At 38.3% G+C, this 576,716-nt stretch overlaps 4 protein-coding genes and 2 pseudogenes across 9 annotated transcripts in view; 4 read left to right on the top strand and 2 right to left on the bottom strand.

Moving 5' to 3' along the window:
- Positions 1 to 1,128: 1,128 nt before the first annotated feature.
- LOC136873679 (SET and MYND domain-containing protein 4) lies at positions 1,129 to 86,767 on the bottom strand. Of its 5 annotated transcripts, none has more exons than XM_067146790.2 (12): positions 86,422 to 86,767; positions 85,760 to 85,994; positions 76,341 to 76,491; positions 64,431 to 64,596; positions 60,010 to 60,165; positions 59,598 to 59,898; positions 29,010 to 29,338; positions 14,100 to 14,173; positions 13,898 to 14,010; positions 12,270 to 12,426; positions 6,873 to 7,019; positions 1,129 to 1,446 (listed from the first exon to the last, which is right to left on the bottom strand). In XM_067146790.2, the coding sequence occupies exons 1-12, from the start codon at positions 86,571 to 86,573 to the stop codon at positions 1,145 to 1,147; spliced, it is 2,283 nt and encodes a 760-aa protein (XP_067002891.2). In that variant the 5' UTR covers positions 86,574 to 86,767; the 3' UTR covers positions 1,129 to 1,144. The 5 variants fall into 5 exon arrangements, with proteins under 5 accessions (XP_067002891.2, XP_067002890.2, XP_067002895.2 ...); XM_067146789.2 differs by having other exon boundaries at positions 76,341 to 76,524; XM_067146794.2 differs by lacking the exon at positions 85,760 to 85,994.
- A 3,376-nt stretch (positions 86,768 to 90,143) lies between these two features.
- fidipidine (coiled-coil domain-containing protein 93) lies at positions 90,144 to 303,608 on the top strand. Of its 2 annotated transcripts, XM_067146795.2 has the most exons (15): positions 90,144 to 90,341; positions 110,687 to 110,800; positions 112,128 to 112,222; positions 125,942 to 126,053; positions 158,462 to 158,617; positions 201,787 to 201,921; positions 208,946 to 209,014; positions 209,375 to 209,425; positions 227,978 to 228,079; positions 249,069 to 249,295; positions 270,887 to 271,000; positions 272,166 to 272,374; positions 279,360 to 279,480; positions 286,980 to 287,064; positions 303,174 to 303,606. In XM_067146795.2, exons 1-15 carry the CDS (start codon positions 90,252 to 90,254, stop codon positions 303,333 to 303,335), a joined length of 1,842 nt encoding a protein of 613 aa, XP_067002896.2. In that variant the 5' UTR covers positions 90,144 to 90,251; the 3' UTR covers positions 303,336 to 303,606. The 2 variants fall into 2 exon arrangements, with proteins under 2 accessions (XP_067002896.2, XP_067002897.2); XM_067146796.2 differs by lacking the exon at positions 209,375 to 209,425 and having other exon boundaries at positions 303,174 to 303,608.
- On the top strand, positions 182,888 to 183,799 carry LOC136874217 (protein SET-like). The gene has a single exon (XM_067147860.2). It carries the CDS (start codon positions 182,888 to 182,890, stop codon positions 183,797 to 183,799), a length of 912 nt encoding a protein of 303 aa, XP_067003961.2.
- Positions 303,609 to 326,481: 22,873 nt separating the features above from the next.
- On the top strand, positions 326,482 to 345,663 carry LOC136874330 (neuroglian-like; annotated as a pseudogene).
- A 126-nt stretch (positions 345,664 to 345,789) lies between these two features.
- On the top strand, positions 345,790 to 346,540 carry LOC137496896 (neuroglian-like; annotated as a pseudogene).
- A 7,073-nt stretch (positions 346,541 to 353,613) lies between these two features.
- LOC136874332 (cell adhesion molecule Dscam2) overlaps positions 353,614 to 576,716 on the bottom strand; it is a 1,095,748-nt gene continuing 872,645 nt past the window's right edge. The window contains exons 10-32 of the mRNA XM_068227756.1: positions 554,309 to 554,593; positions 546,552 to 546,671; positions 538,946 to 539,119; positions 536,435 to 536,585; positions 532,942 to 533,090; positions 528,044 to 528,175; positions 525,752 to 525,778; positions 522,812 to 523,109; positions 518,215 to 518,393; positions 491,143 to 491,295; positions 483,906 to 484,061; positions 480,424 to 480,541; positions 465,330 to 465,508; positions 457,267 to 457,536; positions 438,134 to 438,315; positions 430,699 to 430,948; positions 427,642 to 427,785; positions 417,823 to 417,963; positions 404,492 to 404,611; positions 380,482 to 380,621; positions 370,416 to 370,548; positions 369,242 to 369,332; positions 353,614 to 354,609 (exon numbers count right to left, since the gene is read on the bottom strand). Coding sequence (XP_068083857.1) covers positions 354,327 to 354,609; positions 369,242 to 369,332; positions 370,416 to 370,548; positions 380,482 to 380,621; positions 404,492 to 404,611; positions 417,823 to 417,963; positions 427,642 to 427,785; positions 430,699 to 430,948; positions 438,134 to 438,315; positions 457,267 to 457,536; positions 465,330 to 465,508; positions 480,424 to 480,541; positions 483,906 to 484,061; positions 491,143 to 491,295; positions 518,215 to 518,393; positions 522,812 to 523,109; positions 525,752 to 525,778; positions 528,044 to 528,175; positions 532,942 to 533,090; positions 536,435 to 536,585; positions 538,946 to 539,119; positions 546,552 to 546,671; positions 554,309 to 554,593 — 3,875 coding nt within the window. The 3' untranslated portion in view covers positions 353,614 to 354,326. The remainder of the gene's footprint in view (positions 354,610 to 369,241; positions 369,333 to 370,415; positions 370,549 to 380,481; positions 380,622 to 404,491; positions 404,612 to 417,822; positions 417,964 to 427,641; positions 427,786 to 430,698; positions 430,949 to 438,133; positions 438,316 to 457,266; positions 457,537 to 465,329; positions 465,509 to 480,423; positions 480,542 to 483,905; positions 484,062 to 491,142; positions 491,296 to 518,214; positions 518,394 to 522,811; positions 523,110 to 525,751; positions 525,779 to 528,043; positions 528,176 to 532,941; positions 533,091 to 536,434; positions 536,586 to 538,945; positions 539,120 to 546,551; positions 546,672 to 554,308; positions 554,594 to 576,716) is intronic.

Raw genomic sequence — 576,716 nt, forward strand, 5'->3', positions numbered from 1 at the left:
CATTCAGACAACACACTACACTACCAACTACCATAGAAACATGCAATAGTGATTACATCTCTCCATACAGGGCTGTGTCAGGATGGGCATCCAGTTGTAAAACTGGGGCCAATCATCTCAAAGTGCTGACACCAAGAAATAGGGGTGAAAAGCCAGGAAGAAGATATATCAACTTAAAAGAGACTACTCAACTGGTTGGTTACATAATAGCTTAGGTTATTTTCTATTTCATATCCACTATATCCGTAGATAAACATTGCAACTAAAACTGCACCCTAGGTAGGGGCGGGGATTTATTTACTACTGCATTTATCGGTGGTGGTAGGTAGTGTCGTGTGTAGATAAAAAGATGTATATTAAGACAAAACAAACACTCAGTCCCCAAGCCAGAGTAATTTATTAAACCAGACAGAGTTAAAATTCCCAGTCCTGCTGGGAATTGAACCCAGGGTTGTCTGAACTGAAGGCCATTATGCTGACTATTAAGTCAAGGAGTCTGACTTCAAGTTGATACAGTATATATAGACTGACTAGCTGTTGTACCCGATGTTGACACATGCGCACAATTATATCTATAATGGGTTACTATTCAAAAGTAGATAACAGAGAGATATACAAAGCCTTTAAATGTGGCCAGGATGATCTCTATAGCAAGTGCCTATAGAGTTGGTTATTGGCTTTCGGACTTCAATTTTCACACGACTGGCGCTGATATTTTCCCTTATTTTTCATTTTATCATTAAAACGTGTTGAACAAAAATATTTGTAAATAATATCCTCAATTTTCCTGTAAAACCAACAGTAAAAGAAACACAGAGTTTTACGCTCAAAGACGCCTCTGAAGCTCCCCTACAGCTGGATGAAATAGTTACAGCTAAGATCCTACTCCACTTATCCTAAAGTTGAATACCAAGTTTCATGAAAATCCACCAAACCATTCTCATGCGATGCTCAAAGAGACAAACATTAAGATGAACCTGACACATGATATACTTGTCCTGTCCTGTGTAAAAGTCAAATACCAGGTTAATAATCAGAAAGTAGAAACAGAAAGACAATTTTATATATAGATATGACAATTACAAGTCAAAATATTTAGCATTTATGACAGTAATTAAAACTTCTGAATATGGTTTAAATAATTTTATTTGTTGGATACAGTTCTCAGCCATTGCTCTTTTTCAATAATTTCTTGCAGACCTGAGTTCCATGGTCCATAATGAAGTTCAAAAATTTGTTTTGCATTATTTACACACTTGACAGCTTCCTTGTGTTTCTTCCTGAATCCTGGACTACTGCTGCTGCTGATATTCTGTTTTAAGTCACAAATCATAACATCAGAAAGCTTTTGTAACTCATTTGCCAACTCTACACTATGTGAGCCAAATTGTTCTTCCACAGTTGCAATGCTGTCCAATAGAAACTCCACACTTTTACCATATTCACCTGAAGAAAGAAAAAAAAGTCATATACAAGATGATATTAACATATTATTATAAAAATAAAATAGAAAGGATATGCCAACTTCAGGGTGAAATATAATACCAAATACAAACCTACTCTTGACATGACCTGATAATTGAAACGATCACACATGTACAATAATATGAGATATGAATGTGTTGCAAGAGTAGTGACTGAATGGAAGTTACCAGATCGTGAACATCATTATTACTAATGTTCGGTTGATTTCATAATATGCTACAGATAACTTAATTGGCCTGTTGAGAACATATGGATTATCTTACACATGTTAGATCAACTGGGAGGGTTGTAGAAAGGTGAAAAGGGGAGTTCTGTATAACTCTTACATTATTTCTGAGGAGTGTACAGCATCCAGAATGGGCACAGTCACTAGGTGAGGGAATGCATATTTTCAGTATTATGTTCAAGAATATGGAGTTCTACACAGATCCGTACCGAGCGTCCCACTATTCGCAATAGCCATCAATGGCATAGCTGCTGCTGCTTGGCCAGCAGTAATTCCATTGAGATGTAGACAATTTAGCTCTACATTTCAGCTCGGGAAAGATGGCAGTTGCTGGGAGACAGCTACAGCATGCTATTAACAGAGTTGGCAGATGATGTGCATCCTGAACCAGAGCTCTGCTTGCGAAATAGTGTTCCACCAGTGGTCGACATCTCCAGGTTTCTGGATCTGCAATCTGATAGGAAACTAATGTGATAACCCCACATCCATAAGGTACACTGCATGAAGAGACTAAATATGCTTAAGTTTCTCAGTGGTACTTAGCGAAGGGCCAACTGTGTAGTACTGCTACTTCTTTTCCATGGTTATGGTTCTTTCCCGTACAACTATAGAAGTGCAGCTGATGGTTCAACATCAAGATCTTTGTTGAATATTTTAGAAAGTATACACTATCGTGGGATTAGGCTCGCAAGCAGAGCTTTCCATACTAGCCCCATTCCCAGCCTACTCACTGAATTGGGAGTTCAATTTTTGCGAAGAAGGCAGCAGGGCATGCTGCCAAAATTTGTGAAATGCTGTGAAATCCAATCTTTCAATGCCTCTTTAATATTTAATACCACCAAATGTGATATGGCTGGTTGGAATTCGAATTAATAGCTTGTATTCTGAGTTGGATACAGTTATCGGTGGTTGTCTTGAGCAGATGGCTATTAGTGGTGGTCTTGAGCAGACACCTAGCAAGGTACCTCCGTGACTAGTTTTGCAACCAGATATATCGCTAGATCTACTCTGCGGATCTAAGGTGAACATGGATGCCTCTACTTTCCAGGGCTTCGTTTACCAGTATCCAGATGCACAACTTGTCTTCACAGACAGTTCTTAGGTAGGAGAGAATACTGGATGCTCATTAGTTCCGATGGTGTTACCACCAAGATCTCACTTGCTAGTATCTACAGCATGTAAACCGCAGAGCTCTTCACCATCTCAAAAGCTCTGCAGTTTGTGCTGAACCGCGAGTGAAACCACTGTCTCATTTGTACCGACTCTTTGATTTCTCTGCAGTCTACTGACAGCTTTGATACCTGTTTCCCGCAACACCAACATTTCTGACCTTCTAGTAAGTTTGTGCGATGCTGGCACCAGAATCACTTTCGCATGGCTTCCAAGCCACATGGGGATTGCAGGGAATGAACTTGCAGATCAAACTACAAAAGAAGCGGTACTTTTACCACCTATACTTATGCCTGTGCTAGGGATATTTGCTCTCAGCTATATTAAACTATCTTGGCATTCTGGGAATCAGAGTGACTCATAAGTTATGAGTTTCATTATGGTCCGTATTGAACCATTCTGTTCATGGTCCAATTGAGGCAATATTTAATGCATTGATGCCGAAATGGAAGAACTCGGCGTCCAGTCCAAAGCCACGACGTGACAACATGCTGAATGGCCGTATCGTCACTGAATCATTTTCCCAGGTCCGGATGGAAATAACTGAGGGCTAGGTCAGGGCTGTAGGGAGGATGGTCCAATACATACAACTGGAAGCGCCGTAACAATTCATGCATACTGTTAGCTGGATGTGGTGTGGCATCTTTTGTTTTGTTAAAAATGAAGCCATACTTTCCAGTGTCAACTCAGTTAATGTAAGTTTAAATTCTCCACTCTGTTGAACAATAAATATTACAAGTAAAACCCTATAATATACCTGAAAAAAAAAAAAAAAAAAAAAAAAGAGGAGAATTCTCAGGACGATCTTAGGTCTGGGAAAGGAAGATGAAGAATTCCATAGACGGCAAAATTCCGAGCTCTACGAACACACAGAAAGGCTCTCTGACTGTGCTAGATCTTAGGTTATAATCAACTGTTAGTAAACTGTGATCCAACAGAATGTATCAAATATTCATACATGAATTATTGTAAACAAAAAGTTCTTATGGGACAATCTTACTTATGTAACATCTGGTTCAGAGCTCTGACTAATTTAGAGAATTGAGTGGGCTGATGATGCTTGCTAGGACAAGCAAAACATGTACCACAACCACCTAAGCAGAATAATTATATCCTAGTCAGAAGGATTATAAAGTATTGAAAAGGTGGATATCAATAAATCAATTGTAAAGTTTTTAAATACATACCACTTATTACATGTTATGAATCTCATTATGATAACCATATTGGAGTACAGAACATAAAAAGTTTAAAATAAATTTATTAAAAACCACCATTCCAATACTTTACAATCTTTAAGATATAAATGTTACATAGATGTTAAAATGGGACATGTTTCACTTGAGCTTTGTAAGCATCTTCACCCACACTTAATCTAAAGCTAAGTCAGGGCCCTGAACTGCATTAATACAAGATAAAACAGTCATAAAAATCTAGTCTGTGGAGAAAGTGATGCTTAAATATAATTAAAATTCAATAATAAACTTGTCATAGTAATATATGTACATGGAATGGATATTAGTGTTAGTCTAAAAATAGTACAAGTTGATTGTTAGTAGAATGAGACATAGTCATAATGATCAAACATATAATTGGATTGTACAAATTTAATATCAACAGTTGCTCACAATCTTGTAACTTACTTATTACTCTATACAGAATAACATCATCTGCAAAAAGCCTTATCTCTGATATATATCATAAAGGTCCAATAATACTGCCTTGAGGAATTCCCCTCTTATTTATTACAGGGTCAGATGAAGCTTTGCCTATTTTAATTCTCTGAGATCTATTTTCTAAAAATGTAGCAACCCATTCAGTCACCCTTTTGTCTAGTCCAATTGCACTCAATTTTGCCAGTACTCTCCCATGATCCACTCTATCAAATACCTTAGACAGGTCAATGGCGATACAGTCCATCTGACCTCCTGAATTCAAGATATCTGCTATATCTTGGTGGAATCCTACAAGTTGAGCTTCAGTGGAATAACCTTTCCTAAACTCAAACTCTACCTTCTATCGAACCAGTTATTAATTTACCAAATATGTCTAATATACAGAAAGAATGCTTTCCCAAAGCTTACATGCAATGCATGTTAAACTGACTGACCTGTAATTTTCAGCTTTATGTCTATCACCCTTTCCTTTGTACACAGGGGCTACTATAGCAACTCTCCATTCATTTGGTATAGCTCCTTCATACAAACAATAATCAAAATAAGTACTTCAGATATGGTACTACATCCCAACTCATTGTATTTAGTGTATCCCCAGAAATCTTATCATTTCCAGCCGCTCTTCTAGTTTTCAGCTTTTGTATCTTATTGAAAATGTCACTGAGATGCGTCAATGATAGGGCTCTCGCTGTAAATGAACAATAATGTCCAGTTTAATATAGGAATTTTGAAGGGACGGACAAAAACTGACGTTATAACGGGTTCTCGTTATATGCCATACTCGTTATAGCGGACTTCTACTGTATGTATGTTCAGTCCTCAGCCTTAAGGCTGGCTGGATTCTCAACAGCTCTGCCATCAGGTTCATAGATGGCCTAGGCATCTCTGAAAAGGCAAACTAAGGAAATGAGGAGTGAGGTAGTTTCCCATTGCTTTCCTCACTAAGCTAGAAGTTCCTATTACATATCAGTCTACCAAGCCTACTGAAATGCATGCACCAACTGACCCTATGAGCAACATTTTCACCATTCATAACAGGGACTGGCAGCATAAGGAATGGCATTACTAGTATCGCTCATACCTCAGTCACTTTCATATTGTCAAAGCTAATGATAAGACAGAGGCAGATCAATAAAAGTAACGAAACTGCTCTAGCCTATACCCAGAAGACTTAGTGCACTGTAACACTAGGTCTCGCCAGCAAGCAATTTGTACAAGCCCTATTGTCTTATGCCAGCCCCGTGGAGTAGGGGTAGTGTCCCTGCCTCTTACCCGGAGGCCCTGGGTTTGATTCCCAGTGAGGTCAGGGATTTTTACCTGGACCTGAGGGCTGGTTCGAGAGCCACTCAGCCTATGTGATTAGAATTGAGGAGCTATCTGATGGTGAGATAGCGGTCCCGGTCTTGAAAGCCAAGAATACCGGCTGAGGGGATTTGTCATGCTGACCACACGGCACCTCGTAATCTGCAGGCCTACGGGCTGAGCAGTGGTCGCTTAGTAGGACAAGGCCTTTCAAGGGCTGTAGTGCCATGGGGTTTGGTTTGGTTTCTGTTGTCTTATCAGCTAATTTTCTTTAATTATTAACAAACCCGGGTACTTTTCATTGTCTATAAAAACTTTTGCCCCCACCCCCCCACTTCTAATTCCCAATCACCACTACTGTCTATAAACAAATATTTGCCCCAATTTGTCCTCTTGAATTCCAAATTTATCTTCATATTGTGATCTTTCCTACCTTTGAAAATCAAGTATGTGAGAGAGAATACCATCTGCATGGCTTTCAGCTCTTCTATCTTCTGTGAACACATCTTTCGGTAGTCCAGCTGCTCATGAAAGATAGTGTACAAACTGTCCACTGACATGCTGAGTTCATTAGCAATGTCGTTAAATCAAATACAATGATCGTCCTGAATCAGACCTTCAATACAGCACACACTGTCATCTGTGATGGATTGCTTGGCTGATCAGATCTTTGCTCATCTTGCACACTAGACATTATTAAACTCATTGTGTTAATTCCAAACCTGTGCCCATGACATAACATTTGCAGCACACATCTCAACAAGTATCCGATGAATTTCCCTAATGAGGTGCCCTTCAGATGCAAAACCAGACAATTGACGCACTTCCACGTTTGATCATGTTTCTGTGCAAACAGCCATCTTTCATCTGATATGGTGAGGGTCTGATGCAACACATGCACCATCTAACAGATGCATGATAAAGGTGGTCTTCTTGTTACCTTAATTTTTAATGCATCTTTGTATATCAATAATAAAAACATTAAGAGAAGAAGAAAAACTTTTGAAACTCACCCATCACAGCATAGCACTTGGCAATTTTATCTTTACAAGCCATTAGATCTTTATTGTTTTTATACAAACAGTCTTTCTGCAGCCTTAAACACGTTTGAAAGAGCTGTAGAGCTTCCTTCACATTGCCCATCTCAAGTGCTGTACTTCCTAAAAATGACAAACCAAGCAATTCATTACAAATACAATGGGCAAACACATTCATAATGAATGGCTGCCTACAATCAGGTTGTAAGCCATTTTTCGACAAATAGGGTTTCTGCTGGAAATATATCGCACTACATGCCTTGTTTCATGTGCTACTAACTTCATTCAAATAACATGCACTAGATTGAAGACAGTAATGTTTTCATTTTATTTTCTTATTCAGTAATATGCAACACTGTAAGTATGAAATAACTTTGTTTTAAGCTTCACAAAGAGTGACTTACAACATTCTTCTAGGCAGGCCAACCATTAACAAAACCCGACACAATGAACATACTGTATATCTGCAATAACAAAACCTATTACAGATAAATTCTAAATTTATAGTAGTAATTAGTGGGTGTTTTAGTGGGATAAATGATAACAACTATGTTTCTTGTAATTGTTATTGTTTTTATTACTATTATTATAATGTTCTGAAGACTGTGAGAATGTGTAAGTGCCAGCAAGTGATAGTCAGCTGTATCATTCTCCAAAGTTCAGGTGAGTTTCCTTCTTTTAAACAGCATGTACAGTATTATCTGATAATCTACTTGTTGGAATACTCAGAATTCAGCTACATTTATTGTGCTCCTGGACCTGACCTTGGCAGTGACCGTATCAATAATCCCTCCCTCCTGGGCTCTCCCTTCTTAGCAGGTACTCTGTTGAAACAAGCATTGTCGTCCTCTTCTCATAGCCTGCAGTGTTACCATGTAAATGCTCTTTCTCTTCCGGCGCATTACGACGAAATTCAAGCAATGCTAACGGAAAATAATTTACATATACTTTGCATTTCTGAAACCTGGCTGACTGCTAGCATTCCGTCCTCCATAGTTGATATCGATCAACATGATCGAACGCGTTTCCATCGGTCGGATGGAAGGCGTGGAGGCGATTTACTGTAGAAATGACCTAAAGAGCCGAGTGATATGTACATCTTCCCAGGGTGTACGAGCAAGGCCTGAGTTCATGTTCGCTGAAGTGAATATTAACAGACGAAAGGGGATGATTTCTGTCATATACAAACTGCCTGGCGTAACAGATATGGCCGAATTCGAAACGTATTTACTAGACTTCCAGGCTATTTATGAACACATAATCATTATGGGCGACCTTTAACTCTAACCTATTTATTATGACACATGACAATAATCAATTAGTAGATTTGTTTACTACTTGTAACATGACTATTCTCCCACTACAATCCATGAATCACGTGTATGCAACTAACCGTTCATCACACACACTCATCCATCTCATTGTAACGAACAACCCAGGTAAAGTAATAACCCATGGGCAAATCCCTGTACCATCCATTTCGACCCACGACCTTATACATTTATCCTATTCCCTCAAAGTACCTAAATACAAACCTAAGTACATAACTGTCAGAAATATGAAGGACATAAACCTGAATTACTTGAATTGTGACGCTTATCAACTACCGTGGGACGATATACGGAGTCTAAATGACACTGACGCTAAAGTTAACTTGTTTAATACGATGATAAAGAACTTATATGACAGACATGCCCCTAAATACCAATATAAATGGTCCATTATTGGACATTATGAATTTTCCAGCTAACTCATTCCTGGTTGGCAGCGTTTCGCACCCGTGTGCTAGGTTGGGCTCATCAGTTGGTACCTAGCACACCCACCAAGATGCTGGCTAGTGCATACTGTGGAGGCCACTGCGTAGGCTACTTAGAGTCACCAGCAGTGCCGTTGCACTGTGAGAGACTTCATCTCTTTACCAAAAAATTGATGCCTGCTTAGCCATCAGATGATATAGATGTTGATTCCTGTAGGGAACCTGAAATATCTGCCCCGAATGAGTAAATTTATAATACCAATATAAATTGTCCGTTATTGGACATTACAAATTTCCCAGCTAACTCATTCCTGGTTGCCAGCATTTCACCCCCCTGTGCTAGGTTGGGCTCATCAGTAGGTACCTAGCACATCCAGCAAGACGCTGGCTAGTGCATACCGCGAAGGCCACTGCGTAGGTTACTTGGAGCCATCGGCAGTGCCAATGCACTTTCTTAAATATAAAGTTCTAAAATCACTGTTTCAGATGTAAATTTTTGGCAAGTCTGAGGACTTTGTTAAAATCCCTGCTAGGAAACATGTAATTTAACACGTCCAGCACCTGCTCCTGAGCGGGACACTTGAATGCCTGGACCAGCCATTTTCATGCCCGGCCCTCTTAACGTGCATCACTTAATACAGTTTACAATTACTCCTAAAATAAAATGTTAGAAAAATTATACTTTGTGCTTATCTCTAGTAAATATTTAGGGTGTGAATCTGGTATCACAGGTTTCAAAATACGTCCAATTTTATACAGCCTATCTGTATTTTCGGCATAATGATTACTGTCACCGAAGTGAAGAAATGAAAGAACACGAAGGAAGCGTATTCGGAACATTGTATTAGAAAATATCGGAGTATGAAAAACATGGTCCTCAGTCCAGTACGTACCGGGCGAATTGGCCGTGCGTGTAGAGGCGCGCGGCTGTGAGCTTGCATCCGGGAGATCGTGGGTTCGAATCCCACTGTCGGCAGCCCTGAAGATGGTTTTCCGTGGTTTCCCATTTTCATACCAGGCAAATGCTGGGGCTGTACCTTAATTAAGGCCACGGCCGCTTCCTTCCCATTCCTAGGCCTTTCCTATCCCATCGTCGCCATAAGACCTATCTGAGTCGGTGCGACGTAAAGCCCGTAGCAAAAAAAAAGAAAAAAAAAGTCCAGTACGTTTTTATATCACGATTTTGGACTAATCGGTTTCCACGATTGCATGCTCGAATTCTTTGTGAAAGGCTGGGGCACCGCACTTGACTCACGTATAGATTGGTCTGCTCACACACATACTGATAAAATTCGTCATTCATGAAAATACTCACGTAACTCAAAATATCCTGCTTATTTTCTATTTGAAAGTTTTTACCTGAATTCTCTGTAAATAGTGGAATGGGTGGACAATAACTAGGATGATATGTATCAGGCACTTTTCTCTATAGGCCTATCGGAATTTCCTCGTCACTCTCACTTTCACTATCTGAGTCTATTTCAGGAATAAGTTCATCACCAGAATAATCATTGTGAACAATAATAATTATTCTTCCGTTTTATAAGCCATTATACTACACTCGGTAAGAACGACACGCACTGCACTGGAATCTCAAGTACCGTCTTGATGGGCGAGGAAGTGCTGAGATATTCCCGCTAAAACAGCTAAGATAAACATGAGCCCACTCAACGCGACAGTTATCTCAAAAAGGTCAACCAACTTCCTGCTACAACCAGCAACGCTGAGTAAGGTGTAAGAATGCATAGATGATGAACATAAACAGCATTGCTTCGCGCGGAACATTAAATGTCTTACGCCGTCCCTGGCCCGCAGCATAGGAGCAAGCATAAACGTCTTATGCCGTCCACGGTCCGCAATAAGTTAAGTGAACAAAGAGTGTTCACCCTCTATTGATTCCCCTTCAACTTCTAAATTCTTCACTCGCCTTCAGTATTTAATATTTTTCGTTTAGTTACCCCTCTGTAGTACAACTTAGCCTCTGCCATAAGCCCATCAAGTATTTTAAGTGTTTCTCTACAAGGAGTGCAAGAGTTTCATCTAGCCTTTTGTTCATGGCTGATCATCAGAAACCTTTTAATTTTACATTACAGCCATTTAGTACGGGCACTCATTGCCCCGGTTTAAAGTGTAATTATTAATAAACAAGTATGTGACAGACTGTTGAGCAGAAGTGACTGGAAACACTGTTTTTGAAATCTGTAAAAAATAATTTTGTAAGAAGCTTGTGCCTCTTAGAGGCTGGACTACAGTTCCTTTCGGAGCTAAGTCTCCTAGCACGTAACTCGGCAATGTGAGTGGAGCAAATATGCTCTTGTAAAATAGTGTACCTTCAGAGCTACAAAGCTCATCCCTTGTAAACTTTTGTGTCCATAATTTTCTTTATTGTACCTGATTTCTGTACTCATAGTCCGCTGTTCTTACCCGAACTGACAAGCTCATCATAATTATATTGTTGTTGTTTATTCATATTATCTATCAAATTTTAAAATCAAAAAATTTAAAAAAAAAGGAAAGAAATAAAATTTCAAAATTTAGTGCTTTAACTTATGCTCTGATCATTTCACTGTCCACCCATTTACCCCAGCACCTTCTTACACCTCTGTGAACCACAGAATTTCCAGATCAGTTACAATTGTCAACTCCTGATGGTAGTCAAATATTCTTTGATGTTATTCAAGACGTAATTTCAAGTTTCAACCATGATATGTTGGGGTTTCTATAATGACAACCGACCTCTGAGGCAATAAACTCAGGACTTTCGTGAACCACTCTACATAAATTAAATTCACAACACACCATGCATTCATTTAACATTACCAACATATTCGCCAACATCCCTACAGCCAAAACAATTGGTTTAGTCGAAGAGAATTTAAACAGTCATTTAAGCTAAATAAAAAGGGGAACTTTTTAATATTTTAGAATTCGTTCTCAATAACACTATCTACCAGCAAAAAGGATACCGTATGAGGTCTCCTACTTCTGGAATTTGAGTTGAATTCTACATTAACAATTTAGAAAAAAAAAAAAAATCTACAACCTTCATGGAATATTCCTCCATTTCCAGCAAATTCAATGCTTACGTATAAGATAAATACAGTAATGACATTTATATCACCATACCCCTGTTTCAAAAGTCATTTTTCATGTCAGAGAAGTGAATGTATGTATACCTCATAGCAGCGTCTGCTTTTCAACTTACTCTGTCCTCTGATAAAGGCTGCAGCCAAAAATTTTGGCCTTTCATTAAAAACAGTAGTGAAGTCAGTGTAGTTTTGAGTTATCTTATCTGGCTCCATGGCTAAATGGTTAATGTGCTGGCCTTCAGTCCAGGGGTTCCTGGGTTCGATTCCCTGTCGGGTCAGTGATTTTAACCTTCATTAGTTAATTCCAATAGCTTGGTGGCTGTGTGTGTGTGTGTGCGTGTGTGTACGTGTACTGTCTTCATTAGAATTCATCACAGGTAGAGCCCCATCCTCATAGATGTGCAGGTTGCCTATATGGCATCAACTCGAAAGAACTGCACCAGGCCTCTTTGGAGGACACATGCCATTAAAAATAAAAGTCATATAATGGGCACTGATATTAAAAAGAATAATATTACTATTACCTACCTTCATTATATAGATTATGTGCCTTGAATGCTTTTTCTACCAAATTGCTGTAACCCTGTGTGTTCCCACAATCGCAACAAACCATTTGATGGGATCTGCTTGTGTGTTCCACTAAGGGTCCTTCACAAGATGAACAGACCAAGGCTGAGAAACGATCCTACAAACAACATCACATTTTCAGTGAAATAATATTTCCTGCTTTCTAAAGACATAACAAATACAATAGCCCAATAATCAATCACTGGAGTTCCTAGGATATAACAGAGAGGAATTTAGATATGGTCGAGACACATAAAAAAAAAGGGTAAGCAGCAACTAATTAAAATCAGTACAAAGTGTGAAGGGCAAGAGAGAGGAGATAATAATATCATGGAACAATTTTTAAGCCACTCTTTCAAGCTAAAAAGTTGAGGATAAGACAGAAAATATGTGACAATTTTTCTAACTCAGTTGCTGTCACAGCAATACTGTTAAGACCATAGCTAAAAATGTTGCTTGCTTTAGGGAAAGTATCAGACTGCTCTTAGTTCTGTTCATAAGATTCCTGCACGACTAAATTCTTTTTATGAAGTCATAACAGTTAGCAGTTTTTGTTGTTATTATAGTTCTGCTAATTCTGCAGAATCACTATTACCATGTTATTCTGCATTTGTCTTGCTGAGAGGCAAGTTCTGCTATGCAACTCTGCTGTCTCCATTTCATTCAGTCAAAGGCCATGTTAAGTTGTACATTTACTATCTTGATATTGTTGGGTAGTGTACTGACCCATCATTGCTTAAGTCATCCTTTGGTTTCTATCTGACAACTTCCAGCATTCCATCTTTCCAATTCATATGTCCAAATCATCGTAGTCAACTAGATCAGTGAAACAGCAAATCATTTTCTCAAATTTCTGTTGGAAACAAAACCTACTCTAGTAACTCAGCATCTTTGTCTCCATGATGCTTAGTCTATATATGGTACTGTGCAAGAGAATGGACAATGGTGCAATAGATCTTTGCAGATGAAGTGCTGTGTCATGCAATCGGAGGCTTTCTTGAGGTCCAAGAAAGCAATATAGATTTGCCTGTTCTTCTTGCACTGTTTCTCAACGATCTGTGCAGCATAGCTTGGATCAGTTGTGCTCCAATCTTTTACAAATCTAATTTAGTATATAGTAATTTTATTAATTCATTATAATGGGCAATTATTATGTTGTGTTTTCTGTTTACTATCACCATTTATGAATTTCTAAGTTCTGAATTTGAGGTTAATATGAAATGGTTTAAGAAACTTGGGCAATATTTAGATTCAGAATTTTTTGTTTTTACAACTTGCTTTACGTCGCACTGACAGAGATAGGTCTTATGGCGATGATGGGATAGGAAAGGCCCAGAAGTGGGAAGGAATCGGCCGTAGCCTTAATTAAGGTACATTTGCTCGGTGTGAAAATGGGAAACAACGGAAAACTATCTTCAGGGCTGCCGACAGTGTGGCTCAAACCCACTATCTCCCGGATGCAAGCTCACAGCTGCACGCCCCTAACTGAATGGCCAACTCGCCTGGTGGAGATTCAGAATTAAGGTGAGTAGAAATATATATGCAATATTTCACAAAGCTGTTCCGAAAATAAAATTCTACCACTTCACCTGAAAATCATATTGTACTGGATGTGAACAGTGTTCACAGCTGCAAGTGAAGAAGTATTGACTCTTCAGTGCTTCCATTCGCTCCTGGCAGGACATTCTACGGAAATGAGGACCTAAAAAACAAAAGAAAACAAGTTTATTTCTGGTTTTAAAAAGGAAATAAATATACACATATAGGAAAAGATATTAAATCATGTCATACCATAACAGTTGAAAACTTCATCCTCTTTGAATACACTTTTACATGCTCGAACAACAAGGTATTGGCCACAAAAACTGAAATGAAGAAAAAAAGCTATTAACACAGGAATCAAAGTAAATTTTCAGCCATAGTTCATGTATGTATGTATGACTACTTAAAAATCACCACATCCTAACACTCTATGAATTAGAGAAATCCTCTCCTAAAGGGACAACAGAATTTAAGCATCCAGAAAGAAGTTAGTGCATACCAATCTTAATACAACAAGGAAAGACAATGAGAGAAATATCATACCACGGAGGACAGCAAGGATATAAATACTGTATTATGTTACATGCTTAGTGTACTTTTCAATGCCTGCTGGTATTAATATATGCTAGAGAATCATAATATTGTCCTGAAAAGGGGTTCTTTAAAGTGTCAGGAAATCTAACATGGGTTTCTAACATTTACTCTTCAATGACAACCAACAGTGCTGAGATATAATCCTGCAATAACACCGAGCACACAAAGTGAGTGTCAAATCACCTACACATCTTGTCAGTCTGAGCATAGAATATTTAATAAGATGAACTCCAAAAACCGTAAAAGTAGTTAGTGGGCCGTAAAAACCAATAATAAGATAAAATTTTTACTGTAGTCGCATCTGAAGTAGATGTTAAAAGTATAATGGGAAAAAAAGGAATGGAAAGAAGTCCTTGTACATTGGTAAAACATTTGCACAGAAAGGAGACCAATTAAAAGATATACAAAAGAACAGAAGAAATGAAGGGATAATAAAGCTCATGAGAGATTACTATCTTTGCATGTATAAAACTCAGCACGTGCATGTTACCTGAAGGACCCCTTGGGAAAGGTTTTATTGCATCAAATCTGATGCAAACGTGTTCATGTGAATCCTCCGTTTCGCTATTTGTAGAGAGCACGCAGCACTTCAGTAATTACAAAAACAAGAGAAGCATCACATTCCCGATGTACAGAACAAGGTGTTTCGAACACAATGACTCATCACAGTATCGCAGTACTGCATTTGGTGGGTAACAATTATAAAATGTGCCATATGAATGCAGAAAGTAGTCTCGGAACTAAATGACTAGAGTGGTATATGGCATTTATAGACCTGAAAAAGATGCATCTATCACCCACACCTATTGGCTGCAATGATAGGCGGTTTGTAGTCTTCATTTATTTGCGTGCTCCATTTTTAGCCAATGAGTTCATTAATCTTTGCCTCAGAGGTGAAGATCATTATATGAGTGTGTGTGTTCTTGTGTTCAATGTGATGACTGCACATTATGTGTTGTGTAGTGTGATATGATGAATACGATTATAACGAGGTAAGGAATGAATGAAACCCAGTGATTGTTTGTTGCCTTCTCCTGTCGAATAACACCAAGGGATATGCTAGAGGCTTGTAGCCTTACATATAATTTAATTAACTAAGTTTTATTCCACCTACTCAATACTTTACAATAATTGCAATGCCTATGTATACATTACAATGTGTTGTAGCCTTCTCCTGTCGAATAACAACAAGGGATATGCTAGAGACTTAACGTTCCCAAACGACAAATGAATCACCATCAATAGTGTCACATGCCTTCACTTTATAGGAACAATGCAAAGAGATTCAGAATCGAACACATTAGCGATTAGGAATATTGTAGATTTGATACGGGCTTTTGGGCATATGCCGTGTCAAGAAAGCAAGGTGAAACTCTTTATGCTTCGCAGAGAACTTTGCCCCACGTCTTCTGTATGGTAGAAGTCTTCCTCGTGAACAGTCACGATTTTCTTCTTTTAGTGCCGGGAGTGTCCGAGGACATGTTCGGCTCGCCGGGTGCAGGTCTTTCGATATGACGCCATTAGGCGACCTGCGCATCATGATGAGGATGAGATGATGATGAAGAAGACACATACACCCAGCCCCCGTGCCAGAGAAATTAACCAGTGATGGTTAAAATTCCCGACCCTGCCGGGAATCGAAACCGGGACCCCTGCGAACAAAGGCCAGAACGCTAACCATTTTAGCCATGGAGCTGGACGTAAAATGTGGTGATAATATTTTAGGGATATGAAAGAAAAGCTACTATCCAGAATAGAGTGAGGTGACTATGATTTTGTAGCAGTTTTCAGCCTGTAACTTAAATTTTCTCCATCTAAACAACTCGGTAGTAGAGGATTAGCCCCTGTAACGTCGGGCAGTGAGCCCAACTAGGGTTTTACACTTCTAAGTGTAAGCTTCAAGGAGTGCAAGTGTCTGCCTCCGCATCAGTTTGATTTTTTGGCCAGTAACTTTAATCTGTGTTCTTTTTCTTCCCACAAAGACCTGGTAGAATGAGTATTCGATACTCCTGTAAAATTCAATCATTTATGTTAAGTGGTCAGAATGTCGAGTGTTTAAGACAGTGGATTCTGTTTGAACTGTAAAATGTAGGTTGTGCCTCGAGAGGCCTGGAAAGTGTAAATTTTAGTTAGCAAAGATGCTCGGGTTGTAAAGGTTGCCTTGAGAAGGCAGTAAGGCATAAGGTTCGGAGTGCAGTCTCCTAGATAAAGCATAGATGCTCATTTTATTTTTGTAGAGGTGTTTGTATACTCTGTAAATGAAATTGGGAGACCTGTCTTGAGTGGATGGAGCAATAGTGCTCAAGTAACCTTTGTAAAATTGGGAGCTTTAAGCTCAAATGATTAATTGAAAATTTTTGTTGATTTTCTTATTTCTCCTACTTTGTATTTAAACTTTTTTTTTTGCTAGTTGTTTTACGTCGCACCGACACAGATAGGTCTTATGGCGACGATGGGACAGGGAACGGCTAGGAGTGGGAAGGAAGCGGCCGTGGCCTTAATTAAGGTACAGCCCCAGCATTTGCCTGGTGTGAAAATGGGAAACCACGGAAAACCATTTTCAGGGCTGCCGACAGTGGGGTTCGAACCCACTATCTCCTGAATACTGGATACTACTGGCTGTATTTAAACTACTGTACCTGAAATTTTGTTCTGTTGCTGAGTGACGTGTTTGTTAAAATTGGGCATTTGAAAGAAGTGGGAAAAAAACCAGCAGAAAAGAAATATAACTCCGATTTTAAAGATTTAAATTAATCTTTTGATTGTAGTAGATAGACCCATTCATGCCCACACCTTCTCTCATCTCTGTCCACCACGGAACCTCCATAACAGTTATAATGGATGAGAACTTAATCGACGCTACCACCACCATTTCAAACTTAAACACCTTGATCCATATATCAAATTCACCCTAGAATCAGAAATTGAGCATATAATCAATTTTTTAGACTTAACTATCTCAAGACACCACAATTCCCTTAGCTACAAAATGTATAGAAAACCTACACAAACCATAAACACCATACATGAAGACTCTTTACATCCACAATGCCACAAACGTGAACAGCATGGTTCATCGTGTATTCAAGATACCAGTTAAAAAAGATCTTATACATCAGAAACATAACCAAAGCCAACGGATATAATAAACATTTCATTGAGGAATAATAAACAAAGTCAGACATCGACTTTCTACTATTCTCACTGAAGAAAAAACTAACAAAACCTTATTTTCCACTTTCACTTTTAATAATCCACAGATACATCAGATTTCCAACATTCTCAAAAAACATGTTATAAAAATATCTTTTAAAACACAATAATAATCCATCAATTTTACACAACACCAACTCAATTAGTAATAATAATAATAAAAACCTCTATAGATCAGGTGTTTATATGCTTAAATGTAATAGCTGTCCGTCCACCTATATCGGCCAAATAGGCAGAAACTTTGACACAAGGTACTTGGAACATGTAAATTCATGTAAATATAATCGATTTTCCACTATGGGAAAACATATGATGGACTCAAATCATAAATTCACAAATATTGATCAGGATCTAAAAAACTTAAAAATGATAAATAAGGGCTCTCTGCTCAATATCTTTGAGAACTGTTTCATCCACCTGCATCAATTCTTTAATATTTGAAATAAAAAATCCATTAATTCCTATTTTCTATAAAAAGAAATTAAGTATGGTACTCTAAATCTCCTACTTTCCTTCCAGCAATCATCCACCATTTCACATCCCTCAGCCCCACCTTAGGCATTTTTTATTTTATATACTGTTTATTTTTTAGTAATTTTTTCCTCCATGTTTGCTTTGCACCATTTTGAAAACAAATGAACATCTCAACTCTTTCCCATCAACATCATTCTGTTCATACTTGTTTCAGTTGAGCTGAGTTCTAGAAGATTCCTCTAGTGTTGACATTTTAGTGTTTCACCTGGTCTTCTGCGAGGTGCAGTCTTTCAATTGGAGGAAAGCTGAGAGCTTGCACAGGACATGTGATTTTGATGAGTGTTTATAAACTTTTACTTGTCTTGAATTTCATGCTTGTTTCATATTGTCCCCTTCAAATTAGTGTCAGAATAAGCATTTTATTATGTGTCTTCACTGGCTAGAAACATTCATTTCATTGGGAGTGCAGTGTTAAATTTTATTTAAGAATAGCTGTGTATTAAGTCAGGAAAGTGGTTTGACCAGTTTTGTGCAAATGCAGACTCTACCGGGAGGTACACCCCAACATCGCACATTTAAATCTAGCGCCTAAAAGAACTCCTCTACTGGAGAAAGCGTGAAATTGAAACTACACCAACTTATTAATTTATCCAGAAGATGTCACCACTAAAATATGATATAATTTTGTTATTGTGAAGATTCCTGAACTGACTGAATTTCTACTTGTCTTGTTTGCCATTCATCAAGAAGTTTGGACTTTCTTCCATAGATGTCTCAAAAAAAAACAAAACTATGATCATGCATCCTGGATTTAAAGATGTATTTATAAGTTTTTTTTACTAATTGATGTTCATTTATTTTTGGGTTGGCAATATTTATCTTTTCTCCCGCCAGTTTTCAATTCAGCCAATCCCTAATTTCTGTAATTAATTTTCTACCAATCACAGTCTTCTTCTTCTTTGATAACTTTTAAATTAACCAATAAAACGAGAGGGTGTGGCTAGTTTAATCTTGAATGGTCTCAAACTTTCCCCGAGGGTTTATAAACTGTGGATTTTCATGTCTCTTGGCCAATTGATCATCATCTTACTGAGTGAGTGTGTCAAGCAGGAGGCCTCTTCGTCAGCTGCTAGAGCTTCTATAAGGTAAGGACCACATAACAATCTCTCTTTCTTTCTTGCTAGCTCCGCAGTTTAACACGAGGGACAGGTCCGAATCATCACCTATGTAACCTACTTTTCTGAAAATGTAATTTCTGCCAGCGTATGTAATAACTTCATAAAATCTTTAAGTGTAAATCGGGGATAGAGAGTGATGTACCCTCTCCAGCTCCCCTTCATCTTGGTTTGAGGTGACTAAGTTTATTGCGGTTTTTTTCATTCTGTAATGTGGAAAATTACTTTATTCACGAGTCACCTCAGTAGTTTGGCAATAGCCCCTGTTTCATTGGCCTAGTGCCCTTTAGGTTTTAAGAATTCATATCTACGAGTGCAAGTACACGCCTCCATTCAATTTGTGTTTCGTGCCATTTACTTAACCCGTTCTTTTCTGCAACGGCCCAATAGGTTGGGTACTAGATACCCCTGTTTCAAATTTGTAAGTTGTGCCTTGATGACGAGTGATGGTAATTTTCTGATATTGCCTTGAATAGGCTTGGAAAACTGAGAACACGTCAGCTCTTTTCAAGTGTTGTAAAAGTGCCTCTGGGAGGCTTGATATTGTAAGTTGGGAGCAAATGCTCCATGTATTGAGGGATTTCTGCCCTTGAGTAAATTTGTGCTCCTTTGTAAGTTTGAGCTAGGAGCTCAAGAATTGTAAAGCGAGGGGCTTGAAGCACAGATTTTTAAACGGTTACTAAATTTTGGATTTTCTTGTCTTGTCTAAACTTTATCATTGTACCTGACATTTCATTGTTATGAAAATCTGCTAAGGTTGAATTTAAGAAAATGTAACCTTCAGTTTAAGTTTTAAATTCTTTTCTTGACATTGTAGTTAGACCCATTCATCCCGGCACCTTCTTTCACCTCTGCAGTCCACAAATACCCCGGAACACAGACTATTGATTATTTTGATTACTGATTATTTTAGCCTGTCGATCGATGCCATATGCTAGTCAAGAAACCAACGAGGAAATTTTCAAGGTTGCTTCCGACTGTACGCTGCAGATGTCGAAGCTTGCTCTGAGCCCAGGTATTTCTAGAAGGATTAAAGCCTATCACAGAACATCAAGACGATCAATTATGTGTTAGGAAAGTGCCACATCTCCACAGCTGAGGACATATAAGCTTGGGATTACAATGAATAAATCCCTTTTCTTCTTACGTTATCGTATCGTTGCAGATTTTCGTGAGCTTCAAGTTCTTCGTCAAGACATTTATTCAACGTGTTTGTATCTGAACAATATCTAAAGCTGTTTGTGTTAGTTTCAGCCATCACTGAAACTCAAGAATGAAGAGGACCTCTACAATTCAGGATAATCATCTACACTAGGATGCTTTGCCTATCTTCAAGAGGAGCCGATAATTCATCAATGGAAATGGACTTAGCCGTCATCATGCCCTGCTAAATGTAGGCATCTTCTAACATGAGGGAGAAAGTGATCCGTATGACCTGCATCATGCGAGCAGATTCAACCAACATGGAGAGATCGAGTTACATTGCTAATTTAAGTACACTTACATTGAGTGTGAATGTAATTTGGAGTCTATTGGTGTAGTTTGCTCTAGAATGTCTTCCGAGATTATCTCTAATTTCCATGCAAATGCTTCAACTTTATATATAAACGTAATAGACCTCTCGGATAAAATATAATTTTATTAAAATAATTCCAGATTTATAAAGTCGTGTGGGACAGAATTTGTGTTGTGTCTTATATGATAAATTTCAGTGTGCATTTCATCTCATACATTTCTATGGATTTATGCAGGATAGTGTCATCGAATTCAGAGTTGAATTCAAATTTATGGTAGAACTGAAAAATTACCCCTAATAATAATAATAAAAAATTTCAAAACTGGGTTAAACAATGGATTAACGGTCATGAGTGTTAAATATATTTGTTGTTCTTGTGATATATTTAATGTGTGCTCTGTTAATGAAGTATGAGCCTGGAATACAGCGATCCTGCGGGATTAATTTGCGGATTATTTTGGGTTACCATGCATTCTGTGAATTTTAAGCACATGTTAAGTGATATTTATGAGATTTAGGGATAATAATAATAATAATAATAATAATTTATAGTGACTCATTGACCACGTATCCGGTGACATTGATGTCTAACCCTACTGATGTGCATGATGATTGTTGACCAGTTCTTCTGATTATAAAACTGTTGAATTTCTATTGATCGATGTTGTAATACTCCTGCTATTTTCTTTAAAATTGATTGCCAATATTCGATCACATGTCACTGATTGTCGAACGTAATGACTTACCAGATAAAGTCATCTGACTATTCCATTGATAGGATATTAGGAAAAAAATCAGAATGTAAAATTAAATTCTAGAATTTGTCTGTAAATAGTATAAATAAAATACGTGTATCATATGTGTGAATGTGTAATGAATGATGTAGTTAGAAATATTTTTCTTATGTGATTTACTGACATGTGGTCTTGACCATGCGTGTTCACCACGGTGGGCTCAGGTTATTTCGGCATTGTTGGCGCTAATTTATCTTGTGGAAACAATTGTGTTTAGTAAATTTTATAGCATATTTAAGTCAAATTCTACATTGTCGTGATCTTAAAAATGAATATGCCCGTACTATTTCAACCTTGCACATGCAAGGTTTTGTAAAATCCAATTTAACCAGTGTAAAATTTATAAGGTGTTTGTAACATTAACTTGTAAATGTCATAAATTATTTTCAAACTCATTTTGAATGATTTTCAAGGAAAGATAGCTTCTTTGCTTATTGTTTTAAGGAGCCTAACATTGAAGGTCATCGGCCCAATTCCTTTTTTTTTTTCAAGTTGCTTTACAGTTCAACAACAATAAAGGTGTTTTAATTTGTTCCACCTATTCAATACTTTTATTTTCACTTATAGTGGTTACATAAATAGACTCTTAGTTAAATGGGACATGTAACAGTTACAACACCGGACTCAGAGCCAACAGATGGGCAGCAACCAACACAACAGCAGATAACAAATAACAACTTCCACTAACATAAAACATTATTTCTGTATCTACTGACATTTCCTGGCAAGGTTTCAGCCAATTGTATTACCTACCGGTGCTAAGGGCCACTTACAATTTTTCAACAGATGCTTCTGTCTCACTTTATGCTGACGAATTTCATCAGTGGACTTGGAAAGATTGTATTTATGACAATCATGTTTATGCTTGTGTTCACGCCCTCATGTCGTTGGCTTTATATTATTACCACTTTGGTTTTCCACTAATATTTTAAATGAACTGTTTTTTAAATAGAATTTTAATGGAAGAAGTTTTAGTCTTCCACAAGATTATAGTTTAATCATAGACAGTTTTCCATTAGCATCTTCATATATTGTATCATTTTTCACATTTTTATGTTCCAAATTTTAATAACTGGCTAAACTTTTAGCTTCCACTTTTAATATTAGTTGTATTCTTGATGATTGTTTTTAGGCTGAAGATGCCCTTAATTGAGGGCGAAACATGTCCCATTTAAGTAAGAGTCTATTTATGTAACCACTATAAGTGAAAATAAAAGTATTGAATAGATGGAACAAATTAAAACATCTTTATTGTTGTTGAACTGTAAATATTCAATACGGACCTAAAATGAGGTTTATAACATGTAATAAGTTGCTTTACGTCGCACCGACACAGATAGGTATTATAGCGACGATGGGACAGGAAGGGGCTAGGAGTGGGAAGGAAGTGGCTGTGGCCTTAATTAAGGTACAGCCCCAGCATTTACCTGGTGTGAAAATGGGAAACCGCGAAACTATCTTCAGGGCTGCCGACAGTGGGGTTTAAACCCACTATCTCCCGAATACTGGATACTGGCCGCACTTTAGCGACTGCAGCTATCGAGCTCGGTGATTGCTTCTTTAAGGGCATGATAATACTTGTAAAGTCCTAAATCAACATTATTATTTGAGATTACATTAATTAAAATATTCTCGAGGATGTGAATTATTCAAGTTTTCTCAGAAATTATTTCAACAGTATCAGTGAAATTTATCAACGATTAAGACGAGATGACAATGTAAATGCTTTCAATTACAAAGGATGGAACCTGGTAGACTGCCAAAAGAGATTCTTTGATACGAACTCAGAGGAAAAAGATCTGTAGAACGTCCAATAAAAAGATGGAGGGTAAATGCAAGACCGTAACGCGACATATGGCCCAATAATTGGAAGGAAGATGATGATGAACACTTTTCAGTGCATTATTATGTTATAAGCCCCAGCGGAATATGTTTTCATATTTCTTCTCTCGTGTTTATCATACCTGTAGGCCTACCCGTGGATTTACGATGTAAAATCCCATTATGTCGCTAATACGGTAGCCTGTATGTTTCTGTGCTGGTTGGTAGAGTGGTGTGTTGTATGCAGAGAAGTGTATTAACACAGATACCCAGTCCCCAAGCAAAGGGAATTAACTATAGATAGTTAAAATCCCCAGACTGGCCAGGAATCGAATCCAGGGCACTCTGAATCGAAGGCCAATATGCTGATCGTTCAGCCAAGGAGCCGGGCAAAACGAATACTCATCATGAAGAAGACAAAATGATTCAGATGTCCCTGGAATCCTTCAGTCCAATTGTCATTGTGACAACATATGCACCTCAAAACCTCTGCCTGAACTGATAAGACTTGAAATTTGAAGTTTGGCAGAAATACATCTAGGCAATTTCTGTCGTAAGATACAGACTAAAATCCTGACAGATTAAGAGCCATTCTTCCTAGAGCACGGGCCTAGTTATCTGAATATCCTGCACAATCAGCATTTACCATGACAACTATGGAGAGCTCTTAAAAATAAGGCCACTTTATATATTTTAGTAATAATTTATTAAATATTTTAACATTACATTCATAAAATAAACTGGATTGTTATTTTTAAAATTTTCTTTTGTTACTAGAAATTAAGAAAACAATGTCAATAAAGACTTGTAATACTGTTGTGATTATTGGGATTTGATTATTTGGACTCGGAAGACGGCGATCGGTTGTGTATGTAAAGTGTTTGTTCAATTGTTTGTTTTGGTTTTTGTTGGTTTTGGTTTTCCTCAGTATGTGAATTTTGGAATTGTTTGATTGGTTTGAAGTCGATATGATTTTAAAATTATTTGATTGTCATGGTAATTCTGGTGCATCCTGTACCACACGCGCCACATCGGCGTGGGAGATTTCCGGTTTCGTAAAGTTGCACCAATTTCGTAATTTTTTCTAGAGGCTTCCTAAATGTTCCTTGTCAGCACTATTTTTTCTGCGCTCCTATTGGAGAAAATAAAAGGAAATGTGATTGGTAGGTGAAGGAAATCATCGTACGCTCATTGGCCGTGGTAATATTTCATAATTTCCGGGGAGAAGCGTTGTCGCTGGAGCCTTGCTCTGCGAGGCGTCTTTTCTGTTTGACCACTGAAGGGAACGGTCACCTTCCAAGGCACGGGTCTTCTTGGCCCCGCCATCCGGTAAGCACTGATTATTATTTTCTTTTTAACTTTTCTGGTATTCAGTTTCAGATGTAGTGTTTCATTTAATTTATCTTGCCGGAGCGTACCCGTGTTTCCTTCTGCTTCCAAATGTTATAATTATGACTTAGCCGTTTCGGTAAGTCGCCTCACTTTGTTAAGAGATAGTTCCCGTTTGTTGTTTTGTAAATTAAATGTTATACGCCTTTCGAAGTAATCTTTATAAGTAAATTTTTTTTCTCGGGACTATCTCATTCATTAATTCCGCTTCATCGTGGATTATTCATCTTTAGGTCGGGTACCCTTTCTCAGAAGTGTTTTTGAGGGGGCTACCCACCGAAGATGCTCGGCTCCATGATTACACGTAAATTATTTTTCCTCCTTTGATGTATCTCTTCAGTTTAGTATAACGTTACCTTCCTTTATTTATTTCGAACTGTTTTGGGTTTTTGAAGGTAACGCCACGACAGTGGAACGTCATGAGTGATGTTCCGGTATAAAATAATTTTCATGACTAAATGCTACCCTCATGTAAATTGTAATGGTTGTTGAAATTATGCCGTCATTATTTTAATTGTATCTTGGTTATTGCTTTATATATGAAATCGAATCTAACTTGTTAAGTAAAGTTTAGGATTACATTGACTTCGCTTCTTCAGTGTTACCAATACCTTCCACCGCCTGGATATGGTTCCCAGCCGTTTCCCGGTTATCCTTTCTTAATAGTCATGTTGGTTAAACTGTTTGTTTATTTCCTGTGATTAATGTGCTTGCAAATTTAATTTCGTACATGTTTACATGCCTAGTGTACAGTACTTTTGGTGAAAGCATTACGGTAGCAAACATTTTCGCTTCATTAAACCTATTAATTGTAACCTTACCCTTTGGAGAGGTTGCAGTATGAAGAAGCGAAGTCAATGTAATCCTAAACTTTACTTAACAAGTTAGATTCGATTTCATATATAAAGCAATAACCAAGATACAATTAAAATAATGATGGCATAATTTCAACAACCATTACAATTTACATGAGGGTAGCATTTAGTCATGAAAATTATTTTATACCGGAACATCACTCATGACGTTCCACTGTCGTGGCGTTACCTTCAAAAACCCAAAACAGTTCGAAATAAATAAAGGAAGGTAACGTTATACTAAACTGAAGAGATACATCAAAGGAGGAAAAATAATTTACGTGTAATCATGGAGCCGAGCATCTTCGGTGGGTAGCCCCCTCAAAAACACTTCTGAGAAAGGGTACCCGACCTAAAGATGAATAATCCACGATGAAGCGGAATTAATGAATGAGATAGTCCCGAGAAAAAAAATTTACTTATAAAGATTACTTCGAAAGGCGTATAACATTTAATTTACAAAACAAAAAAAGGGGACTATCTCTTAACAAAGTGAGGCGACTTACCGAAACGGCTAAGTCATAATTATAACATTTGGAAACAGAAGGAAACACGGGTACGCTCCGGCAAGATAAATTAAATGAAACACTACATCTGAAACTGAATACCAGAAAAGTTAAAAAGAAAATAATAATCAGTGCTTACCGGATGGCGGGGCCAAGAAGACCCGTGCCTTGGAAGGTGACCGTTCCCTTCAGTGGTCAAACAGAAAAGACGCCTCGCAGAGCAAGGCTCCAGCGACAACGCTTCTCCCCGGAAATTATGAAATATTACCACGGCCAATGAGTGTACGATGATTTCCTTCACCTACCAATCACATTTCCTTTTATTTTCTCCAATAGGAGCGCAGAAAAAATAGTGCTGACAAGGAACATTTAGGAAGCCTCTAGAAAAAATTACGAAATTGGTGCAACTTTACGAAACCGGAAATCTCCCACGCCGATGTGGCGCGTGTGGTACAGGATGCACCAGAATTACCATGACAATCAAATAATTTTAAAATCATATCGACTTCAAACCAATCAAACAATTCCAAAATTCACATACTGAGGAAAACCAAAACCAACAAAAACCAAAACAAACAATTGAACAAACACTTTACATACACAACCGATCGCCGTCTTCCGAGTCCAAATAATCAAATCCCAATAATCACAACATACATACTGCAACCTCTCCAAAGGGTAAGGTTACAATTAATAGGTTTAATGAAGCGAAAATGTTTGCTACCGTAATGCTTTCACCAAAAGTACTGTACACTAGGCATGTAAACATGTACGAAATTAAATTTGCAAGCACATTAATCACAGGAAATAAACAAACAGTTTAACCAACATGACTATTAAGAAAGGATAACCGGGAAACGGCTGGGAACCATATCCAGGCGGTGGAAGGTATTGGTAACACTGAAGAAGCGAAGTCAATGTAATCCTAAACTTTACTTAACAAGTTAGATTCGATTTCATATATAAAGCAATAACCAAGATACAATTAAAATAATGACGGCATAATTTCAACAACCATTACAATTTACATGAGGGTAGCATTTAGTCATGAAAATTATTTTATACCGGAACATCACTCATGACGTTCCACTGTCGTGGCGTTACCTTCAAAAACCCAAAACAGTTCGAAATAAATAAAGGAAGGTAACGTTATACTAAACTGAAGAGATACATCAAAGGAGGAAAAATAATTTACGTGTAATCATGGAGCCGAGCATCTTCGGTGGGTAGCCCCCTCAAAAACACTTCTGAGAAAGGGTACCCGACCTAAAGATGAATAATCCACGATGAAGCGGAATTAATGAATGAGATAGTCCCGAGAAAAAAAATTTACTTATAAAGATTACTTCGAAAGGCGTATAACATTTAATTTACAAAACAACAAACGGGAACTATCTCTTAACAAAGTGAGGCGACTTACCGAAACGGCTAAGTCATAATTATAACATTTGGAAGCAGAAGGAAACACGGGTACGCTCCGGCAAGATAAATTAAATGAAACACTACATCTGAAACTGAATACCAGAAAAGTTAAAAAGAAAATAATAATCAGTGCTTACCGGATGGCGGGGCCAAGAAGACCCGTGCCTTGGAAGGTGACCGTTCCCTTCAGTGGTCAAACAGAAAAGACGCCTCGCAGAGCAAGGCTCCAGCGACAACGCTTCTCCCCGGAAATTATGAAATATTACCACGGCCAATGAGCGTACGATGATTTCCTTCACCTACCAATCACATTTCCTTTTATTTTCTCCAATAGGAGCGCAGAAAAAATAGTGCTGACAAGGAACATTTAGGAAGCCTCTAGAAAAAATTACGAAATTGGTGCAACTTTACGAAACCGGAAATCTCCCACGCCGATGTGGCGCGTGTGGTACAGGATGCACCAGAATTACCATGACAATCAAATAATTTTAAAATCATATCGACTTCAAACCAATCAAACAATTCCAAAATTCACATACTGAGGAAAACCAAAACCAACAAAAACCAAAACAAACAATTGAACAAACACTTTACATACACAACCGATCGCCGTCTTCCGAGTCCAAATAATCAAATCCCAATAATCACAACAAATACCATTGTGATTTCTGAAATTGCTTTTCATTGTGAGCATGATGGATAATCACACGATAACATGAAAGAAAATCCACAAATATACTTTTTAATAATACAGTATTACTTTGTATAAAATAATTTTATCAATGAATGTTAAATTAGAATTGAAAACCGATAAGCTGTTCAAATTGTGGTGTGCCAATGTTCGAACAGCAAGCTACCACTGCCACAGATCATAATTATAATAAGTGAAACAAACAAAACTCAGGAACATTGTAAAAATATAGGCCCAATGAAAGTGCAGACATGATCTCCTTAGTAAATCTTCATTCTCAAACATAAAATTCACTGGGATTTTGCCTTCACATAGCCTGCTTTCATATACTTGAGAACTATAAACATAAATGTAAAATTTGGTTGATTACCAGAACAGGACAGAAAGAGTGCGCGATGATTTGCTCAGAAGTTAACAACACCTAGAGCCATAAGTGTCTGGCCTATTGCTTTGTTTGCTGAGATCTGTATGAAGAGATCATTTGAAACTCGTGTACTATAAGATTAAATAATACTTCTCAGTAAATCAAAATTAATAAATCTAAAGAAAGACAATACCTTATTGTGCCAACTGACAGCACAGAATATTGCAATGTGATGTCCTCTTGTATGAGCACATAGTCCAATCATATAAATTAAATGTCTTCTTCTATATCTCAGAAAGAAACATAAAAGGAAACATTCAAGTATTTAGAGGACACTTCCACTTGCCTGTTAATTATAGTTGGATCACACGAATGATTCATCATACTTGCTGAGGGATAGATTGCAGTAGCAATTCTCACTTGACTTTCTGTAACTACACCATGATGGTGTTGATCTGAAGCAGTATCCAGTTTAGTGATGGCATGTCCATTGCACACAAGCTGAGCTATATGACGCAGTATAAGGCCACCAACAAATACCATTTCTTTAGTGACATTGAAGCCAACTGCTGAGTTAGATCCACCTTTTTCACTATCTCTATGAGGTGAGGGCTCTGCATACTTTTCAAAGTAATCACTGTGGTAGCGCAGATACAAAGTCAACAAGGCAGCAGTCTGAAATTAAAAAAAACAAAACATGGAATGTACTTTTATATATTTTAAAAATAAGTAACATCCTTGGTAAGTAGCTTCATTAAATTTGTATACTGTAGGAAGATCTGAGGTATATGCATTAAATTTTTTTTTGAAAATTCACAACTTGAAATAAAACAGACAGACCTATTAAATCCTGAGTTGCAACTTATTTGGGTAAAATTAATCTGATAGTAAAATTGAAAAAAATAAAATAGGGACCCTCTTTGGAGGCAGCCCTACCCAGGGTTAGAAATGAAGACCTCAACGGCATCTATGGCCGAGAAGATGGACTTCGGTATGGTGGAGATGGCAGAAGGGGCAAACCAATAGCGTCTGTACTCCAGAGGAGCAGCTACGAAAAGCATCTGTCTCCATGTTACAGTCTAATTTTGAACCTGGCAGTAGGTATAAAATGCCTTTAGGTGTGGCGAGCCCATCGTAACAATAGCCTATATGGATAAAGCAGATATGGTGGCTCAGAAAAGGTTAGGGCGTTCCCTGCTAAAAGCAACGCGCAGCTCTTCGGGTGCTGGGGGAACTGTGAGAAGTGGGCAACCAGAACCAAACTACATCAAGATTGCGACAGTAAATGTCTTGACACTGACGGGAAGAACTGGTTGACTTCATGAAAGAAAAAGATATAGCCATACTTGGACTGTGTGAGACCAAGAAGAGGGGTACAGGAGAGATTCCTCTGAAAGAAGGATACAGGCTGTATTACAGCAGTGGACCTGAGGCAACAAATGGAGTGGCCATCATACTTCTATTTCAGTTGTATGCCTCACAAACGGGTTGCATAGATGAACATCTAGAGGACTTTTTAGAGGAAGTGGAGAGACATATAGAAGACTAGCTGATGTACCCGTGCTTCGCTATGGGATTCTCAGAAAGACAAGGAAAGGAAGATGTTGTAAGGCCCTTTGGATATGGAAATGTTAATCCAGAAGGCAAGTTGTTGGTGGATTTTTGCATGAGGAACCAAATGATTGTTGGAAACACCTGGTTTAAGAAGAAGAACAGTCAGAAGATTACAAGGTATGGTTGGGGAGACAGACGACAGACGAACAAAGACTATGATTGATTATATAATCATACAGAAAGAACACCGGAAGAACCTTTTAGATGTTACAACCATGCCTGAAGAAGCCTTTGGTGGAGATCATAGAGTTGTGATAGGAAAACTGAAAGTGGGAAAGATTGAAAAACCCCCATTAAGAAAAGAATTAAAGTACGGAAGTTAAAGGAGAAAAGCAAACAAGAAGAAATTCAAAGGGAAATAATACCCTTGGTACCCAGGATGGAGATGGGGAATATTGAAGATGAAGCACTGGTTGGATGTGCAGAAAAGGTATGGGGTAGAACATCAGGAAATGTGAAAGACAAAGAGAGACACTGGTAGAATGATAGGGTAAAGATTAAAGTGAAGGAAAAGAAAATGCATGGAAAACATCTAAGACTGAAGAAAGTAGAAGAAAATAGTGGAGACAAAAAACTTGACCAAGAAAGTAGTGGAGGAAGAAAAGAAGAAAAGCTGGGCCTTATTCACACAGAAATTGAGAGATGATATGCGCAAAAGCAAGAAATTACTGTATGGTATTTTAAGAAACAAAAAGAGAAATCAAGTAAACACCAGATTTTTGAAGGATGAAGGTGGCATAATATTAACAAAGCCAGAAGAAATAAGAAATAGATGGAGAGAGTATTTTCAGAAGTTGCTGAACATGAGAACTAATGACAGTCATTCAAAGGACGACCAGGAAAAGCAATTAGTTGATGAAGAAATGGATAAAGAAATTACAAAGAATGAGATTGAAAAGGCAGTAAGAAAGATGAAGAATGGAAAAACTGCTGGAATAGATGAAATTTCAGTGGAGATGATAAAGGCAGCTAGAGCTGTGGGCCTACAGTGGACATATCGAGTCCTCAGGATTGTCTGGGAAAATAAGGAGGTCCCTGAGGATTGGCAAAAAGGAATAATCATACCAATTTTCCAAGTATTCAAGAACTACAAGGGAGTTACTCTGATATCCAATATTGCTAAGATAATGGAGAGGATACTAGAAAGTACTGGAAAGGTTGAGGGTTGAAAATCAGATACAGGAAAATCAGTTTGGTTTCAGAAGTGGAAGGTCAACAATAGAGCTCATTTTCATTATGAGACAACTAATGGAAAAGTAATGGGAGTATGGGAATGATACAGTGATGACATTCATTGACATTGAAAATGCATATGACAGTGTCTCCAGGACTAAAGTTTGGGACAGTCTAGTGCAAAAAGAAATTGGACAAGGATTAATAAAAATGATCGTGGCAATGTACAAAGAATGTTGTAGTTGCATGCAAGCACAAGTTGGCAGGACAAGTTGGTTCAAAATTACTAGTGGGCTGAGACAGGGAACTGTTCTATCACCAATCCTGTTTACAATAGTAATGGATGACATCATGAGAACTGCAAAAGCAACATATGGAGGAAGAGAAATGAACACCATGTTATTTGCAGATGATATTGTGATTTGGGGAGAAAAGGACATGAAGGTTCAAGAACAGTTGGATGTGGTGAACCGGAAGATCGAAGAATGCGGATTGAAAATAAGTGCAGAAAAGAGTAAAACTCTTGTTGTGACTAGAGGGGAGAAAGAAGGGAAAGGTCAGATTAGACTTGCTGACAAGCCCCTGGAAGTAGCGGAGACGTTCAAATACCTGGGGAGTGAATTAATGGAGAATGCTCGACTGGATACTGAGATTAGTACAAAGATTCAAGCTGGAAGCTGTTTCTATCATAGTGTAAGAAACATGTTATGGGACAAAGATGTGCCAATGGAAGCAAAGAAACTATGTACAAGGTGTATTATGTACCCATAACAACTTACGGAGCAGAAACTTGGACAATGGACGAAGAAGGATGAGAGTCAAATAAGCCTACAGGCAGCCGAAATGAAGTTCTTGAGGAGTATGAAACAGAAGAGTAGAAGAGACAAAAAAAAAGGAATGAGAAAATCCGGGAAGAAATTGGAGTGGAAAAAATGAATGATAGAATAGAGAAGAGCCGACTAAGATGGTTTGGGCACATAAAGCGAATGAGCGACGAAAGAATGCCAAAAAAGGTGATGGAAATGCAAATGCAAGGAAGGAGAGGCCGTGGATGACCACGATTGAGATGGAAGGACACAATCCAATGCAGTATTATAGAAAGAAACCTGGACTGGGATACAGTGTTGGAGGAGGAGTGGTGGAAAGACCGAAGAATGTGGAGAGGAACCATATTTGCCCCTACCCGGCTACAGCTGGATAAAGGGAAATGATGATGATGATGACCTATCAAATCATAACATGTTCTGAACACTTCAGGATTTAACAAAAATCCAGTAGCTATAAAATTTATTCCAAACATGAAAGAACTTTGTGTTACTTTTCCATTCCTAACTTGGCATTATATTTTATGTACCATGCTTGGCATTATATTTTATGTACCATTCTAAAAATTGGCACCTCTGTCAAGCCAAATGGATTATCCAGCCATCACTTACACTTAACAAATAGGCTATGTTATAGTTTAAAATGAATCCATAATAATTTTCAGTGCTTTGGATCAGATGCCTGATCTTTGTTCCTTGTCATTTTTTTGGCCATGAAAGTGTTTCCTGAATATCATTACAGAAACTGCACACTTATTAATAGATTTCTTTTTTTACAATTTGCTTTACATCGCAGATAGTTCCTATGGTGGTGATGATGATGCTTGTTGTTTAAGGGGCCTAACATCTAGGTAATCGGCCTCTAATGGTAAGAAATGAGACGAAATGTAATGACAATTAAAAAGTCCAAAACTCATCACCTGACCAGAATTCAAAACATGATGAAGTATGAATGGATGAATATGAATTTAAAATAATCAGCGGATCCAACTCGCAAGGTTGAAAGTTAAAAATAGTTCCAAAATTAATTCACTGACTAGGAAAAAAAAAAAAAAAAAAAAAAAAAAAAGAGACGAACAACGATTATGAACTTAAAACAATCAGTGATTTGACCTGCAATGCCCCACCTTCCCAAAAACTAACTTAAAACGATAGTATATACTGACCAAGGGGCTGCTTTCTAAGCACAATCCTGAATCTTTTTTTTTTTTTTTTTTTTTTTGCTAGGGGCTTTACGTCGCACCGACACAGATAGGTCTTATGGCGACGATGGGATAGGAAAGGCCTAGGAGTTGGAAGGAAGCGGCCGTGGCCTTAATTAATCCTGAATCTATGATGCTTGTTGTCTAAAGGGGTCCAAAATCCAGGTCAATGGCCGCTCAAATGGTATTTATTGCTAGTAAAGAAGAAACATGGTATTTCTCATGTAGTGGTATTAATCATGAGTAACAAAGACTTAGAGTGTTCCACACATTGTGGTACTATGCACAGGTAACACAGACCGATGGTGTTTCTCACATTACGGCGCCACTCATAGGCAACACAAACCCATGGTGTTCCTCACATAGGAGTACTAATCACAGGGACTCATACTATTCAGTGGTGTTCCTCACATAATTGGTACTACAGTGACTATACTGTATGTACAGTGTGGCCAATGAATGCTTCATTCTAACTGGCTCCGCCATGTTATAGCCAAATGTCCCGTCAGTTGATTTAAACGTATGTATTTCGCACAGGGTAAGCTCACTCTTAATTCAATTTAAGCGTAATACAGGCTACCTGTTTTAACTTAAATACCATGAAAAGATGTTTTTATTAAACAAGGGGATAGTAATTTTATGGAGGCCAAGGCAGGAAATGCCAGATCTCTCCGTTAATATTCGCCGTATTAAAAACCTATACATAACAAAAGTTGTTTTGAATTTAATTTATAATCTTTTACATTTTGTGAAATTTTACCATGTAAGGAAAAATAACAGATTTTCACGATTATATTATTTTCCAAAAATGTCCAAATATTCCCGAAAATATCTATTTTATCTAAAACCTATAAATAACAAAAGTTACAGGAAGGGTCATTCGCGATGATATCATGATTGATATATTCTCGAATTTAAGCTTTTATGGCTATTCATCTCTTAAAGGACATAGTTATAAGTGTCGCCTAGCATCAAGTTGAATTTTTCCACACATTATAGTAACAATAATAGTCTGACTCCATGGCTGAATGATCAGCATACTATCCTTCGGTTCAGAGGTCCCGGGTTTGATTCCCAGCCGGGTGGAGTATTTTAATACCTCGGGCTTGGGGACTGGTTTAACCCAACACTCTACTCTTCATATTCAGACAACACACCACACTACAAGCCACCACAGAAACACGCAATAGTGATTACATCCCTCCATATAGGATTGGCATCAGGAAGAGCATCCGGCCGTTAAACAATGCAAAATCCACATGTGTGACGCATTTTGCACGTACAACTCCACAGTTGTGGGAAGAGTGGTAGAAAACAGAAGAAGGTAATGATAACAGTAATAACAATGTATTAGCAAAACTGATGGTTGCAAATAGGATGTTTAAATTACAGCGGATATCTACCAGCACTAATCAAACCGGGGCACAGAATTATTCGTACATCACGGGGTTGAACCGCGGGTGGTCGGTAACCGAGTCCTGAATACAAGTACTCCAAGACCAGGATAACTGCTTTATTTCACCGAGCAACAAGTAGTATTTTCTCAAACTATATTGTATAGTGATACCAATATTTAATTGCTCTTTGTGGGGATCAAACCATAGCTGTCATTAACAGAGCACTATACACAACTACCCCGGAATCATGGCAGTTGCTTGCTTTCACCAAAAAATAGTAGCGGGTTTTTGTTATTATTTATATCAGTACCACGAGTAGAACAATACAGTACATTATGTTAACTTATATTGCATTAACATAAATATGGAGCCAATTAATACAATTTTTTCTACACATCTGTTAACTAATCATATTATTTTCTACCTTCTGCATGCCTTAAAATTATATACATATGTCACACATAAAAATGTACATTTCTACGTATAGTCTGATGATACTGCGTTGTATATGCTGATATGTAAAACCATGGTAACCTGGAATATGGTAATGTTAATTTTTAAAATTTAAATGTAGGCTATTCAAGACAATGAGCATACTATTTAATGCCACAAATATTATAATATAAATGTTATTATAGGCCTAGCTACCAACACAGAATTTCTAACCTCTTAAATCATTGTGGCCAGCCCCGCAGTGTAGGGGTAGCGTGCCTGCCTTTTACCCAGAGGCCCCAAGTTCGATTCCTGGCCAGGTCAGGGATTTTTACCTGGATCTGAGGGATGGTTCGAGGTCCACCCAGCCTGCGTGATTACAATTGAGGAGCTATCTGACGGTGAGACAGCAGCCCTGATCTAGATAACCAAGAATAATGGCCGAGAAGATTTGTCCTGCTAACCACACACGACACTTCATAATCTGCAGGCCTTCTGGATGAGCATCGGTCGCTTGGTAGGACAAGGCCTTTCGGGGCTGTTGGGCCGTGGGGTTTGGTTTTAAATCATTGTGACTTGTATACCACGTATAAATTGAAATTTTGAAGTCTTACGTCAGGCTCTGAATATAACAAATACTGATAGGCCTATATACACACAGTATAAGCAAAATAAATAACATTTTAAAACATTGAACTTGTCAATTCTTTATTGAAAATGAAATAGCGTATGGCTTTTAGTGCCAGGAGTGTCTTTCGATTTGACGCCCGTAGGCGTGTCGTGATGAGGATGAAATGATGATGAAGACGACACATACACCCAGTCCCTGTGTCAGTGAAATTAACCAATTATGGTTAAAATTCCCGACTCTGCTGGGAATCGAACCCGGGACTCTTATGACCAAAGGCCAGCAACACTAACCATTTAGCCATTTATCACTCTCCTTCATCAATCAGCTGACTGAATACTTGGCTAAAAGGCTGGACCCGACTTGGCCACACTGTACACATAGTCACTGCAGTGAGGACTAAACACAGGCAACGTAAACCCATAGTTTTGCTCACATTGTGGTACTAATCACAGGCAACACCCAGACCCGTGGTGTTTATTACAATGGAACTAATCATAGGCAACATAATCCCGTGGTGTTCCGCATATAGTGATACTAATCACGGGCACTGTAAAACGCATACCGATTCACCCTCTGTTGCCACTAACCACAAACCTAAAATCTGCCTAACATAGTGCTACTACTCGCAAGTAAAGGCGATGCATGGTGTTCCTCGCATGATGGTACTATTAATTACAAGTAGTCTCATTGTCCTAATTCAATCATTCCTTGGTCGCCCCTTACGACAGACAGAGGATACCGTGGGTGTATACTTCATCTGGGTCCCCCACCCACAGGTGGTCTTCTGGTGATGATGGGATAGGAAAGGGCTAGGAGTGGGAAGGAAGCAGCCGTGACCTTAATTAAGGTACAACCCTAGCATTTGCCTGGATGAAAATGGCCAACCATGGAAAACCATCTTCAAGGTTGCTGACAGTGAGTGGGGTTCTAATCCACCATCTCCCAAATGCAAGCTGACAACAATGTAACCCAAACCGTGCAGCCACTCAATCGGTATATGAACAGATATACTGACAATAAGAGAGTACAATGACTGACTGGTAAACGAGAGAAGGGAGCTCCAACTTACGGAACACTACCATGGCCCGTTTGGAAAACACTTAAAATGAACCCTTATGTTAAGGACAAAATACAGAGTGGTCAGAAACAATTGAATCGGGTATATGAGTTTTAGACCAGTGGTATTCAAACTTTTTGGTTGGTGTACCCCCCAACATCCAATTGTTTTACCTTCAAACCCCCGAAGTATGAGTATATTGTGATTATACCAGAAATAAGAAATGATTGTTGCTGGATGCAAATAATATCAATTATCATCATCATAATCTTCCACAGGTCACATGCCCTTCCTGTCATCACAGAATTTTCCACTGAAAATCTCACCTCAGCAATACCAGGAATCAAACCACGGTTGTCGGGATGACAGGCAAGCAACTAAGATGCCACACCACCCTGTTCTCCAATAATAACAATAATGTATTGTATATAATCATTGAAAACAACTATTTAATTACTTTTGGAAAAGTAAAACAAAAAATAATTGGTTTAAAGAAGTTCAGAATGATTTAGAAGAGCTGAATATTACAATGAAGCAAATTGAAAATAGAGAAGAAAAAAGGATTCCCAAGAACAAACAAATAAGATTGTCATTAAAAACTGTACAACACAAACAATATGTCATATCTGATGAAGAAAGGGTAGCTAGGTCAGCCAGAATAAAGAGGTTTTGGGAAAGGAAGAAGATGATGCAAGCTAAATCTTCAGTTAATTCTTTGTTAACGTAAATGTATTTGGGTTTGATTTAGGTGCTCCAATGTGGGCGTAAACTATGTAAATAAATATAATCATTGCTGGGCGAAGGAAACCTCGTAACTCCTTCGGAGTAAAGTTTATAGAAGAATTCCAAAACTGAGCGTTCAACAATGGCTGGAGAACTGTGCTTAAGGATAGCCCACTTATTCGAACATTGGAGTCTTCTGTTCCCTTTTCAGGCAATGCGGCAAGCCTTCACAAGACAGATGGTGAAAAGTGGTTTTCTCTTGAGTACAATCACTAGGTTTTCATTGCCCAGCAACGTTATATGCAACAATTACTATTTTGTTCTATATAAACTGGTACTGAAAAAAATGGAAATGAATGAAACAAAAAATTTTAAAAAGAGAAATGTAGTCAGTGGGAGGTACAAATGGACACATTTTAGAATGAATAGTTTGGAAAGGGGACTCTGTATATTGATAGACAAAAACACTAAATCAAACCAAGATTTTATTGAAAATGAGCAGCCTCAACTCTTTTTTTTTTTGAACTGCTCACTGGAAAGAGAAGCTACAATAAACTCGACCCCTTGAGACAAAACCGCGTACCCCTAGTGGCATGTGTACCACACTTTGAATACCACTGTTTTAGAGGGTTGGTCATATTGATAAATGATTTGAAAGAAATAATTTGATATCTTGCACCATTGTCATTTTATCAGCTGCTGAACTTAGCCAATCAGATCACTTTGCGAGTGAATCCAAATGGGCTTTGCGAGGCAGTGTTGTTAAATCTGTAAGTAGCTGAAGACCAGCTTGAAAGCACCAATCAAAGAAAAACAACTTTGCCAGGGGAGAGATTTCAACACAGATCTCTGAGCTGACAGGAACATGCTATAGCAAGTACGCTGTAACCCCCGGTGTTTTGGTATTTGACGCCAATTTCTCTGCATGGCTTTCAAGCCGGTCTTAATCCACGTCCAGATTGAGCAACAACGACTCGAAAAGCACATTTATATTTACATTCGCCCGCAAAATGATCTGATCGGCTAAATTTAGTAGCTGATAAAATTATAATGGCATGAGATATCGAATTATATTTTTTAAATTATTTATCAGTATGTCCAACCCTTGTACGCTCATATACCCGGTTCACATTGTTTCCGACCACCCTGTATATGTTAAAGAATCTACATGTAAAATGCAAATTGTAACTACAAAGACAATGATGCCCCAGGTACTGATAAAAGGTTTAAACTTTTCATTAGAGGAAACCTGATTACTTCACAAATATAATAATATTCTGTGACAGGGTCATTAAAGTTACTCTGTAAAAAGAAAAGGACATCAAGATCATAATTATCGTTTCCAGCATTCCACTATTCTGTCTTAAGACCCTGAGGATGGGCCCCAAACGGAGACTGCTACCCCATGCTGACCTGATTGTTCAAGCCTCAAAGAAAAAAATTACACTTCTGCACTCAAACTACTGTAACTCTAGAAGTATTCAAGATATCAACTTACTCACCAGGTTGCTTAGTAGTCTGTTTGGTGTGATATCTTTCAAAGCAGTGTCCTTTGTGGCTCCATTTAACAGTCTTTCTCAGCACATTGTAGCAGGAAAGATACTAATTTGCCCTGTCTGCACATTTCATGCGCTTACTGTATTCAAGCATGTAAGGATTTTTCTTTACAGTTACTCCCAGTTTAGTGTTAGCCATTCATGATTAGAAATATTCACCTTACTGTCACTTGGCACATCTGATAACTGGTCTACACATAATTAATCACAAATATCACTATCTGTCAACAAATGAATGTGCAGCACCATGTTAACCTCCGCTCTGAAGCTCCGGGGAATAGCTCTACATTTTCAATATTATTTTTTTTAATTACATGAAGGTTTAAAGAAAGAAACATGCAGCGATAGCTATCATACTCTCTATATTCCATGACTACACAGTTTGAACTTAGAATTTTGCCACCAAATTGTAGCAATAATCAAGGAAATACAACATGCATAAAAACAAGAATCCTCGGCTGAGAAACTATGAGAATTCTCTAGGCCTGTCATCCACGTGGCACATCAGATAATGGATCTGCGTATAAATCTTGAAATATTTTATCGTCACAGAAGACATGTTGCCACGGGCGTGTCATCTTGTACATTGACTCTTGGCACATAAGAATACCCATTTATATATGTAGGTTTCATGGCTACAAAAGAGCGTGCTCTACAAGGCTATCTAGGATCAGCTGGACACACCAGACAATGCTAGAAACATGTATCAGCTAGCAAGGAATCGCCATCACTCTGCACAGGATATTGAACATGTCATTACCATAAAGGATGAAAACCAGAAACTATTGAAAAGCCCAGCTGATATCCTTAGTCATTGGAAGAGGCATTCTGAGACCATCTGCAACAAATAATTTCCGCATCCACCAATACTAACGGTGGAAACTGTGCTAGGACCAGCCCCAGTCATCACTGCTAAATAAGTTGCCACTGTTATCAACAAAATGAAAAATGGAAAGGTGACCGGACAAGGCGATCTTCTGACTGAAGCATGGAAAATGCTTGGGCCTGAGGCAGCTCAGTTCTGGCAGATCTATTCAATAAAATCACTAATGAATGTGAAGCCCTTCCTAACTGGCTAATTAACATTGCAGTTCCAGTATGGAAAGGTAAAGGTGATGTTAGAGACTGCTCCAGTTGTACACCAATCCACTGACTTTGGCACACTACAGCATGAAGATTTCTGAACACGTACTGGACGCGTGACTTTGTGATATTGTTGATGTCGTTCCGAACCAATATGGTTTTTTTAAAAGGTAGAGGAACGGTCGACACTATACATTCTGCATGCCTCCTAGTGGAATGCCATCAAGAGAAATGGAAGCTGTACCACATGGCATTCCTGGATCTTGAAAAGCCATTTGACAGAGTGCTTCACGATCTTATGTGGTATGCACTCATGTTGCACAGTGTACCAGAAGTTCATCTTCGATGGATGCAGCTCCCGTTGCAGGTTATAAATTTCAATTTTTGTCCATATTGAAGATCTACTTGTGACACAAATACTTATAATTTTATTAAATACCACCTATTCAATACATAATAAGCTAATAAGGACTTACATCTTTATTAAATTGTTTATTTGGTACATATTATGCTCCTTTTTTGTGAGTATTATCAGCCAATTAACATTTACCCAAGGTAAATCATGAAAATATTCTATTGAACTGAAACATGAGTGACAAATCTTATAATATTTTACAAATCATATAACAATAAAAATTATGTCTAAGTTAAAACACATTCGTCTAAAATATTAGTGTTAACATTGTCCTTTAAATGTATTGATGAAACTCATCTGTTGAACATCTTTTCAAATTATTATAAAAAACCATTTAAGATCTGGCTAATTGTATTGATTCAGCATTACATGAATGGTTTAATTGTTATTGAACCTTCGTTAACTATATTAACAATTTTATGCAGTCGATAATTGCCTATATTATGAACACTTATCTTGTTCTCGATGTTTCTGGAGTAACACTTGTACAAAATGTATTGGCATTAATCCTATATTGTCAATACATCAGTATTGTGTCTGAACGAACTTGTTGGTAAAATGAAAACATCCTAATGTGACGTAGAATTTGAATGAACACCGTATGTTTCCAAATTAAGCTTGTTGATATATTCTTCCTGCTGCTGCATAATTGTCTAGTGTTACTCACAGCAAACAGAACAACAAGTAGTTCTCAAGAGGCTGTGAGTAACATTGGACAATTACGCAGCAGCAGGAAGAATATATCAACAAGCTCAATTCGGAAACATACGGTGTTCATTCAAATTCTACGTCCCATTAGAATGTTTTCATTTTACCAACAAGTTCGTTCAGAAGATAAGTGTTCATAATATAGGCAATTATAAATGGCATAAAATTGTTAATATTGTTAACGAAGGTTCAATAACAATTACACAATTCAAGTAATACTGAATCAATACAATTAGCCAGATCTCAAATGGTTTTTAAAAATGATTTTAAAAGGATGTTCAACAGATGACTTTCATTAATTTTAAAGGACAATGTTAATACTAAGAATTAACTTAAGGACATAATTTTTATTGTTATATGACTTGTAAAATATCATAAGATTTGTCACTCATGTTTACAAAGGATATTTTAGCTCAACAGAATATGTTCACAATCTTATTAAACCTTGGGTAAATGTTAATTGGCTGATGATGCTCACAAAAAGGAGCAAAGTATGTTCCATATTAACTTATTATGTATTGAATAGGTGGTATTTAATAAAATTATAAGAATATGTATCACATGCAGCTCCCGTGTCGGAATGTCACAAGCTATGTCTGATGAACTGCAGGAATCTCTGCACCATTTAATATCCAAGTTGGCATGCATCAGAGATCGGCTTTGTCTTCGCTTTTGTTCATCCTATGTCTGGACACCATGGGCCGATTGCAGAAACGATTACTAGTTTTATGTCTTAGACATTGTCTACCTGAACAACGTCTAAATCATTCACGATCTTCCATTGCATAAACAATGTTCAGTTGATGTTTAACTAGACATCCCTTAAAGTTTCAATTTTGGTTTGAAAATGGGGACAGAAGTATCTTTCATGCAACTCTTTGCTTGTCGCAACCAATGAAAATCATCGGTGAGCGCGCCGAACGCCAGTCAGCTGTTTGTCTTCCTACACATTACTCAAATATGGCTGAGCATGACTTGCCCACAGATAAGAGTATCGCTTTAGGTGGAAATTAAATCTCATAATATTAACGACACTAAAGCTTTCATTATAGCATTGTTACAGTGAGTGTAATCTACTCATAAATACAGTAGCTTTGACGAAGGGAAGATGAAGCAATAGTAATGTGTAACCGAGTGTGTTGTACGGGTCATATAGATGTAGCTTGCATTCTGGAGATCGTAGGTTCGAAACGCATCATCGGCAGCAGTGAAGACCGTTTTCCTTAGTTTCCCTATTTTTACACCAGGCAAATACTAGGGCTGTTATTATGGCCACGGCTCTTCTTCCCCAGTCTTCTTTAAACAATAATCACAACCACTTGCCTTTTCCTATCTGATAGTTGCCGAAAAAGTTTTCACTGTTGTGTGTGTTTACTTGGCAGTAAATATAAGTGAACCTCTCCCGGTTGATGTATGTGACAGCCCTCAGATGATCGGGACATGTACTTCTGATATGTATGTAGCCGAAATGACCTATAATTCCATGGAAATTACCCCATGTACATAATAAATTATATCGGTTGCCAACAATTGTATTCAAGTTAACAGTTACCAGACTGTCACTTCGTCAGTCTCAAGAAACAAGTCTCTCGTAAAGCGAAACCTTATTTTATGATTATTTCCCCGTACATGTCAAACGAATTGCTACGATTTAGCAGCGGGCGACCCACAGAGAGGCCGTCGGACTAACCTTTCTTTGCGGAATCATCTCAACGTGATGATACAAATTACATATTTCATGGTACATAACCTCCGAGTGTAATTCACTCCTCTCATTTGAGGTTAAACAGTGCTCTCGGCAGTGTTTAAACATGACCGGTTGAACATAGGTTTTAGACAGTGTCTAAGTGATAAATAACGTCTCTGCAATGCGGCAGCCATGCTTAGGCATTGTTTAACCGTAGACATCGTCTAAATACCGTTTCTGCAATTGGCCCTATCACTGCAGAGTTGCAGACACCACATCCTTGAACTCTAGCTTATGCCGACGATATCATGGCCTTCTGTGAATCTCGGCAAGAACGACAACAGCTAGTCCAATGTTTGAAAAGTCACTTGGGTGAATACAGACTGCGAATTAACGTCAGGAAAATGGAGCACTTGGTGTGTGGAGAACAAAGAAATGGGTCCATTAACATAGACAACGTTGATCTTCCTAAAACATATCAGTTTGAATATTTGGGGGTCAGTCACTGTTTCAAATTGTGATACACTGCTAGATGCAAGGAACAGAGCAAATACAGCCTGGATGAAGTGGCGCCAAGTTACAGGAGTCCTTTTCAACCAGAAGATCCCATTGTTCTTACGATCAAAGGTTTATAGAATGGTTGCTCGCCCATTAGCACTATACAGAGTGGAGTGCTGGCCAGTCACAAAAAAACATGAACAATATCTCCATGTCATAGAAACGAGGATGCTTTGATGGCCTCTGAGACTAACTAATTGGGCCATGTAATAGCATTTGTTAATAGTATTTAGTATAGTATTTATTGAAGAACATTACAGGCTTTCGGCCCAAATATATGTTCCCATTACAAAGAGAAAAAAATTTAATAAAAAGGACTAAATCTACCATGTGGACGCAAAATAAAAATAAACTAAGTCTACAATGTGGACACTCACATGGGCGGATAACCAGGCCACAAGCAAGCACTACCCTTAAAACATAAAAATAAACTAAATCTACCAGGTGGACGTTCACATGGGCGGGAAACTTATCCACATGTGAGCACCACCCTTATAACTATCTTACTGACCGGTCGTGCCGTCCCCCCTGGAATGGCACATCTGGCTCTCTACACAGTTGACAAAGCTATATCCACACCATACCGTTTGATTACAGGCACCCTCTTTCTCTCTCCCTCTCGACCTCCATCTATTCACCTTTGTCACCAGTCTTTGGGATAAGCCCGCCCTATCCCTCCCTTGTGTTGTTCCCTCCCTCCCCCCCTTTCCAAAAAAAAAAAAATTAATAATAAAAATATATACAAAGTCTACTATGTGGACGCTCACAAGGGCAGAAACCAATCCTCATGTGAGCCCCCCCCACCCGATGACTAACTTATTCTAAACCCTCTACCTCAATTCTTACATACAGTTATTTACTCATGACCTTCAGATTTGCCCTATATTATTCAGACCTCTTGAAATCAACATTTCATCCTTAGCATAATACTGCATTCCAGCTCCACTTATTTAGCAATCTGTTAACCGCAGTACACGTGCCTTCATTCTTGTTACCCAATCGCCGTATTCACCTACTGCCTTAGCAATTCTTAATATTACTTATGCACTAACCTACTTCCACGTACATTTTAGATCACTTGTGAGTCAACAATTGAGTCATGTTGAGTACTAGAAACTACTACTATTTCAATAATACGTCTATGTCTTGCCATACCATTATAAACATGACCTGTCTTTTTTACTTGCACCTTCCAAATTACAATATCTTGCTACTTCCCTATTCATATTTACACTTCACACACCTTTCACATTCACCATGTAACTTTACATTTAACAATCAAATATAACAAAACCTACTCACTTTTCGTCATTAACTTAACTAATTTTCACTCACACCTCACATACACTTATAACCATACTTTTCCTACATAACCCCTCAGCGTCGCAGCCGTTTAAAGAGCTTCCTACCCCGCAGCCGGATGAGATTTCAACTACGCGCGACTGAAATACATTGATTCACTTAAAGCGTTACTACTAGTATAAGAGAAGCCCGATATTCACGAAATTTGGAATTCCTTATGGTAGAACTATGTACATAAAGATAATTACATAATTGTTTCACATTTCCTTAGTAATTTAGTTCCGTGTGATAGAGTTTGAAGCACTCTTCGAGACAGAGACCCAAGGCACACTCCTGGCAGCAGTACACCGATGTCTTCTTTTCACCGTGTTTTGAACACGCGATACAACGTCTCTGAGGTTTGGATTTCTCACTCTTGGGTGCTAATTTTCTGATAAAACGTATTTCCTGCAACCTTGGAACTGTATTATCTGATGCGCGCCGGCCTTAAATATTTCATTTCCCGCCCGAGAAGCGTATTTTGTACTACGTAAACAAACCTTCCATCAGCTGAAACTGATAAGATAACTGCTCAATGTTTGTCGCTGTGACTTGTCTAAATATTACTGGAGAATCTAGGAATCATAATTCACTGTTGAAAACTTCCCTTTGACCTGTATGCGTATCTATAGTCTCCTACACGAAATTTCCAAGTAATGGTTCCTCCTCATCGTCACTCTCATCATTTACCACTGCATCGGCCACAGCCACATCATCTATTTCATTATCACTACTGCTAATACTGCCACTACTACTTCTGACTAAACTTTCATTTGAATTATACAATATTTCAAGCACGTTACTCTCAGCAGGAGCTAGCCATTGAGCGCGGTGCGTCACACACAAAGAGAATAAGTAGTCACACAAGCTGATGAAGCTGCAGCAGGACCAAAAGCGGCACGACGAAACTGAATGAGGGGAATAACATTTATGACGAATCAAACCAACTCGATACATATTTCAGATTAAAAGGTCGATACATCGTCTTTCAAACGAGATATATACCATGCACAACTGCTTCTCGTGTCGTATGACAGAAAGCAGCACTAACTGATGGCTACACAGAGCACTCGTGGAGAGTTACGAAAAGACTACAAGCTGAGAAATAAAGACAAATATAATAAATAAACCGCACTCTTAATACTAAATTAGAGCAAAGAACATCACACGAAAAGAAAAACTTCTCAGATCATCATTTCTTTATTTTATTCTGTGGGAAAGAATGAAGCAAACGGACTATTAAAAAAGCAGGGATTGGTGCTCAGACATAATTGACAAATACTTATCCTTGCAAAAGCAACTACACTTTAACAATTTTCAATTCTTATTTAGAACACTGATAAACCCGAAAATGTCTTTTTGGAAACAAAACAATTTGCATATCCAGAACACCAAAACTCTTCGTGCTATAGCCGTAAATACGAAACCATGTATGGGTCTATACCACGTATAGAGGTCGGCAGCTACGGAAGAAAGGGGGTCTATACCACATATAGAGGTCGGTGATGAGGGGTTAACCGCACTAATCAACTCTACGTGTACAAATGCTTATCTCCAAAAATTTTACTTATCTCTCACACACACTCCTCAAATTCATTCTCACTTTACTCCCTTAAGGCTGCTCGTCCACTGGAAGCGACTACGCGCGATTACGAGATCAGGCGACTACGTGCGTAATAGCGCGACTGATCCCAAAGCGAAGATTGTAATGGAACCGCGTCCACTGCAAGCGATCTCGAGCGGCCGACTCACGCGATTATAGGCGATAACAGGCGACAAGCGATGGATCCCACTCGAATGGGATTTGCCGTGTGTAGTCGCCTGTACTCCACGGTTCTTGCAAGCATCTGGTTGTCTGCCGTCGTCATATGCAACATTATTTTTATCATTACTACATTTGTCATGGATGTAGATAGTGAAAAGTTGATAAGTGCGGTTTTTGAAAGAACACCACTATGGAATATGAAAGATAAACGCTATCATTCTCGAGATATACAACGCAAACTATGGTCGAAGGTTGCAGAGGAAGTGGGCGTTGATAATGGTAAGTACTCTAATTAAATTATTTATTTATGTATTTATTTATTTATTTCATTTATTTAATTTATATAATATGCTGGACTGAATAGCTCAGACTGTAGAGCGCTGGCCTTCTGAGTCCAACTTGACAGGTTCGATCCTGGCTCATTCCTGTGGTATTTCAAGCAGTGGCGGTTCGTGACATTTTACTCTGGCAGGGCTGTGTTGTCATCTATTTCCCCTCCCCAATCGGTCCTGTTTTCACTGACCAACACCACGATACTTTTATATGAATAATAATAACAATAATCCGATGACACCGGCTGAATATAAATCTGCTTTCACTACATTAATTAATTAATTTATTAGGTACACTACAATGGCATTTATGAACACACAGTAATGAACAGGCTAACAGCTAATGCAATTCCGACTATTATAGCACTGCACTGTTTCACTGATCACAATCACAACTGATAATAACAACATTCTTGAAAACAAATAAACAGTGCACTCCCTAACTTCTATCTCCTTGCTCAAATTTCAAAGTATGGCCACGTATTTAACAATTTGACCACCTTACAAATAGTGCCGTCACGTTGCGGTTATGTTCTGAATCTTTATTTTAGCTTCTTTATAGAAGTGAATTGATTGAATAGTCAGTATAATGGAATTCATTGTTTTGTAAAATGTTTTGGAATGAACCTCTAACAACAATTAATATAAGACGTGGGGAAAAAAGCCTAGGTACATTTTAAAGTGTAATAATTTACAGAGTGAAATAACGTTAAATGTTTCTAAAAGGCGGCGGAGTGGCGCCCGAAAACCCTTCATGCACGAACCGCCACTGATTTCAAGGTGCTCAAATACGTCAGCCTCGTGTTGGTAGATTTACTGGCACGTAAAAGAACTCGTGCAGGACAAATTCCTGTACATCGGCGTCTCCAAAAACCATAAAAATGTAGTTAGTGGTACATAAAACAAATAACTTTATCATTATTTATATTATTTTTATAATTTCAATACGGGAACATATGCAGTTTCTGTTGTAATATAAAATGAAATGAAAAAGAAATGAAAAAAGCAAATTTAAGTAGTAACATTACCTAAACATTTTCAATTATTCGGTTCGTGTTCACAAAAGTACGCTACAAATTTGTCTCTGATCACATAAGCAGTGGTAACACTTCTATTTCGCCTAGTGAAGCAAATCTGGTGGGTGCACCACTGGTTTCCGATTGCGACTGTTGATGTAATACTGTCACAGCTTGTTGTTCACCTTCTTTATCGATGACAATATTATGCAGCAAGCATATACACTTAATAATCGCAACGACGAAATCGGGCTCAACCTCAATACATTTCTGCAGTATTCGCCACTTGGCGCTGATAATACCAAATGCACACTCTATAACTTGTCGTGCTTTGCAAAGACGTCTATTAAAAACTCCTTGTGATGGCCCTAGTTGTGATGCTGGAAATGGTCTCATCAAGTACGTTTTCAGTGGATACGCTTCATCCGCCAAAAGAACATGTGGAACTTTAATATTCGTTCCAGGAAGTGGAGCAAGCTGTTGATTGCGTAGCTCACCTCTTTCAAGTTCCGTAAAGTTTGGAATTGGAAAAAATACCACCGTCAATCTCTTTACCGTACGCGCCCACGTCAATAGTAATGAATTTGTAATCGGGCCCAGCAACGCCTTGTAACACAATGGAGAAGTACTGTTTGTAATTTCTGTACATGCTGCCGGCATTATATGGATTTCGTATGCGGACGTGTTTCCCATCGATGCAGCCAACACAATTCGGGAATTTCCACTTACTCCAAAACCGTCCCACCGTGGATTTCAGTTGGTCATCTGTAGGGGGGAATGGCATATGTGCAGCGACTAACTGTTCCCAAATCACCTTGCATGTTTCTAGAACTATTCTGCCCACCGTTACATCTGAGATTCTAAATGAATAACCCAATGTTTTGAATGAAGATCCTGTTGCCAAGTACCTGTAACAAAAAATAAATAAATATACATTATATAAAAATATAACAACATATTTACCTGATAAATAATTTATTTTTTCTGTAAAAATTAAGGTCACATACCCTTCTCTTGCATCTAATCAGACTAAGATAAGGCTACCTAAATTTATAGAAACTATAACAAAATTATTCATAGTTATTACACCATTGAAATAGTGTACACATAATTAGTAGTAAATAACTAACATACATAGGATAAAACATACAAATTAATGCAGTTATTGGTGTTTGTAGTTCTTGTCTTATGGCAATCCCTGAATGGGAAAAGCATATTGTTTGTTATCAACGAGTAAAAATAAATAAATAAATAAATAAATAATAAATAAATAAATAAATAAATAAATAAATAAATAAATAAATAAATAAATAAATAAATAAATGGTCCATTTAAATAGACGGAGGTTGCCCAGTTGTACTTCCCATGAAAACATTACTCATCACTATTCCATTTAAACCTGTTCTAATATAAAAATAGTGATTACATGTCGATAATAGAAAATAATCAAGAATAGAATGAAAATTGTATTTATGTGTTTATCAGCGCATTGACCAAAAATGGTCCTGTTTCTCTTTGTTTTTTTTTAGTGGCAGAGGTAAAGAAGAAATGGAAGGGGCTCCGTGATACATTTCGGCGAGAGTACAGAAAGGCCTACAAGTCTGGAGATGAAGCACCGGAAGATCGTTCCTCTTCTTGGCCGTTCTTCAATCAAATGTTGTTCCTGCACGATATACTGGAACAAAGAGATCTCAAAGGAAACATTGGGTCTCCATAACAAGTGGCTTCGCCTGGGAAAAATGACACCCTCAAAGATGTAGACGATTTTGCTTCACCGTCTCTTGAAGAAGAAGACGATCAAACACCTACTTCACAAGAAACAAACTGGAATTGATCCGGAGCAGCGTAGCTTATCTGCTGAACAACCAAAACCGGGGCCTTCAACAGCCAACATCAAACAGAGGAAGCGCAGGAAAGCGAATGATAAGAAACTTGATGACAACGACGAGAAGTTCCTTGAAATAGAGAGAGCGAAATTACAGTTACTTGTTGAAAGTAAAGCCGTTAAGGACGACAGCGATTACCAATTTTTGGTAAGCCTCCTTCCATATATGAAGAAGGTTCCTGAGAATCGCAAACTCACTGTGAGAAATAAACTCCAGCAAGTTTTTATAGATGAGGATGAATTACGTAACACTTCTCTGCACACGCGATCTCCGCATACATACACACCATCCCCGTCGTCCTGGACCATTGAACCAATACCCGAAACAAGCTCACCCAACGACACTCTCCAAGTGGGATCCGGCTCCGTAGATGTGGGCTTACGGCAATTGTTTGGCAACTTTTCCGGTGCATCATAACAGACTTCGTGTTAAAGTGTTTAAAGTGATATGTGTTGTGGAGGTACAACAAACTAAAAAGAGAGTATGATTGAAAACAACAGAGACTTTTCAAATTAGATTTAAAGGTTTCATATTTCTGTTTAACCCTTTTTACTTTTTTCTTATAGATTGTGTGCTTTTTCTCTCGTTTTTGTATGTTACACTGATAAATTAAATTGCATACTTAATTCGATATTTGATTCTTTAATAAATATAAATAAAATAAAAAGCAAAAATAAATATCAACACTTTTTAATAACTATTCATATCACTTACCTTAGAGTCACAGTTAAACGTTCCTGAGGTGTTATTGTCTCCCTGAAGTTTGACGTTTTGGCTATTTTGGGCTCTATTGCATTCAAAATATAGTGAAACGTTTCTGGACGCATCCGATAATCAAAGAACTTCTGGGGGTCTTTGTCCAAATCATTGTGCAGATGATGGAATTCTCCCATTGGCTTCCTTTTAGCTAGTATTGGGTTTACCCAGCACCGATGTCTTCATTTGCGATTTTTCCTCCGACGCCTCGTCAGGTAGGGACTCTCCAGAATGTAAACTAAATCATCATCATCCATCTCACATACTATTTAATACGTTTAATAACTTGACAAACGGAAACACACACAGACCTGTACGGAGTACAGATGCCAACTGACAGCCGCGCGTAGTCGCCTCTAGTGGACGACTCCAGTCACGTGTAGTCGCTTGATCAAAATCGCCTGTAATCGCCTCATCACGTAATCGCGCGTAGTCGCTTCCAGTGGACGAGCAGCCTAAGTCTTTAAACTTTCTTTCTATGAACTTTCTCTTTTAACTTTATTTCACAAACTCTCTTTACCACACTTATACCTGTTTAACCTGGATCCGCCCAAGATTTTATTTTTTGAGAATCAACTTGTAACTTTTAACGTTGGTTAATGTGCATATGAAGATCCCGGAAAAGCTTTAATTTTATTTATTTGGCATGTAACTTCCGAGAAAAGGCCCCTGCCATATATGGCACGCTGGGCGGTGGTGTTGTCTTTTGTTTCATATATGGGAATTTGGATGTTATTCCGCATTTGGCTTACTGATATGCTTTCATTCAATACTTTCTTTTGTAAATGATCAGTATACAAGTTTTTCTTCAACATTTGCATATATTACAAAAATAATTTTGTTCCCAAACTATTAAAAATACCTAGATGTTTGACTTTTGGTGTTAGGGACGATTTTATAGGGGTTGTAAATGACCTGAGTTGTTAATTTGATGAGAAAATGAATTTCATTTTAAATAATACTAGAATCTCACAAGCTACCCAAATCACTTATTACATCGTGAGGCAATCAGTCTTTATGAGAAATTATAGCAAAGGTAAGTCACCTGTTCATATGAGTACTGAACTAACGGTGATGTTCTGAAAGGCAAGTACACACTACTTATTACCTTTGTGCATATGATAATCAGTAAAACAGTCTACACATAAAGCTACATTGCACTTGGTACACTGGGTTCTAGGCCTAGGAAGGCAATTTTCGGATGCGCATCTTCTTCTCTTTGCGCCTGGAATTGTGGAAGGCCAGTGATGCATTCCATCATACCGAAGTTCCTGCACTGCATCATGTCCAAAACAATGAGATCTGCTGAACAAAGAAGCAGCTTTGTAGCATGTGAGGTAAGTCTGGAAAATTGCTCGTCGAAAATCAAGGTTGGAAATGCTTTCTTCAGACATGTGTTTCAGCTGCCATGCATTCCGATTCGCGCATCTGTCAAGTTACGACCCATACGATCAGTACCTCCCATACGTATATTGTATTGAGTAATCATGTATGGCTGAGACACTCAGACTTTTCCACCTCTAGCCTGTCCTTTTTCTTTCACATAACGAGATACCTGTTTTTTAGGGTGCACTCCATAACCTGTAGATGCTACAGTTACTACTGAATTATCCACCCAATGCTGAATACCTTCTTCCAAGCTCTTTAGGTAATCATATGTACTCCGCTTTTCTTTCTTCATGGTAGTGGAAGATTTCCAATTACAATCCTTAGGAATGTGAATTTCTCGAAGTGTGCCTGTAGCACCGTATCCCCGTGCATCAAGATGTGTTAGCAATCCCATTCCAGTGAAGAGATTGTCAAAGTATGATTTGAAGGGCAAATTTTTCAGATCCAGTCGAAGATTATCCAGCATTGTTACAAGGGGGGCTGCGCACTTCCCAAATTCTACTTCATACTGGGCATTTGCGTTAGGATTTTTTCCTTGGAATATTTCAAAATCTACAAGATATCCATGGTGAGTGTTTAGACACCATACCTTGAAACCAGAATGAATAGGTTTTCCTCAGTAATGCTTCCAGAAATATGGCACTATACACTCATCATATGACAAGTGCTCCTCGGCTTGAAAGTTTTCTATGAAATGAGCAAGTAGAAGGTCAATCAGAGGTTTCAACTTCCACATTTTGTTGTTGAAATTTGGGTTTGTGTTATCAGCACTGTGAATGAAACGGCAAATTTCAAGAAACCTGTTTTGCCGAATAGCACTTGCCACCACAGAATGGTGCGCATCACATGCATCCTCCCAATATGATCTCTTCGAAGGAACGGTATTGTATCCAGATAAAATGAAAATTGCAATGAAAACTTTCATTTCTTGCCGAGTAATATTACGGGGAAGGACAGTTCAAAAAGGTGGCATATTTGTTAAAAAGATACATTTCAACAAGAAAACCACAATGCAGTGCCAATTTTATGTGAAAATTTTACTCTGTGTAATTAAAAATGGTTAAATTAAAACATATAACTTATAGCCTACACTATTATGCATTGCTAGGTTGATAAAAATAATGAAATTAACGGAAAGGAACATCAGAACTATAACAATTATAGGCTGAGTTGTGCCGGGCAGAAAGACAGCACTTCCGCCCAGCATGCCAGGTAAGTACCACCAAACTTCTGCATCAAATGAAAGGACACAAATCATCACCAAGACATACCTTAGCTAAGCCTCATACACATAAGCTCCTTGAGAAAAATATAGCACAGCAGGGTCCATATAAATAACTACAGAAGTAAAACAAGAATTACTTCAAACATGCAGCCATTACTGACTTCTTTTTATGTAGCTATACCATACAAACGAGCACAATATACACAGGTCACTAGGAAAGTTTTGCAAATGTGAGTGAACGCTTTAGACCTTTTCAAAATAATATCCAACACACTCAATACACTTCTCCATAAGTCGAAACCAGTCACTAAACCAACTCTGCCACGTTTCTTTGGTTACATTTTCACACTCTTGATCCCATGCTGCCAGAAGCTCCTTGTCGGATGAAAAACCCTGCCCTTTCAGCTTCATCTTCACTTCTGGAAAGAGTGCAAAGTCACATCAGGACTGTATGGAGGGTGATCAAGCACAGTCAACCCTGATCTGGCAAGAAAATCCATGTTAAATTAGCACGATGTGCTAGAGCATTGTCGTGATGCAAGAGCCAAGTGTTGAGCCGTGACATTGGACGGAGCTGCTTGAGAGCCTGGATGACCTGAGGCAGACAAGTCTCACTGTACCACATCGCAGTAACTGTCCTTTGTGTTTCTAGCACAACCCGTGTCAGGATGCTCCGTTTAGTGAAGAATACTGCAATCATCCTTTTCTTCACTGACCTTGACTTTCGCAGTCACAGGAGTACCCTCACCTTCAAACAGCCACACCTTGTTCTGGGAATTTGTTGGGACATCGTATTAATAAAGCCAAGATTTGTCACCTGTAACGATGCTATTGACGTCACGCGAAGTCCCATTTTCAAACGGTTTTAGCATTTTTCGGCACCATTTCACTCGTGTTTGTTCCTCTGAAAGTGAATGGGGCACCCAAAGGGAACAAACCTTTCTAACAAGGAGAAGGTGGTGTAAAATTGAATGAATAGCTGGTACAGGGATGTGGAGGGTCTCTTCTACCTGCCGATATGTCAACCGCCTCTCTTGCTGCAATATTTTCCTCACAGCTTCAATGCTTTCCTCAGTCAAAGATTCAGACGGTCGCCCAGAACGAGAATCGTCTTCAACCCCAAAATTTCCCCTCTGGAAATCTTTGTACCAGCGGAAAATTGTTGTTTGATGTGGACAGTCTTTCCCCAGAACAGGAGTCATTTCCTCCAGGCAAGGGTCAACAGTTAATCCACGAGCAAAATTGTAGCGGATAATTGCGCGATATTCACATTTAGACCACACTGACATCTTAACTTGCTTTCAATCCCACTGCTTGGTAACAACTGGTGTGAAGGTTGCATCTTGCTGTCTTCTAGACCGATTTTCACCCCTCTTTTCATCCCTCAACATAACAGGGGTGTCCAGCCAACCGTTTTTGCGTATTGCAAAACTTTCCTAGTTCCCTTTGTACTAAAACAAACCACGTAAGATGTTAGGCGGGACTTCTCTGAACACGACAATATCGTAATAAACAATAAAGTGTGCGCAGTTTCAATAATAAGAGTCCAAGAAGACGGTCTTAAAATGACAGCTGTTTTGAGAGTGTATTAAGATTTCAATTCCATATGGTACAACACGTGAAAAAGTTTACGTCCAGTTGTAACACAACGTTTTAATGTGTATACAAGAAATAATTTTAAGACATTCAGCAATTTAACAGATTGTAAATGTATTTATACAGAGACTAACTAAAGATATTGTATTTTAAATATTAGAATAAGATTTTAAAGTTTCAAACTCAATAAATAGTCATATTAATTTCAATAAGACGATGTAATATATAAACACTTTATGGATACGTTTGTTAATGGCAAACTATAAGTGTAAGTTCTAGAACAATGTTATCAATTTAACCTTGTAAGAATATTTATAGCTGAAGATGTTCAAAATATGAACGAAACATGTCCTATGTTTTAACAATTAAGCAATAAAATAACGATGAGATCCTAATTTTATAACTGCTTTTAATGTACTGAATAGGTGGAAATCAAAGTTTTATTGTTCTCCTTTTAACAGACTTTCAATACAAAAAAAATGAGGATAGTTTTTTCTTTTTGCTATTTGCTTTACATTCACCGACATGACGATGGGACGGCAATGGCCTAGGAATGGGAAGGAAGCGGCCGTGGCCTTAATTAAGGTACAGCCCCAGCATTTGCCAGGTGTGAAAATGGGAAACCATGGAAAACCATCTTCAGGGCTGCCGACAGTGGGCTTCGAACCCACTATTTCCTGGATGCGAGCTCACAGCTACGCGGCCCCAACCGCATGGCCAACTCGCCCAGTGAGGATAGTCTCCATCAATGTTTTGGTGTTACATGATGATGAACGAGCAGTAGGACACAGAAGTTCAAAATACTCTTATGTCTTGTTCGTGACAATAACACTAAAATAGTTCAATTTTGCAGTTAATGTTTACCTGTCTGATATTATTGTTAATGCACTGGGTCAATGAAACAGAATGAATAGTCAAATTCAGAGTTAAAACCGTATAACTCAGGGTTAAAGTTTAATCCACATTGATGAAACCTACCCTGAGAGGTATAAAATGAAATTTGATCATATTGATTTTTTTTGTTATATTCCCCGCCTGGCTGCTCATTCCTGTCACCCAGTTGGCGAAAATTTCTGGTCAGAACACTGTACACCTATTATAGAAAGTAAGCTATCTAATGGATCCGAGCTCAAAGCTAAATGTGACGCATGGCAGAAAGTTTGTAGCGAATTCAATGTGCATACTGACATTAGCCAACATACGATTTGGTTAAGTTCGGCATAGATATCAAGGATAATTTAATAAAAAACCACCTATTCAATACTTTCCACGTTTAATGTGGTTATTATCTACATGATTTTATGTAGACTTATTTGGTCAGGTACATGTTTCACCCATTATTTTGGGCATCTTCAGCCTGTAAACAACCTTTAGGTCAAGGTTTGGGACCTTTTTAACCAATATAAACATACCAATATATACACTATATACAACATATACATTATATACAATATATACAAACATAAGTCAATACAGTAAAGTTTTTTGGTCCTAATCTATCTAATATGGAAAATGTCCAAAACTAAAATGGATCTTCTTTTCGGTGAAGAGGATTGCATATCGGGGTTTATGTGACCCCTATATCATATTAAGTTCTTGACGTATCGTGTCTGGTGACAGGATGTGTCGTCAACAATAAGTGGAGATTTGAACTGATTGTAGGTTGGTCAAGATTGAAAATATAAATTTAAATTAAATGTGTTTCTAACTTGTCAGTTCTATTCTGGTTAACTTAAAATGTTCAAAACTAAAAATAAAATGAAACGGATCTTCTTTTTTCTTGAGAAGGGGTGATATTAAAACTGGAGCAAGTTTGACCCACGATTTTCATTTTCATGTTCTTGACGTAACTAATATTTAAATGTGTTGTCGTGCACAAGTGGAGATTCAAAAGCCGATTGTTGTAGGTAGACTGGTCAAAAACGTTGTGAATGAAACTGTTAGCGTCTTGACTTTGGGTCTCATGTAACGTCAAGGAATTGACAAGAGTACAATATTTAGCTGTTTCATAGTTTTAGGCTGCTGCTTAATTGGGAAGAAACATCCTAGACACTTGATACAGTCTTGTGTGAAAATTGTTCCTGTTGATGTGTTGCTTGGTCTTTGGGAGGGATCTTAAGAATATCTGTAATGAAGTAGAAAAATAATTTTGAATTAAAAATTTTTGAGCACGCGTTGTGATAAAATGTATTAAATTAACACCTCTTAACTGTAAAATGACTTACTTGTTCAGTTAATACTAGATGGATCTGTCTGTTCCGGCAGCGCCTGTCTTATCACCATTTCTACTCCTGGTGTTGTACTGGTGCGGTAATGGAGGGGCGGGGCATGGAGGGAGAGTGGGGGTAGGCTGGTCTATGGGCGTGTGTGCTGTTGCTGGAGGGGAGTTTCTAGAAGCAATATGGGCGGGTTTAACTTTTGGCATGATGGATGAAGCATCTGAGTGTGGAGATTTAAATAATTGAGGGATTTTGTTTTGATCTGAATTCACGATATTAATTAATCTAGGTGTTAATTCGTACAAAGGATTTTTAATTTCATTGACGTCATTGAGATTTTCATTTTTCTTGTAGGTTTGGTCTAAAAAGATGTGTAGGTTTTCCAGTTCATTCATTAATTTCCCTTTACCTATGCTTCTAATGATGGTAAGATCTTTCTCTATGGATGTAAAGTGATGGCCCGTTTCTCTCATGCCCTCCATGCCCCGCCCCTCCATTACCGCACCAGTACAACACCAGGAGTAGAAATGGTGATAAGACAGGCGCTGCCGGAACAGACAGATCCATCTAGTATTAACTGAACAAGTAAGTCATTTTACAGTTAAGAGGTGTTAATGTAATACATTTTATCACAACGCGTGCTCAAAAATTTTTAATTCAAAATTATTTTTCTACTTCATTACAGATATTCTTAAGATCCCTCCCAAAGACCAAGCAACACATCAACGGGAACAATTTTCACACAAGACTGTATCAAGTGTCTAGGATGTTTCTTCCCAATTAAGCAGCAGCCTAAAACTATGAAACAGCTAAATATTGTACTCTTGTCAATTCCTTGACGTTACATGAGACCCAAAGTCAAGACGCTAACAGTTTCATTCACAACGTTTTTGACCAGTCTACCTACAACAATCGGCTTTTGAATCTCCACTTGTGCACGACAACACATTTAAATATTAGTTACGTCAAGAACATGAAAATGAAAATCGTGGGTCAAACAAGCTCCAGTTTTAATATCACCCCTTCTCAAGAAAAAAGAAGATCCGTTTCATTTTATTTTTAGTTTTGAACATTTTAAGTTAACCAGAATAGAACTGCCAAGTTAAAAACACATTTAATTTAAATTTATATTTTCAATCTTGACCAACCTACAATCAGTTCAAATCTCCACTTATTGTTGACGACACATCCTGTCACCAGACACGATACGTCAAGAACTTAATATGATATAGGGGTCACATAAACCCCGATATGCAATCCTCTTCACCGAAAAGAAGATCCATTTTAGTTTTGGACATTTTCCATATTAGATAGATTAGGACCAAAAAACTTTACTGTATTGACTTATGTTTGTATATATTGTATATAATGTATATGTTGTATATAGTGTATATATTGGTATGTTTATATTGGTTAAAAAGGTCCCAAACCTTGACCTAAAGGTTGTTTACAGGCTGAAGATGCCCAAAATAATGGGTGAAACATGTACCTGACCAAATAAGTCTACATAAAATCATGTAGATAATAACCACATTAAACGTGGAAAGTATTGAATAGGTGGTTTTTTATTAAATTATCCTTGATATCTATGCCTAACGTCATCTTCAATACGGAACAATAATGAGAGTTGTTACTTGTAAATTGGTTAAGTTCACCGTTAAATTATTTTAACAGGCAGTTAAATGTTAACTGAGGTTGAATAAACCGGGCCTTTGTTGTAACTGGAGCTTCCACCCAGATCCTTCCAATTTCTATATGGTGTAATAACGGTTTTGTTCTAATAGTCAAGAGAATAAAATATTTAAACCTTGAAAACATATATGAATATACTTCATATGGAGCATAAATTCATTTAATAATTCTTTTCAGATTACTGCTTTATGAAGTTATTTGTGAAGGCATGTCCTGATGAAGTATCTTATGAGAAATATACCATAATATGCCAAAAGCAGTCTCTGTAAATCCCAAACATAAACAAAATACTGTGTAATGAGCAGGTAAATAAATAAATAATGGCGTGTGGCCTCCGAAGAGGCCTGGTGCAGGTCTTTCGAGTTGACGCCGTATAGGCGGCCTGCCCTACCTATGATGATTTCTAATGATGAAGACGGGACACACACTCAGCCCCTGAACCATCAGAATTAACCAATTAAGGTTAAAATCCCCGACCCGGTCAGGAAACAAACGTGGGACCCCCCAGACCAAAAGCTATCATGGTAACCATTTAGCCATGGAGCCGGATAATGAGCAGGAAATCTTATTACCATAAGTATAATGGAAGCCTAATAAATGTGTACAACTCTAGAAACAGTTTGTCATTCCATTTCAATACAAACAATTCCTGCATACTAGACCATACTGCAAACGATCCTCTGGCTGCATATCTTCCAGATGTGGCATAAGCTGATATACTGCATAGTAATTATCATCTTTTTTTCCATATGTATTGTCTACGATTGTAATATCATTTATGCAATGTCTGATTCTATCCAGTCCACCGGCTTTTAATACAACTCGAAGTCCAAGATGAGCAATGCCTATAGAATGTAACAGTTCAAGTCCCCCATGGCACTCCCACTGATGATACTCTGTCCAAGATTCCTTTCTGCACATTTCACTGCAGTATAATGCTTCAGTACATTCATGACACCTGTAACAAATGAATAAGCAAGTAGTAGTAGTAGTAGTAGTAGTAGTAGTAGTAGTAGTAGTAGTAGTAGTAGTAGTAGAAGCAGCAGCAGCAGCAGCAATTAGTACTTACGGTATTGCTGCAAAAATTGCCTTGACACAGTGATGACAATGTTTCCCATATTGATCAGGCAGCACAACAAAGGCAAATGGTTTCTCAACAAAGAGTATGTCACCCATTTGAATATCTCTATTTGCAATTACATGCCTTCCTTTTTCTTCATTAACTCTGAAACCCCAAAAAATCATTAGTTTTAAAAAATGCAACGAGGATCCTTTTCTAATGTTATCAGCACAAGTTACATTCAGTCAAAGAAATACATGAAGATCAGAGATTTATTAGGTAAGAATGCATTACATTTACCCTAAACGTTTGGTATAACCTTTGCTGGTGAACGACAGAAGAAGAATTGCTACCTACATTATTTACACTGTTGTGTGTCTGGACAATGCGAGGGAAATAGAGGGGGGGTGTAAAGAGAATGGGAAACAGGAGCAGTTATCTGATGTTAGGACCAGCTACTTGCTAGTGACGGATGCAGGGTAAAGTTCAAGGACTCTAAATATTATCAATGATGGACCTGGGTATGAAAGAGAAGCAGAAGATCAGTGCTGGACGATTAGTAGGTCTGAACAGCCAATGTGTTAGTACTCTTGCACTTAAGCTGACAAATAATGTTAGTTGAGGTGCAACTTGTATGAAGTAGGACTTGCTGGTGTTCCTGGTGTCTGGTGGGGTACTTGGGATGGGATATTTATGTGTGATGTGGGGAATGATATGCTTTAAGGGCTGATTTACTACTGGAAATCAGCATGGCAGGTAGTTATAAAAGTGTGCTAAGTTTAGATGTTTGGGAAACTTGGAACTTAAATTTCTTGAATGCTCAGTTTGAAGATCAATAATGAAGGAGGAGAACTCTGGATCGATAAGATCAAAGTAAGATTTTTACTGTAAATGACACATTCTTCATGAGTAGAATAAATATGTCTGTTTAACATTTTGATATGTAAAACCATTTTGATGTTTATCACACTGTCAAAGTCATGAAATGTTTACCCCCATCTTCAACCAGGTTTTTTTTCTTTTACTATTTGCTTTACGTCACACCGACACAGATAGGTCTTATGGCATGAAAAGGAACCGGCTGTGGCCTTAATTAAGGTACAGCCCCAGCATTTGCCTGGTGTGAAAATGGGAAACCATGGAAAACCATCTTCAGGGCTGCCGACAGTAGGGTTCAAACCCACTATCACCTGAATGGCAAGCTCACAGCTGTGCACCCCTAACCGCACGACAAACTTGCTCGGTAACCAGGGGTTCCAAAGTTGGTGAAAGTACAGGGAAGCACCCGCTTTAACATCATATAACTGCTCCAATATAAAATCTCTCCCCACTCATGAGCTAATCCTTTGCACTCATGAAGATTATACAGAATTTATTAAATCAATACAATTCTGTTTGCTAGTAGTTTTTACGTCATACTAACATGTAGAAGGTTCTTGGCGATGCAAGGATGGGGAAGGTAGTGGCCGTGGCCTTAATTAAGGTACAGCCCCGGCATTTGCCTGGTGTGAAGGGAAACCATCATCAGGACTGTCGACAGAGGGATTTGAACTACCATCTCCCAAATGCGAGTCCAAATACCAACTAGCTAAGTTCAGTACAATGTTTTGATCTATGTGTGAGCTAACAACAGCATTCTTACCTAGCAAGTTGTTGTTCTCTATCTGTTTCCTTAATACAGTTCAGTTCTTGTTAACTTTTGTTAAATTAAAGATGTACAATAATTTCCTAAGGACCAACTGTTCTTATCAAACTGATATTTTAACACTTTGAAGATGAGCGCCGTGCGCCGTATGTCAATGGTAATGTTCCACGGAGGACGAGCGACGTACGCTGTTGAGTTCTAGTGCTTATATAACCGCTTCCACGTACTTCAAACATTAGCAGAGTGCTGGAACACATTCTGCAATGCTTTTAGTTCATTCAAAAAGTACCAGGTAGCAGCATATCATCAGAACCTAATTCTATTATGATACTAAGTTGCTACTACCGAAGAAGCTTCATAGCCACAGGGTCTCGCGCGGCTGACAACTAAAGCCAATTTCCATAATTAATCTTGTTACGGGGATACCCGTGGAATGCAGAGGTGAAAGAAGCTGCCGGATGAAAGAGGCGCTTCCCGCCTCCTGCTACACTTCCATACACTACACTAGATGTTGTTCGAGTGGCCCAGAGACAAGAAAATCAGCAGTTTTATACCCTCGTGGAAGATTCAAGCCACACCCTCTTTCTTTATTAGTCCGTCTTGAAAATACACTCAAAGTTGAAGAAATACATGTTTGGTCAAAAATTAATTACAGAAATTCTGGATTGGCTTAATTCAAAACCGGCGGAAAGAAAAGATTAATATTGCCAACCCACAAAGGAAAGAATGAAATTTAGTAAGTAGAAAACTTATGAATACAAAATTTCTTCGAAAGGTTTCTTAACTTCGCACCAGGGTGCATAATCATAGTTTTTTAGTAGACACCTATAAGAGAATGTCCACACTTCTTGATCAATGGAAAACAAAACAAGTTGAACTCCACACAGTATCAACAACTTCGTAATCACAAAATTTACTGTAGTGACATGTTCTGAGAAACTAATGAGTTGATCCAGTTTTGTAAAGTTCAGAGTTTCTCCTGTAGAGGAGTACTTATTAGCGCAATATTTAAACTTGTGGCGTAGAGGTGTACCTCCCGGTACAAATCTATTTTTTTCATTTCTCAATGATTAGTATATATGTTGTGTTTTATAAATGTATCATGGTGTGTGTGAATACATACCTTTTCATGTTTTTAATATGCACTGTGAAAATTAAAAAAATCATCGTCATCATTTTGCAGTTCCAGTTTCCCGGGTACTGTTGGCGAGCCTCTTCCATTCTGTCTTATTGATACATGTTCTGTTGGTAATGATGTCCTCCAGTGTCCTTCCCCGATCTGCAATGTCCATCTTTATGATGTCCATTAAGTGGGTTCTTGGCCTTCCCACCATCCGTTTCCCTGCCACATGTCTTTCCAAGTTAACATATGCTGATTCTTGTTGGCTCAATCCTCATTACATGCCCAAACCACCTCAGTCTGGACATGCTGACCCGATCTAACAATGATGTAACAATCCCAGCTTCCGTCCTAACCACATCATTCCTTAACTTGTCCAGCTTGGTTTTTTGAATTGTGGACCTAAGGAACATCATCTCAGATGCCTTCAACCTTGATGAGTCTTTCTTAGTGAGGGTGAAGGTTTCAATACCATAGGTTAGGATTGGTATGAAGTATTGATTGAACAACATCAGCTTTGATTTTGTTAGTACTTTGGGATCCCAGAGGTGTGTTCATACTTGCTGGTAAAACTGAGAGCTCTTCTGCACTCTATTTGCCACCTCCTTTGTGGCTAGTGTATCTTGAGATATTACACTGCCGAGATATGTTAAGATTTTCACACTTTCTAGTGGATGGTTTCCTAGCATGATGTTCGCTGGTCGTCCCCCTCTCTGTTTATTGCCATCACTACTGTTTTGAGTTCACATATTTTTAGATTGAACTCCTGGAACTTAACCTTCCATTCATTGAGTCTCGAATGTATTTGTTCCTCATTTTCTCTCCAGATCATGACATCATCAGCGAAGGTTGAAAGTAGAAAAAAAGGTTTCTTAAAATTTATTTATAAAACAAAACAAACCAACAACATGCATATTTTCAACTGAGGAAAGGGCACGAAGATCGGTGCACCTGAAGAAGTACTGGGTGGACTGCAAAGCCCGAACAATCCCTTCAAAGAGACCTGAATGATGGACTGACTAAAGTGATCCTATGTGGTCATAAAAGAAGAAGAAGAAGAGTTAGTGGTTTTGCTCCAATTTTGAAAAACAAGGCATGCATGCGCAGCTTAAATGTTGCTGTATCCAAAATAGGTTTGTGATTGTAAGTAGGGTTACCAGTTATTTTTGTATAAAAATGGGAAAATGCACTAAAATGCTCAGTCCACAGTGTAAGATCTAACTTCATCTGCTCAGTCTTCAATGTGTTAAAGACCAACAGAGAGGGAGATTAATTCCACATTTATTATTATTATATTTTTTACAATTTTGCTTTACGTCGCACCGACACACATAGGAGTCTCTGAAATGGAGCACCTACTTCTAAAGCATTTACAATCATCATATTCTGTCTGTAAACCAGAATCATATTCATAATGTGGTAGCTTAAGATAAGAAATGATTCTGAGATAACAAAGAATATAAAATAGAAAAAGTCTTGCTAATGACATCTAGTCCTCAATAATTGATTCCGATTCAGAAAAACATATTTAAGAAGAAAACTTTTTTCAGAATAACTTCTAGCAGAGATCCTCACTTTTACTGGTAGGTAGGTTTATTGGAATCATCAACACAGAACCACTGGGAACAAAAGGAACAGACATAATTAACATTACAGATGACTAACTTGAGATCAAGGGCTGCTGATGCATAGGCAAATTTCTCATTCTCTCCATATGATGGTGATGGAATTTCAAACTGAGCTCCTGGTGTTGGAACGCCATCAGTACGACCAGTTTGTAGCTGGGAAATAGCTTCATGGAGCACCTTCTCTATATCGAATTCCAAAGAAGCTGAAAAATAGAAAGAAAAAGAACCTAAGAATGTATCTTTATTTACATTAAGATATTTATCAAACTAACGCCCTACTGAAGCTGAAAAATTGTACCTTATTTTGAATGAATCTTAAAGTAAACATTTAACACAAAGATACAACTGAAAATTTAACAAATTCAACTAAATAAATATGGTGAATGGTAAGATTTACAGTAATAACAATGTGCATCACTACTGCTTTACATTATGTTTATTTCTGTTTATGTAAATTCATGATTACCTCCTTCCTTAATAATAATAATAATAATTTATTTAACGCGCACAATGTGCAAAGAATTACTATATAAAACATTAGTCTTCGTTGCAAAATTTGACCAGTGATTCTGATCGCTGTTTACAATTTAAAACATGGTACCTAGTACAGTGTGCATCACATCTTAAACATACACAGTTCAAACCTGGTTCATGATAACGCTTTGTATTACACAGTTTATAATGGAACCCATGATCGGAGAACCTTGTCAGCAGGTGTCGCAGTTCATATCCATCTTGAACCCACTCGCGATTTAGCATGGCATCGGTAGAGTAGAAATCTTCCCAGATGTCAGCCTTCTTCGATCGTAGGTCTCGAAGCAGATGTATATAGGGTGTTGTTGCTGGAAGCAACAACTGTAACCTTAGCTCTTCCACATAAAATCCCTCTCTGGATAGCTCATACACGAGCCGGGAAGGAGAATATTTGGAGAGGCACAGAGCCCGTTTCAAGTAGATTGCCTTCAACTTCTCGATTTTATCTAACTGTTTCATACTCAAATGTTCCCAAATGTTTTCCAAGCCATATGTTGCTATAGGGCTGATTTTTAGATGAAAGAGTTTTATGGCCGTTTCTAAAGACAAGTTTCTCAGGTGCTTAATGTCAGATATTGCTTTCATAGATGCATTTAGACGGTCTATGAGATGGAGGGTGAAAACATTACCTTGGGTTTGAAAAATTACACCCAAGTATTTAAAATGCTTTACGGACTTTTCTTGGTCTTCATAATAGAAGATTCCATGAGGTCCCCCTCTTCTAAACGTCATGAACACTGTTTTTTCTACATTCAGTTTGAGCTCATTTTTCTTTATCCAGCCTACTATTTGGTTGAATGATTCCTGGAGTTCCTTCTCTGACGTTGATGTTAAGACCATATCATCAGCGTACATTAATAGTTTGACGCTTTCCTGGTTTACCAAATCTACTATGTCTGCTGTCGCAATGATGAATAATAATGGACTTAACAGGTCTCCCTGTAATACCCCGGTTGTTTGTTCCGAAATAATAGATTTGGTAATGCCATCATCTACTTCTACTGAATTGTTGAGCAGTAAGTTCCTAATCAGCGGTATAAGGTAGTTCGTACTACCAATGAAACTCTCCACTTTTTCTAACAGTATGGTTCTGCTTATGGTGTCAAAAGCTTTCGAATAATCTATAAAGATGGCATGCAATTTACCCCCTGGTTTCTTTAAGGCTTCTTCTATGTCATTCTGGAGACAGCGGATAGCTAAAGTCGTTGATTTCCCTTTTCTAAATCCGAATTGCGACTCCGGTAGGTTATTTTCCACCAGTTTAATGAGACGTTTACCCACTAATGAAGTTAAAGTCTTTAGTAGAGTACACTCTAGCGCTATTCCTCTATATGAGTTGGGATCTGCGGTATCACCTTTGCCTTTATATAGCATTTTAATAGTAGATTTTCTCCAGTTGTCTGGTATCCTACCTTGCCGCAAACATTCATTCATTAGGCGAGTGATGAATTCATCCAATTTTGGGAGAGCAGCTTTAAGATGTTCATTAAAAATGTGATCTGGGCCACATGCCTTGTTATCTTTAGGTGCTGTAATAGTTGATACAACCTCATTAATTGAAAATTCGTCAATTTCAGGGATTATTTGAAAAACTGGCACGAAATAATTAGTAGGTCGTGTGTCTCTCTCTTGAAGCACTGCACTCAAGTGCTTTTCCCAAACTTCCATTGGTAAGTTCCTGGAGAACTTCGGTTGTCTAGGCTTCAGAGCCAGGTAAGGATCTAGACTGGCACGTTCTATAAGTTTCTTTTCTTCTTCCTCTCTATAATGATTTTTGGCTTCTTTTAGTAGTAGTTTGTATGCTCTCCTTTTACTGGCATATATTTCAAGGAATTCCTTTGTTTTCTCTTTTCGGGCTGTATGTAATGCTTCCAGCACATCTCTACGACATTTATAGCATTCATTGGTGAACCAGGGTTGAGATTTGAGATTTCCTGACCACAGGTATTGTTGGTAGAGTAGCATTCTGGAGCAATAATCTCAGTTGATGAGAAAACTGGCTGGAAATATACACAAACACACGGCTTGGTTCGAACTACTAAAACGTTCGTAGATCTGTATTATACACTAAATGGTGAGAACTGATCAGTGAACAGACATGCAATGCCTCCTTTGGGCCTCCCTACTGGAGGTTTTTCTGCCATGACGAATGTTGAATAATGTCTACTAGTTTGCCACGCATGCGTTAAAAATGTTTCCACTAGGATTATTACATCAAATTCCTGTATCATCTCTTCTAGTGTGTTTGTCATGCTCGGGTACAATGCTCTCAACCAAATCCCGATAAGGACGACGTTTTGCCTACATCAAAGATTAAGCTACTATTATGGAATATTGAAGGACTGCTGAGCATTACCTCCTTCCTTAAATCAGTTTTTATTTACAATAACTTCATTACAAACAAGTGTAGGCCTAATTGAGAAATGAACTGAACATCCCAACAGCCCAAACACAATTTTATGCTATAATATTATCTACATGACGAATTCTGTCCTAAAGAGAAATTTCTTGCTATGATCATTCATTACTAGAGCCCACATTTTAATGCTATAATGGGCTATATTAGAATACAAACTTACTAAAGCGAGTGGGAAATTTCTTCAAGTCTGACAACAGGTCTAGAATGATATTTGGATAAACATTAGGGTTATGGCCTGTCACTCACTACATAATTTTGCATTCTAATTAATACTGTAAGTAAATTTGGGTTCTACTAATCAGTATAATTTAAAATCCATTTCTTTACACATTCATTATTTCAACAGAAACCAACTAAATCCATGACTGGTTCTGAAATTTCTTCTTTTATTTTTACAATCTGCTTTACAAGTGATTATTTTCATTTTGACCGTTTCTTTCATATGGATACGGGACATACCGGTAACTTCACCACCATAGACCAGGACCTTCAAATCTTAAAGATCATCAACAAAGGTAGTCTAATGACTGAATTTGAAAGCACCTACATCCTTTTAGACCAACACTTCAATAAAAATAAAAATCTAAATGACACCGCAGAAACAAAGAGCCCAGTCACAGAACAAATTCCTAACTTATTGTCATCTCTAAACATAAACAATAACAATTTTTTTTAAATCTTCAACTATAAATCCAACAATAACCCGACTCACTCCCTGCCAACAATGACACACCCTTACAATACGAGAAGCAGAAATAAAGCAACTGTTCAGACCACCTCACACAAGCAACACAACAGGACCTCCTCGTAACGTCTAAAGGGTAAGTTTCAAGAACATTAAATCTACTAACTAATAAACCATCCTAATATAGCACTCACACACTTTTTTGTTTTATTCCACAGACTTTAATGCACCCACCAGCTACACACTACATCCAGAAACCAGTGAACTGCTCTTCAATCCACACTGAATAACTTCCAAAAGCTCCAACAAAACAACATACAAAAAGTTCATATGGTTATGTAATAATCTGTTATCTAACAAAACTTGATCAAATTCTCTAACAGATTTCTTGCCATCCACTTTAAGGCACCCCACCTTAAACTGATACTCATTCTTCTAGAAGTGAGGTTGACTACAAAATATTTAGACCTTCCCAAAAACAAACATATAAGCTGAACGTGTTTAATGTCCTACAAATATAAAAAGAAATATTTAAATGCTATGACTTCAATAGACTACAATACCATATCAGTATCAGCATTATCTCCATTTGACAGGACATGAGTAAGAGATCCCATTGAAACTTCAAGACAAGATCGAAGAGTTCAGATCCAAAACGTAACATAAGTTTGTATACATTAGTGTAAATTGTGTAAAAAATAGTTTTTAAGAATAGTTCTAGCACAACTTAATCTCCAATAAGTTGTAAAAATGTACAGATGGTTTCAACCCATGTATCATGCCATTCTCATTACTAACTCATGAATGTTGACAATTAATATTATCTCCATTAAATGTGAACAAGATTTGGACGTCACATTAGTACAGTACTTTAAATCATGGATGGCTTGATCACTCTATTGCAATTGTTATGTAAGTAATATTTACTATGATTAATCCTAATATAGCATCCACTCAGAGCTCTGACTTGGTGATAGAATTCATGGCTGATGATGCCTGCAATGCCAGCGAGACATGTACCATACTCAAACTTAATGTAATGACATTGTTATAGTCATAAAGACTTAACTAGTATTGAATAGGTGGTTTCAATAAATTAATTGTTTAACATTTAATAATCTGCTTTACGTCGCACCGACAAAGATAGGTCTTATGGAATGGCAAAGGGCTAGGAGTGCTAAGGAAGCAACCGTGGCCTTAATTAAGGTACAGCCCCAGCATTTGTCAGGTGTGAAAATGGGAAACCAGGGAAAACCATCTTCAGGGCTCCTGACAGTGGGGTTCGAAACCACTATCTCCCGAATTCAAGCTGATGCTTATGTGGCCAAAACTGCACAGCCACTTGCTCGGTAAATTCATTTTCATAAATTAAGAACTTCATGTTTTATCAGTATTGAAATGTAATCAGGAGAACAGGTGTGAGGTTATCTACCTTTCAATACACTATAAGTAAACATTATTTAAACTTTTTAAACATTATTTTATAAGATAAATTTTTAACTTTGTGCAAACTGGTACTATCAACAAATGAGACACACACAACGAATAAATGTGAACTGAGTGACACACTTCAGACTTCTAGTCCAACAGAACTTGTTTACAAGTGGTCCATTTACCAAAAATTTATTTTAATTTCACATCTGGAGTTTTAAGTGTCTTCTATTTTGTTGATATATATTAATATGTGTTTTATGACTTGTGATAATATTACGGTAAGGAAGTTTAATGATTGTACATACACTATATAACTTGCCAATGTTTAGAATTATAGCCTGAGGATGACACCTGGTTGGGTTGAAACCAGTCCTTTACATAGTGAAATGATCTAAAATCTCTTTGTCACTTTACTTATAGTGTACTGAAAGGTGGATAACCTCATACCTATTCTCCAAATTCATTTTAACAGACAACATTATCAGTCAATCACCACTGATCTGCATTTAGGACTGTCGACCAGGTGGCAGATTCTCTATCAGTTGTTTACTTAGTCTTTAAATGATTTCCAAGAAGTGGGAAATTTATCGGCCATCACTCTTGGTAAATTATTCCAATTCCTCTTCCTATGAATGAATGAATGAATGAATAAATGAATGAACGAATATTTGCCCCAATTTATCCTCTCGAATGCCAACTTTATTTTCATATTATGATTTTGCCTACTTTTAAAAACTACATTCAAGCTTATTTGTCTACTAATGTCATTCCATAGCACCTCTCTGCTGACAGCTTGAAACATCCCGCACCCCCTGCGGGTGGGGGCCGCACATATAGAATACACCCCCGGTATCCCCTGCCTGTCGTAAGAGGCGACTACAAGGGGCTCTCAACTTGGGAGTGTGGATTGGCGACCACAGGGCCCTTAGCTGAGTCTTGGCATTGCTTCCACTTACTTGTGCCAGGCTCCTCAATTTTATCTATCCTGTCCAACCTCCCTTGGTCAACTCTTGTTCTTTTCCGACCTTGAAGGTATTAGAGCATTCGAGGTCTAGGGAGTCTTTCATTTTCACGCCCTTCGTGGCCCTTGCCTTTCATTGTCCATTACTTTATTTTTCGAAGTGACGGATCCCTTCTTTCTTCTTCTTTTTCCTCTCTCTCTACCCCTATGGGTGGGGGATGCAGAAGAAAATTCACCCACAGTATCCCCTGCCTGTCGTGAGAGGCGACTAAAAGGGGCGACCAAGGGATGATTGAATTAGAACCATGAAACTACTTTCGATTCGTACCATCGCATGGGGAACACCATGGGTTGCCTGTACTTGCGAGTAGTACCACTATATTAGGTATGAAATAGGTTTGTGATTAGTAGCAGCAGTGAGTTGGTTCGCCTGTGGGTTTCCAGTACCCGTGAGTCGTACCCATGTGAGCAACACCGCGAGTCTAGGTGTTGTCTGTGAGTTGTACCACTATATGAGCGACACCGTGGGTCCGCGTTGCCTGTGATTAGTACCCACTATGTGAGGAACACCATGGGAATACCAGCACCCGTAACTAGTACACCTAGGTGAGGAACCTCAACGGTTTGCATTGGCTATGAGTGGCGCCATTGTGTGAGAAACACCATAGGTCTGTGTTACCTGTACGACGTACAATACTTGTGAGTAGTACCATCATGTGTGGAACACCGTGAGTCTTCGCTACTTTTGATTAGTACCCCAACATGACAAATACCATGGTTCTACTTTACTAGCGACGTGTACCATTATGAGGGGCCGTTGACCTGGATTCTGGACCCCTTTAGAAAACAAGCGTCGTCATCATCATCATCATCAGGACTGTACTTTAGAATGGTCCCTTGGTTGGTAACGCTGTTTCTTTCTGGTAGTTTTTGGGTAGGATCCACGGATTGTTTTGGGTTCATGTTAATCCATTCATTCTTCATGTCATCTTTTTTTTCTTTTGGTCAGTGGATGATTTAAAACTTTTGTTTTGTCATTTCATTTCGTACCATGAGGGGCCGATGACCTAGATGTTAGGCCCCTTAAAACGACAAGCATCATCATCATCATCATCAAACATCCCACTTAGTCAAGCAGCTCGTCTACTTACTTCCAAGCTATTTTCATAACACTACTCTTTTTTCAGAAATCACCCAAAACAAATTGTGCTGCTTTCTTCTGGATCTTTTCCAGTTCTCGAATCAAGTAATCTTGGTGAGAGTTGCATACAATGGAGTGTTTTAAGAGGAATTACAACTGGGTAACCATCCTCTATATTACAAGATATTAGAATCATTCCGTATTGACGGTTTTCACTTTACAAAGGTAAAATTAGGTGTATCCATCTAATTCAACACACCCTCTATATCACACGAACCAGAAAGAAAAAGCAGAAGGGATCCCACACTTCAAAAAATGAAGGTATTGGTCAAAGAAAGACAAGGGCCATGAAGGGCGTGAAAACGAAAGACTGCCTAGGATTCGCAACCTAATACTGTCATGGTCGAAAAGAACAAGAGTTGACCAGGGCAGGTCGGACAGGGTAGATGAAAGTGAGGAGCCTGGCACAAGTAAGTGGAGGCAATGTCTGGACTCAGGTAAGGGCCCTGTGGTTGCCAACCCACGCTCCCAAGCTGAGAGCCCCTGGGTCCCCTTTTAGTCACCTCTTATGACAGGCAGGGGATAGTGTCGGTATTATTCTCCTGATCTCACACACGGGGGAAATATTCACAAAAGGATTCATCAGTTAAATTAAATACACCTACTCTGATTGTTCACTTTTTTAGGGTCTGAGCTCTCCTTCTACAGATTTCCCAGTAATATAATGGATGAAAAGTAGCAAAATGGATAAAATAGCAACATCAATAGAATCGTCAAGTTAAATCGCTAGAATAGGACTAGCACAAAATTTTTCCAAAATATAATTTTCAACGCAGTTTGCCACTATTGATAGACTAAACCATAATAGGTATTTGTATTTGTTCTTGAACTGACTTGTCTAAAGCTATTAAAAAACTATTTAAAATAGTATGTGCTTGGTTCACCTTGTCAATACACTTTTATAATTGAAAATAATTTATTCAAACATGTATGAGGAACATAGTACATTCCCTTCATCAGTGAAGTCCAATCAAAGAATAAAAACAATATAAAACTTTCTTTAGTTTAGCCCAAATTTAAAGAAGTATTATATCATAACTCACCATATTAATGAATAAACAAACATTAGTGATATATTAGGAAAATTATCCTTACATAAAATGTTCATATTTAGATAATGTTGAATGAGAATACCTAAAAAATTTCAGATCTTCAAGTTTTATCTTCTTTTCTTTCTTAAATGATAAAACACTAGTTTATACAATGGGTTCTCATCTGTACTTCTTTCATTTAAACTCGATTCAAAGTGATTCATGTCATTAGAAATGCCTGTAAATTTATGATTCTTTTCAACCATATGCCTTTTCATTGCTGAATATCTCTTATGTTTGACTGCATTAACATGTTCTTTGTACCCCATAGCCAAACTTCTTCCAGACTGTCATATGCATCACCACCTACATGTTTGGCATCTCAATTTGTATGTAAATTCCTGACTTATTGAATACTAGCTGATGTACCCGTGCTTCGCTACGGGATTCTCAGAAAGACTGACTTTGTGGTTTTCCTAACTGAAATCAAAATAGGTCATTACAAAAACGTAAATATGAATGTAGCGATTAAAAGCAATGCTATCATATAAACTTTTTTTTGCTAGTTGTTTTACGTCGCACCGACACAGATATGTCTTATGGCGACGGTGGGATTGGAAAGGCCTAGGAATGGGAAGGAAGCGGCCGTGGCCTTAATTAAGGTACAGCCCCAGCATTTGCCTGGTGTGAAAATGGGAAACCACGGGAAACCATCTTCAGGGCTGCCGACAGTGGGGTTCTAACCCACTATCTCCCGATTACTGGATACTGGCCGCACTTAAGCGACTGCAGCTATCGAGCTCGGTATCATATATAAAAATAATACTCGATCAAATGGAAAGCCAAATGTTTTATCACTTTTAACGAACAGTGCTGCGGTTAGATTGCGGTACCAATCTAATAGTCCAAAGTTCCAAAGCTGGGATGACCAGGCCGCAGATTGCCATGAACACTCATCTGCCATTATTCCGCTAAATATGCACACTGTTCATTCCAATCAATGCCTCAGAGTAGGGATTGAATAGCCCGAATGCTATGATGATCTAGTGTGTTACGTACCAGTAGTATCAGAAAATTTATAAACCAGGGGAATGTCATGCTAAAGAAGAAAGCTATCTAACTCCCCAGCTACTTCCCATCAATATTCAGACAGGCTGTTACACTCTGTACGACTGGGCGAGTTGACCGTGTGGTTAGCGGTGCGCAGCTGTTGCTTGCATCCGAGAGATAGTGGATTCGAACCCCATTGTCGGCAGCGCTGATGATGGTATTCCGTGGTTCCCCACTTTCACACCAATCAAATGCTGGGCCTGTACCTTAATTAAGGCCTAAGGCACTCCTGCCCTTTCCTATCCCATCGTCGCCATAAAACCTATCTATGTCGGTGCGACGGAAATCAAATAAAAAATATACTGTACGCAGCAGTAATCCTATCTACCGGAGATGAGCGGCAACAGAAGACACAAAGCACAAAGCTCACATCACGACAAACAATGGTCAATGTAATGTTATTGTTGACCAATGTTATGAGCTTTCTATATTGTAGGCCTACACGTTTAGTTTTCTTTCGACTCTGATTTGCAAAATATTTTATACCGTAAACTGTAGTTTCTTATTCTCCGACTTTATATACCGATTTTCATTAAATACTGTTTACCCATTTTCTCGTTACTCGGCGCTGATATGGACTTAGTAACAAAAATCCAAATTCATGAATATCTTTGTGATCATAGCCAGTACGGTAACAATGTATAAGACATGAATAACAGGAAATTTAATACTATATAGCCTTAGTTATGTAGCATTCATCGATTACACTTCTAATAAGAAATATTTAAGAATTACATTTTAGGCCTTCCCCTAAACTACCATTTCACTCAGCGTGAATAAAATAATTTACAGCCTAGACTATAGCGACTTATTTCCTGACTTTGCATACCGATTTTCATCAAGATAGGACTGTACTAATAACAACAATATTTGAGAATTAAATTTTAGGCCTTCCCCTAAGCTACCATTTTTCTCCGCGTGAATACAATTATTGATAGCCTAGATTGTAGCAATTTATTCCCCAACTTTGCATACCCATTTTCTTTAAAATACGACCACTAATAACATAAATAGTTGAGAATTTAATTTTAGGCCTTGCCCTAAACTACCATTTTACTCAGCGTGAGTAAAATGATTTATAGCCTAGATTGTAGCGGCTCATCCCCCGACTTGACATACCGATTTTCATTAGACCACTATTAACATAAATAGTTGAGAATTCAATTTTAGGCCTTCCCCTAAACTACCATTTCACTCAGTGTGAGTAAAATGATTTATAGCCTAGATTGTAGAGGCTCATCCCCCGACTTCACATACCAATTTTCATTAAATTCTCTTCAACCGTTTTCTCGTGATGCGTGTACATACATACAGACAGACAGACAGACAGACAGACAGACAGAAATTACGGAAAAGTAAAAAGTGCATTTTCTTGTTACTACGGACATGACCGATACAGAAATACCATTATTTTCAAATTCTGAGCAATGTACAGACAAAACTCTTATTTTATATATATAGATAAATTTATTCTCAATTTTATCTGAATTGGAAATTATCTTATTAGTATTATCATCAATTTTGTTCATGATATTGATGTTCCTTTCTCTGAAAATTTTAGAAATAAGCGCTTTTTAACTGGATAATGAAAAACCCTGTATAATTTGTTAATAACTGTAGATAGGACGTAGACCTATCCGGATACCTTGCAACTGTTGTCGACAAAGTAGCTTCTTGTGGTGCAAACCGGGCCGAAGGTGTTCTCTGTGACGATTCTCCTTCAGTGATATTAAGTGTTTTTAGGTGCCGGATCATCCCAGAAATATTTCCGCTGACGTATTTTATTTCATTATAACAAACAACACAGCGGACTGTGCTATGTGGCATATCTTCAAAATAATACCACGTCCTCAACGTACGTTGCACTTCAGACATCATCTTAAAGTTGTCCCGTACAATTAGACACAATTACACATTGCACCGTCATGCACCGCAGTTCCTAATTATGACACAAATACTCTGTAACATTGTAAGAATTTTTTCTTTGCTATCATAATGTTGGTGAACAAAAGGGCTGGTTAAATAGATATTGAAAGTGGGGTCTGATAAATTATGAGTGATATTTGTTTACTTACGACTGCATACAATGCCACAATGCGTATCCTTTATAATTATGTTATACTGCGTCAATAATAGACTTTGGTAGAACTGAATGGCCTATTCACTTGCTGACATGTATTTACGAAATGGAGAAGGCCCGTGGTTGGCTATTCATATACTTGTCACAAACAACCTTCAGCTCCGTCTACCTGTAGGTCTACAACACGCTGCTTGCCACACAATGCGGGAACAACGCTTTCGAGATCTCTCAACACTTCTTGCATGAAACGGGTGCTTGTGCTAGTCTCAAGAAATCTTGAGACCCCATCTTAGACTGCCCAACACTATACCAAGGTTATTTTCACATGTGAATGTGAATAAAATGGATTTTCCTGCATTCAACTATCCACCAATCTTGGCAAAGATCAAACTCACAGTCTTTGGCTCAAGAAACGGGCTCACTCTGAAATCAGTGCTGACAACGAATTAACTATGAAGGAAAGAAGAAAAATGTATTTACAGTATTACTCACATTTCTTAGTGATAGGTGCATCCTTCACAAGTTCTAATGCTTGCTTTGCAGTTTCAAGTGCTTTCACAGCCTCTTCACATTTCCCCAATTTTAATAAGCACTGTCCTTTCCTCATATGTAGCTTGTATTGAAGATGACTAGGATATCCCTTCTGCAATGACAATGAAATATCTTCCAAACAATCCTGCAAGTAAAGTAAACTGCCATGAAATATAGACGACTTTAAAAATATTTTACTTTTACAAAACTGCATGCAATACTCAACACTTTTTGGACAGAGAAATCACATAATTTACTTAAACTTTTATCTTTCCTGCTTTACCCGGTGCTGATCTCCAAAAACAAATAACTTGTTTAACATATTATTTATTCCACCATAATTTGAGAATAAAATGATAACTGGAGTACCATTTGTTGATTTATCTGCAGCTTATAACACTGTAGAACAGAGGTGCTCAGCTGAGCGCCCGTTGAGGTCAGCCCAGTGCAGCTGGGTTGGTCTGAATGTAAATGCGGGCAGGTTACGTAGGAAGCACACATCACAGTAAAGCGAGAGAGCGAACATACTTTACAGGGAAGTGAGGAAGCATCGACGTTCGACTGTGATTACGAAGCTGTCCTCCACTACTCAGCGAAGTGTTGACTGGGGTAAATTATTTAAAATAAAACTTTATAAAAGCAACAACAAAAACTGACCTATTCAATATACAGTAGTCTCGATTATCCGACCTAAACGGGACCTGACACACGTCGGATGACCAAATTTTTTTGGATAATACAGAATAACTTTGAAAATGAACTAAAACAGGAAGGCTATACTGTATTACTATAACAATGCCACTTTTTACGGCACTCTATTTATTGAATTATCAATTCAATTGTACAGTACAAGGAGTATTAAACGAAAACATTCCAAATGTCTTACGAAAAGGAACTTGTCAACAATGTCTGCTTGCTTGCTGATTCACATTTTCTTGCTGTGAGATCCCGCCATCGATGAAAAATCAACACCTCCGTTGCGCTTGCTTCAGGCTATTGCTCAACGTAGGTTAATGCCATTTCCAATGCACTTAATCCTTCACGGTGAGACATCGTTTTCTCCCTTTGGTCTGCAATACCTCGTTCTTCTTGTCATTTTTGTTAGCATTCACAAAATCAATAACATCAGGGTCAGTTAATTCAAACCGCTGATCTTGTGCACACTACTTACTCACATCTTGAATCGTAGCATCCTCACAGCCAGGATGCAATTCAATAAGGGAACAAAGTTTTCCATGTCTTCTTTTACCACCTCCTCTCGATGTTCAACCTCACTCAACGATATGCTCCAAGACTTTGCTAATGTTGTTCTTTCAACTTCTTCACAAGACTGTGCTATCTAGTATGCGATGTCTTTCATGTTGATTTGTTTTAACGTTTCTATCATGTCATCGTCATTGTCCATTTACTCTATCAGGGATGAAAGGAGTTTCCATCGATATTTCCTCTTCAATATTTTCAGCACATCTTGGTCCATTGGCTGGCATAATGACGTCACGTTAGTAGGCAGGAACATGACTTTGAGGTCACCACTTCAAAGTTGCTCTTCATATGAGTGTGATGGAGCGTTGTCTAGTAGAAGAAGAGCTTTTGTTTGGAGATTGTTTGTAGCTAGAAATTGTTCTACGAGGTGTGTTTTTTAAGTAAGGTACGTTTCAAAATAAGTACACAACGAAAGGTTATTTCAAAAAAGTAAATTTATTTTCAGAAAGTATATACTTCACTCTATTTTTTGACATAGTTGCCAAGTTTGTTCAAACTGTTATTATACCTCGTAACCAATTTTAAAATACCCTCTCTTCATAGAAACTTGCCGCCTGCTCCGATAACCAAGAGTTCACTGCCGTTTTCACGTCGTCGTCATCACTGTAGTAGTTGCCAGTGAGGTGATGTCTGAGGTGGAGGAACAGATGGTAATCGCTTGGCGCAAGATCAGGACTGTAGGGTGGGTGGTCTAAAACTTCCCAGCCAAAACTGTCCAATAAATCACGGGTCTGACCTGCAGTGTGAGTGTCACAGAGAAGGACAATTCCCTTTGTCAGCATGCCGCGTCTTTTGGAATTGCTCTGCGTAGCTTTCTCAGGGTTTGGCAGTATGCCTCTGCATTGATAGTGGTTCCTCGTTGCATGAAGTCGACCAACAAAACACCATGCCTATCCCAAAACACCGACGCCATGATTTTGCGTTGGGACAGAGTCTGTTTGGCCTTCACCTTTACAGGTGAGTGTGTGTGTGTCTCCATTCCATGCTCTGTTGCTTCGGTTCGGGCGTGATATGCGAAACCCATGTTTCATCTCCAGTTACGATCTGACTCAAGAAGCCGTCACCTTCTTCGTCATAACGAGTCAAGAACTTCATCGCACACTCAAATCTTTGGTTTTTGTGGTCCTCTGTTAGGAGTTTCGGGACCCAACGGGAGTACAGTTTCCTGAATTTTAGGTGTTCAGAAACAATGTTGCAAAGCACTGATCTCGACACGTCAGGAAATTCGTTTGAGAGACCTGTTGTTGTGAAGTGCCTGTTCTCACGAATCTTTGCTTCAACTGAAGCCACCAAATCGTCTGTAATCAAAGAAGGACGACCAGAGCGATCCTCATCATGGACCTTGTCACGGCCATATTTGAATTGTCGTACTCACTTACGCACTTTGCTTTCACTCATAACAGCATCACCGTACACTTTGTAAATCTGTCGACGAATTTCTGCAGCAGACAGGTTCCTTGCTGACAAAAACCGTATCACTGACCGAACCTCACACGCGGCGGGCGAGTTGATAGTCTTAAACATTTTGAAAGCACAGAACAGAACCGTACAGGTTAGCTACAGAGCTGAAACTGAGCACAGTTGTTCCCGAGGCATGCCGGTACACGACGCACATGCTCGTTGCGATATGCGTGCGAACTACTAGTGTCTACAACAAAACGCACCTTACTTAAAAAACACGCTTCACACATCTGGAACAAACTGCGCAAAAAAACAGTCTTTAAAGATGTCAGCAGACATCCAGGTAGCCTTCTGATTTGTGTAATGGACAGGAAGAGCATTAACAGAAATGTTTTCAAATGCCCTAGGCTTTTTTGCCTTACCGATCTTAAGCAATTTTGCTTTCAAGTTCCCAGTAACATTACTACAGGCAAAAAGAATAACTCTCCTTACTACGCTTGTAGCCAAGTGCAGATGTCTCGGCTTGGGCTGCGAGAGCTTTTGATGGCAGCATCTTGAAATTTAGCCCAGTTTCATCACAATTAAAAATCTGATCACCAGTTAATCCTTTAGCAAGAATTATTTCTTGAAATTCCTTTTTAAATGTTACATTCTCATCGGATTTAGCTGACAGTTTTTCTCCACAGATATGAAGCTGCCGAATGCCGTACCATTTTTTCCACCGATCAAGCCACCCAGCTCTGGCAGTAACATTAGGGTCCCCTTCATTAAACTCCTTCTGGGAATACACTGCCTTTTCTTCCAGAATGGGGCCACATATAGGCAGGCCCTTTTCCCGGTTTTGAGTGAACCAAAGACATAGTGCTTCACTTACTTTTTCGTACTCACATTATTTTACTGTTTTTCTGATTTTCAGTGCATCACTTGTTGCTCTGGTAGATCATCACTTTTCAATTTCTTCCCTCATTTTCTTCAGTCTCCTACTGTAACACGTCCAACACCATAATCTGAAGCTACTTTTTGAAGAGTTTTCCTTTTGTCCAGTCTTTTTAACACACACAACTTGTCTTCCATAGAAACTTTTTTTTTTGCTAGGGGCTTTACGTCGCACCGACACAGATAGGTCTTATGGCAACGATGGGATAGGAAAGGCCTAGGAGTTGGAAGGAAGCGGCCGTGGCCTTAATTAAGGTACAGCCCCAGCATTTTCCTGGTGTGAAAATGGGAAACCACGGAAAACCATCTTCAGGGCTGCCGATAGTGGGATTCGAACCTACTATCTCCCGGATGCAAGCTCACAGCCAAGTGCCTCTACGCGCACGGCCAACTTGCCCGGTCTTCCATAGAAACAATCACTTTCTTTGGTTTACTCACCATATTCACAGAGGATATGAAAACTATAAAATCTGCACTCGCTGCACCTGTCCTTGAGAAAATACCGGTCCTACCACCAGCAGTCAGGCCAGTGGTGTTCCCACAGTCTCACCCTCCACACCGGGTGTCCCAGAATTCAGTCTCCACCAAAAGTTCAAAATTAAGTCTACCAGTGTCGAACACGGAATGTTGGATAAGCGAAGGTTGATTGAGCGAAACTCTACTGTATTCTGGTTAGATTCATACTGCGCTCGATATAAACAGTCTGTTTTATTTTCTTACATTTATTCATTGAAAGAAAACTGACACATTATAATTTGTGTGTTACAATCTACAAAGGTACAGGTTTTAAGCGTACAAGCTACGATTGACAATTCCTTGGGTGGAAATGACAGTATTTACATTTTTTTAAAAATGAAAAATTCCTGTTATTCATTAAGCAAAAAGTAATATAATTAAATTACATCATGCAACAATGATTTTGCCCTTGTAGTGTTGTGTGACTTTCCCTGTTCACTGAATTTCTGAAAATAGTATTTAAAATTTAACATGCGTCCGGTGATAATAGCTACCTCTAAATGGCAAGAGGGAGTTTCATCACAGGTGAGGACATAGATATTTACTACCCACGATTAAAGTACAACAACAATTTAAATATATCTACCAGATAAATGTACAGTATGCCTTCAAATAAATAACCTCACTAATTTTATTTCCAGTAAGCATGATTGGATTGTTGGCGAGTTTATCAGATAATTTAAACCCAAACAACCGCAAGCCACAGTGTATCTACCTTAACTCCGTATTATATATATATTTTTTTGCTATTTGTTTTACGTCGCACCGACACAGATATGTCTTATGGCGACGATGGGACTGGAAAGGCCTAGGAATGGGAAGGAAGCGTCCGTGGCCTTAGTTAAGGTACAGCCCCAGCATTTGCCTGGTGTGAATATGGGAAACCACGGAAAACCATCTTCAGGGCTGCCGACAGTGGGGTTCGAACCCACTATCTCCCGAATACTGGATACTGGCCGCACTTAAGCGACTGCAGCTATCGAGCTCGGTCCATATTATATTAGAACAGTTTCTAAAGCACCTCGTAAAACATAATACCGTAGTGAAAATTGTAATTCATTACGGTCATTATAAAAATATTTGAGGTTGTAGGCCTAACTCTTTATTGTATCCAGTCAAAATACTTGAAATGCAATAAACATAAATAACTTATTTCTTACACTGAAAATTGAAAAATGGCGTGAATTTCTGCCTTCTTTCTTTCATTATTTTCTGCCTCCATTTCAAACTCGGCTATCGCTGCAGTGATCAAGAATGACTGGGAGAACTTTGCCCAACCTTCATGGCCTGTGAAGTTGCCATAACGTTACTGTGGTTGATAACCATACGCTCATCGCCTGCCAGCCCGTCCACTTACAGTGTTGGACGCCCGTGGTACGGAATGCCCAGCATGACCACCTCTGCTGTAGAACATCCGATTGCTCTTGGAGATGGTTTATCAGGTAACTAAGCACTATCCCTTATGTCCCTTATTCATATTTTTTTTTTCAGAACAGGTGTTTCTTTGCTACTCTTCAAAGCAAGAACAGCAGGTGGAGGTCTTAGAAGAAGCAGCTTCCACAAGGAAGTGTGTTAGCAACTGCATTGTATAAAATGCCAATCTGAAATGTGCACGGCACAACATCTATACCAATGACACCATTCCAGCAGAGAGTTTCAAGGAAGTGCAAAAAAAAAAAGACTGAGTTCCCAGACAATTGGTTTGTTTTAGTTATGATGCAAAATGTACTAGAGTGCTAGTAAATGCTGTGAAGAAAGAAGAAAAAAGACTTAAGAAATGCCACTCACTAAGGTTAAGAGTGGAGCTGGGGAGTCTGATAGTTTTCTTGTAAAGTATGGCGTTCACCCGAGTTCAGTGCTTAACCCATTGTTACATATTTTAATTTGGTCATAAACTATTTGACCAAACTTCTCATGCACGAGTTACCATGGAGCATCTTGCACGCAGACTACCTAGACTTGATTGATGAAACAATAGAGCAGGTTGAAAAGATTCTTGAGAGATGGTGGCAAGCATTTATGGAGCCATGGACTGAGAGCGAGTAGGGCAAAGATATCCTAGCAGCTGCTAGATGTGTAGAATTATTTCGTTTATTTTCCGGGTTGAACCTAGCAGCTATTCCTTGGAATCTGGAAAGGAAAATCCGCGAGGCTACGGAATCAAGAAACATATGAACAATATGAATTTAGAAGAAGGATATAAAATCAGCCAGGGGGCTTACGTCAGCCAGTAAGGCTAGGATATAAAAGACCAAAGTCAGGACCACACTTGTAGTGTGACTGCTGCCTGGGAGACTGATTACCTCAGGTCGAGTAGGGGTATTTCAGTCGCCTTGACAAAGAATGCTGCAATGTATTTGAAACGTCGGCAAACTGTACATGATCTACAGACAACAACGAGAAACATGTTTCAACCGTAGAAAGAAACCCCTCAGAATACAGAAGTACAGAATTGAAGAACTCAAAGTCAGCAAAGAAATAGTAGTGAAATATCAGAAAGAACTCGACACGTTGGAGTCCTATGAGTGGGACAAAATGGCTCGAAAGATCCAGGAAGCAGCGAAACAAACATTTTTTCTTGCTAAGAAGAAGAAACATCCATGGTGGAATGATGAGTGTGAAGATGCTCTACGAAGACGATCAGAAGCTTGGAACAAGTGGAACTCCAACAAACAGAACTTCGAAGAATTTAAGATCCAAAGGATAAGGACAGCAAAGGTGTTCAAGAGTGCCAAAAGAAGATTCGAAAGAGACGAGCTGAGAGAGATAGAAGAGAATTTCAAGAAAAACACCACCAGAAACTTCTATCAGACTTTTAAGACAAAAGTTCGAGGTTACTCGTCACTCAACATTTGTTTCAAAAATGATCAAGGTAAGCTGATTATGAGCAACAAACAGAACTGTGAACACTTGGCTAAATATTTCAAAGAACTGCTCAACTGTGATCCACCTCAAGACGTTCCAGAAACCAGAAAGTACACTGCATGAATCAACCCCGCCAAATAAGAACGAAATAAAGGAGATCATCAAAAGCTTGAAAAATAACAAAGCATCTGGCAAGGACTCAATTGTTGCTGAACTTCTGAAATATGCAGGGGATAACTTCCTGGAACAACTTGAAACACTCTTTCAACAGATCTGGTCCACAGGAGATATCCCAGACGAATGGAGGGAGGCTATCATACACCCCCTGCACAAGAAAGGAGACAGAACGAATGTCAATAACTATAGAGGGATATCACTTTTGCCAGTAGCACACAAGATACTTTCTATAGCACTGAAGCGTAGGATAGAAGGACATATGGATAAACAATTAGGAGAATATCAAGCTGGCTTTCGAAAGGGGCGGTCATGTGCAGAACAGATTTTTACCATTAAGACCTTAATCAAAACTAAGACATGAGCAGCAGATAAGAAAGTGATAATGACATTCGTGGATTTCAAAAAAGCATTCGACTCCATAGACCGGGACACAATAATGGAAGTGTTTAAGGAATTTGGAATAGACAGTAAGACAACAACCTTGATTCATCAAACACTAAAAAACAGACGATCGCAGGTAAAATTTTTAGGAGAACTGTCAGAGCCCTTTGAAATCAAAACAGGTTTAGACAAGGAGATGGCCTCTCTCCAATTTTGTTCAACTGTGTTTTAGAGAAAGTTATCAGGGAATGGCGAAAAGAAATGAGCAAATTCAACTTTCCAAATGGAATTAGATTAGGTCACAAGAGAACTGGGCTTAAATTTGAATGCCTCGCATTTGCAGATGATATAGTCGTTTTTGCAGAGAATTTGCAAATTGCAATTAAGCAGATTGAAGTCCTCAAAGAAACAGCAGACAAAACAGGATTGCAAATATCTTTTGAGAAGACGGAGTACATGAACATAAATACCACTGACCCAACCTGGACAATGAGGACGAAATAAGGTGACATCAAAAGAGCTACAAAATTCAAATACCTAGGAGAGTTTTGACTCCAAACATGAATGAGAAAGCAGCAATTCAAGAACGTGCAAGAAAGATGGAAACTGCGTTTAGATTATGTCAGAACACCTACAAATCTAAGTCACTCTCCTACCAGGCCAAATTCAAGCACTACAGCACGATAGTCAAACCTGAATGTTTATACGCAGCTGAGACAATAGCCACGAAGGGACTCTCAGATTTGGAAAAGAAAGAAAGGAGGTTCCTTAGAAAGATTCTTGGACCCATAAAATCATCAGACAAGTTTACGTTTTGCACGAGACCAAACCGAGAACTATACCAACAATTTGAAAACATCACCACCGCAATGAAAAAGAGGAGACTGATGTTCTAAGGACATATTAAAAGGATGGGATCAGAGAGACTTGCCAACAGGTTCCTCATCTTCCAGGAGAAGGAGAACAGGAAGACACAAGTCCCATGGGTAAAAGAAGTTCACCGAGATTTAGAAAAATGTGGGATCACAGCAGATGATATAACAAACAGAAAAATCTTCAGGCAGAGAGTTGTGGAGGTGAAGAACCTAACATGAGAAAACGAGGAAGAATAGAGTATTCTCGGCAGAAGAACGAGCACGAGCAAGCCAACGGATGAAGGAATACTGGCGAAAGAGGAAGGAGAAAGATCTTGAGAAAGCAATGAAGGAGCATAATCGTAGCCCATAGATGGCTGAAACGAAAATAATAATAATAATAATAATAATAATAGAACACACTCATACAGAATATAAATAAGTGTTACTGAAAATATTTTAAGGTGAAGGCCTACAGGAAATATTTTTGAAAGATATTTTCCAAAGTAAGAATTCAAAACTTCCTTCTGGAAGATTGGAAAATCTCAATTGTTGTCATGGTCCTCACAGTAAACAACCATAAAGTTTTTTGTCTAGGTTCTCTTGCAGTTTACTAAGTGAGACAGCTATGTGGTACGGGTCATGTAGCTGCGAGCTTGCATTTGGGAATGGTGAGTACGAATTCCACTGTCGGCAGCCCTGAAGATGGTTTAACATAGTTTCCCATTTTAACACCAGGTAAATGCTAGAGCTATACCTTAATTACGACCACAGTCGCTTCCTTCCCTTCTCAACTGTATATCACTGTCGCAATAAGACCTGTCTCTGTTGGTGCAAAACAAAATAGCAAAGTTCTTTCAAAGAGCATGTCACAGATTGCATAGCTATGAAGACAAATGAATAATAATTTCTAAAGAAAAAAAAACCGAACAAATTATTGTCAATAGAACTGTCAAGAAATTCCTGGAATTATTAAAATGAACTCACCTCAAAATATTGCATATGAAACAAGGCTGCTGATCGGTTGGCCAATGCAAGGGACAAGTCTTCACTATTATCTGGAGCATAACGTATACTTTCAGTGTACATTAATAAAGAGCCACGATCATCTTTGCAACGATACTTGTCATTACCAAGCTGACGATATTTTGATGCTTTTAATATTGATTTGCCACCTAATTTACAGCTAACTGAAGCAGTAATCCATTCCAATAACTTGTTCCTGAAATGTAAAGAATTCCTTTTTAAAAAAATACCCTCTCAACAATAAAATTCAATGAAAATGAAATGGCTTTTGGTGCCGGGACTGTCCCAGGACATGTTCGGCTCGCCAGGTGCAGGTCTTTTGATTTAACGTCTCTAGGCGACTTGCGCGTCGTGATGATGAAATGATGGAGACAACACATGCCAGCGAAATTAACCAATGATGGTTAAAATTCCCGATCCTGCTGGGAATCAAACCCGGGACCTCCGTGACCAAAGGTCAGCACGCTAACCATTTAGTCATGGGGCCGGACAATGATAAACTGATGCTGAGGATTACTACTACTACAGAATAAAACCACAAACACGATAAAATTAAATACAATTTTACCAGCCGAGATCTTAAAGTCTAACTTCCCACATATCCATGTCTTTTATGTATTTACCTATAAAACTCCTCTTGCAAGCAGATTTTCAGCACATTTTCCTGGTCTGTAAATTTCTTCAATTTAATTAAAATATCATCCTCTTTTGCTTTACAGGTTAGGAAATCTAAAAGTTCTTGCCAATTTGTTGGTTGGGGCATTGTACTATACATGAAGCGTGAGCAACGGAAAATTACAGCCAGTCACAATAATAATAATAATACTTTATTAACGGAAAAAAGAAGCTGATATAAATTAATTCATTTAATCAGATAAAATAATGGTTCACATTATAACAAATATTTAAATCAGGTTATGTTCAGATTACACTGACACCTGACACCACACACATATACACAAATCGTCTTCTTCTTCTTCTCCTACTTAGGATTTTCTTGGACGCTGCCGTTTTCGTTGCCTACGAGCACCGCCGTCTCGATCCTCTGATACTGCTTGCTCTATGCCACTAGTTTAACACAGGAAGGCGCGACTACCAATAGTTCTCCAAATCGCCGTAAGAGTGCAGCAGTAGACGCACAATCTTCGCTGTTAGTGTGGGTGTAGCACTGTATTATTGATGCATGAATGTGTGTGAAAACCTGAGTTATTTTGTATAATGAGTAAACGTGTCTGGTCACTTTCGTTCGTACAAAATATATTTTGAATAGAACTGTGAAATGAATTAATCATGTTATGTTTATAGATATTTCAAAAGTGATTTTAAGGTGTTGGTACTTGTTTCTTTCCGTTCGTGCAAGGTATATTTTTCGTAGAACTGAAACTTCAGATTCTTTCCCCGAAATATTCAACTGTTGTATACCATGTTGCCAATCTCGGCAAGGTTATTCGCAGCCAGAAAAATATACGACTCCATGAAATACCGTCTGGAAGAGAATTGAGAGAAAAGCGGCTGTCGGCTTTATCTAGGCAAGAACCTAATGAAGGAAGTAATTGGATATCCTCAGATTACTCTCGCATCTATGCCTTTACACCTTATTTCAGAATTTGATGGAGCATCCGCGGCTCAGGCGGTAGAGCCGGCCTCTCACCGCTGCGTTCTGTGGTTCAAATCCCGGTCATTCCATGTGAGATTTGTGCTGGACAAAGCGGAGGCGGGACAGGTTTTTCTCCGGATACTCCAATTTTTCCTGTCATGTTTAATTCCAGAAACACTCTCGAATATCATTTCATTTCATCTGTCATTCATTAATCATTGCCCCGGAGGGGTGCGACAGGCTTCGGCAGCCGGCACAATTCCTATTCTCCCTGCTAGATGGAGGCTTCATTCATTCCATTCCTGGCCCGGTCGAATGACTGGAAAAAGGCTGCGGATTTTTTTCCAGAAGGTGATTAAAGCCGTGGAGGATAGTGGATTCCTTGTGATAAAAATTGTGACGGACAATCACAAAACGCCTTCATGTTTAGACATTTTGGACAACCTCAGATATCCAGACGATAATATTCCAATCAAACTAGAAACAGGAAATCAAATACTAACTTGCGGGTACTAGGTTCGTGTTGTTGAAGAGAGGATGGAGTGTGACATTTGTGTTAGCAACATCTCACTGCCTAGAGCTTCGACACCTCTAAATGGAACTAATTATACATCAGGACAGAGGAGGAGTTCGATACCCAAAACCTAGTTTTGTTGCTCTGGTGAAGCATCTCCAGGAGTTCGTTTAAACTGATGTGCCCTATTGTCGAAGTCCTTCAAGCGTATAGCGTAATACGAGGACTTGCGACGTCTTCCCTTTCAAAATACCGGGCGAGTTGGCCGTGCGGTTAGGAGCGCGCAGCTATGAGCTTGCATCCGTGAGATAGTGGATTCGAACCGCACGATCGGCAGCCCTGATGTTGGTTTTCCGTGGTTTCCCATTTTCACACCAGGCAAATTCTGGGCTGTACCTTAATTAAGGCCACGGCCGCTTCCTTCCCATTCCTAGGCCTTTCCTATCCCATCATCGCAATAAGACCCATCTTATCGGTGCGACGTAAAACAAATATTTAAAAAAAACTTTCCGAATGTGCTTTGTTACAGTGTGAGGTCAAAGAGCATCAGCTAAATGTTAGTGATATTATCCTAACCAAGTTCGTAAGACCTCTATTGTTTGATATTGCGTTGGCAAGAACACAAAAAGTACAGTACCGGTATCACTCCAAGCCTTCGTCCAGGAAAATCTTTAAATTGTGCATGAAGAGGCCAACTGCGACTTCGTGCAGGTATAATTGCCGATATTTAATATTACTGATGTAATTTACGAGCTTCAGTGAACATATGACCATACTGCATAGTGTTTTGTAGGCTGTCGCCATTAGAATAAGTTTAGACCATTGTGCGTCTATGTCTGCCATCTAGCGGAGAAATTTTGTCGCAGCGTAGTCGCAAAAAGGCTCGCATAGAGCAGGCAGTATAGGAGGATCGAGACGGCAGTGCCTACGAGATATACAAGGCCGGGAAGTGGACCGATAGAAATGCGGTTCCACTGCCGTCTCGATCCTCCTGTAAGAGGCTGTGTGCGGTTCGCAAGTAGTTTTACGAACGTCCGCCAGAGGTATCGACATCTTGCTATGCTGCTCGCGGGAAATACATTCATTTAATAGTACATGTTGGTTTCTAAAGACGTAAAAATCTACAAATAATGAAGTTAAGACCACCTAAATGTGATTTCGAGTGATTGGATGTAAAGTAAAGCACATTTTAGTGGCATTTGGAATTATTTTAGGCGAAGTCAAATGCGGCAATTAATAAAAGTAATGCGTTAAAAATGACTTACCATGATCACTGCTTGTATCACTCACATTTTTAAGATCTTCCAACTTAAAGGCTTCGTCCTGAAGTTCTTTTCCAAGTCATGAGCATCTGTAATTGTATGAGTTTCGTTGTCGAGGAGTATTGGTTTTAAAAGTTTTGTAATGAGAGTTACAGTCAGTGCTCTCTGATCACACTCGTCACATTTAAATGCCTCAATGAACTTTGGAACAACAAAAACGTGAAGTTTTTAAACTAAATTCGTATTTCTCAGATAACGTAATGAGTGACGCGTAAAATTCAACATATTTTGTGGGAAGTAAACAAATTCTTTTGAGGGATAGCGTAATGCTTCACGATCTTTCATCCCAATGAGGCACAACAATGGACTGTCAGTAGTGGCCGAAGATATTTGTCCCAAGCATGATTCACAGTTGGAATTTTCTTCCGCAACTCGAACATGATAACCACATATCATGGCCAAGGAAGACAACTCCAGAGTGACAGGTTTTTGCTGAAAAGGCATGGTGTCACTTTTAATATCAATAGTATCTAAGATAATATAAAACTACCGGGCGAAACTAATTTGACCTCCCCCCCCCCCTAAAATTGCATCGGCTGGAAATGATTGAAAACTGCAATTGTTCTCGTTTTTTTTACGAATTGGACTTAGAGTACGATATACCATATTTTATAGAGTATATGAAATGTACTTCGAGTTCATTTGAACACTACCAGTAAGTGAAATCTATAAGTAAACGTATTAAAAGCACTTTTCTCCATATGTTAATACACCACAGAACATGAAAACTATAGCACGATGGCGAGACATCTGGCGGCGGTACTACGAACCTGGTTGGGGACAGTCACCGCCGTCTCGATCGAGACGGCGGTGGGGACAGTCTTTACGCTCAAAATTAACGCACACTTCCTGGCCTTGTATATTTCGTAGGAAACGCTCTGACCCAAGGATTATGTTCCTTGGAGAAGTCCATCAGCTGTCACAACCACACGCGCATGACATTTACAACTTCGAAAGGGGTAAACACTGACGGATGTAAAGAAAGTAAAGATCTTTGTGTGCATTTACCGTCATTTCAGAATGTCAGGATCTGGAAATATATTTTATCCTAGACTTAAGGCAGGAACTAAGTTATCTACTCGGATTGATGCAGATGGAAAGGAAGTTGAGGTAGGAATGATACTTAACCTATAGGTGGGAAGTCGCTTGAGTGGATAATTGTGTGCCATTTTCATTGATGTTTTGAACATTTATATGGGTTTGGGCATTATATAAAAGATTGGTATTGGTATTGGTATTTTCAAAGATTATTGCTCGAACATTGAATGTTTATGAAAGTTGCCCTTGCTGGCGGGACCTAGTGTTTACAGTGCACTATGTCTTCTGGTATGGGCTAGAGCAATCTTGTTACTTTCATTGATCTGTCTCAGCTTTATCCTTGGCTTTGACAAAATGAAAGTGACTGAGGTATGAGTGATGCTAGTAATGCCATTCCTTCTGCTGCCAGTCCCTGCTATGAATGGTGTGAAAATATTGCTCATAGGGTCGGTTGGTGCATGCATTTCAGTGGGCTTGGCAGACTGATATGTAATAGCAACTTCTGGCTCAGTAAGGAAAGCAACGGGAAACTACCTCACTCCTCATTTCCCTAGTACGCCTCTTCAGTGATGCCTAGGCCATCTATGACAGCTGATGGCGGAGCTGTTGAGGATCCAACCAGCCTTCGGGCTGAGGACTAAACATACATACAGTTTCCGTTTACACGGGAGTGATACGTAGGCTTGACTGCGGGATGTTTCTTAATGCCTTCTGCATTAAAGATTTAATCGAATAATTTGCTGTTATCAGTATTGCAATTTTGCAATTGCAAATATATACCTTTCCCCCAAATTTACGACACTTGCGAAATCTCAAGAATTGATTAAAAAACAAAGGTAATAATGTAAATATGCCTTTCCCCACCAAAAGAAAACCTCGTTTATCGGGTTTCAGTAAGAAAAACCGAATAACTAAAACAACTTCAAGGTGATCAGTTGTTGTTAATGATTGGTATGATCTCCATCTCATGAAGGATGTATGTTAGTAACTTTAACAGGTAGTCACTTTTATGGCTAGGTTAGTGTGGAAACTGCTGAAATAGAGTATTTGTAAAATATGTTGTGCTGCAATAGTAACTTACTTGGTTTATGTCAGGAAAGAAAGTGTTAAACTACTTCACTCTTCACCTTACCTAAAATACATGTATTTTTTGTTGATCCGTACTGATAGTACTAAATATATTTGAGAGAAATTCCACCTTTGCAATGCTTTAAATCACCCAGAGCAAACCGTGCTGCTTTCTTTGTATCTTTTCCAGTTCTCGGATGAAATAATCGTAGTGTGGGTCCCATACACTGGAACTAATTGGGGTTTTGCATGAAACTTACATGCTCTATCTTTTATATCCTTACTACAACCCCTAAATATCATCATAACCATAGGAAGAGGTTTGTAAACTTTATTTACAACGTTGTGTTTGTGATTACTCCAATGAAGATCTTTCCTTATATTGATAGTGATCACAGTGAGGTACTTTTACCCCATCAGCACAATTTTTAATATTGAAAGGGAGGGTAGGAAGAGGGAGGTGAAACAGTGTACTGAGAGGGAGAAAAAGGAGGAGGCAGTAGGTACTTCAGCCATTAGGGAAGATAAGTAAAAACAAAAGGTGAGGGGTTTTAATGAGGTGGGTAGCGTTGAGGCTTTGGTCATGGAGAACTCCATTATCAGGCATGTGGTGAAAGTGTAATGAAGAAAGGGAACACGGGTAGTGTGTTATCCAGGAATTAGGTTAAGGCAGGTGTTGAGGAATGCTGAAAGGCATATGTATGTATCAATCAATCAATTAATACTGATCTGCATTTAGGGCAGTCGCCCAGGTGGCAGATTCCCTATCTGTTGCTTTCCTAGCCTTTTCCGAAATGATTTCAAAGAAATTGGAAATTTATTGAACATCTCCCTTGGTAAGTTGTTCCAATCCCGAACTCCCCTTCCTATAAATGAATATTTGCCCCAGTTTGTCCTCTTGAATTCCAACTTTATCTTCATATTGTGATCTTTCCTACTTTTATAAACGCCATTCAAATTTATTCATCTACTAATGTCATTCCACGCCATCTCTCCGCTGACAGCTCGGAATATACCACTTAGACGAGCAGCTCTTCTTCTTTCTCTCAATTCTTCCCAACCCAAACATTGCAACATTTTTGTAACGCTACTCTTTTGCCGGAAATCACCCAGAACAAATCGAGCTGCTTTTCTTTGGATTTTTTCCAGTTCTTGAATCAGGTAATCCTGGTGAGGGTCCCATACACTGGAACCATATTCTAGTTGGGGTCTTACCAGAGACTTATATGCACTCTCCTTTACATCCTTACTACAACCCCTAAACACCCTCATAACCATGTGCTGAGATCTGTACCCTTTATTTACAATCCCATTTATGTGATTACCCCAATGAAGATCTTTCCTTATATTAACACCTAAATACTTACAATGATCCCCGAAAGGAACTTTCACCCCATCAACGCAGTAATTAAAACTGAGAGGACTTTTCCTATTTGTGAACCTCACAACCTGACTTTTAACCCCGTTTATCAATACCGGTATACCATTGCCTGCTGTCCATCTCACAACATTTTCGAGGTCACGTTGCAGTTGCTCACAATCTTGTAACATATTTATCACTCTATAGAGAATAATATCATCCGCAAAAAGCCTTACCTCCAATTCCACTCTTTTACTCATATCATTTATATATATAAGAAAACATAAAGGTCCGAGAATACTGCTTTGAGGAATTCCCCTCTTAATTATTACAGGGTCAGATAAAGCTTCACCTACTCTAATTCTCTGAGATCTATTTTCTAGAAATATAGCAACCCATTCAGTCACTCTTTTGTCTAGTCCAATTGCACTCATTTTTGCCAGTAGTCTCCCATGATCCACCCTATCAAATACTTCAGACAGGTCAATCGCGATACAGTCCATTTGACCTCCAGAATCCAAGACATCTGCTATGTAGAATGAGAGGAGGAGGTAGTTTCTGTCATTGGTACCAACAATGTAAGGCAATCTGGAGTACCTAGGTACAGTGCCGGATTAAGGTGTTTGGGTGCCCTGGGATATTTAAAAATGTGGGGCCCCTTCTTCGTAACAACACATAAGACTAGCATACTAAAGTCGTTATAGAACTACTTCCACTTAAATTGATGAATAGGGAAGTGTTGAAACAGACTACAATTTTTCTCTATTTTTTATATTAATATTTCATAATGCCAAAACATATTTTACATTTGTATCATCATCACTATCAAATCGACATACAAAACAGAACTTACGTTTTTTGGCACGTCTAGGATGTTTTCTATCCATGTTACAAGAACATTACAGTTGTAACTTATGAATGGCTCAATAATCAGAGGTGACCTGGAAGTTCTCTTCCTGATGCAAAGGTATAGTATATCATGCGCATTCCGCTGTGCTTCCCCTGTCCCTTCCCGTCCCCCTTCCCCCTCTGCCCGTACTCGCAAGCTGCCAGATTTAAATTTTCATCAGCAATAACCTTTACAATAATTACAGTGTGTAAGTAGCGAGGATTTGTGTCTCCGGACGGTAATTGATTCTAGCAATGATGAAATTCTAACGCGGACAGCTGATAAGAAGGAGGGAAGGAAGGAAGAGTGCATGTTCGATATTTTGCGAGCGTAAATATTCATATACATGCACGGAGGTGGAGCAGCAGGCCTTTTTGTACAATTTTAGGTTCGGCCAAAGGCCCCTTCAGCTCCCCCCCGTTAATCCGGCGATGCCTAGGTATCTCTGGAATTGGGGATGTATGGGATCTGGTCTTTCTTTATTTGAATCAGAAGTACAATAGAATAATACTACATTTAAAAGAAACAAACTATATACCTAGATATATACAAGTAAAAGGTCTTCAATAATACATGTCATACAGATGTCACACCGATTCGGCCCAAAATTTGGCCACTTCAAGGGCATTTGGTTGGCCAGCACCAAGTCTTCCATTGTGCAGTTTGATGGACACAGGGGGCAGCATAGCATGTGTTCAGTTGTCTGAAGTTCACCACAGTCACAAAAGGCCGTATCGATTTTAGATTTGCTCTGGTTCTACTCACCCCAGATCTAAGTCTGTTTAAGGACCTCCATGTCAACCAGTCCTCGGTGTGACCGGGAGGCAACACTTCCCGTGGTTCCATCCATTTCAAGAGGCCAGGGGTCTTTTGTTTCAATTTTGTAATCCTGACTTTGTCCGATGATCCAGGTGTTCTGAAAATGTTAAAAAGGCTTTCCTGGACTTCAGTCTTCGTTGGGCAGGTTGGTATCCAAAGAGTGGATGTGAAGGCATTAGATTTGTTTTAAGCCTTTCATTATTAGCAGCAACCTCTCTGCTGACATCACAAGGAGCAATGCCGGCAAGGTAATTGATTTTCTCAAGAGGAGTTGGCTTCAGGACACCAGCTTTCATTGAGTGCAACATCAATCTGTTTTGTGTGGGCAGATTTGTACTACGCTGGACAGGCATATTCACCGGCGGAGTAACATAAGGCTAGTGCAGTAGTTCTGACAGTTTGTGGGTATGTGCCCCAAGTAGATCCAATAAGTTTTCTAAGTAAGGTGTTCCTGGAAGAGACCTTTTGTTTTACATTCATACAATGCACCTTGAAGGTGAGACTGTGATCGAGAGTGACGCCCAAGTATTTGGGATGGAAGCAGTGGTCTAGCGTAGCTCCATTCCGTGTCACGAGTTTCCTGGTGGCTTGTTGATGTCATAAATGGAATGCTCCAACTTGGATTTTGCTCGGGTTTGGCACAAGTTGGTTTTGATCATAGTAGTTGCCGAGTTCTTCTAGGACAGCTTTCAGAGTGCATTCTATCGCTTCAAAACTATCTGACTGGACAGCGAGAGCAAGGTCATCAGCATAGATGAAACTCTTGGTGTTTTGAGGCTGTGGCTGATCATTTGTGTATATATTAACAAAGGCACCAGTACAATTCCTTGAGGCAAGCCGTTCTTTTGAGTTCGCCAATGACTTCGCCAACCCTGAAATTCAACGAAGAATCGGCTGTTATGAAGAAGTTTAGCTACCAGTCGTGTTAACTCAAGATCTTTAGTAAGACTGTGAAATTTTTTAAACAGGAGTCTATGGTCATATGCCGCTGTGAGTTCGACAAATGTTACGCCTGTGACTTTTTTTAACTCAAAGCCATCTTCAGTGTGCTGAGTTAGATGCAAAATCTGGGAGGTGCAATTTCTTCCAGGTCTAAATCCTGACTGCTGTGGGATAAGAAGTGGGTCAATAACTTCAGTAACTTGACTTATTTACTTATTTTCTTTAATTCCAGGTGGAACATAGGGCCTCGACGAAATTTCTCCAGCTTGTTCTATCTGCCACCAATGCTTTCACCACCCTCCATGTCTTGTTAACTCCAGCAATCTCCTTGTCTATGGTTCTCTTCCAGGTAATCCTCAGTCTGCCTTGCCTGCGACTGCCTTGTGGATTCTAACTCAATGCCTGCCTTGTGATATTTTCTTGTGGTCTTCTCAGGATGTGCCCAATCCATCTCCATTTTCTTCTCATTGTCTGTTCTTGTATGGGACTTTGACTTGTGGCCTCCCAAAGGTCTTTGTTTGAGATGGTTTTTGGTCACCATATTTTCATAATGTACCTCGAACACTGATTTATGAAAGTCTGTAACCATGTGGTAATGTCTTTGGTCACTTTCCAGGTCTCACTTCCATTCAGTAACACAGATTTAAAATTTGAGTTGAATATCCTTAGCTTCGTTTTTATATGAATGTGAGGGTATCTCCATATTGGTCGTAACTGTGCAAAAGCTCCTTTGGCTTTATTTATATGACTCACCACATCTCTAAAAGCACCTCCATCTTGGCTTACCATGCTTCCTAAGTAGCAAAATTCCTCTACCCTTTCTATATCCATTCCATCTAGAGTCAAGCTACAATTGTTACGATGGTTTATGCGCATTTCTTTGGTCTTTTTGTTATTAATCTTTAAGCCTACTTCTTTAGCTTCTATTTTTAAGTCATTCAGTTTGATTTCCATGTCCTGAAAACATTCTGCAAGAAGACAGAGATCATCCGCATAATTCAGTTCTTCCAATCGGTTATTTAATCCCCACTGAATGCTACGCTTTCTATTTGTTGCCTCTCTCAGCATACAACCCAATGTCATGCTAAACAAGATTGGCGACAGTAGACATCCTTGTCTTACTCCAGATTTTACAGCAAAAGTTTCAGACAGCTTCCCTTTATGTTCTACTTGAGAAGTATATCCATCATACATTGCTTATGTAAGACGGACTATCTTTTGTGGAATTCTGAACTTTTCCATAGCTTTTCACATTTTCCTCTGGTTGACAGAATCAAAGGCCTTTTCAAAATCAATGAAAAGTATATACAGAGATGTCTGATATTCAGCAAATTGTTCAATGATTGGCCTTAGTGTGTTAATCTGATCCACAGTAGATCGACCTTCCCTGAAACCTGCCTGTTCTTGATGTAGTCTGTCAACGGCTATGCTTATTCTGTTCAGTATGACTCTTGACATCACTTTTCCCCCATATGAGAGCAACGTTATTCCCCTCCAGTTATTGCAATCTGAGAGGTCACCCTTCTTCGGTATGTTGATGAGGACACCCTTCTTCAACTCCTCAGGAAGGTGTTCTTCGTTCCATATTAGTGTTAAAAGTGGCAATAACTTCAGTAAGGCGATTCAAAATCATTCGTTCCATGATTTTATAAAAGTGGCATAGAAGAGATATTGGTCTATAACTTTTTGGATCTTCAGGGTTTTTGCCTTGTTTTAGGATTGCAAACACCCATGCCTTCCGCCAAATCTTCGGGAATGCAAGCAATCGGCTTCATTTTCCGTATCAAATTCTAATCACAGAGACTTACAATAATTGAAAATCTTCCACCTTTTTGATACTTTATCTCTTTGCTGAAAGGGTTTACTTCGAAGAGGGCAAGGTACTTCTCTAGGTTGCAGGGGCGGTTTCTCTATAAGGTTTCAGGTTTGCCCTACCCCCATTAATTTTTTATGTTTACTTTAGGTAAAGTTTTATAATTTGGATTACTCAACTACTGTATTTTCGTTCAACAAGACAGAACTTTCAAGAGCTTGAAAGAGCAAATATTGACTATGGAAACTATACAAGCCGGTACTCTTTTTTATCAAAAAGTATCAAAAAGGTGGAAGATTTTCAATTATTGTAACTCTCTGAAATCTTTGGCATGTTGGATGATGCTAGGCATTTGTTGAATAATTCCACGAGCCACAACTTTATTCCGGAACCAAAGTGCTTTATTTGCTCAGTGCAAATATCATCCAAACCTGCAGCTTTACCACTTTTGCACATTGTAATACCAATTTCTAATTCAGTGAGATTAAATGGTCTGGCTAAAGTACTGATAGCTTCAGATTCCCCAGTCACAATTTTTGACTCTGATTTCCTAATAGTTGATCGTGATTTGCCATTATTAAGCAACTGTGAAGCAATATGATTGGCTGTGACATTAGCATGGACTGAGCATTTAGTTGGGTCACTGTTCAGTTTTTTCAGAAGCCTCCAAGCCTTTTGACTATTAACTGAGAAATCTGTTTCCTCCATCAGTTTCAACAAAGTTTTCCTCTTGTTCTCGGAGATTGAAGAGAGTAAGTCATGTCCGGCTGAAATTGTCTCTTTGCTGAAAGGGTTTACTTCGAAGAGGGCAAGGTACTTCTCTAGGTAGCAGGGGCGGTTTCTCCATAAGGTTGCAGGTTTGCGCTACCCCCATTAATTTTTTATGTTTACTTTAGGTAAAGTTTTATAATTTGGATTACTCAACTGCTGTATTTTCGTTCAATAAGACTAACCTTTCAAGAGCTTGAAAGAGCAAATATTGACTACAGGAGACTTTACAAGCCGGTACTCTTAGATGTTCACTGCAGGAGCCAAAATGTTTGCAGCAGAGAGTCAAATCTTGGTAGTAATGTGCTCTGCAACCTCTGGGTATTGATAAATGCGAGGCTCTCAATACTGCATCAACAAAAGTGTCATAAGATTGTGGTTCTGGAGGAATCTCCCTTATGAAGCTGTCAAGTGTATTGCTAAATTTTTCCCAATTAGCCTTTTTGAAGTTAAACCTTCTCCAAAAAGGTACTGTAATTGGTCGTGTTACAGTGGTTATTTGGCACATAATAGGGCGATGTTGAGAATTGGGTAGAGGAGAACAGACTGATTTCACCCGCTGCTAAGATACATGTTCACTGGCGAAAATAAGGTCTGGATTGTAACCACGTTTCCATCGACCACTGTTGAAACTCGGTGGAATCTTACTGTCATGTATAAGGTTAAGTTGGAAATTATCAGCTCACAGCAATACAGCATCCCCATTTTCATCATCATGTGCATAATCCCAAACTGTACTATGACTGTTGAAATCATCGACTCCAAATTTCGTAGTTTGTTTGCAAAAGTTATCAGGGGGCATAAAGGAAAAATCAATACTTGGTGGCTTGTACACTGATGAGATAGTGCAATTACTAAGCTCAACTGTTATTATTTCAATGTTATTGTGATGTGTTACAGATGTTGACAAGACCTGAATGTCAGGATGAACAAATATTGCACTTCCGTACTGACTATGTGGTCTCTCAGCCACAAGTTGTAAACCAGCAATTTTGGGACGTCGTTGATGGTCACTTCTGTGCGTTTCCTGAATACAAAGCATGTCACAGTTATTAGTTTTACAGAGTTGACACAATAGTTCCTCTTTAGATGGTGTTAGACCTTCTACGTTATGGCATAATATAGTTAAGTACTAGATGGGATCTGGTTATAACAGCACAGGCGAAGTTTAAGGGAGTGGAGATCATTAATGGGATATTTTATATGATGGATACTGACTGGAGGGTGATTAGGGATTTGAATAAGACTATGGAGTGGGTATGTGGAAAACTGGGAGTGAAATTTGTAGACCCTAATCAATGGGTAGGTGATAGGGATCTGTGCCTGGATGGCCTTCACTTGAACCACATTTCTGTGTATTTAAGTTAGGAAGTTTGTTTAGAAGGGTTATTGGAGGTGCATTCGGGAAAACGGGATGGGCTAAGGAGCGGTGATAGTAGTACAGGGAGCTGGAAGTCAAATGAGTATCAGTGTTCTCCCGAGGATGGCATGGCTAACATAACCTAGATAAGTGTTAGTTACATAATATTAATACATATTTGAGTCATTAGGTGTTCCAAATAAAAATGTTAATACTGTAAAACTGTATGTTTAAATGATAAATCTTCATTATTGGCAGTGTAATTACATCAATTACATCGGAGTTTAAATGTTTAGCATGATTATCACGTAGTGTCGAATGCGAGCAGTGTCTGTATTAGTGTGGAATCGCATGCGAGCACTCGATTCTGCCCGATGTCACAAACCCAAATGGCACTCCACAGCAACCGAGTGGTAAGTTCCGGTGTTACATGATTGTGAACGAGCAATAGAACACTAGAAATTGAAAATACTCTGTTATATCTTGTTCGTGATTATAACACTGAACTAGTTCAATTTCGGCTTTAATATTATTGTTTTTGCCCTGAGGGGACAAAATTGAAATTTTAGAATTTTCATTTTTATATAGCCTATTCCCCGCCCTGCTACTCATTCCGACCACCCAGCTGACGAAAATTTCTGGGGAGAACTCTGAGTATGACAAAGTTGTTGGTGTTAAGCTGTAGAAGTATTGTAAGGAAAGGATTATAATTAAGTAATTTAATACAGTAGATTATATAATCACCAGATATTGTAATAGGGGTTGTATCATGACTAAGAAATATTACATACATACATCTTCATTATAGACTGTTATGTCTTTCAGCGTTCAGTCTTCAAGCTGCTATGAATTTACTAATCACCACCACAATCTTCTGTTTGTAACTAGTTCTGTGGCCTCGTTTATTTCGACATTTCTTATCTTTAAATCGTTGGAAATCCAGTCTAACCATCATCGTCTATCTTCCTCCATTCGCCTCACATGACCCCACCACTGAAGCCGGTTTATGCATACAGCTTCATCCATCGAGTTAATTCCTAACGTAGTCTTTATTTCCTCATTCCCAGCACCCTCCTGCCATTGTTCCCACCTGTTTGTACAAGCAATCATTCTTGCTACTTTCATGTCTGTTACTTCTAGCTTATGAATAAGATATCCTGAGTCCACCCAGCTTTCACTCCCATAGAGCAAAATTGGTCTGAAAACAGACCGATGTAAAGATAGTTTACTCCGGGAGCTGACTTCGTTCATACAGAATACTGTTCATTGCACCTGCGAGCTCACTGCATTAGCTTTGTTGCATCTTGAATCACTCTCACTTACTATACTACCATCGAGGGAGAACACACATCCTAAATACTTGAAATTATCTTCCTGTTTCAGCTTTGTATTCCCAATCTCTTCGATTTCTTACCTACTGACATCAGTTTAGTCTTAGAAAGGCTGATTTTCATACTATACTCATTGTATCTATTTTCAAGTTCCAGGATTGCAAGCTTTCTGCACAATCTGCCATTAAGATTAGGTCGTCAGTAGAGGCCAGACTGCTTACTACATTTTGACCTAACTAAATCCCTTCCTGCCATTTAATACCTTTCAGCAGATAATCCATGTAAACTACGAACAATGAAGGCAAAATATTACAGCCTTGTCTAACCCCTGTAAGTAAATTGAACCAAGAACTCATTCTTCTGTCAATTCTCACACCACCCAAATGGTCAACATAAATACCTTTGATCGAGTTTAATAATCTACCTTTAATTCCATAGTCCCCCAGTACGGCAAACATCTTTTCCCTCGGTACTTTGTCATATGCCTTCTCTAGATCTACGAAACATAATTGTCTGTTCCTCTCGTAGCATTTTTCAGTTACCTGCCGCATACTGAAAATCTGATCCTGACAGCCCCACTGTGGTCTGAAACTACCCTGGTTTTCATCTAACTTCCTTTCAACCACTGATCACACCCTCCCTTACGTCGATAGCTGTTGCAATCCTTCCTGTTCTCTTGTGTATAGATAGGTGCAATTACTGCTTTTGTCCAATCTGAAGGTTTACAAAGGAAAATTTAATATGTCCTAACACTCCATGCTATTCTTATTACTCTTTGAAGCCATTTTATCCCTGCCTTCCCACTATACTTCACCATTTCAAGTCTAATTTCATCTGTTCCTGCTGCTTTATGACAATGGAATTTATTTACCACCCTTTCCACTTCATCAAGTGTAATTTCTCCAACATCATTTTGCAACATCACAAGGAAGATACCCTTTTATGTTGAAAAATATTTTTCAAAACATTCCTTCCACCTCTCCAGTGGTTCCCTAGGATCTATTATGAGTTTACTTCATTTACCGAAAACATTATTCATTTATTTTTTCTCTTCCTTCCTAAGATTCTTTATTACTGTCCAGAAAGATTTCTCTGCTGCTTGACCTAGCATTTCCAAGTTATTACCAAAAGCTTCCAACGACTTCTTCTTTGATTCAACAACTATTTGTTTAGCTCCGTTTCTTTCTCTGCATAAAATTCCCTGTCAGCATTAGCCCTTGTTTGGAGCAATTTCTGATACACCTTTTTTTGTTTACAAGCTGCTCTCACTTTATCATTCCACCAAGATGTTCGCTTTTTCTCATCTTTACACACAGTTGTTCCTAGGCATTCTCTTCTCTTCCTACTACAGCATCCCTGTATGCCACCCATTCTCTTTCTATATCCTGAACCTGCTTACTGTTCACTGTTTGGAACTTTTCACTAATCATGTCCACGTACTTATTTCCTTCTGGAGATTTTCTACCCTTATCCGTTTACAGACAGATTTCACTTTCCCTATCCTAGGCCTAGAGATACTTAGTTCACTACATATCAGATAGTAGTCGGTATCATAAAAAAATCCCCGGAATACCCTCACATTCCTGGCAGATTTCCTGAATTCAAAGTCGGTTATGATATAGTCTATTATGGATCCGGTCACAGAAGTCCAGAATACGCTTCCTGTTCCTATTAGTTTCCATATCTTCCCCACATTTACCAATCAACCTTTCATATCCTTCAGTTCGATTTCTAACTTTCGCATTGAAATTGCCCATTACCACTATTCTGTCCTTACTGTTGACTCTGACTACATTGTCTCTCAATGCTTCATAAAACATGTCAACTTCATCCTCATCTGCACCCTCACATGGTGAACACACTGAGATCATTCTCGTCCTAATTCCTCCAACTGCCAAATCTATCTACATCATTAGCTCATTTACGTGCCTAACAAAAAGTATGTTGCTTGCAATAGTATTCTTGATGAACAGTCCCACCCCACACTCTGCCCTTCCCTTTTTAACACCTGTCAAGTACACTTTATAATCTCCTATCTCTTCCTCGTTATCTTCCCTTACCCGAATATCATTAACTCCTAACACATCCAGACACATCCTCTTTGCTGACTCAACCAGTTCTACTTTCTTTCTTCCAGAAGCCCCATTAATATCGATAGCTCCCTATCAAATTCCATTTCTTTCACAAAGTTGTTTCCAAGGAGTCCCTCGCCTGTCAAATGGGAGTGGGACTCTGTTACTTCCCTAGGTTCGAGGCTTGATTAAAACGTTCTGAGCATACTCAATGAAAATTCTGTGAAGCAGGATGCTTCCAAGTGAGGATCTCTCCTGTGAGGGACTACTCGTGGATTGCATAGTATTAGCCGCTTGAGCACAAGGAGGGCCTTGATTCAGAATATGTCCGAGATGCCCACTCCCATTCCATAGCAACTGGTATACCTACCGTCAGGACCACTTACTAAGTCACTCAGCCGTTGTCCATGGTTCACAAACTACAGTAACCCACACCATGAATCATATATAATGCATTAGAAATTTTTTCTCGGAACTTGAGTGTTTATTGTAGAAACTGGATAGATTCTATAGGATGGGGAGTATTCATACTGGTGAAAGAAGAATTTGTAACCTATGAAATTGTTAAGGATAAGAAACATGTAAATCTGGGTGTAAAGCTAATCTCTAATGATAATACCCAACTTGTGTTTTTTTTTTTTTGGGGTGTACAGAACTGGAAGGGGTGACGCAGATACTGATTTAGAATTATTTGATAAGATAATGAGCTATGTGGGGAACGACACAGAAAGGAACGTAATTGTAGCGGGTGATCTCAATTTACCACATGTAAACTAAGAAGGTAATGCGAATGACAGAAGGCATGACCAGCAAATGGTAAATATGTTAATCTAGCAAGGACAGCTGAATCAGAATGTGAGGAACCAACTAGCAGGAAGAATATTCTAGATGTGGTTCTGAAAAAACCCTGATGAGCTCTATATACACTACCGCTCATTAATTTCAATACACCCTGGTATTTCAGATTTACAACACAAATCAAACGTTATTTTTCACAAAAGATAATTATATTAACTTACACATATATAATACAATCACAATCATTATATTTTACTTTCATCAAAGTATCCTCCTTTGGATTTAATGACTGCCTCACAAACTCGAGGCATGCGGTCAGTCAGTTTTTGTAGGTATTGTGAATCTGTATGATTCCACACATCCTTAACAATATTCCAGAGATGTTCCTTGCTGGATATGTTAACTTCCCTGATACGTCTGTCCACTTCATCCCAGACCATTTCAATAGGATTACAATCGGGGCTTTGGGACGGCTATACCATATCTTTCAGTACTTTCTGTTTTTCCTTTGATGCAATGTAGTTCGTACAGTATGCCGACCGATGTTTTGGGTCATTATCCTGTTGTAAGGTGAACCCGTTCCCTATTAAGCACAATACACTTGGTATTGCATGATACTGAAGTATGCGGTGGTACTGCTTCTGATCCATACATCCTTCTATTTTCACAATGTCGCCAACTCTATCTCTGGCAAAACATCCCCAAACCATAATAGAACCTTCACAGTGTTTAACTGTAGGTAGAACACACTGCTGGGCTACCCTTTTTCCTACAAATCGGCAAACAGTTATTCTCCTTCTGGTTCCAAAAATCTCAAACCTCGATTCATCGGTGAATAACACCTTCCCCCACTCTTCGGTTGTGCAATTACGATGTTTTCTAGCCCATTCAAGTCTCTTCTGTTTATTTATGGGCCTTAGATGGGGTTTTCTTGCTGTGACACATCCTTTCAAGCCGGCTTCAATCAGTCTCCTTTTTACTGTTGCAACCGATATTGTTGTGTTCATTTTTACCAATTCTGCACAAATTTGGGGCACTGTTTTGAATCTATTTCTCTTACTGGTAATTCTGATATATTTATATATATTTATATATTTAGATGTTTTACGAGGTCGTCCTGGTCGTGGTATGTCCTTACTGCTACCTGTTGTCTTCTGGTGGTGAAGGGTGTATTGTACTCCCCCTATAGACACACTACACTGTTTTGCAATTTGGGGAATAGATAAACCTGCTTGGCTAAGTGCTACAATTGCACCACGTTTTTCAATGGATATCTCCACTCGAGGAGCCATACTAGCGATGTGCACACTTCAACTGTCATGAAGGAACTGACATGCAGGAACCACATGTTATATATCGTAGCAATGCTTGCCGTTCGCTGCAAATATCAGATCACTACGGGGAACAACACAGGTGCACCAAATACGGCGTCCGTCGGCAAATAGGTAAACAAACAAATCCGATAGGTACATAACATTTATGTACACAACATTGTTTGTTGGATAGTATTGTATCTCGATGACCACATACAAAAATCATGACATGTGTACAACTGTTGTACTATTCCTTTACTTCCTCAACAGTACCCATGGTATTAGACCTTATCTACAGAGAACTAGATGTCAGTTATTGGGTGTATTGAAATTAATGAGCGGTAGTGTAAAAACTGAAGTAATATATAGCATAAGTGATCCCAGCTATTTTTTATCAGTTAAAAATAAAGGATATTGAAAGGAAGGTTGTAGAAGTTGGGCTATTTTGAAGTGCCATATAGGTAATAAGGCAGGGTGAGTGAGTTTTAATAAGTAATCATGAACAGTGAAAAATGTAAACAGCCTATGGGATGTGTTTACATTTGTTGATGAGTGGGAAAACAGGTATGCACCTTTAAAGGTTGTAAGGTATGGTAAAGACCCACTATATTATATCAGAAATAAAGAGATCAAGGAGGTGCAGCTTAGAAAGAAATAGAGTTAAGAGTGGTTATGGAAAGAAGTAGCTTACTAGAAAATTGTATTTAGTGAACAATTCAACTAAGGATAACACGATGGCAAGCATAATTTGCAGTCATATGAATTTTGGGGGAGAAAACAACAACAGAGGGGTATATGCATCTGGGAGATGGTGGGTTCGAAACCCACTGTCGGCAGCCTTGAAGATGGTTTTCCGTGGTTTCCTATTTTCACACCAGGCAAATGCTGGGGCTCTAAGCCTACACAAGAACCTCGTTTATCCGGCTCTCATTAATCCGGATCTCTGGCTTATCCGGATCAAAAATAATAAAAAATTATCTTTATTTGTACAGTATTCCTTTTTTGGGGTCAACTCTTTTTGAATGTCTTTACGCCAAGGATAGTTAAGGCTAGGAATTGGAATTAATTCAGCTATGGTCTATCAAAGGTACCATCCCAGCATTTGCCTAGAATTGAGAATGGGGAACCGTGGGAAACCATTTCCAGGACAGCCAAGGTGGGATTCGAACCCACTTTCTTCTGAATGCAATGCACTACTAACTTGCCTCAGCATGCAGAGCTACGCCACTCGGTAAACATTGTTTAGTCACTTTATCAATCACTTTTTAATGCCGGTCCTGCTTATATGGAGTCTATGGACACTCATCCGCTACTGCTGACGTTGTTATCTCGGGTTCACATTGTTGCTCATTAATGACCCGCTGTGTGATTGCTTAAGACGATGAAAGAGGAAGGGAATGGGTCATCATATTGTCGTGACCCTAAGGATACGGAAGGCTGGGGACTTGGGTTCGGATTTTTCGGGAGCTTAATCTTAGAAATAACAAGATCACCTTTACACACACACACACACACACACACACACACACACACACACACACACACACACTCCTCCCTTCACCTGTGTTAATTAGATAGACACACGATATACATTTACAAATTATACAATTAAGAAACCTGAAGATCTTTGTACAGATACACCTATAGCTCTTGGTTAGATGGTCTCACTCATAGTCCTTGACTGTCCAGTTCATTTACACTCTGTAATACAATAAGATCAAACCCTACAAAAACTTGGTAATTACTTAGCTTTTGATTGAAGATTACTTCTTCTATCTTCATAGGCTCTTTTTCTTGACTTCTTCTCTGCGTCCACGATTCCGTAGTCGCGTTGAGTGGTGCGATGTTTAGTTCAAGTGGATGTGTAACTCCGGGACTCAAACACGACACCCTCAAACTCCGTTGTCGAACAGATTAGTCTATCTCCCAACAGTTCTGACTACAAGGCTATGTTTACTGATAGGATAGGCTCGCTATGACACTCGGCCTTCCTGACAAACAGTTCGTTGTTCATTCCCAGTCTTTAGGCTCACAACTATGACAAATAACTTAGTTGTTGCAGCTCTAAGAGTCTTCCTATAGCAAACTGCTATCTATGCTGTACACAGTGATTCCCTCACTACCTCACGTAACACTTTACAATTTCTAGACTGTTTTGCCTAGCCACATTTAACTGGTTCTGCGGCTCACTGCTTTCTACTGTACGTAACTTACAATTTCTGTACTATTCTGGCTCATAACCATACACACGTTACTTGTACGGAAGCTGGACGGTTTCTCTTTCTTGGTTGCGTATAGCCACACACGTTGTTCGCACGGTAGTCGGACAGATTCTCCCCGATCTGTCAAAGTATCATTCCCGATATCTTATGTTCGATGTTTCTTGAAGCTATTCCCCTCTACTTCTGTAGAAGTAAGATGTTTTTAAGTCTGATTGGTTCACGAGTTCCTCCCACTAACTGATGGCGAGTGTCATGGAATTCACTCGAACAAATCGTTTCTTACTGCGTCAACAATATACGCGATATTTGCTTCTATTCGCTTCTAGAAACATTTACAGAACTTTCTTGTGCGTTTTCTGTTTTACACTGATGTCATGTAGCTGGCTATTGCACAACATTACTCATGCACTGACTTGAGTTGCACCAGCTTGCTTCAATAGAACTTGTATGAAGTCTTGTGCTTTGATTACCTATAACTCTCTTTCACTTACCGTAATAAAATTATCACTCAACATTTGAAACACTATGACTTCTTGCCACTGTTACATGTTCATAAAAACTCTAGATCAGTACTCATTATCCTTGGTCTCGGAGGTCGCAGATTCGAGACTCGCTCGAGTCCGTTCGCTCGGCACTGAGACATGAAAGGGGGCGCGTCGCTACACATGGTCATAACAATATCCAGTAGTCTGTGAGAGACCACATCAGTAGCTGAAGGTTAACACCATGTTGTACAGTTACAGTATTTTCCTGTGCAGTATTGTATTGTTTGAGTGAGCATGAAATGACTTCAAAACAGAAGAAAGTGGTTGTTTCCATGGACAAAAAGAAGCACTAAACAGGCTGGACATATGAGAACGTTTGAAAAATATTGCTGTAGACTATGGCATAGGGGCTTCAACTGTGTCTGATTGGAAGAGAAACCGGAAAGAAATTGACGACTTCTGCTTTAAAATGATGACTAAAGATAGTTTAGAGAATCGTGCCACAGTAAAGAAAGCTAGAAATGAATATCTAGATGACTCATTATTCATGTGGTTTAGTGAAAAAAGAGAGCATAGTGTTCCGATTTCAGGGCCAATTTTACAAGAAAGGCATTTAGTTTAAACACTAAGCTAGCAAATGGAGTTCCTAACTTCGCAGCTAGTCAGGGTTGGTTGGAAAGGTGGAAAGCTCGCCGTGGCATATGCCAGCTTTCAGTGACTGGTGAAAGTTTTTCAGGGGATAAAGTCGCTGCTGACAGTTTCATAAAGGAATTGCAGGACATTATTTGCTCCGATAACTTCACGCTAGGTCAGACATATAACACTGAATCTGGGCTGTTTCATCGCTCAACCAAATAAGACACTAGCAACTAAATTGGATGAATTGGCAAGGGGTTATAAAAAAGTAAAGATCGCATTGCAATTATGGCACGCACCAATGCATCTGGAGGATATAAATTTCCTCTCCTGTTAATAGGGAAATAAAAAATCCCTGTGTTCTTAAAAATGTGAATCGATCTGCCTTGCTGGTTTCTTACACATCCCAAAAGAATGTATGGATGGACAGTGAAACTTTCAAAAACTGGTTCCAAACGTAAAAAGGTTTGTAACAAAACATGGTTTGCCACTGGAGGCCATTTTGTTCATTGACAATGCGTCGTCACATCCGGGAGTAGAAGAATTGGTCAGTGGTGATATTCGAGTTAAATTTTTGCCACCTAATGTAACAGTTCTGTTGCAAACAATGGACCAGGGTGTATTGGAAAATATCAAGCAGTTATACAGGAGGCAGCTGTTCAGCAAACTGATTGAAGAAGAGGGGGAACATAGTGTAATTTTGGTATTGAAATCAATAAATATGAAAGATTATTTATATGACCGCATCTGCATGGTATCAAGTTAGTGAAATGACAATTAAAAAGACTTGGAAACTTCTATAGCCTTCTATCTGTGCATCTATCACCGAGGTTTGTGAAGTAGTGGACTCTTCTGAGTTCCTTGACACATTTGCACGCATTCCTGGATGCTCGGAAGTAGATGAGAACGACGTAAATTACTGGTTGAAAAATGACTGTAATTCAGGCTACGGCATAATGACAGATGAAAAATTATTGTCTCTTCTTACTCGATAGGTAATGACGAGAGTGATGGTGAATTCGAATATGAAACCTGTGCTCCATCAGAAGAAACAGTGACTCATGGAGAGGCAACAATGCAGTTGGACAAACTGATGGCCTATTTAGAATCCCAGACTGAAACCACACAGGGAGAACTGATGTTAGTAAAACTTCATGATCGTGCTGCGTGCAAACGCTATACAAATGTAAAACAGAAAACCTCGCACATTATTTTAGTGCATAAAACCTAGTTGTAAATATAAGAAAAGTGATCTTATATTTTTTTGTACAGTTGAAAAATGGTATTTCTGTACAACTTATGTTAATAGATTATACTCTATAACATGTACTGTATTTGTTTTTTAGTTTTTTCCGGATTTTCGATAATCCGGATTTGTCCGGTCCCACTTAATCTGACTAAACGAGGTTCTTGTAAACCACGGCCACTTCCTTCCCACTCCTAGCCCTTTCCTGTCCCATCTTCGCTATAAGACCTATCTGTGTCGGTGCGACGTAAAGCCTATTGTAAAAAAAAGTATTTAATGAGTGGTATGTATAGTTAGATATGAGGATAATTTCCAGATAGAAGAAGTGACCTACCGAGCGAGTTGGCTGTGTATTTAGGTGTGTGCAGCTATAAGCTTGCATTTGAGAGATAGTGGGTTCGAAACCCATTGTCGGCAGCCCTGAAGATGGCTTTCCATGGTTTCCCATTTTCACACTGAGAAAATGCTGGGCTGTTCCTTAATACCACGGCTGCTTCTTTCCCACTCCTAGCCCGTTCCTATCCCCTCAGCGCCCTAAGACCTTTCTGTGTCAGGGCACAGTAAAGCCAGTTGTTAAAAGAAGTACACTTAGTGAATTGTACCTAGATTTGCTACAAGATTTTATCAAGGGGTTTTTGCACAACATATGAACAGTGACAATGGCAAACCTTATAGCTTTAAGCTAATTTTATTAATGAGATATTTTAGTGAGAATTAATGTATGTAGCATATTTCCTTTCCATCCATGAACCCCGCCACCCTCCTCACCTTTTTTTTCCATGGCACAGAGTTTTTTGTATAATTAAGTTAAATTAAAAAAGAAATGTCTTTTTTAACATTAAGGTAGTAAGAATGTGTCCTTGTTAATGATACAGTATACCTAAACATATGTAGCTGATGATAAGTAGACAAAACATGTTCCACAGTTTTTAATTTGCCTTAAGCAAATAAACAATATCGATCAGATAGTACACAGTTGTGTTCTTTTACTTCTTTTAACAGTGTACAACATCGATATGGAAAATGCGGATGATTTTTTGCAAAATAAAGCCAGTTGTAAAAAAAAAAAGAAAGGTAAATTGTCTAGAATTGCTTTTAGAGCCTGCTGTAAAATGAGTTCTGAGGTAGATTGTTGTAATGTACATTAGTCAGTTTGTAAACAGTGATAGGACATATGTCTTGCTAATTGACTGATCATGGTATGAGGTACTATGAATTACCATCAAGATATATTTGAAGTGTAAGTACAAAAGCTAGTATACTATTTACGATGTGCAATTTAATTCTTCTTTCAGGTTGAAGTCCGAGAAGATGAGGAGCAAAAAGTAAAATTACAGGAGATCATTGATATACTTGTGGCTGCAGGATACTTTAGAGCTCGAATTAAAGGACTTTCTGCTTTTGACAAGGTTAGTAACTGTTTAGTTTCTCAGTGTTTGTTGCTGACGGAGATGAACAAAATTCAAAATATTTACCTCATTTTTTTTCTGGTTAGTGTTCTGTGTAGATACAACACTATATCGTAGACATGAGAATGGCTCAAGCTTTGGTTTGCCTTTCCTCGCCTACTAGGCAACCGGCAATAAAAAGGCAGTTCTTTGTTTCCCCATCACATCTTACACCAGCCGACAGGCTGGTTCAGTACCGGTACTGCAGGTATCTCAGGCTCATGAAAGGGCACTTCCCAGTCTAGCACGTATAGCAAGGACAATTCTCTGTGTTCCAGCTACAAGTGTACCCAGCGAATGCACATTCAGTATAGCAGGATTTGTACTTAATGAGAAATGCTCAATGCTGAACCCTGATAATGTGAATAATTTGGTTTTTCTTCACAGCAACCTTTCTCTTCCTTAGGAATCGACATGTAGTTCTTGTGTTGATATGCACAGTAATATCCCAAGGTTAAGTTATTTATTGTTAGAGACATATTGAAATATTCCTTTGTATTGGTTAAAAATTCAACAAACTTCTATTTACGTTTAAAAGGAAAGTAAAATTTTTTTAATAGATATAATTTGAATTTTCGTTGCATTTGGGAAAGTGCCAAATATTATTCATTACTGGAACTTTAAAAGCATTTTTACAAAAAAAAGGAAGGTTTAGTTAAGAGTCTCTTTTATAAAACTGAAACTTTTAGTTGATTATTTGTATGAAAAGTAGTTTATTTCAAATGATAGCCATACAAGAATAATTTAGCTGCTGTAGGCTACTTTCTACCGGATTATTTTTAAAATTTTATTTTGTTAATTGCAGTAAAAGCTACTAAAAGATTAAAGATGGAAATATATAGGCTAAATGTGAGGCAGACGTACATAAAATACATATTTTGATTTGGAAACAAGAATTATTTTTTTTCCCCACATCTATAAATAAAAGTAAATATTTTCAGATTAATCTTTGGTTGTCGTTTGCTGTTTCTTTGTTTCACTACCATGGTAGGCTTAGTGTTTTAGAAATCACTCTCAAGGATAACACCTGCTGCAAAGCACCCTGCTGAGCCTATATCTTAAGAAGAGCCGGGCTGCTGAAGAAAGCTTGGTTCGACTCAAGCTTCTACTTAGTAGTGGGTGAGAGCTAGGAGCTGGGCCAAGAACATTGTGTACTCATCTCTACTGTATCACCTGGGTGATATTTTATGGTTAACTGAGAGACTGATTATACATATTCTTTTTTTTACTATTGGTGAAAAGCCTTCATTTTGTGTCAAGAAATAATTCTTATTTTTTGTTTCGGCAGGTTGTTGGAGGAATGACATGGTGCATTGAAACATGCAATTTTGACGTGGATGTTGATCTTCTCTTTCAAGAAAATCTCACAATTGGACAGAAAATGTAAGATTTCATGTTAATTATACTAATGTCTTAGCATATGAGGCAGTCACCCGATAAATGTGTACTATGTAACTGCCCAAAATTGTATTATACATGTTCTTTATAGGGAAGGTTCTAGATCATGAAAAAAAAAAGCATGAAATTAGGTATTATCAATAATGGTAAAGTTGTATTTTTATTTATTTAACCATTTGAGATGATTGGACTTATTTAAATTAGTAACTGATTTTATCTCACTTTTCCCTTTCTTTTTCTTCTCAGTAACATGTTCTGAAAGTATAGTGGCAGCTATAACAATCTTTGCTACCTGAAATGTATATTGTTGGTAAATCCTGAGCATGTTGTATTTTGGTCTTCTGAGGCAGTTCCTTAAAAAAAAAAAAAATAATAATAATAATAATAGCAACAGCAGCTGCAACAAGAAAACAACAACAACACACACTCAGAAATTCGGTGATCCAAAGACAAGGTAGCCTGAAAGACCGCAGCTTATATACATGAGGGGACGGTTCTATAGGGTTCACTAGGCAGTTCAACCGCCAAGGTAACGGCCACCTGTCTTATTTTTCTGTAGCTACCTCCGCAGACCTACACCTCCTGTTTTCTAAAATGTAAACCTTCTTTCGGCTAGTGTAAAATTTCCTAAATTCTTAAAACTGTAAATCGGGGATAGAGAGTGCGTTACCCTCTGGAGTTCCCCTTCAATTTCATTTGAGGTGACTATGATTTTGTAACCTTTTTCTCTTTTCTGTAAAGTGTTCGATTAACCTCCATTCTAGTCACCTCAGTAGCTTGGGATTAGCCTCTGCATCATCGGGCCGAGAGCCCAATTAGGGTTTTTAATTTTCTAGGAGTGCAAGTGTACGTCTCCATTAATTTTGTGTTCGGGCCAGTAATTTAACCTGTTCTTCTTTCCACGAAGGCCCAGTAGTTTGGGTAATAGATACCACTGTGTTCAAATTGTAAATGTTAGGTTGGGCCTAGAGAGGCTGGAAGGTGTTAGATTTTGTGTAATATTGAGTTGAGTAGGCGGTAAGAAATTGGGAGCGCAGTCTCCTTGGTTAATGTTGGAGAGCATGTAAGCTCTTTTCTGAGATTGTGAATTTCCTGTAATAGTGAGGGGTGCCTCTGGAAGGCTATAGATTTGTAACTTTTGGAGCAAAGTGCTCTTGAATTTGGGAGATTTCTGTCCTTGTCTTAAATAATACCACTTTTGAGAAATTGTAAATTTGTAAACTAGGGGCTTGAAGCCCAAAATTGTTAAATTTCCTGTTCTGGGGTTCTCTATTTTAATATCCAAATTTGTCATTGTTATTTCACTAAGTGAAATGTTGTTAAGTTTGTTTCTTGAAAAGAAATATAACCTTTGTTAAAGTTTTAAATTAATTTTTGATATTGTAGATAGACCCATTCACACCAGCACCTTCTTTCACCTCTTTCTGCTCCACGGAATCTCTGTAACAAGTAGTAGCAGAGCGTGGTTGAATGGGTCTAAATTAAGCCCCTTTTGACGGCTAAACATAGGATCCACGCCAAACTCTAAGAATTTTCTTGGTTGCTGGGAATTTTTCTAAATTATTAACTTTTCTGTCAACATGTCTGGTCCTCGCAAAGTCCTCGCCCCAGGGTAGTTGAGCAAGGACGAATTGATCTATGAACTCCTCATTAGAAAGGTCCAATCTGGAGGCAGGTTGTAGCAGATATTGCCAAACTTGGAGTCATTAGAACTGCCTATTTGTATCCCAGTCTTTGGGGAAAAAGAAATTGATGAGGCTCTATCCACTATCACAGACAATACCACTGAGCTAGCATCTGTAGTTAGTTTGTGTAGTAGCGGTGTCTAAAGGTCGAGGACGGCAGAGATAGATACAAACTCGAAAACATCGGAACAAGAACAAATTGGACAGGGGTCGTACACCAAACATCCCAACTTAACGATTTCCGAATAGAATTTGTATAACCGATCAATTGGATATGGGTTATACTCCAAACTATCCAACTTAACAAAACCTGAATAATTCGACCAACAATAAACATAATCTTCTCCACCGGACAGTAACGAGATACAAGCAAGAAAGGTGTAGCAAAAGAAGGAACAGTATAGAACCAAGACAAGTTTGCAAGAGCATCATGCTAAAAACTGTCGAAATTAATAAACAACCAGTGCAGTGACAAAGAATGAAACCAAAGACTTTTTAATTTAAAAAAATAGTTTTCTTAAAAAATTTGTATAAGTTTTTAATCTTTAACTAACAACTGCCCCTCCACCCCCACCCCACACCCTTCACGTATTTCCCCTCCCCCACCACCTAATTGTTCTTTACTAACATAATTTTTAATCTTAATTATGGAATTGTTTTATGCTATTTTTCACCTAAGCATTATGTGAAACAGCTGATGATGATTGCTAAGCAATCGAAACATGTACTGTAGGTTTTAATGACAAAAATTTAGCCGAAGGCTAAATAATAATAATTTAACAAAAAGGAAAGTATCGATCAGGTGGAACCTTTTTCATTAGTTAACTTGATTACAATATCAATATGGAATGAAGTGGATAGTATGTAATACTGAGTTGTTCAGACAGTAGAGTGCTGGCTTTTTGAGCCCAAGTTGGTAAGTTTGATCCTGGCTCAGTGTGGTGATATTTGGTGGTCAAATAAGTCAGCCTAGTCTGGGTAGATATACTGACTTGTAGAAGATCTCCTGTACGACAAAGTTCTGGCATCTCATTGTCTGTGGAAACCCGAAATTAAGTTAATATGTGGCATTTTTCCTTATCTCTCCTTTTTAACACTCCATGTACCTACTCTGCTCTCTCATATTTTCATCCTTTGTTCAAGTATATGTCCTCCTTCCTGCGATATTCCATTTTACTCTACCAGGTGACAGTAAACCGTGTCTCTGTTGGGAGATCCATAGTTGAGTTTCAATTAATTTTGTTGGATGAACATCAAATGTGTCTCCAGAGATCTTGTACCTGCTGATATTGTACGACATGGAGTGTTGAATTGACTTTTTTCCTGCCCTTCAAAAATCCGACTACCTCTGTTGGGTTTGAAGCTATAATCTTGGGATTCGGAGGGAGCAATATTAATAATAATAATTTCTTCATGTATGCAAGGATTTGGCATGGCCTACAGAACTGTAGCACAGTGGTCAAAGCCTTCAATAATAGATGACAGAGTATTTCCGATATGTCTCAACATGTTCAACAATGATAAAGGTGTTTTAATTTATTCCACCTATTCAATACTTATATTTTCACGTATAGTTGTTACATAATTAAATTCTTAGTTACATGGGACATGTTTCACCCTCAATTAAGGGCATCTTCAGCCTAAATACAATAATCAAAAATACAACTAAATTAAAAGTGGAAGTTAATACAATCATCAAAAATACAACTAAAATAAAAAGTGGAAGTTAAAAGTTTAGTCTGTTATTAAAATTAGGAACAATAAAATTGTGAAAAATGATAAAATAAAAAGATGCTAATGGAAAACTGTCTTATGATTAAACTATAATCTTGTCGGAGACTAAAACTTCTATTAAAATTCTAATTAAAACAGTTCATATAAAATATTGCAAAATCAAAGTGGTAGTAATAAAAAGCCAACGACATGAGGGCGTGTACACAAGCATAAACTTGATTGTCATGAATACAATCTTTTCAAGGCCGCTGATGAAATTCGTAGTAAGTAAGGCAGAAGCGTCTATTGAAAAATTGTAAGAGGCCGTTAGCACCGGTAGGTAATAAAATGGCTGAATCCTTGCCAGAAAATGTCAACAGATGCAGAAATAAGTATTCTGTAAGAGAAGGAAAAGAAGAAATAAGAAATTGAACGTAAGGAGAGAATTCAGTCTTACATAATTTTGAAACAGATGAGGACTTACATGTAAGTGGAAGTTGTTATTTGTTAACTACTGTTGAGTTGGTTGCTGCCCGTCTGTTGGCTCTAAGTCTGGTGTTATAACTGTGCTGCAGAGGCGGTAGCGAACTCGGAGGGGAAGGAATAGGGGAGTGCGGAAGGGAGGAGAGGATGGGTGGAGTCAAATGTGACGAGGCTGACAAAGGGGCGGAGTCAACTGCATTGCTGGAAGTAAGCCTAATATCTGTAGGTATGGGAGGAGTATTAGGGTTTGAAGAATTAAATATATTAGGTATCCTAAATTTATTCGAACTAACTGACTTTAATAATTTCGGCATTAATTCATGTAACATACTTTTATTGTCCGTGGTTTCATTGAGATTCTTTTGCTTATTGTACGTCTGATCTAAATAGATGTATAAACTTTCTAATTCATTCAGCATTCTTCCTTTTTGTATGTTTCTAATTATCGTTAAGTCTTTCTCAATGGATTCAAATTTGTGGCCAGTCTCCCTCATATGCAAACTCATCGCTGAGTATTTCCTATGTTTTTCCGCGTTAACATGTTCCATGTATCTTGTCATAAAATTTCTCCCAGTCTGTCCAACATATGAAAAATTACACTGAGTACATTTAAGTCTGTATACTCCCGATCCTAAATAACGATTCTTATCATAATTAACTTTTTTATGATTAAAGAATATGGACTGGTTAGTATTAGTAGTTTTAAAAGCTATATTAAAATTATGTTTCTTGAACACGCTAGTAATCTGGTGTATAGCTGGATTATTAAAAGTGAATGTAGCATACTCAGTTTTTTTGGTCTTTTCTGGTATCAGATTCGTAGATAATTTGTTCTTAATTTTATTGATTAATTTGTTGATCATTTCTATTTTGAAACCATTTTGTTTAGCGAGGTATCTAATATAATTTAATTCTTTCTTCAAATTCATGGGAGATAGAGGGATTCTAAATGCTCTATAAATTAGACTGTGAAAAGATGCTTGTTTATGTGAACTCGGGTGTAAAGAGGAATTGTTTATAGTTGTAGATGATTGTGTCGGTTTTCTAAATATTTGGAAATCAAAAGTGTTAACCTTACGCGTAACTGTTATATCTAGAAAATTCAATGAGTTATCGACTTCGTCCTCTTTCGTGAATTTCAAATTAGGTTCGATTTCATTTAATTTATTTAAGATTTCTTGACTATTAGTGACATCTTTGTTTATGATTACAAATGTATCATCTATATATCTCAACCATAAATCTATTCCTTTAATTTTTGCTATTATTTCATTGTGTTCGATTGAATCCATAAATATGTCGGCAAGGATGCCCGATATTGGGTCACCCATTGCTAATCCATTCTGTTTATAAATATTATTGTTAAATGTGAAGTAGTTATTGTCTAATACGAACTTTAACAATCTAGTGAATTCTTCTACTTCCATTTTACTAAGATTACTGTGTTTACAAATATTATCATGAATGATATTAACAGTTTTATCTGTCGGAATATTCGGGAACATATTCACTACGTCATACGAACACATCATCTGGTTTGGAAGTACGCCAAATCCAAGCAAAATGTCACACAAGTCAATGGAATTTCTTAATGGTTGTTTATTATTAAAAGTGTAATGTCTTTTCAAAAAATTGTGAATGTATTTGGAGACTTTATACGTGGGAGAATTACGGCAATTGATAATCGGACGAATCGGAATATCTTTTTTATGTATTTTGGGCATAGCTCTAGTTTCCGGGAGCCTAGGATTCATATTGACAAGTTTTAATTGTTCTTGTTCAGTAAAGAGAGATGTGGACCTTTTAAGTAAGGCTTTTAAGTTGCGTTGAATTTTAGTTAGCGGATTTTTTGTTACTAATGTGTATTTGTTATTATCAAAAAAATCTTCAGTTTTCTTGATATATGTATCTTTATCCATCAAAACGATCGCACCCCCCTTGTCAGCCTTGGTTACTATAATATTGTTATCTTCAATTTTCGATTTCATGTTTTTTATTGTTTTCTGTTGTTTGGGATCAAAACTGGAATAAATTTCTTTAGCCAGTCTGGGTAATTTCTTCTTTAACTCCAATCTTACTTCATCTTGTACGTCGCGTGGGAGTTTTGATATGTTCGCCTCCGCTTCTGCAACTGTGTTAATGATATCTATTTCTCTATCTTTATTAGGCCAATTATATTTTGGACCCCTTTTAAGTAGGTCATTCTCTCCTTCCGTAAATTTTACCTTGGTCAAGTTAACTACCGTGGGAGTAACATTGTCCGATGGGCCCTTAATTTGTTCTTGTTTCGTTTGTTTACTACGACGTATTTGTGTGTCTATTAAATGATTCAATTTCTTATTCAATGTATCCTGTTTCTTACTAAGTGCGTATGTTAATTTGTGTTCCATGTGTTGATAAAAAGACTGCCATTCTAATGGGGCTAAATCCTGAGTCACCGCTAAGTGAACGTTATATAATTGCAAATTCAATTTGGACTTTTTCCTGTAATATGCCTTGATTTCATTTTTAAGCCATAATTCATTTACCTTATTTTGGGTTACATTATGGCTTGGATTGCTTATGTTCTTACGTTGTGTTGATTTAAGAAAAGTAGGTACAAGTTTTAGTCTCAGACATTGTTTAAGAAAAGCTAAATCTTTTCCTAACTTACAAATCTTCATTTTCAGATTGAGAAACTTATTTAATCTACATTTTGCCTGGTTGGCTGTCACATTACATGTTATAAACCTCATTTTAGGTCCGTATTGAAAATTTAACAGTTCAACAATGATAAAGGTGTTTTAATTTATTCCACCTATTCAATACTTATATTTTCACGTATAGTTGTTACATAATTAAATTCTTAGTTACATGGGACATGTTTCACCCTCAATTAAGGGCATCTTCAGCCTAAATACAATAATCAAAAATACAACTAAATTAAAAGTGGAAGTTAATACAATCATCAAAAATACAACTAAAATAAAAAGTGGAAGTTAAAAGTTTAGTCTGTTATTAAAATTAGGAACAATAAAATTGTGAAAAATGATAAAATAAAAAGATGCTAATGGAAAACTGTCTTATGATTAAACTATAATCTTGTCGGAGACTAAAACTTCTATTAAAATTCTAATTAAAACAGTTCATATAAAATATTGCAAAATCAAAGTGGTAGTAATAAAAAGCCAACGACATGAGGGCGTGTACACAAGCATAAACTTGATTGTCATGAATACAATCTTTTCAAGGCCGCTGATGAAATTCGTAGTAAGTAAGGCAGAAGCGTCTATTGAAAAATTGTAAGAGGCCGTTAGCACCGGTAGGTAATAAAATGGCTGAATCCTTGCCAGAAAATGTCAACAGATGCAGAAATAAGTATTATGTAAGTGGAAGTTGTTATTTGTTAACTACTGTTGAGTTGGTTGCTGCCCGTCTGTTGGCTCTAAGTTTATAACATGTAATGTCTCAACATGGTCGCCCTAATGTCAATGATGACTGTGTGTAGCTTGTTGGTGGGTTGCAGTTCTTGAGTTAGCCCAACAGACAGGCATACTATCTCGTACTGTGTTTCCTATCCTGAGAGACCACCTCAGCATAAGGAAAAGTGTATCGTGACATGTTCTGCATCATTTGACGGAATTGCATAAATGGTATGATGCATCATTTGATGGAATTGCAAAAATGGGAAGGTATGATGCTATGCAAACCCACTTGTAATGCTATGAGCATGAAGGGGAAGATTTTCTTTGCCACATCATAATGATTAGTTTGATCGTATGAGCCCAATCAAACGAATGGCATCATTACATATCCCCATGAAAGTCAAAAGGCATCAGAACCACCAGCATTGAGAAGGCAATTGTGATTCTGGTGTATGACTGTGAAGGCTTTATCTTAACACATACCGTACCCCAAGGACAGGCTATGAATATGCAGTACTACCATTGTTTTTTCGAGTATCAGCTGCAATTGATGCTGTGCAAGGAGCGATGACACCTTCTGCAGACATCTCCCATCATTTTGCAGGAAAATGTGTGGATGCATGTTGTGCAGCTGGTAGCTGATTTATGCATACAATGGGGCTGTAAAGTGTAGATGGGAATAGGTGACACATTCAAACTGTTGCTGGTGCTATCTTCAGGAGGAAAATTATTATTATAAATTCTGATGAATTTATGAAACATATGCAGTGTTCTTTTAAATATCCATCATCTTAAATTCTTCACTCCAACAAGCCAGGTGGAGGTATTTACAAACCTCTTCCAGTTCGTCCTGTCCATCCACAGCTGTTCTACTTTTTGCTGCCAATTTATATTACGTTTTGCAAGGTCTTTGAAAATTTGTTTTTCTCAACCATCCCTCTGGACCTCTTAAACATCATCATTCGTAGTTGGAATCATCCTTCTCATATATCCATACCACTGTAATCTGCTTAATTCTAAGGTTTCCGACAGTCTCTTGTTCAATCAAAGTTGTTCCAGATATTTTCATTCCTTATTTTGTCTCTCCTTGCCTTTTGGAGACAAGAATTGAAGGAACTTCATTTCAATTTCATTTTCCAGGTCTAGTCAACATTGGTGCTTGCAATCTGTGTGTTAGAATTGGTACAAGATATGTTTTGTACAGGGTGAGTTTGGAAGCTTGGAGATATGAGTTGTCCCAAATTAGCTGACGGAGTGGTAAAATTTTGATGCAGATTGTATTCTATTGCCTATTTCTTGGTTTATGGTATTCTCAGAAGAAACAAAGCTCTTTATGTACTTCTTCATTTTGCACTCGAAGGTGGATTGCTTCAGGATTTCGACTCATCATTAAACCAACACTTTTAGTTTGGCTGATGATCATTACCATTCTTTCATATTCTTCTTGCCAAAGATTTAGTTTAGCTTGAACTTCTGCTTTTATTACACCTGTAACATAACATCATCTGCAAATACAAGTGCACTTATTGCCTGATACTTCATTTTCACTCCTTTTATAACCACATCCATTATAGTAATGAAGAGATGTGGTGATGGATAGTTTTCTTGCGGGACTCCGGTCTTTATTTCAAAACAGCTTGACCTGCCTCCTTGAATATGCACACAGCTCTTTGTCTCTTGATATAGTTGTTTTACTTGAGCTATAATTTAAATCTGGACTTTTTTATGTCTCAGACATTCCCATATGTACTTACGTGACACGTGATCATATGCCTTCAGTATCCAAGAATACAACTATAACCGTTCTATTCTTACCCCAATATTTTTTAAAGAGCATTCTTGTTGAAAAAAATGTGTTCTAGGGTTGATCTGTTTAGTCTAAATCCATGTTGTTCTTCCTCAAGCTTAGGTTCAACATATTTTCTGGTTTTTCTCTCCAAGATGGACTCGTATTTTCAATCCATTAGATAGTTACCCTTCTTTTGGTCATCTTTCTTAAATAATGGAATGATCAATTGGCACAATTCGTAGCCTCGCTGCTAGATGGGGGTTTCATTCATTCCATTCCTGACCTGGTCGAATGATTGGAAACAGGTTTTTCATTTTCATAGAACCATTGTATTCCAGGTTCTCCAAGTGCTTTGATCATGTTCATACTGAGCTCATCCAGTCCTGCAGATTTGTTTTTCATATTACATATGATCAAACTTTCTACATTATTGTTTATAGGTCACCTTGTGGGTCGTCAGTTGTATTCCTGCTCAATTAGGGGTTGAAGGTCCTGCTGAACTCCTGTAATATTTCATTTTAATTTCTAGTTACCTCTTCATATTGATAATATTTCTACAACAGAAATTATTGTACATAGGCTAATGTTTGACAAGTGATGGAGAACTGTGCAATCCATTCCCAAAAACTCAAGCATGCAATTATTTCAAACCATTGTCTACAAATTTGATCAATTATGGTCAGACTGTCACAGGTAGATAAATGTGATATTCCCTCTACGAAATTAACTAAACTGTCAAGTATAGACATAACATAAACTTCAGAAGATTTTGTTCTAGTGGTGTTAAGCACAGCCATCAGAACCATCACCGAAGTTCAGAGCACAGATAAGAGCTATTGAAAAGGGCTGGTATCATGTGGAATATTTAACCAAATTGAGGCCAGTTTAGGTGCAAAGAAACTTATTTAAACAATTGCTTAGTGTGAGTGAACATTTCACAACTCCAGCATAGTAAATTTCGCACATATTTATGTTATTTTAATATTATTTATAATTGTTATCTGTTTATTTCTATGTTTTTGTTCTGTGCCCATTGTTTTTCTGTATAATTGTGTGTGAGGGCACAAAATAGGTAAATTCCATATATCTAATTGTTGAACATTGTTCTCATTTTACATGAAAATCTTCTTAGTAATCCACATCCTAAATGTGACTAAAAACTCTATATTTTGGTCTTATTACAGTAGAGTCTCGATAATCTAAGGTAATTGGTGGTGGTGGGGGCAGGTACCTCGGATTGGGAATCACTCGGACTACAGTATGTGGAGCAACATGGGAAAAACTTGAAATATGAAAAAAAATCGGCGCTGATTGAAGCTAAAGTCCTCTATTGTCATTTCTCACAGTGTTATGGCATGGATTACGGTTATTTTTTGAAACAAATCCTTAATTGACCTTTGTGAATTTTGCATCGTTTCTGTTTAGCACTGTCACACCATTGCTTGCAGAGCAGGGTGTCGGTGGGAGTTGCCTCCGATTGTTATTCTGCTAGCGTAGTGCCGTCTCCAACGCAGTGAGACCCTCACTTTGAGACACTTTTCCGCCATCTTCTTCTAAAACTTCTTCCTCACTATCTTGTGTTAGTTCATTCAAAATTTCAATGAGTGATGAATCTGAAGGTTCATACTGTTCATCACTCTTCATCCATTCCGTAACTTCGATTTCAATAGCATCTTTACATCCGGGTATCTGTCAGATTAGATCTGACAAGTTTAGTATGTCATCATCATTGCTATGGAGTTACTGTCAGCAGACACAGCACTTCCTAATCTGCTTCAATGATTTCATAAGTGTCTCTGGCTTCACTTTGTCCCATGATTGTGCTAACCAATAAACTACATTCCTCATGGTTATCTGTTTGAGTAAATTCGTGATGTTTTCCTCACGTTCTGTTGCTTTCAGGAGTGAATGTAGCAGGCGGTACTAATACTTTTTTGTTTGACATTCCAAAACATCCTGATCCATAGATTGTATGAAACTTATTATGTTAGAGGAAAAAAATAAAGTATGAATTCCATTACATACTAGTTCCTGTTCATCTGGATGTAACCCTGCATTGTCCAGCAATAAAACTCCTTTAATAGGCCAACCCTTCTTTATCAATGTTTTAGTTTCAGGCACGGCAACAGATACGTGCGTGATCTCATTAGAGGGGAGCACAGTACGATACATGGCAGGAATAAGCAGGAAATGAAATGCTGTAGAATAATTTTAAATTTGCAAAAAGAAAAATTCAAATAATACTTGGATTTATTGGTGCTTTGGATTTCTGAGGCTCATATTTGCGAGATTATACTGTATGTCTGTAACTCTCTAAAGTTGCACGTCTGTTACAACCTCAATTAAAAATAGGAGAGGATTTCCACCAATCAATACTTATTTATTGTATATATTAAATTACAGGACCGGTTTTGACCTCATATTCAAGGTCATCTTCAGCTGAACCATACATACATATTTATATAATGAAGCTTTGATTAAGATTGTGGTGTTGAAGGAATGCCATATGATGATGATGTACATTTAGTTACATACAAATGGGGCACGTCTTAGCGTGAACTGGCGTATATGTCATTCTGTACAATATTACAACTGTATGTCTAAAATGTTGAAGGTCTTAAAACTAGTGTATAAAACACGTCTTTTCTTAAACTAACTTATATATATGTACAAGATAAAAACAATATATAAAAACACTTCATGCATATGAACATTCGTTCTTGCTTGGTGGTCAATACATCGACTAACTTCCGTATTTAAGTCTTATTCACAGTTGTGCACTTCAGCTGCTATTCTTAGAGTTTGTAAAATTGCATGGATAAAAGTTTTGTCTTCCTGTGCGTATGTGAGATAAAACACTTTCAATTTAAAATAGGTGCCAAATGTATGGATGAAATTCAAGTAAAATATGTTCAGCTCTGCTGTGTGTGTTGCCCTTTTATTAGAACCAATTCATGTTGTCTTTTTGGCGTCCGTAAATGAGGATGATATTGGTTTCAAAGTAGTGGCTCCTTTCCCATTTGTAGCTGTGCAATGATGTTATGTTTATCTGTGGAAGATAAGATTGAGTTATAAGTGATATTGTGTGGAGGAATGTCTAAGGGTTATGTGTGTGAATTGGAATATATACTTACTGTACATTACAAGCTCGCACGTCAAACACAACTCAGCCACACCAACAACAGTAAGTACATATTCCAATTCACACACATAACCCTTAGACATTCCTCCACACAATATCACTTATAACTTAATCTTATCTTCCACAGATAAACATAACATCATTGCACAGCTACAAATGGGAAAGGAGCCACTACTTTGAAACCAATATCATCCTCATTTACGGACGCCAAAAAGACAACATGAATTGGTTCTAATAAAAGGGCAACACACACAGCAGAGCTGAACATATTTTACTTGAATTTCATCCATACATTTGGCACCTATTTTAAATTGAAAGTGTTTTATCTCACATACGCACAGGAAGACAAAACTTTTATCCATGCAATTTTACAAACTCTAAGAATAGCAGCTGAAGTGCACAACTGTGAATAAGACTTAAATACGGAAGTTAGTCGATGTATTGACCACCAAGCAAGAACGAATGTTCATATGCATGAAGTGTTTTTATATATTGTTTTTATCTTGTACATATATATAAGTTAGTTTAAGAAAAGACGTGTTTTATACACTAGTTTTAAGACCTTCAACATTTTAGACATACAGTTGTAATATTGTACAGAATGACATATACGCCAGTTCACGCTAAGACGTGCCCCATTTGTATGTAACTAAATGTACATCATCATCATATGGCATTCCTTCAACACCACAATCTTAATCAAAGCTTCATTATATAAATATGTATGTATGGTTCAGCTGAAGATGACCTTGAATATGAGGTCGAAACCGGTCCTGTAATTTAATATATACAATAAATAAGTATTGATTGGTGGAAATCCTCTCCTATTTTTAATTGTGCAATTGTCAATACGGAAATGAAAATTATAGATTACGATGTTACAACCTCAATCGTGAATTCCCCTTGGGTCAGTCTTTGTAATTGTTAATTATAAGTTAAAAAAAATTGCCCCACACACTATTTTGAATGAGATTGTAGTTATATTCTCCATTTCTATTTTCTTCTTCAGTTCCTGTTTCCAGTTCTCTCATGGGTATGCTTATGAATTGGGAACCTCCCTTGTTGCCTGTTTCTCCACCATTGTTTTCCTGCTTCCTATTCTTCTATTTTTCTGTCCTTATACTTTTCTCCACTGCATCTATCCACCCCTTTCAGGGCCTTCCTTGCTGTCTCTTTGCTGTTGGTTTCCTCCATAAATACTTTCTTTGTAATCCGATCTCCTCCCATTTGACCTTATGTCCATACCATTTCAGTTTGCTTGTTTCTATCCTGTCCTGCAGTTGTGAAACTCAAATCCTCATTCTAATCCCTTCATTTCTGATTCTGTCTTTTCTTGTCTTCCCTACGGTATTTATAAGGACTTCATCTAGCCTTTATTCATCTCTTTATCTCTGTTTAATTGTTGACCTTGGTGTGAATTCTTACTGGTTTATTTTCAAATTTGTACTGGAGGAATTAATTGCTAATGTTCTCTTGTAACTTCTTCAGAGCACTAACAGAGAAAATAGTTGCAGTCCTCCCTGAAATGAAGTGCCCTCATTCCATTGAACCTCACCAAATTCAGGGTCTTGATTTCATCCACATCTATCCTGTCATACAAGTAAGTACATATTCATAATTAAGAAGTACGATAGTAGAATTTCATCATTTGAAATCACATTAGTTTGAGTTTTGTTTACTCAGGAAGTGGAGAAAGAGAAACTGAAGTTTGAAGGTTGCATTATTTATATGCAAAGTTAAAGAAAAAAACTACAGTACTGTACTCAGAAGTTTTATGATTGACTTTGAAGAAATAACAAATAAATTCATTTTGTAACTCTGCTTAATTACTACAATATATTGTGAAGTGAATAAAAAATTAAGGTTGTGCCCGTTCGCATCTCGTAGACCAGTTACAAAATGGCGGCGTAGGAAGGTATGGCCCATGCGATCTACTAAGGCAATGAACTTCGTATTAATACTGCGTATAGGAGGCTATGTACGTCACGGAACGGATTAATTTGGAAGACACTGCAGAACAGTAGAGGCTCGTTTTGAATTGTTTTAAAAAAATATAGCAGCGGAAGGATTGTTTAAGAATATACTCAAAAAATTACATTCGCTGAAGTAAGACGCAGATACGAGCGAAGCTACACATTTGAAGAATATTCTTAACTACTGAGGAGAATATTAACTATTTACAGTCGGCGATAGCATACGATTAAATTATTCACCGGTGTATGCTAAGAAAAGAGGCGAAAAATTATATAAATAAATAATTTGTGGTGAGATACGTCGGACTTGGATTCGTGAGCAGCCACTCTACGATTGAAGGAAAAGGAACTCACCATTTTACAATATTGATTATTTCATACGAGAAGATAGTTACTACTGTGGCAGTAAAGTTAATAACTATTTACGGAGAAATTTTTCCAATCAAAGAAAACTTCGACGATTACTATAAATAATAGAAATATGGAATATATCTTGACTGATTGCTCCGCAAAAGGAATTTTCTTCGTTGTCTACAGATTCGAAATGATGACTGTCTGCTAAATCAACAAGATGGACTGAACTGGGGATATGCACCGTCGAGCCAGAGGACCAGCTGATGATGATTGGACCGGCCAACCAGTGGACATGATGACGTGGATGAGCACCGGCCAGCCAAAAGACCGGACAATAAGGAGTGGACCGGCGAGCCATGTGACCAGCTGATGACCATGAACATGCAATCCAACCAGAGATCCAGATCCGATCGGAGGGTCTAACTACAACCGAGGGATGGAGCAACAACCAGACCAAACGTAGCAACTGATGAGCTAAGTCCATACATTTCTTTAGTAGAGTAGTTTCTTGTAATCTGCACCCTCAATCTAACTCGGCATGTGCTGAATATTTGGTGATATTTATGAATTTTTTAAGAACGCGTGTGTAATATAAAGAGAAGTGTGAGTTATTTAAGGCTAAGATAAGATGGAAGTGTAGAATTAGAATGCTATTATGACATATACAGGCTACCGCACTTGCATACATACAGTGGAAACTACTTTGGATAAAAGAAAGAAGTGTTACTTGTGAAGACCTAGTAGCAATGAGTCTATTTAACTAGTGAAATTTCGATTAATCTCGCTTACCTGTACATAGATTACGCCACGAATTACCTGCGCGATACGATGAATATTGTCAAGTTAAGTATTCCTTTCTTCATAGAAAGAGGGCATTGAACTCGTACTACTGTTTTTAAGATAAAGGTTATTAACTGCTTATTTTACAAGGCAATTCTAGAATGTTTAGCATATAGTTTTGGGTGTAATGGCTATATGCATACGGCAATATGTATGCCGGTGTTATGTTAATGTATGTTGGATTCGCGTTGAAATGTGATTATTTATTGGAGTATATTGATGAATTGTGAAGCATAGAGGTTTGTATATGTTCTACGGAAAGAGTAAGAATTGCCATTCGATGAGGAAACGTGTGTTAGAATTACAAGGTGAGTTTCTGTGCCATATTGGAGAGAATATGTCAAAGTGTGAACATCGCGCAGATGACCATTTTAAGGTAAGATTGACATGTATTATGGTAGAATTGTGTATCGTGACAGTTATATTTATGTCTGACATTGGTGAATAACGGGTACTGAGTATAAGAGAGTGCTTTAATATACGGTTCAATAGACTCATGAATTAGTATACATCGGATATTCTTTAGTGCGGTGACGTTGCAGTATAATACGTAATAATTTCCTTCTATACTATCCATACGAGTTGAGTAGCTCGTATACATATGTGATATTGAGAAAGAGCAGATTGCTATAGCACATTGAGCCGTTGATAGAGGAGTGTGTGGATTGGGAACTACTTGAATAGATAGATAGATGTTTATTTTTTTTCTTGCAGTAATGATTTCAATTGGAGTATTTTAAATATGAAGAATATTATAATGGTTAGTTAGGAGCCATATGTCGTAGGCTTTAGGGAGGTATTGTCTTAGCCCGTAAGTTGTTATTTGTGCGTACTCGAAATATGTGACCAAATAATTAGAGTTCAGATCTATGAGTGATTATAATTTATGAATGGAAAGTTGGAGAACACTTTTACAATTTAATACTCACGCAAGTGTTTGTTTGGGAAATAATTACGTGAAAATATGAGCAGATTCACATTTACAATCTGACTTTTTCCCATTTAATTTTACTACGTTTCAAGTTAGCAAACCGTTCATTTTATCTCAGCGAGATGACTTAAATGTTGTGAGAATAATTTAAATAATTAATGTGACAGTATTCATAATGTGTATTTTTTTATTGATTCCGTGATTGCTCAGTGATCTCTTGAATATAATTGGAGAAAATGAAATACTTTTCGGAACATGGCTATGAATATTGAGATATATATTAATATGAATTTGAACATTAATTAAGAAAGAATGTAAATATTTTAAGCCTTAATTATTTTATTTTATTTGAGCCAGCGCTGACTCTAATCCTTCATGTTTAAATATTAGTAAAATAATACTACCCAGATTTCACTTATTTTACATCGAACATTATTTATTCAATAAATAATCTTATATTTTTCTTTTAGTAAGTGACTGTGTCTTAATTTCTGTTTGGGTAACGGCTAGTTTGTAAGTTAGTTAATAAGTTTTATAGATATAAGCAATTGATTAGTTCTACAAGCGGAAAGAGATTCCTTTGAAGTTATAGGTCACAGGTTCGTATTTGTGCGTGTAGGTACTCCCGTGACGCGTATCCCAGCGGACTGATTCTCATCCGAAACCACGTAAAATAATTATATATAAAATCACAGATTTTATGAGCGGAAAATGGAATACCCTGAGAAGAAATCAAGAGCTACCGGGATAACTTGGCACTGACCGCTGCATGGGCGGGTGCAGGGTTATATCATGTACTACAGATGCAGTAATGCAATAATGATAAATATTATGCACGGTAGTAATCACCCAAAAAGGTTCCTAAATGTCTATTTAAAAAAATAATTATTTCATGTGAGGAAGAAACAGTTGCTGCTGGAATAAGCATCCTACCAAATGTTTTCATCCAAGTAGACCAGGCTGACATTGTGTGCGTGTCCTCTCAGCACAGACTGCATCAGTTGCTTGAAAGTCATAGGTATATTACACTGCCTGAAGGGCAAAGTAGTGAACTGTCACAACCCATGGCCAGTAGAGAGCGGTCTTCCCGGTGCGCCACCACCTGCCTATATTCTGACTGCAGGTCCAGCGTTGAGAACGGATGGGCTTCGGATAAGGTGTCCGGTGTGTTGTCTGTCTGGGGTAATGGAAATCAGTCCTCCTTGATGACACCATTTAACTTCCAATAATTGATACAGAAGCAGAGCTCGCCATTCTTTTTTACTAGCACTGCATGAGACAACTATAGACTGTTGCAGTCTTTAATCACCCCACGCTGCTTCATGTCTCTCTGCATTTGGTCAGTCTCTGTCTTCTTAACCAGAGGTACCTAATGGGGTGGTTGATGGGTAGGGATCAGGTTGCTGGTGTTAATGCGATGGAGCATCCTGTCGGTTCTCCCTTAGTCACCTTCCGTTAATTTGAAAATGCCTTGGAACTCTGTGAGCAGCCTCTCGAACTTCTTGAACTGGTCTGACCTAGATGTTTCAGCATCATATACCACTCTTTGGAACTGTCATCTGCCACCCTAGTTTCAGCACTGTGTCACTTCGTTGTCTGCTGGCATGGACAGACCATGACCAGGACAAACTTGTAAAACAACTAAAAGTGATGATAAATTCATCAGAATAACTAGTAAGAGAAATAGGCTCAAAACAGCGCCACAAATTCACGCAGAATTGGTAGAAATGAATAAGAAACAAATATCTGTTGCAGCAGTAAAAAGGAGACTGATTGTAGCCGGCTCGAAAGGATGTGTGGCAAAAAGGAACCCCCTCTCCTCCCTATGATGCCCGTAAATAAAAAGAAGAGACTTGGATGGGCTAGAAAACATCGTAATTGGACAGATGAAGAGAGGAAAAAAGTGTTATTCACAGATGAATTGAAGTTCGAGACTTTTGGAACCAGAAAGAGGATATTTGTTTGCTGATGTCAAGTATAAAAGGTGGCTCAGCAGAGCAGAACATGGTGGAGGTTCTATTGTGGTTTGGGGGTGTTTTGCAGGAGATAGAGTTAGAGACATTGTGAAAATAGGATATATTGTGCCATTTTCAAGGCATGTGTGGCGGTGATCCTCTTGTAGACTCTTGCCTCGGCTGCTGCTGAAAAATTAAAATACCCACTGCACATGTAGATTCTTACCTCAGGCATGGTGCGTCCATTTTATCCTTGTACTAGGGCTAATCTGGGGGGGTGGAAAGAAATAACTACGGGTCAAGCTAGCTACAAATATACCCAAGTCTGACGCAAATTAAATAAATAGAATTTATTACCGAAAGCAAAAGGAATTAAGCAAAAATTTTAATTCAATTGCAACAAACTGGATTATATGAAATTAATTTACAAAAAGAGCTGGATTAAATGGGATTAACTAAAAACAACTGGATTCACTTAAATTAACACTAGGTTTACCAAATACTCTTTCTACCTACTTTTACCGAAGCGGTCATTTTGACCGATAGTGGCTCGTATTCGTTTCCTGAGGATATTGGTGCCAGAAAAAGGTTCGAATTGAGTATTAAACAATCATAGACCATAATTTAATTATTATCATGCATGATTTGTAAACACTATTATGAATAAATAAATAAATAAACAAATAAGTACACTAGTAAGGCAGAATGTTATTCTTACACACTTTAGCTTACATTATATACATATCTACATGAATGTCACTTTCTGCTTTTAAACTTATTTGTCGCACTGTACACACACACTTTGCTTGGTCACCTTTGAAGTGAACCACAGACCAGTTTTCTACAGTTTGCATACCTTTCAATTGTCTTGTTCCCATTGCACACTTCTTCACTGATTGGTAAAAAACTCAGCAAGACGCAATAATTCGTGTTCACTTAGGGTCCGATCGGTGGGTCGCGTTTCATCTTTTCCAAGATAGGGAAAACCGTTTAACACATGGTAGGCTTCCACATCGACAGCCAGCTAAAATTTCATACCAAACTTTTCTGGTTTATTGGCCATATACTGCATAAATGGACATCTAGCTTTCGTTGGAAAGAGTTGTTCATCCACGGTAATGTTCTCACTTGGTCTGAAGCAAATAGTACAATTAGATATAAATTTGTCCCGCTCAACAGATACAAGTACCAATCTATCAATTTTCAGATGGTCCCTGCTGGTAGATTTTTCATCAAATACAAGAAATCTCATGATATCCAAGAAACGGTTTCGTGCCACAGTTCGGGAGAAAATTCCAGGACCCCAGTTCTGTGACCACAGATTGAGAACGTTCGTGTCAGCTCCATAAGTTCCGCGTTCGTATAAAATACCAATGACAGCGTCCAATTCTTCCAAAGAAAGTGTCCGTTCAGGATTGTTCAGAACCTCGCAGGCTCCAACCTCATTATATCATTCGATGTCGCGCAGCTCGGATTCGTCAATAAAAAGACGACAAGCTGTAGCGGAACAAGTTCCTTCAATGTAGCGTTTTGCGTGTCATGTGGGACCTCGGACTTCCCTCAGTACATTTTACTATCCTCGATGGCCTGGCAGGCTTTGTATATCAACAACAGTCCGCACTGTTCCGTCCAAAGCGACTTCTTCTTCGCCGACCGTCATATGCTAACCACGCCCATACGTTGACATACCACAGCGTATGTTCGGCCTTCTGTAGTTGATATCGTGCTCCTTGCCAGTAAATTCGTTATCTTCCTTAGTGTTTCCTTCACCTGTAAAATATAATACCAAACTTACTTACACTGTGCACAGAATTACGTAAATACAAAATGACTAACTTCAAATAGGCTTACCTTTGTCATAAGCTGCTTTGCTAGTGTGCGTACGTCGCCATTTGCCGGATAGTTCCCTAACCTTTGAGGTGGAAGGCTGCTGTGTGATTACATGTTCACATGGAATTTCTATAGGCTCGAAGTAACTAAAATTACTATCCGAACTATTTCTGTTTGTCAAGTTATACACGTCTTTGCAATTATCGAGGTATAAATCAGTCCCAGATTCATCGCATGATTGTGATGGGGAAATTATATGCTTATGCTTCAGAATTTCGTCATCCATTTGCATACTACGCGAAAATATGTTTCTTCAGGGTAATTACAAACATTTGGGAAACGTAGTTTGAATGTTTGTAACGAGTGAACACGACAATTGGCTCCTCTTTACGATTGGACACCTTTCATTACTGAGCAAATACTGAATATATTTTCCTGTCGGTGTACTTGTATCATTGTTTGAACAGCTGTCCCATTGCAGCACAACAATAAGTTCTATTCGATACTACGTTAATAAAGTACATTGTAACAGCTTGTTAGAATGATATCCCGTTTTAAATGAATGCCACAAAAGTCTGCTCGGGTAGCTACTGCAATACCGGTCAAAATGACCGTCCGGTAAAAGTAGGTATATGACCTCTTAGCGCTAACTAGAAAGGAGTTACGGGATTTTAAAGCTATATGCCGAAAAGTACACTTAATATCAATAAAAGCCACCGAAGGGTTTGTATGTTATATTCGTATAACGAGAAATATAGAGAAAACAAAAGTGAAAACGGTCATTTTGACCGCTGCGGTAAACCTAGTGTTAAACAACCAACGAAATGGATTAATTCCAAATTAAATAACAAAACAAATGGATTAACTCATACTTGTAGAAAGGGCGCTAATGCAAGAAAGTCTTCTCCAGATCTTCTAGCAATCTAGGCTAGAGTCATAATATCATTTAAACACAAGTCTCAAATTGAAATTACTACATGATTGAAGATCATCTCAAATTAATAATTAAACTATCAAAATAAATAATATTTAGCTGCAACAACATAAATAGTTACAGAACTTACTCTAAAATCATGACCTCCAACCTGGTCAAATAACTCAAATGTTACCTTGAAAAGAATGTTATACCATGAACACACTGTTCTCCAGTTGAGATCTTGCTTCTCTTATTATTGTTATAAACCTTGATACACTATTATCTCCAAGTGGCTGAACGTTGCCTACCATGGCTGTCTTTACTCCTAAATCAAATAAACATCACAAATTAATTGATCAGCCACAACTCAATCTAAGTTTGTTCACTGTGATGGTTACTGGACAAAATCCATACAATAACAGGAAAATACCTCTGTTCTGTCATAAGTCAAATGAACTCGCCTTCTACCTCTAAGATTCATTACCGCTTGTTACCTTCAACCTACTTAATTCATATGTAACACATTACATTGTTACTGGCGTCAGGTTCCACCTTCTTAAATTAGATTTTGCGACATTATTTAACACTTGCATACAATCCAAGGTCGGTTCATTTGCATGATTCAAGCCTAATTTACATAAATTGTAGTTGTGGCCTTGTTGTTTATTTTTGCGGTGCCTTTAGTAGCGTAAAGAATATGCTGCGATTTATAGACGGTGAGCAACGGGATGTCCTTGTGACTCTACAACTATAAGCAATCCTACTTGAAATTTATGTTTACAAATTTTACTCAACACTGTCAACATAGTGTTCATTACAAACAAAGGAAAATCAAAATACAAACAAAGCTAAACTACGCCTATAATGAATTCAATAAAATGATTTGATATCCGCGTACCTTCTATGCGAACTGGTTTTAATCACGGTGGATTAATTGAGTTGTTATTACAGAATAAGTCAAATAAAAATTAAGTCAACGATTATTTAAACTCACGTGGTTATAATTTTATTATTACCTTTTACATACGCTGAGGTGCTATTGGTGGCAATCAATCTAAATAATTCATTTTACTCATAACACATAACACAAAATTTCAATCAAGAAATTAAATCATTTCCTCAACAATCACAAAATAACCGCTATCTCATTGCTACCTGGCTCAACGGTTTCGTATTTTATCTCGGTCCATCCTCTCTTCATTGGAGTATCTCTGAGTATCTCATCATCCCTGTTCTATTTTGCACATTCAGCATTTTTCTTAAATTATTTTTATCGGCGTAGACCTGAGCTCCAATTCAGTTGAGCTAATAACTTGATTTACTGGCAAATCCAGCGTCTGCTTCTCTTATATATTTCAACAGAGATTTGGGCTCCCTTCATTTGAGTCAATATCATCATTTCCCATATTTCTCTCATTATTTCAACATAGACTTGCTCTAATTCACTTGAGTTAAATCACAGATTCACTTTGTCTTCCTCTTAACCGTAAGACGAAATTCATTTAATATACGCCACTTAGTCCTCTATTCTATTGCTTCATAATTATATTCAGGGATGCCATTTCATGCTTGTAGTCACTTTTTCCATCTTCCATTTCGGACCACTAGATCAAAATACATTTAACCATTTATATCTCTGCAAGCCAGCAATGGATTCCTACTTAAACATGTAATATTATTCTCTACTTAAAACATGATTGCCTGCCAATAGACTTTAGCTCTTTAACTCCCATTTACAGCAAAATACTGAAATCTATCCGTTTACCTTTGAAATTTGGATTATTATTATTATTATTATTATTATTATTATACATACATACATTATCATTATAGACTGTTATGCCTTTCAGCGTTCAGTCTGCAAGCCTCTGAGAATTTACTAAACGTCGCCACAATCCTCGATTTGCAACTAGTGTTGTGGCCTCATTTAGTTCTATACCTCTTATCTTTAAATCGTTAGAAACAGAGTCTAACCATCGTCGTCTTGGTCTCCCTCTACTTCTCTTACCCTCCATAACAGAGTCCATTATTCTCCTAGGTAACCTATCCTCCTCCATTCGCCTCACATGACCCCACCACCGAAGCCGGTTTATGCGTACAGCTTCATCCATCGAGTTCATTCCTAAATTAGCCTTTATCTCCTCATTCCGACTACCCTCCTGCCATTGTTCCCACCTGTTTGTACCAGCAATCATTCTTGCTACTTTCATGTCTGTTACTTATAACTTATGAATAAGATATCCTGAGTCCACCCAGCTTTCGCTCCCGTAAAGCAAAGTTGGTCTGAAAACAGACCGATGTAAAGATAGTTTTGTCTGGGAGCTGACTTCCTTCTTACAGAATACTGCTGATCGCAACTGCGAGCTCACTGCATTAGCTTTACTACACCTTGATTCAATCTCACTTACTATATTACCATGCTGGGAGAACACACAACCTAAATACTTGAAATTATCGACCTGTTCTAGCTTTGTATCACCAATCTGACATTCAATTCTTTTGGATTTCTTACCTACTGACATCAATTTAGTCTTCGAGAGGCTAATTTTCATACCATACTCATTGCACCTATTTTCAAGTTCCAAGATGTTAGACTGCAGGCTTTCGGCACAGCCTGCCATTAAGACCAAGTCGTCAGCATAGGCCAGGCTGCTTACTACATTTCCACCTAACTGAATCCCTCCCTGCCATTTTATACCTTTCAGCATATGATCCATGTAAACTACAAACAGTAAAGGTGAAAGATTACAGCCTTGTCTAACTCCTGTAAGTACCCTGAACCAAGAACTCATTCTACCATCAATTCTCACTGAAGCCCAATTGTCAACATAAATGCCTTTGATTGATTTTAATAATCTACCTTTAATTCCATAGTCCCCCCGTATAGCGAACATCTTTTCCCTCGGTACCCTGTCATATGCTTTCTCTAGATCTACGAAACATAAACACAACTGCCTATTCTTCTCGTAGCATTTTTCAATTACCTGGCGCATACTGAAATTCTGATCCTGACAGCCTCTCTGTGGTCTGAAACCACACTGGTTTTCATCCAACTTCCTCTCAACGACTGATCGCCAAGATGCCTGTGAATACTTTGCCTGGTATACTAATCAATGAGATACCTCGATAGTTGTTGCAATCCTTCCTGTTCCCTTGCTTATAGATAGGTGCAATTACTGCTTTTGTCCAATCTGAAGGTACCTTACCAACACTCCACGCTAATTTTACTACTCTATGAAGCCATTTCATCCCTGCCTTCCCACAATACTTCACCATTTCAGGTCTAATTTCATCTATTCCCGCTGCCTTATGACAATGGAGTTTATTTACTATCCTTTCCACTTCCTCAAGCATAATTTCACCAACATCATTTTCCTCCTCCCCATGAGCTTGACTGCTTGCAACACCACCATGATGATGATTTCCTTTTACATTGAGAAGATGTTCAAAATATTCCCTCCACCTCTCCAGTGATTCCCTGGGATCTGTTATGAGTTCACCTGAATTACTCAAAACACTGTTAATTTCCTTTTTCCCTCCCTTCCTAAGATTCTTTATTACTGTCCAGAAAGGTTTCCCTGCTGCTTGACCTAGCCTTTCCAGGTTATTACCAAAATCTTCCCATGACTTCTTTTTGGATTCAACAACTATTTGTTTCGCTCTGTTTCTTTCATCTACGTACAAATCCCTGTCTGCCTCGGCCCTTGTTTGGAGCCATTTCTGATAAGCCTTCTTTTTACGTTTACAGGCTGCTCTCACTTCATCATTCCACCAAGATGTTCGCCTTTTCCCATCTTTACACACAGTTGTTCCTAGGCATTCCCTTGCTGTTTCTACTACAGCATCCCTGTATGCCACCCATTCACTTTCTATATCCTGAACCTGCTTACTGTCTACTGTTCGAAACTTCTCACTAATCATATCCATGTACTTCTGTCTAATTTCCTCATCCTGGAGATTTTCTACCCTTATTCGTTTGCAGACAGATTTCACTTTCTCTACCCTAGGCCTAGAGATACTTAGTTCACTACAGATCAGATAATGGTCTGTATCATCGAAAAATCCCCGAAAAACTCGTACATTCCTAAAAGATTTCCTGAATTCAAAGTCTGTTGATAATGGTCTGTATCATCGAAAAATCCCCGAAAAAATCGTACATTCCTAAAAGATTTCCTGAATTCAAAGTCTGTTAAGATATAGTCTATTATGGATCTGGTACCCCTAGCCTCCCATGTGTAGCGGTGAATAGCCTTATGCTTGAAGAATGTATTTGTAACAGCTAAACCCATACTAGCACAGAAGTCCAGCAAACGCTTCCCATTCCCATTAGCTTCCATATCTTCCCCACATTTACCAATCACCCTTTCGTATCCTTCAGTTCTATTCCCAACTCTCGCATTGAAATCGCCCATTAGCACTATTCTATCCTTGCTGTTGACCCTGACCACGATGTCACTCAATGCTTCATAAAACTTGTCAACTTCATCCTCATCTGCACCCTCACATGGTGAATACACGGACACAATTCTTGTCCTAATTCCTCCCACTGACAAATCTATCCACATCATTCGCTCACCTACGTGCCTAACAGAAACTATGTTGCGTGCAATGGTATTCCTGATAAAGAGCCCTACCCCAGACTCTGCCCTTCCCTTTCTAACACCCGTCAAGTACACTTTATAATCCCCTATCTCCTCCTCCTTATCTCCCCTTACCCGAATATCACTTACTCCTAGCACATCCAGATGCATCCTCTTTGCTGACTCAGCAAGTTCTACCTTCTTTCTTCCATAAGCCCCATTAATATTGATAGCTCCCCATCGAATTCCATTTCGTTCGCCAAGTTGTTTCCAAGGAGTCCCTCGCCTGTCAAATGGGAGTGGGACTCCATTACTCCCATAGGTCCGAGGCTTGCTTAAAGTGTTCTGAGCTCGGTAAATTCATGAAGCAGGATGCTGCCCTACTTGCACATAGTCCAAGTGAGGATCTCTCCTCTAACGGGTTATGGACCACCGGTGAATTGTGTAGTCCTGGCCGCCTGAGCACAAGGAGGGCCACGACTCAGAATATGTCCGAGATGCCCACTCCCATTCCATAGCAACTGGTATCCCGACTCTCAGGACCACTTACTAGGCCACTCAGCCGTTGCCCACGGTTCACGAACTAGGACGTGACTACAGTAACCCACAAACATGAACCATTATTATTATTATTATTATTATTATTATTATTATTATTATTATTATTATTATTATTACTACTAGCTGACCCGACAGACGTCGTTCTGTCAAAAATAAATGACAATGGAACGAACTGAAATTCAATCTGTACTGCACGCAAAAATCAGAATAATGCAAATGACTACATTATCAACATCAAATGAGTTATTATTCTACTGCTACCAAAAGTTAGTAACAAATTACTGGAAAAACGTGTCTTCATTACCTGCAATATTAATATCTTGATTGTGAATAAGAAAATGCTCAAATAGGTCACAGCATATCACTACCCAGAAATAACCCTGATTGACTGTAACGTAGATTGGAACTGTTCAGCAGGTCTTCAAATTCCTCACAGAGCCATAATTATCCTCCATTGCAAATCAAGTAATTTGATAAGTTGATGGCGTGAAGATAATGTGGCAAAAGTTACTCCTCTTTCTTCGTAGGAAATAATTATCATAGAAAACACTGATTCAAATGAACACTATGAAGATATTTTTCATTGTAAAGCTTTAAGGTACACGATATTTTTCGTTTGATTACCTGGCGTGTAAACAAAGTTGATGGTTTTCCAACAGAGGAACAGGCAACATACAATTGGCCATGCGAGAAACATGGGTGTTTAAGATTAATGCTGCAAACACTCAATGAATGCCCTTGGGATTTATTTATGGTCATAGCAAAAGCGACCCGCACTGGAAACTCCAGTCGTTTAAATTCAAATGGTATGTCAGTCGGAATCATAGAGATGCGTGGTATCAAAACGTCTTCTCCTTTATACTTCCCCGTTAGAATGGTTGCTTCAATCACATTGTTCAGTAATGTTTTCACCGCTAGCCGTGTGCCATTACAAAGACGCGGTTGGTTGATATTTCGTAACATTATGACCACTGATCTGACCTTTAATTGAAGAATGTGAGGCGGCAATCCTGGCAAATCCAGCGAGTTCAAAAATCTGTACATTAAGGACAGGTTTATGATTTTTTTCACAAAAACTATAAAATAAAATAAAATAAACAAAGCAATATGGAGGTTAAGTCTGTTTGTTATATGTTAAAAAAAAGCAATTTTGTATGTTACCTTGAAAGTTGGCATGAAATTGTCCCGAAGTACATTTGTTACCCCAAATGAAGTCATTTGAAAGCAGTTGTTATATTTTTGGATATTTGTAAGGCAATGTATGGAATCTGTTCCTGTTCCTGAAACCAATGAGTACAATGGATCTGGTGGTGGAATCAATGGCACTAATTTCACTTTGCCATTTGAGCAACACAATCCAGCGGCTTTATTTTTGTATTTCAATGCCTTACAGTTTTGGTAAACTGAGTGCATAGATCCAATAGCACCGCATTGGTAGGCACTGTAGTCAATTGAAACATCGTAACTGAAAGCAGCTCGATTCAAACTTGCAAGATTATTAGCTGAACAACGCGCTGCATGGGTTTGTGATATTCAAATCCTTTCAGTTTCATTTCGCTCTTCACGTTGTTGTGCAGTCCGATTAGTCTGAAAATTGGCTTGTAGCATTTCGAGTTCTTTGACCGAAGTTGCTCCGCCCGTGTTTTATAGGCAGCTCGAGTCTTGAAACGAGTATACTGTATATGGAAGCACACCCAAAATAAACCAATTAACCAAAGAAATTGATAAACTTGTTTGTTGAGAAGTGAAGATTTAAAAATAATCAGGGTAGACAACGGTCTCCAACTATAACAAAACACGACTCTGCATGCGACTGTCTGGAGAGCGATGTTTGGGAGATCCGTACCGGCAGTCGAGGCAGCCAGACAGACAGCCAGTCCGTGCGAAACCAAAACCCAAGGAGACATTCTTCCTGTCACTAACTGAGAACTAAGCGAGATAAGATCTTGGGGTTTATTTTTAAAATAACTTCCATATCTGAAGACCATTTGCCTTGCTTTGACACCCCATGCTAATTCAATAGCAAAGAAGTTGGCCAGCGACTGACTTTTTCGTGCCTGCACATAAAAATCTCTGAACATGACTGAAGATAAACACAAATAGTGCCTGTTCTTATCATTTAAATTTAAAAACAAACTTATCTACGTTGAGCTGAAATGTTCCTTTACCAGCAGTGAAAAAATTACAGATATAGTGAATATAAAATAGGAGTTATGACATGATAAATTCTATGGAATGAAGATTTTGCATTTGAGGTAACATTCCATTATTTTAACATTTTCGCACTCAATTATATTTTAAACCTTTTTTTGTTAACGGCATCAAATGCGGCTTGAAATTTTGTATATAATCCGTTATTCACCCATTTTAACCGATAACATTGAGATTTACGGATATTTGGCAAATGCGCTGGATTAGAGGAGGACAGCGCTAAGCGCAAACGTGGGAGAAGGAAAGAGAGACGAACATTTCGAATGGGAAAAGAGAAATGGGGCTTTTACGTTTTTCCAGGCATTTTTTCAATTTTTCTCTTCGTAAAAACCTTACTCGGACTTTGACGTATATTTGAAAAAAAGAATTAGCCAAATTGGTCCAGCCGTTCCAGAGTTTTGCGCTTAGCAACACATTTAGCAATTCATTTTTATTTATATAGGTTATTATGCATTCCAACATCATAGATACATTATTGCTTGATGAAATATGCTACCTCAGCTGAATTTAATGTTCCTTTCAAACAAAATAAATTTATTATTATTGTTATTATCTCCAATCGGTCAGCAATAACTATGGACTTAACTTATCCCTGTGATAAATTATTTATCCAATTCATATCAAATATAAAGGCTTGTATAATTTAACAACTTAAGATTGACTTTTACTTCCTAATCCATTATTATTATTATTATTATTATTATTATTATTATTATTATTATTATTATTATTATTATTATTATTATTATTATTATTATTACTGTTGTTATTGTTACGGGGTTACCCGTGGACCAGCAGAGGTGAAGGAAGGTGCCGGGGTGAATGGGTCTAACTACTGTGTCAAGTAAGAATTTAAACTAAAATGGAAGGTTATATTTTCGAAAAGCAATAAGTTAACACATTCTCACTTAGTGAGATAATAATGACAGTTCAGGTACAAGACTTAGGAAAAATCCAAAATTTCGGAACATTACCACACATGGGCTACCAGCCCCTTAGTTTTACAATTCTTGAGCACTCAGCTCCAATTTTCAAAAGAACACAAATTTGTTCAAAGGGCAGAAAAACCCTAATACATGGAGCACTGGCTCCAACAATGACAATCTCAGGCCTCCCAGAGGCACTTTTACAACACTTCAAAAAGAGCTACCATGCTCTCAGTTCGCAACCTACTCAAGACAATACCAGCAAATTACAATTACTTGCCATCAAGGCACAACTTACAAGATTTGAAACAGGGGTATCTAGTACCCAACCTGTTGGGCCTTAGTAGGAAAGAACAGGTCAAGTAAATGGCCCGAAACACAAATTGAATGGAGGCGAGTACTTGCGCTCCTAGATATGATTTCTAAAATCCTAAGGGGCACTAGGCCAATAATATAATTTCGTATGGCTATTTTTAGCAGAATGCAGCCCTTGTAAGGCAGACTATCCGATTAGGGTGGGCGGCATCTGCCATATGTAGGTAACTGCGTGTTATTGTGGTGGAGGATAGTGTTGTGTGTGGTGTGTGAGTTACAGGGATGTTGGGGACCGCACTGTTACCTGCGTAACAATTTTTTCCCCCTTGGGAAATATTTTTGAACTAGCCTAAAGGCTGTGGAAAAACTGTGTCTTTAGAAGTGGTTCGCCGCTTCTTTATTTCTTCTTTTCAAACCTTATAACTGACTGTATGCACGTCCTATCGGTGCCTGACCGTATTCTCCTGCACTCTAGTGGCGTAGGTATGTACTACCTCGCGAGCTACGTTACCACTCAGGCGCTTTGCCTCTGGGCACATGTGATCGTTGGAGCCGGCACTGCGGAATCTTGGGAAATCGCCATTGCTGTTTGGTGACATGGAAGAGATGGACGTGTGTGGCTTCTCTCTCCCTAAGGAGATAATTTCACCGAAAATGTTCGAGCCTGGCTAAGTTATATATACGGGGCTTTTGCCCTGGGGATTTCTGCAAGCTTTCTGGTTAATTTTTCCTCGTCTGGAATTTACATGTTATGTTTTATTAATGTAAGTAAGTAACTTAGCCTACCGAAGCTGCCCTCACAATTTTCATCTGGAAGAAACTGTAAGTGTTGTTACAACTAAAACTTTACTGATTTTTGGTGAAAGACCTGAAAATTTTCCTATGTGCAGAAAGTGCGCGTGGTACCATGTAACTGGCGTCATCTAAAAAACTAAGTCTTGCCTTGTGGAATTTTAAACTTTCGGCTTGTTAATTGGAAATTATACAATGTGTAATTATGTCTGTTAATTTGGGGCTTGCGTACCGTGTGAAAGTAATTTTTGGATTCTTCAATAATGTAATTGGGTAACCTAGGGTTTATTGATGACCTTTCTTGGCTTAAAGGTTTTGTGCTAAAAAGGTATTATTTAACCTGAATAATTTAACAAGCGAGTCGCTTCAGGGGTGTGGGTGTTACGTGTACATTGTGTCCCGGTTCCTTTCTTTCTTGTTTCTCGGGTTGATTTTATTGTAATTTAACTTAATTTAATTTAATTTACTGGTTTCTGGGTTATTTTCTGCGTCTGTTTTCTTGGTCCCTTGTTGGTTTACGCCTATTGTTGTTTGCGGCCTGGGATTGGCCCGTTCCTTCCCTTGAACCATTGTTGGTCGTTGCCATGGGAATGCTAATGTTGTTGATGTTGGTTGTGATGATTGATGATTTGTATTTGATGTGCCGGTGATGTATTCTACCTTCTCCGCGGATTTCCTTGGTCCATTTCATTTTTCTTTGTGATTTTAATGTTACCTTCTGGTCGTTTTCCCTCCCGGTGTTTCGGTGCTTATTATTATTATTATTTTAATTTCTTGAAAAGTGCACGTAATACCTACCCATCCTTGCAGGGGGTCGTTTGACACATCCTAAAAGGTGGTTTTCTGTTAAAGGAGGTTAAAAGGATGTTAAAAAAAAACTTTGGTACTGTACTAAGAAAACTTTTGGTCGTAAGAAAACTTGAGAGTTGAGGAGTGGTTTCATAAGTCCTTTAAGAACTAAAATATCATTTTCTTTATAAACGGTCGACCGTAGGGTTTTGCTTTGAGTTTAAGTATTTTCCAATTTTTAATTTTATTATTTTCCAGCGAGGATATTACTTTCTTGTTTACTTCTTTATTATTTTGATTAAATATCTTTGTTCCCCAAGGTGTTGGTGTTTTCCTTTTAAAAGGGGTGATAATTTGGGATGACCAGGTGTATTTTATCCGCTCCTTTGGGGGCCCTGTTTAATTCTCTAATGGTAAGTGCCTTTGTTTTTCCTTCTTTGGTCTTTGTCTTGCACGTTTCCACCTATCTGAACCGTGCCTTTCGTACACGGTCAGACACTTGGTGCTGTCACTTGGGGTAGTTATGCTATTAATTGCTCTAAGTGTCTCAGTTCGTGGTAGCAGAGCGTGGTTAATTGATTTGTGTGCCTCTTACTTGGATCTACCTGTAGGTCTGTTGCATTCTCATTAAATTTATTTTGGCACTGTGTACTATGTGCTTAATCTCCCTTTCATTAAGCTTTCTATTTTGTTTGTGCCAACCACCTGAGTTTTTTTTGGCATTGTCCCTTAAAAAAAAAAACCTGGTCATTGGGGAACTTTAAATTATTTGAGGTTTCAAAGAGTGTAAAAAACTGAAACTTGTAAAGTATCTTACTGTGAAAGGAACGCTTTTATTTGGATTAATTATTTTTGATTTATTGTTTCATGTACATCAACTATGGCGAGGGCTGTGCTGTTCCCTTTCCAACTCAGGAAATCAGAGCTAGTTTATGAGCTCACTATCAGGGGTATCAATCCTGCTAACACTGTTGCCGAGTGCGCTGCTTTGCTGACATCGCATGTCCAGGTTCCTATTAATCTTGACTCTGTAAAGATGTGCTGCAACTTTGTTGAGTCCTTAAATTTAATTACTGACTCCCTTACTAAAATTGAGGTTGTCAGACAAGAATTCATTGAAACTTCCCCCACTAAGGGGCAGATTAACAGACTTAAGGCTAGGGTGTGGCATTATTTAGGCCGCATCCAAGATTTGATTACTATGTGTCCCCAACCTAGTCTTGTTTCTGAAAGCACTAAGCTGTTAACAATTGCTTCTAGCATTTCTGCTGAACTAGATATTATGCTAGCAAGTAAGGATATGGAGAATTTATCAGTTGTTGAGAGGGAAACCTCATTGCCTTCTAGTCATGCTGATGCCTCACTTAATAATCAACCTTCATGTTGTGCTGCCTCCCCAGTTCTTGAAAATTTGTTAGCCCGTTTAAATTGTGCTCCCTCTCACTCTTCACTGAAGGATCTTTTCAACGGAGTTAAAAATTTCTCCGTCAATTCTATTGAAGAAAGTACCAGGTTTCTGAGGTTCCTGGTAGAAATGACAGAGTCAGGTAGCGTGTATTCTGTCGATGACTTGGGAATTTTCCGAGCCCTATTCTCTCATTGTGAGGGAATTTTGAAACGTGAAATTTCTGAAGCAATTTCGAATAATTTAACCATTATGGAATTTCATGAACTGGTATTGTCAAAATTTATTCCTTCATTGGCATTGCAGAGTTTGATTCCTCAGTATTGCTTTCGGACTCAATTGCTCCATGAAAACCTTTTGAACTATGTACTAGACTTGCAGTTTTATTGCAAGGTATTTAGAATTTCGGTGCCAGAAGAGGAAATGGTGGCCCGTATTCTGAAGGGTATTTCCCCCGCCTATCGTTCATACCTCTCCCTCACAAAGAGTCCGACTAATTTTCTTGAATTGGAAGCTGCGTGTACATTTGCTGAAGATGTAAAGCACGGGGATGCTGCAAGGCCTATCTGCCACCCTCCTCCTACTGTGACCCCTGTTTCGCCTCAAACTAGGGATAGTGGGTCTTCTAAAAAATGTTATAATTGCGGGTCACGTGATCACCTTAGGAACGCTTGCCCCTCAGTCAAGCGTGGCTCTGGTCCTTGTTGTTATTTGTGTGGCTCGAGGCAGCACCTTAAAAATAATTGCCCTACTTCGTTCCGAAAACGCAGTCAATGACTAAGGCCTAAAGGTAACTCTGGTGAATCGCCTGCGCCCAAATTTTTCGTGGATTCTGAAAAGGTTATTTGCCCGCGGGCATGCAATAAGATTTCTGCTTTGGTTGAGTCTAATAGTACCTTCGCGAAGGTGGAACTGAATAATGAACCCATTGTTGCTCTTATGGACTCGGGCAGCGTCGTCACCTTAATTGATGCTAATTGGTATAATGAAATGAGGTCCCCTTGTAAACTGCCTGAGTTGAAGAAGGTCAATGTTGCATGTGTCACGGCTAATAAGCATAATATGAAAATTTTGGGGTCCGTTGATGTGAAATTGCGTATTGGTAATTTTACTTGGAAGGTTCTTTGCTTGGTGACTCCAAAGCTAGCGTGTAGCATGATTTTAGGTACGGACTTCTTGTCAAGAACTAGTTTAATTTTGGACCTCCAGGCTAGGAAATTTCACTTTAAATTTTCTCCAAATTGTAAATTCGATATTATTGATGCTCCTTTGGGTACCTTCAGGGTTTCTTGTGTAGGTAGGGCGCTACCTAGGCAGAACAACGAAATAGATCAGTTGGATCTTAGTCATTTGGATTATCAGCAGGCTAATAGTGTGCGTGACTTGTGCCACCAATTTCCCGATGTCTTCACTAGCAAGTTAGGAGTTACTGATGTTCTTGAGTATCAGATTGAGCTATCTGATAACACACCTGTTAGATCTCCTCCTTACCGTCTTTCACCACCTAAGATGTTAGAACTCAAAAAGATTATTGATCAGATGCTTGCCGATGGGGTCATCAGACCGTCCACTTCCCCCTATGCATCTCCTGTTTTCCTAGTACCTAAGCCCTCTGGGGGCTATCGTGCTGTAATTGACTACAGGGCTTTGAACCGCAAGATCATCTTGCAATCTATCCCCTTACCGGATTTGCACACTTGTTTTGGGTGGTTCTCAGGAGCCAAGTTTTTCACTGTGTTAGATCTCAATCAAGCGTATTACCAAGTCCCGTTGTCTAAGTCATCTATTCCACTGACTGCTTTCATTACTGATTGGAACCTTTACGAGTTTCTGAGACTTCCGTTCGGGATCTCTTGTGGGGCGGCCGTTCTTACGAGGCTGTTAGATTCGATACTTTCGGGTATTAAATTCAAGTTCGTTTTTCATTACCTGGACGACCTGGTAATTTTCTCAAATTCCTTTGAAGAACATGTCGAACACGTTAGAGAAGTCCTGCATCGCTTGAGAAAAGCTGGACTAACTGTTAAGTTGTCTAAAGTAGCGTTTGCTAAGCCGAGTATGTCTTTCCTTGGACACGTGGTTTCCTCTGATGGTGTCTCCATCGACCATTCTAGGACCCAGGCTATTAGGGACTTTCAACCCCCTAAAGATGTCAAAGGCATCGCACGTTTCGTGGGCATGGTGAACTTCTTCAGGAAGTTCATTCCAAATTTTGCAGAGATAGCAGCTCCTCTAAATCATCTCAGACGTAAGGATGTCAAGTTCATCTGGGGCCCCTCCCAGCAAGAAGCCTTTGAGACCCTGAAGCTTGCCTTGTCAAATGCTCCTGTGTTGGCTATACCCGACTTTAGTAAACGCTTTATTGTACAAACGGATGCCTCTGGAAAAGCAGTTGCTGGTGTACTCTTACAGGAATATGAGGATGGTCGTAGACCGGTTGCCTATGTGTCTAGGATCCTCAATGATCTGGAGAGTAAGTACTCCATCTATAAATTAGAATGTTTGGCCGTGCTGTTTGCTCTTGAAAAATTCAGACCTTTCATTGAACATGTAAATTTTGATCTGGAAACAGATAATCAGGCTCTGTCGTGGGTCTTGAACCGTCCCAAAAGAACGGGCAGAATCACTAGATGGGCGCTTAGGATCTCAGCCTTCAGTTTTCAAGTAAAGCATATTAGGGGGTCGGAAAATGTCATCGCTGACAGCCTTAGTAGAATGTTTGACGGGAGTTTTGGTCTTGATGAAAAATCTAAGGCTGAAGAATATGATGAAACTAATGTTGCTAGTGTGGGTGCCATTCTTTCGGACCTACCTCTGTTGTACCATGAGTATGCTGATCATCAAAAGGCTGATCCTGATTTGAGAGAAATCATCAACAAAATTAGTGATGGTATTGTGGTTAAGCCTTATTCTCTGGTGAAGGGTGTTTTATGCTGCAAAGGTCGAAGGGACACTAATTTCAAAATTGTTGTACCCAAGGTTTTAGTGCCAATCATCTTCAAGTACTATCACTCTTGTCCCATTGGTGGCCATTTAGGCACCTTTAAAACTAGGCAGAAAATTAGACAGTTCTTCGTTTGGAAAAGAATGGATGGTGATATCCGAAACATGATTAGGTCCTGTAAAATTTGTTCTATCAGCAAGCCTAGTTTGAACAACCGTGTAGGTCTATTATCTTCTTCACAAGCTTCTCGCCCTATGGAACGGTTATTCATCGATTTCGTTGGTCCGCTCCCTCGCTCTACCTTGGGAAACACTCATATCTTCGTTGCTATTGATGCGTTTTCTAGATTCTCTTGGATTTTCCCCACTAGATCTACTACTGCTCGTACCACTATAAGTTGCCTTAATTCTATTTTTGCATCCTTTGGCCCTCCCAAGTTTCTGGTTTCTGATAATGCCAGTGCTTTCACTGGTCACTTGTTTAAGAAGTACCTTTTTGAGCTAAGCATTTCTCATGTCACCACTACCCCATACTATCCTAACCCTTCTTACGCCGAGAGGATGAACAGGAACCTCAAATCTGCTTTAATTGCATATCATCACAATAACCAAACCAAGTGGGACTCTTGCCTGCACTGGTTGGCTCATGCCTTCAATTCTGCCACACATGAAACTCATGGTAAAACCCCCATGTCACTTATGTTCTGCTACACCCCGTACTCCCCTATATCCAATGTTCTGGGTATTGATGATCTTCTTCCAGACTTGTCTAAACCAAATGACGTTCAGAAAATCTGGGATGAAGCAAAGAAGAAGTTGTCTGTATCCTATGAGAAAGGTAGGGTTAAGTATAATAAGGGTAGAAAGTCACCTAGGTTGAAGGTTGGAGATCAAGTTTTTGTGAAGACCTATCCTATTAGCAAGGCTATTAACAAGTTTTCAGCCAAACTTGCTCCTCGGTATCATGGTCCCTGTACTATTTTACAGTTTTTATCTCCGGTGTCGGTACTGGTGAGTGACCCCATCGCCAAGAGGATTAGACGGGTTCATTTGTCCCAGTTAAAAACAGGTTAACGCATGTTTGGACTTGCGGATGAGAGCTACCTTTCAGTGAGCAAATTTAATTGGTCTCCGTGGGTTATTATGTAATTATTCTGGTCTAGTGTGAAGTTAATCATGTAATATTTTTCTCCCTTTTCTCATGTACTGTATTTGTTTTGAGGAGTTTTGGTATTGCTTGTCGTACTTAACTTCTTTTCCTGTCAACCATGGTTGCTTAGTTGGGTGAGAATTTTTACCACGTGTTTAAGCTTTGGTGCCTTATCTGCTGCGTTCACGCCTCCGGTGATTCTTGGCATGACCATGTAGTACTTTCTAGGGTGTACTTGTCTAAACATTGTATTTTGGAAAGGTAATTGTGGTTTGCGAGAAGTGTCTGTACTTTCTCTTGGTCTATTGGCACCCAATTTCTTAATTGTTAATATCTAACTACTCTTTGGGTCTGGCTGCAGGTCTCTCCGTCTTATCATAATTCGATTATATCCTGATCATTTACGTTTGCAAAATTTTGATAATAAATTTATTTATTGGCTCTTGTACTGCTGTTGGCTTGTTTTGGAACTCATTTGGAAAATTCTGGGCAATTTCTGCTCTGTGCGTTGTTGTTAATCCGGTAGGAAATCTGTTAGTCTCCTAACCCCTATTTATCTTGCCCTGTCTTGGTCTTTGGTCCTAGTTCTTGTTATCTGTTTCCTTGCGGGTAGTATTTCGGTTATCTTTTCCTATTGTGGTTTGTTAGGTGTGCTTTGTTGAAACGAATTAGCTTTTGGTTTCCTTGTTGGTGTAAGTTGACTAGGATCTGGATATACCCGGTGTTATGGTCCTGTTGGTTTTGTTTTGGATTGGATGTGGGTAGTGGCTATGGCGGAACTCTGTCAATTGGAAATGGTGGTGGTTGGTTGTTTGTCTCTACGGCATGGACTTCACAGTCTTCACTGCCTTCTATCTCCAATTTCTGGTGACTCGATTCCCTAGGTTGCGAGTGCTCTGATGTCCTTCTCTGGGGCATTTCTGTTATCTGTTGTGAATTCCCGGTTTACTAAGTTATCCTTTCCTAATCATTTTTGTACCGATGGTTTTCTGGTGAGAAAAAAAAAAAAAACCTGCCCCGGCTAACCTAATTTGGTAAATTTTTCTTTGGGTTTTCCTTCCTGGTTGTGGCAGTTAACTAGGTGGTTTCTTAATGTATTTCTGCCTGCAAGTGGTATTAATTCTAACCTCTTCTGAAGTCTTTACTTCCCTGGTTTTAGTCTCTAATGTGGTGTATTATTCTTGTAGTATGTTATTTAAACGAGTTGTAGCTCCATGTCGTCCTGCCCAGTCTTTGTTTTGGTGGTGTTTTGCACGTTTTGCACAAATGGATCCTGAACCTGAGGAGTGCGGTCTCCTTTCGTGCCTTGTAGGTTTTGGTTTTGGTCCTGTCTTAGTAATGTTGTAAACGGTACCGTGGTTTGGTTTTAGGTTTGCCTTGTGAGGTGGAATGACGGCTTCACGACATGTTGTTGAGGGTAGTTGTTTTTTTTTTTCCTCCCTTTTAGCTAACGCATGTCCGTTGTGGTCCTTTATTGTTGTATTGTTGTCGTGTAGTATTGGTTACTTATTATGGCGCTTCGGTATGGGCGGTGTTGCCTTTAATTTACCCTGTGTCCCGGTAGATTGGGAAATAAACTCTGGCATGGAATTACTTCTCTCTGTAGGTGTGTCTTATCTGCTTGAATATAATGTGTGATTTCTGTACGACCTGGTCTATTTTTAATTTTAATTTTCTGCATACCCTAGTAATCTGACGTCATCATGCAATTATCCTATACTGTAAGGTTCTTCTCGAAATAACCTGCCAGCCTATTGGTCCTCTTTCCTTCTGGAGTGTTTGAAAACCTTGGCTATCGTTTATCATCTTGTCGTCCTACGGTGCTACAGTTGAGTATGGGATCAGCTGGTGCTTCATAGGCGGCACTGAAATCTTCCCACTATCTGGTGATGTGTTGGTTTGGTGGTGTTTCTTATTTCTCTGTTATTTGGAGTGTTTTCTAGTTACCTGGTTCGTGACCTTCCTTTCATATCTTATTTCCCTTGTACAATTGTTGGCGAGCTACCTGTGACTGTGTGGCCACAGTGTGAGTCTCGGTTATCACTTTGTTTTAGTCTGGATTTGTCCGAGATTTCTTGTGGATTGCCGGTAGGGAATCTTGTCAGATCTGTGTTCCCATATTCAAAGGTGTTGGCTTGATTGAGGTGCTTTATTGAACCTTTTAATTGATTGAGTCGCCCATTGTTAAGGTATATGTTTGTATGTGTAGTAAAATTGTGGGAAATATGATTTTAGATTGGGTAACACTCCTATTTCCTTTCGGCCAATTTCTGTCCCGTTTCATCATGGTGTTAAAGATTGTGTTTCATAACCTCTGCTACCCTCCTATTACTCTTTGCTTGGTGTTGTTTTGGCTCGTTGCTGATGACCAACTATACGCGTACCCTCCATCTGAAAGATCTTGAAGTCTCCAACCGCAGCCTGTACATTCATCTTGTCTTGAGTAATTATTTACTGTGACCCATGAAATTTTGATTCTTACCTAGTATCCTGTTTCTGGAAGTTTCTTTTAATGGTAATATTAAAAAGGGGTAAACTATTTCCAATCCTGTTTCTTGTTTATTTGGGGTTTTGCATGGAATGTATACGTGGTATTAAAATTGATTTATTGCTAAATTTATTTCTTGTCCTTGGGCATGTGCTTAAAGGGTTTAACTCTGGTTAATTGACTCACTGATTGGTGGTTCTATTCCGTTTTAAATTTAACTTAAGGGAGGTTGTAAGCTTAATTAATTTGTAGTTCAGTGTTAAGTTTTTCAACATCCTTTTCCTTGGTCTGGGTCTTGGTTTCGTAATATTATGTATGGAAGGGAGTTTCTCTTAGCTTTTCCGTTATTGCAATTACTCAGCACCCTTGAGTTGGTGCTTGTCTGTAAGTTTTTCTGTGTAAAGTTGCCTCCTGGTTTCTGTTTGTCAATGGTGACGTTATGGTGTAACCATCCTGGTAGGATTGGTTGTATGCTTTGGAAGGTGTTTTGGGGAGATAACTATCTTGGTTTCACAGGTTATTGTTTTCCTCGTGTATTGAAAATTGTATCCTTGGCCATATATTTTAGTTGGCATGATACCTTAAATGTAATGTAATTTGGTTTTTGGGTATGGATTGTTTAAATAATTATCGTATTCTGTTGCTGTGCCATACCGTAATCTTAAGTCATGTTAATCTAGGTTAAGGTTAGGTTAAGTATTTTCCGGTTGTACCTTGTGATTGTGTTTTACGCTCACCAATGTTGTTTTCTCTCTTCCCTTCCCTTTCTGGGCGTTTTTCCTTTTTGGGGTTGTCGTTACCATCCAAACCAAAGGATGGAAACCAAATGAAGGCGTTTCTTATCTAACGCAAGTCCTATAATATTACAAAGTTAACAAACATGTAGTAATTTAAGTCTAGGTATGTGATCTGGTGCAGTTAAGACCTAGAAGGTCTAATGTTCTGAAAGCAAATAGTTATGAACTTTACCTAAAGGTGTGTATGTACCACAAGGTAGCGTAACCTCCGATCAGATGACGCAAACGAACTTGCGGAAGATAATAGTTCGCATTAAAGTTTAGCAAGAAATCTAGAGAAGAAGTGTTCCCTGTGATCTGGACCATTAATAATTTTCCTGCGACTTGGGTGTTGCACAGTTTGGTGCATGGAACTTCATTATTATTGAAAGTGGGTAGACATTTGGTGTCGTCTAAGTGAACTGTACTGTTCCTTTAATTTAAATCACATGTGTTTGGGTTCTTAGTGACTGTTGGACTCGTTCTGCTGGTGGTGCATAAACTGAAGCTGGCGATTGGTGGTCATTTTCACATTAGGACTATTCTACCAAAAACTTAGTTTGCTTCAAGGCCACCGCCTTATGATGGTAAACTTGTGCTGGACATGTCAAGTTTCGGGGAGGGAGACTGTTACCTGCGTAACAATTTTTTCCCCCTTGGGAAATATTTTTGAACTAGCCTAAAGGCTGTGGAAAAACTGTGTCTTTAGAAGTGGTTCGCCGCTTCTTTATTTCTTCTTTTCAAACCTTATAACTGACTGTATGCACGTCCTATCAGTGCCTGACCGTATTCTCCTGCACTCTAGTGGCGTAGGTATGTACTACCTCGCGAGCTACGTTACCACTCAGGCGCTTTGCCTCTGGGCACATGTGATCGTTGGAGCCGGCACTGCGGAATCTTGGGAAATCGCCATTGCTGTTTGGTGACATGGAAGAGATGGACGTGTGTGGCTTCTCTCTCCCTAAGGAGATAATTTCACCGAAAATGTTCGAGCCTGGCTAAGTTATATATACGGGGCTTTTGCCCTGGGGATTTCTGCAAGCTTTCTGGTTAATTTTTCCTCGTCTGGAATTTACATGTTATGTTTTATTAATGTAAGTAAGTAACTTAGCCTACCGAAGCTGCCCTCACAATTTTCATCTGGAAGAAACTGTAAGTGTTGTTACAACTAAAACTTTACTGATTTTTGGTGAAAGACCTGAAAATTTTCCTATGTGCAGAAAGTGCGCGTGGTACCATGTAACTGGCGTCATCTAAAAAACTAAGTCTTGCCTTGTGGAATTTTAAACTTTCGGCTTGTTAATTGGAAATTATACAATGTGTAATTATGTCTGTTAATTTGGGGCTTGCGTACCGTGTGAAAGTAATTTTTGGATTCTTCAATAATGTAATTGGGTAACCTAGGGTTTATTGATGACCTTTCTTGGCTTAAAGGTTTTGTGCTAAAAAGGTATTATTTAACCTGAATAATTTAACAAGCGAGTCGCTTCAGGGGTGTGGGTGTTACGTGTACATTGTGTCCCGGTTCCTTTCTTTCTTGTTTCTCGGGTTGATTTTATTGTAATTTAACTTAATTTAATTTAATTTACTGGTTTCTGGGTTATTTTCTGCGTCTGTTTTCTTGGTCCCTTGTTGGTTTACGCCTATTGTTGTTTGCGGCCTGGGATTGGCCCGTTCCTTCCCTTGAACCATTGTTGGTCGTTGCCATGGGAATGCTAATGTTGTTGATGTTGGTTGTGATGATTGATGATTTGTATTTGATGTGCCGGTGATGTATTCTACCTTCTCCGCGGATTTCCTTGGTCCATTTCATTTTTCTTTGTGATTTTAATGTTACCTTCTGGTCGTTTTCCCTCCCGGTGTTTCGGTGCTTATTATTATTATTATTTTAATTTCTTGAAAAGTGCACGTAATACCTACCCATCCTTGCAGGGGGTCGTTTGACACATCCTAAAAGGTGGTTTTCTGTTAAAGGAGGTTAAAAGGATGTTAAAAAAAACTTTGGTACTGTACTAAGAAAACTTTTGGTCGTAAGAAAACTTGAGAGTTGAGGAGTGGTTTCATAAATCTGCATTATCTTAATAAGTCCTTTAAGAACTAAAATATCATTTTCTTTATAAACGGTCGACCGTAGGGTTTTGCTTTGAGTTTAAGTATTTTCCAATTTTTAATTTTATTATTTTCCAGCGAGGATATTACTTTCTTGTTTACTTCTTTATTATTTTGATTAAATATCTTTGTTCCCCAAGGTGTTGGTGTTTTCCTTTTAAAAGGGGTGATAATTTGGGATGACCAGGTGTATTTTATCCGCTCCTTTGGGGGCCCTGTTTAATTCTCTAATGGTAAGTGCCTTTGTTTTTCCTTCTTTGGTCTTTGTCTTGCACGTTTCCACCTATCTGAACCGTGCCTTTCGTACACGGTCAGACACTTGGTGCTGTCACTTGGGGTAGTTATGCTATTAATTGCTCTAAGTGTCTCAGCACAAACGCCCAGCCCCCGGGCCATTGGAATTAACCAATTAAGGTTAAAATCCCCGACCCGGCCAGGAATCGAACCCGGGACCCTCTGAACCGAAGGCCAGTACGCTGACCATTCAGCCAACGAGTCTGACACTAGGCCGATGAAACGGGCTATTCCCAAACTACGGAGGTGACTTGTAAAAGATTAATTTACGACTTTACGGAAAGGAAGGAAACCAGTTACAAAACGTAGTCACCTCAAACCATTATGAAGGGGAGCTCGAGAGGGTACGTCACTCTCTATCCACTATTTTCAGTTAAAGATATTATGAAGTTTTTACATAAGCCGGCAGAAATTACATTTTCAGAAAGGTAGGTTACATAGTTAAAGTTTCGGACCTCCCCCTCGGGTTAAACCGCAGAGCTAGCAAGAAATAAAGATTTTAATAGGCCATTACCTTGCTGAAGAACTGCTGCCTGATGAAAGAGGCGCCTCCTGCTTCACACACACACACACTTAGATGCTGTTCAGATGGCCAAGAGACGTGAAAATCCACAGTTTATAAACCCTCGGGAAAAGTTAGAGACCTTTCATGAATAAACCAGCCACACCCTCTCACTTTTATTGGTTGACATCAAAAGTGACACTCAGAATCAAGGAAGAAGCCTGTGATAGGCTGAAAATTAATTACAGAAATTCCTGATTGGCTAAATTCAAAACTGGCAGAAAGAAAAGATCAATATTGCCAACCCAAAAATGAATGAACATAATTTAGTAAAAAAAATAACTTTTGAATACAAATCTTCTTCAAAAAAGGTTCTACTTCGCACCAGGGTGCATGATCATAGTTTATTAGCAGTGACATCTGTTGAAAAAGGTCCAAACTTCTTGATGACTGGTAAACAAAACACCTAGAATTTCATACAGTACATGAAACTTCACAATAAGAAAATTACGTCCAATTACTATAGTGACATCTTCTGAGTAAAGGTTAAAGTAGGACTAGTTTCAGGTTTACGATTTCTCCAGTAGAGGAGTTCTTTGTAGATTTAAATCGGCGTAGAGGTTTACCTCCCGGTATTATTATTATTATTATTATTATTATTATTATTATTATTATTATTATTATTATTATCATCATCATCATCGTCGTCATTTTAATTACAACAAGAATAAATACAACATGTTCTTTACCTGGTGTCGGCCGTTATCTGCATTCCTCCAGCCTCCGCTTCATAGTGATTTACTCCATGATAGACATAGTGGTTAACTTATAAAATACGTCGCAGACACAAATTGGATCCATTATAATTATATGGAGCACACGCAAGTTGGTTAATGCACACGCATTCATCTAGCTTAAATTAAGAAACAAATCGTACAATATAAACAAATTTTACACACTTCATGTTGGTTTCCCGTTTGTATTCAGAATGACAGGAATTTGCTATGCGAAATTAGTCTCCCAGTCACCTGGTCAAACACCTAGCTGCCAAACTATAGGAATTTGACCTTGCCTGCCTGTCTCCTTTTATCTTCAGTTGGCTGTCAGGAAGCTACCCTTGAAACTGTACAACTGGTTAGCCAGGCTCATTACTTCACTCTTGAAACTGCTATTGTCTTTGTTGAAACATCATCAAACACTGGATTATCTCGGCGGCTTTACTGATTATAAAACTCCCTGCACATTTAGTCCTTACGAGTTCGTGAGTTTCACCTGAGCTCTCATATAAATTTATACTCCCAGCAATACTTATAAACCTTCAACTCCCGTTGGTAAATACATCATCATAACTGTGTCCTAGATTATGGTCTGATGCAAATATAAATGTTTCACCGTTATATTCTTGGAATTTGCAAAGTTCATCTGAGTGTTGCCGTTAATTTAAAGACTGTATGTCGACTGATGAGAAAGTAATACTGATAGTTCAAAAACATTCTGACTGTTCTAAATACTCGGACAGTTCAAGTTCTATAACACTCAGATCATATTAGACCTCACCGAATATTTGCGATGACTGAACACACTCCAGCGATTTAAAATATACTTTGATGGTTTGCGTTCTGCGGACGGTTCGCAATGTTAGATACAATCTTGACTGAATAGTAAGTGACGACAGAGTAGGAATGAATGAACAGTTTGTCAATTTCCACCGCTTATTTTGTAAGTTTCGGATCTATGCCTCCGAACTAACTCTTGGAGAGGGGAGGCATAGTGATATTGTAACCTCACGCCGATTTTATAAGTGTCCATTGGTTAATTAATCACTGAATTATCCCCTTTGACTTCTAAAATTGGTGCGGGTTCGATGTCCCAAAAGATTATAACAATCGAACGTTCACTTTCACACATTTTACCAAGCGTCACTGGAATTATTTACTCTGGTGGATTTTGACAGTTTCCCGCCATATGGCTTGATCTTGCAGATGAATCCGTTCTTCACAAACTTATGATGTAATTGCCGATAATTCATTAATTATAGAATAACTTATCACTTAACTTCACAGAATTTTTTTTATAAATTAGTCCAAGACTAGAGCACAGTATTTCTTCTTTGATTCCCTTCTCCAGATCGCAAATGACTAAATAATATTTCTGCTTCGGCAAGGCGGTTAAAATTTTTAATTTTGTGATTGTCCGAAAACTGCCTACAGCTGTTCTGACGTGATTGAAGAAGGACTCAACCAATTTCTCAAGGGGTGTCGGGTATCATTCTGTCTCTTATAGGAATAGTGATTTCTTCGTCTCTCTTTAAGGTGTGACAGCTTTCGTTCCTTGTCCCCTTTCTCACAGAAAAATTTCGCTACGATGTCCTGCTATCAGCTTGTTAATTTTAGTAGAGGCTGTATATTACTCTTGGGTCTTCTGGGACGTGACTTAAAGCAAGTTGAGAGGATGTATCTTCTCTCTGGGAGGTCTCTTCATTGTGAACTTATGAAATATCACCACTGAATAAGCCGTCTGTAGTTTTCACATATTGAAACGGATGATTTAATTAATTTATTCATTTGGCTATTCACTTTATTGGTGCCATGTGGATCAGAAGCACCACCACCGCGTACTTCATTATAATAAAATACCATGTGGATTGTGCTTAATAGAGAAAGGGTTCACCTTACAACAGGATAATGACCCAAAACATTGGTCAGCGTTCTGTAAGAAGTACATTGCATCAAAGGAAAAACGGAAAGTACTGAAAGATATGGTCTGGATGTCACAAAGCACGGCCCATTGAAATGGTCTGGGATGAAGTGGACAGACGTATCAGGGAAGTTCATATATCCAATTAACTGCATGTCTCGATTTTGTGAGGCAGTCGTTAAATCCAAGGGAGGATAATTTGATGAAAGTAAAAGACACCACGGGTGTCAAATGGAAAGACCTGCGCCAGGCGAGCTGAACATGTCCTCGGACACTCCTGGCACTTAAAGACCATACTATGAATACATAAATAAATAAATAAATTTTGATGTTAAATATGTATCATAAAAATATGGGTTTTGCAATTTCCAAAATTAGTACTACTCCTCCAACACTACCACTATTTGTAAGTCCAGTTTAAAAGTTTTCTTGTTTTAAAACGTGGTGGGGAAGAAAAAGGAGAGATAGTGTATTATAAGGTTTAATATTTTTTTGTGATATTTTATCGTGTGTGTGTGTGTGTGTGTGTGTGTGTGTGTGTGTGTGTGTGTGTGTGTGTGTGTGTGTGTGTGTGTGTGTGTGTGTGTGAACATGTGCATCATTGTCCCAGTTAATTGTTCTTTCCTTCTTTTACTTTTGCAGTTTGACAATAATACCCTTTTCCTTTTCAGTGGCTAGTCAAAAAGTCGGTTGAAACCCGACAGGAAATGGGAGATTTTATACGTTCATATGCTGTGAGCCAGTTCCACAAATTGTATAATTTTTTTGAGGAACAAAATCAACCTTCTCTTCAGGAGAAGATCCTGTGTAATATACAAACTGTCAAGGTAAGTTTCTGTATATTTCTTTTTGTTCCTTTTGATGAGTGCACTAATAATTTCATAACTTCATTTTTGTGAATTTTATCCTTTGTTCATCCAAAGGCATTTCCCATATGTTGTTAAATTTCATCTACTAACCCATGTTACCATATTTCTCTGAATACAAGAAAGTGTTTTTTTCTCAGAATTTCATGTGACAAATCAAGGGTTGTCTTGCATTTGCAACCTAAGAGTAATGAACACCTCTGGCAGCTACTACAGCAACCACGCTGCTTCCCCTCACCTCTTGCAGGTGCACAAAACTCTTTTACCTTCAACGTCCACGTCTTTATTATACATCATTATATCACTAACCACTGAAGCCTGCATACGAGATGTGCGTCTAGTGGCAGCCACGGTTTTATGTGATGCTTAGTAAAAGTAACAGTTTTATAGACAACAGGAATATTTTCATGATGGATCATTGTATTGTAGAGACACGCAGAACAGGTATTGCATGCAAATTCTTAACGAGTTCTCTTCGATATTATGATATTACTAACACACGGAAATAATAATTGTGCAGCTACAAGAAAATACAGCATAACTAAAGTCAATGTTCTCCAGTGGCGTGAAGACTAAGATAGCCTAAAAATGCATACTGTACAAGAAAGGCATTGTGTGGCCCGCAAGAAGGATGCTTTCAAGAAGTCGAACATGAAATTTTGAGGTATGTGCGCGAAAAATGTAAGGTCGGAATAGCCATAACACAAGATGCGAAACGTATGCGGGCTTGCGAAGAGGAATTCCCCGAACTTTCAAAAACAATATCAGATACCTCTTAAGGAAAATGTTTAGGAAAGATTTACATGATATTTGTGTGTGTTTATTTTTTATCTCAAATTAATTTGAAATTTGTTATAAATAAAATTATGATTTCATAGAGCATTTTTTGAGCCTGATTTAATTTTTTGAAGGAAAAATTGTGGTTCAACTTGGATTCGGAGAAATACGGTATAGGCCTATGTCCATAGGGTTATTAACAGTTTTTCTCTACCCTGTTTCTTCGTTGCTTCTATTTTTGTATGGAAAATATTAATGTATATTTGCTTACATATTTGAAATTCTTGTGATTGTTGTACTTGGCTGTATTCTTGGCATTCCAGCTGTGAACAGTTTGCTGTATATAATGCCAAATTCTTCAGAGGTGGTTATTATGCAGCACAGCAGAGACTTGAAACTACAAATAATCGGAATACAGAAATCAGCTGATTATTATTTTTGTTTCCTTGACTACCCTATACTCTTTGTGCTGATCATTATGCCAGCAGTGCAGTATTTGAATATGAAGAACAGCAAATCATTCCTTTGAAACATCCTTTCTTAGACTTGACATTTCTTAGTTGTACTGTATTTCATTTAGTTTAAGGCCATTATATAAAATTGAGATCCACCTGGTGCCATTTCTTTATGGATGTAGTAAGTTTGCACCTGTCTCTTGGCACAGGCCAGAGCAAAACGTAGCTTACTGAAATCCTGGTCTCATCCATGGCTGTTACAATATGGAAGCTCCTGGTGTACGGGTGGTACTAAGTAATGACATTCGGAGTTTGATGAGTGTGTTTGAGTGCATAGTATGCCTCATTTTGGCATCTCCTTCAAATTTTGCTGTTTTCTTATACCTGTATAACCTCTGGTTGGTGCTTTTTGAGGATCCAACCCACCTCTGAGTTGAGGACTTAACAGTCATAACAGATGTAATTAATCTAGAGGCAGTTTTACAGCACTTTACTGTTCAGTATTGAGGAAAATGAAGGGATCTTTGCTGTAAACCTAGGACATGACCAAATATGAGGAAGTTTTGAAATTTCTAATCAGTAAGCCGAGTACGATCGTCTATCCCCGAGTTTCAACTTCCGTAAGATTGTAGTAAGATTTTTATTTTTTTTAATGCTATTTGTTTGGGGCGTCGACCTATGAAGATCTTTTGCACCTACTTGCACCATATGTGAGGAACCTGCATGTATTATGTAAATGACGGAAGTGTAAAGCGTTGAATATGAGGAAAGGAACGTTAAGGACGACACAAACACCCAGTCCCCAGGCCAGGGATATTAATCATTTATAATTAAAAACCCCTGACCCTGCCGGGAATCAAACCCAGGGCCGCTGGGTGACAGGCAGACACGTTGCCCCCTACACCGCGGGCCCGGACTAATAGATGTTACATGACAGTCATTGCTAGTATTGAAGATGAAATGTATACAGACATTCCGAACTCGCTGGAGCTTCGTATTATATTTCTCTGTAGGTTGATGGAGAAAAATATACATTTTAGGAGTACATTTGTTGGCATTGCAGAACGACTATTTGATAGAACATCAGGAAATATCAAGCAGAATGAGAAACCATGAGAAATGTGAGAAGAAGAAGAAAAAAATGGAGAGACAGTGGCTATTGTTTGTTATTTAATACCTAAGCCTAAATGAGAGTTGGGGTGTTAGTCATGCAAGCTGAAACCTAAGTCAGAGTGTGTTCTATATTTCTTTTCTTAGATTTTGATGCTGTAAATATTAATCTTTTAGTATGGCATTATTTGCTGTCATCTGGTGGAAGATTCTCACTCTAGAGGTTATCATGGAGCATTGCAGTTTACTATTATTAATAATTGTGTAGTAAAAAAAAAAAAAAAAAAAAAAAAAAAAACTTTAGAGGTATAGGATATGAAGAAAAAAAATCCATGTTGCTTTATGTTGCACCTACACTGGTAGGTCTTATGGCGTCAGTGGAATACGAAAGGGGTAAGAGCGGGAAGGAAGTGTCTGTAGCCTTAATTAAGGTTTAACCCCGGCATTTACCTGGTGTGGAAATGGGGAAACCACAGAAAGCCATCTTCACGTCTGCCGACAGTGGAGTTCGAATCCATTATCTCCCAAACTCAAGTTCACAGTGCGCGACCCTATCTGCATGGCCAACTTGCTCGCTCCCTTCATGAGTAATTGTGTATATAGCTTGTTACTTTTGCTATGTATGCTTGTGATGTGTAATGTTACAAAGATTATCAATCAGAGTTAGGCTTAATTTAGGAGTGCTGAAGAAAATTTTAGAATTATAAAGGAAAGGGAAGAGACAGTAAGACTGTGATTGTGTTGGATGAACGTTGTTTGCAATAGGATCATCCCACAGCAGTTTGAGGTTCTGCACTGAACATGTTGTTGTTGTTGTTGTTTGAGACATCAGTCCATAGACTGGTTTGATGCAGCTCTCCATGCTACCCTGTCCTGTGCTAACCTTTTAATTTCTACGTAACTATTGCATCCTACATCTGCTCTAATCTGCTTGTCATATTCATACCTTGGTCTACCCCTACCGTTCTTACCACCTACACTTCCTTCAAAAACCAACTGAACAAGTCCTGGGTGTCTTAAGATGTGGCCTATCATTCTATCTCTTCTCGTCAAATTTAGCCAAATCGATCTCCTCTCACCAATTCAATTCAGTATTTCTTGATTCGTGATTCGATCTATCCATCTCACCTTCAGCATTCTTCTGTAACACCACATTTCAAAAGCTTCTATTCTCTTTCTTTCTGAGCTAGTTATCACCCATGTTTCACTTCCATACAATGCCACGCTCCACACGAAAGTCTTCAAAAACATCTTTCTAATTCCGATATCAATGTTTGAAGTGAGCATATTTCTTTTCTTAAGAAAGCTCTTCCTTGCTTGTGCTAGCCTGCATTTTATATGCTCCTTACTTCTTCGTTCGACTGCCCTCCATTACTTTTGTTTTGGACTTATTTATTTTCATCTGGTACTCCTTACCCAAGACGTCATCCATACCATTCAGCAACTTCTCAAGATCTTCTGCAGTCTCAGATAAAATAACAATATCATCGGCAAATCTCAAGGTTTTGATTTCCTCTCCTTGGACTTTGATTCCCTTTCAAAATTTCTCTTTGATTTCCTTTACTGCCTGTTGTATATAAACATTGAAAAGGAGAGGGGACAAACTGCAGCCTTGCCTCACTCCTTTCTGGATTGCTGCTGCTTTTTCAAAGCCCTCAATTCTTGTCACTGCAGACTGATTTTTATACAGATTGTAGATAATTCTTCGTTCTCGGTATCTGATCCCTATCTTCTTCAGAATCATAAATAGCTTGGTCCAATCAACATTATCGAATGCCTTTTCTAGATCTATGAATGCCATGTACGTGGGCTTGTCCTTCTTGATTCGATTCTCTAAGATCAGACATAAAGTCAGGATTGCTTCACGTGTTCCTACATTTCTTCTGAAGCCAAATTGATCTTCTCCCAACTCAGCTTCAACTTGTTTTTCCATTCTTCTGTAAATAATACGTGTTAAAATTTTGCAGGCATGAGGTACTAAACTAATGGTGCGGTAGTTTTCACACCTGTCAGCAGCGGCTTTCTTGGGAATAGGTATAACAACATTCTTCCGAAAATCGGATGGGACTTCTCCTGTCTCATACATCTTGCACACTAAATGAAATAACCTTGCCATGCTGGTTTCTCCTAAGGCAGTCAGTAATTCAGAGGGAATGTCATCATTTCTAGGTGCCTTGTTCCTATTTAGGTCACTCACAGCTCTGTCAAACTCTGACCTCAAAATTGGGTCTCCCATTTCATCAGCATCTACAGCCTCTTCATGTTCCAGAACCAAATTATCTACATCTTTACCTTGATACAACTGTTGGATATGCTCCTGCCATCTTTCTCCTTTGTCTTCTTTCCCTAGAAGTGACTTTCCATCTGAGCTCTTAATATTCATACACCTAGATTTCCTTTCTCCAAAGGTTTCCTTGATTTTCCTGTATGCAGCATCTACCTTTCCCAGGACCATACAGCCTTCGATATCCTTGCACTTCTCCTTCAGCCATTCTTCCTTAGCTACCTTGCACTTTCTATCCACTTCATTCTTTAATCGCCTGCATTCTTTTCTGCCCTCTTCATTTCTAGCATTCTTGTATTTTCGTCGTTCATCAATCAGGTCTAATATCTCCTGAGTTATCCACTGATTCTTAGTTGATCTTTTCTTCCTTCCTAACATTTTTTCTGCAGCCCTACTGACTTCATTTTTCATGACTCTCCACTCTTCCTCTATAGTGTTTCCTTCAGCCTTTTCATTTAGTCCTTGTGCAAAATGTTCCTTGAAACAATCCCTCACACTCTTTTCTTTCAACTTGTCTAGATCCCATCGTTTTGCATTCTTTCCTTTCTTCAATTTCTTCAACTTCAGATAGCATTTCATGACCAGCAAGTTGTGGTCAGAGTCCACGTCTGCTCCTGGGAAAGTTTTGCAATCCAACACCTGGTTTCTGAATCTCTGCCTAATCATAATGAAGTCTATTTGATACCTTCCAGTGTCTCCAGGTCTCGTCCACGTATACAGCCGTTGTTTATGGTGTTTGAACCAAGGACTAAATTATGATCAGTGCAGAATTCAACCAGCCGACTTCCTCTTTCGTTCCTTTGTCCCAATCCAAATTCTCCTACAGTACTACCTTCTCTTCCTTGGCCTACCACTGCACTCCAGTCTCCCATCACAATTAGATTCTCGTCACCTTTTACATATTGTATTAAATATTCTATCTCCTCATATATTCTTTCGATTTCTTCATCATCCCCTGAACTAGTAGGCATATAGACCTGCACTATTGTGGTGGGCCATTGGTTTGGTGTCTGTCTTGACGACAGTAATTCTTTCACTATGCTGGTCGTAGTAGCTTACCCACTGCTTTATTTTCTTATTCATTATTAAACCAACTCCTGCATTTCCCCTGTTTGATTTTGTGTTGATAATTTGGTAGTTGCCTGACTAAAAATCTTGTTCTTCCTGCCAACGTACTTCACTTATACCAACTACATCTAACTTTAGCCTATCCATCTCCCTTTTCAGATTCTCTAACCTACCACAACGATTCAAACTTCTAACATTCCACGCTCTGACTCACAGAATGTCAGTATCCATCTTCCTGATGATCGCCCCCTCTCGTGTAATCCCCACCCGGAGATCCGAATGGGGGACTGGTTTACCTCCGGAATATTTTACCCGGGAGGAAGCCATCATCAGTACACCATTCATACAGAGAGAGCTGCATGTCCTCGGGAGGTAGTTACGGCTGTAGTTTCCCGTTGCTTTCAGCCATGTAGCAGTATCAACACAGCTAAGCCATGTTGAGTATTATTACAAGGCCGTATCAGTCAATCATATAGACTGCCGCCCTTGCAACTACCGATAGGCTGCTACCCCTCTTTCGATGAACCATTCGTTAGTCTGGTCTCTCAACAGATACCCATCCGATATGGTTGCACCTGCGGCTCGGCTATCTGCATCAATGGGACACGCAAGCCTCCCCACCGCGGCAGAGTCACATGGTTCGCAGAGGAGGCTAAGAACCATAGGTTTTACAAACATCTTAAGAAGCCACTTAAATGTTTCCACCTCATAGGCCTAGGACATAGAAGATTTAATCCAGAAAATTCTATCTGGCAACCTTCACGATTTCAAGATGGTTCTACAGTAAACACACTGTAGTTGAATGGATCATAATATTTCATAAAGCAAATCGCGCATCAAATTTAAGGACTCTATAATTGCTCGCCCATAAGGATTTCATTTAACTAATGAACTTTTTATTACATGTTTGACTCGCAAGTTTTTTTACTTGTGGTGTACTTTTTACTTTTACTTTTACTTTTTAAAGTGTCAAGGTTTTATTGTAGATTTTGTTATGTTTCACACCAAACATTTTAAGATACATCATGAATTTTATATATAAGCTTGCCTATTTTCCGAGAACAGCTGAAGATGACGCAAATACGCATTGAAACTAGTCCTGTAAAATTTAATATGTTGTAATTTTATAACAGTATTAAAATTGTATTGAATAGGTTGATATATAAAGGTTATTTATTGTAATTCTTGGTTCAATACGGAAAAATGAAATTTCTTACGTTAACCTGTGGAAGGTCAGCCATGATGAAACTATGACGTCACGAGGCAACGTCTGACATTTAAATGTACATACAAACACAAACTACGCATCCCATGGGTTACAGCAGAAAATGAGCACTGCACATCACATAATGCATACTTATGATATAAATTTGCCATAAAAAAGGCACAAGGAACCATTCACATACTGGAAATTGAAAACATCAGAGATCGCTTTGATACCGCTTGAGCGTCCGATCCTATGGAGCAATTTACGGTTCCCAATTTACGAACGTGCGTGCATGTTTAGGTATCAGAAAAGCATGTACAAATGATATGAAACAATACGTTAAGCAGCAATAAGGAGCGATACTATCTTTATGCTTGCCAGTGACCTACCGACCCACCGACAAAACGTGTTATTACTCACACAGCAAACTTAAAACGAAGGCTACATTACATTGCAAGTACACACAGTAAGAAGCATAGGAAGTAGTGACTTCAAATGGTACTCACCGAGTAATATAGAAGGTTATTTTGGTATCCATTGCACATACTGCTGGCACACTTAAATTTGAAATCGCTCACAAAGTTAGTTCCATCGCATTTTGAACAACGCACATAAATACGCACGGAGTGTACGAATCATTCATTACGGAGTTAAACACACAATACTGCACAATGTTTGTATACAAACCATTAATTAAATCGTTATTCGAAACGTGAATTGACAGTAATGGCACATGAATCACGACCATGTGCTAATGGCGACTGGAGCTCCATCTAATCATCCTTCTTCGATCTACACATGCGCACGTGAAGTACCAACCTAACTAATGTACCCACTTGGCGATAGAGGACACGACGTCACGGATGATGAAACATCAATAGCATGGACACAGAATGCAATAAATTCACACACTATAATAAGCAGCTTACTCATCTTATTGAGAGTACCACTCTGCGATGTGGCGCAAAACCGCTAATTGCACTACTTACCTGTTTATTGGCGAAGAGCATACCGTACATCATATGATGATTGTTTCCCAAATATTTTTACGTACACTATTCACAAGTGTTATACGCCATGGGTATGCATTAGTTTCAATATTCCATTATGTGCCATGGGTATGTACATATTTAGATGAACTTGCACTCATCGGGACGGCGGGTGTTACACCCCCTTCCCTGCGCAAGGAAGGGTTGGCGGGCCTGGCTGACATCACACTCTTGCGGTGTACCACGTGTGCTGTTTATGGAGGTATAGAGGTTGGTGTGACATCATGCTTATGACGTTACGATCATTTTTCTTGTCCACGGTGAAATGTTAAATAATTACATTGGTGGCACATGCGTAGTAGCGAAAATTCAGACTTAGTTTTTGGATATAGCCGGGCTGAGTGGCTCAGATGGTTAAGGCGCTGGCCTTCTAACCCCAACTTGGCAGGTTCGATCCTGGCTCAGTCCGGTGGTATTTGAAGGTGCTCAAATACGACAGCCCCGTGTCGGTAGATTTACTGGCACGTAAAAGAACTCCTGTGGGACTAAATTCCGGCTCCTCGGCGTCTCCGAAGACCTTAAAAAGTAGTTAGTGGGGTGTAAAACAAATAACATTATTATTATTATTAGTTTTTGGATATTAATTTCCTGTCTCTCTCTTACACCCTGTGACATCAGGTATGACATCATCACCCCTCCGTCACCAAGTTAACATGGTCGCCATGTGCTCTACCAGTCCTATATAGTGTCCTTTTCAGTGTTCTATATGGCAGGCAATAGTACAAAAACCTAGTATTTTCGCACTTCTACTCCTTCCTTGTACCCTAATGAACATATCTAATAGCATATAACGGCGCCTACAAGTGAACTGGAGATAGCGCGATTATGTACCGTAAACTTTCAGTTATCCAGGTCATTTAACACAGCACCTTATATATATATAAAATATAATAATGATAACGCAGCACCTGCTCGAACTGACGACCTCCAGGGTCGATACAGATCTGCGCACGATGTTGTAAGCACCATCTGGCCCGTTGCAACATCTCTGGCAAAACGGATCAGCATGCCTAGGTGATGAGCTGTCTAAGGTGACTAGGACTGGCCAGCTCCTGTGCACACACCAGTTGTTTTACATGGCCCCACAGAAAAAAATCCAGGGGTGTAACATCAGGCGATCTGGCAGGCCAGGATACAGGTCCTCCCCTTCTTATCCATTTATCAGGATTCGACGCATGGAGATGGTTCCGGACGACCACTGTTGTGTGTGGTGGAGCTCCGTCATGTTGAAACATCCTGCAGCAGTCAAGAAGTGGCACATGTTCCAAAAACGGTGGTAGTTCATCTTGGATAAACCGCAGATAGTGTTGGCTGGATAGATGGCCCTCAAAGAAATGGGGACCGATGAGGTGATCATTCATGATTCCACACCATACATTCACGCCCCACTGTACCTGAAAAGCTGTCTGTCGCACCCAATGGGGATTATCCATTCTCTTGTAATGCATATTATGGCGGTTATCAGTTCCAATGTTGTGGCTTCGTGCTTCATCCGTACATAAGGGAGTCGCTAGAAAAGCAGGTTCAGTGTCAACATGCTGTAGGATCCATTAACAGAACGCCACCTGGGCATTGAAATCATGACCATGGAGCTCCTGGTGTAAGTGCAGATGGTATGGGTGAAACCGGTGGGTATGCAATATCCGCATAACTGATGCTCGGCTGATGTTCGTCTCCTGTGCAGTGGCCTGTGTGCTAGTATGAGGGTTATGCTGGATAGCATCAAACATGACACCTTCATTGTCAGCAGATGTCATGGGATGATCTCAAAGAGGCCTGTCCTTCCCAGGGGTGCACTATCCCACAGGCATCTTTCTACACTCCGAAATGTCATGCCCGTCGGTTGTCATCTATCCGTATAGTGTTCATGGTACAGGCGTTGTGCCTGGTATGGATTTTGTCTAGCTTCTCCGTAGATAAGTAACATATCTACATACTCGTCGCTGGAATACATCTTGAGGCAGTGAATAAACTTTGTGTCGAGAATTGCTTCGAAGGAGGAGGGGAGTTTGCGCAGCTACATACTTACCTGCCATCGCATGTTGTTATCGTTCCAATGGGGCATACTTTGCCCTACCTATGGTCTACGAATCTTGGAACATGTGCACGTAGCTAACTGGCCACAGACCATCATCTCCTCATCCTCGTCCAACCCAGCACGATACCCAATGCCACGATACATACAGTCTTTTACAGGGTCAGTTAAACAAATCAGTCCTGGGAAGCTATCAAGTATGCAACCTTACCACATCCCAGGCAACTGGCTGTTAAAAAAATTCTTATGTGGGATTCGAACCTCCTACCTCGAGCACTGTCCAGTATCACATATCTCCCCGCCTGCTTGCCATGTGAGCTACTACGACACTTGACCTATGGCGCCTACTTCCCAGCCTATACAGTACTGTGCTCCCGGTCTGTGCGTCCACCTCCTATTTTAAAGTACATGTTCTGTGTATCTGTACTTGTTTTATGGACTCATTCAAGGTACCCATAATGAATTAATAGTGGCGCTCACAATTCCTGCTGTCTTCTAGCCTGTAAATACTCATCCGGTTATATTACCCTGGTTTAGGGAGAGGCACCAAAGTCTCTCAGAATTGTAGTAAATGCGAAGGGATGTGTAACACTGGATCGCAAGGGTCTGGTGGACCACCTGGTATACCACTTTAAAGAGGAAAGTCTGTTTATAATTATAACACATTGTTAAAATAATTTAGAGTCATGGAGATGATTGGCCTATGTGCAGAAAAAGAACATAATACAGACAGCCATCTTGTTTGTTGTGGTTGCCTAGCGTGTTTCCATGATATTTGTATCTGCAATGAGTGAATCGTCACAAAGCAGTGAAATTCCTGACTATATTAGATTTAGAAGGCGAAGAAGGTAGTGGTGTCGTACTAGAAGGAAATTATGATTCTGACATCAGCCGGTACACCTCCCAGGAAAGAAATTGCGCTTGTTCAACTGCGTCTGTTCAACTGCAGAAAAAATCACGCAGTCACTTTTGGTGCCCAAGATGTAATTGTGGTGTCCATCAACACTGCTATCATAAATTAGAAGATTACTAGAGACCCATGAAGGCAGGAAGAGAGGGAAGCCACTTTGAAGATGCCAAGCATGAGGCCTGGTCTGTGTTCTGTAGTGATGTGCATGTATTGAAACGGGAATGCTCCGTCGACATTCGCCGTCAAAGTATTTCTTACGCAACTCGTGCTTACAGCGGATGTGACAACGAGGCAGGTGATCGTTCGCTGCGGGGAACCAGCCAAGGCCAAGTGCCATAATGATCAAACATTCTATTGCTTCCATTTCACTATCTCCAGAATGGAATGTCCGATCAAAATTTAAACCACGTCATCATGTAGATCCTTATAACAGCTAATAATGTACCAAGTTGCAAGAAAATCGGCGGAAGAATAGCAGAGTCATTAAAGGTTAAAGAATCTTGTATTTGAAACTTCGCAGTCCGACCCACGGGTATAAAAGAATCGTGCTGGCTCAGGAGAATTCAGTGTGTGTGTCTTCGTATCCTGGCTGCCACGTCGTGTGGGCCAGCTGTGGAAGTTGTACTCGAGATCGTTACTCTGTCCGGCTGAGAGCCGATGACAGGACGTGAGTGATACAGTTAAATTTTCTAAGTGTTAGAAGTGCGATCTTAGGACTTTAACTTCATGTGAGCTTGAAGGAGGCGAATTATCTCTAGTTATTGGTAGTGAGTAACTTGTATAGTGATACAAGAGTGATCAAATTGGTTTCATAAAGTGTCGAACTGAGAGGGCTTGGATGATTGAGATTTTAAACAATCACGATGTGACTGTACCTTAATTTAGTTTACGGGACTGTTTATTTATTTATTTATTTATTTATTTATTTATTTATTTATTTATTTATTTATTTATTTCATGCCTTCATTTGTGGCGAAGTTAAGGCTCACGGCCCTCTCTTACACTTAACCACATATCTAATAAACTTCATAAAACAGAATACTGAAATAATATAACAAAATATAAATCCTAACCTCATTCATTCTTCCATCCATCCTGCCATTCATACAAGCTGGTTATAAATTTACGAAGGTGTTTTGAAAAGTTCTCGGAATGTACTAGAATTAAGTATCTTACGTCGGTGAAATTGCTTTTATTTTTCAACATAGTCTCCCTATAGACTAATGCATTTGGTCCAGCGATGTTCCAATGCCTTGATCCCATCTCGAAAATGGGATTCCTCCAGGCCTGCAAAATACCTCTCCAATTCGGCTGTCAGTTCTTCCCTTGTAGAAAATCTCCTTCCACGCAGGAAAATTTTCAGCTTGGGGAATAGATGAAAGTCTGATGGTGCCAAATCAGGTGAATAAGGTGGATGTGACAACAATTCGTACCCCAGTTCATGAAGTTTTGCCATGGCAATAACACTTGTGTGCGGCGGAGCGTTGTCCTGATGAAAGATGACCTTTTTCCTTGCCAAACCAGGCCTTGTTTCGCGTATCTTTTCCTGTAGTTGGTCTAGGTTTGCATAGTATTGCCCCATAATTGTTTGGCCAGTAGGAAGATAATCTATCAGCAGAATGCCTTTTGCATCCCAGAAAACTGAGGCCATGACCTTTCCGGCCGAACGCACTGCCTTTGCTTTCTTTGGTGGTGGTAAATCAGCATGTTTCCACTGCTTTGACTGCTGTTTTGTCTCCGGGGTATAGCAGTGGACACAAGTTTCATCTGTAGTCACAAACCGGTGCAAAAAATCTTGTTGGTTGCACTGAAAACGAGCCAGACTTTGTTCGGACATTTCCAATCTGGTGCGATTATTGTCCAATGTCAAGAGCCGCGGCACCCATCTTGCGGAAAATTTTTTCATACCCAATTCTTCGGTTAAAATATAATATACCCATTCAGAAAACATCCCTACAGCTTCAACAATCTCTCGCACTTTCAGTCGATGATCCTCCATGACCATTTTATGCACTTTTGCGATAAATTCTGGGGTCGTAACACTTTTTTGGCCGTCCACTACGCGGATCATCATCCAAGCTCTCCCGACCGAATTTAAATTCGCTGGTCCACTTGGCAACAGTTGAAAATGAAGGAGCACAGTTCCCCAGTGTGTTTTGAAAGTCGGCATGAATTTCCTTTGCTTTCATACCTTTCTTTACATAGTATTTAATCACTGCTCGAATCTCAGTTTTTTCCATTGTCACAAATCACTACGCGGGAACAACAACAAAGAGTCATCACTACCACACTCTTGCAGCTAGAGCACTGATGCGCCACGTGTTCACTAACAAAGGATGTGTGATTATTGCGCGGGAACCTTGTTGCTCTAGCACTGACATCTAGCGGTGATTCCGAGAACTTTTCAAACTGTCCTCGTAATAGGTAATCTCCGTGAGACCGCTTGAAAGAAGCTAAGGAAGTGCAATTCCTAACACTAACTGGAAGGGAATTCCATAGCCTTGCACCAGACACTTGAAAGGAGCGGTTAAATGAAGATGAGCGATGCACAGGAATTGAGATTGTAGTAGTCGATCGTGTGTTGTGTTCATGAGAGGTGGAGAGTAAATTAAACTTTGAGGATAAATACTGGGGTTTAGATTCATTCAACAGACGAAATACGAGAGTTGCAATGTGAAGATGTTGTAGTTTATCGATTTTTAACCAGGAGAGAATTTCATAATAGGGGGAGATATGAGTTGATAATTTAACTGAAAATATAAACCTAATGCATGAGTTCATTGCTCTCTGTAATTTTAATGTCTGTTCCATGGTGGCATCAATCATTACAATATAACAATAATTAAGTATGGGAAATATGAGGGCCTGGATAAGTTTAATTTTCAAGCTTAGTGGAAGAAGTGATTGGCGAGTTTTGAGAGGGTGAAGTGATGAGTGAATTTTCCTGCGGATGCTTGTTATGTGCTCACTCCAATCTAATGTGTCACTTACGATAATCCCAAGATTTTTTACCGACTTCTGAAATGGTATAGCTACACCACAAAGCAAAAGTGAAGGCAATAACTTCTTATTAAGGATGTTTAACTGCCTTTGTTGCCCTGTTATAATAGCTTGTGTCTTTTTAGGATTAATTAATAAACAGTTCTTATTAGAATAGGAGCTAATCAGATTTAAAATAGAATTCATCTGATTAATTCCAAACTCAATATCAATAGCTTTACAGTTTTGTAGATCATCTGCATATAAATGATACTTGCAGTTACTGAACTGAGAAGATATATCATTGATATATAGAGTAAACAGAAGAGGTCCAAGCACAGATCCCTGTGGGACACCTGTTTGTTTCGTCTTCCAGTCTGTGGTGATGCCGTTTATGACAACACTTTGTCACCGATTGGTGAGGTATGAAGCAAAGAGCTGAATAGCAGAGGGACTCAGATTAAATCTTTGTAATTTCGCTAATAATATGTCAATATTTACTGTGTCAAATGCACTACTGAAGTCAAGTAAAATAAGTATACCTAGTCACTTTCCACTCATCTATAGCTCGTCTAACGTCGTCTGTTATTCTTATTAGTGCCGTCCCTGTGCTATGTCCTTTCTTGAAACCAGATTGGAAGGGGTCACACAGAAAATATTTTTCCAGGTATTGTTCAAGTTGGTTATAGATCAATTTTTCTAGAGCTTTAGACAGTGCTGAAAGAATGCATACAGGACGAAAGTCAGATACTACATTAGCTGGCGACCTTTTTGGAACTGGGACAACTTGTGCATCTTTCCAATTTGACGGAAAATAACTACGGGAGAGGCATTCATTAAATAGGTCAGTAATAACCGGCAATATTATATCCATAATGTTAGTAATAAAGAAAATAGGGATTTCATCAGTCCCCGTTGCATGAGATTTAATTGAAATCAGTACTCGTCTCACTTCAGACTCTGAAACAGTTCGAAATTCGAAACATGGGCAATCAGATGATTGTTGTCGTGTTATAGACTTGATGGTGGCCTGCACTATATCATGTTTAGGAGTAAAAGCATCTGTTGAAAAGTGTCTATTAATCTCGTCAAGCGTATTTCTGGTTTAGCATGGTTCACAGGAGGCCTTCCAATACCTAATGAATGAAGTTGCCGCCAAGTACTACCAGCATTTATATTATTGGATAGACGCCGAAAGTAATCAAATTTCTTATTGCGGATAATTTGTTTTATTCGATTTCACAGTACACGGTATTGTTCAAATGTGTCAGCTGATAAATTTCGTTTGTAACGTCTATATAACGAATCACGCTTAGCCATCAGAGATTTAATTTCAGTTGTCAGCCATGGACAGGGGGTGCGTGTTACTTTCACACAGCGCTTAGGAGCATGCTTATTGTAAAGTCCATGAATATGAGAATTAATATTTTCCAGTTTTTTATCTATATCATTCATTAGTATTATGTCACCCCAAGGACATTTGCATGCATCTTCTTTTAGGTGATGGAAATCTATATTTTTAAAGTCTCTAAAATTCACGTATTTTGACCTATATTTAGGAACTCTTAGCGAATACGCTAAGTATATAAGGTCAGGAGTTGATATTTCAGGAACAGGTATTTGACCGTGTTTAAGAACCTTATGTGGATTATTGGTGATCATGAGATCAATTAGTGAATCAGAAGAGATGGTGGAAGTATGAACATGGTTAGTTGGTTCTGAGGGCAATATTGTCATGTCACAGGAGAGAAAAATGTTTCGAAAACGTATTGTTTCACTAGTCCGAGTTAACAAATTTGTATTAAAGTCACCTAGTATAATCACGTGTTCATAAGATGGTAAAAGTCCCATTAAATCGTCTTCTAACTCACCAATGCCCCATGCATTTGGAGGCCTATATACAACTCCAATGAGTACTTTAACAGTGTCTATAATAATTTCAACAAACATAAATTCGAGAACAGGATTTGTAGTAGTGGTAGAAATTTTTACCACTGTACTCCTGAGATTAAGCTTACAAAACAACGCAACACCACCTCCACGCCTGCTCATCCTATCAAATCGATGAATACGATACCCTTGTATTTCAACCATACTGGAAAGAATTGAACTACATAGCCAACTCTCACTTACAGCAATTATATGAAATAAACTGTTTTCAAATATGACTTTCAGTTCATCATGGTGAGCTACAATAGATTGACTGTTAACATGAGCACACAATAAAGCGCGTGGAAATGCTTTCACTTCCGTTTCTAAAGTACTACGAACAGAGAGATCTGAAGAGAGAATCTGGGAAGAGAGAGGGGTAATAGGAGTAAAACTAGAAGTCGGTGCCAAAGAGAAAGGAGGGGTGGTGTCTGTGTCCAAGTCTATGCTCGCGATAGAAGTGAATGACATTGTTATACTTAAATCCTCAGGCAGAAGTTGAGAATAAATAGATAGCGGCTTACCTCGACATAGCATAAAATATAACTTCCAGCTGATTCACACAAACACACACACTTACTAACCATAACTAACCTAAAACATAGAATAGGCCTACTATACCATAGCAATAACAAGAACTCAACCATAATTATATCCTAGTGCTAATTTCACCTAACCGTCTAATCAAAGAATTTAATTCTGCAGGAGTGTTTAAGTGTATCTTCTTTCCATCGGTTGTGAGGACGATAACCGTGCCATTTTGCGTATAGGTGTTACGCATTCCAAATATATCACGTGCCTTGCGGAACATCTCCTGCCTTGTGGCTGTCAGAGATTCAGTAATAAGAATTTTAGTGCCTTTTAGCAGCCGCTTAGCACGCCACACTCTATCTCGTTGCTGATACCTAAGAAATTTGATGATAATTGGCCTGTTTCCTGATTTCACCACATCAGCAGTCGATCTCTGTTGTCACCCTAATCTGTGACATCGATCAATGCAGTCAATATTCAGGTCAATCTGCAGTTTATCTCTGATGGTATCCAAGGCCTTGTGGTACACATCTTCATCAGCAGTCTCATTAACACCATGCAACAGGAGACAATTGCATCTGCTGTATTGGGCCGCTTCATCTGACAATGCTTCTTGTATCTCAAGACGCTGTTCAATTTCACTTATATTTCTCTTCAAATCGGATATTTCTGCTGAAATCGATTCTCGAAAGTCACGAAAGTCACGTTCAAGCACACGTAGCAACTCTTTGGGATTAGTGGCATTGTTAGTAGTAGCAGTTAGAGCTTCCTCCAGGCACCCTTGGAATTGAGACATACGTCTTTCAAATTCACTAATCTTCTCATTCACAGCTTTGAGGGTCATGTTTGGTGCACTAAAAAATGAAATATATATTTATAAATCTAGTGGATCCCACTCACGGTAAATATGTATGATATATTTTGATATTCGGTAGGCGAATTACAGAGCACTTTCACACACGTTCATCTACATGAGCTTTTCTCAAATGACTGTGTTTTTTGTAAGACTGTGCTTAGCTCAGTTCATAAAGAGTGTGCCTCAGTAAAAACTTAGGTTCTTTTCGTAAGACTTCTAAAGCAGGTTATTTCTGATACAAGAGTCCACCATTTTCTCTCCATCTTCATTTCTATCGCCATACCCATGTGGGCCCAGAACATTCTCATATCTCATTCTATCAGTTCCCACATGAGCATTCAGATCTCCCATTATCATGATTTCATCTTCAACAATATGTGTTTCCAGTTCATTGAGGAACTCTTCTTTTTCTTCCATGCTACATCCTGTCTGTGGAGCATACAGCTGTACTATCTACAGTAGTTCCTTGTTTACATGTATGTGCATTATTATAATTCTTTCATTTACATACTCATACCTTGCTTTAGAACCAATTTGGACATTATTTGCATTACATTGATAATATTATGTTATGTGTACAATTGACTCACCTTTTCAGAGGGGACTGTACTATGTTTCAGTTAAAATAGTAATAAACATTTACTGAAAATTCAGTTTTCCCTGCATTTTGTTTCTTCTTATTTCATTTAGGAGTTTAGTATAAGTGTGTTGCCTAATAATGCAAGATTGTGAAGGATTTTTTAAAGTAATATAATCAGTTGAACTTAAGTAAAGTACATTTAAAATATGAAAAGAACCATCATCATCATCATCGATGTCCCACTCCAGTCGCCCGGGTGTGGTTATCAGCCTCCCCCACTCCTTTCTGTCTTTCCACTTTTCTTGCTCCATTACTTCCGCCATATCCAATCCAGCCTCTCTGATCCATCCACCTTCTTCTCGGTTTTCCAACTGGTCTCTTTCCCTGAACTTTTCTTTCCAATTCCTTTCTTGCTACCCGTTCCTTTCTCATTCTTTTTACATGTTCGCACCATCTCAGTCTTGCGTTCTGTATCTTCTGTACTAACGGTTCTATATTTAGCTCTTCTCTGATTTTAATATTTTGAATTCTATTTCTTCTTGTCTTTTTAACCGATGTTCTAAAAAAATTTCATTTCTACTCCTTGGATCTTACTATCTTTTCTCTTACTAGTTAGCAGTGTTTCTAGTCTGTATGTTACAATTGGTATGAAATACTGTGTATATAATATTAATTTTTTTCTCTTGGGTACTTAGTCATTCCATAGAAGCTCTCTGACTTGATGATAAAAAATGTTGTACTTAGTCTGTTATTAATTTCAGGGTTGATTTCATTACTTCCATTAATAATGCTACCCAGGTATGTAAACTGTTCTACATTCTCTAACCATTCTCCATCTATGTTCACCTGGCTTCTCTTTTTCTCTTTTCCACAGTGCATGACTACAGTTTTCTTTTTACTAATTACCATTCCAAACTCCTTCAGATTTTCATTCCAAACGTCCAGTCTCCCTTGTACTTCTTTTTCTCTCTTTCCCCAAATCAACACATCAAATACCAAATACCAAAGCATTCACTTCATCAGTACTGATACTCTGTTTTACACGTTTTATGATTGCTGCTTCCACAAATGTCTGTCTTAAATTCCCACTCTTCTTCTCCACTTCGTATTTCCATGTTAGGCAACTTCCTTTCTATACAATCTTGGAATGCCATTCTTTTATCCTCCTCCTCCAGTTCCCAAATCCTGATCTTCGGTTTCTTCTTCAATGCAATTTTAGGGATTTTTACTTGTTTTAATTCCACAATTAATAATCTATGATCACCCTCCATACTTTCACTGGGGATTATCTTCATATTCATGACGTATCTTCCCCATTCTCGGTCTGTTATTTTAAAATTGATGTGTGTTCCATACTGTCCATCCCAACTATGTCGGCTGATCTTATGGCTATTCCTCTTCATAAACCATGTGTTCTTTATTATCAGGTTATTTCTGATACAAAAGTCCAACACTTTCTCTCCATCTTCTTTCTGTCGCCATACCCATGTGGGCCCAGAACATTCTCATATCTCATTCTATCAGTTCCCACATGAGTATTCAGATCTCCCATGATCATGATTTCATCTCCAACAGTATTTTCCAGTTCATTGAGGAACTCTTCTTTTTCTTCCACGCTACATCTTGTCTGTGGAGCATACACCTGTACTATCTTCAGTAGTTCCTTGTTTACATGTATGTGCATTATTATAATTCTTTCATTTACATACTCAACTTCAGCTATTGGCTCAACATTTTGATTCACTACAAATCCCACTCCATTTCTTTCCTCTTTACTGTTACCCATCCAGTACAAGGTGTACCCCTTTCTTAGTTTCTTCATTCCTTTCCCTTTCCATTTTACTTCACTTAATCCCAGGCTGTCGAGTTTTCGTCTCTCCATTAGGTCAATCAATTCATTTTCCTTCCCATTAACTGTTAAAATATTTATTGTTCCAAATCTTTTTTTTTTTTCTCTGATCTAACACTTGTGCGAACATCAGGATTACCATCATACTGTGCAACTGTAGCTAGAGACTTGTCAATTCCATTTCCATTTTTAAACTTCCATCCGAGGCTTGTATTATAGTTGAAAGCAAGAACAAATTTACTCATTTGCTGACATGCTACGCCTAACACATCTGAGGATTTTCTTTCGAGGTTTACTCCCTTAGCCTTTGAAGATCCCTCTTCTGCACAAAGCAGTGGTTTCCTCTTCTAATTTTCCCCAGAGAGGATTGGTTGCCTCATCCACCATCTTTGCCATTCCAAAGGTCTCCTTCTCTGCCTAAGATGCTGTCAAGGTCTTCACCCGTAACCCTGGGCATGGGTTCCACATTATACCCCGTGAGACTGGGTCCCTGCTTGAACTTAGCTCTCGTCATTCACATCGGCCTACTGATGTGGAGGATATCCACCCCCCGCAATATGGATGGACCAGACAGGAATTACTCAAGTGAAGGATAGGGACCGGGCGAGTTGGCCGTGCGGTTAGGGGCACGCGGCTGTGAGCTTTCAACCGGAAGATAGTGGGTTCGAATCCCACTGTCGGCAGCCCTGAAGATGGTTTTCTGTGGTTTCCCATTTTCACACCAGGCAAATGCTGGGGCTGTACCTTAAATAAGGCCACGGCTGCTTCCTTCCAACTCCTAGGTCTTTCCTATCCCATCGTTGCCATAAGACCTATCTGTGTCGGTGCAACGTAAAGCCACTAGCGAAGGATAGGGAAGATGACCTTATTTCCCTTGAGCCAGGTTAATGGTTATGTATGATGCCACAACTAATGGCAAAAAAAGAACCATTACATGTTTATTAAGCCTCCAGTACTAACATCGGGTCTCCGAGACCGCTCGCCCAATTATTCTCCTATAACTTTAGTGCGCATGCTTCGCTTACGCTTTGCTCATTGGTATCTTCAAATCAGTCAGTTTACTTATTGTTGCGTGAATGTTAAGTGCCTGGCTCAAGTTCTTAACAAAAATTCCTTTATTTTCGTCTCTCAGACTGAAGTTAGTACTCGTGCTACTTTCTGCTGGAAATGAAATGAATTACGAACGTGAACAAGAGTACGTGCTGAAATTACCACTGGAATCTGAAGAGAATGACGTGGCTACAGAAGATTTTGTGGAATAAGATCACCTTGAATGTGGTGAAGAAGATTCGAAGTCTGAACAGGACGTAGAGGAGATACAGGATGAGCAAGATATTGATAATGGGGCTTTTACACATCTAAAACAGCAACATAATGTTCCACACTTTATTGGAAAAGACGGTGTCACGAAATGCATATTCCTCCTCAAAATGTGAGATCTCGCTCAGTGAATCTTGTAACTCATTTGCCTAGGGTGAAAAGACCGGCAAGAAATTTGACTTCTATTGTAGATATATGGAACTGCTTTTTTGATACTAGAATTCTAAACATTCTGGTTGATTGTACAAATCTTTCTATAACCTATGAACCTTATGATTAAGAGTTAGAAATTTCATTGTGAATGGTCCATATTGAACTGTGATTACAATAAAAATGAAAACTACAATAGTTCCACCTTTTCAATTCAAATTCAAGTAATGTGGGTTACTTTACAGAAGAAACATTTATTATGTGTGCGTAAATTATTTTCTATCACCACTACTACCTTTGATGACATACGTACAGCTGTTAGAACTTAATAACAAGTAATACACAACTCTAAATATTCTTCGGTATCTAGACTGATCAAATTAAATTGATACTTCTACGGCAACTAAATGCATTAATTGATGCATTTTATCCATAATCTGGAACTTTTATCACCATTGTGACCTACCCATCATATCAGTTATGCAATACGTCCAACACATCGCAGTGCAAGCTGTCAGAACTTCATAACAAAAAGAATTACAAGTCTCAAGATTCTTCAACATTCAAAATTGATCATCTTGAGTTCCTCCTTCAATGACAGCTAAGTGCATTAATTTATGCATTTTATGCATTATCTGAACCTTCGATTACAATTGTGACTATTTCTTCTTCATCTTTATAGTGTCAAATACACTATGTTTTTTTGACTTTTTTACAACTTCTATGGACTATTTGATACATTGTGCAACTCGTGCTTTTGGCTGGCTGATGATGATCCTGATAATGGGTCAAAACTAGTACCTAATAAATGTTTCTTTGCGGTTAGAGGCACGTGGCTGTGAGCTTGCATCCGGGAGATAGTGGATTTCGAATCCCACTGTCAGCAACCATGAAGATGGTTTTCCGTGGTTTCCTGTTTTCACACCAGGCAAATGCTGGGGCTGTACCTTAATTAAGGCCACGGCCGCTTCCTTCCAACTCCCAGGCCTTTCCCATCCCATCGTCGCCCTAAGACCTATCTGTGTCGGTGCGAAGTAAAGCCCCTAGCAAAAAATAAAATGTTTCTTCTATAAAGTAACCCACATTACTTGAATTTGTATTGAAAAGGTGGAACTATTTTACTTTTAACTTTAATCGTGAACCTTATGACCAAGAATATCAAGCTCAAGCTGCAAAACCTACTGACTTAGTGGAAATGAAGGGTTTTTTAGGTCTCTTGTACCCTTCTCTTATTCATAAGACAAACCATTTGAACTTAACGGACTTATGGGAAACTAACGGTATATCAATTGAGATTTTTTGGCTCATTATGTCACTGGAGAGGTTTAGGTTTCTGGTGAGGCATATTAGGTTTGATAACAAAGAAACGAGGCTGCACCAACAAGAAACAAATAAATTGGCTGCTATTTGGGATGTATTTGATGTTTTTGTGGCAAATTGTCAAGCTAACTACACCCCATCTGAATATATGACTGCTGATGAAAAACTTGAGGCTTTCAGGGGAAGATTTGGCTTCCGCCAGTACATCCGAAGCAAAACCAATAAATATGGGATTAAAAATCTGTACGTTAGTATGTGCTGAAATGTTTTATACGTTAAACATTAAGGTACCGGTATATGTTGGTAAACAGCCCGCTGGCCCATATTCCCTTGATAACAGCGCGAAAGTAGTAGTTCAAAGGTTAGTGAAACCTATTGCCAATACGGGTAGGAATGTGACCATGGACAATTGGTTCACCAGCATCAAATTATCTGAAAATTTATTGAAAAACCATAAATTGACTTTACTTGGTACTATTAAAAAAAAAAAAACAGAATGCAGTTACCTCGTGAATTTATGGAAGGCAAAAATAGACCCGTCAGCTCCAGCATATTTGGGTTCCAGAAAAATTCCACCCTAGTGTCATACATTCCCAGAAAAATCAAAAATGTGCTGCTTTTATCCACAATGCATCATGACGACAAAGTTGACCCCAACACCGATAAACTTAAAATGATCATGTTGTATAATGACACGAGAGGGGGGGGGGGGGGTGCTGATGTGGTTGATAAGGTTAGTGCAGGGTATAACTGTGCCAGGCAAACTTGCGGGTGGCCAATGTTAATTGTTTACAGTTTGATGAACATTGCTGCTATAAATGCTTTTGTGATAATGAACAGCAACAATCCTAAAGCTAATATGATGCAAAGAATTCTTTTTGAAACACTGGCATTTGATTTAATTGGATATCATCTAAATAAAAGATCCACAGTCAAGCAAATTTCAAGACTGACTCGAATGAGAATTCAGAGATCTGTAACATTCCAGTTGAGAACATGCCGGTGCCTGCACAGGAAGAAAAAGCGCATGGTTGGTGTGCATACTGTGACTCAAAGAAAAGTCGTAAAACAAAATACAAATGCTATTTGGGTGGGAAGTTCATGTACTTGGAGCCCATTTTGGTTGTTTGTCCAACTTGCTCTGAAAAGAAGGAATGAACATGGTGATCGACTGTGACAGTGAATTGTTCATTGCATCTCTGTAGGAATTGTCACTGTCCCAGTTTTCTAGTTAATCATTAAGAGTATTTATTTTTGTGTCTCCTGACAATGGTGAATTTATTTCTTTTTCCTCTATTGTTAACAGTGACAATGCAAGGCTTAGTAATCAAATTTTGTAGTGTGGCTTCTCTTTAATAAATGATTTTCACAGACCAATGCTAGCACTCACACTAGGATTTGTCTTGTTAGTACTGGAGGGTTAATAGCTTCAGCCATTAACCTAAAAAATGTAGTGTAAGTGCAAGACCAACTACAATATTATGGATTGTATTTCAGAGAACTCTTTAACATTTTTCAATATTTGTTATTACTACCTTTTTATCAGAGAATTGATTATTCATTTTATGTCTAGCCTACCAGTTTTTCTATTCATTGTTTTTTAACTCTGCTGTTATGTTAATTGTCAAGTTCCAGATAATAACAATGTAGTTAAACAGATGTTCAGTGCCATTGTTGTAATAACAGTTAGGTTTTTCTGAATTTGAAGACTTCTGTGTCCTGCTTTTGTTTACTTAAGGTATTATAGAAAGGTCTGTGTTATTTTCTGGTTATTTACACTGAATATTTAGTTTGATTTTGTTCTGAAAAGTGGTTAAGTGATATGTCAAGTAAAGCTACTTCAAAGAAAGTGATGAAAGTTAAAGAACCAGAAATATCGGCAGAGAATTATGATAACCGGGATTATGATACTGAAACCCAAACTGCTCTGGAGGAGATAGATGCTTGTCAAAATGAAATTGATGCTTTAAATGAAAGGGCTAGTGAAGAAACCCTAAAAGTTGTACAGAAGTATAATAAATTGCAGAAACCATATTTTGATAAGAGAAATTCTCTCATTAAAGCCATACCAAGGTTCTGGCTTGTAACTTTTGAAAATCACCCACATTTGTCAACTATTTTACAAGAAGATGAAACAGAGTGTTTACAATATCTCAGTATGATGGAAGTGGAACAATTTGAAGATATTAAGGAAGGGTACAGAATTAAGTTTCATTTTGATAAAAATCCTTACTTTGATAATGCTGTGCTTGTAAAAGAATTCCATTTGGGTTCGGAAGATCCAACATCCCAAAGTACTTCAGTTCGGTGGAAAAGAGGCAAAGATTTGCTCAAGAAGAGAAGGGAATCTGTGAAAGGAAAGAAAAGGACTATTGATACAAATTCTTTCTTCAAGTGGTTCACTGATCATACAGATCCGTGTGGTGATGAGATAGCAGAGGTAATTAAAGATGATGTGTGGTTAAATCCCCTGCAGTACTATTTGGTTTCAGATATTGAATTTGAAAATGTTGCTGAGGTAGAAGAGGAGGAAATTGTTGGTGATTCAGATGTATATTTGGTTGAAGAGGATATGGAAGATGATGGTTACATGATAATGGAGGATGATGAGGAAGTTGTTGATCAGGAAGATGATGGCCAGGAGGGAGTATTTGAAGTTGTGGAATTGTCAGAATCTACAGGAGAAGTCGAGGATGAAAATGCAACTGTACTTCAAGATGATGGTGAAGAGTGAAATTGGACTTAGGATATTATAATATAAACTAAAGTCCAGTGTTAGTGAGTTGTAGAACAGAAGAAAAATTTGATGAAGTTTATATTTTTAATAATTTAATATTATTTATTCATAGGTTTATAAAAAAATGAACGAATTAAACGGTTGAAGCATTTTCAAAAGAATAAATAGTTTACAGAGGTTTTATAGAATTTCTAAATTTTATAAAATAATTTTACTTTATTTGGTATCTATGATTTACTAGATAGCCGAGGAAATAAAGCTTACCTGCTGGTAAGTATGATTTTTCAGTTGCAATATTAGTATTTGATGTCCTGGTATAGTTCTCATTCACTTTCTAATAACATAGTGCGCTCACTGTTATGCTTTTTGTACTATCACACGGGTGTTGCCACTGTGTGGCACATTCAGTAGTATGAAGTAGGTCAATTAATTTGAAGTGATTAGTCTATAACAGGTTAGACTTCAAGTTGGTATGAAAAATAGTTTTGATCAGAGAATTATTGATTAATTTAAGGTGGTTAGCTATTGACAAATTATATCAGGATCTGGATAAAGAAATTTTCACTTTATTTTAGGCTGAAGTGAATACATGACCATATTTATGTGAATTTAATTTCTTACAGTGGGAGTAGAAGTTGGCTACCTGATTACTATGGATGGAGAACACTACCCATTGCTCTGGCTTAAAGTTTTACAAATTGATTTACTAAACTTGGATTCTTAATTTCGGCATTGGATGTCAGTTCATTGTCATGATAAATGCTGAGTAACATGTCATTAAAACTATGAAATGAATTTGTGCGGAATATCCGACTATTGGTCTAATTTCAGTATATATGCCAAGTAAAGTGAGGTATAAGAGGTTAGTTTTGGTCGAGATGTGTCTATATTTTAAAAAAATCACAATTAGCCTTTTATGGTTTGGTTCTCATGAGTAACAGATCATCGGTCTGCTTGCGGTATATATGCTGGGTGATACGAGGCCTAAAGGGTTAAACTTTAGCCTATTCAGGTGTGTGCATGTGTGTGTAAGTAAATTTCACTGTTGGTCAACGTGTATTGCTTCCGGTATGTGATGCTGGTATCCACTGTCCGAGATTTTTGCTGTTGAAGTTCTTAGCCTTGTTTAACAATGTCATTAAGGTTAGTGATGTGGTACATTGTGCTCTCTTGTGAATTTTTATGTGGTGTGATGCTTCTGCTTCAGTAATTTACTTTTTCTTGTGATTGTTTTTTTATCAAGCTTTTTTTATAAAGTCTTGTGTCCTTCAGTTCAGGGAACTAGAACAATTTATTTTTTTCCTATTGGATTAAACATGATTTCAGTGAAACTTGGGTGAATGTTCAGTCAATATATCATATACATAATGGTATTAATCATTTTGCTGCAAAATCTATGTATGTACATATATATATTTCCTGATACAGGGTCAGGGATGAGGTGAGATGAACCTATATGGTGTGTTTTTTACAGTCGATGTCCTTCCTGAAATTGTGCTGATGATATTATTGTTATAATTAATTGCTGAAAAGTAGCTGGGCAGCTCAGAGCAGTTAGGTCCTCTTCACACTGAACTACTCAAAACAAACTGTAGTAGCCTGGATATCACGAGACTGGGGGACTATAATCTATCAGCTTCATTGTCCGTATTGATAATTTAAGCACACAAGTATGAAGGATGAGTTTTCCACCTAATCAATACTTTATTTTACAAAATGTTTAGAATTATTTACATTAAAACAGTACCAGTTTCAACCTGTAAATAGGTCATCATCAGCTGTTGGAGAACCTGCTTAATAGCAATTGTACATAATAAAACATTATAAAAATTTAATTAAACAAGAATGCCTTATTCTAATATTAAAATTAATTAATATAATACTAATGTTAAGATATATACATATGGTTCAATTATAGGGCTATAATTGTATTGATTAGGTGGAAAACTCATCCTTCATACTTATGTGCACTGGGGGCAACGCCACCGGTGTATATCGATGACACCACCTGCACGGCGCTACTGGAGATGAAGAGACTGATTGACTGACCTGACCCGAGTATCCGTGACCTGGCATGTTGGTTTCCTCACTAATTCAGTCTCTTGAGTGGCGTGTCTAAAACAAAATGTGTTAGACATGACAGGTTCCCACCTGACAAAGGCAGTCGGACGTTATGTGATGTTAGCACGTAAAAGATCTCTCGTGATACATTTGGTGTTTACCCTGGAACGAAATTGATCAAAACTCGGCCATAGTTTGCCTTACAGAGATCCGTTTCTCTGGTGTGTGGTAGCATAAAACGGAACGTAAAAATTGACATTCAGACAGGCTAGATGGCATCAAATTAAAATGTTTGCACACGGTAGCTGAAGCCATAAAATTATTATTATTGTTACGGGGTTACCCGTGGACCAACAGAGGTGAAAGAAGGTGCCGGGGGTGAATGGGTCTAACTACAATATCAAAGTTAATAAAAACTTTGAAAAAAGGTTTTATATATATATATATATATATATAATTCCTAAAAATCAATGAATAACAGTTACAGTTAGCAAATTTTGGAACAAGTCAGGGAAAATACAATACAGTGAATTCCATAAGTCCTGGGCTTCAGGACCCTCACTTTACATCTCCTGAGCTCTCAGCTTAACTTTACAAAGAGCACAATTTTTATGCAAGGGCAGAACTCCCCTAATACATGGAGCACCAGCTCCGAAATTTACAATATCAAGCCTCCTAGAGGCACTTTTACAACACTTGAAAAAGAGCTAACGTGCTCTCCGTTTTCCAAGCCTATTCAAAGCAATGTCAGAAAATTTACAATACTTGCCATCAAGGCACAACTTACAAATTTGAAACAGGAGTATCTACTACCCAACCTATTGGGCCGTAGCGAAAAAGAGCAGGTTAGGTAAATGGCCCAGAACACAAATTGATTGGAGGCTTGTACTTGCACTCCTAAATATAAATTCTTAAAACCTAAAGGGCACTAGGCCGATGAAACAGGGGCTATTCCCAAACTATGGAGGTGACTCCTATAAGAATAATTTAAGACTTTACGGAAAGGAAGAAAACCAGTTACATAACGTAGTCATCTCAAACCAATATGAAGGGGAGCTCGAGAGGGTACATCACTCTCCATCCCCGATTCACAGTTAAAGATTTTATGTAAAGTCATTACATAAGCCGGCAGAAGTTACATTTTCAGAGAAGTAGGTTACATAGTGAAAGTTTTGGACCGCTCCCTCGGGTTAAACTGCAGAGCTAGCAAGAAATAAAGATGTTAATTGGCCATTACCTTGTCGGTGAACTGCTGCCTGATGAAAGAGGCGCCTCCTGCTTGACACACACACTAAGTTAGATGACGATCAGTTGGCCAAGAAATGTGAAAATCCGCAGTTTATAAACCCTCGGGGAAAATTCGAGACCTTTCACGAATAATCAAGACACACCCATAGGATTTTATTGGTTAACATCAAACATGACACTCAGAATCGAGGAAGAAGCCTGTGACAGGCGGAAAATTAATTACAGAAATTCGTGATTGGCTAAATTCAAAACTGGCGGAAAGAAAAGAGAAATATTGCCAACCCAAAAATGAGGAACATTAATTAGTTAAAAAAAACTTATGAATACAAAGTTTCTTTAAATCAAAGTTCATCCACTTTGCTCCAGGGTGCATGATCATGGTTTATGAGCAGTGACATCTGTTGAAGAAAGTCCAAACTTCTTGATGAAGAGTAAACCAAAACAAGTAGAAATTCACACAGTACTGGAAACTTCACAATAACAAAATTACGTCAAATTACTGTAGTGACATCTTCTGAGTAAAGGTTTTAAGTAGATCTAGTTTCAAGTTTACAGTTTCTCCTGTAGAGGAGTTCTTTTAGGCGCACGATTTAAATGCACGGCATTGGGGTGTACCTCCCGGTACAATTATTGTTTTTATTACCATTATCACTTCAAGTTTCATACGTTGTTGACACAATAATATTACGTTCTATTACCACAGCAGATCATGTGCTTTATTTCATTAACCCGAAACTTTGCAAATACATCCGTGAGGATAGTAACGAACAACACCATATTTTGTACATTGCGGGCGGAACCAGCAGGAAACTGCTAGTATGTATTATTTGTATGTGCTGTTCTCACATGTTTGTAATTTTACTGTAAATGAAAAACTTATCTATTGTAGATTGTTTCTTCCCTTTATACATTTTTATAAGTACATCACCCTTCTACTTTCGTAATGCAATTAAAGTGCTGGTTGCTGCAGAGTTTTCTTTTTCCCGTTCGATACAGGTTTCGATGGCAGAGAGCGCATCTTCAATTTTTACAGTTGTCTTTGGTAACACCTCGAATGAGCCTTCATCTTCTTCTCAGTTTGATGAATCTAGCTCTGCTATAATTTCGTCAGTTATTGCCTCTTGAAAGTCAATATTTTCGTCACACCAATCTTGAATGTCAACTCGTTTAAGCTGAATGTCTTAGGCCTGCTTTACTGCTGACTCTATCAGGTCTGCTAACGGCATTAAATCTTCTGCATCAAAAGAATCTTGCCCTTCTTCAGCTGAGTCCAGTGAAGGCCATAACTTCTTCCACGACGATCTTATTGCTGATTGAGTTACAGTTTCAAACTCACAGCGGTATCATCATTACGGTTAACAGCCTCAAGCAAAATCTTTTTATGTACCTCTTTTTCACTATTTCAGTTATGTTTTGGTCCATCGGTTGTAACAGGGGAGTGCAGTTTGGAGGCGTGAAAAGAGCCTTGAAACGTCCATTTTTTGACATTAACACGTCATTTGGTCCATGTCCTGGTGCATTATCAAGGCTAAGTATCGCCTTTTCAGGTAATTTTTTTTTAAATGAGCATACTTGGTGTACAAAATCAGTATGGAACCATTCATGGAAGATTTCTTTTGTCATCCATGCCATATATGGTAATTTCCTAACTTGCTGATGCAAGAGGAATTGCAACGCCTGATCTCTCCACGTGCAGTACCTACTGATCCAAAAGTTATATACTGCACGCGTTTTGTCGGAGCACAATTTTACCATTTTGACATACAGAATATACAGTGATAATACCTTCAGTATTTCTTCTTCATACAACAGAAGAAGAAGAAAAAAATTCATTAAATTTTTCAAGTTACATAAAAATGTTCAGAATGTCTTTTCTTCACACTACCTGGCATTAATTTAAATGATCAAGTACATAAAATTTAAATACAAAAATTCACTTCAAAAATAATTCTCGCATCTTGCAATGTTCATTTACAGTTCCATATAATATCTTGATCTGACCAAAAAATAAAATGGTAAAACAACATATTAAGAAATACGTACTATAATCAATAATTTTCAAAAGTTTGTGAGTCTTCTTATGGTTTCTTAAAATAAAAGGTAAATAGATTACATTTCCGAACTCAATAATATAATTTCACAAAACACAATGATATTTCCAGTTCTCCATCCCACCACAGGCGACAAACACTAAACACACTGAACTAAACTGTAACACTTACATTCACTTAACAGTTAAGTACACACGTGTTAAGGTTATGATGCTACAGTTTGCTAAGACTGACTGAGACTGCCTAATTATAACCTTTCTGTAGTGGCACCAAGCAACAGGATTAGTAGGAGTGGAGTGCAATGAACTTGCTTTTGTCCGATTACTGAGCGGTAAACTATAAAAACCGTCCGACTATAGAGCTGACCATTCCCACATGAAAAGTGTTCAAATGTCGGAACTGGAAATGTCGGACTATTGAACGTCCGATTAGCGAGTGCCTACTGTATTATTATTATTATTCAGGTAGTAGATATGTCACTTTTTTGTTTATATTTGATATTTTGGAAGTGTTTGGTATATCTATTGGACATCTACACTGACTGGCAAAATTAATGGATCACTTGAATTTTCAAAGGTGAAAGAATGTTAAATTTTGAAACATTTGTTTTATTAATTTTTTTATTCTTTTATTTATCAGTCGTTATTAAATATAATGTGGAATAGGAACTGTAAGAGGACCTATGTTTAGATATGTGCGTTGAACTGTTTAAAAGGACATTGTCAGCAGTAGTCAGGCCTGGGAGGTCTGATTGTGTATACATATTTAATTTTTTAGACATTCGTTTGAAAAATATTAATAATAGATAATCATTTTTAGCCGTGTTGTAGTCCTGGTTTATAATGTGAATTCATTAAGATTCGACATGTCTTAGCTGAAATAACTCACTTAACTTCTATATATAAATCATCAAAGGTGAGGAAGAGGATAGGAACAGACACAAGGATAAACACGACATACTAGCATGGGCAGAGGTAGCCATGGCCAGCAACAAGGGGGTGGGGGGTGGCAGAGGGGGCAAATTGAATTAAAAATAAAAATTGAATTTGGTTTAGCAGTTTGGTTTTGATAATAAAGAAGGTTGAAAGAAAAAGTTTGGTGTATTTTTGGCATGAACTTGGTGCAGACATTGTCTGATTAATGTACTTAATTGTTGGTGTAACTATGGTGTAACTTCTCTTGCAACAACTTTGTTGATGAAAATTAATGTAAAAAAAAATATGTGGTGTAATTATGGTGCAGTTTTGGTGTTAAATTGGTGCCTCCATTGTTGCTTTTGCACCACATTTGCACTGATACAAATTTTATACCATTATTGTACCAGTTTTGGTGCAAACTCTATCATCAGGGGCTGGTAATCAGGTAAGTCTTGCTCATAAAATAACCTGCAAGTTTGCAAAGGAAAACACACGTTAAATTGTGCAGTGGGGTGGGATGTACCAGGATTTTGGGGCCCGGATCCCTCAGTTGCCCAGGGGCCCGAGAATTCTGTCAACCGAGCCTGGAGGTAGCAATATTTATCATCAGTACACGGTCTCTTATAACTTCGTAAAAGTTTCTTTCAACTTGGATCTTATTTGCAAGATCATCATCAATGGAACATTTACTGATATTATACAATATTTCTTTGGTAATTATATTTATCAGTAATTTAAGTTGTTGTCCATTGTCCTCTATACCTTTCAAGGCAGCCTGCTGGCTGACCACTTTCCTGCATAACTATTACATTTTCTCATTTAAAATTTTGAACCATTACATTCTTTTCTCATTTAAAATTTCTTTACTAGTACTATGTTTGTCTAAGCAGTGATTTATTTTACTTCATCTTTGGAGTTACCTCATGATGATATAATCAGTAAAGTATCCTTTTAATACTATTAGTGACTTGTCTTGTTAATCTTATGGCAATAAAGAGAAGAGGAGACAAAACTCCTGCTTGCCTTGGACCTGTTCATCTTGCCTTTTCCACCTCGTCACTGCTTATTCCAGTGTTTCTCAATACACTCCAAACTTTGTATCCAATAACAGAATGAAAGGTTTCTCTGATATCTAGGCAGACCATTATTCATACTATTTTGTTGTAAGACACTAAAAACCAAGTTGTTGATCTACATTTCTCAAATCTGTACTATAATTAAGAAATGTTGGTTTAGTGGCATGATTTTTTTCTATCCTCTTTCTTATTGATTTAAAAAGAATTACCTAAAATATGTTGTTTTTTTTCATGAAAAGTTCAATTAACATCCATATATATTCCAATGTTATGCTTAATATTGTTCACTTTTTTTTACAGTAAAGTCAGTAATAATCAGTTTCTTGCTAAATACACTTAGTTCGTTCAGTTTTAAATGTGGAATATCAAAGTTCTGCTGAACTTCTTCACCTACACCACTCTCACCAATAAATGGAATGTTCTAAACCACATTGGAAACACTTGTCTATTGTCATGTGTCATTATACATCGGTACATCGATAATAGGCCTGCTTGTGGCTTCCGTTGCACTCGCCACACCATCTTCATAAGTGCTGCTGCTACTTTCACTCTGATCCAAACATACATTGTAATCATCAACTATCCAACAGGCAGTCGTCAATTTGCTTTAGATTGCTCAGGAAATTAGCATGAATACCGCCACGTTTGTGCAAAGGAGTGTTACATGGCCTGCCTGCTTCCTCCAGCAAGTCAGTGATTGTTCTCTATCAGACATTAGAGATTTACTTCTTTGCCTGAGGTCCTAAGTAAACTTTAAGACATCATATGACAAGAAGATCATGACCATGAATTTTGTTATTATATGTAATTTAATATTATAATAATTATTCCTGCAACATTGTCTTTATCTGTTATACATATGTTTTAGTTATCACATAATCTGCTTAATTTTATTTGGCTGAATATGGCCAGTAAGTGGCTGAAACTAGTCCCAAGATTTATGTAATGTCATTTACTTGAAATATTGTATTGAAAAGTCAATTGACTCTTATAATTGCACTTCAATACGGAACAAAATTGAATTTTATAAATATGACATCTGGCAACGGTTTTTAGAACTTCTTCAGTTATTTGAATAGTGTCGCTGTACAAACCCTAGTCTGTATGGCGGTGGTCTCTGACGGAAATGCGTATACTCCCTTCAGTGTAAGTGTTTGGCGCGCCATTAGCTTACAGGTTGCATCAGTGTTACGATTGCTGCCGATGTGGATAGATGTTTGCGCCCTTCGTAGCTTTAAATATTTTTGATTTTCGTATTTATAAATGTGAATGTTTCTTCTTTTGTAAAATACAAGCGATGTTACGGAGTTTCTGAACACAAGTGATATTATAGATGAACTACTGTAAATAGAGATATTAGTGATGGTGATGAATTAAAAACATTTTGAAATGACATAGTTTTTTCGATCCAAAATGTGTTTTCATATGTCTCAAAGTCTCTCAAATTTGTAATAAATAAGTTTATTGTGATTTTTTTAAAAATGACTTTCTTCCCGGAGGTTGTTTATCAGTCAAATGCGTACTCGGATGCGGCCGGCATTATTGCATGGCATATGCTGTGCGCACTCATTATAAGGTTAATATAAGGTACTCGGAACACTTTAATGCCCTGAAGTACAATAAATTTTCAGTTGCAGGACAGCATATGCATGACTATAATCACAAATTCACAGACAAAACAAGATAGGAAATTCTCAATCATCAACAAGGGGCCCCTCCTTAACATTATAGAAAGCTGCTTTATACACTGACTGACAGAGCAAATGCAACACCAAGAAGGAGTGGTCAGAACTTTATGCCAATTGCAGGGTAGACTGACGTCACTGAGGTATGCTCATGATGTGAAATGCGCCGCTGTGCTGCGCACGTAGCGAACGATAAATGGGACACGGCGTTGGCGAATGGCCCACTTCGTACCGTGATTTCTCAGCCGACAGTCATTGTAGAACGTGTTGTCGTGTGTCACAGGACACGTGTATAGCTAAGAATGCCAGGCCGCCGTCAACGGAGGCATTTCCAGCAGACAGACGACTTTACGAGGGGTATGGTGATCGGGCTGAGAAGGGCAGGTTGGTCGCTTCGTCAAATCGCAGCCGATACCCATAGGGATGAGTCCACGGTGCAGTGCCTGTGGCGAAGATGGTTGGCGCAGGGACATGTGGCACGTGCGAGGGGTCCAGGCGCAGCCCGAGTGACGTCAGCACGCGAGGATCGGCGCATCCGCCGCCAAGCAGTGGCAGCCCCGCACGCCACGTCAACCGCCATTCTTCAGCATGTGCAAGACACCCTGGCTGTTCCAATATCGACCAGAACAATTTCCCGTCGATTGGTTGAAGGAGGCCTGCACTCCCGGCGTCCGCTCAGAAGACTACCATTGACTCCACAGCATAGACGTGCACGCCTGGCATGGTGCCGGGCTAGAGCGACTTGGATGAGGGAATGGCGGAACGTCGTGTTCTCCGATGAGTCACGCTTCTGTTCTGTCAGTGATAGTCACCGCAGACGAGTGTGGCGTCGGCGTGGAGAAAGGTCAAATCCGGCAGTAACTGTGGAGCGCCCTACCGCTAGACAACGCGGCATCATGGTTTGGGGCGCTATTGCGTATGATTCCACGTCACCTCTAGTGCGTATTCAAGGCACGTTAAATGCCCACCGCTATGTGCAGCATGTGCTGAGGCCGGTGGCACTCCCGTACCTACAGGGGCTGCCCAATGCTCTGTTTCAGCAGGATAATGCCCGCCCACACACTGCTCGCATCTCCCAACAGGCTCTACGAGGTGTACAGATGCTTCCGTGGCCAGCGTACTCTCCGGATCTCTCACCAATCGAACACATGTGGGATCTCATTGGACGCCGTTTGCAAACTCTGCCCCAGCCTCGTACGGACGACCAACTGTGGCAAATGGTTGACAGAGAATGGAGAACCATCCCTCAGGACACCATCCGCACTCTTATTGACTCTGTACCTCGACGTGTTTCTGCGTGCATCGCCGCTCGCGGTGGTCCTACATCCTACTGAGTCGATGCCGTGCGCATTGTGTAACCTGCATATCGGTTTGAAATAAACATCAATTATTCGTCCGTGCCGTCTCTGTTTTTTCCCCAACTTTCATCCCTTTCGAACCACTCCTTCTTGGTGTTGCATTTGCTCTGTCAGTCAGTGTACATATAGATCAATATTTTAACCTGAATTATAATCTTAATGACATTTTACTACAAGGATAGAGGAAGACTGTCAGGGACGTAGGAAATTACTATACAAAATAGTAAATAGTAAAAGAAATGGATATATAAACATCCTTGCACTGGAAACAGATGATGGTAACTTAATACAAACAGAGGAAGGGATTAGGGATGAAATGAAGAAGTGCTTCAACATGCTGTTAAATGGAGATGGGGGGGAACACCACCACCAATGACTGTAGTGTAGATGAAGCCAAAAACAACAAATACCCATTAACATGGCTTGATGTAGAAACAGCACTAAAGAGCATGTGAAATGGGAAGTCCCCAGGCTTTGATGATCTCAGCTCAGACACGATAAAGGCAGCTGGAATACCAGGCTTGAATTGGCTATATAGAATGTTATCAGTGATTTGGGAAAGAAACAAAATCCCAGAAGATTGGAGTAAAGGAGTCATCATCCCACTGTTCAAAAAGGGCAACCAATGGAAATGTGGAAATTACAGAGGCATCACGCTGTTGTCACACTCACTGAAGCTGCTGGAAAAGACCATAGAAATGAGACTTAGGAAGATAGTGGAACCTTTGCTTGATTAAGAACAACACAGGTTCAGGAAAGGTTGAAGTACTGTGGATCTTATCTTTGCAGTAAAAATGCTGACAGAAAAGTTCTGGGAATATGGAAGAAATCTTGTGATTGCATTTGTGGACATTGAAAAAGCATATGATAGTGTTCCTCGAAACAAGATATGGGAATGTCGGGAAGACCAAAAGGTGCCAAAGTACATAATTGACAAAGTCAAGATGCTGTACCGGAAGTGCTACAGCTGTGTCCAGATAGGCAACGGACGATCAAAATGGTTTGAAACTAAGAGAGGTGTCCAATAAGGAAGTGCTCTGTCACCACTCCTGTTCATAATAGTAATGGACAAGGTCATCATATCTATCAAGAAAATGGACAGTGAGCCACACCCACCCTCAATCTGACATAAATACATAGACAACGGCGAGGATAGAAAAGGAAACTACACGTGAAACACGACCAGGAAGGGTGAATGACTCTGCCCTGAACTGGAAATGTTATTCACCTAAAGCAGTACAGGCTTAAACTAACACTACTTTGAGTCAAAATCCAAATAAGTGATAAATGAGAGTTTATTGAAAAAGCAACGTTAATTAAAGAATTAATTGAAAAAGTAAATATAAGATTATAATTGGGTAATACATACGTATATGGGTTAGCCCGAATGACAATCAATCATCATATCCTGAACTCATCAATAAACACATGCACAGTTGCATAATTACGCAAGGGATCTTAGCATTTTTACTCTTGACGACTTTGCATACAACATTTGCGAAGAGAATAGTTTTAGGCTAGGCCTTAAATTGACTGCTCCCATTTATTGAGGGTCAATACTTAATTACAAGTCGGGAGTACCTTATCCATTTCACCCTTTTCTTCTTATCTTTTATTATTTTAATAACTTTCCTCCTTTTTTTTTTTATTTTTTTAAAACAATACCACAATCAATCAATCAATACTGATCTGCATTTAGGGCAGTCGCCCAGGTGGCAGGTTCCCTATCTGTTGCTTTCCTAGCCTTTTCCGAAATGATTTCAAAGAAATTGGAAATTTATTGAACATCTCCCTTGGTAAGTTATTCCAATCCCTAACTCCCCTTCCTATAAATGAATATTTGCCCCAGTTTGTCCTCTTGAATTCCAACTTTATCTTCATATTGTGATCTTTCCTACTTTTATAAACGCCATTAAAACTTATTCGTCTACTAATGTCATTCCACGCCATCTCTCCGCTGACAGCTCGGAATATACCACTTAGTCGAGCAGCTCTTCTTCTTTCTCTCAATTCTTCCCAACCCAAACATTGCAACATTTTTGTAACACTACTCTTTTGTCGGAAATCACTCAGAACAAATCGAGCTGCTTTTCTTTGGATTTTTTCCAGTTCTTGAATCAGGTAATCCTGGTGAGGGTCCCATACACTAGAACCATACTCTAGTTGGGGTCTTACCAGAGACTTACATGCCCTCTCCTTTACATCCTTACTACAACCCCTAAACACCCTCATAACCATGTGCAGAGATCTGTACCCTTTATTTACAATCCCATTTATGTGATTACCCCAATGAAGATCTTTCCTTATATTAACACCTAGATACTTACAATGATCCCCAATGGCCGTGCGTGTAGAGGCGCGCGGCTGTGAGCTTGCATCCGGGAGATAGTAGGTTCGAATCCCACTATCGGCAGCCCTGAAATTGGTTTTCCGTGGTTTCCCATTTTCACACCAGGCAAATGCTGGGGCTGTACCTTAATTAAGGCCACGGCCGCTTCCTTCCAACTCCTAGGCCTTTCCTATCCCATCGTCGCCATAAGACCTATCTGTGTCGGTGCGACGTAAAGCCCCTAGCAAAAAAAAAAAAAAAAAAAAAAAAAAAAAAGATCCCCAAAAGGAACTCTCACCCCATCAACGCAGTAATTAAAACTGAGAGGACTTTTCCTATTTGTGAAACTCACAACCTGACTTTTAACCCCGTTTATCAACATACCATTGCTTGCTGTCCATCTCGCAACATTTTCGAGGTCATGTTGCAGTTGCTCACAATCTTGTAACTTATTTATCACTCTATAGAGAATAACATCATCCGCAAAAAGCCTTACCTCCGATTCCACTCCTTTACTCGTATCATTTATATATATAAGAAAACATAAAGGTCCGATAACACTGCCCTGAGGAACTCTCCTCTCAACTATTACAGGGTCAGACAAAACTACACCTACTCTAACTCTCTGAGATCTATTTTCTAGAAATATAGCAACCCATTCAGTCACTCTTTTGTCTAGTCCAATTGCACTCATTTTTGCCAGTAGTCTCCCATGATCCACCCTATCAAATGCTTTAGACAGGTCAATCGCGCTACAGTCCATTTGACCTCCAGAATCCAAGATATCTGCTATATCTTGCTGGAATCCTACAAGTTGAGCTTCAGTGGAATAATCTTTCCTAAAACCGAATTGCCTTCTATCGAACCAGTTATTAATTTCACAAACATGTGTAATATAATCAGAAAGAATGCCTTCCCAAAGCTTACATACAATGCATGTCAAACTTACTGGCCTGTAATTTTCAGCTTTATGTCTATCACCCTTTCCTTTATACACAGGGGCTACTATAGCAACTCTCCATTCATCTGGTATAGCTCCTCCGACCAAACAATAATCAAATAAGTACTTCAGATATGGTACTATATCGCAACCCATTGTCTTTAGTATATCCCCAGAAATCTGATCAATTCCAGCCGCTTTTCTAGTTTTCAACTTTTGTATCTTATTGTAAATGTCATTGTTATCATATGTAAATTTTATTACTTCTCTGGCCTTAGTCTCTACCCCTATCTCGACATTATCCTTGAAACCAACAATCTTTACATACTGCTGACTGAATACTTCTGCCTTTTGAAGATCTTCACATACACACTCCCCTTGTTCATTAATTATTCCTGAAATGTCCTTCTTGGAACCTGTTTCTGCCTTAAAATACCTATACATACCCTTCCATTTTTTACTAAAATTTGTATGACTGCCAATTATGCTTGCCATCATGTTATCCTTAGCTGCCTTCTTTGCTAGATTCAATTTTCTAGTAAGTTCCTTCAATTTCTCCTTACTTCCACAGCCATTTCTAACTCTATTTCTTTCCAGTCTGCACCTCCTTCTTAGTCTCTTTATTTCTCTGTTATAATAAGGTGGGTCTTTACCATTCCTTACCACCCTTAAAGGTACAAACCTGTTTTCGCATTCCTCAACAATTTCTTTAAACCCATCCCAGAGTCTGTTTACATTTTTATTTACCGTTTTCCACCGATCGTAGTTACTTTTTAGAAACTGCCTCATGCCTGCTTTATCAGCCATATCTCCTTTCATTAGCTTCCCACACACCAAGGAGCACACAAAAAAAAAGGGGTCGACCCAGGAAAAAGATAAACCCCAGCGGGTAAAGAGAAAAAGATACATCAGGAAAAGAACGGAAAATGAATCAGTCAGATAAACACGGGCCAACTTGCGGCCAAGAAAGAAATAAATCAACATGGCGACGTCCAGGTCGAAAAAGATCGGGGCGCACACTAAATAAGGAGAAGAGGTAGCATCCGAGAGAAAAGGGGTGATAACGAACAGTTAAATATAAATTCAATAGACTGACACTTCATCTAAATACTCGGCTCATTCATTTATTCATTCATTCAGCCATACGAACAAATTGCCTTCAAGGCAGGTAACAGTGACCACTGGAGCTAATAGGTAAATCTGGCCAGCTCTTAGAGCGCAATATAACCAAAAATCAATAAGGACAAACATCAATAGCGGCCAAACAGTTCCACTCACTGCAGATGTCAGCGGCACATGTCGTGGCCTCATGGCCACGCATAGATCATCTACAAACATCGCTGTGTACGGTCAGAATAAATCTTCCGGTCGACACACAAACCATAATTCCAACCGGGGGCAAATGCGTTTCATTGAAAAGCCCATTATAATGGACAAAGGCTCAGATTTAGATGCACCACAATTATATCAACAACGCACACAAACACATACCATCCTCTCCCCGAGTATCAAGACGGATTTTCGGTCAGCGAAAATAAGAGAAGAAAAGGAAGACAGATCATACACAAGATACAAATCCAGAATGGTACGTTACCCTCAATATCAATCTTCAGAACACGTTAATCGTGCAGTGATTTAGCACGGTTTTAAATCTAAAATGCATCCATTTGAAAAGTAATAACATCGCTCCTTTGTGTGAGGCCTCCATATAATTATTCTTCCCCATCATCAGAACAAAATAATTATCAAGGAGAAGATAGTTAAAAGACCTAGTCGAGACAAGATCATCAATGCTCTTGACAGGGGGGGGCTGCCCTCTATCGATAAAAGCCGGAAACACATATAGTAACAGTTTGATACCTATTCAGTGAAACATTGGTAAGACATTTTGGAAACCATGCTGGAGCAGCATGTTTCAACAGTGAACCAAATGCCCTGGTATTTGCTGATGATGTACTTTTATGGGGAGAGACAGAAGCTGAAGTTCAGAAGAAACTTAATGAAACAATACATTCAAAAATTTTGGACTGAAGATGAGCAAAACAAAGACCGTGGAAATGACCATCAACAGGGAAGGAACAAGCTCAAATATATTTCTGGAAGGAGCAAAAATCGAATCAGCTTCCCACTTCAAGTACCTCGGAAGCACAATCTCGAAAGAAAACTCTGTTAGGCAGGAAATACTCAACAGGACACAGAGAGCATCAAACTTCTACAGTCGTCAGAAATCTTCTCTGGGACTGCAAAATACCACAAAAAGCGAAAACAATCATGTACCACTCTTACTTCGTACCAATCCTCACGTACGGTTTAGAGACATGTACCCTACTAAACAAAGACTTCAATAGAATCCAGGCAACTGAAATGAGATTCATTAGAACCATGAACTAAACTACCAGAAAGGACAAGGTCAGAAATGAAGTGAATAGGAAAGTAGCTGGTATTGAGGTTCCTATTACCAGTGTCATAAAGAAAGACTTCAGTGGTATGGGCACATAATGAGAATGAACAGGGAAAGACCTGCCAGAAAATATTTTGACTTTAATCTCATGGGAAGAAGACCACAGGGAAGACCAAGAAAATGTTGGACAGAGACTGTAAGATCAGATGTGGAGGAGAGAGGGCACAAATGGGAGGATGTACTGGAAGAGAAGATGTATGAAGACAGAAGAGGATGGCGAGTGCTTGTACACTACACCCGGAAAACTGGAGTTTGGATATGATGATGATTAAACAGTCTGATTCCAACAGAGTTTCCATGTCTCAAGGCAATGGTTTTACTCTTGTGCTCGATAAAAATATTATTTCTTGTTCGCGTCTGGTGACTGTGATTGTCAGAATTCTTTCTGAAGTGATCAATATTTTTTTTGCACGTGTAGAATGGATTGCATGATGTATATGCTTGGTACTGGGAGTATCCTTAGTCTCTTAAATAATGGTCTGCAATGATCTAACCTGTTACGTCTCGATATAATTCTGAAAGCTCATTTCTGTATTCGAAAAATAACATCAAGATTTGATTTGTAGCAGCCCCAGAGTCCAATAGCATAAGTGATGACTGAATGGATATATCCAAAATGTGCTATTCTAACAAATTCTTCAGTACAACTGTTAGACAAAATCCTTAAGGCAAAACAAACAGAACTCAAAGACTTCCCTATTTTTTTAATATGACAATCCCATCTTAAATTTTTATCCATATGGACACCTAAAAATTTTGTGGTCAACGTATTTTCAATTGCTTTTGCATTTAATATAAGGTTGTGTTATTTTGCAGTTTTGTCATGGTAGTTAGATGCCTTGAAAAGCCAAATATCCTGTTTGACCTTCTAATTCCGATTTTTAGGAACGTCAGACCAAGAAATCGTAATTCAATTTTTCATACTATTCACAGCACCTTTCCTCAACAGCCATCTTTTTTCCCACATCTTCGGCCCCGCCTTAACCCCCCCCCTCCCTTCTTTCCTTTCCTTTCCTTTCTCCGCCCTCTCTCCTTGCCCTCGCCCTTTTTTTTGAATCTCGCAACAGTTAGTACGAAACACACAACAGTAGGTCACATGCCGCAACGAAAGGTTTCATATAACCTGTGCCATTTGATTAGCACTCTCTCTCTTTCAGTATATTAATTTTGTCTATCATATATTCAGGTTAACATCGTGGACACTGCATTGAATTGGGAATGTCTGCCAGCTGCAAATTAAGGACGTGTTAGTTATTTAACCATATCTTTGTGTGCTGTCCTTCATTCGACCATTGACAATGTCCAACAGAGGAACTTTTCAGCATTTTCATGATATTTTAACAGCAAGCACTAATGGAAAATTTTAACATGATGCAACGCATTGAGCTTGATGTTAATTTTGTCATATTTTACGTGTTGTACACATAGTTCTTTCCATATGTTTTTAACGCTTTTTAATGTCATTTGTGTGTGTTTGTACATTTGTTTTAGTTATTGGATGTGTTTGTACAGTTTTGCATTAAGGCTGATGATTGTCAGCCAAGGTCAAAACTAGTTCCTAGATTAGAAATGTAATTTAAACATTGCATAACATAGTATTGGAAAGGTGGACGATACAACCTAAGTTTAGTTATTATTGTAATTTGTCAATGTGCAAGAGGCATGCTTAAAGGGGGAAAAAAAAAATCGTAGAAGTGTATTAAACTTAAAATAAGAGAGAAATGTGGATGGATAGCCTTGGTACCTAAATCCTTGTCTATTGTAGATTTACCTATAGGTGCACTTTGATACTTGCATAATTACCTTTCTGTAATTGTGGGTAATAACTACTTAACCCTCACCAATTTCCATTATACAGAATGCATACCGACCACAGCGCCGCTTCCGTAGAAAAGATGCTCCCCCCGAGGATGAGGAGATTCGTGTGCAGAGTACCCTTCTAGAATATGGGTGCAATATTAATTCTGTAATTGCGTCCAAGGAGACTGACCAGGTAAGTTAAATAATTTCACTTCTAACTCCACTTATTCATTAGATGATTATTAATCCTGCTTGGGGAGTCAGTTTTTTTTCTTTCACAGGTGCTCGAAGTACTTTAATACTTTGTGTGCAAAATGAATTATTTTTTAACCCTTTAACTGGGTGCTAAGTTCTCCACATGTGTAACCTGCCTTGGGTACACTTTCCCCCACTTTATGATATTTAAATATTTTCTGCAAAAATGTGTACACAATTAGTTCAGTTTAATATGATAGTGATTATTATACTTCAATAATGGGTTACTAACATTATTTACATTATTTTCGTGGTTGTATATCCAGATGATTACAGGTTTTATAGGTTGCTGTCTATGTGATATAGGGGTAAACAAGGTCATCTACGAATGCGCTGAAGTATTCTTCTACACTATGTACATCACTAAAACTATATTTATCATATTTACCCCTGTAAGAGCAATTCTTAGTCTTGGGGCACAATTCGCAACAAACTGATGCGATTGTCACATTCTGAACATCTTCCTTGTCATTTGGTTCATCTGGAACCACTTTACTTTTATTTTCAGGATCACTTTCACTGTCCTCTTCTTCAGTACACATCCATGCATCATCATCTTCATCATCAAAAAATACCTCTTCTTCACCCTCAGTCTTTTATAACTGTCCTACCCCCCCATTAGGATCTAGAAATCTCACTCCCAGTTTCCCACATACCCACTCCGTAGTCTCATTTAAATCCCCAGTCACTTTCCAATCAATATTCCTCCTACACAGTATTCCACTGATAACAATCTCTGCTTCCTTAAACTCACCCGACCGGCGAGTTGGCCGTGCGGTTAGGGGCGTGCGGCTGTGAGCTTGCATCCAGGAGATAGTTGGTTCGAATCCCACTGTCAGCAGCCCTGAAGATGGTTTTCCATGGTTTCCCATTTTCACACCAGGCAAATGCTGGGGCTGTACCTTAATTAAGGCCACGACCGCTTCCTTCCAACTCCTAGGCCTTTCCTATCCCATCGTCGCCATAAAACCTATCTGTGTCAATGCGACGTAAAGCCAATAGAAAAAAAAAAAAACTTCACCCGTGCTGCATTTACCAGATCCCACACATCCCCAACTGTGTTGGTACTTATACCAGCTTGGCTTGTTGTTGGAACTAACGTGAAACATTATCACCTTCCCCTTTCCTTCCTTCTTCTTTTCTACTTTCCTCAACATCTGCCTCAACCTAATTCATGGATAACACTCTACCCTGGTTCCCTTTCTTCCACACACTTTCCCCACATGTCTAACAATGGACTCCCCCATGACCAGGGCCTCAACCTTACCCACCTCATTTGATCCCCTCCCCTCCTGGTCATCCCTATCTTTCCTGACAGCTGCAGAAGCTACTTCCTCCTCCCTTTTCTCCCTCCCATGAACCTGTTCCACCTGTCTTTTCCTATTCTGTACTCCACATTTCCCTTTCCTACCTTTTCCCTTCCTCCTACTTCCACACTTCTCAGTAACAGTTTCCTGTTCCTCATCTTCCCTCTGTTGTTCTAGCTGCAGTGACTCATTGCACAGTAAAGCTTCGTTGCTCTAAAGGCCTGAGCTATCAAAAATCTTATCTTGTGATGTCTTGCAAAGTGCAGAGTCTGACCATGCTTGCAGTGACCAAGAACGTGTGCAAGTGTTTCAGACATTGTCGCAATGCCTACAAGGATTGCCGTCCTTAGTCCTGCTGGGCACAGCACAAACTGCTGCTTCGTTTCTGGTTATTTTGAGAGCATCTGTCCACTTGCTGTATTATAGACCATTTGGTGGCTGATCCATCTGTTGGAAATCAGATGTTCTTTCAACAGGTTACACCCTTGCCCTTAAAGGGGAGATTGCACCACTTTTGAAATTCTTGACCTCTGAGTTGTGCTCTGATATTACTGGAATTGAGAAAATTTTTCCTGGAACTTAATAAGCTGGCATCAGGTTGGAGGTTAAGCTGCATTAAAGAATAATTGGACGGTGTTTTGCGTTATGCGGCTATGCGTCAAATCTTAGTTTTGAGCAAAATGCGTTCAAAGATTTTCACATTTAAAACCATCTTAGAAGAGATATTTTAGACAAAATAATACAATATGTGGTACAGTTGCGTAATGCTAATATGCTAATATTCACAAGAAAATTCATTCAGTGCAATATTTTCTTTGTTTTCCTCAAATTTAATTTAGCCATATTTGCAGTTTACGGGTCGAAGATAATGCATCAGGCAGCTAAGCACCAAACTGTGGCGGTTTACATTTTGATGCTCAGGGTTACGGAACTTGTAGTTATGCAACAAGTTACGTGCCACTATGTGAGATTTTGTTGTTAATAACCAAGAACCAACAACAAAATATTGGATTTTCAATACCTATTACTATTTTATTATATCAGAATTTTACAGAAACATTCATTAATAGGACTATATGAATAGTGGAAAGTGTTTACTATGTTTCTAGGTAACAATAAATCTAGTTACAGAAATACAAAGGACACATTTGAATCACATACATTTGTTTTTTTATTTTCATTTCTTACACACTCAGTTTGCAGTGTAAAATCAAGGTTTTCATCAAAACCATCTATATCATCGTATGTTCCACCATTTGAACACAGTTTTTCATAGAAACTTCTAGAGTCACTTGGAATGAGATGCATGATACTCTTCAAGTCTTTCAGTTTGGGTTCTTATATTAGCTTCACATTAGGCCATAGAAGTTCTAGACTATCATCCCGAAATACGTCAGGATCACTCAGACGTGATGAGCTTTTTCTTTCCAAGCAAATTTCTTGGCCTTCACTGCTTTTGAAAGATGTTTTCAAAATAAGTGAATGTGGTTTTCTCGTTTCGATTTCAATTTTCCTGGTTTTCAGCCATCTGACAGTCTTACCTTCAATGTCTTTCTTCCTGTTCATTACCTTAGTTTCCAAACAAGCAAATCCCATGAAGTCTTCTTTCTTCATCTCTTTTACTATAAATTTATTTTTTCTACGGCATTGCTTCATGACTTGCATGTAATCATCAGGAGTGTACAGCCGCTGCTGAAACTTTAAGGAGCACTGTATGTCTCCAAAGTCATCATTGTTGGGCAAGAAACTGTGCCCTGGTATTAGAAATTTCATTTGAATGGTTTCTAATGTTGGATGTGAAGCCAGGATACTCTTCAACATAAGAACAAGCTTTATGTTCCTGTTCTGTCCCCCACAAGAATCTGACCACAATATTAGATGTTTCTTTCGCTCTTCTAAATTTTCCATGAGATGTTTGAGACAAGACCCTATCTCTTGTGCTCCACGGCCAGTTTGCCCTTCTAGCCAGACATAGCAGTAGCCTTTATTTGACCCTCCATCATGAACTCCACAGTTTTACAGCCACAATACACGTTTGTAGAATACTATATTAGTGGAGATTCTTGGCAAAGGTAGAGTCCGCTGGAGATCAAATGTCAGAACTGCTAAGTCTTTGATTGTAGCAGCACGATTCATATCGTTCTTCATTTCAAAACATGCCATTTCTGCTACCTCTTGATGGATCTCCAGTTGTTGCCGTAGGTCAAGTGAATCCTTATGACTTCTCAGTTGAGCATTTAGAGAATTGTAAACATTGCAGGTGTCTTTCTTAAGTACTTTGTGCCTCAGATTGAATTTAGTATAAAATATTTTCTTGTAGGAGGACAGTGACACAGGCTCAGAATACTCACTTTTGTACAGGCCGTACATGACCGGAATAGTGACAAGTGATGGGAGGAAGTCACTACTAGTCTGTGCCCTGCAATAGTGTGACTTATACCTAGGGAATTGGTTTATGAGGCTGATTACTTCGGCCACCTTACCTTTGTGTAATCTATTTACAGTGTTAGATTTCCCCCTACCATTCTTAATAACTTCGAAATTTCTTGTCTGTTTCCTACATGCATCGATCCTGTCCCCAGATATTCTAAGTTTGAGTGAAAATTTGTTTGCACACCCACCAAAGTGTAAATTCTAGTGCAGGTTCTTCTGCTTGTTCCCTTGACTCTCTCTCTACCTCGACCATGGATACTTTGCTAGAAATGAAAAAAACCTTAGCTTCATAAGATCTAAACTCCAGAAATTGTTGAATTCCTTCCTTCTTCCTTCTATGCCTACTTTTCATGGCATTTATCCTGGCAAAGGAAGTCTCGAAATTCTTTAGCATCGACAACCTTCCCACGTTGGCTAACATATGACTCGTTTAGCTGGTATTTCTTTTTTCTGTCGTCCCTGCTCTGATCAGGTACTTTCCTTTTTCATTCCTTTCTTGGCCTCCCTTCAGATATAGGGGCTGTGTTCAAATTTTCTGGATTTAATGAAGGCGAATCAGCGATCGCTATGGAATCGTTGAAACTTTCATTTCCAGCTTCCACATTATTAACAGAGTTGATGGTTTCCGTGACACAATTATTACTAAACCTCACTTCAGACGTGGCTTGACAGTTCTCTACGGCTGCATGTTGGTCTGTTACATTACTCTCTTGTACTGAATCATTATAATTGTATGAATGTATTACAGAAATATTTAAAATAGTTTTATTTGAATCCGCCTTATTAATGAAAGGAAAGTATTTATTTAACCATACATGTTTCGGGAAGTCAACCATTCCCTTCAGACTATCCAATTCGGATCAGACAACCATATTAACCTATCATGGTTAAATTTATCAACAGTCATTATCATTGTTTTGGAAATTTGTATCAAACATGTGAGAACTTTCAGTATCTTGCACACTGAAGAAGTAATTTTTTGATGTAGGTGCGAGTACATCTTCACCACAGTGGAATAAAAAATCGCAAGTATTGTATGCAACAGGTAACAGAGGCGCAAGTTCAGCAGGGTCACTTGAAAATGGTTCCCATTGGCTTCTTTCTCTAGCACAGCTTGCTGCAGGCGACAAGAGTATCCTTGTTTTCTCCAGCCATGCGTCTATTTGCTACCTGCAACAACATAATACGTTACTTCCCCAAGGCTTTACGTAAGATGTAACGAATTCTCCTAATTTAATCGTCTAATATTCTGCGACGTGAAAGCGTAAATCAAGTGAAATGATTAGATTTACCTTACTCGAGGGAGAAGACCACAATATCAGTTGAAAACACTCGCTCGTCCCATAACTCATCCTTCGAGGAAAATAGCAAATAAGTGTTGTATTCGTAAAACAAATAGCAGAAAAAAGAAATGCTGACTAACTCTAATGCCTTCAAGGCCTTAAGGCCTTAGTGGGTGACTTATAATTAATTACTAACTTAATGAGAGCTTATGACCATGCTGTACGTAGTACTAAACTGCTTGGTGAAATTAAGTTCCTTAAATCAAAACAGGCAGCTGTACACTTATAGTGTGATACAGTAAAAACAAAAAAGCACTCATGATAATACATTGTATAGTAATAACTCGTACTTCATACCTGTGATATATGGAACATGTCCCTTTCAGTTCTACTTTCTATCTCCTCCAGCTGTTCCACAGACAATAAAGCAAGTATTTTTTGCGTTCTCGTTGTCATGATGCAAGATTAAGAGTGACGAGCACACCACACCACAATTCTACAGACTGTTCTTAAATAAACAAACAGTGTATCAAACATAGCCTATTGAAATCAGCTTGCCAGCTAATATTCCGGAGGAGTAAAACTGTGTGCGATATCGCTTAGCCGGATGTTACAAAACGCCATATACCACTTTGTGAAAATTTAAATTTATAATTCCACCTTGACAGTGTTGTAATTGTCTTTATTGTAAAGACAACATTAGACTACATTCATGATGCATGTATATAGTATTTTTTGTGTATTTGTTTGCTTATTAAGAATAGTCTGTAGAATTGTTGTGGTGTGGTGTGCTCGTCACTCTTAATCTCGCATGATGACAACGAACGCAAAAAATACTATATAGTCTAATGTAGTCTTTTCAATAAAGACAATTACAGTATTGTAAAGGTGGAATTATAAATTTAAATTTTCACAAATGGATACTTTGACAATACGGGCTCAAATATGAAATTTATAACGTGCAATATACCACTTGCTGAATCAGACCTTTCAATAAGGCGCATAGACGGTTGATGCATAACTTGTAATCCCGCATCATGATAGTGGCGCTTAAGTTTTTCTTCTGTTACATCTGTTTAAATTCAAACAGAGCTCCGTGTGTATTCGAGCAGTTAGTTCAGCCCCTTATGCGGTAGATGGTGCCAGTATTCCGGTTTTGGAAAATTGTCGTTTAGCCGGTTGATGTATAACACCGTTCAATTGCTTTCATTTTTGAGGCTCCTGGTGTTCAAAATATAAAGGTTTCTGTCATTTCTCAGTAACTGCAGGACATTTCTCTGGTGTAAAACTGCCTCCCATTGTGACCGAAATAAGCCTAGACCTTTGTATTTTCTTGGGCTATATAACACGCTATCCAGCATATCAGCAGGTAGTTGTAATATTTCTTTGAGGCTGGACTTTATCAGTTTGTGGGCATCAACAAGGAATATCTTAGGTATCGAATCCAGAGGGGCGGTTTGAAAGGGATAGACAAGAGAGGGACAAACTGATGTGTTCATTATACAGAATTATTGATCAGCCTGCAATAGAAAATTAAGTAGCTCTAATTTATGTCCCAATTTGTGCATTATGCTTTTGGGATTGAATGTGATTACATTTTTTAAATTTACTCTCAAATATTTGATGGAATTTCTTTGATGTTTGTAATAATTATTACCTTCATAAGATGGTAAAGCATCTCCTAAAGTTTTCCCTTCTTGATGTTGATGCATTTAGATTTCGAAGTGTTGATCTCGGGTCCAGTTTTGTTGAATCCTTGAATGGCCTTTTTGCAAATGGGCTAATTTAAAATAAATTGCCATATTGCTGTAATGTCATAATATATGAATTTTAAAGGTTTTAAATGGACTAACATTAATTTTTTTCTGATATATGTATTGTTTTGCTTTTTTTGCCGGTCATTGTATCTGTTTGTCAGATCCTTGATCTTTTCTTGTAGGACAAAGGGGAAGAAGAGAATGGTCAACCAGTGTCTCCTGAAGCACTAGATACACAAAGACTGGAAGAGGTGATGTTAAAATTTCTTTCCTATAGGTTTGATTTCCTAAGAGGTGATGTTAAAATTTCTTTCCTATAGGTTTGATTTCCTAAGAGGTGATGTTAAAATTTCTTTCCTATAGGTTTGATTTCCTAAGAGGTGATGATAAAGTTTGTTTCCTATAGGTTTGACTTCCTATCTTTAATTTTTACTGTTGTATCTTTTGCAATTAATATTTGATTCAGTAATTTTGTGTTTGCTGTTGAATTTTAATTTGGCATTAGCATTTGATTTTCTTTTATTCGCCTTACTGACTGTATGCTGATTGTAAATTAATATTTGATTTTAAGTTCTGTTTTTAGTATGTTTGTGTGATGCATGTGCTTGCAGCAAAAAGTCCTTGCCTTGATGAATAGTATGGCATCAATGGGTGAACAAGAGGTAAGTTATACTGTATGCTATTTTCAATAGAATGTATAGGCTTCCTCAGCATAGATTTGTTTAATATTCTTACTACAGTATTTAAGTCTGGATGTCAGAGGTAAATTATTATAAGTGACAATTCACTAGACATTTCACTATCTTTACAGAAGAGCAGAAAGAAGCTGCTGAGATGCATATTTCGCTACCTTTAAGGCAGGTCTAATCGTCAGTTCTGACCATAATCTATAAATGGCCTATAGAGGTCCATATTTACTACTTACAGTGACAATGTCACTACAGTGAAAACTCTTTAATTTGATGTTGGTTAATTCGAAATACAGGTAATTCGAAGTAAATGTCATTCTCCGAATTCAAATATAGGCCTTCACGTGTTATTTCGATTGATTAATTTGAAATACAATTAATATGTAATTCGAAGTTCTCATCAGGCACCTAAACTATCAGTACTGTAATCTGGTTGCTGTAGAGCAGCTAACAAATAGTCATTGCAGACGACAATTAATGACATTGAGTGACTGTCTCGTATCCCTGATTGCCGCGTGCGTGCCAGAATAGTATGTTAGCTCTACTTCAGTTTTTGAAGAATTAAAGCTTTTATTGTAAGCATATGAAGTGCAGTTCCTTAGGTCAGCTCTACAAAAAACCAGGAGAGACAGAATCAAGCATGAATATGTAAGGAGAGACCTGCAGGTGTACTTGACCATGGAGGAAAGGATAGGTGCTGCGAGATTGAAGTGATTAGGACATGAGAAGCGAATGCACCCAACTCTTACTCCACGCCAGTATCTGGAGATGGAGGTGCCTGGAAGAAGACCTATTTGGCGGCCTAGAAAGAGATGGACAGACCAGGTTAATGAAGATCTGAAGAGGATAGGAGTAACATGGGATGCACTTGACAGAGAAAAACTATACCAGGAAGAATTCAGTGGAGGCATATCATTCACAAAGTTCCTACCCGGTCTGCTTGGAGAAAAACCTGATGATGATGATGATGATGATGATGATTGCTGCTTCTTTGTTACTTTTTTTATTGCATTATCAACGAACCTTATTATTGTGAGCTACACGTACGGCGCACAAATTCCGGCACAAGAGCTACATTGGTAAGGCGCGGTCGCAGAGTTATTTTTGTTCAAGTTTCGTAGAGTCTTAATTTGTTTATAATGGAATTGCAAGCAGACAAAACAGAAACTGGGTCTTCTTACACGCCTGCCAGCTAAAGGTGCAGAATGACGGCCTTATCAATTCTGTACTGTCTCATCTCTACCAGAAATGCCCCAGAAAATGTTGTGAATGCAATGGGTGTATTAGAAGATTTTATTTTGACAACTACAGAAATGCACTTAACCCAGGAACGCCGGAGTTTTCAATTTTTAATAATTTTTATTTAATATTCCCATCGTGATCATATTAGAGAACATTTAAAAGTCATTTCTTCTAAAGATTGGATGGTTGGTTTCTGAATGAGGGCCTGGTACTGTACGGTACCGCACAATGCTTGACATAGCTTTTGGGTGGAACATGCAAATTGTTAACCTCGTTAGAATACCATGATATATAGTGCTTAATATTGGTACAGAATATCACAAGTTTCTTAACAACATACAAAAGAACAAAAGGTGGATAGGTTCATTTATGATATCCCTTCGGGGATTCCGAAAAATAACATTAGCTCAGACGTGACATATCTTTAGAAAATGGTAATAGGAATAATTTTACTTTAGATTTCAGCTTTTCTGATTTAGTCACCTATTTCCACTTTTCACCAGTTTAGAATGGCAAAATGCAGTTTGCACAACACTTGACGCATTCTGTCCGGGATTCGCATCCGTTGGCCGCACATTGCCGTCGTTGGTTTGTTGGAGCAATCTAGTAGGGCTAATGTAGGCCATTGTATCTCAAGGGGTCAGGTACTCTAGAAAGAAAAGAAGTGTGAACAACTGTATTTACTACGTTTATCCCTTCAAAGTACCACCCAATATATATATATATATATATATATATATATATATATATATATATCGTAATGAATAATTTGTTGAACCTGTCCTTTAGAAGCCAATTAGAAGTAAAATGGCGATGAATATTTTTATTTCTTCGGGGTTATTTTTCCTTTGTAAAAAGCACATACTTTACGGCTTCAGAGCACAAGAAATTCACAATTTCATCATAAAAACCCTCAAATATTTCGGTCGGCATTATATATCGACAAGTGGAAAATTTCGCACTAGGGAAGTGGACTGTTGTGGGTCATCCACCATCCAGGTGGCTGGTGGACGGGGTGATGATTTCGGTCTCTTCCCGGGCCGTGAATCATTATCGATCACGGATTCTCTACTCCTGTGCAGAATTTGCTGCTTTAGCACCACTTCTGCTGGTACTCGGCATTGACCTCCTGTTATGTTATCTACAAGACCCCCTTCATCTTCCTCAGATAGTATATTAGATTCCAGTGGTTCAGTGTGCTATGACCTGGATTTTTAAAGTAAAATCTACAACTATGCAGTTGTGTGACACATATAAATAATTATTAGCAACTACAGTATGAATTGTTACTTTAGAATCACTCTTGGAATTAAGGAGGAGAAAAGGGAAAGGAACACAGAGGTACGGTAAGCGCCGTGCAGTACCATACTATACCAACGGAATAATTAGTGTCATAACAGCTAACACAGAAATGATGACCAATTGCTTGTTATGTAAATTCATAGACATATTTCAGGATAGTAAACCACATCATAAAAAATTGTATTGTCAAAATTTATAAGCAAAATAAAGCAACTTACTTTAGACAGGCAGTCATTTTTATACCTCTTGACACGATCTCAAATTCCAAGCAGTTGTTCCCGCAAACACAAACACTCAAATAAAACCCTCTATTGATGTCAGGCATTGTAGGGAGCATATCCTTGACAAAGTAATGTAAAGTTGCCAGATTTATGGCACGAGTAAGGATCAGTATGAGAAAATTGGAAGTAATCCGCACTGGTACTATACGGAACCGCACGGCATTGCCGGGTTAAGCAGCGCACCATTGACTCGTATTTCGTTTTTCAGTGTTTGCCTAATGAGGAAAACGTTAAAATGTGTTGTTGTTGGAACTTAATTTCTATGTTGGCTACCATGTTAGAATGGCTGTATATTGGCCACTCTGTCGTACATAGTTTTTTCGAGTTTTCATTTGTTTTCGTGTGTTTTGAACATCAAGATATCTATGGTTTCAAAAGAAGTCAAATAGAATATTGTGTGTGCATTGTATCAAGATGTAAATATTATTGCATCCTGGATTATAATCAACGTACAATAGTTACGCGAGTACTTCAAACCATAGATAACTGCAGGATTTATTTTTCTTCGTAAATATCTAACATAAAGCACCACAGACTGGAAACTATTTGGTGACTCACTTAACCCAATTTCTAGCCTGTCAACCGTGCATAATGGAAAATTCTAAGTTGTCGACTCTGCCTGTGAATTGTTTCAAATTGTCTGACGGAATTCGCTACATTCGCACATCCTTCCGGTCGATATCAGGTGATCGACAATAGTTTTGTTGCTTCAGTTTATTGTTTCGTATTTACGAAAAAGTAATCAAATAATGGCTAGGTGTGTTCTAAACATTCAAGAAGAGCGAGCCAGTCTATTTAGGTATGTAAATTTTAAGACTAATGAACCCTGGACTTCCTTATTATTATGTAAGTCTCTGTACCATATACCCAATTTTTGCAGCTTCCTTTTATTATTGTATTCTAGACTGAAAAAGTGGGAATTATTATCTTTCTTACAATTTCTCCTCTATTCGTCTTGAGGATTGGGGGTATTTGGGTTCGAGTCGCAAATACAACACTAACTTAAATATTTTCAGTATTTTTTTTGTTACGCAGAAATTTGTTTAATTCGAGGTTACGTAATTCAAGGTCTGATTTTGTTAGTCCCGAACCGTTCGAATTATAAACGTTTTACTGTACACTAAAAAATAGGATATAAGGCGAGTCCACCTTGTCTATACTATACATTTTTTCATTTATGGTTATTTACATCAAACTTCTAAACTTCTTCCTAATTGTCCGATGTCCTGTTTTTGACCGTCCTGTCAGGTCAAGATATATACAGCTGATCTGTGATATTGACTGACTATCAACTTTGTGTGAATTAAGTAAGAACTTGTTGTTATTATTACTATTGTTAGTTCTATAAGCCATCTCAATGTCATGTTTTTAAAATACCTTAGACAATTCATATGAGTGTTTATTTTCATTCATATTATGTCCTGTTTTCCAGTGTAGTGAGTTCTGACCATGGTGAACTATCGTTAAGAGCCAATACAATAAGGAGTGCGGTGGATGAGCATAATATTGAACTGTTGTATGATCAGTTAACCATTGTTGATTGCTGCGTTCTCCTTGCACATGCAGTAGTATCACATATCTTATCTTCATTCCTGTGAAACATAAACATACAATAGTGTACCATAAGAAGGCACGACCAAAACAAGTCGCAGCACTCCTCAAAATAATTTTTTTTTAAATTTATAATAATTTACCTCTGACATCCAGAATTTTGAATGCAAAAATTAGCTACTTCGAGTTTGACATTAGGTTATCAGTTAACTCCTTTCTGCTGTAAATAGTCAAAGCATGCAGTTTATTTCAGAATGGGTATTGGTAGTATTGTGGCATCATGCTAATTTTTTACCAAGATAATTTTAGCTTTTTATAATAAAATTATTCTTAATAATTTTTTTGTGTTGGTCCACCTGTTCTTTCCTTTTATATTAAATTGTATCAACTTAAAGAAGAGAAGTTTACATGAGTAACACAAACATCTTATTTACATTCCCTATTGATGCTTACATGTGTGTCAGGTCAGGTATATCTTCCTACTATATGCAACAGTAGACTGTACTACCTGCAACTTTCTGGTCGATGGTGGGGTGCCATTACCAAACATGACAAAAATGAGGGAGAACAAATGGCTATGGGCAGAGGAGTTCACCCTTAGGGGGCTTGTTGAAGCCTTTGTGTAGGAAATGATACATAAATTCATCAGGAAGTTGCTTGCTTGCAGATGTGGCAGGGGACTGCTAAAGGCTAAGGGAGATAACCCTGACAGAAAATCTTCTCTAACGTTAGGCCTAGCAAGTCAGTTGGAGATTAACTGCAATTGCTTGCAATACTTATATGAGCCTAGGAAGCAAACAAAGAACTCTGAGCAGACGACAGCACCTGCAGACCCATACCAGGTATGATGGCCAGTCCTTGCGATCGTGCAACAACCCCAGAGAAAACAGCACATTTGAATAGGAAGAATCAGTGTGCTGAGTTTGACTGGAAAATGTGAAGAGTTAGTGGACATCATGGAGAGAAGGAAAATATCAAGCCTAGGACCGAGTGAAACTAAATGGAAAGGTAAAGGGAAGAAAGAGTTGAGGAAGAACTATACCCTCTACTGAAATGGTAACAACAGAGAGATGAGAAATGGAGTAGGATTGATATTGGCAAAAGGGTTTGATGATCCAGAACATCAGTGAGAGGATTATAAAGGTAACAGTTCACCTAGGGAAAGAGAAGCTGACACTGGTGCAAGTGTATGACCCCCTGATGGGTTGCAGCCAAGATGAAAAGAACAAGTTTTTTTGGAAGACCTAAAAGAGACCATCATTGAAGAGAGAGCAATCATCAGAAGGCACCTGAATTCACTGCTCGGGGCAGACAGGATTGGCTATGAGAAGGTGATGGATCATAGGACCATGGGAGTAAGAATTCAGAAGGGAAACATTTCCTCGACTTCTGCTTAAGAAACTGTTTGGTAGTAAACAACTGTTGGTTCAGCAAAAGAGTCATTCACAAGATTACCCGATACACCTGGGATGGACAGAGCAAGAAGGTCATTGACTATTTCATTACAGATAAAGAAGTAGACTTGTGACTGATGATACAAGTGAGAATCTCAATAGCGACCACTGGTTATTAGTAGCAGATCTGAAAGACATTACCACTGGTTATTAGTAGCAGATCTGAAAGACATTAATTTACCAAAGATAACAATCAGGAAATTACCTATGATTAAGGTGTGGAAACTACAACACATTGAAAAGAGGACCGACTATCAGGACCGTAAAAGAGGGTAACTGCCTACAGAAGAAGTGGAGAGTGGTGAGTTAGAGTGGGCAAGATTTTAAAATACACTGACTGACAGTGACAATGCAACACCAAGGAGGAGTGGTTCGAAAGGGATGAAAGTTGGGGAAAAAAACAGAGACGGCACGGACGAATAATTGATGTTTATTTCAAACCGATATGCAGGTTACACAATGCGCACGGCATCGACTCAGTAGGATGTAGGACCACCGCGAGCGGCGATGCACGCAGAAACACGTCGAGGTACAGAGTCAATAAGAGTGCGGATGGTGTCCTGAGGGATGGTTCTCCATTCTCTGTCAACCATTTGCCACAGTTGGTCGTCCGTACGAGGCTGGGGCAGAGTTTGCAAACGGCGTCCAATGAGATCCCACACGTGTTCGATTGGTGAGAGATCCGGAGAGTACGCTGGCCACGGAAGCATCTGTACACCTCGTAGAGCCTGTTGGGAGATGCGAGCAGTGTGTGGGCGGGCATTATCCTGCTGAAACAGAGCATTGGGCAGCCCCTGAAGGTACGGGAGTGCTACCGGCCCCAGCACATGCTGCACGTAGCGGTGGGCATTTAACGTGCCTTGAATACGCACTAGAGGTGACGTGGAATCATACGCAATAGCGCCCCAAACCATGATGCCGCGTTGTCTAGCGGTAGGGCGCTCCACAGTTACTGCCGGATTTAACCTTTCTCCACGCCGACGCCACACTCGTCTGCGGTGACTATCACTGACAGAACAGAAGCGTGACTCATCGGAGAACACGACGTTCCGCCATTCCCTCATCCAAGTCTCTCTAGCCCGGCACCATGCCAGGCGTGCACGTCTATGCTGTGGAGTCAATGGTAGTCTTCTGAGCGGACGCCGGGAGTGCAGGCCTCCTTCAACCAATCGACGGGAAATTGTTCTGGTCGATATTGGAACAGCCAGGGTGTCTTGCACATGCTGAAGAATGGCGGTTGACGTGGCGTGCGGGGCTGCCACCGCTTGGCGGCGGATGCGCTGATCCTCGCGTGCTGACGTCACTCGGGCTGCGCCTGGACCCCTCGCACGTGCCACATGTCCCTGCGCCAACCATCTTCGCCACAGGCGCTGCACCGTGGACACAGGCTGCGATTTGACGAAGCGACCAACCTGCCCTTCTCAGCCCGATCACCATACCCCTCGTAAAGTCGTCTGTCTGCTGAAAATGCCTCCGTTGACGGCGGCCTGGCATTCTTAGCTATACACGTGTCCTGTGGCACACGACAACACGTTCTACAATGACTGTCGGCTGAGAAATCACGGTACGAAGTGGGCCATTCGCCAACGCCGTGTCCCATTATCGTTCGCTACGTGCGCAGCACAGCGGTGCATTTCACATCATGAGCATACCTCAGTGACGTCAGTCTACCCTGCAATTGGCATAAAGTTCTGACCACTCCTTCTTGGTGTTGCATTTGCTCTGTCAGTCAGTGTACATTGATGAAAGAAGCAATAGACGTTTGTGGGAAGACAAATGCGAGATTAAGGGAAAGAGAGACACCCTGGTGGAATGAAAGAGTAAGATCCTCAATAGAGGAAAGGAACATAGCACAAAAAGAGCGAGATAGAGACAAATCCAAGCCAAACCAGATAAGGGACGAGGGAAAGATTAGAGACCTCGAGGAAGTTTACCGGGACAAGAAACTGAAAGTTAAAAGGGTAGTAGAAGATACAGTACTGGGAGAAATTTACTCAAAAACTGGAGGAAGACAGCTGAGGCAATATGAAACTATTGTTCAGAGTGATCAAAAACAAAAGGAATTCAGTTGAAACCATCAAAGCAATTGAGGATCCTAATGGAAATCTGGCCAGGAAAGAAGAGGACATCAGAAAGGTTCTGAGGAATCATTTTGATCACCTATTGAACAGGACAGAAGCAGATCAGAGAACAAAATAAGCAGCTGTTGAAACCTGCACAGTGGAACCTCCCATTTCATGGGCAGAAACAGAAGCAGCCCTTAAGATGATGTCGCAAGGGAAATCCCCAGGAATCAAAGTCAGCACGGGCATGATTAAAGCAGCAAGAATCCAGGGTTAACAGTGGCTACACAGGGTGCTCAATGCAGTTTGGAAGGATGACAAGATACCTGCTGATTGGAGCAGGGGTGTCATTATCCCCATGTTTAAGAAAGGAAATAACCAATAATGCTCCAACTTCTGGAGAATAACACTCCTTTCTTATGGGCTTAAGATTCTTGAGGAAATCGTAGAGAGCAGATTGCGAGTCATCTTAGAGCCACAGTTAGAAGAGGAACACTATGGCTTCAGACCTAATAGGTCCACAATAGACCTAATCTTCAGTGTCCATATATTATTGGAGATATATTGGGAAAAAGGCAAAGATATGTTTATGGTTTTCGTTGATATTAAGACGGCATATGGCAGCATTGCAAGAGAGAGGATATGAAGAAGCCCGAGAAAAAGAAATGTACCGAAAGGGCTGGTAAGGAAACTTCAGATGCTGTATGAGCACTGTACCAGCTGTGTGTGATTGGATGACAGACACTCATCCTGGTTCCAGACCAAAAGTGGAGTCCAGCAACGCAGTGCACTATCCCCATAATTGTTTATCACCATCTTGGATGACATAATGAAGAACATCAAGAAAACCTCTGGTGAACTAAATGCAGGGTCTTTCGCTGATGACGTTATGGTCTGGGGAGAAACTGAGGAACAGTAATACAGTTTTGACTCAATGATTGGAATAATGCTAGGAAACCATCTCCTGGAAAGTGTGGAAAACTTTACACACCTCGGCAGTGTAGTATCTTGAGATACACTAGCTATAAAGGAGGTGGCAAACAGAGTGCAGAAGAGTGCTCACTTTTACCAGCAAGTATGAACACTCCTCTGGGATCCCAAAGTACCAACAAAATCAAAGTTGGTGATGTTCAGTCAGTACTTCATACCAATCTTAACTTATGGTATCAAAACCTGCACACTCACTAAAAAGGACTCATCAATGTTCCTGGCATCTGAGATGAAGTTCCTGAGGTCCACAGTTCAGAAAACAAAGCTGGACAAGTTAAGGCATGACATGGTTTGCTTATGTTAACTTGGAGAGACATGTGGCAGGAAAATGGATAGTGGGGAGACCAAGAACCCACTGGATGGACATCATAAAGATGGACATTACAGTTCGGGGAAGGACACTGCAGGATGTCATTAACAATAGAGCGTATCTCGGTAAGACAGAGTGGAAGAGGCTCGCCGACGGTACCCGAGAAACTGGAACTGTAAAATGATGGTGATGATGATGATTGACACTTACATAATCCAAAATATTCTGTCTGACTATAAGGTTCACCTAATAATGTAAGAGACAACTCCTTACAGCCTGGCATATTACATAACTAACATTGGATCAGCATTGGCCAAAATAAGGCGGCCGATATAATCACCAAACCTTTTTACACAAGAAGTTGTCCAGACTGTGAAAAACAAAGCACATTTTTTAAACTTTTTAATATTTCCACTAATCATGTTTCCTTTTCGAACATATTTTACTTTGTGAATATTAAGATGTTTTTATATAAACGCTAGCTGAGGATGGCCCAGAAAGGGTTGAAACATGTTCTAATTTTTATGATTGTACATTCAAGTGGCTTGTATTATCTGCGCACGTTTTATCGATATTTTTGTGTACGGGTGTGAGGAGTAAGGAGGAAGCAGTTCCGGTTCCAGTAGTACTGCCAACTGAATGGAAATGAAATCTGAATTGAATCGATAATATGATCGATCGATATGAATTTTGCTAAACCTTTGTTATCTTAAGGCAACAACTGTGTCACACACACATTATATAATATTATATATAATTTTTCGATGGGAATCTTATTCCTAGAGTGAATTCTATAGTTTGGCTTTGCTGTGTAAATAACAGTACTAGTACGTAAAGTGTACGCCAGATGTCACACAGCGATGCATAAGCGATTCATAGTTTGTGTTTCAAAGGTTGCCAGTACGAATCTCAAAGATTGCCGAGGTCGACCAATTCAGCACTAGGGTGTAAATGTATCCAGAAAAGGTGCGCAGATAATATTAATTTGGTATTGAACAGGTGAACCATCACAAATAAATTCTTAAAAAGAAAAATTGTATTATAAATTGTTGTTAGTGTGAAACCAAATATGAGATTCATTACTTGTAATTTAGATTTGTTAGTGAATGTAAGATATTCTACAAAATAAGTCATATCCTATGGTTCATGGGTAGAATTGTGGATCGTATGATCATAAGATACTTGCACTAATGAGGATATATTCCAGAAAATATTCAATATCCCTGCAATTATTTGTGGGATACTTTTGATATTTGGTGCACACTTACCTTATTCTTGATGCTATGCATGTTTTTTAAAATTATTTATATTTTGTTTTTGATTTAATGCTTTTCAGAATGTTTGGCACATTTAAAAATTACACATTTTCCATTTGAATGTAGAGGCTTGAATTACTGAAGCACTTGTTTCAGCTGAACTGACTTCAAGAACATTCTTCAAGTGCTAGTATTTTAAGTGTTTCACGTGGTCTTTTGTGGAGTGCATTCTTCAAATTGGAAGAAAACTTTGAGAACATACACAATACGTGTGATCATGATGAGTGTTTAACATTCAACTCTTTACTTGTCTTGCACCAGATTTCAAAAACACACGCCTGCTTCATAAAATTTTGTCTACCTATAATTCATGCTTTGCCTTAACTTTAATGATTTTGACTAATGTTGGTCTCTAGCAAAACCAAAACTAGTTTCATCAAATATGTGTTTCTTCTTTTTTTACAATAAATAGTGTTGAATGGGTGGAAACCTTTTAGCTTTTGTTTTATATTATATTGATTATATTGCTCTTCAATATGGAATAATAAAACATTTATTACCTATATGTTTGTTAAGCTCTTTACTAAAGTACACGTACATAAGAAAGTGTTTGGAAGCCTGTGAGAATCATGTAATCCTCCAAGATTACTGGTGTACTTCCATTCAGTCTCAGATTTTCTATCAGATTTGTGACTGGTAATGGTGTAGGTTTTCTTCTTAAAGAAATCACCTGTATCATCTTTACTTCGAATACAGTATATCCTAATTAGTGAGTATTACTTTCTTGTATTTACAGTTTATGTCTTGCTTCTCTGTTAGTTTTTTAGTAAAACTATAAATTTAATGAAATCAGGTTCGAAACTGTTTTATAACATAGCTCTCTGAAAAATTTGCTGCTCCTCACATGTTTTTATTCTGAGTCTTGTTTTGCAATCATTTTGGGGAGCTAAGAAGGATTGAAAACTGTGCTTCTCTCTTTCAGTTTTCCTCTCCAGTCTCTTGATCACATTATCCTGGGAATAAGAACATCAATGTTCAGCTTTTTTATATATACAGTAGAAGTCCGCTATAGCGAGTACGGTATAAAATGTGGACCCTGTTATAATGACAGTGTTTGTTTGTCCCTTCAAAATTCCTATATTAAACTATGTATTATCCTTCGGTTATAGCGAGAGCCTTATCACCGACGCATCCGTTACTATGAGCTATTAAGCGTACGTGATTTTTCCGTTACCAATATTTATGCACCCCAGGTTTATGTTGCATGCGATCGATCATCTTCTGTATCATTTCCTCACTATGTCCACTAGCGAGCTCTCTCGTCGATGTTCAAAGGGGATGTCGAAGTCGATTACAAATACCCGTCGACTGCTGTTGCATAAAGAAAATTTGAAATGAAAGAGAACACGTTTTTGTAATAAATGCATAAATAATGTGTCCGATATCAGTTGTTAACTCGTTAAAAATAAAGGCTGAATGAACAATTGCTTAATTTTAGTGGTAAATACTGCAATTAAGTAAGATAGGGATACACCTCAAGATATAGCAGAGCGCATCATTGACTTCAGAGGTTAGTTTATATTTTCTCATTTTATCATTTCTATACGTTTTCTCGCATCTGGTTAAATTTTGGAAAGGCTATTATCATGTAAATTTATAGCGTGAAGGTTATCCTTTCTCTACTGGTGCATGAAGTATGTTTTCATCGTACATATAGTATGGTCAAGTTAGGTTAGGTGACGCTGTTTGAATAAGAAAACTGGAAAGTTTGCCACAAAATTCGATCAATATCTTTGGTACAGTATATTTTTCACGCTATGTGCACTTGCGAGCTCTCTGGTCGACATTCAAAGGTGATGTTGTAGTCTATTGGTAATATACGTCGACTGCTGTTCCGTAAAGCAAAATTGAAATGAAAGAGGAGAACTTGTTTTCGTTATGAATGCGTAAATTAAGTAGTCGATAGCAGTTGTTAAATTGTTAGAAATGAAGGGTAAAATAAACAATCGCGTAATTTTAACACTGAAATTAAGTAAGAATGAGTTACACCTCAAGATATTGCAAAGTGCGTCATTGATTTCAGAGGTTGGATTTTATTTTCTCGAGTCTGATTAAATTTTGGTAAGGCAATTCTCATGTAAATTTATAGCAAGAAATAATTTTTCTTTTGGTGCTTGATATATGTTTTCATGGTACATATACGGTTAAGTTAGGTTAGGTGATGCTGTTTGAATTTAAAAAAAAAAAAAAAGCTGAAGCGTTTGCCACAAAATGCGATCTCACATCTTCGATCTAGTTTTCTCGCTATGTGTGCTTGCAAGCATTCTCGTAGACATTCAAAGGTGATGTCAGAGACAATTAGTAATAATCGTGAACTACTGTTCCATAAAGAAAATTAGAAATGAAAAGGAGTGCATGTTTTTGTAATAAATGCGTAAATGACATGGTCAATAGCAGTTGTCAACTCGTTTGAAATATAGGCTAAGTAAACGATTGCTTAATTATAATACTATACACTGAAATTAAGTAAGTATATCATACATGTCAAGATATGGCAGAGCGCATCACTGATTTCATAGGTTAGCTTATATTTTCTCACTTCTGGTTAAATTTCGGAAAGGATCCACGTAAATTTATAACGAGAAGGTTATCATTTCTCTACATGTGCTAGAAATATGTTTTCATCATACATATAGTATGGTTAATTCGGGAGTGGTGACGCAGGGTATTTTGTGACCTGGCGTAAATTAATTTTGCTAGATTGCACTTATTTTAAAACTTGCAGACCTTGGCTGCTCTTCATACCTTTCCCCACATTCCTTGCCTTTTGTCTGAGGTCAGTAGCATTGTAGTGAAGGGTCTTCATTGTCAGAGGGATTATTGTCAAGCGGTGTAATAAAATGACTCGTTAGACCCTGCACCACCAGTCCCGCTCATCAGAAGTACAACAGGAACAATGTCCAGTGTACCCAGTTAGTTCTTTGTGTAATGACATTAGGAATTTGTTCAGTCAATTCCTTATAGCTGAAATGAGTTATGAAGAGTATGAGGTAAGGGTGTCATCTCTTTTACAGTCTGTGGATGAGGAAGAAGTTTTAGTTAGAGTGAGGATGAATTAGACATAGTAGACTCTAGCAGTGATACGGGACAGAGCGCTAATGAAGAAACAGCAAATATTAGTGGTGATGATTTACCTTTCTCAGCGGTTTTCGACCATAACAGGAAAGGATGGTGTTACAAAATTGACAAAATCTCTCCTCCTAAAACTCACTTACTTGAACCCACAACAATGTACTCATTTACTGGGAATGATACAGCAAGAAATGCACCATCGCCTGAAGAAGCTTGGGGCATTTTTTCAAGAATGATAATATGTTGCAATTCATCGTAAACTGTACGAATCTGGAGACTAAAATAGTCAGAGGAAATTATACTCATAAACAAATTGTCACGATTTAATGGATTGTCATGAAGAGGATAATTATTTCAAGTAGCGTAATTATTTTGGAAGGACTCCTCCCAGCCACCCAGGATATACTGCAGGAATAACATTACATAGTTAGCTGAATCTGAACCTGTCAGCTGAATCAAGATAAGGTGTTTAATAAAGATTATTTCTGTGCAGGACAAGTTTTTACTTTTATAATATTCATATGCTATAAAGCTAATCAGTATTTGATATATACATTTATTTTTGATAACATATCATGCTGCTGAGTTAATAAACCTAATACATCAATGTATGATACATACTCTCAAACACTTGTTCACTTACTCCGTAGGCTTCTGAGGGATGTGAAGTTTCCTTGCTGATCTTGCAATCCTCTTCCATCTTTTTGATCTTGAGCCCGCTCTTCCCACTTATCAATTTGGAGGGTCCGGCATACCTTGTTGATCTCCTTCTTCCAGGTGCTTCAGGGTCTTCCTGAAGGTCTTTTCCCATTAAGAGATCCCTTGTATAGATCTACTGGTGCTTTGTTATCCTGCATCCTCAGTACATGTCCAGCCCAGCTCAGTCTGTTGGATTCTATCACACCCATTATAGTGTGTTGTTGAGAGAGGGTGTAAGTCTCATAATTAGATCTTTTCTGCCAGCTTTGAGAGATAGAATCGAACCATGGGCCAAATATTTTTCTATAAACTTTATTCTCAAAGACTTGCAACTGCTGCTGCTTTTTCTTGGTTATACTCCATGTCTCGGAACCATACAGATGTACTGGTCGAATGACTGTGTATATGATACATAAACATAAGTAATTTTATTAGAGCAAGTTCAATCATAGTGTCAGAAAGTACCTCACGCCACCTTCCATGTTACATCAACGAGCACCACCTGTTCAGGGTTAAGTTATGTTAGGAGACACTGTTTGAATAAGAAAACTGAAACATTTGCTACAAAATGCAATCTCACATCTTTGGTATCGTTTTCTCGTTATGTACACTTGTGAGCTCTCTCATCAACAATCGAAGGCGATGTCAGAGTCGATTAGTAATATCTGTTGACTGCTGTTCTCTAAAGAAAATTTGAAATGAAAGAGGATAACACGTTTTCATAAAAGCATAAATGACGTGACTGAGAGCAGTTGCTAATACCAGTATAAATGGTCCGTTATTGGACATTGTAATTTTCCAGCTAACTCATTCCTGGTGGCCAGCGTTTCGCCCTAGTGTGCTAAGTTGGGCTCATCAGTTGGTAAATAGCAAACCCACCAAGACGCATGATTAGTGCATACCGTGGAGGCCACTGCGTAGGCTATTTGGAGCCACCGGCAGTGCCAATGCACTATGAGAGTCTTTGTCTTACTACTGAAAACTGATGCCTGCCTGGCCATCAGACGACTATAAATTTTCATCGTCTGATGGCCTGAATCGAGCAGTTGCTAACTCGTTAGAAATAAAAGCTTTAGTAAACGATCACTTAATTTTAATGTTATATACTGAAATTAGGTAAGAATATGATACACCTCAAGATGTGGCAGAGTACGTCACTGATTTCAGAGGATAGTTTATATTTGTTCACGTCTAGTTAAATTTCGGAAAGGCTATTCCCATGTAAATTTTTAACAAGGAGGTTATCATTTCTCTACATGCGCTTGAAATATGTTTTCATTATACATATATGGTTAAGTTAGGTGACGCCTTTTGAAGAAGAAAACTGAAACTTTGTGACAGAAGCCTCTGGAGTAATACTATATTTTTTCAGAAGGAAATTAAACATACTTTCACATAGTACCTGATTTTGAAAAATAACAATCAGATAAGCCGTAGTATGGACATCATCCCTCGAAAATGCAGGTTTTGAACAAATGAATTGCCATTTCATACTGATTTTAATGTGTGTGAGTTTTTTCCTGACTTTTACGAAAAATCTGATTTAACGACAATCCGCTATAGTGAGTAAATTATTCACCATTGTGAATTCTCGCTATAACAGACTTCTACTGTATAATGGCATAATTGGTACTCATGCTTACAGATTGTTAACACATTGTCAGTAGTTTAAAATATAATTTAAAATAAACAATAGAAATATAAACAGGGTGTTGTATTCAAGTTTATATTGAAGAAGGCAGATATTTTTTTGTTTTACCATAACTTTCGCCATAGGTAATATCTATAATACCAATATAAATGGTCCGTTATTGGACATTATAAATTTTCCAGCTAACTCATTCCTGTCTGCCAGCGTTTCACCACCGTGTGCTAGGTTGGGCTCGTCAGTTGGTACCTAGCACACCTACCAAGATGCATGGCTGGAAAATTTATAATGTCCATTAACGGACCATTTATATTGGTATTATAAATTTACTCATTCGGGACAAATATTTCAGATTCCATATGTGAATCAACATCTATATCATCTGATGGCCAAGCAGGCATCAATTTTTGGTAGTAAGACAGTCTTTCATAGTGCATTGGCACTGCCGGTGGCTTCAAGTAGCCTACGCAGTGGCCTCCACGGTATGCACTAGCCATGTGTCTTGGTAGGTGTGCGAGGTACCAACTGATGAGCCCAACCTAGCATACGGGGGCGAAACACTGGCAGACAGGAATGAGTTAGCTGGAAAATTTATAATGTCCAATAACGGACCATTTACAGTATATTTTTATTATAAATTTACTCATTCGGGACAAATATTTCAGATTCCATATGTGAATCAACATCTATATCATCTGATGGCCAAGCAGGCATCAATTTTTGGTAGTGAGACAGTCTTTCATAGTGCATTGGCACTGCCGGTGGCTTCAAGTAGTCTACGCAGTGGCCTCCACGGTATGCACTAGCCATGCGTCTTGGTAGGTGTGCTAGGTACAAACTGACGAGCCCAACCTAGCACACGGGGGCGAAACGCTGGCAGACAGGAATGAGTTAGCTGGAAAAAATAGGTAATATCGCTTTTCAGTGGCGTACAAAGCCATCTTTTCATCTGAAAGTCACCATACAGAAGTCGCTGCATTCTTTGTAGTTAATGGATTTCAGCATATGTGTAATGCTTTCATATCTCCCCTTCATACAAAGACCCAAAGATATTTCTATTGTGAAGTAATGCACCTTTTAAATCTGATAACAAAGAATCAATTACTTGTTTCCAGGAGCCTTGTAGTTCGTGCCAAGCCCCTCTATCAGTCGTGGTATATCACTATAGTAAACCATTGATTCATGTTTAGAGAAAAGATATTATCTTGTTTCCTTTTTCTGTACTATGTAAAAGTAATTCCAGATTCAAGCAAATTCTTGGCTTTGAGTCTTGAATCTACATACAGCTGACGAATGGCTAAGGACATTAAACCACTAGCAAAAATATTTTTATTATGGTTGTAATTCTTATGTCATATTCCCTGATCCAGTAGAATTCCGGACAACATTTTTAAATGATCAATGTTAAGTCAGTTTGGTACATTATTCTGACTGTCTAACATGTTCAAGACAAGAAAAAAGGTTCATCAGCTGTGAGTGGTGTGTTATATTCCGTAGAATCAAAAAAATATCAAACTGATAAGGAGAAAATTTAAGAGTACTGATAGTTACTAGTTTCATTATTTTCTCTGCATTTCCTATGAATTTGATGGTTATTCATGAATGAAAAGGTCAGATTGTTTGAAATTTTTGAAGATATGCTAACCAGGGACTGGTCCGGCCCCGCGGTGTAGGGGGCAACACGTCCGCCTGTCACCCGGCTGCCCCGGGTTCGATTCCCGGCCGGGACAGGGTTTTTAAATTGTAAATGATTAATATCTCTAGCCTGGAGATTGGTTGTTCATGTCATCCTGAACGTTCCTTTCCTCACATTCAACACTTTACACTTGCGCAACTTCCAAATATACGCAAGTTCATAACATACGGTGCAAGTAGGGGCAAAAGATCTTTCTAGGTCGACACCCCCGAACAAATAGCATTTTAAAAAAACCCTGGGACTGTTAACAAAACTTGCCATTTCTTTTGTACAGAATAGAGTAGATAAGATTATGTGTTTTTGAACGAGTAAGTGGCAGGACATGGGTGTTGCATATGACTTGTGGAAACTGTGGAGTAGAAACATGCATTATTGCCAATGAAAACAGCTTATCGCTTTCTTCTTTCTTCTCTTCAGATCCTGATAATATTACATTTTTCAAGCCTGTAGATCATATTTTATTTTGTCATCTCTTGTGACCCTTCCGTCTTTACCCAGCAGTCCCTTGAGGTGTTGGAACTCTTCATCAGTCATGGGATGAATGACCTCAATGTTAATGGTTCATAAACTCGGTTATCATTAAATAATATATTTGAATCTCCAGGACTTCATTTCACATAAACTCATGTAAAGATTAATTTCTTGTAAATTTAAAAAATATCAAAAAAATAACCAAGAAACCTTACACACTACCCAAAATTATTTGTATGAAAACTTGTAGGCTAATGACTTGATAACTTTTAATATGTGCACTTAGGCACTTGAAGAAATGTTTTCTTCTGAGTATTGATTGTCTTGGTGTACATTTCTTTATGAAATTACAAATTCTAACTTATTTGCTATTTAGATGTACTGGATTATTGCTTCTTGTACTAAAACCAGTTATTGTCATGGTTTACAGAGTCGTCTCACAGCCGGTGTGGTTGGTAATATTGTCAACTTACAAGCACAAGAGATTGCTCGAGCAGCTGAGCGTTATGCTGAATTGCAAGCTGGAGTGGAGGTAACTTAAAGTAAAATTTTTATATATGAAAATTATTGCTTGCAGTACAAAATGGACATATAAATTTTGGGTGATTTTAAAATTACGTCTCTAATATCATAATATTCTAAATGACAATTATCAAATTTATTGTAAGGTGCTGACAGGAATTGTAGTTTGTATGTCTGCTAAAAGCTATTGTGAATCTTACTGAACTTAGGTACATTTTATTTCCATAATTATTTGTTAATTTCACACTTCATGATAATTAACAAAATAATTTTCTATCTGATAATATGCTTGTTTAATAAATCACACTAGTTAGTTTGCCATTGTGACTCTGTGGGATATTTTCCACCACCATGGCAGATCTCCATATGGTGCAGTTTCTCAGTCCTGTAGTGTAGAGGAGTCTGGTGAATTGTGTTAACTGTGTGAGTGGGCTTCCTCTAAATATCAATGGAAAGGGTTTTATTATGATTACAAGTAATAGTTAGATCGAGATAATTAAAGAGTTATTGTTTTTGGACTCTGTCATGAACTTTACATGAGGGTCAAAGCTATTAAGTAATTCCAGTACTGTGTTGCTATCTATAGTATGAGAATCTAGGATAATAAAATTGTCATCGACGTAGCGTGTCCAGTGTTTGGGACCGTTAATTTTGCCTATGATATGAGTGTGTTCGAGAAAATCAGTGTAAATGTCAGCAAGGATTTCCGAGGCAGATAACCCTATAGAAAGACCCTTCTGTTGGTACACAGTATTATTAAAAGTGAAGAAATTATTATTTAACGTGAATTTGAGGATCTGAATAAACTCTTCTATCTCACCAACACTCAATTTACTAAATTTGGAAAGATTAGTATTTACTAATTTAATGGTTTTGTTAATAGATACATTCGCGTATATATTAACAATATCAAAAGAGTGAAGGGTGTAATGTTTTGGTAAAGTAAGGTCTTTAATTCTATTACAAAATTCTAGGGAATTTTTGTCTGACATATTAGCCTGGAAAAAAATAATGTGTTTTGAGAAAGCTGTGAATGTGCTGAGATATTTTGTATGTTGGACTATTTCTGAAATTAATAATGGGCCTTATGGGGACTTCGACCTTATGAATCTTCAGTAATGCTTTCACCGTAGGCAACTCGGGTTTCGTGACAAACAATTTGGGTTTTTCAGTGTCATTAAACAAAAATAAGAGGTTCTTAACCCATTCGCCTCACATTTAAATACCGTAGGAGTTCACTAAGAAATCACATTTAAATACCGTTCTACGGCCGTCGTCATCACACTGTTATTTAGAAAAATCATACAAAACCAACCAGTAAATATTCCTTTCTGAAAATTTGCATGCATGATAACGGAGTAATAAACTTACCAATGCCACTATTTTAGTACGTTTGCTGGGTGTGGTACACCTCAAAACATTCTTCTAAGTTAAGAGCTATGCCACACTTTTTGCACTGCCAGCAACTTTCGCTTCTTTTACCCCGGCTGTAGCACACAACACACCTTCTTGTGACTTTTGATTTCTTCTCTGTAGGGGGAATACGCATGGGAAAGTGGGCCCATGATTTAGCTTGTAATCTGGTTGGGGTGGTGCTCGCTGAAGGTCGACCCGAACCGAGTACTCCGGTAACTGAACAGTCTCTAGTAGCTGCTGTGCAATGCTAGTTCGGAAGTCAGTGTAGCTCGTCTTTCTGCTAGCAGCGATCTTGTGATACACAGTGAAGGAATTGAAAATGCACATATCTAGGAGGTAAAATAATATTTTCCTATACCCTTTCACTGTGCGTCGCCTGACGGGAAACAGAGCTGTAACCTAATCCTGAAGGTCAACACCACCCATCCCCTTCTGGTATTCAAGGCCACACTTGGGCTTTATCACTTCTTCCCTCGGGGTTTGTCCTCTCTTTCGTCTGAGTTTGCCTGTCCCTGTCATGTCAGCTGATTTGTGTTTTGTGGTGAGAAAGCAAACATGCTTATTAATCTTTCCACTTTACACACAACATACTGTTGACAGCCCACGTCTCATACTCTCCACGTTTTAGTTTCGTCTTACTGATATCGCGAGGCATGTCTTTTCGGTTCTGTCTAACAGTTCCAATTACATTCATCTGCTTGTCGTGTAGCCTTTTGAATAAATCTGGGGAAGAATACCAGTTATCTAAAAACAATGTATATCCTCGGCCTAACAAGGGTTTACACATGTTGAGAACAACGTTTGTACTTGCTGGCAGACTTGGATCCCTTACATCATCTCCTACATAAATTTTGAAAGACAGACAGTAGCCAGAACTTAATTCACAAATTTTGTAAATTTTTACTCCAAACCTAGAACGTTTAGACCTATTACACTGGATACAATGGGGCAGTATTTTGACAAGCTCCTAAATGGCCCTAAAGAGATCTCTGTTGAGGATGTAGGACAGAAAACAATAGAGGAAGATATCCCAATTACATGGACAGAAGTAGAGCAAGCTCTCCACAGGATGAGAAGTGGTAAGTCAGCAGGAGCTGATGAAATTACAGCTGACATGATTAAAGCTGCTGGTCCACCAGGAATACAGTGGCTGTATAGAGTTCTCAGAACAATATGGAAGGATAATGAAATACCTGAAGATTGGACAAAAGGGGTGATAGTTCCTATCTTTAAGAAAGGGAGTAGAAGGAAAAGTGAAAATTACAGAGGCATTACCCTCCTATCACACGGCCTTAAAATTATGGAGAAGATCATTGAAGCCAGAGCAAGGGATATACTAGAGCCTATCTTAGAAGAGGAACAACATGGTTTTAGGACTGGAAGAAGCACAACAGATCTGATATTTGCTTTGAGGATGTTGTCAGAGAAACACTGGGAAAGAGGAAAAGACCTAATTATTGTGTTTATGGACCTTGAAAAGGCGTATGATAATGTTCCTAGATCAACTATTTGGAAAAGTCTTAGAAAACTTGGTGTACCGGAGTACCTTATTAGGAAGATCCAAATGCTATATAGTAATTGTAAAAGCTGTGTCAGAATTGGAGATGGTCACTCTGAATGGTTGAATACAACCAAAGGAGTACAACAGGGAAGTGCCTTGTCACCACGTCTATTCATAGCAGTTATGGATACCATTTTAAAGGAACTAAAAGGAAAAGGTAATAAAGATCTTCAGGCTCTGGTGTTTGCAGACGATGTGGCAATATGGGATGAAACAGAGGAGGGAGTGCAAAATAATCTGAATGCATGGTGTAAGAAGTTTGATGACTATGGAATGAAATTGAACCCATCAAAAACAGTAGCATTAAAAATCAGCAGACATTATACAGAATGCAACATAAAAATACAGGACCACCAAGTTGAAGTAGTACGCCAATTCAGTTATTTAGGAAGCGTAATCGCTAGTAATAACAGAGCTGAGAGAGAAATAACAAACAGAGTAACCAAAGGCTCTAACTTTTACAGCATCGTTAGACACCTACTATGGGATCAGAAAGTCCCACAAAGAACAAAAATGACCCTGTACAAGTCATATTTCATTCCTATCCTTACATATTCTCTGGAAACCTGCACACTAACATCAAAGGATTATAGTAGGATTCAAGCCTGTGAAATGAAATTTCTTAGAACTGCCCTCCAAAAGACCCGACTTGATCATGTGAAAAATGATGAGATCCGATCTAACCTAGGTCTAAATGAATCTATGGAGGAAAGACTTAGGTCATCTACACGGTAGACTTAAATGGTTTGGGCATGTTAAACGAATGAATAGCACAAGGTTACCATGTGCTTATTTGGAAAAGAGAATAACAGGTAGAAGACCAGCTGGAAGACCAAGAAGAAGATGGATGGACCAACTGAAGGAAGACGTGGAGAGAAGAGGATGGAATTGGGAATCTGTCTTGGACAACGAAATGTTTTTGAATAGGCAACTTTGGAAGACGCTCGTTTTCAAACACCCTACCCTGCTCGCTGGAAGGGCAAACCGATGATGATGATGACACTGGACATATGAAAAGCGGCCTCTGAATTTCATTAGACTTTCATCTAGAGCAATGTCTTGTGAAGGTAAATATAATTCTGAAAATTTGGAGCAGAAATGTTGTATTATAGGCCTAATCTTTCTTAGTTTGTCACTACTATCGACTTGTTCATCGTCAACAAAATGTAAAAATTGTGAAATTATAATAAATCTTCCCCTGCTCATGGTTTCACGAAAAATAGGAGTGTGTATACACCTGTTTTTACTCCAGTATAACTGTATTCTTGATTTTCGCACTTGTGACATTAATATAACTAAAGCAAAATATGCCCTAATTTTGTCAGGTGTAGTCTCTAACCATTTGTCATCGTCTTTCAACTTTTTTCTGGCAGGATTGCTCAACTGTTTTGCTGCATATGAATTTGTCTCAACAGATATTTTGTCAAACAAAGGGTCCATGTATTCACGAAAAACTGAGAGTTCAGATAGTGGCTGCGTATCAAAACTTTTTCAATAAGTTTTCACTAACCCCACTGTATTCACTAAACTTATGTACAACAGGTTTATTGTCACTTTTTGTCCAGTTCCAGTCAGTCAAGTTAGTCTGGGCCGAGGTACGAGCTCGTTTCGAAAGACTCGGCACATCGTCGTTATTTGCATCACTTTCCGTGTCATCAGAACTATTATATGCATCGCTAGTACGCGAACTAAGGACTTCAGGGTCTATTTCGTCGTCACAAACATCACTGCCTTCAATATCACTCTCTAAAACACTATCTATTAGCTTCCGTATTCCTTCTTCATCAACACCAGCACATCTGCTTGACGCCATGATGGCAACTGACAAGAGCGAATTTATAAGGAAAAAGATTCTCTTATCTCATGTTCCGGAAGTGTGTGAGAACCCAGTGAAAGGGAAAAAACCAAAGCCACATGTGTAAACTTCAGCTCAAAATGCATACAAGTGATGTCTGTGGGTTAGTGACTGAACTACATGGATTGATGTACAGCTGTGCATCGCCGCGAACAGAGCTCGACATTTGATTCATATGCCACAAATAACTATGACGAGCTAGGGTCGTCAAATGATGCGATTGGGTTAATTAAAGATTTCAGTTCTCCTTGAATTCTGTTCGTACAGTCTTTCTTTACTACATTAAAATTGTTAGTAAATGTGTTTTGTTTACGTAGTCCCTTTTTTTTTCCATAACTACAGTGGCATTGCTTTTATCTTAAAGCCTTGGTTAATATTAAATCATTATCTTCAATTTTCCTCTTGAGATTGCGTATATTGGTGACTTGTTCCTTAGTGGGTTTACTAGTATGTTTCTGATTAAAAGAAGAAAGTAACTTCTGTTCTACTTCATATCTAACCTCATCTTGAATGTCTGTAGGCAACCTATTAACAGCTAATTCGGACTCAGCCAACGTGATGATTAAATCGTCGTGATTAGAGGAAGTGCCCCAGTTATGTTTTGGTCCCTTGTTCAATATCACGAGATCATTAGGATCAAGGTCAGCTCGACCAAGATTCACTACGGGTGGGTGAAAAACAGTAAATTCTACATTATTCAACAAATTTGAGGTATTGTGGGAAGTAGCTTTTATCATATCACTTCTTGTTGAGAGTGCTTTGTTTTTTCAGTAAAATCTTATTAAGTCTATTGGTGAGATGAGCTTGAAAGGAAGTTCATGTGAGAGGACATAAAAGGGTCAAAACTTCCAAATGAGTTTCGTAGAGACTGTTGTTAAGATGATCTTTCTTTCTCTGAAGGAATTTAATTTCTTCCCTTATCCAAATTTTATCAGTTTTCTGTTGGGTCGCGTGGGTTTTAGCTGTGTCTCAATGAGTTTCTTTGTAAATTTTAAAATAATTGGGTGTGACATCATTAGTTAGGCATTTTTTCAAAAAATATAAATCTTTACCTAATTTGGCAACCTTTATCTTCAATTACAATAGAGATTTGCTTTCTTACTTGCCTGGATGGCGTTACCATTGCATGTTATAAATCTCATTCCGTATTGACGGTTATCACCAGGGAACAGATTTATATGTACTAATAATTATTGAAATATGTACATATATATTTAGTTATTTTTATTGAAATATGGAATTATACACATATAACATTAATTTCTATTTAATATCAAAGTTCAAAGAAGCTAAACAAAGTAGATCTACATGCAACATAATGTTGCACTTCTCTTTTTAATATATTTGAAGAACACACAATCTCTTATTCTCTGTTACCAAAACAATGGATTACAAAATGTTCTTTTAAGTGCTGGAAAGTGAATCTTCTATTATCTCTGAGGACAGATTTATCTTGACTGAAACTACGTTCAACATCGGAAGAGGTATGAGGGCATAATTCAACTTCACAATATCTGCTGGGGTTAACTCTTTCCCGCGGACTGCGTTGTAAAGCATACTGGAGTCGCACATTGTCTCCCGCGGGTTGCGTAGTAAAGCGTACTCGACTTTCAAACCGACTTCCTCTGCCATCTCTCTGCTAAACATATAACTTTTTGGAACCAGTGAATTCCCTACGCTTCCTAGATACTACTAGCATGCACGGAATCCTAAAATAAAGTGGTTTTTTTTTATACGTTTTCTTAGATAGAACAGACAGCTGACTAAATGTAAACACATTGCAGCAACATGGCTGCTCATTACCACTTGAATATGGAGGATATTTGTTACAAATTAGATCAATATGTTGACAAATGCAGTGGTAGTGAGTTTGAAGTTGTAGGTATGATATTAAAAATAGTATGGGAAGCATTTGGGACAGGATATGAATCTGAAAGAAATCAAAATACGGCACAGGGCATGAAATGTTCATTCAGGTACCATCTAATTTTAAAATATTAGGCCTACTTGTAAAAAACATAATTGTCAGTTTTAATTCTTCAGTTAATTATGTTTCGGACTATGAGCCTCTACTTAATTACATAATAGCCTATTCCAACTAATGTCAGTTTATATTCCAATCCCATTCAGTCTAAAGTTGCTTATAGTTTGTATGTCCGAGAGGAAGCACGATTTGCTGTCGAAATATCTTCATCCGACTGATCCCGAAAATGAAATAAATTGGGAGATTCAGGGTGATTTCCTGCATTCTCTGCATTACCAAGAAAATAAGAGCCCCATCATGTCCAGCAATTTAGACTGACTTCAAGAACAAGCAGTTTAACATTGTGCACCATATTGGATGCTTCCTGATGAATCATTCTGAACAGGGGGGGGGTTCTTGCATGTAATTAGGTGATATCATTGTATCATTTTAGTATAATTATTGTGTATTTTCCATTGTTACAAAATTTGAAAGTGATATCTTAAGTGGTTTTTACAGAAAAAAATTATTTAGTGAAGGTACTCCACAACTATACCTGACAAGCAAATTATTACTCTAGGTTTTGCCCGACAGCGAGTCAAAGATATTCCGTGGGAAAGGGTTAAATCCAGTGTTAATTTTACACTTACATCTCCACACAGCATTGCAGCAACCTTTGTCATGTCTTCATATCCAGGGTTCTTTGAAAGTACAGTGGCCATCTTCATGTTTGCTACATCTGCAACTTTACCTGTGCCATGATTTAGTTGTTCCACAGTTTTATTCACAATTTCACAACTTTCAGAAAGTGAGAGATGCAAGGTTTGGAGCCTTTTCAGTGTTTTTGTGATGCGTGAAAAATTATGCTGAATGTAACATAAGTCATTTCTCACACTTGTATCCCAGACAACTGTTTTCGCGGCTTCAATTGAGGCTGTATCTTCAGAGTCCATGGCATGCAGAACGTTCTTAATACAGTCTATATATTCAACATAATATTCAACCGCTTGCAGCTACGTACCCCACCTAGTTTGAAGCGGCTTAGATTGCAGTGGAATCTCTGGGTACATTTCTTTCAAAAGATGAACTCTTCTGTGGGCTTTGAGAAAAACTTTTTTCACTGAGGAAATCAATAAATCTACTTTGGGGTAACTGCCTCTTATCACTTCTGCTACACGATGAAGGGCATGTGCTACACATGTTAAATGAGTCATCTTAGGATGTACAACACAAAATGCTTCTTCAGCTTTTATCATATAAGGTGTGGCATCGCTAGTAAAAAGTAATACTTTATTGTACTTAACAGCCTGTGGCCACAGGATATCCATAGCCTCATTGAACAATTTTGCTATAGTTTTGTTATCGCACTTTTCTGGAACATTACAGTGTAAGAGAATCCGTTTACAATAATCTTCGCTTAAAAAACCAATGATTATGTTGCCAATTAGCCTGCCTTCTTTGTCTGTTGTCTCATCAATGGAAACCCAAATTGGACCGTCTTTAATCTCTTGCCTTATCTTCCAAACATTTTCATTGTATATGGCTGAACAGTACATTTTTATGAAGGTTGACTCATCCGGGATGGATCGTTTAGTATATTTCTCAACGAATTCCCTGAAGCACTGATTATTCAGTTAGAAGAGAGGTATGTCAGCAGAGATGAGAGCACGGCAGAGATTGGTGTTGAACTCGGACTTTACACTGGCAGTTGGTGGTTGTGTCAGAAACAACTGTCTCTGCTTGGAATCTCGTTGTTTGTTAGCCTGGTGTTTACTGGTTGAAACATGCTGTTGCACAAGGAACTTTTGAGTAGCTGTCACTGTACAATGGCACAAATTACAAAATAATATCTTACTGTCAGTTGATAAACCATCTTCTTTAAATTCTGATACAAAACTTTTCAATTTTAAACTAGTTGACTGAGCTACTTTAGGCATATTGTAACAACGTTAATGTCTTCAATGAATATCAGTATACAACTGCACACACTGAACATACAAGAACACTATGATCCGTCTCACTGCTAATTCAAACTGTGAATGACTGGTAGTGAACTAGATGGAGTTATGAAGCAATCAAAGGGAATGCCCGAATTACGAACTAATCCGGAAACCACTAGCACATCGTCGATGAATGAGATTTCCCTTGTTACAAAATTATGGCACAGACACAGTCGATGTTATGTAATGCAGCCTATCAGTGCTGTAAGTGTGATTCAGATAGTCACGGTACTGACCGGCTGATCTCCACCACTTCCAGGCTCAACCTTTCTCTTTCTTTGCACCGCTTATCAGCTTATTTTATCAGCCCAAACGTGGATAGGCGTGATAATGACCTGCACACCAGTTAAAATATTAATTTTTCGAATATAAATTTTTAATTTATTTCTCCATTATTGAGAGGACTACTAATTTAATACTTTTTAGCCGAAATATGGACTATATTGATTTCAATGACAAAGAATATGGAACATGTGCTAAACTCCAAAATATGGAAAAATATAGAAAATGAATACTCCATTTTTCAACTCCACACGTCATGATTCGTAAAGATAATGCAAAATATAATTAATTTTAGCTTCTTAAAGAGATTTGTATTTACATAAAAATCTGTTCCCTGGTTATCACTTTACAAATAAAAAGTCTTACTTGATCCTCCTTTTCAAAACAAAACAACCATCTATATTAGATGGGACGATATCTAACATGTTTCAACCTATCTAAAGGCCATCCTCAGTAGAAGCTCAAACATTACATTTTTGCAAACAAATAAAAAACACTGACGAGGTGTGTGGAATTAAAATACAATGATCATGATTGACATACCGGTATTAAAGAACATGTTGAAGTAGAAAAATCCTCTCAACTAAAAACTCATTTGGTTGTCATAAAACTTGGTAATCCTTTTAAAAAGTGGAACACTCTATTGCGCAGCGTAGTGAGACCGTCATTAAAGGGAGTATTAAGTGTGCATCATTTGTAATGGGGGAAAAAAGAGAATGAATGGATGAAACAAAAACCAAAGAATACTTGAGAATATTTATATTGATATTGATCAATACAATTCCTCACACAACCTAAATGAAATCAACAAGAAGAAAAATGTTTTACTGGAAACCTTTGCCCTGCTCATCTGTCAACAATTTGTTATTAACCCCTCAGCGCCGACCTCTATACGTGGTATAGACCCTCTTTTCTTCCGTAGCCGCCGACCTCTATACGTGGTATAGACCCATACATGGTTTCACATTTACGGCTATAGCGCGAAGAGTTTTGGAGTTACTGATATGCAAATTGTTTTGTTTCCAAGAAGACAGTTTCGGGTTTATCAGTGTTGTAAATAAGAATTGAAAAATCGTTATAATGTAGTTGTTTTTGCAAGGATAAATATTTGTCAAATAAGTCTGAGCACTAATCTCTTGCTTTTTTAAAGTCTGTTTGCTTCATTCTTTCCCATAGAATAAAATAAAGAAATGATGATCTGAGAAGTTTGTCTTTTCGTGTGATGTTCTTTGCTCTATTTGTACATTGGGAGTGCGGTTTATTTATTATATTTGTCTTTATTTCTCAGCTTGTAATATTTTCGTAACTCTCCACGAGCCCTCTGTGTAGGCATCAGTTAGTGCTGCTTTCTGTCATACGATACGAGAACCAGTTGTTCATGGTATATATCTCGTTTGAAAGACGTTGTCTCGACCTTTTATCTGAAATATGTATCGAGTTGGTTTGTTTCGTCATAGATGTTATTCCCCTCATTCAGTTTCGTCCTCTTGCTTTCGGTCTCGCTGCAGCTTCACCAGTCCGTGTGACGCGCCGCGCTCAGCCGTGGTTTGACTGACAGTAATGTGCTTGAAATATTGTATAATTCAGATGAAAGTTTAGTCGGAAGTAGTAGTGACAGTATAAGCAGCAGTGATAATGAAATAGATCATGTAGCAGTGGTAAATGATGAGAGTGACGATGAGGTGGAAACAGTACTTGGAAATTTTGTGTAAGAGACTATAAATAATTATACAGGTCAAAGAGAATTTTCAACGGTGAATTCTGATTGCTAAATTCTCTAATAATACTCACACAGGTCACAGAGACAAATATCGAGCAATTACCTTATCGGGTTCAGCTGGTGAAAGGTTTGTTTACAAAATACGCTCGCTTGGGAAGGGAACGAAATATTCAAGGCCGGCGCGCATCAGATAATACAGTTCCAAGGTTGCAGGAAAGACATTTTATCAGGAAATTAGCACCCAAGAGTTGGAAATCCAAACCTCAGAGACATTGTATCCTGTGTTCAAAACACGGCGGAAAGAAGACGTCAGTGTACTGCTGCCAGGAGTGTGACTTGAGTCTCTGTCTCAAAGAGTGCTTCAAACTCTATCACACGGAAATAAATTACTAAGGAAATGTGAAACAATTATGTAATTATCTGCATGTACATAGTTCTGTCATAAGGAATTCCAAATTTTGTGAAAATCGGGCTACTCTTATACTTGTAGTAACGCTTTAAGTGAATCGATGTATTTCAGTCGTGCGTAGTTGAAATCTCATCCGGCCGCGGGGTAGGAAGCTATTTAAATGGCTGCGACGCTGAGGGGTTAACAACGAGTTTCACCATCAACATTCCAGAACTAGATCTGCCCTTCCCTCAATGCCCCCATCCAGTACCTTACCCCTCCTCCTCCCCCCTTCTGCTTCCCCACCCAACCACATCAGCTCTGACACTCTGTAAGCTACACACAAGCTTAGTGTCAATAGTAACATGAGATTGACAAGGTTGCTCCACTTGAGACTGTACCGGGAGGTACACCCCATGGCCGCGCATTTAAATCTAGCGGGGGGGGGGGACACCTCTACTGGTGAAACGGTGAAATTGAAACTATACCTACTTAGAACTTTACTCAGAAGATGTCACCACTAAAATCTGATGTAATTTTGTTATTGTGAAGTTTCCTGAACTGACTGTATTTCTACTTGCTTTGTTTGCCATTCATCAAGAAGTTCGGACATTCTCCCACAGATGTCACTACTACAAACTATGATCATGCACCCTGGTGCGAAGTGAAAGAACTTTTGATTTAAAGAAGTTTTGTATTCATAAGTGTTTTTTTACTAATTGATGTTCATTTTTTTGGGTTGGCAGTATTAATCTTTTCTTTCCGCCAGTTTTGAATCTAGCCAATCCATAATTTCTATAATTAATTTTCTACCAATCACAGTCTTCTTCTTCTTCTTCTTCTTCTTCTTCTTCTTCTTCTTCTTCTTCTTCTTCTTCTTCTTCTTCTTCTTCTTCTTCGATTTTGAGTGTAACTTTTAAAATACCCAATAAAATTGAGAGGGTGTGGCTAGTTTAATCTTGAATGGTCTCAAACTTTCTCCGAGGGTTTATGAACTGCGGATTTTCATGTCTCTTGGCCAATTGATCGTCATCTTACTAAGTGTGTGTGTGTGTGTGTGTCAAAGCAGGAGGTGGGAGGCCTCTTTCATCAGGCAGCAGTACATCAACAAGGTAATGGCCACATAACATCTTTATTTCTTGCTAGCTCCGCAGTTTAAACCCAAGGGAAAGGTCCGAATCACTAACTATGTAACCTACTTTTCTGAAAATGTAACTTCTGCCGGCTAATGTAAAAACTTCATAAAATCTTTAACTGTAAATCGGGGATAGAGAGTGAAGTGCCCTCTCGAGCTCCCCTGCATCTTGATTTGAGGTGACTACGTTTGTAACTGTTCTTCTTCCTTTCCGTAATGTATTAGTTTACCCTTATACGAGTCACCTCAGTAGTTTGGGAATAGCCCCTGTTTCACCGGCCTAGTGCCCCGTAGGTTTTTAAGTTTCCACTGTCTTGGAGCACTGTACGCCTCCATTCAGTTTGTGTTTTGGGCCATTTTACTTAACCTGTTCTTTTCCGCAAAGGCCCTGTAGGTTGGGTACAAGATACCCCTGTTTCACATTGTAAGTTGGGCCATGGAAGGCCAGAGAATGTACGATTTTTGATATTGCCTCGAGGAGGGTGAAAGGAAACGGAGTGCCTGTTAGCTCTTTCTCAAATTTTGTAATTGTAAAGTGTGTGTCTGGGAGGCTAGATATTGCAAATTTAAGAGCAAGTGCTCTTTGAATTAGGGAATTTCTGCCCTTCACTAAAGTTGTCCTTCTTCAAATTGTATATTTGAGCTGGGAGCTCAAGCATTGTAAAGTGAGGGGCTCGAAGCCCAGGACCTGTCGAATTCACTAATATTGTATTTTCCTTGACTTGTTCCAAAATTGCTAATTGTACCTGTTATATTGTTATTTGTTGATTTTTGAAATTCTAAAGAAATATAACCTTTGTTAAAGTTTTAAATTAACTTTGATATTGTAGTTAGACCCATTCACCCCAGCACCTTCTTTCACCTCTTTCTGTTCCACGGGTACCCCCATAACAGAGACGACAGCCTTTTAACGAGTAAGTTGATTGAGCCTTTTCTTTTCATGCGATTTTTTGTTTCATCTATTCATTCTCCTTTTTTCCCCCAATTACAGATGGTGCACACTTATTATTCCCTTCTTTGACTGTCTCACTACGCTGTGCAATACAATATTCCACTTTTTAAAAGGATTAGCAAGTTATATGTCGACTAAAGAAGTTTTTAGACAAGAGGATTTTTCTATCACAACATTAAAAAAAAATTTCAATCATGATCATTGTACCTCATGAGTGTTTTTTATTTGTTTGCAAAAATGTAATGTTTGAGCTTCTACTGAGTATGGCCGTTAGATAGGTTGAAACAAGTATAGATATCGTCCCGTCTAATGTAGATGGTTGTTTTGTATTGAAATGGAGGATTAAATAAGACTTTTTGTATGTAAAGTGATAATTGTCAATACAGAATTTGATTTATAAAATGTAATTGTTATGGTTGTATGATCTGATTGACGTCTGTTGACCATCTCTTGTCAGTGTATCTCAGTTGTTGAATAATTGTTGTATATATTTCATCCCGGTTACCCAGTTCTGCATACAGGTTAGGGGAAAGAGACTTACCCATCCCACATCATTTCTGTCCCGGCTTAGAGTTCCTCTTTGTAGCCATCTGGATTTTCTTAACCTCATGCATTGTAATTGTTACCGTGTTTTGGTGGATCAGCAGAGGTGAAAGAAGGTGCGGGCTGGAATGGGTCTAACTACAAGGCCGAAAGATGAATTAAAATTTCAATAAAGGTTATATTTTCAAAACTTAACAATTTTCACATAAAAATTTCAGATTTTAACAAATAACAACAAGTCAAATCAGGTACAAGACCAAGAAAGCAGAGATTTAGAGAGACTTTAACAATCTGGGCCACAAGCCCTAATTTTCACAATTCCTGAGCTCTCAGCTCACAACCACAAATTACCAAAGGGCAGAAAACCCCTAATTACATGGAGCACTTGCTCCCACCTAGTAATGTCAAGCCTCCTAGAGGCACCTTTCAAAACACCATAAAGAGCTGACCTGCTCTCAATCTTTCAAGCCTAATAAAGGCAATATAATGCTTTACAATCACTTGCCATCGAGGCGCAACTTACAAAAATTAAACAGGGGTATCTTGTACCCAGCCTACAGGGCCTTAAAGGAAAAATAATAGGTTAATTAAATGGCCCAAAATACCAATATGAATGGAGGCGTAGCTTGCGCTCCTACATGAAACCTTATAAAACCTACGGGGCACTAGGCCGGTGATACAGGGGCTATTCCCAAACTAGGGAGGTGACTCGTATAAGAAAAGTTTAATACATTAAGAGAAGAAAATCGGTTATGAAAACGTAGTCACCTCAAGTCAAAATGAAGGGGAGCTCGAGAGGGTAAAGCACTCTCTATCCCCGATTTACAGTTAAAGTAATAAGAAACTTTTACATAAGCCGGCACTAAGTTAAATTTTTCGAAAGGTAGGTTACATTGAAAAGGTTTCGGACCTTCCCCGAGGGCTAAACTGCTGAGCTAGCAAGAATTAAAGATGTTAAAAGGCCATTACCTTGTAGAAGAGCTGTTGGCGGATGAAAGAGGCGCTTCCTGCCTCCTGCTATACTTCCATACACAAAGCAAGATGTTGTACAAGTGGCCGAGAGACAAAAATCAGCAGTTTTTATACTCTCGTGGAAGACTCGAGACCTTTCATGAATACCCACATGCGTTTATTGGATAGCTTACAGTTACACATCAACCACGGGGAAGAAAGACGCCATTGGCTAAAAATTAATGACAGAAATTTACGATTGGCTAATTTCAAAACTGGCGGAAAGAAAAGATTTATATTGCCAACCTACAAATGAAAGAACGAAATTTAGTTATAGGAAAACTTATGAGTATAAAATATCTTCAAGAAAAGTTCCATAACTTCGCACCAGGGTGCATGATCATAGTTTGGACATCTGTGAGAGAATGTCCACACTTCTTGATAATTAGTAAACAAAAACAATTCGAAATTAACACAGTGACATCTTCTGATAAACGGTTGAATTAATTCAGTTTTCAAGTTCAGAGTTTTAGCTGTAGAGGAGTACTTTAAGGGGGAAAATTCAAATGTGCGGCGTATAGGTGTACCAACCGGTACAGTAATGATGCATTTTTAGGATCCAACTGGCCCTGAACTGATGACTGACCCCAACTTGGCAGGTTCGATCCTGGCTCAGTCCTGTGGTATTTGTAGGTGATCAAATACGTCAGCCTTGTGTCGGTAGATTTACTGCCACATAAAAATACTCGAGTTATTGAAATTTCGAGATTATATAATAGTAACTTTAAAGCTTTTCGGTCTATCGACAATGCTAATTATAACACTATAACATGCCTGTAAAAAATAAAAAAATGCACACGGTTCTTTTACAGGCATGTTATAGTGTTATGTTAAACGTGAGGAACTTCATCTTATTTGCCCGTATTGAAATGAGATCACAATTAAATTAAAAATCTTTAAGGTTCCACCTTGTTCAGTACAAATACACTGTTGTCAGATGAATTTTTACAACATATATTTTATTGTAGTACTAGTTTCAGTGCTCTATTAAGGCACCATCATCAGCTGCACAATAAGTAGAGAAACTGGAAGATATAACAATACAAAACAACATACTTATCTCCTTAATGTCTATCTAATGGTAAGTTTAAAACTCTTAAGTTACAAGCAAGATATTCCTTGTGAGTCGAAATTGTAAAATCTCATGAGTTGTCCTGAAGATTCTGTGATGGCTATAATTTTTTACATTAGTAAAAATCAAGTTCAACAACATTCCTAAAATCATGAAATTGAAGCTGAATCGAGTCCTAAAATGTTGACAGATGCATTGGTTGCCATGTGTTGAACACACTCGTCGTGCTTCAGACATAGCCGTTGAGGGTTATTGAACTGAGAGGCTATGCCCGCTTTATAACATCAGGGCAAATAATTAGTTTCAACCATTAGAAACACAACATAAGAACTAAGTTTCCACATATCAACAAACATCGGAAGACGGCACAGTCTGGCAATTTAATGAATACGACAAGTTTCTATACAAAGTCTGAGTGCCATACTTTTTGTACTTCTTCAAAGTAGATGATGATCCTAGTTTTCTTTTACTAGCTTCTTCAATCTCCTGCTGGTGCAAAGGCCGCCTCAAACTCCTTTCCGATTCCTCTTATCACGTTAATATATTCGTCATTCAAATGGGTCCTATAACCCGCTGCAGGACATCAGATCACCTACAGTAGTTCAAGGGCTACTGCTCATCTCTAGGGTACCATTTGGTTACCACTCTTGTACACTCCATGTAATCCTTTCTATATGATTTTCTCCACTCCACTTTTGCAACCAGATTTCTCTTCAGTCTTTGACCTTGCACCTAATTTCAGTGTTTCACAAACAGTCTTTTGGAAAAGTGCTAAACAAATGTTTTTCCATTCTTCCCTGGCAGACTCTCAGTTTATTTAACTGTCTGTCTGTCTGTCTGTCTGTCTGTCTGTCTGTCTGTCTGTCTGTCTGTCTGTCTGTCTGTCTGTCTGTCTGTCTGTCTGTCTGTCTGTCTGTCTGTCTGTCTGTCTGTCTGTCTGTCTGTCTGTCTGTCTGTCTGTCTGTCTGTCTGTCTGTCTGTCTGTCTGTCTGTCTGTCTGTAAGAGACAAGTGCCCTCTTATTCTATCTGAGCTGTTTGTCTGCCAACTAGCATCCTTGTAAGTGCATGTGTTTCCAAGTTTTGGTTCTTTTATTAACATTGCATTCTTGTGCTGTTGAGAATTTTGAAATGGCTTATATTAGAAACAAAGAATTTGCATTAAGTTTTGCTTGACAAAACTGCACCTGAACCCCATCTAATGCTAAAGGAAGCTTTTGGTGACCAAGTTTTAAGTCAAGCAAGAATATTTGAGTGGTTTCAGTGGTTAAAAAAAGAGGTCAGGAATCCGTCGAAGGTACTAACAATTTGGATTGACTGTCATTGTACAGAACTCCTGAAATGATGACAAAAGTTTTACAAAGATTCTTTATGACAACTGAGGGAAGATGAAAGGTGCAAATGGCCTAACGTGAAACAATGGGGACTAGTTACAGCATCGTGACAATAATACCACCGTTCTCCAATCTCCTTTCTCACTTGGTCAGGCCTTTTGCAAATTCCACCTCTTCCCTATAATGAACCTCAAAGATGAAAGAGCAGCATTTTGACTCCATTGAAGAGGTCCAAGCGGAATCATAGGAGGTACTGTACACACAGAAGCCAGAAGTCTTCCATGACTGCTTACAATTAAGAAATCACTGAAATTGTATACAAGCCCAGTGTGATTACTTTGAATGTGGCGGTAGTTATTAGGTGTTAATGGAAGTATTCATATTTTATTGAGCCAATTTTTGGAATTCTGGGTAACACCTTGTATGCAAGAACAGGCAATACACATCTCACTTGTGAAGTTTATGAGAAAATCGACTTTAGGATAATGCTTAGTGACCAAATATGATGCCTATTCTCCTTTTAATATATTTTTCTTGCCTGTTCATCATCATCATTATACAGTTCCATTTTCCCAGGTACTGTTGGCGAGCCTCTTCCATTCTGTCTTATTGAGATACATTCTGTTGTTAATGACATCCTCCATTGTCCTTCCCTGATCTGCAATGTCCATCTTTACGATGTCCATCCAGTGGGTTCTTGGTCTTCGCTGCCACATGTCGCTCCAAGTTAACATATGCTGTCCTTGTTGGCTCCATCCTCATTACATGCCCAAACCACCTCAGTCTGGACATGCTGATCCGATCTAACAATGATGTAACAATCCCAGCTTCCTTCCTAACCATATCATTCCTCAACTTGTCCAGTTTGGTTTTTTGAATTGTGGACCTAAGGAACTTCATCTCAGATGCCTGCAACCTTGATGAGTCTTTCTTAGTAAGGGTGCAGATTTCAATACCATAGGTATACCATAGATTGGTTTGAAGTACTGATTGATCATCACCAGCTTTGTTTTTGTTGGTACCTTGGGATCCCAGAGGAGTGTTCGTACTTGTTGGTAAAAGCGAGAGCTCTTCTGCTATTTGCCACCTCCTTTGTGGCTAGTGTATCTCGAGATATTACACTGCCGAGGTATGTAAAGCTTTCCGCACTTTCTAGTGGATGGTTTCCTGGCATGATGTTCGCTGGTTGTCCCTCTCTGTTTATTGCCATCACTGCTGTTTTGAGTTTGCTTATCTTGAGATTGAACTCCTGGAACTTAACCTTCCATTCATTGAGTCTCGACTGTACTTGTTCTTCAGTTTCTATCTGTTAAGGAATGAAACTATCTGGCCTAGTTTTTAATTATATTGAAAATAAGCCCTAGTACTAAACAATATTTATGTTTTATAATTGTGAATGTATTGAACCTTCATTTTCTAATTTTTGCTTCTACCATCCAGGGAAATACACTGACTGACAGAGCAAATGCAACACCAAGAAGGAGTGGTCAGAACTTTATGCCAATTGCAGGGTAGTCTGACGTCACTGAGGTATGCTCATGATGTGAAATGCGCCGCTGTGCTGCGCACGTAGCGAACGATAAATGGGACACGGCGTTGGTGAATGGCCCACTTCGTACCGTGATTTCTCAGCCGACAGTCATTGTAGAACGTGTTGTCGTGTGCCACAGGACACGTGTATAGCTAAGAATGCCAGGCCGCCGTCAACGGAGGCATTTCCAGCAGACAGACGACTTTACGAGGGGTATGGTGATCGGGCTGAGAAGGGCAGGTTGGTCGCTTCGTCAAATCGCAGCCTGTGTCCACGGTGCAGCGCCTGTGGCGAAGATGGTTGGCGCAGGAACATGTGGCACGTGCGAGGGGTCCAGGCGCAGCCCGAGTGACGTCAGCACGCGAGGATCGGCGCATCCGCCGCCAAGCGGTGGCAGCCCCGCACGCCACGTCAACCGCCATTCTTCAGCATGTGCAAGACACCCTGGCTGTTCCAATATCGACCAGGACAATTTCCCGTCGATTGGTTGAAGGAGGCCTGCACTCCCGGCGTACGCTCAGAAGACTACCATTGACTCCACAGCATAGACGTGCACGCCTGGCATGGTGCCGGGCTAGAGCGACTTGGATGAGGGAATGGCGGAACGTCGTGTTCTCCGATGAGTCACGCTTCTGTTCTGTCAGTGATAGTCACCGCAGACGAGTGTGGCGTCGGCGTGGAGAAAGGTCAAATCCGGCAGTAACTGTGGAGCGCCCTACCGCTAGACAACGCGGCATCATGGTTTGGGGCGCTATTGCGTATGATTCCACGTCACCTCTAGTGCGTATTCAAGGCACGTTAAATGCCCACCGCTACGTGCAGCATGTGCTGCGGCCGGTGGCACTCCCGTACCTTCAGGGGCTGCCCAGTGCTCTGTTTCAGCAGGATAATGCCCGCCCACACACTGCTCGCATCTCCCAACAGGCTCTACGAGGTGTACAGATGCTTCCGTGGCCAGCGTACTCTCCGGATCTCTCACCAATCGAACACGTGTGGGATCTCATTGGACGCCGTTTGCAAACTCTGCCCCAGCCTCATACGGACGACCAACTGTGGCGAATGGTTGACAGAGAATGGAGAACCATCCCTCAGGACACCATCCGCACTCTTATTGACTCTGTACCTCGACGTGTTTCTGCGTGCATCGCCGCTCGCGGTGGTCCTACATCCTACTGAGTCGATGCCGTGCGCATTGTGTAACCTGCATATCGGTTTGAAATAAACATCAATTATTCGTCCGTGCCGTCTCTGTTTTTTCCCCAACTTTCATCCCTTTCGAACCACTCCTTCTTGGTGTTGCATTTGCTCTGTCAGTCAGTGTACATTGCAATTGGCTTCTCAGGTAAGAGACCTAGGTGTTATAATGGACTGTAAACTAACCTTCTGTGCTCATATCCAGTCAATAAAATCCCCTGCTATGCGTACCCTAGGCATTCTTTACAGGTTTTCAGTAAACCTTGAAATTATACTTTGTCTCATATGTTCTCCCCATTATTGACTTTTGTTCCCGTATTTGGACCCCATCTGCTATCACAAACATATCTCAACTAAATAGTATTTGTAACTTTTTCACTTTCATTGTTAAGACTCGCAATCCTGTTTTTTAGAAAAAAACTAAATCTGACATTTTGAACTGCCTGGGTATACTAGACTTGAGAAGCCGTTTATAGTTCTGCGATCTATGTTACGTTCATAAAATAATCAATGGCTACACCAAATGTAATTCTCTTCTGGCGTACTTCCCTATACACGTTCCCCCCCCGCCCAACACGCAACCGGCATACTCTTTGTGTCCCGTCCGCGCCTAACCTTACAACAACGTTCTATCTTTCATAGTCTCCCTACCCTAGGTAACCCTCTACCCAATGTTGACTTATTCATACCTTTTGCATGCTTCAAACAAAAAAAAATTAAAAGATTCCTTTGAAGTCCTCTCCAGGTTTCAGTTTTCTTCTGTCCATCCAACCCACGACCTTTCTTCCTAACTCTGTAACTGACCCTTGCCAGTTATCATTGTCATTGTTACATTGTTATTGTTAATAATTTACCGTTGATACTTAAAATTGTTTATACTGATTGTTACTTAAACTTGTTATTATTATTAGTGTAAAATGGTCCTATATAGGCTGTATCTAATAATTAAATAAATTGAAAAAAAATATATATATATGTGTGTATATACCTTTATGCTTGAATTTTCTTTTCAGCTGTTAATTAATTTATGAACAATATGTGCAGGAAAGTAAAACAGGATCACCATCAACTCATGCTCGTGCATTGGTAGCTCTTACCAAACAAAAGGCTGCTTTGGAGGAGCGTGAGGAGAAATTGAGCAAGGAGAAGGAGAATCTGGAATCCCTCGTTGGGAAGGAAGTTGTTCACTTACAAGATATACGATTGTCTCGGAAACAAGCAGAAGCAGCTCTTGCTGAGAGGGAGGCATTAGAGACACCTGAAAACCAAGTGTTAGTTCATTTTAAAAATAAATAATTCTAAAATAGTCAACATAATCTAGATAAACAAGGAAACTGGAGTTGGGAAATGATGATGATGATGACTTCTTATTCATCAATCATCCTAAAACACATTCTTTGTATTACGTCCTTTCCACGTCCAGGATAGCTGACATAAAGATATCCAGACTAGTTCTCAGGGTTCATTATTTTTGTACATGCATTACTACGACTTTTTGTTTTTGTAAAGATTTTCTCATGGGATTTAAACAATGTTGATAAGCTATGTAAATCTATCATCAGAAATTATGGACGTTTCCTTCTAATGAATCATGAAATTGCAACAAAATTGATAATTCTACAGCTTAAATCTAAGTTGATCTTTGTTACTATGGAAAACATCCATGAAACCTCATATTAACCGTAATTAATGTCATTTAATCAAAAAAGTAAGAATTAAGTGGATGAGAAAGGTAAAATGTGAGAATTGTTTAAAATGTGATTAATATTCATTCTTCTCATATGTAATAATTTGAGTCTGGATTTTTATGCAGTAACAGGTTAGATTGTAAACTAATTTGGTTAGCCGGGAGTATCGGCCACCTGCTCTTCGATAATGTAGCAGGAGTAACATAAATCATAGGGTTTCTGATGGACCATACCCCTAATGCTTATGCAGACCCCATAGCATAGTCGTTGTGAAGGTAGAGTATACTTGCTACTCGCTTCAGTAAATTTGCATTCTAACTTATTAATGCATAAAAATCCGGGCTCTAGTAATAATCATCTGTGCTCATATAATCTGCATCAGTTATATTACTTGGCTTCTTGCCTCAACTAAATTTCATTATTTTTACAATATATCACAATTGAAATGGATTATTAATTATATCCAGTAAAATATCCATTAAAATATATACAGTATATATATATATATATATATTGCATCTTGACATAGGAAATTGTTGGTTGTATCGATCTGAAGGATCATTCTGTACATTATCATATTGTTCGTTATTCAAGAATCACCTAAATCGCAACATGTTTCCTTATTTTACATGGTTTTCATTATCTTTGCTTAGGACAAGTTTTGTTAACATAAGATATTTTATTTCGTAGCATTTCAACAAAAGCTTCTGGAAAAGATAAGTTTCTCACTCGACAGCACAAATCTGCTTCTATTTAAGTTAAAATTACTATGTTAACCATCATCATACTTTATATCAATTCATTTTAACGTAAATAATCATTGGGTGTGTCTAACAGGGCCGGCCCCGTGGTGTAGGGGTAGCGTGCCTGCCTCTTACCCGGAGGCCCCGGGTTCGATTTCCGGCCAGGTCAGGGATTTTCACCTGGACCTGAGGGCTGGTTCGAGGTCCACTCAGCCTACATGATTAGAATTGAGGAGCTATCTAACGGTGAGATAGCACCCCCCCCGGTCTAGAAAGCCAAGAATAACGGCTGAGAAGATTCGTTGTGCTGACCACATGACACCTCGTAATCTGCAAGCCTTTGGGCTGAGCAGCGGTCACTTGGTAGGCCAAGGCCCTTCAAGGGTTGTAGTGCCATGGGGTTTGGTTTTTATTGTCTAACTGGATGATAAGATTCTCAAATGTGACCAAATATACTAATAAATGATCTAATGTGCGAGTTATTCTAATTATCTTGCCTAGGGAAAATCATAATCTTGTTATCATTTTTGAAGACGCTGTATAGTATCTACTCTCATTTTTATTAATCACACAACATGATAGTAATTATCCCACCAGGCGAGTTGGCCATGCGGTTAGGGGCACACAGCTGGGAGCTCGCAACCGGGAGATAGTGGGTTCAAACCCCACTGTCGGCAGTCCTGAAGATGGTTTTGCGTGGTTGCCCATTTTCACACCAGGCAAATGTTGGGGCTGTACCTTAATTAAGGCCATGGCCACTTCCTTCCCATTCCTAGGCCTTTCCTGTCCCATCGTCACCATAAGACCTATCTGTGTCGATGCGATGTAAAGCAAATAGCACAAAAAAAAAAAAAAAAAAAGTAATTATCCATGTTAATCTCCATTATGCCCGTCATTTGGGGAAAATTGGATTTTAAAATAGTAATATTAAGTTAAAATACCGAAGTGCATTGCCAGTTATTTTTATATAAATTTCTTTTTGATGATCTCGACCTACAATGATAACATTCCGTAAGTATATGTATTGTATCAGTAAATGAGCCCGACTTTAAGATTTTAATTTTAACGTAAGCATGAAATAGTTCTCAGGGCGAAACTGGATAGATACCAGCTAGGGCTTGGTACAGGAGGCAGGGTCCTATCTACAAGAAAAATTTTAATCAGATTGAATAAGAGTTTATTCATGAAATGCATATCAAATTGCACATCACCTCATTGTAGATAGGGGTTGTCTTCAACATCGTCCTCTTAATGGTCCGGGTCTCCAGCTCACCGGGCCAAACAGGCTGGAACACGTTCCGGAAAATGCCAAATACTCCGTTAAGATGAGGCCGGAACACCCAGGTTGGTTGTGTATGAGTAAGTCTCGAACTTCCGATGTTCTGGATGATCTCCGATGGTCTCTGACGATGTTGCAGGTAATCACTCATCACCTAAGTCCAATGTGGCTGATAGACTCAATGTCCACAAAGACTTCGAAAATGTGTTCTTCGTCACTTGCAGAATTTACAGGTCAAAGTTCATAAAAGACCTTGAATAATTGGTTTCTCACCACTGGCGAAACTACAAGTCACTGTCTATAAAGACTTAAAAGAATTCATTCCTTAACACTCGCGAAAATGACAAGTCCATGTTCATAAAGACTTTGAATAATTTTGGAGTTCATCACTGGCAGAAATTGCAAGTCAATGTCCACAAAGACTTTGAATGATTTTAGAGTTCATCACTGGCGAAAATTACAAGTCAGTGTCTGTAAAGACTTTGAATAATTACTGGCGAAAATCACAAGTCAATGTCCATAAAGACTTTGAATAATTTTAGAGTTCATCACTTGGCGAAAATTACAAGTCACTGTCTGTAAAGACTTAGAATAATTTATTCCTTAACACTGACAGATATTACAAATCCATGTTCAGAAAGACTTTGAATAATTTTAGAGTTCACGCGCGCACAATTGATAAGTACCATGTGGCCGTGATGGTTTAAGTTCTGCATGAAGACTGTAACTACTGGAAGATAGCCTCTGACGACTACGGCAGTGTGTAGAGCCAGGCTGAATACTCGGATGTGACCGACCAATCAGGCTAAAGTGAGCCCTCCTTATATTTGGTTTGGGGGCTCCTACGTCATCATATAGCGTGATCCCTTGAAGCTGGTTATCTCATGAATCCTTCGACGGATTTACTTGAGATTCACGCTTTGCGACGTTTATGTGACTCCCTTCAAAATTACATGTCGCTCAAGTCGCTACTATAATTATTAGAGGAGTTTTAAAATTTTCTTAATCGAATGTTTGTGAAGGTGTGACGCTTGAATCCAGAACATACCAGGTCAGGCCAGCTACACTTGGCATGTCAGGCGGGTGGTCTATCTTGCCCCTGCAGCTACGTCACACAACAGTTGTCCTCAACTCGCTCACTCGTTCCACCGAATGTATACAAACCAGGCTTGCTCGGAATATTACGCGTGATGATTAAATGCACTTAACTATAAAAAAATACGCATGTACAGGTCGTAACCGGTACAGTATGTATAACCACATCACCATTAATCTAGGATATGGATTCTCAGACAGTATACTGCTACTGTATAATAAACATATGATCCTGCTGTGCGTCAATATTCCTTTCCTTACTCTTCATATAAATCATTTATATCTCATCGTAGTATTACATATTCATTCAACAAATTCTTCATTCACAATTATTTTTTATTTATTTATTTAGTCTGATCCAGGACACCCTAGATTTGCTATAAGACACAGAATAATACACAATAACAATGTTGAGGGAAGAGAAAAATGATTAATGTTTTAAAATATGATAGGTTACAATTAACCATGTTAAATGGCATGAACTCCATATAAATGGTGACGAAGAATCGAAACGGAGGGTTTTTTATTTTATTTTTTATTTTTTTAAATTTTTTTTTGCTAGTTGTTTTTCGTCGCACCGACACAGATAGGTCTTACGGCGACGATGGGACAGGAAAGGGCTAGGAGTGGGAAGGAAGCGGCCGTGGCCTTAATTAAACGGAGTATTTGATGAGTGAGACGACTATCTCATCTTGTAGACTTCTCGCTAGTTTATATTTTTGTCGCCATGTGATGAAAGATTTGGGAATTGTTTCCCTCGCGCCAAAGAAAAGTCCAGTCACCGTAATTTTTTTTAAGGTTATACGACTCAAGAAAGAAAGGGATGGTTGGATTATAGATATCCTTTTTCTCATTGTCTACGTCAGTCAGCTGAGATGCTGAAGATTCAAAGCGTACCGTAGGATCAATAATTTCTGCTTCGTTCCTCCGTCTGTCAATCACTATAATATCAATCCTGCGAGTGCTGCTTCCTTCAGCGATGCAGTGGACTTCTTTGTACACTTGTAGATTTTTGAGATGAAGAGCATTAGCAATCAGGTTTCTGATGATGTTAAGTGTTTGATCATAAGCAGTTCTCCTTGAGGGCAACTCCCCAGCACGTGGTAAGGTTTCATACTCACTGCAGTGTCTGCAGTGGCCTGTGCTGGTGGAACGTCCCGGCAGAGTACGCACTGGTGCAACCATCGCGGTCATCTTCAACATCTCCCTCCATTCCGAACAAGTTAAACCATACCTTCTGGTAACCCAAGAATTAGCAGCAGGAACTTGAGCAAATAACTCAACACCTCTTGCTTTTTGTGGATATGCACACCAAGCTTCAAATTCACGTGTTCTAAGTATATCGCGCAGTTGTCTAACAGATTTCGTTGATGTCTCTTCATTGAGTTGAAGTTTGAATAGGCAGTGAGTTTTTATTGCTGTGAAATTTTGAACAGCTTTTACGTGCGAATCATTCACAGCTTCTAGCGTAAGATTGATGTTCAGCTGTTGAAGGTACGCTTCCCAAGTAGCATGCATTAGTGCTAACCCTTTATATTTGTGGCTCGAATAGATCATACTTGTCGGTGTGTCACTTGGAAGTTGTAGAATTTCTTTAAGTGCGCTTCTGATCATGTTGTCGGCTTTTAACAGACTTGATTTGGTAATTTTCTCAACCGAAACAGTCTGGAAGGGGTATATCAGTGTAGGGCCAATAAACTGATTTATTACAGTCAATTTTTGATGCAGATGGAGTAAGTGAGTCCTGGTAATCTGAGCTAAGTTAGTTCTCAATTTTTCAAGTACCTGATGTTCATTGAAGACTAAAGTCTGTCTCAAAGTTGTCCCTAAATATTTTATTTCTTCACTATAATTTATACTTCTAATGTTTCCAGAGACCGTCACGATATCATCAGAATGAAGTTTACCATTTTCTATAATAATGGCATTTGATTTGTCTGCATTTATATGCAAACCTATTTCTTGAAACAGATTTTTTTTTTTTTATTTATTTATTTATTGGTGATAAAAGGTCCCATGAGCCTCTGGCTCGTGATAGGGACAATACAGTACATACTTTTTTAAGGCAACACAATAATTACATTTCATATACAATGGCTTTTCTGTAAAGTGACAAGTACTTTTTTCTTTCTTTCTTTTTACATGTTAGGATCATAATTTTTCAGAAGTTTCTTTTTACATGTTAGGATCATAATTTTTCAGAAGTATATTCAGATATTGCATGGCTGTAATATACTAAATATGGACAATATATATATTATTGTATTAATTAAAGCAAGTTATATAGAGATTATATTAAGATATCTGTACAAGAGTAATATTCCTTCAGTTTTTTCTTAAAACATATAATCGATTTAGAGTTCTTTATAACAGGAGGCAACACATTATATTCCCTAAACATTGATGATTCTATGCCTTTCACTCCGTACTTTACTGAATTAGAATGAGAGGGATATATCCTTAATGATCCTCTAGTTTCATATCCATGAACTTCACTAAAGTGGGAGAAGTTAACAGTAGAATGGGTTAACTTCCTGTCTAGCTTATACATAAAGACTGCTGATGAAAATGCAATTTGTTTATGGAATGGCAGAATATTTGACTCTGAAAAAACTTCATGTGATGGTTTGAGGAAGGGGAATCCATACATGATTTTGATGGCTCTTTTTTGTAGGATTTCCAAATTATTAATGTAATCTTTCCTACATCTTCCCCAAATAAAGCTTGCGTATGTTAGATGTGGGTGGATTATTGCATAATATATACACTTCAATTGTTGATGAGAAAAATTACTGTATCTTAATCTGTGCATTATTCCTATCAAAGGGGTAATTTTGCTGATTACATAATCAATATGGCTTTTCCAGGAAAGTGTTGAGTCTAATATTATACCAAGATACTTAGCTGAGTTGACTCGCTCTATTACTTGGTCCTTTAGGTTAACAGTGTTAGCCGCTGTTATCTTATGGGCTGTTTTATGAAAGATTAGGTATTTTGTTTTAGTCACATTTATGATCATTTTTTTAGATAAAGCCCATTCCGATAACTTGTCCAAGTCACAATTTATGTCTTCCATAATTCGTGTTTCACATAGTCCTTTGTAAGTTATTAAGATATCATCAGCAAATACTTTACATTTCCCCTTTAGTGTTAGAGATTGTATGTCATTAATATAAATCAGAAATAGAATTGGACCTAGTACTGAGCCCTGCGGTATTCCCGTTTTTGTCTGCTGCTTAAAACTTTTAGTATCGTTAATCATCACATATTGTGTTCGATTTGATAAATAATTTTGGAACCATTTGTGTGCTAAACCTCTAATTCCTGCTAATTTTAACTTGTTCAGAAGTATTTTGTGGTCAACCAGGTCAAATGCTTTTTTAAGATCTATGAGTAGCCCTGCTGCTAATTTATTTTCATCTAAGGTCTTTTGAACATCTATTACTGTATCAAATACAGCATTATCAGTTCCTCTATTTGGGAGAAACCCATATTGATTATTGGAGAAGTAATTAGTTTTACACAGAAAATTTACCAATCTAATTTTTACTACCATTTCTATGAGTTTTCCAATTGCAGATAATATACTAATTGGTCTGTAATTGGATGGATCTGTGTTATCTCCTGATTTAAAGATAGGTACAATTCTGGCACATTTGAGTAATTGGGGTATTTCTCCACTGAGAATTGAACGGTTAATAATTTCCACAATATATGGTACTAAACTTTCAACACAGGTTTTTAATATGACATTGGTTATTTTATCTTCAGTTAAATTATTTTTATTTTTTAGAGAAGTGATAATTTTGAGCACTTCACATTCATCAGTAGGAGACATGAAAATACTATTAGTTTGACTTTCAGCTGTTGTGCTGCCATGAACTTGCTCGTCTTCAGGAAGACCTTTTCTTATATTTTCAGCTACATTAACGTATAGTTCATTTAGGTTATTGCATATGTCCTCTGTGTTTGTAATGCTGACATCATTTACCACCAGATGGCTGATTTCATGTTTATGTCCAAGCTTCCTATTTAACACTTCATTGACTACATACCATGTTTCTTTTTGGTTTTTGCAATTCTGTAATCTGTGTTCATAATACCTTTTTTGTAACTCTCTCTTCAATTTGGTTATTTTATTACTGATTCTTTTGTATTCTTCAATTACTTCTGCAGAGGGGTTTTTTACTTTAGTTTTTGAAAACAGTGAGTCTTTGATGTGAATCAGTGTTAGTAATTCTTGGGTAACCCAAGGTTTTAGGGGAATGTCTTTCGGGTTCTTTCTTTTTATTGAAATTGAGCTGGTTTCAATTCCTGTGCTGAAGTTCGCCATAACCTCATTTATGTTAGGTTGTGCAATGCAGTCTTCACGTTTACACGACCATTGGAATTGTTCTTCCTTACGGAAGTTTTGGAGAGTTTCTTTGTTCATTTTTACACATGTTACGTGGAACCAACGTTCGCATTTACCATCACAGCCTACAGCCTGTTGATTGTTTTTTATTTTCTTGCCACACGGGGAGCACACGAACACCATGATGTTGTTTATCTTATTTATTTAGTTGTAGCTGTTTGAGTGCTAATTAGATTTTGTTTTAATGGTTTCCTGAGTTATTGATGTTACTGATCTGCAGTATATTCCTGAAGAATTGTGGATATTACTCACATAAATTTGTTTTTTCGTCACTTCACTTAATATATCACATACTCACTGCCGCCATTTTAAGATCACCAGATCGTTGGCAAAGCATAGGGATGTTATCTTATATCACTTCATATTCCTTCATATATTTCAACTATATATAGGACATTTCAAACTGATGGACCCGATTTCATAAATTTATTCTGTGAGATCTAATGAACATAGCATACTGTGAAATATGCGCAAAGAAAGCCAAAATCTCAAAGTTTAGTTGAGTTTAGATTTCATCCCACATGGTTTCATTTTCAGCCGTTACGAGCGTGCAGGAAACGAGTGAAGAAAATGACTGCGGCTGGAGAGCAGAAGTAGTTCTGTGTGCTTGATTACCATGTAAACAAGTCTGTGAGTAGTGTTCAACGGCATTTCCGTACCAGGTATGGAAGAGACCCACCTACTGGAAAAGCCATTCATGCATGGTATGCAAAATTCAGAGACATGGGCTGCATCTGTAAGCGAAAGTAGATTGGCCATCCTTCGACCGGGGAAGAGACAGTGGAATGTGTTTGCGCCAGTTTCGTGCGGAGCCCGCAGAAGTCCACCTACCGGGCAGCGAGGCAACTTGCACTTCCACAGACAAGTGTTTGGCGCATTCTGCGGAAACGCTTACGAATGAAACCCTACCGCTTGCAACTGGTGCAGGCTTTAAAAGACACCGATCATGCTGCTCGAGCGTCCTTCTGTGCTGATTTTCTCGCATTAATAGGAGAGGATGGGTTCTCCGAAAGGGTAATTTTCAGTGATGAAGTGACTTTTCACCTTTCCGGGACTGTGAATAGACACAACGTAAGGATCTGGGGAACTTCTAATCCCCATCAACTTGTGGAACACCAACGCGATTCTCCCAAGGTGAATGTGTTTTGTGCCATTTGCTATGAGAAGGTTTATGGACCCTTTTTCTTCATTGAACCTACTGTGACAGGAAATGTTTTTCTTGATATGCTGCAACAATGGCTCCTGCCACATCTCGAAGAGGATAGTGCAGATTTCATCCTTCAAGTGGATGGTGCCCCTCCGAATTACCATGGCAACGTTCGGAGCCATCTCAACGAGACGTTGGCACAACACTGGATAGGTCGTGCATCTCAGAAGGATCGAACTCTCATTTGTTAGCCACCGCATTCCCCCGACTTAACCCCATGTGATTTCTTCTTGTGGGGTTTCGTAAAGGATCCTGTTTACGTACCACCTCTTCCACTAACATTGGACGACCTTCGTGCCCGCATCACAGCAGCCATCGCAGAGATTGACCGCGACACACTACACAAAGTTCGGCAGGAGATAGACTATCGGCTTGATGTATGTCGTGTTACGAGAGGTGCTCACATAGAACACTTGTGATATGACTGAAACAAACTTTGATAGTTTACCGTTCATAGCACGTGTCTCACGGTACGATATGTTTATTAGATTTCACAGAATAACTTTATGAAATCGGGTCCATCATTTTGAATTGCCCTGTATTTATTTATTCATTTACATAGTTTACGCCCACATTGGAGCACTTAAATCAAACCCAATTACATTTACATTAACAAAGAATTAACTGAAGATTTAGCTTGCATCATCTTCTTCCTTTCCCAAAACTTCTTCATTCTGGCTGACTGGCTGCCCTTTCTTCATCAGATATGACATATTGTTTGTGTTGTACAGTTTTTAATGACAATCTTATTTGTTTGTTCTTGAGAATCCTTTTTTCTTCTCTATTTTCAATTTGCTTCATTGTAATATTCAGCTCTTCTAAATCATTCTGAACTTCTTTAAACCAATTATTTTTTGTTTTACTTTTCCAAAAGTAATTAAATAGTTGTTTTATTGCCCTATATATATATATATATATCTGACGCTCAAATAACCTTATTTCCATTTACTCGCAGTATCGTATCAATATCCTATCAAATAACGTTAACATATGAACAACACTGACTCGCGCACTCTTGGATTCCCCGCCTCGCTCACTCGAGTCCAATGATCTGACTCACTGCCTTGACAGCTCGATATTTATACTATTCGATCAACTTCTGGAAGAGTTCTTACAACACTCGAAACATCGATCGATCAGCTAGTTGAATGGGTACTCGAACTTTCTTTCAATTTTTAAAAATGTACATGGAAATATCTACAACATTCGTAATGTCTCTACGTGTATCTGGATAATAAAACCTTACAGTAAGTTTCCAGAACCCTTCATATATACCAAATTATAGTACAATAAGTCTAACATACGAACATTATGGAACTTTCTACCGCTTTCGACTCTCTAGATTTCGAGGTTAAACAATACGTATTTGAGGTTATACAATTTTACCTACATATTTACAGGGAAATCATATATTAATAATATTTAACATTTAATAAAAGATAATTTAGCCTTATATAAACTATAATTAAAATATATTAAACATAATAATTGAAGGTTCTACACCCGTTACAGCATCGTACATACGACAGCTTTAACTACAGATATCCTAACCTTGTTATTATTTATCTATACATCCGTCGCTTTTCGAAATGATATCATTTGGTCATCCTCTATAGCTCTGGATTCTGGTCATTCTGCTTGGCCAGCATCGTTGGTGTCATCGTGGTGGGCCAGGGGTCGTTTCAGCCATGTCAGTCCAGTTCGGAATCATCCAGATATACTCCCTTTGTAAACTAAGTGAGATGATCCAGATAGTTGACTCCCACTCTCTTCGTAAGCCATGGTTTCCTTCAAAAACTTGAGTAAGAATACAGAATACAATGATGAGATCAGCTGTGACATTATAACAGTTTCAAAGCCTTCTAACATGAATTATACAATTGGGTTCCGCTTAGTATAACTTTGTATAATAGCAATGTTTTTATTCAAACCAGACCAAACCAAACTCCATGGCACTACAGCCCTTGAATGGCCTTGGCCTACCAAGCGATCACCGTTCAGCCCGAAGGCCTGCAGATTATGAGGTGTCGTGTGGTCAGCATGACGAATCCTCTCAGCTGTTATTCTTGGCTTTCTAGACCGGGGCCACTATCTCACTGTCAGATAGCTCCTCAGTTCTAATCACGTAGGCTGAGTGGATCTCGAACCAGGTCCAGGTAAAAATCCCTGACCTGGCTGGGAATCGAACCCAGGGCCTCCGGGTAAGAGGCAGGCACACTACCCCTACACCGTGGGCCGGCAATGTTTATATTAGATCTCTAATATGTCTGCAGATATTTCAATTTGTTATAGTAAAGAATGGCTTTAATAGTTATTTATCGTCTCTAGTGCGGTGTAGTGAATATTATTTCTTGAAATTATGGCCTTGTTGTTGCTTTTCTTGTTTGCCGCTGCAAATCAGTTTGTGGCGTATTTTATTACTTTATGCATATTTGTTAAATCTTATTATATCTTCTTATGCTGTAGGCCTATATATGTCCTATAAACAGCTTTTCTTCACTCCTTCACTCTTTATAAGAATTTGGTGCAATTTTACTTCTTCTTCTTCCTCTTCTTCAGAATACGTCCATGTACTTGAGTTAGGCTTTCATTTGTATTTTTAAACAGTGTCATCCGGAACAGTTCAAATATCTATTTTGTCTTGGTCTCTGTCACCGCGATTTTATTCATTCCGACTTTGCATTGCTCTCAATTCCTTGATATCTTATGTAATTTATTCATTGTGTCCAACTTCGTTACTAGTAATCGCGTCCGTCTTAATTCGATTGAGCTTGATTGCTGGAATAGTAGAATGGCACAGTATTGTTTCAGTATTCAGAGTTATCCCCTTTCTGCGATGTATGGATCATCAATATAAGCACTGGAAATCCAATCAGTATAAATATTTTAATTTGATATACATGAAGCTGTGGAAGTGCTCAGAGTGTACTCTCTTGTGTGTGCAGTGAACTACTCTATAAATAACACTGTAGTCAGCTACTCCTATGTACTATTGGGAACTAAGATTGGCTTTCTTATTTTGATATATATCCTCTGCAGTATACTCATACTTTATCCTTGACTTCACGTGCTCTATGTATTCTGCACATCAGGTCAGTCAGATTCAGCCTTCCTGTTGCAATTTTAATAGTCAACATTGGAGTTGAAGGAATGTTTAAACACGTTAGTATCATCAGTATTTCTGTTGTAGGTATTTCTTTCTTTCTTTCTTTCTTTCTTTCTTGTCTTGGCACATGGCTTTTAGTGCTGGAATTGTCCAAAGATATTTTCAGCTCACTTTGTGCAGGTCTTTTTATTTCACAATTGTGGGCAACTTGGACGTCTGGGTTTGAGGTGATGATAGTAAAGTAGGGAGAGGGTGAAACCCAGTGTCGGCAGATAGCCTACTCCTGTCAAATAACACCAAGGGGTCTGCTCAAGACCTAACGTCCCCATACAATGGATAAATCACCATCAACAGTGTAGTGTGTTCTCACTCTGTATGAACACTGCAGAGAGGTTTGGAATTGAATCATGGCATTTGGCATACAATCTAGTGCTTAGAAATTACCCTGTCAGCCAATATCCTGATGGTGAAAATTCTTTCAACCAGTTTGACTTGAACTGGCAAACCACAGTATCAAACCATTTATTTTCTACTGAAATATAGTAAGTGTCAAACTCGATGCCTTATCGACCACCAGGCGGGCTACTATTGTAGTTAAGAGTTTGAATGTCCAGAGAGGCTGCATGTTCGATATGTTTCTTGATACACTTTTGCCCCTATATTTGAAATACATGTGGATTAGTACTTCAAAACCTGACATGAGAATATGTTTCGCGCAGTGTCCCACGACTTGTATTATTATTATTATTATTATTATTATTATTACAGTTAAACCTGCTTTATACGTAACTCTGTTCTACGTAATTCGTATTTGTACGTAATTTCCTTTAGGTCCCGGCAAAATATAATTTAAAAGTGTGTTAATTAAACCTTATTTATACGTAATCCGTTTATACGTAATTCACTGTTATACGTATTAAGTGCCAGTGAACATAACTGAGTTTTGCATAATTGTAATGAGAATGTGCTTTTTAAAAAGAAACTACTGTATTTACGAAGTTCCCTCTTTGTCGGCGTAGGCGGAAATAGAGCGATCGGATTTCGGTGCTGAAACAGAAGAGAGAGTTTCGCCGAGTACCATTGTTGACCCTTACTTACTGTTGGCTTAACAAAGACGAGCCCCCTTCGCTCCTCCTCTACCTTCGTCGTTTTTAACACGCCGCCAAAGATTAAGGTACATTGTAAGCAAAATGGGCGGTTTCGGTGCGTAAACAAAAGAAAATACAGTAAATTTGTCTGAATATGAGAATTTCTTTCGTGGGAACAATGGAGAATAAAATGTCCACGATGCCGGTATCTGGTGTTTACTGTTGAGCAGTAATTGCTTTTGATTAGCCATGGAGAACAGAAAAGGGAAACGTTATACGAGAAGTGGACGCTAATCCACACAAAATGAAAACTGAAATCGCTTCAGACTTAGGCATTGCTTATACCATGCTATGTACATTCATCAGCAAAAGAAACGCTATTTTGGATGAGTTCTTAAAACTGGGTTCAAAATCAGCAAAGCGCAGCCGTCAGCAAGAAGGATGGTACGTAGATTTGGAGAAAGCACTTTTCACATGGTTCCAGCAAAAGCGGGCTGCAGCTCTACCAATTAGTGCAGACATGCTGAAGGCAAAAGCGATAGATTTAGGTAAAATGATGAGTATCCCTGCTGCTTTCAAGGCTTCATCGGGATGGTTGCAAGGATTTAAATATCGTCATGGAATTACAGGGAGAACAATTTGCGGTGACTCAAAATCTGCAGACGACGTCACGATGCAACACTGGAAAGAGGAGGTTCTGCCGGGTATCGTAAGCGATTATCAGCCTCCAAACATCTACAACTGTGATGAGACCGGCCTATTCTACAATCTCCTTCCTAATAAGACATTAGCTGAAAAAGGTGACTCATGCCACGGAGGGAAGAAAAGTAAAATTCGTGTAACAGTACTTCTCGCCACCAATGCAGGTGGATCTGACAAACTTCCTCCACTTGTGATAAGAAAATCAAAGAATCCGAGGGGTTTTAAGGGTGCGAAAACAAAACCTAAGGAAGTGGAATCCAATGGAACAGTGGTTGAAAACACTGGACATTAAAATGAAAAAGAAACAGAAGAAGATCGTTCATTTTATGGATCGATGTGCAGTACATCCACCTCAAATCGTTCTGGAGAATGTTCGAATGGAATTTTTCCCTCCTAACTGTACCAGCGTTCTACAACCGCTTGATGTGGGCATCATTGCAAATTTCAAAGTGCATTATAGAAAATTGCTGGTTCAACATTTAATAACACTGAGTGATGCAGGAAATGAACCTCTCTTCATTAATTTGCTACAAGCCATGAACTTTATTTCGGCTGCCTGGAAGAGGTGTCATCCTCCACAATCAGCAACCGTTCCTGCAAAACTGGTGTCTTACGAGAAGAGGCTGTTTCTAATTATGATGTGATTATGGGGACGAAGTTTTGTCTGGTAATGAGCTAACGCTACCGGTGAGTGTATAAAAAATAAATTCGATACTTTTGTGCATTTCGATGACAATCTGACTGTATGGTGAGAACTACCGGATGAAGAAATTATTGCTGATGTATGCCAACAACGCGGCGGTGATGGACCAGCTACAAGCGATAGTGACATTGGAAATGGAGATAACGACTGGAATCTTGACACCTGAACTGGTTGAAGTGTTAAAGTGCAACCGAAGTGTGTAGGCGTTACATCAGTGGGAAAAGTTGAAGTGAAAATACTTTGAATGCATTACCAAGTTTGCTAAAGGAGGTTTATATTCTTAATGCAAGAAAAGTGAAATAAGCCAAACTATCTGATTTCTTTAAGGCCGGGCCAAGTTCAAAATAATATTTTCTGTCTTAATGTATTTATTATTTGCAAGGATTTACACATGTACAGTAGGTCTATTCCATTGGTTTTTCAGTAAATATGTGATGTATTGCGTAAGTCTGATTTCTAAGTAATTCTGAGTTACAAGTAGTTTTTTCTCTTCCCCTTGATATACGTATAATTGAGGTTCAACTGTATTATTGTACCGGTTGGTACACCTATACGCCGCACATTTGAATTTTCTGCCTTGAAGTACGCCTCTACAGCTGAAACTCTGAACTTTAAAACTGAATTAATTCAACCATTTATCAGAAGGTGTCACTGTGTTAATTTCGAATTGTGTTTGTGTACTAATTATCAAGAAGTGTGGACATTCTCTCACAGATGTCTCTACCACAAACTATGATCATGCACCCTGGTGCGAAGTGAAGGAACTTTTCTTGAAGATATTTTGTATTCATAAGTTGTTGTCTTTACTAAATTTCGTTCTTTCGTTGGTGGGTTGGCAATATTAATCCTTTCTTTCCGCCTGTTTTGAATTTACCCAATCAGTAATTTCTGTAATTAATTTCCCTCCAATCACAGGTTTCTTCTTCATTTTTGACTTGTAACTTTTAATATATAAGTAATAATAATAATAACGTAAATGTTTCCACCTTTTCAATACAATATATTCAACAAAATTACAAAATTATACGGTACTAGTTTCGACCCTTCTAGGGGTCATCATCAGCCTAGATGGGTCGAAACTAGTACCGTATAATTTTGTAATTTTGTTGAATATATTGTATTGAAAAGGTGGAAACATTTACGTTATTATTATTATTACTTATATATTATTCTCAGTTCAATACGGACCAAAAACATGAAATTCATAACCATCAACAATTGTAACTTTTAGCCGACCAATAAACGACTGTGGGTGTGTCTTAATCATTCATGAAAGGTCTCGAATCTTCCACGAGGGTATAAAAACTGCTGATTTTCCGGGCTCTCCGCCACTTCAACATCATCTAGCTTAGTGTATGGAAGTATAGCAGGGGGCGGGTTGCACCTCTTCCTTCGAGCAGCAGCTCTTCCGCAAAGGTAATGGCCTTTTAACTTCTTTATTTCTTTCTTGCTCAGCAGTTTAACCCCTGGGGAAGGTTCGAAACCTTTTCAAAGTATCCTACCTGTTTAAAAATGTAACTTAGTGCCGGCTTATGTAAACATTTTCTTATTACTTTAACTGTAAATCGGGGATAGAGGGTGCTTTACCCTCTCGAGCTCCCCTTCAATTTAGATTTGAGGTGACTATGTTTTCATAACCGATTTTCTTCTCTTCATTAATGTGTTAAATTATTCTTCTTATACGAGTCACCTCCCTAGTGTGGGAATAGCCCCTGTGTAATCGGCCTAGTGCCCCTTAGGTTTTGACAAGTTGCATGTAGGAGTGCAAGCAACGCCTCAATTCATATTGTTATTTTGGGCCATTTCATTAACCTATTATTTTTCTTTTAAGGCCCGGTAGGCTGGGTACGAGATACCCCTGTTTAATTCGTGTAAGTTGCGCCTCGATGGCAAGTGATTGTAAAGTTTTGTATTGCCTTTAATAGGCTTGAAAGATTGAGAGCGGGTCAGCTCTTTATGGTGTTGTGGTAATAGTGCCTCAGAGAGGCTTGAGATGTGAAGGTGGGAGCAAGTGCTCCATGTTATGAGGGGTTTTCTGCTCTTTGGTAATTGGTGGTTGTGAGCTGAGAGCTCAGAAATTGTTAACCTTTCGGGCTCGTAGCCCAGAATTTGTAAAGACCCCTTAACTTGTGCTTTAGTTTGTAAAGTTACATTGTACCTGATTTTTGTTTTTTTTTGTTTTGTTATTTCACCTAGTGAAAATTGTTAAATCTTGTTGTCTTTTGAAAATATAACCTTTATTTAAATTTTAAATTCATCTTTCGGACTTGTAGTTAGACCCATTCCAGCCCGCACCTTCTTTCACCTCTGCTGATCCACCAAAACACGGTAATTAGTATTATTATTATTATGATTATTATTATTATTATTATTATTATTATTATTCCGGGGTATCTGTGGAACGCAGAGGTGAAAGAAGGTGAGAAGGTGCCAGGATGAATGGGTCTAACTACAAGGTCAAAGTTAATTTAAAATTTTTAACAAAGGTTATATTTTCAGAAGAAAGAACAAAATTATAACAACGTTTCACTGAGTGAAATAACAAATTGGAAACAAGACTTAGAAGGATCCAGGATTTCAGAATTTTAACACACTTGGGCTACAAGCCCCTAGTTTTACAATTTTGAGCTCTTAGCTCGACATTACAACACACTAATTTGTTCAAAGGGCAGAAATCCCCTAAAACATGGAGCATTTGCTCCTAATTACAATATCGAGCCTCCCAGAGGCACTTTTACAACACTGCAAAAGAGCTGACCCGCCCTCAGTTTTTCAAGCTTATTCAAGGCAAACCTTACAATTACTTGCCATCAAGGAATAACTTACAGAGATGAAACAGGGGTATCTTGTACCCAACCTACTGGGCCTAAGCAGAAAAAGAACAGGTTTAGTAAATGGCCCGAAACACCAAATTGAATGGAGGCATGTACTTGCACTCCTAGATATGCATTCTAAAACCTAAAAGGCACTAGGCCAATGAAACAGGGGCTGTTCCCAGACTATGGAGGTGACTCGTATCAGAATAATTTAAGACATTACAGAAAGGAAGAAAACCAGTTACAAAACGTAGTCACCTCAAACCAATATGAAGGGGAGCTCGAGAGGGTAAATCACTCTCTATCCCCAAATTACAGTTGCAGATTTTAGGAAATTTTCACATTAGCCGGCAGAAACTTACATTTTAGAGAAGTAGGTTACATTATTAAAGTTTCAGACCTATCCCTCGGGTTAAACTGCGGAGTGAGCAAGGAAAAAAAATGTTAAACGGCCATTACCTTGCTGAAGGACTGCTGCCTGATGAAAGAGGCACTTCCTGCTTCACATACACACTCTTAGTTAGATGTTAATGAAGTGGCCAAGAGACATGAAAATCCGCAGTTTATAAACCCTCGGGGAAAGTTCGAGACCTTTCATGAATAATCAAGCCACACCCTCTTACTTTTATTGGCTAGCGTAAAGTTGCACACCAAATCGAAGCAGAAGAAGAAGAAGAAGAAGAAGCCTGTGATAGGCCAAAAATTAATTACAGAAGTTAGGGATTGGCTGAATTCAAAACTGGCAGAAAGAAAAGATCAATATTGCCAACCCAAAAATGAATGAACATAATTTAGTAAAGAACAAACTTATAAATACAAAATTTCTTCAAATAAAGTTCCTTCACTTCGCACCAGGGTTCTTGATCATAGCTTTTGTAGTGACATCTGTTGCAGAAAGTCCAAACTTCTTGATAAATGGTAAACAAAACACGTAGAATTTCATACAGTACTGGAAACTTCACAATCACAAAATTAAGGTGGTGACATCTTCTGAGTAAAGGTTTAAGTAGGTCTAGTTTCAAGTTCACTGTAGAGGAGTTCTTTTAGGCGCAACATTTAAATGTGCGGCGTAGAGGTGTACCTCCCGGTACTATTATTATTATTATTATTATTATTATTATTATTATTATTATTATTATTATTATTATTATTATTATTATTATTATTATTCCGAGGTATCTGTGGAACAGCAGAGGTGAAAGGTGTGGGCTGGAATGGGTCTAACTACAAGTCCGAAAGATGAATTAAAAATTTAAATAAAGGTTATATTTTCAATAGACAACAAGATTTAACAAATTTTCACTAGGTGAAATAACAGTGAAGAAAATTAGGTACAATTATAACTTTACAAACGAAAGCACAAGTTAAGGGGTCCTTACAAATCCTGGGCTTCGAGCTCCAAATTCACAATCCTTGAGCTCTTAGCTCACAACCACAAAATACCAAGGGGCAGAAAACCCCTAATTCCATGGAGCACTTGCTCCCACCTAGTAATGTCAAGCCTCCTAGAGGCACCTTTCAAAATACCAGAAAGAGCTGACCCGCTCTCAATCTTTCAAGCCTATTAAAAGGCAATACCAGACTTTACAATTAACTGCCATCAAGGCAGAACTTACAAATATAAACAGGGGTATCTCGTACCCAATCTACTGGGCCTTCGCAGGAAGGAAAACAAACGGATTAAGTTAATGGTCCAAAATACAAAGATGAATGGAGGCGAGTACTTGCACTCCTACATGAAAGCTTGTTAAAACCTAAGTGGCGCTAGGCCAATTCAACAGGGGCTATTCCCACAGTAGGGAGGTGACTCGTATGAGGAAATTTTAATACATTAGGAAGGAGAAGAAAATCGGTTATGAAAACGTAGTCACCTCAGATCAAAATGAAGGGGAGCTCAAGAGGATAAGGCACTCTCTATCCCCGATTTACAGTTAAAGTAACATGAAAATTTTACATCGAAATGGTATAGGTTACACCAAAACGGCTTTCAGACCTTCCCCGAAGATTAAACTGCTGAGCTAGCAAGAAATTAAAGGTGTTAAACAGCCATTACCTTTATGAAGGGCTGCTGACTGATAAAAGAGGCGCTTCCCGCCTCCTGCTATTCTTCCATACACTAAGTTAGATGTTGTACGAGTGGCCGAGAGACCAGAAAATCAGCAGCTTTTATAACCTCGTGGAAGATTCGAGACCTTTCATGAATAATTAAGACACACCCACATGTGTTTATTGGTCGGCTAAAAGTTACAAGTTAAAAATGAAGAAGAAACCTGTGATTGGAGGGAAATTAATTACAGAAATTACTGATTGGGTAAATTCAAAACAGGCGGAAAGAAAGGATTAATATTGCCAACCCAACAACGAAAGAACAAAATTTAGTAAAGACAACAACTTATGAATACAAAATATCTTCAAGAAAAGTTCCTTCACTTCGCACCAGGGTGCATGATCATAGTTTTTGGTAGAGGCATCTGTGAGAGAATGTCTACACTTCCTGATAATTAGAAAACAAAAACCATTCAAAATTAACACAGTGACATCTTCTGATAAACGGTTGAATTAATTCAGTTTTAAGGTTCAGAGTTTCAGCTGTAGAGGAGTACTTTAAGGCGGAAAATTCAAATGTGCGGCGTGTAGGTGTACCAACCGGTACAATCATCATCATCATCACCATCTTCCTCTTCATCCTCGTGGTATATTTTAATGATTATATTACACATTTCAAGGATAGTGATAGTTAGGGCTCGGATGTTTAAGATGTAAATATATTCCAGCGGGATTATTGAATTGGAAGTCCGAAAGGACTTTGAAGCCTATATTGTCTCACAATGTGAGAGAAAGGGTAGTATGCTTGCTTTTTATACTCCATACCTCTACCCTTTAAATCCGGCATTTAGTGCTTTAAAAATGATATTAGGGCGAATGTGATAACGTGATTTGAAAGAGGAAGAATTGGGGGATTTATAAGGTTAAAACTGAAAATTCAATTTTTGGGGGGGGTCAAGAATCACAACATTTGTCATTACTCCTTTAAAACATTTTTCAGCCATGACTTTCACTTCAGAAATTTGCAAAATAAAACTAAACCATCTGTATGGAAATATTCTTCTCCACATTCCTTAGGCATAATAGAATGTGTCAGGGTGCGAATCAGCATAAACGGTCAACTGCTTTGTAAGTGAAAGTTAATGAAGCGTCAACAAGGAGAAGTGAGCAGTTGCCAGAAGTAATTAGCCCACTGCTGGGATAAGTTTTTCAGTGTTATTTCTGTCTCCGCTTGGGCAACTAGCTTGCTCGGTACAGCGGGTAGTGTGTGGGGTGCAGTAAGGGCTATGAATGACCTTCATTCCATACTCCTTTGTATTTCACTTGCATTAATTGCAGATGGGATTTCGATGTGCAGTTTCTGTGAACACTAGTATGCATCTGGTAAGCTGAAGATGATTGCACAGCTACAGCTGTTGTGTACCGCCAAAATATGACCATAAATGCCCAAAGTATGACCTAATGGGAAGAAAAAGGTCAAAATATGAATTTAAATGATAAATAAAAATTACTTAATTGTGCTGCTGATTAATCACCAAATTTGCATTAAAATTCAATAGTGTATGAAATTGGAGACAAAGAACAAACAGACTATGACTTTTCATAAACATCCGAGCCCTAGTGATGGTCAATTACCTGAATTTAGAAAGATTAGAGCTACTTTAATAATGCATTAACATCAAATTCTGCACAAGTAATTATCACTTCACACTGAAAATCTTGCTTTGTAAAATAGACTTGAATGATCAAACAATTAAGACTACAGCAAAAATAGATTAGTAGATTAGACTTGAATAATTAAATACATACGTTCAACTTCTAATCAGTGAGATTAATTTTATTATAATATTTTACCATGTTTCTCATCCTGTGATAACATTTATCAGTTGTATTTTTTTTTTTTTTTTATACCTAGAAAATTATGTACGACTTTGTTTCCGATGCTTTATATTAATTCTGATTTAATTATGTGTAGGATTTTGAAAAAGCTGCAAGCCTTGGTGATAATGAATGAACGCTTAAAACAGCAAGAACTACAGTTTCGTGAGCAGTGCAAGACAGAACTTTCAAGGCTACAGAAAATGGTCAAGTAAGTTCACAGACTTCCATAAGGATTATGGCTAAGAAGAGAAATTGTAATTTTGTTACAAAATCATCTTGCTCTTTTTTCCCAAGAAAGCTAGAGAGCTCTAGGCATATAGAACATAAGAAACAGTTTGAATGTTCTTATGTTCCTTGCATTTCATTTTCAAAATTACTATCATCACTGCTGGTTTCTTTTCCTAAAACTTAATTCACCTGTTCCCTGTTTAAAATATTTCACCACTTTCTGTTCAAGGCGGAAGAGCCAGCTGCAGCCTGGTCTGATGCCATGTGGTTAGGTAATGATCATGCTTGCTCTCGTAGTTTATTCTCTTTGTAGATTTTATAGTAGTTGCAAATATTGTGTGGAGATGGCACCAGAAGCTACTCCATGACTCCTTGGAACGCATCCGTTGGGGCCACTGCGATAAGCGACCACACAAAATGGAAAAGTGAGATATCGACTATATATCGACAACTGACTGTGGAAGCATATTATCTTTGGTGATTATATATCAACATATGTCCGTCGAAGGTTAAAAGAAATCTCATTTTTTAAATTTTTTTTTTTTAATTCCGTGTAAAGCTGGAGGTCCTATGGCTATGATCACAAATTTGACAGAACTGCAAGCTTCCCTTTCTTCTACACAATCCTTTACTCCTGTCAGCCATCCATGTCTTGGTCTTCCTTTTGGTTCCTTTGCATTCATTTTCATATCAAACTGGGTTTTTTTTCTTTTCTTTTTTCATTTTCATTTTGATTATTCAATTCTACTTTCCTCTTTATTCCTCCACTTCTCCATGAACATTTCACATACCATCAACCTGCTTATGTCTCATTATCCATGCCTCTAATGGTTGTCTTTGCCTTTTATATAAAAATTAGTCATGAGAAGGGAACCATAATATAATTTCACCAGTTGTGAATATTGAAAGTATTCAGCCTCTTTTAAGTGTTATCAATTGTGAAGTTACTAGCATTTTCTCCTGCAGGATATAGTTTAGATAGATGAACTCTGGTGATCGTTAAAAAATCAATGGATTTAGAGGGAAACTTGCTGTATCCCACTCTCTATGGACCATGCTTCCACAAGCTTTGATGTGAGGCAACCAGCCTTTGCTATTTCCAACATACTTGTAGTGTAATATGATTGTTTTACTTGTCTTGGCAGGGATGCCCAGGAGAATGCTACTCCTGATGAAGACAACGACCAAATAGCAAAGCAGTTTGAAGATGAACAAGAGCGAGTACAGAAACTACGCCTGTTGCTTGCCAAGAGGAACCGTGCTATTGCTTTGCTGCAGAGGCAATTAGATGAAGTTCCTGGAAGAGCAGAGCTTGCGCAGTATCAACGACGTTTCTTAGAGCTTTATAATCAGGGTAATGTCAATTTTCTCTTGTATTTATTTTTAACTTATAAGTAAAAACCATGAATTTGCTAAAAGACCACATGGTTGCTTTATTTCCCCATCTCCTCTTTCTTTGTCATTTGAGTTCTGCAGATTTCCTTTCATGATAGCTTTATCATTCAATAAGAATTCTCCATTAGATTCTGTTATTAATTTTTAAAAATACTACTTTGTTGCTTTCTGTTTGATTTTCAGCAGATCTTGATACACATTTTAAAAAGATGGACATCTCACCCTTCTTTAATGCTGACTGTGGGACTAGATTACTGAACCCAAAATTCAAACTTTCTTCCTCCTAGAAACTTCGCTTGGATATGTTTCAAAATTGTCAGCTAGGAGTATTTTGATTCATTATTGCAGCAATGATCACAAATCTTGCCACAAAAAACAATTTCACTTACGAGACTCACCTCTTCGAGATTACACATTTATTGACTTAATAGACTATATAGTTTCCACTGAAGTCTTGAAAGGTTGTGCTGCAATAGCACTTTTTGGTTCAGCAAAGAAAGCAATGGCAAACTAACTACCTCATTCCTTATTTCGCCCTCCATGGCTCATTACAGGGCCACCATCGCTTTTTGCATTTTTCCTGTATAAACTTTGGTGGTGCGCTTTGAGAATCCAAGCAACCTCTGATCTGAAGACTTAACAGACTGATAGACTCGATATAATAGGATCTGATTGAGCAGTTAATACAGAATTCAGCTGAGTAGTAATTTTGCTTGTGAGACTGCATATAATTTAGTCAGATGTTAATTCACTCCTTTAGAATAGCTATCATGCAGGATTATAAAACGTTAAAATCAATAACTCGGGGATTTACTACTTATGTTGAAAATTACAGTCTTGCATAATTACAAACTTTCTTCAGCTTATCCTGGATATTTCTGCGGTTGCTGAATTCATTTCATTTTTGGATTTTGGCAAGGGTTTTAAGGCCATATACTTTTCTTGATGCTACCTGATTTTTCAGGTGAAAATTCTAAGGCAATCCAACCTTACCGTCTGGGTGGAAAGCTAGCAGCTAAGCCACTGTACTAATCATACTTACTTGTTCTAAATTCTGTCAGGCAGTAAGTTATTTTGCTTTAAATGATAACTCAGAATTTAATCAAGTACCTGTGAAGCTATTTTAGGCACTGAATAGACACAAAAGTTAATACATAAATCTGCATACATGTTTAGCAGGAAACATAGTAGCATATTTTCACATGCCTCCGCTTTAGCTATGATCAGGTGTTTATCAAATTAAGACCACATGTCATATATTCGTTTAATTATTTGTTCCATTACTTACCATATATCTATTATTGGAAGTCTCAAACAAAACTCTCCAATAATATCGGGATGCTGGTTATACTTATATTTCAGAAATGAAATATATACTGGTGACCTCTTTACAGACAATGCTCTATATATGACTGTGTGAATTCATGGCACTACTGGATTTCTGTCCTATGCTACTTTACCTGTATGCTGTCTGGAGCATATTATGTTTCAAAGCATTATCTCAGTACGTGAAGAGAAAATCTGACTTCCATAGTACCATTCCAGTCAGTGGCACAGCCAGGCATTTCATGTAGAGAGGCTTTATTTATTATAACATGTCAGGACTGCTACAAATTATATGTAATCAAATAAGCTGTATATTCAGATGAGGTTAAATGAAAGTATGTTTATGATTTCTGACGCTTTAAAGCTAGTATTATTCAAGCTATTTATTATTGCTGTTCTCATACAAAATGCTCCCTGTGGGTAGGGGTGTTAGAATACATCCACAGTATAACCTGCCTGTTATAAGAGGTGACTAAAAGGGGCCTCAGAGAGGCTCTCAACTTGGAAGCTTGGGTTGGTGACCATGAGGTCTCTAGCAGAGTTTGGCATTGTTTCCACTTACTTGTGTCAAACTCCTCACTGTCATCTTTCCTGTCAAACCTTCCTTGATCAATTTGGTGTTCTATTCCAACCCTGCCAGTATTAGATTCATGAAACCTAGGATGTCTTTAATTTTCATGCCCTTCGTGGTCCTTCTCTTACTTTTGTCAATGCCTTCATTCTTCAAAGTATCAGACCTCTCCTATTTTCCTGCTGATTACTGTTAAAAGAGGATGGTTGCCCAGTACTTCCTCATAAAACAATAATCACCAGAACCACCATCATGCAAGATCTCATTAGTATCGGATACAAAGTACTTCATTCAGCATTTCAAATTAACACGTAACTGTAAATTGTAATCGCAGGTGGAAGTTCAGCTGGCGACGACCTCTGAGCTGCAGTTCTTGGATCATTAATTTTTAAACCTCTAATAGATAATTAACATATCCTTTATAACATCAGCAGTTATATGAAGCTGTGCTGCATGCTTAGAGGCAACAGTGTTGCACATTGCTACAAAACGGTATTGCCAACTTCTTAAAATCATGCTACATGTCGGTGGATGTGTTTGTGCAACTGTGCGAGGGAGAACTAGTTTAGGCTACCCAACAGCAATATTTGTACAAAAGACAAGAAAATGTTTCCTAAACGGGCAGCTATGTACTTATGTGTTTGAAAACTATAAAGAGTGTAGGTAAAGAATTTTTGTATTTGTAGCATGTGAAAACCAGCCATTAATTGGAAAAGAAAAGGAAAGCATCTGCCAGTGGAGGGAGCTTAAGTCCTTTTAGTCCCTCCCACGGCTGCACCATTGATTAAAGTATTACAGGATGTTCAAAGATTAATATATCACAAATTTCAGAGTAAGTGATGGCTTATACTTTACAAATGTCTTGTTCTAATTGTGAGATCTGATGAAATATATCTACTGTACAGGGTCAACATAAACAAATGGATATCCCATGTTATGGTGTAGTTTAAAGTACTCAAGTTCTCTAGACTTTGAATAAATACCTATTCATTTCACACTGATACAGTTGTAAACTCTGGACTTGCTTGGGATTCAAAGCAAGAACTAGCAGTTAACTAATCAACTGCGCCGATTGTTTATTTCCCAGGGATCCAGTAGAAATTTCACCTCTCCATTTAGCAATTAATTGTTTGGGGATTGAGGTCTGAGCAAGCTGGCATGTCTTTGGAAATCTAAAGCTGAACATTTTCTCTATTCCGCCCATAGATCTGTTCATTTGTTGGCTATCAAAGTCTTAACTCTTACAGTGCCAAGGTGCCGATGCATCGGCACTTACATTCTGAACGAAAAATGCCAGGATGCCGATTCGATCGGCACCCTCTTATAAGTGGTGTAGTTATGCAGTAAGGCGCTAGATTGCGCCACAGATCAAGTAGAAAAAGGTAGAATGTTTGTAATTCCTTCTTATGTCATTAGATGGCACTGACATAGCTCCATTTTTGCTAGTTTACTCGTCGATTGTGAGTGTATGATCTGTGAGCGCTTGATGTCTATGATCCAATATGGCAGCCTCCTTGTTTGTTTATGTCTGCTTGTTGTGACTTGTTTTCAATAATTTTACGTTCTAATTGACGCATTCGAGTTACTTATCGTAATATATTAAGTTTATTATTATTTCTACTGTAGTTTAGTTACTTAGCAATTTATTTAGGTCATAGTAAAGTTGTAAATAGTTCATTTAACACAACAAGGCATGTCGTCACGTAGGCCTAATTCGGGAGAAGATATTGAGGAAATTTTGGGTTGCTTTGAAGATGTAAGCGACTCTAATTTTAGCGAAAGTGATGATTATGATGTTTTTGGGGTCTTCAGATAGCGCACCAGGGAATGATGGAGCCTTGCCATTGGCTAATGGGCTTACAACATTTCATGCAACGTCAAAGAGTTATAGTGACAGTGCTAATGAAAATGTCAGTGACAGTGAATTAGATGATTCTTGGACTGAATGCATATTCCCTGAAAGTAATGTTGTCCATTCCCATAATTTTTATCAAATCCTAGGGCCAAAACCTGTAGGCCTACCTCATCCTGATGCTCCACCAATAGAATATTTCAATCTGTTCTTTACACTTTCTTTCCTGACACTATTAGTTGATTTTGTATGTTGTTCTGATCTTCTGAACTGTTCTGTAGTAACATATACTGCTACTAGACACAGTTCTCTCAAATGATTACTATTACTCTTCCAAAATTCATAAAATATCCAATCGTTGACAGGTTACACTGTTGGTGTCTTTCTCTCCACATGTTCAATGTTTTTGGAAATTAGTTTATAAATTGGAAAATAGACCTACATTAACAATATAAATTGGTATATATCATCCCAGATAAGAGTTAAGATGAAATATCTTCACTTAGTCACTTTGGATTTAGTGTAAAATGTGCTAATTAATTTCAAATTATGTTTTTCCTTTTTTAAATAAAAAATAATATTTTTGTGCACAATATTCCACAAAATTTTGTTTTTTGAAATGCAAGTCACATGTTTATATTCCTTGGACTATGTCAAGCTCACGTACCAAATTTTACCTCCATATCTTTTAAAATGAGACGTAAATAACACATTTTATATAGTAATGGAAAATCCATTGAAACATTCTTGGCATTCTATGCATATGATGCCCTATTATGGGCCGGCATCCAAAGGGTTAAAACATTAAAACTAAATTACAATTTCTGCCTATGCTTGAACACAAATACTGTGTATAAAAATCTTGCATCTGCACTCAGAGTACAAGACCCTGTATTGGCCAATTTCCAGTTTTCCTCAAGCCGCACACTGATAGGAATTACAATATAATTATTAAATTAATGTAGGATAGGAATGTACAAAGTGAAGTTCTAAAATAAGTTAAAAGTAGGGAGTAATGTGTATTCTTCTTCTTCTTTTATGACCACATAGGATCTCTTCAGTCAGTCCATCGTTCAGTCTCTTTGAAGGGATTGTTCAGGCATTGCGGTCCTCCCAGTACTTCTTCAGACGCTCTGATCTTCGTGCCCTTTCTTTGGTTGAAAATATGCGTGTCGTTGGTTTGTTTCGTGTAAGGGTAAAGCGGAGGTTTGTATTCTGGAATTTTGTATTCAATTTTATCTTATTTGTGATGTCTTCTGGTGTAAGGCCTATTTTCTTCAGATTCTCTCTTACTTCTCTGATCCATTTACATCCTGTTGTGGTATTTTTTGAGACGAGATTGTGTTGTACTAGTTGTTTCAGAAGTCTCGAATCCTGCATCCTCATGATATGTCTAAAGAATCCCAGTCTCCTCTTACGCGTATTATCTGTAATGGGATCTAGCTCTTTGTACATGACTTTGTTAGGTATTATCTGCCACTGTCCATCTTTCTGGTATTTTTTGTTGAATCAGGTTCTTCCAATCCTCCTTTCAATTTCCTGAAGTCTGTCAGTCTTTGCTTGTTTATTCAGGTTAAAAAGTGTTTCTGCTGCATATGTAGCTTCCAGTTTTATAACTGTGTTGTAGTGTTTTACTTTGCATTTATTGATAAACATTTCTTTTTGTAGATATCCCATGTTAATTTTTGTGCTTTAGGTAATCTATTTGTTCTTGTTTGGATTGAGATTTTTTCTTTTAGGTTATGTGTTATTACTTCTCCAAGATATTTAAATTGAGTTACTATTTTGATATGCCTTTGCTGGCAGGACGTAGTGTTTACAGTGCCCTATGTCTTCTGGTATGGGCTAGAGCAATATTGTTACTTTCATTGATCTGTCTCAGCTTTATCCTTGGCTTTGACAAGATGAAAGTGACTGAGGTATGAGTGATGCTAGTAATGCCATTCCTTATGCAGCCAGTCCCTGCTATGAATGGTGTGAAAATGTTGCTCATAGGGTCAGTTGGTGCATGCATTTCAGTGGGCTTGGCAGACTGATATGTAATAGCAACTTCTAGCTCGGTGAGGAAAGCAGCGGGAAACTACCTCACTCCCCATTTCCCTAGTACGCCTCTTCAGTGATGCCTAGGCCATTTATGACAGCTGATGGCGTAGCTGTTGAGGATCCAACCAGCCTTCGGACTGAGGACTAAACATACACACACTATTTTGATTTTATTACCATTTATGGTAACTTCTTTTAATTGTGTTGGTTTTTGGGGCATAATTTCTGTTTTTTCAAATTATATTTTGAGGCCAATTTTATTTGCAATATTTTGAAGTTCTGATATCTGGGTTTTTGCGTATGTCCACTGCTAGTAATGCTAAATTGTCGGCAAAACCCAGGCAGTTTGTTTTGATTTTTCGGAAAATCTTTATTTTTGGAGGACATTTCCTAAACCATTCCCTCATTACCATTTCTAGAGCACAATTAAATAATAGTGGTGAGAGCCCATCTCCCTGCCGTAGTCCAGTTTTAATTTCAAATGATTCTGATGTTTCACCCTTAAACTTCACTTTTATCATGTTTATTAATTTGGAGTGTAGTCTAAGGTGTCTTAAAATTTTAAACAGAGATTCTCTCTGGATGCAATCCTAGGCTTTCTTGAAATCTACAAATCTTATCTCCATATCTCTGTTTCTTCTCCTGTTATAGTCCATTATCAACTTAAGACTCATGATCTGATCAGGACATCTCCTCCAGGGTCTGAAACCTCCTTGATATTCTCCTAGTTCTTTCTCAAGTTGTAAACTTATCCTATTAAGGATGATTATTTAAAGTATTTTATATGTTATGTCTAGGAGTGAGATTCCCCTGTAGTTATTAGGGTCGGTTTTGTCTCCTTTTTTGTGCAGTGGGTGAATGAGGGCTGTCTGGCAGTTCTTCTTTAATCCAGATAGAGACAAATTGTTGATGGAGGGCAACTTTTGCTGATGTTCCTGCATATTTCCAGATTTCCGCAAAGGTGTGATCTCCTGGCGCTTTGTATTTTTTAAATTTATTCAGTGCTTGGTGTATTATGAGACCCAGAAGTGTTCTTTTAAGGTGCTTTAATTGTATGATTAACCTGATAATTGGAATTGTTGTAAAAGAAGAGTTTTGATTATTACTGTAATGATTGTGATTTTGATTGTGATTTTTTTTTTTTTTTTTCAGTTGCTGCAAAACATAAGGAAACCAAACAATTCTACACTCTCTATAATACATTTGATGATACAAAGTTATATGTAAAAAAGGAACTGACACTTCTAAACTCAATTCTAGATAATTATTCAGAGTAAGTATTTCAACTGCTTGAACCATTCTCAAGTTATTTAGCTCTAATAGTAAAGACATTTTTCCAGTACTACTACTGCTACTACAGTTATACAAAAAGGAACATGAAAGAGATATACAGAACTCAGTCCCATTCAGATTGTTTGAGTCAAACCCAAAAAGATCCAGATTCAATTCCTGTAATGTGACCAGCAACCATGAAAACTTTGAAAGAAATAATGGTGCGACACACTCACGACAATGTATCCATTGCTTGGATTTTCCACTAAAAACACCATCCATATAATAATACTGCTTATTAGTTAGATTTATTATTGGAAAAATGCATAAGGTTGATGACAGACAGTATTCTGTGTCTGAGCATTGAAGTAAATAATAATGTTTTTTCAAAATGTGTTTGCTATTTCTGAACATTTTTAATAAAAACTACACACAAATAAGAATTTACTGTTTGTCACAATCTCTGCAGATACATCCTATTTCCTACCTTGATTGAAAAGAACATACCGGATGTAAAAATATCGACCCTCCTCTCCTTTTTGTGGTGAATAATGAAGTATTGCGGTCTAAAAGGTCAACTTTTCAAATGTGATTTGTGAATGGATATCAGGGAGTGGCAGCTTCTCAAGAGGGTTGCAGGTTTGTACAAATATTTTAAAAAAATTAAAAAATTTCAACACGATACTGACTAGCAGTTAAGCAGTACATGGTTGCCAGCTATTAAAGATTTACATAGATTCTCTTCCCTATTTCATTTTGTGTTTTTCCGAATTCATTCTCTCTTCATCACTAGAAGGTTCACTTTGGGCTGTCATGCTTTCATAATCTGTCTACACTGCATGTAGTAATTGTTACTCCTGTTTCATCAATTTTCCTCTATTAGGTCCTTCTCCTCCTCCCTCCACTTCTCTTTTCTTAATTCCAATTTCATTCTTTTTGTCCTTGTCAGTCCTTCATTGTATTCTATTTTATTAATTTTCTCTACCGTATCCCCCTCCCAATCGTCTTTGACTAATCGATGACCTTGCTGTCTAACTTGCAACAGACTTATTGGACATACTGAACAGGAAACATCTTACTTTGAGCTAGATGACGCTTTCTCTTTCCACTCGGAAGGCTAGCGCACAGTGAGCCATCTGGTGACTAACAAGATTACCACTTACAACAGACCAACAGTCCAGTATTTTCAAGTCCAAATTGTTGTTAAATCTTTTTCTTGCACAGATCTGCACGACGTACGAACATGACATGCCTTGTTTTTCTATTGAAAAAGGTTTTTCAAACTCCCTGACATGAGTACCAATATACTTTCAGGAGAAACAAAAGGAATATCAGAAAGGTTTCTGTTTCAAGTGGGCTATTGTTCAAAGTGATGTGAACATTTCATTTATTTGGCTTGTGCAGTATACTATTGTATATTTTGCATAAAATCAACACACACACACACGGCACAGTAATCTTTCTTTTGACAACGAGGTACTAAGTGTATTTTGTTAAAAATGAAGCCATGTTTTCCAGTGTTGACTTAGTTAAATGTAACAAAGGCTTTTCAGTCTGTCAAACACACAGCAAATACAATGTAAATTAAAACAAATCAAATCAAATTTGATAGAATCTGAGGATGTTCTTGTAGAATGAAACATGTCATTCTTTGTATGTTAGTGTGTGTTTTACAGATATGTTTATAGTGTTTTAATTTACATTGTATTTGCTGTTTGTTTGACAGACTGTAAAGCCTTTGTTACATTTGTACTAAGTGTAGTCATTCTGAAAATCGTCATTTTCGTAAGCTGTCTAGAGATAACAGCACTCGTCATGCTACAATCTCCTTTGCCTTGTGAAAGATCAAGAATGTTGCATATCAGTTTGAGTTGTTGAATGGAAGGTTTGCTTGTAGTTAGGCATTTTACAGTACTTACTAATTATGTAAGTCCTCAGGTACAAAGTTTTTAAGTTTAAAGTAAGTTCAACCCCCCCCCCCCCCCCTGCCCCCTTTGGTATCCATTGTATACCACATTTCCAAATCACCAGCTTCCAGTGATATCAGGTTAGGTTTTAAAGTTTGACAGATCTGTCATACATATTGGGTTGTCTAGAAATTTTATAGGATAGTGGATTCAAACCTCACTGTTGGCAGGCCTGAAAATGGTTTTCTGTGGTTTCCCATATTCACAGCAGGCAAATGCTGGAGTTGTACCTTAATTAAGGCCACGGTTGCTTCCTTCACACTCCTCCCCATTTCCTGTCGCATCATTGCCATAAGACCTATCCGTGTCGGTGCGACATAAAGCAGATTAAATTAAGAACTAGTGTTAGATTTAATGGTCCACTGTATCAGTACAGATCAATACAGATCTATATGATGAAGTTTGTAAATTGTAATAAAGCAGATTGTAAAATAAAAATTGTAGGTCAAAATTAAACAAATTTTGTGGTTTTAGAAAAGATATCTTTAGCCATCCTCAAAATTTCCTTTATTTTTGCTATAAGTTTAGCACAGCATTCTGGCAAATCATCATCATCATTTCCCCTTATCCAGCTCCAGCTGGGTTGGCGTATTTATGGCACTTACCCATCTTCCTCTTTCCTTCCACCATTCTTCTTCCACGATCTTGTCCCAGTTTAAATTTCGTCTTCTTATGCTGCTTTTCACTGATTCAGTCTACATTGTTCTAGGTCTTCCTCTTGCTCTCTTGCCCTTGCACTTTGCCTCCAGCACTTGCCTTGGAATTCTATTCTCCTCCATCCTCTTTACATGTCCAAACCACATTAGTTTATTCTTTTCAACTCTCTCATTAACTTTCCTATCGCAACTTCCTTCATAACATCTTCATTTCTCACTCTGTCTTTCCTTGTCTTTTCTATCATACTTTTTAGGAATTTCATCTGACTGGCTTGAATTCTACTCTTTCCTGCTAGTCAAAGTCCGAATCTCAGCTGCATAAGTCAGTATATGTACATAGTACATTTTGTCATACCTGCCAACTTTACAAAACCAAAAATCAGGGGATTTTGATAGAAAATCAGGAAAAATCAGGAGATACAATTGGTCAAAACTGCTCATTCTGCATGTCTTGCGCAATACAGTACTAAGATATATTTATAATACTTATTGTCTCAAAGCCCGACTGTTGCTATACAAGGCTACAAGGCTGAAAATTACACATCTCTATTCCTTCACAGGAAGTATGTGAGTGAGATGATCGGTCTCTGATAAGCCTACTGAAAATAGTATGAACTCATGCACTTACATGCCATCACTTAGCAAATGCATAGATTAATATATTGCATCAAGCGCCCATGCGATTATGCGAAGGGCAATGCTGTTTGTATCAAATAACTAGCTGATGTACCCTGTGCTTCACCACGGAATTCTCAGAAAGGCTGCCCTTATAGTTTTCCCAACTGAAGTCAACATAGATCATTACAATGCCACCAGTATGAATGTCGCGATTAAAAGCAATGCTGTCATATGAAATATTCAATCAAATGAAAACAGACCGGACGAGTTGGCTGTGCGCGTAGAGGCGCGCGGCTGTGAGCTTGTATCCGGGAGATAGTAGGTACGAATCCCACTATCGGCAGCCCTGAAGATGGTTTTCCGTGATTTCCCATTTTCACACCAGGCAAATGCTGGGGCTGTACCTTAATTAAGGCCATGGCCGCTTCCTTCCAACTCCTAGGCCTTTTCTATCCCATTGTCGCCATAAGACCTATCTGTGTCGGTGCGACGTAAAGCCCCTAGCAAAAAAAATAAATGAAAACAGCACATTTTCTCACTTTTAGCGAAAAGTACTACAGTGTCGATCTACCAGTTCAAAGTTTCAGAGCTTGAATGACCAGGCTGCAGACAGTCGCGAACACTCCTGTGTAGTTATTCCATTTAAGTGTGCACACTGCTCATTCTAAACACTGCCTCACAGTAGGGATCGAATAGCTGGAATACTATGATGATCCAGTGTGTTACGTACCAGCAGTATCAGAAAATGTATGAACCAGAGGAATGGCATGCTAAAGAAGAGAGAGATCTAACTCCCCACTCCCCAGCTACTTCCCGCCAATATTCAGGCAGGCTGTTATACTCGATACACAGCAGTAATCCCATCTATCGGAGATAAATGGCAGCAGAATAAACAAAACACATCACAACAAACAATGGTCAATGTAATGTTCTTGTTGATCAATTTTATGAGCTTTCTATATTGGAGGCCTTCACATTTAGTTTTCTTCCGAATTTGTGATATTAGAGGATCTAATGTAAAGTGAGTCTTCCTTTTTTTCATGACTCCCTCTTGTGTTATTATTCAAGCAATCGTTCCTTCATGACTTTTTTCTCATTAATGTGTAACATATTTTTCATTGTAATCCATTTATGAATAGATAATGTTTCAGACATTTGACCTTAAGGTTACCTACAGGCTGATGCCCTTAACAAGGGGTGAAACATGTCCCTGAGAAGTGTATACAGTATTATGGAGATTTCATCCACGAAGCATGTGGCTTGAACTGAATAGGTGGTGATAATAGAATAAATTATTTTTGTGATAATTTGCTTAAGTCAGTTTCAATACGGATCAATCACGACAACTGTCTCTTGCAAAACTGAGTAAGACATAAGTAATCAGAAATTGTATTCTCTATAACTTTTGTTATGTAGTACTTTTCAACATGACCAGTAAGACAGGTAATTAAAAATTAAATTTTTGGCACCTTCCCCTAAACTACCATTTCAAACAGAGTGAATAAAATTATTTATAGTGTAGACTGTAGTTCCATATTCCCCGACTTTACATAAAATTCTATTTACACATTTTCTCGTACCTCGGCGCTGATATGCACTTAGCAAAAAAAAAAAAAAAAAAAAAATCCAGAAATCCAAATTCATGAATATCTCTCCATAGCCAGTACGGTAAAAATGTATAAGACATAATTGATAGGAAATTTAATAATATATAACTTTAATTATGCAGTATTTATTGATATGGCCAATAACAACATACATATTTGAGAAATAAATTTTAGGCCTTCCCCTAAACTACCATTTCACTCAGTGTGAATAAAATTATTTATGGCCTAGATTGTAGCGATTTATTCCGCGACGTTATGTACAGAGTTTCATTAAATTCTCTTCAGCCGTTTTCTCGCGATGAGCGTGCGTACATACATACAGACAGACAGAAATTATGGAAAATTAAAACATGCATTTCCCCTTGTTACTATGGTCACGACCGGTACGGAAATATCATTCTTTTTAAATTCTGAGCAATGTACAGACAAAACTCTTATTTTATTTATATTGAGATAAATTAAAATTAGTCAAAATTGTCTCCAAATGGCTCCTAAAATCTCTAGAAAAGTCAGTAGTCATTATCATTGAAATTCTGTCACTAAATTACTAAGCAAGACCAAATACAGTCTCAAATACAGTAGAGATTGTATTTGGTAAGACTCAATATCTAGCAACTAGTCTCTGGAATTGACCAAAGAGAGTGGAATCGACGAGACTGATGCGAACGAACATGAACATAGTACGCGAGAACGAGAGATTGACAATCGATATACGCGTCACGATATACAGGTTTCAATAAACATCGCACATTTGCGCACATTTCTCGCATTAATAAACGTCGATATTTCATTTGAAAGCGGCCAATGAGTGAAGGACTTCTGGCCTCTGGCGTAAAAAAACTGAAATGGCGGGATGTGAAAACAAATGTTTGAAGTTCACCAAAAAATAAGCTAAAATCGGGAGAAATAATAGAATAATCGGGAGGCGGGAAAAACTCTTGAAAATCGGGAGTCTCCTGCCTAAATCGGGAAAGTTGGCAGGTATGATTTTGTACATTATCTCTTTACTTTTCTTCGGTACTTCTTTGCTCCAAACAAGTTTTCTTACACTTTGGTAGAATGCATTACTCTGCTGTACCCTCCTGCTAATCTCCATGTCCACCCTAGCATTTTGCATTAATTCACTTCCTGGGTATTTAAAGCTGTCGACAATTTCCTGGCAAATATTAAACTTAATCTAGTGAGAACCTAGCATGTATGGAAGTGAAGATCTAGCTGCTTTTATTTTACAGCATTTAAAGAATACTGCAGAGACCAAAACAAGCAGAAATTTGTTGGTACATTGATCAGTTGATAGACTGGGTATAGTTAGGCAGTTCAAAAATCTAATGGAACTTTCTGTTAGTAACAAACACACAGCCTTTTCTTTTACTTTGGTGGAGCATAACATCTTTTCTGTTCTGTAGTTCATACTACTTCTGTTAATTGAATTCATTTCTCAAACTTGCTGCTGTACTGCATACGTCTGAATTGATAACCTAATCGTGTGACTAACTCGTGCCTTAGAAAGTAATCAGATACAGAGCTTCAGGCTGATCATCTTTTTGTTTTGCCCTTTAAAATAGCAATAAAGACCGCTAGACAGAGAGTATAACTTTCTTTGCAGTCTTATTTCACAGGTTATATCTATATGATGCTTTTCTTATGAGAAAAACAACAACAAACAGAATCACAATGTTGAAATTTTTATCTTTTCCTTATTCATATTCAGGATTCAATAAAAGCAAAACAGCTTCATTTGAACTTGACTGAAACATACATACTAGTGGTCTGCTGGTAGTAGTAGTAGTAGTAGTAGTAGTAGTAGTAGTTCTGGAGGCAATATATGACCCAAACACTCAGAACTCCTGCATAACTCGATATGCTAATCATCAGAAGAGGGGACAGTAGCGAAGTGGTCTCTCATCCTTCTTGGCTGTGGCTGTGCACATCGCTTTGTTTGGGTTGTGTTCTGTTTGTTCCTTGCAGCAGTAGTAGTATTGTAATAAATGTGTTGCCTGCCAGTGAGCACATAGTGTTCCTAGTTTCCTTCCACTTGTAGCATAAATCTTTTTTTTTTAGACTTAATTATAAAATCTAAATGCATGTGGTGTTGATATTGTCAGCAGACACATTGTAGTTGTTTAACACTCTCCTTACAGTGCTCTTTATTAAATCCATTCTTACCTGTAGCTATTGTGTGGTTTTTCCAGCTTTTATTTGAAAATCCCTCATTTTCGTATGACTTTCTTGTAAAGACTTTTGAATGTTGATACTGCAAGTGACTTTCTCCCCCATTTTTTCCATATCTATCTATCAATCAATCAATCAATCAATCAATCAATCAATCAATCAATCAATCAATCAATCAATCAGTCAAAAACACTCTTGCTTTGTTTTTGCATGTATGAAGAGCCTAATGAGTTTGACTCGGGATATAACTATGAAAATTCAGTCATCTTAACACAACACAGCTTCACTTTTATTCCCCTCAGTGATCTGATTGTGTTTCAAGTTCGTATTAACACTGTAAACATGTCACTAAACAGAACTGATGAATTACCACTTTTCTTTGTATCCAATTTGTATCATTAATGAAAATTGGAATATAAGTTTGACTTGAATAGGGTGTTAGTTGAGATTATATTGTTCATGTTTTGTTTTGATTTTTAGGGCTATGTCTAGTGCGAGTGGCAAGGAACAGTTCATGAAGCAATTTGACGCTATTGTGGAAGGTGTGAAGCAAAATAAAGCTAAAGTAAGTATATAAACTATATTAGAATAGTGTGGTCTGGAAATAGCATTTCTCTTTGTAAAATATTTAGATGAGAATTGAAAACATTTTAGAGCTTGGGTTTGTTTCTCCTTATTTTTCTATCCTACAAGTTACCCATTGAAATGGTATGCTTGCTTCAGTTTGATGTTTCCTACTTTTTTTAAATAGTGGAAGTAATTTCTTTTCAGTTTTGACTCCGTTAGTTTATAACTGTTAGGTTCTTCAGTCTGTCAGAAGTAATTTATGAATAAATAAAATTTAGAAGTACCTGAAGAAAGAAAACTTATAACATTAGATTATAACTGAGAAAGAAACAACTTAATTAAATTAGAATGACTTATTTCATTCTTGAAAGAACATAATCAGATTTATTCAGGTCACACAATTTTTTAAAATGTAACTTATAAATTGATTAAAAGGGGGGATGTCAACAATAATTCAGTGTTTGTTTAAATCACTGTGGGCTTGTTTTTCAAGATAGAATTTTCATATTTTCCACATGTAATAAAATGGTATTAATGAGTCTAAATGTTTTATTACAGTTAGAAATATTATACAGTGTGGTCAAAAAGTTGATATAATTTTTTAGAAAATCCATTGTAACAAAAGTGCACCTTTCTCCCAAGACCAATGGACATATCACTATGAAATTTGTTGTGCATAATTTACAAACATATGTTAGTTTTGGGAACTAGAATTTTGTATTTGAGTGAAATGATTGGGTAGAAAATAAATTTTTAATTTCCAAAATTTTTTCAACCCCATTTTTCAGTTCATAATAATCCCATAATTTGGTTTCTAATAACTGTAGTCCCTTTATTGTAGTTCCTAAGGGATTTTGTGTTGCTATAAGCAAGTACTGAAAATTACATAACTCTGGCACGAATAGCTGCTGAGAAAAGGTACAAAATATTTTGAAAACTGTGATTGTGAGAAATGAAGGTTTAAAATTTTTTCTTTGCATGCAGTATGAAAATACTCATTTTTTAAAGCCAGAGAATTAATGTCCATAAGAATAGTATTCTTCATCATCCTCTTGCCTTCACTTCTCTGATCTTCTGTGTTGTCTTGCAGTCTGCTGTAATTTTGGTAGACTGGCTTCAGCTTTTGCAATCCTCTTCTGATCTATTTCATTCAATATCTGGATAGTATGTACTCCTGGTTCCATTCCTACCTGCCTTAGAACTTCAATTCTGCCTTTATTTCCCTCATTAAACCACAACAGAGCATCATAAACAGCAATAGATAACACTTTCAGTCCACAGAATGTAGTTTTTGGACACCTATCCCACACTAGGTTGTCAAAACTTTCATTATTATTATGTCTCTTCCCATGAATACACTTTTTAGTAATTCTGGGTCAGCCAGAACTCTGAATGTTGCCTCAGGGAGTGAATGTTTGTTTGTAAGTAGTTCTATAAATATTGTACTTACACCAGTCATCGTTGGGGCATCCAAAAGCAACAGAGTAGGTTGAAACTTGGTGCGATAGATTCGCGCACCCACATTGATTTTTTCAGCCACTTCTAGAAAAGATATTACCATGAAAATTTCACAAGATGAAAACAACATCCCAAATATTAAAAAAACACCATTTTCAAAAAATCAAAATTTTCAACCATTCTCATTGACATCCCCCCTTACTACTGAGAAGTATAAAACCATTTTTATCTTCAAACCTGTGTTCACTCTTCCAATAATTATTCGAATGGACAAGCGGTTCTGTGAGGATAGAAGAACCACATTGAGGAGTAAAGTGGAACCTTGATTATCCGTTCACGGAAACTACGTTTTCCCGGATTATGTGTTCAAATTACGTAGTCCCGCGAGCATCATAATTAAATCAATCACGTTGTAAAATCCCGCATTATCCGTGCTTCGAAGAAACGATTTCCTGGATCAACCGTCCAGAAATTTCAGTCCCATCAATGCTAAATCCTCAATCAAGTGTTTTTCAATAAACTTTATCTCACGAAAGGACGGCTAAGGCATACTTATGGATCTTGGGGTTAACGCCCTGTCATTGCGATAATTAGAGCAAGTAGTGTACTGGAAAAGCGACTGGCGGTGAACTTGCATGTTAGCATCGTATTCGGGTGGTATTGTTTCGAGAATCTCGGAAATCATAAAGCAGAGAGTGGCCACAACAACTGTAAGGAGATACAGTGCATTTCGACAGCTCTACTTGAAGACGGTACAAGTTTCGTCAAATGTTCGCACTTATAAAGCGTCCACATTATGTCCAGGGTTAGATGTTTATATTTTTACTTTTTTTTATTGTATTGCCGAACAGGTTTTCAGCACTTTCCTCACGCCACTGTATAGTCACTGTGCTTTCGGGCAGGAATCAAAACTGTTCCTTCTTAACTCAAATCTAGTATTTTAATATTATCGTATACGATTATGTTATCGAGACAACAACAGATGTTGCACCTTACATACAAAAGGCCATGGGAGGTCTGTTTTGGTCTTAGTATAAGACTGGGAATTTTACGTTTCCGTGTTAAAATGTCAAAAACCGCAGTCGTTTTATTTGCGCACGTTACATTTAAATGGTTTGTATCATTTCCAACTCGTACTGACGTGCAGCGAGCACGCTTTCCAGCTGAGCTCAAGGTCATAAATAACCGTAATTTCTGAAGTTTTGATGATATTTTTTCTTTTTCCAATTTGATTGAATAATTATTACTGACGGGCAGAATTGAATATAATTCATACGAGAACTTTCGAGAATCGATACTTACATTCAAAACCATGTTCTCGAATTCAACATAACGTGTAAAAGTCGATGTAGGCCTAATTTTCAGAGCACAAGATTTCCAGAAACTGACTACGCCTACGAACCGTAGATTAAATTATAATGGAAGATTAAGAGAAGAAGGGATTTCGCCATCATGTAGGGTGGTTTTGTATCTAAAGTGCTTTATTTGATTAGATGAGAGAATTAAAAACTACTTGTGGTCGATTGTCGTTTGGCTTGGCGTTGTTATATTTTTCGAAGAGTTTGGCTAATCAATGTTGCTGAACTGAAAGTTTTCACGGGAAAATGACAAAGTTTCCCCTCTAAAACTGAACATAAAGTATCGAGATATTGAACTCGCATACCGATAATTGTTTGATTGCGGTTTCGCGATTTAACTTGCCTGCCTCTCATCCGGAGGGCCCGGGCTCAATTCCCTGTCAGGTCAGGCATTTTTACCTGGATATAAGGGCTGGTTCCAGGTCCATTCAGCCTACGTGATTACCTTTATTTGAGGAGCTATCTAATGTTGAGTTGGCGACCCCAGTGTAGAGAGCCAGGAATAACGGCCGAGAGGATTCGTCGCACTGACCATGCGTCATCTCATAATCTGCAGGCCTTCGGGCTGAGCAGTGGTCGCTTGGCAGGCAAAGGCCCATTGGGGTTGTAGTTGGGTTTGGGAGTGTTTTTAAGATTATAATTATACCCATTTCATTTTTGAGATATTTAGCCAAAATGTTGATGGTTTTAATTCATTCCTGGATTTTCCGTTTTCCCGTGTTGTACGCTTTATTTTAGTGGTCACTCCAAAAACGGAGAATCGAGGTTCCACTGTGCTTCAATATCCCATTCAAGTCTCAATAAATGGCCTCATTGTTGACTGTGTAATCAGATTTCATTTGCTCGCCATTAGTTTGAGCATGCCTGTCGCACAGAAACATGCATGAAATACTAATGAATGAAGATAATTCACTAAAATTTTGCATTCATACCTTTGAAAGTTATAACTTGACCAGAATTCATTCCTTGAATGACTCCTGGCTATGGTACAAATGTTTCTCGTCGAGTAATTTCAAAAAGAGTGGATCCGTGTACTCTAAAACGTTGCAATGGTGGACGGGTTCTGTAAGTTTTTCGTAAGTATTTTTGAAACGCCACTGTATCCATGAAATGGATATATACCAGGTTTATTGTCCTTGTTCTCCAAATTCCAATAACCAATGTTCTTTTGTGTCACCGGCTGCGCACTTTTGGATGGACCTGGCGCGGCACTTTACTTTCACTTTCTTCAATGCCCTGTGCACTTGAGTAACTTTCTCTATTGGTATCACTACCCTCGAACTTGGATTCATTTTCCAAAATGTCGTTATTGCCAATATCGCTATCTAAAACACTGTCTACAAGTGCTTTCAAACTCTCATCATCATTACCTCAATTCTGGCTCTACTGCATAATAAATACTGAATTTCGATGAAAATAAACTGTCGCTCAACAATCCCAGTTAAAATTGAAATAATAAATAAAGAGGTTCAACCTATTCAATACAAAAGAATAAGAAATGCGGTGATTACATCTTATTTAATAGTAAGTAGAAGTGGTACCGGTTTCGACCCTAGTCCAGGTCATCATCAGCCGATTAAAACATGAAAAACAATGCATAGGAAAAAGAAAATAAAAGATCAAGTTCACTCCGGATCAGTAGAAGAGGCGATATAAAAACGACGGGGGTAGACACTGTAAAATTCAGAAGAAGTAAAATGTAAGTCACTTAAAAGAAACAGTGCGTAATTTTCTGAACAGCACACGCAGTGTTAGGCAAAGTCTTATAATGTTTATGAAAAGCGGAGAACGGTTAAATGAGCTAACTTGTATACACTGTCAGGCACAAAGTCATAACACAAATGAACACATATGAAGATCCATGAACGTGCTGAAGCTGAAGATGAGTAGATCAATTGAAGTAACTTGCCAGCTCCCAGTGATCAGCGCGATATATTCAATATCAGGCACTGTGGTTTCAAACGCCAACGTAAAATGATGAATAGCTTAATGATCCAGTATTTGCTTCGGTCATGGGAATGTAAGTATATATAGATACATATAATATAATTCAATATAATTGAATAAGTAATTGTGATCCTGTAGAATTTTTGGAACAGTTGACGTGAAAAAAACAATTGTGAAGAGAAAAAAATATAGTAAAAAGCGCAATACCGGAAACAAATGAAAACATATATGCACAGTGCACTATTTTTTTTAATGTAAAAAATTCAGGTCGTGATTGAAGTAGTCGAAGTCGGCGCAAGGCAAGAGTTAAATTTGAATGAGAAGAACCAAAATGAAGGTGGCATTGTAGTGTAGTATTTTTTAGGTGAAAAGAAAGGATAGGATAAATTAATAGAGGAAGAAGAATATTGGAATAAGAGAAGATTAAAAGAGATTGAAGTTAAACGGTGTTGAGGAAGGATAAGATAGGGAGATGAAGGAGGGGTAGTTTAGGGTGGGTTAGGAGGGTGAGTTATTGGAAGTAGAAAATGTGGGTAGGAACTTTGTAAGGCATGGAAAATAGAATTGGGGTTTTGAAATTTAGAATTTTTGAGAAGAAGAATTAGGAAGTCGAAAAGGATGTTGGGTTTTTCAGAAATGTCATTTAAATTGAAATTAGGGTTGAAGTATTGGTCAAGGTGAATAAAGCAATTTTCAGTAGTGTTTAAGAGGGGGCCTTTGTTAATGATTTTAAGTATTTTCATGTCTTTTTCAATATTGGTGAAATTATGCTTGGAGTCTTGTATGTGTTGTCCTATGGCGGAGAATCTGTTGTATTTATTGGCGTTGATATGTTCGGATTATCTGATATTGAAGTTGCGGCCGGTTTGTCCGATGGAGGAGGAGCTGCAGTTGTTACATTTGAATCTGTATACTCCAGATTTAGAAAAAGCGTTAGATTTATTTAGTGATTTAGAGTTGTGTAAAATATCAAAATTTCTATTGTTAGTTCTAAAAGAAATTTTCATGTTGTGTTTTTTAAAAACATTAGTTAGGTATTTTATAAGCATCTTGAGTGAAAGTGAAAGTGGAAAATGCAGTTGGTTTTGTTATGTCTTTAGATAATGTGGTTTTAGGACGGTGTTTGAATTTATTGATGATACGGTTTATGAAGGAGTTGTTAAAGCCATTGAATTTAGCGATGTTACGGATGGTGTTCAATTCATTATTTAAATCTTTTTTAGACATAGGGGTGTTGAAGGCACGGGAAATTAAGCTGTTATAAGTAGCGCGTTTATGTGCTTGAGGGTGCGAAGAATCTTGTCGTATTGTGGTTGCTGTTTGGGTTGGTTTTCCGAATATTTTGTAAGATAAAGAAGAAGGAGGTCTAGTGATAGTTAAGTCTAGAAAATTAAGAGTTTGGTTGTGTTCTGATTCGAGGGTGAATTTAATGTTAGAGTCTATGTTGTTGAGATGAAGAAGTGTAGAGGCTGCGTTGGTTGATTCTTCATTTAAAATTACTAATGTGTCATCGACATATCTGGCCCAAAAGAGGATGTTAGAGAAATTATTATTAATTTTTGTGTTTTCTAAGAAGTCAAGGTAAATTTCAGCAAGAATGCCTGAAACTGGTGAGCCCATAGCCAAGCCATCTTGTTGATAAATGGTGTTGTATGTATGTTGGGTATTCAGCCCGAAGGCTAGTTTGATCCTCTGCAGCTCCGCCAACAGCTGTCGTAAATAGCCTAGGCGTCACTGAAGAGGCATACGAGGGAAATGAGGAGTGAGGTAGTTTCCCGTTGACCGGGCGAGTTGGCCGTGCGCGTAGAGGCGCGCGGCTGTGAGCTTGCATCCGGGAGATAGCAGGTTCAAATCCCACTATCGGCAGCCCTGAAGATGGTTTTCCGTGGTTTCCCATTTTCACACCAGGCAAATGCTGGGGCTGTACCTTAATTAAGGCCACGGCCGCTTCCTTCCAACTCCTAGGCCTTTCCTATCCCATCGTCGCCATAAGACCTATCTGTGTCGATGCGACGTAAAGCCCCTAGCAAAAAAAAAAGTTTCCCGTTGCTTTCCTCTCCGAGCCAGCAGTTGCTATTACATATCAGTCTGCCAAGCCCACTGAAATGCATGCACCAACCAACCCTATGAGCGATGGTTTCACACCATTCGTAACAGGGACTGGCTGCATAAGGAATGGTATTACTAGCATCACTCATACCTCAGTCACTTTCATATTGTCAAAGCCAAGGATGAGACTGAGACAGGTCAATGAAAGTTACAAATTTGATATAGCCCATACCAGAAGACATAGTGCACTGTAAACACTACATCTCGCCAACAAAGGCATGGTGTTATCAAAGGTAAAATAATTATTGTTGAGAATCAATTTTAAAATAGACATGAAGTCTTGAATTTCAAGTTTACTCAGGTTATTGAATTTGTTTAGGTTGTTGTTTATTATGGGGAATAATTTGGAAATTGGAATACTAGGGTACACGTTTACAATGTCAAAAGAATGGAGAGAAAAATTTGGTTGGATATCAAAATTCTTTAAGTTGTTGATTAGTTCAGAAGTGTTTTTGATAGATTTGTTGGATAAAAAAATAGATAGTTTTTTTTTTTTAGTAAAAATGTTTCGATGAATTTAGAAGTATTGTATAGGGGACTGGGTCTATAATTGATTATTGGACGGATGGGAATGTTAGTTTTGTGAATTTTTGGGAGGGCTTTGGCAGTGGGTAGGCCTGGGTTCATGTTTATTAATTTAGTTTTTTCTTGATCTGTGAGGAGAAAGGAAATGCTTTTTAAAGTTTGTTTGAGTAGGCGTTGGATTTTCGTGGTTGGGTCTTTTTTACTATAGAAAAAGAAGGGTCACTGTGAATTTTTTTTTAGTTTTATCTAAGTAGTCAGTTTTTTCCATTATGACAGTAGTGTTGCATTGTTTTTCATGTTTTAATCGGCTGATGATGACCTGGACTAGGGTCGAAACCGGTACCACTTCTACTTATTACTAAATAAGAATGTATCAATCAATCAATCAATCAATCAATCAATCAATACTGATCTGCATTTAGGGCAGTCGCCCAGGTGGCAGATTCCCTACCTGTTGCTTTCCTAGCCATTTCCTAAATGATTTCAAAGAAATTGGAAATTTATTGAACATCTCCCTTGGTAAATTATTTCAATCCCTAACTCCCCTTCCTATAAATGAATATTTGCCCCAGTTTGTCCTCTTGAATTCCAACTTTATCTTCATATTGTGATCTTTCCTACTTTTATAAACGCCATTAAAACTTATTTGTCTACTAATGTCATTCCACGCCATCTCTCCGCTGACAGCTCGGAACATACCACTTATGATATAGATGTTGATTCCCATAGGGAATCTGAAATATTTGTCCTGAATGAGCAAATTTATAATACCAATATAAATGGTCCGTTATTGGACATTATAAATTTTCCAGCTAGCTCATTCTTGGTTGCCAGCGTTTCGCCCTCGTGTGCTAGGGTGGGCTCATCAGTTGGTACTTAGCACACCTACCAATACGCTGGCTAGTGCATACCGTGGAGGCCACTGCGTAGGCTAACTGGAGCCACCGGCAGTGCCAATGCACTAAGAGACTTTGTCTCATCACTAACAATTGATGCCTGCTTGGCCATCAGATGATATAGATGTTGATTCCCATAGGGAATCTGAAATATTTGTCCTGAATGAGCAAATTTATAATACCAATATAAATGGTCCGTTATTGGACATTATAAATTTTCCAGCTAGCTCATTCTTGGTTGCCAGCGTTTCGCCCTCGTGTGCTAGGGTGGGCTCATCAGTTGGTACCTAGCACACCTACCAATACGCTGGCTAGTGCATACCGTGGAGGCCACTGCGTAGGCTAACTGGAGCCACCGGCAGTGCCAATGCACTAAGAGACTTTGTCTCATCACTAACAATTGATGCCTGCTTGGCCATCAGATGATATAGATGTTGATTCCCATAGGGAATCTGAAATATTTGTCCTGAATGAGCAAATTTATAATACCAATATAAATGGTCCGTTATTGGACATTATAAATTTTCCAGCTAGCTCATTCTTGGTTGCCAGCATTTCGCCCTCGTGTGCTAGGGTGGGCTCATCAGTTGGTACCTAGCACACCTACCAATACGCTGGCTAGTGCATACCGTGGAGGCCACTGCGTAGGCTAACTGGAGCCACCGGCAGTGCCAATGCACTAAGAGACTTTGTCTCATCACTAACAATTGATGCCTGCTTGGCCATCAGATGATATAGATGTTGATTCCCATAGGGAATCTGAAATATTTGTCCTGAGTGAGCAAATTTATAATACCAATATAAATGGTCCGTTATTGGACATTATAAATTTTCCAGCTAGCTCATTCTTGGTTGCCAGCGTTTCGCCCTCGTGTGCTAGGGTGGGCTCATCAGTTGGTACCTAGCACACCTACCAATACGCTGGCTAGTGCATACCGTGGAGGCCACTGCGTAGGCTAACTGGAGCCACCGGCAGTGCCAATGCACTAAGAGACTTTGTCTCATCACTAACAATTGATGCCTGCTTGGCCATCAGATGATATAGATGTTGATTCCCATAGGGAATCTGAAATATTTGTCCTGAATGAGCAAATTTATAATACCAATATAAATGGTCCGTTATTGGACATTAAAAATTTTCCAGCTAGCTCATTCTTGGTTGCCAGCGTTTCGCCCTCGTGTGCTAGGGTGGGCTCATCAGTTGGTACCTAGCACACCTACCAATACGCTGGCTAGTGCATACCGTGGAGGCCACTGCGTAGGCTAACTGGAGCCACCGGCAGTGCCAATGCACTAAGAGACTTTGTCTCATCACTAACAATTGATGCCTGCTTGGCCATCAGATGATATAGATGTTGATTCCCATAGGGAATCTGAAATATTTGTCCTGAATGAGCAGATTTATAATACCAATATAAATGGTCCGTTATTGGACATTATAAATTTTCCAGCTAGCTCATTCTTGGTTGCCAGCGTTTCGCCCTCGTGTGCTAGGGTGGGCTCATCAGTTGGTACCTAGCACACCTACCAATTTGCTCATTCAGGACAAATATTTCAGATTCCCTGTGGGAATCAACATCTATATCATCTGATGGCCAAGCAGGCATCAATTGTTAGTGATGAGACAAAGTCTCTTAGTGCATTGGCACTGCCGGTGGCTCCAGTTAGCCTACGCAGTGGCCTCCACGGTATGCACTAGCCAGCGTATTGGTAGGTGTGCTAGGTACCAACTGATGAGCCCACCCTAGCACACGAGGGCGAAACGCTGGCAACCAAGAATGAGCTAGCTGGAAAATTTATAATGTCCAATAACGGACCATTTATATTGGTATTATAAATTTGCTCATTCAGGACAAATATTTCAGATTCCCTATGGGAATCAACATCTATATCATCTGATGGCCAAGCAGGCATGAATTGTTAGTGATGAGACAAAGTCTCTTAGTGCATTGGCACTGCCGGTGGCTCCAGTTAGCCTACGCAGTGGCCTCCACGGTATGCACTAGCCAGCGTATTGGTAGGTGTGCTAGGTACCAACTGATGAGCCCACCCTAGCACACGAGGGCGAAACGCTGGCAACCAAGAATGAGCTAGCTGGAAAATTTATAATGTCCAATAACGGACCATTTATATTGGTATTATAAATTTGCTCATTCAGGACAAATATTTCAGATTCCCTATGGGAATCAACATCTATATCATCTGATGGCCAAGCAGGCATCAATTGTTAGTGATGAGACAAAGTCTCTTAGTGCATTGGCACTGCCGGTGGCTCCAGTTAGCCTACGCAGTGGCCTCCACGGTATGCACTAGCCAGCGTATTGGTAGGTGTGCTAGGTACCAACTGATGAGCCCACCCTAGCACACGAGGGCGAAACGCTGGCAACCAAGAATGAGCTAGCTGGAAAATTTATAATGTCCAATAACGGACCATTTATATTGGTATTACATACCACTTAGTCGAGCAGCTCTTCTTCTTTCTCTCAATTCTTCCCAACCCAAACATTGCAACATTTTTGTAACGCTACTCTTTTGCCGGAAATCGCCCAGAACAAATCGAGCTGCTTTTCTTTGGATTTTTTCCAGTTCTTGAATCAGGTAATCCTGGTGAGGGTCCCATACACTGGAACCATACTCTAGTTGGGGTCTTACCAGAGACTTATATGCACTCTCCTTTACATCCTTACTACAACCCCTAAACACCCTCATAACCATGTGCAGAGATCTGTACCCTTTATTTACAATCCCATTTATGTGATTACCCCAATGAAGATCTTTCCGTATAATAACACCCAGATACTTACAATGATCCCCAAAAGGAACTTTCACCCCATCAACGCAGTAATTAAAACTGAGAGGACTTTTCCTATTTGTGAAACTCACAACCTGACTTTTAACCCCGTTTATCAACATACCATTGCTTGCTGTCCATCTCACAACATTTTCGAGGTCACGTTGCAGTTGCTCACAATCTTGTAACTTATTTATCACTCTATAGAGAATAACATCATCCGCAAAAAGCCTCACCTCCGATTCCACTCCTTTACTCATATCATTTATATATATAAGAAAACATAAAGGTCTGATAATACTGCCTTGAGGAATTCCCCTCTTAATTATTACAGGGTCAGATAAAGCTTCACCTGCTCTAATTCTCTGAGATCTATTTTCTAGAAATATAGCAACCCATTCAGTCACTCTTTTGTCTAGTCCAATTGCACTCATTTTTGCCAGTAGTCTCCCATGATCCACCCTATCAAATGCTTTAGACAGGTCAATCGCGCTACAGTCCATTTGACCTCCAGAATCCAAGATATCTGCTATATCTTGCTGGAATCCTACAAGTTGAGCTTCAGTGGAATAACCTTTCCTAAAACCGAATTGCCTACTATCGAACCAGTTATTAATTTCACAAACATGTCTAATATAATCAGAAAGAATGCCTTCCCAAAGCTTACATACAATGCATGTCAAACTTACTGGCCTGTAATTTTCAGCTTTATGTCTATCACCCTTTCCTTTGTACACAGGGGCTACTATAGCAACTCTCCATTCATCTGGTATAGCTCCTCCGACCAAACAATAATCAAATAAGTACTTCAGATATGGTACTATATCCCAACCCATTGTCTTTAGTATATCCCCAGAAATCTGATCAATTTCAGCCGCTTTTCTAGATTTCAACTTTTGTATCTTATTGTAAATGTCATTGTTATCATATGTAAATTTTATTACTTCTTTGGCCTTAGTCTCCTCCTCTATCTCGACATTATCCTTGTAACCAACAATCTTTACATACTGCTGACTGAATACTTCTGCCTTTTGAAGATCCTCACATACACACTCCCCTTGTTCATTAATTATTCCTGGAATGTCCTTCTTGGAACCTGTTTCTGCCTTAAAATACCTATACATACCCTTCCATTTTCACTAAAATTCGTATGACTGCCAATTATGCTTGCCATCATGTTATCCTTAGCTGCCTTCTTTGCTAGATTCAATTTTCTAGTAAGTTCCTTCAATTTCTCCTTACTTCCACAGCCATTTCTAACTCTATTTCTTTCCAGTCTGCACCTCCTTCTTAGTCTCTTTATTTCTCTATTATAATAAGGTGGGTCTTTTCCATTCCTTACCACCCTTAATGGTACAAACCTGTTTTCGCATTCCTCAAAAATTTCTTTAAACCCATCCTAGAGTCTGTTTACATTTTTATTTACCGTTTTCCACCGATCATAGTTACTTTTTAGAAACTGCCTCACTGCATTTCTTATTCTTTTGTATTGAATAGGTTGAACGAACCTCTTAATTTATTATTTCAATTTTAACTGTGATACTTTTCAATATGGAATAATGAAATTTTTATCTTTAAATGCAACAATCCCAGTGTTAAACAGAAATACAGACAGCATTATTTACCAACAGCACATGTCTCTAGTTCCTTACAGTGTGTATTGTGAGAACTTATATCGCGAAAGGGAATCTAATATACGAAGATAAGCGAGATACTGCGTTATAATTTATGATTTAATGATTTCCATGTTGATTTCCCAGTTTTAGTAGCTTTAACTTTGTTTTGAACACTTCCACCTAATTAACACTTACAAATTGTGTTATAGAATAAGGTTGTATATAGTAAAATCTTGATGCATCGTTTTTCAGGGAGAGGGAAAGAATGACGACGGATGCGGGAAAACTATAAATGCGGGCAAAATAAAAAATAGGGGGGAAAGCAAAATAATAAAATACGGTTACTGTATTTGGACATTTTTGTCTCGTAAAATATTATATTATTATTATTATTATTATTATTATTATTATTATTATTATTATTATTATTATAATAAAAACAATAATAATGGCATGTTGCTTCCGGAGCTGGGTGCAGGTCTTTCGAGTTGTCGCATGATGGGCGATCTACACACATATGAAAATGCAGCCCTACCTAAGATGAATTATAATGTTTAATTCGGCAAACGAACAGCTTTATGATAAATGTAAGAAATTTATTTTTCTTCCACCTATTCAATACGACTCAATATTTTAAAGTTCGAGTTAAATCCTCATTAAAATAAGAATTGGTACATGTTTCACCCTTTCCTATGGGGCATCGTCAGCCGTAACATTCCCTCAAACCATATCAGGTTCCTGGTTAAAATTGATCTAAAATCTACTACAAAATTGAATACATTAAAAAACTTCACTTAAAAAAGCAATCATTATATGAGTAACTTGATTTAGGTACAATTGAAAATTAACAATATTGATGACCTTGAGCCATGGTCAATGTTGAATATGAATGGAAGTTTAATAATATTGTTGCAAACTGATGAAAGTGAGTATAGAACAATACAAATGATTATATACAAACTAATAAGGAAATGCATTCCACCACTGTGCCATTTTTCATAATGTTGGACCTTGGCATGTGTACTTGATATAGTCTTATTCAAAAGTAGCCAATAAGTTCTAATTTTTTTAGTTTGTAACTAGCCCAGAAAGACGATATATTTATGTCGTAGTTCTATTTGAGCACCTATTAGAGAACAACTTAATGAGGCTGTTGAAATTTCATTAGACCATCTTCGTCCATTGAGCAATATTCCGTGTTGATAGTGTGCTTAACACAGAAAGACGTTGCTTTCATATCGTTGGACTGCGTTGAACAGACGGTTTACACAAACATCCAATGGCTGTAACATGGACGTCAATCCACCCGGAATGATTGCTAGATCGGTTTTTGCGTCCTTGGTTCGCTTCTTCACAGCCTCTGTCGTATGACCGTAGTAGCTGTCCATAACAAGCAAGCTTTTCTGTCCAAGCAGTGCAGCAGGCGACATTGCCAAACACATTTCAGCCAGTCTTCCACTAGTAGACTGTTCATCCAACTGGAGTTATGACAATAACACCAGCAGGTAGATTTTATTTAGGAAGCATCTTTCTCTTCAAGACAACATACGGTGGAAGTTTAGTTCCATCAGCAAGTATATATAATGTTACAATACACCTCTGTTTTTCATTACCGCCCCTTCTGATGGTAGCAACACTTTTTGACCCCTTAACACTCACAGTACTGTCCAGTGGCATTTCAAAATAGACGGGCGTCTGATCTGCACTTCCAATTTGGGAAAGCAGATACGAATTTTTCTTTCGCATCCAAATTATATTTCGCTGGAAGGAAAATAGTTTTTTTGTAAAATTGCGATACGCCTTCTAATGCTCAGTCCATTCCTCTTATAGAAATTTTTGATCCACCGTCAGCTTGCTTAAACTCTGGCATAGAAAGTTCTTTTGCGATTTCTAATGTTATTTGGCATATTTTGGTAGATATTCCATATCTGTTAGGTATTTGTACAGAATCCTTTCAATTTAAGGAAACTGTGCACTCCACCCGCAGAAAGCTCTATGATCACCACCACTGTTTAAAAGAAAATCTTTCTTCTTTCTTCAGTCTCGAATACAAGATTCGTCTATATCATATTTCCTACTGGTGGCACAATTTCTGATAATTTCAGCTTCCTTTATAACTTTCAGTTTTTCACTTACAGTATAAGACCGCAAACGCTTTGATGAATTAATGTTTACAGGTGGCACTTTTAAATTTAAGAATTTCATTTTTAAGTCCGTATTGAACCGAGAATAATAGATAAGTAAAATTAAAAATCCACCTTTTCAATACTAATATTAAACCAAATAAGTTATAACATTTACTTGGAACTATTTTCGACTAGTGAGCGTCATTTTCTGCCAAATATGGGAACAGGCAATTGTAAATATACATATCATCATTAAATCAAAGTGCATATAAACACTCTTAATATGGGACTTACCGAGCTCGATAGCTCCAGTCGCTTAAGTGCGGCCAGTATCCAGTAATCAGGAGATAGTGGGTTCGAGCCCCACTGTCGGCAGCCCTGAAGATGGTTTTCCGTGGTTTCCCATTTTCACACCAGGCAAATGCCGGGGCTGTACCTTAATTAAAGCCACGGCTGCTTCCTTCCAATTCCTAGGCTTTCCCTACCCCATCGTCGCCATAAGACATATCGTGTCGGTGCGACGTAAAGCAAAAAAAAAAAAAGTTATGGGACTTATGATGCCCCTAAAAGTAACTGGAGAATAAAACTTCAAATAATCACAATTTCAAAACCTTGAAATCACGATTAGCACGACACTTAACACAGTATAATCCTTTTCATTCAAGTAAGAACTTTGAAAGTACTGAGTTTGACTTAGAACTGTAAGATTCTCAAATAAATAAAAAGTGTTGTCACAAATGAAATGTTATACAAAGCTCGAACCACATATAGAGTTTCTCTGTTAATATGACAGTCACAGTTAGAATGACAATTATTTTACTCAAGATGGAGTCTTGCATGCTGGAGTAAATTTGACATAATGAAATTTTTATTGTACAATAAATTTGACATGTATAATCGTTTTTGTTCTTAGTTATGTTTCTTGCATTTATCCCCTTTTTATTTCAGTATGTACATTTTTTACCCCTGTTGGTAACCAAAGGAACAAAAAAGTTACAAATCATATATAGCAAGGTAGATAGGAACATGAATAGGAACACATAATAGGATAAATACAATGACAGTTTGGTGTGGTAAGAGGGAACAACAGAAAGAAAATACTGGATATTATAATAAAATTGATTTTATGATAAAATCTTTGGCTTGATTAAGTAAAAAAATTGTTTTCAACAGAAGAATATTGCTGTTTTGAAATTCTTTTATGAGGATCTTTTTCTTTAGTTTATATAATTACATATTTTGCTTGAGTTCTCAATTTTTTAAACTGTGTATCTCTTCTAGGTGGAGCGTCGTCGACTTGAAGAACGGCAGCGTCGTGATAGATTGAGTCAACAGTTATTAGGATTAGTGGATCAGCAGCGTCGCTATGTTGCTGCTGTCAGGCAACTTACTATCGAATGCCGTCGTAATGAGACATTACTTGCTCAGTTGCGTGGCACTTGATTATCAGCAAAGAAAGAATAATGAGAAACTTTAATAATTTTGGTGTATTGTAGAAGACGGTATAACGAAATATGTGAAACCATTCCAATGTTGAAATAAACATAATTTATGATGATAATGTGTGAACTGTCAGTAGGTAGAACAATGACAGCTATACACCACATTAAATAATTCAGTGTAAACAATCATTTTAAGTGGCACTTAAGTTTTGATTAAAGATCAATGAGGCAAGACCGGGTGACGTGGCGCACCGGTAGACTTGCCTCACCTCCTTCAGTTTCAAAGTTTGGTGCTAGATGTCACTAAATTAGCTGAAAGTAGTTGAGTTAGCTCAGTAGCAAAGGTTTCTATCACTTGGGTGCACTCTTTCACGTATATTTTCAATGTGTTGCAGGTTTTAAACATATAAGTACAATATTTTCCTTGTAAAGGTTTTAGAGACTCCTTATTGTTTTGTTATCTGTGTTTTTCTCAATTCTTTTGTATTTAGTAGTTTTAATAGATAGTACTGGACATTATGAAGGTTCTGCATGAGGAGTTCGCCATTACTACATCAATACAGCCTTGAATGCAGGGTGTGGCATGTGTCCCGTAGGTTTGGAACTCGTGACACAGTGCTCTCAAGAGTGACTTTACTTTTCATTTATAAATTAAAAATGCCAACTGAGTAAAAGAAAAAGGAGAGGAGTACCACTGACTTGCTAGAGGCAGTAAACAAAATTAAGAAAGGGGAAATTTCTATTCAGAAAACAGAGCGTTGTTATGGCGTACCAGAAAGAACTATACGCAGACTTAAATTCTTTCTGAAATCTAGTGGATGTATCATTATGACATTTCCTGATGTAGATTGATAGTTTAAATCACTATGTTTTCACTGATATGATTGTTGACATCATCTGGTGAGGATTCCTACAATTCTTTCAACATCTCAAATCCTCTTACTACAGTAGAACCTCGATAATTCGAAATCGGTTAATTCAAAGTCTCGCCTAATTCGAAGAAGCTCTTGTTCCCAAAAACGTGAAGTATGGTTTTACATGTTATTTAAATTGTATAATTCGAAATACGGATAATTCGTAATTCGAAGAACAATGTCGGTCCCATTACCAAAATTCAGACTTTTAATTCGAAACTGCCTTTACATTTTACAAAAATGGTATTTTACAGAGTGATGTAAATTCAAAATACCTACGTGTCATGAACGAACGCGTCTTCCGTGCAGGGGTAGCTTTCCCCACTTTCACTCCGGCGTGTCTACAAGTGTGCTTCATACGTGCTAAATTCGAGTGAAATAGTAGTTCTTTTGTATTCAGCATTTAAAGGAAAGCCACAATATCACGTAGCAGGCAGTGTGCGGAGAAATGTAATCCGCAAACACTGACGATGCCGACAGTTAGCAGAAAAGCATGCCTCATATGATCATTTCGTACGCACCGAAGGATATTGTCAGTAACGATGAAACTACATTCTTTATTTGTTTAATGCCGAGCCCAAACAGACTTAACAGTTTTTAAGGAGAGAAGTGCCAGCCGGGAAATCGTACAAGGGTAGGGGTCACTGTATTGTGTTGCAATGCACACGGAAGCGCGACACTTCCTTCCCTCGTCATAGGAGAGTTCGATAAGCCACGATGTTTTATGAGCATTGGGTACTTTCAGTCGAAGTACAAGGCATCTAAAATGCATCCAGTACAGTAATCCATTGAATAAAGCAGTTGAACAGGGGAGCCAGTATAGATTTCTCCTCGTCTTTGAATCATTTTTCTTTTTAAAAAAAAAAGTCATTGCGTGAGGTTATGTTTGCCTGTGAGTTATCCTAGTGCATTATTTGAATACTGTAAATGCACCTTGTTGGATGGATACATTTTGGAAATCATTCTTTTTATTTTTCATGGCATTTGAAAGGTTTAAACTGTGAATTAAGGTTAATTGCATGCAGTAATGGGTCTTAGGATACTTTGACGCCATGAGGGTTGGCATTTCTGAATTACGATTTGGTGGTTAAATCAAAATCACGTAATTCGAAGTCCGATTTTTGCATGCCAACGACTTCAGATTAACGAGGTTTTACTATACAGTGAAACCTCGATTCTCCGTTTTTCGAGGGACCATGAAAATAAAACGTACAACACGGGAAAACGGAAAATCCGGGAATGAATGAAAACCATCAACAATTTGGCTAAACATCACAAAAATGAAATATGTATAATTATAATCTTACAAAAACTCCTAAACCAAAACAAACTACAGTCCCAGTGGGACTTTGCCTGCCAAGCGATCGCTGCTCAGCCCGAAGGCCTGCAGATTACGAGTTGCGCATGGTCAGTGCAATGAATCCTCTCGGCCGATATTCCTGGCTCTCTACACTGGGGTCGCCAACTCAACATTAGATAGCTCCTCAAATAAAGGTAATCACGTAGGCTGAGTGGACCTGGAACCAGTCTTATATCCAGGTAAAATTGCCTGACCTAGTCGCAATCGAATCCGGGCCCTCTGAATGAGAGGCAGGCATGTCAGACCGCAAAACTGCATTAATTACTGGTACGCGAGTTCAAAATCTCTATACTTTATATTCAGTTTTACAGGGGAATCTTCGTCAGTTTCCTGTGAAAACTTCTTTCAGTTCAGCAACTTTGATTACGCTAGCCAAACTTCGAAAAATCTAATAACGCCAAGCCAAACGACAATCGACCACAAGTAGTTTTTAATTCTCTCATCTAATAAAATGAAGCACATTAGATACAAAAGCACCAAATTAATGGCAAAATCTCTTCATTTCTTAATCTTTCATTGTAATTTGTTCTCCGGTATACGGGTATACTGTTCGTAGTCAGTTTCTGGAAATCTCGTACCGCGCAAATTAGGCCTACATCGACTTTTAAAGGTTATGTTGAACTCGAAAACATGGTTTCGAATGTATCTATTCTTAAAAGTTCTCGAATGCATTATATTCAATTCTGCCCGTCATAAATTCAATCAAATTGGAAAGAAAAAGAAATATCATCAAAACTTCAGAAATTACGGTTATTCTTGACGTTGAGGTCATCTGGAAAGCGCGCTCGCTGCACGTCAGTACGAGTTGGAAATGGTACCAACCATTTAAATTTAACGTGCGCAAATAAAACGACTGCGGTTTTTGGTATTTTGAAACGAAAACGTAAAATTCCCAGTCTTACATTAGGACCTAAACAGTTAATAGGCAATCCCAAGACCTCCCATGACTTTCTTTTTTAATGTAAGGTGCAACATCTGTTCTGGTCTCGCTAACATAATCATGTACGATAATATCAAAAATACTGAATTTGTGTTAGGAAGGAACAGTTTCGATTCTTGCCTGAAAGCCCAGTTACTGTACAGTGCCCTGAGCAAAGTGCCGAAAACCTGTTTGGCAGTACGGTCGAAAAAATGTAAAAATATAAACATCTAACCCTGGACATAATATGGACGTTTTATAAGTGCGAACATTTGACGAAACTCGTTCCGCCTTCAAGCAGAGCTATCATAAATGCGCCGTGTCTCCTTGCAATTGTTGTGGCCACTCTCCGCTGTATGATTTTCCGAGATTCTCTAAACAATACCACCCGAATGCGATGCTAAGATGGTCCCTTATGCAAGTTCACCGTCAATCGCTTTTCCAGTACCGGTTACAGTACTTGCTTTAATTATCGCAATGACGGGGCGTTAACGCCAAGATCCATAAATATGCCATAGCCGTCCTTTCGTGAGATACATTTTATTAAAAAACGATTGATCGAGGATTTAGCGTTGATGGGACTGGAATTTCTGGACGGTTGATCCGGGAAATCATTTCTTCGAGGAACGGATAATGCGGGACTTTTACAACGTGATTTAATTACGATGCTTGCGGGACCACGTAATTTGAACGCATATTCTGGGAAAACGTATTTTCCGGGAACGGATAATCGAGGTCCCACTGTACTCATAATTACTTCACTCGCTGTCACCTTGAAATACGATATTGCGTAGCACAGAAGCATGGCATGGTGCTGTTTGAATGAAAGAGATCTAACTAAGTTATAATAAATCAGATGATAACAACACCAAAACCAGACTGAACATAGCGAAGGGACAGTGGATGCATAACATTAGTAATGGTGCGCGCGACCAACTAACAGATGACAACACACACCAAAGTACATGCCCTCTTTCATATGAATTAAATGTCCCATTAACCTGGGAGTTGTGCTAAATGAATCTTTAAGCAACTGTTCCCGGCTCTTCTGTTCAATGTTTCCGAGGCAATGATTATCCTGGTTTTTGTGGCATTGTGAAACAACACGTGCAAATGCAAGAACGTCACTTTTATTCCATATAAAATGTGGAAGGTCTATTCTCCAATAGTAGGCTGTAAGAAAAATATAAAGTCAAGGAATGTAAAATACATTCTTTTTAGTCTCTACTGTAAACGTTTGAAAGTAATCTGAGCTAAACTTGAATCGCCTCCGTCCACTGGGTAATGAATTTCAACCTTATTTTCTTGATACAGCATAAGCCCAAAAGCCTATATCATGTCTATAAGTATGGGCCGTGAAAGCATCAATGGCTGCATTATCACTGCTATAAAATGCTATGAAAATTAGCAAGTAGACCTGACAATTATTTCGTTAATCTGAACTTCCAATAGGCTCGATTTCCTGTAGATAGGAAGATTCGTTGTCTCTTGCATCACTAGAATCCTGTCCTAAATTACTTACAAATTCGTCACACACAACGTCTAAAACGCTTCTCACACGTGGTCTCTCTTTACTCGGATAGTAACACAACCAGTGGTGGGTAATTCTTTTCGTGCAATGTAAACACTTGAAACAGGCCCACTGGCAAACTCGGATGTTAGTTTTGCGAAACAATAAAACCACGTTATTACACGATTTCGAATTAACCGCCAACTTGTATTTCAGAAATGCCAACACTTGAGCATCACACAATATTCTAATACCCACTACTGCATGCAATTAACATTGATTCACAGTTCAAACCTTTCAGATATCATGGAAAAAACTATTTCCAAAATGTATCCAACAAGGTGCATTTACAGTATTCAAATAATGAACTTGGAAAACTCGCTGACAAACATAACCTCACGCAACAAAAGAAAAAAACACTATTCAAAGACTAGGACAAATTATGCTGCCTTCCATGTGTAAGTGTGTAGTTTTTTTGGTTTACTGTACTATTTGTATTTTTAGATGCCTTGTACTTGCACAGAAAGTGCCCGACACCCTTAAAACGTCATGGCTTATCGAACATTCTTATTAATGAAGGGAGGAAGTCTCTCTCTTCTGTGTGCATTGTAACACAGTACAGTACAGTGTCCGCAAATCCCTTAAAACCGTAAATCTGGCTGGGCCTAGCAATAAAAAAAATTTTAAATGCAGTTTACGCGCATGGACAATATAGTTCAGTGCATCCAAACTGATTATAATTATGAGCCACGCTTTTTTCACCAACTATCGGCATCGCCAGTGTTCGCGGATCCTGCTTCTCCGCACACTGCTTGCTACGTGATATTGTGGCATTCCTTAAAATGCTGAATAAAAAGGAATTGTGATTTCACTCAAACTTAGCAAGTATGAAACACACTACACACACCACACACCAAACTGAGTGAAAGTGTGGAAAGCTACCTGTGCACGTTCCGGAAGACGTGTTCTATCGTGGCGCGGAGAAATGTTGAATTTAAATTACTCTGTAAAATCCTGTTTTTTTTTTTTTTAATGTGAAGGCAATTTAGAATTAAAAGTCTGAATAGTTTTCCGTTTAAATGTGATATATGGGGACAGTTTTATTCCATCTGCGGTTACACAAAGCACAACTGTACGCCCAACATAAAAAACTAGCTGACCAAGTAGTGTATTGCCAACTTTGTCGCAAATAAAACCCGCACCCCAATTTCTTGCCATATTTCTTTTTAAAAATGCAGCGATTATTTGCGTAAATCCAGTATATTGTACTTTGGGTCTGGCAAGTCCATCGTAATAATAGCCTGTATGTAGTGTCAGAGTGGATCAGGATAAAGAGAGGGTGAAATGTAGGACAGTGTTTCATGGACTCTGTGGACAAGGCTGATGGGAGGAGGAGGAGGAGGAGGAAATGTGAGAATTTAGTTGGAAGAGATGCAGAGGACTCATTTGCCTGTAAAGATCCACTGTAGAATGTTATATACCTGCATAGAAATTCACTCTGCAAAGCTTATTACTTCACCAGCAAGTGCGTGTGCGTGTGTGTGTGCTGTCTGTGTTTCTTAATTTTTTCTACAATTTTTCTTTTGTTTTATGTTTACATTTCCATGCTTGTAGTTTCCTTCATCAAGAACCATATCATTGTATATGAATTTGGAGGAACTACTTTCAGAAGGATGCTCTTTGTTGGCTGAAAATGTACTTTGTGTATTTTCTTACTATTGTAGATCTGAATGAATACTATAATATGGTTTTGTTTAAAAAGACATTCCTTTCGAAAGTGAGCGATTCAATAACCTTAGACCTGTACTTTCTACCTCAGTACAGAAGATTTTTTGCTACTGGCTTTACATCGTGCCGACACAGATAGGCCTTATGGCGACGATGGGATACGAAAGGCCTAGGAGTTGAAAGCAGCCGTAGCCTTAATTAAAGTACAGCCCCGGCATTTGCCTGGTGTGAAAATGCGAAACCATGGAAAACCACTTCAGGGCTGCCGACAGTGGGATTCGAACCCACTATCTCCCGAATGCAAGTTTACAGCCACGCGCCCCTAACCGCATGGCCAACTTGCCCAGTGAAGATTATTTTAAAGGATGTAATTTTTTTATTATCTACTTTACATTAGTTTTAATTTCTGCCAGCAGTGTGGGTAGGCTGTCAAACAGCTGGAACTTTTCTATAGAGCATACTTCCCAAATGGGGTTAGAAGCTTTCATTGAGAGACGAGTATGTATCAGGCAATGAAAGTTCATTATTAGGAGTATATGTATTGAGTTTCCAAAACCTAAAAGCGTTGCCATCCTTTCACAGCTTGCTTAACCCTTACCCCTCGAATTAAAGTTCTCTGTGTTGCCTCTACTACTCGTATTTTAAATGTACATTTTTATCTTATATGATCTGTATTAATCTTTCACGATTTGGGAGATAGCACTTGGTTTTAAATGATGTAGTTAGGCTATGCACGTTTACAGCAAGCTATACGGGAGCAAATAAAAGCAATATGTGGAATTTAAGACGAATTATTTTGCATTTTTATTATTATTATTATTACCGTTATCGCATACCGATTGGTTTCTTTAATAATTTAGTGTACAAATTATCGCTAAAAAGCAATTGAAAAACTCTATTCAGTCTCTGTTTTCATACCTCGCGGTAGTATGTAGGCTGAAACCACCGTAAACGGCAATTTCTTGAAATCTGAATCTGTTGATTTATAATTGTGCCAGCCGTCAGCATCAGGTACATGTTGGGTTACGGTACACAAACCGACCATCGTCTGTTCACTTTTAGGCATCGTGAAATGCTATTAGGTATATTCATTAGGAGCAGAGGTGCGAAAATAATGAGGTTTTGTGTGTTGCCTGACATATACAACATATATATATGACTAGAAGAACACATGGCGGCCATGTTTGTTTACTATGTGCGTGATTTGACAGCTGACGGCTACACTGCCATCTAAATAATGGATTTTTGACTGATTGTCGAATAGTATCTGGATTCTACAAAGTTCCACGCGGAACCAAAAGATGGTAGTACAGTATAACATCGTGTATTTTGTCGGCTAAGAGACGGCAGACGAGCGGTGGGCGATAAAATGCCGTGTCGGGTCTCCCCCGACATGCGACCGGAACGGGAATATCATAATGTCGGGCCTCACCCGACAGACGAGTGGTAAAGGTTAAACTCAACATGGCCTGAAAAATATTTACAATAGGACTGATGTGGTGTTGACCCTTGTTAATGAACATCACAGAAGATGCTTGAAATGAATCTGAAGAAATGGAAAACTGAGAGTCCAAAAATCCTGACTCCATTTCACTCAGAAACCACCATGTGACGGTCCCCTTTACTATGAGTATTGAAATAAACAATATATAAATTATGATATAGTCTCTAGTAGTTGTAGTTAAGCAGGCCAATTCACAACAACACTTCAACTAATGTGGAAGCGAATCTCATAAATCAATCCAAGGTCTAATGTGCCCGGGGGTAAGATGGAGTAAGCAGAGCGCAGGGAAGCGTAAAGTACTTGAATATTACACAGTTCGAAGGCCGTGTTTAACCCCTCAGCGCCGACCTCTATACGTGGTATAGACCCTCTTTTCTTCCGTAGCCGCCGACCTCTATACGTCGTATAGACCCATACATGGTTTCACGTTTACGACTATAGCGCGAAGAGTTTTGTAGTTATTGATATGCAAATTGTTTTGTTTCCAAGAAGACATTTTCAGGTTTATCAGTGTTGTAAATAAGAATTTAAAATCGTTATAATGTAGTTGTTTTTGCAAGGTTAATTATTTGTCAAGTAAGTCTGAGCACTAATTTCTGCTTTTTTTAAAAGTCTGTTTGTTTCATTCTTTCCCACAGAAGAAAATAAAGAAATGATGATCTGAGAAGTTTGTCTTTTCGCGTGATATTCTTTGCTCTATTTGTACATTGGGAGTGCGGTTTATTTATTATATTCATCTTTATTTCTCAGCTCGTAATATTTTCGTAACTCTCCATGAGCGCTCTGTGTAGGCAACAGCAAGTGCTGCTTTCTGTCATACGATACGAGAGCCAGTTGTTCATGGTACATATCTCGCTTGAAAGACTATGTCTCGACCTTTCATCTGAAATATGTATCGAGTTGATTTGTTTTGCATACAGTAAGTGTTATTCCCCTCATTCAGTTTCGTCCTGCTGCTTTCAGTCTCGCTGCAGCTTTATCAGTCCGTGTGGCGCGCCGCGCTCAGCCGTGGTTTGACTGACAGTAACGTGCTTGGAATATTGTATAATTCAGATGAACGTTTAGTCGGAAGTAGTAGTGACAGTATTAGCAGCACTGATAATGAAATAGATGATGTAGCAGTGGTAAATGATGAGAGTGACGATGAGGAGGAAACAGTACTTGGAAATTTCGTGTAGGAGACTACTGATAATTATACATGTCAAAGGGAAGTTTTCAACAGTGAATTATGATTCCTAACTTCTCTAATAATATTCACACATGTCACAGAGACAAATATTGAGCAATTAGGGGTACCTTATCGGAGCAGCTGGTGAAAGGTTTGTTTACAAAATACGCTCACTCGGGCGGGGAAAGAAATATTCAGGGCCGGCGCGCATCAGATAATATAGTTCCAGGGTTGCAGAAAAGACATTTTATCAGGAAATTAGCACCGAAGAGTGAGAAATCCAAACCTCAGAGACGTTGTATCGTGTGTTAAAAACACGACGAAAAGAAGACATCAGTGTACTGCTGCCAGGAGTGTGACTTGGGTCCCTGTCTCGAAGAGTGCTTCGAACTCTATCACTCGGAACTAAATTACTAAGGAAATGTGAAACAATTATGTAATTATCTGCACGTACTTAGTTCTGTCATAAGGAATTCCAAGTTTCGTGAATATCGGGCTACTCTTATAATTGTAGTAACGTTGTAAGTGAATCAATGTATTTCAATCGCGCGTAGTTGAAATCTCATCCGGCCGCGGGGTAGGAAGCTCTTTAAATGGCTGCGACGCTGAGGGGTTAAGTCACCACAGATCCCAATAAAATTAACAAAGCAACGTGCAAGGAGTATTTTGGGCCATAACCCTAGAGGAAATCCGCAGTAGGTACATGTAAGATAATAAAGAGGAAGGGATCATGTAAGAAAGAACTCTCTCCAAACAACAGGTTTTGAAAATAACAAATATATTGAACAATATCAAAGGTAATGACAGATATTTCCATAGGAACAGATAAAATGTATCATCTTCGGGTACATACAAGTATGAGTTATGTGCAAATCACACAACTTATTATTATCGCAGGTGCATACAGATACTGGAAAAAGGGAGAATACACTACTTATTATTGTTGTCTTTGGTATGCATAGCTAAAATTTTACAGATATCTATCATTGGCAAATAGGAACACGAAAACAAGGGAAAAAATATAAGTTATAATTGCTTTGAGTAGTCTATATACAAGGACACAATGAAAGAGGAATTTACACTCGTTATTACGCTCATCTTTGGTAAGCACAGGTACAAAGGAGAACCATCTGAGTTATTATTATTATTATTATTATTATTATTATTATTATTATTATTATTACATTTGAGATTCAAAACGGAGACTTTGACAAGAATTGTGACCCTCAAAAAACGAGTTTTGAAACGAACATTCCCAAGGCTAGTGAACGAGCAACTATAAATGACATCTGATCCCCCAAAGCTCTAACACTCTTACTTGAAAGGGGCAATATGCTAGAATGTTCAAAAGGTAAACATTAAAATTACAATCGAATAGGCAGACCACAACATTTCCACAATCACTTCCTCACTATGATTAAATCTAACTGATAAGAAATCGGGAAAGGAGGGAGGAAAGGAAGTAAAAAAAAGGAAGGAACAAGAAAGAAAAGTAAGTAAGCGAGAAGGATCGGATGGGAAGTCCTGGGAAGATCAGGCTGCCGAGTCCGCAGCTCAAGATGACGGAAAGCAGTGTTCATTACACCACCCGAGAAGTTTACAAGTTACTATTTTGTTGCAAGTCCAGCACTCCTTTGCCTCCACATTCCAAATAATCAAGTCCAAATGCAAGATATTAGTGCATCACAGCTACGTCGAGTCCTGAAGGGACTAGAGTTCAAAGTTTCAGCAGTAGCAAAGCCCATGCAGAAAAAAAAAAAGGGCAGTTACGAAAACATGATAGTAATAATAAGTATCTGCTCACCCAGTCAGTAGAGAAGAACGAAGTGAAGTTAAAATCCACACGGTCCAGCCGTGTACACAACTACAACTCCCACTGCCTATTACAGTGTCCGAGATCACAGCTGATCGCCGAATGAAGGAAAGCGGTGAGTATATATACACGGCAGGGAGCGAAATCTAGAAATTACTGGGGCAGATGACGTCAGGGTGGATGCGCAGAGAGGGGCAACAGCCCAAGCAGTAGTAAGACAGATGAGCAAGCAGACAGTTCGCAGAGTCGCGCAGTATAACGTGCACCAAATCAAAGCGGTGAAATCCCATAAGGTAAGAGAAAAGAACTTGCAGCAGAACTCAACACACGAAGGTTCGTCTGCACGTTTTGCCAGAACATTTCCAGTCTTAAACTCTTGTGCAAACAGTTCCTCACAGGTTTTTCACTAGTCGTGCTTTGCATAACACTCGACAATGAACACGTGCTGTTTTATTGTGTTGCGTTCAACTGATCACTAAACACTCACTCTCACACACATGCACATACGGACGCACATAATGACATAGCGATATACTCGGGAGATGTGCACGTGGAGACGTGACAGCAATCGATTGCTGCATCGAAATCACATTTTCCAGCATTTCCTGTGATGGGCAGTTCTCCTGTTCGTTAACAAAGGTCAATTCCACATCAGTCTGATAAATATTTTCCAGATGAATGTTGCCCACCCTGTACTATTATCAGTTTAGTATTTTACTCCATCATGCACTATTATTTCCAAGTTCCAATTTTGGTATGAATTTTGCCCCTTTTGTTGTACACGATCGTCTTTAAGTATAATTTGAACGTTTCATTGTATTTTGATACCGTATTTTTCTCCTGTTGTATAATTTATTGAATTGTTTGTTAGTTAGGTGACATAGTTTTTGAGTTTTAGTATGTGCTTCTACGCATAGATGTACTTCAGTTTTATGTAATCCTAGCTGTTGTACTTGTTGATGGGACAATCGCTTAACATAATTATGCATGATTACATTTTTGTTAATTATTTGTTGAGCATGCTACACAGAACACAATTAAATCAGATCACAACAAAAATAGTGTTTATGATACGTACCTACTTATCTGATATTTGTGGTTGAAATAGGTAGCGTGTGATTTCCAGGTGCCCAGTAATATTTCCATCTGACCACCAGAGAATCTCTCTTGACATTAAATCCTCGATTAGTATTAAACTTCTTTAAGAAATGTGTAATTGTCCAATTTCTCGGAGATTCATCACCAAATATAATGTTGTGATGTCACGTAGATATTAACACATTTGGTTCTCTTTGTGTCCAGGTCTTCATTTCCACCCTCCTTGCCTTTAACACGGATCACAAAATCCCAGTATAAAAATCAAGTATCACGTTAATATTCAAGCACCGGGCAAGTAGCCACACAGTTTGGGGCACGTAGCTATCTGCTTGTGTATGGGAGATAGTGGGTTCAAATCCCACTGTCGGCAGCCCCCATGATTATTTTTCTGCATCTTCTCATTTTCATACCAGGCCATGGCTGCTTCCTTCCCACTCCTAGCCCTTTCCTCTTCCATCGTCGCCATAAGACCTATCTGTGTCGGTGCAATGTAAAGCAGATTGTAATATTCAAATACAGACATTTGTACAAAGCCTTTAATAAGTTGTCGTTTGATTTCTATAGCAACTCCCTGTACACCCAGTTATCAGTTCTTGGATTTAATTTGCACATGATCACCACTGATGCCTCTCTTCTTATTCACTGCATCAGAAAATGGCATAGAGCAAAAAAGTTTGTAAATAAATGTTGTCATTGGCTTTTTTTTTTCTTCTGTAAAATCAACCATGGAAATGAATAGAGTTTTATGTTTTTCGCTCCCTCTGAAACCCCCCCTCCACCTCCTGTGCTGAATAATTTTAAACGGCCGGACTGAGTGGTTCTGACCCCAACTTGGCAGGTTCGATCCTGGCTTAGTCCGGTGGTATTTGAAGGTGCTGAAATACGTCAGCCTTGTGTCGGTAGATTTACTGGCACGTAAAAGAACTCCTGTGGCACTAAATTCCAGCACCTCTGCATCTCCGAAAACTGTAAAAGTAGTTAGTGGGACGTAAAGGAAATAACATTAATTATTAATTTTAAACGGTGTATATAGGGTCAGTCAGGGTAATTATGAGACCAAAGAAAAAAGGGAAAGAATGTGACACTCAAATTTTTCTGATCTGATTATTGATCTCGGTACTTTGCAGAAATGTTACAAGTATACATACATATATCCATTATGATGAAATAATTGAAAAGTCTCTGAACTAAATATCTAGCAGTAGACAAGTTTTTTCTGAGTGGTGTTTTTTCCAACCAAAAACATTTCATGCGTTGCACTTTGTATTTTGTTACTCTGGCTCAATCCAAAAATCCAGGGAAGTGTTTGTGGTTTTATTTGGTAGTGTAAGGGAGAACCTTCTTTTTCAGCTTGAAAACACAATTTTAAGCTTATGATTTGAGAAGAAAAAAATTTTTTTTTTTTAAAGGGGGGTAAATATAAGACATCATGAGGGTAAAAGTGAGACGCCTATAGGGAAAAAATGAAACAGTTGGTATACTTGTTTCTGTACCTAAATACTCATCTTACTTTCAAAAACCAAACGCACTGACAAAACCATGATCAAGCAAAAAAGAGTGGACCCAGCAGCAAAGGTGATATCATCTGAAGAGTATTCTCAGCTTGTGAGGGAAAAGCAGGAACCAGTTCATAAGAAGAATAGAAAGGGTACTGGTATTCAAAAGGCAACAGTTCCAGTAGTAAAACCTCCATCTAAGACAAGAGCAAAAGTGTCTCACTTCCGAAGATGAAGATTGGCAAGGTGGCGGTGACAGTCTTGATGAAGTTGATCTGCTCGACACAGATGCTGTGGAAATGGCCATGGCAGATGAAGTAAATCCGGGTTACTTTGTACTTGTACTTTTTGAAAATTGTGAAAAGCGGCTTTCTTTTCAATATAAATACGTTGCTAATGTTCAGAAAGTTCTGGAAGTTGCAGATATGCAAATTGTGTGTCTCAGTTGTGTGGACAATAACAAAACTGTGTTCAGGCTTAATGAAAATGATGTATCCGTTATGGAAAAGTAAAAATTATTGGGGAAATTGCCTGTCCAAGTAATAATAGGGAAAGGTAGAGACATTACATTTGCAATCCCAGGAACATTTGATGTTTTTGAAAAAGCTAGAACTCGTACAGTTTCCATTAACCCAGTTTTAACCAAGTGAAATGTCTCATTTTTTCACTATTCTGATTACAGTGGGAGCTATGTATTTATTTAGTATCATTAAAATGTAACATAAGTTCACATGTAATTTTAAGACCTGTACTGCATGCAGTTAACCTTGATTCAAAGTTTAAACCTTCGAATTGCCATGGAAAAAAACTATTTCCAAAATGTATCCAACAAGGGGCATTTACAGTATTTAAATTCACAATACAGTATTCACTTGGATAACTCACTGACAAACATAACCTCATGCAACAAAAGAAAACAAAATCATGATCCAAAGACGAGGAGAAATATAAGCTGGCTCCCCTGAGCAAGTCCTTTATTCATTGGATTACTGAACTGAATGCATTTTAGATGTCCTGTACTTGCAAGGAAAGTACCCGATACCCTTAAAACATCGTGGTTTATCAAACTTTCCTATGACGAGGGGAAACAGTCTCTCGCTTCCGTCTGCATTCAAACACAGTACAATGACTCACCTATCCTTCTACGCGATTTCCCGCCATGGTACTTATCTCGTAATTCAGAAATGCGAACCCTTGCTGCATCACGAAGTATTCTAAGACGCATTAATGCACGCGGTCACCTTCATTCATAGTTTAAACCTTTCAAACGTTTTGGAAAAATCTATTCCCGAAATGTATCCAACAAAGTGCATTTATATTATTCAAATAATGCACTTGAATAAATCACTGGCAAACATAACATGCATCAAAAGAAAAAAACGTGCGATTCAAAGACGAGAACAAATTATGCTGGCTCCCTTATGCAAGTCCTTTATTCATTTGATTACTGTACTGAATGCATTTTAGATGTCCTGTACTTGCACAGAAATTGCCGGACACCCTTAAAACATCGTGGCTTATCTAATTTCCCTATGACAAGGGGAAGAAGTCTCTCACTTCCGTGTGCATTGCAATACAGTGCAATGACCCCCCTTGTATGATTTCCCGGCTGGCACTTCCCTCCTATAAAACCCATAAGTCCATTTAGGCTCAGCATTTTAAAAAATGCAGTTTAATCGGCATTGATAATATTCGGTGCGTACGAATTGATTATATGAGCCACGCTTTTTCACCAACTATCGGCATCGCCATTGTTCGTGGATTCTGCTTCTCCACACACTGCCTGCTATGTGATATTATGTGTTCCTTAAAATGCTGAATACAAAAAAATTACGATTTTGCTCAAACTTAGCAAATATGAAGCACACTGTAGACACACCGAAGTGAGTGAAAATACTGAATTCTACCCCAGCACATTCTGGAAAACACGTTCTATCATGACGCAAATAAATTTTGAATTTAAATTATGCTGAAAAAATAAACTAATTTTTTAATATAAAGGCAGTTTGAATTAAAAGTCTGAATTTCAGTAATGGGACCGACATTATTCTTAGAATTACGATATATCCGTATTTCGAATTAAACAATTTAAATAATGTGCTAAAACCTTACCTCATGTTTCCGGGAACGACAGCTTCTTTGAATTAGGCGGGACTTTGAATTAACCACTTTTGAATTATCGAGGTTCTACTGTACTATGTAATTTTTGTCAGGAAAAAGTATAAAAATATATTTCATGCCTAAATTTGGATCAAAACATGGCTATTTTGTTCCTATAATAAAACTGAGGAAAGTGTTGCAAATTATTATACCCAGAATTTTTTCTGTCGTCCTTTGACCCTAAGCTGTCTCACAATTACCCTATTAACTCTCCAACATGATATTACAGTCTGCTACAATACTGTCTCACTTTTTCCCTGGGTTGTCTCAGAATTCCCCCTTTTGTGGGTTAAAAATGAGACCAGCATTTATATTTATTTTTCAGAAGTTAATGAATATACTGTATAGTATTGTGTTGTTTCCAATATTGTTTTGCAACACCAGTCACAGCTTATGATTATTTGCATAATTTGCGACCTTAGGATGACTAAGGTTCTGTCTGACAAAATTTGTGAAAGTCATATTTTTACACTACAGGGTTCTATTTGACGTGTTCTATTCGAAAACAAGCACCATGATGCCATCTGTGAGAAAATGTGGAAACTACGAATGTGACAAAGTTCTATCTGCAGACCGAATAATCACTCTTAAACAAGACATGGTTCTATCTGCGAGTGTGGAGCAGTAGAACCTTGTTTTGTTCCACCTTTTTCCCGGCTAGCAGATACACCCTTGTCATTTTTACTTCCTTGTTGCATGTGAGCGGAAAGCAGTGATTGGCTGTTCGTTAGCCAGCGATCCAATAGAAACATAGTTTATAATATTTTCATCCAATCACATCTGCAAAATCACCATCCCCGCAATCCACGAAGCAGAGCTTGTATAGGCGTATCTTTGTTACGGAGTACAATTTAGACTTTCACAAGCCGAAGAGTGATCGCTGCAATGTGTGTGAAGTTCATAAGGTTTCGGAGGGTCAGCATATAACAACCGAGGAGCAGAAAACAGAATACGAAGAGCATTTCCTGAATAGAACTCTGTCTCGAGCTGAAAGAGATAGAGACAGAAAAAACAAGGACATACCTGTATTAAGTTTTGATCTGCAGAATGTGATTGCTTGTCCTAGGGCAGAAATAAGTTCTTTCTTTTATAGAAGAAAATTGAACACGTATAATTTGACCATTATTTTGTCAACAACAAGACAAGTTTACTGTTCTCCCTGGACTGAGGGAGAACAGGAAATGATATCGCCATTGCATTCAGAGTACTACTGGATCGAGTAATTGCAGAGAACAATATTGATGAATCGATAACATGGAGCGACTCTTGTGTTCCGCAGAATAGGGATGCGCATATTTCGTTTCCTGTGTTAGATTTTTTGAGAGACAACAATGATGTGAAGCGCATCACAATGAAATGTTCCACTCCAGCTCACTCGTGTATTCAGGAAGTGGACAACGTACCTAGTTGCATTGAAAAAGCCATGGTGGTTAATGAATTTTTCTCTGCCTTAGGACTAATCAGAATTTTGAAAGGCATCAATAGAACAAGATCTTACAAGATTGTGCAAATGAAGGACACTAATTTTAAAGACTTTGGTGCCCCTGCGAAGCTTCTGAACTACAAATTGATTCCCTTCACGAAAGTGAGTTCTATAGTATTTAGTCAGGTACTACATGAAGTTCAGTTTGTGCTCAGTCACTCTCCTGATTTTCAGCCACGGGTTGTCTTCCTGAAGATGCTGGAGAAGCCAGTGCGCCTAACGACACAGCAAGTGATGAATGCCCAGTCTACTTCTTCAATCTTGGAACTAAAACCAGAAGTCACCAAGCAAATATCTCAGGTTACAGAAGAAAAGAAGAAAGTTATAAAGGCCATGTCGCAATTCATGCCTCTACAAGACAAAGAATACTACAACACAGTCCTGTATTTATAATCGTAAAAGTTGTAAGTTCCAATCATGTTAGTTCAAGGTAACTTGTTGTCATTGAACATGATATGGGTATTCTCAAGAAAGCCGGTGCTGACAAGTGTGAAAATTATCGCACCATTAGTTTAGTATCTCATGCCTGCAAAATTTTAACACATATTATTTACAAAAGAATGGAAAGATAAGTTGAAGCTGAGTTGGGAGAAGATCAATTTGGCTACAGAAGAAATGTAGGAACACATGAAGCAATCCTGACTTTACGTCTGACCCTAGAGGATCGAATTAAGGAGGACAACCCACGTACATGGTGTTCGTAGATCTAGAAAAGGCATTAGATAATGTTGATTGGACCAAACTATTTAAGATTCTGAAGGTGATTGGGATCAGATACTGAGAACGAAGAATTATCTACAATCTGTATAAAACTCAGTCTGCAGTCATAAGAATTGAGGGCTTTGAAAAAGAAGCAGCAATCCAGAAAGGAGTGATGCAAAGCTGTAGTTTGTCTCCCCTCCTTTTCAATGTTGACATACAACAGGCATTAAAGAAAAATCAGAGAGTAATTTGGAAAGGGAATCACAATCCAACGAAAGGAAATCAAAACCTTGAGATTTGCCGATGATATTTTATCTGAGACTGAAGAAGATCTATAGAAGCTGCTGAATGGTATGGATGAAGTCTACTAACGATGGCAGAAGTAACGAGGACATAAAATGCAGACTAGCACAAGCAAGGAAGAGCTTTCTTAAGAAAAGAAATTTGCTTATTTCAAACATTGATATAGGAATGAGAAAGATATTTCTGAAGACTTTCTTCTGGAGTGTGGCATTCTATGGAAGGAAACATGGACGATAACTAGCTCGGAAAGAAAGAGAACAGAAGCTTTTGAAATGTAGTGTTACAGAAGAATGCTGAAGGTGAGATGGATAGATCGAATCACGAATGAAGAGATCCTGAATTGAATCGGTGAGAGGAGATCGATTTGGCTAAATTTGACAAGAAGAAGAGATAGAATGGTAGGACACATCTTAATTAAGACACCCAAGACTTCTTCAGTTGGTTTTTGAAGGAAGTGTAGGCGGTAAGAACGGTAGCGGTAGACCAAGGTATGAATATGACAAGCAGATTAGAACAGATGTAGGATGCAATAGTTACGCCGAAATGAAAAGGTTAGCATAGGATAGGGTGGCATGGACGGCTGCATCAAACCAGTCTGTGGACTTTTTTTTTTTTTGCTAGGGGCTTTACGTCGCACCAACACAGGTATTCAATCAATCAATCAATCAATCAATACTGATCTGCATTTAGGGCAGTCGCCCAGGTGGCAGATTCCCTATTTGTTGTTTTCCTAGCCTTTTCCTAAATGATTTCAAAGAAATTGGAAATTTATTGAACATCTCTCTTGGTAAGTTATTCCAATCCCTAACTCCCCTTCCTATAAATGAATATTTGCCCCAGTTTGTCCTCTTGAATTCCAACTTTATCTTCATATTGTGATCTTTCCTACTTTTATAAACGCCATTCAAACTTATTCGTCTACTAATGTCATTCCACGCCATCTCTCCGCTGACAGCCTGAAACATACCACTTAGTCGAGCAGCTCTTCTTCTTTCTCTCAATTCATCCCAACCCAAACATTGCAACATTTTTGTAACGCTACTCTTTTGTCAGAAATCGCCCAGAACAAATCGAGCTGCTTTTCTTTGGATTTTTTCCAGTTCTTGAATCAGGTAATCCTGGTGAGGGTCCCATACACTGGAACCATACTCTAGTTGGGGTCTTACCAGAGACTTATATGCCCTCTCCTTTACATCCTTACTACAACCCTTAAACACCCTCATAACCATGTGCAGAGATCTGTACCCTTTATTTACAATCCCATTTATGTGATTACCCCAATGAAGATCTTTCCTTATATTAACACCTAGATACTTACAATGATCCCCAAAAGGAACTTTCACCCCATCAACGCAGTAATTAAAACTGAGAGGACTTTTCCTACTTGTAAAACTCACAACCTGACTTTTAACCCCGTTTATCAACATACCATTGCCTGCTGTCCATCTCACAACATTTTCGAGGTCACGTTGCAGTTGCTCACAATCTTGTAACTTATTTATCACTCTATAGAGAATAACATCATCCGCAAAAAGCCTTACCTCCGATTCCACTCCTTTACTCATATCATTTATATATATAAGAAAACATAAAGGTCCGATAATACTGCCTTGAGGAATTCCCCTCTTAATTATTACAGGGTCTTATGGGTAGGTCTTATGGCTACGATGGGATAGGAAAGGCCTAGGAGTTGGAAGGAAGCGGCCGGGGCCTTAATTAAGGTACAGCCCCAGCATTTGCCTGGTGTGAAAATGCGAAACCACGGAAAACCATTTTCAGGGCTGCCGATAGTGGGATTCGAACCTACTATCTCCCGGATGCAAGCTCACAGCCGCGCGCCTCTACGCGCACGGCCAACTCGCCCGGTAGTCTGTGGACTAATGACTCCAACAACAACATGGGTATATTGTATACTTTTTGTAATAAATATAATAAGTTGAAATTTCTGACATTAATTAACCGGTTTTCTCGTTTTAATTACTTCATCCCAATGAAAAATTGAAATATTTAACGTATAAAATGTAAAAAACAGGTGAAGGCGCAAATTTTATCTGAAATATTCCATTGTATACGATAGCAAACAAGGCATTATAAAGTATTAATCCTGTGAAATGTAACAAGGCAAGGTTCTAAGAGAACATAGAACCCTGTCAACTTACGATTTAACGTCATCTTGAGCAGACAAGGTTCTAACTGCATTTTTACGCTTTCAATTTATGGCAAAATTGAAATGATATTGATTTTCTGACACAATACATTTGTGTCCATTGTGTGTATCAGGTAATTCAGAAAATTTGAAGTGTTTTTGTTAAAACTGAACAAAATTATGATGATTTGAATTTTCAAACGCAAGTTTCTCCAAATAATAGAAATGGCAGATAGAACCTTGTCATTCCAAGGTCACGAATTGTCACTGTTGTAGTTTGTAATTTATGAACAAAGTTGTAAAAAATGTCTCATATTTCCACTGACTGACCACATATTATATGCCTTTTTAAACAAAACCATATTGTAGTATTCATTCAGATGATCTACAATAGTAAGAAAATACACCAAGTACATTTTCAGCCAAGAAAGAGCATCCTTCTAAAAATAGTTTTTTCACATTCATATACGATGAGATGGAAAGACACAATCCAACGCAGTATTATAGAAAGAAACCTGGACTGGGACACAATGTTGGAGGAGGAGTGGTGGAAAGACTGAAGCCCTACCCAGCTACAGCTGGATAAAGGGAAATGATGATGATGAGTGGTTCGTGGACAAAGATGGAGGGGGCTCGTACACCACACCCTGGCAACTGGAGGTGGTCAATGATGATGATATAATTAACACTAGAACAGCGGAAGGGGTCAAAATGACACCCATCTTCAATTTTTCTTTAATGTGTGCACTATTGTATCATTTCTCTTCAAATACCTTGACTTTTCATCGTTTTTCATCCCATTCACGGTGCTGCATGGCACGCAGCAAAATATTTGCATTTTCATACATTTTTGAAGTGGCATACCCTGGACAGCGGGAGGGGTCATTTTGATACTTGTACAATATTCCTTATTACAGCAGTTTGCATTGTCAGACAACATTGTGTACCCAGCCATTATTATTAGTATTGTTGAGCTCTTCCTTTCAGATGAGTGTTCCAGTTAGCGGGATTATTGTATTCATCTCATCATTTAGAAAGTGTTCCTCTTACAGACATGTCATGCTACAATTGTCTTCCTCCTTACAAGGTGTCTCGTATGCTAGAAAATTGAGACGTTGATGCTGAAAGTGAACTCTCCAATTCAGATGGTGAATTTTTGCTTGAAACAAGCGAGACTAGCGAGGACGAAGATCATAACGAGAGAGAGGATGAATTATCCACAGGAGAACTCAAAAGTGCTAATCTGCCTCCAAACTCACCTCAGATGTCTCAGTCTCAGTCTCAGTTAGTTGTTTCATCAGTGAAGGTGGTTACCTGAGACGGAACTGAGTGGAAGGTCTTGGATTCGAACTCTTCATCTGGAAGGTAGGTTGCAGTGAACATGCAGGGATGTCCCACAACATATTCTTACGACCGAGTTGACGACTCTGTCATTAGTGCCTTTCATTTCCTCTTTGATGAATCTTTGTTTCATCTAATGAAATGACACACAGAATCAAACGCTCAGAAAGAACTTCAGAACGTGGACTGGACTGTGTCGCTTGAGGAGTTGGGGGCTATAATTGCCATCATGTACACCCGCGGTGTCCTGTGTTCAAAAGGTGTTCATGTGGATGAAATATGGTCGCGTTCTTGTGGTCAACAATTCATGAATGACACAATGTCAAGTGATAGATTTCGAGAGCTTCTCAGATTCCTCCGTTTCGACGAGAAATCAACCCAAGCCGAGCGCCTGCCAGCTAACAGGTTCGGTCTTGTGTCTGAAATCTGGGACAAATTTGTGGAAAATTACCTTCACTGTTTCTGTCTAAGTAAAAATATTACAGTTGATGAACAATTACTTCCCAGCAAAACCAGGTGCAGATTTACCCAAGTTATGACAAGCCCAACAAGTATGGACTCAAATTCTGGATTGCTGCAGATGTGAAATCAAAATATATCTGCAATGCCTTTCCATACCCTGGTAAAGTCGACACGCGTCCGGATAAGCAGCCACTGGGAGAGTATGTGGTACTTCGCCTCATGCAGCCATTTCTAAACCCAGGGGAGAAACGTGACAACAGACAGCTTCTTCACATTACTCCAACTTGCTAAGTAGCTCCAAGAAAAAAAATACTTTTGTGGATGTAACAATCAACCCCATTCGCCAGGAAATCCCTTCTGAGGTGAAGAAGTCCAAGTCTCAATTGTACTCTACAACCATCTTGCGACAGACTGAGAACCCACAATGCACCTTGACATTGTACCGAGGGAAGAAGAACAAGAACGTCCTTCTTCTCAGCATACGGCATGCTCAAGTAACAATGAGCACAGAGCGAAAAAAGAAGCCAGAAACTGTAACTTTCTACAACGGCACGAAACACGGGGTAGATGTGTTCGACCAAATGTCGCATAAATATACCACCAAGGCTGCATGCAGGAGGTGGCCAATGCATGTCCTTTACAATATCCTAAACCTAACAGCTATCAGTGCTTGGGTCATGTACAAGCAAGTAACGTGTAGGAAGATAATGCGGAAGAAACTCATCCTCCAACTGGCAAGTGAACTAACTACACGGGATGGGCAAGGGCAACAAAGGCAACAAGAGGAGGAGGCTGTGGGACCGTGTCCATCTAAAAAGCAGAAGTGGTGTCAAGTTGGTCTGTGTAAAGGCAACAAGTCTAGCGATGCCTGCAGCAAGTGCCTCAAAGCAGTATGCGGAAAATGTGCAAAATGTGTTTAGGGTGTTTTTAATTTTCCTAAAGAATTACTGAAAGTCTATTATTGTTGCAATTTGGTCGACTGACTAAGAAAAGGTGTTCACTTGGATAATTTTGTGAAAACTCCTTAGAAAAACAGAAACATGGTGCAGTTGTTTGTGTCCATCAGTAACATAAAAGGTCCATTCGCTAATGTCAGGTCTTTATGTGTAAAATAAAGTTGTGGAAACCCAGTAAAAGAATATACATGCCTTATTGTGTTCTATTTTGAACGTTTCCAAGCATTTCCCATGATGGGTCAAAATAACCCCTTACCGCTGTTCTAGGAATGTTAGATTCTCCTCCGTTCTAGTGTTAACATCCTGGTTGCCCTTATCCTCAATTTAAATACCATTTTCATGAAAATCCCCCTCACCAAGCTCAATAGCTGCAGTTGCTTAAGTGCGGCCAGTATCCAGTATTCGGGAGATAGTAGGTTCGAACCCCACTGTCGGCAGGCCTGAAAATGGTTTTCCGTGGTTTCCCATTTTCACAGTAGGCTGTACCTTAATTAAGGCCACGGCCGCTTCCTTCCCACTCCTAGTCCTTCCCTGTCCCATCGTCGCCGTAAGACCTATCTGTGTCGGTGCGACGTAAAGCAACTAGCAAAAAAAAAAAAAAAAAAAAAAAAAACCCTCTCTTTTTGTGATGATGTAACACAAACAAAACTTAATGCCTTGAGTGCCGAGCTGATTATAGCACACTATTTTACTGGTGCCAAAGCAAATACACATGCTGTAGACTGTTTACACAATTTTGGAATATATTTATAATATGTAGTAAGTAAACAGTATCCCATCATACCAAGGTCATGTATGTCTCTTTTTGGTGTCATATCATTTTTTGAGAGACATGAAATATAGTGTGATGCCATACTGTGTCACAGAATTTTTTGTTGCTTTGGTAGAGGGACAAAATGTACAACAGATTTTCTTACTTCTTCTTCCATTTTATCCAAACTTTAACAGGGTCGGGGTGCAATGTATGTTGCACATGTTGGTTTGGTCCTGTTTTACAGCTGGATACTCTTCCTGACGCCAATCCTATGTGGAGGGATGTATTCACTATTGCGTGTTTCTGTGGTGGTTGGTAGTGTGGTGTGTTGGGAGTGTTAGGAATAGGAGAGTGTTGGGACAAACATGAACATGTACTGTATTTCCTTGTGTATTAGATCTTTTTTCATTTTTTTTTTTTTTTTTCATTTTTATAGTCGCAAAAAGTAAGGAGTGGGGTTGGGGGTCCAGTATGCAATAGCCTCCCATTTTGTCCAGTGACTTCTGGGTGTAAACGACTATATATTGTACATGTATCTATTCTACACTATTCTTTAACAAATTCATGATTGTATTCTGAGTCTTACTTGCTACCTTCGTTGGAAGGCAGTATTTCTAAATTTTTAAAAATAAATGATGAACACATGACTTTTAGGCCTACATATAAAGTAAATATAGTCAGTTTTAATCTTATGTCACATCATTCGTTTCATCTCATTAACTTCTCTGATGAGGTTGACGTCAGGAAGGAAATGCTCAAACTGTTCGTGTGCTATTCTAGAGGCAATACAAAACTGTAATGTTCTACAGTATATGATGTCATTGAAAGTGATTGTCATTTCTTAAAGCTGTAGCATAGAAGTTCAAAGAAAGTTTTTTTCTGTACCTTTTTTTACTTGATGAAATTGCCCTGCTGGTTTCATGTAGTCTTCTATTTTGGTAACTACTTATTAAATGAAGTCATTTTTCCAAGTTGTGGATATGATAATAATAATAATAATAATAATAATAATAATAATGATGATGATGATAATATATTTTATTGCAGCCAATGGACAAAATAAATTTATATTAATAACACATTAGTCATCTTTGCAGAAGGCCGTTAGCGATTCGTGCTGACAAGTACAAATCATAGCATGATATCGTTCACTGCTCTTACCACAACATTCACATGCACAGTCCGTGTCTGGTTGATGGAATTTCTTAGTTTTACACAACTTATAATGAAATCCATGTGCTGCAAATCGTGTAACCAAGTGTCTTAGCTCATATCCTCCTCCTTGCCAGTCTTTGTAAATCATTGCATCCGTGAGTACAATTTGCTCCATATGTCTCACTTCCTTGCTCTTAATTTTTCTCTATGAACTGTGGATATGTTGGTGTACTTGGGAGCAGTAGGTGATAACGGAGGTCCCCTCCGTAGAAAGATTCACGGGTTAACTCATACACAAGCCTTGAAGGCGTATACTTTGAGACACATAGTGCCTTTTTCAGAAAAGTAGTTTTCACTTTTTCTAGTTGCTCGAACTGCTTCATTTTTAGATATCATCATCAGTGTCCCACTCCAGTTGCCCAGGGGTGGTTATTTTTAGATGTGGCCATAAAATTTCTAAACCATAGGTGATCACAGGTGAGACTTTGAGGTCAAATAATTTCAGGGCTGTTTTGATAACAACTTATTCAAATTCTATATGTCATTGATGGCTCTGATTGCTGCATTTGTCCTGTCATTGATGTGGGTAGAGAAAACATTACCTATACTTTGTAGTGTGACTCCCAAATACTTGAAGTTCGATACATTCTTTAGAGGTCTCCCATGTATATGAAACTCTGATGCTTTACCTCCTTTTCTAAATGTCATTGATACTGTCTTTTCCTCGTTTAATTGAAGTTTGTTCTCTTCTGTCCACTTCACCAACGCGTCAAGTGTCTTTTGCAGTTTCTCACTGGAGCTGGAGGCTGTTGTGGTGCCCTTTATTGAACTGCGTACCACACGCCTTCTTCAGCAGTCAACCCGGTAGAGTGCAACGCTGGATAGTGACGTCACGCCAACTTACAGTATAAATTGGCATGCAGGATGTGCTGCGAGCATTGCCATACGCCAACCTGTCTATACCGTACTCCAGCCACGTAGGGTACCCCTATTGAAAATGTGGTCTGGACAGGTGGACTGACACAGGTCGTAAGATTTCACCTCTGCACGCGCAATCAGCCATTCCCTTTCTACCTCTCACTTGTCTTCCTTGCTTTCAGCATACTCATTATTTATTCTTATTGTACAGAAGGACTTAATTCCTTACTTTCATGTGCTTTAAGATAGGGCTTCCCTTAATATTTATGTTCTGGCAACGAGAATATTATTGTGACTTAAAGCACACATAGGAACTGACAACTGTCACTCCCACTAATCAGCACTTTGTAAATAATACGTACATAGTTAATTTTCATGGTCACCAGCAAGCACACCCTAATTTCAGTACAATTTAAAGTGAATGAATCTTGTAAACGGGTGAATCAATAAAATGAAGTTTGTGTTTGTACAAGTGTTTGCTTTGGTACACAACAGAGGCAATCACAATATCGTCTGCATATATATACACTTGTTTTTTCAGGGATTGCTTCTGTAATATCAGCTGTAGCAATTATAAATAGTAATGGCCTCAATGGATCCCCTTGTAGTACACCTGTGGTTTGTTGAATTGGGTTGGACTTTGCAATTCCGTCACTAATTTCTATGCAGTTTGAGGCCAGTATGTTCTGAATTTGTCTTTTGAGACTTGTATTCCTTCTCATTAATCTGTCTAGTTTCTCCATTATAATCTTTCGGCTAATAAAGTCAAAAGCTTTAGAGAATTCAACGAAGATGGTGTATAGCTTACCTCCCGCTGTAGTTGTACCTGCTTCAATATCATTCACTAGACACTTCATGGCCTGTATCATGTTCCTCCTTCTTCTAAAACCAAATTGTTCCTTTGGTAATTGGGGATGCACTTTGTTAGTCAGACGTTGACGTAGGAGTTTTGTTAGGATCTTTAGCAACGTGCATTCGAGGGGGACGCCTCTATAAGCGTTTGGATCTCATTGCTTCCCTTTCCTTTATATATCATTTTGACTGTGGACTTTCTCCATTTGTTTGGAATCATTCCTTGCTTAAGGCATTGGTTCAAGACATATGTTATTGCTTGTTTTAATATCAGGAAAGCAATTTTGATGTGTTCATTGCAGATATTATCCAGACCACAAGCCTTATTATTCTTGGAGCTGTTTATAGCATCCTCTACTTCCTTGAATGTAAAGAGTTCTATGTCTAGGTCGTCTTCTCCTGTGGGTGTATGAACTGGAATACTGCATGAGCGTGTCTCTTTTACTTAATACGTAGCCCAAATGATTCTCCCAAACCTCTATAGGAATACAGTATTTCACAGATATTTTGGGCGCCTTGGGTTAAGAACTTTATACGGGCATTGCTCTGCTTTTTCTATCAATCTTTGTTAGTAGTATAATTGGATGGTTCGGCGGCCACCACCACCACCGGGCTCCCAGAGGCCTCCTCCACCACCACCACAGCCAGAGGCCTTCCCAGGGGCCTCCTCCACCACAGCCAGAGGCCTCTTCCAGTGCTGCCAACTTAACCTAACTAGTGCGAAATTTGAATTGGTAAACAAAGCCACGAGCATTTTTTTGACAGCCACATGCTTTTTGACAGACAACGCATCACTAACCTCAGTACTGCCATCTTGACGGGCCTAAACCTCATTGGTACCAACTTAACCTAACTAGCGAGAGATTTGAATTTGTAAACAAAGCCACGTGCTTTTTGACAGCTGTCATCCGCCATCTTTAAACTACAGAGCACCGTGCTGCCCTCTTTATCCCAGTAGCTGCGAATTCGTCACCTGTCATCCGCAGTGCTGCTATCTTAACGGGCTTAAACCTTAGTACTACCAACTTAACCTCACTAGCGCCAGGTTTGAATTGGTAAACAAATCCAAGTGCTTTTTTGACAGCTGTCATCCGCCATCTTTAATCTATAGAACACAGTGCTGCCCTCTTTAGCTGAAATGTGGTGGCGGATAGTTTGAAAAATGCTTTTTGACAGCAGCCATCTTTAATCCAGAGAGCACCGTGCTGCCCTCTTCAGCTAGATACCTGTGGTGGCAGGCAATTCCATGTGACAGCAGCCATCTTTGAGCACCATGCTGCCCTCTTTGTGGTGGCGGTAAATTCCACGTGCTCTTGTTTGGAAACAAACTCACGTGCTTTTTTTCTGGCAGCTGTCATCCGCCATCTTGCATCACAAACCTCAGTGCTGCACTCTTTAGCTAGATACCTTTGAAATGTGGTGGCGGTAATTTGAAAAATTCTATGTGCTCTTGTTTGGAAACAAAGCCGCGTGCTTTTTTCTGACAGCTGTCATCCGCCATCTTGCATCACAAACCTCAGTGCTGCACTCTTTAGCTAGATACCTTTGAAATGTGGTGGCGGCAATTTGAAAAATTCCACGTGCTCTTGTTTGGAAACAAAGCCACGTGCTTTATTCTGACAGCTGTCATCCGCCATCTTTAATCAATAAAGCACTGTGCTGCTATCATGAGGGCAATTTCGTCAACTGTCATCCGCCATCTTTAATCTACAGAGCACCGTGCTGCTATCATGCGGGTAATTTCGTTAGCTGTCATCCGCCATCTTTAATCTACAGAGCACCGTGCCGCACTCTTTAGTTGAAATGTGGTGGCAGCGAATTCTACGTTCTCCATCTTTAATCTACAGAGCGCCGCGCTGCACTCTGTGGTGGCGGACAATTTGAAAAGCTGCCAAGAGAGCATCGTGTTGGCATCTTTATTCTTTGACATGTGGTGGCGGCAAATTCTACATCCGCCATCTGAGAGCACCGTGCTGCGCTCTTGATCGTAGTAGCGGACAATTTAAAAAGAAGCGATTAAGAATATAATCGAACACTGTACTAGATACAACATATGATCAGAACATCGATTTGTTCTAAGAGAAAACAAGAGTACAGTTTTGAACGGCTTGTGTATGATAGCGATTGTTATAACTTCCTTTTCCTACTCTGTTAAGGCATAGCTTTATCGAACATACAACGTGATCTTACACATAAGACAGCACGCATATCGCGTACCTAAAAGTTTAGACTTGAACACATAATACTGTTTATAGTTCAACGTTGTTGAACACTGCATTGCATGACTAGAATCGAGCACTGTTTAGAAAGAAAAAAATTATCTTCTCAACATACTTACTAAGCTGCTCTTCCTCCTCTATCAAGCTACATCTCTATCGAACATGCATTGCAAAAGCAAGAGTGTGCAAGTTTAGACTTGAACACATACTACCGTTTATAGTTCGATGTTGTTGAACACTGCATTGTAAGACTAGAATGAAACGCTGCAAATTCTCTTCTCAACATACTTACCGAACTAGACAATAACATACTTACGAATCTGCTCAACACCTTTTTCTTGCTTTTCTTCTTTGAGTAATAAACAAAACTCTATCTTGCAAATAAGGAGCGGGAAGAAGGTAATACCTAATCTAAAATAAAAGAATATGCCAATTCTACATTATTTATTTACATCTTGTATGTACAAGTTTTATCTCGAATCATTTTACTGTAGTGATGTTTGCATACTTCTCCTATCCTCGACGCAATTCTTGTATGTACAAGTTTAAACTTGAATCATTTGCTGTACTACACTCTTAGCGTACTTCTTAATATCTTCATACAATATGTACAGTAAATTGTGATGTAAGACAGCTTAACGTATATATTTTACAAAGTACACACCTCTAGCATAATGTTCATACACACACACACACACACACACACACACACACACGCATCTGCTTTATGTAAAGTAGTACCTATCAATACTACTATGCCCCCAGGCTAGAGTGTTGATAAAATTTGGAATGACAAACCGTTTGCAATCAACATTATTAAGGGCTAACTTACTAATTAAATGAGTGTACAACTGGTGCTTCTTGCTTCTAATGACAGACATTTGCTTATGCAAAATAGGTGGATTACTTTTAATGCAATTGTTATAGTTTTCAAAACTTAGCTGATTCTGAACGACATTCTTTTTAACCCCCTTCAATCTCTTTATTTGTAGTTCATTTAAGAGTTTTATGCAATATGACTTGGATTTAGTACCTGCAAATGAATCGAAAATATTTCCAGCACATTCATCTTTCATTTTACCTAGAACCTTTTTGTTCACTAGCGGTAGATGATATTGATTATTTGCAGGATAGTTACTAGTATCAAACCTACCCAAGTCTGGCTTTATATCATTGTAATAGTCATCAGTTTTGATTTGATAAATAAACGAATCGGTATCTGTGTAGAGCAATTGCGCATTAAGCGCGTACTTCTTCATCATATAATCATAATGGAATTCATACATGAGTGTTTTAGCCAATTCAAGTACTGCAAAGCCGACGTAGGTAGGTTTGTCATACTTAACCTTAACACGATTCACCTGTATAATAACTAAATTCTCATGTATGATGGTGCAGCTGTGGAAATTTGGTTTACGTATTAAATAGTTAGCACCATATCTTTTCTTAATATTTTCCCAGTTTGTAATCAATTTTACATCAACGCGTTTGTCAACATTTTCCATAGTCTTACCAAACACACTGTTATTCATGAGCTTGTAGAAATCTTTCTCAAACTCGTTAACTGCATTTGTTCTTAAATTATTATTCAGATCGATATATGGCTTTAGCCACGGTGACTGATTAAATTCTAGTACGCGATGAATTTTGGATAACTTCAAACCATGCTGCAAACACTGTTTTAAATTTCGGTAATGAATGATATACTTAGATTTATCACACAAATTAGCAATTAGCATTTTCGTCGTTGATGCGATGTACGGGGACTACATATTTTCAGGGCAGAACGGTAAGTCATTATGAGAAGTGTGTAACTCTTTAGGATACTGTAAGTCAACTTCGAGGAAATAGCCTTTATCAGCTTCATCGCCTAGGGCGTGCAGCTGTAAAGCATCAATTTCACACTGCGTTAGCCAGCGGAAACCACTCACCGGTAGATGCTGACTCATCGCCCACCCATACTGATTATTAGCATCGAGATAAACAATATACTGAGATTCCTGACTAGAATCAAAACTCGGCATGTACTTATTATTTGCCTTAGAATACCGCCCACTGCACTGATTTAGACCGCCTCGAATAGACAATTTTATAAAGTGCACCATGTCAATATCGGTTAGCAGTTCCAAATTCACCTGCGTGTATTTTAACATCGCATCCCAACTTAACCCAGGCGCTGTAAAATACTGACATGGGTCAAGGCTGTAGGTTTTCTTGCAAACACAGCGAAAATTTTCAAATACATCAGCTAAAAAAAGTACATCCGTCTTTAAATATAAGTCGGAGTATTCACCGAGCGTTTGAATGTGGAACTGCTCCCAGATATGTTATGCATGTAAATAGTCATCATCACTAATATCTGCTGAATTCAGCGAGCTGTAAAAGGATTGTTTCGATGGTAAGGCACGTTCTTCGAGGCGTTCTAAGCAGTCAAGATATTCATAACAAAAAACACCCTTACGCCGAAGTAAATTAAACTGCGCTTCTTCAGGAAAAACGCGTCGAATTTCCGTAAATTGTTCTGGCTGTAAATAACTAGAAAGTTTATCGAGGCTACTCGCCATAAAGCGAAACGAGTCAAGGAATCTCAGTTTTATAGAATGCTCCGCATCTACTTTTACAGACTTTGTAAACGCAATGTACCGCTCTTTATTCTGAGGGATTATATCTACTTTTCCATCTGAAGCTCCAAATTGTGAAATGATGAAATGTGAGTCGTAACCAGATAAGTTATGAAAAATTACAGGGATAAATTTGGGAACTCTGTACTTAAGATTACAGCTATAATGAGCGGCACATCTGTAGAAACCAGTTAAATGATCATGGTCAAAAACTTTAGGGTCATTTTCGGAAAATTCCCCATCACAAATGCTACACTTTGTAGCACGTTCATGATCATTTAACTGAATTTCGGTGAGTGGTTTCATAGGAATATTACTATGTAGAATACGACCAAGACGTACTGCATCACTTTCAAGTCTTTCTAAAAATACTTTAGCAGCATCAGGTCCTCGATATAGCTCTAACTTGTTAAGCGTACTATCATAACTACACTTGATGTAATACGCGAAGCTATACGGGCATGCATGTGCGTAGTATTAGTGAAAGAGTTGTCAGGATTAGGTGAGCATGTGCCGCATGGCGTGAGGATGGCTTCAAAGTCTGCATAAATCAAAAAAAGGTACCCACATCTGCTTGTGAAAATTTGTAAATTTTAAAACATCATTGCCTGTAGTAGGTATCTCTGTACGTACATGATTGCAGTCATTCTTGGAATACTTCGTTAACTGATCTTCAGTTCTAAAATACTGCAAGCATCCATCACATAGCCACTTTTTGTTACACCTGTTTGGTAACTGACTACCAACAAGTCGACTCAGATTTTTAATCCAGCAAAAGTGGCTATTCTCACTGTTTTCGATATAGAGTAAGTTAACATGAGTACTCTTCTTATGACATGTATAATACAGAGGGCCTACTACAGACTTTTTCTCTACGCTATACACATTAATGCTAATGTTATTTAGTTCCTCAAAGCGCTTAATATCTTTTAACTGCACAGGAAATTCTATACTATCGAAATTTAGTTGCGTTGAATAGTGTGGATACGATGATGTTCTCTTAGCTACGTCTGATTTCGCAGGATTTAAAGCCGACATCACCGCCCATGCAAAACATGCCTTGTCATTGTTTTGGATGTTTACAACAGCTTCTTTTCGCTGAATCCATGTCGGCAGCTCGATGTACGATGAACCTCGCATGGTATTGTACTTATTGATATTAACTTCTAGATACATTATTTCAACTAAAGCCCACCCTGATTCCTTTTCCTGAAATTCCTCGCTCTTAGTTGAAATAATGTTTGAGACATCCCTAAGTACATCACCAAAATTAGTTGACTGACTTATGACGAAATTTTTCGTATTAAATGATTTAATGTCCGTTATTTCGGATTCATCCGTGCTTTTAATGTACAAGGCGAAAAGTTCAAAATTAACTTTAAATAAATTTTGATTGGACAAAGTTTTAGTGAGAAGCTGTTGTACATCCGGTTGAACACAATTTAAAAAGTTTGAAGTGCTCTGAAACTTTTGACTGGCACGAATTCTACAACTAAAAATCCTGCTTTTAAATGCAGTATTAATTTCCTCAATGTTTGCATTACAGCCACTTCTACTAGCATTATTTTTATGCGCATTACTCCGTAAGTGACCCTGAAAATGTGAAGATGGTACATCAGTGTTACAGTGTTCGCAGTAAATAGTTTGAAGTTCCTAGGTTTTTTACTACTAGTACTTTCTACAGGTACATCAGTAGCTGCATGCTTTTTCCCTACTACCTGAGGTTGATGTACCTCTGCTAAGTGAGCCTGGTATTGCTCTACATTAGCGAAGTACAGCCCGCAAACATCACATAAAGCGGATGTGATGCTAGGGTGTTTTGATTTAACATGACGCGTAAGGGCATCTACCATCAAAAACTGCTCGCGGGAGAACGTAGTAGATGCCTTACTATGTTTTATTTTTAAATGACGTGTAAGGGCATCTTGTCTTGTAAAAGTTACATCGCACTGCGAGCAGGGAAACATGTTGACTTCAAGTCCTGAAAAGAGAACAACCATTTATGAATAGAGATTAGCCTAGTTTTAACTTATAGAAGTCGGACATTGTCGTAAATTTAAAAAAAAAACAGGCAGAGAGACATAAATGTTTTATACCTAACAAAGCAGAAGCACTTTTGTTCTTAAAACTATAGTAACTTATTGTCCTTTCCTCTAGTCGCAATGAAAAAAACAAAAAAAATAATTAATAACGATCAACCAGCATGAAAGATTGAAGAGAACAACTATTTATGAATGGAGATTAGCCTAAAGTTGCAACGTGCGGAAGAAACCAAGTTTCAACCTATAGAGGTCAGACATTGTTGTAAGTTTTTAAAAGCAAACAGAAAGAGATAAATGTTCTATACCTAACAAAGTCGAAGCACTCTTGTTGTTAAAAATATAGTACCTCGATATCCTTTCCTCGAGTCGCAAAGAAAAACGAAAATTTAATTACTAACGATTAACCAGCATGTAGGACTAAAGAGAACAACTATTCATCAATAGAGATTAGACTAAATTTGCGATGCACGGAAGAAACCAAGTTTCAACCTATTGAGGTCGGACATTGCTGAAAGTTTGAAATTATAAGATTAACCTCTTCTACAGCATGCTGATTGAAGAGAATAACTATTTATCATTAGACTAAAGTTACGATGTTCGGAGGAAACCAAGTTTCAACCTATTGAGGTCGGACATTGCTGAAAGCTTGAAATTATAAGATTAACCTCTTCTACAGCATGCTGATTGAAGAGAATAACTATTTATCATTAGACTAAAGTTACGATGTTCGGAAGAAACCAAGTTTCAACCTATTGAGGTCGGACGTTGCTGAAAGTTTGAAATTATAAGATTAACCTCTTCTACAGCATGCTGATTGAAGAGAATAAGTATTTAGCATTAGACTAAAGTTACGATGTTCGGAAGAAACCACGTTTCAACCTATTGAGGTCGGACATTGCTGAAAGTTTGAAATTATAAGATTAACCTCTTCTACAGCATGCTGATTGAAGAGAATAACTATTTATCATTAGACTAAAGTTACGATGTTCGGAAGAAACCAAGTTTCAACCTATTGAGGTCGGACATTGCTGTGAGTTTGAAATTATAAGATTAACCTCTTCTATAGCGTGCGGATTGAAGAAAACAACTATTTATCAATAGAGATTAGACTAAAGTTGCGATAGAAAAAGTTCGAAACATACCTTAAAATGTACGCGCTGCAAACTGTTACTCAGATGAATAAAATGCGTGCGTTCAAGCCTGAAACTCGAGCGATAATATTCTAGTCGTACCTAAAAAGAACAAACATATATGAATGTAGTGTAGGGTACGTCAGCTAGCCTAGCTATCTTTACAACTCAAAGTTCGAAACATACCTTAAAAATGCACGTGCTGCAGACTGTTACTCGGATGAATAAAATGCGTGCGTTCAAGCCTGAAACTCGAATGATAATATTCTGGTCGTACCTAAAAAGAACAAACATATATGAATGTAGTGTAGGAATATATATAAAAGGGTACATCAGCTAGCCTAGCTATCTTTACAACTCAAAGTTCGAAACATACCTTAAAATGTTCGCGCTGCAGACTGTTACTCGGATGAATAAAATGCGTACTTTCAAGCCTGTAACTCGAATGATAATATTCTAGTTGTACATAAAAAGAACAAAAATATATGAATGTAGATGTTTATTACCTAGCGTAGAAGTTGCTTTGCAAACAGTAACTAACAGTTCAGGCTTACCTTAAGTTGAAGACTGAAGAATAATATTCACAGCAGACAGTACTTAGACGGGGGATGTGCACGTAATAAACACACACACAAAGAACTGTGAGCGCTTCACGCAGACTGCAGCGAGTAAATATGCTGCTTGTTACCAAGCGGATGTGGAAGTCGCTGACAACTGCAGTACAGTTGGAACTAAATGTTTATGCAACAAGAGCTCTCCTGAGGGTCTTACGCTGAGTTCTGCAGGCTGACGTATTTAAGCCGGGATCGAACCTGCTGTTGATGCCGAGGTGTCAGAATTTAAGAGTTCTGCAGCGGATCGAGCCTTAGAAAGTTAGCGCACGATCCTCGACCTCTGGAGTTAAACGGGAGGGTACTAAGCTAAGCAAGAAGCCGACATCCGCGGTATTCCTTACCTGTAGGCACTTAAAGGTATTGAGCTAAGACCGCATCCGGCTAGATCATGTAATTACACGTTATGACGATCGCGCAGGCCCCTCGCCTAGCATTTGCTTTTTTTACAGCTTCCGACAGTAGGGGTTCGAACCTGCTATCTCCCGAAGTAGCGAGAATGATTGCGGGTACAAGAGTGTTGAGGGTGATTCATTTGTCGGATGGAGGCGATCCTACTGATGCATATTACATTCTCAGGTAGTTTCGAATAACAAGAGGGCGTGCAAAAAGCCAGCATTAAGTAAGGGTATATAACGCTGTTGATGGGGACGTTAAACCTTGTGCAGACTCCTTCAAAAATGATTGTGAGTACAAGATGTTGATGGTGATTCATCTGTCGGATGGAGGCGATAAGCTGTGTGCAGGCTTCATCGGTAGGAGTAGGCTATGTACCGGCACCGGGTTTTACCCTCTCCCTACTGTTGTATATTACATTTTTAGGTAGTTTCGAATAACCAGAGGGTGTGCAAAAAGCCAGCATTAAGTAAGGGTATATAACGCTGTTGATGGGGACGTTAAACCTTGTGCAGACTCCTTCAAAAATGATTGTGAGTACAAGATGTTGATGGCGATTCATCTGTCGGGTGGAGGCGATAAGCTGTGTGCAGGCTTCATCGGTAGGAGTAGGCTATGTACCGGCACCATGCAGGCTCTTTCGATAGGAGTAGGCTATGTGCTAGCACTAGGTTATACCCTCTCTGTACAATCATAATATTTTATCTTAAGAACTTACACCAGAAGGAATTACTAACACGATTACGAAAATGTTCCGTGAGTTACAAGTAGCTTATCATACACGCACTGTCCTCGTTCAAGGTTACTACAGCCGGAATACGAGTGTACAATTTCAGTCATCGCATGCATTCCTCACCTCGCTCTAACTACACAGGTACAACTTCAAAGACAGTGTTCTAAGCAGCGGAACAAAAATGTAACCTGGTGTGAGCACATAGCCTGCTCCTAAAGCTTAACACTCTAAATGTTTGGAGCTCCTGTTTTTACAGCTAGATGTAGTTCCTAACGTAACAGGGCCGGGATTAAAAATATGTTTTACAGCCGAGTGCCCCCTCCTGACGCAAGAGTTTAAATTGCAAGAATCTGTTTTACGGCCGATTGCCCTTCCTGACGCTGAAAGACCAGGATTTAGCCAGTTACCCTTCCTGATGTAACAAGACTAGGATTTATTTTTAGACTGCACTTGGCTAGAAATAGCCACACGAAATTATTATATAGAAAGAGAATTGCCGGCTCCTACGGTTTGGTTTAGTGTGCTTGCCTGTCACCCGACAGTCTCGGGTTCGATTCTCTTAGAACGAAGGTGCACCTCAAACACATCATTCAATGTTCTGATCATATGTTGTATCGAATAGTGTGTTCGATTATATTCTTAATCACTTATTTTGTAATATAATCTTCAAGTATTCGATAAAGCTATGCCTTAACAGAGCAGGGAAAAGGAGGTTATAACAATCGCTATCTTACGCAAGCCGTTCAGAACTGTAGTCTTGTTTCCTTGACATGTTCTTTTTAAATTGTCCGCTACTACAATCAAGAGCGCAGCACGGTGGCTCTCAGATGGCGGATGTGTAATTTGCCACTACCACATGTCAAAGAATAAAGATGCCAACACGATGCTCTCTTGGCAGCTTTTCAAATTGTCTGCCACCACAGAGTGCAGCGCGGCGCTCTGTAGATTAAAGATGGCGAATGTAGAATATGCTGTCACCACATTTCAACTAAAGAGTGCGGCACGGTGCTCTGTAGATTAAAGATGGCGGATGACAGCTAACGAAATTACCCACATGATAGCAGCACGGTGCTCTGTAGATTAAAGATGGCGGATGACAGTTGACGAAATTGCCCTCATGATAGCAGCACAGTGCTCTATTGATTAAAGATGGCGGATGACAGCTGTCAGAATAAAGCACGTGGCTTTGTTTCCAAACAAGAGCACGTGGAATTTTTCAAATTGCCGCCACCACATTTCAAAGGTATCTAGCTAAAGAGTGCAGCACTGAGGTTTGTGATGCAAGATGGCAGATGACAGCTGTCAGAAAAAAGCACATGGCTTTGTTTCCAAACAAGAGCACATAGAATTTTTCAAATTACCGCCACCACATTTCAAAGGTATCTAGCTAAAGAGTGCAGCACTGAGGTTTGTGATGCAAGATGGCGGATGACAGCTGCCAGAAAAGAAGCACGTGAGTTTGTTTCCAAACAAGAGCACGTGGAATTTACCACCACCACAAAGAGGGCAGCATGGTGCTCAAAGATGGCTGCTGTCACATAAAATTGCCTGCCACCACAGGTATCTAGCTGAAGAGGGCAGCACGGTGCTCTCTGGATTAAAGATGGCTGCTGTCAAAAAGCATTTTTCAAACTATCCGCCACCACATTTCAGCTAAAGAGGGCAGCACTGTGTTCTATAGATTAAAGATGGCGGATGACAGCTGTCAAAAAAGCACTTGGATTTGTTTACCGATTCAAACCTGGCGCTAGTGAGGTTAAGTTGGTAGCACTAAGGTTTAAGCCCGTTAAGATAGCAGCACTGCGGAAGACAGGTGACGAATTCGCAGCTACTGCGATAAAGAGGGCAGCACAGTGCTCTGTAGTTTAAAGATGGCGGATGACAGCTGTCAAAAAGCATGTGGATTTGTTTACAAATTCAAATCTCGTGCTAGTTAGGTTAAGTTTCTACTACTGAGGTTTAGGCCCGTCAAGATGGCAGTACTGAGGTTAGCGATGTGTTGTTGTCTGTCAAAAAGCACGTGGCTTCGTTTACAAATTCAAATCTCGCGCTAGTTAGGTTAAGTTGGTACCACTGAGGTTTAGGCCTGTCAAGATGGCAGTACTGAGGTTAGCGATGTGGTGTTGTCTGTCAAAAGCACGTGGCTGTCAAAAAATGCACGTGGCTTTGTTTACCAATTCAAATTTCGCGCTAGTTAGGTTAAGTTGGCAGCACTGGAAGAGGCCTCTGGCTGTGGTGGTGGTGGAGGAGGCCTCTGGGAGCCCGGTGGTGGTGGTGGCCGCCGTACCATCCAATTATACTACTTTTGTTCTTCCTGTTCCTGAAAGAGCTTTTTTCCTGCTTTATAAGTGTCTTATAGGCCCACCTCTTGTTGATGTAATCTTGTAGTAGATGGTTGCTTGGGGCTTTAAGGGCTGTGTGCAGTGCTGTCAGTGCAGTCTTTCTTGCCATGTAGCAATTTCCCTTAAACCAAGACTTTGCTTTTCTTTTGAATGGGAGCTTTGAAATTTCTGCACCTTGTAATAAATCTTCTAGCTTGTTGGCTGCTTCCTCCAGGTTGCCTTCCACAGCCATCTTCAAAATTGCCTGGTTGTCTGTCTCGCATACATCGTGTTGCAGAAATTTCCTCAATACCCTATGGGTTTCAAGCTCCTCCTGATCATAATCACTTTTAATCAGAAGCATGGTTTCTACCATCTGATGTTTCCTTAATGGGTTTAGAAAAATTTTCTGTTCCATTGGTTTTAGTTCACCCAGGTTTGTAAAGATCAAGTTTATGGTGCTGGTGCCATTATGACTTACATATGTTTTGTCTTCTCTTCTATTAACCATGGATAATCCTTCCTCTTCCACATATTCTAAGACTTCTCTTGATTTTTACGAAGGAACATCCACTCTGCAGTTGAAGTCACCCGCAAGGAGAATGCCGTCATTTCTCTCTGTTGTGTTCAAGGCTGTGCATATTTCATCTAGAATGTGAAGAGAGATGAAGTCCGGTCGGAAGTACGCACAAGTGAAAATGCACAGTTCAGTTTTTACTACTAAGACATTATAATTCCTCCTTTTGGTCTTCCTGTCAGTCCTTGTTCTGTTAGTACGTTAACTGTGTAATGCTTGTTTACTGCCCACTCTGAGGTCAGGAAGGTTTCTAACATTACCTCTGCATCATAGCGATCAAAAATATCCTCTGGTCCTAAGTTGACTACATTTAACAGGCCTTCAATGTTCCATAGCAATAGCTTCAATTCAGAGTCTTTCGTTTGCCATGAAGTTTTACTCTCTATTTAAGCTGAAACAAAAGGGCCGAAAAAATTGCATCCTTTGGTCAGAAAGCTGGCTCGTACACTTTATCTTTTCTTTCTAGCGGAATTCCGACCTTGAAAGCTTCATTTTCTCCTTTGGTTCATAGTTCTTCACATTTTCTTCTGTCTTTGAATCCCTTGTCCTCTTAGTAGTCAATTACATCATTTGAGTTATATCCTGGTGTACTCGGCCTATATAAATCCAAGCCGTCCTGTTTGCAGCCCTTAGCTTTAAGTTGCCCTTGAATGTTGTTGCTCTCCCTCGTTGTGTTCTCTGTTTCATTTGAAGTCTGGTATGGGCGAGTTGGCCGTGCGGTTAGGAGTGCGCAGCTGTGAGCTTACATCCGGGAGATAGTGCGTTCGAACCCCCACTGTCGGCAGCCCCAAAGATGGTTTTTCTGTGGTTTCCCATTTTCACACCAGGCAAATGCTGGGGCTGTACCTTAAAGGCCATGGCTGCTTCCTTCCTATTCCTAGGCCTTTCCTGTCCCATTGTCCCTATCTGTGTCGGTGCGACGTAAAACAAATAGCGAAGTCTGGTATTTTCAGCTTTTTCAGGTTCCCTCCCATCGTTCCTCCTGGGGGTAGTTTTGCTCTCCCTTTGCACAATAACTTCATGCGGACCTGCATCTGTATAGCTATCCGTACCTTTCCTTCCTCATCTATTGATGACTCCCTTCTGTCTGTCTGTCTGTCTGTCTGTCTGTCTGTCTGTTGGTCTAAATTGTCATGTCATCTGAAACCAATCCTATTTCTACCTTTCCTTACATCAGGTTTAAAACCACTATTATCTTCACCCAACATCTGGTTAACTTCATCCATCATCTGCACTCAGTCTTCATTTGCACTTTTCCATGTCTTTTCATGATCACCCTTCCCTTTCTTTTCATTTGTGTTAATCTTAGTAGCTACAGGGGACATGTTTAAAATTATCTGGTCAGCTGGGGAGATCTTATTTGATCATTTTGCATTATTCACGTTGTTTCTGCAGTCTTGCTGGAGGTCCACTGCTTCGTTGTCTGGCCTGGTTTTTTCACTTATGTTTTTCCCTGTATGTGCAATGGAGTAGGAGCCTGCATACTGGTAATGTTAATAACAACACTTGTAATTTACCGTGAGAGGACCATTTACCCCGCAAGGATGACATTCTTATAATTTGTCGGATATTACTGATTGTATGATTTTTGGAAGTTCTGCTTGTATGTATATGGACTGTGTTTTATTTTGGTAGAAATGCAAACTCAGATTTTGTGTGGACAGCAAAGCTCATTTTATTGGTTGGATGTATTTTACAGACATTAGCATTGATCCAATCTCCTCCAAGAAAAACTAAGCAACCTCCTACTGAAGAATTCCTCTTTCAAGTAGCACAACCACTTAACGAAAATGAGAGATCTTTCATAATAGAATGTGAAGCTGAAGGTGAACCTGCTCCTAAATACAGAAGGATAAAGAACAGAAAGAAATTTGACTGGCAAGCATATGATGATTGTATATCTCAACAGCCTGGCAGCGGTACCCTGTTTATATCTAAACCACGGGATGAAGATCTTGGGCAGTATCAGTGTTTCACAGATAATGAATGGGATACAGCAGCTTCAAATTCTGCCTTTTTTTGAAAAGCAGAATTGAATTAATTTAAAGTTTAGCCACCTCAGACAGTAATTGCTCAGGAGGGTGAACCATTCAAATTAACTTGTCAGCCACCTGATGGCTGGCCAAAACCTATTGTGTATTAACTCATACAGAACACTGATGGCGGAATAAAAAGCATAAATAATTCCCGCATGACTCTTGGTCCTGAGGGTAACTTGTGGTTCTCCAATGTAACTCGTCATGATGCTAGTGATGACTTCAGCTACATCAGTATTCAGTAATGAATGTAATCTGGGAAATCTTGTTCTATTGAATGTAATTGCAACAGGTGCCTCAGCATCTCAAAACAAATACCCTCAAGTGTAGCAGTATGTTACAAGGGAGAATGAAGTTGCTTTGCGGGGTAAAAGGGCCAAGTTTTACTGTAATTTCAGTGGAACACCATTACCGCAAATTGTTTGGAGTAAAAATGGAAAATTCATCGTCGTAAGACCTATCTGTGTCGGTGCGGCGTAAAGCCACTAGCCAAAAAAAAAAAAAAAAAAAATTGAAAACCTATAAGTCTTGAGATCATAAACAACAAGGGAATTATGGTGAAAGTTTAATTATTAAACATGCAGATTTCAGAGATGAAGGAATTTACATATGTGAAGCAAGAAGTAATGGTGTTGGTGAAGCAAAGTCCTACTCCATCAACCTTCAGGTCATGGCAATTCCATACTTTATGGTTGAGCCAGAAATAATAAATGGTGTTGAAGATGAAACCATCACATTTCATTGTAAAGCATCTGGAGTTCCAGAACCACAAATAAAATGGATTCATAATGGTCGTCCCATAGAGCAGTTACAATTGGAAGGAAGGTTCTCCATAGTTCTCATAGTTCTCATCTTATCTAGTGTTATACTGGATATTACAATGTGTTGCACAGTGCTGTAGTGGATTACACACCCAATACAGGCAATAATAAATTATATACCATTAATTACAGGTTCATAGTGTATATATACAGCACATGTTTCATGACATAATCTCACAAATAATACAATCGTATCGTCTGTACATATGATGTAAATAATAATAATAATAATAAAATAATAAATGGATGTAAAAACTTCATAGCCATACCTCACAAGTAATAATAATAATAATAATAATAATAATAATAATAATAATAATAATAATAATAATAATTCAAGCTTGATATTTGTATTATTTACCCATGGGTTAAAGGATATTGTTTTCAAGTTATATCAGTCTATTACACTTGCGTCAGTGTACAGTATGTTAATGTACTTGCTCTTCCTCGTGAAATAACAGAACCTCCCATTAATCAGGCCACTGTTGATGGTCGTACAATTACTCTAACTTGTCAAGTCTTTGGAGCTTCAGAGCCTTAATAAAATGGGTTTGGAATGGAAAGGAACTTACTTGAGGTTGCTACACTGTTAAGGAAAGTGGTGATTTGGAAATAAGAGGTGTCAGTTTTTCTGGTGCTGGTGTTTTCACTTGCTATGCTGAAAATAAATTTGGTGATACTGATGCATCTGGTACTTTGGTTGTTAAAGAACATACGAAAATAACAGATGAACCTGAAGACTATGAAGTTGCTGCTGGAAGTACTACAATATTCCATTGCAATGCAGTAAGTGATTCCTTTCTCCCTCTGAAGGTTGAATGGTTGGTTAATGGGGAGTTGATTGATGTGGAATCTGAACCTAGATTTGTACACACTTCTGATTATTCTCTCACCATTACAAAGACTATAGAATTAGATTCTGGAAGTTGTGGATATAAGAAATATCAACAATTGTGACATTAGTGCCGAGAGTTCACCGACCAAGATGTGAGTAGGTTTCATTTGCATGTGATTTTGTTGAGGACCATGGTAGTAAGTGATTGTTCATGGAGACCTCAATATGCAATCTCTCTGCTAATGTATTCCAATCTTGAAATTCTTAGGTATTACTTTACGAAAGCAATATTTTATAACAAGTGGTAATGTATTGGTCATGCTTCACTCCTTTAGAGTAAGCATTTACATATGTTTTTGTCCTGGCAACTCATTCTGAAAGGTACAGGCTCAAATTAGAAGATTGAAAATCCACAGCCTGTTCCCAGTCATTCGATCGGGTCAGGGATGGAATGACTGAAGCCCCCATCTAGCGGTGAGGATAGGAATTGTGCTGGCTGCCGAAGCCTGTCGCACTCCTCTGGGGCAATGATTAATGAATGACAGATGAAATGAAATGATAGTGGAGAGTTTTGCTGGAGTGAATTATGACAAGGAAAACTGGAGTACCCGGAGAAAAACCTGTCGCGCCTCCGCTTTGTCCAGCACAAATCTCACATGGAGTGACTGCGATTTGAACCACGGAACCCAGCGGTGAGAGGCCAGTGCGCTGCCACCTGAGCCACGAAGAATTCAGATTATAAGATTAAATAACAATAATAAAGCAGGTGTGATTGAAAAACTGCTCATTGTCTAGAACTTTTCACATCAGAAAAATCTAATATAGCTACAGTTTCCTTTAAAATGTAATTTAAAACCACCGAAAGGAAAATTAAAATTGTGATGTTATGCATGCGTTATCTACAGTTTGGTCCATGTTGAAAATTTTGGCAAAAATTGTTTTGTATTATTGTGGACACTGACAAATTGTTCATCATCATAGGCATTCTCTCACTGACGAGAATGATGATGTCTTCCGAGTGCTTCAACGTTGCTGGTTGTGGAATTATGGATGCTTAAGTGGCTGAAGAAACCAATTCTAGAACTGCAAGCTCTGCTGCAACGCTGGTACACCATAACTGCCAAAGGTCCTAGAGTTGCAGAACTTGGTGCTCATTCCTTCTCTGGAAAGTGTAAATTCTAAAATGAAGGAGTGAGAGATTGACATTGGCCACTGGGAGGATCTATCATGAGGGTCCACAACATTTTGAACAACAGTGATGAAGCACAGTTCCCATTATAATACAATGGTTAGGGACAGAAGGTGCAACGTAAAATAAGCAATGCTGAAATATTTACAGTACTATGCTTATGATCCTGGGTTAAGATTTTCATGTGGCATCAGAAAGGGCATCCGGCCTTAAACCCCCAGCCAAAACCAAAATGAGCTTGGGTAGGTCCAGTGATCCCAGAAATAATTGTGATAAGCATTGCCAGAATATGAGACTGAAGATGGAAGCTAGGAATAACATCTTCCATAAAAATCACTGGTAGCACATGGGGCTCTCAACCAAAAGCCCTAAGAATGACAGCTTGTGCATTATGTTACAGCACTGCAGTATATGCCTGCCCAGTTTGTTATAAATCTACCCATGCGAAGAAAGTTGACAAAGCGCTTAATGAAACGTAGGTTTGTTACAGGTCATCTGAGGCCTACACCTCTTGTAAAACTCTACCAGCTTGCAGGGATAGTGTCACCAGATATTTGTCATGAGGCAGCCGCCAATGCAAGGAGAACTAAACAGGTCCATCAGCAATCCCACTTGCTGTATGGCTATGTACCAGCTACCCCTAGATTGAGATTCAGGAGAAGCTTCCTGATAACCACTGCAGTCTTGCAAACTACATTGGCTGCAGCAAGAAAACAAATGTGGTTTTCTCGAGTTGAGAATAACTCTACCTAGCCTTGCGTTTCAGAAAGCCTCGTACTTGGATTGTGTAGAGATCACTCAGTTGTCTTCGTTCTGGAGTTGGAAGATCCAAAAGCAATCTCCAGGAATGGCATTTCCCTGTTGACAACGTTAACTGTAAACCCCAGACCATGGAACATCTACTGGATTGCATGCTGTGCCCTGCATCTTGTACATTTGAAGATCTTCTCCTTGCGACATCAAATGCTTTTGAGGTTGCACGTCACTGGTCTACCTGGTGTGTCATAATTTAAGATTGTATTTGTGCATGAACATATTTTGCTTGTTTCTGACTTGAATAATAATAGTGAATGGCTTTTCTTATGTATTTGAATACCTTGTAACAGTTAATGTGAAGAAAAATAGATGCTATTCGAAATAAACTTTCACTGTATTAGGATGGTGTCTGCTTGGCCATTTTTATTCTGTACTTAACATAACTTTGATTTGTGCTGTATGTACTGAACATGATATAATATATTTAAAGTTTATTTCAAGTATAATGCAGTCATGAAAATTAAAATATACATTAAAATAGATGCCACTTGGGCAAATATAAATGCTAATTTTAGTTAAAAAGAGATGCTAAATTTTCTGGTGTCCTACCACTAACAAAAGTACATATTATTAAACATGGGACCATGACCACCGCACAATTCAATATTTGTACCTTATCCTCTGCAATTTTGATAAAAACTTCAAAAAGTAGAACAGACCAAGAGATACAAAAAGCCAAAAATCAAAGGGAAAAATTAAAACTAATAATGTTATTGGTTTTATATCCCATTCACTACTCTTTTTTACTAGTGGTGAGCAGCCTGAGACAGGATCTCAAGTCTTCTTGAGACTAGCACAATGTCCCATCATTCATGAGAGATCTCAAGAGTGTGTCCCCACATCGTTTGGTGAGCAAGCAGAATTTAATTGGCCTACAGCTAGGTGGGGCTGAATATTGTTGGTGAAGAGTATGTGAGTAGTTAACCACGGGCCTTCTCCATTCTGTAAATACATGTCAAAGAGCAACTAGGCTGCGCAGTTTTAGTGTGCATCTATTATTGATGCAGTATTATATTACATAATCTATATGCTCCTCCTTTCTCCTTATCAATCTCCTGCCAGATTGGGGCATTTATGGCACTTCTCCACTTTCCTCTCTCCTTCCACCATTACCCTTCCATCATTTTGTCCCAGACCAAGTTTCCTCTTCTTGCACTCCTTTTTATTAAATCAATCCACCTTGTTCTACGTCTCCTTTTCGCTCTCTTTCTCTCGAACTTCATCTCCAACATCTCTTTTGGTAGTCTTTCCTCCTCTATCCTCTTTACATGTCCAAACCATCTTAGTTACTCTTATCAATTCTCTCATTTAGATTTTACATTCCAACTTCGTTTCTGACTTTCGTATCATACTTCTTAGGCATTTCATTTCACTGGCTTGAATTCTACTCTCCTCCCTACTTATAATTGTCCAGGTCTCAGCTGCATAAGTCAGTTTCCTTGGTTCTTCCTTATTCCAGACAAGGTTTCTTACACTCTGGTAGAATTCATGGCCCTGTTGCACCCTCTTATTAATCTCCATGTGCAGCCTTATATTCTGCATTAATGCACTTCCTAGGTATTTGAAACTGTCAACAATTTCAAGGCTTTGACCACCAATTTTCACAAATTACATAATCTATGTAGGATACATATTGTGGCACTGGTAATACTTTTATTTAAAGTTAACCAGTAAATCAATGATCTCTTAAAACTGTTGGACTTGGTATTAATAATATCGGTGATTTGTTTGTGTTTTAAACCATACATGATACTTAGCTTGGCCTCGGTTTTTCATATTTTTTGATTCACTGATGTTGCCAAGTAAAATCATCATAGTGAAATAGCATGTAAACAATCATTTGATCAATGTCAATATCCAACCCCTCTGCTAATGTACTCTGATCTGGAGACCCTATATTAATTTTGTCATATTTTGTGAAAGGCAATGTTCTGTAGTAACTCGTAATACATTGGCCTTGCTCACACCTTTAGAATAAGCTAGATGTAGATATATTTTTATGTAGGCAGCTCATTTTGAAAGGTACAGGCTCAAATCACAGAGTAATTTTATAGTAACCATAAATAAATAACAATGATAAAGTAACTGAGACAGACTGTTTTGTGTCTGTAACAGTATTAACAATATTAGCATTGTAATGTTGAGAAAAACTCTATCGTGAATGTTCGTTGGTTTCTTTTAACTGAAACCTGTACACGAATGGAGGGTATAGAATTTGTTTTATGTAACTTATCAAGATACTGTTGTTGTATATTACATGTTTTGTAATATTTAGTCAGTAGTTCTAAGCATTGTGCATGGTTATATATCATTGAATAACAATTCAGAACTCAGGCAACATGTTTTTTACATTAGTTATTGCCAAACTCATTATTGTTTACAGTTATAAAATTGGATGTTGCCACTTAATAAATACTGTATACTGTGTTTAATATATTTATATATATGCAAGACTAGTTTTGATCCATGGACCATCCTCAGTTGTTATATTACATCACTAACAATAAATTACAATAGCACATTCACTCTTGTTAAAAGTCACTCTTCGCAAAGTTTTATCATCAGTTATCAGAAATTCAGTCTTAAAATCTAATGATAAATTCATAATTCATTTCTGTTGATATTCTACATCAATGTCTTGATGAAATGGGGCATCAAAATGTTGCTTGCACCAGTTAAACATGTGGAGTACAATTACGCTGCTTTGAACTTAGTGTTGAAGTAGTGGCCTACTTGCTAGTTGTTACTTGACATTTGCTCTAGTCAACCGACCACCAAATCTGAGATGTTCCCTCGTAGTCTAACTATTAAAGAGGCAGTAACAACTAGCATGTAAGCCACTAGTTCTACATCAAGTTTAAAGCAGCGTAATTGTACTCCACATGTTTAACTGGTGCAAGCAACATTTTGATGCCCTATTTTATCAAGACATTGATGTAGAATATCAACAGGAATGAATTATGAATTTGTCATTAGATTTAAAGACTTTGAGATAAAACTTTGAGAAGAGTGACTTTTAAAGCAGCGTAATTGTACTCCACGTGTTTGACTGGTGCACGCAACCTTTTGATGCCCTATTTATCAAGACATTGATGTAGCATATCAACAGAAATTAATTAAAAATTTGCCATTAGATTTTAAGACTGTGAATTTATGATAGAACTTTAAGAAGAGTGACTTTTAACAACAGTGATCTGCTATTTTAATTGTTAGTTATATGATATAGCAACTTTGGATGATCCATGGATTGTGTATATATACATATATGAAAATTAATATCCATAGCCTGTTTCCTGTCATTCGACCGGGTCAGGAATGGAATGAATGGAGCCCCCATCTAGCAGTGAGGATTGGAATTGTGCTGGCTGCCGAAGTCTGTCACACTCCTCTGGGGCAATGATTAATGACTGACAGAGCGTTGGTGGAATGAAAGATGACATGGAAAACTGGAGAACCCGGAGAAAAACCTGTTCCACCTCTGCTTTGTCCAGCATAAATCTCACATGGAGTGGCCAGGATTTGAACCATGGAACCCAGTGGTGAGAGGCGGTGCACTGCTGCCTGAGCCACACACTATATTCAACCGTAGGGCCTATACACAGTATTGATTAGGTGGGATCATCCAATTTTATAATTGTAAACTGTAAGCCATCAATTATTTAATTGACGCAACAAAAAATACTCCAACCGATGTGTTTCTTCACTTGTCATTGGAGGCGTTTAGAGCTACTGCCAGCATATAATTTGACCACCCCTAACATGGAGTATAGACATCATTTGTAACCGCCCAATCCAGAACATACGCTACGACTGCTATCTGTCCCTTAATTGGGACCGATACCTTTAACCCAGTTCATCCCGAGCCCTGGGCTGCCACTTCCGACATCTACACTGTACCAAAGACTTTCTTCTCCAGTACAGATGCCGTTGAATTCTTTACTCATTACCCTTAACTATGGCCCCTCATATTTATGACCCTTGGAGAGAGAATGTCCCAGTATTATTAAGCCCCAAGGAATTGGGCTGCCTGTTGGTCCACGGGTTCCTTTCCGGAATGTCTGAACCAGCCCGCATTTCTGTGGATCCCCTATCCACCACCTGGGAATGCTTCCTCTAGAGGTTAACAGGCTCCTCCGAGTTGCGCTCTGTGTTGGAATGCTGGCCTACAACTAAGAAGCACGAGCAGGTTCTACATGGTGTGGAGATGAAGATGTTACGTTGGTCACTGGGTCTTAGAAGACCGGACCATGTCTGAAATGAGGATGTCTGAAGGTGATTGGGAGTGGAACCTATCCCAGAGAAGATGCGAGAAACACGACTTAGATGGTATGGTCATGTTGTCCGAGGCCCTGCAGACTCAATGATATATACAGCCCTCCAATTTGATCCTAGAGGTTCTCGATCCTGAGGTCGTCCCAAGAAGTGATGGTTCGAATGCATCAAGGAAGACATGCATCTTGTAGACATCACTGAAGCTGATGCCCTTGTCCACAGGAAGTGGAGGATGGCATGTTTAAAAGCGGACTCTGCACCAATGCGGGACTAAATGCTAGGAAAGAAGAAGAAGAAGTAGTAGTAGTAAGCCATCAATAAGGAAAATGAAACTAATATCACATGAAACTCATTATGATCATGTTTCCATATGAGAACATTATTTCATGCAATAACCGGCGATGATATACCAACTACCAATCTTTGGGCATTGCATATGTTCATAGCTACTGGGACAGTGCACAGATAACAGAATAGGAGAATCAATCTTGAGATCCACGACTTGAATCTTGAAGGAGATCATTGTTCATTCCTACTTATCATGCTTTTCAGAGATGCCAAAGTGCTGGAATTTATTTTTCCTGCAGGAGTTCTTTTATGCGATTGTAAATCTGATATGAGCTGGCATGTTTGAGCACCTTCAAATACCTCCAGGCTGAGATGGGATTGAACCCACCAACTTGGGTTCAGAAGACCAAAATGCTACCATCTGAGCCACTGAGCCTGGCAGAAGTTAAAACTGTTTCGGTAGTGTTGGATAGATGATGATAATACTGTGTGTTTAATATCACTTCACCTGAAAAGAAGGAAAATGATGTAGGGAAGAACATAACCGTACACTGAGAGATAATCTCATGTAATAAGAAAAGGTTAGTAATAAAACTAACACAGCTGACAAATTACATCATTTATTCTGAAAACATATAATGTTACATAGAAAAAACAGTTCATAATTTAACGCATATATGGTCTGAACTCGTGTGTTTTTTTTTTTTTTTAAACCAGGTACAAAACACACTTCTAGGTGGATATATTGGGATACTGGAGTAACATTGGTTATTTTGGACTGAAGAAAGGAATGACATTTTGACTGACTTTGGAACCCTGTTGGTCCTTTGAAAAGGTTTGTATAAATTTATGAACTTTGAAACAGCCCAGATGTTAATACCAATACTTGATATTTTAAATATTAACACCATCTGAAATTAATAAGAATTTTCATTTTTGAGTCCATGAAATTATGAATTCCTATTAATGTTTCACACTCCTTGTATTCATTCTGGTGATATTTTTGGTTGTATGGTCCATGATATTAATTTGAACAATAATTGAATGTATAGAGATCACTGTTTATGGATGGCACATTCAACACGTTGCATGTCATTTTATAATTTATCTAAAAATATTTTATTATACATGTCCTGTGTTGTAAGAATTCATCCCTTGGTTATGATGAAACTCTCTGAAAAATATTGTGTGGATAAAATTGTTCTCTGGCCATCGTGGAAACTGCTAAATACTGTAAATTCAATCAGAGAGTACATTGTGATACACTTAGGAGTGGAACACGCACAGACACAGAAAAAGTCTCCAGTTCTTTCTTGGGTTGTAGTAACAGTTTCCTTGCCATGTTAAACAGCTATTGAATAATCCGACTGATTGTGGTGTGTGTTGGGTCGAGACCACAGAGATGACCTCAGTCCAAGTTTCAGTTTCTTCAATGTGTCAATGTCGCATTCAGCTTCACTAAGTTCTGGACGATCAGGTGTTTCCCCAGACTCGGATTGGGTTGGCTGTCGGCCACCAAACGTGGCCTCAGCTACAGACAGTGGGGGCAGGAGTGTCCTGAGTGACGCTCTGCTGGGGACAAGCCATCTGCAACTACTTTGAAGGTCAACACTCAAGTGGACATCACTGTAGTAAGAACAACAAAGCTTTGCTTCAGAACACATGCAGTTACCTCGTTATGCATCATGTGCATAGTTTGAAATTTTCAAAAGAGAATCAGATGCTGGCTCATTCTAATTTGAATTAAATATTAATGGTTAATTCTTCTTCTGGGAGGGACCACATCACCTGTTGGTATCTTTAGTAAGGAATACATTATAGGTGAAGTGTCTGACATTATAAATACCGGTACTAATACAGTACAGTAATTAAGGCAATGCAGTTCTCTACAGAAGAAGGATTAACTAATGATAACAGTGGCTGTATAAGCCTATTAATAAAAAGGTGTAACTTCTTTTTTGTAAAGTATTGTTTCACATAGTGTAGTGGGAAGCAACAGTGAGATAATAGTAATTCACTTTATACTCCCTACAGTCGAGATTAAATTAATTGAAATTTATTATCTTGTCAGGCTGACAAATATTGTATAGTATTGGAAGCAATATTATTATAAAACGTTAATTAGAAAATGTATTTATTTAAAAGACTCCCTCAAGTACTGAGGCTGCCCTGAAGGACTATACTAAAAAAATTATTGATACAGTACATAAAAACAGAATATATAAATTAAACCAAAAGCCTTATTAAAAAAAAATTAATGTCTCTGTGATAACGGAATTATTTATGGAACACCTACCTTAAACCATGCAAGTGGTTCCTGAGGATGGTTATGGAACCCTTCAGGGTGCTGATTTCAACTATCTTTATTGATTAGTGGATCAATTAGAATGGCCCAAATTTTTAGAATTCATTAATTTGTCCATTTTTATGGCCTCTTTTGGCCCGTAGGATTCAATAGGAGTCTGCCTTGTCAATACTATACACTCATAAAAAACTCTGTTTGTTAGATACATGTAATAAAAAGCTCTTTGTTTATTAGATAAATGTAATAAAGTGTTTAGTTTAAGAGTGTATAGTATTGAAAAGGCAGACTCTTATTGAAATCCTGATTTTTGGTGTAATGAGATTAATACAACAGCCTAGTCAAGGTATATAAATACATCCAGAATCCTCATTCCATGCATCTGTTTAGAATCATTTTCAGTAGAAGTTTATAAGATCAAAATGTGCTTATGAATTCTGGCATATTTTTCAGACTCACAGTTTTATCTACTGTTAAGGGAGAAAGATGTCAACCCAAAAGAATGTGTCTTGTTAGAAAGAGCAACCATGAAAAAATGAATAAACTATTTATTGTAGGGATTTGGAGGTGGTACGGTATTTCAAGTGTTAAAGAATTACTGAAAGTAGGAATGTGACCTTAAGAGTTTAGTTTCTAAAAAAAAAAAAAATTCATATTGCTTTCCACTGAAGAAGTTAGAAATATATATATATAATTTCATCAATATAAAAACACAAAATTGAATGAGTTATGAATGTTTATTTTAAAAAGGTAAGTTCTTTGTGATGTCACATCTGAAGGAATTGGATATCCAGCATCTGAATTATGTTGAGATTCCGTTTGTTCTGAGTCAAATTTGGTTTTGTCTTTATTTTGTGTACATGTGTTCTGTGTGAAAGTTTATAGTTCACTAAATATTTTAATTTCATAGCTTGTAAGTTTACAGAGTATCATAGATATTGCATTTTAATTTACTGTTCTTGTACTTGGTTACATTATCCTTCTTTTCTCCTCACCATCTTTTGTAATATTACCAACAGTAAGCAATCACATAGGTACTGTATGTTTTACCTTTTACTGATTAAAAATAAGCTATACTAATTCAAAACTGCTTTGATATTACCATAATTAAAGATGTCATCATCAGTTCTTTGATTCAGTTGCTATTTATCGTTGAAATACTTCATACTACATACCAGGGCAAGGAATTAGAGTATTGAAGTTCTAGATGAAAAGTTCCCATTATTTTAACAGTTCCTGTAATTGTTCTATTAGCATTTGTGTTTTTTTTCTCTTATATTTCACGTTAACCTTACTTTTTTGTGCTGAGTTTCAAAGTTTCTCCTATGACTGTTTCTTCTTATCTTGCAGTAAAATTCTTACAAAACAAATGTGAACCTGTTTGTTTGCTTACTTGCCAGTTACTCGCTCACTTGTTTTCATAGATATACTAGCTGAAATAACCAGCAGTGAAGCTCTTAAAAAGATTTTGAGGCTTAGCCTACCCAAAAAATTGAATTATTTTGTAATGTCTCATTTCCACCATACATTAAGTTCACTGTTGTGACATTCCACCCAACATAGAGAGTTCATTGCTTGAGGCTTGTGACATTAACCACAGATGTCTCTATGGAAGGTTGTGGAGAGGGGATTGTCGATTCGCCCAGCATGGGAAAAAAATGTTTACAGCCATTCAACCAAAGTTGCAATGAGCCTCGGCACTTTGTACCTTGTGGTGTTCAGTGATTGTACTTTATTGAAGATTCATTGAAAGTGTATATGCACATGTGTTACATATTATTTTGTGTAAAATGGCTCTTACTGAGAGAACATTGAGGTCATTATTTGCCGAATTACAAGAGAAACAGTTTTCACCTTGCACGTATGCAACAAAATGTGCTTACAAAGATAAGAGACCAACATCACACTTGCATATTTAAGTAATAAATGGAAGACAAAATTGATTTTTTTCTTTTTTTAAATTTATAGTATTGATCAGAGTTTCAAGGAATGGGTAGTTGTTATTTTTGCAAGAACTAAGTATTAACTCGTTGACCTGCTGTATAAAAAATATAAGATACGCAGATTTCTTCATACCGAGCTCAATAGCTGCAGTCGCTTAAGTGCGGCCAGTGTCCAGTATTCGGGAGATAGTGGGTTCGAACCGCACTGTCGGCAGCCCTGAAGATGATTTTCCGCGGTTTCCCATTTTCACACCTTAATTAAGGCCACGGCCGCTTCCTTCCCACTCCTAGCCCCTTCCTGTCCCATCGTCGCCATAAGACCTATCTGTGTCAGTGCGACGTAAAGCAACTTTCAAAAAAAAAAAAAAAAAAAAAATAATCTTCATCCTACCTAATGTTTACACCTTTGCTTCACCACTGGATATAACCAAAATAATACCCTAGATATTTATTTTCAGTTAGTCTTCTTTTTGATGAGAATGATGATAATAATTATTTATTTATTTCAATTTTTTAGCCAACATAGGACTAAAGTTCTGTGATTCATCTAATATTATTCTTACTCTTACTCTTCCTTAATTTTTCTATTATTTTTCTACTAATTCTATTTTCTGGTGACCGTATTAGATGCCCTAAGAACGATATTTGTTTCTTTTTCATTGTGCTAGTCACAGGTTCTATTTCTTTATAAACTGTTTCATTGGAAGCTAGTCTCCAGACTCTGTTTACTTGATAATTTTTATTTAAACAGGTTCTCATTGTTCTCCTTTCTAACTTGAGTACCCTATCAATTACAACTGTGTTTGTTGTTTTGAATAATGTTTTACATGCATATGTAATTTGTGGCTGGGTGACTGTTTTGTAGTGTTTCAGTTTGGTTGCTATTGAGAGACACTTCTTATTATATGTATTATTGGTAACATACTGTACTGTAACCCAGTTTGTCCATTCTATTTTGCCATGCTGGTTTCTCATTCAGGTTATATGTGATTATTTCACCTAAATATTTATATTTTTCTACAATTGTTAATTCTTGGTCTCCCAGTTTAATTTTGTTTGCAAGTGGAAGTTGAGTTAGCATAATTTCTGTTTTTTCAAATGAAATTTTCAAACCAATATTCTAGCTATTTCCTGTAAAGATTTTATTTGTTGTTTTGTTTCCTGAATATCATTGGCCAGAAGAGCTAGATCATCAGCAAATCCTAGACAGTTCAAATGTATGTTATCCTTGTGGGTTCCAGTTTTTATATTTTTCGAGTTGTTCTTGTACCATTCCATCATAACGTACTCAAGTGCACAGTTAAAAAGGAGAGGTGACAATCCGTCACTCTGTCTTAAACCAGTTGTTACCAAGAATGGTTCAGAAAGTTCTCCTCTGAACTTAATTTTAGCATTTGTATTAGTTAGAGTAAGTTCATTCAATTTGATTGGCTTTGGGTGAAGTCCGAAATGTCTTGAATTTTTTAATAATGATGGTCTGTGGATGGAGTCACAAACTTTCTTAAAATCTATAAATGTTATTGAAAGGGGCTTGTTTCATTTTCTGCAATATGCCATGACTAGCTTCAAAGTTATTATTTGTTCAGAGCAGCTTCTCCAAGGTCTGAAGCCTCCCTGGTATTCACGTTACTCTTGATCAAGTTGTTCTTTAATCCGATTATATAATATCTTAGAGAAAATCTTATATGTGCAGTCAAGGATGGAAATACCTCTATAGTTGTCTGGATTACTTCTTTCACCTTTCTTATGGATTGGATTAATTATAGCTGTTGTCCATTGTTCTGGGAATTTTTCTGATACCCAAATCTTCTGTGATATCATATAGAGGGATGTCTGAGTCACACTGCTGGCATATTTCTACATCTCTGCAAAAACCTGGTCTTCTCCACACACTGTGAAGTTCTTCATTTCCTTAAGCACTGTTTCAACTTCTTTTGCTGTAGGTGGGTTTGTATTTTCTGGTTTAGTTTTTATTGGGGTATGTGTATGAATTAATAAGAGCTTTTCAGGTTCATTACTGTTCAAGAGCTTGTTAAACGTTCCTGCCATGATTTCTGCGTTTTCCTTATTGTTGTGCGCTATTTTTCCATCTTTATTTTTCAACAGTAATGTGGTGGGGGGTTGCATTTTTGCACTTGCATATTAAATTAATAATTGGAAGACTTTTTTCTTTCAAGCACCTTCAAATACCACTGGGTTGATGATATGAAAGTGACTCAGGTATGAGCAGTACCAGTAATGTCATTCATTCCCTTTGCAGTCAGTCCCTCTGATGAATGGCATGAAAGTGTTGCTCATAGATCATATCAGTATTTTCCGGGCTTGTAGGCCATGGTCCAGAAGCAAGTGGTTGTCCCTTGTCAAGGGTTCCAACTGACTTTGATAGTAGAGAAGCTCTCATGGGTCAAGATAATCATCTATTACAAAATGTTAGTGCTTGATGCTTATGACACCTGATGGTAGATCTGTTGAGGATTCAAGCAGCCTTTGGACTAATGGACTAATAATGTTGATCGGAAGCTCACATTATTTGTGAGCAATCTTTGCCTAGATCCGTCTCATGGCTTTAAGCCAACCACCCTCTTTTTTCCGGGCTTGGGACCGGCAACAGCAACTACTGAGCTACTCAATCCACCCAGGAGATACTGCAGGCAGAAATAATAATTTTGTTACATCACTTTAACTACTGTTACAGTTTTTCAGAGAAGCCAAGGTGCCAGAATTTTGTCCTGCAGAAGTCCTTTTACTGCTGGCCTTGTGGTGTAGGGGCAGCGTGCCTGCCTCTTACCCGGAAGCCCCAGGTTCAATTCCCGGCCAGGTCAGGGATATTTACCTGGACCTGAGGGCTGGTTCGAGGTCCACTCAGCCTACATGATTAGAATTGAGGAGCTATCTGACGGTGATATAATGGCTCCCGTCTAGACAGCCAAGAATGACGGCCGAGAGGATTCGTCGTGCTGACAACACGACACCTCGTAATCAGCAGGCCTTCAGGCTGAGCAGTGGTCGCTTGGTAGGCTAAGGCCTTTCAAGGTCTGTAGTGTCACGGGGTTTGGTTTTGGTTTAGTTTTAGAAGTCCTTTTACATACTGGTTAATTGACCGACATGACGCTATCGTATTTGAGCACTTTCAAGTACCACAAGACTGAGCTAGGATCGAACTTGCCAACTTAGAATCAGAAAGCCTGTGTTCTACTGTCTGAGCACTCAGCCCTTATGTTGACAAATATTTATGGAAAGAATGGCAAGGAAAAATTTAGACACCTCAAATGATAGGTTATGTACACTTGTAAATTCAAAAATGGATAGGTGCTAAATGTTAAAGTTCCAACCAAGAAACTTTTGTAATAGATGATTATCTTGAAGCATGAGAGCTTCACTGCTATCAAAGTCAGTTGGAACCCTTGACAAGGGTCAATCACTTGCTCCTTGACCACGGCCTGCAAGCCCGGAAAATACTGATATGATCTATGAGCAACACTTTCATGTCATTCATCAGAGGGACTGACTGCAAAGGGAATGACATTACTGGTACTGCTCATACCCGAGTCACTTTCATATCATCAGCCCAGTGGTATTTGAAGGTGCTCAAGTAAGTCGGCCTCATGTTGGTAGATTTACTGGCTTGTAAAAGAACTCCTACAGAATAAACTTCTGGCACCTCAGTGTATCAAAAAACTACCAAAAATAGTTGGTGGGACATATTATAAACTTAATTTAAACCATTCCAGGAGACAGATCTAGGAAAAGATTGCTCACAAATAATTTGAGCTTCCTATCAACATCATTAGTCCAAAGGCTGGTTGGATCCTCAATAGATCTACCATCAGTTGTCATAAGCATCAAGCACCAGCCAAAATCGGTGAAGGCCATTAACCTATCAACTTCATTACAACATAGTATTATTTGATGAGTTTGGTTCCAGTGGGTAGGTTCTGCAGTATAGGTATTATTAAAATGAAGTTTCCCCATAACACTAATATGATATATAAGTATAGGAAAGGAATTAACAAGTGTTACAGCATAAATTTTAAATCTATATATGACTTGGTAAATATATCAGTAACAGCACAAAAGAAGTTCATCGATACTAAAGCCATAGAAAAACAAGTTTGCATTAGGGAAAGATAATATCTGTGGAATAATAAACTTGCCATTAGTGTATATTCAACATTGCTGTTGTTATTGTAACTACTAAAGTGAGTTTCTCTCATCAGTTGTCCAGCAGACACAACCAGCTTATCTGCCTCCCATTTACTCATCACTTCCTGTTACACAGGCCGCAACAGCACGGGAATGCCTGCACTTCACAGTTCAGGTCCATGCTTAGAACGTGTAGTAAGTGCTGGTCTGTCGCTCCAACTGTTCTTGAGTTGTGAAGTGTTTCTTTGGGGTATAATTCTCATAATGCCTCCCCATGTGTACATGGTAGAGGAAAGGGTATTTATGTACAATAATTATGTGAAAACAGAGTCTTGCAGGGTAGTCAGTAGGCGATTTATAACACAATTTCCAGGTGTACGCCCTCCACGTAGAGACCATGCGGAAACTCGTAAACGAATTGAGAGGAATTGGTTCTTTACTTGATAAGAAGCGAAGTGTTAAAAAATGTGTACTTAACAACGGGAAAAAGTAAATTAAATTGCACAAAGATTAGAACATATGCCTTACAAAATCCTCAAGATGACTTGGACAGGAATCCAGGGTTTCGAAAAGCTCAGCATAGTGGGCTACAAAAATGTTAAAATTGAAACCATACACGGTAACTGCAGTACACGAACTGCATCCACGTGATCATGATAAGCGGGTACGTTTTTGTAATTGGATGTTGTGAAATGTTCATGATGAAATAATTGATCCACGCTTAACATTCTTTCTCTGACGAAGTATGGTTCCATTTACACGCGTATCTTTCAATGCAGAGTAACAGATATTGGAGTACATGATGATGATGCTTGTTGTTTAAAGGGGCCTAACATCGAAGGTCATCGGCCCTATTGGAGTACAGAAAACCCCTATTTGCATATACAAAATTCCTCTACTTGACAAACAGATCGGAGTATGGTGCACAGTGAATGGATACAGAATTATAGGACCTATCTTTTTTGAGGGCACAATTAATGCACAAAGATACAGGGGATAATATGCTCACACCATTTTTTTGACTAACTGACTGACACTGACTGTCGAAATGGATGTTTTTAGTAAGACTCTGCCACTGTGCATAGAGCTAATGACACATTAAACTTAATTAAGGAAATTTTTGAAGACTGTGTTATTAGTACGGACTTATGGCCGTCACAGTCCCCAGATTTAACTGTTTGCAACTTTTATTTATGGGGGAGCTTAAAAAATAAAGTATATGCAAGAAACCGTCACACGTCGGACGAAATGAAAGAACATATATGGAGAGAAATAGCCTCAATTATGGAAGACGAACTTATGCACGTGAATCGGAGTTTCATAAGACAATGCCAGAAATGTGTGGATGCAGGAGGAGAACATTTCCAACATCTCTTGTCATAAGGTACGAGCTTATTTTCTTAATTCTTATTTTCTTAATTTTAATTGTTATCTCATGTCATGCACGGATAAAGTTAGTGAAGTGCTGTCCTTTTTGCTATGCTGCGGAGCAGGGAGTGATGAGTCAGTGGATGGCAGATAAGCTGGGCGCGCCTGCTGGCCAACCGATGAGAGAAACTCACTGTATTAACTTCAAGGAAGAAAAGAAAACTTTATAGTGGTGGTGGTGATTATTGTTTTAAGAGGAAGTATAACTAGGCAACCATCCTCTATGTAACACTAATCAGAGAGAAAAAATGGAAGGGATCCGGTACTTCAAAAAATGAAGATATCGGCCAAAGAAAGACGGGCCACAAAGGGCGTGAAAGTTTGCAGTAGGGAATGTTGTCTTTTGATCATCTTATGATATTTTTAAGGACACTTTCTCTCAAGGCATTATAAACTTTGTCAATATATTAATTTTTTCATCTAAACAGTGTTATTATGTGGCTGAAGATGTTACAAAAATACGAAACATGTACCACTATTAACTAATAAGTTGCCTTAAGCAACTAATGTACCAACAAAGTGGATAATAAAAAATATTTAGTTGTGAATCTGAAGTTGATTTTATGCTCTAATACCGTCGAGGTCAGAAAAGAACAAGATTGACCGAGAGAGGTCGGATAGGATAGATGAAAATGAGGAGCCTGGCACAAGTAAGTGGAAGAAATGCCAGGACTCAGCTCAAGGCTCTGTGGTCGCCAACCTAGCTCCCAAGTTGAGAGCTGATGGGGCCCCTTTTAGTTGCCTCTTATGTTAGGCAGGGGATGGGATACTGTGGGTGTTATTCTACTGCCCCCACCCACATGGGTAGAAACCTTCATAAAGTGAGTGTTACAGCAGTGAACAATGTTGCTGAACATTACAACAGCTTTGGCAATGACTTGGCCCAAAGCTGGATGGCATGTTGCTGGCCATGTATGGAGTATTTGTACACTATGTGATCAAAAGTATCCGGACACTTGGCTGAACATGACGTACAAGTTTGTGGCGCCCTCCATCGGTAATGCTGCAATTCAATGTGGTGTTGGCCCATCCTTATCCTTGATGACAGCTTCCACTCTCGCAGGCATACGTTCAGTCAGGTGCAGGAAGGTTGCTTGGGGAATGGCAGCTCATTCTTCACGGAGCGCTGCACTGAGGAGAGGTAGCGATATTGGTCGGTCAGGCCTGGCACGAAGTCGGCGTTCCAAAACATCCCAAAGGTGTTCTGTGGGATTCAGGTCAAGACTCTGTGCAGGCCAGTCCATTACAGGGATGTTATTGTCGTGTAACCACTCCGCCACAGGCCGTGTATTATGAACAGGTGCTCGATTGTGTTGAAAGATGCAGTCGCCATCCCCAAAGTGCTCTTCAACAGTGGGAAGCAAGAAGGTGCTTAAAAACATCAATGTAGGCCTGTGCTGTGATAGTGCCACGCAAAACAACAAGGGGTGCAAGCCCCCTCCATGAAAAGCATGACCGCACCATAACACCATCGCCTCCGAATTTTACTGTTGGCACTACACACGCTGGCAGATGACGTTCACCGGGCATTCACCATACCCACACCCTGCAATCAGATCGCCACATTGTGTACCGTGATTCGTCATTCCACACAACGTTTTTCCACTGTTCAATCGTCCAATGTTTACGCTCCTTACACCAAGCGAGGCGTCATTTGGCATTGGCCTGCATGATGTATGGCCTATGGGCAGCCGCTCGACCATGAAATCCAAGTTTTCTCACCTCCCGCTGAACTGTCATAGTACTTGGACTGGATCCTGATGCAGTTTGGAATTCCTGTGTGATGGTCTGGATAGATGCCTGCCTATTACACTTGACGACCCTCTTCAATTGTCGGCGGTCTCTGTCAGTCAGCAGACGAGGTTGGCCTGTACGCTTTCGTGCTGTACGTGTCCCTTCACGTTTCCACTTCACTATCACATCAGAAACAGTGGACCTAGGAATGTTTAGGAGTGTGGAAATCTCGCGTACAGACTTCTGGCACAAATGACACCCAATCACCTGACCACGTTCGAAGTCCGTGAGTTACGCGGAGCACCCCATTCTGCTCTCTCATGATGTTGAATGACTACTGAGGTCGCTGCTATGGAGTACCTGGCAGTAGGTGGCAGCACAATGCACCTAAGATGTAAAAAGGTATGTTTCTGGGGGTGTCCGGATACTTTCGATCACATAGTGTATATGTTAGTTGGAGATCTAGATTTGCTCCACTATGGCAAGAAATTTTGCAGACAGTTATTTGTTTCAACAATTTTCCATCGGCCTTATACCTAATGAACAAAGAAAAAACTAGATTTAGATATAAATCCCAGTTATCATAATGAATCCAAAACCTTTAACAAATTTCCTATCAAATATCAGACAGACACACATTGAAATTATTTTGACATAAATATGATGGTTCCTATTTAAAATGGGGTGTGGTATGCTGTACAGATTTTGACATTTTTCTACTTCTTTATCACCGATGTTCCAACATCATCATTCTTCTTCTTCTTCTTCTCCTTCTTCTTTGTATTCTTTTGTTTTGGTTGACTATGGACCATGTTAATGGTTTAGATTAAGTTTATAATACATCCCACCAATTACTTTTGATGGTTAATTCAATTTTTTCTGCTTTTGGGCTGTGGTCCTCGTCCAGTACTCCTTTATTTTTTCACTCTTGCAATCCACAGTGCTTGGGTTGAGACCTAATATTTCCTTGGGAACTCTTGGTGTTTTTTATTCTTGATATGCAAGCTTTCCTGTTGCTGACTTCAGGCTTGATGCCAGCACACCATAGTTTGCCTAGTCTCAAAAAACCTTACTGCCTGGTTGGTCAGTCTTCCCAGGTGCATTCTGTAGATGTTTCTGAAGAATATGGTTCTACTCTTCCAGATGATGCCTAGATCCTCGGAGGTACAATTCTTGGTTTCCTTTCCATCTTCTGTTCTTTGGGGTCCCAGTATCTTCCTCAGAATCTTTCTCTCCACCAGTTTCAACTCATTGACCAATCCTATTTTGTCAGCTTTAAACATTCAGCTACATACAGGGCTTCTGGACAAATCACTGTCTGGTAATGTCTGAGTTTTGCATTGATCCAGATCATCTTGTGTTGCAGGTGTTCATTGTTATTTTGTATGCCAAGTTCTATTAATTCTCATTATCAGGGCCTTTTTTCTGACAGGTTGCTGTCTATCCACTCTCCCAGATATTTAAATTTCTCCACTTTCTGAGTCCTTTCTGTATTATCATCCATGTGGATGTCCGACTCGTTGGCTGAACGGACAGCTTACTGGCCTTCGGTTCAGAGGGTCCTGGATTCGATTCCCGGCCAGGTCGGGGATTTTAACCTTAATTGGTTAATTCCAATGGCACGGGGGCTGGGTGTATGTGCTGTCTTCATCATCATTTCATCCTCATCATGATGCACAGGTCGCCTACGGGTGTCAAATAGAAAGACCTGCACCTGGTGAGCCGAACCCGTCCTGGGATATCCCGGCACTAAAAGCCATATGACATTTCGTCCATGTGGGTGTTGTTTTGATGTTGGTCACATACTGTCTTTTCTCGAAGGAGATCCATAGGCCTGCCTTACTTGCTTGTTCCTGGAGCTGGGCGATCTGCTTCACTGTGCTTCCTCTATGGACTCTGACAGAACCATAATGTCATCTGCAAGGGCTAGACAGTTAACTTCAATTCCCCTGTTGTTGTATCCTATTGATATACCGTCTATTCTTTGCATTTTTTTTCCCTGCTGCTCTCTAATCTCTTTGTCAAGAACACAGTTGAATAGAAGGGGGAGAAAGTCCATCTTCCTGTCTGACACCTATTTAATCCCACAGGTTTCCTACAGTAATCTTCTGAACTTGACCTTGGATGTTGTGTCAATCACCTTCTGTTTAATGAGCTCTCTGGTCTTCCTATCTAGACCCATTTCTTCTCAGAGATGGATCAGTTTTTCTCTATCTACCAAATTGTCAGTCTTCTTGAAGTTCTCAGATGAGAGCACAAATTGTTTTTTCTTCTGTTTTTGGTATGCAGTGATCAACTTCAGGTTTAGGATCTGTTCTGCACATGACCTGCCCTTTCTAAAACCTCCTTGATACAAATTTGCAGTTCCAATTGTTTTTCTGCTATATGTAACAGTGTCTTTGGAAAGATCTTGTACTTCTATGGTAGTAGCAATATTCTCCTGTATTGTTGATGCCTGTCTCATCTCCTTTCTTATGAAGAGTCAACGCTGATGATGTCCATCCATCTGGCAGCTTCTGCTCATTCCATATTTTGTTCAAGATTCTTGTCAGTTAAGTTATCGCTCTGTTGCTATATTTCCAAAGTCCTGCAAGAATCCTATCTTCTCCAGATGTTTAGTTATTCTTCAAGGTCTTGATGATGCTCCTGACCTCTTCCACAGTCAGAGGTCCCGAGTCCGTTTCTTGTGATTGTAGTACAATTTCTGGGATGGTGGTTCATATTGTGTTTTATAAAATACTCTGCCAAAATCTGACTGTTGTGTATGGCATTGTGTGCAATTTTTCCTTCTTGGGTTCTGAAGTTGAGGGTTGGTGGATCTTATCTACTCAAGATGTTCTTGAACGTTTGATGGAAGTTCCTGGTGTTATTTAAAAAAAAAATCATGTTTGATCTGAATCAAGCGTTCTTTTCATACTTTCTCTTGAGTTTCGTAATGGTCTTGGCAGTTCTTTCCCTTTTTGCCTGTACTTCTGGTTTTTGAGTGTTTCCCGGGAATACCAGTTCACCCACACCTTCTGGCATTTTTCATCACTCTCAGATGACCACCATACATGTTTTCTCTTTTTCTCTCAGAGTATCAATTTCAGTATCAATCATAGCCTCTTTGAACTGTTCCCATCCCCAGTGCTGTCTTTTGTTCCATTTTGTTGGGAAATGTGTGCATTCTGAGCTTTTATGTGTTGAACTTTGTCATTTGAGCTCTTGGGATCTTGGGATGACCTTGACTTTGACCATGGAGAGGAAATGATCTGAATTCAGGTATACATTCCTTACGACTTTGACATTTTGGATCTCCTTTTCTGCATAGCTGTGTGATCAATCTGGAACTCTCTGCTTATTGATTATGAAACCCATTCTCAGGTCAGAGATGTTTTTCATCACTCTCTTGCCTGGAGTTTCTTTAAATTCCTATACCCTTCTGATATAAAGCTGATTTGTCTGTGACCCTGGTCTCCTTAAATTGACACTGAAGTTTGCAAAGTGAGTTACTCTTGCTCTTTATTCTCTTGCAGCTCCCCAGATTTGAAAGGCTTGCTGCTGTTCTTGAAAACGGTGGATTGGTTACCACCTAGGGTAGTACCTATGCTTGATCTTTCTATCATGCTGAGTTGAATGATTTTGGTTTGGGGCCAATGCCTAGACATCCATAAGAGACACAACTGAGAATTTTAGCCTCAGAGAAGTTAAGTTCACAGCCACTCCTAACATCAAGATGAGACATTGCTCTTGAGCCAACTACTATGGGTTCAGACACTCAAAGTAGGTTTGATAACTGCCCCTAATGTGTTTCAGATACCTTTTACTCCATTAATCCGAAATACTAGGCTGCCTTCCCTGCCACTTACACCATCCGAAGTCCACCTTCTCTGCTATAGATGCTGTTGAGGTCTTCACTTGTAACCCTGAGCTGGGACCCATACCAGATATTGCACACTAGGTCAGTGTTGTCTAGGACTCACGTGGGTAAGGTTGCCACACCCTTAAGTGGAGCTGCCTCAAAGATGGCCTCAACCTGCAATATTCTCATAGTGACATTTTATTTGCGAATTACAATGAACTTGATTTATTATTGATGAGAATATTTTTCATGATCGTCAATTTGTACTATTCATAGATAAAGTTTCTCTCAATCTTAGTCTTCTCTATAGTTAGAACAGGATTTTAATTCATGTAAATATGTGATATTCTAAAACATGGTGAACATCACATTGCTAATTATGTTCAACGTCATTGCAGTGATAAAAATTGTTATGCGATTCTGTGTTATTTTATTTCCCCCCTGCCCCATATTTTCTGATAGTTTATTCCTCATTGTTTCTATGGAAACATTTGTATTTTTTTAGGAAAATATATGTTTGTGCATAGCATGTTACTATAATATTTAAAGTATAATTAACATAAGTCTAAGGTTAACTTACAAGCTATGAAAATATAATTTAAATGAAAGAGTCAAGCACTTGTGTATAATCAGTCGAGCAACATCAGAGATGAGATTAATTTTATCAACATATCTGTGCTTTCCACAGTAGAGAAGTAATGACTGTTCAGTGTTTATATACTGTAGATACACTGATTGTCACAAAAAACTATTGCTTGTATATTTCATGGAGCTTGAAGCCATCCTGCATGAGCTTCTTTCCCAACTTTGTGAGTAAAATAACAAATATAAAAAATAGGCATTGGTATTGCATTGCATGATACTCACCTTGACCTCCCTCTTCTGGGAAGAGATTTTTGTTCTGACATCGGTGATATATCTGAAGATGTACTGGATTGTGCCCCATGGTAAATGAGATCTATAAGAAAGAGGAAAGAAAGATGACCACCATTCTAATCTTCAGTTATCAGAGAGAATATGAGTAGATACATGAGCACTGATTCTTGTTGGTCATATTTTGGTTAGAATGAATTTTATGTTTTAAATGGAATATACCTATTTGATCACAGCATCAATCTTTTTTGTGCTTTTTTTTTTTTCTTCCTGAAGTTTAAATTATGTTGCACAGCTTTAATGTACTCTTCTTCAGTTAGCATTTTTATGTTTCAATAGTATGGCAATACTTAGTCTACAAGAAAAGTGAAAGGCACAACTTTTATGGCTCAAGGAGGTTCTCAAAGACCTCTTTTGGAAGAAAATTACAGGAATGAGGGATGTACTGGAAAAACTTGTCAAGTTAAGCAACATCTCGGTTGAAGAGCAACACAGGAGAAGTCAAAGACTTACAAACATCTGGAAGGAGTGTAACGAAAAGGGAATAAGTTTGAGAGAGAGAGTAGGTTTGATGGACTGAGTAAACATGATCCGTAAATGACCGTAACAAAAGAAAAGTTAATAATACTGTAGCTCCTAAACCACCAAATACTTGAAGGTATTTCAAAATCAAACTTATGAATTATTGTTTTAGAAAATCCATAAAATCATGAGAATCTTGTACAAGAGGTCACAAACTTTCCTGTTATAGCTGCCTTAGTTTTTACTTTTGCAAAACTTGGTCTTTTTCTTTCTTTTGCTTCCAGCGATCTCCTCCGTTCCTTCTCAATAGATGTGAGTTTGACTTTTTTAATAACTAGAATTGATAATCATAATGTTGTGCTTTCCCATCCTTCACTTGTTGCTACTTTCAATTTCATCTATATTTATAGAAGTGTGGTATGATTATTCAAGTAACACTATACAGTAGTTAAGAGTTGATTTATGCCATTATTGATCATCAAAGTTTTTTTCTTGTTCTGAATAATATTCTGTTAGTTAGGGATATTCCTACATTCGCTTCAAATTCTATAAATATTTTAAGTAAAAGATGTTTAAAATAAAAGAGAGAAAGAACTTTTTCAGAAATTATCCATACACAATTTTCATTCATTATCATGGAACTTACTGTGTTTTATTTTATTTGTGTCAAGCTGATTTGAAGATTCTGTCCGACTCGATGTAGCCTGGTCGGCATCAGAGTCTGAGTCATCAGAGTCTACATCTGTTGTTTTTCTGCTTCCTCTCCGTCGAGTTGCTCCCTTCACTCCCTACATTATAAATTATAATGATTAGAAATCAGCATATGTATAATAAAAGATTTTATAACTAATACAGGTTTTAATTTCTGTAACAACTGTTCATGCTAAAATGCTAATACTGTGATTACATTTTCAAATGATGGAATTTTCTACTGGTTTGTAACTTTTCATATAAGTGAAATTCACATAGAAAGACTTTCTTAGCAATGACTTACTTCAAACTACTTTGCTTTTATGGAATTTCATGTAATGTAGGTGAGATACAAAGGATTTCAAAATCAATCTAAGAAGCAGAATACAGACTGGCAATGGAAAGTGATTTGCGAGTACCGTAGAGTCTCAAATATCTGGACTGTACGGGCCGAGAGCAATCCGGATAAGAAAAAATCTGGATAATTTGGGGGGTAAAAGTGCTATATAATTTTTTTTATGCCAATGTAATTGGTCCGTTATTGGACATTATAAATTTTCCAGCTCATTCCTGGTTGTCAGTGTTTCGCCCCAGTGTGCTAAATTGTGTCGTGTAATTTTTTATCATGTATTATTAATAGGTCCTAATACTGTAGAAAGACGTTACTCACATACATAATAACTTGAGTTTTTATTTGTAATGCAGTATTGTATGTACATTGACTTCAATAAATTTGGACGAGGTATTGTTCAGTATATAATTGACTTTCATTATTACTCATAATGTGCAGTTAAGAAAAATATCCACACTTTTTCAGTAGTACATGACCTGCTGTTCCTTGAAAAACTTTAATATTGTTGTTTGAATCTTGCACTGCAGTCCTCTCCTTGATGCAAAATTTCTCCATGTAAGTGGAATTAGAATGGCAGCTGTTGCCTTGCTCTGCTCTTCTTCTGGAATTTCAAGTCCTCAGTATGTCATGCCAATAGTTTAAAAAAATAAAATCTTCTTCTGTTTCTTGATTTCATTGTTTAAATTCTTATCAATATTGTCGTCATCTTGTCAGCTTATGTCTTTCAGCCATTATTATCCTCTAATCACTCCCTGATCATTTTTCAAACAATGCTTTCATTTTACAGTTTTCATCATGCTTTTGGTGGCTTTCACTAACCTTAGTTTCTTCAAATTCTCTTTGTGGTCTACAAGTTTCTTCCATGACTTAACCAGAGTCATTGGCTGAATCTTGTCCTGTCCCTCTAAAATACACAAATCCACATCCAACATGCCCACATGCCCACTTGTTTAAAAGTTTTAACCAGTCCTCGTCCTTCATCTACCGCCATGATCAGAGTTGTTAATATTTCCCATTGGTACTTCCTCTTGAGAGATGTAATGATTATTCCTTGTTCCATTGGTTAACACAAAGAGGTAACACTGTGTGGTAAGAACATTGCATATATTTCTCTCTATCTTAAAAATCTTCTGCATTCAAGTGCAATGGTACATTATCAAGAATGAGCAGAGCTGTCCTCGGTAGATTTTTAGTCTCTAAAAAATTCTCTACTGATGGTACATACTGAATTTTAAACTTTGTACTAAATAAATATGAGTTCAGGCACTGGCTTGGTTTGTGTTCCACACTAGGAGGGAATTTTTGTCTACTTTCTTAAAAGCTCTCAGATTTTATAATTTCCCAATTAGACTAAGTGAAGGCTGGTGTGTTCCACTTGTGTTACTACATGCTAGTTCAGCTACTCTTTTGTTGCTTTTTTTGTAATCAGGAGCAGCAACTTCTTATCTAGAAGCTGTTGATAGCATTTTAAGGTTTAGCCCAGTCTCACCATAGTTATTGTAAAACTGGTCCCCAGCCAACCTTTTTTTTTTTAAAATGATATTTGTTTGTGGCATTGACCTGTGTAGATCTTTTGCCACTACTTGCACCATATGATGTGAACCTGCATGAAATTGTAGTTGCGGAAGTGTAGAGTGTTGAATGTGAGGAAAGGAACATAAAGGAAGACACAAACACCCAGTCCTCAGGCCAGGGATATTAATCATTTACAATTAAAACTCCCTGACCCGGCCGGGAATCGAACCCAGGGTCGCTGGGTGACAGGCGGCCGCGTTGCCCCCTACACTGTGGGGTCGGACCCAGTCAACCTTACATCATCAATAAAGTCATGAAAATTTACCTTGAATTTATTGATTGCTTCTAGATGCACTGACAACTTCTCTCCACAAAACAGCCAGTTGCCTTACACTATACCTTTCTTTTCCCCAACGATCAAGCTACCTAATACTTGCTGTGAAGCTGTCTTCATTAGGCATTGTATTTTTCCTAAATTTTGATTAAAATTTCAGAACCTTTTCCTTCAAACATGGTCCTGTTCTTTTTTGCTGAGAGAGCAGCAAGAAAAAAAGTTTTCCGTACATTCTGATGCTCACTTCCTTTTATTGTCTTTCTGTCTTTTAGTCCACTTGCTGAAGCCTGCACGGAACACCACTTTTATAAAATGGATTTTTCCAGCCCCCTATTGTGCTTGTCCCCACCCCTAGAGAACTTTACTCCAGATTCCTCAGCATCCATACATCATACAGCTTTTAATTATTTTCCATAGAAAGCAATTTTTTTCCCTTCTAGTTTTTTTTTAAATGTGTTCACTCTTCATATTATACAAAGAATAGTTACACTTGCAAACAAACTGAGCAACTTAAACCAAACCTGTAGATAAATGTCACTAATGTGAACTGATTTTAATTTAAAATGAGTTAGAAATGGTCTGAATGGTGTTTGGAGAGAATTCATAACAGTGATAGAAGTGGTTGAAAACTTCTGAAGGAATTGATGAAGTTCATTGTTATGAGTTAAAACAGCCTATCCTTCCCCAAAATAATAGAAAATCAACAAGTCTAAATGTATTTAGAAACAGATTTATCTCAACTACTACAATGTCATTAATGCTGTTGGAATTTGTCAGATATCAACTGTGTAATGCTATTGAAAAGGAATTTAAGATTAGATGGTAGGAGGTTTGCAACAGTCTAGGAGGACTGATTACTGAGCAAGTTGGCATGCTGTGTGGATTGTAAAGCTATAAGCTTGGATGTGGGAAATGGTGGATTTAACCTTTTCACTCCGGTCGACTGCTTTAGCATTTGGGGGGGTGGGGTGGTGAGGGGGTGGGGTAGCTGGGCCGCATACCCGGTGGACTGCTGTAGCAGTCGTGGTGCAGCCGTGCCTCATAGTCAGTCAACTGTTGTAGAGTCGCGTGTCTTTCAGCTGTTTTCCGTTTCGATACGATAGACTACTAGGGAAGTTCGCCCTTGGAGGTCTCTCGTTGCTGTTTTGGGAGTCTATAGTTACAGCTATGGTCAACAGATGACAGGAGTAACCAGTTCGAAGATGAAAGGAATGTGTCTGCTATACTAGGCCTACTCATTTCGCGCCTCATTGCACCTGTGTGCCCAAGTGCTGGTGCTTGTCAACTTTGCTTTCAATCACACTGACATTTTGAAAGGCCTCATCTTCCCTCGAGTCTGACAGCAAGATCTCATCTTCCTAATGAGTGGAGTACGTACAGAACTTGTATTGTCTGCAAATCGCAGAAGAGGAAGCAGACGAAAATGTGTTGTAAGGAATGCACTGTAACATTATGCACCTTTCCCTGCTTCTAAACTTATCACACGCAGAAGAACTTAAAAAAAAAAAATTGTTGGCTTGTGACATGTAAATTAATGTAGGTAAATAATTTATAATTTGAAATTAGTGTTTATGTTAAATTATAATATATAATTAACAATATTGAAATAAAGGTAACTAAAGATAGCATTTACAATAAAAAAACAAAACAAGTTTTTAATTTTGCCAGAACTTCTAAAATAATTTTAAATGATATATGCAAATTAATGTAGGTAAACAAATTGTAATTTAAAGTTAATGTTTATGTAATTAATGAAATTGAAATAAAGGGAACTAAGGATAAAATTTACAATTTACAAAGCTGCGAATGTAAAAGCAGGATGGGAGCTTTGAATGAATAAAAAGTGCTATAAATATGATCATAAACATTTGATCAAATATGCATTAAAAATAAAATGAAATATTTTCAAACTCTGCACGTCCTTTCTTAATGTCACAAGCCAGCTGCGGACGGGAGACAAGTATCCTGTACATCGGGCAAGGTGAGCCATCTGCTGCTCATGTCCAAATGATCTTGCTTCCTTACTCGCTATGCTGGAGTGAAAGGGTTAAATACCATCGTCGGCAGCCTTAAAGATAATTATTTGTTGTTTCCCAGTTTTCCTTCTGGCAAATACTATTTTCTAAGGAGCCTTTCCTATGTGAGTGTCCTAAAAACTCTTGTTAATGCAACATTATATAAGTCTTCTTCCTTCGCTCCTTTTCCCACACCCTGGATGGGTCACCGGTGCAAACAGTGTTGCACATGGGGACTTGGTCCAGTTTTATGGCCAGATGTCCTTGATGCCAAATTTATATGGGCAGATGTGTGTTTCTCTTATCAGTAGTATAGTGTTTTTGTATTTATATGAATAGGAGTGGGTTGGGACAAACACAAATACCTAGTTCCCAAGTCAGGGTAATTAACCTTCCCTGATTCAGCTGGGAATTGAACCTAGAACATTCTGAACTGAAGGCCTCGACCTCGACACTGACCTGTTAGCCAAGGGGACAGACAATCTTGTCATTTAATCATGCCTTCATAATTACTTCATGCAAAGATTTTCAACGAAGGAAGTTGTTGCAAGTTATAAGTTTATTTAGTATCTACGAGCTTAGCCTTAAGTCATTTCTACCTCTTAAATTTTAACCTTAATGTTAAAAATGCACAGCTGATGATGCTTGCATCATAGGCGAAACATGTCCCAATATTTTAGCATGTAATTTGTTTTGATTTCTAATAAATCAAAAAATAATGTATTGAAAAGGTTGACTTCCAAGAGACACTTCTTTCATAAGCTTACAAAGGAAGTTGTTTGACAGGTGCAAGTGAATCAAAGTGATGTGGTTAAGGCATGATTTTTTTTCACAACAAGTAGTGTTGATGACTTAGTACAACATTATACAACTGTAGTCGAAGACCAATAACTCTGACTTCAGGCAACTCTGAGGTACATGCACTTGACTCCCTAATCCAGCCCTCAGTAATCTCCCTCTAGCCATTGCATTAAATAAGCAGAAATGAGGGTCTACAATGTTATGAAGCTCTGTCAACAGGCTATGCTACAACTGTTAACTGAATACCAACAATGTGTCAATGATTTTATTGGAAATTATGGCTTCAGTTACAGTATAATATCATGGCTTCAAAACAAAAGCTTGTTATGATAGATCTGAAGCTGAAGCTGGACATATTTAAATATCTCTTTATTTCCACAGCCATTCCTCCGTCTCTTTCTAACCTGCTTCTTCCCCTTAATCTCTTTATTTCCCTGTTATACTGTGACATAGAATCTCCCATTCCTTACTACGTTTTAAAGTACATACCTGTTTTCACACTCTTCAATAATAGCTTTAAACCCATCTCATAGGGTGTTTACATTTTTATTTACTGTAGTTAATTAATTTTAATTTTAAAAACCTCCCTCACCGCTGTCTTTTCAACCATATGGCACTGTATAATACCAATAATAACCTTTACAACCTCCCTTTCTGTGAATTTGCGACAAAAGTAGTTTCGTCTTCACTTATACCATCCATCGTTTCAGTTTCTCTGTAGAGCTCATCTAATTTTACCAGCACTACACCTAGAATATTCTCCCCTCTAGTTGGTTCCATCACTTTCTGATTCAGCTGTCCTTCTCAGATTAACTGTCATTTGCATTACAGTACCATTCTAGTTAATATTTGGTAAATTTAAATCACCTACTACAATCACATTCTGTTCAGCATTGTTTCCCACATGACTTGCCAAATAATTTTGCATCATCGTCACCTTCCCCAGGTCTGTACACTCTAGAAACATCAAGTTCCTTGTTATCTTTAGAGATGACCCTTACACATACAATCTCATGTTTCTCACCCTTAACTTTTTCATAGCTTACAAATTCTTCTTTCACCAAAATGATATCATCCTTATTTGACTTCTAGCTCCCTGTACTCTCATCACTGCTCCCTTGTCCACACCATTTCCCTGAAGGTACCTCCCTATAACCTTTCTGAACAAACCTCCTAACTTATATATACCACTGCCGTTCAAGTGAAGACCATCCGAATGCAGATCCTTATCTCGTGCTCACCCATTAGGATCTACAAATCTCACTCCCAGTTTCCTACACACCCACACCATAATATTTAAATCCTCAATCACCCTCTATTCAGCTTCCCTCCTATACAGTATCCCAATGAAAACAATCCCCGCTCCGCCACTCTTCTCCTGTCCCCAACTATAGTGATACTTATTCCTGCTTGCCTTACGTTGTTGGTACCCACAAGAAAATCTCCCCGCTTCCCCTTACCCTCCTCTTTTCCTTCTACTTTCCTTAACATCTGCCTTACCCTAAATCCTTGATAACACTCTATCCTGGTTCTCTGTTCTCCACAGATTTCCCATGTGCCTGACAGTGGAGTTCACAATGACCAGAGCCTCAACCCTACCCACCTTATTAGAACCCCTTCCCTCCTGATCTCAATCAATCAATACTGATCTGCATTTAGGGCAGTCGCCCAGGTGGCAGATTCCCTATCTGTTGCTTTCCTAGCCTTTTCCTAAATGATTTCAAAGAAATTGGAAATTTATTGAACTCCTCCCTTGGTAAGTTATTCCAATCCCTAACTCCCCTTCCTATAAATGAATATTTGCCCCAGTTTGTCCTCTTGAATTCCAACTTTATCTTCATATTGTGATCTTTCCTACTTTTATAAACACCATTCAAACTTATTCGTCTACTAATGTCATTCCATGCCATCTCTCCGGTGACAGCTCGGAACATACCTTATCATCCCTGAAAGCTGCAGTACCTTCTTCCTCCTCCCTTTTATTACTCTGTCCACTTCTCTGTTCTTATCCTCCACTCTGTTTTCCTTTCCTACCTTTCCTCTTACTTTCCCCCTTCTCCGTAACACTTACTTGTTCTTTATCTTCCCTTTGCTGTTCTACCTGAAGTGACTCATACCACTTCCTCACTGATACCTCTCCTGAAGTCTCTGCCAGACTTGACACCTTGACCCCCAATTTCCTTCCCCTTGAAACATTAACCCATCTTCTCCTCTTACCATCGGACAAGTTGGTTATGCAGTTAGGAGTGCACAGCTGTGACCTTGCATTCGGGAGATAATGGGTTGGAGCCCCACTGTCGGCAGCCCTGAAGATGGTTTTCCGTGGTTTCTCATTTGCTCACCAGGCAAATGCTGGGGTTGTACCTTAATTAAGGCCACGGCCACTTCCTTCCTACTCCTAGACCTTTTCTATCCCATCATCGCCTGCTAGAGTGATGTAAAGAAAATTAAAAACAAATCTCCTCTTACCTTCCTTTCTACCAGTCATATCCAGTACATTGAGGGAGACCTACCCTTCATTCCTGTCCTCCATTAGAACCATAATCATCTCTCTCTCTATTTCTTCCCTCATACTCCTTAATGCCCATTCATACCCACAGTTTCTACACCTGTATTCCTCAGCAATTCCATAACCTTCTTCACTCAAATATGATATATTATGGAAAAAAAATCAACACGAACAAAGTAATGTATTGTGTTAATTAAAAAAGAATCAAATGAAAGGAATGCTGTGTACTACATAAGGACTATACAACAGTAAAGGAAACAAGATACTAACTAATAAAATAACTACTCTACAGTACGACTCATAGGAATAACAGGATAACGGAAACTATACAAACATAGTTTAAACTATTTTAACATACTATACTCTAACACGAATGCAAACTCCTGTTAAGTTAAATGCTGAAATACTGAAAGGATTACTCAACGATTTCACATCAATAAAGCAAGCAAGATACTGCTTAATAAAATAATTGCACTTCAATTACACTTAAGTGAATCCTATTACAACAGGTTTACTGAAGCAGTAAAACTCAAGTTAAAACTAAATATTGTATTTAACAGACAGATTATTATTTTTCTGCTGTACACTAATAGAAACTAATACTGCCCTTTATTCCTGAAATATCAAAAGTACAAGGGAAGATGTCTAAAAGGGTGACTTGATAACTTCTCCTCAAAATTATGCTGGAGACTTGAACTACAAATATTGTAATTGACAAATGAGCTAATTTACTCCACTGTATGTCAACAGCGGAATATTTGAATACAAAGAGCAGCCATAATCAATGCAAAGACCATTAACTATCTTGTCAGTGAAACACCATCCTTCTTCTTCTTTTATGACCACATAAGATCACTTTAGTCACACCATTACTAATAAATAAATATGCAATATGGTACATAATAGAAGATACATTGTAATGTACAGTTCTTCTGTTGAACCTCTGTGTAGACATTGTACTCTACCACTTTAAACAAAAGCAAATACCTAATATATCCAATTCCATCCTACTTGTTAATTTAACTGATTCTACTTTCTTCCTTCTATGGTCCAGATAATTTTAATAGCACCCTCTCCAGTTCCAGTTCAATTGCAGTCTATGATCTATCAAATGAAACCCAACTCTGTGGCTGAAAGACGTACAGAATTTGGTAAATCTATTCCTTCACTCTTATAAACTCATATCTTAAACAATACCTCATTAACTATAATTCCACCAAGCTCGATAGCTGCAGTCGCTTAAGTGCGGCCAGTATCCAGTAATTGGGAGATAGTGGGTTCGAGCCCCACTGTCAGCAGCCCTGGAGATGGTTTTCCGTGGTTTCCCATTTTCACACCAGGCAAATGCCAAGACTGTACCTTAATTAAAGCCATGGCTGCTTCCTTCCAATTCCTAGGCCTTTCCTATCCCATCGTTGCCATAAAAAACTATAATTCCAATTTATCAGAAAGATACCTAAGAGATGACCTAAGCAATAATTCACTGATACACTGTACGATGATGTGAATAGTCGATCTACATCCTGATATGGCCCATGACCAAATAATACCTCATTAACTATAATTTCAATTTATCAGAAAGACACCTAAGGGATGACCTAAGCAATGATTCGCTGATACACTATACGATAAGGTGCATAGGGCTGATTTACACCCTGATATGGCCCATGACCAAATGAAATGGAGAGAGCGGAGCCACAAAATGGACCCTGCAGTGGCTGACACAAACACTAATGAAGAGGAGGATGATTCTTAATAATAATAATAGTAATATATTATTATTCCTAGGTAGGAAACATTTTAATAAAATAGATTTTATAGCACAAATATTATTTCACCTTAAATAAGGGTGCGTGGAGACTGAAAGGATGATTACAATATTAGGAAAATCTCTGAGATCTAGGATGTTTACTTTCTGGTTGGAGGAAAACGTCATCATAATAGCTGTAAGATTTTTTTAAAAATTTGTTTTACGTCACACCGATGCAGATAGGTCTCAGGGCAACGATGGGATAGGAAAGGGCTAGGAGTGGGAAGGAACCAACTGTGGCCTTAATTAAGGTACAGCCCCAGCATTTGACTGGTGTGAAAATGGGAAACCACAGAACCATCTTCAGGGCTGCCAACAGTTGGGTTCGAACACATTATCTCCTGAATGCAAGCCAACAACAACATGGCTTGAACCATGGAGCCACTCGTTCAGTTGTAAAATCTGCAGGTGCTGGATTTTACGATCTTTTCCTCATCTTTATGATGCAAAACACTTGCATGCACTGATGCATACTTAACCCTACAGTATTTTATATACCAGGCATAAATGCATGTAGTGCACTGAAAATAATATTTATTGCAACACAATAAAAATATCTACGTTCAACTAAAATACTTCATCCATGTGCAACATTGAGAAAATACTGAAAATTGAGTGAAGGAAGTGCATTCTTCATGCAGGTAAATGAAGACAAATACTCAATAAAGGAAGGCCTTGAAACTCACCACACTAGGTGGTGGTGAAGCACACCCTTCAGTCATTGCTTGTTCGTGATACATGAAGCTGTGCAATAAGGTGTTATTGGGATCAACTCCTGGTCCTGACAGTTGAAAAGTGGCATATGGAGAAATATCTTCAGAAGTTTCTGGAACAAGTGTTAATCAATAGTACTATCTAACTTGTTTTTTAAAAGTCTTTAGTCTAATATATAATGATATGGAACTCATGATTATTATATATTTTTTCTCTCTCCAGAGTGCTTGTGAACATAAACTTCCTCATCATCCAATTAATTTGTTCCAATATCTAATAATAATAATAATAATAATAATAATAATAATAATAATAATAATAATAATAATAATATGGCCTCAGCTACCGTGTGCAGACATTTCAAGTTGACACCATCTGGCTGTCTGCTTGTCAATTTCGACGTTCCGTTTTACTCTAGGCCCACTAGATGGCAGACTGAGTAAACTGAAACTATCTTGAGCGTCTATGGCTGAGATTTAATTAATTTTGTCGGGTGAACACCAAATGTGTCACCAGAGATCTTTTACATGCCAACATCGTACGACATGGAGTGTCCAATGGACTTTTTTCCGCCCTTCTAAAATCCGACTACCTCTGTCGGGTTTGAACCCGCTATCTTGGGATCCGGAGGCCGACACTCTACCACTGATCCACAGAGGCAGCTTTCCAATATCTGATGAAATTATTATACAAAATATTTTTGTATGAATCAAGTAATCCTATAGAAAACTTGCAGAATTTTGTAAATGACATTTGGGTTCAAATAAGAGGAAGAGTGGAAAGAGAGCTTGATAACTGACTATATTTCCACTGATGAAAATATTTCCTTCATGTTATGCATAGTCTGCACATGCACCTCAAAAAGAAACAGTATCTTTATTACACTAGACTTACTGGCCAATTTCTGTATTAGTCAGTGTCAACATGGGATTTCTTCTCTGATTTCAGATAACTGTACAGACCATGCAAACCATGCAGGAACAAACAAACGAGCGTGTAGTTTTAAGTGACTGTTAACATCATGATCAGGGCCATGGGATCTCCAGTTTGATGTGGAACCCAAACCAAAGGGATGGGAATTTTCCATTCCATGGGTTTCAGATCACAGCCTCCTTAGGTGAGAAACCAGTGTCAATGTCACTTGGCTATCATAGCCCCCACCTAATAAGGGATGTATACAGTATATGGATACATTTGAATTATAAATTAAGATAGTCAGAGACTAGTCTGTATAAAGTATTGAACATGGGACAGCAATTTGCATTGAAACATTAAATATATACATAAATACAATACATACTTGTACCTTTCAGCATCCAGTAGACGAGCCTCTGTGGATGAATTAAGCTTCAGGGATTAAGACAAATTGGTTGCAAATTAGGCATTTTTGAGTCAATAGATACAAAATACCTCAGACAAGAATTTATAGTGGGAGGAAAGTTATGACCACATTCATTGGCTATTGTAGTCCTTAGACTAATTTTGTTCACAGTAATTAATGTGATTTTTTTCAGTTTTTGATTATAGATACCTTGTGGTTTTAAACTAACTGTTCCAAGAAATTGACAGCCAAAACTGACAAGCTGATTCATTTTTGTGTTGTAATATTTACTGTTAAAAATAATGAATGTAGGGTATCGTAGAAGTTCTTTGCTGGTACACTTTTCTTAGAAACAGTTGAACCTATAACGTTCGTTGAGGGTATCTTCTTTTTCCTTCACAATTTGTTTTACTTTGTTAAGAAGGAAGCCATACTTTCTTGTGCTGACTCAGTTAAATGTAACTTACAAGCTTTTCAGTCTGTTGAGCACACAAGTTAAATATAAATATTACACTACAACATACCTGCAAAAAAAACCCCACATTATTAAACAAGGAATAAAAATACACACTATTAAACAAAGAATGACATAGTTTAATCTTAAAAGAACATTGTCCGATTCTACCCCAAGTCAATTCAATATTTGGAAGTATTTATGTTTATTTCTATTCAAACACCTGTGAATTTGAAGTTTGGAACTTATCTCAATGAAGTCCTGCCTTGTTTCGGCTCCAGAATACACTGCAAGGCATTTGAAAAACTGCTGCTCCTTTGTTGGCTCAAATCCAAACGGCTGCCAGTCCACTGCCCTCTCTTACGTCATTCTCCCTCCGGTCAGGTCATTGACATGCTGTACTTCTGCTTTCGGGTGCTTTACCCCTAGTGTTACTTTAGTATTATCACTACCGGGTGAGTTGGCCGCGCGGTTAGGGGTGTTCAGCTGTGAACTTGCATCCGAGTGATAGTGGGTTCGAACCCCACTGTCGGCAGTCCTGACGATGGTTTTATGTGGTTTTCCATTTTTACACCAGGCAAATGCTGGGACTGTACCTTAACTAAGGCCACGGCCGCTTCCTTCCCACTTCTAGGACTTTCCTATCCCATCATCGCCATAAGAGCTATCTGTGTCGGTGCAACATAAAACAAATTGTAAATAAAAAAATAAAAAAAGGAATTATTATCAATGTAGTTGCTATTATTATTATAATTTCTCAGATTATAATTCTTAAAAAAAAACGTACACAAGGGTTCTTAATGAGTATTTAATGGTCTGCCTTATACTGGTAATTTTATTTTTTAATTAGTGAATCTTTGTAAGATTTTTTCCAGGTATGTTATAGTGTAATATTAAAGGTTTGGATGTTAAGGAAAAGTCATATTTCTTTCCTGAGATCATTTTACCAAACATTTGAAAAATAACAGTGAATGATGGATTCCTGACCCCATTTAAAGCAATTTTATGTTGCATATAAATGTAAATTTGGCCATTTTTATTGTTTGGTCACATTTTTCTCACTTTTAGTGATATAAGGTCATATCTGGTTACATTTTGAGCATTTTTGTTCAAAGCAAGGCATTTTTAACAAGGTACATGTTATCTGAATCGAGTTGCAAACACAGGATTTCAAAATACTGTAGTAGATATATTTTTCTTTCATTTCCCAAAACAGATGGGTAGCAGGCTTAGAAGAGATGACTTTTTGGACAACCGTACGCCGACAGATACAAAAAAGCATGCTAATATATTACTGTCACTTTTTTTGTCTTTCTGTAAGAAAACGGAGTGGGAACTATGCCTCAGCACTATGCTACTGAATGAATGTATAAAGTTTTAATATACCTACTGTAGCTTTGTCAGTTTGCATGATAAATGTGTCTGCTATATTGTTGCTAATCACTAGAGCCTGGAAGTTAGGCAAAATGCCTTTTTTATCTGGGTGAATGTATTGAAGTGTCATATAGAAACAAACATGTTTCTGTAAGTTTTGGAATTGTAGGAACAATTATTATTTTGTCTTTTGTTTTGCCTGTTTTAGCTTCTGTAGCTTGTTTGATAGTTTAATGCCATTTTTGCCTTTTTAAAAGTTGTTGTGGATATTTTCTGCAGTTATTTATGTATTTTTGCCTGCTGCCATTTCTTGATGGATACAGTACTTTTGTATCCATCTCTTAGCACAGGCCAGAGTAAAGTGTAGCTTCCACCGAAGTCCCAGTCTCATCCATGGCTGTGACAATATGGAAGCTGCTGGGGTGTGGGTGGTGCTGAGTAATGACATTCAGAGCACGTCTAGTGCATCTGAGTGTTATGTAAGGTGTTCCTCATAGGGTCAGTCGTGCTGCAATAGCACTTTCTGACCCAGTGAGGAAACCAATGGCAAACTATCTCACTCCTTGTCTTGCCTAGTACGCCTCATTTTGGTGCTGCCATTGGTTTTGCGGTTTCCTTATAACCGCATAACTTTTGGTGGTGCTATTTGAGGATCCAACCAGCCTCTGGGCTGATGACCTAACAGACAGACATTTATGTATTAAAATTAATCAATGGAAAGAAAAAATATATAATTCCAATGTGCTGTATTAATTCATTCATTTTAACTTAATAGATAAAAAAAAAAATTGTACACAAACCATATTTTCTACTGAAAACTTAACAAGCCAAATGGTTGAGAGGGTTCCAGGTCCTGTCCTTGTTATGTAAAATTAAGTTCTGGTGGTGATTATTGTTTTAAGAGGAAGAAGAACTTGGTAACCTTCGAAAAATGAAAGTTTCGGCAAAAGAAAGGGAAGGACCACGAAGAGCGTTAAAATGAAAGACTCCCTAGGCCTCGCAAATCTAATACCATTGGGGTCGGAAAGAACAAGAATTGACCAGGGGAGGTCAGTCAGGAAAGGTAAGAGCGAGGAACCCGACGCAAGTAAGTGGAAGCAACACCAGACTCAGCTAGGGGAATCGTGGTCGCCAACCCACACTTTCAAGTTAAGAGATCCTGGTTTCCCTTCTAGTCATATCCTCTTATGACAGACAGAGGATACCGTTGACATTATTCTATCATTTCCACCCACAGGGATATAAGATTAAGTTGTACAATGTGATGCAGATATGTGTACGTAGCTTACGTTAAAGCATCTTTATTATCTTAGTGTCCACTTTAGTCATTATGCATGCCTATTTTAATTATTTTACAGCCCATTTTCTAAATGTGAAGTGCTTATTTGCCTGCCTATTTTAGCAAAAATAAATGCCTGAACTTCCAGGCTCTATTAATCACTTTTTGGCATGTTTAACTTGAGTAATATCTGATACTTGCCACCTATCCTTACAATGCTTAAGACATATTTTACATGTTTTAGGTCATAGTGAGGTAGTTTTTATTACATATTTTGTACTTCTTTAAGTAATAAACTTCCGAACCGTAGTAATATTTATATTTAACTTGTGTGTTTTTAAGTTACAATTTGTTACGTTGCATTGACACAGATAGGTCTTATGACAATGATTGGAAAGGGCTAGGAGTGTGAAGGAAGCAGCCATGGTCTTAATTAAGATACAGCCTCAGCATTTGCCTGGTGTGAAAATGGCAAACCAAGGAAAACCATCTTCAGGGCTGCCAATAGTGGGGTTCAAACCCACTATCTCCTTAAGGCAAGCTCACAGCTGCATGGCCCTAACCACACGGCCAACTCACTCGGTGTTGAGGGTATCCTCAGGATTTGTATCCACATAGAATGTGAATTACATTTTGATAATAATTTAATTAAACCCGATAAAATATTAAATGTGAAGAACACGCAGTACTGTGGACTCATTCAGTTTCTTTTTTTTTTTTTTTTTTAACAACTATACATGTCTATAGCTTTCATAAAAATAGTGTACCTATCTTAAGACAATGTAGCAAAAACTTCTGCTGTCGTAGTGTGTGATGACTTAACGTACATAGCGATTCATTATCATTCTGTGCTTGGAATGATTTTCTTTTTGTTAGCAGGCATGTGACTTATATATACCATTAGTAATGGTAATTGGAGCAATTTATGAAATACATCTGAAATGATTAAGAGATAGCTCAGAACAACAAATGACTCTTTCCATGACACTAAGATTGGTTTTAATAGGTACACTTTCTTAACTGCTCTTTAGTGAAGAATAAAAAGAAACATTTGGAAATATGGTATATCAGTCTCCCATTACAGGCAAATTTTATATTCTTTGAATTTTATGGCTACAGGAGTAAGTTTTATTGAGTACTTAAGATTAAATTAAATGCATTGGTTCCACTGTGTTTAGAATGGGTCTGCATTACCTACGAGTGACACCACTATATGAGGAACACCATGCGTCTATGTTCATGTGATTAGTACCACTATGTGAGGAACACCATGGGTTTGTGTTGCCTGTGGGTATTACTATAATGTGTGATACACCATGGCTCTACATTGCCTATGATTAGTACCACCATGTGAGCGACACCATGAGTATACATGGGCTGTGATTAGTTCCAATTAAGTAAGAAACACCATGGGAATACCGCCGCCCGTGATTAATCCCACTATGTGAGGAATACCATGGGTCTGCGTTGTGTGTGAGTGGTGCCCTTATGTGGAGGGGTTTGTGTTACCTGTGAGTGGTGCCATTGTGTGCAATATACCATGGGTCTACATTACCTGTGATTAGTACCATTGTGAGGGATCGATGACAGAGATTTTGGACCCCTTTAGATAATAAGCATCATCACAGTAATTAAGGCATTGCAAATTGGATCCACTGATTGTTTTCGTTTCACAATCATTTTTTCATTGTCATTTGCTTTCGATTCTAATCAGTGGATACATTTTGAAGTTTTAATTTTCATTTCATTTCACCTTGTACCATTAGGGGTTGATGACCTAGTTGTTAGGCCCCTTTAACCCAATAAGTGCCAAGGATCACTAAAAGTGGCCCACTACGCCTTCCTGTGGTGCCAGGATTGCTTTTTGAGATCCTCAGTAAATGTGCATTTTCTTGACTGTTATGACATCTCTTGGTGAAACATTTGTACTACATCAACTTGAATATGTCTAGTTCACACTTATCACCACTACTGTCACTTTTGGTAGTATTTTTTAGAGTTTCATGTCTATACAAATCTTGTATCTAGTAGTTCGTCGAAAATATGTCATTGCCAGGAGATCCTGTGGATAGTCTGGCTGCCTGTTTTCACTGTTGCTCAGTTAGCACCACCCAGGAGGCACGTGTAGGGCAATTAGAGGTTAAACCTACGGACGTGAGCAACGCACAAGTTGCTTTGTTTCTCAGCTGTAAATATGTATATATGTATGTTACTGATTATGTCTGTATAAGCCATACGCTAAATAAATAATCTAGTAGTTGTCATGTGACTGTAGTAAACAAACATGGCAGCGTTGAAATCAAAAACGTGCAAACTGAATCAGATATTTTACAAGCTCTCGATGAGGGTTTGACTTTAGTGTAATTGATGAAAATGATTCTGAGGACACTGAAAATCCAGGTGAGGCTGGAGGAAGTTTGGATAATTTGTCAGATGACGATACCCCATTCCAGACAACTGAGGAAGTGCACTGTATGTGTGACGACAGCAGAAAAGCGAGGTCGATCCAGGCATTGGTGTCCAGGATATAATGTGGTAATCCATGAAACATGCTGGGATCAATTAAAGCACTTCTTCTGAGGAAGGTGACACAAAAGGAAAAGGAAGTAGAATCAGAATAAGCTACAAGAAAAAAAGTAAATGTCTTCTTTTTCCTCCTATTATGACATAAAGTGTTCTAGGAGAGCTAATTATGTGCAGATTTTCTTGACACTTTCAGGGTTATTTCAGCATTGTATAAGGAACATTTTGTATACACTTTCTTTGTTATAATGACTTTTTTGTGCATTTTCACTTTCTGTTTTCAAGGTAACAAAAATTCAAACCAGCAAAATATTTGCTGTCTATAAAGGATTTTTAGTTCTATTATTTTCATTTTTTATGCCTTTTTAAAATGAAACAACTCTTTCTGATCAAAATGGTGCATATATTGTTGGTTTCTCATAATATTTACCAATTTTATAAAATATTTTCTAAACCACTAGAGTTTCAGCAGTAATTCCCGGCACTACAGAATATAACATTGGCACTTGTAGGGTTAAACAACAAATGTCATCATCATAATCATCATCAAGACTAAGTCACATTAAACAAATACTTCTTCTAGATATGTTTTGTTCATGCATTCAGTTAATTAAGGGACATTATCACTGAGGGTCATCTCTCATATTCTTCCTGACAGGTCCTCTTTCTTTTATATTACTGTTTCTGTTCTTTAACAGGCACTGTCTGTATTGCATTATACAGTGTGTAAATTGTTACTCGCAGCAGTAGCATTTCTTAAGTTACACATGCTTCACAGACAGAGCTAAATGAGTGATAGCAATTCAGCGGTTCTGTACTGTCCTCCAAGGGTTCATGGGTTGAAATTGGATGAAATTAATTAAATAGTCCTTTTGAGAACTATGCATGGGTCATATAGTCCACAATTAACAATATATCAATCTATCACTGAATGTAACAGAAGAGTAGGGAGCAATTACCTATAAAATTTCTTATAAAACACATTCTGATGACATGTTGTACAAGAAACACATATGGAAGATGAATAGCAACTAGCAGTTAGAGGCAAACTGTCTGATTATGAAGTAGTTTCAGCATTACATGATATCAAGAACAACATTGAGAACAAGGATATCCTCACATCAGTAAATAACACATGTTATTTCACCACCTCTAAACCTACAAAATGTTACAAATACAAACATCTATAGTAAGGATGAGAAACGAGAGAGTATGTCACTAGAAGCTGGAGAACTTTGTTAGGTTTTGCTCAGAAAACATGTTTCATGAAACTCTCAATAAGAGTAAGCACATTTCTTACGTCACGCGCCACACTGAGGACAATGCCATGCTGTGTAATCTCAGTCAACCAGACAAGTCAAGAGGCAGTTTGGTCTTCAATTCAAAGCTAATGAGCAAATAGCATAGATGTATGTACCCCAGTCAACCCATGGGGCAGATGGGAGAATCTGCCATTTCATTTGAGCCTGAGCGATGGATGGGGAAGATTTATGTCCTTTTGCTCATAATTTATCGAATGTAATATTTTTAGCACACATTTCCGGCCATCAAGCCTCCCTGGTGGCCATGATTGTTAAGATATCAAGTTCATATGGTTTGACACCATGGTTAGCTGGTTAGAGTCCTATTGGTTGAAAATTTTTTCTGGCAGGGTAGGAGGTTGCATGCCAAAGCCTGGATTAATTTCCACACCTCTCTGCAGTGTTCATATGGACTGAGAGCATATGATGCTGTTGATGGTGATTCATTCATCGGATGGCAACGTTTTAGCCTTGAGCAGACCCCTTGGTGATATTCGACATAGAAGGCTATTGCTGGCATCAGGTTTCACCCTCTTTCTTCCTACTATCAGTGAGTTAATTTGGCAATTTTTATTTTTATAAGTAATAAAGACCAAGAAATTCTAATTCTCACATCTACCAGAAGAACGTCACTTATCACAAAAATAAATTAGTTTAGGTGGGAATTAGTTGAACGAAACAACTCCAAAGGATATATAAATAAAGAGATGCAAGTGCAGAAGAAAATATATTGTATACTAGCTGTTGTGCATGGTCTTTTTGACAGACTGGAAAACTGTTCTAAGTTTATTAACCAAGTCGACACTGAAAAAGAGAATTGCTTCCTTGTGAACAAGTCATAACTTGCTGGTATATATAACCATTGTCTTTCAAGAGGATCAACCTTGCAGGTTATGAATTTATAGATGGCTGCAGAGACCCTAGAACTATGCCCTAGTGCCAGTACATCAAATCTACCAATGCTCCTTGTTGAAGAGCCTGGAAATAATTTCTTTCCTGATTTTGTCTATTGCTTCTACAACCTCTTTTATCAAACTCATGCCTTCATTACTGCTCCTCATGGACAGTATGTCACCACATTGACCTATCAGAAGTGATAGGCAGTCTGAGACGGGGTCTCGAGATTTCTCAAGATTTCTTGAGAATAGTGCAAGCAACTATTTCTTGTGAGAAATTTCGAGAGATGTCAAGAGCATTGTCCCTGCATTGGGTGCCGAGCATTTTGTCGTAGATCTACAGGTAGACGGAGCTGTATGTTGTTTCTGCCGAGTAAGCGAATAGCCATTCTGGCATTGTATGCAGTGGTAAATACCTGAATGAGTAGGCAAAGTACAGAAATTGACAGCTTCTGGTTTGGTTTTTTTTTTTTCATTTATCTTATTATTTATAGATTTTGTACAAAATTGGTGGTGTTCTCATTTTGCTGTTTTAGAGAATTGATCAATATTTTAATAGTGTAATTGATGTCTAAATGATGTTAATGAGGCAGGATTAAGAATTAAGTGTTGTATAGATGTAACAGGTCCAAAGCATTTGGAGCTCTCGAAACATATACAGGTGGTAGTAAAGTAAACTGTTAAGTATTGATAGGGTGGAAAAAAGTGTTATATATTGAATGTAAGACTGTAAGTGTACATTGTTATCACTCATAATTTATCAGACCCCACATTCAATATCCATATGACCAGTGCTTGTGTTACCGATATTATGGTGACTAAGGAAATAATTCCTTGCAATGTCATAGAGTATCAGTGTCATAATTAGGTATTTCGGTATATGACGGTGCAGTGTGTAATTGTGTCTAATTGTATGTGACAACTTTAAGATGATGTTTGAAATGCAACGTAAGTCGAAGACATGGGATTATTTTGAAGAAATGCCACATAGCACAGACCGCTGTTTGTTCAAAATAAGTAAAATATGTCAGCCGAAATACTTCTGGGATGATCCTGCACTTAAGAAACACATATCACTGAAGGGGAATCGTCACAGAGAACACCTCTGCCTGGTCTGCATCACAAGAAGCTACCCTGTCGACAACAACTGCGAGGTATCAAGGTAGGTGAACATCCTATCTGTAGTTATAAACAAATTGTACAGGGTTATTCAGCTAAGATGTCTACCTCAAATAACTCATGAACCATTTAAGATTCATTCAGTTTTTACTTTTGTTAATGGTATTAAGGGGCTCAGAGTTGAATATGCAGTACTTTTCCAGGCTTTTGACAAAATCTATCGGCACACACATTTCCATAATATGAGAACGTTATTTCACGCAATAACTGCTGATGAAATACTATCAAGCTTTCACTTGTGGTTGCTGGGACATTGAACAGAGCTCAGCACAGGAGAATTGGTTTCAAGAGTCTCGAGCGAGAGCATTGCCCATCACTGCCTATCAGATGTTGCATCCTCCCACCCGCTGATGTCAGTTTGGCAGTACTTCATATTAGACTTTAGACTGCACTTGTATAATTTTTACTGTTCCCTTTGATTCATTGAGAATACATCCCTTACTTTGGAGTCTGCCTCCATAGCATAAGGGTTAATGCTATTACCTGCCATCCTCAGAGGCTGGGGTTCGACTCCTGGTACTGTCTGAAATTTAATTTAAGAATGACAGAATGGTTGGTATGTGGTTAAAATGGTAGATGCAACTCACTTCCATTGGGGCTGTACCTGAAAAGAGCTGCACCATCTGGAGAGGAGACACGAGTTTACTTGCTTTGGAAGCCACGTGGGTGATGTGGCCGACCCATCAAAGTTGATGTCAGATAATCATTATCTCAGCGCTCATGGTATTGGCCTTTTCCAAGACACTGATCTTCATTCAACTGTCCTGGCTTTTCACCCAAAGAACTGTTCTAAGACAGAGCTGGTGGTATTTACCTTGACATTGTTAAGTGTGTTTTGTAAGTATTTCAAGTCTTGCATCCATGCCAGTTTACTATGGCATTGTGGACATAGCTTGGCCTGACGCTGAAGCATGGTCATGGAAGGCCTTTTTAAGGAGACATCCGAATGCCACACTGTAAGGCAATACTGTATTTCAGCATATATCTTACCCTATGGGAATCAACATCTATATTATCTTACCATTTATCGAGAGATGTAAACTCGTTAAAGAACTCCTGAGTCATTTGAAATCCACTTATTTACAGGTGTGTACACTCTGTGGGCCAGTGACCTAGATGTTAGGTCCATTTAAACAACAAACATCATCATAATCATCATCATCATTATGTATTCTCTGTATGAAATCGCTCCTTTTTTTTTATGCCATAGGGCACACCAAGAATCAAATTTGAGATCTCAGAGTATAGATCTGACTTTTTAAAATATTAATAATGTCTACATTTGTGTTGGAAAGGGTTGAATCAGCTGATATATACAGTATTCAGTTTCATTGTCTATATTTCTTGTTGATTGTTGTTAGGTACACCTTTTAGGTAGAACTAATATTTCTGGAGATATTTGGAAGTGTGTGAAAGATATAATAATCCTGAATATCTCCATCATTATTCCTCTTATGATAAAGATGCAGCAAACATAAAATATTGGAAATTATAATTTACACAAGTTTTATTATGTTCAGTTTTTCATTATAGCCAATGTTAACAGAGAAATCTGACACTTCCTGTTTTGGCTCCCTTAATATCGCTACGCCACTAATCAAATTATATATATATATATATAGCCTAATGCACACTCCAGCATCTCCGAACTGTTGAGTTTCAAGAAATTATTTGTGCCTTTTTTGTGTGACATCGACACAAACAGACAGATAAAAGTGAAATGAACTTATTTTTTAATATTCTTTCTTTCAGGGCTGCCAACAGTGGGGTTCAAACCCAATATCTCCCAAATGCAAGCTAATAGCTATGTGACCCAAATAGCATGGCCACTTGTTTAGTAAAAATGGAAGTGTTCAGAATTTTATTTATATAGATATTCCAAGTTTCTAACTGCAATAAAAAAGTGAGATGAACACAATGTTATTTAATGTTAATTTTAATACATCTTTCCAACCAAAACTCTTCCACAGCTGTAATTTATATTTTAAATTGTTTATTCCAATAGCATGATGTACGTAGGCAAGTCAATAAGTATTTGCAATTTTGTTCTAACTGTCTGTAGGTTCGCTCTAGGGTGTTGTGTGCTCTCCAGCCGCTAGATGGCACTGTTATTTAGTCTGTGGTAGGTTTCAGGATTATCAGGGAAATTCGTAGAACACTTTCAGCACAATACGGGGCAATGTTTTGCCACAGCAAAGTGTTTACCAGTGAATTGAACAGTTCAATAGGGGTCGCACGAGCATGAAGGATGAGGAAAGATCCAGGCGTCTATCTGCAGCCGTAACTGAGGCCAATATTGAACAAGTACATGACATGATCCTCAATAACAGACGAGTAACTGTTGATGACGTGGCAAACCATATACACATTAGCCATGGTTCTGTATATGAAATCATGCATAACAGGCTTAACTTTCACAAAGTCTGTTTGAGATGAGTTCCAAAACAACTGTATGAAGAGCAGAAGCGCAGTCGTGTGAGAATCTGTCAGCACCTACTGGACTGTCATGCTAACGAAGGTGAAACGTTTCTGAAATGGATCATCACTGGAGATGAAACATGCTTTCACCTCTTCGAACCAGAAAGCAAACTTCAGAGCATGGAATGGAAGCATCCCGGATCCCCAGTCAAAAAAGAAATTCAAGAGTAAACCTTCTGCAGGAAAAGTAATGCTCGCAGTGTTTCGGGGCTCTCAGGGGCCAATCCTGGAAAATTACAAGAAAAAAGGGGAAACAGTGAACGGTACAGTAATATGCTCGTAAACAAGCTGAAACCTGCAATTTGCAACAAACGCAGGGGTCAATTGTCGGAAGAAGTACTTTTGTTGCATGACAATGCATGTCCACATACTACCATCCACATCACTCAAACTCTTTAGATGCTGCGTTTTGAGGTGTTCGAGCATCCTGCATACAGTCCCGACCTCGCCCCATCGGATTACTATCTGTTTGTTTCTTAAAAATGCTCTAAGAGGCCATCAATTCAGCTCTGATAAACAGGTAAAGGAAGCGGTGCATACGTGGCTTGCTGTGCAACCAAACACATTTTTTGCAGAGGGTACCAGAAAGCTTGTGTAATGGTGGACCATGAGCAATGAAAAGTAGGGCAACTATGTTGAAAAATGATATAAACAAAAAGTGTGTACTCTTTTTGTAATAAATTATCAAAATTGATTGCAGATACTTATTGACTTGCCCTCATACTTTTTGTGTGATTCCACAAATAGGCTACTTGCATATTTTATTTTTCTGCTTTTATCTTGTGATGTTAGTAACTTTCTGATAAATTCTTGAGTCTTGGTATGTGTTTTTGTAAGTGTATGAGAAACTTTCATGAACTGTTCAGATTTATTGAATCATATTCCCTCCTCCTTGTGATAACTACAACAAAAAACAGCAACAAGACCATTATAGGTTCTAGGCATGAAACATTCACCAAACATAATGTAACTACAGAAAATTTAAGTATTACTCAAATATCACATTTCAAATAAATTGACATTAGTTATATGTATACATATGTATAGAAATGCCATAACATATTCATGATTAATTTTGAGTTTCTGGTTTTAGATAGGAGACCTTTCAAGACATTGTTGTGCAAGGAACTTCATGTACTATAAGTGTTTACTGGAAGGTAAGTGATGGGGGGTGCAATACTAGCATTTCAGCGTGCATGGTGACACATCTACAGTCAGCAAGTAAGTTGCCTTGAGGTCATTCCAACACTGATTGAAGGGTGAGTTGTGAAGATTGCAAGAAAGATGATGTTCTGTGGAATTTATGCAAACTTACCTGTTGTGAGAGACTGAAGATATTGAGGGTCCAAGGTACACATATCTGTTATGTATGTGCACAACAGATAGTAAAAAAGAAATCCATCAGTTGTCTTTCACATTGAGGCTAGAATCTGATTTCTAATGATCAGCTACCAAAGGTAATTTTATAGGGTAATACGGGACAAGGGTTTGTAATAAAATTAATTTTGAAGACTACATTCAAATATTGAATGATCTAATCCATCTTATAGACTCATTAATGCAAATGTAAACTATTCAAATGTGGTATTTCAAATTTTTCTTGAAATGAGAGATGACAATCTGTTTTGACTACCATTGAATTATCAGGTTATAAATTGTCACTGATGCTTTCACAGCCCATACTTACAGACATGATATAGGCTTTTGGGCTTATGCTGTGTCAAGAAAATAAGGTGAGATTCTTTACGCTTCGCAGAGAACTTTGCTCTGCGTCATCAGAACAAAATCTCCGACTGTCCACGAGAAAGGCTTATCAAACAATGAGCTTTGAATTTAGACCTTATAATAGAAGTGGAAATGGTACGTTCATTCATCACCAGATGGCTCGCAGGAGGCGCTACAGCGCTAACGTTCAAAGCGGAAACTGATGGAATCATCAGAATCAGACTGAGAGGGTCACATAACATGACAGATGTACGCACACATGACATTGACACAAGCCCAGAATGAAACATCTGGCGATGAGGAACGTATGAATTTGGAAAACACCGAAACGAAATAACAATAGTGAAGGGACGTTCCTCATCTCCAGATGTTTCATTCCGGGCTTGTGTCAATGTCATACACCTGTCAATATCATATATTGCATACACATGTTATGTGACCCTCTCAGACTGATTCTGATGGTTCCATCAGTTTCCGCTTCGAACACTAGCGCTGTACTGTGTCCAGGCAGCCAACTGGTGGCGAATGAACGTACCATTTCCACTTCTGTTATAACGTCTAAATTCAAAACTCATTGTTTGATAGCCTTTCTCGTGTACAGTCTAGATTTTCTTCTGATGATGCAGAGTAGTGTTCTCTGCGAAACATAAAGAATTTCACCTTATTTTCTTGACACAGCATAAGCCCAAAAGCCTATATTTTGTCTATAAGTACGGGCTGTGAAAGCATCAATGGCAACATTAAAAACCTCTACGGGAAGGATACTTTTGAGAAGGCTTCAGAATTCAGCAAATTAAGGTGATGCTTGCTTGTTGTTTTAAGGGGCCTAACATCGAAGGTCATCGGCCCACAAATTAAGGAGAAAGAAGTCTATTCTTCTTTCTTCTTTATGCTTTCTGCTGAGATGCAGGGACCATAACATCATTCTCAACTGTGTAAAGCTGAAGCACACATTAAATACTCCGAAGGCCAGGAGAATATATCAACACGCTAGCAAGGCTCTTGTGATCGAGAGAGTGCATTATACTCGTAAGGAACTGGACATAGTCTCCCGAGAGTTGTTTTGTTTACACCTGCTGTTAAGCAACACTCTCTCGCAGGAATTGTTTTTGTCTTTTGAATGCATTACTGCTATACAGGCGGAGCGCAAATTCAACCAGGTGCCATTCAGACAGAAATCTAAGTTCTTCTGACTAGCTCAGAAACAGGCGATTTCTTGCATGAACCCAGATGCTAGTAAAACTGTCGTCGATCTTTCCAAGAAATCCTGCGAGACATAAAGAATTTAACCTCATTTTCTTGACACGGCATAAGCCCAAAAGCCTATATCATTTCCAGGTTATAACATAGTCAAAAGGATGTATTAATATTTGGAAATGTTTATCTCAGTAGATAATGTTCATCAAACAAACATTTATGAAATACTGTCTTGTAAGTTGCATTTTTTGAGGGAAATTAATAAAATGATATTGAAAATTTATCACATGTTGATCAACTGAAAAAGTTATTTAAACTCAGGAACACTCAGAATTAAAAGCTTATAAACAAACTTATGGGGAGAGAGAAAAGGAAAATCTCTCCTTTTCAGGGTTTAGACCTAGGACAACCTGTTTTTTAACTAACTGGAGAACCGGTTACTGTACAAGGACAAGTTTCATTTTTAGTCAAAATAAAAATGCTGTCTTTTATAGCACCTGCTAAAGAGGTGCAAACTTAAAATTTCATGATGCAGGCCAACTGTGTTAGAGAAAATAACTTTTTGTTCCTCAAAACAGCCACCATCATCGCTACCTCAACTATCAAATGTTGACTAAAATCATTCCCTAAAGCCAATGCAAGTATTCCATTAATATAAGGACACATCTCAAATAAAGCGAGATTTTTGCTGGATCTTTTGACCTTAATAAGTAATAGATAGTCACGAATACTTATAAATAACTTTTGATCTGTTCAACAGATGACAATTATAGAGTTGATATTAAACTCTGACTCCAAGGTCCAGAACATCTTTTTGTCTACATAACCTGGAAAATAGATACTTCTAGAAGATAAAGCTTCATGGTACTCAGACAAGCAAAAATGACATTTGTTCTTGAAGGTATTCATCCATACATTTAAATATTATAGATGAAACCATGGACCTTGCTACATTTGTAACAGTAAAGTTGATTATGATCAATCACTTTGAGCAAAGGTAATAAAACATTTCCTTTGTGAATGAGAATAAGACACTAAAGCTTCATTCTTTCTTCACTACTAGGCAGATTACTGCAGTATGGAGTATTATCACTTGGATAAGAGGTGGTATCTCTATTCCAGTTGCATGTGATGCATCCAGCAAGAAATCAAATGTTTTCAGTCTTAAGTTCCAGGAAGACAAACATTGTCACCTGAACTATTTGGAATGACAACTTTATAAGAAGCCTGTCTCAAAAGAATTCTCAGAATTATACAGGGTGAACAAAAAATGCCGCACATGGAGGTCGGCATGCGGTTCCTCGTCTAAATTCACGGCAAAAGTTTATCTTGCAAAACCTAATCCCACCAATAGGTTTAATAGAATATGCGAGTTAAGAAACGAGGCTCTGGCAATGCTGTAATGGTGTGCAGCATCGCCAAGCACAGGTCGCATGAACTTGGCACTCTGCTAGAGCTGTCTCATTAGCTCAGTGAGACAAGGTAATGTCATAAATGCCGGTTGTGTGAACGCGCCGATGTTGGAGTCACGTTCGCTCCAATTTTTTTTCGGTTAATGTATCAAATTGTATCCACTGTACACCTCCACTATGCAATACACTATATTCTGTCTTACCATTACAGTTACCTTTATTTAAACATTCAAACATAACATGAAATTCTTACAGACATAAATGACCACTTTGTTTCGTCCATGGCACAAATAAAGCCAATACATAGAACATAATAGTGGATACATTAACATCGTCTCTATCCAATGGGGTACAAGGAAACACAGTGCAGTACAGTACGTAGGCTACACTGGATTGCCCATTATGCTACACACAATAATTCCATAGTGTACGTGTGACGTCCAGTCTTATATTCACAGAGCTGGTACACGTACACTTACGAGCAATGTTCACTTCACAGCAGATGTTCAAAGCGACCACCTTGCATTTGCAAACACTTCACCACTCGCTGGAGCATACTTTGCCGGACCCTTCGCAACACATCTGCATCCACCATTGCCGATGCAGTATGCACGCGAGTTGTTAGGTCTTGTACATCCATGGGTGGAATACTATAAACATGTTCCTTTAAGTGTCCCCACAAATAAAAATCTATTGGATGAAGGTCCCGGGAACGTGGAAGCCAGAACATTGGACTTCCATGACCAATCCATTTTCCTGGAAACGCTTCATTTAACCAGTTATGCACAGTCATTCCAAAGTGTGGCGGTGCACCATCATGCTGAAACCATACCTGTCACCGAACACCAAGTGGAACATTTTCTAAAGCGTCAGGCAAAGTATTGCCCAGGAATGTACGATAGCGGGGCGTATTGAACTTGTCCGGCAATAGGTAAGGGCCTAAAAGCACTCCTCCCACGATTCCAGTCCACAGGTTTATGCCAAAGCGTGCCTGAAAGCCACGTTCACAGGTGACATGTGGGTTGTGGTCAAACAAATAATGGCTGCTGTGATGGTTGAAAACACCTTCCCGAGTGAAGCTACATTCATCACTCCATTTCACATTCTTTATAAAATGTATTCATTGAATGCAGTCTTCTGGCCACTGGTGCTGAGTTAACGTGCAATGATATGGATGCAGTTTTTCATTGTGGAACACGTCAAAAACCAGTGGTTGAGGTACCTGGAACTGCCTTGCAATATCACGGGTATTTCGCCGAGGTGATTGGTGAACGGCTTCAAGAATGTCATTGTCTGTTTGAGGAGTACGTCTAGTCCTTGGACAACCTCTGTCCACTACTTGTGGACGAAGATTACCGGTTTCCTGCAGGCATTGCTCAAGGCAATGAAAAACATTCTTATCGGGATGGCGCCTTTGAGGGTACCGTGCTGCATACTCACGAGCAGCAGCAGAAGCTTGGGTTATCGGATGCACTCTACACTAAAAGCATATTGATGTATTCGCCGTTTGTGTACTGCATCAGGAAGCCACCCTACATGCACTTGACAGGATCAGTAATGGTTGAGCACTGCATGGTTAGTCGACTCATGCATTCAGTTGAATGGATCACACTGTCATGTGTTTGACTATTGTCATATGACAACAGGATGTCATGCTTACAAATGCAGTTTATTTATTTATTTAATTGTGTCAGAAACATACATTATATCTTAGAATAATATCAGGACAATAACAAATCTGGTACTATAACGATTAATTATTTCTGATGATGGCAGGTTATGATGTGATTAAGCTCTACATAAATACAAATTTAATTAAATGTGGTGTGACCAATATGCAGCTAATTCACATGCTTCCTTGGTAGCATTAATCACATTCTGGAGAGAGCAAGTAGTTGGACACAAGTTACAAACAAGAAGATGGCTCATTGTCTGTTCTTCACCACATTAATTCATTCTGCATGGTGGCTGGATCTGGAACGCCATGAATTCACTCTGAAGTTCGATGGTGGTTCAGTGAGGCTTTCAGTTGTATGGAGAAAGCTTTTCTTTGATTTGAGCTGTTGGGTTGCTGGTTGGTACCCATATAAAGTATGGGTAGTCAGGTTCAGTGCTTTAGATTTATCCAGTCTGGATGCACACTCACGGCGAATATCTGGAGGTGGGATACCTGCTAGACAATAAACTTTACCAACGTAGTTACACGATGGGAACTAGGGACCTGACGTCACACACACAAAAGAAAAAAACAACCTGACGCAGATTTGAGCCGTAGCTCCATGGTGCATGTGGGTTTGATAACCCAGCCGTCTACTCAGTGAACTGCGACGGCGGGTACGGTAGAGTGGGATGATGCATGTTTCTCTATTACATTCCGATGCGCTGCTGGATATGACAGTGTTGCCAGCTTCTCATTTTCGACTTGTTTTACAACACCACCAGATCCGATTTGGCTATAGAAACTTTTCTCTTGCAGTGGGATGAGGAATCGCATGCCGACCTCCAAGTGTGGCATTGTTTGTTCACCCTGTATTAGTTTGATATTAACTGAAAATAAAATTTGTTTGTAATTTTTGCCTCAACATCTTCATTTCCCTTTACTCGGATGCAGTCAAACTGGGTATTTTATTCCAATGTTTCCACCATTCTTCATACATAAAACCATTTTCCAGTCCTGATCCTATTGCTATATGTTCCTAAAAAGGTCCATTCATCATTATCTGAGTCTTCCTTGGCCTCTCTTTCCCTTCAATTGCAATTCCATGAAAATTACTATGAAATGTTTTGACATATGGTACTCATGAAATTGAATACCTTTATTTTGAATATTACATTTCACTTTTTTTAAATCATAGTTCTATTAACGGACATTCCATATTTGGTTGTTCGAGTGGCGGAGAGACAAGAAAATCAGCAGTTTTTATACTCTCGGGGAAGATTCGAGAACTTTCATGAATAATTAAGACACACCCACAGACGTTTATTGGGTAGCTTACAGTTACACATCAAAATCGAAGAAGAAAGACACGATTGGTCAAAAATTAATTACAGAAATTCTGGATTGGCTAAGTTCAAAACCAGCGGAAAGAAAAGATTTATATTGCCAACCCACAAATGAAAGAACGAAATTTAGTAAAGAACAAACTTATGAATACAAAATTTCTTCAAAAAGTTCCTTAACTTCGCACCAGGGTGCATGATCATAGTTTTTTTGTAGAGACATCTATCAGAGAATGTCCACACTTCTTGATCAATAGAAAACAAAACAAGTTGAACTCTACACAGTACTGACAACTTCGTAATCACAAAATTTACGGTAGTGACATCTTCTGAGAAAACTTATGAGTTGGTACAGTTTTTAAAGTTCAGAGTTTCTCCTGTAGACGAGTTCCAATTGGCGCAATATTTAAACTTGCGGCATAGAGGTGTACCTCCCGGTACAATAATAATAATAATAATAATAATAATAATAATAATAATAATAATAATAATAATACTTTCATACAAGAAAACCTTGGACTGAATAATACTGTAAGTCAAAAAGTAATAAAATGCTTACTTTTCTTGTATAGCATTTCCTTCCCATTCATAGTCTATCTTAAAACAGAGTAACTTCACTATAAAAGATTTCCATGCAGAAAGATCCATGTCAAAATCAATGTCTAAATTCTCCTTTGATTTGAAGATAGCCGAAAGCACGTGCAACACTGAGCAAGTGACATTTTTCTATATGTGTATGCCAGGAACACACAGTATTAATATCCAATCAATATAATACAGATTTTTAAAGATTATCATTCTCGGTTATTGTAATTATCCTGAAGATCACAGTCTCCTCTCATGCTCTTCTGTGATAAGAAAGAGGGGAAAATGTGCTGGTATTACTTCATATGATATGATGTCTAGTTGCAGTTTGATTTATTCCATCAGTTTGATTGTCTCTTTATCCCACTGCTTATATATGGAATTGATCATAATTTTAAAAATAAAGATAACATAATTGCATAAAACTTGAATACGGAAGGAATAACATTGTCAAAGGAATATCTCCTGATGGTTTCAGACATCATTGTCACTGACATGTAGTATTACATAAAAATGTTGTAATTTTGGTTTGATATCACTCATACGGTAATTTTGATTCAAATGGAAACACTATTCCTGCTTATTTATATTTTATGTTTTCAGTTAGCCACAGTAATAAAATGAACAGAGAAAAGTTTGCAGCTAACCACAATAATAAAATTAACAGGAAGAAAACTATAGATTTATCTACAGTAAAACTTCATTAAGATGTTTCTGCAGTGGACATGGTGAGAGAATATGTTAAATGTATAAAGGCCTGATGATTCTGTCTCCATGGTATACCACGCAGTGCTTAACATTTTCAAAGCAATATGTGATAACTCACTGTTTCAGTGCTGTCACTTGGCTTCATTGAAGTTTGGAGTACTACCATACTGCTACTCTCCTGTAGCAAAATTCAGAACTACGAAGGTAATCCCAAAAATAAGGTCTCCTATTATTTTATAAATACATAGACCTGTTTATTTCTACAATGGTTTACATCATTTTACAGCTTGAACATTTAGCTATTTTTCTACATAATCACCATTTCGGTCGATGCATTTTTGTAGATGTTGTGACAGTTTTTGTATGCTTATGTCATACCAGCTCGCCGCCATGCTGTTCAGAAAGTTGTCAAAGGAATATCTCCTGATGGTTTCAGACATCAGCGCTCTGGGAAACCTCAGTAACCAAAGTGCAGAGATCATTCAGGGTGATCCGCCGATCTTCAACACGATTTGCTCAACCTTCACGACTGTCTTGACAGAAATTGACGGTCTCCTGCTCTTTTGTTTGTTTGTCGTGAATTTCAGTTCAACCAGCTGCAAACTCTCTATACCACTTACAAACATTTTTGATATACATGCAGGACTCACCATACACTTCCGTCAATTGGCGATGGATTTCAATCGGTTCAGTACCTTTTGTGTTTAAAAACCGAATAACTGCACGCACTTCGCACTTGGCGGTAACATCCAATTGGAGCTCCATTCTCAATGGCTGCCAAGCCAAGACTGAGTGCCTCAGCATGGCGTGTGCATGTTTATATGTGAGCACAGGAAACACTCTTCACAATGTTGTGTCCAACAGCCACACGAACAGAGTTCTGTATTTATAAAGAAATAGGAGACCTTATTTTTGGGATTACCCTCGTACTATGAGCATGTAAATTTAATAATTTTCTAGCATGAATGTACCCTATCATATTGTTCATTTTGGTAATTCCAGATTACACCTGTCTAGTATTGCTTTTCCAATTTCCACCCATGAGTTTAAAGTGTATTTGAAAATATCTGTCTTTCTGTACATTCACTTGTAATGAACTACAAAATAATTTTAAATGTAGACTCTATATAATTTGGTATTATCTTGATATTTATAGGCCTAAATATTATTACATTCTTAGTTATGACCGAAAGCTGAAGGAAGGAAAAATACTACATGCCCTGTGCTTTTATTTTTCATGAAATGGTGTTATTGAATTCAAAATGGTAAAATTTAGATATGTTATGTAAGAAATTTTAGGTATAACATTATTATTAGCAGGATTAACTGTGTTTATGAAGAAGAGTTATGATACTTCTAACCCCTCCCCTCTGTCTCTCTTAGCTTTATACCTTCAAGACAATTGCTCTCCAGCCGAATGAGGTAACATAGGGTTGGAATGATGACTCCCTTAGTTGTATTGTTTGTATTCATGACCAGGAAATCTGTGATAACATGGCGCAATTAAAAATTAAAGCAAATTATAAAACAATTCAGAAAAAAATCATAGAAGGTTTCTCGATAAGTTGGTAAAACCAGCTTAAATAATAACATTAATGGCGTATGGTTTTCGGAGAGGTCTGATCCATATCTTTCGAATCGACACCATTGGGCAACCTGCGCACCTTTGTAGATGGGGTCCTATCTAGGATTAAATCTAATACTGAAGACTGAACACTCATCCAGTCCCTGAGCTAGAGGAATTTACCTATGAAGGTTAAAATCCCTGACCCAGCCAGAAATCAGCCCCAGGACCCCTTCAACCAAAGGCCAGAATGCTAACCAGTTAGCCATGGAGTTGGATGCCTAAAATTTATGAATTTTCTCTTTCTTCTTCCATTTGGTTTTTTTTTATATTTTTTATCTTTAACTTTTACTTTAATAGCCCCTCTATCAACTATGGAAATTTTTCATTCTCTGCCCCCAATTTTTTGTCTCTAATGTTTGCCTTGGAGAATACATCCCATCTCACCCCTCTCATGGTGCTATAGCCCTGATGGGCCTTGGCCTACCTGATGGCCTGCAAATTACAGGTTACGCATAGTCAGTGTGATGAATCTCCTTGTTTGTTATTCATGGCTTTCTAGACTGGAGTCACTGTCTCACTGTCAGATAGCTCCTCAGTTGTAATCACATAGGCTGAGTGAATTTTGAAACATCCCTCAGATCCAGGTAAAAATCCCTGATCTGGCTGGAAATTGAATCAGGGGCCTCCACGTTACAGGCCCCTACACCGCGGGGCTGGTATTCGAGACTAATGTTAGTTCAGCTATTTGAAATTCAAAGTTCTTCATACTTTCCATTGTGGATTATTCTGTACTAAGAAAATATCTATCAGTGGAATAAGAAAATGTCTGATAATAGAAAAATGGCTGCATACATTACAGTGAAAGAAATAGCTGGATATTCGTTTTACAGAATACATTAAATATGAGTAAATTTACAATTTGCTACTTGATAACTATCTTGTTTACACAAAGTAGAAAAGATCATCTTGTTTGCGTTAGTTACCTGGAATCTTATCTCCGGCTGCCTGAAGAGCCACTTTATGGATGGTGGCATAGTAACGTTCCCGCTGTGCTTCAGCATTCTGTTGGTTGTCTAGGGTCTCCTTCAGAGGGCGGGCTTGCTCTGCAATAGTGGTGTGCTGGATTGTAAAGTGTACAATAATATAGGGGAAGTGCTTTACAACACAATCTTCACTAAAATGTTAGGCGAGAGATGTATAACATAAGCACATCTATCTGAATCAACCACAGTTTTAAGCAAAAAATGTGTCTAGTTCTGAAAGTAGGATGTATGTTCGCCTATTATTCATCATATCACAAGGGAAAGTAACTTTTGTATGATATTTCAGACGAGTTTTTTAATATTTCTTCCCGCATGACAGTTTGCTTCGTGCTGATGTACAGATATAATTAAATGTAATCTTCTAGGTGATTTGGGTGACAAACCAGGTAAATATTATAGTGAAAGAATGTGCATATGTTGATTACTGGTTGACTCTATCCTCCATGTTAGGTTGTGTAAAAGACCAAGCAAGTGTAAACGTTTCACAGCATGATATGAAATTATTTGATCACCTTTGTATTAGGGGACATTTATATTACAGGTAGGGACTTAATGACCTTGTTCCTCAAGACAGAGGTGGACTAAAATAGGAGTGGAATGATAGAGATACCATTCAACTTTACATCACTTGAGCACAAACATAAAATCACACTTGTATGTTCCTAGTAAGAGTTCATTCATAAGCAGTGAGTTGTGGTAATCACAATGGATAAAGAAATATTTATATACATAAAAATTATCAGAACATTCTACTTATCAATCAAACTTTATAGCTGCCTCTGTGGGTCCGTGGTAGAGTGTCGGCCTCCGGATCCCAAGATAGCAGGTTCAAACCCGGCAGAGGTAGTCGGATTTTTGAAGGGCGGAAAAAAGTCCATTCGACACTCCATGTCGTACGATGTCGGCATGTAAAAGATCTCTGGTGATACATTTGGTATTTACCCGACAAAATTAATTAAATCTCAGCCATAGACGCCCGAGAGAGATCCGGTTTACTCTAGGTCCGCTAGATGGCAGACAGAGTAAACCGGAACGTCGAAATTGACGAGCAGACAGCCAGATGGCGTCAAATCGAAATGTCTGTAAACGGTAGCTGAGGCCATACGATTATTATTATTATTATTATTATTATTATTATTATTATTATTATTATTATTATTATTATTATTATTATTATCAAACTTTATGGTGGTTTCTCAGAAATGACTCTGTATTTAGGCTCACTCATAGTAACTGTTGATAAACTTAACCATAATAGGTACTTGATTTGCTCCTGTATTGACTTGTCTAAATCTATTAAAGAAACTGTTTTAAATAGTAATTTTTTAATAATTTCTTTAATAGATTCACTCATAGCGTGAATACATTGAGAAAAGGAATAGCTCACATGGGTTTAGTTCTCAGGATCAGATCCCTTTCATTTTTCCTATTACCTCCATCTTCAGGAAAAAATCTACTAGAAAACTTTCTTTCTTTCTTTCTTTCTTAATCTATGTGCCCTCCAGGGTTAGTTTTTTCCTCAGACTTAGCAAGGTATCCCACCTCTACTGCCTCAAGCACAGTATCCTGGAGTGTGAGACTTTGAGTCAGGGGAATAAAACTGGGGAGGAGGACCAGTACCTTGTCCAGGTGGCCTCACCTACTATGCTGAACAGGGGCCTTGTGGGGGGATGGGAATATCAGAAGGGATAGACAAGGAAGAGGGAAGGAAGCAGTCGTGGCCTTAAGTTAGGTACCATCCCGGCATTTGCATGGAGGAGAAGTGTGGAAACCATGAAAAATCACTTCGAGGATGGCTAAGGCATGAATCGAACCCCCCTCTACACAGTTGACCTCCCGAGGCTGAGTGGACCCCATTCCAACTCTCGTACCACTTTTCAAATTTTGTGGCAGACCCAGGAATTGCTCCCAGGCTTCCGGTGGTCATAGCAAATTGCACTAACTACTACACCACAGAGGCAGACTACTAGAAAACTATATTATTCATATACAGTATTACTCAGTTCATAATGGTCATCAAAATATTGTATTGTGAACTAAGTATGAAGTCTTACTTGTCTCAGAAATATTTCTTTGCATTATTTTGTAAGAAATACATTACTTGGAACTTCACTATCTAATATCCAATGCATACCTACGAGATACTTTTTAAAAATCTCTCTGGTGAATCAACTGCGCCTACTTTTTCTTGATCATATGCAAGCTGCTAGAAGGGGGTGTGATTAGCTCAGTGGCTTAGGTGCTGGCTTTCCACCCGGAAGGCTGAGGTTCAAATTCCGGTCAATTCTGGGCTGAGATCTTGATCTAAAAATGACGCTGTTTCAGGAAAGGCATCCGGCCTTAAATCCCCGACCAAAACTAAAATGAGCCTGGGTGGCTCCAGTGACCCCAGAAATAACTGGGACAAGCTGCTAAAAAATATACACTGAGTAGCCAAAAATCATGCAGTCATTAGAAAATGTGCCGTGTATGACCCCTGAGCATTGCGGCTAGCTGCGGCATAGCTGAGCAATCTGTCACAGACACCAGTGTCTTGAAGATGGCAACATATCATGAGGTAACTGACTTTGAATGTGGGACGATCATCGGCGCGCGGCACATGGGTCATAGTATTGCGGAGATTGCACGCGAATTCGGGTTTCTGAGGTCAACAATGTTATGGGTGGATCTTCAATATCGCAGACAGAATGTTACCACCCACACAAACCACCACACATGAAGACCACAGGTGTTTAACTAATGGACATCACGTCACTTCCTCAAAACCATACTGGGCGCTCGATGGGCTACTGTGAGTCAGATCACCACCCAGTTGAATGTTGGGAGTTGGGAACCCATTTCTACCAGGACTCCTTCCCATAGGGCAGGTCCCTTGTTTCATGCAGCCATCTTACAACCCTTGAAGTGTACCCAAAGTCAGTAATGTTCATCCAGGAAATTGTTCTTGGTATAACCATTGTTCTTCTCGTGCATTACATCTTGGTTCTACATTGCGTAATATCACATACAAATATTCATCACCGTACACATAGTGGTTGCCTGTACAAGAACTATGAATCAAATGTATAAGCACTATCCTATCCCTTTCCTATCATTGTACAGTAATTGGTATTGCTGCTGTATATCGGACAGGATTGGGGACCAGAGATGTTAGGTGTGCTAGGCTTCGGTCAGTCAGATTGCCACTGCTATCACCATGTGCTAGTCATTGTATACTTCTTCACCTCATACTTCTCACTTAATTATATACAGTAGATAACAGCGTGCTGGGATTTCACTCCTGTTTACTTCTACTTCCTTGTAGGAAGATACTGCAGGGCTGCTGTTATAGGAGCAATATAGTTTTCTTTTTATTGGTAGATCTGCTAAAATGAAATGCAATCTTTCAGGTTTCGTGTTCTCTTTTGTTGGTTGGAATCGAACCCATGGTCATGGATCAGACACCACTACTGATCTCCAGAGGAAGCTAATTAACCAGTGAACGATGGGTATGGCCGTTGTAATATTCAAAATTTTTATTCAATAATAATAATAATAATAATAATAATAATAATAATAATAATAATAATAATAATAATAATAATGGTGCATGGCATCTGTATAGGCTTGGTAGTGACCCAATGAGGATAAAATGAATGGCAAAGACATCATAAACACCCAGTCCCCAAGCCAGAGGAATTAACAGTATGAGGGGGTTGATTCTGAAAATTGAACCAGGGCCATCAGACCAAAGGCACGCATTATATCCATTTAGCCACAAAGTCAGACTTTAATTTGCTAAACATTAGGCTGCCATCTCCACTGATCAGGGGTTGAGCATTGGCAGTAACAGAGGCCAGGGCAGTAGCTTGTGAAGCAGGCTTGACAACATCGGAAACTTCTCCGTTGGCTATTGGCTACAGCTCAAAATGCTTTAGGCTTGATGTTTACTAAACCAGCCATCGAAAAGGAGTAACTTAAGTCTAGTGGTAGCCCACGTCTTGATCCTAGCATACGCCACATACTGTGTGAAAACTGTACAAGAGGCATTAAGTGATGCTTGTTGTTTAAAGGGGCCTAACATTTGTCATTGGCCCAGAGGCATTAAGTGAAATCCCTCTTAAAAGCACCATGCCTTTTATGTAGTGCAGAGTCCACTTTTAATATATATATTAATGGTACTGTTCTGTATAAACTAGATCCACCCCTATACTTGTTACTAGGGAACATATCTGATTGGTCCAACTAGGCATTTCTTTCTGAGAGAAAATGGCAAAGCGGTACCGGTACCTTGGAAGATGTGATAGGCTATGACCAATTAAAACATTCCTATGCACCACCATATTGCCTATTCACCACCATATTGGACAGTCTCATCACTTCGACATTGGTAGAAGAGTATTTTTTCTTATTTTCTGTGACACACAAACGATAAACAGCAGGTGTGATAGCTTATGCCATGTGATTACTACTGTGAGAGTGTTCAATAAAGGCTTAAAACCTTGCCATTCAAGTGTAACATGTAATTTACCAAATTTACCATAAAGAGAACTTTGGTCTCCTGGTGGATACATATAATATGCAAACTTGCACACTTCACATAGCTGTTTGGAATTATGTAGGTTAGATACCTGGTGTCTCAGAACAACAAGTAGTTAAATCCCCCTTTATTTGTGACTCTTTTATTTTCATTTTATACTCTTGTATGGAGGGGAAAGAAAGAATGTATTGTAAGTTTACAGATGTTGTGATCTGGGGAGAAGATGAGGAGGAGGTACAACAGCTGAATGTACTGAATAGAAGGATTGAACAATGGGGATTGAGGATCAACATGGAGGAGATAGATAGATGGATAAGGATACGTAGGTCTGTGAAGTCCCTTTGTGTCAACACGGAGGAGAGCAAGACAATGATGATGAGTATAGGAAGTAAGGAAGGAAAAAGAGCTCTCAAAATTAGAGACAAGGAACTGGATATAGTAAAACACTTTAAACACTTGAGAAGTGAACTGATAGAAAATGGAAGACTGGATATGGAAATGAGTAGAAGAATGCAACCGGAGAATAATACGGAATAATGATGTACCAATGAGGGTTAAAGAATTAATGTACAAGGGATATTATTTACCTATACATAAGTAGCAGAAACCTAAACAATGACTCAGAGAAATGAGAGTAGAGTTCAGGTAGCTGAAATAAAATTCCTGTGGAGTATGGTAAAGAAGACAATGAGAGAAAGAGTGAGAAATGAAGATATACAAAAAGAGCTAAATGTGCAGAAACTAAATGTAAAACTGAAACAGAACAGATTGAGGTGGTTTGGACATGTCAAGCGGATGAAAAAAGAAAGACAGCCAAGACAAGCACCGGAAAAATAGATGACAGCGAAGAGTGGATGAGGGAGACCAAGATTACAATGGATGGACGCTGAGAAAAATAGTATAGGATAACGGAACCTGGAGTGGAATACAGTGTTGGATGAGGAAAGATGGAGAGACAGGACGATGTGGAAGGGAACCATATTTGCCCCCACGTGGTGTCAACTGGAAAAGGGGAATTGATGATGATGATGATGATGATGATGATGATGATGATGATGTTGATGATGATGATGACTCTGGAAGACATCCTTTGTGGAGATTTGATATTCCTGTAGGAAGTTACGATAAATAGAGTAGGCATATTAAAGAGTGCAACCTAAACATCAACTGCAGACAAATTCATTGTGTGTCTGATTATCAGCATTATCTTGGACCCGCTCAATCACGTAATAGGTATTGGTACATACTCTACTCAATGGGAATGGTTACAACTATCAGGACTTAATAGGGAAATAAATCAACACACCGTGGCCATTACAGAAAAGCAAAGTGGTCTATTACTGTACAAGGATAGGAAAGGGATAGGATAGTGCCTATACATTTGAGTCAGTTATTGTACAGGCAACCACTATGTGTATGTGATATTTCTCAACGTAGAACCAAGACGTAATGCATGAGAATAATAATGCTTATATCAAGAACAATTTCCTGGATGAACATTACTGACTTTGGGTACACTTCAAGGGTTGTAAGATGGCTGCATGAAACGATGTCCTTTGGAAGGGACCTGTTTGGACCACCTACTGTACATGACCTGAATATCAGCCAGGTGCCTGTACTGCTCACATGTATCACAATAAATTGTGTACATGGAATGTGATATGTGATCATAATTGCTACTAAAGATCTTAATTATTGCAGCTCACATAGGATTGAAATAAATGCATAAACATATTCTGCCAGCTCCATGCTAGAACCTCCAAACGCATGGCACAACATTGGCCATTAACAATTGTGGTCAAGGAGAAGCTGGTTGCAGCTATTCTTATACTGCAACATTTCAGTGTCAGCACAATTTCTTTTATGTTTCTATGCCTTCATTCATTATTGCTAAGAGCCTGGATTTTTAGGCAGTAATAGTTTAGTAGAATGAAAACTCACTGAAGCGGGTAACAAGTATAGGCTACCCTACACTATGGTTATGTTATAAGTCTTGCATAAACTTTAGGAGTATGTCCCATCAGAACCCCCTAGAATTTATGTTACTTTTACAACATAACAGAACAGCGGGCTAGATGACACTTCCTAAAAATCCGGAGTCTAATTATTACCTTCTTATTAGTAGTTTGTTAGCAATACATACATGTATTTCAAGACATATTTCTATACAAAAATATAATATCGGTTAACAGAGGAGATGTTTTCATATTAGATTATAAATTGCTGGTTGCATAAATCCAGAGAAGTAGGGGCAACTGATTCACCCGGTTTACTTTTGATGTGTATATGATATGCAGCAATAATTGCTCATCTGTTGTTCACATTAAATTTAATAGTTTGACATATTGTGAATTCAGTGTTGTGCTGCTTTCTGCAATTATGGCTCGCACAACAGAGGAGCAGATGTTTATCCTGGAACGTTATTTCCAGTCATAGGGCATCACAACGGGCCGAGTTTGCTTCATGTGAGGAGCGATATAATAAGCAGGAACCAAATAACAGAAAAATGTTGGTTGTTGTTGGCAAGTTCCATCACACGGGATAGGTCTTATGTCAGCAAAAGCAGACAATGGGGTGTCCAAGAATAGTCACCACAAAATAGAATCATGGACAAATGCTCCAATAGGTGTTATATGTCCGATCATGGAATATTGGGCCCTTATTTCATTGAAGATTTTGTACATATGATATAGATGGTCATTCCCATACAGAACCTGAAATTGGTATTATGTTGCATAGAATTCAAAAGCAGTGGATCAGGTAAAGTATGGGCAAAATAAAACTGGCCCAGAAAATATTTATAAGACAGGCACGGAATTGACCCTTGTTAATGAAGTGCCCATCAGAGGAAATACTGGAAACTGTGATTTCAATGTACCATTCGGTTGCTGTCACATGTCTGCGTGTGCACATCTCCCGAGTACGTCGTCATGTCATTATGTGTGAGTGAATGAGAGGAGCAAACGAGTTTAGTGACCAGTTGAATGCAACACAAAATGGTGCTCACAATGAAACACAGTTTGTTTATTGTCGAGTGTTGTGCAAAGCACGATCCATGAAAAACCTGTGCGGAACTGTTTGGACCAGAGTTTAAGGCTGGAAGTGCTTTGGCAATCCCTTCAGCAAAGTCTGCAATGCAAAACTTAGTGCCGAATGGCATGAAATGGTCTCGGTAGTGAACAAAAACCGTAGCTATCCGAAAAGAGTTTGAACATCAGACACACTGCTCGAAATCTCAATGCCGTTTATCTGTGCAAGTGGGATTTAAGAGACCATCATGTTGAAACATTATCAAGAAGGACTGTTGTGCATGTGTTAAAATGTTCAGATGAACCTTCATGTGTTGAATACTGCTGGTGGTTTCTGAGCGAAGTGGAGTCAGGATTTTTGGATCCTCAGTTTTCATTTCTTGAGATGAGGCCATTTCCAGCATCTTCTGTGATGTTCATTAACAAGAGTCAATTCTGCATCAGTCGTATTGTAATTATTTTCTGACCCAGTTTTATATTGCACACCTGGTAGTTAAAGAGACCTCGTTATTACCTCATTTGTATGGGATTTAAACTGTTTTAGTCATGCCAGAAACTTATCCCTCCAACGGCAATGGTTGCAGCAAGATGGAGCTACAGCCCACACCGGGGGTGGGGGTTACTTACCCTTCTGCAATGACACTTTTGAGATCACCTGATTTCTCATTGAATTCCATTCCCATACCCTTTCTGCTTCCCCGATCTTATGACTCCAGATATCTACATACGGGGCACGCTGAAAGATTCAGTTTTCAAGGCAGATGACTCACTTGCAAATATTCCCCCATGAACCTATTACACTGGCGTAGCAGGGGGAGAAGTGATACTCCCATGTGGCGCATCCCAGTTGGCGGATAAGGGGGTCCTAACCGGCTTGCCGGCGGACTTGAGGGAAATAAAATACCTCTCGCAGACCAAACACACTCCTCCCTGTGGGTGGGGGGACGCAGATGAAGAATACACCCACGGTATCCCCTGCTTGTCGTAAGGGGCGACCAAGGGATGATTGTCTTAGAACCATGCCACTACTTGTGATTAGTACCACCACGCGGGGAATGCCATGGGTCGCTTATACTTGCGCATAGTACCAACTATGTTGGGTACACAATAGGTTTGTGATTCATAGCAAGAGAGTGTGTTGCTGGCTTTTACAGTACCTGTGATTCGCACCCCTATATGAGCAACACCATAGAATTAGTGACACCATGGTTCTGCCTTGCCTATGCTTAGTACCCACTCTGTGAGGAACACCACGGGATAGTGCGGGTCCCTGTGTTTAGTCCAACTTATGTGAGGAACGCCATAGGTTTGCGTTGTCTGTATAGGTTTGCGTTGTCTGTATAGGTTTGCGTTGCCTGTAAATAGCGCCGCAGTGTGCGAAACACCATAGGTCTATGATACATGTGCGAATTTCATTACCTGTGCATAGTACCACAATGTGTGAAATACCATGAGTCTATGCTACTTTTGATTAGTACCGCAACATGGCCCATAGCATGGTTCTATTTTCCTAGCGATAAGTACCATTATGAAGGGCCGATGACCTGGATTTTGGACCTGTTTCGACTACAAGCATCATCGAGTCAGTATTGTGCTTTAGAAGCAGTCCTTTGGTCAGTAATACTTTTGTTTAATGCTAGTTCCTGGGAATGTGAGGCACTGTGAGTTGGATCCACTGATTGTTTTAACTTCATATCCATCCATTCATTCTGTGTCCTCACGTTTTCGAATTCTGATCAGTGGAGGATTATGAATTTTTAAATTGTCATACCATTTCTTCTCATTTCGTACCATTAGGGGCCAATGACCTAGATGTTAGGCCCCTTTAAACAACAAGCATCATCATCAAATATTCCCAAATTATGTGAGAAGATTGCAGCAACATGTTCAGTCATCATCCTCCTCCTTTCCCCTCATCCAGTTCCTGCCCTGTCGGCACATTTATGGCACTTCTTCATCTTCCTCTCTCTTTCCAGCATTCCTCTTCTACAGTTTTGTTCCAGTATAGGTTTCTTCTTCTTGCATTCTTCTTTATTGAATTGTATGTACCAGGTTTCCCTCTCACACTTTTCCCTCAAATTTCATCTCCATCATCTGTTTTGGTACTCTTTTCTCCTCCATTCTCTTTTCATGTCCAAACCATCTTAGTTTACTCCTATCAATTCTCTCATTTAGGTTTTCCATCCCACCGTCCTTTCTTACATCCCCATTTCTCAGTCTGTCTCAATGCAGAGAGAAATCTTTTCTATCATACCTCTTAGGCATTTCATTTCACTGACTTGAATTCTACTCTCCTCCCTACATGTTATTGTCCAGGTCTCAGCTGCATAAGTCAATATGAGTGCATAATACATTTTGTACATTATCTCTTTACACTTCCTTGGTACGTCCTTATTCCACACATGGTTTCTTACACTCTGGTAGAATGCGTTGCCCTGTTGCACCCTCTTGCTAATCTCCATGCCCATGCATTAATTCACTCCCAAGGTATTTGAACCTGATAACAGTTTCAAGGCTTTGACCACCAATTTTCACAGTACCTTTCCCTTGTCTTCCTCCTTGTATTCTGCATTAATTCACATGCAGCATGTAGGAAACATGGTAACCCTTATGGAACTTGTCCTGTTTAATGTATTACAACTTATGAATTTCATATTTGGTTCTGTAATGACATTGACAGTATTCAAAAAATAATTCTTAAAAAGAATTTATAGTGAAGGCTCCACTTATACATTCCTCCACCTACAGTATACTTTCATCATCAATGTTACATTGTTTCTGATTTCTCCTTTAATGTGTATTCTTCAAAATATTATTTAAGGTTAAAGAGGAATCAAGATTTTAATATGCTGCGTGTTCATCATTGTAGTAAAATTACCTGAGTTCATTATGCTTGCCTTCAGGATGGATGAATAAATATGCTTTGTTTTATATCACATTTTAAAGAAAGGGAATGTTGTAAAACTATTACTACTACTACTACAAAAAAGTTTTCATTCCTGCCCTGAAGGGGAAGGTGAGCCTTTTAGATGGTAATGCATCACTCAGGCTGGGAGACATGTCACGGCAAAGGAGATGTACAGAGAAGGCGAGGGGGTTGTCGGCCGTGGGCTAAACTAGGAACTATCCCAGCATTCGCCTTAGTGCAGGAGAATGGAAAACCACGGGAAACCATTCTCAGGATAGCCGACGGTTGGGGCCAGCCGTGAGGTACAGCCCTGTCCCGTCTCCCGAATGCAGAGACATAGATCCATGGTAGAGCCATGACCACCCCTCCTCTGTTCGGTTGGCAAGTCAGAGTGCAGAGCTGTTGGACCATGGACCAGCCATGGCCACATGTGGGCCGAGATGCACTTTTGTTGATAAACTACTAATAAAACGTTTTCATTCCTCCCCTGAAGGGGGGGAGGCGGGCCTCTTAAACGGTAATGCTGTCTCTCAGGTGAGAGATTTGTTACGGTGAAGGAGATGCTCAGAGAAGGTGACGGGGTTGGCGTCTGTGGCCTAAACTAGGAACTGTCCTGGCATTTGCCTTAGTGCAGGAAAATGGAAAACCACAGAAAAGTATTCTCAGGACAGTTGATGGTTGGGGCCAGCCGTGAGGTCCAGCCCTGTCCCATCTCCTGAATGTAGAGGCATAGAACTGCGGCCACCTCTCCTCTGCTCAGTTGGCTGGATTTGAAAAAGAACATACATAGTTTAAAAATAAGATGTCATTGTACTGTATTTTAATTATGAACGGTGGGACCTTCATAATAAATTATTTTTAATTCAGTTTTGAATACCGTATAATGTATATAAACACACGGAGCAAAACAAGAAGTGCACTAAACCAGAATATGGAAAACATTTCTTAGCACTATATTAGCTATAAAGAAGTGTTGACTTTACTTTCATCAATGTTATTAATTCTTGAAATGTTTCATTGTTCCTGATTTCTTCTTTCATGTGTATTCTTCAAAATATTATTTAAGGTTAAAGAGGAATCGAGATTTTAATATGCTGTGTGTTCATTATTGTGGTAAAATTACCTGGAGTTCATTATGCTTGTCTTCAAGATGGATGAATAGATATGCTTTGTTTTATATCACATTTTAAAAGAAGGGAATGTTGTAAAAGCACATACATAGTTTAAAAAAGAGGATATCATTGTATTTTAATAATGAGAGTTTATGAATAAAGAAAAGACAAATGGTGCAATGCAGGTCTACAGGAAGGGACAAATTTGACACTTTCTGATTTTAACACTTTCAACACTACCATATTTCAGCATGGACCCTGGCAGTGAACCGAGTCTTTTTTCCTTGAATTTTAATACATTATTACACTACAGCGAAACATAGTACATACCTGATATTTGTATCATATGAATGTGTTGGCCATCCAAAACAAAGATGTTAATCAGGAAGTACATATATAAAGTATTTTAATTATACTAGTCTTATGAAAAACATAAAAAAAATCTTTTACATTCAAGTTTTAGCAATAAGCCTGCTTCAAACAATAAAAATGAGTAATTCAATGTGGCTACTTAATCCACAAATAAACACAAGTACATCTGGAATACAAAATTTACCTATTTAGGAATACAGTAGTTTATTTTAGTACAATAGCCTGAAAGAATTGGGCTATGCAAAGTCTAACCTTGCACTCCTTGCGCCACCATCTATGGTACTTTCTCTTCGCGGTACAGGTGAATCATGTTAACGAAAAAATAAGCCTGAATTTTGGGAGAGGTGAAGTATTTCTATCATTTGTATTCGGAGTAGAATAATGCAGCTAAAAAAAACTTGCACTCGAAAGTGATGTAACAAATAAAACTCTTGCCCAAACTATCACTCAATATGTTATCTGGCTCGTAAGCAGAGTATTTATCACTGCTGTCTATTTCTGAACCCGCTTCTTCCGAAGGAATATCCAAGATATCACTATCATTGACCCTGGATAGGACATGTTTGTACAGTAACACAGCTGACAACGCGACATATTTAGCACGCTCAGCACCCGGCACGTTGAGTACTTCGGTAGAGGTCACGGCAAGGAGAAACTACCCTTTTTATCATTTAGCTTTGAACTTCCCGATAACCGCTGCATTCTAGTGGACACTAGATAAACTACTTCCTGCAAGCAAGGGATGCAAACCGTATGGGATACATGCAGTTGCATATAAATGCATGAAAATCACACCCAAATGATATATGGGCACTGTCCTCAACCAGAAAAGCAGTACACCCATATCCCGTATGGGAATAGTGTTGAAAGTGTTAAGGTAATTTCACAAGAAAATAAATACAAATAAGATACTTATATCAATACAGGAAATGAGAACTCTTTGGATTGTGTAAGAACATGCATTGTAAATAAAGTGGAGGACATTCAAAATTAAAAAGTAAAGATAAACTAGAGTTTCATGCAATTATTGTCCTTGCATTATACTTCTGCCGCTGAGTGACCATTGCATTTCTAAGAAAGTGATAAGTCTTGTTGCTGTCAGCACTTGTATTCCTATTCATACGACATTCCTACACATTTTGGGGCTCGGAAATAGAAATAGAAGCGCTGGCAGCAACTAGAGCTTTCACTTTCTTGGAAATGCAATGGTTACGCAGCGGCAGAGATATAATGCGAGGTCAGTACCAGAATAATTTTTCTGAGGTCTTCTGAATGATTGTCAAGGTTATACTTCATTCTAGATGGCAGTAAATGCATCACTAGTTACTCACTGTTTCTCCAGCAAAGTCCAGCTGCTGCTCCTGCTCCTAGTAATGCAAGTGTAGCAATAACCAAAGGCACCATGACACGCACATCTGCGTAGAAAGGGAGGGAAGATACGCCACCTCTCACAAGCTCTGCTGGAGGAGCATCTGGTTGAAATATAAAACAGTGCTGTTTCTTAACATGTTAAGATGGCTTTCTCAGATCAAATTAATAAAACCCTATTAAAATACTGCACCACCTCACTGAACAAACAAGTACAATGAATGGATACCCTATACCCTCTATTGCAATTTGACAACTGCAGTACATTAATTAAGCAATTTTCTAATTCCTATTGACTGACCATAGAAAGAGCAATATATGGATACTCTTTCAGGGGATGGAACTTTGGCTATCATCTGCAAGTACTCTTGAATACATAAATTCATTACCAGAAATTATTGAGGAAGACACTGAAGAGTAAAGCTTTTTAGGATATTCTGATAAGAGTTAATAAGAGTTAATATTAGCGGGCAAGGTTGCTAAATGACTTTTTGCTACCATTCTTAATAAGGTAATTGTGGTTCAAATTTCATTAAATGAAAATGAGATTTTTAAGACCATATCCCAGTTGTTTATAGAAAACTGTAGTTCCCTTGGCTTGTGACTTTATGTATAACCTTACGTTCAAACTTGACAGAAGAGGAAAAGAGCCAGGCTGAGTAGCTCAGGCAGTAGACTGCTGAATTTTTGAGCCTGAGTGACATGATATTGAAAATGCTGAAATACATCTGTCTCAGGTCAATAGATTTACCAGCACATAAGGGAACTTCTGTGGGAAAGAATTCCAGCATCTTGGCATCTCTATAAACCATGAAAGGAGTTGGTGGGACAAAAATCCAACAGCACCATTGTTAAGTGAAAAAGAGTGAGTTAACCTCTAGAGGGTGCATCCACTTGTGGCAGGTAGGGTGTCCACAGATATGTCCTGTGGTTCTGACACTCCAGAAACTGATCCATGGACTAACAGGCAGCCAAGTTCCTAGGGGCTTAAAATACTCTCTCTCAGGCGTCATACATGTGGAGGGCCCTAGCTCAAGTAATGAGTGAAGACTGCAACAGCATCTGCAGTGGAGCAGATAGTTTTTCAGTACAGTGCAAATGTACTCGGGTCCAACATGAGTAAAAGTTTCCTCATTATCAGTGAAGACAGAAAAGATGGACTTCAGTATGACAGAGCTAATTGAGGAGGCAGCCCAATGTCCACAGCTGAGTGGAAATTTCCTTATGAATGGCAGCAACTCCATAGTGGTGCACGAGGATAGACTTCACTAGCGGCACTACAGTGGATATGGGAAGAGCAGCTGTAGCAGCCTGTATGGTTCCCACACAACGGCCCTAAAAGGAAATGGAAGTCCTACTGTGCTAACTTCAAAATTCCAATATGGTTATTAAAACAATGGCTCTCAGTCCAGGGCTCCCCTTAAGAGGGGAGAGGCACTAGGAATCCCCTTGAAGACCATTAGTGATACAGTAGAACTTCGATAATTTGAAATCAGTTAATTCAAAATCCCGCCTAATTCGAAGAAGCTCTCATTCCTGGAAACATGTGATACGGCTTTGCATGTTATTTAAATTGTTTAATTCGAAATATGGATAATTTGTAATCTGAAGTACAATGTCGGCCCCATTACCGAAATTCAGACTTTTAATTCAAAACTGCCTTTACATTTTAAAACAATAGTACGTTACAGAGTAATTTAAATTCAAAATTTATCCGCGTCATGATAGAACGCATGTTCCGAAACATGGAGGGGTAGTTTTCTGCACTTACACTCACTTCGGTGTGTCTACAGTGTGCTGCATAATTGCTAGGTTGAATGAAATTGGAATTCTTTTGTATTCAAACTTTTAAGGAACGCCGTAATATCATGCAGCAGGCAGTGTGCGGGAAAACAGAATCCGCGAACATTAGCGATGTTGACAGTTGACATTGTCGATGAAACTGCATTGCTTTCTTTTAATGCCGAGCCCAAACGGTCTTATGGTTTTAAAGAAGAAAGTGCCAACCGGGGAATCGTACGAGGGTGGGGCTCATTTTACTGTGTTGCAATACACACGGAAGCGAGAAACTTTATCCCCTCGTCATAGGAAAGTTCAATAAGCCACAATGTTTTAAGGGCATCAAGCACTTTCCGTACAAGTACGAGGCATCTAAAAATGCAAACAGTACAGAAGTCCAAAAAATAATGCATTTGCACAGTGGAAACAGCATAATTTAGCCTTGTCTTTGAATTGTGTGGTTTTTTCTTTCGTTGCATGAGGTTATGTTTGTCAGTGATTTATCCAAGTGCATTATTTGAACTTTGTAAATGTGCCTCGTTGGATACATTTCGGAAATGGTTTTTTCCATGGCATTTGAGAGGTTTAAACTGTGAATCGAGGTGATTGTATGCATTAATGGGTCTTAGAATGTTTTGTGACGCAGCAAGTGTTTACATTTCTGAAGTACAAGAAAAGTGCCATGGTGGGAAATTGTACAAGGATAGAGTCATAGGAAAGTTTGATTAATCACGATGTTTTAATGTCAGCGGGTCCTTTCTGTTTAAGTACAAGGCATCTAAGACACATACAGTACAGTAATCCAATGAATAAAGCACTTGCACATGAGAGCCAGCATAGATTTCTCCTTGCCTTTGAATCATGCTTTTTTTTTTTCTTTCTTTCATTGTGTGATGTTAGGTTTGTCAGTGAGTTATCCAAGTGCATTATTTGAATACTGTAAATGCACCTTCTTGGATACATTTTGGAAATAGCTTTTTTTTTTTTTCATGGCATTTGAAAGGTTTAAACTGTGAATCAAAGTTAACGCATGCAGTAACGAGCCTTAGAATATTTTTTAATGCGGGAAGGGTTAGCACTTCTAAATTACGAATTGGCGGTTAATTTGAAATCACATAATTCTGAGTCCGATTTTTGAGTCCCAACAACTTCGAATTGACGAGGTTTCAAATCTACAATAAAAAAACAAGAGTTGCCAAATGGAATGTGCAAAGTTTTGTATACGCCTGGAAAGCTTTCAAGTATTGAAGCAGAAATGCACTGTCTGTTGATGAAGATTTTGGTCCTCACAATCAGTGAAGTTAGATCGCCTAGACCAGGGACACAAAAGACAAAATAAGCGGTCCTATATTACTCTGGTGGTGATGATCCTTAACATCAATCTTATCTGATCTGGTGAAATCAGTAATCGATTTCATTCCCCGTGGGGACTGAGTTATGCTTCTTAAAATGTAAACTTCACATCATGCCATGAGCATTGTCCAGCCAAGGTGTATGTTCCAAAAAGTGATAAAGAAGACAAGTTGTTTGAGGCATTTTAATCCACTCCAGAGAAGGCAATGGCTTTTATAAAGATAGGGGAGATAACAATGGTCCTCGGTGACATCAACGCAAAAATAGATTTTGGTGTAAAGGATTACATTGTTGGACAATAGGGTCTTGGAGTGAGATATACCAGAAGAGATCATCTGGTACAGTTTTGTTCAGAACAACAGCCCTCTGTCATCAATATCTTCTTCAAGCTACATCCCCAGTGATTCCCTGTGGACTGCAAAAATATATTCATCAGAGAGATCTCAACTTTTAGCTCTGCTATGTTTTCCCTGTCCTTCTGTATGGTTTCGAAGGCTGGTTTTGGCAGCCCTTCACTGGAGAGGTGGATTGAAGCTTTTAAAATGTACGGTACTTGTACAGGAAAATGCTCCAAATATCCTGGGTAGAAAGGAAGATCAATGAGGAATCCCTCAAATTGTTAAATAAAATAATAGCTTCCAACAACCATCAAGGAGGAAAGCTCAGTACATTGGACACATCATGAGAGGTGAACAATATGAGCTTCCTCCAACTCATCATCAAGGTGAAATCTGAAGGATGAAGATCTGTGGGGAACAGAGAAATTCCCGGTTTGAAATCGTGTGCTGATTGAAATCATTTGAGCTGCTGTTTCACAATAATCATAATCAATTGGATCACCAACCTTTGTAAGGAGACTATGTCCTGTGAAGGAAAAAGATGGTGGGTATGGTAGTGAAACTAACAGACCACCAGTTGGAAAGAGTGGACAATTTCACCTGCATTGGCAATATATAGGGTCTCTCGTATAAACTCAGACCAAATGTACGGTATTTGTACTCTGTGCTCTGGCAGCTGCCTCAGATGAAATTATGTTGCACGTGGCCACCCTGCTTTTTAGCGTGTGTACAATTTTATATGAAATCTTATTTTAGAAAAGATGCTGGAAGAGTCATCTTTCCTATGTTATACAGGCATTGTATCAGGTAACCACATTCTGGTTGATGCAAGTGTGTTCTGCCACTGTAATATTTCTGATTTCATACGTAATGTTTCCTTTCAGGTCCTGCAATGTGTGAGAATTTGTTCAGTACACTTTTTCTTTCAGTTTACCTCACAAGTAAAAATCACATGCTGTTAGATCTGGAGAACGAGGGGTAAATAGACCAGCACTGATCACTCTGTCTGCAAACACTTCTGAGATTATAAGAAAGGAATCTTCTGATGTATGAGCAGGAGACGAATCTTGCTGAAACCACCCACACAAATTTTCTTCTTCCGTTAACTGATGGAAGAATGGTATCAAAATGTCATCTTGGTAACTCTCTGCATTTACTGTTGTCGTGAAAAATATAGGCCCAAATATTCGTCTTACACTAACAACACATCGAACACCAATCTTTCTGTCATAATGAGGGACTTCATAAACACCATTAGGATTTTCTTTCTGCACACCGATAGCAAGAGATATGACCGTTCACATGACCATTAAGATTGTTACGGAGTTTTCCGTGGTAGTTAGAGGTGAAAGAAGTTGCTGGGGTGAACAGGTCTCAACTTACGAAATTAAAGTTAAGATAAAATTTAACAAGGTTATATTTTCTTTGCAAAATCAAGAAATAACAAGAATGGCAGGTACATAGTAGCATAGCAACCAATGAAAAATGTGCAATTAATGAGGTTACAGGATTTGGGCGTCGAGACCCAGACTTACAATCCTTGAGCAATGAGCCCAACTTTACTTATACATAAGGTTTAACAAAGGGGCAGAAAACCCCAATCATGCCCAGGAGCACTCGCTCCCTATAACTCAGAAAAGCCTGCTCGAGGCACACAGAAACCAAATTTTAAGAAAGAGCAACTCGCTCTCAAAGTTCAAGCCTATCAAAGGCCACACCAAACTCTACTTTCAAGCTGTCCTCCAAGTACATTAAAACAGAGGTAAAAATACCCAACCTACTGAGGCCTATTAAGTAAAGAAACAGGTCAATTACATGGCCTCCAAAATATCAACTTGAGAGGAGGCGTCCTTGCACTCCTAATACACTTTGTTTAAAACCTATTTGGCACTAGGCCGCATATGCAAGGGCTAATCCCACACTAAAGAGGTGACACGATAGGAAAACTTATGACATTACGAGTAGAAGGGAAACAGTTATGAAAACGTAGTCACCTCAAAACAAAATGAATGGGAGCTCGAGAGGGTTAGGCACTCTCTATCCCAATTTGTAGTTTAAAGAGATAGAATTTATACCAAGAGTCTATTACATTTTAGAGGAAGGTTACATGGTAAAAGGTATCGAACCTGCCCCGAGAGTTAAACTGCTGAGCTAGCAAGAAAAGAAGTTATTAAAAGGCCATTACCTTATTGAAGAACTGCTGCCCGACGAAAGAGGCGCTTCCCACCCCCTGCTACATAATTTACACAATGATAGATGTTACTGAAGTGGCGCAGAGACCCGAAAATCAGCAGTTTATATACCCTCGCGGAACATTCGAGACCTTTCATGAATGATAACACCCGTCCACAAGCATTTTATTGGATGACCAAAAGATTACATGTCAAGACTGAAGAAGAAAACCAGGATTGGTGGAAAATTAATTACAAAAATTACTCATTGGTCGAATTCAAAACTGGCGGAAAGAGAAGGGTTATACAGCCAACCTAAACAATGACTGAAAGAAATTTAACAAAGAACAAACTTATGCATACTAAAATTCTTCAAAAAAAAATTCTTTCACTTCGCACTAGGGTGCACCGTTGTATTTCTTCAGTAGTGCCATCTAGAAGAGAATGTTCACACTTCTCACTACAGAGAAAACAAAAATAAATCGAAAAAGACACAGTTCAGAACTCTTCAAAATTTACAGATAGCGACATCTTCTGATAACCTTTAGAATTAACATGGTTGTTAGAGTTCAGGCTTCCTCCAGTAGAGGAGTTTCAACTGGCGCAAAATTTGAATTAGCGGCGCGGTGGTGTACCGCCTGGTACAAAGATGAAACAAGATCTTTTACGTATGAAAATACGGTGTTGCAATGATAACTGTCTCAGCATGTTAACAGCTGTGATTCAGACTGGCGACTCATGCTTGTCAGGTTGAACACATGCAGGCTGCTTGCAAGGTCAAGAACTATGCAAATACCTCCCATACTCCAGCTGCCGTAGCCCAGAGTACAAACACCGTGCTTTCTGTCTGGGCTTATAAAACTTAGTCACATCACTTTCTTATTACTAACAAGTGTGATATATCAGTATTTTTAGTAGAAAATGGTTCATGATGACTAGAATTCAAGTGTTCTATCTATCTACATGTTAATGATTATTAACTGAAGGAATCTCGCTGACAAGGAACTGTAGGTTTAATGAGAAACTACTTCAAGGTCAGGAAAGCTTAAATCTTAATGATGTCGATATAGCTGACTGAGCTAAACAAAATCTTGTAAGTATGCAGAATATTAGTTGCTGAACCTTATGAACAAGATGACCTAAATCATATATTATTTTCATCCCCAAAATGGCCTACCAGCACATTATAGACTAGAGACCTTAGTAAACTGAGTGCCCTGCAGTTACATGGTGAGATCATTTGAGGTATGAGAAAATTACATACCAGTAATCATTGGGAGTGGAAGTCTCTTTAGAAGAAAGGATTAGGTCTTCTAGACTTTAATATTTTGGCCATGTAAAGAGAATGCCAGGCACAACACCATGTATGTCCATGGAATGGACCATTTGCGGATGACCAAGGAAGTGATGACAAGACCAACTGAAGGCAAATGTGGAATGTAGAGAGTGAGGGAACTGGTGATTGAATATGGAAAGAGAGATCAATATACAGGGTGCATCCGTAATGATGTTACAAACTTTCAGGGATGGTGGAGGATGGCAAATGGATCAATTTGAGATAAGGAACCTTAATTCAGAAACGTTAGGGTCAAAAGTTATTAATAATCCAAGTTGTTTAATATACGTCTGTTCTTAACAGACGCCGAGTGGGGGGGGATGTCAGAATTTTGTCCCGCAGTAGTTCTTTAACATGCCGGAAGCCAACAACATGGGGTTGTCACCTTTAAATACCCTTAAAAGCCACCGACCTCAGTCAGGTTTGAACCCGTTAACTTGGGATTAGTAGACCAGGCAGTCAAAAGTTAAAGCAAAAATCAGTCTGATACCTCTGACTGTACTGTACACTACATGTGCTAAGGATCCTCTTCAGCCTCAACAGGTGTCTCATACACAAGGCAAGAATTCTTGCTGCCTGCGACGCTGTTCAAACGACACTGGATATATTTGAACGGGTATGACGGAACTTTGTACGATGATGCCATGCCTGCATTGACACAGGGGGACGCCATTTCAAACATTTGTTGTAAATAGAGCAGCTTGTGAAACTTGCGCAGGTAAACGGACTTAAATGAGTAGAATTTTGCTTAACTTTTGACTCGATCATTTCCGGAATACGGTTCCTTACCTCAAATTGATCCATTTGCCGTCCTCCATCATCCCTGAAAGTTTGTAACATCATCACAGATACACCCTGTATTTGTGACCCATTGTGCACAAAGGGCCCCAAAGTCGGATTTTCATTTTAAAGATTTTTGTGATTCTAAAATTGCTATAAGAGACTGAGCATTTTTAAAGAGAGTTCATGCTTCTAGGTGCAATAATTCAGAAGATATTAATTATTGATTGCTATTAAGAAAACTGTATTTTGACAAAAAAATAACCACAATTACAACTTCCACTAATCTTCCTACCAATTGTACAAAGTTTTCATGACATTGAGTGATGAAGACTCGAACTGCTGTGTAACTTAGTTTGTTAAAAGGACACTTTTGTTCAGCTTTGCTGTAAAATTTCCATTGCCAACTTTGGGTCCCTTTCTCTGCAGTGGGTCACGTATATACATGATCATGGATAGTAGTGGATAATAATGAATATACAGATCAAAGGAATCTTTTTTATTCATGGAAGAAGCTCTTAATAAAGGCAAAGCATATATGAAAACTAGTCTAAAAATCATATGAAAGGACTGGCTAATTAATTTACTACCTTGGATGTAATGTTATCAATACTAGTAAAGAATTAAATTTCTTTTCGTAGCATGTTAGTCCATGTAGTTGTGGTAGTGGTGGTGGTGCTTATTAAGAGGAAGTGAAACTGGACAACCATCCTCTATTGACACTAATCAGAGGGTAAAAATGGAAATCGTCCAACAGTTTGAAAAATGAAAGTATCAAGAACGTTCCTACCCGCCCTACACGCAACCGGCGCACCCATCATGTGTCCCATTTGCGCCTAACTTTACAACAACGCTCTATCTTCCACCGTCTCCCTACTCTTGGTAACTCACTACCCGATATTGACATATTCACACCTTTCGCATCCTTCAAACAAAAAATTAGAAAATTCCTCTAAGTCCTCCCCCAGGTTTTCACTTTCATCCGTCCCTCCAACCCTTGACCTTTCTTCTTCCTAATTTCAGTAACCGACCCTTGCCAGTTACCGTTGTCATTGTTGTTACATTGTTACTGTTAAAATTGTTAATTTATTGTTGTTACTTAATGTTGTTGTTTATACCTTTGTTATCTTTTATACGTATTTAAACTTATTATTATTATTATTATTATTATTATTATTATTATTATTATGATTATGATTATTATTATTATTATTATTATTATTATTATTATTATTATTATTATTATTAGTAGTAGTAGTAGTAGTAGTAGTAGTAGTAGTGTAAAATGGCCCTCCATAGGCTGTATCTGATAATTAAATAAATAAATAAATAAATAAATAAATAAATAAATAAATAAATAAATAAATAAATAAATAAATAAATAAATAAATAAAAGATGAAGCCCACTAAGGGCATGAAACTGAGATTCCCTAGGCCTCCTCATGTAATACAATCGGAGTCAGAAAAGAACAAGAGTTGACCAAGAGAAGTTGAATAGGATAGATGGAAGTGAGGAGCCTGACACAAAAATAAGGGGAAGCAATGCCAGGATTCAGTTAAGGGCCCTGTGGTCGCCAACCCACACTCCCAAGTTAAGAGCCCTTGGCGTCCCTTTCAGTCATCTTTTTCGACAGGCAGGGAATACCATAGGTGTTATTCTACCACTGAGGTTAGTGGTGGATTAGTATTGTTGCCGGTGTTGTTAATGTTTTTGTTAATGAATTGGCTGCATGGTTTGGGCTGTGTAGCTGTAAGCTTGCATTTAAAAGATGGTGGGTTTGAACCCTACTGTTGGCAACCCTGAAGATGGTTTTCCATGGTTTTCCCATTTTCACAACAGACAAATTCTGGGGTTGCATCTTAAGACTATGGCCAATTTCTTCACATTGTCACCATAAGACCTGTCTCAGTTGGTGCAAGTTAAAACCAATAGCAAAAATAAACATTAACAATTTATACAGTGGTGCATTACATAGTAAATACTATTTGTTAAAGAGTTTTAACAGCAGTATTAAAATCTCTTACCTCCATCTTTAGTAAGCGTTATGAAAGAATATTCAGCTGTTGAGGAGCCAGCAATATTATGGGCCTCTATTTTTATTCGATAAAAGGATGACGGGCTCAAACCAGAAACAGTAAATCTTCTCTGAGGTTTCAGCCCATTGGAAACTGAAACACATAAAGACAATTGCAGAATAGTTTGTTCACAACTGGTAAGTTTTGCATTCCATGCACATATAGGGTGGTCAGAAACAACATGAACCAAGTATATGAGTGTTAGAGGGTTAGACATGCTGATAAATAATTTAAAAGACATAATTTGATATCCTGTGCCATTGTCATTTTATCAGCTGCTGAAGTTGCCAATCAGATCACTTCGTGAGCAAATTCTAATGGGCTTTGCGAAGCAGTGTTGCTAAACCTGCACATGGCTTAAGACCGGCTTAAGCGTACCAATTGAAGAAAAACAACTTTGCCAGTGGAGAGATTTGAACACGGACCTCCGAATTGACAGGATCGTGCCATACCAAGTATGCTACAGTGATACTGGCTGAAATCCATGTTGTGTTAGTGTTTGTTGCTGATTTCTTGGCATGGCTCTCAAGCCAGTCTTAAGCCATGTGCAGATTTAGTAACAGCGTCTCGCAAAGCCCATTTGAATTTGCCCGTGAAGTGATCTGATTGGCTAACTTCAGCAGCTGATAAAATGACAATGATGCAAGATATCGAATTGTTTCTTTCAAATTATTTATCAGTATGCCAAACCCTCTTATGCTCATATACCTGGTTCATGTTGTTTCCAACCACCTTGTATACATACATATATTTTTATTAGAGACTAGCATTCAGTCTGAAAACTCATGAATAAATTGTGCAACTCCATAATCCTCTACATGGAAATAATACTGTGGCATCTTCAACTTTTAACTTGAAGTCCTACTATCTAGACCAGTGTCCACCAACTGGCTGACATGTGACGTCGCAGAGCCCGTGTGACAGAAGAGCACAGAGTGGTCAGGCACTTCAGTCATAGAGTGAGACGAAGGGATTGCCTCGCTCTGTAGTAGGCCACATGCTGTGCTGTACATAGTGGTGTTAGAAGAGGTACAGTACAGTACTCCTCACCAGCCAGAATTAAACATTCCTTCATGAATTCATCATCACTGAACGATTTAAGTTTCTTTGCAATTCAATATGTAATTTTAAAACTCAATGAACTGATGACTCACTGATTGAATGCTCAGCAGGGTTATTTATCTTTCAGTTCTGCATTTACATGTACCCGTTCTTTGCCTTGATACTGATCATAATCTGTAGCATGACACAAACTGTACTGACATTGTAAATTATATCTTTTTACAAAATTTCTACAAACTAAACATTTAGCTATAGCATTCCTGTAATTTTCAACAAAGAATTATAGATCTTCCCATAAAGATTAAAAAATTAGAGGTATAGGTAGCTTGTCGCACTGTGACGTGCTCGGTTCATTCATGCTTATGTAGTGTACTGTACCACTACTAACACCACTATGTACGGCACAGCATGTACCTACTACAAAGTGAGGCAATCCCTTCGTCCCACTCTACAACTGAAGCGCCTGATCACTCTGCACTCTTATGTCACACAGGCTCTGCAACATCACATGTCACCCTGTTGGTAGACACTGATCTAGACCAACCATGATTTTGTATTTACCCTTGTTCTTCTCTTACCCTGTATGACTGAATCCATTCCATTCCTAGGTAATCCTTCCTGCTTTACTTGACCTCAAAATCAAACCTCATGACACTATAGCCCTGATGGACCTTGGCCTATCAAGCAATTGCTGCTCAGTCTGAAGGCCTACAGATTATGATGTGGCACGTGTCCACATGATGAATATTCTTGGCCATTATTGTTGGCTTACTAGACCGGGATTGCTATCTCACCATCAGACAGCTTCTCAATTGTTCTTAGATAGGCTGAATGGACCTCGAACCAGCCTCCAGATCCATGTAAAAATCCCTGAACTGGCTGGGAATCAGACCCGGGGCCACAGGGTCTTTGTATAAAAGGCAGCCTTGCTACCGCTAGACCAACTTCACATGACTCGGCAACTAAAATGCATGTAAGTTAACTGCATTAGCATTGATTTTATTTTATTTGATTTGATTTGATTTGATTTGATTTGATTTGATTTGATTTGATTTGATTTGATTTGATTTGATTTGATTTGATTTGATTTGATTTGATTTGATTTGATTTGATTAGATTAGATTTCATAAAAGAATTCACAACATGAGTACTTGAGATGAATACCAAACCCCATGGCGCAACAGCCCCGAAGGGCCTTGGGCTACCAAGCGTCGCTGCTCAGCCTGAAGGCCTGCAGATTACGAGGCGTCATGTGGTCAGCATGATGAATTCTCTTGGCCATTATTCTTGGTTTTCTAGACCGGGGCTGCCATCTCATCATCAGATAGCTCCTCAATTGTAATCATGTAGGCTGAGTGGATCTAGAACCAGTCTTCAGATCCAGGTAAAAATCGCTGAACTGGCTGGGAATCGAACCCGGGGCCATTGGGTAAGTGAGATGAATACTACAAAGTGTAAATTTAACCTTCATTTTAAACAGAATTATCTCTATTATATTTCATATTCTTAGTCTCAGATCATCTGATAAAATAGAAAAGGAACCATAAATCATCACATGTTATAAATTGAATGTGTGTTTAACTCTAACCTATACTATCAAATGTGATGGATGAATGAAAAAGTAAAACTAGAGCTTAGAAAATGTGGTAGGTCTTTTCTGAATGATGTGTCCACTGTCACGCTGGTAATTTTGCAACTGAAAAGACCTAAAAAGCTTCAATTCTTTAAAACTTGTCTGATTTTAAAATTTAAGCTGGAATCACTTTATTTTATGTTTAGGAATCATCATTATCATCATCATCATCATCATCATCATCTTTACAAAATCTGTAAGTTCAAGTATTTGTTGAAGGTTGTGTAACCAATGGATGTTACAATTATTTCAAACAAAATGTTACTGAAGGAATATATATTGTCAGTTATGATGACTGAATGTTGTCTTACCTAGAGTCCACTGTTGATTACTTTCATGCCTGTACAATACCACAAAGTGTGTTAGTGGACAACCATTATCCGGCCATACATGTAGTCGTAGCAATACAGATGTGGAGTTGGGAGAAAGTAGTGCTGCCTTTGGTGGAAGTCCAGGAGCTTGGCCTTGTGTTCTAACAGAGAGTGTTGGACTGGGTAGAGAGCTACCAATCTTGTTGTGTGCTGTTAAGTATAGATGATATGTACTACCACACAGCAAACCCTGAAAGTATTAGAACATATGCAGATTAAATAAATATTTGTATGCAATTAGTGATATGTTAAATGTAATTCTAGCTTTTATTACAATGCATAGACAATTTCTTTTTACAATATAAAGTAGAAAATAATAACAACTGTGAAGCTTTAATTTTTTTCTAGGGCAAATGTAAAAGGTCTGTTGAACACATGGGTTAAATATAAATATTATACTACAACATACCTGTAGCAAAAACATTATTAGACAAGGGATAAAAATACACACTATTAAACAAAGAATTATATGTTTTGTTCTTAAAAAAATGTCATCAGCTTCTATCAAGTCACACTCCACCTTAATAATAGCCTAAAATGTTGGCAAATACGGTTCAAACTCGGAAAATGCTAGGATGTCTTCAACAGGCGAAGTGCAGTTCTTCAGATGCTGGGGGAGCTGGGAGAAATGAACGACTAGCATCACATTGTATCAGAATAGGGACAGTTAACATTCTAACCCTGATGGACAAAACTGAGGAGCTAGTGGAGTTTATGAAAGAGAAGGACATAGCTATCCTAGGTCTCAGTGAAATGAAATGGAAAGGAAAGGGGGAAAGAAAACTAAATGAAGGATACAGACTGTTTTACAGTAGAGGATGGGAGGCAAGAAATGGAGTAGAGATGATTATAAGAAAGGATGACCTGGAGTTTGTGGAGGAAATGAAGAAGATAAATAACAGGATGATCATAGGAATAATAAAATTTGAGATGGGAACAAAAGATCTGTTTCAAGTATATGCTCCACAAACGGGGAATAAAGAATAATTTTTAGAAAAATTCCTTGAAGACATGGAAAAATATATAGAGGATAAGGAAATAATAATAATGGGAGACCTAAATGCTCAAGTGGGAAGTGACAAACAAAGAAGTGAGCAGATCTTGGGATCATACGGTTATGGAAGTAAGAAACCGGAAGGGGATGTTTTAATGGACTTCTGTCAGCAGAATCAATTAATTATAGGGAATGCATGGTTCAGAAAGAAAAACAGTCAGAAGATAACGAGGTGTAGATGGAGAGATAGAAGCACGAAAACTCAGATAGACTATATACTAGTGGAAAAAGGACATCGGAAAGAGCTAATGGATGTTACAGCCATGCCAGAAGACGACTTGGGGAGGGGGGGGGGGGGGTAATCATAGGGCAGTGGTAGCAAAATTAAGAGTGGGAAAGGCCATTAAACTGCCAGAGAAAAGAGAAAGAAAGATTAAAGGAAAAGGATGTTGGAGAAGAATTCAAGAAAGATGTAAGAGTACAGATACCAAGGACAGATATCAGCAATGTGGAACAAGAATGGGAAAATTTTAAGAGGGCATTTGTAAGTAGTGTGCAGAGAAAACACGTGGAAGAACATCAGGAAAAATAAGGCAAAAGGCAACAAAATGGTGGAATGATAGAGTGAAAGAAAAGGTAAAAGAGAAGAAGAAAAACTTGGAAGGAATGGAAAACAAAAAAACTGAAGTAAAACAAAATATATAGAAGCAAAAAGAGATTGCAAGAAAGTAATTGCAGAGGAAAAGAAGAAAAGCTGGGAAGAATTAACCCAGGAAATCAAGGATGATTTAAATTGTAGGAAAAAAATATTATATGGAGTTGTAAAAAATAGAAAGAATGAGAAGGTGATCACTGGATTCATAAAAAGCAGACTAAACCATAAGAGATAATGGACAGATGGAAAGAATATTTCAGTGAGCTACTAAAGGTGAGACATCATGTAAGTGGAGAAATTATACAAGGAAACAAAATTGAGGAGGGAAAAATAAAAGAAGAATCAGACATTACTATGGCTGAAGTGGAATGGGCAGTTAGTAAAATGAAGATGGGAAAAGCTGTGGGAATAGATGAAGTGTCAATAGAAATGATCAAAGCAGCAGGACCAGTGGAATTGCAATGGACATACAGACTTCTCAGATGTGTGTGGAGAGAAAAGAAAGTTCCTGAAGACTGGAAAAAGGGAATAATATTACCAATATTCAAGAAAGGAGATAGGAAGATATGTGGTAACTACCGAGGAATCACAATCATCTCACATATTGCCAAAGTAATGGAAAGAATACAAGAAAAAAGAATTAAAGTTAAGGTAGGAAGCCAAATAGAAGAAGAACAATTTGGATTTAGAGGAGGCAGATCAACAGTGGAACCCATTTTCATCCTGAGACAAAATATGGAAATAAGTTCGGAATATGGGAAGGATATGATAAAGAGTTAACGACCTTTATCGATTTGGAGAAGGCTTATGATAGCATCCCTAGAACAAAAGTTTGGGAATGTCTAATAACAGAGGGATTGACAAAGAATTGAGAAACATGATAAATGCAATGTACAAAGATTGCTACAGTAGTGTGAAGACTACAGTTGGGGCATCAGAATGGTTTAGAATTGAGAATGGATTAAAACAAGGAAGTGTGTTGTCACCCTTATTGTTCTTAATGGTGATGGATGACATCATAAAGGCAGCAATGAAAGATTACAGTAGGAGGAAGATGAAGGTGATGTTGTTTGCAGATCATGTGGTGATTTGGGGTGCGAATGAAGTGGAGGTTGAAGAACAGTTAGATGCAATAAATAAAAATATTGAAAAATGGGGATTGAAGATAAATGTGGAGAAGAGTAGAACAGTGGTGATGAGTAGAGGCAAGAAAGAAGGAAAAGGAATTATCAAAGTGGGAGATAAGAAATTGGAAGTAGTATAAGACTTTAAATAACTGGGAAGTGTACTGACTGAAGATGGAAGAATAGATTTGGAAAATAACAGGAGAATACAACTGGGGAGTGCTTTCTATAAACAGGTGAGAGGACTAATATGGAACAAGGATATACCAATGGAGGCTAAAGAAGTTATGTATAAAAAGCTTATTATGTTCCTATAATGACATTTGGAGCAGAAACTTGGACAATGACTCAGAGGGATGAGAACAGAGCTGAAATGAAATTCCTGAGAAGTATGGTACAAAAAACCAGGAGAGAAATGAAGATGTATGGAAAGGACTGGGAGTACAGAAATTAAAGGACAAACTGGAGCAAAACAGATTGAAATGGTTTGGACATGTCAAACGGATGAATGAAGTAAGACTACCAAGATGAGCACTGGAAGGACAGATGACAGGGAAGAGAAGACCAGGAAGACCAAGAATGCTGTGGATGGACTTGGTGAAGAGTAGCATTAGAAAATGAAACATGGATTGGAATATCATGTCAGAAGAAGGATGGTGGAACGACAGAACAAAATGCAGATGAATCATATTTGCTCCCACCCAGTGTCAGCTGGAAATGGGGAAATGATGATGATGATGAAGATGAATATTTTTGTTTATGTCTATTTACTATTTAGGAGCATAAATTCTAGAACTTATGTCTGCCTGCAGTCTAAAATCTGGGAACTTGAAAATAGGTGCAATCACTATGGTATGAAAATTAGCCTTTCGAAGACTAAATTGATGTCAGTAGGCAAGACCTTCAACAGAAGGGAATGTCAGATTGGTGATACAAAGCTGGAACAGGTAGATATTTTAAGTATTTAGGTTGTGTGTTTTTCCAGGATGGTAATGTAGTAAGTGAGATTGAATCAAGGTGTAGTTAAAGCTAATCAGTGAACTTGCAGTTGCAATCAACAGAGTTCTGTAAGAAGGAAGTCAGCTCCCGGACGAAACTATCTTTAAATCGGTCTGTTTTCAGACCAGCTTTGTTTTATGGGAGCGACAGCTGGGTGGACTCAGGATATCTTATTCATAAGTTAGAAGTAACAGACATGAAAGTAGCGAGAATGATTGCTGGTACACAGGTAGGAACAATGGCAGGAGGGTACTCGAAATGAACTCGATGGATGAAGCTGTACACACTAACCAGCTTCAGTGGTGGGGTCATGTGAGACGAATGGAGGAGGATAGGTTACCTAGGAGAATAATGGACTCTGTTATGGAGGGTAAGAGAAGTAGAGGGAGACCAAGACGACGATGGTTAGACTCAGTTTCTAATGATTTCAAGGTAAGAGATATAGAACTAAATGAGGCCGCAGCACTAGTTGCAAATAGAGGATTGTGACAACGTTTAATCAATTCACAGAGGCTTGCAGACTGAATGCTGAAAGGCATAATGGTCTATAATGATAATGTATGTATGTATGTATGTATGTATGTATGTATGTATGTATGTATGTATGAGGACGGTTTGAAAAGTTCTCGGAATCACCGCTAGATGTCAGTGCTAGAGCAACGAGGTTCCCGCACAATAATCACACATCCTTTGTGAGTGAACACGTGGCGTGTCAGTGCTCTAGCTGCAGGAGTGTGGTAGTGACGACTCTTTGTTGTTGTTCCCGCGTAGTGATTTGTGACAATGGAAAAAAACTGAGATTCGAGCAGTGATTAAATATTTTGTAAAGAAAGGTATGAAAGCAAAGGAAATTCATGCTGACTTTCAGAACACACTGGGGGACTCTGCTCCTTCATTTTTAACTGTTGCCAAGTGGACCAGCTAGTTTAAATTTGGTCGGGAGAGCTTGGATGATGATCCGCGTAGTGGACGGCCAAAAAGTGTTACGACCCCAGAATTTATCGCAAAAGTGCATAAAATGGTCATGGAGGATCGTCGACTGAAAGTGCGGGAGATTGCTGAAGCTGTAGGGATGTCTTCTGAATGGGTATATTATATTTTAACCGAAGAATTGGGTATGAAAAAATTATCCGCAAGATGGGTGCCGCAGCTCTTGACATTGGACAATAATCGCACCAGATTGGAAATGTCCAAACAAAGTCTGGCCCGTTTTCAGTGCAACAAACAAGATTTTTTGTGCTGGTTTGTGACTACAGATAAAACTTGGGTCCACTACTATACCCCAGACAAAACAGCAGTCAAAGCAGTGGAAATATGCTGATTCACCACCACCAAAGAAAGCAAAGGCAGTGCGTTCAGCCGGAAAGGTCATGGCCTCAGTTTTCTGGGATGCAAAAGGCATTCTGCTGATAGATTATCTTCCTACTGGCCAAACAATTACGGGGCAATACTATGCAAACCTCCTAGACCAACTACAGGAAACGATACGCGAAACAAGGCCTGGTTTGGCAAGGAAAAAGGTCATCTTTCATCAGGACAACGCTCCGCCGCACACAAGTGTTATTGCCATGGCAAAACTTCATGAACTGGGGTATGAATTGTTGCCACATCCACCTTATTCACCTGATTTGGCACTATCAGACTTCTAGCTATTCCCCAAGCTGAAAATTTTCCTTGGTGGATGGAGATTTTCTACAAGGGAAGAACTGACAGCCGAATTGGAGAGGTATTCTGCAGGCCTGAAGGAATCTCATTTTTGAGATGGGATCAAGGCATTGGAACATCGCTGGACCAAATGCATTAGTCTACAGGGAGACTATGTTGAAAAAGAAAAGCAGTTCCACCGAGGTAAGATACTTGATTCTAGTACATTCTGAGAACTTTTCAAACCACCTATGTATGTATGTATGTGTGTGTGTGTGTGTGTGTGTGTGTAAATGATGTCCTGCTTTGTCTCCACTCCAGCAGTAATGCAGGACATTATTAAGGTAAGTTCTAATACATTCCCAAAAATAATATTAAACACAGATAAACATAAATATTTGAGTGTGACTTGATAGACTCTAATAATGTTCTTTTAAGAATGAAACATGTCATTCTTTGTTTAACAATGTGGTTTTTTTTATCCATTGTCTAATAATGTTTTTTCTATGGGTATGTTGTAGTATAATATTTATATTTAATCTGTGTGCTCGACAGACTGAAGAGCTTTTAAGTTACATTTAACTGAGTCAACAATGGCTTCATTTTTAACAAATTTTTCCAGGGTATTAAAGCACATCAACATTTTAATATGTTGATGTTTTAAATATTATTCGGTTGCCCTTGTCAAGATGAAATGACACAGGTTGGGTGAGTGAGAAGGCTGAAAGGTGGCACCAGCATGAAATTGCCTCTCTCTTTGAATGGGGTTTGCAGGACGTGTCCAGTGTGACCCAATGCTATCATTCTTATGTTGTCTGACAGTGAGCAACAGTCACCAAACTTTGCTAATATGTAGGCTCTTTTCTGGCTTGTTGAAACAGTTATCATGTTTCATTATCTCCACAGCTTCTTGGTAGAGATGAGCATGATACTGGTGGGTGGTAACCAGAACCTTGATTTCCTCAAATTTCTTTTCATGGTTGAGGAAAGAGAGAGCTTGCTCTGCCATCAGTGACCTTTCTGGTTGGATAAGATGATGGTGGCGCTTGTATTCTTTCAGCCCAGTGTTATTGTTGTGTTTAGTGGTAACCAATATAACCCTTCCTCCACAAAAAGGGAATACAGTACATGCATGCACTGGAAAGAAGATCCTGAGAGTTGGTAGCTGAGTATAACTGCTGAAATATTTTATTTTTTGTTGTAAAGACTGTCTCGATATTGTGACACTTCAAAACCTTGCTAATCCTGTCAGTAACTGCCGAGATGCCTTTCTCTCATGTGTGTCTTTCTGATTCTCCCCAGGTCATGGAAGGTACTCAACTGCCCTCTTGATTTTATTTTTGTTATATTCATTAGCTTGTAAAGCCGACAAGAGGTGCTTCACTTCAGTCTGGTGTAGAACTGGGTGAAACAACTTCCTGGTTCGCTCAAACTGCATCCTCATCCTTTCCCAATTTCTGGATGGGGGTGATCATTGAAGTTCTTATTGTGATAGCAATTGGTATGTGTAGGTTTCATCTGCACTGTGTGGACTAGATGACAATCTTCCCTCATCAAAGCATGTCCAGGATTGGGAGTTCTCCTTCTGTGGCTTTACAAAGTATTCATAAAATTATTAAAAACTTGTAGTTAAAATAAGGCTGATGAGCTAGACAATTCTTCTTAAACTAAAACTACACCACTATATTAAAAAAGTTCTCAATAGAGAACCGTAAAATAATTTCACCTCTTGACAGTATCATCTCTTTAGGATCTTTCATAAGTGAAAAAGTCTAAAAAGCTTCTTGATTACATCTTTCCTTCAGCTTACTGTTTATGGTCACAGTGCATTTAATGGAAATTTAAATAGTGTGCTGGAGTCATACACTACACTCCAAGCATCATAGTGTTCACCTGAAATTTTATCTATTTGTAATAATTTGTGTGTGGAGGAGTTCAAGATAAATTCTTAGTACTAACCTTGAGCTCATGACTAGTTGATCTTCGAGGAAGTGTTGTCTCTTCTATGTCTCCTTGAGAGCGGCGGTAGTTAAGAGTGAAGCCAGTCAGGGGAGCTCCACCCCTATCTCCCACCTTCCAATGCAAAAGAATACTGCTACTTGTAGCACTGGTCACATAAAGCACAGGGGCTGCTGGTGGAACTATAGACATTTAAAGATACATTCAGTATATTGTTATCTGCTTTGTGACAACATTTAAATTTACATATTACATTCATAATTTTAGGAGATGAACTAAAATATAACCTAGTTTACAAATTACCAATTTAGTTTTGCTTTAGGTCAGTTTATTTTATTTTTAGGATCAAATCATCAGTAGCTTTATGGATACAAACAAACTTATCATTGTAGATTAGGCCGCACTTTTTAAAACACAGTGTTTCTTTAGTTTTAAATGTGGCCAAATTCACATCAAATATGCTATTATAAAGATACATGAAGACAAGAAGCAAAGAAATAGGATACAAGCATGAAACAGTGCATGAGTATAATCCTTTATTTAGGAAACTGAGCCTCAAGGGGTTTGCCATAAGACACAGTATCATATGGTTTTTATGTTTTGGACTATATATGTTTCCTAAAAGAAGTACAGACAGGCAGTGTGGATAGAGGATTGAAACAAAGACTAGAGCAAAGGAAGATATACAGTACATACACTTGCTCATTACCTTTCTATTATACAGGGTTATTCAAAATTAGTACCTAAAAATGTCAATGAATAATTTTGAAACTACTGTTCAAATTTTATTCAGATGTTTGTCAAACCTCATGCCATATCATGAATTTTCAGGCCTAGCCGTCAGACTTCGCTCTACGCACTCTCCTCGCTCGTCTGGTGGGAAACGTGATGAAGTCACTATGGAGTTGTACAGTGGTGTGTTTCTGCTTGTCACAAGCACTCAACGACTGACTCACTTCCAACTTGTACTCGTTACACTGCAGTCGTCGTCGTAAAATTCTCCATACCGTAGGTTGTAGAATGATCAGTTTCAAACTTGCTTTAGGTGCAGACTTCTTTGGACATTGTGCATACGTTCCTCTCATGGCTTCCACAAGATGGTCAGCTACACTAGGGCGTTCCTGTCCGTCTTGGTGTGTTTCCACAAATCAATCATACCATGCTTTGATAGTGTTACCGTGATTTGGTGGAACAGCAGGGGTGAAAGAAGGTGCCGGGGTGAATGGGTCTAACTACCAAATCAAAGTTAATATAAAACTTTAACACGGTTATATTTTCTAAGTTTTAACAAATAAGAATAACAAAACTTTAACAACAATAACAATGGTATGGCGATTTAGAACCAAGACTTATAAGGATCGAAGATTTCAACCTTTAAACATTCTTGGGGTAGCAAGCCCTAATTTTTCAATTCTGAGCTCCTAGTTCAACTTTAACCAAGCAACAATTGTTCAAAAAGGCAGAAAACCCCTAATACATGGAGCACTTACTCACGATTAGAATATCAAGCCTCTCTGAGGCACTTTTACAACACATGAAAAGAGCTGACATGCTTTCAGTTTTCCACGCCTATTCAAGGCAACACCAAAAATATACTTTCTGGCCTTCCATGGCCTAGCTTACAAATAGAAACAGAGGTATCTCATACCCAACCTACAGGACCTTAGAGTAAAAGAAACAACCGTTAAATAAATGGCCCAAACAAAAGGAAGGAGGTGGATACTTACACTCCTCTATGTAGCTTCTTAAAACCTAAAAGGCACTAGGCCAATGAAACAGGGGCTATTCCCAAACTATGGAGGTGACTCGTATACGAGTCATTTAAGACATTAAGAAAGAGAAGAAAATCAGTTAACAAAACGTAGTCACCTCAAACCAAAATGAAGGGGAGCTCGAGAGGGTAAATCACTCTCTATCCCCGAATTACAGTTACAGATTTAATTAAGTTTTTACATAAGCTGGCAGAAAATTACATGTTTAGAAAGATAGGTTACATATTAAAGTTTCGGACCTTTCCTGTGGGTTAAACTGCTGAGCTAACAAGAAATAAGATGTTACATGGCCATTACCTTACTGAAGACCTGCTGTCTGATGAAAGAGGCGCCTCCCACCCCCTGCTTCACAACCATACACTTAGTTAGACGTAGATTAAGTGGCCAAGAGATGTGAAAATCAGCAGTTTATAAACCCTTGGGGAAGGTTCAAGACCTTTCATGAATAATTAAGCCACACCCTCTCAATTTTATTGGATACCTTACAGATACACACCAAATCGAAGAAGAAGCCAATGATTGGCTGAATAATTAATTACAGAAATTCTGGATTGGCTAAATTCGAAACTGGTGGAAAGAAAGATAAATATTGCCAACCCACAAATGAATGAACAAAATTTAGTAAAGAACAAACTTACGAATACAAAACTCCTTCAAATAAAGTTCCTTCACTTCCCACCAGGCTGCATGATCATAGTTTTTTGGCTGTGACATCTATGAGAGAATGTCCAAACTTCTTGATAAATAGTAAACAAAAAACAAGTTGAAATTCACACTGTGACATCTTCAGAGGAAAGGTTTAACCCTCATGGAGCCAAGAGCCGATCTGGTCGGCCGCTCCCCATCAGCTGGAAGAGGCCAGAGCTCCGCCTCCACTCTACTACTGTAAAGTGCCAGGCTGTTTTCAGTGGAAATACATGTATTTTAAAATTCGCGTATATCTACCGGTGTATAGCAAAAACCGACATGAAATTTTCTACATATCGACTACGTAGAATAAGAAACTGGTTTGGAATGATATAAAGAGTCAAAGACGTTTTATTGTTGATTTATAGTTGTCGATAACGTTTATCTTTAGGAAGAGAAAAATATTTTCGCACTTTCTCTCTCAATATATATGATACAAAAGAATATATGTAATTATGTATATTCTAAATACAATTCTATAGAATAACTAATTTGAACGAGAAAAATAAAAACGTAAAAAATAAAAATTCAAACATATGTCACTAATAAAAACAAGACAATTTTACTCACCGATAAAATTCGCGTGTATGTATCGGTGTTTGGCAAATACTGACAACAAATTTTCTACGTGCGGACAACATAGTATTAAAATAATTCTGAATTATTAAATAAGTAAAAAATAGTAGTTGATATTATAGTTTTTTGTTTTCAGAAAAAATAGTTTCTCGTTTTCGGTTGTAGTGTATATTAGAAAAATAACTTTACAATACAACAGAATTTACGAAATTAAGAAATGTATGGCACTAAAGCCGTGATTTGTTTTGACCTACTAAGCAGCCGCTGCTCAGTTCGGTACCTGCAGTTTACGAGGTGAATCATGGTCAGTGAGACGGATCCTCCAGACCAGGGTCGCCCTCTCACCCTCAGATATCTCCTCAATTGCAATCACTTAGGGTCATTTAGATTGAGTGAACCTCGAACCAACCCTCAGGACTAGGCGAAAATTCTTGACCTGGGTGAGAATCGAACCCATGACCACCGGGTGAGAGGCAGGCATGCTACACTTGGCCCGCGGAGACCGGCATTTAGGTAATGATAGAGGACTATATGTGACTATAAGGTTTAGCAGAGAGTAAGTGAAAAGTAAATTGAAGTATGATATGGGCGGAGAATCAGACGGCAGGGCATATTTAGGTCCAAGAACTTCCTTGAAGGAGACAGGAGGTTGAGGAATGTTGTCGGGTTCATTGGGACAAATTTCTACAAAATGTTCTCCAGAGACATTATCATATTCATTATCACTAATTTCATCTACCACCATATTCAGAGTAGCTTTAGTGCTGTTAGACACAATTAAACGTCTCTTCTTTAGCTGCGGTGATTGCGCGGACGTGTCCGGTATAATTTCGTCGCTACTCTCTGAACTAAATTCCCTATCGCTATCCCATAAATCATTCGCGTTAACTTCGCACTGTTCTAAATACTGCATTAATTTATTGTCATCAATACCTGCTGAAAAATTATCACGTGAACAACATGCCATCTTCCTGTCACAAATCCACTCACTGCAAGGAGCAATCTCTTACTGACCGGTTAGCGGTATTTGTAAACACAGGAAACGACTCTTGTGAAAGGTATAACACCCTCTTGGAACTGCCAAAGCAATTGAACCCATGAACCCACAATAATGTGTAGCCCCTTTACTACAGGTTGTAACAAAAGTATGCACGTCACTATAGGTTGCCTCAAAATTATGTATATCACAGAATTTTAAGCCGGCCGATGTAATCGGCTCTGGCAACTTCCAACTGGATTATTAACGGCCGACCAGATCGGCTCTGGCAATTTAGAGGGCGGATGCTCGCACTACCGCCTGGCACCAAGAGAGTTAAGTAGGTCCCGTTTTAAGTTCAGTGTTTCTCCAGTAGAGGAGTTCCAATTGGCGCAAGATTTAAACGTGCGGCGTAGAGGTGTACCTCCTGGTACAGATAGTTTTCAACTATTGTGGAGCTTTCGGATACTTTGCTCTGAAATGTCTTTGTACGGTAATTTGCAATTTCATTTCATGAAATCACAGACAACACGGCATGCACTCTGCAATATTGTACACCTCCATGGTGACTGCATTATGTTTCCTGCCAGATGAGCAAGGAGAGTGCATGGAGCGAAGTCTATCGGCTAGGCCTAAAACTAGAGTGGCATGAGGTTTGACAAATATCTGAATAAAATCTGATCAGTAGTTTTGAAATTATTCATTGATATTCCAAAATCATTCATTGAAACTTCCAAATAACTAATTGAGAATAACCATGTATATTGTATATTTTTACTCAAATGTTATAAAAATATTTCATCCTTATGGTAAAATAATAACAGACTTGGTTGTTATTTATACATATTTGTATACATTTATACATAAATGTATGTCATCCTTAATAATAATAATAATAATAATAATAATAATAATAATAATAATAATAATAATAATAATAATAATAATCAAGTCTGTTATTATTTTACCATAAGGATGAAATTATTATTATTATTATTATTATTATTATTATTATTATTATTATTATTATTATTATTATTATTATTAATATTATTATTATTATTATTATTATTATTATTATTATTATTATTATTATTATTATTATTATTATTATTATTATTATTATTATTATTATTATTATTTCATGTGGCTATTTCTAGCTAGGTGCAGCCCTTGTAAAGCAGACCCTCCAATGAGGGTGGGCGGCATCTGCCATGTGTACGTAACTGCATGTTATTGTGGTGGAGGACAGTGTTATGTGTGGTGTGAGAGTTGCAGAGATGTTGGGAACAGCACAAACACCTAGCCCCCAAGCCGTTGGAATTAACCAATGAAGCTTAAAATCCCTGACCCGGACGGGAATCAAACCCGAAACCCTCTGAACCGAAGGCCAGTACGCTGACCATTCAGCCAATGAGTCGGACATATCCTTAATAATGTACAGTAGGTATTACAAGAAGATTTTTTAATCTTTTGTGTTCAATTTACATTTAAATTCAGTGAGAGTGGAATGATCAAAGTGAACAGTGTCATACAGCATATAGCACAATTGTTTAGTTATATTTTCTACCTCAAAGTTGGTGGATATATATTACTTCAACATCCACTAATGGTCTTGTCAAGACTGACAGGTATAGGATTTTCTGTGTAAAATCTGACCACTCGCACAGAGCTAAACCAAGGATGGCCAGCTTGCTGGCTTCCCCCATACCCACAGCCCACCTGGCTGTCTGCCTCGCTTCCTGTGCTTCACTTCCCACGCTGTAGTCAGTACTCCACATTTGTTCATGAAGATGGGAAGAGTTACCTTTAGAGCAACATATTTTTGTATGTAAATATAATTATAAATATAAATGGGTTCATTGCATTCATATAGTCTAGAACTTTAATTCATGATCTTGTGGAAAAGTTTGAGACTACAGTACTGTAAGTGCTAAACTAGAAACACATACAAAAACATACATAGTTAACAGAAGGAAAATTACATAAGTTTGGTGGAAAACTTCTTCAGTGTTTGCCATGAAAATCACTACTGAAATTAGCATAGCAAGTTGTGGTTTCAGTGACTTCCACACTTATAGCAACAAAATTATTAGAACTCAAACCTTACAAATGCACTCGGGTTCTTGTCTTTTGGCTGTGGAAGGACATTTCCAGCATTTGATATGAGGTAAGAGTTTATTTTAGTTTCTTGTACTGTATATTGTCGTTGCACCTTGAAAAACTGCTATGTGATATATTTCAGCTTAGAACTCTGACCAGAAAGGTTCTGTCGTCTAAGGTTCAGTATTGCATGAACTATTTCAGCAAATTTTTGTTCTAAGTGATACATGTGCTGCCTGTCATCTTGTGTCTGGTATCTGTGTGTTGTTTTATATGAAAACCCTGTAGTAAGGACATGAGCTGCAAGGGAGTGACTTTGGGAAATTATTTTCTGGAGATTTTATGTGATAGACATTTAGTTCATAAACTATTATCAAATTCAAAATTACAGGATTTTTGTAGGAAATGAAAATAAAATAAAATAAAATTTTAACAGCATGCTGTTGTTCTTTATTAATAAGAATGTACTGTATGTTCAATAAATTTCCAAGTCCTTTGAAATCATTTAAGAAAAGACTTGGTAAACAATTGGTAGGAAACCTGCCACCTGGGCGACAGTCCTAAATTCAGATCAATGATGATTGATTGATTGATTGATTGATTGATTGATTGATTGATTGATTGATTGATTGATTTATTCTGGTAGGTAAAGCATTCTGCCATCTAGTAGGCCTAGAGTAAAGTGGAACACTGAAATTGACGAGCAGCCAAACATATAACATCAAATTAAAATACCTGCATATGGTGGCTGAGACCATATTATTATTATTATTGTTACAGGGATACCATGGTTTACAGAGGTGAAAGAAGGTGCGGGCATGAAGACAGTCAGAAGATTAGTTTAAAACTTTAGAGCTATATTTCTTTCTCTGCTATCTTTTGGTTTCTTTTCAAAGTCTCAAATTTACAAATTCAGGTACAAAGGTTCGTAAGATTGGGTAACAATTTTAGAAAATCGAATAATAATCAGTTAACAAATTTGAGCTTGAAGCTCCCTAATTATAAATTCTCCACGAACGCTGAGGCTCCTTTCAACAAACAGTCAAGGAGATATATCTCCCAATTTCTTTTACATCGATAGTAAGAACATCTTTGCTCTATCAATTATCTAGGAGACTACACTCCAAACATTCTATCATTCCAGATTTCCAAAGGCACTATTTAACCTTTACATCAATAGGAAGAGCATCTTTGCTCTATAAATTTATACTCAGTGATCTATTCTCAAAACTTCACATCTTCCAGGTCTGTCAAAGGCACAACCTACAGTTTACACAATAGAACAGTATTCACTATTTTAAATGCAAAACAGTCTAACATCTTTACATGAAAAGAATGAAATAGATTTTAACAGGGATACCGAGTACCCATTCTACCAGGCCTTTGTGAAAAACAACAAAGTTACTGGTCCAAAAATCAAAATGGTGAGAAGGCGGACACTTGCGGTCCTTGAAATTGAAATGATAACCTTACAACCCTATTCAGGCTTATGGCCCGAAGCTACAGTGGCTAAGCCTATACTACCGAGGTGACTAGTCACCTCAAAATTAAGTTGAGAGGGAATACGAGAGGGTATCTCACTCTCTGTTTCCTGATTTTGGAAAAGTTCTTTCAACTTGTTTGAAATTTACATTTTAGAAAAGTGAAGTTACATTACTAAATGTTTAAAACCTTCCTCTCGAGCTAACTTTAAAAGACTATTAGATTGTAGACTGGATCTTGAGCTGGTGGACCTCCTGAGGATGGACGAGGCGCCTGTGCCTCGCTTTACGAACACACACATAGTAGACTGGATCGATCAGTAAGACAACTTGGTCTAAAATTTTTTTTTTTGCTTTATGTCGCACCGACACAGATATGTCTTACGGCGATGATGGGATAGGAAAGGCCTAGGAAGTGGAAGGAAGCGGCCGTGGCCTTAATTAAGATACAGCCCCGGCATTTGCCTGGTGTGAAAATGGGAAACCACGGAAAACGATCTTCAGGGCTGCCGACAGTGGGGATCGAACCCACTATCTCCCGATTACTGGATACTGGCCACACTTAAGCGACTGCAGCTATCGAGCTCGGTGATCCGAAAATGTGCCAGCGTTTATAGCTGAGGGGAAAGTTCCAGAAAACTCTGGGCTAAGGCCCAGCACACACCCGTAATTCTTATTGGATAATTAAATAAATACCAGAAAATTTTGATTGGGTGAAAAATAAATATACAAAATTTTCTATTGGCCAACATCTAAATTTGGCGGGAAGAGATAGAAGTGTTGTAAACTTTAACACACCAAAAAAAAAAAACAAAGAATAAACAATTCAGTTTAGTAAATCTTAACGTGCAAAATTACTCTACAATTTTAATAGTTCATCTTCACATCAGAGAGCATAACATAAATTTATAGCAGCGACATCTGTAAAGAAATGTCCAAACTTCTTGTATTAGCTGTTGCAAATTTCATATAACAGATGGCATTCTCCAAGGTGCTTAATTTAAATGTACAGGGCGGGTGCACCTCCAGTACAGATCTCTCTCCCCCCCCAGAAGTCCTTCCTCGGGTGACACAGTTTGAAATTTTGCTTTTTAGAAAAATTTGAAGTTGAATTTTACAGACAAAAAATTTCTTGATAAAAGTTCATTTGTAAGTAATTATGTTGAAAACAAGTCTTGAAGTCTTCCTGAAGCCGTAGAAGTACAGTTCAAGTTTGACGGCAAGAGCAGCCGCCACTGCTGATAACCGGGTGGGGTTCCCCGGACGCCCCAAGTACCCTCAGATACATCTGTCCCACTTCCATGAGAGGGGTAGACATGGTAATGGTCGCCACAGATCAGATATTGAGACACTGCTCCCAGATGAAGTAGGCGGTTGTGTTACCAGCCCTTGCTGGTAAGGATGGTGCCCAAGTATGCCGTCATGAAGGAGACTGGGGCATAGCAGGGAGGGCCCTTACCCCACGCTAGCATCACTCGCCAGATGTTGTGACTCGGCCGCAGATAACTAGTAAGGCACTGAAACAGTAATATACTGGGCGACAGTGGTGTTTCTATGGAGAGAGTGAATTTTGTTTATATTTAAGCTGCAGTTTCAGATGAGGTGGGTGGCATCGAGGATGTGTATGTGAATTGCAGGCTTGGTTTTTGAGGTAGGGGAAAAGGTAATGGCAGCCGGGCAATGGAAGAAAGGCAAATTTTTAACAGAGGGGAAGGTTTTTACAGGATGATATACAGCAACAAGGTAATACCATGGATGCATATGGCTGGGGCAGAAGGCATCCCCATACTGCTTACAAAATAATTTAACTAATGAATTTTAAGTTTCTGAGCTGTTAAGGAAAGAAATATAACTGTTTTTTTACTGCCATGACTTAGCAGCCTATACTGAAAAATAAGGATTTCATACAGGTTTAATTTGGGAAAGATGCACACTAAATATCCTCTCAGTGACTGGGTTGCTCACCAAAAGTATGACCGGTATTAAGAAATCCAAAATAATACATGGCCTATGAAATCTGGGGGCAAGCTGGCCTGTGGGTACAAAATTCTTAACCATAACCTGATCTCCGACCTTTAAATTGCTGGGCCGACATCTACGATCATATCTCTCCTTAACTCTTCTATAAGAGGCCTTAAGGTTAATTTTAGCCTTTTTTCACAGGCCCCTGATATTATCGGGAGCTATTGTCTCAGGAAATATCTCATTGATGGACAAAAGATTAGACAACGGCGTGTTAGGTACAAACTTGAATATGAGAGAGGCAAGCGTAAACTTATGTGACTCGTGAACAGCCAAATTTAGTGCAAAAGCTATCCAATGCAAGGAAGTATCCCACCCAGAATGATATTCATAATGAAAGGCTATCAAAGTAGATTGAAGATTACGATTAACCTGCTCAGCCAGAGATGGTTGAGGATAGTAAGTCGATGTAGTTACGTGTGATATGGACAGATCAAAACAGAATTTTTGGAATAAGTTAGATGTGAAAGCCTTTGCATTATCGGAAACTATATATTGACAAGGACCAAAAGAAGCAACGATAGTATTAAGGCAAGAAATGGTCGACTGAGCAGTAGCCAGCTTAGTCAGAAATAACCATGAAATTCTAGTGAAGGTATCTACACATACAAGGATGAACTTATTCCCATTCTCCTTCGATTGAGGGAAGGGTCTGACATAGTCTACATACAAACGCTCCATAGGGTGGGATGCTTGATGCAATGACAATAGGCCTAACTTAGTCGACATTGTGAACTTACTAAGCAAGCAAGATTTATAAGCTTTAACCATTTCTCTGATTTTGCCATTCATACTCTTCCAGATAAACTCTGATCTTCTCTCTAGTTTTGAAGATGCCTAATTGCCCCCTAATGGGATCTCATGATGATATTTGAAGATCATGGGCACAAGAACAGTTGGAACCGCTACTTTCATTTTCTGATCATGCCTTGAAGGGCAGCACAGAACCCCATTCCTCAGCACATAAGGGACAACATGTTCCCCAACAGAAAGGGTTTACATTATAGGAGCCAACACTGGATCTTCCCTTAGATATTTCTCAATGTCATGAAACAACATAGGGGCATCCATCAGAATAGCACTAACACCCAGAAAGTATGGGCATGGAAGGAGAAGAACTGTCCTCCTGTTCGCTGGGCTCAATGTCATTAGAAAACATTCAGCTTAGTCCATCTGCGACTGCATTTTCTGATCCTCTAATGTGTCGCACATCAAATTGAAAGGCTGAAATTTTGATAGCCTAATGGATGGTACGTCCAGTAAGATGAAGCCTAGCTAAGACCCAACTTAAAGCTTGATTGTCTGTTTCTAATTCAAATTTGACATGCTCCAGATAACGGCAGAATTTCTCCAAGGCAAACAGGGCTGGAAGTCCTTCCAATTCATAGATGGAGTGCTTGGCTTCTTGAGCCAATAAAGTCCTAGATGGATAGGCAATAGGCTGCCTTCTGAATTCCGTTTCTTGAAGAAGGAAAGCAGCAACAGCAGATGAAGTGGCATCGGTTTGGACTATGAATTTCGTAGAGAAATCAGGCATGGCTAATACTGGGACATTACAAAGAGCTAACTTAAGATCTTCAAAAGCAGCTTGCTGTGATGGTTCCCATTTGAACTTGACGTCTTTCCTACGAAGTTGGTTTAGGGGCGCCACCCTATTAGCAAAGTTAGGAATAAATTTCTTGAAGACATTCACCATGCCTATAAACCTAGCGATTCCTTTCACATCCATAGGCTGCTTGAAGTCACAAATAGCCTGCGTTCTGGAATAGTCAATAGCAACACCATCGGGCAGCACGATATGCCGTAAGAATTACATAGAAGACTTAGCAAAAGCCACCTTAGATAATTTAACGGTCAACCCAGCCTTACGAAGGTGATTTAGAATTTCCTTCAGATGATCTAAGTGTTCTTCAAAGGTCTCCAAGAACATGACGACACCATTGAGATAATGATAAAGATATTCAAATTTGATGTTGGCAAAGACTCTATCCAGCTGCACCCATGGGGAGCCCGAAAGGCACGTGGTTGTATTCAAACAAATTCTAATCAGTGGTGAAAGCCATTAGATGTTTGGATTCTTCTGCCAGATGTATCTGATTATATGCTTGATTCAGATCTAAGATGGTAAAGAACTTCGCCTTGCAAAACCATGAGAAACAAGAATGAAGATCAGGAAGGGTACCACTGATTTTAATACAACCTTACGGTTTAAAACCCTGTAATCAATGACAGGTCTGAAACCACCTTGGGGCTTTGGTACAAGAAAAATGGGCAATGAATACGCTGACTTTGAAGGTCCAATAATACCATCTTTTTAACATTTGATCAATGATCTCTGTCAGAGCCTTCATTTTTGGTGGAGATTGCCTATATAGAGAAATTTGTACAGGAATTGAATTCGTAACCTCAATCTTATACTCAGTCTGGTTAGCGACACCAAGGGTTTCTGAAAATACGTCAGGATAAGACTGACACAACCTTCTAATACTTTCAGCCTAGTCCTCAGGTAGATGCCTAAGATCTAATGATATCTCACCCTGGGTAGGCAAAATAGATGAAAATGACACAGAATTACATTTCAAAAGACGAATATTAACGTTACTATCAAATTGGAATGTGCACGACTTGCTCTTAAGATCGAGCACAAGACCCAATATTACAGGGCAAGACAATTGTTTAGCTACAAACAATTTAGTTTTCCAAGTGAATTTTGAAATATGGATTTTATCAAAAATGAAGCCTAAAATATCTAATGGTGAAGAATTTGCCAAAATGCATTTAATAGAAGAAAAGCACTAGCCTGGAAATTTACAGCCAGTTTTCAATTTAGAGTATCACTCCTCTGAAATAATGGAGCTAACTCTTCCTGAATCTAATAGCGCCATGACAGGTTCGTTATTTACCTCAATTTTAAGATATGGCACAAAACCTGGGGTCTCAGAAGCAATTCTAAGGTATTCCCTAGGGCCTCTGGATTTTTCGCTGAAGGATTCTTTGCCTGATTTAACGGGGGGTGAGCCTTAGAAAGCTGAACATTTTGACTCAGCTGATGACACTAGTCACTTTCTATCACCTGAGTTAGTGGAGGCAGCATCAGAAGTTGAAGAGGAAGATGTGCTGTTATGTGAAGTGCAATTTCTTGCTAGATGGAATGACCCACACTTAAAACAACCTTGGGATGGACCTGCTCTGTTCCTAGTTCCACTAGATTATACCAAGGGACACTTATATCTAAGGTATTCAGTCAATCCACATGCGTAACACGTGCGTGTGGGGAAGGTTCGACGAGGTGGTGACCGAGAACTGTTAGATGATGGAGGGGGCTCCCTGGTGACTTGTAAAGTGTCAACATACATCACTCCCTCTGCTGACATTGACTTTGCCTTAAGTTCAGAAAAGGTTTGAGGTTAAGAAGCAAAACATAAGTACGACCTATAAGCTGGAGAAATTCCTTCTACAATGGTTTGCACAGTTTGATCCTCCAGAAAATGAAGAGCGAATACCCTAGTATAAAATTGAATGTCTTTGCTGAAATCAGCCTAGTTCTCGTCCATCCTCTGTACTCAAAAGTAGTACTTCTTTATTAACAATGAAATTGCTCTAGCTGGAATAAAGTTAGCCAGAAGATGGGCATGGAAATCTTCAATAGCACATCTTTCAGCTATTGCTTTCACAATTTTGTCCAAGAGGACACCTACAGAATATGGATAAATAATTTTTAAAATTTGAGAATGAGACTGAGTAAATACCAAAGCATGATCTTGAAATTCAACTAGGAGTCTTAAAAAGGATATTACCTCATTAGTTGAATTTACTGAAAACTTGGATCCTTTAAGCAACATGGCTAATGGGTGGGGCAAGCTGCTGAAACCTGGCGAAATAATGGGGGATGGCATTGGAGATTGAGAGGGTTCAAAAACAGCATTACTCATAAAGAAACGTGGAAGTTGTTTTAAATGATCAGAAATTTGTTCCAATGGGGCTGATGTTTGTTGTGAAGCCACCGATTTCCTACTCTCAGCAGACCTACTAGAGTCCTCTTCTGTTAAGTTGACAGTTTGAACATGGTCACTTTTAGCACTAGTGGCCCTGGACAACAATTGACTAACCCTATTAGACATGTCAGACAGGTGTTTGACCAAGTTACTAGCTTCCTTAGGATGATCATCCTTCAATTTTAAAGACAGTAGGTCCCTGTCCCTATTGTAAAATGAAATAATCTAGCTTGAACGCTCTTAAGTTGATTAGTAGAAGGGTCACTTACTTTAAAGAAACTTACAACTGATGCTAGCTCAGTGGTATCATCAGTGATAGTGGACAGAGCCTCATCAATGTCCTTCTCCCCAAATACTGGGATACAAATGGGAAACTCTTATTATGGGAGATTCTTTAAGTCTGGAAATATATGCTGCAACCATGCCACCAGACTGGACCTTCCTAATTAGAAGTTCATAAATCAATTCCAAACAAGCTTAAAACTTGGAAGCATCCTGATTGGAGGAAAGGGGGATGGCAGCTAGACCATGTTTGTATGGATAAATTTTTCCATAACGAAATTTATAATGTAAAAGTATTAAGAGGAATAGATACTGTTTCTGATTACTACATTGTCAAAATTAAACTTAAATTCACACAACTAAAAAAGAAGAATATCAAAACTAAGTAAAGAGGAATTATGACCCACACAATTTAATAAAAAATGACAAATATACGGAAGTCATGCAAACAATAAAATCGACAGATGACCTTGAAGAATTGATCCAGTTCTCAAAATACAAGCTGAAAATTTAGCTCCATAGAACTTTCATAGAAAAACATGCCTGGTGTATAACAGAATGTGACGAAATTCATAAAGAGAGAGATCAGGCATGGTTAAAATTCCGAGCCCATAAATCAGAAGGAAATGCTATCAACCTAAGAGATATCAGGAAGAAATTCCCACAAAATATTAGAAAAATTAAGAGAGAATTTCATAAGGATATAATATATTCCATTGAACTTAATTATCATAACACCAATTCTAGAGACTATTATAACATTTTTGGAAGACAACTGCAGAAATATGTTCCTCCTACATTAATGTTGAAAGATGAAAATGGAAAAATAGTACATAACAGTAGTGAAAATTCTGAGATTATGCCAAAGCACTCAGTAAACTTCTGAACTGTGAAGAACCTAAGGAACTATTACACATTAATACAAATACTCCAATAAAAATCAAATTTAATAACACAGACCCTCCAACATTTCAAGAATTAGAAAAAGCACTAAAAGAACTTAAAAATTATAAGACATGCAGAGAAGACCAGGTTTTTGTAGAGATGTGGAAATATTCAAGTAATACGATTCGGATTTCCTTATACATGGCTTTAACAAAAATTTGCATCACTGAGCAGTTTCCAGAACATTGGACAACAGCCTTAATACACCCTCTTCATAAAAAGGGAGATAAGAGTAATCTGGATAATTATAGAGAATTGTCTATCTTGGACTGCACATACAAGATTTTTTCCAAGATCTTATATAAAAGAATTTAAGAACAACTAGAGAAAGAGTTAGGAGAATACCAAGGAGGATCTAGACCCTGGAGAAGTTGTGCTGAACAGATTATCACTCTAAAATTAATAATGGCATACTACAGAAAACAAAACAAGCCTATAGTAATAAAATTTGTTGACTTTCAGAAGGCATATGATTGATACATAGACCTTCAGTGTTAAATATTTTATGGAATTTTGGACTCCATTTTAAATGTATTAAACTGATAGAACTTACTTTAAGTAATATCCTATCAAAAGTAAAGTTTAGAGGAGGGGTTTCTGAACCATTTTTGATTTGACTGAGACTGTTTATCACTATTTAATTGTGCATTAGAATTTATAATAAGGGAATGGTACAAGATCAACCCAAAGAACATAAAAGCAGGAAGCTCCAAACAAAATTTTTTAAATTGTTTAATGGATTTGTTGATGTCCTTGCTCTATTGTCCAACAATATTCCGGAAACTTGACAACAAATTAAATCTCTACACAAAATAGCACAAAAAATAGGTCTTAAAGTATCCTTTGAAAAACTGAGATCATGTTTACATATCTCCCACTGGTAAACAAAATAACAATTGATGGGCAAGAAATAAAAATTGTTGATAAATTTAAGTATTTAGGAGAAATCGTAACTTATAATCTTAATGAGAAACCAGCTTGGCATAACAGAATAAATAAATTAAACAAAACAAATTAGATTACCAAGACTGCATACACTAAAGAAAGTTTATCGATAGCAGCAAAATTAAGACATTATAAAACAGTCACACAGCCAGAAATAACTTACACTAGTGAAACGAATTTTGAAACTACTAATACACCTGGAACAGACAAAATACTTAAAACAAAAAAGAAGAAGAATTAGAACATGCATAAATAAACAGTGTCAAGTTAATGTACAATGGAGAATAGCATCAAATAAAACAATTTATAAGGAAATTGAACCAGTATTGAGCACGATTAGGAAATAACACCTGACACCAGAATTAGCAGAAGAATAATTGAATAATTATGGAATAGCAAGACCAGGACTAAATGGATCACAGAAATTAAGGAAGATATTAAAGAACTACAAATAACAATAGACGATCTCAAAGCCAAAACAGAAAATATTAAGATACTTCTAGACACACACACCAGGATACAGACCAAGATCAATGGGAGGGTATTTTCAACAGAACAAAGGAAGGCAGCATCTCTCAGAATGAAAAAATATTGGGCTGATAGGAAATCAAGAAATCCTTTGTTAAATTGACTAGAGTGGTCCAATGTAGGCCATAAAATGTAAAATAAATAAAATTATTATTATTGTTGTACCGGAAGTACACCAACTCTGTTCATTTAAAGTGAGCAGTGAAACTTATCTTTGAAGAAGTTCCAAACTTTGTCTTCAGATGTCTCTACTGTTGACTAATGTGCTCCCTCTGGTGGGAAGATGAACAATTAATTTTCAAAGAAATTTGTAGTTTCTAAGTTTGCAAAACTATAATATTTATGGAGACTTTTCTGTGTTCTTAGGTTACTAGCACTGCCATCTCTTCCTTCTTCTTCAAAGGTTTCGACCAATCAGGAATTTAGGATCTTTATTAAACTAACCAATAGAAATTGTGGGTGTGTACAGGGCTTCGGCCCAGAGAGTTCTGGAAACTTCCTCTCCGCTCTAAAAGCTGGGAAATTTTGGGCCATGTTGTCTTTTCCACCGCTCCAGTCAAGAGGTTTAGAGTGTGTTGGAGGCAGGGGGCAATCCTCGCCCATCGTTGGAAGGTCCGCTAGCTCAAGGTAATGGAAGACATCTTTTAATCATGTGATAGTCTCAGAAAGCGGACTTGAGGGGAAGGTTTCAAAATTCTTTCATAATGTAAATTTCAATCTTTCAATGTAAATTTTCAAGTCTAAAAACCTTATTCTAACTTGGGGAATAAAAAGTGTGAACCTTCTTTTAATTCCCATTCAACTTGGAATTGGGGTGACTATAATTTTGCAAACTTTAAGATTTATCTCTTCCTTTTGGAATTTGAATTTTCTCTCCATCTAGTCACCTCTGTAGTATAGGCTTAGCCTCTGTAATGTTGGCCCATAAGCCCACATAGGGTTTTAGAGTTCCAGTGTGTAATTCCAAAGGAGTGCAAGTGCTTGCCTTCTAACATTTTGGTTTACGGCCGATATTAAACTTTTTTTTTTTTCTCCCCACTAAGGCCATGTAGAATGGGCACATGTTGCCCCTGTTAAATGTTAACTATCCATATTTAAATGTAACTTGGGCTCTCGAGCGTGTAAGACAGTGAAAACTGTTTATATTTAATCTAATGTAAAAATAGAGAATTGGGCCTTGGAGAGGTTGGAATGTTGTAAATTTAGGATTCCAGTCTTGTAACATGTAATTGATTGGAGCAGTAGTGCTCTTTGTAATAGTGTAACATTTGAGCTACCATACTCATCTCTTAAAAATCATTATGTCTATTGCACCTGATTATTCTTAGGTTTCAAATAATTATTGTTTCTAGAACTAACGAACTCTCCTTTTGTCTATCCAACTGTTACTTGTTGTTGTTCATTTAGATTTGAATTGAGAAAAAAATAAACAAGGAAAGAAATGAAATTTCAAATTTTAGAGTTTTAATTTAAGATTTGATCTTTTCTCTGTCCACCCATTCACCCCCGCACCTTCTTACACCTCTTTGGTCCACAAAAACTCGATAACAATTATTATTGATGCTGTAATTTTCTCATGATATGGGAGTATTTATTGTAGAGACAGGATAGGGAGTATTCATATTGGTGAAAATTTATAAGCTACAAAACTGTTAAGGATGAGAAACATGAAATTCTAAGTGTAAAGCTGATCTTAAAAGGTAATATAGTCAAGTTGATGTTTTTGGGGAGTAAAGACCTGGAAGGGGTGGCACTGACCCTTCTTCTCCTTGAAGTACTCCATTTATTAATACAGTACTCCCAATGCCTTTTCCATTTATAGAAACAATCCTAGTAGATAATTTGGGGGATCGTGCAGTTCCACCTGCGATTTCAGTTTAATCTCTTCAGTTGATGTTCATGAAAAACTCGAGAGTCAACAGTGATGGGTGAGTTGGTGCATTGTCATGATAGAGGCTCCAGGAGTTGTTTCTCTGTATGGTCTTTTTCTCCTCATATTTTTTCTCAGGAACAATACCAGCAATTCACCGTTTGACCCTCAGGAAGGAAATCATGGTGAACAACACCATTGATGTCAAGAAAGAAAGAATGTTAACACCACTTTCACATTTGGCCTGATCTACTGTGCTTTCTTCAGTCTTGGCAAATTTTTTCCACACCACTGTGATGTTGCATTTTTGTTTTGATGGCATATCCAGACACCCATGTTTCATTACCTTTTTTGATTATCTTTATGAAGTACTCAAGGTCTCTCTGCTTTTCAGTTAAGAGTTCTGGAATGAGCTTTGAAGCTTTCTGATGCATTTCTAATTTTTCCATGAAAAATTCATGGTGTAATACTTTTGAGATATAATATTCTTCTGTTCCTTCCTGAACTGTCAAACAATTATTGGAATGCACGACCTCATGAACTTTTGTTACACGAGCGTAATCACATGATGTGGAGGGCCATCTGTTCATTGTCAACCATCTTTGAAAATCTAGAACCACTCATAACACTGCATATGACCTGTGTACTGACCATCATAAACTTTCTTTCGTCATCAATTGGTATTTCTCCATAAATGTTTTCTCCAATTTGAAGCTGAAGTGAATGTTGATCTGCTGCTTGTAATCAGACATCTCAGCACACTCTAACAGCTGCTGAGTGGTAACTTTTTCAGAAATATGTGGCAAATATCTAGTTATTTAGGAAGAATATCACTATAATTATAGTGCAACTTACTGGATACTGCTAAGACTTCACAATTGAGCAATATATATTTTGAATATATATATATATATATTTTGAAATAGATTGTATTATTACAGAATTACATACCTTGAACAGTAAGCATATATATGACGCGATCTGATCCCAGACTGTTATCTACTTGGCAGGTGTAATTGCCTGAGTCATCCTGCTGTAAGCCTGATAATAGGAGTTCACCAGTTTCCATCAGCTGAATGTTATGACCACCTCGTACAGGCTGTCCATTTCTTTCCCACTCTCGTCGAGGTAGAGGCTGTCCAACACACTGACATGGAAGACTGACCCTTCCTCTCCAGGGACGAACGAGAGGACCACCAAATGATGAAATCCTTGCTGGAACTAGATTTCACCAAGAAGCATGTGTTATTTGTGTTATAAATACAGTACATTAGCCAGTTCTACAACTAAAACAGAAATAAATATGATTTGGAATATGCCACCTTTATCAATAATAACTCGTTATGGGTTGTGTCATGCTCCCTTCCTGTATGTTTCAATGGACTTCTCCACTGCATGTATTTATGTTCACTGTTCCCCCTTCCATCACCAGACAGTTAGTGGAGGGCTTTCTTTGTGAGCCTGGTCATTTCCGCCGCGCACAACTCGTGGTGTTGCCTTGCTATCTGATCTTTTTCACCGTGAGCGACTCCTGATGTTTGCTGTCTGCAGTCTTTATTGTTGGTATAGAAGTGTTTTGTTTAAAGGTTTATTTTTTTTTCATTGGATTATTGTTGTGTTAATTTGTACATAGAATGGTGAATAGTTGCATATGAATTGTATATAGCTGATGAGCAAAGAAAAGAAGATAGAATTTTACAACTCACCGAGAGTGTAGAGAAAGAACAACAAGAAGAAGAAAGACCTGTGAAACCAGGAGCCATAAGGTGGCAGCTATTCCATGACAAAAGTGCTATTGAATTTACTGATGATGTTGCTTCAGATGATGAAAGAGATGATCATTTGGAAGTGCAAGAATTAAACACAGATAGTGAGCAATCTGCTGAAGGAGAAGTGGAACAAGAAATAAGAAGAGAGACTCCTACATGTGAAGAAATGCAAGATGTGGCAAATGTTACCAGTCCTTACTGTCCTGGGAAAGATTAAAGAAAACAACGTGGGATATTCATTGTCCTCTGCAAAATGGAAAAATGTCTGCTAAGAACACAGTTTCACATCTTCCACATGCAAAAGTAGGCATTCCAATTGATTCACCAGTTCAAGCTTGGAGATACACTTTTCATGGTAACAATACAATGTGGTTTCCAAGAAAACTGATTTTTTTTTTCATGGATAAATTTATCATTGATAATACAATGTGTTTTGCTTTAAAAACTAGTATTTTGTTTCATGGATATACTTTTCTTACACAATAGAATGTGTTTTGCAAGAAAAACTGGTATTTTGCTTCACAGACACATTTTTCCTTAATAATACAAAAATTGGTCTTTTATCCTTCCTGGTCAAATTGACCACGTGCGATCCATCACGCAACTCTGGGTTAATAATTTCATCTCATATTTCTGCAATGTTCTTGTTATATCGAACCCGAAAATCTACCCAATAAAACGGAATTTGTCTGATAGTTACACAGGTGTTGGCTTTTATTATTTTCCACAAACTTAAAATTTAAATTACATCAATCTTTTTTTTTTTAAAACAATCTGTTCTCAAAACCAAAGGGTACAAAATCTGGTGGGTGCATTCCATTTAGTCTCTGATTGTAACATACCTCCCACCTTTTGGTTTTCTTTATTCCCCTGTTAACAGAAAACCAAAATGAACCAATAAAAAAATCTGACAATCATTTTGCCTACACAGTTTAACAAGACAAGAACATATCACAAAAGTTAAATATCGTGCAGGGAGTTTCACCAAACGTCTACTTTTCGTTTTGACTTTATTTTTTTACAGCAGAAACAACTCTTTCATGCTCATTATCTCCATCATCTTCCACTTGTAAGGTATCCTGTGATGAAGTCATCTCCAGTGGGTACAAACGTTGAATGGGCCTGATCATGTCCCGTCCAGCAGTCTGCACTCGAACTACTCTTATGTTATCATCTTTACCAGGAAACATCTCAATCACTTTACCCAAAGGCCAATTGAGTCTTTTCCTCTGATCAGAGCCTACTAACACAATGTCACCAATCTTTAGCATCCTTCGATACTTTCATTTAACTTGCGGCTGTACTAAAAGGTTCAGGTAGTCATCACGGAATCTTTTCCTCAATTCCTCCCGAAAATGCTCCAGGTAATTGGCCCATCTTCTGAGGTCGGTCTTGTCAAGGCAATCGAGACCAGGGACTCCAATGGACCGGTTGTCCTGTAGGAACATTGCAGGAGTCAATGGCACTAAGTCGCTTGGATCCTTAGACAGGTACGTCAAAGCCTAGAATTTACCACAGACTCCACATTGCACAGGACAGTCAAAGCCTTTTCATACATGAGAGAGGCTCTTCCCAATGTCCTTTTCAACAACTTCTTGACCATTTGAATGATCCTCTCCCACCATCCACCCCACCAAGCAGCCGCAGGTGGAATGAATTTCCACTGGATCCTCCTTGAAGAAGTTTCCTCTTCTATCTTATGCCAGTCCAAAGAGTTAAAGGAATTCACAGCTCCTGTGAAGTTGGCCCCATTGTCACTGTATATAACTCTGGGTCGTTCCTGCCTTGCAATAAATCTCCTAAGACCTTGAAGAAATACTTCTGTGGAAAGGTTTAACGCAGATCAATATGTACAGCTCGATACACAGCACAAGTAAACAACAAAATCCAAGCTTTCTCCCCGCCCCTTAAAATCAACGGCCCAGAAAAATCAACCCCACTGACCTTCTGGCAATGGTGCAGGATTTACATCAATTTTCTTTGACTGAAATCATCGACATTTGACAAATTTTGTGATCACCCTCCATACTGTCTTCTGACCTCTTAAAATCCAGTATTCTTCCCTTAATATTCTAAATAACACCTCAACACCTGCATGAGAATATTGTATGTGGTAATCTCGAATTAGAATCTCCACAAGTTTGTGACGTTGACCTCTGATGTCGGCCATTTCCCTTCCGCCAACTTCAACCAGTGAGGACCCTCCCACCATTTGGGGTCTATAAGGACTTCTACGGAACAGCCTCGAGAGATGGAAGGTCAACTGGATTCTGCTCCTCAGGAACATGCCTCCAGTCTTCTTATCTCGTCAGAGATCTAATCTCCTCCACTCGATCGTTTACAAACGTTCCCCATGACTCATCTCTCTTGATCCAATACAACGCCGCTGAAGAGTCCGTCCAATAAAACTCGGAGATGTTCAAGTTCAGACTTTCTCTGACCGAGCTTGCTAGTCGACAACCAATACAACATGCCAGGAGTTACAATCGCGGCATCGAAATTTCCTTGAGTGGTGAAACCCTTGTATTTGCCATGATCAGTTGAACAGAAACAATCTCTTCAGTACCGGTACAGCTTCATATGAAGACAGCTGCAGCATAAGCACTCCGGCTGGCATCACCAAGTGTATGTAAACTCCAGGTTTGTTCAGACCTGCTTACTTTGAAATGTCTTGGTATTTTCTCTTCAGAAAGTCGCCAAACTTCAGCTTCCCATTTTCTAAACTTCTTCTTAGGTACCAGGCATCTCCATTCTTTACTGAGGAATTGATCAAGAGACTAAAATCTCCACAAAGGTGCAAAGGGAGTTCAGTCATATTTCAGTTTCTTCCAGGAGTTCTGATTTGAACTACGTGGCTGGGAATGCTCCTCAAGGGGAAAAGAGAATACATTTGAGAAGATTTCTCCTGTTCTTGGATTATTGTGGAACAAGGAAGAAGATGTATTGTACTGTGATGTGATGTGAGGCCTCAAAATGAGACTGGATGTGTTACACAAAGAAAAATCTTGTCATCTGCTCAGAGGATTTTGATCCCATTGGTTTTTCATGTCCTCTGACCCTATTCCCTAAACTTCTCATTCAGAATAGCTGGAATTCGAAGATGGGGTGAGATGATCCATTGCCAGAGGATTTTCCAAGTTTTCTCAAATTGTCAGGCTCATAGGATGGATACTGTGATTTGTTGGAAAATCATTGAACATAGCAGCTGTGAAAGTGGGGGTGATCTCTCTGCTTTAACTAGCGCAGGCGGAGAGAAGGCTCCTGCGTCTTGTCCAGAATGGCCAGAATATAAACATGTTTGTCATTATGTATTTCTTTTGGATTCTGAATAAATACTGTGAGGTAAAAATGATTAATAGATTTCTCTGACCCTATTTCCTAAACTTATCATTCAGGATAGCTGGAATTCGAAGATGGGGTGAGATGATCCATTGCCAGAGGATTTTTCAAGTTTTCTCAAATTTGCTTGTTGTTTAAAGGGGCCTAACATCGAAGGTCATCGGCCCTTTCTCAAATTTCAGGCTCATAGGATGGATACTGTGATTTGTCGGAAAATCATTGAACATAGCAGCTGTGAAAGTGAGGGTGATCTCTTGAGCTTCAGAACTAGCACAGGCGGAGAGAAGGCTCCTGTGTCTTGTCCAGAATGGTCAGAATATAAACATGTTTGTCTTTATATGTTTCTTTTGGATTCTGAATAAATACTGTGAGGTAAAAATTAATAGATTTCTCTTGAAGGACCATACACACAACGAAGCAGACACAGTCCAGGCCTTGATTGAATGTACGATAAAGAAAACCTCCCAATTCCAATGGTATTATCACCATGAGATTGACAACAGGTGATTCACCAAACATCTAAAACGTTTACTGTACACAATGTGGAGTTACAGGATTTCAACAACTTCAAGTCTTTATACACTGTTCCAAAAATATCTCCTATGTTATACAGAAAATTAGATAATACCAATATAAATGGTGCATTATTGGACATTGTACATTTTCTAGCTAACTCATTCCTGGTTGCCAGCATTTTGCCCTTGTGTGCTAGGCTGGGCTCATCAGTAGGTACCTAGCATACGAGGGCAAAATGCTGGCAACCAGGAATGAGTTAGCTGGAAAATTTATAATGTCCAATAACGGACCATTTATATTGGTATTATAAATTTACTCATTTGGAACAAATATTTCAGATTCCCTATGGGAATCAACGTCTATATCATCTGATGACCAAGCAGGCATCAATTTTTGATAATGAGACAAAGTCTCTCATAGTGCATTGGCACTGCCGGTGGCTACAATTAGCCTATGCAGTGGCCTCCACGGTATGCACTAGCCAGTGTCTTGGAAGGTGTGCTAGGTACCAACTGATGAGCCCAGCCTAGCACACGAGGGCGAATCACTGGCAACCAGGAATGAGTTAGCTGGAAAATTTATAATGTCCAATAACAGACCATTTATATTGATATTATAAATTTACTCATTCGGAACAAATATTTCAGATTCCCTATGGGAATCAACATCTATATCAGAAAATTAGATGTCGCTAAAGAACCACTGAAATTATTGCATTGTATTCATTGGAAGTCTCTTTAAAATTATTTTTGAACACAATAATATTTCAAGAAGTTAATTTAAGGATAAATGATAGAAAAACTGTTAGAAAAGCTATTATATTTCCACAAACTCTGGATGTAACTTCTGAAGAATCCAGACCTATTTCTTCACTAAAATACAATGATCCTATATCTCATTTAAAGCTGTTGCTGATAGAATATCATCTATTTTATAGAAGCCTATGACACACAAATGTTGCGACAGTTTTTCCAGTTTAAGATTAAAATGTTCATTTTGTGTAATGTGTCATCAAGCATTAATACCACTGAAATAATTAGATGGCACAGATGTGAAAGGTTCATTGTCAAACATTATTGTATTCTATGTTGTTTGCTTCAGTCATCAGTCCATAGTCTGGTTTAATGCAGATCTCTATGGCACCCTATCCTGTGCTAACCTTATCATTTCTACATAACTACTACATCGTATATCTGCTCTAATCTGTTTGACGTATTCATACATTGGTCTACCCCTACCGTTCTTACTGACTACACTTCCTTCAAAAACCAACTAAATGAGTCCTGGGTCCAATTCGTTCAGTATCTTTTCATTCGTGATTTGATTTAGCCATCTCACCTTCAGTATTCTTCTATAACACCACACTTCAAAAGCTTCTATTCTCTTTCTTTCTGAGCAAGTTATTGTCCTTGTTCCATTTATTTATTTATTTGTTTATTTATTCATTTATTTATTTATTTATTTATTAATTTATTTAAACGTTGCCTTTAACAGAGGTTGCCTCCAATTACAAAAGGCAGTACAGAGTACATGTCCAGACACAGGTCAACAAAAACATCTTTCTAATTCTTATATCAATGTCCCAAGTAAGCAAATTTCTTTTCTTAAGAAAGGCCCTCCTTGCATATGCTAGTCTGCATTTTATGTCCTCCTTATTTCTGCCAGTGTTAGTTACCAGTGTTAGTTATTTTACTACCCAAGTACCGTAACAATATTCACTTACTTCCTTTAAGAGTTCATTTTCTAATCTTTCCTGCATCACCTGATTTTGTATCCTATAGTCTTTGATAAAGTATTCTTTGGAATTTTTGGGAAGAAATAATAATGTTTACATGCTTTCAGTCATTTTGCATTATGTTCATAATAGTTGTTTTGCATTGTACTTCACATCATGGACATTTGCTATTAGGTTTATTTATTGGAAGATTTATGGTGTCATTAATCTGTACATGATTTTTATTCATTCTTGTATAATATTATGCTCTTTGATTGTTGTTTTGTTCAGTTGCCCACTTCCTCCATGTTTACCAGTGCAAAGAACGTTCCTGTATCTGTTTTCATTATTCTTTTTTGTCAGTAATAGAACATAATAACAATTCTCTCCAATAACAGCAAGATTTATAATGGAATTGTTTACATTGACTTTAAAATGTATTTCATGTATTTTCTATCAAAAGTTTAAATCCTATATGGTATGTTTAGAACTGTATAAAACTTTTCCATAGATCAGCTTCTACTTTTACTGGAATGAGAAATATACAATCATGTAAGTTGTTCTTTAGATCGTCAGTCCACAGACTGGTTTGATGCAGATCACCATACTGCCCTGTCGTATGCTAACCTTTTCATTTCTATGTAACTACTACATTCTATCTCTACTCTAATCTGTTTGCCACATTCATGCCTTGGTCTACCCCTGCCATTATTACCACCACCTTTAATTCCTTAAAAAAAATAACCAAACAAATCCCTGGTGTCTTAAGACATGTCCTATCATTCTCTCTCTTCTTCTGGACAAAATTTTGCCAAATCATTTTCCTCTCACCAGTTCGATTCAGTATCTCTTCATTTATGAATCAGTCTATTCATCTCACCTTCAGTATTCTACTGTAACACTACTCGTCAGGCTGAGTGGCACAGACGGTTGAGGTGCTGGATTTCTGACCCCAGCTTGGCACGTTTGAACCTGGCTCAGTCCGATGGTATTTGAAGGTGCTGAAATACGTCATCCTTGTGTTCATAGATTTACTGGCACATAAGAGAACTCCTGTGGGAATAAATTCCAGTACCTCAGCACCTCCCTTTGTTTCTGAGCTAGTTATTGATCATGTTTCACTTCCATACAGTGCCGTGCTTCAGATGAAAGTCTTCAAACACATCTGTTCCAGTATCAATGTTCAAAGTCAGCAAATTTCCTTTCTTAAGAAGGGCTTTCCATGCTTGTGCTAGTCTGCATTTTATGAAACAAAGTTGAGAGGATTGATCCTATGGTTTGGTTATGTTTTATGGTATCCATGAGAGAGGGTAATTTTACCTTATATTTCCCTCATTACTGGCTCTGGGCTTTGGCCACACATACACTAACATTAATAAAGGCAGTAAACAATCACAAGACTATCATGATCTTACCAAGCTATTGGCTATGCAGTTAGGTTCTTGTAGCTGTGAGCTTGCATTCAGGAGAGGGTGGGCTCGAATCCTACTGTCGGCAGCCTTGAAGATGGTTTTCCATGGGTTCCCATTTTCACACCAGGCAAATGCTAGGGCATGTACCTTAATTAAGGCCACAGCCACTACTTATCCCATTCTGGCATCGCCAATAATCTTGCATGTGTAAGTGTGATGTAAGTCACTAGCAAAATAAAAATAAAAAACCTATCATGATCTTACCTCTGTTGGAGGGTACCTGGGCAACGACTCTTGAACTTTGACCTTCCCCTACTCTGGTGGAAGCAGTCACCCAAAACTGATATTCCACATGTTGCTGGAGTCCCTTTGCTTCATAGCTTGTGTCTTGACTGGGAAGGTTTCGTTTACCATGGTTCAGCTCTTCTCTCCCATCCACAACTCTATAAATAAAAATATATAAAGATAAGTATCGATAGGAACAAGAAAAGAACACATAATAGGACAAACATGGAAAAAAATTAAAATCCACAGCCCCCATCTAGTGGCAAGGATAGGGATTGTGGTGGCTGCCGAAGCCTGTCACACTCCTCTGGGGCAATAATTAATGACTGACAGATGAACTGAAATGATGTTGGAGAGTGTTGCTGGAATGAAAGATGACAGGGAAAACTGGAGTACCCGGAGGAAAACCTGTGCCCCCTCCGCTTTGTCCAACACGAATATCACATAGAGTGCCCAGGATTTGAACCATGGAACCCACCAACGAGAGGCTGGCGTGCTGCTCTCTGAGCTCTGGAGGCTCTGCAGGACAAACATAATGCCAGGTTAGTGTGAGAAAAAGAGGCAACAGAAAAAGGAGACAAGGAAAAACATGAAAACACAAAAGGACATAAACAATGAGCGATGTACATCACACATTGATTGTAATGCTTGGTGGAGGATGAGCGACGTCTGCCGTCAGGCTTTGAGTTCTAGAGCTTATATATCTGCTTCAACATACTACAAATGTCAGCAGAGTGCTGGAACACATTCCGCAGTGCTTGTAGTTCATTAAAAAAATACCAGGTAGCAGCACATCATTGGAACCTATTTCTATACTGAGGCAGCTTCATAGTTGCATGGTCTTGTGCGGCTGACAAGTGAGTGTATTGTAAATACGCGGTTGCTCAGTATAATCATGGACTCAAGATGTCTAAACCAGCAAGAACTGGAGATTTTATTGAATAATCCTGGTCCAGACCTCTACGACAACTACAATTCGGATGAAGAAATTGAAGATAATGTTTGGAAAATCCTATATTTTATTATTTTATTGGGCTTGTATACACGGAATCGTAGGTGCCCACTCCAGGCTAGCATTCCCTCATCCAGAACTATTTTCTGCTTGGGAGTATAAAGCTCTGTAAATCTGTCGCAAAGTTTCTGTAAAATGGGTCTAATTTTATATAATCTGTCAGTGCTGTGCTTGTATTCACTGCTGTCACTAAAGTGGAGAAATGACAGGATACTTTTCAAAACGATTTCATGACATGGCTTTTGAGAAAATAGGAGTGGAGAAAATTGGATCTTCTGTCCAGTACATTCTAAGAAATGGTTTACTAATGATTCTGGTAGTGAGCATCAAACCCAGGAATTATCTCATTTCTTAAACCGCCACCAGATTCCAGGTTTGTGTAAGGGAGTGTTTTGGGAAGGGACGAGGGGCAACATTGATTATCTGACTGGCATGCAAATTTGTTTGCTCGCACAGGTATTTGAGAAATTGAGCTGTGAGAAATAGATTTACAAATGTCATCTCTTTAGAGTTTTCTGTTTCAATATTTAGACCTGGTTTAGTTGTAAATGGGATAGCAGGGGTACCAAATAAATGCGAACCTTCAGGTACTGTGCTTTCTGTTACATGTCCAGGAGAATCTTTTTCACTGTGATCACTATCACTTTCACTTAGATCAGGAATTAGTTCATCACCTGAGTCTTCATTGAGTAGGATGTCGGAAATTTTGTCAACACTTATATTGTCCCTGAACACCATGGTTACACTTCAGAACATAACTATACACATGCTTGTACAATCACAAACCAACTATGCAGCTAGCTTGGCCAGCACTTTGTTCAGAAACAGAATTAAAAAATGTATTGGAAGGAAGAATCTCCAAGGGCATATAGTTTCTAATGAGTAGGAGCATTCATAAGGGTATTACCCTCATTTCTGTCATATATATTTGTGACAAAAATAAACCACAGCTGCATAGGAATGGTTACAATTCAAGGTTGCGCTTATCCGGGTTTGTCCAGAGCATGGACATGTGCTATAGGCAATAACTCGGATACGGGCATGAATGTGTGAAGATACCTAGAAAATCTTGGATATGGTAAAGTTTGATCTGCCTCAGGTAAATTTCTCTGCTGTTACTCGATGTAGCGGAAGTTCAAGCTCAAATTCAATTTGACTATTGTCACAGTATGTATGTATTTACAGTATTTACATTTCACCTGCTCCTTTCCCAGCCAGTTTATAGGGGTTGGCCCTTGCTATGGATTTAGTTCAGTTTTATGGACAGATCTCCCCCTCCGATGCAAACCTCTATGTAGGAATGTATTCATTACTTTATGTTTTTGTCGTGGTTCATAGTGTGTTGTGTATAAATAAGGAGGAGTGCTTGGGTCAATCACAAACACCCAGTTCCCAACCCAGAGGAATTAACCTTATTCTTGTTCTTTTTTAGCGTGTATCCCATGAAGACACAGGGTCTGCTTGTTTGGTTGCTGATCGCTACTTCTTCCTGTCGAGCAAATTTTCAGATTTGAGGCTTATTGCTTGCATGTCCTCCCGGATTTTGTCCAGTCACCATTTCTTCAGATGGCCACGGGGTTGATTTACTCCTGAACCATAGCAGAGAGTAGGTTTTTCCATTTTTTATTTATTATTTTTTACTTTTTTATTTACAGTCTGCTTTACTTCACACTGACATAGATAGGTCTTAAGATGATGATGGCATACAGGAGGGCTAGGAGTGGGAAGGAAGTCACCATGGCCTAAAGTAAGGTGCCTGGTGTGAAAATGGGAAACCACGGAAAACCATCTTCAGGGTTCCGGCGGTTCGAACCCACTATTGTATTTCCTGAATGCAAGCCGATTGCTATGTGAGACAACCCACATAGCCACTTGCTTAGTGAGGGTTGTTTTTAAAATCAAATTTTCATAATTTATAGTGATATGTAAATATCACCCGAGTCACTTTTCTTGCATTTTGTCCTTAGTTGGTACCCAGAGGAATTAACTTTATGCAATTAAAATCCAAGGTCTGACGAGGAATCAAACCTGGGACACTCAAAATCAAAGACCAGTATGCTAACAGTAGTAGTAGTAGTAGTAGTAGTAGTAGTAGTAGTAGTAGTAGTAGTAGTAGTACAGTAAAATCTCGATTATCCGTTCTGCGGATTATCGGTCGCCAAAGAAAAGAACTATTTTTTTAAAAGCAATGTATAGTGGCTCCAAAACTGAATAAGCCTACTCTCGATGTCAATAATAATAATAATAATAATAATAATAATAATAATAATAATAATAATAATAATAATAATAATAATAATAATAATAATAATAATAATAATAATAATAATAATAATAATAATAATAATAATAATAATAATAATAATAATAATAATAATAATAATAATAATAATAATAATAATAATAATAATAATAATAATAATAATAATAATAATAATAATAATAATAATAATAATAATAATAATAATAATAATAATAATAATAATAATAATAATAATAATAATAATAATAATAATAATAATAATAATAATAATAATAATAATAATAATAATAATAATAATAATAATAATAATAATAATAATAATAATAATAATAATAATAATAATAATAATAATAATAATAATAATAATAATAATAATAATAATAATAATAATAATAATAATAATAATAATAATAATAATAATAATAATAATAATAATAATAATAATAATAATAATAATAATAATAATAATAATAATAATAATAATAATAATAATAATAATAATAATAATAATAATAATAATAATAATAATAATAATAATAATAATAATAATAATAATAATAATAATAATAATAATAATAATAATAATAATAATAATAATAATAATATGTTCTACTAACCACTTTGATGGTTTTCAGAGATGCCAAGGTGCCAAAAATTTTGTTTTGCAGGAGTTCTTTTACGTGCCAGTAAATCTACCGACACAAGGCTGACGTATTTGAGCACCTTCAAATACTACTTGACAAATACAACCTGCCAAGTTGGGGTCACAAGACCATCACCTCAACCGTCTCAGCCACTCAGCCCGGCTCTTGATGTCAAGGTATCATGATGTCAAAAACATATCAGATGTGAGGCTTTTCAGGCGTTTGCTCTATTAACCAGAGTTTTATCTTAGGTCTGACACTAGACTCATCAGAGTGGGATGTGTCAGACCCCACCCACTGACGCTCCATGGGAATTTAGAATTTTCCATAAGATATCATGATACAGTATTCTGTTTTGGAGCGACTGTACATGCGCATAGACCGGCAATTGGCATTGGAGACATGACTTCATAAATTTTTTTACTACATCATTCTATGTTGTGTAAAATTATTTAACTTTTAACTGTTATTTAAACCTAAGAATTTCATTTTTTGTCCGTATTGAACTGAGAAGAATGATAGGAAAAACTTAAAACGGTCCACCTTTTCAATACAAAAAGTTATATTTTATTTATAACATGTATTTGTACTTGGAACTAGTTTCGACGCTGTGTTTGCGTCATCATCAGCCAAAATGGGAAACAGGCAAGCATGTAGGCATTTATGTTACACAAGGCGTTACATTAAACAATACACATCTTACAAGGAGATAAAAACAGGGACGAATATAGGAAACAAATGAATCGTTGAGAAAACAAAAGTTATACAAATTAAAAATAACCTTAACCACACATCTTGCAGTGCGAAAGTGTTCTTCTTGAATGATTCCTGAATGTAAAACACACGCGCACACATTTCTGAGGAGCCAGCAGGCAGGACAAAGTAAAGTGAAACCTTAAGAGTTCTTCTGAGAAGAGTTCATCATTTTTCTATGTTCCGACTAACTAATGAAGTCTCCCTTGAGTTCCTGATAAACATATACAACAGGAAATTCTCCTTCACTCTCCACACTAGCTATAAAGAACAACGGTAAAATTTTAAATATTGCGCAGAGACGTGAAAGCATGATTTTGAACATGATATAACTCCTTCAGATAACCCAGTTTTTACACAAGGTGTTACATTAATTAATACACGTCTTACGAGGAGATAAAAACAGGGACGAATGTGGAAACACATGCATCGTTGAGAAAGCAAAGTTATACATATTAAAAATAAGCTTAACCACACAACTTGCAGTGCGAAAATATTTGCCTTGAATGATTCCTGAATACAAAACGCACGCGCACACACTTCTAAAGAGCCAGCAGGCAGGAAAAAAGTAAGGTGAAACCTTGAGAGTTCTTCTGAGAAGAGTTCATCATTCTTTCTATGATCTGACTAACTAATGAAGTCTCCCTTGAGTTCCTGATAAACATACACAACAGGAAAATTAAACAATACACATCTTACAAGGAGATAAAAAACAGGGAAAGTTATACATATTAAAAATAACCTTAACCACATATCTTGTAGTGCGAAAATATTCGTCTTGAATGATTCCTGAATACAAAACACACGCGCATACATTTCTGAAGAGCCAGGAGGCAGGAAAAAGTAAAGTGAAACCTTAAGAGTTCTTCTGAGAAGAGTTCATCATTTTTTCTATGTTCCGACTAACTAATGAAGTCTCCCTTGAGTTCCTGATAAACATACACAACAGGAAATTCTTCTTCACTCTCAACAATAGCTATAAAGATCAACGGTAAATTTCATTTTAAATATTGTGTAGAGACGTGAAAGCATGATCTTGAATATAATATAACTCCTTCATTTAACCCAATTTTTTACACAAGGTGTTATATTAAACAATCCACATCTTATGAGGAGATAAAAACAGGGACGAATGTAGAAACAAATGCATTTTTGAGAAAGCAAAAATTATACATATTAAAAATAAGCTTAACCACACAACTTGCAGTGCGAAAATATTTGCCTTGAATGAATCCTGAATACAAGATGCACGCACACACTTTCTAAAGAGCCAGCAGGCAGGAAAAGGTAAGGTGAAACCTTAAGAGTTCTTCTGAGAAGAGTTCATCATGTTCCAACTAACTAAAGAAGTCTCCCTTGAGTTCCTGATAAACATACACAACAGGAAATTCTCTTTAACTCTCAACAATAGCTATAAAAGAGCAACGGTAAATTGTATTTTAAATACTGTGCAGAGATGTGGAAGCATGATCTTGAACATGATATAACTTCTTCATTTAACCATCTTTGAAAGTTTCTCTCTATATTACATAGCTTCATTAACAACCATTCTGTAGATGCACAAATTAATCTTGTAATCTTCATAGGTCCGGTATTCAGCTTGACAAGAATATAAAATAGGTATTAAGGAATACATTGTTGAGAGTTTGGAGGTTGACTGTGCCAGTATTGGTGGTGTATTGTTGCAGCGTTACGTGTAGGGTGGGGGCAGGTTTCTATGATGTTTATTGCGGGACATAAGGCGGTAAAGCTATGGCGCGAGATGAAGAGGAACAGAGCGTGGATAGTTTAGGTCTGGGCAGCGACCTAAACTATCCACGCTCTGTTCCTCTTCATCTCGCGCCATAGCTTTACCGCCTTATGTCCCGCAATAAACATCATAGAAACCTGCCCCCACCCTACACGTAACGCTGCAACAATACACCACCAATACTGGCACAGTCAACCTCCAAACTCTCAACAATGTATTCCTTAATACCTATTTTATATTCTTGTCAAGCTGAATACCGGACCTATGAAGATTACAAGATTAATTTGTGCATCTACAGAATGGTTGTTAATGAAGCTATGTAATATAGAGAGAAACTTTCAAAGATGGTTAAATGAAGAAGTTATATCATGTTCAAGATCATGCTTCCACATCTCTGCACAGTATTTAAAATACAATTTACCGTTGCTCTTTTATAGCTATTGTTGAGAGTTAAAGAGAATTTCCTGTTGTGTATGTTTATCAGGAACTCAAGGGAGACTTCTTTAGTTAGTTGGAACATGATGAACTCTTCTCAGAAGAACTCTTAAGGTTTCACCTTACCTTTTCCTGCCTGCTGGCTCTTTAGAAAGTGTGTGCGTGCATCTTGTATTCAGGATTCATTCAAGGCAAATATTTTCGCACTGCAAGTTGTGTGGTTAAGCTTATTTTTAATATGTATAATTTTTGCTTTCTCAAAAATGCATTTGTTTCTACATTCGTCCCTGTTTTTATCTCCTCGTAAGATGTGGATTGTTTAATATAACACCTTGTGTAAAAAATTGGGTTAAATGAAGGAGTTATATTATATTCAAGATCATGCTTTCACGTCTCTACACAATATTTAAAATGAAATTTACCGTTGATCTTTATAGCTATTGTTGAGAGTGAAGAAGAATTTCCTGTTGTGTATGTTTATCAGGAACTCAAGGGAGACTTCATTAGTTAGTCGGAACATAGAAAAAATGATGAACTCTTCTCAGAAGAACTCTTAAGGTTTCACTTTACTTTTTCCTGCCTCCTGGCTCTTCAGAAATGTATGCGCGTGTGTTTTGTATTCAGGAATCATTCAAGACGAATATTTTCGCACTACAAGATATGTGGTTAAGGTTATTTTTAATATGTATAACTTTCCCTGTTTTTTATCTCCTTGTAAGATGTGTATTGTTTAATTTTCCTGTTGTGTATGTTTATCAGGAACTCAAGGGAGACTTCATTAGTTAGTCAGATCATAGAAAGAATGATGAACTCTTCTCAGAAGAACTCTCAAGGTTTCACCTTACTTTTTTCCTGCCTGCTGGCTCTTTAGAAGTGTGTGCGCGTGCGTTTTGTATTCAGGAATCATTCAAGGCAAATATTTTCGCACTGCAAGTTGTGTGGTTAAGCTTATTTTTAATATGTATAACTTTGCTTTCTCAACGATGCATGTGTTTCCACATTCGTCCCTGTTTTTATCTCCTCGTAAGACGTGTATTAATTAATGTAACACCTTGTGTAAAAACTGGGTTATCTGAAGGAGTTATATCATGTTCAAAATCATGCTTTCACGTCTCTGCGCAATATTTAAAATTTTACCGTTGTTCTTTATAGCTAGTGTGGAGAGTGAAGGAGAATTTCCTGTTGTATATGTTTATCAGGAACTCAAGGGAGACTTCATTAGTTAGTCGGAACATAGAAAAATGATGAACTCTTCTCAGAAGAACTCTTAAGGTTTCACTTTACTTTGTCCTGCCTGCTGGCTCCTCAGAAATGTGTGCGCGTGTGTTTTACATTCAGGAATCATTCAAGAAGAACACTTTCGCACTGCAAGATGTGTGGTTAAGGTTATTTTTAATTTGTATAACTTTTGTTTTCTCAACGATTCATTTGTTTCCTATATTCGTCCCTGTTTTTATCTCCTTGTAAGATGTGTATTGTTTAATGTAACGCCTTGTGTAACATAAATGCCTACATGCTTGCCTGTTTCCCATTTTGGCTGATGATGACGCAAACACAGCGTCGAAACTAGTTCCAAGTACAAATACATGTTATAAATAAAATATAACTTTTTGTATTGAAAAGGTGGACCGTTTTAAGTTTTTCCTATCATTTTAACTGTTACGAAAGAAGAGGGATGCTATTCAGATTGAATAGTCACAAACTTTATTATCCACTACATTGTTGACGAATAATGTTCTGTAATCTGCCCCTCCCAGCCCACGGAGCGTAGAGTATGGTATGCTGTCATTTCTACTTCAGAATGATACCTACAACTTATTTGGTAGCGTTGTAACATCTCCGAGTACCGTACGTAGATCTTTCATATCATTCTCTGTCAAGGTTAAATATTTTCACCACAGGCTACTGCATCATAAATATTTCACAATGCACAGGAATCGGAACCAGCCTAGCGGTCCGTCATAGTCAACTTCCGCTATTAGTAGACAGGTAGGTAGGCTAAATTCTGTACTGTAGTGCAAAGTAAGGAAATGTGAGAGTGACTGATAAAGTTGAACGTTTATTTTCCATTCTAACAGCCGAGAAATGTTGAGATCGAAATCTGCAGCAAAAAGAAAATGTGTAGTTTTAACCACACTAAATAAATATAATCAAACAGTTAAAGGAAGGTGAGCTAGTCTCAAGTTTAGCATCAGAGTTCGGTGTGGGTGTGACAACAGTGCAGGACCTAATGAAGAATGAAGACAAAGTGTTGCAGTTTGCGGTGAGTTCTGACAGTTCGCATGGACTCGCTGAAGGAAAAACAATGAAAGCATCATCTTTAAAAGAACTGGATGCTGCGTTGTTCATGTGGTTTCAGCAAAAGAGAGGCGAAGGTGTACCTATTAGTGGTCCTATGATAACAAGGCTGGCACAAATTTTTCACGAAAAGATGGGGCTCTCAGGGTTGTCACCAGTGTCCAATGGTTGGCTACCGAGATTTAAGGACAGACATGGCATTCAAAAATTAAACATCAAAGGAGATGGGGATTTAAATGAGACTATGGAGTGGGTATGTGGAAAACTGGGAGTGAAATTTCTAGATCCTAATGGGTGGGTAGGAGATAGGGATCTGCGCTCAGATGGCCTTCACTTAAACCACAGTGGTACGTATAAGTTAGGAAATTTGTTTGGAAGGGTAATAGGGAGGTACATTTAGGGAAACGGGGTGGCCTAGGGAGCGGTGATAAGGGAACAGGGGTCTGGAAATCAAGTAGGGATGACATAAAATTGTTAGTGTTGAACTGTAGAAGTATTGTAAAGAAAGGAATAGAATTAAGTAATTTAATAGATATATATATATTTACCAGATATTGTAATAGGAGTTGAATCATGGCTGAGAAATGATATAATGGATGCAGAAATTTTCTCACGGAACTGGAGTGTGTAATATGCTTACAATATTGTGATTTTTTATATCCCACCTTTTCAATACAATTGGTTTTATGTTGTTAGATCAAGCATCCTCAGCCTATATAATCATCTCAAGGTTAAGACCTGTCGTATTTGATTAGTTTTGACAAATTTGTGCTTAATTATAATTCTAACAATAAAGTAATAAAATATATAAACATAGGAATTTATGAACACATTAATGGTTTAACAATATGAATAACTATACCAACATTGGAATAACCGTTAATTCTAAAGATATGGACATCCAAAACACAGTGTTGAAAATTTGGCTAAAATTGTTTTCTCAAAGTTCTAGTTTATTAAAAACAATTGTAATTTGACTTCTTAAGTTAAAACTTGAGTCGTAGTTATAGTTAAAACTTACAGGTGTCTTAAAATTAAAATCTTGGATCCGTTTGGAATTCAACTTCTTGTTTTAATTTTGAGGCTTGCTACTATAATTTAATAATTTTGGACAGTAAAATGTTGAATTAGTTAGTTTCATCGAACTAGTCTTTCCGGCAAAGGCTGAAGTGCGGTAACCCTACCGCCAGCACACCTGGGGACTGTACATATACTTCTAATCTGCGGCGACCATCACCACGACTACCCCTCTCATAGTAGCGGGAGAGGTGTATCTCAGAGTACTCGGGGGGGTCCGGGCGACCTTCACCTGGGTATCGGCAAGCAGTGGCAGGACTTGCCATCAAATCTATCAACATGTATTTAACTGCTACAACAACAAGGTCAATCTAAATCTGCATTTAAGAATTTTTCCCTACAAATTTACTTTCAAACGACTTAGAAATTTTTCTTCAACTAGAAATGTTTTCTCAAAATTCTTCTGTGTCACCCCAAGGAAGGACATTTGTGAGGGTTGTCTATACTGGGAGGTACACCTCTACGCCGTGAATTCAATATTAGCGCCTAAATAAACTTCGCTATCGAGCTAAAGTGGAAACTACTACAACAGGAACTTAGACCTTTAAGCAGAAGATGTTACCACCGAAATATTATGCAATTTTGTTATTGTGCAGTTTCCTATACTGAGTGAATTTCTCCTTGTTGTGTTTGCCATTCATCAAGAAGTTTGGACATGCTCCCATAGATGACACTACCAAAAACCTATGATCATGCACCCTGCTGCAAAGAGAAAGTACTTATAATTTAAAGAAGTTTTGTATTTCTAGTTTTTTTTTTTAACTGATTGATGTTCATTTAGTTTTGGGTTGGCAATATTTCCTTTTCCGTTCTGCCAGTTTTGAATCTGGCCAGTGAAAAATTTCTGTAATTAATTTTCAACCTATCACAGGCTTCTTGTTCGATTCTGAGTGTAACTTTGAAATTGACCAATTAAATTGAGAGGGTGTGGCTGGTTTAGTCTTGATTGATCTCGAACCTTCCCTGAGCGTTTATAAACTGTGGCTTTTCATGTTTCTTGGCCAATTGATCGGCATCTATCTCATGTGTGTGTTAAGCAGGAGGCGGGCGCTCTCCTTCGTCGGCAACTAGAACATCTATAAGGTAATGGCCACATAACTTCATTCTTTCTTGCTACCTCCGCTGTTTAACCCAAGGGAAAGGTCCGACTCTTTAGTATGTAACAACTTTTCTAAAATGTAACTTTCTTCCGGCTAATTTAAAAACTTCATAAAATCTTTAACTGTAAACCGGGGATAGAGAGTTATGTACCCTCATGGGCTCTCCTTTATCTTGGTTTGGGGCGACTACATTTTTCTCTAACTGTTTTTCCTACTGTAATGTGTTAATGTAATTTCTATACGAGTCACCTCAGTAGTTTGGGAATAGCCCCTGTTTCATCGGCTGATAGTCCTATAGGTTTTAATTTTTTGGAGTTCAGTCTTTGCCTCCATTCAAATTGTACTCGGGCTGTTTATTTAACCTGTTCCTTTTCACTAAGGCCCTGTAGGTTGAGTACCAGATACCTCTGTGTAATAACATTTCTATTTGTAAATAGTGCCTTGTAAGGCTAGAGATTGGCAGATTTTCATGAAATGTTGCCTTGAGTAGGCTTGAGAAACTAAGAGCCCGTTAGCTCTTTTTCAAGCTTTGTAATTGTAAAGAGTGGTTCTGGAAGGCTAGATATTCGATTTTTGGAGCAAGTGCTCCATGAATTAGGGGAATTCTGCCCTTGAATAAATTTGTGCTCTTTTGTAAATTTGAGCTAGGAACTCAGAAATTGTAAAGCAAGGGGCGTAAAGCCCAGGATTTGTAAAAATCACTAAATTTAGGACTTTTTTGGTCTTGTTTAAAGTTTGTCATTGTATCTGATCATTCATTGTTATGAAAAATTGTTAAGTTTGAAGTCCTAAAAGAAATATAACCTTTGATAAAGTTTTTAAATCAATTCTTGATATTGTAGTTAGACCCATTCACGCCGGCACCTTCTTTAACCTCTTTCTGCTCCACGGGTAATATGTATATATATGTTAATATAAGGAAAGATCTTCATTGGGGTAATCACATAAATGGAATTGTAAATAAAGGGTACAGATCTCTGCACATGGTTATGAGGGTGTTTAGGGGTTGTAGTAAGGATGTAAAGGAGAGGGCATATAAGTCTCTGGTAAGACCCCAACTAGAGTATGGTTCAGTGTATGGGACCCTCACCAGGATTACCTGATTCAAGAACTGGAAAAATCCAAAGAAAAGCAGCTCAATTGGTTCTGGGTAATAATATTATTACTACTTTGGTTTTCCACTAATATTTTATATGAACTGTTTTTAATTAGAATTTTAATGGAAGAAGTTTTAGTCTCCGACAAGATTATAGTTTAATCATAGACATTTTTCCAGTAGCATCTTTATATATTGTATGATTTTTCATATTTTTATGTTCCGAATTTTAATAACTGGCTAAACTTTTAGCTTCCACTTCTAATATTAGTTGTATTCTTGATGATTGTTTTTTTTTAGGCTGAAGATGCCCTTAATTGAGGGTGAAACATGTCCCATTTAACTAAGAGTCTATTTATGAAACCACTGTAAGTGAAAATAAAAGTACTGAATAGGTGGAACAAATTAAAACACCTTTATTGTTGTTGAATTGTTGAATTGTAAATTGTAAATTGTAAATTTTCAATAGGGACCTAAAATGAGGTTTATAACATGTAATAAGTGGTATGTTCTGAGCAGTCAGCGGAGAGATGGCGTGGAATGACATTAGTAGACAAATAAGTTTGAGTGGCATTTATAAAAGTAGGAAAGATCACAGTATGAAGATAAAGTTGGAATTCAAGAGGACAAACTTGGGCAAATATTCATTTATAGGAAGGGTAGTTAGGGATTGGAATAACTTACCAAGGGAGATGTTCAATAAATTTCCAATTTCTTTGAAATCATTTAGAAAAAGGTAGGAAAACAACAGATAGGGAATCTGCCACCTTAGTGACTGCCCTAAATGCAGATCAGTATTGATTGATTGATTGATTGATTGATTGATTGAGAAAAACTAAGTGGTGACAGCAGTGGAGCAGAAAACTTTAGATATGAGTTTAAATGCGTAACTGAGAGATACAATTTCATTCCAAGTCAAGTGTACAATGCTGATGAAACTAGACTTGATTGGAAGTGCTTACCTGGTAAAACACTAGGAGCTGCTGAAGAGAAATCAGCTCCTGGTCACAAATCTGGTAAAGAGCGTGTTACCATCTGTGCTGTGTGAATGCTAGTGTCATCCATAAATTAAAATTAGCTGTTGTTGGTAAATCAAAAAATCCACTTTCTTTCAAAGGAACAGTGATGAAATATTTCCCAGTAGATTATTGTCATAACGAATCTGTATGGATGACACGCAATATTTTCAGGACTTGGTTCCATAATATGTTTGTTCCGCGCGTTCGATTTTTCTTGGCGTCCAAAGGCTTGCCATTAAAGGCTGTCCTTTTTCTTGATAATGCACCCTTTCACCCTGTTGATACAGAGATGAAATCAGAGGATGGAAACATTTTTGTTTCCTATTTGCCACCTAATGTAACTTCATTAATTCAGCCGATGGACCAAGGCGTCATCGCAACCTTTAAGGCGCATTATAAGTGGGAATTGCTAGGGCTCTTACTTTCAGAAGAAACGTTGATGATTGAGTTCTGGAAAAAACTCAATCTTAAAGAAGTGCTTTATATTGCCCAGAAATCATGGGATCTAGTAACCACTCAGAACATCACTCAATTGTGGAGAAAATTGTATGCTGATGTCAAAGAGCTTGCCGACAATTTTCATGGGTTCACTGGTGAAGATGAAAATGAGGGATTGATGATCAAAGATATCCTGAAGACTATTGAAAATAATATTAATTTTGGAGAAGTGGATGAAAGTAACATTGAGGATTGGCTTCATACTGACGATGTATTGCCTGGGCATCACATTTTAACTGATGATGAAATAGTAAATAAAAGCGCAAACGGGAACTCAGCAGTCATCTGCAAAGTGATGAGTGAAAATGTGGGGAGGGGATGGGGAAGAAGAGTGCGTCACAAACAATCGCATACCACTTCAGACCGCACTGGAGTCAGCTGAAACATTAATGGAATTCTTGGAGCAAGAGGACAATACGGATTTTTCAGACATTCTTGTAATTAGAAAGCTCAGAATGAACATAAAGAAGAAAATAAGTTGTAGGAGAGTGCAGAAAAAACAGATTCTTTTAAAGCAGCTTAAATGACACCAGGTAAATTAATTATTTATGGTCTGCTGGTAATTTAGGTGAATATTTAGTATGTATTGTTGCAGCTTTGACTACATTTTGGTTTTAAAAAGGGTTTAATGCACTGCATTTTAAGGTTATACGGTTTGTATTTTATGTACTTTAAAGTCCATTGAAATTAGTAGTATGGATTATCCGTTTTTTTAATTAACCGTTCACCCCCTCCTGGACATTAGAATGAATAATCAGTAGTGGTAGTAGTAGTAGTAGTAGTAGTAGTAGTAGTAGTAGTAGTAGTAGTAGTAGTAGTACCATCTGTGCTGTGCGAATGCTAGTGGTGTGCCTGGTGTGAAAATGGGAAAGCACGGAAAACCATCTTCGAAGCTGCCAACAGGGGGGTTCGAATCTACTATTTCCCAAGTACAAGCTTCAGTTGCATGCCCCTAACCGCACGGCCATCTTGCTTGGTCCCATAATTATTACAGTCCTCAGCACAGCAAATAAGTATTTAAACAAATGCATTGCCACTTAGGCAAGAAGAAGAAGAGGAAGAAGCTGCTTTTCCTTTTTTCCCCTCTAATTTACAGTTTATCAGCTCAATAATTATTCTTAACATTACCTTGTGTAAAGATTGTATTTGGTGATGATTCCATTTGGTTCTGTAGGTGGTAACCAAGATACCAACAAAGACTGAGGAGAGCTCACGACCACCTTGATGTCTGCAGGTGAACCAGGTGCTGAAATAGGAAGCATAATGAATAGCAAAGATGAAGTGGTACAACTGTACACTAATTTTAAATTGTACTCTTTGTTGTTTAGTTTACCCACATGAAAGGAAAATCTAGAACTAAGATTTATTGATAAAATTTTAAGCTTTTAATAGCTAAAATATGAGTTCTGATTGTGTATGAAAAAGGGATGGTAACTAAAACATTTTTTTTTTTCCCATGAGGCCTCCAGAGACACCTGGTGCAGGTCTTTTGCATTGATGCTTTGTAGGCGACCTGAGCATGCGTGATGATGTGGCCCTACCTAAGATGAATTCTAATGTTAAAAATGTCACAAATACCTAGTACCCATGCGATAGCATGAGATTTAAAATCCCCAACCAGTTCAAAATTTAACCTGGGATCCCTTGGACCAAAGGCCAGCATGTTAACCATTTAGTCATGCAGCTGGAATAAAATATAGGCCTACCATATTTAACAAACAGAGCTGTGAACAAAAAATTTAATTAAATAAACCATCAGGATAGCATTTCATATTAACAAAGATAACTTATAATCCATATGCCATCAAAGTACTATCAAAGACAACAGTGTATCCAGAATGAGTGATCCAAGAACAGGATGACAGAGCTTCTAACATGACCATATCTTGCTCAGTTATCATATAGTACTGACTGAAGATGACTGCTTATTGAGAAGGGTCACTGAGAGCATTAATTGCCCTTGAGCAGTGGTCAGGTGAAGGGTCAGGATGTAGCAAAGCTGTGTAGTGTTTTCAGTGTCATTGTTCAGAATGTTAGTCGTAAGCATTCATAATGCAAGTACCGCTGAAAGCAAAGTTGTACAACTATGAGAAGTTGAAAGAATCTGTATCATTGGACTGTGGGTGGTTGGCTTAGTATTTTTTCAGATTGGTCATTTGGGTGATGAATAGGATGCTGGTGCTGGGAACAGTGGAAAATTGCCACAATGTATCTGGGATTATCAGACAAGAAGAGCTTCCAAATTACCTCAATCTACTAAGCAAGATACAAGGAGCAATGAAATAAGAATCCACTGCCATTCGACTGGGACAGATATGAAATGAACAAAGCCCTCATTTAGCAGCGAGGATAGGAATTGTGCTGGTTGCCAAAGCATATCGCACTCCTCTGGGGCAATGATTAATGACTGATGGATGAAAAATGCAACTTTAAACTTGTGTGTTTGGCAGACCGGAAAGCTTTTAAGTTACATTTAACTGAGTTGATGCAGGAAAGTATGGCTTCCTTCTCAACAAATGACAGATAACATGAAATGAAATTAGAGAGTGTTGCTGAAATGAAAGATGACTGTGAAAACTGGAGTACCCAGAGAAAAACCTGTCTCGTTTCCACTTGTCCAGCACAAATCTCACATGGAGTGACCAGGATTTGAACCACGGAGCCCAGCGGTGAGAGGCTGGTGGCTGCTGCCTGAGCTATGGAGGCTCCTCACAGGGAGCAATATCTTTTCATAATCCTATATCAAAGAGCCTCTGTGGCTCAGACAGCAGTGCGTCAGCCCCTCACTGCTGGATACCGTGGTTCAAATCCCGGTCACTCCATGTAAGATTTGTGCTGGACAAAGCAGAGGCGGGACAGGTTTTCCTCCGGGTACTCCGGTTTTCCCTGTCATCTTTTATTCCAGCAACACTCTCCATTCTCATTTCATAGCATCTATCAGTCATTAATAAATCACTTTGGGAGTGGCGACCCCATCGTTGTAATAGCCTATATCTGCTTCATTCATACCATCTCTGACCCGTCAATGACTGGAAAACAGGTTGCAGGTTTTCATTTTCAATCCTATATCAACTGAAATGATAGAGAAGGGATTTGCAGAACAAAACCTGAATCCTTGCTGTATGACATTTTGCCAAATTTATTGTTCAGTACACTTTTCTCTCTCCTCTTGCCATCATGTTTGTCTTGTTATTTTCCATGCTACTTTTCATTTTTGATTTTCCAACCTTTCCTGAGAGATCCAACTGCATCAGGGAGTTCTTGGACTCATTTCTCTTCTTTTTCCCAAAACACAATTTGTTAGCTAATAGTATTGTGTTCAATCTTGTACCATCATTAGTTTCTTGTACTCCTTCCATGATATTTTTGATCATAATTATAAACGGTAAATGCTGAGGTAAGAAAGCTAACATGAGTGAAATATATAGACATAGAGAAAACAGATGGAGAGAGCCAACTTGCTGTGTAAGCATGCATGGATACAGTACACATGAAAGAAAGACATGGGTCCAAAGTTTTCAGCTGTAGCTTTCATCAGTCAAGGATGGAATAAGAATGGGAAAAGTAATGATTATTTAAATTTTAAGGCTGGGTGCTTCCCTAGACCTGATCTCCAGTTGATGCCCAAGAGCTAGAGGGTGGAAAAATGGGGGAATATGTTTTAGACTTTAACTTTGAAACAATCATCCAATGTGGTTTAATGGAGCCACCAGGTGTCCGTCCGTCCGTCCATCCACACACTCAGTTTAGCACAGCAGACTCTACAGCAAGATGTCGATAAGCCAGCAAGCTTTTCTCTCGCTTTTCATCCCATTTTCTCCATATCCCCACCCCCATTTTTTATTGTGCGTGCGTGCGTGCGTGTGTGCGTGTGTGACAACAACCTGGCTTGAGCATGATTTCACACAACGTCCCACACAGCACAAGTCTAGATTTTCTCCAAACTCAAAAATGGTATTATAACGTCCAAATCAACATGATCTATTTTAAGAAGAGCCCAAGTTTGTGCCTTATTTTACAGTCATTGAAAGACTTTTAAACAACAAGGACTTGATATTTTAATATTTTGTAATTTTACCAATTTCTTGTTAAGTGATACCTTTATATTTTAGTTTTAAATGGTATTTAAGCTATAGCTGCTGATGTTCATGATACAAGGCAAAACATGTACTAGTTGATTTTAGTTAAGTTGATATTTGTGTCTTAAAGTGGGGCTTCTGTGAACTTTTTAGTAAGCTTTACATTGACAATACAGAAACATTATGAAGTTTATAGTATGTAATGTCCAACCCTTGACCTGTTTCTCTATGGGGTCAGGTATGAAGTGAGTTGAATCTTCTCACTTCATTTTTGATCTTTAGACAATTCTATTCACTAACTTTGTAGCAAGTCAAACTAAAGTAAACTAATTAGGAAGGAAGAACAACTTAATTATGCAAAGAGGCAATAGACACATACTTTTAATAATAAGAAACAGATTTTTGTGTTGTCCTATATATGATATTAAATCTTTGGATACGTAAGTCAACCTTTCTATTATTACTTTACCAATGTGACTATTCATTTTTAGTTATCTGTAAGTTTTCAGTCATATTATGAGAGAAATGTACCATCTTCTTCAGTGCTGCACATTATTGATCTCGAAATGATGCCATCTCCTACCCTTGTGAAGGCTAACACTTGAACACTGTAGTTGGTAAACCTTCGTAGACCTGAGAGCACAGCAGTAAGAGCAGTGGTCTTCTTAACATCCACCTCATCTGGTCCTGTGAAAAATATGGAAAATATGGGAATACATGACAGTTGAGCTTAAATCATAAATAAAGCATTTTTAACATGTTGGCTGCCAGGACACATAGCAAGAAATGTCACAGTGGCCACAGCTTTCTTTCTACCATGCATATAGTAAATCAGAAGTAAAACAATATTTCAAGTTATATTTCACTTAGGTGTTCAATATACGTACTTAATACAATATACATTCCTAGCACCCTGAGGTACTGCTGTGGCTCCACAGAAAAGTTCACATACAGCTTTAGCTAGTTGGCCAGAGCTATATAATCTAGCAGTACTAGAAGTTTGCGTTTCTTGATAGCACCCACTGTAACCAACAGACTTTGCCACGATTTCTTTAGTAGTTCGACAGTAGGGTGTGTGTGAAACACTTGAAATATACTTGTATTTTTATGTTTTAATAACAGTTATCAGAGAGTTTATTAATCAATGATGGAGCCTTTTCTTTACAAACTCTGAGGATAATGATGCTAGTCTTTCAGTCTGAGAATTCTGGTAAGTAATGTCCATTTCAAGCTGATCTATTATGTTTTGTAAGACAAAACATGCTTTACCAAATTGAATTTGAAATATATAAAAAATAAAAACTATAATTTAGAAACCAAGCATGCAAGGATTTGCTATGAGACAATAGCAGTATAGTAGCATAGCGAAGTGGTCTACTGGCCCAACAGGGAAAGTCATATAACAGCACCTGTCAGTGATACTTTGTACCCACATGGCCTTACGAGAAATTCACTCAGCAGTACAATGTACTGCTCTGGCAGCCAACGTGTTAACTAACTCATTCCTGATACTGTGTGTTTTGTATAATTAAGAACTAATTTTGTGCCATTTAAAATGAACTTACTTTGAATAAAAATATAATAATACTATGCATTTAATCCCCTGGTATAGGGGTAGCGTGCCTGGCTCTTACCCGGAGGCCCCGGGTTTGATTCCTGGCCAGGTCAGGTATTTTTACCTGGACCTGAGGGCTGGTTCAAGGTCCACTTAGCCTACGTGATTAGAATTGAGGAGCTATTTGACAGTGAGATAGCAGCCCCAGTCTAGAAAGCCAAGAATAACAGCCAAGAGGATTCATCATGCTGACCACGCGACACCTCGTAACTTGCAGGTCTTCGGGCTGAGCACCGGTCGCTTGGTAGGCCAAGGGCCTTCAAGGGCTGTAGTGCCATGGGGTTTTGTTTGGTTTATTCATTTAATATCCCTTCGCCTACTACACAGGAATTCAAGTTTGGTTGTTTTTTGTGTTGGAAAGGGGTTGTTTCATATGTCAATATATCTAATGAAATTAGTCTCTCACACCTTAACACTCTTAAATGTAGGGGTGAATGCAGGTCTTGCAAGTCAGGTATGATCATTTTATCATTGAGAAAATGAGGGGACCAAGTGAGTTGGCTTAATGGTTAATAGTGCATGGCTATTAGCTTTCATTTGGTACATGGTAGGTTCGAATTCCACCGTTGGTAGCCCTGAAGATGGTATTCTGTAATTTTCCCATTTTTATACCAGACAAATGCTGGGGCTATACCTTAATTAAGGCCATGGCTGCTACCTTTCCAATTCTAGGCCTAACCCTTTCACAATCCTTTCATTGCCGAAAACCTTTGATGTGCTGGGTAGAGGATGAGAGGTGTGACTAAATTCTGTAAAACGTTATAATGATCACAAACCATGTAAAAGTTGATACTTTATAAATTTACATATTATATTCTATGAGTCTTTTTTTCTCCCTCTGGAGTTGACCTGCAATATGTATTTATGAACCTTAGCATTGAAAGGTCCAGCTCCATGGCTAAATGGTTAGCATGCTGGCCTTTGGTCACAGGGGTCCCAGGTTTGATTCTCATCAGGGTTGGGAATTTTAAACATAATTGGTTAATTCCCATGGCAAGAGGACTGAGTGTATGTGTCGTCTTCATCATCATCTCATCCTCATCACGACACGCAGGTCGCCTATGAGCGACAAATCAAAAGTCCTGTACCTGGTGAGCCTAAGTCCTTGGACACATCCCAGCACTAAAAGCTATACACCATTTTTTTTAGCATTGAAAGCAAGTACTCAAAGTGTTTAAAATGCTAAAATCATTTTGTCATCATATCCCGTTATCACTGTAAAACAGGAGACAAGGCCAGCAAAACATCTTACTCAGTTTCTTCTTGAACTGACACTCACTTAACGAATATATTCTCTGATCTTTTTCCCTTGTGATGAAATTTTAAATCTGACACTGGAGAAATCGCCCCTGCTTAAATGTCTTGACTGCATTAGGATTTGTTAACAGTGTCTTCAGCTTGGGAAGCAAGTGCCTTATAAGCTTTACTTTACTACTCAGCTGACCTTAATAAATATTGAGTAGAGGAGAATGTATGAACATTTCAGTCTGTTGAAACACAAAATGTCACTTTCAAGGAAGTTAGTACAACTTGCGATCACAATTGCAAAAACTTTCTGGTTTGTATTTAAGTGTTTTACATGTATATTACAAATATGCGCACAATATTTGCCATCGACAATTACACTGCACTTTACAATCATGCGCATGTTCAGGCACCGAGTTCAAAATATGGGTTTTCGGTAGCTCTTGGCAAAAGATTACGGGAATGAGCATGTCCACAGAGTATAAAGTGCCAAAAACAGAGTTGCTTATCACAGTAGGAACACTTCATGAATGCTTGCAATAAGCAGTCTTCTGAGTTTCACAGCTTTTGAACATCAAAAATACATTCGGGTGGTGATTGAAACCTCTCTGGTCTGAAGTTATCATATCCAGCTACAGTCCAGGAGAACCGAACAATGTCAGTGAAGACTGGAGAATAGAACTGATTGTGTAGAATGCATATCAACAACGAAATGGAATGCCTCGCCGATGGTGTGAACTGATAGTCGTTAAGAATAATGTGATCTTCAATCTGCTTCAGCACCGCCTTGAACTGTCGGAAGAATAGCACATCAAGTGGCTGAATGTAAGGTGTGCACTCAGGAGGGATGGTCTTGACTGTATACACCATATTTTGAGGTTGGATAGCATTGATATGCGTTCTGTCACAATATGTCCCGAGGGAATCAACCAGAAGAAGAGACTCCTGTGCTGCATATGGGAAGTAGACATCTTGAAAGAATTGTGTCATGATTTGTTTCATGATTAGGCTGGACTATGAAGTGACTTGAAACATATTTTGTGGTTTCAGCATGTGTTCCGTTACTCGCACTCCAAACTGACCATTAGGTTCCTGGTAAATAACCAGCAACATTGGAAACACGTATCAACTTGCCGAAGTAATGGGTTGGTGTAAGAATGAGTTGTTGCGTGATCACTCTGCACCAAACTTCTTACTGACTTCTCTCCCTTGTTATGTAGAGTTTGCGATGAGTGAAGTTCTTTTTGCATACCACTTTGATCAGTATTATAAATCTGTATACCTCTTTGTGAAACTCGTCACATTGTTCCTTCACGTCACCATCTGTATTCCAGGCTTTAGTGGTCACACATTTTGTTATTGCCCGTGAACCAAGATGGTGTCTCTGTTTAAATTGTGCAACCCATTCATGGAGAGATCCAGTGAATTGAGTCAGTCCTATTTCTTGAGCCTTTTCTAAACCCCAAGCACGAATATCCTTATCGTGAACATTAGCGCCTAGAACAGTTCTCGCCACCCTGAATTTTTCTGCTACATAATCGTCAAGCAGGGGAAGTTTTGAGCACTGGCCTAGCTCCCCTTATTCTACTATGTGATGTAAATATCATAGATGATGTACATCTTGCACCATACGGTATTGTTTCAGTACTGTATTGAAGCTTAATCATTTGGTTTTCCCAGAATCTTGGAATGAAATTATCTCCTTTGCCTTTTCAAAAGATACAGCATCCCACCTCTTCCTCTCCGGTGGGCTTGGCAGATACGCAGATGACTGGCTTCCATCACTTTTTATTAACGACTCTTCCTCACAGTCAGGTTCTGGATCGTCCATAATGTTTTTACAATCAGACAAGTCTTCCTCTGCATATTCATATTCTTCAATATAGTCTATTGTATTTTCTTGATGTATACTATTACCATTGTTTGCCACTGTTTTGTCTATCACATTGATTATGAATGCAGCTGCATTTCTCTCACCGACTGTAATTTCTCGGGATCTTCGTTTGTGTTTGTAATGGCGAACAGTTATACTCACCATATTGGCAGGATTCATTATCACACGATTATGGTGACAGTGACTCACTATGAAATTGGAAACACCACAAACAGAAGGAACTTCATGAATGGTCGAAGCAGATACAACACAGACGGAGGTCCCTATTATACTAGCTTCCTTGCTCTTATGTGGAATGTCTATCTGGTTCCCCCTAGATCTTGCATTGGCAGCTGTGTCGGGTGACCTTGGACATGGTGCGGCGTGTGTGGACCATAGCATACACGTAAAATAACTCAAGTAGCTAGAGAAAACGTTTACGGTGTCTAAAGTAACTAAAGCCACGATATCATGTTAGATATGGTCTACTTTGAGCGGAATAGCGAATCTTCATAACTTATAGTGTACTTGGCGATGGCACTTAATTTATACAGTGTTGTAATCAGCACCTCAAACATATTCATACAAACCACACATCACCTGCAATTGTGATCGCAAGTTGTGCTTACACCCTTGTTAGAATACTATATCATACCTGTAAAATTGGACAGTTAAGGTTATAAATAAGTACACTGACTGAGCAAATGTCATGGGATAGCGGAGCACTGAAGCGCAGGTGTGTTGTCTGCACACCACACGCCCCTCTGTGCCAGCGGCAGTTGTATAGGAGACCTTGTGTGCAGTGGCTGTGCATGTGACAAGTGTAACACGGAACGTCGTCGTGAGCTGACACCGTTCGAATGGGTATGGTGGTCGGTGCCCGACGGATGGGAAGTGCAATTTCGGAAGTGATGCGGGAATTCAGTTTCACATGATCAACTGTGTCTAGGGTGTATCGTGAATGGTTGAATGTGGGTGTCACCGTCCACAACAGACGAACAACCGGCCGTCCAGCCACCCTCGATGACTGTAACCGGCAATATCTGAGACGGATTGTCAATAGTGACAGACGGGCAACCGTGCAACAAATCATGGCTCAATTCAACACAGGCATTGCTAGACACGTCTCCAAGTGGACAATCCGTAGGAACATGGGTTCTATGGGGCATGGGAGCCGGCGCCGCACATGGGTGCCACTGTTAACACGTCATCATGCACAACGACGCACATTTGTCGCCAGTCACCTGGGATGGACACTGGAACAATGGCGTAATGTGATATGGTTGGACGAATCACGATTTCAACTGCACCATGCCGATAGGAGGCACCGTGTATGGCGTAGACCACATGAAGTGATGGATCCCGCCTGCCTCGAAGGTGTGGTCCAGGGTGCTGGTGTCTCTGTTATGGTCTGGGGTGTATTTTCCTGGTATGGAATGGGCCCCCTAGTTGTTCTGGAAGAGACTTTGAATGGCACACGGTATGTTGAGCTGCTCGGAGACCATCTCGACCCATGTTTGGCCTTGCAGCGCCCAGACAGTTCTGCGGTGTTTCAAGATGATAACGTGCTACCACATCACTCCCACGTCGCCCGGAAATGGTCCAGGAACATGCAGCAGAGGTCCAACGACTGCCATGGCCACTCAGGAGCCCCAATATGAACCCTATCGAGCATATCTGGGATGTTCTGGAACGCAGACTCCATGCTATGGATCCTGCACCCATAAACAGACCAGCATTGGTGGCCGCTCTGCAAACGATTTGGTGTCAGCTGCGTCCAGAGGACTACCAGGGACTTGTCGACTCACTTCCATGGCGTCTCACTGCAGTTTGTAGGGCCAGAAGAGGCCCCACGCTATTAGGTGACTATCCTATGACATTTGCTAAGTCAGTGTACATGTATGTATGTATGTATGTATGTATGTATGTATGAGTACCCAGCCTGGAGTACTCAGTACCTCAGCAGCTCCACCAGTGGCTATCATAGATAGGCTAGCTCCTTCATGTAAACAGTAATCAAACAATGACTTCAGATATGGTATTAGTGTATATCCTAAACCATTGCGTTTTGTATATGCCCAGAAATCTTATCAATTCCAGCTGCTTTTCTTGTTTTCAAAATGTGTATCTTTTTGAAAATATCCTTGTTAACATAAGTAAATTTCAATACTTCACTGGTATAAGTCACTTATCCTACCTAGACATTATCCTTATATCCAACTATCTTTATATACAGCTGACTAAATATTTCTGCTTTCTCCTGTTCATATGGTTCTTTCTCTTTTACTACTGATTTTTGGTTAACGTTTATACCCATGTATTTACATTCTAGCTAGCAGTATCAGACCACTTCTTGTCTCTAAGAATTTTGTCACTACTTCAATTTTAATACCTGTGCAGTTGCATTACTAGAAACTGCATTATTAACAAGTGTTCCTCTTATAGAAAAATTGGTTATGCGTACATAAGTTGACTGCATCTATTTATGTTTACCCTTGATATGGGATTGGCGATGATGTGAGATGCCCTTAAGATTGGATACCCTTACCGATGCCAACCTCATTGTTGAGGAGCTAATGAAGATGAAATTAATGACAGTGAATGAAATAGGGTATGGAGGTGGAAGGAATCGGCCATGGCTTATGAATAGGGGTTGTCCTGGCATTTTCCTGGAAGTGAAGATGGGAAACCACAGAAAAACAATCTCAGGACAGTCGCCGGTGGGGTTCAAACCCACACATCTTCCAAATGCAGAGCTTTGCCCCTTAGCTGTAGCATGTTAATGTGCGTGGCCACTCTCCTTGGTAAAGAAGTTGACCCCATATCTAAATAAATTATTTAACACCAACGTTGGACAGGATTTCACATATAGGAAAATAAATTCTAGTTTCATAAAATTACATAATGAATTGAATACAGTATAATTAACTCTTTATAGTTGGCTATTTGCTTCAGGTTATTCATAGGTAATTAAAATGAATACAATTTCTTAAATATCCTATTGTGTTTTATAAGTAATGAATTAGAATACTAACCTTGCCAATGGTCATCTATGATGGGTTCATAGTGCAATTTATATCCTTGTAATATCCCATTACAATGTGATGTGGGAGGAGGCTGCCAGCTTACTTGTATTGAGACAGGAGAGAGTCCAGCACACCGTACATCCTCTGGTGACATACTGGGGACTAATAAAGAATACATGATAAATCTAAAACATATCACTTGAACTCTGAATATAATAAGATAAATTCATTTAGTGAGAAAAAGCTAACTCTCCTTCTACTCAGAAAGAAAATACATTAAAACTAATGAGTAGCAGGAGCTGTTCTGAAATGAATAAGAATGCAGTTGTTCCTTGAAGAACAGATGATGTACTTAGGGCAGACTGGTGTACCTTGAACATAATGTACCATGGAACAATTTTTTGTTCTTATTTGTGTTGCTATCTAGTGAGCTCAAACTCAACCAAACTGTAAAAAATGCCAGTATGACAGTAGTTCTGATTTGTTTTATCCCATATGTACCCATAAGCAGATTGGTACCTTCTCTGTCTTGCGGGGTAAATATCCATAAACGCACTGGTCCACATCTGTAACCCCATTAGAATATTGGAAAAGTGGTGGAGAAAGGAAGAAAAACAACAATGGCTAAGGGTTTACTCGATCAAATATGGCTTCTTCTTTTTCTTCTTTTCCCACCCTCTTCTTTCTCTTCTTTGTTCTCCTTCTGCATTAGGAAAAGCAGTGGAGAAAGAAAGACAAATAACAGTTGCTGAAGGCTTATTTGATCAAATAGGACTCATTCTTTTTCTTCGTGCGTTCTTATTTTCTTCCTCTTCTTCTTCCTCTTCTTTCCTTCTTCTTTAAGAAAAGCAGTGGAGAAAGAAAAAAGAACAGTTGCTGATGGCTTACTCGATCAAATATGGCTTCTTCTTTTCTTCCTCTCATTCTTCCTTTCCTTTTTCCTTCTTCTCTTTTAAGAAAAGCGAGGGGAAAGGAAAAGAATAATGGCTGAGCACTTACTGAAATAAATATGATCTAATAGTTTTTCCTTCTTCTTATTTTCTTCTTCTTCTTTAAGAAAAGTGGTGGAGAAAGACAGAAAAGGAATATTTGATGAGGGCTTACTCGATCAAATATGGGCTCATCTTTTTCTTTTCTTCCTCTTCTTATTACAATACCTTATTTGTTGCAGATAAGGCAATTTAAGACTTTGTTTGTAGCATTTTAGAACAGTCCTGCTGAAGGCATTTTGACTCCAGTCTCTAACACCAACGCCGCACATTAGAAAGTTGACAGTTTCCTATCATTGTCAGTGAATGTGGCAGTTGGGTGGATATATGGGTTAACAAACATGAATGCTGTAGGGGAAACAGAATTTTTAGCATGAAAAGTAAATATCTTGCTCATTTTTGCATTCTAAGTAACACAGAAATAAATATTGTGTTTGTTACTGTCAACACCTGATATGAATATCACCTGCTGAATAAATGCACATGCTGACCAGTGAAATGAAATGAAATGAAATGGCATATGGCTTTAAGTGCTGGGAGTGTTAGAGGACAAGTTCGGCTTGCCAGATGCAGGTCTTCTGATTTGATGCCCGTAGGCATGATGAGGATGAAGACGACACATACACTCAGTGATTTATTATGAGGTCTAACTTAGGTGGACATATTTGTTGAAACATGCGTTCTATTGAAACACAGTACATAATGCTATCGTTTCTTTAATTGTTTGTTATTTAGATCTTGCTGAGAAGTAAGTCAGACATGCAAAAATGTTCTGGTTGAACTGCATGTCTTAAAGAAAGCTGTTGAAGTAGTTATGGCTCCTCGAGAAATAAACATTTCTAACAGAGAAGCTTGCAAATTGTACATTGTGAAGTAAGGTTTGGCAATGAAGATTACGTCTGTCTTGTAGATGAAGCCAGCTGAGTTTGGTGTAGTACAGTGTCACATGATCTGTGTATTTAAGGTTACAGGTGAACCTCACAAATGCATTTTGCGAGTATTGTAACTTCTGTAGTAATTCATCAGTGACATCATTATAAACTATATTTTAGTAATCAAGAATTGGTATAACTAGCATTTCAGCTAACTTTTTTTAGTTTAAAGGGAAATGTAAATTTAAACTTGTTGAAGGTGTTCCATGATGCAGGATTGAGTTGAGAAATAGTCCTGGAAACAGAATTATAAAACAGAAAAAATGAAAAATGAATCTGTAAAGGCAACCTCCATACTTGTCTGTTACTATCTAAAATAAAAAGAATAAAATGAAATACAATGGTCCATGGTACAATGATCTCACCAACTTTGGAATTCATCATGTCATTTTAAACTTTAAATAACTTGTTATGACTTTTTGGATGTTAGGGTGTTTCATTATCTCCATAATGCAGTGAGAGCACCTGTACTCTATTCAGGTACAGTGAAGAAATCTTGTTTGTGCCATATAACCAGTGTCTAAACCAGTGATCTGCAAACATTTTACGTCATAAAATTTATTGCACCTCCTTTTATCCTTCCTTCATACTACTCATACTTTGTACAATAATAATTGTACCAGAGGTACACCCACTCCGTGCATTTACATTAAGCGCCTTTTAGAAGGCCATCTGGAACTTCCATTTTAAACTAGGTGATAGAAGAAGTTCGAACATTTTTCGACAGAGGTCTCTACTGTCAACCTAGGTAATCCCTCTGATGAGAGGACGGACAATTAAATTTCAAGATAAATTTTGTAGTCATTAGTTGGTAAAACTGAATTGTTTGTGAATTGTTTTTGGTGTTCGTAAGTTATCAACTCTTCTATCTCTCCCCTCCAACTTAATATTGTAGCCAATAGGGAGTTTTGTACATTTTATTTAATTCACCAATGAGAAAATGTTGAAATTTAATTGATTGTTCAATGGAAATTGGGGGTTTGTCAGGGCTTTGGCCCGGAGGAATCTGGAATCTTCCTCTCTGCTATAAAATCTGGGACATTTCGGGCCATGTTAAGGGTTGATGATTGCAGTATTAACAACCAACCATCAACCAACGGCAGAAATATTGTGATGCACAATGGTGCCAGACATTTTGTATCCTTCTCCCCATACTGCTCCCTTGTAAATATGTATTATAAGCTTGTAATTTACCAACTGTTCAATAGAAAAACGTAAATATTACTGTGTAGTTGTCCTGTCAAACTGTGATCCAAACTGCTTCCATGTAAATATATATATATAAACTTTATAATTTCATAAGATTTTCTATTAGAGTAGCATCAGCGATTCTTTGGACCACCACTGCTGGGCACTGCTAAAATACCCTGTGGTTTTATGCATTGGTGCTGACTACTGTGTCTATAAATAAGTTAATATAACCCCTTTTAACTCTATATATTAATGAACATTGTTTTCTCAATGAATACTGTTTCTTAATGAAATTTTAGTAACAGTTACCAACATCTCTGATAATGTGGATCACTGCTGATGGACACTGTCACATATCCTGTGGTCTTACCTATTAGTGCAAGTCACTTATCTTTCCCTTAAACTGCCCCATGTTAATGTGTTAAGTCATCGTTTGTAGGACATACCCTAACATTTTGACGCTGTTATCCTTCACAACTGATAAGTTACAGCCAACGGCTGATATATGGTTATCTACACTGACTGACAGAGCAAATGCAACACCAAGAAGGAGTGGTTCGAAAGGGATGAAAGTTGGGGAAAAAACAGAGACGGCACGGACGAATAATTGATGTTTATTTCAAACCGATATGCAGGTTACACAATGCGCACGGCATCGACTCAGTAGGATGTAGGACCACCGCGAGCGGCGATGCACGCAGAAACACGTCGAGGTACAGAGTCAATAAGAGTGCGGAGGGTGTCCTGAGGGATGGTTCTCCATTCTCTGTCAACCATTTGCCACAGTTGGTCGTCCGTACGAGGCTGGGGCAGAGTTTGCAAACGGCGTCCAATGAGATCCCACACGTGTTCGAATGGTGAGAGATCCGGAGAGTACGCTGGCCACGGAAGCATCTGTACACCTCGTAGAGCCTGTTGGGAGATGCGAGCAGTGTGTGGGCGGGCATTATCCTGCTGAAACAGAGCATTGGGCAGCCCCTGAAGGTACGGGAGTGCCACCGGCCGCAGCACATGCTGCACGTAGCGGTGGGCATTTAACGTGCCTTGAATACGCACTAGAGGTGACGTGGAATCATACGCAATAGCGCCCCAAACTATGATGCCGCGTTGTCTAGCGGTAGGGCGCTCCACAGTTACTGCCGGATTTGACCTATTCTCCACGCCGACGCCACACTCGTCTGTGGTGACTATCACTGACAGAACAGAAGCGTGACTCATCGGAGAACACGACGTTCCGCCATTCCCTCATCCAAGTCGCTCTAGCCCAGCACCATGCCAGGCGTGCACGCCTATGCTGTGGAGTCAATGGTAGTCTTCTGAGCGGACGCCGGAAGTGCAGGCCTCCTTCAACCAATCGACGGGACATTGTTCTGGTCGATATTGGAACAGCCAGGGTGTCTTGCACATGCTGAAGAATGGCGGTTGACGTGGCATGCGGGGCTGCCACCGCTTGGCGGCGGATGCGCCGATCCTCGTGTGCTGACGTCACTCGGCCTGCGCCTGGACCCCTCGCACGTGCCACATGTCCCTGCACCAACCATCTTCGCCACAGGCGCTGCACCGTGGACACATCCCTATGGGTATCGGCTGCGATTTGACGAAGCGACCAACCTGCCCTTCTCAGCCCGATCACCATACCCCTCGTAAAGTCGTCTGTCTGCTGGAAATGCCTCCGTTGACGGCGGCCTGGCATTCTTAGCTATACACGTGTCCTGTGGCACACGACAACACGTTCTACAATGACTGTCGGCTGAGAAATCACGGTACGAAGTGGGCCATTCGCCAACACCGTGTCCCATTTATCGTTCGCTACGTGCGCAGCACAGCGGCGCATTTCACATCATGAGCATATCTCAGTGACATCAGTCTACCCTGCAATTGGCATAAAGTTCTGACCACTCCTTCTTGGTGTTGCATTTGCTCCGTCAGTCAGTGTATATCATCATTGAACATTGTTTTTCTCTTGACTTTCCCACTATAATATGTCAATATTATATCTTAGTATTTACAATTTAACTACAAATCAGGTACCTGATTTATGCCTTGAGGTAGTACAATGACTGATGATGCCCTCAAAGAAGGGAGAAACATGTCTCATATGGAAATAATGATAAATTTCTAAATGTTTAAAATTTCTAATATATTGAATAGGTGACATAATAAACTAATTAGCATCCTACAATGAGAATGAATCGGTAATCAATGACTCACTCGTCCCAGGCTCAAGCCCTTCAACTAAAATCAACCATGAACATAGCATGATGGAAACACAAGTGAGAGAGGAACTACCTCAGTCCTGAGCTGATAACAGCGAAGGTAAACCTGGTCATTTGGATTCTGGGGGACCAGGACATCATGCTGGGAAGAATCGGAGCTTCCCAAAACTCCTCAAACCCAAGAAGACACAGTTCATTAGTACAGTTAATGTACAGACACTGACCAAAACAGGAAAACTCAAGACACTGACAGATACCTGTGACAGATTCGGAATCCTCATACTTGCTGTACAAGAAACGCGATTTTGCGATTCTGATCTCTTCGACTCCTGTGGATATCGCATATACAAGGGAAAACCTGCAGTTAAAGAACCAAAGAGCAACCTAAATATGTTGGGAACCGGATTCCTAGTACATAACAGTATTCAGAACTCGGTGATAGACTTCACATCACCCTCGGAACACCTCTCCGTATTCACAGTTAAATGCGCCAACAAGGCCCACACAACAGTGAATGCACACACTCCGGTCAACAATGATCATGGTAAAAACAAAGTTTAAAATTCTGGTCACATCTAGAACGAGCAGTTATGAAGATCCCTCAGCATCATGTCAAGATTCTCCTTGGAGATTTTAATGCACAAATTGGTAGAGAGCGAGAACACAGGCATATCATCAGAGATTTCTCAGCACACAGATAGACTAACGTCAATGGGCATCGTTTAATCAACATATGTGGAATGGCCAAACTTCAGTTGATGTCTACACATTTTAAGAAACCACCATGATAAATGACTACATGGAAATCACCAATCAATCACATTGGCGAATATCAGATTGACCATGTAGCGATCGCCAGAAAGTTTTCCCCAGAAATGATGAATGTGAGAGTACACAAGGGTTATGTGGAGTCCGACCACCATCTCTCACAAATCAAAATTTGATTCAGACCCAATCAAAAAAGTATCAAAAACCTAAAATCACACAGATTGACCTGGATATCTGAAAGAACATGCACAAGAGTTTGCGCAATCATTACAAACAAATGTACAAAAATGGAGCATAATTCTTGAGACCATCCAAGAATTGTCAGTGAAACTTGGCCAACCCCCACGGAAACAAAAGTACAGGTGGTGGACTTCTGACTGTGACAAAGCTTCAAGCTTGGAAGAATTGGCACAGCCACCAGAGAATTGGAAGATATTTTCATAAACCCAGAAGCGAACGTCCAAAATACTCATTGAATTAAACGCAAATACCACTTCAAAAGATTAGAAAAAATTGATGATGACTTCAAACGAAACAACATGCTGATTTTCTAGAGAACCTTTAGAGAAGAACTGAGCAACTACCAGCCACCCATTCTTTGTTTTTGTCGCCCTGATGGGACAATGGAGACCAACACAAAGGCCAACTGTTACATCCTGAAGCAGCATTTTGAGAAGTTACACAACTGTGAACCACCTACAGAGAAATTACAATTCCACATACCTCTTCCAAATCCAGATTCAGTTCCACCTACACATGATGAGGTACGAAGTATCATATTAAATCTCAAAAAGAATAAAGCACCAGGAGAAGATGGTGTAATTGCTGAGATGCTCAAGATTGGAGGTGAACTCCTGATTGACCAACTACAAGCCATCATTGCAAATATATGGGAGAGCGGAGTCATATTTGCAGACTGATCCACCCGCTGCACAAAAAGGGCGACAAGACGGATCCAAATAATTACTGAGGTATCTCACCTCTGCCAATTGCATACAAAGTGCTTTCATGCGCCCTCTTTACTAGAATGGAAAACGAGGCAGAACACAAAATTGGTGAATACCAGGTGGGCTTCCGACCGCATCGATTGTGCATGGAAAAGATCTAGAACCTGAAGATGATTCTCCAGCATTGCCAGTCAAACTGTACAGTAATCACTTTTGTAGATTTTAAAGAAGCATACGACTCTGTTGATCGTGACATCCTGTTTAGTGTACTCTGCGAATATGGCGTTGACAACAAAACAACCATGTTAATTCAACAAACATTGACAGACATAACCTCTAAAGTGAAATTCATGGGTGAAATCTCTGAACCTTTTGAAATTAGAACAGGTGTTAGACAAGGTGGGCTGTTCCCACTCCTGTTCAACCTAGTATTAGACAAGGTCATTAAAACTTGTGAGAAAGAAGTACCTGGAATCAATATGAGAACAAAAGCCAAATGGATCAACATAAAATGCCTTGCTTTCGCTGAGGACCTAGCAATAATTACGCGAGCTCCTGAGGAAACCAGGCATGCCATCAGGAAGCTTCATGAGATTTCTCTCAAAACTGGCCTCCACATCTCTTACAAAAAAACACAGTACATGGACTCCAAGAACTCAAACCTGGTACCATTCATGACCCAATATGGCAGCGTACCACAAGTAAAACAGTGTAAGTACTTAGGTGAAGTTATCAGGAGCACTGGCAATGAAAGAGAATCCAACAAATACCGTACTGAAAAATTACGTAAAGCCTATTCAATCACCTGGAAAGTTCACAACAAGAAATCACTTTCCACCAAGGCCAAACTCTGACACTACAACACTGTTGTTCTCCCAGAGGCACTCTACACAATTGAAACATCATCATTAAACATCAAAATTAAAGACACTGAGTAAATGGAATGACAGATACTAAGGAAAATATTCGGACCCAAGTTTGAAAGATGGCATTTGGATGTGAAAAAGCTTGGAGGAACTCTATTCATTGACTGAGCTATTCACTTCACTTGCACGGAAAAGATGTATGAAATTCTATGGGCATTTAGCATGAATTGATGACTAAAGCTTGACCAAGAAAATCTTTCTCATTACCAATGGAACACGATGAACCAGAGTGTGCTTGCTGGTAGACACCCAAAAAGACCTCGCAGAAGTTGACATTGACCCACTGGAAACCACAAGGACTTCATATAGACAAAAGATCAACACACACAAGTTTGTGCCCAAGAAACCAATGGCAAAATCAAAAATGCATGGACACAAGAAAGACGACAGGCTCATAGTGAAAGGATGAGGAAGTTTTGGGAAGATAACAACAAGAAGATTAAGAATACCAATGCTAAATAATGGTTCTGGTTCTTCGTGCTCCTTAGAGGGCCAAATGTATGTATACAATAATAATAATAATAATAATAATAATAATAATAATAATAATAATAATAATAATAATAATAATAATAATAATAATAATAATAATAATCAATTAAATTAAAATAAATTAATAGTAATTTCTTATATTATATATATATGAATAATATATTATTAAATTATTATTATTATTATTATTATTATTATTATTATTATTATTATTATTATTATTATTATTATTATTATTATTATTATTATTATTATTATTATTATTATTATTATTATTATTATTATTCCACAAGGTACACCCACCCCATTCATTCAAATGAAGCGCCTTGAAGTATGCCATCTGATATATGATGGTTGCAACAACTAGCACAAGAAGTTTGGACTCTTCTCTACAGATGTCTCTACCAAAAAACAACATATGTATGCCCTCTAGTGTGAAGAGGAACTATTAAAATCCTAAAGTATTTTTTTTATTTTGAGGTTTCCTAAACTGGGTAGATTATTCTTTGTTTTTGGTGTATTACAGTTTGCAACACTTCTATCTCTGTCCGCCAATTTCAAATATTGATCAATAGAAAATTTTGTATATTTATTTTTTAGCCAATAGTCTTGTATCCTTTTGATTATCCAATAAAATTTGGAGGTGTGTCGGGCCTTAGCCCAGAGCTCTCTAGAACCTTCCTCTTGGGTATAAAAGCTGGTACCTTTTTGAGCCACTTTGTCTTATTGATCATCCAGTCTACTGAGTGTGTATTAATACAGGAGGCAGAGGTGTCACACCCATCATTGAGTATTCTAGCTGATTAAGGTAATGGCAGCCATTTAATAACTATGTGATAGCCTCTGAAAGCTAGCTCGAGGGCAAGGTTTCCAATCTTTAATAATGTAACCTTAAATTTCCAATCTTCAATAATGTAAATTTCATCTGCTAACGTAAATCTCAAAACTAACCAAGAAATTTAGCCGAAAAACGGGAATAGAGAGTGTGACACCCTCTCTAGTTCCCTATCAACTTGACTTTGGGGTGCCTATAACTTTGTAACTGTTTCTGTCTGTAGCTTTCGTAACTTAAATTTTCTCCATCTAGTCACCTCCATAGTATAGGCTTAGCCTCTGTAACTTCAGGCTTGAAGCCCAAATAGGCTTTTAATTTTTTTTGTGCAAATTTCAAGGAGTGCATTTGTCTGCCTCCGCATCATTTTGATTTTTGGGCCAATAAATTTAACTGTGTTTTTTTCTCCCACAAAGGCCCGGTAGAATGGGTATTCGATACTCCTGTAAAATTCAATCATTCATGTTAAGAGGTTAGACTGTTGAGTGTTTAAGACAGTGAATACTGTTTGAATTGTAAAATGTAAGTTGTGCCTCGAGAGGCCTGGAAAGTGTTCATTTTAGTGAGCGAAGATGCTCTGGTTGTAAACATAAAAGTTGAAGGTTGCCTTGAGAAGGCAGTAAGGGTATAATGTTTGGAGCGCAGTCTCTTAGATAAATTCATAGAGCATAGATGCTTTTTCTATTCTTGTAGAGGTGTGAGTATAAATACTGAATTGTGCCTTTTGGAAGGCAATAACGTTTTGGTCTCCTAGATAATTTTGTGGAGCTGAAGGTGCTCTTAGAAGATTGTATGTTGTAAACTACAGTAAATTAATTAAAATTCTTTCAAGGTCCACCTATTCAATACAATGACGTTTTATTGTGATTCAATCACCTGTCAAATGGTCAAATGGTACTAGTTTCGGTATCTATGTGCCATCATCAGTCTTAAGTACAAATTAAACAATTATATATATTCCTGAAACATCTAAGACACTTCCTCCGGCTCCGTCTGTGTAACAACATGTTCAACATGCTGCTCAAGGTTTAAATTGAAGTGGGAATTCATCTTTATTTATATCATGATCAAAGTAAACTTCCCCGGAACCACCTAACATCAAGTGAATAAGTGCCACTCACATAGACAGCATACAACAGTACAAATTCACTTATCCCAGATGTACACAGACTGAATTATATAACAAACATCCGGAATTTTAAGAATTTTATATCACAGCAATCAATTGTAACATAATTTTAAATTATGTCATGTATCATTAATGTAATGTATTTTATTATGTGTTAAAAATGTTTTAGATGTTTTAGGAATATATATAATTGTTTAATTTGTACTTAAGGCTGATGATGGCACATAGATGCCAAAACTAGTACCATTTGACCATTTGACATGTGATTGAATCACAATAAAATGTCATTGTATTGAATAGGTGGACCTTGAAAGAATTTTAATTAATTTACTGTAATCCCACTTCAATACGGAACCCAATGAAATTCATAACTCTAAGTGTATGTTGTAAATGAAATTGGGAGACCTGTCTCCTTGACTATTGAGTGAATGGAGCAATAGTGCTCAAGTAACATTTGTAAAATTGGGAGCTTGAAGCTCAGATTATTATTTGACAAATTTTATTGATTTTCTGATTTCTCCTACTTTGTACCTAAGCTAATGAGCTAGTACTGTCCCCGTCAAATTTGGTGATTTTGAGAATATTTCCAACAATCTAATATTAAAAGTTTTGTTGTTGGCCAGGAACTGTAATTTGTCATTTGGGAAGTAGTCAGTGAGCTCCGAACCAGTTTTTTTCTTCATTCAGAGGGGCAATGCATTGATCCAGCCTCGACAAGGGCAAGGTAAATCACGTGACCAGTCCTTGTGCTGTATTGCCACGCTCGAACGACTGACAGCCAGTTTCCAGAACAGTCGGAGCCAATTACAAGTGACCTAACAACCAATTACCGTCTTCATAGAGTACACGCCTCCCAAGCCAAGGATATAAAAAGCCTTGTTCCGAGTAAATCACTCTCTATGCTGTTCTACTCTATGCTGCTTTGTGCTATGCTGCTGCTCTTGGATGTTCAATTCTCTGCTGTGTGACGCTACATTACTCGACCACGTGGGAAAATAACTTTGCAGTATGAGCAGATGCCTGTTCTGCCACAATTTAGTGGAATAGTTAACTAACTCCTATGGAGTAAAATTCTACTTAAGAACCAAGTTAAGTGTGACTATCTAGGAGAATATTCAGAATTCTGCATGTGTTTGTGCATATCTTAACGTTTCCCATCTGTTACAGCTTACACGTCCGGAACGCAACAGAAGACATCCTGAAGGTCGCTGTGCGTCAAGATGAATAATTCCTCAAGAATATACACCTCAACATCGTGGGACATCTACTGCCCTGTCTCCATGTCTCTAAAATGTGAGGCAAATCTGGTCAAGTGAAGGTGACTGACCAGGAAATGCTGGAATGATTGACTACTACCTGGGATTGAACCTCATCTAAAACTTGAGTACCATTTAACAATTTTATTTCTGTCTCATCTTTTGTAAAACTAGAGGTCTTTCTTCTTTAAATCGTAGATCTATTAGTTTTGTTGTAGTTAGAAACATTTCATTTTTCCATTTCTTGAGGTGTCGTGGTAGACGAGTGTCATGTGTGTGAATGAAATTGGAATCTATTAGAGTAGATGTGTAGTTTGACTTTGAATGATTTCCCATGCATATGAGCTAGGTATTTAAAAATCATTGACCACGCGATAAACATTATTTCTTTGTAATATTGAAATTAATCGGACTTGAATTTACGTGTACAACTTGTGTGATAGGGTCGAACCTAGTGTCTTTTTAAGATCACTTGTATTCTTTAGGATCGAGTCATCTAATTTTACGATATTTCATGAGGATTGATAGATGTAATAATCACTTGAGTAATAATAAAATTAACTAAAGATCGGGTAAAAGAGAATTAAACGCTCTTGAGCCATAAATTATCTTAGATTCCTTATATGTGAGATTTAATGTGCTCTGTTCATGAAGTGTCTGGAATATGGCAAATCCTGCGGGATATTTATTATGTAATTGAGCAATTGGATAATTTATTGTGATATTGACTTGTTCTTGTGTCATTGGGAGCACATGGGAACTTATTGTAAGTGGAGCACGTGTTGCGTGTGTATTTCACGGATAGGGAATAATAATAATGCGATCGAAGCTCACGAACGCGGTAGTTGCGACTTGGAACCCATGTGATGGTAGTGATTACGGATTTTATTGGAATCTTCAATTATAATTCCAAAATTTAGATGAATCTCCATCATTGTAAGAAGAATATTTCAACCTAAGTGATATCCTTAACTTCGATCACTAGTCACTATTGATGAAAAAGTATTTCCGTGCATGAATTTATCTTCTACTGAATGTTGACGTGACCATGCTTAAAAATTAAGAATAAACCTATAAGGACAGGATTCGATGTAAATAATGTATATAAAATACGTGTTTCCCAGTATGAATGTGTGTGTGTAAATATGAGTATTTTCCTTGTATCTTGATTGTTCCATTTGATTTAATCTGGTCATGTACTTGTGGCGACGCAGATTACGCTCATCATTGTGCGCCACCTTGAGATGTTATTTTTGGGCCCTTAAGGGAAAATTTAATAAGTTTAAGTCGAGGAAGACTAGGAAAGGATTTTATTTGTTAATTAGTGTGATTTAAAAGGAAAGATCATCTCGTTCTTTTCACAAAGGCAAGCGATTTGTAAAGTAAATTATTATATAGTTAGCTTACACGTGGATAACAAAATTTTCCAACAGATTTATATTTAAATTTTGAAACATTTAAAAAAAAATTAATTTGAAATGTGAATGCCATGCAAATATCAGAATTAAATGTTCACACACAGCATAGTTATCTCGAATTCTGGTGATAATGAGTCACAATAATTAATTGGAGAATAATTATTTAAAATGTAAATAATAATTGCCATGTGGATCATGCGTGAGATACATTAATTAGAAACACGTTCGTGTGATGATAAAGAACATGTTAATCAAACAAGGCTAGAGATTAATAATAATAATAATAATAATAATAATAATAATAATAACAATTAATTAATTAATTAGGGAATTTTGAAATAAATTTTAATTTTACTAGAGCTTATACTGGTGTAAGTGACAAATGACATATACTTTAAACGTAAAAATTTATTAGAATTCCGCTTAAACCACATGTTGAGACTACTGTTAATTCATGAAACCTTTTGTTATGGAACTATAAGCGAGACAGCTGTCTAATACCAATTTATAAAGGAAAGGGTGATAAAAGGAAACCAGAGAACTACAGACCAATCAGCCTGACCAGTATAGTTTGTAAAATTCTGGAGAGTTTAATATCGAAGTACATCAGAGGGATATGTGATGATAAAAATTGGTTCATGAGGAGTCAGTATGGATTTAGAAAGAAATTTTCTTGTGAGGCACAACTGGTGGGATTTCAGCAGGACATATCAGATCAGTTGGATTCAGGAGGTCAGTTAGATTGCATAGCCATAGATCTTTCCAAAGCCTTTGATAGAGTGGAACATGGAATATTATTAAAGAAATTGGAGGGAATAGGATTGGACGTAAGGGTTACACGTTGGATAAAAGCATTTCTAAATTCAAGGGTTCAGAAAATCAAAGTAGGAAATAATGTATCTCAGGAAGAGAAAGTTTGGAAGGGAATTGCACAGGGTAGTATAATCGGTCCGTTACTTTTCTTAATATACGCAAATGATTTAGGGAACAATATAACATCAAAAATAAGATTGTATGCAGATGACATAATTGTTTATAGAGAAATAAACAACATTGAGGATTGTTCAGAATTACAAAGGGACCTTGAAAGTATCCAACAATGGGTTGAAGAAAATAATATGAAGGTTAATGGAGGCAAATCAACTGTTACAGCTTTTACAAACAGGAGCTTTAAAACTGAATTTGAATATACTTTGGATGAGGTAGTTATCCCAAAAGATGGCAAGTGCAAATACTTAGGTGTGAGATTTGAAAGTAATTTGCACTGGAAGGGTCATATTGATGACATTGTTGGGAAAGCATACAGATCATTACATGCCATAATGAGGCTACTTAAAGGATGCAACAAAGAATTAAAAGAAAAAAGTTACTTGAGTATGGTTCGTCCATTATTGGAATATGCAAACAGTGTTTGGGATCCTCACCAAGAATACCTAATAAAAGAAATAGATAGTGTGCAGAGGAAAGCAGCAAGATTTGTAACAGGGGATTTCAGGAGAAAGAGTAGTGTATCAGAAATGTTAAAGGAACTTGGGTGGGAAACTTTAAGTAAGAGAAGGGAGAAAACTAGACTTACAGGATTATATAGAGCCTATACAGGAGAAGAAGCATGGGGAGATATCCGTGAGAGGCTTCAGTTGGAAAATAATTATATCGGCAGGACTGACCATAAATATAAAATTAGAAGGAATTTTAGCAGAAGCGATTGGGGTAAATTTTCATTCATTGGGAAGGGTGTGAAGGAGTGGAACAGTTTACCAGGGGTAGTGTTTGATCCTTTTCCAAAATCTGTACAGATATTCAAGAAGAGAATAAACAGCAACAGAGAAAATAAATGAAGTGTTAGAGGGCATTCGGCCAGTGCAGGTTATTGTAAATAAAAAAAAAAAAAAATGTGTGTGAATAAATTAATTCCATCCCCTGGTCTAAGGAGTTTGGACAGCCAAAGTAGGGGACTGCCTGTAGGGGTGAAGTACAGTGGGGACTTCGAGGGCCCTGGGACCGCTACGGTAGCTGTGAAGGCCCTTCAGGAACTCTGAAAAGTGGTGGCAAAAGGGGCTCTGGTTAAGACGCAGCAGGTCGTTATGCTACTTAGGATCCAGAACAGGTAAAAAAAATAAAAAATAGTAAATAAATAAATGCAATGTAAATATTAATGTTATACCAGTTGTATAGTACCATTTGAAGTAATTCCACATACTGTATATCAGTTGACTATATTTGTAAGTAGTATAGGAGATATTATAAGTAGAATTTTGTAAACAATATAAATTTATTAAGGATGAGCTGTGTGTTTAATAGAAAACATTGTTAGCGTAAATTGTATAATATTGTATTATAGGAAAAATTTTCTTCTCTTGTTAATTTAATATTTAGTGCTTGACAATAATGTATTTTAGTGTACCATTTGCCACCGAGGTAGACACCTCATTTGCAAATAGAGATTTTGATTTTGATTTGATTTAATTGTTTTGTAAAACACTTTTGTTAAAGTTTTGAATTCTTTCAGTCAGATATTTAATTTTAAAAGGCAGCAAAGGCCTAATTTTTCTTTGATTTATTATTCCAGAATAATAAGGCTGGACGTCAAGGAATACGTGTGTTTCTCAAACTGTGGAAGAAAAGAATATTATGAAAGTTCATTATAAACACACCCACCAAGGATATTTTTCTTTTTGTGATATGCTTATGTCAATAAATGTCAGAGTGTTGTTTTTAAAATTTATTTTCTTTGCCTGTTCATCAACCCCTTTCCCTTAAATGCCTCTATAAAACGATAGCCATGAACGAACGGTCCCCCTTGGGATCTCTCGCTCACTGGCTGGGCTTAGCTAGGCAATAATGGGGGCAGTACTGTACCTGAAATCTTGTTTTGTCGCTGAATAACGTGTTTTGTTAAAATTGGGCATTTGAAAAGAGAACAGCAGAAAAGAAATATAGCTCTGATTTAAAAAATTTAAATTAATCTTCTGATTGCCCCATATAGAACCAATCATGCCCACACCTTCTTTCACCTCTGTCCACTATGGTATTCCCGTAACAACAACAACAATAATAATAATAATAATTGTTCTGGGGTATTCTGTGGAATGCAGAGGTGAAAGAAGGTGCAGATTTGAATGGGTCTGTCTACGATAGTCAAATATTAATTTAAAACTTTAAAACAAAGGTTATATTTCTTTTCAGATATTAAATTTTAACAAACAACAAGATTTCAGGTACAGAGATAGTTTTGTAAAAAATAGAAGAGCAGAAAAACCAAGGATCGGTAAGTTATGATTTGAGCTTGAAGCTCATAATTTACAAAGGTCCCAACATCAATAATGTTGCGTTTAGTTAGATAGGCAAGGAGATGAATCTCCCAATCTGTTTCATAGGAAATTCAAAATCACAATATTTTGAAGAGCAGTTTGCTCCAAAGGTTACAAGATATGGCCTTTCAAAGGCACCCTTCAATATCACACAAATATCTATTACATTACAAAAGTGCCTCCATGCTCTATAATTGAACCAAGAAGACTGCGCTCCCAAACCCTAACTGCCAACTCAAAGCAACTTTTACCTTTTACACTAGAGATTAGAGCATCTTTTCTCAATAAAATTACACTTTCAGGCCTCTCTAGGCACAACCTACAATTTACAAAACCATATCAATGACCTTTTAAATTTACACAGGGGTACGTAGTACCCATTCTACTGGGCCTTTATGGAAATCAACAGGTTCAATTACTGGCCCCAAAAACAAAATTTGTGGAGGTGGACACTCGCGCTCCTTGAAATCAAGAGGTTAAAACCCTACTTGGGATCGTGGCCCAACGATGCAGAGGCTAATCCCACACTACTGAGGTGACTAGATGGTTAAGTTAAGTTACAATTGACAAGCAAAAACGGTTACAAAATCATAGCTGTCTCAAGATTAATTGAAGGGGAATTCGAGAGGGTAACTCACTCTCTATACCAGTTTTTAGTTTACGTACTTATGACTTACTTGAACTTTTACATGAGAAAGAAGAAAGCTTACATTTTAGGAAATTGACTGTTACATTGTTAAAGATTGGAATCTTCCCTTCGAGTCGGCTTGCTGAGATAACTACCGAGTTAGAAACGGGTGGCCATTACCTTATCTGATGTTCTGCCTGCTGGCGAATGAGGCCCCTCCCTCCTCTCTTAACACACATACTCAGTAACATGACGATCAATAAGACAAGTTAGCTCGAAAAAGCAACAGCTTTTATACCCGGGAAGAAGGTTCGAGAAGGCTCTGGACTAAAACCAGACACACCCTCTCATTTTTAATGGACAGTCGAAAAGTTACAAGAAGACTATGATTGGCAGAAAAATAAATACACAAAATTTTCTATTGATTGAGATCCCAAGTTGGTGGGATAAGTAAGAAGTGTTGCAAACCTAGAAGTATCAAAAACATGGAATGTCAATTCAGTTCAAAAAACCTATGAACACAAAATTTTTTTAACTTCCTAGATATTCCACTTTGCACCAGAGTGCATGACATCAGTTCTTAAATAGTGACATCTATAGAGAAAAGTCCAAACTTCTTGAGATTTTTGTAAACTGTGATACACCTACAAAAACAAAAGACATCCAGTCTGTTTAGGAAACCTTAACATAACACATTACTCTTACCACTTTTGTAGTGACATCTGTTGATCAACTTCTTACACTAGTTGTTTCAATTTTTGTATGTTAGATAGCGTTCTTCCAGGTGCTTCACTTAAATGCATATTAATAATAATAATAATAATAATAATAATAATAATAATACCGGGAGGTACACCTCAATGCTGCACATTCAAAACTAGCACCTAACTCCTCTATTGGTAAAACAGTGAAACTGAAACTACACCAACTTGGAACTTTAATCAGAAGAGGTTATCACTAAAAATATTGAGTAATTTTTGTTATTGTGCTGTTTCCTAACCTGAGTGAATTCCTACTTGTTTTATTTGCCATTCATCAAGAACTTTGGACATTTTCCCATAGATGACACTACTAAAAAACTATGATCATGCACCCTGGTGTAAAGTGTAAGAAGTTATAATTTAAAGAAGTTTTGCATTTATAGGTTGTTGTAACTGAATGATGTTCATTTAATTTTGGATTGGCAGTATTTCCTTTTTATTTCCACCAGTTTTGAATTTAGCCAATCCCTAATTTCTGTAATTAATTTTCCACCTATCACTGGCTTCTTCTTCAATTCTGAGTGTAACTTTGAAATTAACCAATAAACTTGAGAGGGTGCGGCTAGTTTAATCTTGAATGGTCTCGAACCTTCCCTGAGGGTTTATAAACTGCAGATTTTCACATTTCTTGGCCAATTGATTGTCATCTTATTGAGTGTGTGTGTCAAAGCAGGAGGCGAGCGGCCTCTTTCATCGGTCAGCAGTACATCTACAAGGTAATGGCCACATAACATCTTTTTCCTTGCTAACTCCGCAGTTTAACCCGAGGGAAAGGTCCGAATCATTAACTATGTAACATACTTGTTCTAGAAATGTAACTTTCTGCTGGCTAATGTAAAAATTTCATAAAATCTTTAACTATAAATCAGGGATAGAGAGTGATGTACCCTCTCGAATTCCCCTTCATCTTGGTTTGAGGTACCCACGTTTCTGCTATGTATTAAAGTTATTTCCATCCGTGCAACCTCAGTAGTTTGGGATTAGCCCCTATTTCATCGGCTTAGTGCCCTAGGTGTAATTATTTTTTTGGGGAGCTCAGTCTTCCCCTCCAGTCAGATTGTACTCGGGCCGCTTATTTAACCTGTTCTTTTTCACGAAGGCCCTGTAGGTTGGGTACTAGATACCTCTGTGTAATAATACTGCTATTTGTGCCTTGTAAGGCCAGTGGTTGCCAGATTTTCATGCAATGTTGCCTTGAGAAACTCAGAGCCTGTTAGCTCTTTTGCAAGTTTTGTAAGTGTAAAGTGTGCCTCTGGAAGGCTAGCTATTTGATTTTAGGGAGCAAGTGCTCTTGAATTAGGGGTTATCTGCCCCTCATTAAATAATTCCTCTTCCTTGTAAAATTGTAAAACTAGGGGCTTAATGCCCAAAGTGTTAATGTTCTGAATCTTGGACTTTTTCCAATCTTGTTTAATGATTGCTACTTGTACCTGTAATATTGTCATGGAAAAATTATTAAGTTTTATGCTCTGAAAATATAACCTTCATTTTAAGTTTTAAATTCTATTCTTGATATCGTAGTTAGACCCTTTCACCCCAGCACCTTCTTTCACCTCTTTCTGCTCCACGGGTATCACCTTAATAATAATAATAATAATAATAATAATAATAATAATAATAATAATAATAATAATAATAATAATAATAATAATAATAATAATAATAATAATAATAATAATAATAATAATAATTGTACCGGGTGGTACACCCCTACGCCGCACTTTTAAATCTTGCGCCAATAAAACCTCCTCTACAGGAGAAACACCGAACTTGGAACTTGACTTACTTAAACTTTTCCTCAGAAGATGTCACTACCGTAAGTTTTTTTATGGTGAAGTTTCCTGAACTGTGTGCATTTCAACTTGTTCTGTTTTCCTTCGTCAAGAAGTGTGGACATTCTCTCATAGATGTCTCTGCTAAAAAATATGATCATGCACCCTGGTGCGAAGTTAAGGAACTTTTATGAAGAAATTTTGTATTCATAAGTTTGTCCTTTACTAAATTATGTTCATTCATTTTTGGGTTGGCAATATTGACCTTTTCTTTCTGCCAGTTTTGAATTCAGCCTATCCCTAATTTCTGTAATTAATTTTCAGCCTATCATAGGTTTCTTCTTCGATTTTGTGTGTAACTTTTTCATCTACCAATAAAAGTGAGAGGGTGTGGCTTGATTATTCATGAAAGTTCTCGAACTTTCCCCGACGGTTTATAAACTGCGGATTTTTACGTCTCTTGGCCATTTGATCAACAGCTATCTAAGTGTGTGGATGTGAAGCAGGAGGCAGGTGGTGCCTTTTTCATCAGGCAGCAGGTCTTCAGCAAGGTAATGGCCATTTAACATCTTTATTTCTTGCTAGCTCGGCAGTTTAACCTGCGGGAAAGGTCCGAAACCTTAATATGTAACCAATGTCTCTAAAATGTAAGTTCTGCTGGCTAATGTGAAAATCTCATAAAATCTGTAACTGTAATTTGGGGATAGAGAGTGATTCACCCTCTCAAGCTCCCCTTCATTTTGGTTTGAGGTGACTAAGTTTTGGTAACTGATTTTCTCAATGGTCAAGGAGACACGTCTCCAAATTTCATTTACAGAGTATACAAACACCTCTACGAAAATAGAAAGAGCACATATGCTCTATGAATTTGTCTAGGAGACTGCGTTCCGAACCTTATGCCTTACTGCCTTCTCAAGGCAACTTTCAACATTTACAACCCGAGCATCTTTGCTCATTAAAATTTATACCTTCCAGGCCTCTCGAGGCACAACCTACATTTTACAATTCAAACAGAATTCACTGCCTTAAACACTCAACAGTCTAACCACTTAACATAAATGATTGAATTTTACAGGAGTATCGAATACTCATTCTACCGGGCCTTTGTGGGAAGAAAAAACTCAGGTTAAAGTTACTGGCCCAAAAATCAAAATGATGCACTGCTTGAAACTTATACCTAGACATTTAAAACCCTAGTTGGGCTCACTGCCTGATGTTACAGAGGCTAATCCTATACTACTGAAGTGACTAGTTGGAGAAAATTTAAGTTACAGGCTGAAAACGGTTACAAAATTATAGTCACCTCGAAGTCAAGTTGATAGGGAACTTGAGAGCGTGTCACACTCTCTATTCCTGAATTTAAGCTAAGTGCTTTTCGGCTTGTTTGAAATTTACATTTTAGAAGATTGTAAATTTAAGGTTACATTGTTAAATATAGGAAACCTTCCCATCGAACTAGCTTTCAGAGGCTATGACATAGATATTAAATAGCCATTACCTTAATCTGCAGTAAAGTTCGATGAAGGGTGAGACGCCCCTGCCTCCTCTATTAGCACATACTCAGTAAACTGGATGATCAATAAGACAAGATAGCTCAAAAAAGTGCCAGCTTTTATACCTGAGAGGAAGGTTCTAGAGAACTCTGGGCTAAGGCCCGACACATGCCCAATTTTTATTGGATAATCAAATAGGTAGAAGATGAAAATTATTGGTGGAAAAATTCACATACAAAATTTCCTATTGGTCAATTTTGAAGTTGGCAGAAAGAGATCGAAGAGTTGACAAGTTAAACACACAAAAAGCTAAGAACAATCAACTCAGTGTACTAATCCTCAAAATAAAAAAAATACTTTAGGATTTTAATAGTTCCTCTTCACACTAGAGGGCATAACATAAGTTTTTCTTGGTAGAGACATCTGTAGAGAAGAGTCCAAACTTTTTGCACAAGTTGTTGCAAGTTTATATTGAAGATGACATTCTTCAAGGTGCTTCATTTGAATGAACTGTGTATTTATGTGTATTTATGTTTGATCACTAAATAAAACGATGCATTCGACAAAGGAAAGATGGTATGATTTTCACTTATACTAAAATTAAGTAATATCATCCGAGCGCACCAAATTTCAATAATTTAATGTAAAATAATGCTGTATATGTACAGTATTACTCAAAGGTACCAAATATATAATATTGCAACTAACTCAGAAATATTAATGGTTCCATACACTGTAATATGGCAATGAACAAACTGGTTCACTTCACTTCAGAAACATTATCACTAATTAGTTCTTACCAGTTCATATCAATGTTGCTTAGTCCAGTTAGAATGTTTTCAATCTTTGAGCTCCTGACTTATGAACAATAAAACTGATGTCAAAACATGAAATAATAGATAATATGAAAGTATATTCATTAACATATAATTGTGAATTAAGAATCAGATTGGTAATATTTATACAGTAAAACCTCATTAAAACATTTCTGCAGGGGACAACAAAAGTGAACGTATTAAGCGAGAAAACCTACCACTGAATATATGAATAAAAATGATCCAACAGGGATATGGAAACACTGGATACGATTTTTTCCGACACGAAGGCATTTTACATCATGTGTCTGCGGGTACAGTGAAAACTATATCTACCATTTCTCAAGATGAGTGGAAAGTATTAAATGGTGAGAAAAACATGACAGAACAAATATGAAAACTTTTTCTACTTGGGCTGATAAAATAACAAGTGCACTGAACGGTGTGAAAAACACCAAACAACGTATATGAAAACATATGCACGGGGGTCGATAAAAATACCCAAGTATTATTGCAAATCACACTCTTTCTAAATCAAATGTTAGTAGAAGCCTTTTATTTCAGAGCAGTGGGTTATAAAACATTATTTTCTGGTCACAGTCTTAGACAATGAATTGGAGGTTATACTCAGCCATGTGCTACTCAAGGTTGGAAATCACGTTTGTTTCACAAGGGATGACAAATAACATTTTCAGGGCTAGAAAATATGTGATCGTACTAAGCGGTAATAGCGAAAATTCGTCACGCAATAAGCAGGGTATGTTTATATAGATTTAATATGATGAGAATCAGGACTTTGAATTTACAATGTGCTAAGCGGGAAAAATGTGTTAATGAGGAATGCACTATGGTATATCCTATTTTAGCCTACTTCACAACAGTCAGCAAGCTGTTGACAGGACGGGTTGGTGTCTAAGTTGGGAGTTCCTGGCCTGCTGGGTTGGTCAAGCTCTGACCAGATTTTGCAGCTGTATTCAAGGACATTCATCAGTTAGTGAGGATGTATTTGGTGCTGTCAATATGCTAGAGAAATTTGTAGAGAGTATAGTGTTACAAAGAAAATGGCAAACAAAAATTACGGACTTCTCTTCAATAAGAATTTGTTAGTATCCAAAATGAACATGTTTCCTATGAAGGCATGATAAAGCTGGTCTTAAAACACCAGCTTATAGATGTATATTAAGTATAATGGAACTGGTGGAGCCAAAGGAGTGTGCATGTTAATCTGCTGTTGTTCGGTCATCAGTCCATAGACTGGTTTGATGCAGCGTCCATGCCACCCTATCTTGTGCTAACCTTTTCATTTCTATTTAACTACTACATCCTACATTTGCTCTAATCTGCTTGTTATATTCATACCTTGGTCAACCCCTACTGATTTTACCTCCTACACTTCCCTCAAAAACTAACTGAACAAGACCGGGATGCCTTAAGATGTGCCCTATTATTCTGTCTATTCTGATCAAATTTAGCCAAACTGATCTCCTCTCACCAATTTGATTCAGTATCTCTTCATTCATGATTTGATCTATCCATCTCACCTTCAGCATTCTTCTGAAACACCACATTTCAAAAGCTTCTATTCTCTTTCTTTCTGAGCTAGGTATCATCCATGTTTCACTTCCATACAATGCCATGCTCCAGACGAAAAAAAAAAAAAAAAAAAAAAAAAAAAAAAAAAAAAAATATATATATATATATATTTCTAATTCAATACCAAAGGTCAAAATGAACAAACTTTACTTCCTTGCTTTTGCTAGTCTGTGTTTTATGTTCTCCTTACTTCTGCCATCATTAGTTATTTTACTACCCAAGTAACAACATTCATCTACTTCCTTTAAGACTTCAGTTCCTAATCTAATATTACCTGCATTACCCGTCTTGACTCGACTGCACTCCATTACTTTTGTTTTGGATTTATTCATTTTTATTTTGTACTTCTCACCCAAGACTCCGTCCATACCATTCAGGAATTTCTCTAGATCTTCTGCAGTCTCAAATAAAATAACAATATCATCAGCAAAGCTGAAGGTTTGGATTTCCTCTCCTTGGATTCTGATTCCCTTTCCAAATTCCTGTTTGATTTCATTTACGGCCTGTTCTATATCAACATTGAAAAGGAGGGGGGACAAACTGCAGCCTTGCCTTACTCCTTTCTGGATTGCTGCTTCTTTTTTCAAAGCCCTCGATTCTTATCACTGCAGACTGTTTTTTATACAGATTGTAGATAATTCTTTGTTCTCAGTATCTGATCCCGGTCATCTACAGAATTTCAAATAGCTTGGTCTAATCAACATTATTGAATGCTTTATCTATACCTATAATTGGACCAAGCTATTTACGATTCTGAAGGTGATTGGGATCCAATACCGAGAACGAAGAACTATCTACAATCTGTATAAAAATCACTCTGCAGTGATAAGAATCGAGGGCTTTGAAAAAGAAGCAGCAATCCAGAAAGGAGTGAGGCAAGGCTGCAATTTGTCCCCCCTCCTCTTCAATGTTTACATAGAACATGTAGTAAAGGAAATCAAAGAGGAATTTGGAAAGGGAATCACAATCCAAGGAGAGGAAATCAAAACCTTGAGATTGGCCGATGATATTGTTATTTTATCTGAGACTGCAGAAGATCTCGAGAAGCTGCTGAATGGTATGGACGAAGTCTTGGGTAAGGAGTACAAGATGAAAATAAATAAGTCCAAAACAAAAGTAATGGAGTGCAGTCAAACGAAGGCAGGTGATGCAGGAAATATTATATTAGGAAATTAAGTCTTAAAGGAAGTAGATGAATATTGTTACTTGGGTAGTAAAATGACTAACAATGGCAGAAGTAAGGAGGACATAAAATGCAGGCTAGCACAAGCTAGGAAGAGCTTTCTTAAGAAAAGAAGTTTGCTTACTTTAAATGTTGATATAGGAATTAGAAAGATATTTTTGAAGACTTTTGTGTGGAGCGTGGCATTGTATGGAAGTGAAACATGGACGATAACTAGCTCAGAAAGAAAGAGAATAGAAGCTTTTGAAATGTGGTGTTACAGAAGAATGCTGAAGGTGAGATGGATAGATCGAATCACGAATGAAGAGATACTGAATCGAATTGGTGAGAGGAGATCAAGAAGAAGAGATAGAATGATAGGACACATCTTAAGACACCCAGGACTTGTGCAGTTGGTTTTTGAAGGAAGTGTAGGTGGTAAGAACAGTAGGGATAGACCAAGGTTTGATTATGACAAGCAGATTAGAGCAGATGTAAGATGCAGTAGTTACGTAGAAATGAAAAGGTTAGCACAAGATAGGGTGCCATGGAGCGCTGCATCAAACCAGTCTATGGACTGATGGCTCAAACAACAACATAATATTCAATAACTTGAAATGTTTTCTGCCTCCACATGTACTTCAGGATCAGGGCCGGATTAACGGGGGGGTTAAAGGGGCTGCAGCCCCGGGCCCCGCGTGCCAAGGTGCCCCGGCCCTTGGCCGAACCTAAAATTGTATAGAAAGGCCTGCTGCTCCACCTCAGTGGATGTATATGAATATTTACGCTCGCAAAATATCAAACACGCACTCTTCCTTCCTCCCTCCCTTCCTTCCTTCCTTCCTTCCTTCCTTCCTTCCTTCCTTCCTTCCTTCCTTCTTATCAGCTGTCCGCGTTAGTTTTTCATCACTGCTAAAATCAATTACCGTCCGGGACACGAATCCTCGCTACTTACGCACTGTAATTATTGTAAAGGTTATTGTTGACGAAAATTTAAATCTGGCAGCTTGCGAGAACGGGCAGAGGGGGAAGGGGGAAGAGGTCTAGGAAGTGAACGTGAGGGGAGAGGGGAAGCATGGTGGAATGCGCATGCTATACTATATCTTTGCATCAGGAAGAGAACTTCCACTTCACCTCTGATTATTGAACCATTCGTAAGTTACAACTGTAATGTTCTTGTAAAATGGATAGAAAATATCCTAGTGGTGCCAAAAAATGTAAGTTCTGTATTTATGTCGGTTTGATAGTGATAATGAGACAAATGTAAAATATGTTTTGGCATTATGAAATATTACCATGAAAAATAGAGAGAAATTGTAGTCTATTTCAACAGCTCCCTATTCAATTTAAGTGGAAGTAGTTCTATAATGACTTCAGTATGCTAGCCTTACGTGATGTTACGAAGAAGGGGCCCCACTTTTTTAAATAGCCCAGGGCCCCCAAACACCTTAATCTGGCACTGTTCAGGATATTGAAGTTCAACTGTACTTGGGAAGCCAATTGATGCTGGATGCAGGGCTGGATATGGAGATAAGTAAATGGATTCAACAGGGGAAAGCATTCTACCAGAGTGTGAGAAACCTGGTGCAGAGGAGGGAAGTATCAGGTGATGTATGAGATGTAGTACTACCCAATACTGACATATGCAGCAGAGAACTGGACACTGACAAAAAGACAGAAAAATAAATCCAGGCCAATGAAATGAAATTTTTAAGATGATAGGAAAGACAAGAAAGTACAAGAAATAGGGACATCATGTAGGAAATTGGAATGGAAAATCTTTATGACAGAATGAAGAGGGATAAACTTAAATGGTTTGGACATGAAATGGAAGGAGGGAAGGATGCTGAAGTGCATATTGGAGACCTAGATAGAAGGAGGGAGGGCAAGAGGGAGACCCTGACTAAGTTGGTTCAGAGCGATTAAGATTTAGAAGAAACCTGGATTAGAACACAGTTGAGGAGAATCAATGATGGTTGGATAGAGGAAGATGGAAAGCTGGAAGATGTAAACCAGTAGTTTTAGTGTGATGGTTGCCATGCCTCCTTGCATTACTCTCTGTGCTCCCATGAAGCCGGGAGGTGCATTCCCATTTTGCGGACCACTGATCTAGGCAGTAATATCATGTGCCTGTAAAATAAAATCTTACTATGCTTTTAAATATTGTATTTCTGAGAAAATATTTTTAACACTAAATACAGTACTATAATATCCAATTTTCTTAGATGATATTTGAAACCTAGACAATGTAGCCTTTGAGAGACTCGTGAAAATAAATTTTACAGGCTAATGTAATTCGACTTTTAACCTACTCAATTTAAATGATAAAGGGAAATCTTATTTCTGTAGCTGGCCAATGGCAAATTATCATAATGTATTTTCATCATTTGCAGACACAATGGTACGGATAATGGTAACTCTTGAAGGATGCAGAAGCAAACAGAACTCACCATCCTCCATGGTTTGAGCTGTGACAGGTTCTGAGAGGGGACCAGGTCCAACTTGGTTGAAAGCTTGTGCAACCACTGAATAGCGAGTGTATTTGGAGAGACCACTCAGTAGAAGATCACCTCCTCCCTCTTCTCCATCTCCTACTACTGAACTGAAGTTGTAACTAGCTGTGCCAGAACTGGAAAGATATACATTTTTAGCACATTTAGGACATGTAACATCATTTTACAAATCAGTAGATGAAAATAATACATAGGGTGGTCAAAAATAACTTGAACCGAGTATATAAGCATTAGAAGGTTGGTCATTCTGTAATGATAAATATGATGAAAAAATAATTGATATCTTGTGCTCTTGTTATTTTATCAGCTTCTTACATTAACCAATCAGATCGCTTTGCGGCTAAATTCAAATGGGCTTTGTAAGGTGGTGCTAAATCTGCACATTGCTTAAGACCAGCCTGAGAGTATGAATCAAAGAAGACTTTCATTGCAATGTGAATCCAAGTCCATTGTACACATAACATGTCACATTCTCTTCTTCTGCATGTGACGAATGTGTCCTGAAAAGTTTGTCCGTATCTTATATTTATACCCTTTAATTAGGAACAGTTGAGAAATTCAGGAGAGATTGAAGAGATATTGACATGAACTATAGTAATTTCTGCCCCCAGCACAACAATTTCTGAGCTTCTTAATGCCATTTAACAATATAAAAACAGAATATCGATATCTTCAATGGATTAGAAGTTATTTGAGTGTAGTGTCTAAGGTATATGACTGCATATAAATGATATGAATAAAGAACTGGAATCACAGATAAGACCTTTTGCAGATAATATTGTACTGTATAGAGTAATAAATGAGTTACAGTATTGTGAGTAATTGCAAAAAGACCTTGAGAACATTGTGAAATTGATGGCAGACAATGGTATGATGGTAAACAGGGGTGAGAAGTCAGGTTGTAAGTTTTACCAAGAGAAAAAGTCCTCTCAGTTGTAATTACTGTGTTAGTGAGGTGAAGGTCCCTCATGGGGATTACTGTATGTACCTAGGTGTTACTACAAGGAAAGATTATCACTGGGAAAATCACATTAACAAGCCTGTAAATAAAGTTTACAGATCTCTTCATATGATTATGAGAGTATTTAGGGGTTGTAGTAAGGATGTGAAGGAAAGGGCATATAAGTACTGGTAAGACCCCTGTTAGAACATGGTTCCACCGGGCGAGTTAGCCGTGCAGTTAGGAGACGCAGCTGTGAGCTCGCATCCGGGAGATAGTGGGTTCGAACCCCACTGTCAGCAGCGCTGAAGATGGTTTTCTGTGGTTTCCCATTTTCACACCAGGCAAATACTGGGGCTGTATCTTAATTAAGGCCATGGCCACTTCCTTCCCATTCCTAGGCCTTTCCTATCCCATCGTCACCATAAGACCTATCTGTGTCAATGCAATGTAAAGCAAAAAAAAAAAAAAAAAAAAAAAAAAAAAAAAAAAAAAAAAAAAAAAGTGGTTCCAGTGTATGGGACACTCACCAGAATTACTTGGTTTGAGAACCGGAAAACATCCAAAGGAAAGCAGCTCAATTTGTTCCAGGTGATTTCTGAAAAAAGAGTAGTTTTACGAAAATATTGCAAAGTTTAGGCTGGGAAACTTGGAAAAAAAGGAGACGAGCTGCTCGACTAACCAGTATGTAATACCAATATAAATGGTCCGTTATTGGACATTATAAATTTTCCAGCTAACACATTCCTGGTTGCCAGCGTTTCATCCCAGTGCGCTATGGGAATCAACATCTATATCATAAACAGTATGTTCCGAGCCGTCAGTGAAGAAATGGTGTGGAATGATGTTATTAGGCAAATAAGTTTGAAACAAAGTTTAAAAAATTAAAATTAAAATGAAGTTGGAGTTCAAGAAGACAAATTGGGGCATATATTAATTTACAGAAAGAGGAATTAGGGACTGGAATAATTTACCAAGAGAGATGTTTGATGCATTTCCAACTACTTTCAAATCTTTCAACTAGGTAAACAGTTCACAGGGAGTCTGCCAATTGGGTGACAGCCATAAATGCAAATCAGTAGCGGTTGATTGATTCAAATTTCTGAGCTACATGACTCGTATATCAACTGACTTATTTTAACTGCTTATTTTATTTTATAGTACAACAGTTAACTATCAATACTGATGTAATTGTTGTTGTAAGTATAATCAATAGGATTTGAAATGCCACAGAAGTGACTTGGATGAAGTGTCCAAGAAAGAACAGTCATTATGTTTAAAGAATGTTTAAATATGTTTAAACAATGACTGTAAGATCAGTTTTGATCATTTCCAAGTCTATTAAAAACTATTTCATATATACGGTATATGCTTGGTCCACCTTGTCAATACATTTCCAAGTCGGTGACTTTAGTAATCTTCGACCATACAGTCAATGATAGCAGAGAGTAATGCAATTTTTGCTCAAAATTTGTGTAAATATTTCTCAAAACATAACCATTTTATTTTCATGTTTTTATATTTTCCCCCTTTTATTCCCTCATCTTGGAACTAAATTCATATATTTTTTTTTTAACTGTAGGCTCCAAGAAGAGGAAAATAGCCCAGCTCATTAAAGTTAATTTACTGAATCATGTGTGTTAAAAAATTTGCCAATCTCTTTGTTGATAGGTTCATTAATGTGATGTTACAATGTTTTTCAAATGAGGAGAAAGGAAAATCTAACAATGAATTCATGCAGGAATGCTAAATGAAAAAGTAATGCATCAGTGAAAGATCAAGCCCTTCCACAATAGTGCATTTCATATCCTGAATATACTGTATGTCACATTTCAGTTTAAATAATATCCAGCTAAATAATTATTCTTTTTATGTATCCAGAATTGCTTCAGTCACTTTGCAGTTAATATCCTGATAACACTTTATTTCTAGATATAATTTATTTACCCATTTCAATACACATACTTGCATAGATATTTGGATTTAAAAGTTAATTAAAAGTCATTTATCAGGTCTCACCACTACAAGCACCACTTGCAAATTGTGTCCCATTTTAATGAGGTTAAAGGAGGAAGTGCCCTGTATACATAAGGTGTCAGATGGACATCAGTAGCCAAGAAATTTAAACATGCATACACAAAATACCTGCTCGCTAAAGGCTTTACGTCGCACCGACACAGATAGGTCTTATGGCGACGATGGGATAGGAAAGGCCTAGGAGTTGGAAGGAAGCGGCCGTGGCCTTAATTAAGGTACAGCCCCAGCATTTGCCTGGTGTGAAAACGGGAAACCACGGAAAACCATTTTCAGGGCTGCCGATAGTGGGATTCGAACCTACTATCTCCCGGATGCAAGCTCACAGCCGCGCGCCTCTACACGCACGGCCAACTCGCCCGGTCACAAAATACCTGAAGGAAAGATACAAATACCAAGGCAGCAAAGCATAAGCACTTTTCTACTTCCTCGTCCTCTTTTCTTTTAAATTCTCTTCCCTTCATCTACTTTATCCTTCCCCTGTCCCCCTCCGTAGCATAATGGTTAGTGTTATTAGCTGCCATTCTTGGAGGCCCGGGTTTGATTCCCGGTACTGCCAGAAATTTAAGAATATCAGGAGGGCTGGTATGTGGTTGAAATGGTACATGCAGCTCACCTCCGTTGGGGGTGTACCTGAAAAGACTTGCACCTCTTTGGGATTAGGACACAAGTTTACTTTTTCATTTCATCCTTCCCCCGTACCTTTCTCAACTCAGGTGGAAACTCACAGTACAAGAGTAACTTTTATTTCACATTTAATTCTATTTTGTTTTTGCAAACCTGTATTCCTTTTTTGTAATATTGTGTTTTTATAACTTTTAATGTAAAAATAGTTACTGTTACCTATAGTTCAGAAGTTCTACATAATTGAAGTTTATGATTGGTTATCTTTTAAGATTTGTAATTAGTTATTTATCAATCTAATTCTGTTATTGATTAAGCGTAAGAGAGGAACAGCTGTCGCTAACTTTGCCAGGATACATAAATTATCTATCTACCTATCTATCTATCCATCTATCTATCTGTTATCTTTAATGTGTTTGAAACTCCTATCCACAATGATGGATTGGGGTTTCAGGTCCATCGGCTGGCCAACAAGAAGCCCTGATCTAAACCCCGTATATTTCTTCTTTTGAGGGCATGTAAAATCTAAGGTGTACTACAGAGAAACATTGTAAGAGCTACAGGAACATGTGTGTGAAGATGTTCATAATATCAATCAAAACTAGGAGTACCGGTACTGAGTTAGGTCCAAGATAATTTTCTATGAAGGTCCCAAACATATATTGAACACCTGCTGTAACCACATCCATTGTTTCCCATGAACAATCTGAGAGAGTTTGTTTCTCTCTAAGATATACATTAACACTCAGCTCTCATTACTGGAAGAGAACAAGTTACATATAATTTCATTTTGTTATGGAATACTTCAGTGTACATTTATGTAGTGAATACTGTGAGACTGAATGAATGTTTGGTAATCAAATTGATTTAAAGAATCTCTTTAACCTTATCCTTTACCCTCTTTGACAAGCAATTTAGATATATGCTACAGTTTACCTGGTTTCTCTGTAGCCAATGTTATAGCCTTGAATATCACCATGTTGAAGTTCTTGAAGAGGTGGCACCCATGTGACTAAAAGTTCTGTCGAGGAAACTGGTCGAACTGACAAGTTCAGTGGAGGACCTGCAGGCCTCTGAGGATCTGTTCGAATGGGTAGTTCAGCACTTGGCCCACTGTGGCCTGCAGGACCTTCAGCTACTACACGGAACACGTATCGTGTGGCAGGTTTGAGATCTTCAATTAATGCTGAGTGTTGTAATGGAGGGCCAGACAGCTCCAGCTGTTGCCATGAGCCTGTCTCAAGAGACAAAGTTAAGGAGTTGAACATGAGCAGTGAATACCGGTATGTATAATAACAAACATACAAAAGTTCATGATTTAAACAAGTTGCTTGATTATCAAAAAGTAGTACCAGTAAATATATTTCTGAATGAACCATAATCATGTACTATCTTCCTTATCATAGTGTTCTTTTTCTTACAGGATGCATTACTAAAAATTTGCTTAACTTTATGTTATGAAATAATTTGCACTAAGCGTACAATATTTTAATTCACTTCTACAGCAATATTACCAACTTAGAAAACAATTAGCCTTCAGTACTGGTACATATAAATATAGGAAAACTTCATAATTATTAGCAAGTCTAAAAAAGTGGCAGCTATATTGCAAATCAAGGACTATTCCAATTATTGTTTCTATAATTTTGTACAGATTGAATTCTTGGTGATGTTTTGTCTCATCTTGTCCGGGTAAGAGAGATGGAGCAAGTAGTCTTAAAAAAAGAAATTTTCTTTGTTTAGAAAATTGTCACTGTGAAAGATTGCATTATTCTAATTAATTTCTACAGCAATGTTTCCAACTTAGAAAACAATTAGCCTTCAGTACTTGTACTGTATATGTATAGAAAAGCTTCATAGCTATTAGCAAGTGTAAGAAAATGGCAGCTGTATTGTAAATCAAGGATTATAAAAATTAATGATTAAGCAAACAAAGGCACAGTTTACCGATCTACATGTTGAGACTGATAGCGAGGAAGTTGTCTGTGGATTGAAGATTACGTGGCTCTTACACTGAATTATTATTGGTTAGTCCAAGTTCAAGGAGGTTTCCACCTTCATTTTGTCACTCCAATCTGCTGATCACTGAAATTTCTTTAGCTGCAAAGTGTGGCAGATAATTTAAAAACTGGAAGAACAATAATATTTTTCAATATGATAATTTATTTCATATAATATGATGAAATTTAGTCTATATTTGAAATCTTTTTTAAAGAATGTAGGAAAGGCATTGAATTTATGAAAGGTAGAACACCGGTTAGAAACAATAACTGTAGACCTAAGAAAACTATGCTACTCAATGTCCAATGTACAGAGTGGTCGGAAACAACGTGAACTGTGTATATCAGTGTTACAGGGTTGGTCATGTTGATAAATAATTTGAAAGAAATAATTCATTATCTTGCACCATTTTCATTTTATCAGCTGCTGAAGTTAACCATTCAGATCACTTCATGGGTGAATTCAAATGGCCTTTGTGAGACAGTGTTGCTAAATCATGACTGAAGACCTGCATGAGAGCACCAGTCAAAGAATAAAACTGCACCAGGGGAGGAGTTTGAATACAGACCTCTGAGATGACAGCATCATACTAAAGTAAGTACGCTATGGTGACACTGGCTGAAACCAATGGTGTATTTGTGTTTTATGCCACTTTCTCGGCAAAGCTCTCAAGCTGTTCTTAAGTCAGGTACAGATTTAACAGCAATGATGCACAAAGCCCATTTGAATTTGCTTGTGAAGTGATCTGAGTGAGTAACTTCAGCACCTGATAAAATGACAACGGTGTGAGATATCGAATGATTTCTTTCAAATTATTTATCAGCATGACCAAACCTCTAATGCTCCTTTATCCAGTTCACATTGTTTCTGACCATTCTGTATTGCAAATGTATAACACCATGCAAAATTATTAATAGGCGACTTCAACGCTCAACTAGGCAGAGAAAGAAAATACCGTGACATCATAGGAAAATGGCCAGCACACAAGAAAACAAATAAAAATGAAGAGAGACTAGTTGATCTGTGTAGAAACCATAATTTAGTCTCAAAATCTACATGTTTTAAGAGGAAACCTCAAAAACTCAAAACATGGAAACACCCTGACTACACTAAAGGAGAATGGCAACTGGATCACATCTGCATGGACAAATACCACCACAAAGAGATCAATAACATCAAAGTCCTCTGAGGAATAGACACAGGTTCAGATCACTACGTAGTTAAAATTAAAATTAAACTCACTCCCCAGAGGAGACAGCAAAAGCAAGCCCTTAAAACTAAAAGAAAAATAGATCCTACCCAGCTAATCAACAACAAAAACTACCAGAAAGCAACTGAAAAAATAAAAATCACAGATAAACTTGAAGACTTAGTACACAACCTTAAACAAATTGCAGAAGACCTGGCTCCAATTAAACCATGTACAAAACACCAATGGTGGAACAGTGGAAAAAAGACATCAGGCATGGGTATTACATCAGTCCCAAAAAACAAAACTATCCTTACCCAGCTAATCAACAACAAAAACTACCAGAAAGCAACTGAAAAAATAAAAATCACAGATAAACTTGAAGACTTAGTACACAACCTTAAACAAATTGCAGAAGACCTGGCTCCAATTAAACCATGTACAAAACACCAATGGTGGAACAGTGGAGAAAAGACATCAGGCATGGGTATTACATCAGTCCCAAAAAACAGAAATATCCTATCAAAATCTAGTAAAAGAAACTACCCAAGTCTTAAGAAGAATAAAAAGACAACATCATAAGGACACACTGCAGTTAACTGAAGAACAGTTCAATAAAACTCAATCAAGGGACTACTACAAAACCTTCTGAAAGCAGCTCCAAAAATATGAACCCCTGACCCTACTGATGAAGGATGAAAATGGTAAGCTGGCTCAGAACAATAAAAACAATGCAGAAATTCTGGCTAAATATTTCAACAAGCTTTTAAATTGTGAGGAACCTACAGAACTCCTTCATTTGGACACCAATACCCCAATAAAACCACCACCAGAGAACGTCAATCCCCCCACAGTAAAGGAAGTCTACCAAGCTCTGAATAAATTAAAAAACTACAAAACGCCAGGAGAAGATCAGATCTTTGCGGAAATCTGGAAATATGCAGGAACATCAGCAAAAGTTGCCCTCTATCAACAACTTGTCTCTATCTGGATTAAAGAAGAACTACCAGAACTCTGGACAACAGCCCTCATTCACCCAATGCACAAAAATAAGGAGACAAAACTGACCCTAATAACTACAGGGGAATCTCGCTGCTGGACATAACATGCAAAATATTTTCAATAATCATCCTTAATAGGATAAGTTTACAACTTGAGAAAGAACTAGGGGAATATCAAGAAGGTTTCAGACGCTGGAGGAGCTGTCCTGATCAGATCATGAGTCTTAAGTTGATAATGGACTATAACAGGAGAAGAAATAGAGATATGGTGATAACATTTCTAGATTTCAAGAAAGCTTATGATTGCATCCATGGAGAATCTATGTTCAAATTTTTAAGACACCTTGGACTACACCCCAAATTAATAAACATGATAAAATTGACTCTCACTAACACCAAATCAAAAGTGAAGTTTAGGGGCAAAACATCAGAGACATTTGAGATTAAAACTGGACTACGGCAGGGAGATGGGCTCTCACCACTGTTCTTTAATTGTGCTCTAGAAATGGTAATGAGGGAATGGTTTAGGAAATGTCCCCCCAAAATAAAGATTGGCTGAAAAATCAAAACAAATTGCCTGGGTTTTGCTGATGATTTAGCATTACTAGCAGTGGACATAAATGAAGCAAAAACCCAGATATCAGAACTTCAAAACATTGCAAATAAAATTGGCCTCAAAATATCATTTGAAAAAACAGAAATTATGCTCCAAAAACCAACACAACTAAAAGAAGTTACCATAAATGGTAATAAAATCAAAATAACTTCTGAAACAACTAGTACAACAAAATCTCATCTCAAAAAATACCACAACAGCATGTAAATGGATCAGAGAAGTAAGAGAGGATCTGAAGGAAATAGTCCTTACAACTGAAGACACCACAAATAAGATAAAATTGAATACAAAACTCAAGAATACAAATCTCCGCTTTACCCTTATACAAAACAAACCAACAACACGCATATTTTCAACTGAGGAAAGGGCACGAAGATCGGAGTGTCTGAAGAAGTACTGGGAGGCCTGCAAAGCCCGAACAATCCCTTCAAAGAGACCTGAACGACGGGCAGACTAAAGTGATCCTATGTGGTCATAAAAGAAGAATAATAATAATAAGAAAATAATAAATAAATAAATAAATAAATAAATAAATAAATAAATAAATAAATAAATAAACAAACCATCAACAAAAAAAGGTTCAGAAAGTTTAAGCTGGCAAACAAAACCCCTTATATAGGCAGTCTCCTTGTAAGTTTATATGAAGCCCTAGCTTACTTGGCTGTTCAGGAATCTTTAGCAGTTTTTTGGCTGAGTTGTTGGAATGTACAAATTCCCTAACTTACTAGATTTCTAACATTATTTTTTGAAAACCAATAACCTGTTTTCCAGACATTGACTGGGTCAGGGATGGAATGAATGAAGCCCCCATCTTGCGGTGAGGATAGGAATTGTACCGGCTGCTGAAGCTGTCACACTCCTCTGGGGCAATGATTAATGGCTGACAGATGAAATGAAATGATATTGGAGAGTACTGGTGGAATGAAAGATGAGAAGGAAAACTGGAGTACCCGGAGAAAAATCTGTCCTGCTTCCGCTTTGTCCAGCACAAATCTCACATGGAGGGACCAGGATTTGAACCACAGAACCCAGCGGTGAAAGGCTGACGCGCTGCCGCCTGAGCCATGGAGGCTTACTAGATTTCTAACATATGATGCTCTTTCTGTCTCAGTTTAATGTATTTGGTTTTTGCAAGCAAGGATGCTGTTTCACTTTTTCATTGTCCAGCTCCTTTCTAACTCATCTGAGGTTAACAATTACAGTAATGCTATAAATCTCTGATACAATATCACTTTCTTGTCAATATTTTCCTGGTCTGTTTTAAAGGAATATCGTGCAATATATTATATGCTAATGGATTAAAAACTCAGCAATTCTCAGATCATTTGAATTAATTTAGATATGAAAAAATTTCTACTCACCATCACCTTCTTTATATTGCACTAAGTACTTAGTAACTTCACTGGAGTCTGATGTCTGATGTTGCCACTTGATGCTCACGGAACGACTACTAATCATGACAGATTCAAGATTTGTTGGACTACGAGGTGGTTCTAGAAAAAATACAGTAAATTCTCTTGTAATTCTTAACATATTAATATTCAATGACTGTAAATTACAATTTTTTTTTGAAGTTCATTAGTTCATTATTTCCAGAACCTTGAAAAAGTGTTCTGAAAAATATTTCATTCATGACCACAAATGTGCATGTTTGTACATCTTGATCCACTGTATGTTAGAATGCCTTAAATTTCAGATATTGTCAACAAGTTTCTGCAGAACAAATGTAAGATTGTTTGGAAAATATATTTTCTTTATCACTTCTGTGGAAAATGTATTACATAATCTATGAAAACTGGAAAGAAAGTGGAGGCAACATTTTAATATACAACAGCTCTTTTATTCTGATTTCAGAATACTTTTACATTTCTGTAATATAATACCTCTGTTAGACACCTGGAAGACACCAGATATCAGCAGCAATATGTTATTTCTTCTCTTCTCTTTCTTTCTTTCTTTCTTTCTTAATCTGTTTACCCCTCCAGGGTTGGATTTTCCCTCGGACTTAGTGAGGGATCCCACCTCTACCGCCTCAAGGGCAGTGTCCTGGGGTGCGAGACTTTTGGGTCAGGGGCGATACAACCGGGAAGAGGACCAGTACATTGCCCAGGTGGCCTCACCTGCTATGCTGAACCAGGGACCTTGTGGAGGGATGGGAAGATTGGAAGGGACAGACAAGGAAGAGAGAAGGAAGCAGGTGTGGCCTTAAGTTAGGTACATTTGCCTGGAGGAGAAGTGGGAAACTGCGGAAAATCACTTCCAGGATGGCTGAGGTGGGAATCGAACCCACCTCTACTTGGTTGATCTCCCAAGGCTGAGTGGACCTCGTTCCAGCCCTTGTACCACTTTTCAAATTTCGTGGCAGAGCCGGGAATTGAACCCGGACCTCCGGGGAAGGCAGCTAATCACGCTAACTACAACACAGCAGAGGTGGACAATATGTTATTTCATGTCCTCAAATGAGTGCCTTGTAGACAAAGATGTAGGCTTAGACTTGTCTTGTATTATGACTTGTATGATGAACCGAAGAGGTGTATCTTTTTTTTTGGACATGAATGTCTTATGGCTGGGGGGGGGGGGGGGGGGGTCATCCAAAAATTTGTATAATAGGATAAAATGTGTGATGGAAGTGACGTCACATTAGTTGTTACCGTAGGCCTTGGTCGCCAAAGATGCTGTGGCTACAAGTTAAGTTCCTTTGACGTAGAGTTGCAGTTGTTTGTTGTTTATCAGGTGTAGATGATTGTCTTGTATAATAAAATATTTGAAATTATACAGTTAGATCAGGTGTGACCTTGAGAGGTCTTTATAAAAATAACCTCTGTACCCATCTCTGTGAAATAATACAAATAAATCATTTATTATCGACAGCTGAATTTCAATTACTGAAAGACATACAGTATGCATGATCATTAGCTTTTTGCAAAGGGAAAAGTTTTCATTTTTCTGGACACCCGTTAGATAATGCAGTACCTATTTACATGGAACTTTGTAATATCCAATCAAGTTATGTAACACATTTGGCATTGGAGTGTGAGAAGTTTCTACCTCTGTGGCTAACACTTTCATTGTCATTGAAAACCGACCGACCGACCGACCGACCGACCGACCGACCGACCGACCGACCGACCGACCGACCGACCGACCGACCGACCGACCGACCGACCGACCGACCGATTCTTTCCTTAAATGATTTCAAAGAACATTTCCCTTGATAAATTATTCCAGTTCTTAATTCCTCTTCCTATAAATAACAAACTTTGCACGTGTACATTTTCTCAGCTGCATGGGAAATCATGGATATATTTTTGGGCTTAAAACACAAGAGAATGAGTACAAATTCTTCGGTTCTTCCACTTTTATGACATGCAGGGGGCACTTTGACTCCACCCAGAGGGGAGATAAAGAGTTCTGATAAATCAAAAGAAAAATTAGTGTATCTACAAAACAATGGTAAGGCACATGAACTGTGAGAAAATGAAATACATTGTAAGTATAATTATTATTTCAATTAGCCAGCCCTGTGGTGTAGAGGTAGCATGCCTGTCTCTTATTCCAAGGCCTTTGGATAGTATTCCGGCCAATTTAAGGATTTTAATTCTAAGGGGGTATACAAGATTTTCTCAAGGTCTTAGTTACCGTACAGTGAGAAGTTTACACTAATAGATGAACACTGGTTGCCATGGTTACAATGGTGCCTGGAAACTGATGCTAATTCCAGATGGACCCTTAACCCAAAAGCACATACATGTGTTTCTTTTCTTTTTGCTAGTGGCCTTGCGTCGCACCAACACAGATAGGTCTTATGGCGACGATGGGATAGGAAGGGCCTAGGAGTTGGAAGGAAGCAGCCATGGCCTTAATTAAGGCACAGCCGCAGCATTTGCCTGGTGTGAAAATGGGAAACCACGGAAAACCATCTTCAGAGCTGCCGACAGTGGGATTCGAACCCATATCTCCTGGATGCAAGCTTACAGACACACGCCTCTAACCGCATGGTCAACTCACCCGGTCATATACATGTTAATATTTGTCATAATTTGTCCTCTTGAATTCCAGCTTTATCTCATCATAGCATAAAATGAGTGAAATCTCAGATAGTGTAAGTAAATTTATACAGTCCAACCTCAGGAAGTATGTAGATAACAGCACTCTCTCTGTCCATCCTCCAATCAAATCTCTGAAAAACATTATATCAATGTACCATAAGATCATGTTGGGTAAAATCGATCCTCGTCACTCGGTTTTAAATTTCTCGTATTTCCATGCAACATAAATTTCCCGGGAAAGCCCTCATTGATGCATTGGTGATATGTGCTTACGGACAAACATTGCTGGAACAACAAAAGCCCCAGTGCACCATTCACAAGGTAACAGAAGCGTTATTATTAGTGGAATTATAATTCCACTTGAATTACTGATGTAAGAAAAGAAATGTAATATGCGCTGTTGAAGAGTGTGATTTAGCAGTTACTCTTAAACTTAGCATGTAAGCAGGACTATTATTAAGATATTACAAAATAATTAATGTCGGCCCCGTGGTATAGGGGTAGCGTGCCTGCTACCCAGAGGCCCCGGGTTTGATTCCCAGCCAGGTCAGGAATTTTTACCTGGATCTGAGAGCTGGTTCTAGGTCCACTCAGCCTATGTGATTAGATTTGAGGAGCTATCTGATGGTGAGATAGGGGCCCCAGTCTAGGAAGCCAAGAATAACGGCCGAGAGGATTCGTCGTGCTGAACACACAACACCTCGTAATCTGCAGGCCTTCGGGCTGAGCAGTGGTCGCTTGGTAGGCCAAGGCCCTTCAAGGGCTGTAGTACAATGGGGTGGGGGTGGGGGATAAAATAAATATTTGGAAGTAAGATTTCTTGAGAAATACAGTAGAAGAGTGAAAATGTAAAGATTTCATTTGGTAGGGTGAAAACGATCATGGTATGACATTATAAGAAAAAAAGATGGAAAGAAGGGATATAATCCAGTATACCTGGAAAATACAGTCCTAGTATGTAAAGGCTGGAAGATTCAGCATTCGGGTGGCCTCCATGAAATATGCTGAGCCATACACAATGCTAAATGACACCTTAAGTATGCACGTTCAGTCCTCAGCTTGAAAGCTGGTCAGATCCTCAACAACTCCACCATTATCTGTCATAAATGGCCTAGGTATCACTGAAGAGGAGTACTAGGAAAATGAGGAGTGAGGTACATTCCCTTTGCTTTCCTCTCACTGAGCCAGGAGTTGCCATTATATATCAGTCTGCAAGCCCACTGAAATGCATGCACCAACTGACCCTATGAGTGACATTTTTACACCATTCATAGTAGAGACTGGCTGCATAAGGAATGGCATTACTAGCATTGCTCATACCTCAGTCACTTTCATATTATCAAAACCAAGGATAAGACTGAGACAGATCAGAGAGTAACAAAGTTGCTCTAGCCTATACCAGAAGACATAGTGCAGTATAAACACTAGGTCTTGCCAGCAAATAAATTCAACATCAGAAGGCAATCAGTTTTTTATATTGGAGAAGAGCTGCAACTTGTGCAGTGTTCGTGATCAAATTGTCAAAGAGTTGAAAGGGATACATATTCGGCATAGCTGTTTGCTGTTTTCAAGTCCCAAAAGATAGTGAGCATTTCTTTAAAATTATGTGTTTTATTAGATTATATTAGTTCGTTAGTTGTAATTTCAGTTACTTAGTAATGTCATTTTAGATGTCTAAATCTGTATCAGATTTGTAAGCAATGTCATGTTGAATAAAAGAGAGAAAATATTTTTCTCTTAGAAAATATGTACAAAAAAGAAAAACTCAAACTGTAATTGGTGCAAAGAGAATTATTAGGATTGACATAACTACTGATTAGTCTCCATATTGCCCTAATCTTTATTGAGAATTGGCACCCAAGGGGCTACAGTCTGATATGGCAAGGTATCATTGTCATAGACTCATACACCATTCTTTGGTTTTCCTCTCATTCAGTACTCCAACTATGCAAGATATTTGCATTTTAAAAACATCCCTTTACAGCAAGTAAATTACCACCTCTGCAAAGAAGCTTGAAATTTGCCTGCCTGTGCAAGAACACTGGCTGTTTTGAACTGTTATGCCTTCATCCTCAATGTGCTGGAAACTACATATGCAGTGTGGCAGCTTAATACTTTCTTTCCAGTCCTTGAATGACTTGTGTTATTTACTTGTATTTCATAATTCTCTTCAAACAAACAAAATCACTTCATATTTTATTTGCACTAACCTTGTACAAGTAACTGCACCAATTGCTGATCACGACCATACAGATTACTTGCTTGACAGAAATATGCTCCACTATCTGCTGCCTCTGCACCAGCTATTTGAAGTTCGGCAGATACACCATCTGGAGTTGAATCCTGCTTTACAGATACTCTGAAATACATTGGAAATGCATATAAAGAATACTCATGTATTGTAGAACGGTAATGTATCTCTGTTAAATATACTAGATTTTCAAATGATTTAAGCTAGAATTTTCATTTTTGTTAAGGTAGACAATTTTTGTGTTGTTATTAAGTTTGGTTTAGTGTTATTTGGAAGTTCATTAAGTTCATAAGTTTACGAGTACTTAGTTGGTATTGGCACAGGATCATATAAAATTTTATTTTCTCCTCCTCATCTTGCTGCTTACAGTGAAAACAATATAAAATATAATTATATATTAATCCATAAAGAGAGTTCTTCATCTTCAAATACTTGGTGCTTATCTAAGATAAAATTCTAAAATAGTTTAATTGTATAAAGTCCACCTGTTCAATACAAGTTTGCTATTTAATAAACAGTCTGTCTAAAATGCTACATAGGACATGTTTCGATCTAGCCTAGAGGTCATCTTCAGCCTTTCATCTTTACCTCTAGGCCTAGGGGGTGGCCTAGAATGAGATGGAGGAGTTCTGTTGTGGACTGTATTGCAAATAGAGGAGTCAATAGCAATAAAGTACTAGAAGGAATGGTGGAAAGATTGAGTGAGGTGGAGGGCTTTGGTACACTACCCTACCCAGAGAGAATCTGGAAAAGGGAATGAGGGAATGTACGAAGAAGAAGAAGAAGAAGAAGAGGAAGAAGAAGAAGAAGAAGAAGAAGAAGAAGAACCAGACTGAAGTTGATTAGTTGCAAGTTCATAGTTTTGACTAGCATTATAACACTGCAAGCCAATGGCGTTTGAATATACTATAACCTTGCTTGCTTGTTGTTTAAAGTGGCCTAACATTGTACTGGAACCTCCAAGGGAACTAAACAGCCAATGAATGTCCAACCCTTGTCTCGTTTCTCTATGATGTTGGGTATGAAGTGAGATGAATCTAACTAACTAATGAACTAAGCAGTCCCAAGCTAATTCAAATGTGTCTACCATCAGGTGATCACGTGATTCTCAACCATCTCTAGGCCTCATTCAATTGTTGAATTGAAGAATAGAAGAAGTTTTAATTCAGTATATACAACCCAGGTCGCCTATGGGCGTCAACTCTAAAGACCTGACTTGTCACTTCTCTCCCTACCAGTTTAAAAAGTTAATGATTTTTAACTGATATTGGGACTGAAGGTTTTTCATTTAAGGTATCAATAATGGAAATCTGTTCAGTAGTTATCACACAGTTTGTATTTCTTAGAGGAACAATTTTATTTTTACCGATTTCCTGGAATTCATTAGATATTCAATGCTTTATACAGTATATACTTGCTCACTTTAGGACCTTGATATGATTTTATCTAAGGTGATAGGGAAAAGACAAATAAGTCAAGAAGTTACCAAAATGAGTTAACAGTACCTGGGGTTAGAAGGCCATGTATCAACCAATCACTATTGATCTGCATTTAGGGCAGTCGCCCAGGTGGCAGATTCCCTATCTGTTGTTTTCCTAGCCTTTTCTTAAATGATTGCAAAGAAATTGGAAATTTATTGAACATCTCCCTTGGTAAGTTATTCCAATCCCTAACTCCCTTTCCTACAAACAAATTGGCTTTTAGCGCCGGGAGTGTCCGAGGACATGTTTCTTTTGGTAAAAACAGAACAAGCTCTGATTTTAAAAGGCGATATGAGACTTGATCAAAATGGGTAGGTCAACAGCCATTTTTTTGGTAGGGAGAGAAATGACAAGTCAGGTCTTTAGAGTTGACGCCCATAGGCGACCCGCACGTCGTGATGAAGATGAAATGATGATGAAAACGACACATACACCCAGCCCTCATGCCAGCAAAATTAACCAATGATGGTTAAATTTCCTGACCCTACCGGTAATCGAATCCGGGACCCCTGTGGCCAAAGGCCAACACGCTAATCATTTAGTCATGGAACCAGACTCTTTTGTCGTAAATCACTCGGAACAAATTGAGCTGCTTTTCTTTGGATTTTTTTCAGTTCTTGAATCAAGAAATCCTGGTGAGGGTCCCATGCACTGCAACCATACTCTAGTTGGGATCTTACCAGAGACTTATATCCCCTCTCCTTTACATCCCTACTGAAACCTTAAATACCCTCATAACCACGTGCAGAGATATGTACCTTTTATTTACCATCATATTCATGTGATTACCCCAATGAAGATCTTTCCTTATATTAAGACCTAGGTAGCTACAATGATCTCCAAAAGGAACTTTCACCCCATCAATGCAGTAATTAAAACTGAGAGGACTTTTCCTATTTGTGAAACTCACAAACCTGACTTTTAACCCCGTTTATCATAATACCATTGCCTACTGTGCATCTCACAACATTATCGAGGTCATTTTGCAGTTGCTCACAATCTTGTAACTTATATAATCTTTCTTTTGGTAAAAACAAAACAAGCTCTGATTTTAAAAGGCGACATGAGACTTGATCAAACTGGGTAGGTCAACAGCCATTTTTTTTCGTAGAGAGAGAAGTGACAAGTCAACTCATCTGCTTAAGACCACATCAACAAATTTCCAAATTGATCATGAGCAGAAAAGTCAAAGACCTGTCTCAGGCTAGCAATCAGCCAAACCAGCAAGTAAACACCATGGAGTTTGATCATCATTGTTCCAAACTTTGTTCTAGATCTCATTATTTCAGTTTTATTCAATTGATGATGTTTATGATAAAACACAACTGATAGACTGGGAGGAGAATAAAGTTTTAAAATTACTTCTAATAGAGATTCTACAAGGTGCTACACGTTTGGCTTCCAACTGTGTCTACAAACTTCCTGTCTTTGTGAATCACCAAGTGAATGGACTAGATAGTACAGGCCGCATAACTATGAGCTTGCAATTGAAAGATGGTTTTCCGTGGTTTCCCATTTCCACTGGGGCTATACTTTAATGCGATGTATGAAAAATCAATATTGGGACTTTAATGTCCAAATTATCTGAATGTGATATAAACGATGGCATGCTTGAAGAACAGAAGACGTGTTTAGAAATACCACCTACAGCCCACAGAAATAAAAACAAGTCAGCTTAGCGTGATGCGTCAAAAGAAGATAAGTCATGTAACTATATTTTACAAAATAACTTTTGTTTGTAGACACACCTAATATGGGTACAGAAATTATATCAAAAGAACTGAGCGGCTTGAAGGTATTTTTGTGACATTTTTGTGGAGATAAACAGTTTTCCCCTCTTCTGAAAATTTGTGTTTTATGACTTATTCACTTTTTCCCTACCACCTAGATACTGTAGACCTACAGTATATGGTATATATACAGGATATTCTGGTGGTAGGCAGATGAAATAAATTAGATAAATTTTCTGACCTGTAATTAGATGATGGACTGAGTTCCAACTTGCCTCCTCTTAACCAGATCACGTTAATTGGCTTGTCTCCATTTACATCACATTGCAGAGAGGCTGTGTCACCTTTTTTGACTGTCACAATACGAGAAGGAGCCGAAAAGTAGGGAGAGGCTGTAAAAATCAAATAATGAAAACAATTAGTATCTTAGTACAACTTATGATTAAATTAACTCACAGAAACATTCACAGAAAGTAAACATAATGGCAATCATTAAAAGTAATGAAAAGGACCGACCGACCGACCGACTTAAGGCAGGGATTGTAAAGAGGACTGAAAAAGGGGTTGAATTCTTTTTATGGGGATACTTATGTATCAAAAGCTGTAGTTGTTACAAACATGAACATTTGTATTTGGAATCTTCTTTTAAAATAAAGAATCGTGTATTTTTTTGTTTGCGGAAAATCCACTTAAGGGGGTGAGGTGGGTGAAAAGAAGTGAAGAAAATGTTGAATTCTTTTTACGAGGATGCTTATATATCAAATACTGAAGGTGTTACTGACATGAAAAATTGGTGTTTGGAATCTCCTTTAAAAATAAAGGAACAGGTATTCTTTTGTTTTCAGAAAATCCAATTGGGGAGGCGGGTAAATGAATTTAAAAATGTGTTGAATTCTTTGTATGAGAATACTTATAACTAATAAATGAAGGATGTCACGGACATGAAAATTGGTGTTTGGAATCTCCTTTAAAAATTAAATACAGTATTTTGGGGGAGGGGAAGATCAACTTAAGAGGGTGTAAAAGGAGTAAAATTTTTATGAGGATACAAATAAGAAGTGGACTTATAACAATACACCCTTAATGGGTTTTGACTGGGGGCTTAAGGAATGATGACAAAAGTATGCATTTATATGAAATTGTTTGAATTACGAAGTTAAAATTTCAAATGATATCATAGGTGTTAAATAACAGAAGGTTTGAAACAAATTAACCCCTCGGAGAGTTAAATGGGGGTTAAGATCTGAAAACAAATATATTCATTCCTTCCTCCGAGACGGTTTAACGTATGAAGACAAAATTCCAAATAGCAGTATATATTTTAAATCCTAGGTGTGAAATAGGAAATATTTTAAACGTTCCACCACTAAAGTGGTAAATGAGATCAGCTCCATAAATGAAGTTATTCATCCCTCCAAATCCATTTGATGTAATTTTATGAGAAGGGTCTTCTTTTATGTCCTAGGTGTAATATATTGTATACTTCAAAATATTTCTCCCCTGAGGAGTTTAGATGTTGGTTGACTCCCTGAAACACAACATCCATTCTTCCGAAACCATTTCAGGCACAAACTTTTTTAAAAAATGAAGGGTGCTCTTCTATATCCTAGATGTTAATAGATATTTAAAAACATTCACCCTTAAAAAATTATTTATTCCTCCATTACTGTTCGACGTACAAAATCAAAATTTCACATGTTGGTCGCTTTTATGTCCTAGATGTTAAATAAGATAGGGTTTAAAACATTCAAATTTTTCCATATGGGGTTCAAATGAGTGTTAGATCAGGAAATCATTCCCCCAAAACGGTTTGATGTACGAACTGAGGGCGTATTTTACAGGCTCAGCTTACAATGGACTCTCCAAAATATAAAACTTTGAATAATGACTTTCAGTTTTAAACCGCAGCAAAGTGTGGGTATCTTGCTAGTACATACTTGATAAAGTTCGAAGAATGTTCTCAAAATGTTGGAGCTCAATTGCTTTCTTGCTCTGTTGTATTGAAGATAAAATTGTTGAACACACGTAATAGTTCCATTAAAAGTTTGATGATCAAGTTCTCCTTATGCTGGCGTGATGGTGTATTGTTAATAATTCTTAGTTAAGAGCTTATGAGGCAGGCGGAATATTTGATTGTAAGTGCACAAAAGGAGAAAGGTTGTGCCGTAGTTGAATATTCGTCCTCGTCTGCCCCAGAGAGGTGAGGAGGCTCAATGCATGTGTTACAGCTGACTGAATATGGACATTTTAAGAACATTCTTAGAATTTTATCATGTATTTTAATTTGACGTATTCGGTAACCCGAATCGTATTTTAATGTGTATTTGTGACCTTGTCTATTGTACTTATCTTACAAGAATTTATGGCTGATGATGTCCAAAAAGGAGGAGGAAACATATCCCGACACTTGTTAATGTCACCCTAATTAAACAACATTTTTCACTTTTGTAAAGTTGGAACCTTTGATTGAACCCTTAAAAAGTATACTATTGACAATATGGGCTTTGCAATGAAATTCATTTTATGCAGAAACATACACATACAATAGTGTACCCATAAGAAGACATGACCAAAACAAGTCACATATGATAACAACCTCAAAATCATCATTTTACCATTTACAATAGTTTACCTCTAATTTCCAGATATGTGGGCCTATTTGTATGGATTGACTAAACAATATTTTACCAATTTTGCACTTCTGAACAGTTAATACGAGTACTTAAACAATAGGTATACTGGTAGCACTTACAGTTAACTTTAACCTGCACAACCTTTCCAATTCCTGTACCAATACCATTTGTGGCTTGGCACAAGTAGAATCCCTCCCTGTCTTCCTTAACATTTTGCAGAAGCAGTGATCCATTACTGAGGAGCTTTGTGTAAACTCTCTCACGAATCTCCTCGTATTCGCCCGACTTGCTTCCTAGAGATAGAGAGAGAAAGTAAAACATTAGACATGTTTGTTATTGCAACAATTTTAATAAAATCATTAATACTATAATACTACCTATAGGAAACAGTTTACCTCACATTCAAAAATGAAGATTCAATTTTGAATATTTGTCTTCTCTTTAAGATATTTGCAAAATACACCGAAATATATGAAAATGGAAGTTTCCCCTGGTGGACTAACAAGGAAACCTTTCCTTCTGCTAATCTCCGATCTGATTGAGATTTGGTACGACGACTTCAGAAGGAATATTTTATTCAGCCATATCAAAATTGGATGCCCAGTCGTATATTTAGCACTTGTTTTGTCATGTCAAAGGTTGCTCATTTAACACTAGAACCGCCGGAGCGGTCAAAATGACCGCTACACATTTTCAAAGTCTTATTTTGACCACATTTTTTGTCCTATTGTAAAGAGCTTCAGTGACTTTTCCTGATTACCGGTCAGAATCATCCGTATTAAATTTAATTAATTTTGCGTCATTGGATAGGACGTAGGTAACGAGTATACCTAGAACCGCCGGAGCGGTCATTTTGACCGCTGTATTGATTATCATAATAAAATGTGTTAGAACATGTGCTTATTCCTCTGGTTGAGATAAAATTTGTTTATAATTATTCTCCCTGCAATAATGTAAGCACAAGAATGAAACTCTGATAGTCTATGCATGGTCATTGTTCAATTTCCTCTTCATTCATTTATTGAAAGGCGGCTACGAGGGCTAATGGTTCACTCTCCTCTGAGAGTAGCGAACATTCTTCCGCTCTCACAATCCCCTTCAAGGCCTCCCTCACCCCTACTCTTACGGTGAGCCAATCACAACCTTGGGACAACTGTCCACTAATCTCTCTCGGCAGTCTGGAGCCACAGCTTCGTCAGCTTGTCACAGACCATGGCTCGTAGACCACCGACCCTTACCGATGAAGAATTACTCACTCTACTGCATGACATTCCAGATGATATGTCTGAAGTTGAATGTGACCCAGATGTAGAGGACCTACAAGAAGAAGCTGCGGATGAAGATTACTACTAACCAAGTGTCCATTCTGAAAGCAGTGATTCGGATGATGCCGAATACCAAATTGTTGAACCAGGTAAGTTACAGTAATGATATACGTTATCTTGATGTCAACATATCAACTTTGCTACTGAAATTCTACATTTAGACTGCAATTATGCCTGGTATAGGCCGAGAACTGAAAGCTATCAATTGTTCTATTACAGCAGCAGAAAATGTAGTACGAAAAGCTGGAAATAAGAGGGGACGAATCAACACAAGCCTCCCAGGAACAAGTAATACGTTACTAGGTACAGACGGCATCACGGAGTGGACTGTAGGAGAGTTTGGGAAGACTACACCTGGCAGGATGGCTTGTCACAACATCTTGAAAGAAAATCCAGGACCTACTCCATATTCAAAGCGGCATGTTTCTGACGACAGTGTAGCAAGTGCATGGCGTCTTGTTATTGATGAGTCTATATTGAAACACATCAAACACTGTACGGAAACGGAAGCAAATCGTGTTCTAGATAATGAATTGTGGAGTGTAAGTTTAGAAAAACTGGAGGCATTCATTGCCTTAGTGTATGCTCGTGGTGTTCTTGGAGCCAGTAACATTGAACTTGATGAATTCTGGTCTAAAAAGTGGGGGCCACCATTCTTCAGTGAAACAATGGGGAGGAATTGTTTTCGAGAAATTCAAAGATTTTTGCGTTTCGACGTCAGAACTACAGGATCAGAACGTTTGAAGACTGATAAATTTGTGTTAGTATCAAAAGTATGGAACAAATTCATTGAAAATTGTCAATTGACTTATATTCCAGGTGAAAATCTGACGGCTGATGAGCAGCTTTTCCCAAGCAAGCAAGGTGTCCATTCTTACAGTACATGCCGAACAAACCAGATAAATTTGGAATTAAGTTTCGGCTTCTTGTGGACGTTGACTCAAAGTTTCTGTGCAATGGATTTCCTTACCTAGGAAAATACGATCTCAGAGGACGTGACGAGACTCTTCCCGAAAGTGTAGTAATGAAGTTGATGGAACCATTTCAAAAGAAGGGGCGAAACGTGACTACAGACAATTTTTTACAACAGTGAAACTTGATAAGAAGTTGAAAAGTAATGGTACGAGTATTGTTGGAACCATTAGACGATCAAGGAGAGAAATACGTAAAGCTGTGAAGGCTATGAAAGCTAGTCTTTATGACTCAACTCTCCTGAAACATTCCAATGACACACTTACTGTTTATCAAGGTAAACGAAACAAGAACATCCTTCTATACAGTACTTTGCACTCAGAATTTGAAATTCAAGCTCATCCCAAAAGGATTCCCGAAACAGTAGACTTCCACAACAATACAAAATATGGTGTGGACGTGGTGGATCAAATGGGAAGAAAATATACTGTTCGATCCGCTACCCGAAGATGGCCTGTTCATGTATTTCATAATATTCTTGACTTGGCAGCTATCAATTCCTGGATCATTTTCAAAAAAGTGACCGGGAAGAAGATCAGTCGCCAAAATTACATCCTGAAGCTAGCAGAGGAGCTTCGTATGGGGTACATAGAATCGAAACCTAAGTATGTGGAAAGAGAACCCGAATTTAGGGAGCCTGTGGAAGGAAATGTAGAGAGGAGGCAATGCAAAATGAAGAAATGCAGGAATAAGACAAATTTTACCTGAAGAAAGTGCAAACAGCGAGTGTGTGGTTCTCGTTCAAAGGACATAACTAAGGTCGTGGTATGTAGTTCCTGCTGCTAAAGACGCAGAATTGCATCAGCGTATGCAAATACACTAAAGGAAAAGAAAGATAGTGTTTCAAAAATATGGTGTGGTACGTGGATTTGGCAAACATATTTCAGGTCATAAATTACACCAAAATTAAATGTTACAGTAATTTTCTTTTCTGTTAATGTGTAATAACTATTTTACAGTTTAGACTAAAAGAATTTGAAGTAAAAGCAATGTTTGTTTATTAGATAAGTGTGTTTTAGAGAAACATATCTGTGTTTGTAATAAATTAGGAAAATATTACATTTGCAATACAATGAAATAATTTGTTTCTTTTCTGCTTTAGATCCCATAATTAATGTTTTATAAACTTAGTAACACATATTTGAAAGTATGACAATGAGTTACTATACGTATTTAGAATAAAAATTATAATTCCAATACAGCGGTCAAAATGACCGCATCGGCGGTTCTAGGTATACAATATGTTCCGGCGGTTCTAGTGTTAAGCATTGCATAGTCAGGAGTAGCGGCGGGGTGGCCGGCCGGCCGGTTCACGTGTCATGGTCTCACTCCTCCTCTCTTACACACACATACACATTACTTCCCTAGCCTCGTTAATCACTGGCACTATGCAGTGAATGGGACCGCACAGTCCTGCATACATAGTATGTAAACACCAATACTCTATCGTGTAAGGAAAACAACAATTATTGCCGTAGTTAACATTTTTAAATGGTGGATTAATGTCGCATTAAGATATCAAAGGTTTTCTGCGATGCACCGATAAGAAAGTGTTAGGATTGGGAAGGAAGCAGCCCTGGCCTTAGTTAAGGTACAGCCTTAGCATTTGCCTGGTGTCCCATTTGCCTTGTGGAGTTGCAGTGATTGCCAAGGTTAGGGAAGCAATGTGTGTGCGTGCGCAAGAGAAAGAACGAGAGCATGACACCTGAACTGGCTACCCACTCCACCTGTACCTACTTCCTGCCACTATTCCTGTCTATGCTGTGCTTAAATAAGCAAACTTTGACACCACGAAACAGGTACTAAATATACAGCTGGGCATCTAATTTTGATATGGATTAGTTATTTATTTAGCATATGACATTAAAAATTAAAAACACACAATCACAAATTAAATATACAGTACACTATGTAGGTTACAATTTCACCATCAAGCTCTGCAAATAGTCTATACAAGAAGGATTTGGGTCAAGAAAGTCTTTTGGACTACCCTGATAAGCACTCAGGGGGCACTGTTCCACTATATGACAAACTGTTTGTTTAGGGGCACCGCAGCTTAATAAAGGATTCCTACTGAAGTTGTTGTACCAAATCTCAATCAGATAGGAGATGAGCAGAAGGAAAGGTTTCCTTATAAGTATCCCACTTATCAGTACCATAAAATAGAGATAATTTGGATGAGGGTTTGACTTTGGGAAAATATTTGCTTCATTTTCTTACTATGGATCTATGCTGATCTAGGATGCATTTTTGTTATCCTGCCATTTGTCAGCCAAGGTTCATAGTATTACTGCCATAATGCTATTTTTTTTGGATTGTCAGCACTTTTGCACTCTTCCATTGATGAGAGAGTTTGATTATTGTATCCCATGATACTGATTGTACTGTGAACTTTCACACTGTCAGAAAATATGAATTGAAATAGATTGCTTTTTAGGGCTTTATATGAACTGATGTTCTGTTAGGATCAACTTGCATTAGTTTGAGCAACATACATTCGTGAACAACATCTCTGTGGCAGTTTTCCTAATTAGGGTGGTTGTGCAGGATTACTTCAGACAATGTTGCAAGAATATAAGCACGGTCCATTGTAATTACAGTGTGGATATACTTGATAAACCTGTTAAATAGAGACAGGATGGATGACTCACACAGAAAAAAAGCTGTGGAGAAGTATGGGATTATTCGTTCAACCCTTGAGAGCAAAGTTAACAAGATAAACCCAAAGAGCCTAGGCAGGCAATCTGTCTTGAATGTAAGGGAGAAAAATATGCTGAAATGAAATAAAAAAGTATGCTAATGGTTGGAATTTTGAAAGCTGTATGTTGGGGGTTTCCTTTTACCCTTTTGGACATAAAATACCGAAGGAGAAGAATTTCAGTGGTAACCTTCCAGGAGAGGAAAAGCAGGAGGCTGTGTTGTCAGTAGAGCCAAGTGAAAACACCCTTTATCATTTATTTCCTCATTCCAAGTACCCTCCTGCCATTGTTCCCACCTGTTTATACCAGCAATCATTCTCACTACTTTTATGTCTGTCATCAGCGCCCATATGGCAGCTGTAAGGAGGGGGGGGGGGGCGGCAGACCTGGGGGTACGTAGTATTTTTAATATTTTGGAAGATAAATGGCAACTTACATTCTGTGGTAGAATGGGCCACGGTGTTCCCTGCCTGTTGATGGGGAAGGGTACTACCGCTTCTACGTAATAATGACTTTTAAATCATTTTCTTGAAAGGAAAACACCTGACTACACTAGATTTTTGCCCCCACCTTGTCCCCAGGTATGGGCGCCCCTGATGTCTGTTACTTCTATCTTATGAATAAGATATTCTGAGCCCACCCAGCTTTCATTCCCGTAAAACAAAGTTGGTCTAAAAACAGACCAATGTAAAGATAGTCTTGACTAGGAGGTGAATTCCCTCTTACACAATGCTGTTGATTGCAACTGTGAGCTCACTGCATTAGCTTTACTGCACCTTAATTCAATCTCAATTACTATACTACCAACCTGGGAGAACACAAATCCTAAATACTTGAAATTACCAACCTGTTACAGCTTTGTATCCCCAATCTGACATTCAGTTCTCTTAGATTTCTTACCTACTGACATCAATTTAGTCTTAGAAAGGCTAGTTTTTATACAATACTCATTGTACCTATTTTCAAGTTCTTTCAAGTTTTTGGCACAAGTTACCATTAAGACCAAGTCATCAGCATATGCCAAACTACTTACTACCTTTCCACCTAACTGAATCCCTCCCTGCCAATTAATACCTTTCAGCAGATGATCCATGTAAACTATGAACAACAAAGTTAAAAGAGTACAGCCATGTCTAACCCTTGTAAGTTTCTTGAACCAAGAACTCATTTTACCATCAGCTCTCATTGCAGCACAATTGTCAACATAAATGCCTCTTGTAGCATTTTTCAATTACTTGGTGCGTACTGAAAATCTAATCCTGACCGCCTCTCTGTTGTCTGAAACAACACAGGTTTTCATCCAACTTACTCTCAACCACTTATCGAACTCTTCCTTCCAAAATTCCAGTGAACACCTTGCTTGGTATATGGATCAATGAGATAACTTGCAAGGTGTTGCAATCCTTTCTGTTCCCTTGCTTTTAGATAGGTGCAATTACTGCTTTTGTCCAATCAAAAGGTCCCTTACTACCACTCCACGCTAATCTTATTACTCTATGAATTAAGATACAGATATAATTCTGTGACACATTTTTTTTTCACTGAAATGATATGCAGAAACTATTTCTTGTCTAGATCAACTTTTATGTAATTATGGTGAATAGAAATCAAGCACTGAGGAGAAATAATCATTACTTTAACATCAGAAAACTGCCTGAAATTCAGTTTGATTCTATGACACTTCGATAATCAATGATACAATCATCATTTATGAATCAGCTAGTGGACCTGAGCTTCTTCGCAGCATGCCTCATATATAGGTCAGATAACTCGTCTTGATATGCTTGTCACAAAGATATTGTTTTGCCTGCCCTTTTCAATAGTTTTATGAACATTTAATACCGGTAATGTAGTTTATGACACTTCTTTCAATACAATATTCTCTGTACTTTGACCATTTGGCCGCATCTGGATCTTAATATTTTCAAACGATCTTGCCCGAGAGAGTGCAACATACAATTGACCGTGGCTGAATACTGGTTCGGGTAAGTACGCTACCCATGTTTTCAAGGGTTTGTCCCTGAACTTTATTGATGGTCATCGACTTGATACCTTCCTGTATTACGTATGTAGACAGTTTTCTCTTAGCAGAATGTAAGTAATTAGGAACATTCTGCCATCTGTTGAGTATATTCAGAAGCTTGGGAAGGTCAGAGAATCAGAGTATCTAGCAGAGAATAGTATTCTTCCATCATCAGAGGAAGTGTATACTCTCTGGTTTGACAGGTAGTAATTAAACATGGCTGCATGGAATGACATTACTAAGAATGAAAATCACATAGATCAGAATATTAATGAAAGTGTTAGTTGCTAAGGAACCTGCTATGAACAGAATGTATTGCAGGGTAGGGTAAGCCTTTGCTTGCAATTACTGGAGTGATGATTTAGTAATTTGATTTTATGATTACTGTTGGCTGAAATTAGAGACCTATCATTGTCTCATGATTCATCGGCGGGTAATTCTGGAGAGAATAAAACAGAAATGAAGCAAATTGGTCCAGTAGAACGGATGGACGGACTTGCTAAATCTGTTTTGAGTAAACTCTTTTAATATATAGATAACTATTAGTTAGTGAGAGATATAAATATTCCAGCCAGGTTATTATCCCATAATTGAGAATATATATAGAACATAAAGATAAAATTGAGAATATGAAGATATTTTAGTAACTATATTTCAGTCCAGCATTTCATTTTATTCCTCCTGTTAGAAAAGTTTTATTAAATACCTGTTGCTTTCTTCCACACGACAGTTGGCTGGGGTACTCCTTGTGCTTGACAGTGCAGCATGACATGACGATTACGTTCTACGCTAACATCTGTTGGCTCCACCACCCAGCGAGGAGGAACTGCACAGCACAACCAAGTCTTTTTAGTGGCATGAAATTTACACTTAAATTGTAAGCTAGTCTGTTTAAAACCATGTACAGAAAAGAAAGCTTCAAATTTTTGTCCATCTATCTTTTCCAAACAGTGCATTAAATGCATGTATGTATGTATGTATGTATGTATGTATGTATGTATGTATGTGGATTTGACTCTGTTTTGCGTCCGGATACGCTTCGTGACGCTAACGCTATATGGAGGGATCTAACTGCTATTGCGTGTTTCTGTGGTGGTTGGTAGTGAAGGGTATTGTCTGAATATGAAGAAGAAAGTGTTGGCACAAACACAAACACCAGTCTCCAAGCCAGAAGAATTACTCACACATGATTAAAATCCCTGACCTAGACGGGAATCGAACCTTCAGCCAAAAAGTCAGACAACCTAGATATGTACTAGTTACATAATATTAATACATGCGAGTCATTGGGTGCTCCAAATTAAAATGTAAATACTGTAAAACTGCTTATTAATATGATAAATCTTCATTATTGTCAGCATAATTGCATCAGTTACATTGGAGTTTAAATATTTAGCTTTATTATCTCGTAGTGTCATGCGCGAGCTCTATTCTGCATGTCGTCAGAAACCCTTATGGTACTCCACAGCAACCGAGTGGTAAGTCCCAGCGTTACATGATTATGAATGAGCAGTGGAACACTAGAAGTTCAAAATACTCTGTTATGTCCTGTTTGTGATAATAACACTAAACTATTTCAATTTTGCAGTTAATGTTTAGAGTTTCACAAATAGGAAAAGTCCTTTGAGTTTTAATTACTGCGTTGATGGGGTGAAAGTTCCTTTTGGGGATCATTGTAAGTATCTAGGTGTTAATATAAGGAAAGATCTTCATTGGGGTAATCACATAAATGGAATTGTAAATAAAGGGTACAGATCTCTGCACATGGTTATGAGGGTGTTTAGGAGTTGTAGTAAGGATGTTAAGGAGAGGGCATATAAGTCTCTGGCAAGACCCCAACTAGAGTATCGTTCCAGTGTATGGGACCCTCACCAGGATTACCTGATTCAAGAACTGGAAAAAATCCAAAGAAAAGCAGCTCGATTTGTTCTGGGTGATTTCCAACAAAAGAGTAGCGTTACAAAAATGTTGCAAAGTTTGGGCTGGGAAGAACTGAGAGAAAGAAGGAGAGCTGCTCGACTAAGTGGTATGTGATACAATTCCTTTAGTTTTGCTAATTGCCACATTTTCAATACAATAAAAATATAGTATAAACTTACATATTTATTATGATGTTTATATGGTACATGTTTCGCTCCTTTTCATGAGCATCATCAGCCAAATTATCATTAATCTAAGATTGTATAAGATCATAAAACAATTCTTAGACTGAAGAAGATTTTAGACAAAAAGTGTTAGCTTAAGACATAGTTTTATTGTTGTGTGACTTTTAAAATGTTATAAGATTATCAATTAGTTTTATAGGAGCAATCTTGAACCAAAAGAATTGTTTTATGATCTTATACAATCTTAGATTAATGATAATTTGGCTGATGATGTTCATGAAAAGGAGCGAAACATGTACCATATAAACATCATAATAAATATGTAAGTTTATACTATATTTTTATTGTATTGAAAAGGTGGCAATTAGCAAAACTAAAGGAATTGTATCACAAGTAGATCTTCAATACGGACAAAGAAAATGAAGTTTATAACCTGCAATAAGTGGTATGTTCCGAGTTGTCAGCGGAGAGATGGCGTAGTAGATGAATAAGTTTGAGTGGCGTTTATAAAAGTAGGAAAGATCACAATATGAAGATAAAGTTGGAATTCAAGGGGACAAACTGGGGCAAATATTCATTTATAGGAAGGGGAGTTAGGGATTGGAATAACTTACCAAGGGAAATGTTCAATAAATTTCCAATTTCTTTGAAATCATTTAGGAAAAGGCTAGGAAAACAACAGATAGGGAATCTGCCACCTGGGCAACTGCCCTAAATGCAGATCAGTATTGATTGATTGATTGATTGATTGATTGATTGAGTGTTTTAAACACTACAGGTCTAGGATTATATGGGAAGCTGTGGAAATACGTAAAAATCCTAACAATTTCAAGAGGGACACTCGCTATCAATTAAGTAATATGTGGTTGCCAGCCATTAAGGATTTACATAGGTAGTTCTCTTCCCTCTCCTTTCTATATTGTTATTTTGTTTTGATGTTTTCAAAATTCGTATGTTGGTCATCACTAGTTGGTTCATTTCAAGCTATGTGTTATGTGTTAATGTCATAATTTCATAATGTGTGTACATTGGTTATGCCCCCCCCCCTCACCCCACCTCACCCCGTCTTACATCATTATTATCCATTGGTTTTCTTCACATACTTTATTTCCATTCTTCAGCTTTGTTCTATTCTGGTGTCCTTTTTTGCATTTTATTTTATTAGTTTTTATTTATTTATTTTACTACATTTGTTCACGATTCATCTAATGCCCTCTCTGATACTTCTCGCGCACACACGGTGTGATAGAACATCTTAATATTATCGTCAGCTCCCGCTTGGAGTGCTATGCCAGTGTACAGCGAGTCACCTGGTGATGAACGAGCGTACCACTACAGCTCCAACAGTAAAGCATTCTTAACTTCAAACCATGATTACTGTAGAAGAATTCCTCATGAACAGTTTAGATTTTCTTCTGAAGACACGGAGCAAGTTCTCTGTGAAACGTAAAGAGTTTCACCTTGCTTTCTTGACATGGCATAAGCCCAAAAGCCCACATCATGTCTACAAGTACGGGCCGTGAAAGCATCAATGTTAACATTAACTTTGTTTTGTTTGGCCATAAATTTAATACGAATTTACAAAAATCAACTGAAAATGAAACTAAAAAATACTGAAAAATTTCAAGAATTGCAAAATGTATGGAAAATTGTGAGTTAATGCATGTTGTAAAACATGTTTTGGTATTTTCTATAGTCAAACATCTAGATTTTGTAAAATTTAAATGTTATTGGGAAACCAATACCTTTTAGTGGAATAAATTAAGATTTCAGATGAGGAATTTAAATGCTCCACTTTTTACCAACAGTGTCCTTCAGTTCAGTTACTACAGATTATAGATTGAACAGAAGTGGCATTCCAGTGGCAGAGACATCCAACCGCAGGGAGTACTCTCTAAGAATCTCTAAGAATCAGAAGAGCCGACCCTGAATGATACTTGGGAATGTCCATTGTTGGCCAGAAACGAAGACGGAGAAAGCTACCAGTCATGGTGGGCTTTCTGTATACTCTGAATTTGTGCTTCTGGGTGTTGTATTTTGTAAAGTCTAGGAAGTTAATATATCTAATGAATTCAAACTCATCTTACTCCATAATATCAGGAATTGTTCTTGAAATTCAGAACAAATGATAACTGTAATCCCAGCGAGGAGTGTGGGGGGAAGGAAGAAAATATTGCCTCTAAGTAGGAATTGAAACAGTCCACCCATAAAAATTTTTTGTTAGTTTTCTTAGGCCTCAACCCTTGTAACATTAGTTTTCTTTTGAAAATATTTTATTTTCATATTAAGATATTATTCCGGCACCATATGCCATATGCCATTACAATCTGGCCATCATTTTAAGATAAGCTACTGTATGAGTATTTACAAGCTTTCTTGATAACAGCACACATTCATGCTATTAACTTCTGGCTTTCATTACAAGTATCCAAGAAAACTCAATAATGATGAAAATTCAAAAAACTACAGTACCGGTATTGTAGATAGATTTTAATACTCTTTCTATGGTATTGGTACTATTAACGTCATCGGCTGTAACTCGATCCGAGTATATATAACTTCTTCCTGCATAAAGTGAGCAGTTCAACTCAGTTTATGGATGTGTTTGCGATGACTACACAGACCACTCTTGGCATAAATCACATGAATGGATCCAGGAGGGCAGGTTCTAACTGACGGAACTTTCTTGCTTATTGCTTTACCTCTTGATGTCTGCGGCGTTCTCTTTTGAACAAGTTGAAAGCAGTGGATGTAATGTTTCATCACAGTGAATGGTCCACGGCACATTCTTCCCATATCTGTGTATTTATACCAGTTGTCTTCATGATCTGTTTCCGCTGGTCCTTAAAACACTTAAGAGGGGCTCCACGAGGTCTACTGCCAGAGCAAAATTTACCGTAAAGAGTTTGGTGGGGAAGCCTGGTATCACTCATGTGGTGAATATGGCCTAACCATCTCAGTTGATGAGTGATGAATGTTGCCTGAATGCTATTTAGCTGCGCTTTGTCGAAAACTTAATATTGAAGATGTATCTCATTTTTTGTTGGTGGAAGTGCTCAAGTTTTTGATATCACAGCGATAGTGTGTCCAAGTTTCACAGCCATACAGTAGTGTGGAAATGACGACAGCTTTGTACACCATGAGTTTGGTATGCAGTTTTAAGTCGTTATTCATGAAAACTCTGTGCATTAACTGTCCGAATGCTGCATGAGCAGCCCCAATTCTTTTATCAACATCTTGTTCGCAGGTACACCGTTTAGACAACATCCTTCCAAGATATGAAAAGTGATCAACCTGTTCCAGTGTTGTGTTTAAGATGGAGATACTGAACTCAGAAAGAGTTAATCCTGGGGCAGGTTGTGCAAGTACCTTCATTTTTTTTACATTAATGGCAAGACCAAAGTGATCACATGCAGTTTTAAAGCAGTTGACTGACTTGTATTTCTGCAGGTGTTACAGCAGGAGATGCGGTGTCATCGGCATTCTGCAATTTTGTCACCCGGGTAACCAGAGTACATCTTTGTGAGCAAAGTCTTGCCAGATTGAAAAGGCCTCCATCAAAATGAAATTTAATCTCCATGCCTAAGTTGTTTGCAGATGATTCATGCAGCATGGCAGCCATGTACAGTGCAAAGAATGTAGGAGCAAGCACACAGCCTTGTTTCAATCCATGAGCGATTGGGAACGAATCTGATACTGAGTTACCATGAAGAACCTGTCCAGACATGCCATCATGAAGAGCTTGAACCAATTCTACATAATGGTCAGGACATCCAAATTGTCTCAATACTTTCCACATAGCAGATCTTGGTACTGAATCAAAGGCTTTTTCCAGATAATAGAAAATTAAATACAGAGGCTGCTGTTGCTCTCTGTATTTGTCATGGATTTGTCTAGCACAGAAGATCATATCTGTTGTGCCTCTGGAGGTTCAGAAACTACATTGAGACTCAGGCAAAATCCTCTCTGAGATAACATGAAGCTGGTTTAATAGAATTCTTGAGAGAATTTTACCTGCAATTAACAAAAGCAATATACCACGGTAGTTCCCACATACGCTACAATCGCCTTTCTTGAAGATACTGATGATGGTTGCATTCTTCAAGTTGTCAGGTACTATTATACAGACTGATCAATTATCAATATAAAAGCCTTATATTTTCAGATAGCATGATTCCTTAGGATCACTACAGTATAAATACTAGTGATTTACAAATTTAACTTTAGGAGTAGGCATCTTAAAGCCTCCATGGCTCAGGCGGCAGCATGTCGGCCTCTCACCACTGGATTCTGTGGCTCAAATCCCGGTCACTCCATGTCAGATTTGTGCTGGACAAAGCAGAGGCAGGACAGGTTTTTCTCCGGGTACTCTGGTTTTTCCTGTCATCTTTCATTCCAGCAACACTCTCCAGCATCATTTCATTTCATCTGTCAGTCACTAATAATTACTCCAGAGGAGTGTGACAGGCCTCGGCATCCGGCACAATTCTTATCCTCACCGCTAGATGGGGCTTCATTCATTCCATTCCTGACCCGGTCAAATGACTGGAACAGGCTGTTGATTTTCATTTTCAGTAGGCATCTTGAAATTTCGCACAAGAGATCAAGTTATTCATGTGAGTGCATCTTATTACAGTCTCATAAATGCTACATACTCTCCACTGGTGGAAATTTTGAAAATGTGTTATAAGCCACTTTTGCATTTCAAGTTGAAAACAGTGCAGGTGGTTATGGATTTCTTTAGAGAAATTTGACACTACCATGTCTTAGAAAATGAATGTTTCCTCCTGGGATACTCTGTATAACTAGTAATATTTACTTTAGAAGCATATTTCTTTCAGTTGTCTTAGAATGACTTATTGTATTTGTCCACCACACTGTATCAGTTTTGGCAAGTAACTGTTAAAGCATTCTGTTCATTGTCAATGTGTTTTGGTGAAACATACTAAATTTTTGGAATCCTTCCACTGCACAATTACTACCACATATTATGGTAGCTTTTAGGGCAACCTGGTCATATTATACCGTACCTTTTCATTTCAATGATTCTTTTCTATTTCAAGAAACTAATTAGATAAAGAACATTATGAAAATCTTCACTAGTGTTGATAACATTGTCTTTGTCATAGTTAAAATGTTTTAAAATTAAGTTATTTGTGAGGAAAGGCTTGTATGTAATTGATTTTGGAATACCATATTAGATGGAAAAAAAATTGAAGTTTCTTCTTTGTTCATTATGTTTCAAGTAAGAGAATAGCTTGCCACAATACATTTTTGAAATTTGCAGGAAAAATAATTTTCTGATAAACTTTAGGAGAAAAATTAATAGAATAATATTAAAGATTAGTTTGAAAATATCTGAAAATATTGAAATTGATAAATGCAATGGGCAATGGATTTATATGTAGATCAATCATATCCAGTGAATAAACATTTATTCAAAAAGGGGTTCAAATATAGACCTACTGTGCAAGTCTGTTCCATCATTTAAATTATGGTACCTAACTACAAGGGCGTTCATCGATTACAAGTAATTACTGGTTTACATTTATAATATTTGGTATTTTGGCAAAAGAAAATGGGTATTCTACTTTACTTGGTGATAAAATGCTGCAAGAAGCACTTTTACTTGTGAGGGATGCTAAAAATAATGATAATACAAAACTTTAAATAGTCTAAGTATACAATATAACAGTAGGATTTACTAGGAATATAAGAACACATAGTAAAAAGTACACTAAAGGCCAAAAGAGTAAACATGCAAGAAAGATTGATGAGAAGAAGAAGATAAATAAAGTTAATATATAATAATGAACAACTAAGGATGGTGCAACAATTTTTTACCTTGTGAAACAAACCTGGGGGATTCCAGTCACCGGTGCATTCCCATGTGCCAAAGCAACGTAAAGACACGGCGGTTTCTTGGATCAAAAGTTAGGGAAACAAAAGTATACAAATGGTTTGATATAGATAAGGAGCGGTTACCTTTTACCTGCAGCTTTGTTGTGTACCTAACCTCTGCGGCCGCGTTGGAGGCTACGCATGTGTAATCTCCCGAGTGGGTGGAATCAAGGCTAGAAATGCTGAGGAGACTAGAATAATGGTCAAGAGCCGACACGTTCACTCCCAGGTGAGAAGAGAGCGTGCCGCCATCTTTGAGCCATGTGATGGCGAACGGGGGATCGCCTTGGCGCACTCCGCACACCAAGCGTGTGCGCATCCCCTCGAAAAGCCCGTCTTGGAAGGAAAAAGGCTCAATTATAGGAGGAACTGGAAGAATTAGAAGAAGAATAAAAACATGAGAGCAGAAAAAGAATAGAAAAATAAGAGTTGCATGGACACAGAGATTGCTGTTTACCATTGACCATAAGCTGCTGCGTGTGTGATACCTCTGCCGCAAGGTTGCGGGCGACGCACGAATAGTTGCCATTGTGATCTGGAGACAAACTTTCAATCAAGAGAATGCTATTGAACTGATCCACTTGAGTGATGGATACCCTCTGTGCAGACTCGAGTGGACGACCGTCCTTTAGCCAGCTGATGGTCAACGGAAGATCCCCCTTGGTCACGGAACACGTCAGGCTAGCACGTTCACCAACGTGCTGGGTTCTGTCAGAGGTAAATGGGCTAAGTTTGGGAGGAACTGGAATTAATAAGAAGAAAGAACAGCAATTCAAGCACAATAATTCATTTATATTTGCTCTTGGTTAAAAATATGAAAAAGTCCCAAAAAGTCACATTGATTCTGTAGACCATCTCAGAAACATTGGGCAATATATACACACCACAAAAAAGTTTGGAATATCAAGGATGTAATGCAATACAAATAAAATATAGGATTGTACAGTTTTTATTTGTGTCCTTTTTAAATGTTTGTATATTTTTTATTTTGGATTAATAAGTATTATAAATACAGGGATCTTTGTAATTCGGCATTGTGCTGTTCTTATCCTAAACAAACAAGCAAACAAACAAACAAACAAACAAACAAACAAACAAACAAACAAACAAACAAACAAACAAACAAACAAACAAACAAACAAACAAATAATGAAGTTACAGAGTGTTGTTTATTGTATCACAGAGATACACAACTGCAAATGTGAACTTTTACAAACTGGAAATTTTTCTTCCAATATCTAACACAAATAACATTAATAAAGAAAAAGGTTACAATTTGGTTTTTATTTTTGTTTTAAGTGAAGATTGTCCTTCCTTCACTCTACCTTAGTACTGTATATGACCTCCTCTGGCACTGTTCAGGTCTCTAATATGCTGTGGCATGCTTGCGATTAGTATATTAACGTCACCTTAACACCTTCACTCCTGTAGGGGAGTATGGAGTTCGGTGCTCGTTCAGGGTAGCACGCTCCAATATGCTTGTGATTTTGGAGACCAGAAGAGTTCTACCTAGAAATTTCTTTTCTTCCAGTAGATGGCTTGAGTGCATCAACACTGTACAACCCTCCCTCTGTGTTCTTTTATCCACTGTTTTCAAGCCAATTTGGATGCTTCTCAAACCAAGTGAAATAGCAAGTGATGGCAGTTATGTAGTAGATAAAACTTCAAACACAAGTAAATTTTGTAGTAAGAAAGTGATTCTGGAAGAATAAATACGGTACGTGATTTTATATAATAATGATTCAGGTGATGTTTTGATAGCTTCAGATAGTGAAAGTGAGTGTGATTATGTGTGCAGGGAAAGTGTAGGAAGGTAAGTAGTAATCTGGACAGGAACAATGGTCCTGAGTCTCCTTGCTATCGTACAAAAGTATGTCTAGTAAATCGTTAAATTTCCTAATTTTCATGCAGAAATTAGTTTGATCACTGATAGAAGAGATAGCGAATATCAGCATCCAGTCTTCATATTCAGCATCACAGCCACTATCTCCTACACATACCTCAACATCACCACCCCCAACCACAATGAATGAAGTACATCCTCGTAGAGCTCCTGCCATTCAAACTGGATAGAAAGAGAAAAGATAACACAATACAACACTTTCCAGCAATACGAAAGGATAGAAAACCTATAAGAAAATGCCAAGTTTACCTCTAAAGGAAAATTATTAATGAATCCAGATGGTTTTGCCGGAAATGCAGAGTATGACTTCATCCAGAGTTGTGTAATGTACAGTATCACACAATGAAGACTTACAAGTACCCTTCCTGAAGGTATGTTCAATTTAATTCATTTTTGTACTTAGGTTGTAGAGAAATTTGAATTACAATGCCCTAATATAGAAATCAGCTGTCAAATAAGTGGCTTTTTAAAAATGGCTACGCCCCAGCAGTGGCAAGCTTCTCAGGCATCTGGTAGTGAAAGTGTTAAGGAAGAAGTTTTTATTCCATCTGGGCATATCTAAGGAGATCTGATACTGATTGTGGATGATCAAAAGTAGCCATTTTCAACCTGTCCCATGCATACTCAATGCAGTTCCTGTTTGATAAATTATCTGGTCAGTTCACATAGTTGGTACCCCTACTCTTTCATAAAGTTTCTCACTGATGCATCTTGATAAGGGTTAGCATTGTTGTTCTCCAAAATGAATGCAAGGTGGTATTCGTCCCCAAAGGGTTGTACAAATTGTCGAAGAATTTCATTGGTACCCACTGGGCTGTTAACATTGCTCGAATTGTTATCAAAGGGCATGCATAATTCCAGCCTGAAACATTATCCACCACCTCCAAATCTACGGATCTCTTGAACATGTGGTTCTTTAAATATCCACACCCTTTGTTGTCATGTATCTGGCCTATGAGATATCCGTGTTCCATCTGCAAACATTACATTAGACCATTCATCCAACCCCCAGTTAAGATGTTGGCTGCTCCATCTTCTCCTCTCAGCATGATGATTCTTCAGTGAAACATGTCGAATCAATCAAAATGACCTTAATTGGGCACTATCCAGCGAATTGTATAAATTTTATCTAGATACACAGATCCCAGTTGCCCTCAAGAGGTCATCTCATAGTTGTTGAGTAGTTGAAGTTGTTCTCCTCTGCACTGTTATGTGGATATACCGATCTTGACGTAGCATTGTCACGCTTGATCAACCTTCCCTCAGTCTATCAGTAACATCATTGATTTCACAGTACCTTTTCCACATCTTTGACGCTGCACTTTGGGTAATGCGTGATATTGCTGTTTGTGTACTTTCACTCTGAGTAAATGCCACAATTCTGGCTCAGTTGAACTGGGAAATAAGTACTTAACATGAAAAATACTGCACTGTATACACTACTACCATTCACCTGAAATGGCATAGTTTACCCCAGGTTCAACACAGACCATAGGCAGCAACATCCATTGTATTGTAAACAAGCAACTGAATTCCTTGTGTGTATGCAGTACTCTCTACCACTTACACACGCTGTACCCTGTAATGTACATAATCTCACAGACTTCCAAACTCTTTTTGAGGTGTGTATTAAAATTGGAGAATTTTTAACTGATTTATTCTTAATCTTAACTTCCTAATCCTGCATCATACCTTGGGAATTATAGAAAATCTTCAAATATTTTATGATGAGTAATGATTTTTACAGGACAGTTTCAACTAAGACGGCAAGTGAAGCATAAGCACGAACAAAGGTCTACGTTACATTTCACGACTTTAGTGAAAACACGCTCTAAAGCTGTTGTTGCCTGCTGAGTTGGGATGCTTAGTATAATAAAACATAGACCCTTGTTCCATAACAGTGATAATGCAGTTTTCTAATATATATATGAGGGTTGGGGCAAAAGTCATGGCAACTATTTTTTTTTCTTGAAGATACCAGTCCGTTTGGAAAATGTCACCTGTTGGTCACATTAGCAATGTCCTTTCGTGTTGCAAACCGCTTACCACGTAGTGGTTCCTTAATCTTTCGAATGAGATCTAAGTCACAGGGTGAAATGTTGGGAGAGTACGGTGGGTGCTCCGATTCTTCCCATCCCCAACGTCGCAATAGCTGCCCTACACACTCTGCTTTATGTGGTTTTGCATTGTTGTGCAGGATTATTGCACTGTCCACAAGATCCGGACGTTTCTCCCGAACGCCACGTTGTACCTGTCATACCAGGAAGTCCCTGTAGTACTGTGCAGTCACTGTTCTGCCATGTGGAACAAAGTGGCAAACAATGACACCCCTGACATCGTATGTGACTATCACCATCAATTTGACTTTGGAAGGATTCTGATGGACCTTCTGCCTCCTTGGTGATCCAGCATGTCGCCACTCCACGGACTGACGTTTCAGTTCTGGTTTGTATGCCCTGGCCCAAAATTCATCAATGGCGATTATTCGTGACAAGAATTGATCGCCGTCCTGTTGCCAACGTGCAAGGTGGTTGGAGCATATTGCATAGGGCAACCACCTTTGAACTTCCGTTAGTGCAATGCGATTTTGCGCAATTGCAGTTCATTACACAATATCCTGCAGACGGTGCATTTCTCAATGCCACTTGCCCTCTCTAACTCCAGTAGCGTCCATCATCTGTCTTCATCCAGGAGCTGTTCGATGACGGCACGTGCCACGTCGGTCTGCACAATGACAGGTCGTCCCAAACGTTGCTCATTACTGGTTGACACACATCCTTGCTGAAACTTTCCTACCCACCGTGCTACTGTATGGTATGGTAGGGCATTATTCCCAAGGGCTTCCACCAATTCACTGTGACATTCCATCGCATTTCTCCCATGGAGAACGGCTATTTTGATGTAAGCGCGCTGCTCAAAACGGGTTACTTCCATCTTGCCCGACACTCACCAACTGACTGATTTCACAGCCCTCGCTGCGCTACTACCAGCTATCACAGAGCCATCTGTTGTTCTGCGTAGAACTTGCACACGACACATACACATTTGTGATCGTTCATATATCTACAAGAAAAAAATAGTTGCCATGACTTTTGCCCCAATCCTCGTATATATATTACATACATAGGGCTTTATTTTTAACTCTTGACCAATGATAGAGCATTTCCTTCTCCACTGTCAGGCATGCAATAGCACCAGTTCTGTCCTTGAAAGCCAGTCTGTAGCCTGTGCTGGTGAGTGCTCAATCAAGGAGTGTTCAATTGAGCATTGAATTCCTGGATCGTTTATTTGCAAAGATGCTTTCATAACAGTAGTGCATCTTCGTCTATAAAAAAGTAATTTAAATACAAATCACCTCATTGAATGTGCACTGAATTTGTTTGGAACTTTCCTATGAAGTGCCACCTTCTAGAACAGCAATTCACAATATTGTAAATAAATTTGACAGAACTGGCTCAGTGGAAAAAAAAAAACAAAACAAAACAAAACACACAAATTAAGAGTTTTAACAGGGGAAAAGTTAAGTGAAATTTGGAAATTTGTGCGATCAGAAACAATTACAGTGGAAGAATTCACTTGCGTCAGTCAGAATGTGTTTTCCAGATATAACACACGAAGGACGACACTTCCAGCATCTGTTTTAAGGTAAGATTGTATGTTCATGTTTGTGGATGGTTCATGTTTGTGGGTTACTGTAGTCACGTCCTAGCTCGTGAACCATGGGCAACGGCTGAGTGGCCTAGTAAGTGGTCCTGAGAGTCGGGATACCAGTTGCTATGGAATGGGAGTGGGCATCTTGGACATATTCTGAGTCGTGGCCCTCCTTGCGCTCAGGCGGCCAGGACTACACAATTCACCGGTGGTCCATAACCCGTTAGAGGAGAGATCCTCACTTGGACTATGTGCAAGTAGGGCAGCATCCTGCTTCATGAATTTACCGAGCTCAGAACACTTTAAGCAAGCCTCGGACCTATGGGAGTAATGGAGTCCCACTCCCATTTGACAGGCGAGGGACTCCTTGGAAACAACTTGGCGAACGAAATGGAATTCGATGGGGAGCTATCAATATTAATGGGGCTTATGGAAGAAAGAAGGTAGAACTTGCTGAGTCAGCAAAGAGGATGCATCTGGATGTGCTAGGAGTAAGTGATATTCGGGTAAGGGGAGATAAGGAGGAAGAGATAGGAGATTATAAAGTGTACTTGGCGGGTGTTAGAAAGGGAAGGGCAGAGTCTGGGGTAGGGCTCTTTATCAGGAATACCATTGCACGCAACATAGTTTCTGTTAGGCACGTAAGTGAGCGAATGATGTGGGTAGATTTGTCAGTGGGAGGAATTAGGACAAGAATTGTGTCCGTGTATTCACCATGTGAGGGTGCAGATGAGGATGAAGTTGACAAGTTTATGAAGCATTGAGTGACATCGTGATCAGGGTAAACAGCAAGGATAGAATAGTGCTAATGGGCGATTTCAATGCGAGAGTTGGGAATAGAACTGAAGGATACGAAAGGGTGATTGGTAAATGTGGGAAAGATATGGAAGCTAATGGGAATGGGAAGCGTTTGCTGGACTTCTGTGCAAGTATGGGTTTAGCTGTTACAAATACATTCTTCAAGCATAAGGCTATTCACCGCTGCACATGGGAGGCTAGGGGTACCAGATCCATAATAGACTATATCTTAACAGACTTTGAATTCAGGAAATCTTTTAGGAATGTACGAGTTTTTCGGGGATTTTTTGATGATACAGACCATTATCTGATCTGTAGTGAACTAAGTATCTCTAGGCCTAGGGTAGAGAAAGTGAAATCTGTCTGCAAACGAATAAGGGTAGAAAATCTCCAGGATGAGGAAATTAGACAGAAGTACATGGATATGATTAGTGAGAAGTTTCGAACAGTAGACAGTAAGCAGGTTCAGGATATAGAAAGTGAATGGGTGGCATACAGGGATGCTGTAGTAGAAACAGCAAGGGAATGCCTAGGAACAACTGTGTGTAAAGATGGGAAAAGGCGAACATCTTGGTGGAATGATGAAGTGAGAGCAGCCTGCAAACGTAAAAAGAAGGCTTATCAGAAATGGCTCCAAACAAGGGCCGAGGCAGACAGGTATTTGTACGTAGATGAAAGAAACAGAGCGAAACAAATAGTTGTTGAATCCAAAAAGAAGTCATGGGAAGATTTTGGTAATAACCTGGAAAGGCTAGGTCAAGCAGCAGGGAAACCTTTCTGGACAGTAATAAAGAATCTTAGAAAGGGAGGGAAAAAGGAAATGAACAGTGTTTTGAGTAATTCAGGTGAACTCATAACAGATCCCAGGGAATCACTGGAGCGGTGGAGGGAATATTTTGAACATCTTCTCAATGTAAAAGGAAATCATCATGGTGGTGTTGCAAACAGTCAAGCTCATGGGGAGGAGGAAAATGATGTTGGTGAAATTATGCTTGAGGAAGTGGAAAGGATAGTAAATAAACTCCATTGTCATAAGGCAGCAGGAATAGATGAAATTAGACCTGAAATGGTGAAGTATAGTGGGAAGGCAGGGATGAAATGGCTTCATAGAGTAGTAAAATTAGCGTGGAGTGTTGGTAAGGTACCTTCAGATTGGACAAAAGCAGTAATTGCACCAATCTATAAGCAAGGGAACAGGAAGGATTGCAACAACTATCGAGGTATCTCATTGATTAGTATACCAGGCAAAGTATTCACAGGCATCTTGGAAGGGAGGGTGCGATCAGTCGTTGAGAGGAAGTTGGATGAAAACCAGTGTGGTTTCAGACCACAGAGAGGCTGTCAGGATCAGATTTTCAGTATGTGCCAGGTAATTGAAAAATGCTACGAGAGGAATAGGCAGTTGTGTTTATGTTTCGTAGATCTAGAGAAAGCATATGACAGGGTACCGAGGGAAAAGATGTTCGCTATACTGGAGGACTATGGAGTTAAAGGTAGATTATTAAAATCAATCAAAGGCATTTATGTTGACAATTGGGCTTCAGTGAGAATTGATGGTAGAATGAGTTCTTGGTTCAAGGTACTTACAGGAGTTAGACAAGGCTGTAATCTTTCACCTTTGCTGCTTGTAGTTTACATGGATCATATGCTGAAAGGTATAAAATGGCAGGGAGAGATTCAGTTAGGTGAAAATGTAGTAAGCAGCCTGGCCTATGCTGACGACTTGGTCTTAATGGCAGACTGTGCCGAAAGCCTGCAGTCTAACATCTTGGAACTTGAAAATAGGTGCAATGAGTATGGTATGAAAATTAGCCTCTTGAAGACTAAATTGATGTCAGTAGGTAAGAAATCCAACAGAATTGAATGTCAGATTGGTGATACAAAGCTAGAACAGGTCGATAATTTCAAGTATTTAGGTTGTGTGTTCTCCCAGGATGGTAATATAGTAAGTGAGATTGAATCAAGGTGTAGTAAAGCTAATGCAGTGAGCTCGCAGTTGCGATCAGCAGTATTCTGTAAGAAGGAAGTCAGCTCCCAGACAAAACTATCTTTACATCGGTCTGTTTTCAGACCAACTTTGCTTTATGGGAGCGAAAGCTGGGTGGACTCAGGATATCTTATTCATAAGTTAGAAGTAACAGACATGAAAGTAGCAAGAATTATTGCTGGTACAAACAGGTGGGAACAATGGCAGGAGGGAACTCGGAATGAGGAGATGAAGGCTAATTTAGGAATGAACTCGATGGATGAAGCTGTACGCATAAACCGGCTTCGGTGGTGGGGTCATATGAGGCGAATGGAGGAGGATAGGTTACCTAGGAGAATAATGGACTCTGTTATGGAGGGTAAGAGAAGTAGAGGGAGACCAAGGCGACGATGGTTGGACTCTGTTTCTAATGATTTAAAGATAAGAGGTATAGAACTAAATGAGGCCACAACACTAGTTGCAAATCGAGGATTGTGGCGACGTTTAGTAAATTCTCAGAGGCTTGCAGACTGAACGCTGAAAGGCATAACAGTCTATAATGATAATGTATGTATGTATGTATTGTATGTATACACAGGATATGAAACAGGGTGTCCGAGAGTGCATGTTGCATGCACTTTTGGTGGTAGAGAGGCAAACACATCAGTCAAGTGTTAAAAAATGAAGCCCTGTATATTCTTATTTAAAACTGAATGAAATAAATATTGCCTGCTCATTATTAACTTATGTTTAATACTGAAAGTAATTTACATGTGAAAATATATTGAAACCCAAACCTTTGAAGGAAAATATCTTGGTATAATGCTACATTCCTCAGCAATTTTACCTTGTTTGCTAATATAAGCCTTTCCACTATCCCGTAGACATTTTCGCTTGACATCCTTCACTTTGATCACTCTTTCTTCTGTCCGTGGTCATCTTTATGACACTTGGTGGTAGGTGCACACAATCATTGCTATTATCAGATTGCATGTGCATTGATAATGAGAAAAACTCACTTTTCAAAGACAGATTGACATTGGCTGGGTATTGTAGAACAGACAGTCATCGTGACTGTTGTAACTTGGCTCCAGGAAATTAGACTCATTACTTTCATGTTTGAGATAGACCTTTGTTCCACCACTGTCAAAGCACATTTTTCTTAATTTTTTCTGAATAGTGATGTCACCTAAGTGTGTAGGTAGATGGAGGAGGCATCGTAGACTTTTATTCTGCAAATTACTCAGTTTTTATAAAAGTGTAACATAGACCCTTGTTCACGGTTATGCTAATTTACAAAAGGTAGAAAAGGCAGTCTTCAGAGTTATGCTAATGAGCTCTTTCTTAGAAAAACTTTTGTATTCTAATTTCCTTAAAAAAAAAAAAAAAAAAAAAGAAAGAAAAAAATAAGAAAAGAAGAAAACATTTGGAGTTATGACCCAGGCTAATAATGTGCACTACCTTGACAATGAAAGTCACAAACTTTGTTCATTGGTACTAACAATTTCCTTACATGCCACAGGCATAGTGGTATCAAAAATTTTTGTCTGTGGTAACCTGTAAATTAAGGAAGTTGATGGTTCTGCAATGAATCATCTTTCTCCCTAAATTACTCTTCAATATAAAGAACTTAGAAGTTACATGACTGGGAGAGTGCACTGGATTCATTGTAATTTAGCCTTGCCCCATAGAAATAGGTACTTTCTTTTCAAGACTTGCATTAGTTGAAATGTTACCATCAAGCATTCACCCAATCACAAGTGTTCAGCAAATGTGAGGCAAACAAGGGAGATGCAGAAGGGTTTTTTACTTGATCTGTACAACTGCTGAAGGCTGGTGTGCTGCTGTTTTGTTAGCATTGTTTGGATGCTCTGCTCTTGTACATTTAATTAAAGAATTTTTAAAATCCAAATTTGATAGCTAGTTGTCTGTAAGATTGTCAGAAAGGTACTGCTATTTTACAGGCAAAAATTTAAAATGTTGTATCCTATAATTTAATATGCCACATGTTTCTAGATGGTCTAAATTAATCAATGCCTTTTGAAGAAGCCTCTGGAGATTGTATGTCTGACTGATTTATAAAAAGAGCAGGCACATGATTATGCAAAACAGATATGATAAATCAAGGAAACTTGTCAGGCAGCCGTTAATCATTAGATGGTCATGAAGATTCACCTGGAATCAAACTGCATACAACATGAGAATTAGTAAATCAACTTTTCAATGTAACAAATCATCAGCCTTGAAGCATATTCTTTATCAAATGTCTTGAAATTGCAAACCACACTTCAAATGAACGAACATCCAAAACAAAATGAATTAAATATTATTTCATAGAGTGAAAGTTTGGAAATGCAGTATACACTATATGACTGAGACTATTACAATAGAGAGCATGATATCACAAGAGAGTTGAGGCATGATATGTATGAGAATGTCAGCTTGATAATTTCATGGAGAAGTCTCTGAAAATTCTTATTTATGAAGAGAGAAGTTGTTCTGAAGTTATCAGGTGATGGAATTTGAAAAAAAAAAGTTTTTTATTTGAAATGAGCATAACAGTGGGTGAGCAGAATAGGAGTATGTGTAGTGAATCTAGTCCAGCTGCAATGTCAGCCAAGGCCATAGCTGACAAGTCAGGAACCCCGAGTTTTGTAGGAACTATGACTGCGTTATCAGTCTAAGCTAAACATTTGTTGAAACCACAGATGTATAGCAGTCTGCTAAGAAAGCTATGGCTAGTAATAGGCCTAAGTGTTCTTTCCCCCAATGAGAGTTTATTTACAATTCATGTATGCACACAGAATTGACTTGTACTGTCAGGAGATAATTTCAAGTAAAATTCCCTGATAATCAAGCTGATTTATTAATTAGTTAACAAATTTTGGGAAATGGGAAGTGTTCACGGTAAGAAGTGACAACAACACACATTGATCACAGTAGTTCTTGATGCCATCAGGCATCACCTAGGAAATATCTTCAGCATCTTTCTCAGCAGTCAGGCATTTCTTATGGCTCTGTATGGGTGGACCTAAAATGACTTTAGTTAAACCCCCTTAAGTTTACTCAAATAGAGTAGAGACAATACGCGACACTTCCGGATTTAGCCTTGTTAAAATGGGAGACAGTTCACTAATGGCGCTTCTAGTGGTGTGACCTGGAAATTAGCGCTAAATTCAAATATCAATGGAAATGCATATACGGAAATGGATAAATAAATTACGTCTAGAAAGAAAGTGTTACTAAGATATTAACTTCAAAGTTGCTAAAGCAATTCTGGATAAATGAATGAAAAATTATTTAACAGGTTATTGTTTAAAGACTGAAATTAGACATATAATCAAGATGTGAAATGTACTGCTATGAATGGGCTTGATCTTTCATTTATGTATTACTTTTATAGCTTTAGTAGTCCTGCCTGAACTTTCACAGCTAGATTTGTCTTTTTTCTCATTTAAAAGCATTGTACCATCACAATAAGGCACTTGTCAATAAAAATATCGGCACATTCCTTACACGTATGATTCAATGAATTTACATTCAGCTGGACAATTTTCTTTTTAATTTGAAGCCTACTAACAGAAAGAAAATCTATAAATTTAGCCTCAAGAACATTTAATTTTCCCTATAAGCAATACTTGCCATTACATTACAGTAAAGCAAATTTTCATCATCATACACTGACTGACAGAGCAAATGCAACACCAAGAAGGAGTGGTCAGAACTTTATGCCAATTGCAGGGTAGACTGACGTCACTGAGGTATGCTCATGATGTGAAACGTGCCGCTGTGCTGCGCACGTAGCAAACGATAAATGGGACACGGCGTTGGCGAATGGCCCACTTCGTACCGTGATTTCTCAGCCAACAGTCATTGTAGAACATGTTGTCGTGTTCCACAGGACACGTGTATAGCTAAGAATGCCAGGCCGCCATCAACGGAGGCATTTCCAGCAGACAGACGACTTTACGAGGGGTATGGTGATCGGGCTGAGAAGGGCAGGTTGGTCGCTTCGTCAAATCGCAGCCGATACCCATAGGGATGTGTCCACGGTGCAGCGCCTGTGGCGAAGATGGTTGGCGCAGGGACATGTGGCACGTGCAAGGGGTCCAGGCGCAGCCCGAGTGACGTCAGCACGCGAGGATCAGCGCATCCACCGCCAAGCGGTGGCAGCCCCGCACACCACGTCAACCGCCATTCTTCAGCATGTGCAAGACACCCTGGCTGTTCCAATATCGACCAGAACAATTTCCCGTCGATTGGTTGAAGGAGGCCTGCACTCCCGGCGTCCGCTCAGAAGACTACCATTGACTCCACAGCATAGACGTGCACGCCTGGCATGGTGCCGGGCTAGAGCGACTTGGATGAGGCAATGGTGGAACGTCGTGTTCTCCGATGAGTCACGCTTCTGTTCTGTCAGTGATAGTCACCGCAGACGAGTGTGGCGTCGGCGTGGAGAAAGGTCAAATCCGGCAGTAACTGTGGAGCGCCCTACCGCTAGACAACGCGGCATCATGGTTTGGGGCGCTATTGCGTATGATTCCACGTCACCTCTAGTGCGTATTCAAGGCACATTAAATGCCCACCACTACGTGCAGCATGTGCTGCGGCCGGTGGCACTCCCGTACCTTCAGGGGCTGCCCAATGCTCTGTTTCAGCAGGATAATGCCCGCCCACACACTGCTCGCATCTCCCAACAGGCTCTACGAGGTGTACAGATGCTTCCGTGGCCAGCGTACTCTCCGGATCTCTCACCAATCGAACGCGTGTGGGATCTCATTGGACGCCGTTTGCAAACTCTGCCCCAGCCTCGTACGGACAACCAACTGTGGCAAATGGTTGACAGAGAATGGAGAACCATCCCTCAGGACACCATCCGCACTCTTATTGACTCTGTACCTCGACGTGTTTCTGCGTGCATCGCCGCTCGCGGTGGTCCTACATCCTACTGAGTCGATGCCGTGCGCATTGTGTAACCTTCATATCGGTTTGAAATAAACATCAATTATTCGTCCGTGCCGTCTCTGTTTTTTCCCCAACTTTCATCCCTTTCGAACCACTCCTTCTTGGTGTTGCATTTGCTGTCAGTCAGTGTATTTCAACAAAATATGTACCTACATTTCATAAATCACCCATATTTTCTTCAGTGCTTGACAACGCATTACGGCATTCCAAATGGGGTAACTTGGAACACAACCAGCTACACTCATATGCATATGCATTTTCCTGAATAAAATCAAAGCCCACAGATCACACATACAACAACACATCGGTATTGAAGGTTAACTGCTGCACTATACAATAAAATAAGATTATATTATTTTAAACCAGTTAAAACATGGGTTGCGGAGGTCAAAAATTTAGGAAGTACTATACAAATCTCTTTGCAATTGGAAGAATATATATGCAAACACAGTATTTACATACATTTTCTTGTCACGAGCAGGGGCGGCCGTACCTTATGTGCTGAGGTGCTGCAGCACATTGCATATTTCAAAATACTGTAAATTACTTTAATAAGGTTATCTAGTACAATCAAATACAGTGCATTGAAAAAGACATCAGTCAAAGAACAGGAAATCATTCATCTCCCCTCACAATCAGGTAAGTTGTCGTGTGTCCCACTCTGGAGGCTGTGCGTATACAGCTCAGCGAGAATTCGTTAATATTTTTGCCAGAAAGCAGGAACTCTGCCTATTGCGCATGCGTGCCCAACTCTTCCGATATGATGTGGAAAGAACAGCCAAGACATCACTTGCTAGCGATTCTTCGTTCGACCACATAGAGGCAGCACTGATCAGTGATCACACTTGCATTTCGACCAAAATAAGAGCGTGGCAGGTGGCACCCTCTGGATTCAGTGGTAGTATTAAGAGGGAATCGCTCAAAACAAACGGGAAAACAAAATACTGTAGAGGAAGGCATCAGCTGTTTCCGCCAGGTCTTTTATACTCCCAGCTTTCCCATTTCATAGTCACTTTTGTAAATCGATGAACGATAAAATTTGTACTTTTTACGTTGTCAAAATAAGGACACGATGTTTTGATTTTGTTTAATTACAAAATGCCTAGTTCATAAATGTCACTATAGCAACATAACATGTATTTTGCATTACTACGTTGCTGGTTTTATTTCAATGCTTTTGGTAACATTGAGAAGTTCTGTTTTTGCGCGCTCGCACAAAGTGTTTCTGAGTTCGTGAATGTTTTGTCATTGCAGGTGTTATTGTGTGCTTAATTAGTTTTGTATGAGGAATGTGTATATGTGTTGAGATTATTTGAGTGTTAGTTCAGAACGGAAAACTCAGTGGAGAGCCTCTTGAAAAAAGGATTTTCAACCAGAACTCTGGAAGAAAAAATTAAGAAGTTAGGTAGACCTACCCCAGATTTAGATATTGCTCAGAAAGGATCTCTAATAAAATTCCATACACTAGAAAATTTAATAGAAAAGTGTATAAAAACGATTGGGTGTGCGGATGCGAGATTAGGAATTCCCTTTTCTGTTTTCCGTGTTTGTGTTTTGGCAATAGTGACTCTTGGGGACAGTGGGTGTTAAAGATCTTGGACATCTAAATGCTTTAATTACGTAGGTGGTTTGAAAAGTTCTTGGAATGTACTAGAATTAAGTTTCTTACCTCGCTGGAACTGCTTTTATTTTTCAAGATAGTCTCCCTGTAGACTAATGCATTTGGTCCAGCGATGTTCCAATGCCTTGATCCCATCTCGAAAATGAGATTCCTCCAGGCCTGCAAAATACCTCTCCAATTCGGCTGTCATTTCTTCCCTTGTAGAAAATCTCCGTCCACCGAGGAAAATTTTCAGCTTGGGGAATAGATGAAAGTCTGATGGTGCCAAATCAGGCGAATAAGGTGGATGTGGCAACACTTCATACCCCAGTTCATGAAGTTTTGCAATGGCAATAACACTTGTGTGCGGCGGAGCGTTGTCCTGATGAAAGATGACCTTTTTCCTTGCCAAACTAGGCCTTGTTTCACGTATCTTTTCCTGTAATTGGTCTAGGAGGTTTGCATAGTATTGCCCTGTAATTGTTTGGCCAGTAGGAAGATAATCTATCAGCAGAATGCCTTTTGCATCCCAGAAAACTGAGGCCATGACCTTTCCGGCCAAACGCACTGCCTTTGCTTTCTTTGGTGGTGGTGAATCAGCATGTTTCCACTGCTTTGACTGCTGTTTTGTCTCTGGGGTATAGTAGTGGACCCAAGTTTCATCTGTAGTCACAAACCGGCACAAAAAATCTTGTTGGTTGCACTGAAAACGGGCCAGACTTTGTTCGGACATTTCCAATCTGGTGCGTTTATTGTCCAATGTCAAGAGCCGCGGCACCCATCTTGCGGATAATTTTTTTATACCCAATTCTTCGGTTAAAATATAATATACCCATTCAGAAGACATCCCTACAGCTTCAGCAATCTCCCGCACTTTCAGTTGACGATCCTCCATGACCATTTTATGCACTTTTGTGATAAATTCTGGGGTCGTATTTTTTTTGGCCGTCCACTACGCAAATCATCATCCAAGCTCTCCCGACCAAATTTAAACTCGCTGGTCCACTTGGCAACAGTTGAAAATGAAGGAGCAGAGTCCCTCAGTGTGTTCTGAAAGTCGGTATGAATTTCCTTTGCTTTCATACCTTGCTTTACAAAGTATTTAATCACTGCTCGAATCTCAGTTTTTTCCATTGTCACAAATCACTACGCGGGAACAACAACAAAGAGTCGTCACTACCACACTCCTGCAGCTAGAGCACTGACGCGCCACGTGTTCACTCACAAAGGATGTGTGATTATTGCGCGGGAACCTCGCTGCTCTAGCACTGACATCTAGCGGTGATTCCGAGAACTTTTCAAACCGTCCTCGTAAGAAGCATAATGACAATGAGAAACACATTAATAATTTAAACTTAAGTGCTTTAGGAAGAGTTAATATTGCAACATTTTTAAGCCGTGCTTATCACGAAGAAAAAGAAAAGCACAATCAACAAGTGGAAAAGAACAGGTATGTGCTATCAGGAATTGTAGACTGCATTAAGTTTTGCGGTGCGTTTGAATTAGCTTTAAGGGGACACGACGAAAGTGATGGTTCCGACAATCCTGGTGTTTTCTTGGGCCTAGTAGATTTAATTTCTAGCATAGACAGTGTAGTAAAGGAGCACATTGAATCTAATAGAGTTTTCAAAGGGACCTCAAAAACCATCCAGAATGAGCTGTTGGACTGCATGCTTGAGACCTGCAGAGAAGTGATAGCAGAGGAAATACAGCAAGCAGATTTTGTTAGTGTAATGGCCAATGAAACTACCGATATTTCAGAGCAGACACAGTTAGTGTTGGTATTTCGATATGAAAATGATGGTATTCCATACGAATGATTTTGGGGCTTCTTTAAACCAGAAGGTCAGGATGTGGATGCTCTTAAATCATGCATTTTAAGTGAAATGAACAACATGTTTAAAAGTACACCGCACAAAGTTATTGCGCAGGCATATGATGGTGCATCAGTAATGAGTGGTGGTAAAGGTGGAGTGCAAGCAAAGATAAAAGCCTACTATCCTAACGCACATTACATCCACTGCTATGCACACCAGCTGAATTTGACAATGGAACATGCTGCTTCGCAGAATCAGTCGGCTAGAGTGTTCTTCACTCACCTTTCAGCGTTCCCTGTTTTCTTTTCAAGGTCGCCGCAACGGATGTTTGCTTTAGCTGCAGTGGCAGCTCGAAGAATTCCAACAGGACCAGCGACTAGATGGAATTTCAGGTCGCACACCGTAAATGTGGTGTACGAACAAATTGATTCCATAAAAGAGTGTTTATTAATGTTGGAGAAAACCCCATCCTATAAAACTTGCCTTGAAGTAAACAGGCTTCGTCGCAGCTTAGAAGACGAGGAATTCATCTTTTGGCTATCATTTTTTCATAAATTGATGCCACATATGGACATTATGTACAACCAGTTGCAGTCAAGAACAGCTGATGCTGTAAAAATAAAATATGATGTGTCACACTTCATTCAAGTGATAAAGAACATAAGGGAATTGGTAGAAAACATTGCCAGTACTTCTGAAGGAACGTGTGCTTCAGAAAACAAGCACAGAAAACTATCATGTTGGCGTACTGATGCCAAGGAAGTGTGCAATAGAATAACACGCAAGGCCCATGATCGCTTCCAAACCTTGGATCACCTGGAAGGAGAAAAATTGTTAGAGTCCACCAACTTTGAAAGGTTTTCTAAAATGTTAAAAACATATCAGATGTAAGGTTTTTCAGGTGTTTGCTCTATTAACCAGCGTTTCATCTTAGGTCTGACACTAGACTCTTCAGAGTGGGATGTGTCAGACCCTACCCACTGACGCTGGGTGTATGCAGGTGAACTTATCAGAAGTCTATTTAAGAGGCACAGTCTGATAACTGCATACGGGAGATAAATCTCCACAATGGAATTATTGCCCGCCTAGCCTGGATAAAGAACTTGATGTGACTGTCCAGCCCTATAGCATGGTGGAAAAGAAAAGGCTCAGAACAGAGCTGTCGGTTCTGTATTGTAGACCAGATTTTAAGAATATTGGTGGGGCAGTTCCACTTCTACAGTTCATAATTTCTAATAATCTGCAAGGTACATTCTGCCAAATAACTAAGCTTCTGAAGTATTAGTAACAACACCCATGACTAGAGATGTTTCTCATCACTGAAGAGGATCAAGACCTTCCTGCGGAACACCATGTTACAAGAAAGACTAAGTGCCCTCGCAATGCTGTCCATTGAGAAGAAAATGGTCTCCAGCAAGGAGGGGTTCAACGCCAGCGTGATCGACAAATTCTGTAGCAAGAAGGAGCGATGTATGGACTTCATTTATCATCACTGAGTGAGTTTTTCTATATGTTTCTGAATCTTTTTTTACAACACACAACTGATTTCATGCACCAGCCGCCACTGGTCACGAGGGAAATGGAGGAAAGACCACGAATCCCTCTGCACTTCATAGTTATTGCAGCCAAACACAGCATATATCTTTCCACTCATACTGAGAGGAGATATAAAGGAATGACAAACACTACTATTTACTTATTTCAGCTTAATGCAAACACATAAATAACGCCAGAAACTTCAGAAACAAATACACATGCTCTTATGACAGAATCAGTAACTCCAGGTCACTCCGCTAGACAGAGCTCTAATCGCTGTCCCTCGATATCTCGCAGAGTGTCGCATATTGTCTCTACTGTATTTGGTTTACTGTTCTGCTTGCATTGAAACCTTGTTGATTCTCAGCATAGGATTAGATTTTGTGAATGCATTAATCAATCAATCAATCAATCAATCAATACTGATCTGCATTTAGGGCAGTCGCCCAGGTGGCAGATTCCCTATCTGTTGCTTTCCTAGCCTTATCCGAAATGATTTCAAAGAAATTGGAAATTTATTGAACATCTCCCTTGGTAAGTTATTCCAATCCCTAACTCCCCTTCCTATAAATGAATATTTGCCCCAGTTTGTCCTCTTGAATTCCAACTTTATCTTCATATTGTGATCTTTCCTACTTTTATAGACGCCATTCAAACCTATTCGTCTACTAATGTCATTCCACGCCATCTCTCCGCTGACAGCTCGGAACATACCACTTAGTCTAGCAGCTCTTCTTCTTTCTCTCAATTCTTCCCAACCCAAACATTGCAACATTTTTGTAACGCTACTCTTTTGTCGGAAATCACCCAGAACAAATCGAGCTGCTTTTCTTCGGATTTTTTCCAGTTCTTGAATCAGGTAATCCTGGTGAGGGTCCCATACACTGGAACCATACTCTAGTTGGGGTCTTACCAGAGACTTATATGCACTCTCCTTTACATCCTTACTACAACCCCTAAACACCCTCATAACCATGTGCAGAGATCGGTACCCTTTATTTACAATCCCATTTATGTGATTACCCCAGTGAAGATCTTTCCTTATATTAACACCTAGATACTTACAATGATCCCCAAAAGGAACTTTCACCCCATCAACGCAGTAATTAAAAGTGAGAGGACTTTTCCTATTTGTGAAACTCACAACCTGACTTTTAGCCCCGTTTATCAACATACCATTGCCTGCTGTCCATCTCACAATATTTTCGAGGTCACGTTGCAGTTGCTGACAATCTTGTAACTTATTTATCACTCTATAGAGAATAACATCATCCGCAAAAAGCCTTACCTCCGATTCCACTCCTTTCATATCATTTATATATATAAGAAAACATAAAGGTCCGATAACACTGCCCTGAGGAACTCCCCTCTCAACTATTACAGGGTCAGACAAAGCTTCACCTACTCTAACTCTCTGAGATCTATTTTCTAGAAATATAGCAACCCATTCAGTCACTCTTTTGTCTAGTCCAATTGCACTCATTTTTGCCAGTAGTCTCCCATGATCCACCCTATCAAATGCTTTAGACATGTCAATCGCGATACAGTCCATTTGACCTCCAGAATCCAAGATATCTGCTATATCTTGCTGGAATCCTACAAGTTGAGCTTCAGTGGAATAACCTTTCCTAAAACCGAATTGCCTTCTATCGAACCAGTTATTAATTTCACAAACATGTCTAATATAATCAGAAAGAATGCCTTCCAAAAGCTTACATACAATGCATGTCAAACTTACTGGCCTGTAATTTTCAGCTTTATGTCTATCACCCTTTCCTTTATACACAGGAGCTACTATAGCAACTCTCCATTCATCTGGTATAGCTCCTTCGGTCAAACAATAATCAAATAAGTACTTCAGATATGGTACTATATCCCAACCCATTGTCTTTAGTATATCCCCAGAAATCTGATCAATTCCAGCCGCTTTTCTAGTTTTCAACTTTTGTATCTTATTGTAAATGTCATTGTTATCATATGTAAATTTTATTACTTCTTTGGCCTTAGTCTCTTCCTCTATCTCGACATTATCCTTGTAACCAACAATCTTTACATACTGCTGACTGAATACTTCTGCCTTTTGAAGATCCTCACATACACACTCCCCTTGTTCATTAATTATTCCTGGAATGTCCTTCTTGGAACCTGTTTCTGCCTTAAAATACCTATACATACCCTTCCATTTTTCACTAAAATTTGTATGACTGCCAATTATGCTTGCCATCATGTTATCCTTAGCTGCCTTCTTTGCTAGATTCAATTTTCTAGTAAGTTCCTTCAATTTCTCCTTACTTCCACAGCCATTTCTAACTCTATTTCTTTCCAGTCTGCACCTCCTTCTTAGTCTCTTTATTTCTCTATTATAATAAGGTGGGTCTTTACCATTCCTTACCACCCTTAAAGGTACAAACCTGTTTTCGCATTCCTCAACAATTTCTTTAAACCCATCCCAGAGTCTGTTTACATTTTTATTTACCATTTTCCACCGATCATAGTTACTTTTTAGAAACTGCCTCATACCTGCTTTATCAGCCATATGGTACTGCCTAACAGTCCTACTTTTAAGACCTTCCTTTCTATCACATTTATTTTTAACTACCACAAAAACAGCTTCATGATCACTAATACCATCTATTACTTCAGTTTCCCTATAGAGCTCATCTGGTTTTATCAGCACCACATCCAAAATATTTTTCCCTCTGGTTGGTTCCATCACTTTCTGAATCAGCTGTCCTTCCCATATTAACTTATTTGCCATTTGTTGGCCATGCTTCCTGTCGTTCGCATTTCCTTCCCAATTTACATCTGGCAAATTCAGATCTCCCGCTACAATCACATTTCTTTCCATGTCATTTCCCACATAGCTGACTATCCTATCAAATAATTCCGAATCCGCATCAGTGCTACCCTTTCCCGATCTGTACACTCCAAATATATCAAGTTGCCTATTATCTTTAGAAATGAGCCTTACACCTAGAATTTCATGTGTCTCATCTTTAACTTTTTTGTAGCTTACAAATTCTTCTTTCACCAGAATGAAAACTCCCCCTCCCACCTTTCCTATCCTATCTCTACGATACACACTCCAGTGCCGTGAGAAAATTTCTGCATCCATTATATCATTTCTCAGCCATGATTCAACTCCTATTACAATATCTGGTAAATATATATCTATTAAATTACTTAATTCTATTCCTTTCTTTACAATACTTCTACAGTTCAACACTAACAAACAAGCATGATGGGTTTATTCTGTCTGAAGTTTAGTTCTGCATACATGGTTATGTAAGTGGTTATGGTTATGTTAATACTCAAAATTACTGATACTGCAGTTCCAAATGAGAAACCCCTTCATGATCAAAAAAATAGGAATGTGGTGTGCAATTTCTTGTAAAAAAATATATGTCCAGTTTCTTTTGAAGATACAATTAACAGTGATAAGTATTGTATATGCAAAGGCATTTTTAACCCTTCTGTGTAGAATTAACTGAGGGAGAATGTAGTTTTCCCTTTCTTCAACAGGACTCCACAATGGCTTATACAGTGAATGTTTGAATGCAAGCAAATGGGATGGTGCGTTTGATGTTAGAATTATCAGTAACAACATTTGGTTTGCCTGCTCCCTGGGACTATCATCTCTGGGGTTCATTTCAAGATAAAGTGTATAAGACAAGTCCACACATTTTTAGAGGAACTGAAGATGAGCATTAGTCAAGGAATAAAATTGATTTCCCGAGAGGAATTAATAAGAGTGATGAAAAATGTCATTAGTCAATGTTTAGGAAATGAAGGAAAGCACTTCCTACATTTGCTTGCATGACACGAGTGAGTAGATGTCTTTTAAGTGATCCTTTTTTGTAATTCTTTGTGATTCATTTTTTTTTTTTTTTTTGGTGGTATGATTTATGTGTTCTATTTGAGCTAGTTCCACTTTCCCACACAGTACACACATGTTGCATTCTGAGAGCAAGAATATATATATCGGTATATTCCAAGATGACATCAGTTTACAAATTGTGAGTGACCACAGGGATCCTGAATTCTAAATGGAAGCCAAATTGTTAGAATGAAATGATCCATGACAATGTTGTAGATAGGAAAAAACAGAATCTGTAAAATGTTATGATGTATGTGTAATAGAGATGGTATTTAGGATGCTGAATGAGTCTCTCATGATAGGGTATTTACTATGATGTTCTCTAACATAGAATGACTAATAGCCGACCCCTTCATGAGGCTCTATGTGTATTTGGTTACACTGTCTCTGCAATCGAATAACAGACCTATTGCAGACCATCTGTATGGATGGATGTTTTAGTGTTCACTGAGGTATGGGATGCATTGTTTGTAGATGTTCTTCTCTTCAGTGTCGACCTCACTGGCTTACTTAACATCTGTCTCAAAGCAGGCAGTTGGATCTACCACCACAACATGATGTGACTAACCATGGATTGCAACGATGTCTGCTCTTCTTACAGACCCAGTAGAAGATAGACCAGGGGTTTCCAAAGGACGGCCCACAAAGGCATATTTTGTAGCCTGGGCTTTAAAAAAATATTTTTATACCCTTTATAGACTCAAATCAGAACTAATTCATTCTTTAATATTACTTCCTGGTCACTTGGTCTG

Source organism: Anabrus simplex, chromosome 5 (genome assembly GCF_040414725.1).
Source record: "Anabrus simplex isolate iqAnaSimp1 chromosome 5, ASM4041472v1, whole genome shotgun sequence".
NCBI classification, from domain to species: domain Eukaryota; kingdom Metazoa; phylum Arthropoda; class Insecta; order Orthoptera; family Tettigoniidae; genus Anabrus; species Anabrus simplex.

Coding starts and splice junctions, on each gene's coding strand:
- LOC136873679 (XM_067146789.2), bottom strand. CDS start 86,573: ATGTATAGTACAATGCCCCAACCAACAAATTGGCAAGAACTTTTAGAT. Junction 59,899..60,009: donor GCAATTTTTGCAGCAATACC/GTAAGTACTAAT, acceptor CATTTGTTACAG/GTGTCATGAATGTACTGAAG. Junction 29,339..59,597: donor ATCGTTTGCAGTATGGTCTA/GTATGCAGGAAT, acceptor TTTTAATTTCAG/ACTGCTGCCTTGTTGACTTT.
- LOC136874217 (XM_067147860.2), top strand. CDS start 182,888: ATGTCAAGTAAAGCTACTTCAAAGAAAGTGATGAAAGTTAAAGAACCA.
- fidipidine (XM_067146795.2), top strand. CDS start 90,252: ATGTCAGGATCTGGAAATATATTTTATCCTAGACTTAAGGCAGGAACT. Junction 201,922..208,945: donor CGTCCAAGGAGACTGACCAG/GTAAGTTAAATA, acceptor CTTTTCTTGTAG/GACAAAGGGGAAGAAGAGAA. Junction 209,426..227,977: donor CATCAATGGGTGAACAAGAG/GTAAGTTATACT, acceptor CATGGTTTACAG/AGTCGTCTCACAGCCGGTGT.